General features: G+C 42.1%; 8 protein-coding genes, 2 long non-coding RNA genes and 1 pseudogene across 30 annotated transcripts; 4 read left to right on the top strand and 7 right to left on the bottom strand.

Moving 5' to 3' along the window:
• Positions 1-743: 743 nt before the first annotated feature.
• On the bottom strand, positions 744-5,734 carry slc2a1c (solute carrier family 2 member 1c). 2 transcript variants are annotated; one of them, XM_028987947.1, is made up of 10 exons: positions 5,473-5,734; positions 5,215-5,267; positions 4,155-4,757; positions 3,458-3,698; positions 3,225-3,381; positions 2,574-2,758; positions 2,015-2,119; positions 1,807-1,908; positions 1,513-1,716; positions 744-1,225 (listed from the first exon to the last, which is right to left on the bottom strand). In XM_028987947.1, exons 3-10 carry the CDS (start codon positions 4,283-4,285, stop codon positions 1,046-1,048), a joined length of 1,305 nt encoding a protein of 434 aa, XP_028843780.1. In that variant the 5' UTR covers positions 4,286-4,757; positions 5,215-5,267; positions 5,473-5,734; the 3' UTR covers positions 744-1,045. The 2 variants fall into 2 exon arrangements, with proteins under 2 accessions (XP_028843780.1, XP_028843779.1); XM_028987946.1 differs by lacking the exon at positions 5,473-5,734 and having other exon boundaries at positions 4,155-4,315; positions 4,659-4,757; positions 5,215-5,229.
• Positions 5,735-10,839: 5,105 nt separating this feature from the next.
• smoc1 (SPARC related modular calcium binding 1) lies at positions 10,840-50,255 on the bottom strand. 7 transcript variants are annotated; one of them, XM_028976715.1, is made up of 15 exons: positions 49,877-50,255; positions 37,487-37,655; positions 37,240-37,323; positions 36,028-36,140; positions 35,823-35,922; positions 34,534-34,584; positions 33,511-33,552; positions 31,494-31,550; positions 30,334-30,405; positions 24,838-25,030; positions 22,844-22,926; positions 20,404-20,509; positions 20,007-20,254; positions 19,421-19,457; positions 10,840-12,456 (listed from the first exon to the last, which is right to left on the bottom strand). In XM_028976715.1, the coding sequence occupies exons 1-15, from the start codon at positions 49,979-49,981 to the stop codon at positions 12,417-12,419; spliced, it is 1,500 nt and encodes a 499-aa protein (XP_028832548.1). In that variant the 5' UTR covers positions 49,982-50,255; the 3' UTR covers positions 10,840-12,416. The 7 variants fall into 7 exon arrangements, with proteins under 7 accessions (XP_028832548.1, XP_028832527.1, XP_028832508.1 ...); XM_028976694.1 differs by having other exon boundaries at positions 10,840-12,453; positions 31,494-31,583; XM_028976675.1 differs by having other exon boundaries at positions 31,494-31,583.
• Positions 50,256-56,183: 5,928 nt separating this feature from the next.
• Positions 56,184-62,390, top strand: ccdc177 (coiled-coil domain containing 177). Its single transcript, XM_028975957.1, has 3 exons — positions 56,184-56,413; positions 57,085-60,076; positions 61,136-62,390. The coding sequence occupies exon 2, from the start codon at positions 57,091-57,093 to the stop codon at positions 59,575-59,577; it is 2,487 nt and encodes an 828-aa protein (XP_028831790.1). The 5' UTR covers positions 56,184-56,413; positions 57,085-57,090; the 3' UTR covers positions 59,578-60,076; positions 61,136-62,390.
• Positions 61,690-77,469, bottom strand: plekhd1 (pleckstrin homology domain containing, family D (with coiled-coil domains) member 1). Of its 2 annotated transcripts, none has more exons than XM_028975971.1 (13): positions 77,144-77,469; positions 76,437-76,530; positions 76,224-76,313; positions 74,413-74,489; positions 74,067-74,158; positions 73,889-73,941; positions 73,627-73,721; positions 72,626-72,719; positions 72,196-72,404; positions 70,643-70,775; positions 69,553-69,697; positions 64,714-64,857; positions 61,690-62,104 (listed from the first exon to the last, which is right to left on the bottom strand). In XM_028975971.1, the coding sequence occupies exons 1-13, from the start codon at positions 77,344-77,346 to the stop codon at positions 61,950-61,952; spliced, it is 1,584 nt and encodes a 527-aa protein (XP_028831804.1). In that variant the 5' UTR covers positions 77,347-77,469; the 3' UTR covers positions 61,690-61,949. The 2 variants fall into 2 exon arrangements, with proteins under 2 accessions (XP_028831804.1, XP_028831814.1); XM_028975981.1 differs by having other exon boundaries at positions 73,678-73,721; positions 77,144-77,468.
• A 732-nt stretch (positions 77,470-78,201) lies between these two features.
• slc39a9 (solute carrier family 39 member 9) lies at positions 78,202-83,879 on the bottom strand. 2 transcript variants are annotated; one of them, XM_028978026.1, is made up of 7 exons: positions 83,180-83,879; positions 82,729-82,837; positions 82,463-82,663; positions 82,083-82,151; positions 81,889-81,974; positions 81,604-81,738; positions 78,202-81,149 (listed from the first exon to the last, which is right to left on the bottom strand). In XM_028978026.1, the coding sequence occupies exons 1-7, from the start codon at positions 83,273-83,275 to the stop codon at positions 80,916-80,918; spliced, it is 930 nt and encodes a 309-aa protein (XP_028833859.1). In that variant the 5' UTR covers positions 83,276-83,879; the 3' UTR covers positions 78,202-80,915. The 2 variants fall into 2 exon arrangements, with proteins under 2 accessions (XP_028833859.1, XP_028833868.1); XM_028978035.1 differs by having other exon boundaries at positions 83,657-83,667.
• Positions 83,880-101,813: 17,934 nt separating this feature from the next.
• Positions 101,814-101,965, top strand: LOC114802731 (uncharacterized; annotated as a pseudogene).
• A 14,386-nt stretch (positions 101,966-116,351) lies between these two features.
• On the bottom strand, positions 116,352-120,707 carry LOC114800224 (uncharacterized). The gene is made up of 3 exons (XR_003751362.1): positions 120,577-120,707; positions 120,415-120,480; positions 116,352-116,720 (listed from the first exon to the last, which is right to left on the bottom strand). It is a non-coding gene; the product is annotated as an uncharacterized LOC114800224 (long non-coding RNA).
• A 3,009-nt stretch (positions 120,708-123,716) lies between these two features.
• On the top strand, positions 123,717-420,198 carry alk (ALK receptor tyrosine kinase). The gene is made up of 29 exons (XM_028997359.1): positions 123,717-125,027; positions 238,909-239,022; positions 252,685-252,837; positions 304,280-304,481; positions 361,843-361,976; positions 370,044-370,172; positions 372,519-372,653; positions 372,965-373,068; positions 374,539-374,708; positions 376,375-376,469; positions 389,549-389,668; positions 396,792-396,957; positions 399,769-399,916; positions 400,155-400,262; positions 401,209-401,350; positions 404,175-404,345; positions 404,431-404,529; positions 405,866-406,021; positions 406,724-406,837; positions 408,705-408,891; positions 409,355-409,445; positions 409,572-409,636; positions 409,746-409,875; positions 410,375-410,472; positions 411,808-411,900; positions 416,222-416,323; positions 416,615-416,749; positions 417,267-417,357; positions 417,672-420,198. Exons 1-29 carry the CDS (start codon positions 124,295-124,297, stop codon positions 418,635-418,637), a joined length of 5,151 nt encoding a protein of 1,716 aa, XP_028853192.1. The 5' UTR covers positions 123,717-124,294; the 3' UTR covers positions 418,638-420,198.
• On the bottom strand, positions 357,129-363,218 carry LOC114800213 (uncharacterized). Its single transcript, XR_003751361.1, has 3 exons — positions 363,070-363,218; positions 360,260-362,816; positions 357,129-359,190 (listed from the first exon to the last, which is right to left on the bottom strand). It is a non-coding gene; the product is annotated as an uncharacterized LOC114800213 (long non-coding RNA).
• Positions 420,199-423,403: 3,205 nt separating the features above from the next.
• On the bottom strand, positions 423,404-449,260 carry zgc:103755 (CAP-Gly domain-containing linker protein 4). Of its 11 annotated transcripts, none has more exons than XM_028983424.1 (17): positions 449,142-449,260; positions 444,831-444,977; positions 442,578-442,717; positions 441,903-441,996; positions 441,367-441,528; positions 440,694-440,812; positions 438,026-438,271; positions 437,041-437,176; positions 436,627-436,758; positions 432,737-432,781; positions 430,629-430,802; positions 430,155-430,295; positions 428,282-428,405; positions 426,048-426,074; positions 425,644-425,708; positions 425,480-425,555; positions 423,404-425,377 (listed from the first exon to the last, which is right to left on the bottom strand). In XM_028983424.1, the coding sequence occupies exons 2-17, from the start codon at positions 444,961-444,963 to the stop codon at positions 424,987-424,989; spliced, it is 2,205 nt and encodes a 734-aa protein (XP_028839257.1). In that variant the 5' UTR covers positions 444,964-444,977; positions 449,142-449,260; the 3' UTR covers positions 423,404-424,986. The 11 variants fall into 11 exon arrangements, with proteins under 11 accessions (XP_028839257.1, XP_028839266.1, XP_028839221.1 ...); XM_028983433.1 differs by lacking the exon at positions 449,142-449,260 and adding an exon at positions 447,017-447,075; XM_028983388.1 differs by lacking the exon at positions 449,142-449,260 and adding an exon at positions 446,009-446,094 and having other exon boundaries at positions 423,404-425,356.
• A 2,095-nt stretch (positions 449,261-451,355) lies between these two features.
• On the top strand, positions 451,356-458,898 carry pcare1 (photoreceptor cilium actin regulator 1). 2 transcript variants are annotated; one of them, XR_003751674.1, is made up of 4 exons: positions 451,356-454,998; positions 455,623-455,839; positions 456,581-456,736; positions 458,188-458,898. XR_003751674.1 is itself a non-coding variant. In XM_029000643.1 (2 exons), exons 1-2 carry the CDS (start codon positions 451,688-451,690, stop codon positions 455,744-455,746), a joined length of 3,435 nt encoding a protein of 1,144 aa, XP_028856476.1. In that variant the 5' UTR covers positions 451,356-451,687; the 3' UTR covers positions 455,747-456,112. The 2 variants fall into 2 exon arrangements, 1 of the variants encoding a protein (XP_028856476.1); XM_029000643.1 differs by lacking the exons at positions 456,581-456,736; positions 458,188-458,898 and having other exon boundaries at positions 455,623-456,112.
• Positions 458,899-502,199: the final 43,301 nt, after the last annotated feature.

Here is a 502,199-nt window from a genome sequence, read left to right on the forward strand (position 1 = left end):
TTTTTCTCCTCTTCTTTTTTAAACTTGTGTCCTTAACAATTCTCAACATAACAATTGGTGGCAATTAACAGGAGAAGTAATTAAACACAAACAAGCATATAAAATTTGTTGCTGTTGTCACAGTTACTGATTTGAAGTTATTCCAATGGGCCACTGTAGGGAAATTGGGACATCATAACATATTGATTAGTGTGGTATTTCAATGATTTTTTAAAGCAACAGCAAAACAATTATCCATTAATAGACACAGATTTGGAGACCACAAGGGGGTGATATGACATCTACAGGTGTTTCACATATAGTTACCATGCTGACCTGACAACAACTCATTCACAAGGAACTCATTACTGGCTTTACAAATACTGTATTTCCTTATTAATGAAATGCTGATGTATAACTAGAGTCATCTGGAGAAGTTCCGTGCTGTAGGAGAAGTCAAACAAATCACTCTGAAGGACACAGTCATGTATTTACCCTACGGTCCAGATTTTGCTGGTATTTGGCCGTGGCCGGTGGCAGGGAGGACTGGGTTGAAACATTCATAACAGACTTTGAGATGTACACAGAGTACATACGTGCCAGAATTCACAGGTATAAGATTATCACGGAAAACAGCAGCTACACGACAACGTCTGGTTGAGTGTGTCTGCTGGTAAGACAGTTTGTACAGTACAACTATCATGAGATTCAGTGCAGAATGTAAAATAACAGTACAGCATGGTTATACATGATTTAATGGACTTTCAAATGATAACTACAGTACATTCTGTGGGGTGACCATTATGGCCTCCTCTTCAGCAATTTGCTCTGATGCACCAGTAAGGCTGTGTTTATTGGCCTTGTTATTTCTTAATATTGTGTTTATTGTGTTTATATATGCAGATAGTTATTATATGTTATATATCTGAATAATGCATATACCATTGTAACCCATTATGGTGACCAAGAGTGAAGTGGGTTGCAGAAGCAGTATTGCTGACTGGGTCAGATTCTCCCTATTCCATTAAACTAGCACTGCTTTTACTTTAGTTGTGGTTGTGTGGGTTCAGGCGAATGTGTTAAAACTTGGCTTATTATTCAAGGGAATTCCCTCTGCACCACGGAACTCTGCAGCAATGTCCTCAAAGCTGCGGCCTCTTGTCTCGGGCAGCCGAAGCATGGTGTAGGTGAACGCCACAAGCGCCATCACCATGAAGAGGAGGTAGACGTACGCCCCACAGAGCTTCTGTACCAAGAAAATGGAGACAGTTGCTTTTCCAACCATAATTTGTCTGTCACACAAATAAAAAAAAGACTGTTTTGTTGTTTTTAAATGATGGTTTCAAAAAATGGTTTCAAAAAAATGAGACACAAACAGAAGTTTGGGTGGAACCCAATTGTTCCAGAATAAAAAAAATATTTTCTTATTGTGAAATAATTTAACTTGAATCTTGTAATTGAGTCTCTCATTGTGCAAACATGTAGCTTATCAGTAATGATGTTTTTCATGAAATATACCCTGGTTACACCTACCAGCAGTGGGGGGAACAGTAACGCAAGTATAAACTTTCCTCCCCAGTTCAGCATGCAGGTAAATGCCATGGCCATGGGCCGAGCCGTCTGGTCAAAGAGTTCAGCAGCAATGAACCAAGAGATGGGCCCAGGTCCTACTTCATATGCAGAGATCAGGAAAAACACCACCAGAACCTGCAGGCTGCGGAGATCTGGCACAACGCTCTGGTGAAGTCAGGAAAGAATGAAGAAAGATGTCAATCCATCTTAAAAAAAAAAAAAAATTCAGGACTTAAAAAAAAAAATCCATCTTACCAAAAGAGAGTCTGTGATGGTCATGAGGAGATTGCATATAGCCAGACACAGGAAGCCGGTCAGAAGCAGCTTCCTGCGTCCTGCTCTCTCTACCAAGAAAAACTTCAATAGCAAGGCAAAAATGTGAAGGCAATGACGTGAAGAAATTACATGAACATTGTACGCTGAACAAAATACGAAGAATGTGTGTAAAACTGGTAACACTTACTGCAACGATAGTGAATGCCACATTGACCGTCCCCACCCCAAGTGTCAGATATTTTGCTTCTTCAAATTTAGACTTGGCAAACATTTTAGTTGAATAATTTATTATCTGGAATAGAAAAAGTACATAAGCAATAATTACTATTGCTATTGCTATTACTATTGCTCCCCTGCTGTGTTTCGTAACCTCAGGGTGGATTCCGACACACTGACCCAGATTTCTTGCACCAAACACGGGCTTTGTGGATACAAATGAAAATTTTTTATGAGTCCATGGGAATATGAGGCAGCGTTAGCAGCACCCCCTTACTGTTCCACACCAAGAATGGAAGGTAAACCCCCCCCCAAAAACCAATCACTCACTTTCCATAAACGCCAAGTCCTACGCAGGATCGTGGATGCACATACACACACACACACTAACACCTACGAACAATTCAGAGTTGCCAATTCACGTAGAGTGCCTTTCGACGGTGGGAGGGTTAGATAATGGCTTACTCAGTTGGCCAAAAAAATGAATGAAGAGGACTTTGCCCAAGAGGAACGTGAAGCCTGATACTTACTGCATTGAACCCAGACAGCTGGCTGCCCAGGTTGATGATCAGAACAAGCTTTATGGGTTGTCTGTACCGTCTCTTCTTCAGAAACTCTTGGACGGTGACTTCTAATTGACTGTGAGCGGCTTCTTCCTTCATTTCCTCCAGCTCATGCATGACCGCTTCAGGGCTCGACCGGAACCTTCGCAGTGCTAAGAGAGATACATAATCAGCAATATGTTATGCACCAATGTAGACTTACAACAATATTGAACTTAGGTACATAGTGGTACCAAACAAAGTATTTGCATAAATTTCAGTTATTTACATGAATTTATTGTTGTAATATTGTTGTTGTTATTGCTGTTGTAAGTTGTAAAATCAATACATACTTAGCTCATTTTATGTATTACTATCTATACAATAAAAACATAGAACACACACACACACACACACACACACACACACACACACACACACACACACATATATATATATATATATTTGTGATTGCTCAGCTTTGATTTATTTCTGTTCTTCATATGATTAGAATTAAATTTAGTGTAATCAAATGACGCATTATTTTGTACAAAGATTTTGGTAATCTAATTGAAAATACCATTGTACCTAAAGTTTAATGCCATATATTTTAAACCTGTACAGATTGCTTTGACCCACCAGCTTCTGCCTCTTTCTCCTGGCCCCGGTTGATGAAGAGGTAGCGTGGGCTTTCAGGACAGAATGGTAGAATCAAGTATTGCAGCACAGCAGGTATGAGGGACAGCGATAACATCATGGCCCAGTATTTGTCTGTGCCCAGCACCAAGCCAACCACCTACACAATGCAACATACAAATTATGATGAAATCCAGGTAAATTAAATTTTCGTTATTAATTTCTTCATGTCTTACCATGCCCAGCAGAATGCCAGAGGCAAAAGAGACCTGATTGAGTGTGGCAAAGGCTCCACGTAGGTTGGTGGGTGAGACACCCTGGATGTAGAGAGGGTTCAGGCTCATGGCAAGTCCACAAAACAGGCCAAAAATCAGCCGACCCACTATGAGTATCTCAAAGGATCCAGAGCCCTTGCTGGCAACCATAAGACACGCACCAACGATGGACAGGGCATTCACTATCAGGATTGCATTCCGCCTGAGAACAGAGTGTGAAATTTATTTCAGCGCATCCCTAAGTATTCCATGAGTAAAATTAAAAAATAATCACTGTATGAAAAAAGTTATCATCATTAATTATCTGCTTTAAAACTGATGCATTGCACCATTGAGCTTTTGATTATCACTGGTTCTGTTCTGTTAATCTCTAAAAATAATGTCCTTTTTGTAAATGATGAAAGGCAATTAAAAATAGTAATTTTCCAAAAAATTAATGGAAAACAGTGAGACTATGCATCATTCTCTAAATATAATATTGAAGGTCAGTTCCAAACATGTGAGCTAATTCCACTGATTTTAAAATGGAAAGAATATGTACCTCAGAGAAAAATGTCCTAAAATGACACCCGTGGGACAACCTCAGCAATATTTGTTAAAAGATTCACCAAAAACCTATTCATCTTCTTCTTCAACAACATACTATTGATTTTCACACCTTCCATAAGTGTCTGCCAGCCATTTGACCCCAAGGGATCCCAGAAGAGCTCCAAAGTCCTTGATGCTGACTGACAGTGACCAGAGGAAGGTGAGGCTATGGTCCGGCATGGACTGATTGAACCGTGACATCCAGGTGACATTGAAAAACTCCTCAATTACCTGCCGAGAGAAATAAATCTGTACCCAGTGTTCTACCGTTCTCTGTTACTCTATGAACTATTAACACAAGCACCTTGACCCTCACGCAAAAAAAGAAAAACATATGGATTATGCAACAAGATGTAGTATTTTTTTTTCATCTCTACCCGACTGTGATCTGTTTCCACATAAACAATGCTGACCGTCCATCATTATACACCTGCAGGAATAAACACACTAGATGTGTGACAGTGTGCATTACGAACATGTCCAAACACGAAACAGCACATCTCAAACACAGATTTCATCACCGCCTGCCATGTTTATTTCGTGCTTGTCAGGGCACAAATTAACTTCCACTCACCCTGGCTGGAGCATTGATGTTTCCAGTGTGGTATCCGATCTGGAGGGAGCCAAGGACTGCTGCCACAATGGAGGTCAAGAGTGTGGCTGTCAGATGGCTCTAGACACATGTGAAGATGTGCAAGTCACACACATGTAATCTGACACTTTTTACATATTGACACAATTTAGGTAATCAGCTGATCCTGATTATTAAAATCATTAATGTGCCATGTTTAACTTTAATCTTTTAAATCTTCATTATAATATATATGGGGTGGTAGTAGCCTAGTGGGTAACACACTCGCCTATGAACCAGAAGACCCAGGTTCAAATCCCACTTACTACCATTGTGTCCCTGAGCAAGACACTTAACCTTAAGTTGCTCCAGGGGGACTGTCCCTGTAACTACTGATCATAAGTCGCTCTGGATAAGGGCGTCTGATAAATTCTGTAAATGTATATGCTGGAGCTTTACACTTTTCAAATAGAAGGCTCTATACAAACAAAAAGATACCAGTTATATGTGCAAAAAAACAGCAGAAAATGAAAGTTGAAAAATGCAATTATGCACAGACCTCTTTGAATGCCATTGGCTCAAGTAGGTTTATCACGTCCTAATGATGTAAACCTAAATCATCAGCGGGTGAGAGACTGTGGATTAAATAACACCCTGCATACAAATATTTTCTAAAAGAAAAAACAACATTTGTTCATTCCCAAGTGCCATTATGCGTAAAAAAATGAAGATTATTACACTAAATAACTTCTGAACCACTGAAGAAACAGTACTGTTTTTACATGTCTGAAGGTTATATTTGATCCAGTTTACTCACCTTGACGGAAAAGCGAGTGCTGATTTTTGTATTATTATTTACTTGTGTCAAATCCAGAAAGTGTCCTCATACCACCCCTTCCTTTTTTGTTTTTGCTATATCTGTTCTTCATCTATGAATTTGACTTCCAAGACTGGGTCTCGATCCTGTTCCGAATGGCCTTGGCTGTGGCTGTAAACTGCCAAACTGAACTCCAAACTGAGCTCCACACATACCTCCAACTTCGGCCGCCAGTGGAAGAAAGTGACCCTTTACATCAGCGGTGAAGTCTCACCAGCCTGGTGAATTTGAGGCGAGTCTGAAAAAATGGCAGCAATGGATTTTCTGTGGTAATGATGTCACTGACCTGCCCAGTGCACCATGGGAACCATGCTTCAGTGAACAATATTCACATGCAGCGTGCCACCCAAAAAGTTCATTTCCACCCGTCAGAAATTGACAGTGTAAAAAGTTATTTTTACAATCACATATTCAGTCTAAATAGAATGTTTAACATCAATTAGATGTTGTAGTAATTTATAACTGGAAATACAGAGTTGCAATGTTTACTCAATAGTATACTGAATACAAATACGAAGGATCTTAATTTCATCCCAGGCAGTCATATTATATGATGCAATGCAACAGTACATATTCACCACAGTACAATGGTGGACAGTAACAAAGAGTATAATTTGGTCCTGTCTTTGATGTGTATCTCTACAATACTGAAACAATTTCCACTCGTTTTACTCCATATTTCATTACATTGTGTGAAATCTGTGGTTCCTTTTTAAGTAAGTGGCAAGTTCCTGAATTTCTGGGGGAGATCACAACGGAAACATTTGCAGTTATGCCCGGCATGCATCTTTCTTCTGAATGTATATAAACACCAGTTCATATCATAGTGTATCTAATCTGACTAGTTTATGCACAGAGACAACCGATGCTGCCTGATCTCATATCATACCACAACATTGTTCACAAAGAGTTTGCCTTCACTGTTTTGTGTGTATGATGATTGTCATTGACAATTGTTACATTCTATATAAAGATTGGTGTGCAGAGAGTGGAGGCTTTTCACCTAAAATGAATTAATTTGAGACATTAACATCATATGTTAAATCAGGTTACTTATAAAATTGGTATTTTAGCAAATATGAAGATACCTTGGGTATCTCAAATTCTTTCACCACTGCTAAATTATCACAAAATCACAGAAGGCCTAGAACTGACTTCAGACTTGGAAGTTATACACTCGATTTCATGAAAATCTGAAAACCTGAGTATGACCGGTGACACACATTATTGGCTCTGCCCCCCCCCCAAAAAAACACCGCCTTTCACACAAAAGTGTGACAATTCACAGCCAGCAGCATTTATCAGGCAACACAACGTTGGGGGATCATTTCTTACTGGTCTTTCTAACATAGAGACATATACTCTATGTATTAATAGTTTCAGCTCCTACAATATTTCCATGTAATGCTACAAATGCTGAAGATTTATATAATATATTTATAGAGCGATCAGTAGCATTCATTATATGGTATGTTTTCACTTCAAAACATCTTATAATCCCACAATTCTGAAATTATTGTGTCTTTTGACTATCTGGCATTAGTGTTCTTTGGACCCGATGGCCAATTAACCAAAAACAATCAAACAAAAGTCACCATGTGCTTATCTGTAAGCAGTAAGGAGAGCACACAAAAGTCACCATGTGCTTATCTGTAAGCAGTAAGGAGAGCATGTACATATGAATGATTTCTCTACTGTTGATTATTGGCCAAAAAAAGGATATTTGTGCACATTGGGAAAATCCCTAGAATTAAATTTTAGTCAAAATAATTACATGCCAAAAAAATAAATAAAACCGAAGGAGAGTCTCAAAGGGCAAAAAGGAGGACAGATTCTACAAAATAAAAAAGGGTAGAAAGTGCTTGGATAATGAATCTGGGCGAGGAGACATTCCTAGGCAAAGACCACATCAAAAGTGGGCAAACATCAGTACAATAAAACTCCAGTAAAAGCTGAATGTCTCATAAATCTAAACACACTCTTGGTGGCCCCAGGGGGTTGGAGTTCCAGGTAATTCTGCCCTCAAACACTTGACCTGATGCCGTCATCTTACAAACAATGTAAAAAGAAATGTCCATGAGAAATTCAGATAAAATGCAAACCTCTGATGGATGGCTGGTACATTCTTCACCTACGTACTTTCCCTGCTAATTTGTTCTTTTCTCCCTCTGTTCTTTTACTAATGACTCCCTGTGCATGGACCACTTTTTACCATCAGGGGGCTTAATCACACAACAGCCCACTGTCAGTAATATTATTTCCAGTATAAAAAATATTACACGTCCCCAGAGAAGGCTGCAATAACATTATATATCATTCTGATTCACTGTGATTTACTAAGCACAGAAGTCAAAATGCACCTACTCCATTAGAGGGTTTAAAGGTCCACAGACACGGCCTGTGTTCTCTGTCCTGCCTTATTAGGGATGTAAAAACACAGGAATGGTACAGAGAAACTGTATTCTTCGTGATAAAATGCTATTGGCTTAAGGCCCACACTTGCTGGGAACACACACTTGAAGTGTAAGCAATAAACCTGCAGCTCGGACTCCGTCACAAATGCAGAACGTTTCCATCCAAAAATATAATTGAATGCAGCATATTTGGATGTTTGAAGATGTTGTTCTGCACATGAATTATGTTGCTGTGCGCTGCGCTGAAGGGGGCGGAGAACAAACAAGTTACCTTCCTGAAGGGAATGACAAAAATGTTCATCATGTTTACGACACATATGGTGCCAATTAGGGTGCCAGCATTCATCAGAAAGAGAACACACCACACACACACACACACACACACACACTTACAAACAAGCAACAATCATGCGCATACACTAGTTTAGACACGAAACGAAGAAACACCTGCTCCAAATCGGCCAGCTGAGTTCTCAATCAGCGTGTAAGATGTGCCTGACCTTTGACATGTAGGCCTTGCCCTCTGTCCTTAAGGCATAGGCTGGTCAACAGGTGCTAAAGCAGGCACGGAGGACATCAGACACAAATGGCAAACAGTGCAGGCATTCTCCTTAACCCCCCTCCTCCCGCACACACACACACTCATTGTGTCTATTAACAATATTACTCCCACCTACTTCCCCCAAGGTGGCTGCCTTTAATGAGCTCTAATAGAATTTGAATGACCTTAAAGGTTTGAAGGAACCTGAAAGCACATCTCAGGGGTTATCCATTAAACTGTCTGCTTTTAGGGTTTTCAGGTGAATGTTTTGTACCTCCTGAGAATCTCACATGTGCACATGGCACAAATACACACAGATAAACCAAAATCACTTTCAGGCCCAAGAGGCTGCCACACACTGCCTTTTGTGCATCTTGAATTCTCTCTCTCTCTCTCTCTCTCTCTCTCTCACACACACACACAAACACACTCACATCCCTAGGCAGCTGCGTCATTATAAAACTCTTTTGAACTTCACACTGGAAGTCAAATGCCACATGTGTCAGTACGAGACAGATGTAGTGCAGCTGCTTCTCAGCTCTTATTTCACCTCCCCTTCACCACCACCACCACCTCCAATCACACCTCACAGTGCAGCTCAGTAACACCAACACCACTCCAACGACATCTTCATCTGTACCCACAACTTACCATATCCATGTCCAATATATTACAGCAAACCCTGAAAACGGCTATTGGCTTATTCATTTCAAGAAACTGAAACTTTCCAATTTGTAATGAAAATGTTATTTATTCAAGCAAGAAACTTTAGATGAGTTACTGTTTTCTAAACCTTTTCTTTCAGATCTCAAAGCCAATATTCTGTAATGCACTGTAATGCACTGGCTCAACTTGGATCAACTCCATTATACTTTTGCAGATTTCCATTCAAAGCAAATAATAAAAATACAGCAGTATACCTTATACCTTGAAGGTGAACTTTATTGATTTTTTTACAAAGCTAAAACGGGATGAAGCCAATGGGGATGATTGAAAGGTTTCACATATTCTAGATTATCAAAGTAGTCCAAGGCGGCGTCTCCTCCCATACATCAGGGTGGTAGTGGGTAACACACTCGCCTATGAAACAGAAGACCCAGGTTCACTTACTGGATAACATTTACATTTACAGCATTTATCAGACGCCCTTATCCAGAGCGGCTTACAATCAGTTGTTACAGGGACAGTCCCCCCTGGAGCAATTTAGGGTTAAGTGTCTTGCTCAGGGACACAATGGTAGTAAGCGGAATTTGAACCTGGGTCTTCTGGTTCATAGGCGAGTGTGTTACCAACTAGGCTACTACCACCCGGATAAGGGCGTCTGATAAATGCTGTAAATGTAAAATGCTGTAAAACATCAGAGAAACAGAGGTGTATGGGAGGAGCCATGTGCATGTAGATATTAGTGAACTCATGAAAATGACATTCGTGAACACTCCCTACTAAATCGGAAAAAAATCTCCCAGTGTGACTCTTAGGGGCAGTGTTGGCCTAGTGGGTAAGGAAAACTACACATAATCAGAAGGTTGCCATTCATGGCTGCCCACTTCTGGGTTAAAAGCAGAGGACACATTTCATTGTGTGTCATGCTGTGTTTCACAATGACAATCACGTCACTTTCACTTTTGAGCAGCTGCAGACGCTGTATTTATACTCAAAACAGCGTAAGTATACTGTGGTCATTTGTCTTGATAATTCCCATGGTTTGATGCACCATGATTACAGCCACTTCTACTTGATGAAACAGTTTCTGCAAAATCTGATGCGATCCTCTCCCTGCTGAGGTCTGGAAGCAATTCTTCTGCACACTTGCCCACTGTTCTCATCTGATTGGAGATGTGGTTGCCCCGCTGCTTACATATTTTATTGCTCTGCGGGGTGCAGATAAGACTCCTTTTGTATTGGAAAAGATTTGAAACGCATCCATCTGTACAACAGCATATGTAACATAAAAAAGTTCTACATATTCGTTTCTATATCAACAAAGCACTACAATTGCAATCAATGAAAACAATGACAGTCGTGACTAGGATTCATATTTATTTTTTTTATTCAAAACTGGTGATGCTGACAATTTAAATTCAGGAAGTGAGCAAAACACAGTATACAGTTTGATACACAAATAAAACAGATCTGCACTTTCCATATCTCCAACATGAAAATGGACAGATGTTTTAGACGACACCATTTCAAGAGGGCTAGTGAGCATGGGAGCTTTCAGAACAATCTTTCAATCAGCTAATGATTACCAGCGCCTGGCCAACCATGCAGTTTTGCCGAGGTGGACAGTTCATTTAATCATTACTTTAAGTGCTGAGGTGCAACTGCATCCTAAACAAACTGGCCCTCTGGGTACAGTTGCCTATTTACACTGTACTGAATCTTATATATTTACATATCAACCATTTAGTTTTTTTTTTTGGATAAGCCACTGCTACGCACAAGATAAAGACATCAAACACATACAAAAAAGGTTTTGTCTCTCCTACATTATGTGTATGTGTGTGTGTGTATGTGTGTCACCACAACATTAAAACCACTGACAGGGGATGAGAATATCATTGAATATCTGGTGCCTGTCAAGGAGAAGGATTTATAGTAAACAGTCTGTTCATTTGTGTTGGAAAGTTGGAACACTACATTGCATCTTGAAAGCACAAGGCATGGAAAGTGGTGACATTTGTGTCAGAGAGTTATAGATGCTTGCAAGGACCAAAGGTAAAACTTTTTGCTTTAGTCCAATGCTGGTTGTGATTAAAAAGTGCCTAATTCTGACCTCTGTCCAGCACCACCAAGTGCCTACAATGGCCATGTGAACTTCAGAACTAGACAATGGATCAATGGAATGTGAAAGGCAGACTACTAGAAGCAGTGTAACACTTTGGGTAGTGTTCTGCTAGGTAACAGTGGGTTTATGTTACTTTATAACCCACCCACCTAAAGATCTTCTGCTAACATATTGGTGACAGATACCACAGAACATCTTCTTCTGTCTAGCACTGTCCAGGTCTTGATGGGTCAGAGCTGTTTCAGTAGTAAAAGGGAAATTACCCACTACTTTGTGGCTTTAATGTTGTGACTGATGGGTGCATGTTTTTTTTAATCATGATGGGACTTTATTACCTTCCTGGTATGATTCCCGGGTAGCATGAAGAACAAAAAATTATGATAAAGGAAGATAATCGATTATTGTCGTCATGTGAACTTTATGAAGTTGTACTGCTTTGTACAACATGGATGCATGTACTTATCAGTCTAATGCCCTCTACACCTTCATAGTTAAACATTGATGACACAGGTTGTCTAGATTAAAAGTCTCCATTCCGGGACAGATCAGATATGAGCTTGTCTCAGGCCATATCGGAGGCAAATTAATACTAAAAAGGGTCTAAATTAGGATTTATACCCACAGCCTTTTTATTATTATAAAATATTTTATTTCATTTTTATGGTTACCTATGTGAACACAAATTCTGCTAAGCAGCAAGCCTGCTTGATGTCCAACCTGCCAAATGTTTTGCAGAAGAAAGACTTCATGACTAGACAAATAACTGTGATTTAGTGCATTTTACTGTAAGGAAAAACACTCATATCCTGACTTTAAGCTCTGATTTTTACAGTGAACAGTGTAAAAAAGAAACTAATAGAACATTACAAAAATCTTGAACTGTATACAAAGAGTATAAAAAGACAACAGTTTTCATTTTTGTTTGAACAAGTTGTAATGTTTTAGGTGAAATCTGGTGAATTCTGGGTTGATCAGGTCACCACTTATGATGATATTATTATGAGCTGCAATTAATGGGAACAAAAAAAATATCGGGAAGAGAAAGTGCAAATATTTTCTTCTTTTATGTTGACAATTTATCTGGTCCATCTTGTGCCTTCCTTTTCTTTTTTTACAGATGCCCTACCAGTATGCCCTCTGTTTAGCTTCTGGAGCCTTCTCTCTTCACACTAGACGACCTACTGGGGATAGACAACAAGGGAACATGGGTGTTAACAGAACACACTTGGATCATGGATGCAAGCAGAAATCCATTGTGTGACAAAATTCTTCACACACACACATACACACACACACACACACACACACACACTAATCCCCATGACTGAGGAGCATGCAAGTTCCTGTCTGAGACAGGAGGGTACAGATGGAGAGGGTTGGGGCAAATAGAAAACGGAGCTGCAATAAGGATGTTAAGCACTAAGACAAGTGTATGGGATGCAGGCTTAGTCATAAGCAGAGATCTCTACCAGATATATGCTCTTAAAAAAGGCTGACAGTGAATTGATGTTAGGCTGCAGGAAGTGTACACAAGTAAGGATTAATGTATAGAAATTGATGCACTGGTTTCACTGTATCAATTCCTGTTATTTGTTCCAGCAGCCACAGGCACGGCAGAGAGCGTGATTGAGCTGTCTTGACCTAGTTCAAATTCAAAGCTCAAGTGGTCACATGAAAAGCACTGGTACAAGGACTGTCTGCTGGACTGGGTATGGGACTCCTCGTGGGCCCATCAATCATGAAGAAGCTTAGAGGCCTGGGTTAGGAGGCTGGGAGATGGGTAAGGAGCCCAGATTGGTTGCAGATGGCTGCTGTGGAGGAGAGTGGGAGCACTCCCTGTGAAGCTCTCCCCATGGGGGAAGGGGATTTTGAACCCTTGAGAGCACATTGGTGTGTGTGTGTGTGTGTGTGTGTGTTTTGTATGAAGAAAGTTAGGGAAACTTCTGCTACGATTGGGGTGGAAAGGCACTAACATTCTATTGTTACATGCTGTGTAGTCAGCATAACTATGTGATCTTATTCACATTTGCTAAACTGTGCTCTTTTGGACACTGCGCTGTAAATTCTGCATTATTTGTGTGTCTTTATCTAATATTTGTGCACCAGACTCAATATGTGCCATGTCCTTCTTCTCTCTATGTCCAACAATGTCTGATTGAATTGCACTGGCAATTATCAGGCTCCAGCAAAGCAGAAAGCTGTGCCATCCCTCTTTCACTAAGATAAAGTGGTGAAATGTCTGCGCCATTAACAACACAAAGCACCATGGACACCCCGGCCCCACATCTGATAAAGAGGCGAAACCAGATCTACTCAACCTGAGAACATCTCCATCTCGCCAGGGACTTTCAAACGGAGGGTTTGGCTTCTGAGGCATGGGACTCTGTCTGAGCGGATAGCAGGCAACAGCAGAATAAAATCATATTTAGATCGAACTTTGACTCTCCTAAGCCTCTGGGCACATTATAGCATAGCTATGAGGCCAGAGGTATCTGGCAGGTTGTGAAGGCCAGACACAGTGGAAGAACCTGGTTAAGAGATGGAGCTTTTATACTAATGCCAGTGCTTTTACACTGTTGGCAAATATCACAATTAAGTCATCTCATAAAAGTAGCAGCTCAACAGGTCACCGTGATATCACATATCATTAAGAAAAAATAACAACAACAACAAACGGTGAACAGTAATTATTTTGCTGGAAGGCCATCCACATCTGTTTTGAAACCATGGTGTCAGACTGTTTAGTGAGTAGTGAAAGAATGGCTTTATTAGTCTGCACAGTTCTTTTCAGACATTTACTGCTGTCTGAACGTATATGGATATTACTACAGAGGGTTATGGGGGTTGGTGTGAACACATATGTCAGAATCTGTCATGCCATGTCTGATTAGGCCAGTGTGTGAGCAGAGCAGGTCATTTTCCAAAGTGAATGAACATGCTGAGGACACCTTCTCAATGCTGTGAAACCTTCTGAATACAAACAAGAAGAAAAATCTTGTTTGAAAAAAAAAATCTAATGACAATTTAGTCTTAAAACTGAGGGGAACCCATGCACCTAGGGTGCCCAGAGAAATGGATCCATCAATCACCTGCAAACACAACATTCCACTGGTACTGGTCCATATCCCGGTCACCATCATATTCGTAGAGGGCCAGCCGGTGGCATCAGGACCATCACTCAACAGACTGTTCCACTGCACCTGCGACCGGATGCCCGCACTGAATCCCTCACCTTCCTGATCACCACCATCGTGACGTCACCCATCATCCTAGGCCATGCCTGGCTGGCCGTCCACGAGCCTCACTTATCCTGGTTCTCTGGTTTGGTTGCCTGGTTTGGTGACAGAGCTCCTCCCAGGCACTGGCTGTGGCAAGATTTTTCTTTGTGTCGGAGAAGGACGGAGGGCTGAGGCCGTGCTTTAACTACCGTGAGCTCAACAAAATCACCATAAGGAACCAGACTCCCCTGGCTCTTATCAACACCACCCTTGACGCCCTCTCAGGTGCCAAAATCTACAATCTGATCCACAGCCGACATGGTAATGAATGGAGGACATACAGAATCCCATAAGTTGACCCCCAGGTACATTGTTCCCTTCCACATTCTCAACAGGATCAACTCCGTCACATAACACCTCCAACAGCCTTCGTCCATCAGGGCTCCTCTGGTCTTTCATGTCAGTCACCTCAGACCATTCATCACCTCCAGCTTAGGCCCCGCCACCGGCCAGAATCATAGATGGTATTCAACTGGCTGTCACCTGGTGATCAGTGTGCTGTCATTGTTACTTCCATGCACACGACTTGCTCACCTACTCTTTGTTCCCGAATCATATTGTCTAGTCTTTTGTGTTCGTATCAACGAGTGCCGACACCGGTAGGTGCACAGCGCAAGCTCAGAGATAATAATGGAGGTTTCTCACCCACCTTGTTGCACCTATTCTGCAATTGGCTTTCTCGTCTCCTCCAACACCTGCTCTCTCTCACTGCCTCCCCAATCAATTGTGACATTAGCAGCAATACCTTTGCCTGTGAAGCCCTTTTTATGCAACACAAGGATGACTGCACATGTTTCCTTGTGGGCCACCATGGTTAACAGAGGAAGGACAATCATTTCAAGCATCACCCTCCTTTTAAAGCATCCAGTCTGCTATTCTAACTCAATCAGCATGACAGAATGATCTCCAGCTTTCGGCTCATCAACACTCTCACTTGTGTTAATGCGAGGATCACTGAAATGATCTCAGCAGGTACTTTTGTGGCAGGGCTGAAATGCAGTGGCATTTTTTGGGGGATTCATTTTCATGGCAAAGAAGGACTTTTTAATTGATCTGGTCACTCTTCATAACATTCTGGAGTGTATGCAAATTGCCATATTAAAAATAGAAGCAGAACGGAAGCAGAAACCTTCTCCCCTGCATTTTCATGAGAACAGCATGTATTAGCCCAAACTCCAACCTGACCGATAGCCCCAAAAAGCGTCATACAATAGTGGACGACAGGTTTGTGGTTGTGCTGCAGAACCTCATGAATCAAACACAAGAAATCCTCTGGGGGTGTTTTTCCCGCTAACTTTGTGTGGAGGCCTTTTGCATATGACCGTACTCCATGTTTCCGGTTTCCTGTTAGATTTCAAACCAGAATTACAGTGCCACCTACATGTGTGGGGGGTTAAAAATGAGTCAGTAAACATTTCAGAAAATGCTCTCGTGTGGACGAATGTTTTTTAGAGAATAGCAACACGTTTTAGAAAATAACATTCTTGGGTGGACGGGGCCTTAGTCATACTGGTGCTCAGCTTTATTTGCGAGGCCTTGTCCCGTCTTCAGTCTGTCTTCGGTCTCTGGTCCGTGCCTCACACTGGCTCAGTGTGGCTATGATTAAGTATGGGTTTGAGGTATTACTTTTTAATCTGTGAGCCAAGAGAGCTGGTCACTTCTGCTTTATGACTTAAATATCGGGAAATACCTTTAAATCATGGGAACCCTTGGGTACATATTTGGCATCAAATATGCTTCAGTTTACAAAATGAAAGGATGTACTGTGTCTGCGTTCCAAAGAAGGCATCTTTGGAAACAGATGGTGGTAAATTATTTAAAAATCCTACGTGAAAAAAAAAAAACTGGTCAAAGGAGTCCTTCAGTTTGGAAACGAGGGACTAAAAAGGAACTGATGCAGACTGGAAGGGCTGGTCCCAGTCTTCATGTAAGACTTACACACAATCTTGACATAATGGATGTCAAGATTGTCCTGCCAATACAGTTAAGGATGTCCTGCCAATACAGTTATTCTCAGTGGACTGCAAAAAAAAAGGACATGGTCTCGATGTCTACTGGACCTTTGTGATGTCCCCAATTGTTTCCACCCACCACACTGGTGGGACTAGCTTGGCATGCTTGCTTCCTTTAATGTGGCAGTAGAGGCCAGTCTTTCATTCTGCCTTGCGTGACGGTGCGCTGGAATTTTCTTGCAAGGGAATGGTTGATGTAATATTGCCACTGTGTTCTGGGGTTGTTTGCGGGTGTCAAGTTTGTGTTTAATACCCACCATTATGCTGCGAGATATGCGGCTACACCTGATTGTTGCTATATGACATTGTTATGACAAATAAGACGCTGTACGCAAGACGGAGTGCTTTGTAAATCCAGCCCATGACACCAGCTTGCATCAATAATATAATGAACGGTATTTTAAAAAAATGTCCCAAGCATGTGAGTTGTGTATTCCCACAACCATCGTCTGGATTTACAAGAAACACAATAACAATTGTGCATGTGTTGGACTGATGGCCATGTTGTGAGTGGCATCCGGGAGAATGTATGTGCACCCACAGAATGCCTTTGTCCTCACATTAGTGAACAAGCCCCACACTTAGCCCCAGTTCAAAAAACAGCAAGCAGAGATTCTTACATCAACAAGGAAAAAAGGATTATGAGAGCTTCTTTAATCAGATGAGGAAAAATCCAAACTTTAGGAGCTGATTCATGTGCCTTGAGCAGAAGGACTTGGCAGTCACAGTTAGACAACATCAATATCTTCACAATCCCACTCAAACTACCATGGTATCAGTCCTGGAAATATCAGCTCAGGGCTTTTCTGGCCTACCGAGCCTTAACTATTTCATTCCAAATAACTCGAAAGAGTTGGGAATGTTGCCACTGGAGGGTAGCTGAGCTGCAATATGAGGTGAACATGGCTTTTTGCAGTGCTCTGAGGTGGGGTGAAAGTGGAGGGCGCACTAAAGCAGATTCTGGGCAGGAGCTGCTCCCTTACCTCCACAAACGACCCTTGCTGTTTACCCTGGCAGGCGAGCCTGTGGCCCGATCAGCCTGACGTTATGCCCGCGCCGAGCCACTGCTTTTCAGGCTGGGCATGCAGCGCCAGGGTAAACACATGACCTCAATGCTACACCATGTCACGGAGGCCCACGCGCCAGACCGAACCGCCCCGCCGAGACTAATAATGCGGGGTCCCTGAGGACCAGACAAATAACGGGGAGAAAAAGTGCGATAATCACACAGCAACAAACAACAGACTTGGTCATAATTAGTTATCGCTTAGTATATGACACGATGCTGCCCAAATTCCAAGGGCTCTGCAGCACACTTTATTTAATATCTGAACGGCGGCAGGACATGAACACACACCCTCGTCCTGCACACCGCCTTACAACTAGCAAAGCTGTTCTGACTTGCAGATATGTGGAGTGGGAGGAGAGAAGAAAACGAAGGGACGCAACCATCTTTTACAGGAATTCCACCAGAGATTAGCGCTAATCAGCACGAACGGGGGCCGTGTCAGCGCCCCTCCTGTCAGTGGGCGCACTTGGGTTCTGCGGTGTATTTATGGAGCCCAGGTCCGGGCCCTGACTTCTGCCGATTATGGTGAAAACCCAGTCATTCCTCAAAGAGAGTAATGGCTGCAGACGAAGCACGGAGACAGAATAATGGACTGTCACATTTTATCTCAGCTGCAGGACATGCTTAATCGTTGCCAAATGGGGAAATATTGCGGTCTTGAGTGTCCATTATTGAACACAAGTTCTGCTTTGTGGATTTTGTTGATGTCCTATTTGTTCTGGAGGAATTGCTACTAGAAGAGAGACTCACTTGTTTACCACTCCCTTCCTCAGGTGAGGTAATACTTGACTCAAGAGAACACACAAAAAATGTATACAAGTAGCTTTTTAATTTTAATCTAATTTGCTGTTGACAGTGCCAGTGCCCTACCAGGAGAAATATGTGAATGACCACAGATCATGGGCAGTAGAGTAGAAATGGCAGAAATGTCGGGTTTAAGAATAATAATTGAAAAAGATCATCTCTTCATTTGTTTAGCCATATTATAGCAAATGGATGGTTAGAAATAAGTAAATATTTATGTTGGTCAAAAACAATTAAAATATGAAACTATTAGAAAAAAGCATCTGCACAAAACCAACTATGTTATGGCACATTGCTTATCATGTAATAAGTATTAAAAACATAAACAGTTCACATTTAACATATCCTTAAATTATTAATAATTATAAATGTTATAAATTATTAATTATTAATTGAGCCTCTAATATGTACCAGAACAAATTTGCACAAACTTTAATTAATTTGGGAGAAGACCAGATAATGATGTGTCCACTGTACACTGCATTTATTTTTATTTATGCCAGACATAATTGTTTTTCAAAAATGATTCTAGGTTCGGGATGCATAATTGAGATTGGAAGCTGAATCAGGTCTACAATGCAAGTTAACTGCAAAGACGGAATTTAACTATCCATAAATGCTTTTTCCGCTTATATTGAGCACTCAGAGTGGGGGTGCCACCTCATCGCAGAGGGCACATACACATACACACCATTCATTCACACACTCACACCAAGAATAATTTAGAGTCACCAGTCCTCCTAGTGTTCATGCTTTTGTACAGCAGGGAAATACCTAGTGACAGGACAGGTTAGGAATACAGAACCAGCTACCCCATACCCTAGTTCAAGATCCAAATAATAAATATTTGATGATAAAGACTGTAATGTTGTATTTACTATTTATTGTACAACCATTTCACGCATGTTGCATGGCATAATATTAGGAAAGCATGTTAGTAAATGCATTTTAGTGGGTCTTACTGAACAAATTTGTTGCTTGCCTTGTCCCTTGGCTGTTGCTGCTACTCACAGAGGTGCCTGAAGGAGAAATATACACACACGAGACAAATGAGCTCTCATGCACTGAAGATGTTCATGTATGCGGACAGTCCCCCACCTGGTTGTACAATGAGATGTTAGTCATCCAGCAGACAGATTCTAAAAACAAATCATTCCCACTGAGATGCTAGTGCAGGCTGATTTTCACTTGTGGTCTGTGTTGTTTTCTTAATGCTCAGACAGGCTGCAGAAGCCTACTTTTCCATTTCTCTCTCTTGCTCTCTCTCTTAGCTTTTCTTATGAAGCATTAATTGGCAGAGTCCACCATGTTTTGACTGGCTGCTTGTGTATTTGCTGCATTTTTTTCCCATTTTCTTGAGCTTTGCTATTAAGGAAAGTTTCAGAGAGTGGAAGAACTATCAAAATGTCATGGGGAAAATTACCTTGCAAATATATCAAAATAATGTAGTGTTCTATTGTGTCTCTACCACATCAGTTTCTCTAGGTTTCTTCCTGGAATCAAAACATTTGCATTCATTCAGTCATTCATTCCCAAACCCAAGCAGACGTCCATCTGGCACACCTCACCTCCTTCCTTGTTGACCCCAAGGCAGCCTTTGAGCTCCTGCAGGGAGATGACCTTATCCTTGTTTAGGTCGCAGTAGTCCGTGAACTTGCGGGCGCATCTCTTGGGCTTGGCCTTCTTTTTAACATAGCGCTTGAAAGGTTTCATTTCCTTCTTGTTGATGTCAAGGCTGCCATTGTTGTCCAGCTGGCCAAAATACCAGTGAACCACCCTCTCCTCCAGTGTGTGGCTGGGATCTGGCTCCACGAACCTGTAAGGGAACAAAACAGAGCTCCTGAGAGTCTCCTTGTGTCAGACAAAACCATAGAAGCCTGACTGGATGCCGAGTCATATGGACTGTGATGTATAAGTAACACATTTAATTCTCTAAGGATGTCTGAGTTTTTTTCCACTACTTACCTCCCACCACCAGAGGGCATTGGTGAATTTATAGCCTGTACCATATCTGTGGTCAGGGCATCCAACAGGCTGGTTATAAACTCTAGCTTCTTCCCTTCAGGGCAACCTGCCACATGCAAATAAGAAATCCTCTGCAAGATCAATAACGTACTGCATTTCTCTGAGTCCATATATATAACGCCGAATGTTGTGGAAAATGCTAACACGAAAGCACTTCCCCCAACCGGATCTGGAATGTCTCCCCTTATGTCATCATAAAGGGAAAGGTTACCTCCCATTTCTCATGCTTTGTCTGCCCATAGAATTTCCCACCCCTCCCCTAAAAATTAAAATTAAAATTTTATTTGTCACATACATAGTCATACACAGTATGATATGCAGTGAAATGCTTTTAACGCAGTGAAATGCTTTAAAAAAGTAGGTCCACTGACCGTCTTGCAAATGTGTGAAGCATTGCAGTTGCTCGGTAACTAATGTAAAAATGAGCACAAATGTATTATTTTGGTTCCGTCATGTGAGACTTCTATAGCCTGCGCTCCTCCTAGTCCCGCCTCTCTCCTCCTCGTGATCATTTAAAGCTACACACACCGAAATGGTGCGTCCTGCAAAAATCTCATTGTGTGACTGGCTAAAAGAGGTTGTAATTCTGCATCTCGGAAAGAGACTTCAGACACAGTATTATGAGACCACTAAGACCTATATAAAAGCAAAACAAATTTCATAAGAGGGGACATTTAACAAACGACCGAGCACAGCTTGCTGGTCAACCTAAGGAATGAAAGAGTCAGACTGGAGCAGATGCAGGAGTGTGAGGTGACAAGAGAGCCTCAACTGGTCAGTACAGGCCCGTTAAGTTTTTACAATGAAAGGGCGAACACCTAGGGTAGCACATTTTAATTGCCCAGATGCACAATTTTAACAGCTCACGAGATATTTCAACCTTAACTGTGTCTCCTAAAGAGCAACTTCAAAAACAGCAGTGCACAAGTAAATGAATCTTCTCATTTTACCTCTGCTCAATGAAACACTCTTAATCCTTCTCCCTGTTCGTTCTTCCTCATCCACCCTTTCCTGTTTTGAGGGCGCCTTATTTTTCTTGATCTAGTTGATCTACCCCCCCCCTCGCTACTCCCTTACTCCGCCCGCTTCAGCGCATTCCACAGAGTTCAATGGCACGCCAGGTGAATCCAATTAACACGGCCACAGATAGAGGGGACTCGGCGACGTGCCGCCTCGCTGCATCTGAACCCAAGTGTTAAATTGGAGCGCGTGGAGCTGGACCCGTAGTTTTCCGACGCACGTCGGGCCGGCCCTAAGTAAGCACGCTGCGGTATGTGACACTCGAGTGCAAACAAGTTGCTTCGCTCGGCTTGCGATGACCAAAATGCTTTTGTCAGGGATCAGAGACTCAATCAAACGTCCCTGTGATAATTTCCGACTCCGGACCCGCCTTGATGTGGCTTCGATGGAGACGTGTGCTTTGTTGTGGCAGTTTAGGGCATCCTGCTAGAGTACATAAAAATAACTGCACACCAACATCCCCCCAACCCCCACACTACACCCCCCGCCTACCATGCAAGCACCCTTCCAACACTCCCGCTGGCCGTAAAACATACCACACATCTGTCGCACAGTCAGAAGCCATGTTTGACTCTGTAAACTCACCAGATGGCAAATTAAATAAGGGTTAAAATGCGACTTTAAACGGTGAGGGGAGAGGGGTGCAGAACTGATGCCTGGGAACTACAAGAGGGATTTGATGGGCTTTGGCCAGAGAAGGGATATTAAAACTACTTAATTTACCTTTCAGCACTGTATTTTGCTCTCCTCATGGTGCATGGACCTTTAGAGGTCAAGGAGGTAACCAGGAATCTTTTGCTAATACCACCAAAGAATATTTCTTTCTTCTTTTATTCACTAGATGGCAAAAGCTTAGCGGTAAGTACGTCAGACATTAACACCTTACAGCTCCAGAGATGTGGTGAGATGGTTGACCCTGCACTCTAACCCCGAGATCCTCAAGGATATGTGAAGAAGCTAACCTGACCCTAACACGAAACACATTTTTCCACACACCTGCCATAAACTATGCATATTATATTTTACAATGTCATGTCTTATTATTGGCAATATGATGTTAGGATCCCCTATACAAAACATTACCCTTATTACCATTGTCTAAAATAACGTAATGCACGTTGCAATGTGAAACTTTCAGTTCCTCATCAAAACAAAAGCCAACTTTTCCTAGCTTCTAGGCTGGTGTGATGAATGAAATTGCAAGACTACACCTAATTCACAGAGGTTGGGTTGTTAATTGTTGAGACCATGTCACTGCAGGGAAGGGACTGATCAATAGGCTTAAAGCTACAAGTATAAAAGGAAATGGAAATATGGTAGCATTTCAACCCAGTGTCCTCCACTTGTTGATCCCACTCACCTGCCAGGTCCCTATCCCTGAAAGGATCCTCCATCTCCGATACTCGAGAACGTGCATCGTCGTCACACTCTGGATGCTGGTACCTGCAAAGAGCAAGAGAACGTTGAAACAGAGTCTCCTCCGAAGAATCCCTTTACTTTACTTTAATTTACTTTACTTTATTTTGCAGACGCTTTTATCCAAAGAGACTTACAGGAGGAGTTACAGAATCCCTGGCATCTCCTAATTTATTTAGGCCTCCACAGCAATAACCTTGTGCTCGAATTCCATATATGTTTTAAAAGAGATATAATCGTAATCTAGTTTGACAGACATGACTAAAATATATCACCCTGCAGCTAACAAAAAAGAAAGTAAAAAAGCTCTGTCATACCAGATCTTACAAAACAAAAGTAATCTGCCAAGAGTTTCCCAGCAGGAATGCATGTAAAGAGACAAATGTTGCTGCATAGCCTTTTTTCGGAGCGGCGTCAAGGAGAATGGCTATGTGTGTATAGCTGGCTGATTCTCAGTCTTTTTTGTTGGTCTTTTGACTCAACTGAGAAGTGTTTTTTTGCTTGAGTGTGAATAATAGCTCAGTGTTAGAACACCAGATGCTGAATTCATGTTTCAGGAATAGGAAAGTTGCACAGTGTCTTATTTCAGGCTGTTTTGTTTTTTCGGGACCGAGTGGAGTTTTTGAGGCATGACTGTGCACACTGTCTGACAAAACCCCAATAAGTGTGCTACATGTTTTTTTTTTTTTAACAGATGCGCCCAGTGGACTTATTCAGCGTCGCAAACACGCACCAGGAGAGCATGGGCTCAATGCCGAGACATGTACCGCTGACTTTTCCAAGGCAAGACTGCAGGGAAAGGCTAGCTCTGCTTACTCAACACAGAAACTTATTAAGTCAGAGTGTGCGTAAAACCCACAGCGCAGTAAATCATACGGAATCAGACAAATTATTTGGCGGCCTGTCAACTGCATTATTAACAGGTCTTTCTAATCTCAATAGGCTCATTGTTGTGAGATGGCTTTTCATTTGACATCCAAGTCATGTAATATTTTAAAAATAATCTTTGGTGTAAAGAGAAAAGGAATATTAAAAAAACCATACCTCTGTAACTAAAATTACACAAGATAAATAAAATAGGACACCTCATATTTCAGTGCACAGAGAAATCATTTTAAACCATGAAAATGCACAAAAAAGTGGGCAACTTTTTTTTTTTTAAAGCTGAGTGGTGCTCAAGACCATAACTCAGCAGTTATGAATGTTTGACCTGTATCTACACGCAATCCTTCTGAGCGGGTTGTGGCACACACACACACACACACACACACACACACACACACACACACACACACACACACACAGACACACACACACACACACAAACACACACACACACAAAAAGTTGGGATGTAACAGAATAATATTAAAGGTGAATGCCAGTTGCCTAATGCAGAATTAAGATTTTTTAAGCTAATATGCAAAAAGCAATTAAAAAATCCACCAGCCAGAACTGTCATAAAAAAGAAAAAACATTCATTCTTTGTTTTCTGAAAGTATTCTGATTCTACATTACTGAATACATTTACAACAGAGTATTGCATATTCAAACATCATTGCTACATACAATGCATCCGGAAAGTATTCGCATTGCATCACTTTTACCACACTTTGTTATGTTACAGCCTCATTCCGAGATGGATTTTTTTTTTTTTTACCTCAGAGTTCTACACACAACACCACATAATTGAGGTTTTGGCAAATTGATGATGTAAATATGCATTCACTGCCTTTGCCATGAAGCTCAAAATGCGCTGTGAATACTTTCCGGATGCCCTGTACATTGTTGAGCTGATAGTACAGATTGCAATCCTATTAAGGTTTTAGGCTAAAACTCCTCTTACATGATTGATTGTCATCATCCTGCAATATAGACCACTGCTAAGTGGAATAAATTGCACTGACTGAGTTAAACATTTGATCGGTTCATTCTCTTACCTGGTGGATGTTCCAGGTATCGGCCGTCCAGTGTCCACAAAGACACACCAGCAGTAGCCTGTAGACTGGTGACACTGAACAGGTTTATAGAGGCCCTGTGGCCCACACTCAGGAATGAAGATGGCCTCTCTGGGGTTTTGACTGGCTTCATCATGGGCAGTCAGCCTCTCCTGGTCACAAGAAGGAACCTTCTCTAAAATCACGAGAAATGCTCTGTTCAGAGAACGTTTAAAGCCTCACATGCTAAAAACACAACATTGTCCATTTGTTACAAACCAACAAGACCCATTAATTATCACACACCCCAATTCGGGTTATTAGCCAGAACATTAAAACCACTAACAGGCAAAATAAAAAAAAATGGTTAAACGGATTCAACGACCCAAACAGTTAGGTAGGCATAAGAATCCAATCCATTGTCTGCTCAGACAAGGACAAAAATGTGGACAGGCTCTGAGCATATCTGAAACGGCAGGTTAGTGTTCACAGGGACCTGTGACCTGTTTCCACAAAAGAACAGTTCTACCACAAACAGCTGAATAACTTGATATTTTGTCATGCCAGAAAGATACACCTCTTCATGACCTCAGGACTCCCTGTTTAGTGGTGACCCCTATAAGCAAGATAATGTTATGGCTGGATGAATGAACAGAGTCACAATCAGACTAAACAGATCTGAAGCACAGAGCTTATTTAACAGTACACATATGGAGAAATAATACCATAAAAAAAATGTGTGGTGCTTAGAAGAATCTGACCCTTCCCTAAAACTTGACATGAACCAGACCAGGCAAACTGCATCAGTCCTCACCAGCCACTGGGTCAATTACGTTTTCAACAGACTTTAAACTCAAGAGATGTTCCTTTAAACATTTTAACGCCTTAGCCCACAAATCTGTATTTATGCTCACATCCATTTAGCGCATTGCTCACACCGGAGTCACGCGGCCAAGTACAACAGGACCGCACGTTGAAGCTAATCCAATTTTTGATGCGGTGAAGTGGGCTTTAACCACCCTCGATTCACGTCATTTTCAATCAAGTGTGCTTATAGAAAGTCAGACTGCAACAACACCTCGTGGCTCACCCCCCAACTACCTCCACCGTGGCTGTCAGTCAATCAGCACTTACGCAGAACACACTCATTGTGAGATCATGGGACAAAAGCCGGTCATTATTGCATCTGCTCATGTTTCCAACTGTCTCCTCTATTGTGTCTGTCAGAATCTGGGCTTTGGAGATCGGGGATTAGACATGAACGTGTATAAGAATACTACTAAAGAAAAAAAAAAAAATCTTTAAAAATCTAAGGCCTGTAACAGAATCCTGGTGTTTTCACTCATCTTTTTCTGTGCAACTTGCAAAGCTGGAACTGCCATAGCTGGCATGTTCTGGCTCAGAGGGCCTGAGGGCATTTTAAGTTGGACCTGGCAGGACTGAGTGGTGCTAGGGGGCACCTCAGAGAGCAAGCGTGTCCTCATACTCTGTCCACCCCCCACCGACGTTCCTTCATTTTCTTTCTTGCTCACACTCAAGTGTTCATAGCATTGCTACGGCCCCCGCTGCTCTCGCCAAGGTTCCTTCACATCCAAATTATTTAGCACTGTTTATTATACAGAGGGCATACTGGCGCCAGCCTGCTGCGATTCCCAAAAGATTTTTTTTCTCAAACTCCTAATACATATAAATGGAAAACGTTTGGGCTCTTGCTATTATTATTTTATTTTTTATTACTCATGTGAAACTTTATCTGCTCCTCTTCTCTATCTCTATTTGGGCTATTTAGAGATTTTTTTGTAATTGTATAGTCATTTTGCTGCCTGTCATGTCAACTGCCTGCACTCAGCAGATGAGAAATGCAAGGCATACATAAACAAATATGAACAAGGTTTAGAACCTGATAGGAGCACAAAGGAAATGGCTTCTCGTTAATCTCATTGTCTGATGTTGAGCGAACAAAAAAATGAAAACAAAATTTTTCTAAGCTGCACTGATCGATGTGCTTGTACGACGTGTCTCTGTCATTCCTTCTAATCCGGGGCCTCCTGCTCCTCATCTTTACAGGCTCAGGCCAAGCAAAACAAGCCTGAACTCTCGAGTGGGTGAACCGAGCAGTGTGCTGTAAACACAGTGTTCTCTACCCCCCCCATCCCTCTATCCCCATCAAATATTTTTTGGTTATGTGGTAATCACTGCAATCCTGCCCCCCACCTTTTTTTAGCTGAGAAGAAAGCAACATTAGCATGGGCACGGGCTTATCGCAGAGGTCCATATGTCAAGTCCACATAATCAGGCACCGTAGTTGGAGAGAAATAAGGAAACAGCTCAGTAGGCCTCGTTAAAATGGCTTGCTCCATGGCTTGCCTGATAGGGCAGAGGTTACGCAACTGACCTGTAGCCACGAGTTACGTATCTGAGATCACATCTGTACTAATCTCTTTTTTCTTTTTATTTTTCTTAGCCACCTCTGCCTGAATTGTTAAGTCAGCTGCTGTATCCTCCTCAGACTGATTGTATTAAAAAAAAAAAAAAAAAATTTGCTGACTTGATGTGTGGTATGTTATGCACTAAACAATTTCACAAAATATTGTGATATTCTAAAATGGAGAATCTAAAAGCTATAATGATTAATCAACACACTAATTGGTGCAAAAATAGTGCATTTTAACTGTTAACTTTTAACTGATAATTTGAATTTTCATTACATTCAGATTATTTGCGTTGTGAATGTGCATAGGTAATAATTTACATATCATTATCTACCACATGACATATGTGTAATGGAAATGGCATTTTCACTGTAAATAATCATCCTAACATCGTCAATTTAGCTAATTGTGCTAGTTAAGCAGATATTCCTAGATGCTTATTACCAAGAGCAATTCACGGGATAGCGGTTAACAGAGGGATGGCCATTTCTCATCCAGGTAATATATTTATAGAAAATCATTCAACTTTTTCCTCGTAATCTTTTCACACGATTTCTTATTCAGAAATTGCCGACACTGGAATTACCACACAGTCTTTGCTATGATGTGTCAATGAAAAACATACCATACTACAAACAGACACACGCACGCACATACGCACATGTGCAACACCCCTCTTTTGATCCTGTGCTCATGCGTGAAACCAACGTGGCTCCACACAGTGGACTGGGCTTGCCGAGAGGGAGCCACACTCATTTGGAGAAAATTGAAAGGGAGACAGAGAAAGCTAAACAAATTAGATAGGAAAGGGAGTGAAGGGGAGGAACAAGGAGCAGACCTAATGCCAGCGGTGTTGGGTTTCCCATCTCCGAGCATGTTTTGCATTCAGCTGAAAGCTGGAACGAAACATGTTTCACAATCAGACCGGGCACTGCAACTCCAGCATGGATGAGATTACCAGGGACGCTCGGGCAGAAAGGCGGGCAGGCAGGCAGGGCTGCGGCTATTTAGCTGCTCTAGTCAGAGCTGTGCTCAGATGAATATCTCAGCACCTACCCATCGGAATTTGAAACAGTCAGCTGATTCCTCATCAAATGATCAGAAAAATGTTTACTTAGAGCCAAGATGAACATGAACACAGTTTTATCAAGATCGTTGAAACAGTCTTCGTGCAGAACTCTCACTGGGCTCCAATTGTATCGGTTAAAACAGCATCCCAAGATTCTTCCTTACCTTACTTAAGCTGTCGAAAGTAAAACTGTCAAACATCTGCAGACTTTGCTCAGCAATAGACCCAGCAGCTGGACTGAGGCTGGAACTATATTTGGTGTGTAAAGTAGATTTGGCTAAGGTAAGGTCCACAGCTTATCCCTTATCCTTTCAGACTGAAGTGAGACCCAAATTGTCATAGAACTGCATTTATATTAGCATTCTGCAGGCATATTTTACATGCCACAGGTAAAAAAAATTAATATAAAATCTGGAATTAATTGCCTTGTTGTTTGCTGTCCAGCTACACTGAATTTTGTGTTTCTCAATCGCTTTGGTGCATTTCTATAAACATAATTTACATTTGCACAACAGTGTGTGCAAACCATAAAAAACACAGTGTATTCCCTGCAAAAGCAAGTCATTTGCTCAAGATGTTTTATGCAAATACTTGTCAGTAAACCTGTCAGTGCCATCAGAAACACAAATCCTTGCACTATAGGTGAAAATGTGCGAATATGCTTTCAGAACATTTGTTTGATCTGTATATGAAAGAGTAGAGGCTAAAAGTTCTCTTTCAATGCGTATTCTTTGTTTTCATGACCCTTTACATCATCTCTTTTCTGAGGATTTTCATTAATGGTTAATACTTTATGTATTTCCTCCATTTCACAATACTTTCCAAATAGGACTGCAAATAATGACATTCAAAAAATGTGTATGTCACTCTGCCCATCAACCCCTGAACAGTAAACACAGCAAATACATCACTTACGTTCAAATCCCACTTACTACCATTGTGTCCCTGAGCAAGACACTTAACCCTAAGTTGCTCCAGGGGGACTGTCCCTGTAACTACTGATTGTAAGTCGCTCTGGATTAGGGCGTCTGATAAATGCTGTAAATGTAAATGCTAAAGTAAATACATAAATATACAGTATTTACATACAGTACAGTTCAAACGTTTGGACACACCTTCTCAGTCGATGTGTTTTCTTTATTTTAATGACTTTGGTAGATTCTCACTGAAGGCATCAAAACTATGAATGAACACATGTGGAGTTATGTCCTTAACAAAAATTAGAGACCTGGCCTCCACAGTCACCGGACCTGAACCCAATCGAGATGGTTTGGGGTGAGCTGGACTGCAGAGTGAAGGAAAGGGGCCAACAAGTGCTAAACACCTCTGGGAACTCCTTCAAGACTGTTGGAAAACCATTTCAGGTGACGACCTCTTGAAGCTCATCGAGAGAATGCCAAGAGTGTGCAAAGCAGTAATCAGAGCAAAGGGCGGCTATTTTGAAGAAACTAGAATATAAAACATGTTTTCAGGTATTTCACCTTTTTTTGTTAAGTACATAACTCCACATGTGTTCATTCATAGTTTTGATGCCTTCAAAGAGAAACTATGTAAATGGTCATGAAAAAAAGAAAACACATGAGAAGGTGTGTCCAAACGTTTGAACTGTACTGTATGTAAATACTGTATATTTATGTATTTGCTGCGTTTACTGTTCAGGGGTTGATGGCAAGAGTGACATACAAATTTTTTTGAATGTCATTATTTGCAACCCCCATGGCACAATTTGCCTCATTTAGTAAACATTGCAGTCCTATTTGGAAAGTATTGTGAAATGGAGGAAATACATGAAGTATTAACCACTAATGAAAATCCTCAGAAAAGTGGTTCATGGGGTACTATGTACTTTGAAGCTTTAAAATATGCCTTTCTGTACATTCCAGTAGCCACCTGTTCAATTGAGGACACCCTCAACAACTAATAATGCACCAAAGGGATTGAGAGAAACTGTAACATAAAGTCTCTGCTTATGCAAAACAGAAATGATTCACGTCTAACCTGGTCTTCTGTTACTGGATCCGTTGTGTTTCTTTTCCAGCTGCTTTATCCAGAGAGTGGGCCCGGTGATCTCTGCATGAGGAAGGTACACACAATATGACAATTAACATTTGAGGGAACTTTTTCAAATTATACTACAAAATCTGAAAATCCAATTCAAGTAATTAGCCCTCACTTGGGTAATGACTTGTCCAAGTAAAAACAACAGTGACAGTGACAATATCAATCACTTTGGTGCATTTCTCAGATTTAATTGGCTGCTGTTTGCTACATTTGTCATCTCAGTAAAAATACATTATACTCACACCCATACACACACAAATCAATGGACCAATCACAAGCTAATGAATGCACAGCATCCTGGAAGACGGTGAGTTAGGATGCAGTGTGGAAGGGTAATGAGACAAAACAGAGGTAGAGTAAGTAGAGTGGTTCCTGATGAAATAAGGGCCACCATTGTGGATCACGTTGTCAATCAATGACTAAGACTGGTTGAAAGAAAAAGCCAAATACTGGCTGAACTATCATGCAAGTATTTTGTCAGGATAACAGTGTAACATACAGAAATGCATATTGTAAAGCTTCAAAGTACAAAGTATCCAAAAACTCACTTTTATACTTTTTTGTCATTATGTGGTTGATGTTTTATTGTACACTATTAAGTGTATGTATTGTCATATTTCACAATATAAATTGGACCACAAGATTACCTCAAAGCCATTTTTATTACTCAACAAGAGGAGGCCATTTGTGGGGGTGATTGCAAATAATGGCATTCTAAAAAAATGTTACAGTCACTTTTTAAAAATTTTCAATGAATAAAAGCCTATCCAGGCTTTGCAGTGAACCTCCGAGAAGTAAACACATTCATTTGAATTTTTTATACTGGTGAAATTATATTAAAAACATATTCACACTTCTTGTTCATTATGGCGCAAAGATTTGTCATTCTAATTTGGCACATTTTGAATTTCATTTTGACAGAAAAATTGTCTTCTGGGGCATAAACTGGGGCATAAACTGAGCATTTTGAACATTGCTTTTGCTGGCAATATGGTTTACACATGTTGTTCTGAGAAATGCACATATTGTTGTGGAATGTAAATTATGTTTCAAGAAATTCACCAAAGCAATTTAGAAAAGATGAAAAGAGGGCTTACCATCGCCCTCTGGGACCCCGGGAGGCTCCATCGTGGGAGTGGGCTTGGAGCCGTCATCTGGGTTGAGTGTAAGAAAGAAACGGAAAGAGACTACCATTATTGAGGTTAATACAATCTACTCTCCAGAACTGTTGAATGGTTGGGATTTGCACATGGCCCGGCCATGACAGATAGACAGATAGATAGATATATAGACAGACAGATAGACAGACATATAGATAGACAGATAGATAGATAAATAGATAGATAGATAGACAGATATATAGATGCCCACTCAGCGTAGTAGGTAGCAAATTAAATGGATGTGATCATATGCATGGTGCAACATATGTCTGATTTCAGAACAGTCTTTGCAGTGACCTAGAGATCAACACATACCTGGGCATGTAGTGCAGCCCAGAGGGCTCGTCCGTTTGGCCTCCAATACACTAACCACCAGCAGGTCTAGTGGGAGCGCATCTATGGCTTACACCACGGAGCAGTGTGAGCGGAGGGTATTGCCACACAACATGTTGGATTAAATAAATTTAAATTGCAACGTATCATCACAGCCTTTAATAATTGGCCCAATTTAACAGGTGGTGAAGACAAGGAATGTTTCAGTTTTTTTCTGAAATAATCATTCTTAATTATTTTAAATGAAAAAGCATATTCATAACATTAAATGTACATATTTTATATAAATACATTTACATGTGTTGAATATAAAAAAGTGGACTGAGTTAATATAGGTGTTTAACAAAGTCTCACCAGTAACACTCATCCTGCTCCTGTCAATACGTCCTCCCTTCATTAATCACAAACGCAATCTCTGTTATAGACATCTCAGGTCTGTTGCCGCTACCAAACCTCATATGCGCTTTGATTCTTATTGTTCAACTAGTAAATCATACTTTAGTGAATACTTCCTGGGTCTCAGAAATAACCCCACATGTTAATACCGTGTAGTTACTACATCAACAAATTAATGATAAAGCGGTGCTGTCTATGGTGCTGATTCCTTATGTGCATGACAATATTATTTATGAATTTTAGCAATTCATAAATAAGATTGTCATGCACATAAGGAATCAGCACCATAGAATGAACTAAAACAAAAAAAATCTCACAACTGCATTTTAGCACTAAAACCATGTGAGAATAGAGTCTGCAAGTGGCCACCAGAAGCCTCACCAGTATTTATTCTCTGCTAAATAATTGAAGTAATATTTTAAAAACGCAAAGCTATAATGTATGAATTCCTAACTAAGTCAGTCTTTTTACAACAATTTACCAAGCTGCCTTGCTTTGAACACGGGCATGAATAAGAACTATTAAGGTTGGATCCTTTCTGACTGATGAAAATGAGATGCCTGAACGTGGGCTGAGCAAGAAACCTGCAGGCGCTGTGGTCACATCTGTTTAACAAGGCACAGGAATAGACCTGGGCTTTTCGAACAGGACCTCAGGCCAAGTGAAACACTACCAGGCACGTACACACACACACACACAGAGTAGCAAACACACACACACTCCCCTGTCCACACTTTCATAGGTTGCCCCTGGGACATGTAAATGACATCAGGGCCTTCCAGTGGGATAAAGCTGACTCCACCGTGCTGAGCATGCAGCTGACATATGCATTCCGGGTTTGCAAATTCACCGTATTGGTGAGTGGCTGCAGGACCCAGTCAGACATGGCCACACTGCATCAGGCTTTGATGTGAGCATGTCCTTAACAAACACAAGCTTTTCTTATTCATGGTTCCAATAGGTAAAAAAATATATAGCCTGGGAAAATCAGAGCTGCACTTTCATTACTGATTTGTGCAAAACAAAATCAATATTTCCATTTGGCGTATTTTTATGCTTGTTTTTTTTAAATGCAAATAACCAGTAGATTCTACTTAAATCAACATATCAAATTCTGTGATTTAATAGTGGAAAATTGTCAATGTCAATGAAAACTGTAGCATAAAAAGGGGATTAGTCTATAATAATAGCACACACTTTCATTCAATTGAGGATCTCATCTCACCTTTTCTCCCAGGAGGTCCTGGAGGCTTATCAGTGACCGACCCTTTAAAGAGAGAATGTAAGGTTGAAACCATGTTGAATGCAGAGCATCAAACCTGTTTAATAATTTAATCATGTCAAACCTCTCATCTAGTCTTTCATGAATCCTACTTACCTTGTTTTATGAGCACCCTCAACTGCACAATGTTTTTACGTAATCAGTTACATCCAGAGATTAGAAACGGTTCACTTGACAAAAAATATAACCAAGAAATGAATGGAATTTTTTATAATTAACATAATTTATAACCAGAATTACCAAAGTATTTCACCTGTTCCAGCATGAAAATGGATTAATCTCAATTTAATTCCAAATTATGCTTGTAGAAATATTGATGATTATGCTCAGGAAATTTCATTTTAATTAATGTGATGCAATTTGTGTGTTCTACCACCTTGGAATACTTAAATCTTAAATTTTAGGAGGCTTTTACATCTCTATGGGCCAGCATAATACTGTACAATATCAACACTGATTCAATAAATGCATCAGGAATGCACAGTTAAAATTATGGTTCTGCTTACAACTAAATCAGTTTGGTAAGAGCTGTGTAATGAAAATGCATGGCGTGCAGAAAAAACAGTTTGAGTTTACAATCAAATCCTAAATTCAGTCAGGGATTAAGCAGGAAACTGCCTCCAAGAATCATATCCCAACTGTAAAAATAGAAACAAAATTAGCTCGATCGGTTCTCCAGATGTCATGGTAAAACAACCATGAGACAAAAAAGGGTTTAAATCACAAGCGAATCTGGTTATTAATCATCCTGTCATCTTGGCCCATCCCCGCTGACATTCCAGCAATCCAACACATACACCCACACAAAGACATTACATCAGCAACCACGAATATGAACGCAGACCACGAACGTGCACATATTGAAACGGGCATGCAAGAACTGAGCAGGGATTAGAGAATCAGACCAATTAGGACAAAAGGGGAGAGAGAAATTCGAGCGACGGCAACTGGAATGAAGGGTACTACCTGACAAGCCACTTGTCCCAGCATGAGTTCCATTAAATTCACTGACGTTTCCTGCAAATGCACGGCGAAATGATTCATACGTGACATGGAAGGCAGGGCGATGTCATAAAGCGGTCATTAGGGGATGTGGATAGGGTATGGGGCAAGAGGAAATGCCCAGTTTGTCCCAAAAGAAACTGGGAATTCAGAAACTATGGATTCAGAAACCTTAACGCATTTCAAAAACTACGCTGTGACTGTGAATTCAGCAGCTGTTTTCACCATGCTGCCAGATTTGCAACCATCTGGTTACAAAACCTTTGCATGAAACAGTATGAAAATATTGGACCTTATGCAGGACAGGGAGATCACAAACAATTATTGACTACAAAGATCTGGAAAGACAGCCTCTGCAGTTGAGCATCCCGCTGAAATTGCATTTGTGGGGGAAAGGATGACCCATGTAGGGAAAGGAGCACAGGTCAGCAATGGATTTCATGAAACCACACTGGGTGAATTAGAACAAAAAGACATAGTACCATGTGCTATGATCACACAGCCATTCCAAATCTGGCATGAACTTAGAGCATTATCTTCTGTGCGGAAATTGTGGCCCATTATCACAAAGTGTTCCCATGCACTTAGAGAGGGCCCAGGTCTGCTCTTTCCACCTCCCTCTCCTCGCGGCAGTGAGGTAAGCACAAGGCAGGGAAAGAGAAAGTGTCTTTACAAATGACATATTATGTAATATATGTACACTACAGGTCAGAAGTATCTACTTTACATCAACGATTTCCAATAATTGCTGGACAGGGCGCTGCGAATCTGTGCTGCCATGATAAAAGTTAAGGTGAGGTTATTTTAATGCAGCTTGCATGTAAATGTTCACATCCATGAACTCACACGCGCAGTGTATGTTGTTACGTTACATTTCAAAACCAGTCAGTAACACTTTATTTAAATATTACAAATGTTTTGTTGTAACATAATTCAAACCGAGCAGCGTATCGGTCCAACTTTCAAGCCTGCGGTCCTTATGATTACAAAACACACCTTTAATTTAGATGCAATTCCTGGTTCCATGAAGATAATAATAATAATAGGTAATGTTGGAGAGAAATAATGCAATGGAGAATACTACTAATAAGATTATATATCTGCAAAATACTGGTACAAAAACTGGTACCGATACCATGTCCTTGCTGTGTGTGTGTGTGTGTATATATTTATATATATATATTTAAAGATTTATAATTATCTTTATAGTCCACAACAATTGTGACCCTGCAGCCTGACCCTGATGTCTGTACCTGAGCACACTGGGGTCCTGTTGTGCACCGACGAGCCGCTCACAGGTTTTCCGTCACTTGTGACACACCAGCAGTAGCCTGTGAGGGTGTGGCATTGCACCTGGAGGTTGTGGTTGGTAAGGCGGCAGGAAGAATGTCACACATTTAACAGCAGCAAAAGAACAAAGACGGTGTGCTTAGGTGCAAAATATACTTTTAGCCAGACCTGGGCAAACGTTCCATCCTCATTGCATTCTGGGACAAAGAGGGACTCATGTGGCCTCTTGGCCTGTTCCAAAGCCTGGATCCTTTCCATGCGACACTTTGATTGGGTTGACTCTGAAAAACGTTAAGGGCGTCTTGAATTTACAGTGTGACAACAAAAAATGTGGTATTACAATCTATTTCAAGCCGGAATGTGGTGATGTGACCTTGCCACTCAAATACACACGCTGAAAGTGGCAAAGTGGCTACGACTCTGCATCTGAAGACGTTTTTTTGGCTGTCTGCCATTCACCAGTGTTTATTTCTTTTGGTGAAGTTTGAAAATGCAAGTAGCCATGCATGAATTCAGATTAGGATGTCATTATTACAAAAAAAAAAAAAAAAACGCGCACACGGAACATACACAGATGCTCTGAACTGTTATGGAAAATGGCGGAACTGGCATATTAATATGTACACTTATATTTGTCAGGTCCCATTCAGATGGTTTTCTCTTGCTCACAACTCAACGGAATCCACTCACACCGACACCTGTAAACATTCCTGCGCTGCAGCTTCGGTCAACAGGCACAGTAACTCACACACCCCCCAAAACAACGGACACCTGCTGTCCATTCCGCCGCACTTTGAACATTTTCCCCTCATGACACCTGCCTTGTAACGCCGCTTCTTCCCTACGAGCTATCAAACATCACTCATTACAAATATGGCTGATCATTAAATGCCCTTTGCAGATATACAAATATCTAATATTCCCCGCGAATGCACTCTCCTTATTCCACAGGTAGAAAGGTGACTCAAAACAGTCCAAAAACTGGTGTTTCTGCACAACTAAACCCTAATTTATTATGTGCTTTTTTTTGTAAATGCTGCACAATAAATATATAAAAGTATTTATGCATGAGTTGCACTGACCACTAAAGGGATCTAATATCACATATTGCTGTCAGAATTCCTACATTTGTGGGGAACAGAAAACAGAGTAAAAAAGAAAACAGAATGCAGACCTTGACTTGAGGCCAATTCATCTTACCTTGGGTTGAATGGCTGGCATCCAAAGACCGTGAAAGAGTGTGATCATGGTCTGTAAATAGTTACACGCGTAGCAATTGGCGGAAAATGAAAGACATCTCTCTGGCCTCAGTGGTCCTCTATGATGTGTGTGTGTGTGTGTGTCTGTGCGTGTGTATGTGTGTGTGTTTATGAAGCCTACCTTTCAGCTCTAGTTCTTTCCCCTCTGAGGCAAGTGTTGGCACAGGAACAACAGGAGGCTGATCTATCCTCATGGGGATTTTACCTAAACCACAGTTCTTATCAGAGAGCTACAAATGACTGACATACACTCTGTAATACCACACACAGGTATAATCTTTGCCAAAGTAGGTTTGGAATCTAGTATCTATGAATTAATAAGTGTGTGTGTGTGTCTGTGTGAGATTATGACCAGTTCACCTTCTCACCTCTGCATCGGCCTCGGTGGAGCAGTGTGAGTGTGCGGTCCTTGCATCTGGCCCTCTGAAGGTCACAGCTGGTATCATAGCTCCTTCCATCTGACCCACACACTGGTTTGCTTGTGTGTGTCCGAGAGCAGATGATGCCACAATTGCTCTCCCTGTCTCCAATCAGCCACTGCAGACACACACACACACACACACACATACACACAAAACATACAACAGAATGGTGCAAGGTGAAAACAATGTACTTAATAAGCAGCGGAACACCTAGCGGCACCCAAGCGTGCCAAGAGTAATGATGTCACCGAAGCTCTGGGGAGGTGCTGAATGACCCAGGAAATCACATCATGTGCTGTGGCAGAGGGGTCAATACATTTCTCGGAAAACTCACTGGGCGTTGCTACCTCTGGTCGCTGCCTCACAGATTTTAATCAGAGCTCTAACAATGGTGGATTCAGAGTGTGGCTGAAGCAAGCGAGAGCTGACCACACAAAGTAAAGTCGGCAGAGTGGCCACACAAAAAGAGTCCAATGAAAAGGGTAGAAGGAGACCTTGAGCTGAAATCAGCAAAATCATTTCTGCACTTAATACCATCCCTGATGCTTATGCCATTTCTGTGCTAAAGATTTTCAATAGTTCAATGAGGTGCGTTTTCACATTTTATTTTTTTTTCTAAATCAGCTTCTCAAAAACCATCTACCAGCACATGTACATCACATGTGCACATTTTTAAAAAAATAAGAGTTGATTGGTCATTTGTTCTGGGGTAAAGAAGAATGACCAGACATTAAAAAAAAAAAAATTCAAGATGTATTCTTCCAAGACAAGAAGAATCAGGAACATGAGTTACAAATTGATGGTTTTAAGATACATTTATTACCTACATGTCTGTGCATGTCTGTTCCACATCGTCAATGTGGAAGCAATTACCTCTATAGATGTCCAAGTGCCTTGGTTGTATCACAGACACCATGACATCCGCCAATGTTACATCACAGACTGAACACCTTTTAGACTCGACAGAGTAAAGACACATGAAGAAAAAAAAAGGCAAATGCTGAGCACCACCAATTCTTCGGCCGGTTTAATGAATAACGAGCACATTAGTGATTGAGGGGTTTGGCAAAGGCCACAACTTGTAAATAGTTGAAAACACAATGGAGTTTGATGGTGATTTAAGTCTGCTGCTTCTCCTACACAGACCCTTGCTGCCTAGTGTACTCCTCATTGAGTGATGGGACGGGTCTCAGCGTTCCGCACGCAAGATGTACAGCCATTCTCTGTAAATCTGATCATGGTTGGGAGGCCTTCCAGAAGACTTCTGTCTTTTGTATCCCGGTATTATGAAGTTGTATAACACACAATGCATGCAGTAAAAGTAATCAGACACATAAAACACCGATTGAATTGATTTAATGTAACAGTTATATCTATATACGAAAGAAATATATATTTTTGCAAATGATATATGCCACAGTATCTAATAACCGGCCACACGTAAAAATAACACAGGGTTATAGTACTATTTTTTATGGTACCATTCTGCTGAAAGCAAACAGAATAAAACTGAATTATAATGATATGGCGAGAAGCACAAAAGGAAGAACATAGAAGGCCACTTTATTTTTTTTATTTTTTATTTTTATATCACCCTGCTGGTTTTGGCTGAGATGCAAAGCTTTCTAAAGTAATGTGAGAACAAAGTGAGAGCATGATTTGGGGCAAGCCAAACTGTCTTGGCAAAAGTAGTGTACTCTAAGCAGAGCTATAAAAGCTGCATCCAAAGAAAGCTGTTTTAAAAGGTGATTTAAAACACATTGAACGCTATTGAGGACACTGTCTACCTCTGTTTGTCTGAAATACCCAGGGGGTGTGGGGCACTTCAGCTCAAGAGACTGCCACAGAGATACGAGAGAGTTGGAATAATGAAGATGACATTGGTCTGATAAATATTTCATTTAGATTCTAAATACACTATTTCTATAGCATTCTATTTTAGCTAGTCTTGAGAATGGGGACATTATCTTACATTTGGACTCCTCCAATAATATCCAATATTGTATTAGTATAACTTTTTTCCATGAAAATGCAAAAACATTTTTTCATGATTTTCATGGCACTAGACATAGCACTAATGTAGCAGTGGGGCAGTGGTGGCCTAGTGGTTGCCGGTTCGAATCCCGATCCGCCATGGTGCCACTGAGGTGCCACCGAGCAAAGCGCTGTCCCCACACACTGATCCCCTGTCATGGCTGCCCGCTGCTCACTCAGGGTGATGGGTTAAATGCAGAGGACAAATTTCACTGCGTGCTCCGTGTGCTGTGCTGCTGTGTACATGTGACAATCACATCACTTAAAAAAAAAGTTGGGGGGCAACTATACAGATGTCCGTTGGCCATTAAAAAATGCAGATATATCATCACGCTTTCACTTTGATGGGCGAACCAGTGAATCTAACATTTGTGAACACTACCCACATGCTATTATATAGCAACTCCAAAATATGAGCTGTGATGTACTTTTGTTGTTTTTTGTATATATATATTTTTTATTTTCATGGCCATTTACATTGGTAGATTCTCACTGAAGGCATCAAAACTATGAATGAACACGTGTGGAGTTATGTACTTAACAAAAAAAGGTGAAATAACGGAAAACATGGTTTATTTTCTAGTTTCTTCAAAATAGCCGCCCTTTGCTCTGATTACTGCTTTGCACACTCTTGGCATTCTCTCTATGAGCTTCAAGAGGTCGTCACCTGAAATGGTTTTTCAACAGTCTTGAAGGAGTTCCCAGAGGTGTTTAGCACTTGTTGGCCCCTTTGCCTTCACTCTGCGGTCCAGCTCATCCCAAACCATCTCGATTGGGTTCAGGTCCGGTGCCTGTGGAGGCCACGTCTCCACTTTTTGTTAAGTACATAACTTCACATGTGTTCATTCATAGTTTTGATGCCTTCAGTGAAAATCTACCAATGTAAATGGTCATGAAAATAAAAAAATGAGAAGAACTTTTGGCCTGTACTGCACTTCTGTAATTACCAGGGTAACATAGGTCGTACTGAGCCTTAATACGAGTTGAACAGCTCCACACTCCAGCTGCATGACCAGCACCGATGTGACCCTGCATTCGCAGCTGCAGAGATACCGGTGAGAGGGACCAGCAGGAGCCTCGTCTTATCTACACATGTCCTCCGTCATCCAAATCAGCCTCGGTCCATACGAAAGCGAGAGATAATAGCCCCCTGCCGCTCCTAATCACAAACAAGCCGGTGCTTTGCAAGACGTTTGCTAACCAGAGCAGAGGCGCGGTGTCCGAACTGCCATCAAATAACTCAGACCTGAAATTAAGATAAACTTCAAACCGCCAGACACGGCCAGACGTTTTTATCACAGGACTCCCAAATTATCTGTTGTTCTGCTCACCTTCCTTTTTAGAGGTGCGTGAAGAGGTTGCATGTGCTCTACTTTGACACAGGACTGATTTATGCGAATAGTGTTTTGATGTAAAAGGCTTAAAATATGGCAAAATAAATCATTTTAATGGTTTTAGACATTAGATCTTTGGTTACTGCTTTGGAAGCAATACGTAGATCCTGCTGGAAATGTTTTCTGGGTGAAAACGTCTGGATGGCCATTGCCCGTGTGCTGCTGCGACCAGTCATCTAAAAGGTCCGTGACTGTAGTGCAAATCGCCTCATGCACTCTCCAACCCTCGTAAAATGCGTATAACATGACTTACCACCAAACGCTTCATTTTTTTAAACCATTGCTGGCAGAAAGGTAGACTTTATTTTGACCCAGTGCAGTTTAACAAGAAACGCCACTTTCAAAGATTAATCATTTTTATACCGGTCTTAAAAACCTGCTCTCTGCGGCACGCTATGGCACCTGAGGAGTATTTAAAAAAGAAAGCGTTTCTGACTAGGTCGTCCAAAACCACTTCAGAAGCTCTACCTGGGTAATGGGTGTTCCGAAGCAATAAAAGCGAACTTTCCAATTGATTTTACACACGGATTAGGTTCGTTCCTTTGGGCAGCTCTTTCACTAAAAGGTAACAGTGAATGTCCGCACAGTGTTAGAAATCATTTATAGCACATTCGCCTCCAATACAGTCATTTATTACTGTGTTTGTGTTTTATTTAACTAGATCTAACCCAAATGGTTTTCTCTGATGTAAGACCCTGCATAAATAAGGTGAGTCAAGGTGAGCATATTCTTTGTGCACAATGGTCAAGTGCTTTATGAGCAAGACCATTCATATAGAAAGAACAATTGCAGTACAGCAATTAAAATTTCTAAAAAAAAATGTGTAAGCATGAATAGATTTAGACATGGTCACGCCTGCCCTGTTCCCACTCACCTTTTGATCTCTGCCATCTGAACCTCATCACCCAGTTGCACATTTAGGGACTCAGATCTGAACTAGCAATCGTCAGTTTTTGAGGTAAACTTACATTTGTGAAATGTGTTAATAAGTATGCTAGATTCAGCCTCGCATTTGGGTCCTCATCTTAGCAGTGGTAGGAATAAATTGCAAGGTCATGCAGAATTCACATGGTTTGAGTGAATTTGTGTTAACTGTTCAGATTGCTGCATCATGAAGTCCTTAAGGGGGACCTATTTTCAATCTACCACTTTGCGCAGCTCTAAGCGTGGGGCTTGTTCAATAATATGAAGTCAGGAAGTGCATAAATAAATAATCAAAATGTCATCTGTATCTTAAAGGTGAGAAGGAACCAGCCCTTTTTGATGGTGTGTAATTATTTCTGTCACCCAGAATACAATGTTTGATTTTGATAAGACTTTAAAATGGGAGGATCCTGATGACTGACAGCCCTCTCGCACATTACTCCCTCATTCTGGACAATTTTAACCCACGCCCATCAATACCTAATGAATACAAAACATCAAAGATTGTGTGTCTGAGGGGAAGTAGTGATGGTGTGATGATTGTGTGTATTGAGGGCAGTGGTGGCCTAGCAGGTAAGGAACAAGACCCGTAAACAGAAAGTGCCATTGAGGTGCCACTGAGCAAAGCACCGTCCCCACACACTGCTGCCCGGGTGCCTCACCGTGTGAAAGTGAAAGTGAAGTGATTGTCACACGTGATACAAAGCAGCACAGCACACAGTGCACACAGTGAGATTTGTCCTCTGCATTTAACCCATCACCCTGAGTAAGCAGTGGGCGCTTATGACCAAACTCTTGCATGCAAGGCCCATCGTCCTGAGATTAGCGCCATGCTTTGTGCCGGTTGGTATTTAACACTGAGCAGCGGTGTGAAGTGGAATTACGAAGAAGAAAAACACAAAGCACATTTCCTTTTGGCTGCTGTACGTGCCGGGAGGGGAAAGCTCCGGGAGACAGGTGCCAGAACCCTTGTAACGTGTGAGGCGCTTATTACTTTTGGGGCAAAAACAACAAACAAAGAACCGAACCTGCCCTTTTGTGACGAGCCTCCCTAACCAGGCATGCTATAGTTTTGCCACGAAAAAGAAAAAAAAAAAACTGAAAATGCAAGCAGAACATAAACCTCACACCCCACCACGCACACCAACAGAGGGTCTCTCCAGTGCCAGCACTAATTGTGCATGTATGTAGCTTTAATGGGCTGGTGTAATTACTTTTGTCTTACAATTAGTCTGCCGCAAGGATATGTATAAAGAAAATACCATCTCTCGCATACTGTTTCAATTATTACTCTTTACTGAACACACTTGTTTTTTTAAAAAATGGGGTGAAGATAAAAAGCAACATTTCAAAAAAAGCATGCACCCCACTCTTTGCAACTCTAATTAGGCTTGTCTTAAAAAGAAACCTGTAATTTTCTTTTTTTTTTTATTTGAGGGTCTAAACAGTAAAGGTGTGAATGGGGAAAGCTGTTCTCATCAGGAGATCCGGCTGGGAAAACCTCCCACGTCAGACAGAGTCAGATAAAGCTGGTTTAACATTAGCAGAACTCAGGGAGGGAGAGATAAAACAATTTTTAAAAATTCCCAGATTAGTGAAAGAGCATTAGTAAAAAGATGAATTAGGCTACTTCCGAAGGAAAATCTGATTACAAGCATTCCTTGCTCAGTCCTGGCCAAAGAACTGTCCCCTTATCTCACTGGGGGTCTCTGCACTCCTGAGAAAGGACTGCTCATCCATCAGTGGGACTTGAAAATGCCTACTCATAATGGAATATTAGAAAGAAGATGAGGTGTCTTTCATTATTACCAACCTGATAAGTGGATAATATCATCTTATCCTTTTATTGGGCATGCCTGTATTCAGAAACTAGGCCATTAAAAAGGAGGAAATGTTCGCTACATGCCTTGTGGGTTTTTGGAAACGAGTACAAGTCAGGAAGAAAATGATGTGCGAGGACCAGCCAGCATTTTCCTGTCCAGATGAATTCATTTCCAATCGTACAGGACACATAAAGTGTGTACTTGCTGTGCCTTTGGCAAACGTACCGCCATTGTGCCACCACCATAATTTAGACAAAAGAGAGAACAATTCAATAGACATATTCCTCATGGACATGGCCCAGTGTACAGTTTGTGTTCCTGCTTTCCATTAAGGCGTATGACAGCCATCCAAATGTGGCTGGAAAACAAAGGGTGACTATCATGCACATCTGCTGTAGAGAAAATAAACGCTCTGTAATATGGCCTTGTGGACAAGAGTCCCATACCAGCGTGCATTGCATCAAATTGATTAAAAAGACCTGAAATTAAGCAAGAAACGCATCTGTTTTGACTGTAGCCACCATGGCCAAAATGACAAGGGTTTCAATTGTATCTCACCCTCCTGAGGGTGACATGAATTAGAAGTCACAGCTTGACACATGAATCTGCATTTACAGATAAAACATGTAGAATAAATAAATAAACAGTATCAATAATCTTTTAATAAACAAATGGGCATTAAGATCTATAGATTTTTTTCCAAAGTTATACAAGCTGTCCGTTGGTGGGTTACAGCTACCCCCCACCACACAGGAAAGACACAGCTTCTGCAGCATACACAGGTGTCAGTACAGTTCATTGTCTGTTGTTTTTGACAAATCTATTCAAAATTCCTCTGTGTATGGACCTGCCCTGTCTATGTCTATTTTTTTCAAATAATCAATTACACGGATGTTCATCTTTCATATTAAACAAAACGTATTTTCCTTGTCTGAAAAATGTATTGTGTACAATTCAGTGCCTACAGTTCTCAACAAATGCCTGTAGCTTTGGATCAGAGCGTAAATATAAATGTATGAGTGGTACCACTACAGGGCTTATCATGATGATTGCAAGGATCTTTCAGATAACATTGCTGGCATTTGTATTTGCATTGTTCTGCATTTAAGAGTGTAGTTTATGTGTAGTTCATTTGAAATGAGTGTAGTTTCATTTTAAATGAAAAAATACCTATATACAGATTATTAATTTAAAAGGAGTTCAACCCGCATTGACGCATTCACTCCCATAGACAGCCCCATTCAAAGCAACATCTATGCTGTGTGACAAGGTTGTGCCACTATGCCGCCTCATATGTGTGTGTCATGTGGCTGCATGGCTACTTCTGATTGGTGAAAGGGTGTCGTGATTATTTTTGCTATATCTGAATGGTGAAACATATCTAATGAATGGAACAAATGGTTTAAAAAAGCAATGAATCAAGTGTTGTCTAAGCGTAGTGTTTTAACAAAAATGTAAAATGTATAACTCATAGAAGAACTATTTTTTTTCAAAAAGTAAATATAATGGTGTAAATGTAACTCGTTACTACCCACCTCTGCAACAGACACAGTATAATGTGTCACCAAAATGTTCGAGTTAAACACAAATGGCACATGTTGGGTCACTGAACCAATCTCTCTAGTTATAATTTGTTACTCTGTAACAACACTTCTGCAACACTAGCGTTCCCATACACCGATTCCCATGATCAACACATGCATGCACATACATATGTGAATGGACAGAGAACACGCCTTCCTGAGATGATGGACAGGCTTTGCATTACAGTGGAGTTTATAGTCTAATGACTTACTAACCCATGAAGTACTAATTTATTTCACACACTGATTATCCTTGGAATTGAGAATTCATGTTAAATTGTTCAATGTCATCAACACATAGATTTTTTGTCATTTCAAATGCTTTTCACAAAATGTTGTGAAAGCAACAAACTGAACTGTTGCTGAATGAATGAATAAATCTATAGGCAGTTGTTTTCCTGGTTTGAGGACGGTTATCCCAACTCTGGCAGCAGGTGAGGGTCTAGGTTATCTCAACACCCAATTGCTTTTGCTTTGCCTGAACACACATTCCGTAAAACAGCGCTCCGGCTCTGCAAACCCCAGATGTCTAGCAGTACACTCAGCCCGGAACTTTCTTCAGCCCACACAAGCAGACTCTTCCTCTTTGGTTTTCAGCAGTTCAGCCTACTTGCCAGTGTCACCAATAAGTCTGCAATATGTGCTGTTCACACACACACACACACACACACGGCACTCACACCTGCATGCTGGGTGTGATCTGGCTAATAAAAGTGTTAGGAGGGGGGTGGTGATCTGTAAGGCACGGGGAATGCAGAGCTGCTCTGCTCTTTGCTGCCGGGGCTTGCTGTGTTACTCACATTAAAGAGTCTGATGGAGCACTGTCAGCCATGCACATCAGTTCTCATCTCTCGCAACATGTGGCATAAAAAGGCCTTCTGCACCATCATGCTGCAGCCATGGAACTGTACCCTACTGAAAAAAAAGATACAGACCAGCATGCACTTGTAGTTGTTTTTGAAAGCTACTAAGCTACTATGACTAACAATGCATCCAATTTCATTCACAACCATATATTACCTGCTGGTCAAGATGGCTAACGACAGATATACAGTAAAAAAATCGGACCCATTATAAAAACACCGACATTGTGTGTATTCATTTCTGCCTAAATCCTTTGCACTGTCCTGTAAATGCACGCCACTAGATTTCGAGGCAGAAAACCGGTCAACTGAGCAGGCAAGTACATATTTTGATATCATCTATACACCGGACACAGACCCACTTCTACCTACAGCAATTAAACTTGCTCAACACACAAAGCAAATAAACTGGTACTGCTTGCAATGGCCAACCTGGCAAGTTCTAGAAGACGGTCATATCCAGCTCTGAGGAAATATGATGCAGAAAAAGTCCCTACTAATGTATTTAGTCAAAACAAGTCTGAACCTATAATGTGAGTTTGCACTGGACAAGACTTCAGCTAAAGTTACACATAGAGGAGTGTAAATGCAATGGGTCTTTGATGGGTTAAATAAACGAAACAATTAATGGGAAACGAAAAGGTGCCTGGGTTCACGGCTTACACAACGACAAGGTTAAAACATTTTCACACGCTAGAAAACACAGTACTTCAAAGCACAGGAAATATTAAAGCATTCCCTGCGTTTCACGTCCCAAATGTCCGCATTAGACTAATGAGAGCGGTGGTGTCGGAAATATTTCATAGGATTTGCCTCGGCATCCAGGAAGCACCGTTGCCTGAGACGGCATCACAGGCCAGGCTCACAATGGCATACCTGCCGACAATTATTATTCTCGAATTGTCGGTGTGTTTTATACACACACTATCATTCAAGCTGGTCTAAAAATAGACCACTGTCCTCATCTCAGCATAAAGGGGAGTATGAGAGGGGAATTATTGATCAATGTTTGTCCGACTCCACTACGATAGCACCCCCACTGCAAATTGAAATGTATGCTATGCACGGCGGTTTAGGCATTCTCTGAAGTCCCAGAGCAGAGCTATCAGAGCATATAGGCCGGTTAGGATGGAGTACCTTGACTCGCAGTCACATAAACTGGGTGTGTTATTCTGAGAAGTTCAATCTAGAATCATTTAAATTGAACCGACCGTTCTTTTAATACTGTTGTTGGAGTCCGACTAAGAAAAGGACTGTAATCTTTTTTTGAGAGGTATTGGGAGAATTCAGGAGCCGCTCCGCGTTGGAATCAGCGCTGTGTTTCATTCTACTGTACAGCCCGCATCAAGGACTTGATTGATTCTTCAGATGCCGTCTAGCTGGCCAAGTGCAATACATAACTTCAAGAAGTTATTTTACAGCTGCACTGTAGCTGCTGGGTCCTGGTAGCAGATACAGATGAGTTCATAACTCTGACCTGCGGACAGCTGTACTGGCAAACATCACATAGCTTCACACGTAACGCAAATGAACGGCACCACGAGCAAAACACCCAGGTTCAGGCTTTTGGCGAAAAACAGGCAAGTGTCCCTGCGAGATCTGAGTGGCACAGCGGCCCCCACAAAGACTCAAGGGTTATGTTTGTCCGGCTTGTGAAAATGAGTCAATAAATCTGAATGTCAACAGTTGGCTTTGGAGGAACTCAGCTGAGTAACAGGAGCAAAGGTTCTACCAGCAAGAGCTTTCGGCCTTACCTGCGTCGTCCAACAATCCCGTTCTTTATTAAATGATCTGCAGCAAAAAATGCTTATGAAAATGCAATGGTGATTCCCCCCTTTCTACCGGGCTCAGGCAACGCCGGCAGCGTTAAAGCTCAGACAGGTTTTCCGTCCTCATGAAGGAAGGAAAATGACAGGTTTTCAGCTAATTAAAAGCTTTTTTTGTTCCTGATCCAGCGCTGGACTCGCGGTTAAAACCTAATGCACCAGCAGTAACTCAACACAGAGCTTTCCATTTGAACGCTGAAAAGGTGTAGAGAGATAAATTGGGCATAACGAGGCAGGACAAAGGAGGACAACTCTTTAATTCTCCTTTCATACTCTAATATGAAATATGTCCTGCTTTTGGACTCGCTTTCCAGTCAGGCCCGAGAGGACGAGGAGAAGGATGAAGTGTTTTGCGTCGGCTGCACTTTTCGGCCCCTTTTTTTTTGTAAATAAATGATAATAATAATATTAATAATAATAATAATAATAAAAAAAGACAAGAAGAACAGATGTCCAAGACTGATCCTCTGAGGGTCTTTGTTAACGCAGAACATTCGCAGCAATAACGTTTGCAGCAAAAACATTGTTTTTTTCATTCAGTGTAGGACTTTTAAAGGCTTCAAGATGATTTATTGGGCAGAAAAATAAAATGTGAGACATGCAATTCCAGCGTTAGGACTTCAGGATTTCCACCAAAAGCTCCAAAGTTAGATGTTGCCAAAGATACGTCTGTGTGATACATATATTGTAATCTGATCCCTGTGTTGCGATGCTCATCATAATATTAACACTTAAGTGCCCAACCTGCTGATGGGGCGTGGTTTAGATTGACGGAAATGAGTAAAATAGATTTATACAGGTAGAAATCACATTCATTTATAGCTGATCTTAAAAAGAGGAGCAGACTGAGGTGACAGCTGATGTTGTGAAGCGGCTGCGGAAATCCTGCTCCACAGCCCAGATCACCTCCATCGCTCGTCGCCTCTTGACTCATCCTTCCCGCTCCGGCGCGTTTCGAGTACCAGGTCGCCAGCTTCCCGCATTGCCTTTAATATGCGCAGGTACCGGTGATTCATCTCAGCCTGACTCACTCAGTCCAGTCCCCATTTACACCGCTATTAAATGCCCCCTTGACAGATATATGGACGGTTTCCTGTGGAAAAAAGCTGCCGGGCCGCTGTCACCTCGTCGGATGGACAAGATTTGATGGGGCAGTGATGAAAGCGAGGGATGGAGCATCAGGCAAAGAGGGTGGAAAAGTGAAAGTCAAGGGAGCGAGGGAGGGAGCGAGAGAGAGAGAGCTCAGAACATCACTGCTGCCCTTCAGCCGAGGCAGAACAAAACCGAGCTCCCATACAACACTTATCTGGCGAAGGACGTTTGGGTGGGGGGCAGATTCAGCTCTGCCTGCGTTGAACGCATTCTGCCGCGACACAAAAAAGACAATGTTGTCTTTGTTGGAAACTATCGAAGTGCTCCGCTGAAGCGGTGGCTTCTCCCTTTTATTTCGACACAGAGGGGGGCAAACGAAGCCGCAAAAGGGCTCTGTGGAGGAAAAAAAAAAGACCAATGGGAGCACCCTGCTTGCCTCGGTGACAATGAGCAGAGCCATCTCATTCACTCTCCCCAGAAGCCACAGATGTCACAAGTCTGAATGATCCACGAGTCATTCAGAGAAGGGGGACAAGGTTTTGACGTTTTAAAAGGCATAAGATTTTTTTTTTTTGACGTTTAAGAAACCATTACCAGTCGAGCTGATCTGGCTACCGATGACGTCATGCAACCTCGCTACAGCTCGTAATTGAGCCTAACTATTTAATTAGCCACTTATACAATGAATTTATTTAAAAGAAGATGACGTTATTATGCGCAGCATAATTTCAGTTCACATGGCTGAAAGCGCTTGAGGAAAAGTGAAAGCATTATAATTATGATCGTTTCTCACTTACCCGGGAACCCGTGGCTTTCTGAGCGGAGATCCGAGGCGGGTGACACACCAGCAGGAAGGCAAAAGCAGAGGCGGCCAGAAAGAGGACGAGCTTTTGGGACAACATGTTTCTCCCAAGTTCAGACCGAGGTTAATAGAAAAAAAAAAGTTGTAATTATAATTTTTTTAAATAAAGATTCCAATCAACTGCGATAAAGAGTTGCGCTCCTCTCCAGTGCTCGTCGTTTGTCAGGGTTCTTTTTCGTTGATGACTTAATAATTAAGTATATTATTCACATAGTGCCAGAAAAACGGGGCAAGCAGGCTTTTGTCAATTGATGATCACCATGGTGACGGCACAGATTTGATCCACTGGCGCGGGACATCTGGTCCAGTCGAGCGCTACAGGTTGTGCGGCTCAGCTGCCATTGGGACGCGTTTAAAAGGCGCGGGGGGCGGGTCTAAGCGGAAGACTGACACCTTCACTGTCCAATGGCTGCGAGCTTAAATGCGGACACTTCAGATTTAACGCGCACGGTTTCCACGTCTTTCAGGCGATACAGTTTCCAGAAAATGCCGTTACACAATAATCTAAACGAACTACATTCATAATGGCAAATACTATGCAAATAAATGATGTACAATATTAACATTTCACACACCGGTGCAATTAAATATGGTAAACAAAAATTTAATTATGCAAAATACATAAATAAAAAAAAAATCACAATAAAAATATCTTAATATATACGACAAATTAATTTTAAAAACAACAGTGAACAGTGATGTATTGAGATTGAGAAGATTTCAGCATCATGGTAAGGTACCTCAGCACCGATTAACACATCAGCATCAGTAAATTTAAATCGACTCTAGAAAAGACTGAAAGCCAATGCAACATGCATAATCTAGATGATCAGTAGTAAGGTAATCACATTTAACTGTATGGCAGCTCCTACAGGATAAACACATAAGAGTAAATATTAAATACAAGTAACTAGTGTTAATTAATAACACACTATTAATAACAAACACATAAAAAAAAATCAATTTTAAGTTATTTTTTTCACCCGGGGGCCAATGTTACAAAAGCCAATTGCTGTACTGTGCACTACAGGAGGCTGCTCTGTGTTTTTGTCATGTTGGAGATGAAGGCACAGCTGTCTAGCAGAGACCCCCGTATGCCTTGGTTCCCCATGCGCTGTTACACATTCAAACCCGCGCTACATTTTGCATAGATTTTGCCATGATAAGTGAAGAAAAGTCTTCACCAATTTCAACCTGAACAGAAGCAGTGGCAGGAACTTTTGTATTTTGGGGGCAAGAGAGAGTGAGGGAAAGAGAGATATTGTGTTTTGAAATGCTCCCGTAAAAAAAAAAGCCTATCCCTTTCCCCATCAGATATAATTAAATTGTCTTGTTGTCACACCTTAAAGTAAGTTTCGAATTGGCCCAGTTAAAGTCAACCATGGCAATTTCTGTGTGCCCGGTTGAGCAATGGGGCCTCCATGTTTGCAGAAGAGTTTGTAACAGGTGGACAGATAAAGGGATAAAAAGAACATTTTGAATATTTGTAGGTTGAAGGAGTCAGCACAGCCCTCCTCCATCAGGGCTTCCAGAATGTGGGATGCTTTGACTGTTTGCACCAGCTCCCACCTCGGCCCGCGGGCTCCATCCAGGCTCCTGGTCCAAGCGGAGGTGGGCTCAAGCAGATCAAAAACAGATGGCTAGACTGCAGTCCAACTTAGACCATTTTGAGGAAAAGATATACACGCTTTTAAAAAGAAAGATATCTGGGGTTGTCAGTTAAGGAAACATTCTACTGACACACACAGTACACCGGGTACCAGCTGGTTGTGGTCTAGCGGGGCCTGTGTGAAGTGATGTGGGAGGGACGGGCGGAGAGGTAATCAAGAAGAAGTGTCTAATGGAATGTTAACGAGACCACTTAATGTCTTGTATCCACTTTCATCCCCAAATGCAGCCTTCCTCCCGAACAAAGGGGCAGCGCTTTCTGGGGTGTGAAAAATGTTGTAGGGCGCTGCTGGCATCTGGCGGAGCCTGAAGTGGTCGCTTGTCAGCCACGGGAAAAGACAACCAGAAATGAGTGAACAAGCTGAAAAGAATCATGCATGTCCAATTAGCGGAGCAGCGCTGGACAGATCCTCCGCGGCCGCCCTCTGCCAGTGCAAACCCAACGCATGAGACAACAAATTAGCAGGTGTCTGTTAAGCGGCTTGTCCTACGAAATTAGCGCTTTCCATTAATGACCGCTGTCCAGGCTACTCTACAGAGGCCATAGGAGACCATGATGAAGGCTATTTCAAAGAAATAAAAAAGTTCTACTGGTATTGTGTGCTTTTTTTGTCTAGATTGCAATTCCAAGAATAGACCACTTTTCAGACATAATTAAAAAAGATTAAGTCAATGTATTTTCAATATATTTCATTAGACATATTCTTCAGAGTTGCTTTGCATAATCATAAGGCAGCTTCATGAAATAATCGTTAACATTAGTGAATAAAACAAAGCCGTCTGACTTAAGATGATTGAAAGAAGCAATCACAGCAGAAGCTGAAATATGAAACTTTTGTTTTTGTTCAAATGTCTTCAGTTTTGTTGAACAATGTAAAAATAATCAGAATAAAAAACACCCCTAAATGAGTATTTGTGTCTAAACTTTTTTATGGTAGTGTAAATCACCCGAGATCATAAATCTGTGTTTGCCAACACTCATAACATTTTATTTGAGAACGAGAGATCAGATTGCCCATATGGAGAACATCCGGATTGGACAGAACGAAAAGGCAAAAGACGGACAGGGAAGGGCCTTCAAACAGAAAAATGTGAGGTCAGATAGAAAGGCCGCTCTCTCTCTTTCAAGCGGCTCATCTGGATTCTATTTGATAAATTCCCGCATCTTTTACACGCCCTGGCTGCAATTTTCACCAGCTCCCAACTCAGCAGACCCACACAACATTTGTATTTGGCCAACAGTGACCGAGGCCACAATAAAAAAAAAGACACAGATACACACACCCTTGGCATCAGCCATTCTGGTCAGAAAAAAAGAAAAAAAAAAACGTATGTGGGTGTGTACATATAAACAGGGACAGAATGAGAGAACAAGAGCAAGAGAGACAGAGAAAGAGAAGAGAAGAAGAAGAGTGTGAAAAGGGCCATTGAGGCCCGCACCTGCGTTGCCTATTCACCCTACTGTTTACACACTGTCATCCATAATTAATGCTCTTCCCAGGGGCTGGGCTATCTGTCCTCTTCAGGACGCCGGGACACATCCTGAGCCCTTATGGATGTCTAATTGAGCATGGCCCACTCCTGATTGAATTAACAGCTCGCTCCCCGAGACCTTTTCCCCTGCTACGAGGTGGGGGGGCTCGGGGGACTGTCCCCAGCCGCATGGGACCACAGCGCCATCGTACACGGGGCAAATGGAGGGAGAGAGAAAGCAAGAGGTCAGGAGCGCAGAGCTGCTGAATCTGTGGAGAAACTGTGGCCCTTTTCTCTTGACAGAGTAAAACTGGAACTGTAAACCGGGGGCAACTAAAGGTCCCAGACTTCACAGGACTGGCCTGCCAGTAACTCACTGCGTCCTAAGCCTGGTAGGGTCATAATCAACATTTTCGAGCCGATTTCTATTTTATCTTGAGGAAGCGAAGCAGTAGAGAACATTGCCCCCCAGATACTACTATGGATCCGGTGCAACTCCTCCACAAACCCTTGCGTCCAACGAAAAGGAAGTGTAGTACTGAAACCAGGACCAGGAAAATCTTGTGGGAGGAATAATGGGTACGTGCATGGAAAGTTCAATGATTTCTGTCAAATGCTCTGTTCTCTGTTACAGGTCCAAGGTTTAAAAAAATAAAATAAAAATTTGAAAGAGAAGATGGGGGCGACATACAAGCAAAGAACAAAACCAAAAATCTATGCTAATGTTGTTGAATTAACACACATTGCCAAGTTTTTAGGTGGATAAACTCTTAAAATGACCCTATCATACAAAATGTCTTTCAGATTGATTATGAGTATTAAAGCAAATTGAATCTCACCTCTCTGTGACCCCCCTGCTTCAGCTTTGGGCAGCAAAGCCCTGCACCAGTGACCTGCGCGGCCACCCTTTCCCGGTCTTTCCAGATCCCATGCCCTCGCTTTTACGAGTCAGCCAGCACGATCCCTCTCATCACTCCTTACCCGCCGCAGTTCTGATAAGACCCACGGGCGGGGCCAATTAAACTCGCACTGTTCCTCCAGAGGGTCAAGAGTTTAGTGGGTCATCCCAGCGAATTCCACCAGGCTCGCGTTATCTAATCCTAGCCCCCCCCCATCCTCTCACTTTTCCCATCATCCCTTTTCGGCAGGCACACCTGCAGATGGCCGTGTGAATCCCTGAGCAGAGGAAAAGTGGAAAAATGGGAGATTGGATATGAAAAGGTTAATTCATGGGCCTGCTTGGGTCAAGGAAGATCGCAGGTGGGTCTGTGTTCCATAAATACCACCTGCGGGCCAACATCTCGACTACAGACAAAAGATTTCATTGTGCAAACACACATTTCCAGTCGATATTAATCAATCAACATGAAAGGCGTCTTGCTTTTTTTTTTTTTAAAGATATTTCAGATTGACCTTGTAGTCAGTGTTGTGTTACATTATAACACCGTCAGCTACTTCAAATATTTTAATATCTTGTTGCTTTTATATAAGATTTCTACCAATAGCCTCTCATTCCCACTTCAGCTGAACGAAGCCTCAAGGTTCTGCAAAAGAGTTCGAATGTTGTTGGAGAATTACAGCCCGCTCCAGCAATCGGGGTGAGTTTCAGAGAAAAAACACACAGTAAAAAATGTAAAGGTCCGATAGAATCACAGCAGCTTATGCTCCTTTTACATATGTTACAAAATGAAGATGAATACTTTAGGAATAGGTGTGTGGTGATGCGGGTTTCCTCCAGGTTCTCCGGTCTCAACGGCAACAACCCTGCTGAGGAGTGATGGATCTTTAAAGTAATTAATCAGATATTACAGCCATGTTATGTCTTCTCTGGGCCTGCATGTTAAAATAAAGTCATCTCTGCTGGAGTCGCACAGATATGAGGGTAGCTGAGTAAATTATTTTCCCGGAGAGATGTCTCCTCAGATCGGGCAGCAGCATGCTCCGAGCTTCTCTAAAGGGCATCACAAGTGGAAAGAGCTCTGTTTCTTATAAACATTAACCTTGGGTTCTGGAAAATATCCTTATTCCGTTTCAAAAATATTTATCCTTTTTGTCGTTGCTGGGATTATTTTCTGAGTGGAAACATTTTAATTTTTCCCATCCTATTCCAGACTGCAGCAGTGGCATGACAAATAAACTCACAGATATAATAGAGTATTGCTGGTTTATGGGTTGAGGAAGGGGGTATATGCAAAATATAGAAGATATGCAGGCTAAAATTAAACATTGAAGGTTAGGAGTTCTATTAATGTACTTTTCACCGACAATACAGGAAAACTATTCTTAAAAACATCTGCAATCAGAAGATGGATAAATCAAGAGCACGTGCTGTAGATGGCAAGACAGGTATGCTGTTTATAATAATGACATTTCCAGGATATTCCCATTACATTTTTGAGTTGTAAATGTCTGACCTTAATAACTAATGTACAGGTGAATAAGAAAAAAATTAAAAGAAAATACCTGTAAACAACAACTGATAACAATAACCATAAACATAGAATTATGTTCTTTCATAAACGTTCCAACACATCATGTTATTTTTGTTTTCCAGGTTACGCAAAAGAGATATATTCTCATAATCCATACATCATCACAAACGTACACTCCCCAACACGCACATAGATGAGTGAGGCCGCAATCGCGGTCCGAGCGCAACTAAACAGCGCCGTCTTGTGGGAACAAAGATTACTACAACAGAGTGAAATCATGGACCACACTGGGAGAACAGATCATGGAACACACTTGCATCAGACGCAAAAAAGCAAAACGTCATCATTAGATGACGCGAAAAAATAAACAAGCAAATAAACCAATGAATGCATGACGCATTCGTAAATATAACCACAAAACACACGTGTCCTACAACATAGTGTGATTTTTTTTCTTGTACTTTGACAATTCATTTAGATGCCTTATATTTTGCCAAAACACCTTTAACATAACCGTGACGAATTAAGAATGTAATGAAGCAGTTTTAACTGGATTATAAAGTATTTTTTATGAATATTGCTGTATATTAGTCAATAGAGCTCACCGGAAGCTGTCGAGGGGGCCTGGGCGGGGCCTGGGCGGGATCTGGGCGGGATCTGGGCGGGGCCTGGTCGCGCTAAACAGCAGGTGGAGACTGACGCGGGCCGGACGGATGGATGCAGGGGACGACAGCCGCCATCCGACAGCACGACACATCCAGCACGGGCCATAATAATAACCGGGGAGGGGAGAAGGCAGGAATGCCCCGTTTCACCGAAGCCTTGCCTCTGTAGCCCGATATTATGGTGGGCGCAGAAGCCACCATCACTGGCTTGGAACAAAACGTCGGTTCTGCAAGGTTAGTGGGCGTTTTTTTTTTTTTTGTTTTTTGCTGCAAAATAGCAGCGCTGGTCTTCGATTGGTCAAATAATGGCCCGATGTTATCGGAGAGCACGACGTTCTGCGATGCGACACGGAGTGGCTTTGATCGAAGCCTAAACACAATCTGCCGACGGGTAGGCTCGGCAGCACCCGCAGCCCACCGTCAGTCGGATGTCACGGGTGGGGATTACAGTGTAACTGCGACGCTTTCTGGAAATGAGGGCATTCGTATAAACGGATGTCACAATGGTGGTCATTTTCAGGAAAGAAAAAGAAAAAGGGTGAGTGCACAAGCAGCAGAAACGAGGACGAGAATTTCACAGGAGGGCACAGTATCTACAGCCATAGACAGCTTTTAACCATGCGCCTTCCTTTCCTGCTGATTGCACTTCCATACGGGCGCAGTTGCCCGGAGGCAGAGGAGACACGTCACACGCATACGCAGAGAGCGTGAAAAATGCACGCACGCTACAGTGTGCCTCATCCATAGGTTGCATTTTAAAACCAGCACAGAACAATATAATCCCAGAGATTTTGCCTCGGGAGATCTGGCCACATTATTCGCTCTCCCATTAATCCGTTCTCTTTTTGTCCCCCCCCCCCCCCCCCTCTCTCCCTCTCTTTTTCTTTGATTTTTTTTGGGCTCAGAAAACCATGGTCGATCCACTGGAACCTGAAGACCCATGTAAGGCCGGTGACCCACACTTTGCCGAGACTCCGTCTGCAGAGGCAGATGTTCCCAGGGTTCCCGGGCAGGACGAGGAAGTGGAGTGCGGCCCTGGCCCTGGCCCCGCCCCCTCAGACGCACCGAGCTCGCAAGAGATGCCGCCACAGAAAAACGAGGCGGCGCACAGGCTGCACCTGGACCTCTACAACTTCGATTCGCCAGCAGCGGAAGGGAGTCGCTACGTCCTGACCAGCCCTCGCTCGCTGGAGGCCTGTGCTCGATGTGGCGTGAAGCCCGTGGAACTGCTGTCCCGGCCCCTGTCCGACTTCGCCCGCGAGGCGCCCGGCCGCTCCATGCGCGTGGCCGCAGGTATGTTCGAAGTGTACGAGAGAGACAGGCGCGCCAAACTCAGGCAATGCAGGGAGGAGCGGGAGAGGATTGTGATGGAGGAGAAGCGGCGGATGCTGCAGGCCGCCCTCAACGGCACCGACGGCACGCCTGCCCCGGCAGAGGCACCGCCGGCCACAGTCAACTGTTCTCAGGCAGCCACGGCTCCCCAAACCAGCCTGGCCAGTTCTGCCGTTCGGCTGAACGACGCAGACCTGGCGCTAAAAACCGGCTCAGATCAATCACCCCAAACTGTCCCTTCCAGCTCTAGTTCCTCCAGCAAGTCCTTTACCACATGCTCAGACCACTCCTTAAAAGCCAGCCCAAAGATCTCCGCACCTTCTGCTAAAGGGCTACAGAACGTTCCCTCCAAACACAAACCCTCCGCAAAAGCCACGGAGCCTCTAGAGAAAGCTCAAGCGTCCACGCCCGCCTCCAAACCAACACCGTCCTCTCAAGGCTCCAGCTCGAGGAAGGCGGCGAACACGTTTCCGCGCTCGGCCCAGAAACCTACCTCTTTACCCAGAGCGGCCGCGTCCCTGGCACCCATCGCGTCAAAGTCAGCGGCGCAGAGCCCAGCAGCCAATGGCATGACCAGCCCGTTCGGCCAGTACAACGGCCATGTTCTCAAGACAAAGGTCCGGTGCAGGAGCCACTCCTTGGAGTCCTTGCAGAGGAGACGAGAGAATGTGAGCTCCTCAACCACCACCACCATCATCACCACCACCACCACCACGTGTGCCTCCTCTGAGTCAGGCGCCTCTTCCTCCTACAGCTGGGACAGCCAGCGGGACCACTGGGCCAAGGCCTCCAGCCCCCGCGCCCGGACCCTGGCGACCTTCAACTCGCTGATGGGCCGGAGCCTCAGCCTGGGGGACCTGAGCCACTCCCCCCAGACGACCCAGAAGGTGGAGCGCATCGTGAAGGAGGTCCGGCGCCGGGGGCTGAAGGCCGTGCCGGAGCGCGACCGCAAGATCGCCGCGCTCATGCTGGCCAGGTACCAGGAGGAGGACATCATGAGCCAGACCCGCTACGTGGCGCACCTGCAGTGGGACAGCGAGCGGCGCCTGGAGGAGCTCCGGCGCGGCCGCGAGGAGCGCCAGAAGCAGCGCGCCGTGCTGCAGTGCCAGCGGGCCTGGCAGTCGCAGGTGTCCACGCGCCAGAGGCGCCTCGGCCAGCAGGAGCGCCGGGCGGCGGCCGCCAAGCTCCGGCAGGCGGAGGAGAGCGAGGAGCGCTGGCGCGAGATGTCCGGGCAGCAGGAGAGGAACCGGCTGCAGAAGCTGCAGCAGGCGGCCCGGGAGGAGAAGCAGAAGAAAGCCCTGCAGGAGCAGAACCTGCGGGCCCTGGAGGAGGAGCGGGCCGCGGTCTTGGAACAAGAGCTGCTGTTGCTGAAGGAGAAGCTTTCCATCGCGGAGCTGAAGAGGCAGGAACGCGAGCACGAGATCCAGGAGGAGCGCCGGGGGCTGAACAGAGCCGAGAGGAGACGCCACGCCGCCCTGGTCCAGGAGATAGCTCGACGTGAGGAGGAGGAACGCGACGAGGCACGGAGGCAGTCCGAGGAGAAGCTGACTCGCTCCTTGGAGAACTATGAGCAGATCGTGGAGCGCAGGGAGAAGGAGCTGAAGGAGAAGTCCAAGCGCGAGGAGCAGCAGATCCAGAAGGCCAGGAAGGCAGCAGAGAAGCGCGAGCGTGAACACAAGCGGCAGATGGAGGCCCGAGCCAAGGAGGCGGAGAAGAGGGCACACCAGGCCGCCACGGTCGCCGAGGAGCGGGCGAAGGAGAAGGCCCACCGGGCCGTCCACACCCGCCAGGAGAAGGAGCGGCAGCAGAGGCTGAACCGGCAGCGGGTGGAGGAGGAGGAGAAGCAGAGGCGCCTGGACCTCCTGCAGTCCATCGAGAGGAAGCTGGAGAAGAGCGAGCAGATCTTCCGGGAGAAGCGCGCGGTCCTGGAGAGCGCCCGGTCGGTGGCACGGGCGTCGTTCCACGTGCGGGACAAAGTGCGCGAGGAGACCAACATGCGCACCTTCGACAAAATGGCCCTGGAGGCCCAGCTTAAAGCCAGCCTGGACGAGAAGTGCGAGAAGTGACCTGCTCCGGCCCTGCAGGCCACATGCTCTTCCTGCTGAGAGTCTCCATGCAAGCCCTCATCACATTATTACCTTTTTTTTTTCTTACTATTCGGATGATTTATAGTTCTTTATGATTTATGGTTATTTTTAAGAGATTTTAATATCGTCGGGAGGTTTTTTCTTTTGGCAGAGACCCAGATATTGAACTGGGATAAACCAATAACGATGAATCTGAAGGCTGGTCTCTGTGACAATTGTACAATCGTGTGAAGGTTGCTGCCAGGCTGGAAGAGGAAATGAGTTGAAGAGCCGTGTGACGTCGTCCCACTGCCTCCATGGTCCTGTTTGAAATAATCTTAACCAAAAACTGCTGATAGGACGGCCTGTCAAAGTGACATCTCAAGGAGAGAGACATCAGCGCTGAGAGTGCAGCTGCTGAGAAAGCACGCGTCTCCAGTTCGGCGTCAGGGGCTTTTCTCCGCTGAACCGAAGCAGACAGTCCCTCTGCTCTGACTGGGTACGTACCTCAGCATCATCCTCTCCATTTTGGAGCCCGTTGTGCAATCTGCAGATTGGATTTTGTCCCATGGAGCCTTAAATTTGCAATTTTGACTGAATCTCAGAGCATTAGAATTCCATGCAAATCCCAAAATCTCTCAGATTAAGAAATTGGTAAAAAACAGACATCATTGTGGGTGTAAGGGTGAATATGTCAGTCTTGTGCTTTCTGGTGTTGCAGTTGCCATAGCGATATGCAGAGAAGACAGCAGTTAGCGAGGCAAAAGGCGATGCTGTTAGAAGTAGGGAGCATGGGAATTACAGGGCCCTGGCACAGAGGGGCTGCGTTCATCCTCCGGATCTTACCGCAGCACTACTTCTCGCATCGTGGGGGAAATGCAGCCTCATCCCCAGTCAAATCCGATGCGAGGGGTGCGGATTTAAATGGATTTGGCCTGGAAGAGTGCTGAGGTGCTTCCTGTGCATTCCTGGAGAAGAGCACATGACCCACGACGCGCAAGCCTCTGTTCTCTGTGCCAACTCTGGTGCCCATCTGTGCTCAAGGTTATGTGACTCGGATGAAGTGATTAGTCCGCCTAGGGGGAAAACAGTGCTAAAAAAAGTACATTGTTTTGACCGGAAGAAATGTTAAGGGGGGAAGCACAATAGGTCATAATAGCATATCATAACAATGAACATTAATATTGAACATTAACAAAATATCTATTTAAATTTTGTGCACAATTTACTGTACTAATTACTCCCATTACTCCCAGGAACTCCCATTGTTGTAATTGTATGCATTTCATTATTAGTAAAATACTTTTGTCATAGTCAAGTCATAATATTATGATCTGATATTTTAGGTCATATGACAGCTCTATTACAGCTGTATCTGAAAAAAAAAACAAGTGAACAGGATATTAGTCTTTATGAAAACATTTTATGGGCTCAAATGCTTTTATGATTCCAAAACCAGTGGATCTTAAAATGTCTTTATTTAAAAATGTAGAGACTCTATTATGCATTATTCTGAACTTGATCATTTATGAATGCCCTCTGCTTTCATATTTTACAGACCAAGGAGGAGACGACTGATGAGCTTTGATCTACACAGTCATATTCATAAACCCCAGATCAATATCTTCTCTTGGAGTAACCAAGCTTAGATTGGTGTAGACTGTGGCTTTAATTGCAGTTATTAATAAGCAGAGCACCAGCGCTTCACATGATCCTCATCTGTACATTGTCATCAGTATTGCCGCTGTACAATCCATTCTTTTAAGCTTCAGTTTTACGTGATTAGGGCATCTCTGAGCACAGTTGCCAGCACCCTGGCCCACAGCAACATCTTGGACAGCAGGAGAGGTTTCACGACCAACAACATGCAGGGTAATTTTGATCGGCATCAGCGGTTAACATGTTTTTTTATAGCACACGCTATAACTGAAATAATGCGAATAAAATAGGGGAAAAAAAAAACACCAATGGGTTCAAGCTCTAATGAACATGAAGTCAGAAACTGGAAGAAGTAAAATCTCATGAAAGTTTCTGCGGGTTTGTGGTTTAGTTCCATTGTATTTGAAAACAACATCATTCAGATGGTGTGTTTCAGAATGAATGAGGACAAGAAATTGAAAATGAGTATAATATTACAGATGTGTAAAATAAAAACCTTCGTTGGCCAGTCATCTGAAAAAAGACACAACATATTTTTTGTAGAGCAAGGTCCTCAGATGTTATCACATGCTGGATTACTAGAGCTTCTACTGGTGAAAGTAACCTACAGATACATTGAAATACGCTGATGTTCAGTCGAACGCTTCTGCTCTGCTTTACACGTTCAAAGACGTAGATCAGGCAGGGCTCTTGCTCGCTGTACCTCTCTGTTCTTAGTCCTCCAGCTTGTGCGCATCTTGGCGAGCAACGATCTTATAGATGCTCTGTCTGAAGCAGCTGTCAGAGTTGAGGCGCCTGGCAGTCTCCCTCAGGTCCTCCAGACTTTGTCCTTCGGCGGGTGAATGGATGAAGGACTTGGAGTGCTTCACTGCACATGGGGGACAGAGGAAGAACAGATGGAGTCACAGAGTTAAGTGGGGCCTTGTGACACTGCAAAAAAGTTCTCAATACATATACAGTCTATGCACTGAATCAAATGGAAATGGCACTCTAACAAAAATACTTGATGATATGGTGGCCATTCTGTGGGACAGTGGCGGCCTAGCGGTTAAGGAAGCGGACCCGTAATCAGAAGGTTGCTGGTTTGAATCCTGACCTGCCAAGGTGCCTCTGAGCAAAGCACCGTCCCCACACACTGCCGCCCGGGCACCTGTAATGGCTGCCCACTGCTCACCAAGGGCGATGGTTAGAAGCAGAGGACACATTCCGTTGTGTGAATATAAATCTTAAATTTTATTCAATTAAAAATGCTGAACACTTTCTTATCATTCACTCACGTTAATGAGAACCTCATGAAGTGGCTTTTGAGGATGATAATAGTGAACAGAGAAATTATGAAGGTAAAAAAGGATACTGAAAAATAGATTCAATAAACACACTTCGCTTTGTTTCTTAAATTCGATTCTTCGAAATGGCCTTCATCTTATCTCATTAAGTAAGTGTTGCTGGAGAAGGCGAGGTGAGTGATACGCTGAGGTCCACATGGTCCCCAGGGTTAGCTTTGGTGGAGGAGGTGCAACAGTCTGGGCATCACCAGTCAGTGCAAATCAGATTGGGTTAATGTACATGGCTCAGTCACTGCACGTTATTTCATCATAGAACCCATCATCATCCCCCAACTCCGCCGGCACACCCTGAACTGTGTCTTCATGGATGGAATGCTCCATCACATCGTGGCAGAATTGTCACAGCTCGACGGGAAGTTGGAGTGCCTCATATGGTCTGGCCATCAATGTTCCCTGACCTGAGCCACATAGAGCACGTCTGGGACCAGTTGAAGCAGAGACTGAACGATAATACCCCACCCCCACATGACCTGGCAGAACTGCGTGTAGCACTTGTGGAAGAGTGGAACGCATTGCCTCAGAACAACATCATGAGGCAAATTTAGGAGCAGGAGACGTCGCTGTCAAGCTGTCATTGCAGCCAATGTTGGAAACACCCGCTACTGACATTGTCTGTTTTTGTTATTTGGGGCTATCGCTGTTTTTGTCAAAATTTTTGGGGTAATAAATATAAAACTAATGAAAATGGTGTTTCTACTCATACATTATTAGTAATATGCACTACCAAAAGAACTTTTATTTATTTAATTAAAATGGAAAAGCTCAATATCCCTGTGTATATTTAAAGTGCTTTTATACAGTATACTGATACATTACATACCCAGTTACAATACTATACTTGCCAAACTATTTGTTTCTAATTGTTTGGCAAGTATTGTATTGTAACTGGGTACAAATAGAAAAGCGTTTTTAGTCAAATAAATGAATACACTTAATTTTAGCAACAAAGCATTACCTGTGTACAGCTTTGCACCTTTCAGCAAATACAAGCTGTCATTGCTGTTGCTGCAAATTACTATTGCTGCTGTCAGCCAAAAAATAAAAAAATAGACACACCGTTCACCTTGAGTAAATCATTAACTTAACCCATCTCGTTGATAATATTCAGATCAGGCCATGTTACAGGCTAAATGTTCGGGTTCGTAGGTTTTTTGGTCAATGCAGTTTTTTAAAATGATATTTAACAAAGTCCAGACGTCCACAGGCCACCCACACTTTTTAGAATTATTATTACAAGAAAACAACAGAAATACTTTTCAATAATTTGGAATATGAAGTGACTGAATAGGGTGGTAGTGGCCTTGTGGCTAACTTGTCCCAGGTTCAAACCTTACTTATTACCATTGTGCAAGACACTTAACCCAAAGCTGTTCCATGGGGGCTGTCCCTGTAAATACTGATTGAATAAGGGCATGTGTTAAATGTCATAAATGTAAATGTAGTGAAAGATTACTTAACTTTAAAGACTCAAACTATTGGTTGTTGAACAAGACATATCAGGCATTCTTGAAAAGGTGCTGGGAGTTTTTCCAAAATTGATAGAAAGCACGCAAAGAATCTTTACTGCTGTGGCAAAGGCAAGGGGTGGTTATTTTAATGAAACTCGTACATAAGCTTTCATATGTTTTTTTTAATATATTTGTATAATGTTACATTACACCGCAATACCAGTACTTCCTATGTTTATACATTTTGAAAAATGGCAGCATTGGCAGAGGGGGTTCCCAAACTTCTGGCCTATTCAAGGTAGATATCGTAGTGTCTTCTAGTAAATTAGCTTTTGGAATCAGAGAGCTGGGATATGCCAGTGATACAGTCATGCTAATGTCTGTTTAAAACATTTTTTGGGGGGACAGCAGCAGGACTGCCAGTCTTTTCAATCCACTTAAAGGGATGATTTGGGTTAAGAGGCTCAAAGAGTCTAATAATCCTCCAAAAGACTTAAAAAGTCACGTTGCACATAATTTAAAATGACCCCTGAAAGCCCTGTGTCACTAAGCTCTCTCCCCAAGTCAGCCAGAATATGACACAACATCTTTCAGACAAGATGTGACGTTTACATGATTTTTTTACTGTACAGTTGTGTATGTTTGTGTGAAAAGTGTAGGTTCAGCGCATACAGTGCACTCACACCAGTGCTGTTTGGACGCTCGGCGTTGTATACGGCAGCTTTTGATGCGGCGGGCGGCGGCCTTGTGGAGATACACAGCGTTCTTCATGATGGCTGGCAGTTTGGCTTCTATCTCCGCTGCGCAGATACACTCCTCAAAAAATTCTGGAAGAAAGAAAGCGTCCCACAATCCATCAGTTTCTTTTCTGTGGTGGCAGCTTGTTTTTGTTACTTGATTTGTTTTCTTGAAATTATTTTTTTTTAGGTTTATAAGTTTTTGTTGACTTCTTTTATTGGGCCTTTTATTGTGATTTGCTACTTTGTGTGCTGTTTTGTTATTTTTTCTTTGTCCTCCTTCCTGCCTTCTCGTTCTCTCAGATATGGCAGGTGCCCGGGCAAGTGGTGGACTACCGGATAAGGAAGCGAACCCATAATCGGAAAGTTGCTGGTTCGATGCCACTAAGATGCCACTGAGCAGAGCACCGTCCCCACACGCTGCTCCCTGGGCGCCTGTCATGGCTGCCCACTGCTCACCAAGAGTGATGGGTTATGAGCAGAGGACACATTTCATTGTGTCACTGTGTGCTGTGCTGCAGTGTATCACAATGACAATCACTTGATTTTCACAAAAAAATTATTCAGCATGTGTATAAGTAAAGAGGAATATCATAGGTTCATGTGGGACAAAATATTTATCCCTGCATATGTCTCCTCCCTGCATATTTCTCTACCATATAGTCCTGGGAGACCAACTGTTGTCAGGATTGCCTGCAGCTGGGCTCCACACCGGAATGCAATCCTGACGCCCCATAAATGCCGGAAGTTTTCGCCCGTTCGGGGTCGCTGGCATTTTCGTGAACTCTCTGCACGAACTTGACCTTGTTTAGTGTTATGTGTTTTGAGTTCTGGCAATCGCCACACGCCTACGGGTTTGTTTATGTTCTTTATTTAAGTTTAAATCGTTTTCGGCCACCGCGCCAGTCTTTATTTGTATTTCTTTGTTTGTTAATAAAACCCCCTTCCCAGCATGTCAGACCTCTGCGCTTCCTTCCCCCGTAAGTCCGTAGTCGTGACAGAATGCCAGCGACCCCCCCAAAAGCGCAGAGGTAAAAAACAGAGAAGAAGAAACGGCGCGAAGGACGCAGCCCGGCGCGGCGAACGCGGACGGCAGGGGAGAGACGCGCCGCCCGTTCTGGTGGAGCGTTTTCTCCCCGAGAAGCCGTGGTACGCGGCGCCGCGTGATGACGTCACCCCCGGGAAACTCCGCGAAACCCGGAAGCGACAACGTCGGCGGGTGAGTGGGCGGAGCGAGGACGTTGGCGTCGGCAGCAGCGAGGAAGTGACGTGGGCAGCGAGCGCAGAAGATGCGACCCCCACGATCTTCGGCATGTCGAGCCAAGAACTCTGCGCTCTGCTGGCCAGGCTCCCCGTGGACTGGGACGACACGGACGACGACGAGAGCACGGGAGACGAGAGTTGGGCTCCGCCCATCGCACCAGTCTGCGATCGTCGCAAGGTCCGTGGGGACCCACGTCACTTCCAGGGGGGTGAGAAGCGACAACAACGGCGGCGTCCCTCCAGCGAGGGGATGGGCAGCCTCCAGCCCGAATGGCCAGAGTACTGTCCCTGGGAGTTGATCGCACCCTGGGTCCAGGATGTCCGCAGGGTGGACGACCCTCGGAGTCACAGGTGGGAGGACACGGATGACGAAAGCGACAATGACGTGGATTTTCGTTGGGCAGTCGGGGCCGGGATGGCTCCACCCAGCGCGCGCGTCCGAGATTGTCGCGACATCCGTGAAGATCCACGTGACTTCCGAGGGTATGAGGTCGACACGGACCAACACGAGGATGACGCCGATTGGGCAGTCGGTGCCGGGATGGCTCCGCCCATCATGCCCGTCCGTTGCGAGGTCCGTGGAAACCCACGTCAGTCCCAGAGGTGCGACAACTGTGAGGAGGAGGACAGCGATGCGGGCGTAAGCTGGTGGAACAGGGCGACAGGAGGTCGCCAACCAGCAACTGCACTGTCGGAACTGCCTCACAGGGAAGATGCCCTCCCAGTTCCAGTCGCCGACCCGCCTTCCCTCTGCTCGGACGTTCCCCAGCTGAACGGCAGCGCATCACCAGCGCCCCCGCATGCTGGAGAAGACGTCCACCACCCCCCACGCCACACGCCCACCACCATCTCCAGCGACGCTGCCTGGCAGCAGGGAGAGACCGACAGGAGTTTTCGGGACTTCCAACAGAGACTGAGGGCGGAGTTTGATCGGCCAGAGCCTGAGCCAGGGATCGAACTCTGCCCCTCCTCCACATCCAGTGCCAGTCAGGATCCGGGGCAAGAAGACCAAGCACTGGCGGGCGACGAGAAGGTCGCGCCTCCCGAGATTCTGGCTGTGCCCCCTGAGGAGGTCCCGGAGAGCTCAGAGAGGGAATCAGACGACCCTCTCTTCTGTCTGTCTCTGTCTGTGTGTGTGTGCGTGGCATATGTGTCCGTATGTCGCCCCCACTTCCCCTCTTTGTGTCCACCAGATGGCGACCCAGCCGCGGAGCCGAACCCCAGGGAGGAGGTTCCTGACCCGAATGTGCTGGTCCAAGGCGAGGTGGACAAGCCCCAAGGTACCCCGAAGTCCAGCCGGGGGGGGTGCTCCCCCAAAGAATTTTTTGGGGGGGTGCAGTTCGGGTTGGGGACTCCTCCTGAGGGGAGGGGAGGTGGGGAAGCGATGGAGCTGGGTCCTCCGGTAGCCAGTGAGGAGGGCGGGCCAGGCATGGGCCTGCGTCTGCCTCCAGAGGGGTGGAGCGCCATAGAGCCCCCGGGTAGGCATGAGGACCCAGCTGGGACAGGCAGGAAGAGGGCCTGCTTGTCCCAACGGACGCAGAAGGGGCTAGCCGGATGGTCTGGCAATGCCCCCCCCTTGGCACCAGGGCCGTGCAGCGAGAGGGGCTGCATAGTCCCAGAAGGCACCAGCCTGGGGTGCCTGGAACAGTCGCCGGAGGCTCTGGGACAATCTCCCTGCGCGGTGCAGGGGGTGACACTAGACGTGTCAGAGGGGACATGTGGAGACAGGGCCCACACGTACCCAGATGGATCGGCCCTGATTATTGTGTGCAGGTACGGGAGTCCGGGGCCGCCATGCGGGACCACGCCGGGGAGCCAGGCCGAGGGTCCGGGGCCGCCATGCAGGACCACGCCGGGGAGCCAGGCCGAGGGTCCGGGGCAGTCATGCGGGACCACGCCGGGGAGCCAGGCCGAGGGTCCGGGGCCGCCATGCGGGACCACGCCGGGGAGCCAGGCCGAGGGTCCGGGGCCGCCAAGCGGGACCACGCCGGGGAGCCAGGCCGAGGGTCCGGGGCCGCCATGCGGGACCACGCCGGGGAGCCAGGCCGAGGGTCCGGGGCCGCCATGCGGGACCACGCCGGGGAGCCAGGCCGAGGGTCCGGGGCCGCCATGCGGGACCACGCCGGGGAGCCAGGCCGAGGGTCCGGGGCCGCCATGCGGGACCACGCCGGGGAGCCAGGCCGAGGGTCCGGGGCCGCCAAGCGGGACCACGCCGGGGAGCCAGGCCGAGGGTCCGGGGCCGCCAAGCGGGACCACGCCGGGGAGCCAGGCCGAGGGTCCGGGGCCGCCAAGCGGGACCACGCCGGGGAGCCAGGCCGAGGGTCCGGGGCCGCCAAGCCTGACCACGCCGGGGAGCCAGCCCGAGGCACCGGGGCCGCCACGCCTGACCACGCCGGGGAGCCAGCCCGAGGGACCGGGGCCGCCACGCCTGACCACGCCGGGGAGCCAGCCCGAGGGACCGGGGCCGCCACGCCTGACCACGCCGGGGAGCCAGCCCGAGGGACCGGGGCCGCCACGCCTGACCACGCCGGGGAGCCAGCCCGAGGGACCGGGGCCGCCACGCCTGACCACGCCGGGGAGCCAGCCCGAGGGACCGGGGCCGCCACGCCTGACCACGCCGGGGAGCCAGCCTGAAGGACCGGGTCCTCCAAGGGGAGGATACAGCAGGGCAGGAGCCCTGTGGTTGCCGCCGTCCGCCCCGCCGCCTCCACTGATGGTACTGTTGGGGCTCCGAGGACGTAGCCCTTGGAGGGGGGGCTCTGTCAGGATTGCCTGCAGCTGGGCTCCACACCGGAATGCAATCCTGACGCCCCATAAATGCCGGAAGTTTTCGCCCGTTCGGGGTCGCTGGCATTTTCGTGAACTCTCTGCACGAACTTGACCTTGTTTAGTGTTATGTGTTTTGAGTTCTGGCAATCGCCACACGCCTACGGGTTTGTTTATGTTCTTTATTTAAGTTTAAATCGTTTTCGGCCACCGCGCCAGTCTTTATTTGTATTTCTTTGTTTGTTAATAAAAACCCCTTCCCAGTATGTCAGACCTCTGCGCTTCCTTCCCCCGTAAGTCCGTAGTCGTGACAACTGTGATCATTTCAGGGTAAAAACAAGCAGATCCATCGCTTATACATGCATCCCTTGAAAAAATATATTAGAGATTGCTTAAATAAAACTCCCTTTCTGTTTCTATGGTTTCTAGGTTCAGCTCCAACGCACCTTCTTAAAACATGATCAGCTGATTCAAATAGAATTAACAGATTGTTTATTGTATAATTGTAATGATATTGTGTGTTTATTTATTTTTTTTTAAATAAAGAAAAAAAATTAATAATTTTTTATTTCACACAAGTCCATCATTTGAGAATTCATTGAATTCAGTGCTGTATTTCCAGCATGATGGTTATTGTAGCATAGAAATAATGTGTTTTTGATATGTTTCATAACAATATATCATATATAGAATCATAATAGTGTCTTGCAGAGACTGATTAAGTAACTTGTAAACATCAGTGTCAAGTTCACCCACTCCTGAGGTGGTTGACGTCGCCCCGCATCCTCTCATCCCTGTCATGTGTCTGCTCCAGCGAGCTCAGGCTCTGCTCCAGCCGCTGCAGCGCCTCCTCGGCCAGCTTCAGACGCTGCTCCAGCTCCATCCGCGATTCCATCTCCACCTGGGCCGCGGAAGCAGCCACATACGCAGAAAAACATGAGAGCACGTGTAGCAGAAGGTGATACCCAAACTATTTTGTAGTGTCTGGAAATGTTCATCAACTGCATTACTGATAAAGAGTCTCCAACCGAGGTTCTGGATGATTGGGTAGCTGTATGAATGCATGGATGAATTTTGACACCCCATGTGACAAACTACTCAGAGATGTTCAGTCTGGAACATACTAGGAGGGTTCATTTCTAAAATGCTACAAGCTAAGTCAGACACACCTTCTCTTTTAAACCTTTGTGGCATTTTTAAACCCCTGGCTGTCAGTCCGGCCCCAAAGCCAGAATGTTTTCATTCCAGTTTCCTTTTAATAGTGGATTATATGGTGCAGATGAATGACAAAGGGGAAAAACAGAAGTGCGCTTGAACAGCTTCAGTGCTTCAGAATGGCAGGTACTTCAGCAAAAAAAAAAGGGGTACAACAATTTTTTTTCAAAAGGCACTACTTTTCTTTTCTCACTGGCTGGTTATAAGCTAATGCTGACTATTGGTAATAGTATAATATTTTAACTTCAGGTCTAACTGACTCACTCACTCACTGTCCATCACTGCTTAGTTGTACCTAGGCAAGCCCAAACCAAGAGAATGGCTGCAGGGTGAGGACTCACAGGGCGGGGAGGCAGTCCAGCACAGGGTGTGCAGACACATTCACTTACACACTTACAATTATGGACAAGTTAGGGCTGCCATTTCACCTACAATGTGAGTTACATTGTGTGTTACATTGTTCTTAAATTTGATAGGACAGGACCCCTGAACGACCAGTCAAATTTAAAATGATTCCTTTTATTACATTCCATCAGCCATATAATTTTCACTCTCATCCAAGCCTGACCTAATTTTAGAAAAGTACCCCAGCAAATGCTTATGGAGCCGACAGGGTTAGAAGGCATCTCACCTTCAGCTCGGCTTCAGTCTGCTTCTTGTCGGCTGTGAGCTGAGTCAGGGACTGCTGCAGAGTCTGAGCCTGATGTGAGTAAAACTCCCTCTCTTCCTGCAGAACCTTGGCCCTCTGCTCAATCTCCTTTAGCCTGAAGAGGGCAGCAAATGGCAGTGGGACACAGCGACCCCCACAGAAGAAAGAAAGAAAGAAAGAAAGAAAGAAAGAAAGAGCACCACCATCTATTATGCAGCAAATCTGGAATCTCAAGATGCAAAAGTTAATCTAAAGCATAATTCAAGTTTAATTCAAAGAGAGTGGAGCAGGCAATGACATTAGCAAAAAATAATCAAGGACCATGATTAGATAGTCTCTATCATGTTACTTCCAGCCTCTTTTATTACACATCTTTTATGCCGTTAAAAAGAATATATTCTGAAACACAGAACAGAAACTGTTCCTTGTTAATTTTTTTATTTTTAGACCGAAGTGAATAAATTGAGCCGATCTGTGTTGGATATGTGTTTTTTTGGATGAAAAAATGAAATGTGAGAATTATTCTGCTGTTTTTGAATCTGCTGTGGAAAGTAAGAGCATTGCTTTTCGGCAAAAGGGCATTCACACAGCCAGGTCAATGGACTCCATTCCCCCAGTCCACTATCTGCGGCATCTTATTGATCGGCTTGCATGCTTTGCCAATCAATGGACATTTCCACTTTGTGCCTCGGCACACAGCTCAGCTCCATTAACACTTAGTCCACCTCCGGTCAGGCAGGACGACAACATACCATCATACCAACATGTCAGATTTCCCCCTGCAGGTACCCAAAGAGAGCCATCACTCTGACCAGTACATTAAGATGCAATCAAAGCTGATGTAACCGCTGGTCTCATCGGTGCAATGCTATTTCATTTAAATTAAAAGATTGTGTTCTGTTTCTTATGTTTAATTAGGGAGGAGTAAGCAGGCCAAGGTGATGTATAAAATATGATGCAACCTAAATAGATATTTCTTACAAAGAAAAAACAAAAAAAAAAAACAATCACATTGTCATTGCACTGGCCCAATAATGAAAAGATAAAGTAGTCATTGGGCTCATTTAAAGATTTTTTTGTGATTAAAAGACATATATATATATATAAGTAAATATATAATCATATGTTTCACCATAATGAGAATTAGATTGATGCATTTGTGACAATCAAAACAACAAACCTTCATTGTCATTAATACTATCAATGCATTAAAATATATATTACATTGTGATATGAAGTATGGCAGTGTGCTGCTCTCTTAGTTTTTTTCTATCATGTGATTAGACCTGATAGAATTATGTTATTTCCTTACACATATTATCTGCAATAACTTGACCCAAATTTTATGAAAATCACCTATTCCATTTGCTCTATGAAAGTAGCCATGCTCATCATATCCAGAACATCTACATTGCTGTTTTCTATGACTACGAATATGGTCTGAATGACTGAATCACTGTACTGGTAAATGATAAGCCTCATTAACTTTGGACATTGTGGTTTTAAAAAGCAAGGAGTTCAGCATCCACCCTCACCGGTCCTCTGCCAGTTCCTTCTCCCTCTGCAGCTTCCTCATCTGCTCCTCTATATGCCGGAGGTTGCCCTGCAGGAGGCCTGTGTCCTCAGGCTTCGCCGGATTTACTCCAGTCTGTGGGGAGGCCACCAGGGCTTCCGCTGCGCTCTCACCCCCCTCCTGCTGCACCCGCAGAAGCTCCAGGGTGCGCTGCTTCTTCTGGGAGAGCTCCTGAGGACGCCGGGAGAACTCATGAGGAAGCAAACTAATCCTACATTCCCAGCAGTGTCACTTCCTAAAGCGCATCTTTTCAGCTTTGGAAAGTTTGAGTCATGGTGAGGTGTGGCACAGCTTTACTGATCCGTCAAAATTCGCCACAGATGTTTTTCTCAGGCTTCTCTCATTTGTCACCTCTCTGTGTACACTAGTAGATATAAATGGGTTTTCTGTACCTCTATTGACTTTTGCAGTTGTGTGGTCAGGCTGTGCAGCTCCTCCTTCTCACTTTCCACACCTTTCAGAGATTGGGCTGTGCCGTCAAGGTCCCTGGCAGCATCAATGGCAGTTATATTACATACACATCCATATCTAGCTCTTGTGTTGTACTGACTTTAACTGTGTGGGGTTAAGGAAGCGGTTAAGCAAGTGGACACATAACTAGAAGGTTTGACGATCACAGTACTGTCCTCACACACTGCTCCTGGGCAGTGTGTAAAAGCTCATTGTACTGACATAATCTCCCATCATTGTATAATTTGGAGTGGGGAAGCATGACTTGTAAACTATCATTTTGGTTGAAGGAATGTGGATGTCAATTATACCTCACAGATATGTAATGCCACAGAAATGTACTGATTGCTAAAATTAAGCTAAAACAGACTCATTATTTGCAAGACAACCTGATCACATTAGGGGCAAGGCCTTGATTCTTTTCGCATTTACATGGCTCAGCAACCTACCAAGATGAGCCCAAGAGCAAGTGGTGCTAGTAGCCTAGTGGGTAACAGACTCGCCTATGAACCAGAAGATCCAGGTTCAAATTCCACTTTTTACCATTGTGTCCCTGAGCAAGACACTTAACCCTAAGTTGCTCCAGGGAGACTGTCCCTGTAACTACTGATTGTAAGTCGCTCTGGATAAGGGAGTCTGATAAATGCTGTAAATGTAAAAAGAACAAATGGTAACTGCAGCCATTAACATGGTGCCATGTCAGAGTTCAGATGTTACTATGCTACGGCCCCAAACCACAGTTTGAATTTTGCAGGTATGTATTGTATGTAATATTATGACATTAGTCATAATATTAGTAACATTAGTAGTTTATAGCTCAGAAAGCAATCAAAGCAGAAGCAGAAACAAAGTATTAAGGAGCCTAATACACAATACAACACATAGCTGAGGTGACATGCCCTTAGATGTTGGGTGGATGACCACTTTAAACCAACTATCTTACTCTTTGACATGCTCCTGCTCTGCTCTGAGCTCAAAAACGACCTCCTCAAACCTCAGCTTCTCTTCCTCCAAAACCTGATTTAGTCTCTCCAGTTCCTGCAACACACACACACACAATAAATGTCATAAGTACACATGTATAGTGGTCAAAATCCTCATTGCTACACATGTAAACACTAGGAGGTTATATTATGTGTGCAAAATGGATTCACTGTGCTCTAAGTCAAAGTAAAAGCATATAAATCTGAAACTAATGGGTTCACCTCCTTTTCTTCTCGTTGTATGCTGAGTTCCTCTGTCTCCTCCATAAGTTTATCTGAATAGAAGAAGACAGCTTTAACAGCAACATGGTCCTAATCTAGAAACCTGGACTAACAATGCCTGAGAACTTCCAGATGTTCCTTTTGTCACTGTATCTCTGCCAGAGGTGTTCCATCTTACCCAGATACTCCTGCTTCTCCTTGGCCAGCTGAAGTCCCTGAGCCTCCAGGCTCTCAATCATTGCCTCACCAAGCTGGGCGTTCTTCCAAGTGCTGTGGGCGCAAGGGAGGGAACAGCAACTCCATTTAAACCCAGATTGAGTTTAAATCATCGATACAGCCGACAATTTCCACTCAAGGTGAACAGAAACCGTCCAGGAGTGTTTGCCAATGCATAAATCATAGGTGCTCTATTGGAGTGACCCTGGGGTTCAGTGCACATGAAGACTGTGGTGTTTATGGGTGCAGTGTGTATGTGTGTTGTCTTGTGAGTCTTTACATTGTCGTCACACTGCTGCTGAACTCACACTTTGCCCGACTCCTGCAGCATTTCCAGCCACTGGATCTGCTCAGCTTCAGACTCAGCTGCCAGCACAACATTACCCTGCAGAAGCAGTGAGACCCTCTTGAGTGTTAAACGCTATAGTCCACAGGCACATGATGTAGGATCCTAAACAGGGTGGTGGTAGCCTAGTAGGTAACACACGCTCATATGAACCAGAAGACCACAGTCACAGGTTCAGGCCCCACTAACTAGCTTTGTGTTCCTGAGCAAGACACTTAACCCTGAGTTGGTCCAGAGGGACTGTCCCTGTAACTACCGATTGTAAGTCACTCTGGATAAGGGCGTCTGCTGCATGCCATAAATTTAAATGCACCTAAAGAAGATGCTTTCCAAAACTCCATTAACTACGCTATTACATTTTGGTCCACCTCAATACGCTTCTACAAAACCCTCCTGATGTGTGGTATCAATTTGCCATTCATTCCATTTTCACTTTTGAGGTTCACTTTTTTTTTTTTTTTTTTAACCTGGAAAAAAGGCTTTATTGCTCCTTTATGGGCCTGAACCTATATATAAAACGAGAACACGTTTGACATTTGGATTCTGTATTCAAAGACAAAACATTGTGGGTCATTCTGACCTACATAAAAGATGCATGTAAAATATGTCAGGCCTATTGCACAGTGTAAAGAGCAATAAGGACATTACCATTTTACCAGAAACACACAACTTTTTAGAAGCTAAAACTTACATTTATATTTATAGCATTTGGCAGACACCCTTATCCAGAGTGACTTACAACGTTCTTTCATGTTACCATCAATTAAGTAATCACTTCTGGTTCACTAGGACTCAAACATTAATACAATGGTTTGAGTCTATTAACTATTAAGCTGCCGTTTGAAAATACTCAGCGACTGTGCTGTTGACCTCGAGGGGAAGTTGGAGGTTGACCTGATAGAAGGAGGTTACAGTAATCCAGTCGTTAGATTACCAGGTGACCTGTGTTAATAGATAAGGGTGGACACGTCTGATATTGTAGAGACGGAATGTACATGAGTGGGAAAGATTGGTGAAGTGAGTAGGAAAGTTGGTTGTCTATAGTTTATCCAAGGTTGCGTGCAGTTGCATAAGGAGAGATCTGTGAGTTGTTCAGGTAGATAGCAGATAGCAGAAAATTGTGTACTGTTTAGAGAATGATTATTCTGTCTCTATATATGGCTTTTAAAATGTGTGGGTCAGTTTGATGGATCGTAATGGATCAATTTAATGGGAGGTTTTAACCTTCTAACACTGATATTGCTACCAGGTCCAGTGGACTGCGAGATTCCAATCATGTAGATGATGGTATTTGTCCTGTCTAGTATTGTAAGTGATGGTAATGACTACATTTATATTAACATTTAGATGGGCAGTACTTCCCTGTGATCGACCCATGCAGTGTGTCGCAAATTTGGATATCATAGTGGAGTCAAGTGCAAAAGTCTTTCTCTTTAAGTGCTTATCAAGGCCTAAGAGCTACAAAAAAAAATTAGATTTTTATGCAGTTTGTATGCAGCAGCATAATCTGCACACTCACTCCACTGGTGTCTTTATAAACTCCCCTGTTTACACTACCAAACGTAGTACAGCTTGATCTGTCAAGTTGTCACATTTTACCCTTTGGATTCAAATCACGCTGACCTGGTTGTCATGGAGTTTTGGTTTGCCTCTCTAAGTGAGTCATGCCTCCCAGCGTCCTGGGCATTAAGAGGTTAACATTTCTCTTCTCAGCTATTTATTTTAGCAAAAAACAAATGGTAAAAATGGAAGAACTGATGAAACGCTGCTTACCGTGAAGTCCTCGTGGGTAATCACCATGGCAAAAGGCATGCCCTGATCTTCTTTAGAAGCTACAACGCATCCCCCTAATGGGATGACCCCCTTCATGAAAGAATGCCGATAGGGAGAAATTAACGGAAAGAGAACATAAAGGCCGTGGTCAATATAAAGGCAGTGATCGTAATTCATCTGTCAGTACTGGCATTTTCTAAACTGCAAACTCACTTTGGGATGGATGTTGAAGTACTTGTTTGTTTCAAAACTTCTTTTTTCGTTCTCAGCATAGTAGAGTAGGAAACTGTCTTTTATGATGAAGAACCTAACGGAAAACAAATAAAATAGGAATTTGTAATACCATTTGTCTCAACACAGGCGAATTTAATCAGAAGGCCTTAGGCTTTGAACAGTCTAAAATGCATGTTGAAAATCACTTTGAATAATTGATGTCTTTCACCTTTACATTCTTGTGTGGAAAAACAATATAATCAGTTTTGACCACTGCTGTTTTAAACCTCAGTCAGAGCGGCAGGCTCTGTGATGTCTTCATAGAGCTTTTAGCGGCAAAAGCAGAATCCTGCATTCAATATGACATTCAATATGTTTCTCCGAAACAGCGCTCCTCCTGCTCAAGCCTCCATTAAAACATCCCCTGTCAGCCCAGCAACATGCCAATTATTTCCTGATGGTTATGGCCCATAACAGCTTTCACTGGGCCATAAGGCAATTTTCAAAATGCTGTATAACTTATACCTGTCAATGGTGCAGGGAAATGTGCTGGGTGGTCCCAGAGACGCTTAAACCGATGACAAATAATGCACATAAATTAATACGTACCTGCTTGTTACATGCGATGCTGACTGTGCTGCATTAGCAGCCTGTAACTGCAATCCGCTGAATTAAACGGCATCATTGGATTTAGGGGCAGCTCCTACCTGCGGGACCATTTGGCTGAGGGTCGCCCGAAAGGCCTCTTCCACAGCACCCCATGCAGCTGCACCTTGGTGCTGATGTCCAGCACGTCTGCGTCGGCCTGCTCCATGGAGGTCCAGGGCGGAAAGAGCGAAGGCTTAGAACTGGAGAACATTGTATCTGCTTTCAACCGACAGAATGGGTGGAGGGACGGGCCGAAAAACATCAATGGAGTAAAAATAGTTGCCGTGCAAATCCACGGGCAACGTTACACACACGCAAAAATCTCCAATAGCTCAGTGAGGTGGAATGATGCGGCTGCCAATAACCACATCAGCTGGCGGCTGAGAGGCAGGAAGTAAAAGCAGGGATAGAAAAAAAAAGAGGGAGGGAGGGATAGACGGATGGAGAGACAGTCTAGTGGGACGGGCACAGTATGGGCTTTAGACATCGGTGAGAAGGTCAGTAAACAATTTGATTCAGATTACTGGCCTTCTATCTGTGAGACCCATAGACACACACATACAGTGTGTGTATATATATATACACTTAAATAGTGTTCACTATTCCATAAACACTAATCCATACATTATCATATCATCCCTGCATGCAGATAAGTGCACATTAGGTTAATGCAGCATGTTAAAGGTAGTTTACAGATTTATAGGGTGGTCTTGTGCGTGGGGCTTCTGTACAAGGTCTCCAGAGATCTGAATGTGTGGAGAGGGGGCGTGAGCAGGCTGGGGATTAAAGCCCATGGGCGCTCTGAGCAACGCCGCTCCGGCGAAAGGCTCAGGTGGATTTATTTTTAATAACACATCAGGGAGGTGTCGTCTGATCTCAGTCCTCACCTGGAATGGCCCTTCAGAGCTTCACCACATCTGATGAATCCGTGCGTTTGACTGACATTTAAAAGGGAAAGTGGGCGCATTTCATGTCAGAAGCAGCTTCTGAGCGTTATCTCTCCTCCAGGAACAACACAAGAACGGCTTTTGATAAATCCTGTGTCAGGGGAGGTTTAAAAAGAACCTCATGATTAATATTTAAACACACATCAATTAATAAACACGCAGGAAATGTATACTTGAAAAAAAAAAAAAACTTTATTTAAATCATTGTTTACATTATTACAGCCATGAGACTGTATCAAAACGAAACAATCAAGAGGAAAAATAAGGCAAACTCCCAGTGGAATGATGTCATGTAAGCCCCAAGCCTACACACGCCCACTGTTCCCAGAATTCCAGAGCGCCCATACCCATTAACAACAGAGAGCACCAGGTTGCTTCCCTTTAAATCTTCCATTACTCCGTTTTTTCCAAATGTTCTTTAGAAATATAGACTATCTACAGCTAATGGCTCGCTCACAGTCCCTTCCCGAAATTGCCTAATGACGAGCACAAAAACCCCTGCTTTAGTCAAACAAGAGCAACTGGCACCTCCAGCCGGTAGAGGGTGCAAAAGAGCAGGGTGTGAAAAACACGCATTATTCAGGCGCCGCCACCTCACAAAACAGGCCGGGGCACATTCTCATCTCAAAGACATTTACGTGACCACATAACAGTCCAACCAGGTTGTGATGCTAAAGCTGTAAAACATCCTAGAACTGCAGGATGACTACAAAGTGTTCATTCTGTCCTCACTGGCAGTTTACAATGGCGCTTCAGGGTCCCGGGATGGGAGATCACCCGTAAAACCCATGACCGGTTGCAAATCAGCCAGCTATACTAATTTATGTTACACCCTCATCTACAGACACACTGAAAAAAAAATGGCTGTACTGGCCTGTTACGATTTCGCATTTCAAATGTGTGCTGAACTTATCCATCTAATAAGACCACTGATAGACATAAAGTCACCGAAAGTCACCGAAGTCAACGATTGTAAACAATACTTTCAGACAAAAAAAAATTGTCTTCTCATACTGATTTTCTTTGAACATTTTTAAGCAGTGAACAAGCTTGACGTCTAAATTAATTAACAATCAATTAAAATATGCGCATGAAAAATATGTTTATGTAATGCACGACACCTGCCATGTCAGATGACAAAACAAATGACATGCACATCATGACCACTGATGAAAGAGGATGTTTCTCAAAGCACTACAAAACGGGCAGACTGCCTTACATTTCAGAAGGTGTGAGAAGCAGGGGAGTTAGTTATGCGTCAGCAATTTTACCTTGTCTACCATTATGTACAAAGCAAAACAAAATGAATTATTAATTTTCAAGCCATTATCAGTTCCTGGCTGCAAGAAACCTTGCTCTGAGGGCGGCGTTTGGGAAAAAAAAAATGGCTCCACCTCCTGGCTGGGAACCTGCCTTACAAACCCTTATTACGGACATAGTGTACACTGTACGGGACCTGCTTTTAATTAGATCTCACAACGCTCTCTGACTTCAATATCTGGCTGCCCTTGCTTGAGTTCGCACCACCACGCATAAGCCATGAATTACAAAACTCTGCTTTGTTACACCGATCTTTTAACCGAGCCTGATCACCCCAATGAGACTACTAGCACGTCTCCAAGTGCATTTGCGACATAATTGGGTTCTACTCAAACAACAAAGAACCCTGTGGTACAGTAGAACTAGAGCGCCTTTAGAGGACAGAAACGACAAACCCTTTAAGCAAAGTGGGAAAACGGTTAGGCCATATTATAACACATTTTTGATGTTTTGTTTGCTTTCAAGCATTTAAAAAAAAAAAAAAAAAAAAAAAAAAAACATTGACATCGTGTGAAAATTCACGTAATCATTATCCTGCCGCTCATTACACCATTAATCACCACATGGATGTATAAACATAACGTGTACACGGTCACATCCACGCTCCCGCACTGCGTTATTTTAATAACACATCTTACATCTCCTCTGGTGGAGGTAACCACATGACTATGAAAAGCTTAACAAAGTGCACGTCAGTTCAGAAACAGAAAAAAAGGCATGAAAATTAGTCTAGAACCGCTGCATTTACTGCGTTAGTTTTTACCCATTTGGCATTGATTTCATACGAAATGATTCCACACCACAAAAATGATTCAGAGAAATAAAAAGAGCAAGACATTAAAGCGGCAACATTACCTGGCAAATCTAATGTACCTTTGAGCAGCTAAAAGTTTTTTTTTTTTTTTTTTTGTGACAGACCAGTTCTGTGGCCCTAAAGCTTTCATGTTTTGTGAAAATAGTGTTCATGGACATATTTACAGAGTACAGAGAATACAAAACATAAATCAAGAAAAGGCCCACATATTCATTTCTCTTAAGTTTTCATATATGAAGTCGGGGTGAAAAACGCTGGATCAGCAGAACTTGGTTAAAAACATAAAACTCGACATACACGTAACTCTACTTTAATACAAAGTTCATGCGAAAGCAGGACCCCATAGACTCCTACGTAGCTCATGGTCCTTGAGTACAGCACTTAAACATGAACTTACTCATTGATTCGTCTCTGGAGTAAAACAATCTCAAAATAGAGCTAAAAGACTACAAAGCCCCCACCCACCCAGTAACAGAGACCAAAAGAGGAGGAAAAACACTGCAGAATCCAGTCTCGTCACTCCATGTCACTCCATGGGGAATCCTGCAGGTTGGAGGGTTCTTATCTGTCTTCAGTGCCCCGGTGCATTTTGTCAAGTGACTGAACATTTTATTTACACTTGTTCGTCCCGCCTGCCTGTCCGTCGGATCCTGGACCGGGACTAAGATGATGTAGGTCTGTGGCAACATGAGGTGTGTATTTGGCCATCTACCACAAAACATCGGTCCTTCCACTGATGTAAATACATTCTCAGTGCTGATGCCCGATAGACAGCACCAGAGGAATGAGGCAGCCCAGCACGAGGGCTCCGACTTCAACCTTACTCAGTCCTTTCCCAGCATTCCCTCCGCTGGGCAAGTGGCTGTGGCCCCCGCCGCCCACCTCAGGAAGGACGTGCACGGTGGCCACATACAGGAAGGTGCCAGCTGAGAAGAGCATGGCCACTCCTGTGGCGTTGACCTCTGAAAGAGCCTCTTTGCTGCTCTAAAAAAGGAAGATGTCAGAAGAACAGTGTTAGTCAAATTTCCACCCCCTAGAGCTGAAAATCCTTCTGATAGGCTAGACTGTCCATTACCCAGAATCCTTGTCAAGCAGGACATCACAAAAGTGGCAGAATTACTGATAGGTAGCTTCAAACTAAATAAATGTACTCTAACCACCATTGTCCTATGATTAAACACAATTCCATCTACAGGATACAGTCTAAGTTAAACTTTAAATATTAAAAAAATATGTAAATTCAGTCATCAAAACACCAAAGGGATACAGTGTTTCCTTCAGGACATGTGGGACACTGAGTTCTTGTGTCTCATTGCGCTCACAATAGGAAACTCTGCCAATCTCTTGCTTTATTGCAAAGCACACAGCTCATTTTTGTTCATTTCATATCGAGAGCAGAGTGACTGAAGATAAAAAAAAAAAAAAAAAGGCTCCATACCTGGCTGAGACCCAGAAAAGTTAGCATGGCCAGCACCGGAGCCGCCAACGCAAAAACCAGCAGGTGCTTACGGATACGGTTCCTCTCCAAACCTGCATGCATGAGGAACGAGACCAGGCCGAATGCCGCTGGAGCCTGCAAACAAAGAGATATGGCTGCTTTACACTATACAGCAATTTACACATTTACACAGGCTAATACTGCAGAGAATCATGTTTTATAATTATGTGAAGGTCTATGTTAAGCACATTTCTAAGAAGCTAATAGAACTGCTCATGTTTGTACCTTGTGCAGCATGATAGCCACAAAGACGATGAGCTGAACGCTGGTCTGAGACGTGGATACTGCCGCCCCCAGGGCCACTCCATCCGCTGTCATTGGATAAGTGAACAATATCAGCCCGGGTAAAAGCAAACGGCAGCAGGATCTTCCAGTTCTTCATTACCAGACGTCCTCACCTATTCCTCTCATTGTCTTACCTGCTGCATGGACTACAAGGCCCAGAGTGGTCGTGATCTTTGAACTGGCTACCCTTGCAGACTCAGGATCTGACAGCACAAGAAATATTACATTTTATGCATGGTCAATCAATGGGCAAAATAAGAGAGGAGACTACAAGTGACACTACTACTGAATTTCTGACATATTTAAACATACTGTCAGGAGCGTACACTACCAGTCAAAGGTCATAGAAAAAAGAAACCATGAAAACTCAGAACTATGAGATAAAATGCTTGAGGGAAAGGGAACTTTTGCTGTGATGGCAGGATTTCACACTCTTGGCTCCTTAAAAGATGTTTTTCATGAAGTAAAGGGTGTGAAGGTTCTTTATAAAAGAATTTTGGGGTGTCACGCTTACCGTCACTGCTGTGCATGTGAGAACTGCCGATCTGGTCCACCAGCAGCATGAAGACAAAGCCCAACACCAGCGAGACCCCGATGTAGGCGTGGAGCTGCTCATGGCTGTGTGCGTGACCCCCGCTGGGCCCTGCCACTACCTCGGCTGCTACTTTTGGCTCTGAAACTTCCACTTCTCCCTGTCCGTGGGCATGGTGCCCGCCTGCAGAGGCACAAGCGTCAGACAACGACCAAGCCTCAATAGCTGACCGCGCGTCCAGAACTTACTCTCTAGAATCTCTTCATACAGCGCATGGACGCCCTCGGGAATGATCACCGCGAGCGCGGTGCCACACAACAGCCCTGCGCCCAGGACCGTCACCAGCTTCAGTTTTTCCTGAGATAAGGAACACGGACGGGCAAACAAGTCGCAGTTAATGTGGAACACACGGAAACTGGTCAAATTCAGAAAACAGGCTGAGCACACAGCACCGTAACACTGAGATCAGATGATCAGAGATCAATTTAACCAACAAGGCCAAAGGGCTCAGATGTGCCCTTTGACCCCTGATAATGCACACTGATTAAGCAATCCAGAAACCACGAAGAATAGTAAAACAATTATACATTTTAAATATAGCATCGTTCAGGAAGACTTAAGGAGCTTAACACCTGCTGAACATCAAATCATTACAGTTTATGTTAATACATTACATTTACATTTAGACCATTTACTTACCTCCGAGAAATTAACAGCCAAAGGAATGGTGCCGGCAACATAACAGCCAATTAACATCGCCAGAGAGAAAAAGCTAATAGAGCTGAAATCGTCCATTATTCCCCTGAGCACAAGCCTGCTAAGTCGCTAGCAATTTAAAAAAGAACCCGAAGCAAGCAACCAAACGAACATGCAACAACTGCGGGAGGTGAAACGTGAACGTCGCCCACGCCGAATCAGCAAGAACTGTCCGGGAACGAAAAAGCTAAAAATCCGTCCTATGTTGTCGTCACGACTGCCACCAGGAACCGTCTGCCGTGCACTTTACGCTCGCATGTCACCACAAGACAACGCGGGGCGCGTTGAAATCGAGACAAACGCGAACAAAAATAAGGAGAAAAGCAGGACGCAAGGTGCCAGAAGGAATACGAAGCGGAGCTACAGCGGCTAGTAAAATGCTCGTCGCTCCCAGTGCCACAGTGGCAGAAACGGGCTCACCGTTATAGCCACTTAGCTGCTAGCGGCTCCGGTGCTGAATTAGCAGGCGCCGCACGTCCGTTCGTACGCGCTACTTGGTCGGAGCGCTAGTCTAGCTCACGACCCGACAAGGGAGGCGACCGCACACATCGCGCGTCGTCGGCGACAAATCGAACCGCGCTGGTAGTCTCGCTTGAACCAGCGAACAGGTAAGCGGACGCCTGACACGTCTTCCGCGTCTTTTTTTTCTGGTATGCGTTTGGCGCTGTGGAGAGCGATGTTGTTTAGCGCCACCTGCCGGTGTGGAGCTTCCGCCGCTTTCGAAAGAGCGTCAATGTTCCGTTATTTATTTAAAATTAATTAATTTCTTTTCTTCAGCAGAATTAATATTTGCATCTTATTATCCGATAATTAACACACACACACAAACAAAATTATAATGAGAGTAGCATAAACCAAAATTATATATTCATTGCATTGTCACTCATAAAAACATGGTTTGGAATTTCAAAAAAGAAACATTGCAGGTAGTTTTATTCCAAAATTCTGAAGGTTAGCTGAAGGAATCTATCGTAGTGTGAGCTGTGATGCTCTGAAAGCCTTTACCTGAGGGGAGGGGGAATAACACAGTATAGGCTGACAATGATCAATCCAAGGAGGACAAGATTGGGGTGGGCTTGACACCCGACAGACTTCTAGAGCTGCCACTATTTTTAGTTGCCAGGTTACCAAACCACACCAAAATGCATCCTTTCAAGAATGCTTTCAGTGGTGCAGCAATAAAAGTTGTCAGAGCTGTCACACTGACCTGTGTGAATACAGTGTTAATACACTTGACTTGGCTTCACTTTTTGGCCTGTCTTCAAATCATTCAAATCTTTTTTAGACTTTAGTTTTCCACTGCGCTGGAGATATAGTACCCACTGAATGTAATCACTACATGGCATGAAACTGCATTAATGTCATATTTAGTGCGAGAAAATACAGAGCAAAGTCAAGGCTCTTAACACTATCTAGCATAAACACTATGTTAGGACAATACTTGACTAACTTGAGAACCCTTTCTTGTAATCTGATTTATGTAAGAAAAACTACAGCAGAGTGCATAGAACATAGTATTCATTGTTGGGTTCGTAGTAAACCGGAACTGATTACTTTCACCGATGGTAACATGAAAGCAGCATGTAAGTTGCTCTGGACAAGGCGGTCTGCCAAAGGCCATAAATGCCAGTGTAGACATCATAATGCTGGGTTTCCTATTGTAGCCGGTCGCCAGTCAACTGCCAAATGTGAGGGATCACTGGCACCTTGTTTTACCTCTAGTGATTTTTTAGAACTCTAAAGCATCAATTATTTTATATCAATTGTATTCAGTTTGTAGGTTGCCATGTAGAGAATATAGTATAATAAGAAAAATACATATTTTGCTCAAAAGACAATGGACAATGCAGGATGGTGCACTGATCAGGTACCTACTGTTTGTTGGATGGTTGCATAGTGACAGTGACAATTCTCGTTGACCAATCAGTCATCTGCAATGTCTTCACATGCCCGCTCATTCTATCCTTTGACCTTGACACTTAAATATAGGACCTAGACCCTTGAAATTATTCCCTTTATCTTAAAAGAGCGGATGTATTCTCCATTGCTGGGTAAGCACGTGATATCACTGAACAAAGGCAGAGGTGACGTTGAAAAAATTGTCGAATAGTATATTAATAGTATATGAAGGCAGCTAAAACAACAGCTAATTTTTTGTTTGTGAAACAGCCCATGCATTTTGCTCTAATAATTTTTTTATTAGACAGCATTCAAGAGACCTTCATTGTCTACTGTGCCAGCGGTGTCTCTCACGTGGGTAAATATTCATGGTAAGCACATCGGCGTGTAAAGCTGGAGAGTGGGTTTGCTGGGTTTTATTTTGACTGCGAACTACAATATAGCTGCACAGAACACGAAAATAATAAGCCAGATTTCACTTTAGATTTGTGGCAGGCCAACAACACGCTCAGTGGGATCCACCCTACCCCTGCCTAATATGTTTTAGCAAGAGGGCAGCAGCAATATTGACACTATGCCATGCTGCATGCTGAAATAGTTTTTACCTAATAACATCACTGTAAAATGTAGACTGATTAGCTGTTGCAGTTCTATTAGGAATTCACATAACAAATACAAGAGTTGTGGTTTAGTAAAACCTTTAATAGGATGCACTGTTTGTCTGCATGACTTATCTAATTTTCCTTTTTGTTTACAGGTTCTTGCAAAAAGTTCTTATAGGGCTGGTCTCCAGAGCTGAGTTTATGTTCTACGTTTTGTCTGACTGAATTGGCAGCGGAAGAGAGAACTCTAATGCGCTTCTTTGAAATTTGTTCTGGCTCGGCTACAATGGTGCATTCTGTTCCACACACAGCCACTTCCTGTCAACTACAGCAGCAGAATGTACACAGGCCTGCAGAGTGTACGGCAAATAAGTCGGTGCACCAACAGAAACTTTTCGCAGGCCTTCCTGTACTGCCAACCATGACACGATTCAATTAAGCTGCACTGTAATTCCAACAAGTGCAATTGTTTTACATCTGTTTTGCTGAACACAATCAGGTTGACTCTGATGAAAAAGAGGAAGTGTTGGCAGATACCTCTTAATGACTGAATTCAGAGCCATTGCTACAGATGTAGAAAATCCAGCTCCAGCCATTGCAGACTGCGGTTGCAGACATGTCCGAGCAGCTGTGTGCAAGCCTCACATCACCAAAAGCAATTCCAGGGCACAGAAATCGTGTTTTGTGGTGTCACAAGTCACGCTTCTTTGTGAGGCGGATGTCTGATGCACGAATCTGGGTTTGGCACATCCCCCAACTGTAAACTTTGGTGGATGTGAGGTATTGGATTAGATTGGATTTGTTCTTTCAGGGGCAGACGGTCTGGAATGGTCTGGGGAAACAAATCCTGCATGACTGCTCCTCAGTTCAAGCAAGGTCTATGAAGACAACACTGGATGTATTTGTTGTGCATGAACTTAACTGACCCACACAGAGCCCTGACCTCAACCCCATCAAACATCATAGATCAACTAGAATGGAGATTGTGAGCATGTCCTTCAACTCTGACCTCGCAAATATTCTTCTGGATGACTTGGTAGATGTTCCATTTGCACAAGAGGGACTAGCTTGGAATGTGATGCCACAAAAACATCAATAGTGTGCCTTCATCACCCTTTACATTACAAAAATAATGATAATGATATCTCACATTAAACATATGCCACATCAAACAGACAGATGAAGTTGGATGAAGACAATTCAGCACAAAGTGTTGCACATATAACCATTCACAAAAACCACACCTTATCAAGTAACCCCACAAACAAAAAAATGCCTTTTAACCAGGAGACATGTGTAACATTGTTCTTACCACATCAAAAATAATCCAGCAGATTTGACGGCATCTTGAATTCATCAAGATGTGGTTTGATGAAGCAGTGCCATGGATTTAAGTTGATTTGTATCAACCAAAACATGCTGTCTGCATGTAATGCTGAATGATTTATATTGCAGCAGGCAGCGTCTGTCAGTTGGTGCGCTGCTATGGTTCTTATATTATTCAGGCCCAACATTACAATCGCTGACATTGATTGTCTGATTACAAGGGCACCTGTCAAAGGGTCATGAATATATTAGGGTAGCAAGTCTGACGTTAAATGTGTTGGAATCAGGAAAAATGGTCACGAAAAAAAGTATAAGGATCCGAGGGAATATGACAAAGACTACATGACTGGTTCAGAGCATTTTCCCAAATGATAGTGATTGTGATACACTGCAGCACAGCACACGGTGAACACAATGAAATGTGTCCACTACTTATAACCATCACCCTAGGTGAGCAGTGGGCAGTCATGACAGGCGCCCGGGGAGCAGTGTGTGGGGACAGTGCTCGAACCGGCAACCTTCTGATTACAGGGCCGCTTCCTCGACCGCTAGGCCATCACTGCCCCTCAATGGCAGGTCATGTTTTCATGGATTACTGCCTTCCAAAATTGCTCCAAGAAAGCACAACCCATAATCGGGCAACACAAGACTGTGTGTAGTAAGATTGTCTAATGCCTTGTCTAATCCCACAGAAGACTTATTGCAGAAAGGAATAACTTTATAGATGAATGGGACAAAAAACTACTGCCTAAATCAGTTGTAAACATTAATTATAATGTGATTTTAGTTATCTCCTTGGGCCATTGTACTAGGCCTTACTGTTCTTTTTGGTTGCACCTTTGTTGGACAACTGAGCTGAAAGATTTTGGGATGAAAGAATCAAACAATTTAAATAATAGAAACAGAATTACTAGACACTGCATTTACTATGTTACGAGTGGCAGGACCCCCCTGTAAACCAATACATGTAGATATGGAAATGGGATTCTTTCAAGAGAAATAAATGAATGGAAATAATTCAAGCGCTAAATGGCAATCAAAGGTGGAAAAATGAACAATGTCCATAAATCAAAATTGTAAGACATTTCAACCGAGAGTCTTTTAGTTTTGCCTTACACCAACAAACAAGCCCTACATAGGTCTCGTGGAGTATAATCTGCAAGCCATGCCATAACAGAATCAAATAAAATGTAATTACAAGCTTAAAAGGGAACACATCCAAACTTCTGATTTAAATATTCATTAAAATGCTTCGACTCACTGTTGATGAAAAAATAAAATGGACTGCTGCAATGAACTGTGTGCTCTGGAAGAAAATTGAGGTAAATCACCGCTATCTGGCGTCAAGCTAATGACAGTGCACGCCACCGGACAGGAGTCGTTCATCAAAGCCATTTTAACAGGAGCGAGATGCTGCTTCTCTATCCACTCATTAGTTCGGGCTAAATTACTTCTGAGGGTAAATGGTATATCTTGCCGTGATATGAAAAAAAGATGGGAGAAGTGACAAAATCAAATCGAGGGTGTCTTTTAAAATAATTACGTGTTGTGCGCCTTGCTTATGGCCAACTGCCTCTGCCTGCTGTCCCGCTCAGCAAGAGACTGCTGAGTGGTGAATTGTAATTATTTTTGCCTAGAAGGCATTGTCTACAGCTCTGCTTTTTATTGATCTGTTGAACACACACAAATTTATGCAATACCCATCCACCTTCCAAACCCGCTTATCCGGCTTGGGGCTGCTAGGAAGCTTGTCCACATTGTCTTTGAAATGCTGAACAGACGAACAAATCATTTTAGGGCTTTGATAATCTTTTGCTCCGGGCCATTTTTCCTGCCATAGTTGGTTTCTAGAAATCAAGGCTTTTCAATAAAGTTGGGTTGTGGGTTGTGAGGGACAGTTAAACAACTAAACTGTAAGCTAATTTTCAAAAAGTTAATAAAATTGCAGAAATGAATCCTGCTAATACCGCATTATCAGAACAATGTTGGAAAATAAGGCAGATAAGTATACTACCAGAAAATTAAAAAGCGAAGCGCCTGAAAGGAGGGGTTGTTGGTAGAGAACCGCTTACGTGACTGGAAATGAACACACTCAAAATTATGCAATTTTAAACTAAGGCAGGCAAGGGTCCTATTCGCAGTTTCAAATAGCATAATTCAAATGTGTGGAAACAGGTGTCATAACTGAATTAAGTTAACCGAGCAAATCATTTTTTGAGTGTAGGCATGTGGGATGACTATGACGTGATGAATGTTTAATCATCTTAAAATCCCACCAGTACACAATTTCCAGGTCCTCAAGAGGTGGGTGGTCATACAAAAAAACACACATTTTGACAGCATGCCTCTTTGCATAAACTTGATGTAATTGTCAAATTTATAAAATGCTTGTAATTTTGACCACACTCTGAAAAAAATGGAAATGGGGGTCTTTGAATTAACATGTGGTTCATGTGGTTGCACAAAAAACTGACAAAAAACAGATCTAAAAACACTGAAGCACTATTTGTGTCATTCTTAAAACATTTGGTCAAGACCGTATGCTTGGTGAATTTGTGAGTGAGCGTAGGGCCTGCTGGCCAGATGCTAGCATGCTAATGTCTCACAACAAAACATTCTGCTAATCTGTTCGATTGTTTTACGTTGCACCTTTAAAATGTGGAAGTGAAGTATACTGAATTACAAAAAAGCTGAGTACTTTTCATTCCTGGAATAGTTATTTCTGGAACACCCTTTATGTTTGAAGTGGTTATACTTTATTTAGTGATGGCCTTTCTTGAGATAAAAAAAGGAAAAGGAATGCCGCTGTTATAGAGTTTTTTCATAGAAAAGCCATTAAGGCCTACAGTGAACAGATACCTTGCATCCTTCAACAAACAGCTTATAATGCTGAGGAGGAGGCTGTCTCCTTCATTTGCATCTGCCTTTCAGAGCAAGGCCTTCAGGCCGAGCAGTCTTGATCCAAAGTAATCTGAGGCACTGTGAGATATTCCCTAAAAGGTCCTTGAGCAGGGGACATTTCGTGAAATCTGCAGCATGCCGTACTGCAGAGCCACATGGCTGTTTGTTTCATTTCTTGACAGGGGGAGACTGATGAGAACCAAAGCTACTCGGCGTCGAATCGTTTGGGCTTCGGTTGTGACTGATTTTAGACTCTGGCCACTGATATTCCAGGTTCTCACAGTGCTGGAAAATATAAAGCTGGTATCGACCAGACTGTAATGTTGTTATGCGGGTTGGAAGAACTGTCCTTGATGAACTGGGTGTATTCTGCTCTAGCTTTCTAATCATCTGTGTGCCACACGTGACGCAGAATCCATCTGGCTGCTCTGCTGAAATAAATTTACTGTCAGGTTCATGTTGTTTTCTTTTCTGTGCAATTCATCCACTCATCTGTTTTCTTCACCGCTGGAAATCTATTACCTTCCCATCAGTTAAAGGGAAATTTTACAGGTTGTCAGATCAACACATCTTCTATATAAACATTGGGTTGATTTATTTAAAATGTATTTTTAAGCATGAGCTGAATGTGGCTTTCATAAAGTACAATGTGCAGAAAATAAAACCGAAGCACGATTAGGCAATTGGGTATTCTAATTAGTTTGAATGTTATAATTCTGACATTTGTAATGCATAGAAAACGTGATGCAGTTGACCATTAAAATGTCAAATTAAGCAGAAAATAAATAAATAAAAGTGCATGTTATGTAATGTATTGCACTTTTGAGTGCTGGCTGGCATACGGATTGGGCACCAACTTTAACTTGGCCCCAAATCGATTCCTTCTTTTCCCAGTCCATTAAACATCATCTTGCTGGATCCATAACGGGTCACAATAATCACAAGATTCAAAGCATGTTGGTGACAGCTGGAGATCCAAATAGGAAGGCATCTCATTTATCTTAAATCTGCAGGCAAGGATTCAACTCTTGAAATGGGCCTCTTGAAACATTAGAAAGGCAAGATTTATTTATTGATGATGCAAAGTCATTATTAAGTTATCTTTGGCACTGCAAAAATGATCAAAACAAATATAAGAAATTAACACTTTCAAAGAAACTACAGTGTCTAAATTTTTTTGTCAAGTAAAATTATTATGCTGCATGGACAGATAAATTCACTATTTCTTATCACCTTAAACTTAGTGTTTAATGTACAAGATAACTTAAGTAATGCCATATTTCCTTAAGATTTTAAATTTTGCAGAGCAAAGAACAATTTACAATAGGGTATCATGACTTGTTAGCATCTTAGCTGGTGCTAAATAACCAGAGATTATCAGCCTGCATTTACAATTAATTGAGAGCCTGTAGTCCAAGATGGATGACAACCCTGCAACAATGTCACTAACCATGGTTCCTACACAAAGCAACAACTGCAGACCACATGAATACCTTCATTTCTTTCTTGCCACCACTTTATTTGTCAAAACTTGTCTCATTTACTCTGCTCAACTATTCCAGTCCAGTAACGTTTTGGTGCCAGTTCAGAGCCAAGCACCAGCACCAATTATTTTTTTTCGGTGGAGACACATGGAACTGAGCCTCCAGGTTGAGACTTGAACTCTGGTCTCCAGCCAAGCTTGTTAAAAAAAAATTCAGATTTTCACAGAACGAAATCGATTCTTTTAGCTCTGCACATTTTCCACACTCTCCAGTGAAATGTGCCCCATTTCAGGCCTTTATTATGAAGATGATACGTGAGACGTTTGCTCCGCTGTGTGTGCCACAAAAGTAACAATTTGCATGAGTTCACTGGCATCTATCTCCCCACCTGCAGAGTCATTGAACACGTCATTTAGCTAAATTAGCTGATGCGAAATTTGGCATGTGACTCATTTCCTGTTAATAAAACACTCGTTCACACCCCCTCCGCTCCCCACAGAACCCGGTTTTCTTAATCAGACACCGGAGCACCTCTGTGCACACTTTCCATTTGCCGTTATTATGCCTGCGAGCCTGTGCTTTGGCGTGATTAATGCCTGCTCAGTCTAATAAACAGAGTGTTTCATCAAAGCATCCCTACTCCACCCTTCCTCCTGCCTTCCTCCTCTCCATTGCTCCTCACGTTCCTCCGCGCACGCCCGCTGATGGATGATTCGTCGTAATCCCTGAAACCCTGAGGTGAAACCCTGTCATTTTTCTCACACAAGGCACCTTGATTCTGTTTGGCGGTTTTACCGCACGTAACCTGTTTACTGGAGTCTTTATGTGCCACGAGGATTACCCCTGAGCAACAACTGCTCAGTGGTGTCAGGACCTGGCATCCCTAAAGAGCAGGCAAGGAAACCTCAATTAAACCTTGAACACATTGTTATACGGCATATTTTTAAATTGCATTTGAAACCAAAATTATGCAAATGTATTTGTTTATTCTATCACATGTTTTTTTTTCCATAAATATGCACCCAAACCTAAAACTCCCTCAGTGTGAGTATCCATCTTTATGTAGAATTTTGCATTTGTGTCATAGATAAGGCTCCAAACAGGCAGTAAACAAAACCAAGCTGCTTTAATTGTGGATAGCCCTGATCCTGAGGTCAGATCCATGTCTGATAATAAAAAACAAAGCTGGACAGACTGTGGATTTCTCAGAACCAGTGGTAAGTGGGCAGTGGCACAGGAGTGGTTCTTATGGTTGGAATGGTCAAGGACAACCTCTAAGTCAAGGACGGGACCATGAGGACCAATTAGAGCCCTGTCCTGCCTGGAGTGATGGGCTGCTGGTGCACATTTAAATGTCCACTTCAGACACAATGGAGTTTCACCAGCCACCACACCATAAATAACTCAGGCAGCCCAGTCTGAAGTAACTGGTAATACCAGCTGCATGTGGGCTGGAGAAGTGCCTAGAATCTTCATTTCTTTACTTACAAATAAAAATGCAAAGCCATCAAGTACAAAGAAAATGATCTTCGAGAACGTTCAAGTACGCAGTAGAAGCTGAACTGTAACAGACATATTCTTTTAGGCGAGGATGCAGCACTGAACTAATAACGTGGAAATTAATTGCCCTGGCGAAGGCGCACAATGCAATTTAGCAACATTAACTTAAAAAATAATCCTTTGTAATTGCATTCTTTCCATAGATTGTAAATCAATTTCACTATAATGTAAGCAGAATGGTGGAATGTTTTTCATTTCCACAATTATTGGATTCACACACTCACATACACAGTGGGCCTCATTTATCAATATGAGTGTAGATTTTGGTGTACAAATCGCAGAAATATGTATGCCAAGTTTCAGGTGTGATTTGTAAAATGGGTCTACTTGCGAAATCCGTGCACAGCACATGTCCTTGTTGATAAATCCGGTGGATAAAAGCCAAACGTAATTTTAGGAAGTGGAACCGACCGAGGTAAAGAATACTTTTTCTAGCATTACTTGAATTTGTCATGGACTGACTTCAGAGGGGGCACTCTGATTCGTTGTGATTTGTTCATAGTCATCCTGATTGTTGTAAGTGTTTAAATGTCGGCCTCTTGTATCACTTCCCTGTCGGGTCCTAAATCTGTAAGACCTGTTCTGATGTGTGTTCTGTATGATGTAATAAACCCTTCATTTGTGTGCAATACCCACAGCATGCAGCTATGACAGAAATGAATTAATATATTAGAAATGAATAAATAAATTAATAAATTGGAGAGGAATAATCTTGAAAAAAGTGAAGAGTATCCCATGTCTGGGATCCCATTTGTCCAATACAAATTACGGTAAATATTTGAGAGCCAAATTTTTTATTTTTGTTAAGTATATTTTAGTGTTGTTAATTTATCAAATAAAGACAAATTTAAACATGCAAATTTTTATTTAAACATAGTAGTCAACACCAAGCACCAATGGTCCATCTTCAGTCTTCCCACCCGGACAGCCACCTGTGGGTCCTGACTGAATCGGATATGTGCGGTTCATCAGTAAACTGCACTCTCATTTCAATGAATGAAACATTAAAAAAATCTATGAAAAACAGCAAACATTTATTTTAATAACTGTCACGGGTTGGCTGGACATGGCGATGAAGGAGGATGCATTCGCACGACTTCACACGACAGGGGTTTAATTAAAACTACACAAGACAAGGGAACAGTAACACACACAGTGACCCGACCGCGAACAGACATGAACAGGATAGTTTCATACAATTATATAAATATACACCAGGTGAACACGATCAGGGAACATTACACAAGACGAACATGAAACTCCGGTCCGGACTCCAGATCCGGAGTAACCCCCGCCGGTCCGGATCATGACAGTACTGTCCCCTCAAAGGCACTACCACCTGGGAGTGCCCCACAAAACGGTCCATGAAAGGGGGGAGGAAGTCCATATGGACGAGTGCCGGTTGTCCTGCACAGGCCCGGGCCAAAAAAAGGCTCGTCCGTGGGGGAACGGCATCCTGTCCGCAGTCCACAGGTACCGTCACTCCGGTCAGTCTCCGGTACGCCCCGCTGGAAAGTTTGCCGCCTCCCTCGTCTCGGTTAACGCCGGGAGCACCTGAACTGCGCGACCGGCCTCCTCGACCCCACGGTAGCTTTCGTAGGCCATCGAGGTCCGGTCGCACGGATTCGTCGGTACTCCCCTGCCTCCAGAGTCGCCAGGGGGAGCATGGATAGCGTGACAGATCCTCTCGACCCCACAGTAGCTTTCGTAGGCCGCCGAGAATCTGTCACGCTTGGGGAACCGATAAAAACATGTTGTGGATCATGGCGGGGAACTGGCGATTACCGCAGGTGCGTCGCTGGAATCCGGACGAGACGGCGGCGTCGGGGGACGTCCATACATGGAACCTTGAACATGGATCTGTGGGGCAGACGTTCTACAGACGTCCTAAAATTTCATCTGCTGCAACTTGGGTTCCCAATTTTAGAGCTGTTCAGAGCTATGATTACAACTGTACATTGTAATACAAAGCTAATCACAATAATATTAAACATTCAAATATCACCGATACTAATAGTCATATTTATTGTTATGTCTGCTCCCTTTAGGGGTCACCCTTTTACACTGAATGCCCTTCTTGACACAGCCCTTCCCATTTTACTGGGCTTGGGACTGGCACCAAGAAACATTCTGTCATATGCATCCCCAGTGGCTGGGTTGTTATGTCTGCTGTCCATTAAAAATAAAAATGTTTTATTTCTGAGAAGCTGAGAGAGAGAGAGAGAGAGAGAGAGAGAGACTTCTCTTACTGTCTCCACTGTGACCAGTTGCCTTTTTTGTAATGTGCATCATTATGAAATTTGCACTGAGACTTGAAAGCTTCTGTGGTGCGTAGGCACAACAACAATTATGTTAAGGCACACAAGTGAGACACAAAAATATATTCCCCACGTCATGCCTGCAACTTCCTTCATTATGGTGATGAATTTACGTCAGCTCTGAACAAGGACAGAGCAGCAATCTAGAAAGGGAAAAAGTAATTTTTTTTTTCCTTACCTCTGTTATCTCTGACTGGGTCACCTTGTGACATTTTGGTCTGTGCGATCTGTGGGAATAGTCATTGCTTGAAGGATGAAGTTACATTCCACTTGCAGCTGTATCCACTGTGTTACAGTAGTTTTAATAACCCTCACAAAAGCTCCAGTCTACTTTTGAGACAATGTCATGCTTCATAAAAACACTTGTGCGCTCATAAAAGTATTCTCAAACTTTTAGATCCAAAGAGGATTATTTTGTGCTTTTTGAAAGTAGTACAAAATTCAAGTGGAACTGAAACTTTGATTATCATGACGCAATAGGGAATATCCAAGCTTTTTTAAAAAGACTTTATTTTCAAATAAAATCCATAACCAATCCATCCACAACGGGATCCATCCAGCCTTTCCCGGGTTATTAGGCACAGGTCATTGAGACGCAAACACACTCACGCCGACAGACAATCCTCAAATCTACACAAAACTGTTCATGTCTTTGGACAGCAGTAGAAAAAAAGTGGCTCCTGGTTCCTCTGGTCATATTCGAGATGTTTCTGCAACTTAATTGGAGTCCACCTGTGGAAAAAAAAGGCCACAGATTTGTGCCTCGAGACAATCCTGTCTCGGAGGTCTACAGACAATTCCTTTGACTTCATGCTTGGTTTGTGCTCTGATATGAACTGTCAACTGTGGGATCTTATATAGACGGTATGTGGACCAATCTGTGGTCCAAAGAGGTCCAATCAACTGTTTTGTCCACAGGTTGACTCCAATTAAGATGCAGAAACATCCCAAGAATGATAAGGGGAATCAGGAGGCACCTGAGCTCAATTTTGATTCATTTTGGGATAAAGCTGTAACATAAAAAATGTTGAAAAAGTGATGTGCTGTGGATATATAAAATGCTAAATACTATGATGTTTTAGGGCTATCAGCGCATACATATTAATACATATTGTTTACAGTCCATTTACTTTCTTCCTGAAGCATGCCGAGGGGCCATAGAGCCTTGGTGAAGGAATTCTCTGATTCCTGTGGAATTTGTATCTGATGCTGCTGTGTGAGGTGGAGTGATTAAAGAGCAGGAGAGGGATGGCAGGGTACATTTACAGCATTTACCAGGGTCTTGAACTGTGTTACAGATGTTTGCATTCAACCACTGTGGAGCTGCTGCACCAGACCTGTAAAGCAGATTGTCAGATCACTGTGTATGGTGGCATTGTAAAACTTGCTGAGATGGAAGGAGGCAGTGCCTTCTTTTCTCGGTTTTCTTGGCTGTAGAGGTAAGGTTGTTATGGGTTATGTCATTTACATTTATGGCATTTAGCAGATGCCATTAGTAGTAGTAGTGGAATCTTATGGAATCAGTTGATACAGGGACAGTTCCCTTGGAGACACTCAGGGTTAGTAAGTGGGGTTTGAACCTGTGAATTTGTGGTTTGTGGTGTGTCATTAATTAGGTGCCCTGAGTGCTTTTTTTTTTTCTTTTTACTATGTTTCATATACACATATGAGTGGGATGTGGTCAGGATGGGTTCTCTTGAAGTCACCAATCATCTACTTGGTCTAGGTGTGGCTGTGCAATTGTGAGTCAGCAGCCCTGTGGAGCTTCAGCGCTCAGTAAGGTGGAGTTAGATGTGCTGACACCACCTAATAATGGCTGAGGGCAGCTTTGTCTCCTGATCTGAGAGCTGCAAATGCTTAACTTGTCAGCCAGGGCATTTGGTTGTCTCTCTTGGTGACTTTCTTGGTGACAGTATCACGTTTTATGCATGCTTGTTGATGTAGCAAGTCACAGATTCTGTGTACTACTCCAGGTTAGTGAAGTCACTGTACATGGCAGCCTCTTTCAGTTTGTCAGCTGAGACAGTGCCTTCAGTTTTATGTTACCAACATCATAAAACAGATTATAAAATGACACTACTTGAGTTAGTTATCTGCATTGTTAAGTTTTGGTCAAAACTGGATTGATCAGAAAAAACATAAACTATACGTGTTATTTGTTGATATTATTATCTGAATTGTCTGTTGATAACATATTAATAGTACATTTTGTGTCGATTATTATATTTTCTTTTACATAATGTGTTTTATTTTTCTGTTTGAGAGAGATAAACATTTTGAACCAAATAACATGCAATATAGATTCTGCCCTGCATGCCATGGGACTGTTGTTGGAAAATAGAGAAACTGAAGGAACACTTTAGGTGAAAGCGAATTGTCAGTGTGAAACACTGCAGCGCAGCATGCGGTTCACACAACAAAATGTGTCAGCAGCCATGACAGGCGCCTGGGGAGCAGTGTGTGAGGACGGCGCTTTGCTCAGTGTCACCTCCTTAGCACCTTGGCGGATCAGGATCTGAAATAAATAAATAAACAATGTGTGGTTTCTCTTCAGTTTTGTGCTGATTGCCAGTTGGTATAGCAATAACTTTGTGTGTAACATGATTTGCGTTGTCACAGTGTCCATGTTGTCCCCTCGGATGATCTCTTTGGTAAATGCTAATTATTTTTTTTTACTGTCAGTTTAGTTTGAATTTTTTTTAATTCACACCATAGGACCAAGGCCAATTTAATCTGCATGCCTTTTGGTCTGTGGGAGTAAAACAGAGCAGCTTGGGAAATTGGAAAGTTGCTTTTAGTAAATACAATGAATAGGTGTAAGCATGGCAGCAAGTCATTAGGGAAAACATGAATTGATTTATATTGAAATGTAAATACGTTCCCTCAGCCGCCAGCCAGTCTGTTGTACAGTACTGGAATATTTATATGTGTTGTACTGACCTTTAAAATTGAGTCAGAATTAAATAATTGTCCCTTACATTAATGAGCAATTGGAATTAAATTACTTCACTCCAAATAAACAAACAATTAATGCAAGTGTTGAGAGCTTTATTTCAATTGTTTAAGTTCTTGCATAATGGACACCCCATACACAGCATATTGTATTCAGTTGGCTTTTTCTGCTCAATCAACAGCAAGAAGGACCTAATTCTAGGATTTCATTTATCCCCTAATTTACATTAATTATATGCATACTATATATGGTTCACTCTTATTATTAAGTGAAATAGTGGTTGTCTTGGGCATGATGTTCTTGTGTATTTTCAGTTCAGCAGGTCAATTTCCTTGGCTTGAAACCAATCCACTTTCAAAGGCAATCTCCCTGCTGCTGTTTAAAGGCTAGGTGATGAGCTGTTCTGATTTGTTTTTAACAAATTTACATGAATGTGAATTGTGATTTTGGCTTTTTGCAATAAGGGCCTAAATAGGGCCTAAGACACATAAATAATTTAGTTTGCAATAAAATAATTGAATTAAAAAAACGCTGTCCCAGCATCATTGCTTGTTTGTGTTGGAAAAGGAGACAGGAGGCAAGGACATTCACTCACATTGTCTTCTTAACACCTTGTTGATATGTTAAATTCTGCAATTCTGCATACACAACACTTAGGCTTGGCTCGCTGTAAAACAGATGTCATCAGAAAAATATGGAATTCGACTCCATTAAACTCAGGACTGCTCCTGGGGACCGTAACCCTACCATAACCCTTGAAGTAGGTATTGCAAACCATGCCCCTGCAGGCAGCCATCAAGGAGCTTATGAATGGTGAATATGAGGGAGCCTTCCACTAGACAAGGCGGGCAGGGGGACAAGAACGTGTGGGTATCAGGGATAACTGATACAAAATGTGGTTGACACGACATTGGACCCTGAAGAGCCATATGTATCGAGGGTTCTTGTTTACAGGAAGGCATGGGGAGTCCCCTGGCCTGCCTGCCTCTTCATGTATTCCTCTGTGTGGTCCAGGGCTCGATGGATCAGATCCCAGGTGTGCTGTAGGGGATGCCGCTGGTTTGTCGATATGTCTGGTCTCTCAGTGGTGCCTTCCAGTTGCAAGATAGTCTGTTGCTGCTGTTGGAGGACATCCGATTGGTGCTGTAGCATGGTTTGCTGCTGTTGCTGCTTCATCTCTGGCTGCTGCGGGAAGGTGCGCAGTTGTGGCTAGCAGCTGAATGAATACGGCAGCCTGTTCCGCTGCGTTGAGTGGTGGCAAACTCTTCCTGTCATGAAGCAGAACCTGCGGGGTCCGATGAAACAAGTTGGAGTCTCTGGGCTGGCCACTGCGGAGAGCGTGAGGGAGGGCGCCTGGACAAAGTCCTGATGTTCTCTTCATTACCAAAGACAAGCGCTCTTCTCCCATGGAGCAGCGGGCATGAGGGGCCAGAGGCTGAAGAGGAGACAAGCAGAAACGGGTCGTACCAGGAGAGTGTGAGTCATCCTAGGAGAAGATAGCTGCAACATTGTAAGGAGCACGAAGGTCAGTGATCATTGGGATCAGACAGGAATAGGCAAGGGTCATCCAAAGCGGGTTGGGGACAAAGTAATCTATTCAGGAATGGCTTACAACAATGTGATGGGAATCGTCACTGGCCCATTTATTTCAGTTGGTGTGCAGGGTTCAATCTCCTTCCGGTTCGGCAGTTCAGGTTAGGGTCGTGCAACCCCCTGAGGTCACGCCGGTTGCACGGAAGCCATGACGTGTCTTTGTTAAAAGTAAATCCCCATTGTTGTCCAAATGTGCCAATCGCAGTTACCCCTGTGACAGGAAATATTTCTAATGATAATTTGGGGTCTCAAATCCACTGCTATCTCAGTGTGTCACAGATTATAACAGTGACTACAGTGCTTCCTAAATTAAGCTCTGAGTTGGAGGTATAATGTGGTGAGCCTTTTTAGCTGCTGCTACTGCTTCTCTGTTAAATTTATTTAATAATTTGTGACAAAAGTACGGTGAAAGAATTGCTTAACCTCATATAAAAAGTTATTTTCTAAAGAGGAAAAATGAGATTTTACTTTTTCGACAAAACAAGACTTCTGCTCACAGTGTGAAAACCGAAATTAATTTAATCAGGCTCAATTTTTTGACCCGGTGTAAAACCTTAGTGAGAATACCCTATTGCTACTCAATGACTGAAACTACTCAAAGGGGAAAAATAAACCACAAAATAAACTACTGCTCTCTTCCCAGATGGTGGCGCAGTCACATTATCATAGTGCAGCTCAACCCTGGGTTTCTGTGACACATATAGACTGCCAATCAACCTTCTGCAAGAGCTGCCAGGGCAGTAAAGCATATGGGGTGAGCCTCTGCTCTGCTTTTTTTCCACTTGAGAAATGTCTGTCAATCTTGCTCCCACAGTTCCTTGTGGCAAATACAGCTGGAGCTGAGATTTATATTGTAATGGCATGTCTCGTACAGTGGCAAATAGTGGAAACACTTTAACACAGAAGTATGCCCAGGCTCTTTCACATTTTTTAAATGGGAAATATTAAGTGCTGTGTTATTTTACACAGAGCGGTTTTTACCCCATTTAAGGAATTTTTCATGGCAAATTATTCTTGCAACTGAGCATTTGTTACCTTGCAGCTATATGTTGTCTCACTAGGAGCATAACTAGCCCATGTTGTTTTATACAAACCAAGGGATTTTCAAAAACTGAGACTACATTTAATCATCTATTCAAGCCACTTGGCTCAGCAGCATGGCTGACCTTAGAAATTAATAATCACAATGGATCCTGGAGGTACAGTGATCTGTGCCAAATTGCAGCAATTTTTAATTCCATTTTGTTCACATTATGTACAACTGCTGCTGCTTTTCTTCCCCACTTCCATATTTGTTAGGGACATACAAAAAAATCATAAAATACATTGCACATACATGTGTTTATCATGTGTTATTTTTTTAACTAGGCTTTGGTAGGTGGAATTATCATACCATAACCTCTCTTCGGCAACATTCCCACTCCACGGACAAGGTTCTCATGGTATGGCATGGTGCCAGTGACATCCTGGTCTTAGCATAAATTTATTATGATATGTTTAATATACAGTTTAAAACGACATTACATGCATACAAAGCAAACAGCATGTAAAAAATGGTCTCAATTCATTTCAAAAACCTTTTCAAAAATCCATTTGAGGACAGTGGATAAAATATAAAAATAAACACTGATATATGGACTGGGTAATGAAAACACTAAGCAAACCAAATGTCTTTTCACTTGGCCTTTGGTGAGAAGAGTTACTTAAATGACAAATGGCCTGTCAGCAGGCCAAAACAAAAGAGTGTGTAAAGCATAAAGCTCACTTCGACTGAATCAACTGATTCCTGCGCTCCATATAGTCTCTGAGCAGATAATCACTGGGTGACCATTTGGACACTGACCCATGGATCAGATGCTGCAACATACCTATACACTGACTGCACACTTAATGGTATGTTTTTAAGTCACAGTACATTGGATGAGTTTAACCCATCACGTAATACTTACCTGGCAGGGGAGATACCGTGTCCAAGAAGGCGGTTCATCCAGAGCAAGGCTCAGCCATTGCACTCCGGCTGTGCTGACCCCTGTGAATTCCCCAAATGTGGGAATCTGGACTGCATAATTTCTGGTAGTGGGGGACTGCCCTCATTCTCTCTGGGGCAGTGGTGGCCTAGTGATTTAGGAAGCGGCCCTGTAATCAGAAGGTTACCAGTTGAAATCTCAATCCGCCAAGGTGCCACTGAGGTGCCACTGAGCAAAGCACCGTCCCCACACACTGCTCCCCAGGTGCCTGTCATGGCTGCCCACTAAGGGTGATGGGTTGAAAGAGGACACATTTCGTTGTGTGCTGCAGTGTTTTACAAAGACAATCACTTCACTTTCACTACAGTATATGAAAATTGGCTTTGACAAACCAATCTGATAATGTGGTCCCAAAATACTGTAATTATAACAGAGCCTGTGTTTGTAATGTCTGCTGACGGGAACTGTAAAAAACAAAAAAGAAACTATAGGTAAACAAAGAAGGATCAAGACAGCATCGTCTTTTGTGCTTTGAAAATAGGGCCCTCACGGTGTGTGTGTGTGAGGGGAAAATAAGTTTTATGGTACCATTCATGTTTGGAAAAATCCCAAAAGGATAATAAGATCCTGAATACTTTTATAGTGACTGTAACCTAAAGTGGTAGAACTTTTCTGATTTACTGACATACAATATAACATACAAGCCATAAGTGCCTCGACAACCTATGGCTAACCACAGCCACTGCCATTTTCTATCTAAGTGCACATTCAGGCTTTAAATCTACCTAATCTTAGGCTCAGATGCACATCTGTGCATCACCTCCAGCACTACAATGATTCTTTCTCGCCCAGATTAACTTGGTCTTTATCTCTCTCATGGAGGAAATGTGTTGTTTTTTTGTCCATACAGATGAGCTCCACTTTGTGCGAATGCACAGTCATGATTCACCCCTAAGCACAAATCCCAAAGAGCCATTTCCATGGGTAATGAGGAGAGAGGGAAGCAAAGGCAAATTCTTGGGTTTAGGGGAACCAAGAGATATAAACACCAATTAAACCTGGCAAATCTTTTTTGGCAGTTTTTGCTCTTAAAATGATTTTTAATATCCAGCTAATATCCTGTGAAGTGTAATACCCTGTACTGGGTAGTCTCAGGAATGAACTTTAAATGCTCACCAGGATGTAATAAATTAACTAAATGCAATTATACCAATTATGTTTTTACCCATAATTTCTGGGAAATCTGTGTAATGTGAATGCAATGATGTTACTAAAGTATGTATTAATAGAAGCCATAAAATGCTACTTGCCTCTGCATTGATAAACAATCATTCCAATGGACTGTACACAAGTACTAAATAATTCAGTTTGAGTATTTAAAGCTATAAAACATTCTGGGTATGCCTAAAAAGAAAAAAAAACACTACAGGCTGTTACAACTTTGATATAATGAATCTGAGGATCTCATCTCGGTACCTAATGGCAGTCAGGCAAGCACATGGAGACATGCCACCCACACTATTACTGCTGGAGGATGTTGCGGGCCGCAGTACATTCTCCACGGCATCTCCAGACTCTGTCTCTGTCATATGTGCTCAGTGTGAACCTGCTTTCATTTGTGCTGAGCACTGGATGCCAATGGTGTATTTGCCCATGTTGGTGTTCTCTGGCAAATGCCAAAACCTCAAACGGGGGACATTGGGCACTCATCCCACCCTAGAGGAGTCAATTCCTAACCAATTAAGCAGACACATGCACATTTGTGGCCTGATGGAGGTAATTTAGCAGGGTTCTGGCAGTGCTCCCTTTGCTCCTGTGGTCACCACCTGCGGAACCACGCCTTTATTGGGGATGTCTTTATCTATAATGTCCACCTTAAAAGTGAAGTGATTGTCACTTGTGATACACAGCAGCACAGCACATGGTGCACTCTGCATTTAACCCATCACCCTGAGTGAGCAGTGAGCAGCCATGACAGGCGCCCGGGATTCGAACCGGCAACCTTCTGATTACAGGGCCACTTCCTTAACCGCTAGGCCACCACTGTCCCAGACAACCATCTGTTGTCTATTCCATTTGCACAACAGCATGTGAAATTGATTGCCAATCAGTGTTGCTTCCTAAGTGAACAGTTTGATTTTACAGAAGTGTGATTGAATTGGTGTTACATTGTGTTACATTGAGTTTCGGGACAGAAAATGCAACCTTGATTAGAAACTAGTTATGTGACCGAGTAAATATGTATTACAAATGCAAATATAGAATGAAAAAGACGGTGCTCAGTGTTGATAAAAAAAATAATGAAGACTTTGAGTTATTTTCATGAGACAAATTAAAAAGAAAGCCAGTCATCTTGGTATGGAGATCATATTGCCCTGCCATGGCAATCATATAGATATTAAATCTCCACATACCGGATGTCATAATTGCTTGCTTTCACAATCCTGAACAAATGAGCAGTGTTGCTGTGGTAATACTTCACATTCGTAACATTTATAAGATACCTGTGGAATGCAAAACAGCACAAGCTGCTCCAAATACTGCAAACTTATTTTATTAGTAACAGGGAAGGTAACTGCAACATATCGACAGATGCACTCTAGCTGTACATGGGCTAAAACATGCCTCTGAGTTTTGGCTCACCATATAGAAGAATAATAACTTTCATTTTCTTGTCTTTTGATTTGTTTTTTGCAAAGCAAAGCAAGTTCAACCTGGCCAACCAGGTCAGTCAAGCATTGCTTGCTTCAATTTGATTGGCTGAAATTATTATTATAACTACAGAATGCCTATTAAGAATATAACATAATAAAAAAGGCATGCTGAGAGAGTTTCACATGGATATTGCTGCAGGCTTATTATGGCATAGTCAGTGCATTCCCACCTTAGTTTGGTATCATTATTAGAATGTGACTCACAGTATGTATTTTTGTTCATATCTCATTCAAGATGAGTGTTCTTTGTGTCTGTAAAGCATCCTGTGGTGAACCCAGAAGCCATGAAACTGAGGTGCACTGCGGAGGCAAATGCTCTATATGCATCTGCATTTTGGCTCCTCATTACAATTTTTGTATTTGTACCTGTCACCATAATATCTGTATTCAGTGTTGGGAAGATCTGTTGTGTCTGGTCTGGTGCACAGCATAGGAAATGAATGAGTAATCTCATCATAGAAACAAGGCAACAGTAAAAAAGGCCAGACTGTCGTGTTGCTGTGGAGGAAGAAACCCATAAAACCCAAAGGTCAATGTGGAGGCATAACACGGCAGGGGAATGTTATAAGGATGGAGTGATGTAGCAAATAAAAAAATGACATTCAAATGATTTTATCATCGCACTATGGGAAATGGATTGATGCCTGGGTGCATTCATAAAACTCATTCTCTTGTATACTTAAAAAAATTCAGCTTGACCAGAGCTGCATCAGCCCCACAGGAATAATGTTTATAACACACAATCCATTGTGGCTTATGTTACAGCTCTGTTAATTTTTAAGTATAGAATGCTGCATCTTCCTGTTAACATCTCCATAAATTTCTTTTTGAATACCTTGAATACCTTTGAATACACAACAGCACATCCTTAACCCTGTCTTAAACTCTAATGTAGATATTCCACATTACATGGTAGACCTCTAGCACAAACAATAAAAAAATCAATAATCTAATACAGCCAAACCCCTGCAGACTAATCTATTTACCCGAGCATTGTAAAATAATATGCCATTGCTAGTTACACATTTTATTTTCCTCATACTTCACCTTTTCCAAAGAGTAAGAAACGATTGGTGGTCTCTGACCAAGGGTGATTAACATAGGAACAGTGTGGATTCGAAGTTATGCTTTTTGCACAGTTTAGAGTTTGCACTGGCATTCATCTTATAGGAAACAAATGCACAAATGTTGCAATATAAAATTTTCTGAGCAGAGTGCCCTTGCAGTAATATGTCCAGGTCCATTGTGTCCACAGTTCCCTGCATCCTCCTCCACCTCCTTCACACCCACACTATCCCACAGGCTCTGCTCAAACACTCAGAATAAGTCCAGCAGGGCTGTATGACTCCAGAGCTAATTTCAGAGGTCTTGGTTCTCTTTGATGTAGGTGGGCAGCTCACCCACCTGAAAGACCAGTCACCGGTGAACTGAGGTGGGCAGCGCAAAAAGTTGCTGCCAATAAGTCAAGCAACACAGTGTCGTAAAGCCCTGGAAATGAAATACTTTAAGTCTCCTGTGATTGACCTCCTCGTTGTCGCTGTTCTTACTTGCAATGTTTTGAGAGTTTTTTTTTAAGAATATGTGCATTTATTGTGTAGAATTCAAAGAGCTTAAATAATGTCTGCCTAGCAGAGTGGCTGGGTCCTAATCACATGCTGTTGCTTCAGATTTAGAAGCAGGGTGATTAGGACCCTATAAAATGCCATTCTGGCAATTATGCCATTTGTTTTCAGTTTATTGAAATTCACAATTGTTCAGGATGTTGTGGACGACACAGTGGCATTACAAGTGGGCCGATATTACCTTTTAATGAGGTTCTGCAGTTTACAAATTCAATTATAAACTGGTCACATCCAAACAAATAGATTTTTCTTATTGATTACAGAATGGATTATCCCTACCAAATCACATTGATGCCTCATTGGTTTTTCATAAACTGCAAGTTGTGTTAGAATGTCAAACATGCACTTAGCCATTCAGTCTCTCAATAGTAATTCACAATGACTATAATTAATGTCAATTCTTATTAAGAAATTATTGCTATGAGGTGTACACTATAATTTGCATAATAACAACAATAGCATAATATTTGTATGCTTTAAAATAATGGAATTTGTCTGTTTATTGTTTTTAATAATTGACCATTTTCTTACAGTGTACCTACCTTGGATGTGATGTTTATTTGTTGCTGTCAGTCTTGATTATTGTGTGACTTAAATGTTCCATGGCCCGGACCAAGTTGAGTCATGGACTATTAAAGATCTCTGAAGTTGTCTCATGGCAGTCTTTCTCCATGCTGCAGTGTTGGTTTGATCGAAAAGTTCCTGGCAGGTGATACTCCTGGAGCATGAGTGAAAAACACTTTTTTGCTGCATCTGGTACTGACACATTCCTTAAAGGGGGAGATCCTTTAAAGCCAGTAAATTGTGAAGTGGGTAATCCGTACACTTTTCTGAGCATGTCCCACATGGGATCGATCAAGCTGAGATCTGCATAATTTGGAGGCCAAGTCAACGTCTCTGAAACCATTCGTGGACAATTTTTGCTGTGTGGCAGGGCACATTATCCTTCTAAAAGAGGAATGTGACTGTTCACCTGCTTCTTAATATATCCTACACCATGGCAGGTGCCACTGGAACAAGATAATCAATGTTCTCCACTTCACCTGCCAGTGGTTGTAATGGATTTAATGGCCGCTCGGTGTATGGTCCCATGATATTGCTTGTAGTTTGGAAAGTTTAATAAAAGCACAGGATTTGACATGACAAGTGTCACCCACTCACTACATAAATAAAGCTGACTGAGTCTGGACTGCAGCAGCCCAGACCAGTATGATGGGGTGTGATTATTTTTCTTAGCCAAGTTCATCCATAATAGGCTCACCTCGACCACAAGGGCGTAGCCTTGGTCTCAGCATTGGTGGGGACAGAGCATACAGCACTGCCTTCAAAGCCTGCTGCTGTGTTAAGAGCTTAAAGACAATTCAGAATGCGCACTGAATCAAAAGAGGACGCTATTACATGATTTGAGAACAGTGTCATGTTCACAGTTTTTTTCACTGTTCCATATGATTAATGGACACCACATCCTGTGTTGTCTTGTTATTTGCCTTCGGCGACTCCAGTGCATTAGCATACTGTTTTGAAGTTGTAAACGTGCTGTATTCTCATTTTACCACCTAAAGTGGTAAATGCATAATATAAAACCAGCAAGGCAACAGCCAACTCGCATTATTTGATTTCCATCATGTCCCTCCAATTTCACGCAGTCCACAACAGCAGATCAGCTTCATGTATTTACTTTTGTTATTTCTGCGGCGACACATCTGACCAATCAGCAGAGAGAACGATTTGAAGCGACACATATTGGTTTGCTTGGAAAGGGAACCGAACCAAAAGGAAAATGATACAATGTACAAAACTCACCATCAGATTCAGACCAAAGCAAACAAACTATGGTGTGAAAGCACCCCAAGACACCGTGATGGCCTGATTTGATGAAAGACGAATCAAATAAACTCTAATCCTTCCTTAAGAGTCTGTAAACGAATACAGCCGAGACCATCAACATTCATACTGACATGGAGCCCGCTCTCAGTCTTGAGAAAAGACAGTCTCCACTCAGGGCACATGCTTAAAGAACGATAATGGCACATTGTTATCTGTACATCACCCTGTTACATGCTGTATGTTTCTTACAGATTACTTACAGATTTAGCTTTAAAAGCTGCACAGCAATCTGAAAAGCAAGACACATTTGACTTGATGTACTGCGGAGGTGTATCATGCATTTATGCTAATTAAAAGTTACGTAAAGGGATGCTTCTGTCTCAACATTCAGCTTTAATCTGCCTCAACATTCAGCGTTTGTTCCTTTTGTTTACTCGTAGTGTCCATAGATTACATTAAATGCAAGTGCTGTGGGGGATTTGAATGGGAGAGGGTGAGAATTCTCTTAATTTACTTGGATGGATGAGAATGAATTGCCGTGTGAGCCTACCATTGAGGGCCCAAATTACTCTGACCTCACTGCATTTTCCGTGTCTCTCAAGTGCTGGTCTTTTCTGTTCTCCTTCACCATTCAGTAGAGCTCATTTTTGCCATGAAAGAAGAAAAGCAAGAAGGGGGACCTTGACCCCTGACAGCTTGTCCTGCTGTGTGCTCAACTGGACGCGTGGTTAAACAGTTTCCTTCCCTCAGCCCGACGCTGTCTAATAGTCACTATGTCCTTGGCTCGCTACAGTTTGACACGAAATAGAGGAGCTCCCATTTTTCATGTCGTGTCTGCAGACATGCTTTTTTAAACAATATGGATTTCTCTGAGACATGCATAGCGGATCTTACTGTGTGGCAGCCAATGGCCTGCTACTACATTTGCATTCATGCCATTTAGCAGACGCCCTTATCCAGAGGGCAGTACAATCGTTGGTTAGAGAGACAGTCACCCTGCAGCAACTCAGGGTTAAGTGTCTTTCTCACTAGGTTATCCCACCACCTTATTGCCATGGCTCTAGGGTGGTTTTGGCTGCCCATTACATCAAGGTTAGGCTTCTGTGAGCAAACACATTTCCAGATTCTGAGAGCATCTTGACAAGTGTAAATGCTAGGCCTTTATTCTGTACCTGGGCTCATCTTCAACTCAGGGCAGTGCTCCTTAGTCTGCAGGGTGAAGGCCCACTTGCTCTCAAGTAATCTTTTCCAGATGCAAGCTGGTTGTACTGAGAGTAAAAACTGAAATATGTGTTTTCATTTTGATGCAAAATGTTATAGTTTAAGTGGTATTAATATGCTCAGATGGAGGGGTGTGTCTGTGTGTGTGTGTAAGAGAGAGAGAATGAAGGACAATCTGTAGAATTCAAGTCTACTCTGTATAACACAACCAGTTAGGAATCGTTTCTAAATAAGGAGCACTTTTAGGATGAAAAATAATTAGCCTTTGTGAAAGTCACTGAAACACAATCTGTCATGATCGTAACTATACCTTGCACTTCGGGCCACATTTCCCATATTGTGCATAATGTGCACAATTTCCCTAAGTTGTGATAAAAAATAAAACGTTATAAATGTGCCTTTATGTTTCAAAGTTCGCATTGTTTTTAATGTTTGTGGCTTGAATAGTGTATGCAGGGTGGCTGGAGATACGAATCCTGGCAGGCTGTTTCCCGGTGTCATGCCGTCGAGCTGATTTATTTATTAATAAATACAAATAAACAACGTCGCGGTGGCCAAAAACGGGGAATAAAGGGGAAACACAAACTTGCCCACAGGCGTGTGGCGGTTGCCAGAACTCAAAACACAAAACTGGTTCGCAACAGAAACTCAAGTTAATGCAGAGTCCACGAAAATGTCACCACTGCAGAAGGGGCGGAGTTACAGTCTTTTATAGGCGGTCAGAATTGGCATGAGCTGAGCCAATCCTGACACCCGGTGAGGTCAAGGGGGCCTACTGTTTCTTGGCTGACATCATCCATGGAGCAAAGGCTTTTGTCCCTCCAACCAGGTCTGGTTTTGTGTCATGACAGTGGCACCTGGGCAGTTTGGGATCAGAACCGGCAACTTTCTGATAACGGGTCCGTTTCCTTACCCGCTAGGCCACCGTGACCCTACTACTTATATGACTAGTAGTTATGACTGTTTCTTCAGTGTTTTATTGGTATTTGATAATAAATTAAATACTAGTAATATAGCCTGGTATAAACTGGTAGACAATATGCCTGTATCTTAATATGCTCAGATAAGTGTTGTGTGTGTTTGTATCATACATCTCCCTCTAGTGGTCTCCAAAAGCTACTATTCGATACAATAAATGGCAAGCACATTGACGTGGAGTGGGGACAACAGGATGACTGCATAAAGGAGGCAGACTGTATGAGTTCCAGACCATATATGTCCCAGTCCTGCCTGTGCCTTGACAGGTGGAGGAGGAGAACCTGAATGATACCAGGATTGTGTCTGTGTTTGCCTCCACTTGCCCTGCTGCCACCTGTGACTTTTGTTGTGCCCAGTGCTGTGCCTTTAGAGGGGTGTTATGTGATGCCAGGAGCAGGCTCACCAGCTGACACTACTTAACTGTTTTCTGGTCCTCATGACCCGACATGTGTGTGCTGTTGTTTGGGTAAATGAGGACTTTCTTCCACACTGCCTTGCTGTTCTTTAATGCTGTGTGGTGCTATGTAGTGCTGTGTTTTCTGTTGAATGTTATGGCCAACATGTTGTCGATTTCACCATGTTGTGAGCCTGGGCCTCCTGTGTCACCCGATGTGGCATTACAGAATTAATTTGAACAAACATATATTACTGTCACGTTGGCGAGGAAACCAGGACACTTTTGCACAATTCACAATATAGGGAATTTAATACAAAAGTACAAGACAGGGTAACCAATCACCAAACAATGATACAACAGAGAACAGACACAAACAGACACAAACATAGTTGAAAAAATATCAGTAATCATGGTAACACTTTATGGACTCAAAATATCCCAGAGTATCCCCTTCCAGACCATGGCAGGACATGGGAACAATACAGGGAATTTAATACAAAAGTACAAGACAGGGTAAACAATCACTAAACAATGATCCAATGGAAAACAGACAAAAACAGGGCAGTTGTATACAGGCATACACAGTTGAAAACAACCAGAAATCATAATAACACCTGACAATCAGAAGTTATCAGTAAATTTGACCACATCAGAGGCTAAAAAGCATATTGATGAAATGAGTCATCCATAAATACACTCATAGTTTAGACCAATAGAGAGCCTCGCTGTCAAATAGAACATCTTTGCTTTTTCATAAGGCATTTCTTTTTTGAGCAACACAAATTTATCAGGGATTACGTCTATCCAAGGCAGAGAAATTAATTAGGCAGTTAAAAAGTTCAGACGTCATGAAAAATGCACCTTGAATAAAATATATGACAGAAAAATGTACGATTCTTCTTTGTGTCACACTACTCACCACCAAATTAAAATGCAATGAAATGCCTTATGCTGCCTTAAAACGATTCTGAAAAAAATCTGACAGACTGCCGCTCAGAAAGTGACATGAAACTAATGAGGTGAATTTTACCGTTTCAGGAAGGAAGCCTAATTAATCAGAAAGAAAAATAGATTTTATGTAATGGCGGTTAGAAAAATTGCCTCCTCGTAATTAAAAAGATTAAAGCCATCTACCTTGGGAGGGTGACGGCTAAATGGGTGATGGGGAAAAAAATACCTACTCATCACTCGCTCACACCTTTCACCTCAGATTCACAGTAGACATGGGCATTTGCTTGCGCGCGTATTTGTTATGCTTACCTCAGGGGAGCGCTGCATTGTGAGCTAACTGTGTGAGAGGCAGGCTATTTGCATATAAATCTACAAAAATGCAAAGGGTGAGTGGACCCCGAGGTAAATACATTCGCTGCAGTGTTTTGCAATTTACACTGTTTGATCACTGATTAATTTTCACCCACTCCGGATAGCTCTCAAGGTTAAACAGTGCAGCAGTGAGGAAGCGTGGGATAAGACTGGTGATGTAGACGTTTGGCAGAGCTCAGTCTTATGTAGTTTTTTTTTTTTTTTTCAGCCAAATAGAATCCGCTTTTAAGCTACCTTGGAGTCAGTCATTAGCTGCAATAATAGCAATTTTTAACATCTTATGTGATTATGAAATAGATAATAAACATTTAAAGACATGGGAATGGAAAATATTGGATATTCAACATGTCACAAATATCTTACTCTTAATTTTCACAAGTTTTTGGAAACAAACAGCATCTGAGGTCTTGTTCTCTTTCATACTGTGGTGTGCTGGACAGGCAACATAAAGAATGGGTGCTCTGTGCATCTGTCCAGACTGGTCAGGAGAGAAGGCTCAGTTGTCGGACCTGAGCTGGACTCCTCAATTTCAGGGACTAAGAGAGGAGTTCTGAGAAACCTTGTCCTTGACAATGCTCTCACCAGGCAGAGGAGTAAGTTTGTTGCCAGATTGCTGTCCGACTCTTGATGAAAGGTCATACAGCTGTACTGATCCACCCAGCAGTGGGTGTAATGCTGTTTCTCTTATCATTGGATTGCCTAAATACCACTATGTCTATCAATTTTCCAAAATGTGTTACTTTTGTGTTGCCTCAAATTAAAACGCAGACAACTTGTGCTTCCTCCCTTATATAATCCCACCAAAAATGTAATGCTGTGTCTTGCTGAAGTTAAAACCTGTGGGTTTTAAAATAGTTTAGAGCACTGAGGAACATTACAAGACCAAACAATGGCCAGAACTGTCGATAATGACCTGCTGCCAATTATGTGAAATATCTGAGAGACATGGAATTCTCATTAGACTATGCCAAGTATGTCCATAAATAAAAGAACTGCTCAAGGGGAAAGAAGGTCTGTGGAAAGAATGAATAGATAAATACAACACACACACACACACACACACACACACACACAAATATAAATATAAATATATAAATATATTTCCAAAGCAAAAGTAAGTACCTCAGGGGCCAAATATCAATTGCAAAGCCCATTACTTGCATGGGATGAGTAGAGGCAATGGAGAACAGAGGGGACTCGGAGCAATAAAACCATACGACTCACATTAGGGTGGGGGGAGATGAAATGCCAGGGCTGAAGAAAATGGGATTATGAAGCTGCCCCCGAGGCAAATAAATATCTCTGAAAAGTATCTCTTGCTCAAGGATGATTCAACAGCAGTGGGGGCAAAGAAAAATAAAAAAAAATACTGCATGCATTTCTCTGCATCTCCCTAACCCCTACTTTCTTCCTGGTCCTCCATCTCCACCACTATGCCCTCTGTCTTCTTCTGCTCCTTCTATTATAGGTGATCATTAAAAGCTGGTTAGATGAAAAGAAAAAAAAAAGGAGCAAGATTAATGCGGTAGAAAGGAGATTAATCCAGCAGTTTAAATCTGTGGCCTGCACACCACCTTTCTCTCTCTCTTCTTTTCTTTTCCTTTCTTTTCTTTCCTTTTGAAATTCCCAGCAACAGCGAGAAATAGAGGGAAGAAAAAGGAGAGAGCAAGAAAAATCCCTCCCGCTTGATGTCACACCCGGCTTTGAGCATGCTAACGAGGAGACGCTCCAGCATAAACCAAGCCGTCTTCTGAAGAGAATTTCAGCAAAAAAGAAAAGGAAGAAGGCTTTGGGGGCAGGAAAAGGGGAGAGGCAAAGGGAGCCGTAATTAACATAAGATCAGGCTGTGTAGTGCTGATACAGGAAAGGCCAAAAGCTGCTCTGCGAAGCAGCTAAAAGACCAGTTAGCCCACCTTTTCAAGGGTTTCATGGCGTCCAAAGGTCTGGTTGCATAACTTGTGTTATGCAACACAAGTGTGTTAACTGGAAATAGTAGCCGTTTTTAGTCTGTGGAATTTTCTTGATTGTCACTATGCCACTTGTGGTTCTGTGCTATGAAGAAAATCAGTCTATTGTGGTGAATTTACAAATAGTATGTCCAAATCCATTCAATCCTTTCTAACAATGAGTTCATATAGGGCACTATTTTTTTAACTTTACAACAAGCATACCCTATATTTACATTACAGAGAGACTTACAATCAGTATTTACAGGGACAGTCCCCCCCCTGGAGCAACTTAGGGTTAAGTGTCTTGCTCAGGGACACAATGGTAGTAGGTGGGATTTGAACTTGGATCTTCTGGTTCATAGGCGAGTGTTTTACCTACTAGACTACTACCACCATAGTGTTCACTACTATAAGATGAGGTGTCCTCAAGATTTTCATAAATAAATAGATAAAATAAGAAAGAAGCACAATCTTGACTGATGTGAGAAATTGGTGGGCGCATGTTTAAATCATCCAGAATGAGAAAGAATGCGTGCATGAATGCTGTTAATCATCATGTTCTGCATTTGCATGGCTAATTTATGGAAATCGTAAGAGTGCCTTACCAAACAAGACCCATATTTTGCACATAGCACTCTGCTTTGCCCAAGTTAGAAAATAGTGCCCAAATAGAGTCAGGTTGATGAAATTACCTTCTGTAGTTCCTGTGAGCGAGCGAGCGAGCGAGCGAGCTATCTATCTATCTATCTATCTATCTATCTATCTATCTATCTATCTATCTATCTATCTATCTATCTATCTATCTATCTATCTATCTATCTATCTATCTATCTATCTATCTATCTATCTATCTATCTATCTATACACAAATCAGACTTTAGCACTCTGTACTATAAGGTGCTCCAAGTATATACCACACTTTCTTTTTTCCTTAACTCACAGCAAAATTTGTCTCATGACTGACGCCCAGTGAACAGTATGTGGGGATGGTGCTTTTTTCAAGGGTGCCTCAGTCACACTGTTGGTTCAGGATTTAAACCCACAACCATCCGGATAGAAAGTCTGCTTCTGTAGCTGCTGGACCACCATTGTTTGCACCAATTCAAACCCTTTCATGCTGCAAACCCCGTGGGTTTTGCCATGCAAAGTCATCTTCATGAATCTTACAGTATAAAACTGTGGAAACTGAATAGAAGAGGAAACTGCCAACAAGATTTGCTGCTCTGTTTAGTGTTTTTTTTTTTTTTTCAGTGTAAGCTTGTTGTGCACTTGTATGCCTTCTGAATAGTGTTATTGCTGTCTGCCTCTGCATCTACTGTGTCACCCTTTGTGCAGTACACATATAATAATACACCTTCAGAGAGCCTCTTGGTATGCCACTGTTGTCTGAACATCACACAACAGTAATGCCACTGGTCATGTCAGGGGGATTCAAACCTTATCTCTTATGTTTTATGGTTCACACCTTTGGAGTACTGTTTTAAGTATGGCTGTTAAATTAACAAATTTCAGTGATTAATTTATAAGTATTTAACATGCAAAAATTAATTCATACAATTGTAACAGCTCCGTTGGTCCAGCCTAAAACACAGATGTGAAATTAATCCTAACCGGAGACAATTCCTTCATAACGATGGACACAGACTGTGAAGTTTTTGGGTTTACATTATTTACATTCTTATTTACATTTATTACTTACATCTTCAAGTTGAGACATGGTTGTTGTGCTCAAACATGGGTGTGTGTCCATGAGGCAATTGTGCCCTGACACTTATTTTTCACATACCCATAGAGTGAGATTTATTTGCAATCAGATATATTGCATGTATATGTGCCATTACAAAATGTGTGAGTAATGCCTTAAATGGGAGTCAATTGACAACCCAGTTTTTTAGATAGGACATGCTAGATGAATATATCAAATGCTCCATTAGCAAGTAAAATTGTCTAAGCAATGCAACTGAGTAAAGTTTACAGAAAGGACCAAAACCACTTCAAGACAACGTTTTTCAAAATGTTGACTCAATTATTTTACTTGATTTCACCTATTAAGTCAATAAATTCTAACATTTTGGCGCAAACGTTTGTGAAAAATACTCAGAGAATGGGAATCCAATGTCTGAATACCCATTAAACTGTTTCTCAACAGTTTTTCAATCAAGAACAAGGCCAGAAACAAGCAAGTGGGAATGAGAAAGACAGAGAGCACAACAAAAAAGCAATACCCGATTTGCGGGCCACATCTGGTCATTTTGTGAAAAAACAAGATCCCGAACTAGGGACGATTTCTTTTTCGTTCACTCTGCTCTTCTCTCTATTCTCCACGCCACTGCTGGGCCGCCTCCCTTATGAATCAACATGCCAGGGGAGATTTAGCCACATTTGTACCAAGCCTTGCAAAACAAAGTTTCTGCTGCCCGCTGCAGCCCACATGATGAGCGGCAGACCCATGCATAGGGAAGTTAATGCATGTGCTGCTTTTTCACAAGCAGACGGGAAGTCTTGTACCTTTTGGTTACCAGGAAACAGTGAGAACTGATGGGAAGGAGGGAGGAGGGGTGGCAGTTCTGCTACAAATATGTTGTGAGTTCCTGCAGAACGGGAATGGAATAGTAATGTGTGATGATATGCAAATGAGAGGAAGAAGGGGAGGGGGAATTTTTCTTTTCCAACTTTCAAAATGAGATGTAAGAACAATTTTCACAACAACACACACACACACACACACACACACACACACACACACACACACACACACACACGCATTCATACATACATATATACATACCCATTCTTCATGTAAGATGACTATGGGCAGTGGGTTGATTCAGACATGCTTCTCATGTGAGTCTGGGAAATGAGAAATATTGCCGTTTGTAAATAATCTGAAGAAAGTGAGAGTCAATGCATGTGGTGTAATTTACCCATGGCTTTAAAATATGCATAACTGCCATTGCCAAGTGAGTGCATGCATTAAGTGCTCTTCCTGACAACTGTCTTTTCAACTACCCTCTCAGACGTGACCTTCAGAGATCAAACAAAGCTCTCCAGCTTGATTTCCCCACAGTCTTCTAAATGGAAGAACTGTACTGACAAGAGGGGCAGGAGAAATTGTTCTACGAGCCCTAATGCCGCTATATGATCTCCATCTGTATGCTTCCGCTGAGGTGGAAGAGGAGGCTGGTGTCCACTGTCTTTATTGCAGTTTATTAATTCTCCAGCCATGTTTGAATCCATCAAGTGTCCTGCAGAGGTTTTAAAATAGGCCATTTGGTAAGGTTGCCGGGTTAATGGCTGCGTAATTGAAGACCATCCCACCCAAGACTGTGTTACTGCTCATCTCACTGAATGGCAATGATGGCGGCATGTTTGCTGGTGGGCAGATAATTAAATTGGACCCAGTGACCACAGGCTGGACTCGGCTGCTTGGGGTTCGCTTTTGATCTTTAGCACGTTCAGCTTGAGCCTGATTATGACAACAATTCAACACGTTTCTCCTGAACGCTGATGTCACCAAGGTTTTCCTTCCCCAGCGCTGCTGCGCTCCCACCTATCTTCGTTACCCCTTCTGTGCTGTCCAAGTATTTTTCCAAAATGATAAGCAAGAAACCAGATCACTGCTCTCACATTCAAAGAACTTGGATGGATCACCAGGCAAAGAGGAATCATCAGTTTCCAATTGCGAGATCGAGACTGGCGGCAGCGGAGGCATCTCTTGTGCTGTTTTCCACTTGGTTTTACGTACCTGATATAATCCCTCGAGGTCTGTTGGTGAGAAAGCCTGTGAATGTGTGTGTGTGTGTGTGTTTGTATTCTTGTTCTGTAACCTTTCCTTTGATTTCTTTTTTTTTTAACCTTGCTGCACTGCTTTCTTTATTTTTTCTTCACTTCCTCAGGTGCAAACTTTTAATATTAGGAATTCATTTCTGGTACAAGATGGATTTCTTTGGAAGCAGTGCTTTTATCAATTTTTAAACATTTCAATAAGGCTGGGAGATGGAAGGACTTGAGCAATAAATTCCGTATAAGGCAGCCACCAGCGGGGGAACATGATAAAGCAATCAGAACCGCTTCCCCATCACTCCTGTCTTTGTTGGGGGAAAAGGTGTGGTGGGGTAGTGGACAGAAACAGAAAAAAATTTGCGGTTGGGTGAGGGAAGATTCACAGCCCTTGTGGCCACATCTGGCTCCCTTGAGAAATTAGATGCCAAACACTCAGGCAGAATATGTAACTCTCTAAGTGGGCTGGTATGCACCAATTTGCATGAACTGAGGTTTTGAACAGAAAATATATCCAATGGTATATTGAAAAAAAATGAATGTTGAAAAAATCAGTTGCGTTAAGGGGCAATTTCAGGGAACTGCAGTGGAATAAAACTTGCTTAATCGTGCTTAATCATCATTTTTGTAATGGAAAAACCTCTGGGGTCTAGGGATTTTGTACTGAACCTCTATAAACTACACTATCCAGGGGTCACTGCCTGGCCCACCAGAAATCTTCACAAAGCACGTGAATGGGCAGTTAGGAGTAAGCCCCTCCCCCTGATGAATGCTCTGCCTCCTCCCCGGTTTTTTCTTAGCTATGCGGCAGCATGAATTCGGGAGAGGCGCTTACCTCCTACCACCAGGGACAGAATTTGGCGTTATGTGACGTTATGCAGCACTGAGAAGAGGGGATCGCAGCTGCCTGCTAAAAATGCACATTTGTGGTTGCAATTGCAGCAAGAAAACATGTCATTCTGCCAGTGTGGCATTATACGCAATGACTTCAGCATGAACTATGTGATGTGACAAAAGAAATGTAGTATTTTCTTTTTCTGTGACAATGCGTACTAGAGAGAGAGAGACCAATTGAACAAGACTGACGATAAAGTAATTACGATAAAGTAAGCAAGAGTCGGAAGGCTTGAGCTTTAGGGCATTGCATGAACTTTAAATCTACTTTCACCCCTGCCACAGCCAGAGAGAATTCTGACACATACCTTTACCCCCCGATTACTGAGCAGTCGGCATAATTAATAAGATAATAATGCGAAGGCCTCATTTTAGCCTGCTGACGGTGTCCAACAGACACAAGGCTTGCGCGAAAGTGGCACGTTTTGGCTCCTTGCTCTCTTGGAATGGAAACAAGTCATTACTTTAGTCTGGTGCTCTTCATCCGTCTAATACGGCCCTGAGGTCTGCCGTGTCCCAGTGATGCATTTTTGAGAGGGGGTGATTTGCCGAAATTATCGCAGAGGCTCTCTTGGCATCACTAACACATGCTACGAACACCTCCGAGGGAATGGTTTTTAAAAATGGCTCACGTATTTATAACTCTCCGTTTTACACTTCCCTCATTTTTTTTTTTTTTTTCGTTCCCATGCCCCGACTTCTGCCTCTGGCACGTCATTATAATCATTTAGCTTCTGTCTCTCTCGAAACGGGCCATTTCTTCTGAATGGGGCCTGGTACGCTGATATGCTGATGCGTGACTCGTCAGAGGCCACGTCAGAGGTGTCAGATCCACTCATCCAGTGTCAGAAGTTCCCGGCAGACGGCAGCCACGCATCTGAAAGACCTCGAGCAAACTCAAATTCGACTTTCTCGGCAGCCAACCAGGACCGACGAGCGGGGCTGTCATGTGGACAGCCCCTCACCCTCTCTTTTACTTTGTCCTCTTTTTTTCTTCTCCTTTCCCACCAGTGCTTGCCATTTGATTCATGCCACGAGGGGAAGGATCTGGCATGTGTTGGGAATGTGAAGGGACCCGCGCCGCCCTGCGGCCGATGTGAAATGCGCGTAGCAGGCACACGAGGCACGGTGGCTCCTCTTCAATCACGCTCATCTTATCCTGGACCCTTAAAAAAGAAGAGGCGGCAGAGCCCTGGAGAACTTTTTGTTTTCCGGCAATCAAACATCCATCTTCAGGCGGAGGTGCAACTCCCTTGCCTGGTGACCACAGGCTACGTTCGGGGTACAGAAACAGGAAGCCGTAGCGTGGCTCGGGCAAGGCCGCTGATTTATGGGCTTTTCTGTGTGTCACAACGGGAGAACGGCTTTTGTAAGAACGAATCTGCCTGTAATTTATCAACCCCGCAACCACCCTTCCACCCCCTTTCTTCCCCACCCCCCTTGTCCTCCCAAGTGTGAGTGGGTTGCAGGGCAGGCAGTGATAAAAGGAATTGTAAGAAGCTGAAGAGCGTGATGGCTCCTGCGAACAAGGGTACCTTGGGTAATGAATGAACTTTCGCGGCACTCCACTTGGTGCATGGAATAATCATGATTGCTCATGAATGCATAACTGAAGGTGAGAGAGATTAGCGGTCCTCGGTGACCACATGCAAACAGACCAAATGTGGGACAGGTCGTACGTCTCCGCGAGACTGCGTGGGACAAGTTACCAGTGGAAATGAGGTTACATGAAACTTTGATAGGATGTTGTTCTCTCATCTAAACTATGTTCTCGAAATTAAATTGCACAGAACACCAGTTAGACTGTAAAATAATGCTTGGCCCATGTTCTTTTTTTTTTTTTTGCCATGTGCTAGTGTCTAGATTTTACCTTATTTGTGAAGCTTTTCCAAAAAAGGTTCACTGGAGAGCGTTGGAGAAAATCCACTTGTTGTCACTGAAAAAAAAAACATTCAATATAGATAAGTTGCTTGTGTGTTCCAAATCTATGCTTGTGACAAGCCGATCTTCACTCACATGTACAGCACTGTACCTTCTGTTCCCATAGACAGTGTCAATTACTGATTCCAGGGGCAGTGGTGGCGTAGCGACCCAGTAATCAAAAGGTTGCCGGTTCGAATCCCGATCCGCCAAGGTGCCACCATCTCCTAACACTGCTCCCCCGGGCTCCTGTCATAGGACACATTCTGTTGTGTGCTGCGCTGCAGTGTATCACAATCACTTCAATTTCACTTTTTTCACTTCACTTTATTACACAGTCACCTAGTCAAGCATCAGTTCAGTTCAGTTTACCTTAGTTAGGTTGTCCTAGTTAGGGTACCGGGCCCCTACACACAAATGGACCACTATAACCACATAACCACTACTATGGGGCAGTGGTGGTCTAGAAGTTAAGGAATCAGAAGATCTGCTGCAGTGTGTCACTTCTCTTTCACTTTCATTTCTGTATCAGTTGTACAATGCCACCGTCTGCGCAGCTTCTGTTTGTGCTGTCTGAGGAAGTGAATCAAGCACCCAGACCACCTCGCGAGTCCAATGAAGAGACCACCAGAGGGATCCTGGTTCCTGGCAATGAGCTGCTGACCTGACAACCCAGCATGAAATTTATCAGAGGATCATCATTACAGCCACCACCACCATTACGGCTTCAAATGGACCACTGGCATTATAATGGACATACAAGGTTGACCATGGTACTGGACTAAAACCTACACTGTCCTGTACCTCCAAACATGGACAGACTGCAGAAGGTTCAAAGTGTAGGTGGTGTAGGGCCTGTAGGGCCTGTCAAAGCCCATTGAGGCATACTGTATGTGATTTTGGGCTATATAAGAAATAAATGTTGTTGTTGTAATAGATGTTCTCTGGATACACTTGCAGATGGCCATCGCATCGCCTGTTCTAAACATGTGACTCCATACGTATGAGGCAGATCTTTTAGTAGTGCGGGTGGACCAGTGACCAAGAAAATGCCTTTTCTCAATCTGCAGGATGTGCAAGGCGGGATAACTGTTCACCATACCATCCACTAAGTAATAGCAGTCAAATGTCAAACTGACATTCTGGGGAAGTTGGAGTCTATCCAAGGCAGGAACAGACACTAGACAAGGAACTGATAGATGTGTGTTGACAAAGTTGGTCTCATCCTCTATGCCTCTATGCTTTTTGTTGGAACATCTGCCAAATGAACGTATGTAAGTGTGATGAAAAATGTAACAGACGGTGAAATGTGAACAAACAGGCCAGTCCAGAGTTGACAGAGGACAGAGGACATTTGCCGTGTGCAAATGATCTGATGAAATCTGTACCGTCTGATTGTGCATTCATTTTATGGCATATTTTCATGGGCTACCATGGCATTGCTGTGCATAACAATAAGCAAGCAAGAATTTTGCATATATCATACTGTCCTGACATTTTAAGAGGAGCAAAATAAGCGATCTACTTGAAGATGGAATCTACTTGTACAGCAGCTGCACATACCCATTTTTGTTTGTTAGGAGCTGCTGGGATGAAACTAAGTGTAAATTGTGAATCTAGATAAGCAGGCAATTTGGATGACATCAGAGCAACTTTCAAAAGTTTTTACTCCATGTAGGTGTCACGCTAGTTTGACATGGTGAGGAAGGAGATCTGGAACGATGGCTGGACATGGCGAGGAAGAAGAATGCATATGCACAACGTCACTAAACGGGTTAATAAATGGTGAACAGGACACAATGACCCAATGGCGAACAGACACAAACAGGGCAGCTTTATACAGTGAAACACAGGTGAAAACAACCAGGAAACATAATAAGACAGGAGCAACATGAAATCCTTACAATATGATGATAATTAAAGTTCAAGGGTAATGCAAATGATTCAACCTTTCTGGGAGAACTAAAACAAGGGGATGAGTAATAAAAGAGAGCAGGTATAGATGACAATGACGACTCATTTGGAAATAATTCTTGCCTACAAATAATATTCCTGTTGCCAAACTATGCCAAACTAAAACTATGAACAATGAAACATTGCATTAGAATGATCATTTTAGCCCAATGTATTATGTTTATTATACCATTAAATCTTGACATGACCAGATAGACTGAGCAGTTTTTTTTATTATTCTGAAATCCAGTAGGTGCCCTCGCCTCCTTTTGGACTCTGATCCACCTTTTCCCCCAAGACCACTTTCAATAAGAATAAATCTGGTTTCTCTAAGTAGTATCCCACGTGCCTCAATATATGGAGAACCGAGTTCACAGTGTGAAGGATTGTGCTGGGCTTTGCAAGGTTGTTTGCCTGGCTTAACTGTCTCATCCCTGTCACGGAAGAGACAGATGCCTGTGTGTGTGTGTGTGTGTGTGTGTGTGTGTGTGGTTTTGAGCTTTAGGCAAGTTCATAATATCTTGGTTTATGGAGGGGGTGCTCTCATTCCTCTGCTATATGTTCTAGATGATTTGCTAGATAGCTCAGACACACACTTACACACACACTGACAGAGTGTGAATAATAATAAAAAAAACTCAACCCACAACGGTGTATGTTCGAATTTTGATGTCACGCGCCGGAGAATCAACACAGCGCGCTACATCGCCACCTAGTGGAAATTGTTGAAAATTAGCATTACATAAAATAGTAAAATAGAACGGAGAAAAAAATTAAACGGAAAACAGAATAGGAAAATTTTACTTGGAATAGAACGGAAGGAAAATAAATCTAAGTCCAATTGTGTGCCTTTATTAGCAATTTGTCTGTATATTTTATTTAGATTTTGTGCTCAAATGTTCGATAACGTCAATAAAATCAACTAAGACTGATACATAAATATTCATTTAATTAATCCCAAATCAATTGAATTTATTTGATTCCACGATAGCTCGTCGTGATTTTTTTTTTTCGAATTAAAATCAGAAATAGAACTTCATTGACATTCATACGGCCAAAATCCCGTCGCCACGCCGCGCGCACGGCAGCGCGCCTCCGCCGGACCGAGGTGGTGACGGGGTGCGTGGACGGTCCCGGAAGCGCCAGCCTGCGGTGATTACACTCATACCCGCGCGTCTCATATACGCTTCTAATGAGCTCGAGTGTGACGTCAAACGGCGTGAAGAAAGTGACTTTTTTTTTTTTTTTTTTTTTTTGTGCCGCGTTCGTGGATTTTCGCGCATTAGGACGCCGAGGCGAAGCGCGCAGACGACTCGCGCTGAGCTGCGACCGGACAGCCGGTCCAAGTGGGCTCCGAGCCACACGCGAAGTTCAACTTCCGAGTGCGACGTCACGCCGCGTCGCTGCTTTTATTTCCAACTCTTCTCAGCCGCTTGATCTGGGGGAAAAAAAGGAGAGAATAATAATGGTGGCGACGCGGACCGACGCGGTGCGCGCCGGACGCGTGTGGTGAGCGGCGGCTGAAGGGGAGAGGGCTCTCCGCCTCTTGTACCCGGGCGCACGGGAACAAGGAGCCTTTGACGGCCGCTGGAAGAGAACCGGCGACGCATATCAATCAGCGCGTCCGCGGAGCGACGCGGGCGCACGGAACATGGAGTTGGTCTCGACGCGCAGCACAGCCTAAACTGCACTTTTTGTTTGTTCGCGCTGTGATGAACGGGGGATAGCAACCGTCCGGGGTAAAAAATAATAATTTATAATAGTAAATCACACGCACACACCGTGCGCGCCGGGCAGCGGAGCCCCTGGAAGCCTGCAGTGTCATCGATCCACCCTCGGGTCTCGGCACCGAGAGCAGCGGGGACAGAAGGTCCAGCATGACGGCCAGGACCCTGGTTCTGTTCGCCTGGTGCGCGGCGCTCCTCGCCGAGCTGCACTGCGCCGCGCCGGGGACCACCGCCGGGTCCGCGCTGCCCACCCCCGGCCCCGGGGACGGCGGCAGGAAGGACCCCGGCCAGACGTACACGTCCAGGCTGAAGAGGAGGACCCTGGCCGTGGACTTCGCCGTGCCGTCGCTGCTGCGCTACTACATGTCCATGTTCACGCGGCGGCCGCTGAACGGGGACTGCGTGACTCCCCACGGCTGCTACACGGTGCGCGCAACTTTGAGGATGAGCTGCGCGCCGCTGCAGAGGACCATCGCGAGTTTGCTGGACGCCAAGTCGGCCGCGATGGGCAGCGGCGAGGCCGGCGCGGGGAACGCGTCCAGCACCGGACAGCTCCCCTACCGACACCGGCGTCCCGCGGCCGAGGTCCTGAGCTTGGACCTGACCAAGGCCAGCAGGAAGTCCAACCAGGTGGTGGTGGAGATCGGAGAGGACAAGGTCAAGAGCGGCTGTGGCGGGCTGGCCGTCTACGAGGAGGACCCGGTGCTCCACCTGGAAATGGACCTGACGCGGATTTTGGAGTGGTGGCTGGGGGCGGAGGGGGGGCGCCTAAGGGTCCGGCTCATGCCCGAGCGGAAGGCGCAGGTTCCGGGGAGGGAGGAGAAGTACTCGGCTGCGATCCGAGCCTCGGACCCGCGCTTCTTCATGCAGATCGCATCGGGCGGTAAGAGAAGTTGTGGTTCTTTCACTTCAGGAAAAGAAAAAAAGTCTTTAGTCGAGCTTTAAACACAATATTATCAGCAAAATGGTTCTCTGGCCTTTGGATCTCCTGTAGAATAATCGAAAATTCACACATGCACCGTAGTTATCTAGTTATCTAGTTGACAGAGGGCATTCCCAAACGTTCATGGCGTTCCGTGATCTCCAAAAAGGTTCTAAATTAAACCAACAGATTGGCTGGCTATTTACCACAGTGGATAAAATGTTTTGGCATTACTCAGTCTCAGTCTCAACCAATTCCATCTTGTGGGTTTGTGGAGATGGCCAGTACTGTTGGGTTAAGGACCATCCAATGCATTTTTTAAAACCTGAGAGGATGAGTGAGGACCCGTAATTTCAGCGTGATAACCATGGTCAACGAATATTAAAAGAGCGCGATCGGAGGTGGTTTAAGTGTTTGCTGAAGTCGAATGAAAGAGAAGTGGACTTTTGAAGAGCTGCGTGGCCACGAGACTTCGAAAAGGCTGCAGTTCACAAGGTGAGCACAATGATTGGAAGAAGGTCACGTGGCCTCCTGAGTCTCACGGTCTGCTTTAGTTGATCAACTCTGGGTTCAGCAACATTCTGTGGCAATAATATGAAGTCAGCCCGACTGCCTGAATATACTGCATGGACGCGCTATTCCATCGTTCGAGATTTTCCAGTGCCAGGGTTCATCAGGGTTTAAGTGTGAAAGAATGGTTCTGGGGGCGTGAGGCATTATATTCCCACTCATGGGCTGGACACCACAGGGTCAGAGCGAGTCTTCAGAACGTGCTGGAGAAGACCTGCTTTTTGCCTCAACATAAAATCCCAGTGAAAAAGGAAATGAATATTGTTGTTAAATTTATTAAAACAATGATTCCGGACGCGTGCTTTAGTCAAAGCTAAAGTCGGTCCATCCAAAAATCGCACGGCACAGCGTTCTTTTTTTTTTTAGCATGGCAGTAAATATCTGGTTTCATTGTTAGAATGCACCGTGCATCTTGTGATCAGTCCTACGTTTGAGGGAGCTGGGTCTGCATGACTGTTGATATGTTTTGCTCCATACTGGATGTGCGTTGCTCTGTCTCCTTCTCTCTCTCTCTCTCTCTCTCTCTCACACACACACACTGACGCCCAGAAGAGGAATATTTATTGCTTCACACAAGACGCGCTGTGATGTTAGGAGACTCTGATGCTCAGTGAGGCTGCAGGAATGCGGGCATCTTTGTGTTTCTCTGGAAGGCCTCTGTGTGTTAGATTTTGAAGGCAGGGGTCTGGCGGGCAAGTAGAGTCTGATCATTTCTCGTTTGTACCGTCGGCCGAGAACCTCACTCCATGCTCACCCGAGTCAGGGAAGAGCGTGACTGTAACTAATGGCGCTGGCGTCGTGTGAAGCAGCGGGGGGAGTGGTTGAAACGGTTGTCATGTCTTCGCCACGGGCGGTCGTGACCCCTGCACCAGCAGTTTCACCTCCAGGTCAGGGGCTGATGGCCTCTACCACCTGCCAAAGCGAGTCGGAGACCTACTGACAGCGTTTTTCATCATCTTGATTGATGCTGCTCTCGTCGTCACCATTATACACTTAGCAAGAGGTCAAACAGAAGCTATTGTCATTTAATGTTCATTGGGGATTTGGGCCAGAGTCTCATAACTCTCTCACCCCAGTCCCACCTCAGACTGGCCGCCATTTACACTCCTATATGACAAAAGTCATTAGAACTGGGTGCAGCGCATCCTGACTCTAAAGTTGAGCGTATCTTCCATTGGGAGTTTCTGAGCTGGTGCTGCTTCTCGTGGGAGGGCTACTAATTAAATGATAATTACAAAACGTCATACAGCTCCCAAGACCAAGCTGACATCGGGATACGACTATATATAAAGCTTTGCAAAAACAAGACTACAACAATGGCCATCATTTGATGAATTTCAGCACCAGCAAGCCTTCTAGATGATGAGCCGGTGATTACAGTTTGCTTAACCTTATTATGACGTTACTGTTTGCAATTTTTGACCTACATTAGCTAATGCAAGTGATATTGGTGTGGTAGGATCGCAGTGGCCTCACAGTCGCAGTCAATTAGTAGATAACACATTCACCTACGGACCAGAAGACCACAACGTAACATGTTCAAAACCTTACTTTACTACCATTGTGTCCCTGAGCAAGGAACTTAACCCCAAGTGTCTCCTGGTGGACTGTCCCTGTCACTACTGTAAGTCGCTCAGGATAAGGGCGCCTGATAAATTCCGTAAATGTAAAATTTACACATCAACTTTGGAATGTGTGTGTGCATGTGTGTGTGTGTGTGTTTTAATGTGTTCTTATTGGTGGTTGCAGATACCAGTAAGCAGCGCAGACGAAATAAATAATGATTATGAAAAGAATAAGTGCACATTCTTTAACATTACGCCCAACCTCAAGTCAAATCCAAACCCACTTAGAACTCCAAAAGCATTTAATAGTCTTTTGGGGCTTAGATCGGAATTGATGTGCTTGGCGTCCCTGTGCAAGCATCACATTGACTTATTTTTCCCCCATCTCTACTTCTTACATAATGCATCTGTGTGCAGACATCTGCGCGCGCGTGTTCATTTGCCTCTTTGTGTGTGTGTGTGCGCGCGTTCTTTAACCATCTGCAAAATTAGACCACAACGCAGACCCTGAAAACAGAGAGTGTTGATCCAATTTTGATTCAATTACACCATTTTAAAACTTTGCCACACCTAACGCTGATGCCCAAGGCATGTTTTGGACAACAGGGACTCCCACTTGGCGCGCAGATGGAACACTGTTCTTAATAAAGCACTCATCCAGTGAATACTTACATAAAAGTCTGTTAAATTGGACAATTATTATTTAATTGCTGTCTGCAATTTGCATCACCAAAATGTTGACGCAAGGCCAACATGTTAAAATAAGCTTTTTCATGCTGTTGTTTCCCATCCCACCTGGAAGCCTTTTCGCATCATCCCAACAGCCATCTTAATTATTATTCTTATTATTACACGTATTATTTTTCCCCCTCCCTACACAGTGGATAATTTGGTGCAGTCGGGCATTTAGATAACGCTCACATTAGCCTATTATCACAGTTCAAGCTGTGCCCGGAACGCAGGGGTGAAATCCTGTTTGGTCTTTACAGTCAGAGCGGCAGAATTGCTTAGCCTCTTTGATGGCGGAGCATGACCTGTAAACTCGGGGGGAGAAAGCAAGTCGTCCGTTAAAAATGCCAGCGACGTCCTGGCCTGCCGCAGAGCGCGGGCCCATTGATTTTGATCCATCGCTTTTTTCCCGGCTGGGTGGCTGGCTCCTTAGGACTCTTGGAGGACTCTCAAGTAAAGGAAGTTAATTATTTGTGGCATCAAATTCTTACTGCAACCATGAAGAAATAGTGTTATTTAAATTGCTACAGTGTTGAAATTGGAAATCTTCTTAGTTTGGATACCAAGCATTAGCAATTTCCCCTAAGAAATATTCAATTTAATGGGGTAGGGTGGCAACTAAATATTAGATAGGTTACATCACCTTTACTATTTAGTATGGTTGAGGTGGTGCTGTACCGTTATTAGGATCGTGCCACAGTTTTGCATATATGAATGACTGTCTAGACAAGATATACCTTAAAAACCTGTTACTGTGCATTTCTTCATTGTAAGGAAAGAAAAACAGCCATCAGAACTAATTGTGGTGTCACTTGAAATGATTTGTCCCAATCTGCTTTGAGTAAACACAGAACTATATTATTTTCACTTTCCAAATATTGGCTGTGGATCTAAAATGTTTCTATGATGGAAGGTCTATGATGACCTTGCCCTGTCAAAAGATTACCATAAACGTGTGCTGAAGTATTATTTTGCATAGTAAAATACGTTCACAGTGTAATAGAGAAAGTCTTAATATGTTTTAAATTTCTAATTAAAATCTTGTACAGCATGCAAGTACAAGTTATGTGAAACACATGTTGATCCATATAATTTCACCAGGAAAGTTCCAAAGAGGTCAAGGTTTGATGTTACTTGAAAATCTTCATTTAAATATCACACATTTTACTTGCTTTCCAACTTCTTAAACATTCTCCTTTAACAGTGCTTTCAGATTTTCAGGGCTTGCTATTAAGATACAGACTTCATTTAATCGTTAAATAATTGTAACCATTTGATGAGCTCAGTTCTGGATAGAATATATTAGGGGTGTGTACGATCACGATACACTGGACACTATACGATTATTTTGTGATATATTGTGATACTGTACATATTGTGATATTCTACAGTTCACTGTAAAAACATAGCTTATATTCAAGATGCTTCGTACGATCTGTGTGGATCAAATTCAGCTAATTTTGGACAAAAAAATAGATATTTGACACTGTATTAATACAATATCATTATATTAATATATTTATTGCTGTGTTGATATTTTCTAACACTCCTAGTATATATAAAACACCTAATACATTTTTGGGGTAAAATCTACAGAATCCACAGTGCCTGAAATTAACATACTGAACTAATCTTGTGGTGCTGTACCCCCGAGCGGTTGAAGGTGTGTTGATGGAGCTAATTCTCTTTTGTGTAAGATGAAAGTAATACTTCATGTGGAGCGATCGCTCATGTATCCCTTCTCATATAGTTTCGCTAACAACGAAAATGACCGTCTGAAATTGATTCTGAACTTTTTTTTCTTTTCTTCTTTCATGTCATTACCATCATCCTCGTTTGATGTAGATCTAAAACCATCATGCAGTGCCAGTGTCTTTTCTAGTCTAACTGTGTCTTGGTTTCCTCTGCCGTGTTCTATCTTTGGCTCAGTTGTCAAATGCTTAATTACACATTTTTTTTTTTATAACCAATATAAAAAAAGAAAACCTGACAACTAATTAAAGGTTCGTCTTCATGTATGTGTCCATTCCAATGTTTTTATCAGGGTATAATTAAAAGTCAGCCATGGGTTGTTCATTCACACAGGGTCCTTACCCTACACATGATTAAAAGTGAAAAACAGTGGGTGAAAACTGCTCCCGTTCTGCAATTTAGCTGACAATCCGTCTTGTGTGAATTTACGCCAGTTCATTAAAGGGGGTCTCATCGACCACTGCATGGAATCAGAGGTGGTCCAGAGAGAGGAGATGGGGACCTTTCCCTGCAGGGGGCCCAGGCAGTCATTATGAGCTGCCTTGGTGGTTTTGTCTTTAGTCATTAGGGCTTTTTCCTGTCTTTGCAGCCGTATGTGAATTCAGAAACCCAGACAAAAGGAAAATCTAGATTTTTTTTTGCCACACAGTCAAAATACAGTTACTGCTGGAAAGTTGCATTTTCTCCCTCCTGTGTGTTTTGAGAGCAGATCGATACTGCACTCAGAAAGCAAAAGGCTCTCTCTTTCACCTTGCTCATAGACACGCCTGCAACAGCTCTGCATCACCGTCTTAACATGACTTAACCTTTTCTCCCCACTGAAAAACACGCTGATGGGCTTTCGTCTGTGGCCTCTCAACCAAAAGAGGCCAAGCAGGGGTTTGCTTGCTCTGACCAAGTCCTGGGGTGATTCATAAGCAGTGAGAATGTGGCGTGAGGAATGTGTCGCTGGATTGTATTTTGAAAGCATAAGCTTACAAAGCCATGGGCCTCTGGGATTCTTTCGCTAAGAATCACTTTTCAATAAAAAAAAAACAAAAAAACTTTAGGCTGGTTTTTAAAATCGCTTTGTGATTTTGGCGTCAATGCCGATTTCTAAATACTGTTTGATTCCTTAAGACCCAAACAAGATCAACCTAAGTGTCTTTTACTTACTGCAGCATCAATCAACTAAAACAAAAGATTCCTGATTCCTGTAGTGCTAAAGGGTTTATCCACTTTTAAAAACATCCAGATCTGCATCCAAAATTTAAACTTCTCTTCAGATCAGGAAGACAGGGAGGCTCAAGTCTGCTCAAGGAAGTCAGCTTCAGGAACACGTTCTGGGCGTTATGAACACTTTGACACTAATAGAGAACGCAAATTGTACAACCCCACATTTTTTCTGAAGGCTAAAATGTACTCTTTAATGTAATGTAATAATGCACTTTCTATAAATCCTATTGTTAACATACTATTAAAAACAACCATGTCCATGCAAAATGATGGTTTTAAAACAGTTAGTGTGTGGCAATGGCCTCTTGACATTTAAAGTTCAGATCAATAATCCCTAATGGACAAATCAATGGTGGGTTAAACAGGATATGCTTATATTATAATCAATTGACTTACAACAAATTACAGCCCACTTCCCAAGGGCTCAATGTTTCAAGGATGGATTAATTCCCATGAGCCTCATTTAAATGTCTCCACTGTAGTCCATCTCATTTCCTCCCCACCTGAGACATGGGCCGCATAGGCCAGAGTGTGCCCAGCAGAAAGCAAACATGCGGTCTTTATTTGAAAGACAACTACCCAATGATCCATTCGTTCCCAGCGCTGTCTAAACATTACAGAGTGCTCCGAGCAAACTTACCCAACCGGCGAAGTGCTCACCGCATTTACGCAGACGGGGCATTTGTATTGCTTGACTGACATCTAATGAACTGCAGCAAAATGAGTTCATATTTGGTCAATTATAGCAACTTTGCCTGCAGAATTTTCCGATTTTCATTCCAGATGGCTACTAGGTATGTCTGTCAAAAAAAATCTAAACAAAACATTCTGTATCGTGAAAATGCCTACCACTAGGGGACGGCAACTATGACACTGGACTAAGGGACACTGGTTCAAGATTTTTCCCAGGCTGGTGTTCACTTTGTGCCAATGCAAATTCTGTGAAAGCAATTTTGGGATAGGTGGAATTAGTGTGATTATCGTATTGGGTCATTCATTTCTTTTATTTAATCTTGAATTCTTTGGTTATTTGCCAACTATCACCTTCCAATAGAGCGCACCAATCCACCACACACTGGTGAGAATATCAAAAGCATTCAGCGACAGAATAATTGTGGCCACAAATCAGGCATCATCATGTATTAAATGCTCTGGGACCATTTCACCCTAGACAAGGCAAAGGAAGAACTTATTTGCAACATTGAAATGGTGAGAAAGGAAGTTAAGGTAGGTGGAAGTTCTTCACAGAGTCAGCAATATCCAAAATGGAAGACCCTCTCTGATGGTGGAAGGAAAGTGAAGGGCGTTGTCTACCCCCAATCAGAGGGATTCTTCTCTGTAGCTGGGAATATCTGCTCTCAGAAGAGAGCAAGCCTGACCCAAGACCAGGGTGAAATGCTGACATTCCTTAGTATGAATAGTCTGTGATTGAAATATCCTTATAGATGTTTTTTTCTGTCGATAATGTGCCTGTCCTTGGCCATAATGTATTGATGAATATCTTTAAGAGAAGTATCTCTCTTGTCTTTATTATTTGCCACATAATTTAAATAACCTCATAATGTATAGGCTTGTAGTTAAAAAAGAGCAATTTTATAGTAATGCAATTTATTATAGTTGATGATTAGTTGACGATCAAAATAGTCGTTAATTGTAGCCCAAGTGCAGAAACAGTCAAATTTGTTTTGTGCTTGTATTCAGATAAAATGGCTAATAGGTCCTTAATTTAGCATATATAATTTAGCATATATATTTTACTTTTGCATTGTGATGCCATTATCATGTATCTAGGAAAAGCATTTTCTGTGCAGTTTGCGTACACATTGCTTTTTTCCTGTTGAACACTTTGAATGACTGAGAGGTGATACTTGTGGACAAGTCTCCAAGTCACATATTACTGGTGTGACAACCATAATCCAGTTAAGGAAAAAGTGTCCACTTTGTAGTTTACTATTTCAGGTCATCCTGGACGCTTCACAAATCAAGATTAAAATATTTGTATCAAATTAATATTCAGTAGAAGTCACTGATTCCACATACCTTGTTTGGAATGGGCTCCATCCCTACTACACCATGTAGGCAGTACGTGACGAGCTGTCCACCATGCTGATCGCTGAAGTTTAACCCTGAAACACTGCACGAATCCACACTGTAGACAAATCCCGTGTATTATTCAGGAACTATATTTTATTAATTCAGCAACTACATGGAATAAAGGAGTGTTAAGGCTAAGGGAGGCTGAAAGCTGTTTGTTCGTATTACAATTATAGTAGATGAATAAAAAAAAATACATAATCATTGACTATCCTCTCTGCAAAATGCTTCCCTTTTTTGAACTGGAATCTTAAAAAGAACTTCGATCGTTTTGATATTGATCTTTTCAGCATAAACATGTGGTTGGATAGCATCAAGATTCACACAAGAAATACAGTATGCTTATTCATATAAAGAGCATGGCATGTCAAAATGAATATGTGATACATAGGGAATGTGTGATGAGCAATGTTTCAAATGGTAAAAATATAAGCTTTTTTGGTTGGATGCATAAAGAGTGCATAGCGGTGTTTGAGTTATGCGGTGGGGAGTTATGTTGTGGGGTATTCAAGGTGCTTCTGCTTTTCTTCAACTTTTTAACAGTATGTTAACTGAACTGCTGCCTCGAACTGCAATGTGCCCTGCGAACCTCAAACACACGCTGAATATAAATTCTGTATTAATATACTACAAGCTATATATATATGCTGTTGTCACTGTGATTCAGTCAAGTTGACTGTGTTTGTAAATGGGGGTTAAATGTGACACATTATATTGACATAAATTCACAGCAAAAGCAACAAATGAATGACTATCATGAGTCATAAATATTATTTATTTTTGGAAATGTGAAAATAGAAAGAAAGTAGCTTTTCATATGATTCATTGGATGTGTTTACACAGGGTTTCGTCACTTCCATCTGCCCAACACTGTAAGGCTGCTATTGGGCAGTAGTTGCCCTAGAGGGTAACACACTCACCTGTGGACCAGAAGGCCCAAGTTCAAACCCCACATAGTACCAATTACAAGACACTTAACCCTCATTGGCTCCAGGGGGACTCTTCCTGTAACTACTGATTGTAAGGCGCGCTGGATAAGGGCGTCTGCTAAATGCCATAACTGTAGGATCCTTTATTTTTAATACATGAAAAACCAGTTAAATGTTCTAATCAGATCAGAGGGAGATTCTTGGTCCATGACTTATCATGTGTTGATTGTCTCTGAGCTGTGGCATCCCCTTCACCAACATGGACTGTCAACATGGCAACATGGCCCTATTGGCAACATGGTGGCCAATAGGGCAACAAATGGCCTGAAGTGCAGAGAGGGGAGAGTCTTGTGGAGGATGGACGACCACTGCATTCCTGCATACCTATAATCAAGGGTTCTCACTGGACATGAGCATAAATATTAAAGGACCACCGGACTGGTCTGTGGCAACCTTTTTGGGAGGTGTCCAGTATAAAGTAGCTCCTCAGACCTCCTTTGGTGGTTCCTTCACCCCAGCTGCTGGAGGTTCTTCTCCCTTCTTCCTGCTTCTCTGAAGTGCAGGTTGCCTCTCTGGAGCTTGCACCTTACTCTTTTCTCTAATTTGGGTTTAATATTTACAATTCTGTAATATTTGTAATATGTTTCCATATAACTGAAGTAGTATCTGTGTTAATACATTAGAAAGTATTCATTCCTGTAACCTCTGCCATGCCATGCTTCTGTGTGTCTAGGTAATGTCAGAGTTAAATACATTTTAAATAATTAATTAAGTGAAGTGAACATGAAGTGATTGTCATTGTCATACAAAGCAAGCACAGCACACGGTGCACACAATGAAATGCGTCCTCTGCATTTAACCCATCACCTATAGTGAGCAGTGGGCAGCCCAGAAAGGCATCTCAGTAACACGTTGGCAGTTCGGCAACCTTCAGATTACAGGTCCACTTTCTTACCTGCTTTCTTATCTGCCAACTACAGCCCCAGATTAAATCAGATTAACAAGGTCAATGCAGCCTCTGCCACCACATTATGGTTTTGGGCTGATTGGTCGGCTTTTTACAGGTTGCACTATAATACACCACATTTCCATCACCAGCCCTATGAACTAGTAAGCAGTGTTCTCTCTCTCTCTGTATGTGTGTGTCTGTGTGTGTGTGTGTGTGTGTGTGTGTGTGTGTCTTTCTTAGTGCATAAGAAAGTTTCTGCTTCCCAAATTTTTCAGTTTGAAAGTCTATTTAACTACAAGCATTAGGGGATTTAAATGCAATTGGATGCACCCAGGCAAACAAGGCTCTGGATTTCTTTTACATAAAGTTGCAGAGAGTCCACCCACCAATCTTCGTGGCAACACAATGAAATGTGTCCTCTGCATTTAACCCATCACCCTTGGTGAGCAGTAGGCAGCCATGACAGGCACCTGGGGAGCAGTGTGGGGACCTTGGCGGATTGGCAACCTTCTGATTATGGGGCTGCTTCCTTATCTGCTAGGGCCACCACTGCCCCCCCACCCCAAACCGCACAGTGTTCTGATCCCCAGCCTGAAGTCCCCAACGTCACATACAATCAGATGCACAGCCGCACCTGTTTGCAGGCTCCACCCCAGTGCTTCAGGCCCCTAATAAGGAAAACACACACACACACACACACATACACACACACAACACAACACACCCCTACACATGACAGAGGGCCATGGTAACTTGCATTGCACACATGCTATAATCTGTCCTGTTTTGTCTCATGACACAGTGAACGCGTGTTTTCAAAAATGTTTTTTGATTTTGCTCTATTTGCTAATCTTACCTGGAGCATTGTTAAAAAATATCATTATAGATTATATAGATATCACCGCCCTGTTGCTATTGTAAGCCACCTTTCAGGGCCCAGTCATTGTTTGCCTATCCCCAGCAGTTGTGTCTGCTGATGCTTCCATTTTTCAGCCATTGTGTTGTGCATCTGAGATTCGCTCACAAATAAATGCAGATATGAACTCGAGCAAAACACGCCTTCGGCTTTGAGCGCATCTTATACATGGAAGTAGTTTGTAGAAAAAGCATGAAAACCGATTATGTAGAAGCACTGGAATTTTTTTTTTGCCAGAGAGAAGCTCTTATGCGTTTTTGCAACAAACAATCAAGCAGCACGGCTTCTTTCCAGGACAAAATGTGCAAAGCGTTCATATGAATGCATCTCTCCTTTTCATTTGTACCTGCCTGATTCATCATCCCACCCAACCTCTCATTGTAGGTCGTTGCCTCACAAATATTTCTGAGCTCCAAAATATTTGTCAGAACCAAACCCCCCCCTTCCCACCCCACTCCTTCAGACCCCAGCCTGTGCGGTTGAGAGAATATTTGTTTTACCCTTCTTCCGACTCAGCTGAGTGAGTGCGGCAAGTGTGAAAAAGAGGCAGCGAGCACGATAAGGAATTAGTGCACACTGATAGGGACGGGGAGAAAAAGGGAATGTTATTTGGCTCGACACAAGCCTCCTGTTGAATCCTAATGCAAGCTAAAAGCTGAGTTGAGGCTGAATAAAGCAGCCAAGGAGCTTTGTTAAGCTTGTTAACATGAATTATTCTCACCTATGGTCACTCATGGATCATATAAATTATCGACTGCAGTCCACAATTGAGTATTATTACCTTTATACCAAGTAGAATAGATTTGAATCAGGCGCTGTGTAGGCGTTTGCTGGGTCATATGCGCGAAGAGAAGTGCTGCTTGTTAGGCAAAATGTGATCCAACATGTGAAAAGAGCACGGACCTTTTCACAGTCCTCGCTGCCGGGAAAATGCCACGGGGTTGTAACGCCTACTGTACAGAGCGCGAGCGGTGAAACACCATGACCGTGTTCATTAACAGGCACAAGAAATAGAAATACAGGCAGAACACCAGTCCGTGTCCCAGGGCCACTGTCAGGAATGTGTTTAGGCCGCCAACTCTCCTGGGATAAGCTTTATTCAGCTACTACATATTACTAATGCCTCAAGTACATGGAGTAAAAACATGTCTAGGCTCAGACGGCCCCTTGGATGGGGTTAATGTGCAAAATAGCTAGAGACATAAAACTAAAATGAATCTTCTCACGCCCTTGTGCGCATGTGGTAGACCAAAACAATACAACATGTATCTAATTTAATCCCATACTATCTCAGGCGCTCATTCCATCCCTATTTTTTTATGTAACAAAATACGAGCAACATTATACTAACAGTTACACTATTACACGGAAGTATAAACAAATAATGATACACTGCATGGCTTAATGCTTTTTTTCTATGTACATTCTAAAAATATTCAGAATTCATTATCTTTTCATGCACTGCAGCAGAATACATTACTCTGTCTATTCAACACAATATGGCACTTAAAAAAAAACAGTTGCTGCTGTCCATGGTGCTGATTTCTGGAGTTTTTTTTTTTTTTTTTTAAAGAAACGTATATCATCATGTCTGCTCTTTATTTTCGGCTGCATCCCAAGTCGAGGAATGCATCAGACCAGGTGTTGAGCAGATTTATCCCCCATTCCTGCTACCTGCCCATTCCAGGCAAGATTAGGTACCCTAGTTTAAAACAGAACCCCTTTTCACCGACGGTATTATAATATGCAACATGTGGTGGTAATGTGGTGGAAGAGGTCAGGGTCCTGCAACTTATACAGCAGTCCCATGAATGTTAATAAATGCTGACCACTGTTCTTGGTTCTTGAGTGGATGTCAAGATTTCTCCTGTGTCCCACCTGAAGTCCATCTTTGTGGAGGGCTCTCAGCAGGGATCTACTGAGCCTTTTCGGAATAAGAAACAAGCACGTAAGCGGCATGCGAATGTGTGTCGAGAGAGGGTTGAATGGAGATGGTGAGGAAAGATTCGAAGACTGCGAAGTCTGGTGGAGGACAATGTCGGGGGGGGGGGAATGGCTGGGCTCTCCCTGTCAGGTTTATCTGCACCGAATGAGAAGCAATGAGCAGGAGTCCAAATGGGCTCAACATGGTGGAGCGGTTTAGAGGCGAGCTGGACTGAACTGGCAAGGAGGCGCAGCTACCGGGTCCTGAATACAGAGTGGCGCTGCTCCTCGGCCGCGCTTACGGCACTCGCAGGCAGCGGACTTATCTGCTTGACTTCAGCATTATCAAGTGCGCTGTGAGGGGAACAAAAAAAAGTTTGCCAAAAGCCACAACTTTTCTCTGTCTGTCTGTTTCCTTCTGTTTTTTTTTTCTTTTTCTTTTTCTTCCCTCACTTCTTTAGTCAGAGTGGAAAATAGGAAGTGTGTGAGTGGGGGGGACTGGCATTTAAAATTCAGCACGTTGAGACAGCTGCAGCACACTTGAGAGCACAGATTATTCCGGCTGAAAATGCTGTGGCAAATAATTGAAGACCGTTGAAATGAGAAACACGGTTAGCCTAGTGTGAGGGCTGGAAAATAAAGAAACATCAATCAAGGAAGGTGGCCGCCATCAGCTCCTCGTCTTTTGTTTTAATTGTTGATGATTGTATTCGTTTTGGGAGCGAATGAGTTTTGCCTGGTTTACATGGAATGCCTGCTCCAGTGCTGAAGTCCAATATGAATATGTCAGGATGCACTGACACCAGGCTCACATGGTGGCACTAATACTAATAGCAAATTCATCATCACTCAAAACCGCAGTCAAATGTGACAGTCACGTTCCATGGAAAATGCATGTAAATGTATTTGGAGCTGAAAGAGTACTTCACTTATGAACAGTCGCACGTCGGTCCAAATTTATTTTCAGCTTTTGGAATGCTGTTTTGTAATGATGTAGTAGGGGGGAAAGTGTTAGTGTTCTGATGTAGTAGGGGGGAAAGTGCCAACATTGCGATGTGGGGGCCAAGGTGCAAGAAGCAAACCGAAGGTGCTTGTTCACGTTACAAGTTGTTTTCCCCGGCTGCTTGATGTCCTCTTTGCATTTCTTCCATTGCTCTGATGTCCCATCTGAACCCCTAATGCTCACTTTAAGAATTGCCTTGTCCTGGTGCTTTGTATCACTTGCCTTGGATGTCCATCGAAATCAAATCTGAAACCGGAAAGAAACTCTACCTGCTTCTGGATTTCAGATGGTTATTACTTTTCCTGCCAAGGGCAGAATAAATTGTCTCATCCAGTAAACTCAACCAGATAACCCACAAAGTCACAGGTTCTCTCAAAATCATTACCATCACAGACCTGCTTAATGGGCATAATTTCAAAACAGCTACCAAACATGCAGTTAGATTTTCCTGGACTGTTCTCGCTAACATTTAAAAAAAAAAAAAATTCTGCTGTTGGTTCTATGTGGAAACTTATTTTTTTTGTGCTTCACTCTTACAAACTTTGAGCTCAATGTTCCCCTATCTTTGGAATATCACACACACACCAGCAGTAGATCATCATGCTGCTAAGATTAGGGCTCCCAAAAAGGCCACATAATACAGTCTGCAGAGATCATATCTCTTTATATCTGCCTTGCTTTCCCCTTATCATTTGAAAAGATTACTTACATCTGAATTCTACCTAACAGAAGAAAATCTTTACAGAAGTAAATCTCAAGCCTCATCCAAGAGAAGAGTCCAAGTCTGTATATTTATTTAAAGCGTGTTGCCTCGGTTCGAGCGCCACCGCCACGGCAATCCTGGAAACCGCAACCTGAAAGTAGAGGAGTTCGGGGTCAACAGTTATAAAGGCCTCTTTGACCTCCTCTTAGGATTGCCCTTGTCTGTACAGGTGTTTCCGGTGTTTCCTTGTGTATGGTCCACGCCTGGATTTTGATCAACTGCCCTGAACGCCCAAATCCCACCATGCCCCATCAAACACTCCTGCCCCATTCATGTCTCCCCACCTCCACCTCCACATGAGGCTATATAATTTCAATTCAAAGAACTTTACTAATCCCAGAGGGAAATATGTCTGCTTCTGCGCCCAATGCCCTGAACCCTGACACATGTGATGCTTTGTTAGTAAGAGTGGATATATGAATTATAGACAAGGGATTTGCGACTAGATTGATACCTTATGGACTTTCATAGTGGAAATGGACTTTGGACATAATGGACTTTGAATAGTTTTTAAATTGTTTTATTCAATCATTTTACATAAACTAATTCTCAATTGTCAACTATTAGTGCTATTCAGGGTTACCGATTATATGATCAGAAGAATTCACACAGAGAACCTGTGAGGAACTAGAAAAAGGATTGACAGAGCTGTAACACCCATATCCAGGTATTGTTATATATGGCCAGAACAGAAGTAGACACTGGGATCTGTGAGTGCTGGGTGTGTTGGATGTTGGCAGCAATTTGGACTGGTAAACATATGATTATATTTGAATGTGCAGTGGCATGCTGAGGTACTTGTCCGTTTTAACATAATAGGCTCTCGTCTGCTGGGCAAATGATCCTGCACCACTAGTCATGTCTCTTTAAATGAGACCAGGCAGAACATGGCCTTGGACATACAAACTTGCACAGTGCAACAGCAAATTGAAACAAATTTGAAGTTCCAAATTTCAATTTTTTTTTGCTTCCCTAAACAGACATAATGATCCTCTTATACAAAAACAGACATAATGATCCTCTTATGCGTGAGTCCATATTCAGTCCATATTTCAGGGTCATTCAAATTCACCCAGGCTGCAGAAAGGATGTCCTTGCAGAGTCTCAAGACCAAATAAAAATGCATTTGGAAGATATATGCCACTGATGGAATTTTTGTTCAGTTGGCTACCTGCAGGAGACGACCATATTATAAAAGCAGAACACATGATAAATCACCCATGCATCCATGCAGGGAACGTGCGGAAAAACCTATAAGAAAAAACATGGAACAGACCAATAGCAGAATGGCACCTGCTGGCATATTTGGACATAAATAACTATTGGGCATTATATTCAGTTGTGATGGGGAAAACTAATGGCTGATCTGAACTAAATTACATCTTGTCATCTGGCTGGCATTCCTATCTCTCACATATTTTAAAAACTGCAACAAAGCAAAATGTGTCTGCATTTATTGACACCGTGCAGTTCTTCCACATAGAAGCTGAATCAATAAAAAAATAATTACCAACAACAACAGGAAGAGCAAACTATGATGTGTTTTTAACGTTGCTTGAATCATCACTTGCTTCAGTCCAGTATCCAACAAACACAATCTGACAAAAACCATTAAACTCACAGGGCTTTTTGTAGTGTTGTGGGTATAATGTGTATGTGTAGCACCAGCCACAGCCATATCTTATTAATCGTATTAATTGACAATTATACCTCACTTAGTTTTGACCAAGCTCTAAATTAACTCACATGGTACAACACGATCAAACATCTCGTGTGTGATATTTGAAGTATAATCTGGTGACATAAAGCCTAACAAATGTATGCTGAGTCATGTTTGATGACACCCCCTTGTTCTCAAAACAATAGTTATTTGATTTTTTTTTTTAGACTGTGGATGTTAGATGACTATACTCCTTCCAGATTTCTGGGGAAAAATGTTATTTATTATCATCAGATAATGCATGTACAACCTTTTTTCTTTTCTTCTTCTCTCAGCAATGCACTCATACTGGCCCTCGGATTCAAAATGTACCCGAACGTTAAATCCATTTAAAAAAATGTACTTCATACTTCAATGTATTCTTTTGTCATGCGAGCACAAATAAGCCCTTTTGGCAGAGGTTGCCTTCAATGGCAGATGGTACACAGGGATGTATTATCTAGGGTCAGTGAGCTTTGATCTTACAGTGTTGCTGGCTCTGGAACTCCCACTTGGCCATGGCTTGTCTCTATACTGTGCAGGAGAGCAATCGGCTCTCTGCCCAAGTACAGACGAGCGCTCGTACTGTAATGACTGCAGGGAACCAGGGTTCCCTCCACCAGAGAACACTGGATGACTGAAGACACGTTTGATCTGGAGATTCAACGCTCCCTCAGGACCTTGTCATGGCTGTCTGGGACCACGCCGGTGTTCTGGCCTGGCGCACCACTGATGAGGTTCTAGAGCTACAAAGCCTCTCAGTGTTCAATGGAGAAACAGGAAGCATTCGTCATCCTTCCTCCCTTTTTTACCGCTGTAATAATGAGCACGGCTCAATCACGGGGGGAGCAATAAAAAAACAAACAAATGAATGGGCAGAGGGTGAAATTAATGGCCGCGGCCAGCCAGGAGGCCACCCCATGCTCTTACTCTGATTAAACAGGGACCATCAGAAGGGAAGAGGCCATTAGAGATTGATTGTATTGACGTTATAGTCAGAGACGAGGAATAATAATAAAAAAATAGAGGTTTCGTGTCCTCCATTTTCCCCCCATTCCTTATTATTTCTGTGCCCACAGTAGAGTGAAAGCTTCCTGCTAAGACATCTGATTCGCATGTCCGCTCTGCCCACGGTGGCTTTTGGCCATGACTTGGCAAACACTTTTAAATTGAAGCACTTAAGAGCTGAGGCTGTGGCCGGCCTTCTGGCACTGCGGAGGAATGCGGATCCTTGAGGGACTTCTTTAAAGTGATGGAAGTTTGAGATTATAGGGCTCAGGATCACAGACATTCTGATTCGGAGGCTCAGCTCAGAAATTTGAAAGTATACCTTCAGGGTGCAAGGTTAAATGTGCAGAGATATATATTTTTTTGGAGGAAAAGATACACACAAGATGTGATGTGTAATGCGTTTACTATTTGACAGGCCTTAAACAGATTTAAACAATTGTGTTTTGTTATAACCTGTCTGGCCATTCAGATGAATTACATTTAATGAGAATGAAGTAACTGACAAATATTATAATGGCTGTTATAATTTAATAAACTGACATGTCACCATTATAACCCCAGTTTCACTTAGTGTAGGTGCAAAACCCGTTTGAACTTTGACTCCAATTGCAGATCAGGACTGACCGACCCACTCATAAGGGTCTCATAATATTCACAAAAATGAGCCAATCGTAACCCTTGAGAGACAAAAGTGGGGAATTACAATTACATCACTGGGCTTTCCAGAAACGGCCACATTGGAATATCTGTTGAGGGTTTTCATGGGCAGACATCCATCAAAGTGGTCAGCGTCTCCTCGGGGACTGGAGTCGGAGCGGGAGTCAGGAGAGCCATCAGGAGAACAAGTAGCGAATGATATGCATGAAAAATGAACAAGACGGAGGGCATGTCTGGGTGGGAGAGATTTCATTATTGAAACACAGTGGACAGTCATGGCAATAAAGGTCTGTATGGAGCGCTGGGAAGGGAGTAAAATAATGAAGGATGAACTGGAATCCACCAAATAGAAAAGTCACCGTTAATGAAAGTTTTGAAAGTACTGACTTAAGCCCTCTGTCAAAACATTTATTAATCTCTAATAAACGTGACCCAACAGATATGACAGTGTGGCATAGCTGTCAACTTGTTTTTCTTCATTGGCCCAGCTGTCATGGACACGTAAGTCTCAGCTGTCAGTCATTTTTGCTCCATGGCTGCAGAAGGCTTCCCCTGTATGTTGGATTCTGAAGCTGAAGCTTTATTGTCACTTCAGCTACATACATGTTAGACAGTACATAGTGAAACGAATTAACGTTTCTCTGGAACCTGGTGCTACATGTAACATTTAAACAATTAAACAACATTACACACTGACAAATTGCACTTGTTGTCAGAGTCGCAGCAGCAAACTCCCAAACACAAGATTTGTGGTGGGATTCAAACAAATATATTGTCATATGATGTATGCATGTGAATGGATGAATAAAATACTTATGGCACAGTCTTTATTTAACATTACAGTTCTTCTAATTCTCAAATAAAAGTACATTCAAGTCAGAATAATACAATTGATTATGCATGCTTTCATGATTTTAGGAAAAAATGCTTAGCATAGGAGGAAGTTAAAGCCATTTTACTCTCAAAACGATTCCCTGCGGTATTGGAACGCAGCTCAGAAGAACATCCAAAGGCACTTTCTCCCCACTCTCCTTACATAAATTATCTGTTGCACGAGACAAGGCTTTCAGTGCTAAAAGGTCATAAACGTGCTTCAGTGGGCCATTAAACCTGTTCGATGACTACCATCACCCATCACTCTTTTAAGGCCAACAGTACGACCCAAACTGTTCCTGTTTATTCTCCAAAAAGCTGCTGCGGCGAGTCCGTTGTGAATTCTTTTCTTCAGTTAACATTGTTTTGCACTATAAATGAGCAACTGATCAACAAAAAGACAAAATAATTAATTGTATTCAAAGTATATTCATAAAACTCAAGAAGAAATGGAAATAAACACTAAAATACAAACTAAAAAAAGAGAGGTTCATTGTGCTGAGGCATTGTGGGAAAAAGACCTCCCACCCATATAGCATAATGCACTATGGTGTAGTCATAAATGTTACAAGCAATATTTTAAATCATACTTAATAATTTGCATCACCCAGTGGACGTCAGGAAGGACAGATCTAACACTGCTAGTGATCTTGAAACATGTAATTAACCTTACTGAGCTGGCATGTGGAAGTGATGAGTACATAGCTTTTCTTTGCTTAGAGTACCCTGTCCACAGGGTATATCGGCAGATCATCTCTTCTATAAAAATCTTGGGTCTCTACAGATAATCTCTGCTTTAATTTAAGCATTTTTTAAAAAAAGTGACTGCAAACATACAAAATGTGTAAGAATTTAGTGCTGAGCCCAATACAGCCAAGAAGCTTAACCTAGGAGGAAATGGGAATAATGATGGGGCAATCAAAATGTGCAGATTTTGACCCAGCAGCTCAGTTTTATTGCCACCCCTGACCTTGTAACATGAGGACCAGCAGGACTCAAGGAGAATTGAATAAAAGATTGACCAACACCAAGAATAAATAATACTCGGGAGGTTAAAGTAATGGTGAAATGAATAAATTCATTCATATACTATCCATGCCGTTTTGCAAACTAGAATTCATGGTGGAATACTGGAGCAGATTCATTAACTTCATACCACACAACCTCTGCAAGCTGTACTTTAATTTCAATGATCCCCTTGACCCCAAGACAGTAACCAACAACCAATGTGTTATTTCTGCATCGTCAACAACAAAGCTTGGCAGAGCCACTTTCTCCTGTGCCAAAAGCCACTAGTGCCCAACAAACTGTCACCAGTCTGGTCCCATCTCAATATCCAGTAAACGTCCTCTTTCATTAGTATAGCAACACCGGAACAAAAATAACCCAATGCCTTCAATCCTAAAATCAAATTCTCCGCAACCCACGGATTTTCACAAATGCAGAAGAAATATCTGGGGCATGTTTTTTTTTTTTTTATTTGCATATTGCAAATCTTCTTTGTATCTATTACCCATTTCACACTCGAGTAGGATTTTATGTGCTCTGTGTGTGAGCACAATTATTATTAGGAGAGAAAATACAGTGACACTGGCTGTATTTAATCAATATAATCCTATAATCTCTGGATGGAGCGGCAGTAGACTTCAGATTAGGGTTTTTAACAGTTAAGCTCTGAGGCAAACTTCAACATCTCACTGACCTTGTAACCCCTTAGGAATGCACGGATGAGCACCATAGACAGCTCACTTTTATTGTTTAGCAACTACATGTTAATAGCCTCAAACTCACCCACAGACTGTGGGGTTTAACTTATGAAAAAAGTATAATTTGATTAAACAAATGGTGGTGGTAGTAGCCTAGTGGGTAACACACTCGCCTATGAACCAGAAGACCCAGGTTCGAATCCCACTTACTACCATTGTGTCCCTGAGCAAGACACTTAACCCTAAATTGCTCCAGGGAGACTGTCCCTGTAACTACTGATTGTAAGTCGCTCTGGATAAGGGCGTCTGATAAATGCTGTAAATGTAAATGTAAATGTAAATACCACTGAATTTGCAAACTGAAAGTACAATTTACCAAAATGATGAGTGTATATCACAGGTAACACAACTATTGGACTCTGTTCTGTGTAGAGCGCATTATATAAGCATATTAAATCAGAATTACATCAGAATGACCTGAGATGTTATGGGCTCTGTCACCACGCTAAACTCCTAAGTAAAATGTAATAAATTCTCACCTGAGAGGACACTGATCAGTCAGACCAGCCGCTTTGTAACAGGAACTGCTAGTAGCTGCTAGAGGAAGCAAAATCACACAAACAAGTTCATTTTTTTACACGGTCGGGTTCCCACACTGAACGCTTTGTTAGTGGAGGGCTGCAGTATGACTGCTGCATTTTTACTTTATCCGTATGCCGCGTGTTTTGTTGCTCGTTTCTCTGCCCTCCGCAAATCCGAAGCACCGTTGCTCCCGTTGACAGATTAAGCGGGCGGATGGAATGCACACGGGAGCCTGGAGATGGGAATAGTACCACCGAATATCTTTGTTGCCTGGCTCTCAAGGGCACACTTGTGCGTACGCCCCATTTGATTTGAGATAGAGAGTTTGACAAGACAGAGTTTGACAGGAATTTCAAAGGGATGGGTGTGTGCCGAATTTCTCCGAATCCCACGCACACGTACATACACATTTACAAGGAAACCAAGAAGCACTGCGGGTGGTCGGCGTTTGTGCGCAAGGATGTCGGGTGGAAGAGAGAGTTCAGGAGTGTGTAAGAATAGGAGAGAGACATCAAAAAATGAACAACAACAACAACAACGGTCTCCCAGAATATGCCGAGAACCACCAAGAGAGGAAAGAAAACTTTTCATTTGTGCCCCTCGTCCACACAGATGAATAGCAGTTTAGTTCAGATGATATAAGTGCTATTAACAAGAGGAGCTGCACCAGGTTACATCAGCCGCACGGCTTCCTGAAAGCCGGCTTCACCGCGTTGCTGCTGTGAGACCCCCACAACGCAGCCGCAGTAAGGGCGGCGGGGAAGGTTTTGGTGCCGGCGGCGTATCACTCTGTGTAATGTGCCCAGGAGACCATTTCAAACGCGTAGTGCACCAGCCCACCAGCTCGGCTAGAGCCCTAATGTGCCAGTTCTGATTGTTTAAATGTGCATCGCCCTGTAACCGATAGAGTCGGTCTTAGTTGAGAGCTGCTGCTTTGGCGGCTTTCCCTCCGGTAGTACCATGGGAGACGCACCAGCGGCTCACCATCAGCTGGCCTTGCCCGTAGGCCTCTGTTGGTGAGCTGATGCTGTCTGAATAGCGCCCCGGGCAGCAAGTAAAAGTGACTTGGGCGCGTGGAGTCAGGTGGACGTACCTGTAGTGGCTGCTTCAGTGCCGAACACAGAACACTAAGAAGTGAATTTAACAGACTCAGCATTCAGCTGGTGTATTTTGTGGCATGTTGAGACTCGCCGCTACGTGTGCATCGATGTTCAGACCTTGAACTCTACTTGATGGGAGCACACGCGGAAGAAATACAAAGGAATTGTGCAGATATGCATTTGCAAACTAATTAATCTCACAGCACACATTTAATCACCCAATACCCAGTGGCTTAGTACATCTGTTCCTGTGAATGAAGGAAAACATCGCCAAAGCCCAGGCAAAGTCTAGTCACAGCAAAGGAGACGGGGAGGAGAGTCGAAGATTCGGTCAGGAGTTCTGGATGCTGGAGCGCTGGTGGTGCTGGAGGTAGAAAAAAAAAAAAAAATCTCAGTCTGTTTGTCACTGTCAGAAGCTTAATGAAAATAGATATTTTCCCTCATCGATTTCCAGTGTACCGCTCCAGAGACTACAGAATATTTATGAGCTGCTCCTGATGGACATAATGCATTTTCTTGTCTGTCCCATTTGTTTATTTTAAATTGCAGGTTTCATTACCACCTCATATTTCCTGTTCTTTCTTCTTTAATTTGATTTCAGTGTTTAAATTTTTTTTTTAATTAAATGGTGGACAACTGAATGACAAAATGCCAGAAGCCCATTAATTAAACATGCTCTTAGACACAAAAAACACAAAGAACTACAAAAATGTGCTGCATTTCACATGGGGGGAAAAATGGCATATAAATATAAATACAGACAATATTCTATTACATGGGTATGAAGAGGTGAGGGGTCCAGCTTTAAATGTACTTCATTACACATTCATCTCCTTTTCCATTTTCTAGCCGCCCTAATGCAGTAATGCAGAGCGGGAGAATTGGAGCCATGCATTTTTACTTAATGCTAGTCAACCCAGTGCTTCAACTTGGACTGCCCCCAAGCAAATATTTATGCAAGGCCCATGTTTGATTTGTCACACTTTTTGGAGAAAAATTATGAGATGAGGCGAGAAGACGAGAAGATGGCCTAGTTCTTATTTGAGAATCTGGATGACGATCAGTTGTTTTTGACTCTCTGACAGTGAGGGGCAAGTGGGGTGCCTTGGAAAAACTAGAGACACGTTACCCAGCTGGCCCACATACTCACAAAAAACATGAAGGAAATTAAAGAAAAAAAAATTCCAAACGTGATTCTCTACAGGCCCGGATTAGAAACTTCTCCCATTGATTCGCGTTTCGCTTCACCCATCCTCTCATCCACCAAAGTCTACAAGAGCCTGCAGAACTCCCTCCTGGCGCGCTTCCCCTTCTTTTAATGTCCGACTGCAATTATAACCAACATGTTGCCTTTCTTTTGTGACGCGGCCCTCACAAGAGAACCACTTAATCCACAAAGGCCCTCTTGGAGACATAGATACCCAACCATTTTTCTGCACGTTGAAAGACCCAACTTCAGGCAATTCCTTAACCGCCTAATTCAAGCCTTTTTTGTTTCATATTTATTGATTGGTAATTTTCAACCTCCTGAATGTGGAAATCACATTCAAATGTGGAGGCAGAAATGTATCAGCTTGAGGAGGAAAAAAATCTTACTCCTCTCCCACCCTCTTAGTCAGCTCTTTTTCCATTTTGAGGGTTTGATCGGCACAAAACCATATAATTAGTGTGACTTGATTAGCTCTGGCAAATTAGCAGAGCCATATGTTATTGCGCAAGGAAAGAGATCACAATTTGGCGAGCATTTGTCACAATATTTGTTTCTTTCAAATCAGCCACACATTTTCGATATGTTGGCAGGAGGAGGAAGCCAATGGGTGGATGATGAACATCTTGCGCAGCCCGACGAGCTTGATCAACAGCTCATGGCTGCTGTTTTAGCAGAATGGAAAGTCTGGCTGTGTTCAGAGAATGTCTTCTGACCAACTGACACTCTTTCCTCATGCCGGGTCGGACTAGTTAGACCCTCTTTGACAGGTGGCATTCCTCTTCAGCCATGGCGTCCTCTGTTGTGAAACGTGCATGACCTGGCTGACAGATGTTTCTGTCCAACACCACAGGGTCTTTAAAGGTTATTGCCACTAATGCCACTAAAGGTTATGGACCACTAATGTTCAAATTGAATTGGTTATGGGCTGGAAATGAACTTACTAAAGAGACTGAGTACATTTGTGCCTAGTTCATATGTCTTGTGTACTTGGAATCGTGGTTCACGACACCAAACTTGGATCAAATTCATGTTCAAACTTACAGTACTGCTCAGTACTGTTTCAAATGCATTTGGACATTATGGGTCTTTTTTTGTCACAGTGTTTGTGGACTGAAACAGTCACAGATCGGGCAACTACTTGTGCTACTTTGTGGGTGTAACATATTAGTCCTCGGGGTGATGACACTCAATGACACTCAATCTGAGTGTGTAGGATAGTTAGGTCCTCCTCTCCATTTGTTTCTTTTTATTTCTGTTAATCCTGATGATGCACATTCAATGTGACAGGAGTGAATGCTCCCCGTGTGCTCCTTCTATAAGAGCACTTTGAAAACAGGGTCCTGTATATCTACTCACCTAGAGCCATGAGCAGCTTATTTCTTTGATATTAAGCTGTTACATCTGTAGCACAGATAAGTACGACACGATCTAATCATCCTCCTGCCAAGTGTTGCAGCTAATGAACAGATTGGTTAGTGACATATCAGCAACAGACTGTGTATAAGTAATGAAATGTGGTGGAGAGGTTTGAGGTTTGTGATACCATGCTGGTTGATGACTTTGCATGCTACTGAATGCATTAGTTAACTTTATGAACTATGTTGGACCATATTAATTAATAATATAATATTATAATACAACATGTTTTTATAAGATACTACGAATAAAATATTCTGATATCTTATTTTTTCCACGCTAGAACTGTAAGTCTTTCTTTCTTCCTTTCAAGCTGTGGGTGATAAACACTCATGTGAAGAAGAGAAAAGGCTTTATGGACGTACTATAAAAACAAATGGAAAACACATTAGGAAGACAGGTTCATGTTTTGCAACATTTATTACGTTTGCTAGAGGAGGTTGTGCCTGACGTGCTCTTGCTGAGTACCGTTCCTATTTCTATTACTGACTCACTGAATGAACTCAGTGCTTCATTTGTTTGTGCATTTGTGGCATTCTTCAGGCAAAGCTCACCGCAGAATCTCAGCCAAGAAATAGATACAAATCTGTGCGATCCCAGAACTGTGAGATAAACTCTGCTAAAGGATTACAAAAATGGATTCGTTCAACTTCAGGTGCTATAGAATCCAGACCATAGCTAATTATCTGCTGTCTCATTCTCGACAGTTAAATCCATTTACAAGGAAGCGATGGAAGGTATGTAAGAGTATATGTAGAATATGTAAGTGTTGTATAAGGCACTTTGTGTGTGTGTGTGCTTTAAAAGCAATAATCTGCTGCAGGTTGAGGTCAAAATTGGAGATTCATCACTTACAGGTCCAGTTTCTCTTTGCAGTAATTCTCTGCTGCTTGCATCGGCCATGTTGCATAATGCTTATTTAAAACCAGGGGCAGCCGAGCTGGCAGCCAATAATGGGATACATGAATAATGCGAATTGTTTACGTGGCTCAGCCAGGGCTGGGCATCTTTCAGAGATACTGTCACCTGTGATATTCAGAGGAAATGAACCAAAGGTCTATTGACTGCTTCTTATCACTTTCCTGACAGGCTACATCTCATGTTTCCCGAGCAGGGCACCGTTCGCCCAAAGCACATGCTCCGTTCAGGAGGACGTGGTTGAAATTAGCACGGGGACCTCGAAAGCCGAGCAAACGTTCCCTTCTATTCGCAGCCGTTAACTTCCAATCCCTGGAGGGGTGAGTTGAAATGTGAGACAAGCTCTCACTGACAGTTCTCCCACTTTCAGGCATCATCAAAGCCAGGCTAAGGATAAAAAAGGAATGTTCTGTGGACCTACCCGAGTCCTAAATATTTCTATGGCTGCACAACCTGTTATTACCAGAGGGGAATCATCTTAACAGTTGAGTCTCTGTAATAAGACAAATCTGAGGTCCCACTGAAACCCTTCCACAGCTCTGTGATTCATCAACATGGCATCTGACCCTAAATAACAACGCCCAGTGTGTGACAACCCCTTAGTCAGAAGTGTAGGCAGAAGTGAAAATTCAAACCATGATTCATGTGGCCAATTTGGTCGACGAAGCTTAACAAAAAAAATTAAAATTAAAATCACTTGAGTGCAAAACTAAAGTGGGTTTGGGTGAAACAGTAGATTTTTACTGTAATTGTGAATAAAACATGAGAGACATGAGCCAGAAGGAACTTATTAGGTGAATGATATCATTAAACTGTTTCAACATATTCTTCGTGAAGATCATTCAATATCTGACTGAAATGTAGATGTTGGATATCAAAAAGGGACCAATTATGCCAGAAGGAGTGATAGACCAATGGCTTATACTTCATCATTAGGCCCCTTCTTTTTGATATTTTGCTAGCAGCTTTCATTATCAGACTTTTGAACAGACAGTCAGTGTAAATTGAAACATAAGGTGATGAAATAAAGTGAAGTATTCATCCATCACTCACAGTTTTCTTATAACCACGCTTCTCTGCCACATTGTAACCAGTTTAATGATCAACTAAATGTACGTATTTGTCAATTCAAAACTGAAATCATTACACAATGTGTGTGTTCAATCAACAGCCAATCAAATAATCAGGATTGAATGAAATCTGAATAATATTTTTGATTCCGTGTTGAATTAAAACCAATGATGTTGACAGGTGAGCAATAAGACCATTGAACAGATTTTGAAAAATGAACAGTGATCCTCTGTGTTTAGGATTTTACCCTCCTTCTCCAAAAGAAATTTGAGAGCATTGAACTGAAATGTTTTCAGATGTAAATAATTACAGAAGCATTGATCTATAAATTATTAGCATCTTTATCCATCACTGCTGATAAATATTGCTTTCCAGAGTTGTTTGGATTTTTAAACCTGATTGATCCCATGTTTTCATAGAATCATTTCATGTTTGAATTAATTACCCTTTTCTCCACCCACTATCCCGTCTCACCAGATTTCAGCACATCTGAAGTAAATAGAACTGATTCAGAGCTCTTCATTATACCGTAAACACATCTGCCTCTCCAACACCCATGCACATTCATTTTTGGAAAAAAAAACATCTTTTTGTTGTTTTAACAGGATGCCAAAATGTAACTTTCCCCAGAGGGCCACATTTTAAAGCAAACAACAGATTCTGCCGTACAGTTAATAACTTTGCACCATCTAATTCTATTCTTGAAACTGAATGTGAAATTGAGAACATATTTAGTGCCTTTGTTTGGGATTGTATTAATATGTTTCTATATATTTAAAAAAATATTTATTTATGCAATGGTTGGCCTAGTGGGTAAAGAAACAGACCCTTAATCAGAAGGTTGGTTCAAATCCTAGAACGCCAAGGTGCCACTGAGCAAAGTTCCATGGCTGCCCACTGGTGATGGGCTAAATGCAGAGGAGACATATCGTTGTGTGCACTTTGTGCTGTGCAGTGTATCACAATGACAATCACTTCACTTTCACGCCATATCTATTGTTTGGTATGGAGAAAAAAAAGGAATGACTCCACACCTCACCTCATCTAAGCATGTGGATACTTTTCTATAATTAAATGATATACTTTGCTTTGCTAGTTATTGCACGGTTATACCTTAAACCTGTGCCTGAGCAGATTTAGCAACAGTGCCCAATCAAAACTTCAGGTCAGCACAAAGCTGTGGCCATCAGAAAGAAGACAAGACAAATAATGTTGTACCCTAGGTAGTGGTTGCTGGTAGAAATTCTCATCGCTGCGTCTCAATGACTAGATGAGACTAAATAAAGCCAACAAACACCCCCGCACACTTCATGGCAGACAGATTGTGTGAAATGCATTGAGATGTGCAGATACATGGAAATATAAACAAGGGGGGGGCACAAGACAATGGCAGAACAAAGTGGGCGACAGTGTGGGAAATGCTGTGTGGGGTAATTTGTGTCTGGGGGTTTTTCAGCCGTACCTCCTGAGTCAGTCAGAAAAACAAAACAGAGCATTCAGCAACTCCTCCCCGCGGCTGCGTGGCTGGCAGCGGTGACAGATCATTTTAATTAAAGCCTCACCAAAGCGCAAGTGGCACGCAGAGCATCCCGATCACGCCCTCTTTCATTAGGACGGCGGAGAAGTGCCCCCCCTTTCCTAAAACAGCACCCCGCCTTACAAGGGGAGTTGTGGTATAAGAAGAGCAAAGTGAATTGTTTCCTGGTCCTTGGGGTTCTGAGAGGGACATCAAAGCCATGCAAATGCGAGTTCTGTGGGTATTGATTTTACCTGCTCAGTGTTTGGATGTGGCCAACTGTGGCTTGTGTGTGTGTGTGCATGTGTGTGTGTGTGCGTGCGAGTTTGTGAATATCCATGCCTGGCAGCTCAGGCCAAAATTATAATATAGCAAAGGTCAAAACAAGATGCAATATCCAGACTCCAGAGGGTGTGGGCATTACTTACAAGTAGGATGTGAATGGTAGGTCCTCAGCCTAGGCATACACACAGACTACAAACTTGAAGCACGTCCTATTGTTTATGTTGCAGTGGCATGACTAAACAAACAATAAACAGATTAAATATTAATGCACTTCACATAAGCCCAGATTTAAATGAGGCATAATATTCCCGGTGCTGTGTGTATAACTGGTTTTGGCGGACATGCGCTGCATACATTGATATTGATTTCACAGTCACAACTCATGCCTTCTCACCCGAGACAATTATGCAAATTTGATTAAGAAAAAAAAAGTGCCATCCCAGCATTAATGTTGTTTGCTGAATTATCACAGGTGCACATATATCGATATTCATTTTCACCTGGGTGTGATCTTTATATTCCATTGGCTTGACAAATTGAATTTGAATTCAATGATTTAATGGGTGAAAAAATGCAGTCTGTATCAACATTAATTTACTATCCCCATATACATCAAATTGAAAAGACAACAAATTAAAATGGTATGAAATATGAAAGAAAAAAATAATTGCATCTAATTAGTCTGTTAAAAATACAGAAATACACAAATCTACATTACCATGCACAAAATAATTTCATTATAGTTCAATTTCCAACGTCATGTTGTCAGAGTGTTTTCTGTTAAGCAGAGATGAGAGTGGATACCAACCAATAGGAACACAAGTTTCACTTTCTACATTTTTTTAGCTTCCTACTTCCCTGTTTGGATATTGTGATTATGATTTATCATGCTTTCAAGTTCTTAACCTTAACCAATTTGCAAGAATAAGGAAGTACATTTTGAAAAAGTAATATTTTGGTTAAAGAATATTTCGTTTGACCAACTTTTGCCTCAGCAACAGAGATCATTGAAAAATTTAAGTTTCCCCCAAATTAAATAAAACAACTCAGGTGCTCAGGACTCAGAACTAAATGAGTTAGAAATTATGTTTCTTACAGCACATTACACCATTATTTTTTTAAAGATATAGGCTCGAGAACAATGAAAAGCAATCAGTATTAATAGAGTATTCAAAAACTATACGCTATTAAGTTAATAGCTCTGGATTTTCCTACATCTTTAAACTGTAGAATTTTTTTTTTTTTTTATCGAACCAAACTGTCCATCACAAAGAAGACATGCTGTCAGGTCCCCTGGAACTTACCTGAGGTCACCCGATTAGCCAGTGCAGCCAGGAGCTAATGGCATCTTTCTATGAAGAAGCCACCTAGAACTGTAACAGCTGATCTGGTTTATTCCCTCCTCTGGCATTTACCCAGCAAGGGGTTTATGGACAAAGAAAAAAAAAAAGAGGTAAAAAGAGAACATATGAGATACCTACCTACTGTGCAGAAAAGACACTAAAAAGGTCTGACTTGGTATTTGAGCCCTCCCCTGCCGTTTCCTTGATGCCAGGGTTACTGGAAGATGCGGTGCTTGTGTGATTCATCTTCCTGTGGCTGCTCAGAGGGAGTGAGGTCACACCGGTGTGTGTGTTTGCATGTGTTTTGTATTTTTATCTTAGTGAGGACAAAATGCCCCCACAAAGGTATGAAAATATCTTAGCTGGGACTAGCTCTGTTCTGGCTCTTCTATTAATTTCCAATATTTTCGGATTTGACTGTCGAGGTTGAGTTTAGTCTTAGTTATTAACTATAAAACATCAGTTTTATGGTCATGTAGATTTTAAAACTACATTTTAAGTAAAACTCCAGTCTCCGGTTAAGTAAAACATTAATATCCTGTTCATGAAATGTTGAATAGAGTAATTCAGTCAATTCTGAGTGACCTTTACTTTACTTATAAAGTACACTTTACTTGGCTATTTCAAACGAAAAGCCAAAACTATGGTCACATTTGCAGGGATGCAATTTACAGTCACAATGTTTACCATGTCCTATACAAATGCATTCAGAAAAGTGCATATGATATATATTTGGCTATGTGTACATGAAAACATACATACATACATGGTGCGTCTATGTAGAGTGTATGGACAGTCATGCCTTTTTGACTGTGACAAACTGCACAACAGGCTTTGGCCACTTAGCATCTCTCTTGCCAAAGCAGGATGAAACACAGATCAACGCTGGACCACAACATAACGCCTAGACATACGCACCTCTTTAAAAGTTCGTTTCGGGGGCTGATGCATCTCCCGAGCTCACAGCTGTCCTCTGCGCCACCAGTATGTTAATGCTAAAGCAATTAGCTCTGGTCTCTATCGCCATATGTTTCCTCAACAAAGTGGGGTGGTGGAGATGCAAGGTAACGGGGAAAGTAAAAAAAAAAAAAACGCCTCTGCCTTTAATTATGGTTAAGGCGCTGTGAAAAGGACCTTATTTCACAAACAGTGCAACGATCACCCGCCAACACATGTTGCCCCGCTATTGCATGTGCGCCGTGCTGCAGGTCTTAATGTCATACAGTCGCGTTATTAACATCATTATTATTCTATGTGTTAATCTGAAATGTCTGAGAACATATTCACAGAGCTGCAAGTGGCATCCATAACAAGGCAATTTTTAATGAAAATATCACAATCTTGACATTTTCGGGATCTCCTGTTCTGATTCCCAGGTTGGAGTTGTGTCCTGTCTTGTGCTTATCTGTGATTGTCAGTTTAAATGTATTCCTTCCGTGTGCCGACCACCTTCTGTCATTTATCATTTTATCCTATATTTTATATGTTCAGTGTCTGTTTAATTTAATAAAAAACAAACAAAAAATGACATGTCTGACGTTTGATCAGCTATATCTGTTGATGTGTACAACACAAAAAAATTAAAGGCTCATATGTTTCATAAGAAAAAAATCTTAAATTGCAAGCTTGAGCTTGAGATGGGTATCCCAAAGTGTTACATCATCCTCAGTCTGGGAGAGGGATGGGGAGAGAAATGAGAAATTATACTCTCCTGAACCCCTTAACAATTAAAATTAAATTAGTGCTGCACTGCCTGAGATCTATGGCCGGAAGCCACATTGCTTCACATAATTTAGGTGCTCTTCTGGACCAATTTGACAAGCTGGAATCAGGGGAACAAACATCCTTAAAGACCCTGTTTACGGGTTCGCCTGTGATTTTGTTAAGATAGACTGTGAAGGCCGCAGCGGTGAATCTTCGCTCATAGGTAAACTCGGTCTGGATTTGTATTGCTATGCATCGAAACACTACTGACTTTCCATATTCTACCGGAACCCTTCCCAGGACACGGGACACGGACTGGGGACTCTGCCAGGGTGGAACGACAAACTCCGCACACATAATACACTTAATGAGTCATGGGCAGAATGTGCATATTTACATATTTTTATTCTCTCCACTGCTGAAACGCCCAGGGCGAAACATGAGCTGGGCGGAAAAGCCTCCAGCCAGACTTCAGCAGAGGAGATTACAGCAGGGTGGTGGTGCAGTGGTCAGTGCTTCTTAGCATCAAGGCCTTTGGGTCAAAGCCTTGTGTGTGTGCACAGATTCCTCAAGAGCTCTGTAAGAAAATGAAAGAACCCATGAAAACCATGACTCTGATTATTGAGGCATTGAATAATTCAATGCACCAGTATGTCTGAAATGTCACTGTGATTAAGTCTGATCTTTTTATTAACATTTTTTTATTTAAATTTAAAGTGGCATAAGTAGTTCCCACACTTAATTGAAAACACATATAATAAATTGATTCCAATATGACTGAGGTTGAGTCACACTATTCAGATGGACACATCATAGTAAATCAATGTTGAATAAATTGCTGTGCTGTAAAGTGTGCATTTTGGGTAATCACTCCACATAAAGTGCAACAAAAAAGTGTTTTGTGAAACTGAAGTCCCTTGGTCATTGGGGCGGGATGATGAGATATTCTATTTCACAATAATTGCATTTTTGAAAACATAATGCCTCCAGTCCTGCTGTATAGCAGCATGAAAAAAGTAACTAAGCCAAAAAGAAAAAAATAATAATTAAAACGATGATAATCTTCTCTCTCCAGATTTTATATCTTGGCGAGTACAATTTGCAGTTTTTATAATCATTTTTGGGCTAAATAAAAGTAATGAGATGTAAAGTGATGATTACCATCTCCAGAATGCAATCCCATTACAGTTTTAGGAGAGTAATTAGCCATTTGGAATGGATTGTGTTCTGCAGGACCTATCGCCATCACCAGCCCTGTTTCAGTGTTGGTTGTGGGATGGACTGCTTGTAGGAAAGTAGTCCATCCCACAGTCCCCATTACTTACCAAACCTGAATTTGTGATTTTCAGCTATCACACTATGCAGGGTGTGACAGGTTAGTTATGCCTACTGAATTGTAGGCTAATTAGTAATTACTACAGAACGTCATCAGCATGCGCTGCTGGTAGGGGTCACCAGCTTGCATATACAGAACAAGATGAATCGTGCTCCGGCAATCATTCCGGAGACAAAGAACATAAAAATCAAAGAAAGGGTGGCAGAGGAGGAGAATCTGGAGCTGGACCTTATTCGTCTTAGCCCACGTATTCCTCCATTTCACGTTCACTACATTTGAATTTTGCATGCATTTATAAATCACTTCATCTTGCATTTCATTGCCAAGAGGTGGGCTGGTGCCCCACAATGGGTCCCCATGCTGTGCCCAATGTCCTGGGATGGGCTCCAAAAACCACAACGCAGATTTAAGTGGATATTTCTGATGTTGTCAAAAAAAACGATCTTAGGGTGTGAGGTCGTGACAATTGTTCACTCACTGTACATTGTAGTGAAAAGTGAAAGTGAAGTGATTGTGCTACACTGCAGCACAGCACATGGTGACACAACGAAATGTGTCCTCTGCTTTTAACCATCACCCTTGGTGAGCAGTGGGCAGCCATGACAGGCGCCTGGGGAGCTATGTGTGGGGACGGTGCTTTGCTCAGTGGCACCTTGGTGGATTGAGTGGCAATTATAGGGCTGCTTCCTTACCATCACTGTATGGACTGACGTTTAAGAGCTAGGACACCCCAAGCCATACAGTGTAAACAAGGCATTATATGAACGTCATTTGGCCGAGATCAGCGAAATGCACAGCGGCCAGATATTTCATGTGGTGTGAGAGAGCGGGCCGGGAGGTGAGGTGACCATGCCGACAGTGTCCGATACTCCATACTGTCCGTGCACTCTTGCGGTTCTTCCCCCAGCCAGCTTTCTCAATTACGCCGTCTGAAAAACTGTTATGCTGCACACGCCTGACAGATACCGCAGCTCTGTGCTCTGCACTGTTGACTTGCCGCACATGGGTCTGTCTCGTCCGCTCTTCCTTGGACACGGTCTGGCGTGAGCAAAAGCCAGGGGCAGAATGTCCACTCACAAGAGGACAGGCTAATTGGGAGGATTGATACGATACCCACCGTTCTAATGGCATTTAAGATCTTAACTGCTCAGTGCGGAGGATGCAGGCATCCATCGTCTCCCCGCCGCCTTGGCTTCGCTCCACCGTGGTATTATGTAACTGTGTAAATGTAGATGGTTCTGTGGAGAAACATTCTGGCAAGAGACAGGTGCAGGCGTCGAAATGTCAGAGAGGAAGGAGTGTGTTTTTTTTTTTTTTTTTGGCTGGAGTTGGCTTCAGTAGCTGAGATTTCGCAGAGTGCCGGAGACATTGAGAGCGTTGTGCGTTCGCTCGAGCGTGTGCTGGAATTCCGGTGGGATCTTGCGGTTCAAGGACAAAGGAGAGGAAAAAACAAAAAAACGATGAAGCCACAACACGGAGCTGTACTTGTAATTGTCACAGTCGTCGCCCAGACAGCAGCAGCACCGTTGTTTGGTTGCGGCGGGCCGCACGCTGTGGCGGACATGTATCTCAGTATGTGGCACTGAAGTGTGTGCACTTGAATGCCGGTGTGTGTGTCTGCATCCGCATGGGGCCTGGTGTTTCCTGGTATTACTACATGAGCTCAGTCATCTTTACACAACATTCCTACTAAATTGCCGTGCCTGTTTTCCTGAACACTTTTTAATGCTTGGGCAGTGCCTCATTTATGTTTTCTTGCGATTTGATTTGAACTGAATTTTAAAAAGTGAACTGAACAGAATGATGGCTATGTGTTTTAACCATCACCCTTGGTGAGCAGTGGCCAGCCATGACAGGCGCCCGGGGAGCAGTGTGTGGTGACGGTGCTTTGCTCAGTGGCACCTCAGTGGCACCTTGGCGGGTTGGGATTCGAACCGGCAACCTTCTGGTTATGGGGTCGCTTCCTTAACCGCTAGGCCACCACTGCCCCTTATTGTCTTATTTTGAGGCATGTTTTGTGAGAAGAATAATTAAAACAGGATTTTTTATTATTGAGGTGGTAGGTTCATTCATTGTGTGATTTTGAAGACCAAAAATGCCTCAGCGGATATAAACCGGGTCTAAACTATTGCACTTCTGTATTTTTCACACTAATCATTGTGGCACCATGCTGTGCAGTATGGGTAGCACGCATGTGTGCTCTTGTCAGCAGAAAAGCGTAAAATGGCTCAGTCGTTGCTGTCTTGACCATGTAACGGAAGAGGAGGAAGCCCCGACAAACTGACAAACTGAAGCTGGCTGTGCTGAAAGGAAAAGTGCACCATGGTCCACACAGATGCTGATATAGCAGAAAACCGGAGGCGCACGCTCAAGCTGCAAGTCACGTGAGCAAATAAAGACAGAAGACAGTTGGTTGGGTGAAAATACCCTGCTGAAACTCACACCCAATCCCAAGCAGTGTGCCGTGTGCACATTGTACTACAAGGGCGTTTTGTAACCGTGTCCTTTCATCATGTTAAGCATCACCCGACCTGCTCTACCTTGTCCCACCATGGTCTGAGTGGCTTTGGCTGGTGGACATTCGATTCGAAGGAGGATGCCCATATTTCCCTGTTTAATAGGTGGTGCATGCACATATTGTGTGCACACACCGCTGCACACATTTGTTAGGGCAATGGGCTGCGTCGAGACCGTTACTCTGGGGCAGATGTGCATTGAGGGATGTCCAGGTGGGGTTGCCACGCACATGTATGTGTGCGGGCGCAGATAGCGAGCACAGAAAAAGGGCTCAATTGGAAGGTTTGACTTTCTCTCTTCATTCTTTCCCCTCTCTGACTTTCCCTCCCAGTGGACGTTGGCTGATCCTCATATCATCCATTACACTAAATAAAGCCTGAAGCTGTGGAAATGAAATGACCTTCCCCATCAGAGAGACATGATCAAAGACCAGTGTGTGTGTGTCAGAGTTTGTTTAGCATATGAACAAAAGATTATACAAAATACAAATACATAAAATGGGTTTCCACGTTAATAGTATTCAAATATTCATGATATCAACAAATGTCATAAAAAGTGAACGGAGAACTAAAAAATAATGTATTAATACACAACAAAAAATGGGATTGCGGTCCCAAAACAAACAGTTTTCAAAGCAATCAAAGGCATTCACAGAAAGTGGGTACATTCACTCGCCATGACGAACAAAAACCAAGTCCTGAAGTAATGCAGGGCTGATTGGTGCTGGTTATTACATCGAGGTGAGCTCTGACAAGATACAGGTTCTGGCAGACAGGACCGGATGAACCGGGGCCGTGACCAAATGTATCTGTCAGTGTCATTATCAGTATAATCAGTATAGCAGCATGAGTGATAACATTCTGTGACGAATTCCATGATGCGTTGGAAATAAGGACCTAGAATGCAATGTTTCCACGTGTTTAATGGAGATGGGTTTGTATGCAAGAAGCAGCAGATTTATAAAAGTGTAAGTGCTTAACCAGTCTTATCCTTTCAATTAAAAATTGTACCACTTCCAGATGTGGTCCTAATTCCTGAGGTAAAGAAAGGCAATGTCAATCTGAACAGTCAAAATGGTCTGCTGCGGGTTAGACTCAAACACATATGCCTGGGTGAGTGGAAGGACTGTGAACTTCAGTCACATAAATGGAACATGCATTAGTTCAGGCTAACTTTTCTGGCATCATGTTTTGTCGTACTGTGTGTGACAGGTCAGTTCAGAACCATCACGGGATTACATCCGAACCAATTTTTAAAAAAACTGAGCAGTAATGTTTGCTGTGTGAACGTAGGCGTAGCTTTCTACAGCATACGGACGTTACGGACTGAGGCGGTGAAACAGGTGCATCTTTGTTTTCGCCATGTGCAGATTACAGTGCATAGGTAGAAAGTAACCCCACTTCTGTTGGAACAGATGCAGTAGAGTGCGGTTATGCAAATAACAGCTTCTGGCACCGGCTTGTGTCATCTGTAAAGGGCAGAGGAGACTCCTTGAGTCTCAGGTGAAGAGATTAATTAGAACGATTGTCAGAAACGGTCCAGCCTGAGCAAGGTGTGTGTGTTTTCTTGTGTGTGAGTCTGAGATGAAGGGCTTCCGGCAGCATGCCAAAAGCTCTACACACTGGCAACCGGCTGACAGAAAGGGACAGTTGACTCCAATTCACTAGACAAATGCCCTGCTTTTCCTCCCGTGTGAATGAGTCACACCAGATTGCCCAGCAACTCACCCCCTCACCCAAGAAAACACCCGCACATTTTTCACACAATTCCCAAACTGGGTTTTCTCCACATCCACGAGGGGGCGTCTGGAAAAAGTCGTCATTATGGCTTCATTTGTAAAACCAAGCATTGACATTTGTTTCACTTTTTTAAAACTTGATTATGAAAAAGTGATTACTTTTTCAACTGTCCTTGAACGCATTGCGTCAGTAGCGCATCTCTGTTGTCTTTAGTGCAAATACCACCCCCCTGAGCGGCTGGGGATCGTTGTGCTGGAAATGTTAAATGACTATTTAAAGGTCCATTGTGATTTTGGCGTCTGGAGATGGGAGATTTGAATGCTCGGGTGTTGTCTGGTGCCTGTTTATCTTTTGCCTTTTAATTAGATGTGAAGTGACCAGAAATGCAACACGAGCTTCCGCGGTGGTGACACAAAGCTCTCAGAATCACATGGGACTACTGAGAATGGATTCAGGCTTAAGGATGCCTGGTTAAATCATGTACATACCTTCTTTGGCCAGTAATAGGATATGATTAGAAAACGAAGACCTCACATAATGTGAACCATTGGGTTGAAAGACAGTGACAACCGGCCTAACAGACAGCTGTCAGAGTTAGGTGCATGTGTTTTTGACAGCCCAAAATGTCATTTATGTCTAACGATTTGGGAATATTAACAGCCTGGGACACATTTTTAAAATACATGGTCAGGTCAGGTGCTGACCTTGCTTTGGTAAATTGTGAGTAAAGCCATAAGCACCATGGTTTTTCTTCGAGGCTGAGCTGTTCTGTTGGTCACGGACTGAGGGCCAGGGAGAGCCAGAGCATATCGAGGCTGCACCCACGGGCTCAGAGGCTCACGTTGCCTTATGTAGAGGGAGATGGGAGAGTCCACGCCTGATGCCATGTGTCGCTTTGCCCCATGGCAATGAGTAACACTTTCCCTTTATGAGATATCCGCCTGCCAGGAAGTGCTTTCTCCTGAGTCCATGCCTCTCCCCAGCCTCTGCCTCTTTCTCTCCCCTCGCCCCAGACTGATGAATATTGGCTTTGATAGAGCGCACAGCCTGTTTGGGAATGCAGGAATGTGTTTGATTTACACCATCCTTGCACCCTGATGGAGTAGAATGTTTAAAAGCTCCCGCAGTTAACATTATATGATGTTTATGAAGAGTAAGAAAAGCTTCCGTATAGCCACTGAAGAGAAATATGTCGAGATACAGATAAATACACACTTTATTGATATCGATGTGTCTTCAAGAATGTGTATATCTTTCTAATAGGACCATTTTATTGGTCCTACTTTAGTTGGACACACTTTTCCTCTGTTACAATAGCACAAATATAAGCGACTAACTTATTAAACTAACTGGACACAAGGTTAACTCAGATCCCCTAATGCCACTGCACACACATCTACAACATTATATTAATGACTTTGATATGTTTCTCTCCATATTGGTGCTTATCTGGTGTAACTTTGTTGCAGTTTACAGAGCTGATATGGTTAAAGTACAGGTTTGAATGTATGTGTTGGTGTTATTTTGCTAAAAATATTTTTGTTCTAACAAATATTCATAAGCATAAATTATGTTTTTTAGTTGTGGCCAGGGAAGGCTGATGCATTTTCATAAGGAAAACACCACCCCATTCTGTTGTATTCTGTTAACAGTGGCCTAGAAGCCGCTTCCATCAAAAATAGGTTAGCAGCAGTGTGTGGAGTGTGGAGTAAGTTATAGGACACTAGAAGTGAACTTTGCATACATATTGTGGGATCTCTGAATGCATGTTTTGAATCAAGGTTGAGGTAAATAGGTGGCTAGGTCTTCCTCTGCTGAGTGATACATGGACTTGGTTTGGTTATTGGAATAAGATAAAGAACCTTGAACTCTTCAGGAAAGCCTTAGGTTTGGTTAGGTAATTTGGCAGCTCAGTTGGCAGGAGCAGTTAAATTGACAATTTGGACTCCTCATAGGAGCTTTTACAGTTCATAAAAGGGAACATCTTAATCCCAAAGAGAAAAGTGGCATGATTGTTATGTGAGACCAACCTCTAAAAACAGTTGTGCTTCCTGAAACATGTTACAATACTATAAACATCAGAATCTCTGGTTATTGTTTCCTATTATATATAATCCACGCTTCCCAGGTCCATATGGAGGACAACCTTACCCCACTTTATCATATATTAAAGTGTATAATGCAGTTTTTACTTACCTGTGCAGAGTGCAGCACGAGTCCCTACACTGAACAGCCCAGAATATCATTTGCACATTGCAACGTCTACAGAAAGCTTTACTGTTAGTGCTGCCTGCATGCTTTAACCACCCAATAAAACTAGGGTCGTTCTCTCATTTCTTTAAACCACTCAGCACTCTGTCGTCACGTGTTACATTGTGCATTGATTGGCTGTAAAGGCACGTGAGCCGAAGGCACATAAACAAGAGAAGTATGTATGCACATCCAGATGAAAACAGAGATCTGTAACTTGTTGTGCAAATGAAATAGCTTAAAGAGTTAATGCACTTATTGAGAACATGTCTCCCCTCGAGAAATAGGACATCTTCTGCTCAAAACAATGCAACAGTTCCAACTCTTATATTTTTTTCAGACAATAAATACTGTACAACACTACAGTGCATTAGAGTCATTAGTGAGTGTCTTGTTTCACAAAATGAGCAAATGAGAAACGAAAAGAACAAAATTACTAATACAAATACAAAATCTCATACATGAGAGACCAATTTAGAGCATGGGCCCTATATTCAAGATAACTGGTGCTAACAGTATATATATATATATGTTTCAGACGAGTAAATGTTTTAACTAATTGAGATTTGATGTCACAAAACGCAACATAAACCCAACATATTTGGCAAGCTAGCTGTAGCTGTGATATTAGAAGTATATCTCTGTTACACAAATTATGTTTTCACTTAATCCCATCAGTCTGTACAGTATACAGTGTACCAAACAAAGTGTTTTCTTTTTTAGTAAACTTTAGTCTCAATTTTACTCCAGTCAACTTGTTAAAATAATGGTGTGTGTGTGTGTGTGTGTGTGTGTGTGTGTGTGATATATACAGTTTATTGGACCTATTTCCTGATGGGCTGGTTTTGAATACGCAATGCTGGCTCCATATGTGGAAGCATAATGCTTTGAGAGGGATAGTAATTATTGGATATCAGGGACCGAACAGACGGCATAGAAGATTGGCCCTGGATTCTGACCAAACACTGCAGGTAATAAGCAACATAATTTTGACTGGTATCGACAATAAATGAGTACTGGCTCTATAATCACACAGCGGACTGAAGCCTGCCCGAGTGAATCAGAGAATCGTTTTTAATTGAGGGCCTTTTCAGAAAATGTGCCATTCAGGGGACTCAGCTCTGAGTGATATTGGCTAGCTGGCAGCATGCCTTGTAGCATTGCTCGGTGTTTGACTCTTTGGGACCAGTGCCACCACGGTATATATAACCTTGTTCAGTAATGAGCTCAAACTATGAGCTCAGACAAGGCAACTAATCCCTTTCAAACCTGCTTTATTTTGGACATGGAGAGACCTGCGATGGCTGCCCTGTCTAAGTCATTGTTGGCGGGTGTGGTGCACAACCAGACGGACACTTTTGTTTTGGCTGCGTCCGTGCTTTCCCAGGTTCTGTTTTGGCTGCATTGTTTTAGATAGCAACAAGTGTGCTTTCTGTTACACAAACAAGTCAATGCTCATGTTTACACGCAGATCTGTTTAAACCTATTAATACCACAGTTTTGTTTGCTTCAATTAGATAGCACTAGACAACACATCTCCAGCCATTATTAAGCTGATGATTTCGCTCTAAGATAAACTAATTAGTCTTTCAGTGGACCCATTAAGTACAGTCACAGCTCAAACCTTACGAGTGCTTCGGCATAAACAAAGCATTTTCTCCCTTTCTGAATACTTTGACCATGCAAACCTGAATTTAAAAAAAATATATATTTCATCAAGAAAGATGTTCCTGTATGTTTCATCTCAAATTATTCTTTTACAATTTGCTATGCTACATAATTACTGGGCAGATTGGGAAGATTGTCTTTCAGAAGAAGCCCAAGGGAGGTAATAAAACACTATTTGATTGGCAGCGCGAAGAGAAATATCTCATTATAATTCTGTCCTGTGCGGTTCCCGCAACTCAATGGTCTACTTCCAGTTCCCCGTCTGATCATCCCCCACAGTCCCGTCAAGGAACAAGTAGACGTCAGAGAAGATTGCATGAATTGCTGGTGCACATGTGGTCTTGTGCAGTAGGGGAAAGCAAGTTTCCGGCAGTTTTATGTGACCAAGCTTCCGTCTTGTAGGAGGAAGCAGAAATTGCCGTGGGCCCTGTCTCCAGCTGGGAGTGCAAATAGCCACAGGCAATTTGTCCCACTGGATGATCCTGGTGTGTGTTACAGGCCCTGGTCGGCTTACCCGAAAAATCCATTACAGGCCAATAAAAAAAAAATGTCAAGTTAATTTGCTGTTGGTTGTAGGTTTGTTTAAAATGAAGGAAAGAAACGCTGTTGTGCTGTAATTTTCCTAATTAGCACAATCTGATCAAATAACTGCTTGTTTTGACAATACGGTAAGTGGGCTGTGCAATTATGGTGGTTACTGAGACATCACTTACAATACACAAGAGTATTGTGTTTGCACACCCAATATTTGAGTGTACTATTACTACTATACCGCAGTTTAACAATCACCAGAGTGTTTGCTATTATTTTTGCTATGAAGACAAAAGAAATCTTACAAATAATCTCAAGACATGCAATGATAAAAATGTATGGTGTTGCTAAGCAACATCTTTCAGTCAGCAGCCAAGGAGGTATTGGATGCTTGTTACATTATACCATTGCCTGTAAAATTAGGTCAATAAATAAGAATGCCATTTAAAAGTGATTGTATGTTATTATAACTTTTAAAATGCCACTCAAACAACCACAATGCACAATGCAGACAATCAGTGATATAAATAAGAACTGGTCAACTGTAAGCCTGTCAGCTCTAAGCCATCATTTAACTCTTTCTTTGTGGTTCTTTGTTCCTGTATGTGGTGATGGAGATTAATGATCCAACCAGAAGAATGAAGTTCACCATGAAAGTATATTTTTACTCTCTGCTCTTGTGTCAGCTTCTTGATCCACCCATCACCTTGATTGGATGATGTCAGATGATGTACTGTACCCCTCAGCCTGTGGTAAAGCCATATGTCTGGATGGTTAGCTGGAAATAACTTTTTAGGCCTTATATCTGCTGATGTGAATTGCTGACAGGCGTGATTGCTATTGTCAATTTCATTAGGAGGAAAGGTCAGCGAATATATTTGATTTTAGCTGAGCCTTCTGACAGCAAACATATTAGGATTAGGCCATGGCAGGCACGCCATATATTTCAGATGTCTGCCATTAATGGAGCAAAACATCACATCTTCATGATCTTTTTCCATAGAGATATTTACTCTCTATAAAAATACATTGAAACAGCTCATAAAACAACAATCACTTCCAGAACAATGTCAAGGTATTTTTTGTCTATACTTCTCTTCAGTGCATTTACAAAGAAGATCCAGCATTGTGAAAAATAGAACAAAGCGATTGTTGTCTGCAAAAGCACTCCTTGCTGACTCACTTTCACCAAGTTATTATGCATGATGTGGCTTATTTGAGCCATAAAACACTGGGAAAGCGACAACATGAGATATCAACACTTGGATGGAGTGTCATGTTCATAGTTAATTTTTCATTATTTTGATTTATGCTTATTATTTTGCACTAGCTTCAGCAAATGCATACCTTGCATGCTACCATGATTATATTACTGAAGTTTTTCAATGGTTCAAGTAAATAGTTAATCTCTGGTCCAGCTGTCCCTAAGCAACACCATTTTGGCAATCTAGGCATCCTTGCAATTCATGCAAAGCCGGGAACAGTCTGGTGAGGATAGCAACCAATGGCCCACTACTGATTTAAAGAGCTGAGTCATAGTTCCAACATAATGAGACACTGTCACTTCCAAACTTACCCAGTCCCAATCAAAATGCCAGGTCAGCTCTGTAGTGTAGACAGGGAAAACATACAGCAAACCATACTACAGGCACTGAAGGCCCCCAAAGTCTATTCTTATTCTCTAGCCCCCCTTGCAATGCAAAATAATATTTTTTGTCAACAGTAACTGTTCAAGATGACTCTTTGTTTAAAATACTTTTAGTCTAGCAGGAGCAGCCTGGCGCCGAGATGGGACTACAAATGAAGAAGATGGATTCACTTTCATTATGGTGCAACAGAAGCACAAGTGACAAGGAGATCGCTCTCGTAATGTGCATTTGTGATAATCCAGATTTTACGGAAATGAAATCAATGGAAACTTGATGAGAAATCCTTGATTTAACCTCCCATGATAAATAAACACAAAAGAGAGTTGCTGCTCTCCAGCAGTAGCTGTGATAAGACAGCAGTTTATTGAGTTTATTGTTAGGGGGACGCTTTTACTTCAATCGCTGGCTGTTTTACTTCATAATAGTTGCATTTACTGCCAAATGAACATAAATGTGACGGAGAGGGAAGCTGTTTTTGTAATTCTCCTGCCACAACTAAAATAGAAATTGTGCTTGTATGAATATTGCGTTTCCCAATTTTTGAATGTGAAGCATGTTAGACTGCCGCTAACATCGTGAAGGCATTGGGGCTTCAGAGGAATGGATGAAGTCCCAGCATGCTGCTCTGTAACTGCTGTGACTGCATCTGTTAATTACTCCTCTCCCATTCTGATTCATTGGATTTGGTCAGGAGACGTAATGCAGTAAAGGCGCCCTCACCAGATGCTCAGCAGCTGCACCTAAAAACAACAACAGGTGTCCATTCGCTGGTCTGCGGTGATGGCCGAGGTCGGTCAGCATGGATCTTGCTTCTGTCCCCGGGGCCATGACTGTTTGTTTCAGGTCAAGGGGAGAAGGGCCATGGGTTTGATCCACGGGTGGCGCGGGCAGGTGAATGCCGGTGGTCAGGACAACTGAGCCAGCTGGCTGAATTGAATGTGTGGAGGCTTTCTCAGGAGACCTGAGCCCCCACCCTCCCTCGCCTCTGCCGCTAAACTTCAAACGACTTGGACCCGAGTCAAACACCCAAGTTCTGTGTGAGCGTTTAGACTCACACAGAAGCTGCTCTGCTGGGCTTACAGAGCTGAGCCGGGAGGCATGAATGCTCTCACATGAACAAAACATTAAAAAAAAAAACCTTGATAAAATTGACTGTCAGTGGCAGTAGTACTTTTGTGGGGCTTGTTTTTGTAAAAAGAGCACCGTATTTAAACTAATCTAAGAGGCATGGCAGAGTAGAAGTTACAAGAATGAACAGTTTCTGATTTATTAGCATGTGCAGATTACTATTGCAGTTACGTATAAATGTTGTATGTAAAAATCTATCAACGTTACAGAAAAAAACAAATTAAAAGAAATCATAAAGGGATTGAGGAAGAAAGAGAAAAGCCTGGGACCAGGCTTCAGAGAGGCAGTCTGACCCTGGAGAAACAAGGGAAGAGAGAGAACGGCCCAGAAGCTGGTGGAGAACCCCCAATGGAGGTGGAAGAGAAGAGACTTTTATACTTGGCATTTGACTCAAAAAACAGGTTGTCACAGACCAGTCAGACTGTCCTTTGATGTCCAAAAAGGTACAGGAAGACAGTGGTCATCCCCCTCTACAAGTTTCCCGTCATGGCACATCAGGCCATTTACTGGCTTTTGACACCTCTTGCTTGGGGGAGGTTGCAGCTTTATAAAGAGACAAGTGGGGGAGACAAGCTCTTCATCAAAAACAAAAGCACATAATGCCTCGGGCCTGGAATTTCCCATCTTACATTTTTAAAGTATAAGAAATTTTGGTCTTTGTTGATCAATGATTTGAATGATTTTTTGGGGCATGTGACATCATCCAGAAGGATAGCACTAATAGCATTCTAGTTTAGATATTGGTGAAACTTCAACTTGAACATTAAAGCACTTATGTCTAGATAGGGCCTAAAATCTCCTCATTTGCTGTAACCTATTATTAGTATTTTAACCAACAGGAAAGTGAATTGCTTCCTAGTTCTCCTGACGTGGGTTAATTTCTGCTGAACGGAAGGGGCATGGTAATTACAGATATCCAATTAATTTATCATCACAAATTACATTTGCAAAGGCAGCCATCACTGATGGATGCACCAGCCCAGATGATGCCGTTTTAATATGAGAAATTGTCAGTTTAATTCATCCAGGGAGGAATTCGCATTTAAGACTGGGCGCCTTGCCTTCATGGGTGCAAACAGTTTTTATTTTTTAATTAAAAGTGATGGCAAGCAGTCTTCCTTCCTTCCTGAACAGGAGGCGAATAAACATAATTTTTCTGCTTATCGGTGTGTGTGTGTGTGTGTGTGTGTACAGAAAACAAGCCAAGGCCTTACTTTCTTTTTCTATTTCATTGTGTGATGCCCTTTACCATTCAATGTGTCATTCTTTACTGCTGTTTGCACTTGTATTAGCCCACAAATGCTCATTCCTTTATCAGGAAGGACAAAAAGGTCCTGAAAGGGGTCCATAAAATCACTGAGCGAAGTCGACAAGATTTCCCCTCCCATTCTGCCATCTCTGTCCTTCAACTGTCTGCCATCTTTAAAACCATTTCCACCAGAGAGGCAAGGGGGAGGACGATGCGATCTCATTTTATTGCTTTGTATCAAAAAAAAAAACCTGAAAGGAGGGAAGAGACACAGAGGACTCATCAGCCCCATTTGCTCATCTCTGTCTGGGAGACAATGAGAAAGAGTTGAGAGGCATAGAAGAAAAGAGAAGCGGAGGACTGAGAGTGAGACCATATGCATGCAGAATGCTAACGCATGGATTTGAAATCAAATTACGCTCACTAGGGGAGATTTGTCCAGAGGGCGGGGTTGTGATGGTGATAGTGATGCTGTGTGTGTATGATAAGCTTAGCAGCTTGCATGATTTCAGCCATGGAGATGCGTCCTACCTTTCAGAAGGCTTCTTTTCTTTATCTCTTCTGCCTTGTTTCCCCCTCTGCCTTCCTTCTGATTTTGCTTCTCCGCTCTCCCGTCCCTGTGCCAATCTGAGCTCCATGGCTCAGCATCCACAGGCATGGGACCTGGCTCCTTTGAGAAGAGCAAAGCCTTGGCTAAAGCAGCTTAACTTGTGGCAGACATGGAGGTTTCTCTGTGTCTGCACAGTTTTTTTTTTTTTATGCGTCCCCTTGCTGCACTGTCCTCTCAAACCTGCCTCTTTTGATACAGTCATGACCCGAGTTCCCCAGGTACACAAGCACCGTGCTTCTCACTGCCAGTCCGTGTGCCTCTGAAGTCCCATCAAGGGATTAAAGACAGTTTGAGGTGAGATTTACTGTACTTCATGCCACTGTGCTTCACCGGAGCAGTGAACTGATGTCCTCTACAACATACCCTGGGACAGGACGATAAAACAGATATCACAATATTTAAAAGAAAATACAGAACAGTAGTACAACATGTATCTGAATGTTCTTCTAACAACATGTATCTGAATGTTCTTCTATACTTGAAGTAAACCTCCCACCCTCCCATCCTTCACCAGATCTTCACCAACCAGTCGACTCTTCCGTGAATTATTGAGTGTAACCATTGTCAAGTTATAAGATTTTATTTCACAACTTTACTGCCATCAAATGTAAGGTCAGGGCCAACATTCTGTTTTGTGAAATTAAATATTATTATTTAATATATTGATATTATTGATTATTCCATGGCCTGCAGTTTTCAGGTTTCATGGAGATTAGGCTGGTGGTTTTTGCATAATCTTGCACATACACAGTTGAGCAAAAAACAAGGTTCCTTGGTGCCTATAATAATGCCTCTAGGGTTAAAGGCAAGGCTTACATGCAGCCCAACAGCTTCAGACCAACAGTGTTATGCTCAGTGTTCATTTACAGCGGGGATTGTGTAGTAAAATGCAAGTCTGTAGCTCCGGCCCTCATGCTAGCAGGAAGCCTCATCGACTGTCTGCAGCTTTCAGACTATCTCATCTAGGTCTCATCTCAAGCTGTGTTGTTGTTGTATTCAATTTCTTTTCACAATGAACGCTATCAGTGCTTAGAGCAATTAGAACAATTAGAAAGCCGAAAAAAAAAAAAAATCCTATCTGCCTTATCGTAGAAGTGCATTCAGTTAAAATCTGTGTAGATATACGGAAGCTAAAGCCTCCTCACTGACGATAGAAAACCAATGACAGTGAAGTGACAAGAAAATGCGATGAGAAGGACACTGAGTCAGTATGAGTGGCAATGAAATTACAAGACAATGTGAGTTTGCAAAGAAAAGACCATATTTAATTTAAGCATTCCAGGCTTAAGCCATTTTGTGCTGTCAAAACACATGGCTGTTAAGTGAAGACAGGAATCAGAGCAGTCTCCACAGTAACCGAACATCGCTGCACTCACGACTCCATCATGGCAGGACAAGAGATGTCACATGTCACATTTAATGTTAGGTTTAACTCTCACCTAACTCTCAAATTGTGGCTGCTAGGTGCACATAAGCCTAATGCTAACTAATAGTCTGACAGGCTTTGAAAGCAAAGCGGTGTCTGAGCTTAAAGACGCATTGAAAAGTGAATTAGCCTTTTGTCAGGTGTCACTTCCTTTTCTGATCCCTCTTTCCCTCTTATTGTATTGAACTGGCTTATCGCCTGTAGTCTGGCCCTGTACACTTGGGATTTTGTACATGTTTTTTTTGTGCAAAGCTGCCTGGGTGAAAGAAGGGGTTTTCAACGCTCATGAGCTGCCTGTTTAAGAAGAAGTTGGTGAAAAAAAGTAAAGAAAAAATTGCACCTACGCATCTCTGTTTACTGCCTTCATGGAAGGAGACAACAGAATGCCAGAGATGAGCCTATACGCTCCAAAATGCTCCACTTCACAGTCTAACTTAGTGAATTTATTGCATGCGCCAGGGAGAGGGAGGGGAAGGGCAGAACGGGAGTTGGAATCGGCTGTGTCAGTATGGTTTCTGTGTCTTCCAAGGTCAATCGCCTTGAAGGATGAAACAAACAAACGAAAAAAAAAAAGATATCAGAACTTTCTGATGGACCTGTGCATCACTGACGTTTCTTATAGACTTCCGCTCCACCTATGCTTCCTTGCCAAGCAATTCTGCATGCTATAAAGAGACACTTTTCTTCAAGGAGTGTCAAACGGCCAGCTTACAGCATGGTAAATGTCAGATTTTATTGCCTAACCATCAGTTCAATGAAACAGTATTTGCCATGCTAAAAAATCCAACAGTCTATGATGTGATGTAAAAAGAGTTGTATGAACATTTGTTTGAAGTTGAATTTGACATTGTAGCCATATGAATCACACTTGCATTCTGCATTCAACTTTCTATAAGTGAAAGTGAAGTGATTGTGATAAACAGAAGCACAGCACACGGTGCACACAGTGAAATTTGTCCTCTGCATTTAACCCATCACCCTGAGTGAGCAGTTGGCAGCAATGTACTCTGTACATTAGATCATGTACAGAATACTGAGCAGGCTTCAGACTTCACATTCTATGAAGAGTATGTCAGCGGTAATTGAAGGTATCACCAAATTATTGTTCACATGAGATGTTTGGCGGACAACTCAGCTGGAAAGCTGAGGGGATTTACTGGCATGTCTAATGTTACCCATGCATAAAATGCTCAATGCAACAGCTATGCGATTGCACTTAAATGTTGCCTATTTAAGCTTTTTATCCTTACATTTATTTTTACAAAAAGCAAATAAGTCCGGAAAGCAAATAAGTATCTGTCAGCGGCACAAAATACACACATTATACGCAAGCGAGCAATAAACTTATGGAATTAGCAGTTCATTGTCGTTTGCCTGGCTCCACTGCCTGCCAAAGTGAATGTGCAAAATATGGATAAATTTGCAAACTTTAATTATGGAAATTCTTGCGCTTGTTCCTTTTTCAGTGGCAGTCTCCCATCTGTCTGTTAGATTTTAGTTTGGTGTAAATAGTTTTCGTGAATGTTGCCATAGTTGGGAGTGTTTAAAAAACTGCAAAAAAAAATTGACAGACAAATACAATGAGACAAATGTTATCACACCCAGTTTTTGGAGCGATTTTGGAAAAAGTGGATGAACAATTTCAGCAACAGTTCTAACTTTAGGAGTTTAAAATACATTAAAACGTTACTTTTCCATGCCCTCATGAAAATGTTATATTTAAAATTATTGTGTCTAGACACAATACCCGGATTTACTTACTTATGTTACATAAATGTGATAAAGGCTAAATTTACCTACATCTCCAACAACCTCAACTTCTTATCATGATTCTGAACGAGCTGAAAGTCACTCTGCTTTGGTGATAAAAGTGGAATTGATTTACCCAGTTTTATTAGTCAATAAATTTTTATTCATTTAATCCTTCGGTTAAAAAAAAAATTATATGCCTGAGTCTATATAAATAAAAAAAGCTGCTCTCCGTTTGCTTTTGAGCATTAACTACCACAGATTCAATTGTAGCACCAGTCACTTCATCCACTTAATTCATTGTATAGACACCTCCACCAGCTTTCTTATTTTTGGTGGGGTGGACAATTAGCTTTCCATAGGCACCTGACACTGGTGCACAAATGACTGGCAACCGGGCTCTGGAGAAAATGGTGCCACAGTTTTTGCCTTATACATGGATTTAAATGGATCTTTGTTTGAGATGTAATACTCAAATAAATACTGAAAATCCGGGCCTATTTCAGATTCATTATGAAGCATTATTCTCTTTGCTCTGTCTGAAAAGATAAAGTGGAAGTGTCTTCTAAACCGCCGGGCCTGTTTTGAATGTGTAAGTGGGTATAGCCCAGCCAAGGGCAGTCAGTAGCCAAAAAAAAAAAAAATGTTGCTTTTAGATTCAGCAAATGAGGGAAAGTGATGCATTGCTGAACTGCTCTAACATGAAAAACAACAACAACAAAAACATGCACATCATAACTTGCAGCATAGCATTATTTGGGGGAAGTGGTGGCCTCGCGGTTAAGGAAGCGGCCCCGTAATCAGAAGGTTGTCCGATCCGGCAAGGTGCCACTGAGCAAACACCCACACACTGCTCCCCAGGCGCCATTCATGGCTGCTCACTAAAGGGTTATCCCTGTAAGACCCAAATATAGAAAAAAATTAGCAAAAAAAATGTTTGACCTCTCAGATATTGTTTTAGTTGGCCTCTGATGTAGGAATTAAAGATTTTTCACTTTTTTTATTTTCTAGTAAGTTTTTAGGGAAATGTTGTAATATTGCAACGTTGGGCCTAGTTGTGAGCAGAATTTCTGTATTTGTACTTACTTTGCCTGAACTGGTATACAGAACATTTAAGCATTTATTTGCAGGGTTGTTCACTTATTTAGCCCCATAGCAGTATATTATATATTAAATATATAAATGTGGTTTTGAGAAAAAAATAACGTTTCCTGGCCTTTTTTAGAATTGTTAAAAGTGATGTTGTAATTCTGCAACAGTGGGCTTTACAGGGTTATGGGTTAAATGCAGAGGACAAATTTCACTGTGTGCACTGTATGCTGTGCTGCTGTGTATTACAATTGACAATCACTTCACTTTACTTTACTTTATTTGTCAGAGGAACTCTGACATGCATTGGTTGTCACATTTTACCATGGCTGTAGGAGAAAGTGACTAGCGGTGGAGGGGAGTTTCCACAATTATAAAAGTGTGTGTTTGTCTGTGATAATCAAACATTTCTTTGTTCTCTAGTTTTATTTGGTTACGGGGAATGAACCTTTTGAGTAAATGTTAGGTCGGAACAGCTTAATTGGCTTAGCTGGATTAAAAATGTAATTAAATTTATCTGTGGTAATACACCAAACCTTGTTACTGTAATTGACTCCAGAATGAACTGTCACTGCTCCTGGTGAAAGATGAAATATGAAGCATTGTGGAATTAGCCTCACACCCTTTCCTTTTTTGTCACACTGTGGATACTCAGGAAATTTAGGACATTTTGTAAAAAGCAAAATAAATATAGGTCAGTACAAGTACTTTTGGAAAATGGAAATGGAAGACAGTGGAACGCCCCAAATATAAAGGTCATGGTGTCTGAAAAGGAGCAAAAAGCATCACTCTGTTTTCTTTTTTGCCTTTCAGCTGCAGCTATTGTGTGCTCTAGTTAAATATCACCCATTTCCCTGAAATTACCTCCCAGTCTAAATGAATGCTGGGCTGCTGGGTGAGAATACAGTATTAACTTTATTCACCGTACTTATAAAGCTTCCACTGCAGGAATAATATGCTCCCACTGCCACGATTAATAATTCATTCAAATGATTCTCAATTACAAGATACTTTAGCCTTACTTTATGGGAATTAGACTGTTTAATTGTAGTCAAGCTACATGCTGTCTTGCGTCGGTGGTTGAAACGGGACCAGCTCTGTAACCTTCCTGAAGTCACCCCTCTGGCATCAGTGAGAAAACAAAACACAGTGAAAACGCTGGCATTTCCACAAGTTGGGAGGGTGTTGGTGGTTGATCCAGATACGCCGCGCAGTCTCGTTAGCTCCCAGCAACCCCATAAATAACAGCCCAAGACTGAACTGATGAACAGCAAAAAAGCCAATTAAAATCAATGGCACACCCGCCGCCCACCCACCCCAACACAGTCAGAAAACTTCCAGCAGCATGAGCCTCACTCTGTTCCAACTATGTGGAAATAGGCTGTGTCAACACAGTGTTTAATGATCAGCACTCGAGCAACAGGGGCTGTGCCTATGCACCCTTCGTTGTTGCTTGCCGTTTATTTTCGAAACACCAAAGCTGACGTGCCCATAAATTTCAGGTTAGCATTTAACAGGCCGGGGAGCAGGGCTTTGTTTTCAAATTTCACTTTCATGGCAAGGCTCTGGAAAGCGTCGCAGTGATAAGTGACAACGTCCTGTCACCGGTATTAAGCCACGTCACCCCAGATCACCCCCTGAGGGCCGCCATGCGGTGTAACTTCTCCGGAACTAGAGGTTTCTCCTCAACAGCCTATTTTCACTCGGGCTGAACGGAAAACAGAATCTCATTTTAAGAGATGCCCTGCAGCCCTCAGTTACAGTTGTGAGGATGCCATGTCAGGGTTGTCCCTGATCTCGCCCAATAACCCAAAAGTGTCTTTTTGGCATAAAAAAAAAACTGCTGTTGACACTAACTAATGCCTTCGCTAGGCTGTATGGTCTCAGCAGTCTTGTTAGACGATTACATATCATGCTGTGCAACGTAGGAACTACTACATTAGCGTACAATAGGTAAGTATATCAGTGAAGAAGAACTAAACAACATCAGCATTAGATAGTGGGAAACTTCAACACGAGTACTATGGCAAACAGTGCAGAGAATACTTCAAATAAGGGGTGGCGGAAGACGAGGATATGAACTCCACAAGCCTTTCATCTTCTTTATTATCCCACGTACCAGTGTCCCGTTTACCTACATGCTTGTGTGCCTCGGTTCACGTTGATAAATATATGTAATTTTACTTTAGATTTTTAGTCTGGTTAGTCAGGAGACATTGGTTGGAGCTACCTCTCGAAAATTTGGTGAACTTCTTCCTGACACCCTCCCTGAATAACCACGGATGCTTTCGAGGACAGGGTGATGGCGCAAGAGGTGAGAAATGGAAGTGGTCTCGAGCCCATTAGCCTGCCAGTGAAGTTAGAGTGGTACTTTAAGTCACAGACATGCATTTCTACCCATGTACAATGAATTAATTAAGAAAATTCTCCAGAGGACCTGTGGAGGTGAAAGCTCAGTAGGTGGAATTTTTATGAAGTGGTCCTCTCATTGGTTGATAAAAACATTTTTAGAAAGAAGCCCTTTTCAAGGCAATTGCATGTGCAACCTTAAATCCTATAGACTGAAACAATCTCCAGTACTTTAGTTAACAAAGAGCACGTGGAGTATACGTGGAAGGCATCAGGTTTAGATTTACAGGGTGTGATTATGCTCTTAATTTTATTGCTGTGTTAATATGGGCTACTGGGCCTACATTATATCAATATGCAATAGCATGATGTGGAGTGAAGAACATTGTCTAGTAGGCTTTATATACACTATGGGATTAATCATGCCTTAATTATAACTTCCAGATTGATCATAAAGTGATATTTTAATTAGCCAAGCAATATAATTTTAGTTATGCACAATTATGCCTCCTTTGGGGGAAAAAAAACTCACCAAATATTCGATAGTAGAGGAGGTAACCTTGCTAATGAACAACCTTTACATTTGGCTCAGGTCATCAGCTTCATTTACAAACCCTCTATCGCATTAAACCCCTAGAGCCTTCTCTATGATGAGGGTCTGAATCTCATTGTAGGAAAGGGGTGGAAAAATCCCCAGGCTTGCAAATATGAATGTTTTTAGCCTTGACAGATTCCTTGGACACAATATAAAATGCCTAATCATACATCTACATAAATAACAGTTACCACAGGCTAACAATTATTAATGTACCATGTTCTAAAGTATGATGTATAGACCACCATTGCTTAATTTTTGTTTGGTAATAAACCATCTCCCAATGATATCTAAAATTTGTACATTGTTGTGTAAATCGACTTAAATGAGACATTAAATGAAAATGAATGATTTTTTTCTTACTTAGCATGATAACAAAGCAGGTCTTTTCACACCCTATAAAGTGATAGTGAAGTGATTTACTGCAGCACAGCACACACTGACACAACCAAATGTGTCCTCTGCTTTTAACCATCACCCATAGTGAGCAGTGGGCAGCCATGGCAGGCGCCCGGGGAGCAGTGTGTGAGGATGGTGCTCATTGGCACCTCAGTGGCACCTCTCTGGCTTTTTGTCTGTTCCTCAATGTCAGGATCCGGTCTGGAAGGGGATACTCCGGGTCCACGGTTCGGACCAGAGTCTCATGTTTGTCTTGTGTTATTATGTTTCCTCATTGTTTTCATCTGTGTGTGTCTGTGTAAAGCCGCCCAGTTTGTTTCTGTTTGCTGTTGCTTTGAATTTTCCCTGTGTAATAAATCCTGTGACGTTCCCTTTACACCGACAATGTAGTGTGGTCAGCCTCTGCAAATGATAGAATATGCTTGGAGAGGTTACCTCTTTCAGAGAGATTATTCTGATTCTGATGTTCGTCAGGCTAATCAGAGTCATTGATTTTCTCGCAAAAAGTCGTTTAGATTCACGCTGGGTGAAACCCTGTCTTGCGACCGATTATTGGGGATAGGCTCTAGCACCCAGAACCCTAGTGCGGATTAAATGGTTTTTGAAAGTGAGAGAGTGAGTGGGTGGGATAGCATCAACATTAATGCTAATCGAAAAAACACACTTGACAGCATCTTCTTGGTCTTTTGCTTTTCCGAGGGCAAAGGCTGTTATCATTCTAGGTGCCCAGGGGGACATCGAATCATAAAATGAAGCCTCCAGCAGAATGCAACATTCCTTTTCACTTTATAAAAGCATCTTTGTGGAAATGCATAGTATGCGCGTGTCTCTTTACTCCACACCAAGGTTGCAGTACCTGGGCCACAGTGTGGTGCAGCGTTGCCACACGGGCTAATTAATGGCTGCACAGTCAGGGATGTGCTTCGCCCCGGCTGCTTGCGGTTGTTTGTGTTGAGCATTGCTAACAATGAGAAGGCTGAGAAGGGAGGACTCAGCATTTCCCAAAGATGCCGGGAATCAGCACAGCCATTACAATGATAATGATACAGGTTGTTTGTGTAGCTCTTTCCATGCAAAACATATTAACAGTCGTGAACATGGTTCACCGTTGCCCTGAAGATTACAATGTCTGTATGATTAAAAAAACTAAAGCACGCTCTCTCCCACTAAAATACACAGTTAATATTCCCAAGAATACAATCTGCATGGACATTGCTTTTAAGTGTCTGCCTGGGTGCGTGTAGAGCGGCGTGTTTATTTATGGTAATGCGAATATGGTAATGCGGACTGGCTACACATGGCCTGTACGGATGCTCACGGATGAAGCTAAAGGGCCCACAGTGACAGAAGGTGACTGGGTGAAAACTTATTGCCAAAATTGAACTGGTCCAAAGGAACAGAAGTGTAAGCAGCAGTGGCGGTGCGTGGGCAGGATGGCTGAGAGAGCCCGGAGGAGGTCACTACCCATAATGCTCTGCACTACACACAGCCTTATGTTTATTTACAGAAAGAGAGCAATTCATTTATGGGTCTTGCATTTTTTTATAGAACAAAATTTAAGACACAGGACTATGAATAACACATGTGAGGTTATATAAAAAGTTGAACATTTGAGGTTTTCAAAGCAGTGAGCTTTTGCTGTGAAGGCAGCATTTCACACTCTTGATTTCTCTCACCTATGACGGGGAAGGCTTCCAACAGTTTTGAAGGTTTATGCTAAACACTCTCTTATCATTCACTTATGTTAATGAGCAGCTCATGCAGCGGCTTTTGATGGTGACAATAATGAACAAAGCAGTTATGAAGGTAAAAAAACCTTCCTTCCTGTAAAAAAAAATGATTCCTAAAACACACTTCACTTTCTCCTGTTAATAAAATACTAAATATGTTTCTTGCTTTGGATTCTTTAAAATTTAGTCTTCTTTATACTTCATATACTTTCTTGCTTGATACAGGACGTGTACAACCTATTAATGTAGCATCTAACATCTGGTTGCATATCCTTGAAGAGTTTGTCATTAGCATAATAATGGTGTACTGCCGGGTAAGGATGGAAATTTGTGGAAGTGGTCTTGGAGATGACTCCACCGCTGACCCTGACATTGGTATCTTTTAATGCCAGTGTGACAGATATACTTCATTCATCATAACATTTCCAGCCACGTCCCTCTGCCAGTCATTGCGATCCAGTTATCTATTCAACGTCCCTCCATCACTATGCTTTACTTGCTATCTGCCAGTCTTGAAACGCTAATGACTTTGCTGTGTGGTCTCGACCCCACAGCCCCTATTCATTCCGGATTGGATAAGGATCATTTTCACTCCAAACCTCTGAAGACAATAAGCCTAGCAAATCTATTTGTAAGCCCGCCTGGCACCTTAGCTGGGTTTGAGTCAAGGACGCGAGGCTTATGCTCCGCTTTGATACAGGATCGATCTGAATAACTTCAATGCCGAGCCTAACTAGGACATGTTTTGCGTGGGGCTTTTGTGAGCTCCTTTCAATGCGGGGAGCATCAGGCTTTAATAAGATGCAGCCATGACTGCTGGTCTCATTAGTATGTCTCATTTGTGTGCTCGCTCGTTCCTTCTTTTTTTTTTTTTTTTTTTTTCCCGCAACGTGTCAGGGAGCCTCTGGGCATCCATTCTAGTCACAAAAAAAAAAAAAAAAAAACTGATCCTAGAATACACAGCGTGAGTGCGGCACAAACACACGCTCATGCTTGTGCATAAATGCCCTCCTTTCCCTGTCACGCGTATGGAGTTGCGGCAGCGGCGGGAGCATTCTGGAACTTTCCTGTCATTTTCCCCTTCGCTGGCTGCCGAGGTTATCTTTCTCCCTCCTAAGCTTGTCAGCTCTTGTTAAGAGGAGCGTCAGATTTAATAGATAGCGCTAGATTAGTTCGTTTTCCTTCTTACTCACCACGCCATGCAATCATCTCTCTGCCATCGCTACCTTCTCAAAAGAAAGATGGATCGCTTGGCTTATTCCGCTTCTTTTTTTCCCCCCACATTGGTTACTCTCGGCCTCTTCTAAACTCATTTCCCCGTCTTCTTCGCCATCACTCCCCCCCCTGTAAGCAGCGCCTCACACGCACCTTCCAGAAAGTTCGACAGATGAGGCGAGGGATGGAATTAGAAACAACCAGGCCAAATAAACACTTTTTTTTTTCCAGGGGCTAAGTCTCTCTGACTCCCCGGATATCTCATTTGAGGTGAGAATCTGTGGCCACTACGGATTAGCTTCTTCAAAAGCCACAGACTTCTGTGACGACTGATTTCTGACCTTTTGCTCCTGTCATTCTTTTTACTGTCCAGCACACGTCTGCAATTGGTCTGTTTCGGGCCCATCCGTGCACATTTCAGACACCGTGCAGGCATATTAAAGATCAGATTGCAGCCCCACGGGGGGAACAGTGTAAGGCCATGATTTCTTTTTTTTTTTTTTTTAGTACACAGTCCAAGACTGGTAAATATTTTCTCACTGTGTCCAAATCCTGCAAGTTGTTCAGATCTCAAAAGAGCCGAGCCAGTGTGCTGATATAACTCAAGGCAGAATCTCAAAAAAAAAAAAAAAATAATCCAACCTTGGGCAATACATGATGAGCTTTACGGTGATACCATATTTATTTCTTTTATCAGTGGCACTATTGCCTCGACTTAAACTTTCATGAAAATTGATATGAGGCACGAGAGTTATTCCAGCAGATTTATTCATAGGTTTCTATGCTGATGGCAGCAGAGCATTCCATCAAATGATCTTGACTTTCTTTTAAGCAAAAGGCAGGAAAAACCCAAGTGAACCAGTTTTGTATTAGCATGGTCAGTACCTTGGAGCTCTCATCTGCGCGGCAGTGAAGCATGAGGTGCAGGTGGAAGCTCCATAGATATGCAGATCCTGCAAACTGCAAACTGCAAAATCCCAGCGTGAACTGATGTGGAATGGACAGCTCCTTGTGCTGCGTCAGAAGCTCACCCCTTCCTTTTAATGGCTTAGTGGTTAAGGAAGTGGCCTCATAATCATAGGTTGCCAGTTCGAATCCCGATCCGCCAAGGTGCCACTGAGGTGCCACTGAGCAAAGCACCGTCCCCACACACTGCTCCCCGGGTGCCTGTCATATCTGCCCTCTGCTCACCAAGGGTGATGGGTTAAATGCAGAGGACAAATTTCACTGTTTGCACCATGTGCTGTGCTGCTGTGAATCACATGTGACAATCACTACACTTTACTTTTACTTTTTAAAATCAGAGGACACATTTCGGTGTGTGCACCTTGTGCTGTGCTGTGTATCACAGTGACAATCACTTCACTTTTCACTTTTTCATACATTAGTGGGAAAAGGTGTCTGTGTAAATCACATGATCTAATCTTCACCTTGACCATTCTAAGTCTTCATTTTGGTTCTTTGAATTTCATTTTGACTCCACCTTTTATATGTATTTCTAGTAGTAATAGTTATAGACTGGCTTGGAATATCCTGTTTCTGATGTTCTCACCTCAACCTCACCTCAAGTATGGCTATCTAATTAATAAACATTGTCTGTACTTTTGGGGTTTTAGTCTTTGATTTGAAGCTTCCGTGTCTCTCTGCTGACTAAAAATAAAACTGTTCCTTTCAGCATTTCTATCTCATTGCCTGTCATTCCTCCATAGATTTGGATGATTAGTGTAAATTGCTGCTTGGAACGATATGTTGGTAAGCTGTTTTGCTGGCAAATGGACAACAACGGCCAAAAACTCTTAATAAAAAAGAAAGTGAACAGTCTGCTGCAGCTGAATCCCACATTTCCCACAGAATTGCTGGCATTGACACGGGCAAATTGTTTTCATCTTGATTACCACTTCTGTTGTCACCGTTTCTGACTTAATTACAGGTCTCATTAGTGAAGGGACATTGGCTTCATAGTTTTATTAACTCTCGCAGTCGAAGCAAATGAGGAAGATCTTGTTAAGTATCTTCATGAGCAGAGTGGATCTATCTATCTATCTATCTATCTATCTATCTATCTATCTATCTATCTATCTATCTATCTATCTATCTATCTATCTATCTATCTATCTATCTATCTATCTATCTATCTATCTATCTATCTATCTATCTATCTATCTATCTAGAGTCTATTGACTATCAATGTAATGTTGCTGGTGTGCCGCTGCTCAGAACTGCTGATTCATTCAATATAGGGCTTGATGATGATCTGATGAGACGGCTTTGATGTATTGGGGCTCTGTATTCACTGGGTTATAGCGACCCGTTGTTGGGCATACTGAGCGTGAAGGGTCGGGACAGAGGGTGGGTGCCTGTGATTTAAACAGTGGCAAACTGTGATGTGATACTGGGGGTTATATTGACCTAAAATGCACAGTAAATATTTTTCCAGTACTACTTGACTACATTAGCTGGTCCAATTTGGTCTTAGCATGAATACATGCATGAGGGACACGTTTGTGCCATGACTAGAAAGAACAGTCATTGAACTGACAGTCTGAAAGTAAGCCTAGTCCTTGACAGTCGAAACAACCTCTGTTAGTTCTGCTGTCTGTCTCTTCTACCTATCAGCAGGGACACAGATGTGCTCTCCAGCAGCTGCTGCCTCATTTCCATGGGCACAAGGACGCCAGACACCGCAGGTGTGCCAGACCAGGTTGAGTGTCATCTGATGCAGGACACTGGTGGCCCTTACATTCAAAGTGTTCAACAGACAAAGCAGTTATAATGTCAATCATGTACGTCCACAGTATTTACAGATAAATAGATGAAAACTAGAAAGTTTATTTGTATCTTTCCCTAAAAACAAACAAGCAATCTGTCAACACGAAGCGCAAAACTTCATATCACCGCCCACCAGGTGGTAGTTGCCTAGTGGGTAACACACTTGCCCATGAACCAGGAGACCCAGGTTCAAATCCCACTTACTACCATTGTGTCCCTGAGCAAGACACTTAACCCTAAGTTGCTCCAGGGGGACTGTCCCCTGTAACTGATTGTAAGTCGCTCTGGATAAGGGCGTCTGATAAATGCCATAAATGTAAATGTAAATATCTTCATAATAAAATTTGGGTGTGACGCCATCAATGGACACAACACAATCTCTGTTATAGACATTTTTGAACCATACCAATCCCATGATGCAGATAGGTTTCACTTTTGAATTATTCAAGTCCACATTCCTGATCACGTCCAAACAACCCCCCCCCATGTCTCTTGTCAAAGTGCAGTGATTGTCCCTGTGAAACACTGCCGCACAGCACATGGTGACAAAACAAAATGTTTCCTCGGCTTTCAACCATGACAGGCGCCCAGGTAGCAGTGTGTGGGGATGGTGCTGGACCCTCTGCTCAGCACTTTCTGCGTCCATTGGGACAAGCAGGCCCTCTTCCTGCCTGGCTTACAGGCTACTGGAGGACCCAGCTCCGTCATTTCACCTTCTACCCTCCCCTCAGGAGGAGCCCCCAACCCGTACCGCACCCCGGAAAAAAAAAAAAGATTGGGGGAGCACCCCCCTGGCAGGACAAAGGGATATTTTGGGGCTCGTCCACCTCATCCTGGACTGGCGCAGTCAGGTCAGGAACTCCCTCCTTGGGGTTCTGCTCCACTGCTGGGTCGCCATCTTGTGGACACAAATAGGGGATGTGGGGGCGACACATGGACACCAATCACACACACTCAGACAGAGACAGACAAAAGAGAGGGTGGGTCAGGTTCCCTCTCTGGGATCTCCGAGACCTTCTCAGGAGGCTCAGCCAGGGTCCCTCTCACCGCCCACCAGTGATAAGTCTTCCTGCATCTTGGCTGGTGCTGGGTGTGGTGGTGGGGCAAGGTTTGATCCTTGGCAGCCCAGCCCCACGTTGACCCCAGTTCAGCCCCACGTTGACCCAGTTCAGACCCAGTTCAGATGGTGGTGATCATGTCCGCATCTGAGAGTGAGGGAAGAGCAGCAAAGTTCACACCACGGGATGTTAGGAAGGGTTGGCATGTACCTGTCGCTCCTGAGAAGGGTCCAGGCACCATGGGCACGTTGCTGGAGATGATGGGGGTCGTGTGGTGGTGGACGTCCTCTCCAGCAGACGGGGGTGCACTGCCGTTCAGCTGGGGAACGTGCGGGCAGAGGGTAGGCGTGTCCGCGACCAGAGCTGGAGAGTTTCCCGGCAGCGCAGTTGCTGGCTGGCAACTTCCCGTCACCCTCTTCCGCCAGCTTCCCGACAGTATTAGTGGCATATTTCTCACCTTACTTGACAGACTCCTTGCTGTAGATTATCTGTCATTTAAATTCGCTGCACTCCTTCTAGTAAATGTATTATTTCTTTTTTAGTTTTTAAGTAGCTTCATTGACCATCTTAATGCAATGATCTGATCCTCGCTGTGAAGAACAAAAACTTTGGGTTCACCTTGACCTGACAAATAGCACCCAAACCCCTCATAAATCTTCAAGCGACCAAACTAAAGAACTGGTAATGTGAGATGTTAATTAAACAAACTGCCCGACATGGGGTCATAACTTATAATTATATGCCTGTGAAAGCAGGCTCTCTTATCAAGACATATTGGCCGGTGCCGCGTTACTCATCATCACGTGGTGTCTGCTCTCTGGCATATGGTCCCCCAGCAGAGAGGCTAAGTGGGGTGATTTTAAATGGCCTGCACCCAGATAAGCCTTATTTGTTGGGGATACATTTTATTCAGGTTGGAGGAGTGTAACACTGTGAGAACAAAGTAATCATACAAGTATATATTTTTTTCAATCCATGCTTTTCATTCTAGAACAATAGTATGGAGAGAAAAAAGGGTGCTTTTGATGTCTCCCACCGCAGTAATTACCTGATTAAGAGGGCACTACCATCTCATTGGTCTCATTAGAGAAGTCACATGCAATATTCTTCCTCCAAGGATATGAAGCGATTAAAAGCGATTGAGTCCCGATACATTCTGGGATGAAAGAGGGTCCATTTACCACAGTGCCTCAAAGACAGGACGGGTCCCATGGGTGCAGCTGAATTTGCTGCCAGGACTGCGCTGTTACGCTTATGCTTCTGAGCATTGCGGTAAGATTCTGAATTAACAATATCTGAGGTCCTTAACCAAGCGAGGAATGTGAGGAATGATTACCGCAACCCCAAAAAAGACCCCAGAAGTGCTCAGGTATCTTTAGGTAGGCAGCATCAGCAGCAAGATCCAGCCCAGTACAGCAGTGGTAGATGCAGAATTCTAATTCTCAAGGTGGGGTGAGGTGGGGTTGAATGCAGAGGTCTTGCTTTTTGCTGAGGTGCGCTTTGTGCTGCAGTGTGTTGGAAAAGCAGGCCACTTTCATGCAAGCAAAACAGCAGTTGAAATTCTGTGAATGAGGTGTGCCGTTGAAGTCAGTGTGCTAAATGTAAAATTAACGCAGATCTAGTTTTCTTCTAGTTAATTAGAAGTAAATTAACGCAAATGTGAGGAGGAATATTACATTTTTTTATTTTTTTAAAACAGAAGAAAAAAAGGTAAACTCTATAATTGACTGTTTTACAAGCTGTTTCAGTCTTTTGACATCAGCCATACAGTGAGCAACAGGGCAGGCCTTTTTTGTACAGGTTCCACTGGCAAATGGGCCAAATTAATTGGTGCTCATCAGCATGCTTCATTGCAAAATCTGGGGGGTTGAAATAGAAGTCTATTTATTTTCAGTTTCTTTTGTGGCACTGCGTCTCTGCTGCTCTGAGTAATGATAATTTGTTTCTATTGATCTTTGGGATGAATGACACTGTTTGATATTTCTGCCATTAATAACTCTCCAAAGCACAATGGCTGCATTCTGGCACAAGAACACTGTAATAAATAAAGTTCAATAGCGCTGTGGACTTTTCTTTCTCTGGTTATTTCAACTTACTCTCACCCTTGGACTCTACAAAACACACCCTGACATGGAAGACAGATGTCAACAAGACAGAGAAATGTATGTTTTTGAAACCTCTTCTGTTCCCTGGACCTAGTCCAGAGCCATATACAGATTAGGTCTGATTAAAAGCCATATGTATTTTTTTTATACTGTACATGCTATTATTTTGAGATTCTAGTAAAATTACAACTATTTACATATATTTTTATTTGTTGTATAATTAGTATGTATTAGTGTAAAATAAAGTAAACATAAAGTGAAGTGATTGTCACATGTGATACACAGCAGCACAGCACACGGTGCACACAGTGAAATCAGCCTGAGTGAGCAGTGGGCAGCCATGACAGGTGCCCGGGGAGCAGTTTGTGGGGACGGTGCTTTGCTCAGTGCCACCTTAGTGGCACCTTGGCAGATCGGAATTCGAACCGGAAAACTTCTGATTACGGGGCCGCTTCTTTAACTGCTAGGCCACCACTGCCCCAGTGTAGTATAATTAGTCTAAAAAGGGTCATCTTATATTTAACAATCCACTTAAAATCGTATAAATGATATGATGTTTTGAGTTTTTGTTACCATTTAAAACTCACAAACACAAAACAATTAAACGTATTCATGAATCAATTCCTTTTGATACCATGCTAACATATTAATCCAAGATGGAATCCCAGGTATTAATTATTTTGCAGATCCAGCTCCAGAATGGTTATGTATCTTAATCTCCAGTCTGAGAGTTAAGAACTTTTGTGTAGGAAGAGCTTATGTGGCTTCATTGGCCAGGATTGCCTGTGGTTAGAACTGGTTTCTCCTCTACTGTGAAATCCTGTTGAGCCTCCAAACAGTGGATGCGTGTGCACTGCTGAAGGCTTTTAATCTGTTTCCAAATGAGAGATTTGCATGTGGCACATCTCACTTCATTTCATTTATGTCAGTTGCTTGGCATGCTGCTCATGGGGATACGTGGAAATCAAAAGAATTGTCATTTATTTTCCCACCTGACACAGAACAGTTTGGTGGTGGCGGCGATCGGAACATTTCAGACCATTTTTTATATGAGGGCAGTGAGGGTGTGAGACTGTTGATCCATATTATCTGGCTGATATGTTGTCATCTGAGAAACTGAGGCATCCATCACAAATAGGGGCACTGGTTTTCCCATTCAGATGATGGCTTTCCACCCTACTCCCATGCTGGCTCATCATGCCCTGTCTTATCTCACTCACTCAAAGATTAAGCAGCTGCTTCTTCATTTAGCTGCACTTCTGTGTTCTCCCTGCCAGCATCTGTCCAATCCCCCATTTTGTGCTTTGGGTCTGGTGGCTCCTGTGTTATTATCTGACTTATGCTGAGAACAACAAGCACAATCGCTAGATAACTGTACTGGAGGATGCAGGCCTTTGTCAAAAACACTGGAGGCAGTTGGTCGTAACAGTATCAGGTCTTGAACCTCTGGATACAGAAACAGTCCAGATTACTTCAAATTAGCTAGTCAAAAATTTTGCAATAATGAATGAAAATGTCAACAATGTGACCTTGCAACATTGGTCAGGTTTATTGGTCAACATTGACCAATAAGATCTTGTGAGTTTCCCCAAATAAAATTATTTCACCAAATGGAGTTTTGATTAGTGGAATTGTAAATAATTGTTCAATAGTTTCAATAGTAGAAGACATCCTGTTGTTCACAAGTACAGTACAGTGAGAGTTGAGTTGGGTAAACTCTTGTCAACAGGGGGTCAATCCAATCCGTAATCTGGATAAACAGACTGGGTTATCAGGAAAAAGGGCAACCCTCTAACAATCTTTGAAAAGATGTCGATAAAGAAGATGAAGGGTTGTAAAGTTATGTCTGTTAGGAATTCTGAATTTTTTTGGGATGGTAATGAACTCTAAATTTCTTCCCACAAGCAATAAGCATGCTAGTAGTTGAATAGGAGATGCTCAATATATGTCCTCCACTTTAGGAGTCCCTATGATCCTATGTGTTTATGCAAGAAAAGAAAGGAACAGTGTTTAGATTATATGCGGTGAAAAATAATAAATCTTGCTCGGGGACACAATGGTAGTAAGTGGGATTTAAACCTGTGGCATTCTGGTCGCCTGTTTCATAGAAGAGTGTCAACCCTAGGAAAGGGAAAAATGCAGGTTTACCTGCACAAACAATATGCCCACAAATAAATGTTTTTGGCTGTATTGGCTGCTAGTGACTTGATGACAGAACAACTTGTTCCAGGATTATGTTGAAAATGTGCAGTTGGGGTGGTGTAATTCCACCTTTAAGTTAAATGTCATTTATTTTCCCACCTTCATTTTAATTAGCCAATAGTTAAGCAGCTATGCTTTTTCTCTTGTCAGCTGACCTTATAAGTTTACTTTAATTTAGCCATAGGAATCTTTCCTTGAACGATTAACAAAGTGAAGTGCCTTTGGTGATACCATCTTTTTCCAAATGTCTGCAGCCACTTAATTTCAGGCTATAATCCAGGAATAGCTTCACTAACTTTGAAGAGACACTCACCCCATCCTTTTCTCCCTCCCATCCAGCCATCCATGTTTCTCTCTTTAATTCTGGACCCCTATTTTGTACTAATCATAACTGACTGATTGGATACAAAGCTGGGGTTGTTGGAATACTAGACAGGGGACAGTAGTCTGCAATGACCCCTTTATCAACGGTGACCAGATGCTTGACAGACATGCTCAGACATCCAGGCCTTCAACTTCTTGGACTAAATGATTTCCCTAGATAGCCCTGGCCTACTACTGGGCCGGCCCGAGTCGGCTTGGTGTCATGCCGAGCTAATAGAGATTAGTGGATCCTCTCTCCCCTGTCGGCATCACATGGAGCGTGGCAGTGAGCTGATGCAAGGCATCCCGTGGCATCGTGCAGGAGGCAGGCAGGTTTTAATGCAATGGCATTACACCGCCGGAAATTGTGAATGGGCACTGCGCGGCCCGAGACGACAAAGAGGCGACAGTTCTGTTTCTAATGCAGTTCAGTCTGTTGTCCTTGGCCAAGCCTTGCTGACACAGTAGACTGCAGTGTAATAACGAATAGCTGACGAAGAGCTCTTCACTCAGTTTGTAGCGTACCAACTGGTAAATATGGGTGAGCTCCATGTCAGCAAATAGGACATAATGGGAACTGCTGGTGGATAAAAGGATGTTTTCATTTTAATTAGCCAAGGTCTCCCTAAATAATTAACGTATCGCTTAGAAGTTGACTAATTGCATGCCATTAAATCCAAACACTTAAAGGGAGGGTGGTACCTTTCAATCTTATTTAATTGTTGGAAATGCGGAAAATGCCCACAGACCAGTTCCCCACTCCTTCACGCACCACATTACTCTTGATTAGATTGGATTTTCTGTGGTTGGATTTGATCTTACTTCAGTCCAGCCACTTACTGACTGAAGCATAACAGCATAATTCATGTTAGCTTATGAAGTGGAAGAACGTCTGTATCCATCTGAAAGAAGAAAAAAAAAAACAATTAGAAAGTACAAATTTTCTGGGATAGGTTGCCTAGACAACTACAGATTTCAAGTACACTTAAAATGCCAGTAGCATTAAATCGCAATTTACACAGGAAAATTGCAAAAAATATTTCTGTGCAAGGCTAGACACATTATGCCAATCAAGCCTGAATGACTGTTCAGAAGTGAAGACAGGACCCTTGACTAAATTGAAACATATTGCTCACACTCTCGTTGTCCCTAAGGGCCAAATGTGCTTGTCATTGTTGGATTTTGAAGAATCATCTAACAGAATTCAACTGAACTCTGTCTGGTGAAACCACACTTCATTTTCGCATTGCGATTCTTCTGATTCAACACTCACAGGGACTGAAATAGATTTTCGTAATTTTTCATGGTCACAACGTATGTGGCGTTTTGTCAAATCAAAGTTTAAAAACCACTTTATCTTTCCATCATGTGTTTTCAAAATTGAAAGTGTTCCAATTTCTCAGGTTGTGTGCAGTGTAGCCACCCTCTCAGGTTGGTGTGGCCAGTGCAGTGGGTGTGCAAAGGAAATTAAAAGGTTATCTTACTTCCCGCTGGCAAAGATCTTGTTTTGAGTCCCAGAAACCAGACAACCAAACCTGATCCACACCATCAGCACGCTATATGGAGGAAATTGTACTTTAAAAATGCTGATGAAAGTGAATTGATTGTCACAACAAGCACAGCACACGGTGCAGACAATGAAATGTGTCCTCTGCATCACCTTAGTAAGCAGTGGGCAGCCATGACTTTACTCAGAGGCACATCAGTGCCACCTTGCCTGTTAGGTATTTGAACCCACAACCTTCCACCACTACCGCCACTGATGTTCAGGTAAGTTACTACTGTAACTCTCTCCTACTACTGTAACTCTCTCCTGGCTGGAGCCTCTGCAGTCACCATAAAACCACTCCAGATGATCCAAAATATGGCAGCCCGTCTCATTTTCAATCAGCCAAAATACACCCATGTTACACCTCTTCTTACCTCCCTCCACTGGCTCCTGGTAGCTGCTCGCATTGAGTTCAAATCCTTGATGCTTGCCTACAGGGCTGTACATGGAACTGCGCCCTCCTACATCAACACACTACTACCTAGCTACACCCCTGCACGCTCTCTCAGATCTGCAAACGAAAGGCGACTAAAAATCGGGTCTCCGATTCCAATCATGTCTGTTCTCCGTTGTTGTCCCTGGCTGGTGGAACAACCTGCCCTCCTCCACATGACTAGCCGAGACTATCACCACTTTTAAGAAGCAGGTGAAAACCTTCTTGTTCAAAAAATATTACAGACAAATCTAACACTTACACACGCACATGCGTACACATTGCACAAACAATACAAAAATGTATAAATACATTATAATTTTTAGCACCTAACAATCTCTGAGCATGCTCTTCATTGACAAGTCTGAGCCTTATCAGGGCTCTTAGTTTGTAAACTCAATATTCTATAGAAATCAAACGAGAATTGCTGGTGTCTTCCCCTTGTAAGTCGCTTTGGATAAAAGCGTCTGCTAAATAAAGTAAAGTAAAGTAAAGTAAAGTAAAGTTGTGTTGGTTGAAGGATTTAAAATTGTAACAACAAAATGAAATAAAATTATGATACATATAAAAATCCATAATATTGTTTTCTGATCATATGATATCTGAAGGTAACCAGTGAAACACTCCCCATCTTTCAAAATCCAAAAACAAAACTGGCAGATATTTTTTTGTAATCGAAAATTGCAACATTTGAAGCTGCAAGGCAGTCATGCTTACAACTGCTTGCCTGCATACATAATGTGGTGCCTTTTGCCTCCAACTTTTCATTTTGTACAAGTCTAATCATTAAACACTGGACTGTCAGTCAAAGAACGATACATCCACCCACAGGCTATTGCACAGTATTAGTCTAATCACCATGATTCAAGTCATCAAGCAAGCTCTTTTGTCCTGGCTGAAAGACCATGTGTTAATGTTACGCATGAAATTTGCCAGCATGGTAGCTAAATTGATAGGTTGGGGCCATGCTGACATCACATAATTGGGGTATTACTTTCAGGGTCAGGGAAGAGCCTGGTGAAGAAAGCGATACCAGGAGGTGCAGATGCCCATGATGGACGGCATTCATAAAAATAGCAGATTGATGTAAATGTAGTCAGTGGGGATGAGCAATCTGCATTTTCTCCGTCTTTTCTCCACCCCACCGGCACTGCGCGCCCACACTTATACATGGAGCGCACACACAGTCACATGAAATCCGTTCAAACAGCACTGCTGACTAAGGAGTATGAGAAACATTGGTTGATTACATGCTTTCCGATGACTATAACAAGGCCAAATAATGATACATTCCTCCCTGTTCAAGGATGACGGATACTTGCTGTAAATTTGCTTTCTAACTTAAAATTAGAATGGTGCACTGTCCTTGAAAAATACAGACCCAGTATATTGTCTGTTTCATTTAGTGTGTGAGCTGATCGTATTGCCTTATATTATATTACTGGAATCAAATGCTATATTTGCTGTGGCTTTATAAAATATAATTAAATGAATGAATTCAGTAGGAAAATGGATTAGAATGTCCAATATTAGCCCATCTTAGGTATGTCACCTGAGACTCTGAGAAGGTATATAAGTAATCTTCTTGCAGAAATGACAGTAGTTGTTTACCTGAAACAGAAGCATCCATGGTCAGGATAGGTCAAGCTTCACTTATTTTCCAGAGTGATCGTTGACCCAGGTCAGTGCTTGGAGGGGAGAGATGTCAGTTTTGCAGCTAGCCCTGCTTGGCTGTTACTTGGTGGTGAATTTTAGAAAGCCTAGTAATGCTTAATTTCATTTTTCAAACACAAACAGATTTTTAAACCGAGCATTGTTTCACAAATTTCTCATGACCAAATCCAGAGTGTGGCTGTGCGGCAATGCTGCTGTCAGCTGGTTAGGTGTTCACTCCATACAGATATTGTAATATAGTGAAAGAATGATATTGCTGTATAACTGTCTAGTCTGTGAGGCATTGTCAAGTTAATCATCCTAGAAGATGAGCAATGTTGAAGGCAGGGTTTCCAAAAATACATAATGACTGGCACACTGTCTATGGCTTCTTTCTGCCTGAGAATATAAATCTATACATTTTACCACTAACAATGTTCAAAAACCTAACCTAGTTAAAACCATGCCATTTTTCAGCTTTCACAACCTGTGTTTTTCCCCAGTGTTTGCAGAATCCTCTAAAAGATGCTAAAGAAATAAATAAGCAAGTCTTATTTGATACGCCTAAGAAATTAGATGCTCTCTAATGACTTGTTTCTTAGACTGTGGTATTTAGAGTATTTATGGTATTAAAAACGTCCAGCTGCTGTGTGTACTTAATTCCTAATATCCTCAAGGTTGTACAGCTGATATCCTAACTTTCTGCTTTTTTAATCATATTAGGAAGAAAATTACTCATTTCTGATTGGGAAAGCAACTATTTTCCAATTGATTGTGAAAAGTTTGAGCACCACTGTCTTCTGCGGTCTGTGATCCTCTTCTTCTTCCAAAGCAAACAATCAAAATTTGATGAGCAAGTGAGTGCTCAACAGATGCTAGTGAGTAAGAGGGGTCAAGTGAGCACTCATCACAGCCCTTTTAGTATAAAACAGAAGGCTTATGTCTGCTTCAAACCTTCTGCAAGTGATTTGTGCATTCTTGCCAGATTTAGCTATCAACTGGCTCCATCAAAGTCTCCATCAAAAGCTCTTTTGAATAGTTTCCTTTCTGGCTTGATCATAGTTGCCTTTACAGTATAAGCAACCATCAACCACCCCATTATTAAAAAAAAATTAAAATAAGATGCTCCACACTCCGCTTAGTTCAATCAAGTTAGAGGTTCAGTTTTATGTGCACTTCCCATTCCCTCCCAAAATAACAGGCAGCAAGCAAGTGTGTGTGTGCATGTGTGTATGTATATATATATATATATTAAGCAGCACCTAATTCTATGCAGCATACTGAATGCCAAGATCTTGACAGTAGACCACCATCACGGTGAATGAAGCACACAACCTTAAAAGCTAAATTGCAGGAGCATGTAATCGCATATAATCAACACATCACTTGCCAAATGTGCAGGTAAACAGTAATAACAAGTGAAGAGGCATGCAACAACAAGACACCACGACAATTAAAAAAAAACAAAAAAAAATGGTAACTGTTCATTTTAACATCCTCAGGTAATTTCATGATCATATGCAATCAAGTGACAATGTTGGGTTCAGTATGTGAAAGGTTTTCTAGAATTCATCACTGTTCAATGATTACAAAAAATTACACATAGCCATCCTTTCTAAATCGGACAGGCACAAGGTCATCTGTCTACCTCACTGGCCCTGTAAAATACTGCAAGTGATCAGATTTGATGTGTGTCTAATGCCCAGCCTTATCCTCTCTGGTTGCTCTCATCTTATTCACTACAAGGTAATGTGGAGCCCATAATGGCTGGCGGTCATCAATGTTCCAGTGGAACTTTGATAATGCAATTTTGCTATTTGCGGCAGCATTTAAGATGTTTTGTGACCTTCTTTATGACCCTGTCTTGTCTGTCAAGACACAAAGCTTGCAAGTCTGAGGTACCTGCATTGCATTAATACATCAGACTCTGGAGGAGGTACATCCTACACCTTGTTCAATGACTGGATTTTAATATTGTTTAGGGAATGTTCACATAGAGCTTAGAATGGTGTAAAAATGTGTTGCAATAGGTCCTGCATATGCTAGGTGGCTATTTGTCTAATTCTTCTCATGGACTGCTGCCTGTCCCTTCTGTGTGAAGGGTAAAAATGTTCCAATGTTCACACACCCTGGCAAATGAACAAAGTAGTTTTGAGTGAATGTAACAGCACTCCTCCAGTGTTCCGATGCACTTTTTATTTGAAAAATGTGTATTGGATTAGAATCTCTTTCTGCACCTGTAATACGTTCAAACATCCCATTACATTCTGCTGATATTTCAGAGGAGGCTGTGGATACTGATGTGCTTTGAGCATGCAGACTTGGAAACCAAGCTTAGAGCAGAGTCCTTACTGGTGAGACAGCATCCGTTTGCAGAAATTCATAAATCAAAGAACAAACCATTGTACCAGATCTTTTCAAATGTATGTTTAGTGCTTAAAGAATAAGGATAATATTGAAGCGTTTGTTTTATTCTCATTAATATCAACTGACAGTTGTACATGTTATGCCAGTAAAATGGTTATTAGGTTTTATTGCCCATGTGTACTCTATTAATTGACAGAGGGAGGAGGAGGCAGGACAGAGGCAGTATTATATGGTTACAATGGAACAATAGCAAAGGTGATGTCATGTGTAACGACCCAAGCAACAGTGATGCAAGATGCCTTCATTAGATCGTGATAAAGTTGGTTACAACTAATCACAATTTAATTCAGAGGATCAAATCTGTTTAACACTGTTTCAGACAGGGTTTCAAAAATGAATTTTGAGGTCTATTTTTGCTTTATAATGCATGTCAATGTGATAAAAAAAAGGTACAGGGCTTGTTGCTCTCACACATGCAATGTCTGTTCTAGTTGATTAAACCCATACTTATCAATACCTTACATGCCCAAGCATCTGTCCTGGGTTACATAAATAATTACAGTTATATTTGTTTCTCTTCTTCCTTTTAAATTCTTCAAGATGCAGATATCTACCAAGCAGTTTTATCTATGTTTTTATTTATTTATATAAATTATGAGGACACCTTTAACTTTAACACTTGCCTCAAGTCACTTTAAGGACCTCACAACATGCATGTTCTGTTCTGACTTGGTACTAGTTTTGGCAGTAAAAGTGTGATCTACAGAACATTAGGCAGGTGGTTTTTATGTTGTGGCTGATAGGTGGACTTCTGTCTGATTACATTCACCGACCCTGCACAGATAACCACCTTTCATCATTGTTGGAAAGGCATATGAGGACCATCATTTCAGATGGGTCACATCCCATGGGCATGTTCTTCAAACACGAGTAGCTGTCTTGCTTTCCTTTCTTCCTCTTCAAAGCGAAAGCCTTTGAGTGTTAATGTAGCTCAAATGGGGAGAACGAAACTGCAGTGGTCCCCTGGCTAGACTTTTGTTTCCTGTGTAGTGAAGCATATTAGGGGCAGCAGTCATCACCCAGATTTGCAGTGAATGGCATTGTGTATCCCCTACAGCCACATTTAGCTAGAACCTAGGTAAGCATTTGTAGGGTAGGGACAGCCTGGAGACACTCCAAAATTAAAATAGTGGTTCCGTCACATGATGCACATCTAGATAAGTGAAAGTGAAGTGATTTTCATTGTGAAACACTGCAGCACAGCACATGGTGCATACATCAAAAATCTGCTTTTAATCCATCACTCTTGGTGAGCAGTGGGCAGGCATGACAGACACCCGGGGAGAAGTTTGTGGGGATGGTGCTTTGCTCCGTGGCACCTCGGTATCACCTTCGAACCTTCTGATTACTGGTCTGTTTCCGTACCCACTAGGCCACCACTGAACCACACAGCAAAGACAATCGTTTCTCCATTTTACACATAATTACGGCACATTTTTAGCTTTACAGATAAATGGAATGAGGGAAAAATGTCCATACAACATAACATATTGTTCTAATTTTAGCCATTAAACAGAGCTGTCTCACTATGGAGCCAAGTTACATGCTTCCTTTTGCAAATCTTTTAGCACATCCAAAATCTCATTCCCCCTTTCTCTCTGGTGAACCCTCATATTACAGAGCTCATTGCACTGTTGTTCAGGTCACTCAGCATGTCAAATAAAGAGATTTAGTGTTTTGTATCAGTAGTAGTTGCAATTAAAGTTGCATTGTGCAATAGTTGTGTTACTTAACGTGTTTAGTTTTATGAAATATGTAGAATGCTCAGGGCTTTCTGGCCTATGAAACTATGATACACCCCCTCCTAACATAAAAATAGACATGCATTTAAAATCCTGCCTTTTAAAGATCTTAAAAACCCTCCATGCAGACCAGTGCTTTGTAACCGGCTGCTCTGAAGCCATGAGTCGCAAAAACTAGATTCTTCCTCTGCACCTTGCTCATCTTCATATTTCACACACACACAGCGAGACTGACACTCGCAAATGTGAGAAATAATGGGCAAACTTTCCAGACACTTTCTCCTTGTGTCTCTCTATGAAGTGCTTATTTTCCTCTGGAACACAACTGGCGTCTGAGTGGACAAATTGCCTAAGTAATAGGGTCTGGCCCCATGCGTGGCGGGGCATTAAGCATTGCTGATTTTCATTGTCATTCATGGTTAACTTCTTCTAAAACACTGCATCCTGCTCTCGCTGCTCGGGCCAGAATGCGTCGCTCAGAACAGGGAAGGCTTTACTCGAATGGGACAATAATGTCCAAGGTGCCAGCACTCTGTATGCAGTTCACATAGAGTGTGATGAGGAAGGAGAATGCAAATGTTTTGAATGAAAGGTGAGGAAAGAAGAGACACACACACACACCCGTTGCCATGAGTTACATTGGCACATACACATTTGGTCACTTTGCTGTTGTGCAGAAAAGGCAGCGCCTTCGAGGTAACATCTAATTGGCATGGCCCGTTTCACCCTCAGGACCTTGCAGGCAGAATGTAGAACATGGATCATGGAACGGCACTGGCTGTGTGAAACCCAAGCTTCTAATTTAACTTGACGTCCATCAAACTCGGTTATCTTAATCTGAAATTAGATGCAAATGCAAAGATCTTGGAAGCTTGATAACTTAACTTTCCTATTTGATAGATTTTTTTTTCTCCAAGGTTGGCTAGTGAGAAGAATATCAAATGAGCAAATTCTGGAATTCGTACCATCTTACATGAGTCAGAGATGCTTGTTGCCAATTGTCCTCATCCGCCTCTTCCCAATTTACCAATGTGCTCCTACCAAAGACGTAAAGGCTTGCGTCCTAAATCTCATGCTAAAAAAGCTCTGCAGGGGATCTCAGACTTCTCTATTTATGGCAGCCCGCTGGGCAAATTACTGCTCAAGTTCTCCCTTGGTGACTTGTTTCATGGTAATAAATAAATAAATCAAGCCTCCTGCATCTTGTCAAATCTGTGATGTCAGGGGTGACATTAATTATAGTACTCACACCTATAATTACATTATCGTTGTGATCATCGCGACGACTGCCTCCAGTTGAGACTTTTCTGTATCTTTAACAGGCAAACAATGGGACTCTTAATATGCAGCAGTGAAGATGCTTCATGCTGTATGCGTTGCGTTAGTAATGTTTCTCTGGTATAATCAAGATGTCGCGGTGGGATGCTGACATGAAAATCATCCAGCCCCTGGGTGGCTTCTATGACAGGTACTATGTGAGAGGGTGGGCAGGAATAACAGGCATCACCTTGAGCCCACAGCTGCTCAATATCCCATTTTGCTCTTTTCTGGATCCAGTTTGCCTCAATAGGGCGAGCTTTACGATGATGTGCATGAGGAGGTCCGCGAGGGGGGCTTCCACTCTCTCTCTGCTAAGGGTGTGTGTGTGCCTGTGTGACCACAGCAAGGAAGACTTCCTTAGATTTTCTCTCTCTCTCTCCATCTCTCTCTAGATACCCTTTCAGCTATCCCTCCCTCATTGAGGAAACTGACTGAGGCCCGCTGAGGGCCACCTAAAACACCTTATTTAGCACGTCTGCACTTGCTGTGCCCAATTTGCCTGGTGCCTGTTTGCTTAACTCAAAGAGAGACACCATCATCCCCTGGCCAAAAAGAGTTTTACTGCTTGGAGAGGTTGAGAAGAAGAGTGTTTGCTTGAACCTTTTTGATTTAAATATTAATTACAGCATTGAAGGTGGCCAGGGGGGATGGAAACGTAAGCTCCACATTACAAATAGGAGGGGGGATTTATCAAGATTGAACTTTTCAGTCTGAAATGAGACAATTAAGGGCTTATTTTTAATTTTGTTGGACTAATTTATCACCCAGGGAATGGCTCAGGGAACGGAAGCCAGGCTTTTTGATTGCAAACATTCATATTGCATTTTGCCGACCTGTCATGGACAAATTAGATGGCAAAATAATAAAACAGTGATGTGGGTCGATTTTCTTTTTTCCTTCAGGCAGCTGATTCCAGTACGACTGTATAGAATTGCAGTCGCAGGAAGGCAGGGAAAGAGCAACCCTCATGTTGCTTTCTTCTTCTGTATTGTGTTTAGTCATGGACGTTGGTACAACAGGTAGGAGGGTAGAGCAAAGGTCCTCTTTTCTACTGATTTTTTATTTTTTTTTTAAGATCGCTCTAGTATTGAAAGCCAATGATTTTTGACCTGTTGTTCTCCAGTTGGGGTCAATGCGGGTCAGTAATCAACCTAGACAGGATGAGGCACCATTAGACATTTGTGTCATTGGATCAAAATCTGAAAACGACTGGAGTGGGCAGCAACAGAGATTGTCCGATTGACTGCTTCTTCAGAAGTATACAGGGTCAGTCAGTAATGCCTTTAAAATTGGTTGTCCAGCGGAGACAGTGGGAAATGAGCTAAAGCACTCACAGGCTTTGCCTGAAGGCTCATGGGTACCACCATCAGGGAACACCACTACATCAAATGCTTCACCCTTCTTCTTCTCACACTTCCCATGACAGTTATTTTTGCTTCTTACTTTTTAAGTGTCTCCATAAACTTTCATCCGCTGGACACAGTGTTTTATGATGTCTCCGTCAACCGGACAAGCACATTTAGAAGCAATTATGATAACCTATTAAATACGTTTTCTGGCCTCACATAATTGAACACCATTCATGTCACTGCACAAACACAGACACACACACTCACACACCTGTACAAGTGGACTGTATTAAAATAGTCTTTTTCTTTGGCTGATGCATTACCTGGCTGTGCGACTATTTGTCTCTGTCTCTATGGACACCCATTTCTGTAATGTCTTCTCTCACTCCAGCATATTACAGTTCCTAAAAACACCTACAATTCCTGACCATCCCTTTTTCAGCAGTGCATAGCAATTTCTCCCTCACATCGTGCACATCTTGGAAGAAGAAGAATAGACAAGTCTTTTTTTTGTTACCCAACTGGTCAATTTTCAGATCTCTTACATTTCTTTCTTCCATTATCCCCCAGCTAATCTGGAGGCAAGACATCATGTGGATGGTATACTCAGCTTCCATCAAATCTTAATAGCTACTTTTTTTAACCAGGAATCACTGCAGTGATGATTAGAAGAGTGGGCAAAGAGCATGGCTGGAATAAGAAGATGTGAAACAGAAAAAAGAACAACACATGGCCACATTCAATCAAAGGTGTATTATAACCTAATAATGGAATATGGAGCGCAATGTAATGGTTAGTTATCGTTTTTTATTTATTTATTTATTTTATTAAAACCATGATCATAACTTGAAGGGATATATAATTTAATAAACAATATATATTGGGCTGAATGTGTTGCCTAACTACATACTACACACCCAGATTTGGCACGATTTCCCCCAAAACATATGTAATAATTACATAATTAATTTCTTAAGATATCATCCTTTTTTGTGGTTCTCCTGTGAGGATGGATCCGTGCTGAAGCTGAGAGAATGCTGCATCATTCCAGCCACAAGTCAATAATGCAGATGAGCTCGTCATGGCCGGAATATGGCTTTAGACCCACGTTCTCTCTTTCCACTTCACTCACTTTTCTCTTATGCCATTCACTAAATAATGTAAGTGACCACCATGTTGGCTAATCACTTTGAAACATGTCATTTCCATCTCTTCTGTGGTTCATTGGAGAGTATGTTTAAGCTCAGTAGGTCCTCTGTGAGTGGGTGAGTGGTAATTTCTGATGGGGTCTCACCTCGCTCGTCCTCCTGTCACCTTATACCATGATGAAAGCACTCTGTGTCAGAGAGAGACCGAGGCTCACAAACCTACCGCCAACTGCTGCTGTACTGTTTTTCTGTCTCCATTTTCTCTTTTAGAATCAGCCACTTTCTCTCTACGCCTTGTAATTCTTCTGTCCATCACTACCAGAAAGCCGAGATCAATGAGGGAGCTGATGTCTCAGAGCCATCTTGTATGTGTTCTGGCTGCCGGCATTTCATTAGGGCCCCAGGAAAGTTGCAGTTAATGCAACGGTGATGACCATGTTTCTAGATATCTGCTCTCCCATAGCATCAGCACCACCACAAATGTCTAATGCCATAAAATAAAAAGGCTTAGTTGGTGTTAAACCTTGCACAGGGAGGCAAGGAAACCTGCTGCTGCTACTGTGAAATGTATTTTAAATAAATTAAACTCTGACCTCAAATGATAAACCAAATGTATAACCATTTTGGATAACAATTTAATGAATATAAAGTCAAATGTAAACTGCTTTTTATTTGCTTAATTTTGGTGCTACATCCAAGTGCAGTGCCTGATGGGTAAATTTGCTTATCAGCTGTCGGCAAAGTGATCAACTGCTGTTCACTTTTTCCCTGCACAGTTGACAGTTTCCTTTGAACTGAGCTTAAATTTACATTTACAGAATTTATCAGATGCTCTTATCCAGAGCGACTTACAATTAGTAGTTACAGGGACAGTCACCCTGGAGCAACTTAGGGTTAAGTGTCTTGCTCAGGGGGATAAGTGGGATTTGAACCTGGGTCTTCTGGTTTGTAGGCGAGTGTGTTACCCACTAGGCTATTACCACCCTAGCTTCTTCACTCTCTACAGTTTGCAAACTTAAGTGGACTGAATACCCCACCATGCAGGGCCCTACAGGATGGGTATCATTAAACAGGAGACACAAGTGTCGACTAACTACATCTGGAACTGCATAGCTGCATTTCTTTCCAATTTAGGAGGGTGGATTAGCATGAGACTTCTCCCAGTAAAGAATATAGACATTGATAGCATCCCTCTAGTCTTCTTGTAAGGATTTAGTGCATACATTTGATCAATGCAAAGTATAACTATACACACACACATACACACACACACACACACACACACACACACACACACACACAAACATATAGCTTCCTATTAATTGCATGCAGCAATTTATTGCAACAGAAATAGATGATTATGCTCACAACAGCCCATACTACATAAGCACAGAGAGGGCTGCATTAATGTCTTAAAAGCCAGTCACCAAGTGTTTTCATTAATGAATTACCTTTCCCTTAAAAGAGGCAGGAAACAAGGCCGGCTAGAGTTCATCATAACCACAGCCGGCTCGGTGAGATCACAAGCAACCGCTAATGAAGAGAGTTCGCTCCTCTCTTCACTGAAAAACATCAGCTAAATTATGAATGCTCCCTTTTGCTAATGGCCTGGACCGTCTGTCTCTCACTGCATTGCTACCAGAGAGTGGCATGAGTGGCATCTTAACAATGAATGCTTGAAGAAATGTCAAATTAGACTTGTGATGTGTCATCTAATGTTAGTAGCACTGACCTGCTAGTTAGTTGCATCTTGGACACCACCAAGATAAAAGAAAATATATATACAGTACCCACCAAAAGTTTGGACACACCTTCTCATTCAATGTGTTTTCTTTATTTTCATGACCATTTCATTGGTAGGTTCTCACTGAAGGCATCAAAACTATGAATGAACACATGTGGAGTTATGTACTTAACAAAAAAAGGTGAAATAACTGAAAACATGTTTTATATTCTAGTTTCTTCAACATAGCCACCCTTTTCTCTGATCTATCTATCACATACATTGATATAAAACATTCATATGGCACACTTCTGCAGGATTGGTATGAAATCTAAGGCATTTTGTGCTGAGCAGAAGACTGGGTAATTTGTTATTACCAATTCCTTAGGTCTCATCTGACAGTTATTCTCTGCAGTTTTGATCAAAGCGATATTGTGGGGGTTTACAGAAACACACGTACTCCAGGATAGTGGATTATGTGCTATTGCACCACACATCTAACCTCAACGGATTGCATGGATTGATAATTATTACGTTGAAAGAACGTCTATCTGTCTTTGGGGCTGTTCGGACAAGCTAGCACCCAGAGTTGTTAGTCAGGGGTCAGGTTGAAAGATGAAAGCACGTCTTGCCGACAGGGAAGGCTGTATGAGGGTCTCCATTAGAAGTTAGCCGGGCAGAGACAGCTCGGTGACGCAGAGGCGGCAGCGGTTCCTGCAGAGGCACGTCCCCTGTGCTGCAGTCGTAGCCCACGCTAACCCCGGGGATCTGTACTAATCACATCAAACATATCACTGCAACAGACGCCGGCCCCTCCCTCTCATTCCTTCGCATCCCCTCTTCACCCTTTTTGCTCGATCGAGTGTTGGAGGTAGCGAAGAAATGCTCGCGTGACTGTGTTCGCACCCCTAAACATCCGGGCCACTTCACAGCGTCATTGACAGGCCCTGTGTGAATTTAATAGTGCGGCTGCTAGGGCCGTCACACTTCAGGCGACTCCTTGCAGCTTGAACCCGTGCAGGAAAGTGTTCCGATCGAACGAGTAAACACCACGGCCGCCGGGATTCGCCTGTCTTCGTTCCGTCAGTCAGAGTTGGTGGCCCCTCCACTTAGACCCCTATCGAGCCTCGCTGCGCAGCCGGGCTGGCCTTGATTCATCATAGCGCAGATTATTAGAACTGCACTGGTGTTGAATTTATGGAATGGGGATCCTTTTCATGTTTTATTGAAGGTACTTACTCATTCATTTATCGGCTCAGCAAGGCTTTTTGATATTTGGCTAATTATTTCCTAATTAAAATGTGAATCTACAGCTACAGATTGTGTGGATGGGTAGGTGGAGATGGCGGCACCTGGGGCTCAGTAAACAGACTTTGACGCTTCGGATTTGCTAAAGATGAACCTATTTTGTGGGGCCACGGCCATTAGTGGAAAGTTTTGACACTGTGCTGTTATCCTATTTGCCCTTGAAGAACTAGAAAGGCAAAATACCCTCTCCTTCCCCCATCTCGGTCATCATCGTAAAGTTATAGCCGCCTTCCCCCTGAATTATCTACAACGAATAGCTGCAGATCTTGTATTATTGAGCCTGGCAGGAGGACTAAATCTCTACCGACAAAAAAAAAAAAAAAAAATCTAAAGGAGCTGGGCATGGATCCTTCGCCTCAGGGGAAGAAGCTGTGTAAGGAGCGAAGGGTGCATGGTGCAGTTTATGAGAGTCGGCGAGCTTTTGACAGTAAAGGAAATGGCCTGGTGTTTTATTGCCTGTGTGACGTGGAGGTCGCTCCCTGTCGCTCCCTCAATTGTGTTTTTGGTGCAAGCTGACAAACATCAGATCAATGGCCGGGCACAGTTTCACTGACACGAGCGCTGATGTCGTAATTTAAAAAAAATTTGCCTCGCGTTATGACACTCCCCCCACCCCCTGGAATGAGTCATTTAGATTGTGTCATGATTGCTAAGTTAGCTCGTGCATCATGTCTCCTTGTAGAATAAACTTGTCATGACAAATGATATTTAATATCACCGCCTGACAAATGATTCAACATTCAATAGGCAGTATTGTGTTGATTCGCTTACTGCGGGTGGAACGCAGTTATGCATGCGGCGGCATGTGCCGTGATATTTTACTGTCGGTCTTCATTATGCTCCACCGTGTAAAATTCCTTTGAAGACACAATGAAGTCCTTGTCATGTTTACGGGCTGCAGAGCCAATGGCTGGGGCATTCAGCAGCAGTAATTGTTTTGCCTTTAATGACACGTCAAACTTTACGGTGTCTTCAGTCAGTGAGGCCAGGTGTCAATTTTATATGGGCAAACTGTTGATGCGCTGCACTAGAGCTATACGTGGAACTTGCTTGTTCTCTTTCGGTTCATGCGGTTTCCTCCTAAAGACCGCATGAACTGACCATGTGAACCTGTGAGTTACGTAGGTTGGCTGATAATGATTCTGTGTATATGGGTGTCAGTGTTAATAAAAAAAAAAAGAGCTGTAAAAATATTAAAACACTGCATCCCCGACACTGGTGGAATTGGGGAAGGGACATTTGCAGATTTAATCCCTGTCATACACATGATGCTCTAAACATTGGATGACACAGCATTTCCACCCTTAATTCCCGCATCACAGATATTCAGATTTATCTTTTATCAGGCAACGCATGGCTGAATAAGAATAGCACATGGTTTGAAATGGACAGACTAGACAAAGTAATTTGGTGTAGCAATTAACCCCAATGACTCGATATCTTTGAGGTCAGTGTTTGCATATTTTTGCAAATGCACCAGTCTTTATTTCCCTTACTTTTCAGGTAAGGGATCCTAATTAGGGGGAAAAAGGGAAAAACATTATAGATAACTCTGTTTTGTCTGAACTTGTTTGGAGCTTAAGACTGATGGAAAAACTATGTGAATAAAAAATAAATAGAAAAAAAATGTCAATGTGAAGAAAATGCAAAGCTATAAATGTGTTTCTGGTCTACAGTTAATCAAAGAAGCTCATCTTGAAAAAAGTCACTGATAATTACTTCTCCCGTGCTTGTATATTTATGTCTTGAAGGGCAATCAGAGGAATTTTTGATTTTAACACACCTACATAAATACCAAAAAAATAAAAACTGAAAAGGTTCTTCACAAAATTCTGGTCAGTAGCCTTGGGCAGAATTACTGCAGTTTCACCAGGGTCATATTGTCTCACCAGGGCTTGACCTTTGTCTCGGTGTATGCACATATTGACATATTTCCTCATAACCCCTGTAACACTCCCACTAAACTTGTTTTTACAATGATGAAATTTTAAAGAACCCACCACCAGATTCACCTATATATGATGCAAGGGAGGAGTTTAAGTGGAAGTTACCAAGTAAATTTAATTTCTGTCTAGGGTTATGAACTCGCAGTGTGTCGAAGAGCTCAGGCTAGCCTGTTGGAATGGCTATAGTTGTATGCGATTCACCTCCCTTGCACTAATTTATAATTCCCATAAAACCACAACACATGAAAACACAGGTACAATAGAACTATATATTACAACTGAACATTTATTTCCCTCCCCAACAATTAAACAGGGGAAAACCCAGACCACATAAACATTTAAAACAATAACACAAATAAAATAAAATACCCGGGTTTTAAATGTTCACACCGTCTAGGTAACTTTTAATATTGTTGGCGCGCTTGGTGGAGCTCAAACTGGTGTGTTGAGTTTACTCACTACGTCTTCCAGTATTGTACCAACGATCTGCTGCACTTCTGCCGTCTGCAGAATAAAACTTTCGTCGGTGCAGCTCCTAATGTAGACTTAACGCTCCTCGCGTGGTCCAACGCCTCCACAGCACCGGGCCGTCCCGCGTCGCGCTGGTCTCCCGGTCTCCGCCGCGTGCAGAGTTCCCACCGAAGTCTGCACTTCTACCCTTTATAGCAATTGCTCTGGAAGTCAGCGAACCTCCGTCATGCACTATGCACCCTTATGCATGAAAAATATTTAACTCTCAAACTAGTACAACATAAATGCATGTGAATGCATTTGCTATTTTAACCAAAAGCGTGTAACTTCACTAATTAAATTAAAACTAAGAAAAACGCTGTCTCCTGTCGCTTCTCTCCCAACTCTTCCTGTCACATGCTCTCCATCCCCCTCTATGATAGGACAGCACAAAATAAACTCCGCATACCATTACACAGTTTAAACAAGATATAAACATATTATATGAGCATATAATGAAACAAAAACACACTTGCTGTACAGATATTAACAAAAATAATACAAATAATAACAGTGCACCTGAGAGGGTGCTACACTCTCCCCCCACCAAAACCCGACATGTCCCCATGACGGTAGCAGACGAGATCACGTAAATTTACCTTATCCCTCTATTTAAAATGGTACCTACCCAATCCACTTAAAGAGAGCACTGATATATCTGTTAGGTAAGCTCATAGTAGATTGAACTGAGCTAAGATTAACACTTACAGGAGTGACAGAATGAGTTATTAGTTTTACTGAGGTAGGCTGCCCTGGGGAGTCATAGGTGAGTCTTTCAGGGGCCCTCCTAACTCTTCGTGGTCGTGCACTTTCTTCTTCTGGCTCTATCATCTCCTCTGATCCAGGAGTCAAGTTCTCTTGAATTACCGCTGTACACTCACTTCTGATGTCCATTATCACTCCATTTTCTGGTTCTCGAGGACCACTGTCTGATTCTTCGGGTCCCTGGTTTGATAACCAGGAGCTCTGACTTTCGTCGTGTTGTGGGTCAAGAGTGAATGTCTCTGCAGGCTGATCTATTCCCAGGTCAAGGCTAAAGGGTTCTGTGCGTTCACCACTATTCCCGTATGTCACAGGTTGTGAATATTGGTACGTGTAAACTTGCATATCATCCTCTTCTGAATCAGATCCTTCATCAACATTGTTAACAGACTCCTCCTCCAGAACTTCAGGTACTGTGGCTTTCTTAGCCTTAAGCCTTTTACTCTGCCTCTTTTTGGGTGCAGACACCTTGGTTTCCTCAGCAGACAGCCGAACATCCTGTCCAATTGGCAAGATCAAGTTACGATGGAGAACCTTCTTTGGACCATCTCTATGTTCTGGCTTCAACTTGAACACAGGCAAACCTGGCATTTGACTTTCAATCACATAAGGAGTCGAACTCCAGCGATCTGCAAGTTTATGTTTTCCTTGAAGTCCAACATTTCGAATCAAAACTCTGTCTCCTGGAGCAAGTGGACAATAGCGGACTCTTTGATCATACTGCTGTTTATTTGCATCATTCCTTTTCCCAGCCACACTTTCCGCTAGCTGGTAGGCAGCTTGAAGGTCTTTCTTCATGTTTGAAACATACTTCAAGTAAGACTTAGGAGATGAGTTGCCCCCCCCAAGACCAAAGCACACATCAACTGGCAGCCTAGCTTCACGCCCAAACATTAAAAAGTATGGACTATATCCAGTAGAATGATTTACTGTACAGTTATAGGCATGGACTAAGAAACTGATATGTTGGCTCCACTTGGCCTTATCTTCAGTGCTCAGTGTTCCCAGCATGTTAAGCAACGTCCTATTGAATCGCTCAGGCTGAGGATCCCCCTGAGGGTGATACGGGGTGGTTCTGGACTTCTTAACTCCAAGCATTTTCAGGAGGTCATGGATGAGGTGACATTCAAAGTCCCGTCCCTGATCAGAGTGCACTTGTCTAGGCAAGCCGTAGTGAATGAAGAACTTTTCCCACAGCACCTTTGCAACTGTGGATGACTTCTGGTCTTTAGTGGGAAATGCTTGTGCATAGCGTGTGTAATGATCTGTAACAACCAGTACATTGCAAACATTTTTGGAATCTGGCTCCAATGACAAGAAGTCTATGCAGACAAGATCCATCGGTCCCTCACTGGTAAGGTGTTTCAGTTCAGCTGCTCTTGTTGGGAGGGTTTTCCGTTGAATACACCTGCCACAATTTTTGCAGTACCTTTCAACCTCTTCTTTCATACGAGGCCAATAAAACCGCTCTCGTATAAGTCCATAGGTCTTGTCGAACCCTAAATGACCAGAATTATCATGCAATGAACGAAGCACATCCCCTCTAAATTCCTGTGGGAGCAGCAGTTGCTGGTGTGCTTGCTTTTCAGGTGCTTTTGAGACTCGGTAAAGAACAGAATCTTCTAATCTCAGCCTCTTCCCCTCTTTCAGCAATAGTGAGATATCTTTGTGCTTTGTACGATCAGCACAACTCACATTTTGTTGTGCTTCCATATTGCAAGATTCTCACCAAATTTCAGTACCTTAAGGCCTCGTATATCTAATGAAAACTACTTTACATGCAATAACAAAACCCATAACGTGTACATGAGAAAAAACACATAGCATACAGAAGAAAATTAATCCCGGACAAGAGCCCCCACGTGTAACACTCCCACTAAACTTGTTTTTACAATGATGAAATTTTAAAGAACCCACCACCAGATTCACCTATATATGATGCAAGGGAGGAGTTTAAGTGGAAGTTACCAAGTAAATTTAATTTCTGTCTAGGGTTATGAACTCGCAGTGTGTCGAAGAGCTCAGGCTAGCCTGTTGGAATGGCTATAGTTGTATGCGATTCACCTCCCTTGCACTAATTTATAATTCCCATAAAACCACAACACATGAAAACACAGGTACAATAGAACTATATATTACAACTGAACATTTATTTCCCTCCCCAACAATTAAACAGGGGAAAACCCAGACCACATAAACATTTAAAACAATAACACAAATAAAATAAAATACCCGGGTTTTAAATGTTCACACCGTCTAGGTAACTTTTAATATTGTTGGCGCGCTTGGTGGAGCTCAAACTGGTGTGTTGAGTTTACTCACTACGTCTTCCAGTATTGTACCAACGATCTGCTGCACTTCTGCCGTCTGCAGAATAAAACTTTCGTCGGTGCAGCTCCTAATGTAGACTTAACGCTCCTCGCGTGGTCCAACGCCTCCACAGCACCGGGCCGTCCCGCGTCGCGCTGGTCTCCCGGTCTCCGCCGCGTGCAGAGTTCCCACCGAAGTCTGCACTTCTACCCTTTATAGCAATTGCTCTGGAAGTCAGCGAACCTCCGTCATGCACTATGCACCCTTATGCATGAAAAATATTTAACTCTCAAACTAGTACAACATAAATGCATGTGAATGCATTTGCTATTTTAACCAAAAGCGTGTAACTTCACTAATTAAATTAAAACTAAGAAAAACGCTGTCTCCTGTCGCTTCTCTCCCAACTCTTCCTGTCACATGCTCTCCATCCCCCTCTATGATAGGACAGCACAAAATAAACTCCGCATACCATTACACAGTTTAAACAAGATATAAACATATTATATGAGCATATAATGAAACAAAAACACACTTGCTGTACAGATATTAACAAAAATAATACAAATAATAACAGTGCACCTGAGAGGGTGCTACACCCCCATCTGACCACCCACTGTGCACAGACACATTGAAGTGATCTTTTTCAGGTCATCTTTGCACTTCCGCTCTAGGTGCAGACTGTGATGCCAGATGACATTGAACCTGCTGTACGTCCAGAATTTACCTCCGTAGGACCTCCGTATAAGGGCTTATTCTAAACCAAACAAGGTCATTCCCACTCCGCAGACACTTTGAAGCACTGTCTTTGTCGGATCATCTTTGCACGTCTGCTGTTGGTCCTCTAAAGGTACAAACTGATGCCAGATTATGTGTTTGTTTTTTTCTTTTATGTCTATTATTTACGTTCGTAGGACATATATTTGTCATGGATTATTAAATAAATCCTATATAAAATTTGTTTAAATTTTTACATAGAAAAAACTTTCACATTACCTAATTTTGACTAGAATGAGACCTTATATGGAGGTCCTATGGACACAAATGCTGGACGTTCGGAAAACGTTAAAACCACGTCATCTGGCGTCACAGTCAGCACTTTCAGCGGAGCAACAGCGGGCAAGCAAAGATGACCTGAAAAGACGTTGCTTCAACGTGTCTTTGGCAGTGGGTACATTAATTAATCAAGTCAATTTCTTGCACCTTTGTTAAGGCAGAAATATATGTGCTATTATGTATGTACGTACAGCCATGATCCATATCTTGCATTCTTTGCATCGGTTTTTGTGCATGTACCAAATGGAATGTGTACGGATACGGACACTGATGCAATACCTGTGTTATTTTATAGGGCAGTGTTGCGGGATCCGCACTCAACAGACTACTATTTTCAGATATAGGTATTCATTCACCTATTTGGTTTGCGGACTTGATACTTACCCCTGGTGGTAAGGAGTACACATTACAAGTAATGAGCAGAAATGTTAAAAACACAACTCTGTATAGATACAAAATACGTTGCTCACAACAAGTATATTTCTGGCTTTAGACGTCCCCATGGTGACAAAAAAAGTTACCAAGTCTGGGTTGACTGCATACTGATGTCCAAGTGGGGTCATAGTTAGATGTTAAAAAAGCTGACATTGGCATGTCGTGTATAAGTCCAGAATTGATCTTGTACTGATGGACACAGTATAGACATGATCTGCATGTCCATAAGACATCTAATGTGTACTCATCAGGGGTTTGATGCACTATTCAGTCCCACCAGTTCACATGACAAGCATTGATTGTACATTTGTAATATTCATTTAAGCAGAATAATATTTGGTAAAAAAGACAATGCATGCATGTTTTTTCATTTTATTTCTGAGCGGATTATGATGATATGTAAAACTGTACACTTTTTTAAATTCACTGTATAAAGTTGGTAGCCCCCCGGTCACCCCATTCTGGCACTGGGCTTGCCTGCACATCAAAGTCTTTCTTTATCCTTCTTGTTTAAACAAATGAAACAGATGGCTACAAGGTACCAATCATGAGTGTTCGTAGCACCATTTTCATCACTTTGAACCAAGAGAAACAACATGTGGTGCAAAAAGACTGAGCAGAATAAAGATTCTTTACAGCGCATAATGTCTTTCAATTCCAATATGGGACACGGGCCAGAGCGAATGGTTTAAATGGATACAAATTTCCTGGCCAGCAGCTACCAGTATCCAGAGGGCAGAGCGATGCCATTGGTCCGGCCTCTCTGCCTTCTCTTTCGTCTGTTGACAAATAGGAAGAGTGCCCGGCTGATCAGCTTGCCAGGAAATCTTTAGAGCATCATCATTCACCCCACAGCGCCGGACGGGGCGCAGGATATTAGTACAGGGGTAAACTCCTGGCTCAGGAGGAAGGAGGCGGAGAGACTTTAGAGATTAAGCACCTGCTCCTGAAAGCTCTCCGCTCCACAGAATCTCTGCCAGTTCTGGGAATCATGGCCTGAAAGCATCTCAGCTAAAAATTCAATTACTCCTTAATGACCTTTTTTGGGGAGTCCATTTTGCTATTTTGAGAGTGAAAAGTGACGTTGTCCAAACTATAAATTTTTCAGAGGCATGTTTTGGATTTAACATGTAATAAACCAACCAGAGTGTCTCGTCATCTTGAAAAGGCAAGGACACAAGATCAATAGAAATTACACATATGGACAATTTTGAGTTTCCAATTCACCTAGTGAACATGCCATTGGACAGTGGAAGGAAACCGGGGATCCCAGAGGAAAATTGCACAAACACGGGGACAGCTTGCAAAGACCCCTTCAGAAACTCTTGGCCTAAAGTAGTGGAATTTTTGGGCTGCATGCTGCCAGCATTTCAAATTAGCTTGGCTTGACCATCGCCTAAATATTTGGTCTACCTGGTCTACCTCTATGTACCATCCGACCTCTACAACTAATACAAAATGCAGCAGCACGACTGATTTTCAACCTCCCCGGATTCTCCCACACCACCCCTCTGCTACGTTCCCTCCACTGGCTCCCAGTAGCTGCACGCATCAGATTCAAAATACTGATGCTGGCCTACAAACCCAAACATGGAGTAGCCCCATCCTACCTCACAGCCCTTATTACACCTCGCACTGCACCTCGTATACTCCGAGCCTCCAGTACTGCTCGCCTGGTCCCTCCATCTCTGAAGGTAAAAGGAAAACATTCATCTAGACTCTTCTCAATCTTGGCCTCTCGGTGGTGGAATGAACTTCCCCTCGAGGTCAGAACAGCTCAGTCACTGAGCACCTTCAAACGACAGCTCAAGACCTTCCTCTTTAAAGAATATTTAGATTAAATTGTAACCTTCTTATTGTCTGACTTATGTATAGAAACTACAACAGAGTGAATAAAAGTATTGTATTCATAGTTGGGGTCCTAGTGAACCAGAATTGATCACTTCATCGATGGTATCTTGAAAGCACGCTGTAAGTCGCTCTGGATAAGGGCGTCTGCCAAATGCCATAAATGTAAATATTTGATTCAGTGTGCAGTGGTCATTACAATGACTCTGGATTTTCCCATATTCCAGTGAAAGTGAGAAATAACAAAACAAAGTCATGTCCCTTCCAGTGCCTAATGGCTGGGTTAGCTGACAATCTCCCTAGATCGACAAATAATCAGCGCAGATGAGGCCTCTCCACAAAAAAAAAAAGCATTCATCGCGACTGTTGTAATCTTCAGATGGAAAATTACAAGCAATCGTGCGGAAGTCCCCTTCATGAATACTGAATAAAACGACTGAACGGGAGGATGAATCATTCAGGTCGCCCCATTCTCCCTCAGCATTCTGTGTTTGCACAGCGACACAGCCCCCAGCCTCGAGCTGGTCTCGCCTGCCTGTCCTTGTGATCCCCTCGCAGACAGGCGGGAGCACAGGGGACTGCAAATCTGCCACCCTTGCACTGATCTGGGAACAGATGCTGGGAGTGATTTGTCCGACATGTCACAGGGAAGACCTGCTCCCTCCTCAGGCAGGGCTGTGTGCTAGTAATGTGCTTGGCTCTTTATTTTTAGTTACCCCCCCAGAACCTTTAGATGAGACGTTCCTCTTTTTTACTAATCTTTTATCAGCCTTTCTTTCCCTTCCCTTTGCGGGTTGTACAGGTTGATGTCGTCATCCAATCATGATGCCACTTCTGTCATGGATGTTAAGAGAGATGCCAGAATCCATGCTCAACATGTCTTCTTGGTATCAAGATATGTCATTGCATGCTCAGCAGTCAGGAATCTGATGCATGTCTAAGACAAGTGTCTTGTCCTAGATCATTTTGTCCATTTTAGCATCGTCACAGTAGCCCACTATATTTGTTAAAACCCTGATAGAGAACCAAAGATCATGTTTTAGTCATAAATGTATCTCATATTTCCAGTCTGTATTCTTTCAATGCAACACATCAATCCACCCTTCCATTCTGTTGTTTATAAGACTGGACTTTATGTACAAAACAAAGTGTCATATTTATTTCATGATATAATGTATTGTACTATACGTAGCATTATTATAGCATTATTATACATTACTGTGCAAACATCTGAGGCACCAATACAAACCAAACCACACAACACAGTGAAAGAACACCACCAATTTTTTTGTTAACGTAACAAAGATTCCTTGTCAAACATTGATCAAATAATGTTTTACCTAAACCACATATTGCAAATTTACATTATTTTTATTAAGCAATGACATTTTATGTATGGAGAAAGAAAAAAGACTCCAAGCTCAGTAATCTTATTGCTCTTTGTGCAGCAATACAATATTGTTTTCCGTCTGTACACGTTTGCTTGTTTTCCGAGTTGCAGAAGCCCTTTAGATATTTTCTCTCAAAGGCATTGGAACTTTCACTTTTTAGGAATTATTATGTGTGTGTTTACTCTGTTAGTTCCTTTCCTAAACAGTTTTCCATGAAGATATTTTTTTTCTCGCTAACCAAAACAAGGAAAACGGCCAGGCTCTCTTATCATATTTTTTGGCTATGAAAGGCTTAACCTTATTTACTTCTGTCTTTTTTTTTATGCTAATGTACAAGACCTCATTATTGCTGCAGAAAACATCATAAGAAGAACTTGGTGCATTTAGCAAGCACACAAATAACAGTAATACATTCTGCATTGCAGTTCCATCAGTATGAGGCAATAAAAAATGCCATGGAATCCATAGCCGAATGAGTTATGATTTAATCCTTTAATTTGGGCTGGTGTCTATATATGGCACTAATATCACATACAGCTTCCCCTAAACCAATCCACACTCAGGAGTAATGCAGATAAACATCATCCGGCTCACTCACAGTCATAACAATTACCTTTTCATTTTTTTTTTCAGATTTATTTATTTTTATTATACCATTATCAATGGTCTGTAACAGTATGCGCACAAATGAACGCACACAAATTAAACAATTGATTAACATCTCCATATGCAAATAGATGATCTGAGATCATTATTTTCTTTGCATGTACAATGCCTTTCAACCTGCATACCTGAAATTAGCGGAATGTTTTTACAGATATTCGGGGTCTTGCGATCAAGTTCTTCTTACAGTTAATTGTCCTGACATCTGCCAAGGTAATCTGAAGGCATGATAAGGAGTATCTCTGTTTCTCTGAAATTTCACTTGCCCTGTGTATAAGTCATGCCCCAGTTGTCGTTAATGGGAAGCCAAGGACATTCACCTTTAACATTAATTCAGCCCACCCTAAAGGTAATTGGTTTGCTTCATTTATGCTTATCGTGTATAAAACTGATGCATTCATTTCCATTATTTTCACCCTCGTTCATGATTGGTTGAACCCAGACAAGCTCAAAATTATGAAATTACTGTAAATGAATCATATGCGCTATAAAATGTTTCTGCTTCTTTGGGGCTCATGTTGCTGACAGAGCATTTGTGGGGTGTTTACCTCACATCCATTTGTAGGGTCAGGGCTGAACATCCACTGAATGATTTTATGCTTCATAATTGGCATTTACTCCCACTGTTCAGTCGAAATAACTCACTGAACACATCTGTGTTTCACCTGCTGTTATCAGTGGGCTTTGGAAATTCATTACACACCTTACAAGAAACTTTTTGATAACATTAGTTCCACCTAAAAGCTCATTTAAAAATACAGACGGGTAGACCGGAACGTTCCCTGAGTAATATATTCCATTACACAGCTATATTCCATCTTTCAAGAAGCTGGTTCTCAATAAAGGCTAAAGCAATAATGACCCAGTGAAGGTGAATGTCACCATTTGCTGGAGATGCATTGTCCAAATGCAGTCGAGAACTTCAGTATCCTGAGGATCCCTTACACTGCTGGTACAAGGTCATACAATTCTAACTCCAGTACCCTGACTTCCACTGAGCTGGCCTACAACACACAGACTGACAGTCAAAAATGATTTTTTTTACCCACACTTAGTCTATCCAGGTCGTGAAGCGTTCACTTCAGCCACACTTCACCAGAGATGGAGGCATGGTGATCTTGAGGCAACTCTGCTAACCTGCATTCAACCTCTTGTCAGCTTTGTGTCAGTGTACCCCCTCTATCCTTATCCCCCCATTTCTCTTTTAAAAATGGTTTGGCTTCATCTGAGTCTCTCTCTCTTCTCCCCTTGACGTCTCTCCTCTGTTTCCTCCTTGTCTCTTCTGTTCTTTTTTACTCTTCCATCCGGAGGGGAGGAGAGTCAACTCCGTTGATTGGCGTCTCCGCAGTGATGGCTCGGCTCTCCGTTTGAATTGTCAGAAGCCAGCGCTATTCATGCGTCACCACGTGAAGTCGCTAGTAGGGCATAAGGCAATGGAGTGGAGCTGTGTCACAGCATGCGCTTCAATAGGAAAATCGAGAGTAAATGGGGACAAGAGGAAGTGAGAAAGCCACAGACGATGGAATATTTGCATTTCTGTGGCGACTATTTGAGTAGGCGGGCAATTTATATGCCGCACGTATACTCTGAGAGTCGGGTATGTTGACACGCTAGACAAACAATCCAACGTTTAACACGCGGCTCATGGACAAGCAGTAAATGCTCTCCAGTGGTGCGTTCTTCTCGAACAGCCCGAGCATCCTTGTCACTCCAAAAAAATGGACTTTGGTTTCCTCCCCTACGGTCAAATCACAGACCACTCAGTCATCCGGCCTCAGAACACAGCCGAGTGTGAATTAGCTGCCGGCGTGCGCCGCATTTCAACAAGGCCCCTTTTACTGCCCATTCACCCGAGGTCCCCTCACCTTGTGCTTTATTACAAGAAAGATCTCGAGGGTTCAATTACGAACGGGTCACGATCCATTTTTCGGCCTTTTGTCCACAAAGCAATTTGTGCACCTGTAGAGCCGCCGAATGCGTGGATGGATTTTATGGAAGCTACCGAAGAGGTGCCAGGAATCCACAGACTCGTCCTCCTTCATTTACACCATGGTCACACTCCGTAGGTCGGCAAGCGCCACTGCCGTTTACGTTGCGCTGGGGTTGCGGATTATGTCCACTTTCCCACCAGCTTTTTGGTTGGGGCACAAGTGACACTCTTGGCAACTGTCCGGCAAACAGCCGGCGTTTGCGTCTTGCCGCTCTGACAGCCGGCCGACACCGAAAGAGTCAGCCCCCCCCACCCGTCCCGCCTTTCAATTACCGCCGCTCAGTCACCTTAATGATTATTAGCGGCAGCCTCTCTGCTAGCCGTGTTTGCAGGGCTTAGCTGCTTAATTAACCTCATGTAAAATGTATGCTATTGCTTGGAAGGCTACCTGATTAAATTGATTCCTGCGTAATTACAAGTATCGGAAATGCAAAGTGCTCAAGATGGTGGTGATGCAAAAAGGACAGGAGGGAAAATTTGTAATTCAGGAGACACACAAAGGGACAGGATAAAAAAAAAACGAATGTTTTGAAAGAGAAAATTGCTCAAGTTTATAATCCTGGTGTCCTCAGGCCATCCCACACAATACAATCAGGAATTAATTCTGCCATCAATATAACCTTAATCACTGGAGTGGCAGCGGTTAGACGCCATTTTCTCAACCCACTGTGGCAGTCTTACAAACGAATCCACTGCCCTTACAATGCTCTGGCTGGCACCCCAACAAAAAGTGGCGGCGGGAGATGAGAAAGTAAAGAATAGGCCGAGAAAAAAAAAAACGGTTTAAAACAATGAGAAAAGAGATCGAGCGTCAGCCATGTGAGAAGAAGAGGAAGAAGGAAGTAATATGGAGAGAAAATGAGAGTGCGCGATGGGAGCTTTCAGACGTGGCTGAGAGGGTAGAAGTGGGTAGAAGTGGGGTGAGGTGTTAGAGATTGATGAGGAAGCTACAACATGGCATGATTGTAATGAGGCATGCATCACGTACAGTGGGGAAAGAGAGAAGGTCAGGTTAAGGGAGGATGGGCAATATTTTGAGAATAAATGTTGTTCAGGGGTAATTTCTCCTGGTGTCATCAGCGGCTCCAGACACCTATTCCATGTCTTTGTTTCAGGTAGTTACAGCCTTAATAAAATATTGTTATTATCTAATATGACAGTGCGGTCTCTTGTTCTCATCCTGTGGTTTTAAATTAAAAGTATTAATTTACTTTTTTATCCTATCCTCTCTGACTCCTTTTATTTGTTGTAAAAAAGAGACTTGGTGTAATACTAACTACTCAGAAGTGGGCAAGTCTATCAAACTTTCAAAGTTGAAAGGTGGGCAAATGCTTGCAAAGCATTGCTGGAATACAAACAGTAGGAAACATTTTGAAAGGGCCATGTCACATTCTTTCATTTTTCATGATTTTTGTTTCTTTTTCCAGTTCATGACCCATTAAGACACATTTAACATTTAACCAGTATTGGATGAAGAACACAAACTATGACTTGAGTAAAAGTGTCCTTCAAATGTACTTAAGTATCAAAGGTACAATTATTTATTGTGGCTATAATGTCTAATTTTAATTTACATGTTAAATCAATTAATTGACTTAGTTTTTAGTGTAATGTCATTAATATATATGCCTACTATTAAAATGTTTATATAAGAACAACATTTATCAGATGCCCTTATCCACAACAACTTAATAACAGGGACGGTCATCCTGGAGACTGTGACGCCCCAGGGCCATGGGGCTGTCACATAGGTGCCCATGCACCTGATTAGGCAGTCCCGATCCATTGCACGTGGCACCAACTGAACTTAATGGATCGGGACTCCATAAAACCGGAATGCAGCAGTCAGTCCAAGCATGTGCCATTGATGTGGAATCTGAGTCTCCTGAGTGTCTTTCAGTTCCTGGCAATCGCCACACGCCCGTGGGTTTGTTTTTTGTGTGTTTCCTTCATTTTGGCCCTCGTGCCGTTTTCCTGTGTGTTTGTTAGTAATAAAATTGCACAAATCTCCTGTTTCTGATGTCATAGAGACACTCAGGGTTAAGTGTCTTGCTCAGGGACTGTGGCTTCAGACCACCTTTATATTTTTGGCACAGACTAGAAGTCTTTGGAAGCTGAATCTGCGAAAATTGTAGGACTGAATACTAGTAACTTCTAAATGGAAATTGTGTGTGTACAATATTTTTTCTCAAAATACACTAATTTTGAGATGCTGGTACCATACTTCAACATTTAGTATCTGACAACACTAAATTATAATTATAATTTTATATTTAAAAAATAAACTGAAACAAATGCATCCATCAAATTGAAATGGATAAAATAGCTTTAGCCTGCTACTGCTGTGGTAGTATGGGTAGTGGTGTATTTCCAACCTATCTAGCTAACTTTGTTGAGGAACAAGCCATCAGAAATTTCCATCAGATTGGAATCATACTTCTTCCTGTTTCCTTAGAGTAGATGGGGAATTCTTGTAAAATCGTATGGGGCCAAGGCAGGCACAAAAGGCATTTGAAAATAGTTTTTATCTATCTATCTATCTATCTATCTATCTATCTATCTATCTATCTATCTATCTATCTATCTATCTATCTATCTATCTATCTATCTATCTATCTATCTATCTATCTATCTATCTATCTATCTATCTATCTATCTATCTATCTATCTATCTATCTATGTGTCTTTTAGACAAAGACTGCATCTTTGCTTGCACAGTATACTTGAGTTTTAGTTGTATCCACAACAAATAGCGAACTAGTGTCACGTGAAAGCAGGTACGTCTGCTTTCGGGTCAAAGCCTGTAGAGGAAATTGAGGAACATGCACAAAGCACCTAAGCAAGTTTATGACCATATGAACGTCCATGCTATTTAACTCTAACATGTTGGACTAACATGTTTACATGTATTTTAATGTAAAAGTGTGGTTTCAGCATACTGAGTGGTCACAGTTCGACAGGTTCAGACAGACGGAATGCAGAGAGAGAGAGAGAGAGGTTTTACACCTGAAATTTTCACCGTATGTATTCTACGCGTGTAGAAGTCTGCAGATGTGCTTCTTAAGTCATTTGTTTGATTTAGCGTCTGGTGGACAGGAGGTACATTGTAATACCAGTGTTTGTGATTACCTTCTTTCCTCCCACCTTAGCCTTCATAGTGCTTTGCCTGTCATGCACCATCAGTCCCCATATGTTCACACAGAGTGTTTTGCCCTTCTTCTTTTGTGCGCTCGACCTCTCGGAAATTAGCTTTTCAGATGGGGGTGAGAATGACTCTAGTCTCCATGCAAGAAGCAGCTCACTGCTGTTTTTCCACTGCATTACGCAGCCACTCCAAACAGGCCACATGTGCATAACACCTCAGCAACTGTCACATACAAAAAAGATGACAGCGCCACTGGCAAAAAATAGGGCTCTGCACTTTCTTAACTGTCACTCAGTGGTGATAAAAAGAACGCTGCCACCTCACCGCATTAGTGACCGCATCATTCACACTTCGCAATATTGGATTGCGCCATATTGTGGCATGCATGACATCCTGCTACACTTCGGTGAAGATGGGTCTGCAGAGCGCTAGATGAAAGAAAAAAATATCAGCTGGGAGGCCGCCCCCTATCAAATGCATGGATGAGTTGAAAGCTGGCAAGGACAGTGTTGAGGCGTTTACTAAATAAATATAATGAAGTCTTATTGAGGGTCTGAGTGCAGTCTCATCTTCATCTTTCTGGCCGCTTGTGAAGTAACCAATCAGTAAGCAATCTCCAGGGTCTTTCGATGCAGTGGCAGCTGGTCAGGAATGGCACTAGGGTTTCTCACCTAATCTGTGGATTCGACCATCCTAGAAAAATATTCCAGGGAAACTGAACAGAGTTTTAATTGTTGGATGTAAAATTTGTTCAGTGGTGCAACACACTGTGCTCCAAAGATAGCTCCTTTTGTTCACATTGTGGACACGATGGGGGTATGGGACCTTATCCTCTTAAAAAAAAAAAAGGGGCCATGACAGCTGTTTCAAGCAAGGTTTCTTTGGCAACTATAACTCTGCACCGCCCATGTTTTTAAGCACCTGCTGCTACTGCTTCTATGTGGCTTTTTGTCCAACTCTGATTAGACCCAGACAACCTTCTCTAGAACTCTTGGGTATCAGTGCTCATTTGCAAAGTAATTCTCTCTCTCTCCACCTTCCTCTGGCTTAATGCGGTGATGTGTGGGAGAGGAAGTGCTATCGAACAGATAGATCTTTTTTTTTTTTTTTTTTGCTCTCACAGCTTAAACCCACGCTGCTGGTATCCGATTCTCCATGCTTCAGGTGATGTGTTGCACCTCTGTTCTGGTTTGTCCAAGAGGTCTGCTCGTGGGCAAACATCAGGTGATTTCTGTGAACACTGGCGGTGGCGGGGCCCGGTGAATGGGCAGGGGAGAGATTACTTTGGCGGACACAGCGGCCTTAGGAATGATAAGAGAAAATAACACCCTGACACCAAATGTCACATTCGGGAGGAAATGGTGGCAAGTCTATTAATTGAGCTTTTGCAGTCACTGGGCACGGATTTTATTTAAGTTCACCGGAACTTATTTTTTTGTCAGATTTCAGTTTCGAATTTCTTTTAAACTTTTGTGCTGTATTGCCAATAGCAAGAAACAAAGTGGTGCTAATTGCTTCGTAATTACATGCCGTACTCCCCTGTTTAGAGTACTCTAGATATTTTGGAGGACTTGGCATTACCATTGGTTTTCAGTTGTCAGATAATGTTAATCACTGAGGAGCACTGCAGCCCAAAGCTGATCAATATCACACACTGTGTGTGTGTGTGTGTGTGTGTGTGTGTGTGTGTGTGTGTGTGTGTGTGTGTGTGTAACTGTGAGCTACTTTACAGCACATAAAGCATATATGCAAATGTGGACACCGTTGTTTATTTATTTCAGTGTGTGTGTGTGTGTGTGTGTGTTAATGCAGTAACAGTAACTGCTGTTGGGTTGTTGAGTGAATGTGTGTGAGTAAGCAAGCTCTAAACATGGTTTACAGCATCGTAAACTCTTGTAACGATGAGTTACAACCATTTTGCTCTGATTGCAGCCATCCGTCAGTTGTGATCCGGTTCCAATCCAATTGCAATCAGACTTCCTATCCGACGTTTAAAAAACCGTTTAGTCCTGGTGGGTCCATCATGATGATCCATAATGTCATAAAAAGTGCATTCATTGGTCTGCTCATTTTAACGGCAAAGTATGGGTAGCAGTGGATATATAACAGTCATAATGCTGAAGCTACATATGGAGGTCAAAAGCAGCTTCAGATTTATAGACTCCCACTTTTCCACTAAAAAAGCCAGCACTGTATTGCTTTGACTCTGCGATTACATGTGATGCAATGGGGATGATGCACAGTACAGGAAGGTGTATCAGTAAAACATGTCTGCTTTCATACACTGCAGGAACTTTATTGATCGATAGTGTTTGCTTGCCTGTGTTCTGAATGTCACATCAGCTGCCTGTACCCCCTGTATACGAGAGAATTTTCGGGCAAAGAGGTTTTTGCCCCCGCCTTTACCATTTAAAAAGTTCCCCGTTGCTTGAAGCAATGATTGAATTTGAAAAATAGAATGCACGACTTATTTTCCGCCTCATATATCTCTAAAAAAATTAATGACTTGTATTGTGAATGTGTTTAAAGGATTGCTCCCTCACCATGTGTGCGCATTAAACAAAGCTTTTCCTGACACTCAAAAGTCCTCCATCCCTCAGCTTGCAAGCAGCACCGTTTTTAATAAATCATCATCTTGCAGCACATTGCCGATGCTCAGATTTGGTGTTTCACGGACCTGCAGATTTCAGATATGCAATTTGCATTTTAAATAAAGCGTAAAGGGAGTTTATTTCTAAATGTCAGTTAATGTGTACTCTCTGCTACAGCAGAAGACTTGCATCCATGTCCAATTTAACCAGAGAAACTGTGACCTACAGAAACATATATTTGATTCTATAAGTTATATTCATCAACATGGGTCCTCGAGTGGAAACATACTATCTCTCTGCAGTCTGGAAGATTACAAATTCACATGAGACAAACCTGACAGTCTTTCAGATTCCCTCTTATCAGAAAAGCCTGTACCATAATCAGAGCCTTAAACCTCAGCACAGTCTACTTGCGAGCTAGCAGTTCCACCTCGAAAACACACCCAGCACGATGCTTAGAGGAGGATTATTAGATGAAATGCAAATGTTGTATTTTATGTTTTGAGAATTAAATGAACATGGTTAAAGGAACCATCTAAAATGTGCCTAATTTAAGTCACTTAACCATTATTATACTGTATAATGATTTGTGCTTTTTGATGCATAATAATTTGTGCTTTTTGAGAACACATGGAATACAAAAGAAAATAGTTTAAGAAAATACAACATTTTATCTATATGAAGTCTGTACTTCTGTATCTTTTTATGGTATGGAACTTTCTCGTTAGTTCAACAAAAATCGCCAGAGGTCAGAAGTGAGATATTTTTACCTTAAGATCAAACTTTGCCCGTGGTTATGTTCACCAGAGACAGTAGTGGCCTAGCAAGTAAGCAAACAGACCTGTAATTGGAGGTTTGTCGGTTTGGGATTGAACACGAAGGTTCCCCACACACTGCTCCCTGGATGCCTGTCATGGCTGCCCACTGGTCACCAAGGGTAATGGTTAAAAGCAGAGGACACATTTCATTGTGTGCACTGGTTGCTGTGCTGTGGTATGTGACAAATATCCCTTTCACTAATTTAATTTTTACTTTCACTATGCAAGAGGTAGAAATTTGTTAGCTAATTAGATCTAGCTACATTTACATTTCATTTACATTTACGGCATTTGGCAGACGCCCTTATCCAGAGTGACTTACAACGTGCTTTTCTTAGTTAAGTCTTCTTAGTTAAGTAAAAAAGAATGTAATTTTAATTTCTTTCCAGATCTTACATTTGCATTTACAGCATTTATCAGACACCCTTATCCAGAGCAACTTACAATCAGTAGTTACAGGGACAGTCCCCCCTGTTAAGTGTCTTGCTCAGGGACACATTGGTAGTAAGCGGGATTTGAACCTGGGTCTTCTGGTTCAGGGGCGAGTGTGTTACCCACTAGGCTACTACCACCCTAACATCTTATTAAACTCTCATACCCTATTTGCGTTAGATTACAATTCGTTAGAATTTGAATTTATGTGAAGTTATCCATATATGTATTTCATATACATTTGTTATCATAGTTTATTTTTTTTTATCCTGGAATGATATATAATTTACAGTACAGGCCAAAAGTTTGGACACACCTTCTCATTCAATGGGTTTTCCTTATTTTCATGAGCATTTACATGAAAATCAAAACTATGAATGAACATGTGGAGTTATGTACTTAACAAAAAAAGGTGAAATAACTGAAAACATGTTTTATATTCTAGTTTCTTCAAAATAGCCGCCCTTTACTCTGATTGCTGCTTTGCACACTCTTGGCATTCTCTCGATGAGCTTCAAGAGGTCGTCACCTGAAATGGTTTTCCAACAGTCTTGAAGGAGTTCCCAGAGGTGTTTAGGACTTGTTGGCCCCTTTGCCTTCACTCTGCGGTCCAGCTCACCCCAAACCATCTCGATTGGGTTCAGGTCCGGTGACTGTGGAGGCTAGGTCTCTACTTTTTGTTAAGTACATAACTCCATGTGTTCATTCATAGTTTCAGTTAGAATCTACCAATGTAAAGTGTCATGAAAATAAAGAAAACACATTGAATGAGAACGTGTGTCCAAACTTTTGGCCTGTACTGTATTTCTTATGGTCCATAGGGGTTATGAAAACTTACAAAGAAAAAATGTTACTTCCATGCTAATGAATGCAATTGTAACAGTATGAACAGTATGAAAAGTATGAAAAACAGTATGAAAAGTTTTATCTTTTCACTTCCTTTTCCGTTTAGCTTTCCTCTAGGAGTTGTAAACACTGGGTTCAGGTTGCATTCAGCTATATCATCACCATCTTCATCATCATCTACTTCTACATCTTCATCTTTATGTTCCTCACAGACCCTATAATCACTACTGCCGCTGGCCATCTTGATAGGTAATGATAATAACCTGCTGGATAATTAAGCTGTCAGACCCGCCGAGTTCATAAAGGAAGTGGCAGCTCTTTTTGATGTCTGCCACTTTAATCAGCTCTGTTCCTCTGCCTGTTAATTCATTCTGCTCTGCTGAAGTACAATAGGACAGATGTTCCAATCCCTGGAATGTGCTCTGCACACATTCCCTTGATCACCTGTAGCTTCTTTCAGGGAATATATCAAAAGATTCTCCTCCTGGATCGATTTAAGGCTACAGGCTATCGGGAGAAAAAAAAAGCCAAGCTCATTTTCTTTTGGGTTATTTATCAAATATAAGTATATGCTTGTCAAAGTAAGAAAGCACCTTAAAGGGTCCTGTGGTAAACTTGATCGATAACAACGGCCACTCTGTAGAAGACACCGTAATTACTGTGGTCAGGCCATATCATGGAGCTCAAGGCACGTTGTTGAAGAATCCTGTGGGTTTCCTGCATCTTCTTCTGTGGGTTAAAAAAGAAATTTGTAGGCCAAGGCAGGGCATGCTACAGTGTGCCAACTCAGCAAAGGCTTCCTATCCTATTTTTCTCAATCAGATAAATGAGATTAATGTAATCTCTGTTGAAGTCAATTTGGAATTCAGTTGGGAAAATGTCCTGATTATCTCCAGATAAATAGATGAATGGCTCTGTTTCGATTTTTTTTTGTCAATGTGAGACACTTTTTTGTTGCCAATAACACTGATACAGAACCACATATCCTCATTAGCTGAGCTCATCAATGCGGTCTCCATTACTTGCCTGTGATCCAAGCACCTCTCTTTGTTGATAAGGAAACTTTTTTTCCAAAAATTCAAGGAATTATTACCTTTTACTTAATGGGACTTCATTAATATCCTTGTGTTTCTAAGTGTCATAATTGGACATTTAAATTTAGCATTTGTTTCAGATTTCTGTTTTTATGCAGGCCTGAAGAGAGTATTGTCATACTGTAAGCATAAAAGCATCTTTTTAAAAAAAGAACAATTCCCACATGCATCTAAAAGTTAATTCCATAATTATTGTTTTTAGAAATCCCCAGGGGGATTCTTTTTCGCAATTGTGGTTGCATTTTTTCTACCATTAGCTCTGGTACTGAACCACATAACCTCATTAGCTGAGCTGATCACACAGGGCTTCATTACTTGCAGAAGATCCAATGTGCTTACAGATACCGCACCCCTTTCTGTTGATAAGGTAACTTATCCTAAAATCCAGTAATAATGTCTCATTAGTTGCCTTCAGTGGCAGAGTATCACAAATGCACAGATGATTCTCAGAAGGACCTCAGCCCAGTGGGATAATTCAATTTTACATTTATTTTCAACTATACAGTCCTAAAGAGAATTACTAAATAGTCATGGACAGATTGCAAGATCAATAATAAAATGTACTGTAAGCTTCAAAGCACACTTCTTTGAAGAGTATAATTCCCGTAGTGCCTTTATGCATCTGAAAGTTAATCTCTTATTAACTGTTGTTTTTAATAATCCCTGAGGGCCCTGTAATTATTCTTTGAATTAGGAACAAACATGGTAAGATTGCTCGTGGTAGCATTTCTGGAGATAATTATAGGATCTTTTTTGGAGGATTAGCATTAATGTTTTAAACATAATAAGATGAGAGGTGTCTGAAGTGTTTTTTTTTTTTTTTTTGCACCGGAGTACGACTTATGTTCATGTAAACTGTGCATTGATAAGGTATTCTGTCACATAAATGTTCAGTATATGGACTTTATGGCTCTTGCATCAATGTTTTGTTGTAATAACACCTATGATTTAACATCAGGGTGGTGGGTGGGTATAAAATAAAGAACAAAATATTAATTTAATCAGATCCTCAACGGTTACCAGCTCCGTGTGTGGAGTTCTTCAGTATGCAGAGGAAATCTCAGCTAATGCTGGGATAAGACTGTAGAATCTCAGACTGATGACAAATTTCCATCTTAGGCCCTGATTTGAATGCCAGGAAAGACAAAAAGTTAAGATCAGATGTTGGGTATATGGCATCCCTGTGTTTGTCTTCCTTTCTATAATCTATTGCATAGTCCTTGCATTTTTCTATAACCACAATGTGTAATAATACTACAATATATTTTTTGGAATTTGAGACATCTGTGAACAATAACAAATAGCTAGATGCCAACTTGAATACATTCATAAATCTGTTCTGTGACATCAAATGCCACCATTTTGTCAAAGACACATAAATAAATAATGGTTTAATACATTTTCCTGCCAACTTCAGGCAAATAAACTGGGAATAAAATAATAAAAGTGACAGTGAAGCTTGTTGCCTTCCATGGAACAGTCAGAAGGGAACGCTAAAAAGCAAGAGCGAGCAACGGGAAGCATGTAAACAGCAGCGCTCGCAACATCCAGGGCCCAAGCATGAGACAGATAATATGGGTGGCCAGGGATGCGAGCTTTTGACAAATGAAAGCTAAATATTTCATTACAAGGAATATCGGAATTGCCATTCTGTGAACACACACATGGCTTTCCTTCCTGGCTTCTCTTAGCTTGGAACAAGGCTTCCGTGACCTATTTAAATCTTATTACTGTCTGATATAATATTTACTTACACATTAGGGATTACTGAATTATTAAGTACTTTGCATTTGCATCTCGGTTGATGGCTTTGGAGACTGACCAGTTATGGCAATTTTTAAGACCACTACTATGGATTGTCGCACATATTATTATTATTATTATTATTCTCTATTTATTAGAGACTGCAATGCCAATGTTCTCCAATGTTCTCCAAAGGACCAACAGTGTAACCCCAGTGCATGTCTGAGTGGGACTGACACGTGTATCGGTGTACTACTGTGTGCTCTGGAACATACAAGGAGAATGGCAGGAAGAACAAACATGAGACGCTCATTTAATGGAATTGGAACAGGCTCTGCAATCGATCCCTACAACACCATTAGAACACATCACAGTTGGGCCTGGATTTTTCGTTTACTTGGTTTTGAACTTTTCAACCTTGGGTGGAAGTGGTTGACCAAGATGTCAGCATTACACAGTCAACGTGGAGCGCCTCGATTGAGTCATCTACATTTTTAATTTGAAGTTCAACATGTATGATTCTTTGCAATATCAAAGAACAAACTGTTGCAGAATCGGTTCTCATTAAATGCATTTGTATTGTGGACACTTCTCTGTAACTTTGAAGGTCAGAAGGGAAACAATGAGCATCAGCTATAATTTTATGACTGTACATTATGAATATATATCTATATTTTTTTGCTAATCTCTGTGCCATAGTGGAAAGGCCCACATTTAAATTCTTTCCGGAAAATTCCTTTTTTCCCCCTCTGTGGTCTCTGATGAGAATTTAATGATCCACCACAAACAGATGAGTCATCAGTTCATTAATATGCGCATATGTGTGCATCGGCTAGGGCACTGAGCGTATCCACTTCACGTATAAATTAATAAAGAATTACACCAGAGCTGTGAGAAAATTCATAGACAAAAAAAAAAAAATAATGGGTCGAAGAGGGATGAAAGCAGCTGCCACCTACTTTCATTCGGCCAGCAGCCTCCCTCTGGCTCGCGGTGGGCTGAAATGTACTTTTGTGGGTAGGAGAGTTTCAAAATGTTTTTTGACAGTTTGTAGCCAACATAAACTCCAATCAGATGTAAAAAATAAAGTTTAAATAATAGAATAGAATACCACTAGCAAAAATGCACATAGTTCAGAGTCTTAAATGAAAAGTGAAGCTATTGTCATTGTGAAGCGCAAGCACAGCACACAGTGACACATTGTGTCCTCTGCATTTAACCATCATCTTGGCGAGCAGTGGGCAGCCATGACAGGTGCCCGGGGAGCAGTGTGTGGGGATGGTACTTTGCTCAGTGGCACCTCAGTGGCACCTTGGCAGTTCGGGATTCGATTCGGCAGCCTTTAGTTTACGGGTGACCACTGCCCCAATGCATTACTGTGAGCAGGAGAATTTCATTCATAACTGACAGAATATAATAACAGCCTTGTAATAATAGCCTCTTTCATACAGACAGTGACATTCAGTATATAGGATGTAGTTGTTCCACTAAGCATGAGCAAAATCATGCACAGCACATACTCTTCAGAAGCGAGCAGCACGCATGTGGTAGGGTGGTAGTAGCCTAGTGGGTAACACACTCGCCTATGAACCAGAAGACCCAGGTTCAAACCCCACTTACTACCATTGTGTCCCTGAGCAAGACACTTAACCCTGAGTGTCTCCAGGGGGGACTGTCCCTGTAACTACTGATTGTAAGTCTCTCTGGATAAGGGCATCTGGTAAAGGCTGTAAATGTAAACGTAAATTCTGTAAATCCATGTACAGCATTTGAGTTTCCATGAGTTTGTTTCTACAGCTAATACACAAGGTCCAAGATCCCTAATATGTGTTGCAATGGACAGAATGCATGTTTAGTCATTACTCTCAAGCTGCAAGGCACTTGCAACATATGGTGTACATGTGTGCCGGAAGGCAGCCTCTTAACAGAGGCCAATAACCTTTCAGTCTGAAAAAAAATAATTCTAATGAATATTTAGTTATGTGTACTGAATACATTAAAAGTAATGTATAATAATAACAGGTAAAGAAGAAGTGTGGCATGATTTGAAATTGAGCTCAGTGCAAAAGATGTACAGATAGCAGAAGAAGAAAAAAGAACTGCATTGAAAAACACCAAGAGTGAAGAACAAGTGAAGCAAGAAACAACATTAAACTTGTGGAGCACCAATGGGGTAAAACTGTAATTTACGTGAAGGGGGAACAACAACAACAAGGCTGGTTCGAATTACAGAGGAGCTAAAGGAAACAGGTTCCCTTGATATTTATAGGCGTTACACTAACATATATGTATTCAGGCTGAATAAAAATATAATATGTAAAATGTTGTGTTTATTTCATTCCAAACATTCATTCCACTTTCCAAACATCTGTCTCCATTAATTAATCCAATTTAGTGTTTATTCCTGCTGTGGAAATCGATGTGTGGAGGCGCTTCACTCAAATTACTACAATTTTGTAGCCACCGGAACGCCACATAATTAAGGGGGCGCAGTATTCAAATGGAAGCTGTTAATAAAGAATAAAGGACCAGTGTGCAAATGAATTTTTTAGGCCAGTACTGATAGTAGGATGTCACTGACTGTGCTACCATATGCTTATATGTGTATGCACTTGCATGTTAGTTGGGAAATTTACTCAAATCAAAGCCTTCTTGTAGCCTGCTTTGTATTTAACAAGAATGCCCGTACTTTGATTGCAAAGACCTGCATCTGTCATTGAGCTGCAAAATATCTGTTAGGCTGCTATGTGCTTGAAGGCCTTAGGTGCAAGCTAATGCATCTTCAATACACTGTGACACAAAAGTCAGTTATTTTACAAAATGTGATTTAGCTGCAATGCAAGGACACATATCTGCATGTTTAATGCACTCGGCATATGAATGAAAAAAAAAAAGTCAAGCAAATTAAAAAAAGTTAGAAAACAAAACCCCTCAGGCACATGCAGTTAACTCATAGCCCTGTAGGTAGGTAGCAAACCTAAAGTCCTGCTTCCTGGCAAATGGGCATTTTTGCGGAAACGACTGGAGTTCAACACAATTCCCTGGCTGCTCTGCCATGGGTAATTGAATTTATTTCAGGATCGTTGCACTACCGCCAAACAAAACCCACTAGTGCATGAGTACATCATGTCCCATCACACATCTTTTTTGCTGTTCGATGTGTTTTGTTCTTAGGGCCCTTTTTATTTCATTTTTTTTTCAAAGAGTGAAAGAGAAAGCTTGTTCTGGCTGAGAGGCTTCTTGATTGGAGCTCCAAAGGGACGGGGTGGTGGGAGAGCGTGTGGGTTGAGCCTCATTGATCAAACGACGGAAGGCTTGTGAGTTTTCAAGAATGGAGGTCACGGAGCCCAAAGCAGGCATGCAGTGGAGTGGAGGAATAAGGAAGGGTGGTGAAACCACATTGCCACTTCATAATGAACACTGTGAATGAGCATCAAATGAGCCCATCGCCACAGAGTTTTTGAACATTTAAAAAAAGAACATTTTATTAATAGGTATGAGAGACAGAGAGAGACAAAGTGCAAGGGGCTGGATGAAGGGTGGGGGCAGAAATTACTGCAGCTCCACCACAATTAAATTCATACAGAACTAGTGATGTCCGATTCTCTTTAAAGTCCAACGTATTGATTCACATTTCTAAAGTGAGCACGCAAAGTTTCTTCCCTTTAAGACTCAGAAGAAGTACTTCAGACTCCATTTGCTGAATCTCTGCAACTACTGCTTGCTCTAGCAGGATGAAAGGATCCTTGGTAGTGACCTTGGAATGGGTGGAATGAAGGCGACACATTCACCTAGAACTGCTGTGCCTGGAGCTCTTGTTTCATAATTGGTCAGTCTCTTGTAACAGTCGCACCAATGTTATTCATAAAAATATATTTTTTTTTTCAAAACAAACCAGCAAAGACAGTGAAGTCAGTTTCCATATGGTTCCTCCTAATGATCCAGAAGTGAGGAAGAGATACAGAAATGCAGGGTCATCCTGGGCCAACCCATGATATCTGTCTTGTGTTCTCATTGAACATAAATATCTTGCTTGTGTTAAAGCTTGCCTACTTTTTAAATACTTTTACTAGCCTTATTCTTTTTATTCTATTTTATTTTCTCCCTTATTCTATTTGATTTATTTCTATAACTATTACTTTAACTATGCACAGTCAGAAATGTATTTTACTGGGTGTTGTGCTGCATGCTATGCATGTGACAAAAAAATTCTTGATAGGCGAGTGTGTTTCCCACTAGGCCATACCACCCAGTCAGCATTCTTTATTAATATGACATTTTGTTAAAAATCTATATAGATCTTCAGTTACTTATAAGACATTTAAACATGATTCACACATCACACAAAATTACTATGATTAATTAAGGCAACTGCAATATACAAAAAGAGATGTTTAAATATGACTGCAATATCTTAAGCCATATTTATGGAGTGTGTTATCAGTACTCTGTCTAATTACTTGCTACGACTGTGTTGCACAGCCCCTTGAAGTTGTTGCCATGCTGCTATCTTAGACCAATAAATTACTGTTTAGAAAATTTCAGAAGACTGGTTGTTAATGTGGTTTTAACATTGAGCAGGAGATGTGGAAATCTGACCTGAATGTGGTTTGTCATTCACACATGCAGGCAGTAATTACACATTTTTCTGTGAAATGTCTTTGAATATGATCACAAATATTACAGTTGTAATATAAGCAAGCTACAGTACATATGTATAAAACTAAAATTATGAAATAGTATAGTATGCCAGTATTGTTGTTTGTTACAGTTTTCAATCAGGCTTATCATAATGTGTATTGATTTTCAGTCTTTGAACCCTGCTTTTCAAAACGGGCTTTTTAAATGACAGATTTCAGATGCCGCCTTGAGCTTTTCTCAAGACTTCAGCATCAGACATGCACAAAATCCACTCAAATTGGGCTGTAATGCCTGACAACCATCCTGCTATGACTTTTAAAGGTTCTGATGAAACACCTAAAGCCACTTTACTTGATGGGGCTGAGCAAGGTTACATTTATTCACATTTCGTCTATGCCTTCCACTTTCTGCCTCTTTGTTGTATAACATGCTAGAGCTGGCACATTTTTTCTATTTTTGAGCATGCAAAGCAAGTTGTTTAAAATATAACGTGGACAGAATACAAATACATGTTTTTTTTGGTTTTCTGAAATGCATTTTCATTACAACCCACCCTGAAAATGTATGTCTATAACAAGAGAGCGTTACATAAAATACTACATTTGACCAAGACAGGTGTAGTCACAAAGTGATTTATTAAGCCATTTGACTTATATTTGTACAAGCGTTTATTACATGGGTGGCATAGGTGTTAAATGAATCATTATATAAGTCTAAACCTCACTATACAGTGAATCTATGAGGAAGGACATTCCTTAACCTTTCCAAATCTTTCAGCATGACAAATTGTACAGTAATAGTACCAGTTCTTTTTTTTTGAGCCATTGTATTTGAATTTGCTTTGTGAACTGTAACTAACAAATCATTAACAAATAAGGTCCCAATTCTCAGACATGCTCAAAAAAACACACGCAGTCCAGTCCCTAGGCTCTATGTGATCAATAAAGCTCAAAGCCAGTAATGTGGTCCAGTGAGCACTGAGTTTTTCAGATAGTCAGAGAACTGGCCAAAGCTCCTGAGAAAAACTGTAAGGTCATTTACAGAACTGCTGGCTAAAACAATGCAAAGAGATGCTAAAGATTTTCTTTTTAACTTTATACTTCAACCCAGACAGATTTTTGGAGATTATCAACAGAAAACGTTGAAACTGACAGCCTGCAGAGTATGAATTTTTTAAGAGAGGATAGACTACTTCTGCATTTGCCCTAAAAATAAGCAGAATGTAGGCTGGTGTGAATCTAGGTTAGAGTAACAACAAAAACTGTAGTTACTGCTTCATTTCGTCCCTTCACTCCTTCAGACAATGTGAAGGAGGGTAACGAAGATACAGATTGATTGCTGATGATGTGCAATCAGGATGGGTGCTACCTTAGAGGCCAACGACTAAAAATCACTATAGTAAACTTCACATAACGTATGCTCAAGTTGAAAGTGATAAGTTCTGGTTCATGAAAGCCATAAGTACAGTAAAATAACTCTCATGTTAATACATTAAAGTTAATTTGATTTAGCTAATAAATTGCTGTATAAACATTTGTTATTCATTTGTAATTGGAAAATTATATTTTGTTTCAGTTTTATTAAATAAAAGTTCAAATTAAATTGGGCCACACGGCAGTAAGTGACCTGGCCTCACACTTCCAAAGATGTACTTAGTATTTGCATGCTTTCCCCATGTTAATGTGGGTTTCTTTGGGGTTCTCCAGTTTCCTCCAACTGTATAACTGTGAATTGGCAACTCAAATGGACCATTATGAATGAGCGAATGGTGTGTGTGTGTGCGTGCCCTGTGTCTCAGGATGGGCTTCGGCAGCCCTGAAACCTGAGTAGGACTAAGCGGTTATGGAAAGTGAGTGAGTAAGAGAGTAGACAAACAACAAAAAATGACTGGAAATTATCTAATCATCAGAAAGGGGTGAGGAAGAAAGCAACATAGAAAGTGTTCTAATAACCCATGCCAAACAAGTAGCAGCGGGAGGGGGGGGGGGTGGGTGTGATTAGAACCCTTGTGTGCATTCGATGTGCAACACCTGTCTAGCCAAGGACTGTAATGGCATGACAATGTGGTGATTCTGAATGTTTGTATTGCAATTTTATTTTTACGAATTAGGGTTACTCAAACACAGCCAGCTTGGCCCGAAAATGCTGAAGGTAATTCATATACAAATGAATACATTGGTCCAACTCAGCAAGGAAATGAACTGTAGAGTCACAGCCATAAATGTAGGTGTCGCACAGGCCTACCCGTTAGCTGGTTCATTGGCTATAACCTGTTCTCTCTGGATGAAGACAGCAGAGTGCCAGGCCTTGTAAGTGTGCACTGAGTCCACTTTGCCCAAAGCTTATGAAAGTCATGCTGTGTTTACTATCGATCAGCTCTTAGTGGTTATTTGGAATGATTAAGGGCTTGAGGTGCAGCCATTCTCCTCAGTCGGCCCTGATGTATTGGGCTGCATGCCCTGCTTATTACTTACTACAAGAAGACAGAACGACCTGAGGCAGGTTTTCAACACCCTGCCCAGTCGCGGTGTCACACCGGCCCCCCCTAACACCTTTAGACTCCAATTTGGCTGCCTGCTAATTAGCCTGGACTGGAATGGGCTTGGAGCCGAAGAATGGCTGGAAAGGGAAGGCGAGGGGACTGTGCAACCTGTCCTATAGTAATTATGTGTGATATTGATATTAAGTAGGGGATCAATCTGGGTCTTTGACCTTTCACAAGTTTACTATTAGATCTACTCCAGTGACTGGTTTTTGCTTGGTTGGCTGGAGGTGAGAATCTACAAAGCCTCTTCAACTCTTGGCTGGGATAATGGGGAAGGCAGATTTGCTTAAATTGGTTAAATAGACATGTAATTACGGTGATGCATACACAGTTTCAGCAGTGATGTAAATAAACCGACCCGTTTGTTTACAAGCCATATTAACAGATGTCTCCTCAAACGTTTTACTGCATTCATCAGGTTCAAAGGCAATGGCGCTTATCTTCCCCATATGTTAGCAATCTTGCTAAACCCAGTCAAACTAGAAATGTCACCATAAATTAGTTATAGCACGTGGCTCAGGTGAACTGCTGCTTCATGCACAGGATGCAAGGCCATTGTCAGATGTTCTATGCTTGTGTGACATAGTTTATGACTGGATGTGATGTCAGCTGCCTTGTAAGGCTGCACCAATTTGGAGGGTCCAAATTTGCACTGGACTCATACAAGGAACCCTTCATGTTGCATCTTATTTTGTGATTCATAACACAGACAAAAGAACATGACTGCTATGACTGTGATCATACTAGTTGACTCTTTGGCAGTTTGGGGCACATTACTTTTAAAAAGTCATTTTTTATAGTGACTTCTTTCAAATCTGAGTTAGTAATTGAGTTACAGCATTACGAAGTGAAGTGATTGTTATTATGATGCACAGCACACGGCGACACAATGGAATGTGTCCTCTGCTTTTAACCATCACCCTTGGTGAGCAGTTGGCAGTCATGACAGGCACCTGGGGAGCAACGTGTGGGGACGGTGCTTTGCTCAGTGGCACCTCAGTGGCACCTCAGTGGTATCTTGGCAGTTCAGGATTCAAACCGGCAACCTTCCTTACCTGCTAGGCCACCACTGCCCCTAGTATCTAGGGAATAAATGTACCGTGTAATGGATAAATGGATGGCGTGGCTTCATCTCTTCCTTCATTAGAGGAGCATATGTTAGAATGTATTTTTAACATTTACATTCTTCCTTTTAATTTCAATTAAGGAGAATTGATGTATATTAAGAACTTGCCATTGCCATGTCTTTCCTGCGCATGTGTATTTGAGGAAACACCTCTGCATCTAGTTGGCCTACCATGCAGTTTAACTCAACCTTTGCCAATAATCATCACTTACATGATTTTCTCACCCCTCTCCAAAGAAAATAAAATGGCTTTGTGGCTGAGAGGCTGGTCGGAGGAAAACAGCTTAATTATAGTAATGCGCTACATGTTATTGTCAGTAATGATTACAGCATTCTAACGAAGGCAACACAACTTGGTTAGATTACCCGTTACTGGAAAATGACATTTTTTCTTTATTAATTGTCTTGATGATGCATAGCAAAGACAGCACACAGTGCATACAACGAAATGTGTCCTTTGCATTTAACAAAGCACTTTACTGAGCAGTGGTCAGACAGGAATGCATTTATAGATATTATGACAGTACATTTACATTTACATTTACAGTATTTATCAGACGCCCTTATCCAGAGCGACTTACAATCAGTATTTACAGGGACAGTCTCCCTGGAGCAACATAGGGTTAAGTGTCTTGCTCAGGGACACAATGGTAGTGAGTGGGATTTGAACCCGGGTCTTCTGGTTCACAGGCGAGTGTCTTACCCACTTGGCTACTACCACCCATAGTAAATACTACCACCCACAGTAAATACTCAGAAATGGTTAGTCAATTCTTCTCAGCCAATAAAATGCCCAGTAGGAGCTTATTACCAGGCTGTGTGTGTGATTGTAAATGACATAATCTGTCCATACCAACATTAAACTCTTTTGACTGTGTAAAATAATTTGATGGAGTAAGAAATTAGACATAGAATTCACTGTGAATGCAAGGCTGTGTTGAATGCGAAACCACTGGGCAGTGCTGGTCTAGCGGGTAAGGAAGCGGACCTGTAAACGGAAGGTTGCCAAAGTATTACTGAGGTGCCACTGAGCAAAGCATCGTCCCCACACACTGCTCCTCAGGTGCCTTTTATGGCTGCCCACTTCTCACTAAGGGTGATGGTTAAAAGCAGAGGACACATTTCGGTGTGTCACTATGTGCTGTGCTGTGTTTCACAACAACAATCACTTCACTTTCACATTCTCCAGATGTGTGAAATGGCAGACAAGAGCAAAATCCAAACTTGACTGTCTGGCCATTGTTCATACAAGTTCATATTAACCATAATGTAATGAGCTAACAATGTTCACATATGAGAGACAGCGTGCAGGCTGTCTCATGGTAATCATTGTTCTTCAAGCTCAGCAGTAGTCGATCAGTTTTCCCATCACACTTCCCATTTGTATGCAGGGCTCTAACTCAGCATAGAGCTTTCCCACCGCATGTGTATGGAGAGCTTTCAGTGGAAATTTGTGTGGCAGACAGGCACACCACTGGCACCACAATTACTTTGTTGAGTTGAACCAACAACCTGCAAGGGATGGTCAATAGTTCACATAAGGATCTGTGTTCACTTATTGATACAGTCTGTTGCAAGTGAGGAATGAAATTCCAGGTGCTGAATGGACTTGAAAAGTACTCAGTTCTTTTGTGCAGTTCTAAGTTCTGGTTGCATAAACTTTTCATCTGCAGCTTCAGCAATGCTTAGCTCGCTATTATGAATAATGCAAATATCCATTGCAAAGATAAAAAAATAATAATAATACAGAGTAATACATTACAATTGATTTGTAGTCTAAATTAAACCTCACAGAATTGTGTCTATGGTGTAACTTGAATGCTTTAAAATGTTTCATGAGATGCAGTATAATGAGGTGTTATAGGTGCAAATTTATAGCTTCCAGTGGCAGTTACTGAAAATCTATCGCCAATTCCTGTCATAATTATTCCATAACTTATCATATGTCTTGAAGCCTGGTAATGAATTGCTAATACCATACTGTATAATGCATTCCGTTTAAAATGCACTTTGTGGAGTCCAGGACTGAAACAGGTGTTGTAGCCTCATGAGGATCTGTTTCCTTGCCTCCAGGTGAACCACAGGCCCACAGCAGAGCCCGTGGAAGTGTCCCCCGTGGTTACTGGAACTTCTCCTGGACAGCAGAGGATGAGCAGAGCTTCCCAGAGGACATGGCACCTTCGTCAGGTGAGCATCTCACTGTCACCCTCCCTCGTATTCACCGTCACTGCGGCCCGGCTGAGATGAGTGGTCCCTTATTGCCGGGGACACGTACGGTCAGCTCTCTGTCCACATGCATAAACATCGGTGTCTGGCTTAGGTATTATACTCATCACTTTTGACTGTCCCTGGCCTTTGGACTCCAGCTGCAGGCATATTGATCAAGCTACAGAATTTTTTTCAGGAGAGCCAGGGAATTCAACTTGAGAGATGTATTGAGCTTTTTCTGCTTTTGATTATCTACTAATCAACTAATTATTATAGAAAAGTGCCAAAAAGGTATAGTTGGTGACCAGTCAGCATGTTTCCCAAGAAAAATAAAACTGATTTTCATTGCTTATGAAATTCTGTAGTAATGTCAAAATTAATATATATTTTTATTTCTCAATTTATTGAGAATTAGAAGTTTTGCACGAGTGGGATTACTTTTAGGTACCTGCAAACTAACAGCGAAGCAATTTAAAAAGCAGTTATGCATATCAAATATGCATGAACTGTTTTCAAATCTCTGCTAGTTTAAGCATTATATAAATCTTCCACATAATCACTTCCAATAATCAAAAGATTATTTCAAACTTCCAAAGTTCTCCCTCACTCCACTCTGAGAATGTTCAATTTTAATGCATATTTCTGTATGCATTTCACTGGAACACTATTTCAAAGGATAATTTTTTTGGAGGCGAGGGGAGGAAATATAGTTTCTCTATCTCACTCGTCTACAGTAGTCTATCGATAAGCAACTTTCAAAAAAAGAATGTTATATGACTCCCTGTGCCTAGAAAAGAAGATGAAGTGGGAACAACTACCAGAACCGGTAAAAAAAAGGTTATAACTTACAACCAAAAATTATGATGAGAGAAGTACAAGAGAATTCAACACAGTACTTGAACTCTTGGGGTGCCATGGACTGCTAAAATTCAAGAATTAATTTTATACAACATGACAAAGTCTATTGAGTCTTGATTCAGAGGAAAAGAAGGAGTTTAATTTATTCAAGATATGATTAAAATATAAAAAGCTAAAGCAACTGTGATGATTCAATACTGAATAAATATAATGTAGCAATTGCAATTATGTGGATACACACAAAAAATCATAAATCAACCTCAACAATTGTCATGCCATAATTTTGAGTAGAAGTCTTTTAAGTCACTTTATTATCATCTCACTATATTCAAGTACACAGAGAGACAAGATTGCAAAGCTTTGGAGATTCACAGTGTGCAAATAGTGCAAATTGAATAACACACAACACAAAAACATGACAAGGGACATTGTGGACATTGTGCGTTGACCCATAAAATAGTTCAGGTCGAGACAAAGTAGACAAACCAGGCAGACAAGTAGCAGCAATGAGTGTATGTGATGTAAGAAATGCTATGACAGTAATGGCAGTAGTAGTGATACATAATTGTATGATGACCATAACACAGCAGCATATTGTGAGGTAGTAAGAGATTAAAGTGCAGGGTGTAATACTTCAATTAAAAGTGCAGAGTGCAACACTGATGTTCAGTTTGTAATGTGTGGTTTGGGAGGGAGAAAAATCATCTGTAGATGGTTTAGAGCTTCAGATGTGGTTGAGGTGAAGTGGATGTGGATCCAACATTTTGAGGTGCAGGACAGCCTGGGGGTTAAAATCGTTCCTCAACCTGGCAGATCTGGCTCTGATGCTGCAGTATCGTCTTTGGGAGGGCAGGAGTGTGAAATGTCTGTGTGAGGGGTCCTCTTTAAGTAAGTCTTTAAGTCTTAAGGCCTTAAACTACATAACTTGTATTTAGATGATCCACTGGAGATGTGTATATCTTGAACAAAGGTTTTGAACATCAAACGGAAGTTCTTAATTTACTATTGCCGAACTAGGGTGTCCTACAACACGCTTCAGATGGACTAATTCCAGAGCTTCAAAGGGTTTCATGAGAACAGACATCAGAGCAGCAGACCTGTAGTCATTCGACCTGTGATGGAGGGTTTCTTGGGAACTGCCCGGGATGATGATGGCGTGTTTGAAGCAGGAGGGGACTTCATACCGCTCCAGGGATATGTTGAAGCAATTGCTTAAGACTGCAGACAGCTGGTCAGCAAAGATTTGTATTTACAATTCAATGAACAGTAACCTAGAGAGTCCAGATGAGCAATCTCAGGCACAATTGCTTTGATTCTGGCTTTGCACACTTGAACACAATCTGGAAAACTGACTCAAACCCAGGACAGATCAGCACTCACAGCAACATCTGTGCTGGAAAGCCTGGCACAAACACTGCAGTTCACCAAGAGTGTTAAATGTTTTTAAATGTGTCATTTTACTGCAAGTGACTTTTATTGTGTTAAAATTACAGTTATTTGCCAGCAGGAGCTGAGTTGCGCCAAATGCGCTGAGTATTTCTGTTGCTCTGACTCTCTAAAGTAACGTATGAAATGATTCCAACGTGGATGAAACACTAATCAAAATTTTAATTAGTATTTTGTCCAAAATTAGAGATTTGTCTTTTTTCTTCTTTTTCCATCTTTTGCCCATTTTGAAGTAGGTTATTTCATCTTGTGAGAACAAAACTGAATCAACTAGTAGTAATTGCTCTACTTTTGTTCAATTTTCATGTTACACTACTGGCCACTAAATCTCAGCTTATATTGAACAGCGCACTGTGAGTGAACATGTTTTTTTTTCTGTTTCCCAAGAGAGAAGCAATCAGATTGTTTTCTGCATTTATAGACAGTATGCTACCTATGTCTCACAGACTAAATTGCAGAAGTGTGTCGTATCTCTATTTAAAGTTACCTTTAGAGCAGTGACAGGATCTTGAACTTACATTTGTTTCAACTTATATGTCTGTGTTTTCATCCACTGCAGCTTCATTTTTATGTTGCTTCTCACCTTTCTCATATGGAAGCGATTTAAGGTTTTGAACAAATCCCGGGTGTGCCGGAGTGAGAATGAGGACGAGCTGTGAAGTGTGTGTGTATTAGTGCAAGTGTGCGCACATCATTTTCAATTCAAACATCCATGATGAAAGTGTTTTTGTACAGGAGATACAAGTCCTTGGGCAGAGGCAGACTCTGGGTTCGGAGGTCTCGCTGTTGATGATAATTTGGCCCTGCGTTGGCATCAAACTGCCACTCAGATGCTTATGAAACACTTCTCCCCGATTGACATATGGCGACCTCGGCGTGACCACGAGAGACTAGTTGCTTTCGGGCACTGTAATTGGTGTCACTCCAACAGGGCGGATCAGTTTGATTTATGCCGGTCTGGGAAGAACCACTGGACGATGGTGGCTGTCTGCATTTAACACCCTGAAAATCCCAGGTTTCTCTGTCTTGTAATACTAACCAGCATTTCACCTTCTAATCCAGAAACGAATGTGACTTGGTCTCTGCAGGATCCATTCTTGTGTTTCATTCGGAATATTAAGTCCAAAACACAGGCTCACCTGTACCTGCTTCATAAGTTGTAAAATCCAATTTAAAAGGAGTCATGCTGGGAGACATATAGCCCCACTGTGAGCAGTAACCGTGTGTCATGCGAAATCACTTTCAATCCCATAAAAACCCCAACTGATTTACCTGGCAGTTTCCTCAGCAAATTACGTGATTGATTAAAACGATGCAGTGTGTGTCCTTGCCCTAATGGGGTTCACACAAAAGATTAAATCCATCTGAAATTTAAAGAAATAATACCTCTAGGATAGCCCTCGATGGCAGAGGCTTTCCTAAAAGTCCTTTTGGACTCAAGAAGCTCCAGTCAGGACAGGAGCTGAGTGGAACTGGTGGTAAGTATTTTGTGTTGATGATCGATCTCTGCTGCCTCTTCAGCATCTGTTATGTGCTGGCATTTTTTACGCTCTGCAAGTGCACAGCCAGGCTTGGCTGGTTGCTGCCAGCAGGAGGGTAAACAGCACACCTTTCCAAATCGAGATGGATCCCCCTTTATGTGACCATTGAACACCAACTAACATTCTGCTGGAAGTATTAAGCCCATAACACCAAATGCAGACCATTTGGCAGTGAGGTTCAAAGACTTCAATGATAAAGAACAAGCAACAAAGACATTTAGGAATTTGAAAGTGAAGTGATTGTCATTGTGAAACACTGCAGTACAAAAATGGGTCCTCTACATTTGACCCATCACCTTTGTGAGCTGTGGACAGCCATGAAAGGTGCCCAGGGAGCAGCAGTACTTTGCGGTACTTTGCTCAGTGGCACCTTAGTGGCACCTTGGCAGTTCAAGATTTGAACGTTCAACCTTCCGACTGCGAGTCTGTTTCCTTACTTGCTAGGCCAACACTTCCCCGCAGACTTCACGGGTTCAGGCATGTTGATCGTCTAAAAACCTCTAAAACCTCCTCTAAAAATCAAAATTTTCTCCCTTGACCAACCATCCTTTGATGGACCCATCCCCTTGAAATACAACATCAAAATGGATTATAAGAATGTGGGTAGCACTTTCAAGGGAACAGAATAATCAGAATTTTCAATTTTAAAGCTGGCATGAATCAGATTTCACTGGTGAGACTGAAGGTAGATGGAACATTGGAGGATAATTCAAGGGGGATAAAGGGAACAGAGTAATTAACATTAACACAGTCTTTCTACATGTTACAATTTTACATCTGCCACTTAACTAATAGGAATCTGAGGGGTCTGTTTTATAATGTTCACCTCTCTAAAATGGTTATATTCAGCACAAACTCAATATCACATATTAGACAGACATGTTGACCATAAAGAATGCCTTAAGTAACAAGCTCTGAAATATTTGCTTCTCCTTACTGTTCTAGTATATTATTGAAAATTCCATTGAACACCTAACTATTATCTATGCAAATTTATAATTGAAAAAATTCACTTGAACCGGTATAAGTAAACACAACCAGTGGAAAGAAAGCTTTTCAAACTCTATTTAATTATCAGCATTAACAACTACTTTGTCAACACTTCTTTTGCAAAAGTAGCATTTACTTTACAATAGAAAGAGCTGATCTCAAGGTTGGTTGAAGTCAGGCCTGCTGAAAGGCCTTCAGGTGGAAGTCAAAGCACTTGAGAATTTGGAACAGCAGTTGATTGCATGGACATTGGATTGATTTGATATGTTTGTGAAACACAAAAAATTAACACTAGAACTCCCAGGTTTTTCTGACCCCCTCAGCCCTACCAGAGGTAGGCCAAATGGTGGCAGTGGTGGCCAAATGGTGGCAGTGGTGGCCTAGCGGTTAAGGAAGCGGCCCCATAATCAGAAGGTTGCTGGTTCGAATCCCGATCCGCCAAGGTACCACTGAGGTGCCACTGAGCAAAGCACCGTCCCCACACACTGCTCCCCGGGCGCCGGTCATGGCTGCCCACTGCTCACTCAGGGTGATGGGTTAAATGCAGAGGAAAAATTTCACTGTGTGCACTGTGTGCTGTGCTGCTGTGTATCACATGTGACAATCACTTCACTTTGAAATGTACCCTTGATTTGAAACTAAGAATTCGGCAAGATTCGGCCAAGAATTCGCAAGATTCGGCCTTTTCTCTCACAACAGGCTACGCAGCTCCTCGTCCAGGCAATGGTCATCTCCAAACTCGACTACTGTAACTCTCTCCTGGCTGGAGCCTCTGCAGTCACCATAAAACCACTCCAGATGATCCAAAATATGGCAGCCCGTCTCATTTTCAATCAGCCAAAATACACACATGTTACACCTCTTCTTACCTCCCTCCACTGGCTCCCGGTAGCTGCTCGCATTGAGTTCAAATCCTTGATGCTTGCCTACAGGGCCTACATCAACACACTACTACCTAGCTACACTCCTGCACGCTCTCTGATCGGCAAACGATAGGAGACTAAAAATTCCTTTTTCACGGGGTCTCCGATTCCAATCATGTCTGTTCTCCGTTGTTGTCCCTGGCTGGTGGAACAACCTGCCCTCCTCCACACGACTAGCCGAGACTATCACCACTTTTAAGAAGAAGGTGAAAACCCTCTTATTCCAAAAATATTACAGACAAACACTTACACACGCACATGCGTACACATTGAACAAACAAATACAAAATGTATAAATACATTATAATTTTTCTTAGTCTAGCACCCAACAATCTCCGAGCATGCTCTTCACTGACAAGTCTAAGCCTTATCAGGGCTCTTAGTTTGTAAACTCGATATTCTATACAAATCGAACGAGAATTGCTGGTGTCTTCCTATTGTAAGTCGCTTTGGATAAAAGCATCTGCTAAATAAAATAAAGTAAAGTAAAGTAAATTTAATCACCGACAATTGGCTCCCATTCATATGTAAATGAGTGGCCAATTGGAATGTGTCACTCCCCAGCTGTGAAATTAAACCTGTCCGGAAAGAAGCTTAGTTGATTTTGTCAGACTTTTAAAATGTTTTCAGCAAATTTGATTTGAAACTTCCCAGTAAGGTTTTTGAAAATAAGGTTTATGACTTCCTCCTTTTTTAATATAGTCCTACATTTTTCAAAATGGCCACCAAATTCTGATAGTTTCTTATGAGGACTTTGCTTTAGATGAGTGACTATTCAAGGAACATAAGTCCATGTATGTATATTAAAATTTTTTAAATTTTCTTAAAAATAAATGTCTTTTCTGCTTTGAGGATGATATACTTTTTAAAAACTTTTTTAGTCCTTTGCTGCTACATTACTTTGGCCAGTTCTATTGTCCTATGAGAGAATAGAACCAACCAGATCTTAAGGGATAGATTAAGCCCCCCATTAGAGTCTATAACATGCTTTGACACCCCTCCCCTTTCACTCTATCACACACACCACACTCCCTTTTTCTTCCTCTTCCTCTTTTTTTGTTTTCTTGCCTTCATTGTTTATACCCAAAGGCCTCTGTTGACATGTGGTGCCATCAAATCACATCTCATCTGTAATAAAATGAGAGTGAGATTGATTTCCTTGAGAATCCCATCTTACTGAGGAAAAACAAGGCAGCGGCGTGCATGTGTGTCTGCGTGTGTGTGGAGGACTATGTGCGTGCAAGCCACAGATTAATATTTGTCCCCAGCGCTGCTGTCTGGGCTTTATGTATTATTTTATTTAGCCTGTCCACATCACTCCCAGTCTCCCCTCCGTCTGTCAAAGCTGACTCATGACTCATCTATTCATCTGTCTGCTTCCTCTGAGAATTTGACAGTAGGGCTGCCGTCTCCAAAGAGCAAGAGGTGAGGGCTTCAGAGAACAGTGGCCATAAAATAGTAAAATGCATACATAAATAATGAGCCACCGTGGGATTTTTACAGATAACGATGAAAACAAACTTATCTGTCATCCTAGTTAGGGACGTGGCCTGGAAATTTCGCACACCATTTATCACGTGTTCTAACAGCTGATATATCAAAGTAGGTTTATTTCTTCAGCTTATGTCAAAGTGGTCGTTCAAGTATTCCATTTTTGCTACTTTTCATTGTAACATGAAGGCTTCTGTTGTTTTGAATTCAAATGACCTTTAAAGAATCTGGCATTTGGGAGACGTTGCACACAGTCATAACACACAGGGGGTTCTGAAATGGATGCTCAAAAGCAGAGGCTGTCAGTGCTCGGCTGATTGCTGCATCGCTCTGTCGTGAATTAAAAATGCATTTCGTATTGCATCTGAAACCTCCTGATATTTCTGAGTATGAGCACCTTTTAAGCACTGATGGGATAGAGAGTGTCATAGAGAGCTATGCAGAGCACATTTTAACTGATGCCGCACATGTGCATGAAAGCAAATTTTTATGAGATTGCAGCAACCTATTTGTGTTAATATAAATGTCTGACACTGGTTGCAGTTACACACAAACATTTATTCCCATCTGGCAAAACTCATTTTGATAGAACATCTCATTCAAACATTCATCTTCACTGTGCATGTTGGGATTCCCCAGTGTCAGCGCGTTCCCATTCCCGTTGTCACTCCCTGTGACTGCTTTCGTCAGACTCGTTTATTATTTGACTAGATTTGAGCAGGATAAAAAGCCTCAGAGGAATAATTGCTCATTTTGAATTTTACAAATTTATAGACTATAAATGTCCCCTGCCGCATCCGTTTACAGGCTTCTTAGCGCTTTATGGGGGAGCCCTTCTGCATCTAGACAACAGATGAATGATATGAAATATTAGTATGTGCAGCGATCAATGAGGAGTTTGTGGAAACGACCGTCTTGAGGTCTCAATTATTCAAGAAGCAGTCTAATAACAGCAGGAAAAGACAAAAGCTATCAACCTTCAAATATATGTAGTTTCACCAATTATAGAATCAGTTTCTGGACTGATTTTTTTTTTTACATTTCATGACCCACACATTTTTTTTCTTTTCATGGAACATTAATTTTTAGCCAGAATTTACTGTTCCTGTACTGAGCAAATATCAGGTCTACAGAAAGGTCTGAGATGGTCATATACTATGTCCTATTATATACATTTAATTTGAGCTTCTCAGTGTGTGGTATGTTCTACAATGATAGCAATATGGAAATCAAGCCATTTAGCACCTAACTTACCTTCTTTTCCTGTCCTTATTATATCTGATCTGTGCTGCCCTGTGTTGTGTCTGGACGACTGAAGCATGCTGAGCTCTGCCCTCCAGTCTGTGTCAGTGGCAAATGATTTACTGACTCGTGCGTTGTTGAGTTTGCTGGGAAGACTGTAGGCTGTTACTCGCAGGTTGCTGCAATTGTTTTTTTTTCCTCGGTAATGCCTTTGTTTGTCTTTTATGCTGCTCTTTGATCATGCGCGTATTATGAATGCTCTTGCATTTCAAAGGTTCATATTTTGACCATGTATGAAGAAAAGGATTCACCCAGTACAAAGAATTCACCCTATTACATCCTCCATGGTCAAAATAAACAGGTCTGTACACACAGACTCTCATTACTAACTCAGCCTTAACTCAGTTTAAATACTGCTACAGTGCAAAAAGCAAGCATTACCATTCCATAATATACAGCAGTCTGAGCTCAGAGCCTGAGGGGCAGATGAGGCCTAGCGGTTAAGGGAGCGGACCCGTAATCAGAAGGTGGCCGGTTCGAATCCCGATCCGCCAAGGTGCCACTAAGGTGCCACTGAGCAAAGCACCGTCCCCACACACTGCCCCCCGGGCGCCTATCATGGCTGCTGGTGGTAAAAAGTAGTTAAAAGAGTTACGGTTAAAAGCAGAGGACACATTTTGTTGTTTCACGGTGTGCTGTGCTGCTATTGTTTCACATTGACAATCACTTCACTTTCACAGCAGAAAAAGCACATTATACAAAAATTGATTATCAAAAGTATCATCTGCATAATATGTTCCAAAAAACATAACCCATATCAACTCTTTTTCCCATGTCAACATTCTGCACCTCCTTCCCTTCCTGACCCCGGTCGAGACTAATGCAGCCACCCAATCCAGAAGTGCAGAGACAGCAAGGGACACAGAGGAAGAGTACCCCAGGACATGGTGAGCGCCGGCACCAGTGAGGATTACTGGAGGGCCGGCACGGGGGGGTCCAAGCCATGGTGTGACACCAGCCTCCACGATCAGAACAAGTGGTGCCATCCGTGTGAGGGCAGCCCCAACTGCGACATATATGACACCCGAAAGTAGCCACAACCATGTGCAAATGTGTGGGAGGATGAGCGAGAAGGTGACATCAACAGAAAAATTGAATCTGAAGAGAAGTGCCTGGGCTGGACCCCCAAGTAGCCGGTGAGGAAGGCAGACCTGGTGCGGGCCTGGGTCTGCCGCCAAGGGGACAGAGTACCACTGAGTCCCCAGGGTGGCAGGTGGGTTCAGCAGGGACAGACATGAAGAGGGCCTGTTTTTCCCAATAGACACAAAAGGGGCTGATCTGTGAAGGGTCCAACAAAGCCCCCACACTGACAGTGGAGGGAGCAGAGCCTCTACATCGCCGGAAGGTATAGCCTTGCAGTTAGGTCATCAGTCGCTGGGGCAGGGCCTGTGCAGGGGCAGGGCCTTCATGTCACCGTATGGTTCAACCCTGCTGTTTGGGAAACAGTCTCCAGGCAGCAGCGTCAAAAGTGAAAAGAAAGAAAGTGAAGTGATTGTCACACGTGATACACAGCAGCACAGCACACAGTGCACACAGTGAAATTTGTCCTCTGCATTTAACCCATCACCCTGAGTGAGCAGTGGGCAGCCATGACAGGTGTGGGGATGGTGCTTTGCTCGAACCAGCAACCTTCTGATTACGGGGCCGCTTCCTTAACCACTAGGCCACCACTGCCCCAGTGGTGGCAGGGACAGCAGGGACATGCAGAATCAGTGCCCAGGCGGCACTGCCCTTGTTTTTGTGTGCAGGTTTCCTGAGGGGTCGGAGCCGTCTGGGCACGTGCAGCCCCTGATACTGCGTGCATGCCAGGTGAAAGCAGGGGAGCAACAAGAGGGCCAGGGTCCTCCGGAGGAAGGAAGGAAGGACCTGCAATGCTTGCATGGGAGGGCCATACTATGACAGCTTTACAATAGTTTTGTGGAAATCTTCAATATACACCCATTACATTTAATTTTGAATTCAAAGGATTGTGCATTAGTATATGTGTTAATTTTTGTATTGTCACCTGGTCACATTATAGGTTAAAAATGTAGCCTAATAAGGAAATAGCCAGATTAAAAATAATAATGGTATGTGTTTGGTCATACATGCAAGTAAGAAATTTTGTTCAAACATTTAACAATAACAAAGCCTATATCACCAGATCCTGGTGAGAGATATTTCAAGCCAATAAAAAATATTTGAAAGTCCCTAAATGATGAGTTCTGCCAACTTCTGACAGTTTTTTTCTGCTGGTGAGAAATGTTCAGTGTAAACACATCAGTCTTTGCACGAACAGTTCAAGCTTAAAACAGTGACAAACCTCACAAATAACTGCAAAGTTTTATGTTCAGATCTTTTTGCATCAAATATCTTTTTGATGGAAAAGGTGATTGCACTCTAAGCATATTTAATTAAATGGAATCTGGAATATGAGTTAATATTTTTTTTTCACCATGGCTCTCTTTTCCACTGTAATTATTTTCAGGCCTTGATAGAATATGTTGTTCTTAGGCCTGTCAAAAGTAAATTTTAAATTATTAAAATATATTTTTACATATTTCGTTTCATGCGGGTATTCCTTTGTTGTTTTCATGACACCAGAATGACGACTGCATTGGAAGGGGGTTCATAAAGCCAGCAAAAAAAAAAAAAGAAAAGCCGATTCGTTCTACTTCTTGCATTTGTTTACAAGTGTTTACTTAGAACAGTAAATGTGCCAAGGAGCTGCTGTTTCTGTCTTTTTTTTTCCTTTTGCAAGCTTCTCTGTGGCCTCAGTGGAGCCACGTTCTCCAGATAAATCTTTAACAGTGGCTGCTTTGTGACAAACAGCATGCCACAGGCCAAGTTCCATCCCGTTCCAAGAAAACAACATGTTGCCAGGTCAAATAGGCTAGAAGGTGGGGGGTCTGCAGTATTGTAAACCTGCTGGCAGTGACTTAGTGACGTGGGAAAACCAGACAATTCCTGGCTGTTTTCAACATCTTTTTTTCTTTGATAGCCACAGGAAATGAAAATTACAAGTGATCTTTGATGGCACAGTCATGAGGATGGTTACGTATTCAGGGGCATTAAGACGTTGAATAAATGAGCAGCCTAAATGAGGATAAATGGGCAATACAATCTCTGCCTCTGGTAATTTGGTAAGTCATCAATTCTGCCCCACTTTCACTGGTGTGGCGGGTGGGGAAAAGCCACACGACACATCCAGATCTTGTCGAGGGTCTTGTCCAGTCATTTTTTTTCTCCACATCATTTGGCTGAGTGCGAAACCAAGCGCTGTGGATGTCCGCACCACACGAGTGCCAAGGGATGCAGAAAAGAAGTGAGCAATTGAAGAGAGAATGATGGCTGGGTTGGACTCAAGGTTACTGTAAGAGCGAAGTTTTAGCAAATAAGCAAATAATTACTTGCACCGCGATAATGCACCTCGCCACACTGTGCCTCTCCAATCGGGTCCACGCTTATTGGACATTACTTATTTTCTTTCATTCTCCTTAACCTTGAACCAAATTCTTTCAGCTTCACATCTAATTGGGCCAAATTCCCCATGGCACTCAGTGCAATGCAATCAATGTTTTTTTTTTTTTTTTTTTGTCCACTCGCTACCCAAACATTCCTTTCAGAGCGGTTGGCTGTACATCCGCTAAGCGAGGCGAGTACCATCCAAAACTTGGGTGCCTTTTCTCCGAGGATTGCCCATGAAATTTTAAAGAGGTCTGAAGCATCGCCTCATTAGACAGGCAGGTCTCACGCCGAACGGCCTAAATAAAATGGCTAGAATGTTTAGTGAGGCACTCGTGGGCTTTCACGCCAATGACAAGATGCTTAAGCGTGCAGACAAATCAAATTCTTCACGTCAGTTTTGGACGGCAGAATCCTGGTGGAATAAATATAGCCGGCATGGCTTAGTAGATACTCTTGTACAGATTAAATTATCCTGCTAAAATATGTTTAGGGCCGTGGCTTATCTGTTTGTGAATATGTTTCTCGGTGGGAATTGGATTACAGACACTCTTTGACGGCGTCAGATCGCAGGGGAGGAGGATGCCGCTTTTGTTGCTGGCTGCCTAGTGTTAAATGGCGCTCAGAAGCTCTCCGTATATCTGAAATAACTTGCGACTGTGCCGTAAATATGTGCACCTGGGACTTGAACCTTCTCTAGTGCGATAGCAGAACTGGTGTAACCCTGGCTGCCTAAAAGCAGCTCTGTGTGTGGGGAAAGACGTGAGTGGAATGTACCAGTGGCTCGATCCAGCATGTGATAGCAGTGCTAGGAGCTGATGGGCTGACCCAAGAGGCCGAGCCTTATACCATGCAGATAATAGAGCCACCAGCGGCTCAAAAACGCTACCAGCGTTACTGATTTTGCATTCCGAAAACACACCAAACATTCAGTCCATAGATTCTAAACAAGAAATTGAACCTTCATTCAGTTTATGGAAATATCTCGATGGTGCTGAGAAAATGACTGTTACCTGTGCCCCCAATCCTTGGTTTCTCAAACTGTGGTATGAAAAACACTGGTGGCTCCCCCTGCTGGTACACAAGGAGAATCATAGAATCTGCTGTGTGTTTTTAATGCACGTGAAGTGAAAGTGAAAGTGAAGAGATTGTCACTGTGAAACAATGCAGCACAGCTACGAAATGTGTCCGGGGAGCAGTGTGTTGGGACGGTACATTGCGATACAGTATTTAAAGGCTGGGGAAGGGGGGTCAATTTGTTATTATTTACCTTATGAAAGGTTTTAGAACCACTGTACTATATTATAATAATATTGTTACTATTAGTATAATTACTTTTAATTATTAATTATATAACGTCAATTATATAACGTAAGCAGAGGAAATGTGTCCTCTGCTTTTAACCCAGCAGTGGGCAGCCATGACTGCCACCCGGGGAGAAGTGTGGGAGGGACGGTGCTTTACTCAGTGGCACCTTGGCGGATTCGAACCGGCAACCTTCTGATTACGAGGCCGCTTCCTTAACCGCAAGGCCACCACTGCCCAAGTGCATGGAAGTTGTTCCAGCGTGCATGTTCACATGTGATTGACAGCGAAATATGAAATATATAAAAAATGAAAGAATGAGTGTGGTTTTTCGCTTCCAGATTCTGGATGCCTGAGTAACACAGTGCCGTGTGATCGCCCCATAGCCACCCGCCCAGAGTTCAGCTGGAAGATAACAGCTGCTGAGGACACCTGGGCACAGGAACATGTGGAATTAGAGAAGACGGGAGGTCGCGCCCACAGATGGGAGGACGGTAAGGAATTAGAGTTTCAATTTCTTTGAAATTGTTGCTGGTTTGAGAATTTGGGATGATTTAGCAGGGTTCTGACTCTTTTATCATGAACTGTCATTAGGGGCTATTCTGGTGATGAAGAGATTGGCTGATGTGTATGTAATGATATGTTGGATTAAGCCATGACAGCTTTTTTAGCGCAATATAAAAAAAAAAAAAGAAGCATGTTGACACATTTATTTGTGCTGTAGATCGACAAACTTCAGCAGAGGAGGAATCTCCATGTAGGAGGTAATGTTTGGTTGCTGAGGATGTTAATGTCACCACTCAAATCAATCATTTATGGTGCTTTTAAGAACAAACTCAAAGTGTCAGAGCCCCAACAGCTCCAGCGACGCTGCAGATGTGTGAAGTTTTGTAGGAAGAAGAGGGTAAACAAGGTAATGAAAGAGCAGAAGAAGAAGAAATAAAACAGAGGGACTTGAGCATGCCTTTTACAATTCAGAGTAGTCGATATCCCTGTGGAGCATTGCCCGGTACATACCCAAACACCTAGAACATCAAGAAACGGGCAGCTATACCAACATAAGTACCTTAAGGGGCCATCTCAGTGTCTTTTTTTTTCCATCTGATTCATCACCTTAGACAGAGAACACAGACTGAGAGACATCTGGAGATAAAGACACATTCAGAGACAGTGATAGACAACAAAAGCCACATTAGACATTCAGGTTGAGGAGTGTGTTGGAGAATTACAAGCTCTTAAGGCACAAACACATTCACATCAAAGGCAAAGCCACTCCAGCATCAGTTCAGTCACCCCCCCCTCCACTCCCTCTCTGCTGATTTGTCACCCGGTCGCGTCTACACTCCTAACTCCTTTGTTTTCCTGGCAAATAAGGAGCGCGGCGAAGAAAGCAAAATGCGTGCGGGGATGATAACAGCTGCAGCGATTATTCACGCCGTTCAACGCTCGGCAGGGAAATCACGCAAAAGTTAGAAAAAAAGTGCATGTTTTGACAACATCCGAGGTTGCCAATATCAGACCAAAGGTGGCCATCTGAGTGATACTGTAATGTGACTGACGCCAATCGCTTTTTGATCACGCCATTGAATATTCATGGCGATTCCACAGGAGGCTCCTGTAAATGCAATAACTTGATAGGACTATAAATTATTCATGTCCTGTGATACTGCTGTTTCTGAGAAAAGGAAGAAAGAACAAAAAAAAAAACCCACAAACATTGTGCTCAGACAGTCACACAGGATGTGCAGAATGAAGTAAAATGCACGATCTTGGTATCAGTCAGTTGGACATTTGGGGTGGGGAGGGTAGAGTGTAATCGTCCCTGCTGGCCTCCTGTGGTCACCTTGGGAGCTCCGGCTGTCCCGTGGCCACGCCGCGACATTATAGAGATTGGAGCTGGCTGGCGTGTTGATGGACCAGTGCTTCCACGCAATCAGGAGCGAAAGCAAATGGAAATGTATGTGCATAAAATATTCCGGCGCCCCTCCCTCCCACCAAAGAATTGTGCCCCAGTGCAGCGGTCATGCTTTGACGGATTGTTTCCGGCTACTCTTCATATATTCCCAGGATGGGTAATTTATACAGGAAAAGGAAAATGCAGTTGGAGGAGCTTGATAAATTTGAATAGCGGGAGTGTCTGGGGCTATTTATCTGCACCAACGACCATCTGGATCTGTGCAGGTTCTTGCCCTGCTGTGGAATTGATATGGGAACCAGGCTATTGGTGAAAAAGCCCCTACGACAGGGGTTCTCTGCAAAGATGTTAACAATGTGGATGTTAGGAAAAGGAAACTTTGCTCAGTGTTGCTAAGCACCCCTCGGGGAGTGGGACCATCGTAGTAGAACACTGTAATAGGTCGATCTGAATAGTCTAAGCGGTTCTGCGTCATTACCAGAGTCCAGCAGTGTTCGATGGAAAGTGAGTAAAGTGAGTGCTTTTTCTCTCCATCACTATTGGGGCTTGGTACGTTAGGTTTCTGCTGCGTTCGAGGCTGCTAATGACGGCAATGCATTGCGGTCATTCTCAGACTTCATTTACATGGCAAGTGGGGAGTACAGTGCTCAGCTCAAACTGTCATCATTGATTTTGACCAGGGTTGTATATCTAGAGCCTTGAGGCCCTGGGGACTGTATGTTTAGTTATGATTGACAGGTCCGTCATTATAGAGGCATCTGCCAGGCCCCATGTTCCATTGGAATTTTTTTTTCACAGAAAACAGCCAAATTTTCATTTGCATAAATATACAATTCAGTCATGTAATGTTAAACCAAGAAGAACATGGTGGTATGGCTGGTCCTAACATGTGTTGATGAGAGATTTATAAGCTTTAGTTTTGGCACAGTTTTCCTTTCTCCGTCTGTTAAATCTGTCATATTTTGTTGCAGTGGTAATTAGGACAGGCAGTGTCTACGTAGGACCATTTTCCATATGTAGTATATCATATGTAGTAGATGCAGTGGTGGTGTCATGCCTCGGGGTGTGATGGGGAAGGAAGTGCAGATACAGGTTATGCTCAGGACAAGGGATTTATTAAGCATAAATTAATCGGCACAAGGGCCAAAGGGAGAGAAAGTAAAGCATGTGGCAATTAAGCCCAGGGACTGAAAACAAAACCATCACAATGCAAGTACACAAGTCCCACATTAATGTTGGTGCCACGACTCGTGGCTCCTCTCTGTTTTTAACAGGTCCTGATTGCTCCTGCTTCTATGGAATAAGCTGTGAGCCATCAGGACCTGCGAATCAGGGGCATGATGGCCTGCTGTGTGCGCCCAGTGGCCCCTGGGCGTGGCAGGTGGTGTCTTGTGTTGTCATTGGCTGGCCTGTGCTTAATTTGCATCATAATTACAGTGCTGTTATATATTGGCATTATGATACATTTAATGTTTGCATTTACATTTACAGTATTTATCAGACGCCCTTATCCAGAGCGACTTACAAGGAGTAGTTACAGGGACAGTCCCCCCTGGAGCAACTTAGGGTTAAGTGTCTTGCTCAGGGACACAATGGTAGTAAGTGGGATTTGAACCTGGGTCTTCTGGTTCACAGGTGAGTGTGTTACCCACTAGGCTACTACCACCCCTACCATCCATATTTGCTAATTTACAAAATCTATTTACAAAACTAAGCAGATTTGAAATCTGTATCTGAGAGAGATGTACCTGCTCATACAGAACAAGCAGTCATACCAGATGCAGGAACCAACAATCATTCATAAGAAAATCTGCTAAAACATAATGAAATTGTGGTCGCTTGTTCCCATTACAAACTAATTCATCTCCTCCCGTGTTCTCTTTTGTTTTCTTTGTTTGGACTCTTAATTTGATTTTGGCACTATCAGTGGACATCACAAATGCAATCATCTTGCTCGTGGCAAAAACAAAAATCATGAAAAAATTGTAGGTACTATCCACAAACTCACTTGCACCAATTGCAGGGACGATGGTCACTGGGTCTGCAAACACTGCAGAGTTTGAAACACTAAATTTTTTTATAAATAAAACAGACTTGGGTTTCCACATGAGTCTTTCATATTTGCAAGTCAGTCAGCGTGTGGGATATTTTGTATAGATATGGAAGACTTTTGTGAAGCTTTCCATGTCATACATAGAGGTTTGGCCTGCCTTTGATTTGAGCTGTTCTGAGTAAAAAAATGCAAATGTACCAGTCCTCACAGGTAATGGGTTTTTCAGGTAATGGGGGGGTGGGGAGTGACACATTCCAATTCCATTTACAAATGAATGGGAGCCAATTGTCGGTGATTTACTTCTTAGTTTCAAATCAAGGGGACATTTGGCCTACCTCTGGTAGGGCCGAGGGGGTCAGAAAAACCTGGGAGTTCTAGTGTTAATAAAAAAAGGTGGTGCCGTGGTGTGGAAAAAGCTGAGAGATGAGTAGAAATTGACCTGACTTTCCCCTGGACCTTGACCCTGATTGGTGGGCTTTGTTGGAGGCTGAAAGAAAACATCAAATCTCCGCATTAAAAACAAGGTGTCATGGCACCAGTGGGGTAGATCAGAGAGGGCTTTGAGAAAAGTCCCAAAGCTTCTCAGAAACAAGGTGACACACAGGTATCAGAGGGATTTCAGATTAATAAAAACGATATTAAGGCAAATGTGGCTTGACTTGATTTCCCGCTGAAGCAGCGTTGTCCAATTTCAGCCATCTTGCCCTCAATCACTCTCATGGGGATTAGAGTAAATATGATTGCACATTGATTGTTGCCTTATAAACAATGAGTCCGACAATCGATTCGATTGTTTGCAGTGGAGTGGCCCAATACCGCCAGTGCGTTTCAGCTGTTCCAGAGAGGTGATTATAGATGAACTCCACAAAACATCCATTTTGTCTCTTTCTGCACGTTTACCTTGTAAAGTCTGAGTAAGGTTGAGTACTGTAATAAATTCACTCCATCCCCCTACGACACAATTGATTTGTTAAAGACAAACAGTGGCATCAAAATTATTGGAGAAACTTCATCTGGAACAAGTGTCAAAGCTGCACTATATCCTCCCTGTATCCTTAATAAGCTTGATTTATCGTGGCCAAACAAGACAAAACCAATTTTACAGGACCATGTCTGCCGCTTGCATTTTTCTTATCTTCTTTAAAGGCCAATTCAGTGGAAACCTTTGATATGTCTGGTTGGAAAATTAGTCATGTGTAAAACACAAATATTTGATGTGCCCTCAACCGATGAAGAAAAAAAAAATGGTAGCAGAGCAATTATGCTTTTTTTATTTTTATATGGAAGAATTCCTTTTAAAACACATACGGTCATAAATCATCTGCACAGCTGCAACGAGGCCACGAGTTTGTGTCTACATTTCGGTTTGTTTCAGCTGCCCAGGTTGTCCGGTTTAGGCAAGAGGGTTAGGGGTTGAAGACGGCCAGGGGGTGCATTCGCGGACATGTCTCTTGGCGCTGGGAGACTGCTGGCGCTTGAGTGCTCGTGAAGAGATGGGGTGCAGAGGAGGGGTCCAGGGGGTGCGCAGCAGCACAGTAGGAGAGAGGGCAAAGTTTTTACCATGGCTGGGGTGAACAGTAGGCTGGTGGGATGTAGAGTAAGGGCAGATGAGCGGCAGGCAGAGCCGGTGTTGGGGCAAGTTTTCGGCACCATTGAGGGCTCTCAAGAACAGGCAGGGCTAACACGACACAATGGATAAAAATGTAGCAAGAGTTAGCATGAAGCGTGGTCTATGGCAAGGAAAAAGGGAGCAGCCACAGAGGAGCAAATCCTCTACTGAACAGCGTGTGAGGATGCAAGCTGGCGACCAGATGCTTATGGCAAAGGTAGTCTTCCTCGTGGTGACACCTCGAACTGACAACCTTCTGATTATGGGTCAGTTTCCTTGCCCGCTAGGCCACCGCTGCCCCAGATTTGGTAACCATAGCAGCATTCACACATGACTAGAGAAAAGAGTGGTCTCCATATAGGCTAATAAAATGACAAAAATTAAGGTAAATATCAATTAAATTGACAGTATTTATATTGGGTGTAATTTGCAAATGTTTCAATCATTCATTAAGTGAATGATTCAATCTGACATTTTGTATTTTATATTTTGTCTATTTTGTGGTATCTGACATTAGCAGGCTAACATATCGGATTTTACATTAAATACCACAAGATGTACTTTCCACCATATTCATTTCCACATCCGTGTTCTGTTAGGTTGAAATGTTAAATAAATATCTATAAAGATTCATGTTATCATCAACCTGAAAGTGATTGTCACATGTGACACACCACAGCACAGCACCCAGTGCACCCACTGAAATCCATCCCCTGAGGGAACAGTGGGCAGCCATGAACAGAGCCTGGGGAGTGTGTGGAGACGGTACCTGGCTCAAGAGACCTCAGTGGTACCTTGTCGGTCCTGGATTTGAACCCACAACCTTTCGATGTGTTGAATGGAGAAAAAGCACAGCAGTTAATTATTATTATATAATATTGTATTGTACAGTATTATGTTTATGTACCTTTTTCAAAAAATCAATTTGGCCAAAAAAAATCAATATTTCTTAGCCTCAATTGTACCTGTTGAGGTATTTGAGGTATCAAAATAACCTATTTTTACTTTAACCACCACGTTACTCTCCAACCAATCCAGCAAAACTGCTAAATCAGTTGAGTAGTTGATTTTATCCGCCATTCGTCCTCACCCCTCATTAGAGCGCCTGCCGTCATCTGGCTCCCCCTGCTGAAAAATGTGGCTCCCCATTCACCTGTGGCGACGTGGCAGCGCGAGCGCCAGCTGTTAGTTGTGACCTTTTCAACCTGTTACCTCTGGCAGCGGCATAAGCCACACCCAGTAAGATCTGATCTAAATAATGAACCGAAGGAAAAACAGAGCAACAACATTGTTTTGCCAGAAGGTCAGCCTTGTTTTCGTCCGGAATTGAGCCATGGGATGAGCAGCGGAGACGCAGATTTGTATGAAGTGGGTGTTATGTGGCTTGTGAAGTGAATCTCATTGACCAGTACAGGTCTGATCTCTTAACCAGTCACTCAATGCGTTTCACTGGGTTTGCCGGTTCAACATTACAATCTGCTTATTCAGTTATTCATAAACGGCACTTTGATTGTGGGAATTCACAGACTTCACAAAACACTAAGTTGGGGTGGCTGGATAACCCAATGATTATCTTTATGTCAAAGAGATGCGTGGAAGTCAGCAGTTTTGACATTCAGTGTTGTTTCTGGACCATAGCTTTCTCTGATCATCTTATTTGTTGACGCACACTCACATAGCGCCAGTCCCCACTATGCTGATTCTATCAGCTAAGCCATTTACTGGTGTGACAATCCCACAATTCTCCTCACCCTGAGGACGTGATAGTCGCTGATAAACTCAGCATAATAATCTTCTTTTTTTCTGTTTTGTTTGCACTTCGCTGTATCATTCAATTTTAAAGGACTTCCCATGTTGTGCTGTGTAGCTAATGAAGATAATTGGCAGTTACAGATGAAGCAAATTGAAGTGGAGTTGGAATGTGAAGAAGTGGCGCAGCACATTTCCATCCTTTGTCCTCACCAAGCAGCACAAAAAAAAAAAAGAAACAGGCACAAGAGATGAAACGTATTCTGTCTCCAGGTCACTGAGATTAAGGTCCAGGAGATCGATGGCGCACCAGGCACAATGGGGGCGAATGGACCCCCTTGGAAAATTACTCCTATTTGTGGAAATAATTAAGAAGTATTACCGCAGATGGGAGGCGATTTGTTCTTCTTTGCAGACATCACAAGCCAAACACCATTTTGCTTGGCACTGCTGGGTCAAAATGGTGAGAGCCAGTGGCACCTTCTGTATCTGTAGAAAAAGAAACAGATTCTTGATGTGTGCACTCGCAATGCAGATTAAAAAAGCTCAAGCACTTACTTTGTGTTTGTGTGTGTGTGTGTGTCTATTTATATACTTATTTGTTAGATGTATGTTGCCAATACCTGCATTTGTACTGCTAAAGTCGAGAAATCTGTTCTTAATGAGCCTTCATAGTTCATATAGGAGATTGGGGAAACCCCCACAAGTAGTAAAAGTGCAAAAAAAACAATCATTTTGTAACACTGACTACTTCCCTCCTCTGACTGGTCCTGCATAAATTCACTGTATAAATTGCTGCTGTGCCCAGTGATGTAGCAAATGGAGAACATACATAATATCACTGAGAATAGAACTTAAATTTGGGCTCCCGTTTCTAGTTTATTTAGCGCCTCGATTTTCTCCCTTGATTCATTTTGAACTTTGGAAAGGCCAGAGTGTTTGAACTGTTAGAGACGGTCACGGACGTCCCTTGAGACCGATGAGCTCACCCCCCCCCCCGAATTGGAATCACTGCCTGCCTGAGATTCCTTGCCTTATCGATATCGTAACAAATCATGTAGCCACTCTCTTTATGGACTGCAGCGCTCGGGTGAGGTGATGACATCATTTTTTATGACCTGCCAGCCAGAACATATAACCCATTGCTCTGTACTGAGCTGAAATTTAGCCAAGTGGTTATCACCCTGGCAACACCTTGTATCTTAGTAGTTCCTGCTAATCAAACACATTTTTACAGATTTACATTTTCCCTTTATTTTTCTGTTTAAACACATTTGTATCACATGAGCTCCACCAGGAATCACATTTTACTTACAGTCACACACATACTTTTTACTAAAAATCACCTACTCAAATTCTTTGTCGAAATCCAGCAACATACGTTGTGCTGAGGTGTCTGTGAATAAATTCTTCTGCAGAGCAAAGAAATACATTGATAGACAAGATAGACTTTTACCTGACTTAATTTTAGCTTCATTAAATGTTGCTGGACCAAGACCTGACCAATGGTAACAGCCCAGAAATCATAGATGAATTGTATATTTGGGACTGGTGGGGTGGTAGTAGCCTAGGGGTAAAACACTTGCCTATGAACCAGAAGAACCAGGTTCATGTCCCACTTACTACCATTGTGTCCCTGAGCAAGACACTTAACCCTAAGTTGTTCAAGGGGGGGACTGTCCCTGTAACTACTGATTGTAAGTCGCTCTGGAAAAGGGCATCTGATAAATGCTGTAAATGTAAATGTAAATGGACTATGTATGCATATCCCTTCATTCTCTGATTGCTAGATCACTCTGAAATGGGTTAAATTTGGACTCATCAAAATACAGAACATTTTTCGATTGTTCCAAACTGCTTTCTACCAAATCTGAGTTTTTTTAGCCTCACTAACAAGTGGCAACACAGCTGTTTAGTCATAATCTTCAAAGTTTTTACTTTCACTATTAAACACAGCTGTGAGTTCAGCTGCCTAATGTCTCCAATTTTACCAAATGTTCAAATGATCTCTTATTGCCTATCATCCACAGTGTGTTATACACCCACACCCACACACACAGTACTGTGCAAATGTTTGCGCAGGAGTGAAAAAAACGCTGTAAATAATTGTATTTTTTTAACAATTTAGAAAATGCTCTCAAAATGTGATGTCAAAACATGCTACAAAGATGAGGTTGTAGAAGACATTTTCATGTCAAAGGCCATACACTATGACAAGACTGAACACAGGCAGAAGACCAAAGGTAGTTATACTGTGTCAGCAAGGTCTTTTCCAAGCAATGATTGCAGATGGCAGTTTGTTTGCCAAAGGCCTGGAGAGCTGTACAATAATGAATGTCTCCAAGCGACACAACAGTGAAGCATTATGGATGTCCCTTGCAACTTTGTGGCTACATTTCTGCAAATGGAGTGAGAAAAATCAGGTAAATACTTCTGAAAGTAGTTCTGAAAGTGATGGTGTGGCCTCCCCTGAGCCCTGATCTCCACATCATAGAGTCTGTAGAGGATCTGAGTAAGCCTACAGGCACAGAAGATCTATGGTTAGTTTTCCAAGATGTTTGGAACGATCCATCAGCAATCTGTGTTTTTTTAGAATTTATTTTCACACCTTTGCATAAATTCACTACCCTTCTGTCAACAAACTGTCAAACATTAGAACAGGGCAGCATTATAACATTAAAAACAGTATTTTCTAACATCTAACTACATCGAGCATGAACAAAGTGGTTCACAGAGGATAGGATAATGCACAGAATGATGAAAGTGTGTGGAATTATTGGCTTCTGATATTTCAATTTGTCATATATTTGGAACCAACTGCAACAGATGTTGCTTATCAGATGTCATGGACCAGATTCTAAATAGCCTCTGCAATTCTGACCACCCCCAGATAGAGGCGCCAGTCCACCACCTGTTCACCGCCCCTCCCCTGGGACATTTTAACATCCTTCTGCCTCCTGACTCCGTATGACTAACCCTCAAAATAAGACAAATAAAACAATGAGTGGTAATTACGGCAACAGCATACCTTTCAAAGGAAGAAAAAAAGTCCCTCGTTACTGCTAATGCTCGTCCTGATGTGGTTAAAACACTCCAAATCCAATTAGGAGGCCCATGCTACGTATTTAACTTTAGCTGTGTGTCCTCTTGGGTATACAGTTGCAGCTTGAAATGGTTGGGGCCTGTTCATGTCAAGTCAGTTTATGCTTCCTGGACACTGTATTAGGTTTTGTGATGTGCAATATTGTTATTCTGTTCAGTTCAGACCTTTCAGTGTCCCTCAAGGGGAAATCTGGTTTACAGAAGTGATTAAACGGGACATTAGCGTGTCAATAATGATCAATAATGAACTAGAAGTACATAGCGCTGCTTAATAAACCATAGAGGATTTTGAGTTATTGTTCTTGAGGAAGTGTTGGTCAAACCACTCCACAAAGTAGTTCTGAGGTCAAAGCCAGAGGCCAAAAAACAGTCGTTCTATTTAGCCACAGGTACAACAATAGAATTCATGGAATACAGATCTAACAGATTGAACACTACTAGTAGTAGGGGAGAAAGTGCAGTTTTGATCATTTATAAAATAAAATTCATAATTTAAACCTTCAGGCAGACTCAAGCGATCAATATGGATAAACCTATTGACCTTATTGTAGTGTTTTGGCATAATCTTCATAACCTTCCCAAGCTGCCTTTAGGGCTTTGCCATGAAATGTCTTTTCTATTTTGTTTCTGTGCTGGAGCTTAGCCCTAATGGTTTGTAAGTGGGCCTACCAAGGAGGGTGTTACGATACGAAAAGCTAAAAGGAGGCAGGGCTACTGACTTGTAAGCCACTTTTGACAAAACTATTGACCTGTTCTATGCTTCAGTTAGTCTTGTAGTTCAAGATAAATGCTGATAAAAGCCAAGGAGCCACAAGGAGAAAAAGACTGTAGCTTTTGTGTGACTGCATTTTTGGCATTGGCTCTTGGGTGAATGTACACAGCAGTGACAAATACCAGCAAGAATTTGGTCATTATCATCCTGAATTAATTATAATAAAGTTGTTTATCATTTTAGTTTTCATTGCAATATTTATATTCAGATATATTAGTTAGTGTTTACTTATAACTATGTATGTATTGCCATTTCCTTTATTATTTGCATTTGTTTGTTTTTTTTTTACATTTATAACATCAGCATGACTTGAAATCAGTGAAATCTTCTTGATTCGAAAACAGTTATGATATTTATTATATTTCATAATGTTTGCTACATTACACAGTGCTTCGTTTTCCTGCATTTTCCTTTTAAACGGAATGGACTGATTAAACTGGTATAAATAAAATGCACCTGTTTAGTTCCACTGTTTATCCATTATTAAGGTAACCAACCAACCAAAGGTCCAGCATAATGAAAATGCTGTAATATGGAATATTCAATGACCAATGCAGAGTTCTAATTTTGTGAACTGCACATCCCCCTGCTGTGTCTGGGGTCACACAGTATAATGTACTGTGGTCACTGGGTACAGTCCATAAGCAGAATGGGGCTCGGTATGCTTCATGCCTGAACGCAAAATCAAGACAGTTCTGCAGGCTGGGAATATGTCCACTAATTGAGCCTTTTTATGCACTGGTCTGATAATTCTATTTCCAGTTGGAATGAAGTAGACATAACATGGTAACTCATTTAAATATATGTGAGTTTGGTGTGGTGAATTGCGCTCTCTCTTGTACACACACAACAATACAATAATGTTTTTTGGTTTCCATTCAATCTGGTGAAAGTATACTGTAGAGCGTTGCATTTTCCACCTTTCCCCTTCAAAAAGCTTTGAAGCATCAAAGCAACCTGTGTGGTTTTAAGTTATTTCTTTCCTTTTCTTTTTTCTTCCTTTCTTTATTTCTTGCTTTGTTCTTTCTTTCCACCTCTTGTACATCATATAAAAAGATGTCAGATAAGCAGCAATAAAGCCTACTTTCTTAAAATATTAGGGTTGCCTTTCCCAGAATAATGCAAGTCGACTTTGTTTTAAAGCCCTCAGCATTCCTGCCTCACCTTTCGCCTAGTCAAACCATTTCTGTGTCACTCTTGCTATGTTTTTTGGAAGCCACTTTTTGGAGCTTGGCAGGATTCCAGTTGAATTTCTGACCACCGTGTGTAGTTCAGATGGACAGCACTAGCGAGAATGTGACTGAGGGAGTAAAGACAGGTTGTTCACTAAGCCTGCGTAATAAGGGTGTTCTGAGGATGAAAATTAAAATATCTGCCATTTAGTAAGTTTGTACATGAACTACGACAGGGTTTGGACTCCACTGGTTCCACTTTTAAGAAGAAGGTGAAAACCCTCTTATTCCAAAAATATTACAGACAAATTTAACACATACACATGCATACACATTTAACAAACAAATACAAAATGTATAAATACATTATAATTTTTCTTAGTCTAGCACCCAACACTTTAACAAAAGGATTTCCAAGCAGGTTAAAGAGCCCAAAGAAAATTGTGAGTGTGTGATAATGTGGACCTATAAAGACATACCCTGAACTGGTCCAGTGATTGCCTAGTGTTGGAGTTTAATCATGTGAAATAGCTCCAAGATACAAAATAAATATTGATATTGTTGCAAAGTTACCCTAGACAAATCAATTAATTAAGCCACCGATGAATCTATTGCTGCAATGTTTGTCACTGAAGATGGAAATTATTATTACAAAATTGAAAATGAAAACCAATTACCGATGTCCCAGTCGATAAAGTTTAATGAGCTCTTCATTAGAAGAATGCAAACTTGTCTGGTAGTGTGGTGTCAAGACCTGGGTCTCAAGTCTCAAGACAGTAAATAGTGAAACAAAACAAAGTTTTGTACTGACACACCAGAGTAGATGAAATGCAAATTATGGGACATTGGCAGTGCAAGAATAACATTTAAGGCAAATAAAACATAGATATCAAGAAGACAGACAGTGCTAAACTAAGTAAAGTAAATATAAAAAAGTAAAAGAAGTGCAAATAACACTGTGCAAAATGAAATGAAAGTGCAATAATAGATAATGTTTTCTAAACATAAAATATGTGTATGTCTGTGTGTGTGAGTCCAAAGAGGAAAGTCTCTGAGTGTTCAGGTGTCTGATGGCCTGTGGAATGAAGATGTTGCACAGTCTGGCAGTAAGGGCCCGAAGTCTTTGGTACCTTTTTCCAGATGGCAGGAGGGTGAAGAGTGCATGTGAGGGTGGCTTTCCGGTTTGGCAACGGTCCCTTATGGAGGAGAGAGAGACTCTGATGATCTTCTCAGCTGTCCTCACTATCCGCTGTGGGGTCTTGCGGTCCGATATGGTGCAGTTCCCAAACCTGACAGTGATGCAGCTGGTCAGAATGCTCTCAATGGTCCCTCTATAGAAGGTAGTGAGGATGGGTGGTAGGAGATGGGCTTTCCATCCTGCCTCCGCAGGATGTAGATACGCTGCTGGGATTTCTTGGCTAATGAGTTGGTGTTGAGAGCTCAGAAGAAATTACCCTAAAGGTAAACACAGAGGAAATGTCACGTGACTCCAGCTGCATGACTGGCATGAACATGGAAGTGGGCGACATTTGGCATTTAATCAGCACTGAACAGGTGCTCGGCACTCAGCCAATGTAACACATTACTCATGCTCGACTCGGCTCCAACTTCACCTCAGTTCCTTCAACTCCAACGTAAGCTTGATCCTCTTCCTCCTCCCAGCTCCCTTCTTTGTTTGACTCCGTGACAGGAAATTTGGGTTTCTCCACACAAGATTCATCGATGTTCAGTGGAGAGTGGGTCTCTCCATTCACTTCTGAAGTCAACAATCATCTCGTTTTTGTCCACATTTAGAAACAGATCTAGACCCTGTATGTAAGACCTTGTTTTGAGAAAAAAAGTAATAAGAAGAAAAAGGATCACTAAAGAGGTGTGTGTTGTTGTCCAACTCTCTGCCTTACATGTGCAATGCCTTGGGGTGCACAGTAAAGTGAAATCTGTAGTGGGCTTATAGAAAAGCCCACTTTTCTTTCAGAAAATTAAGAACGTAAATATTGAAAGCAGAGTTCGATATCTGCTTGACTGCTGTGGAATTGATGTGGGCTTTGGGTACTCAATTGACTGTGTCCAGTGTAGAATTTGCCCCCAAAAAAAAAAAAATATATACACACACACACACACACACACACACACACTAGAGGCTGATGCATTTGCTGTGGTGATGTATTTTGTGGTTAACTGAATGAGTGCCCTCCTGAGACACAGATTGCGGAGTTTCTCAGCAGTGTTTTAATTTAACATCTGTGTGACTCCCGTTCAGCCTGACAGGGTCCCTAAAAATGCTCCAGTGCTAATTGAACACTGGGACGTTTTTGCAGAATCCTTATACTTGAATTAAATCAAGACTTTTAAAAAAATGACTTGTATAGGGACAGAGCTCATTTTATTCCAACTTGAAAAGTGACATATTGGATGTCAGATCCTGCTAAATATTCTGACATGGACATACAAATCCTGCCTGTACTATTGCCTGTGTCAGTGTTGTTTGCCCATTTTATGGTTCCAGATTGAACCTATTTACAAGCACACACCTAAGATGTATTTGGTGGTGTGGTGTTTTTATCAAAAATAGCCAAGATTTCTATTAGTATGCTAATATATTTACCTTCCTATTTCAGTTGACATTCCTTTTAATGCTCTGGAATCATTAAAAAAAAGTGAAGTGATTGTCACATGTGATACACAGCAGCACAGCACATGGTGCACACAGTGAAATTTGTCCTCTGCATTTAACCCATCACCCTGAGTGAGCAGTGTGAGCAGTGTGTGGGGACGGTGCTTTGCTCAGTGGCACCTCAGTGGCACCTTGGCAGATCGGGATTTGCACGGGCAACCTTCTGATTACGGGGCCGCTTCCTTAACCGCTAGGCCACCAACTGCCCCATAGCAAGGTAATAAGCCTTGTATACTAAAAATACTGACATTACCTAACAGCTCATTCCCATGTTCACCATGCTTTCTTACATGAAATAAAACAATACATTTTCATTGTATTTGTGTAGTTGTTAAATCTTAGTTTAATATCATCAAAAATGTGATTGTGATTTTTTTTTTCTGATTAGCAATTCATAAAATGGCATCAATACCAAATCTGGCAAGTACCATGTTGGTCTTCTGAGATTTTTGGCAAGTGCTGTAGCCTTTTCCTTCTGTTGCAAAATGTGATGGCCAGTGCTGCCACTTTTCACTCTCTTGAGTTTCTGATCTTTCCCAGTCCAGAAATGAGAGGGTACAGCTGACTAATCGCAGTGGATGTGGCCATGACCACCATAGTGTGTCTACCGTACCTACACTAATGTGTATTTTAAGTGTTCAGAAGGTCATTTCACAGGTCACAAGCAATTCACAATCAGAGCGAAACCTTTCATGTGACTTACGACACATAACATTTGATGCCTTGCAGAGAAAGACACACACAAAATGAGCAAAATATGTGTGCATTAGTAAATTCCATCTTTAAACAATGAAATTCAAATGACTATAAACACACTTTATAAGACTTCACTCAACCAATATTTTTCACAGTTATTCTGCTTGGCTTCTTTTGCTGCTGCATGACACATAATATTCTGAGCACAGCTTTGTTTGTGGATGCATTTCAAGAACATAGAGCCATGTCCGGATGATTTACAATGATTTTGTATGTCCATGAATACATTATTTCTTCCTTTTTTTGCAGTGGTGTGTGTAACTGAGAAACGTGTGTGGTGTTCGGTGGTCTGTGGAAACCGTTTCAGTGTTAACCTTAGGACAAAAAAGGTGGTTCCTTGATTTTGGATCAATTTTTCTGAAGAACATATAGAAAAAAATATTACTTCAGACTGTACTTCAGACCCCCACGCAAGGATTTTTAATTCACATTTTCTTTGCTACAAACATTACATTGGAGGTTTAATATTAGTTATGCATGGTGTGGGTCAGCTAGATGGCAAAAACAAAAAAGAACTCTCTTTTGGGATCTGAGAGGCAGATTTTGTTTACTTGGAATAACAACTTGAACCGAGGCACCTGAATGGAGAAACAGCTGTTTATTTTTCCGTATTTTTGTTCTTTGGATGTGAACCACCACAGAAGACTTTATTCCATGGCATACACTGGCATAAACATTCCTGGACATAGTTACAAATGTGCTCCCTTCACATTTGTAAATATGTCCAGGACTTCTAAATAATTTGAATGGTTTTGCCCAAAGCCATTGTGTCAAACCTCATTGCATTAAAACGTTCTCAGAACCCATAATGATCCTGCTGAATGTAGACTTTTTTGGCGGATGCAAGAAGGGTTTCTGTGCATATACCTTACCCCTCACCCCCACACCCCTTCCCCATTAGTGCATTTGTGACTAGGATTGTCTTTGATATGTCAGCTCTTTCCTAACATTTTGAGGCAACAGTCCTGAAAGATTGAGGGCATTTTGGCATTCTGGTCTTAAAAAGATTGGTTATGAAACATACAATCAAACAAATTGTGGCAAGTGGGAAAAAAAGCTCAAAAGGGTGTGTCTACTAAATGAATCCCTAATCACCGATATCACATTCATCACAGCTCTTCCTGCCTATTAATATGCAGGATATTAAAGTTGTCTGTGCTCGAAAGGCAATGTCTGATTAGGGGAAATGCACAATGTAAATTGCGCTTTGGAGAGAATCTTTAAACCACCAAAACTGCTTATTGTTTATTTGTAGTGTCTCAGAGACAAATCTACTTAATACATTTCATTTAAAAAATCTAAATATATATTTAATCACATTTCTGCTAAATTGAATGAGGTCACAGTTTCAGTCTGACAGTCTGGAAAAAAATGTAAAAATCAAAACTGTTTTTATTGGTTTTAATAATTAAAACCAATTATATGTTTTCATGGATTGCTTTGTACTTGTTTTTTCTGTAAAGTCCGCTGGGGGTTATGATATTTTGAGCATTCTTTTTAATATTCTGTCCGTGCTTCACCATACCAATTAAACTATAACAGCCTACTTTTCTCCTGGTAAGCATGTATTTTTCTTTTGTTTACTAATGGTAATGTTTATGTTTAAGTAAATATTTTTATTTAGAATGGTCATTAATTATTTAAAACTTGTTTGCAATACAAATGTATTAAACATATATGTCACTCATAACTATTCTAAATAAAAGTAGATGAAGAGAGCTCTGGTGCAGTAACACTTTTCTTTTTTTTTCTGTTTATTTCTGTTTACTGTGTTTGTGTTTGTGCTATTTGGTCTGAGGCAAGGACTTTCTGTACTGCCCAGAGCTCAGGCTCGATGGAGGGGGAGATCAGAAGTAATCCAGAGAATCAGAGTGCTGTATGTGCAGAGGAGTTTCGCGAAGAAAAACGCATACACATACACCATCCTCAGCCCTACAAAACCTTGCCCTGACCTTTCTCCCTCTGCCCGCCCACTGTTCACCCTGATCAGCAGCTTTGTTTGGGGATTATTGTCCATTTTTCACCATGAAAAAACCCCAGGGCTGATGAGACTCAGGGTAAGTGACAGTGAGAGGGGGTTATCAGGATGGATGTGGCTGTTTAACACAGAGACAGACAGAAGCCGAGGTCCAGAAAGCCAGAAAGAGACGCAGGGCTGAGAGAGAACAGATATTGGCGTCAAGTGCTCTACTTTCCAACTTGTTACATGCTACATGTTTAGCTTGGAGCTTTTTCACAAGTGTAATGTCAAGGTCATCTTCAGCGGAAAGACCCGTTTGGTGGTTCTCTGTATTTTAAATACGAGAAGTTAACCAACATTTTTGATAGTGTGTAAGTATTTGTTTTTTCCAGAATGTTAACAGAGTGAAAATGTGAGGAGCTCACAGCTCGTATGCTTGCTTACAGGGACGATTCAATCCCATGCACAAACTTAATGAAATGTCATGTTCCGGATACACAAATATTCACACTCAAACAAAAAGGGTAGCTCCACGACGTTGTTCTTTCTTGTTGTATCTATTTATATAAACCCTGAGGACAGGGTGAGTGACTTTACACTAGGAAACAAACTTAGTGCGTAGCGCTGCGTTTGGTACCAGTTTGAAAATAGTGCCCTCAGTCTCTATGTTCCTTTACATCTCAGAGCTGTAAACACCTCTCTTCTCCCTCTCTTTTTAATGACTGAGCCCTTTGGGGCTTAAAACAGTGGGGCAAATCATTCGTAACATAATTTCCAGCATGATCCACGTGTCAGCACGTCATGCCGGACTGTGGGGGGCAGAAGGACAATTCCTCCTGTTCAGGAAACAAGCATCGCACCAGTACGTCTGGTGATTTGCGAGAGGCTGATGCAGAAGAGAGATGCGCGTAACCTGGTTTGCGAGGGTCGGGTGGGAGAGATGGATAAGCCTGTTCCCCATCAGGCCCGGCTCACGTCGGGGCTTAATGAGCGGGCCTCACGTCCTCCGCCTGGCTTCGTAGTGACTGATCGTTTTCGGGAAAAGTCTGTGTTACTTGTTTGTTTATCCCTCCCACCGTTAAAACCAGGGAACTAGTACCTGGGAAAACTGATTACTGCTCTAAGGGAGCCAGAATATGGAATTATTGTGGCAGAAGGGCGACCAGAAGAGACAGAGGGATATATATGCTGCTGAGTCAAAAAAAAATGTGCAAGTCTACCTTCTGTTCTCACAGTTAGAGCCCAAAGCTCAACGCTCAAAGACAGTGAATAACAGAGAGAATGTGAGGAACGAAAAGCATTATCTTTTGTGGTGTTTAAATAAAAAAAAAAAACAGCCTTTTCATCATATGCAAATCTCTGTTTTTATCACAACTTAAAAAGTTGAGATCAATAGAAAAGAGCACAGCGGAGGTGGGAACGTGGAGGAACCCAGTGAACTTGGCCCTGCTCAGCAGGATTGAGCACAGAGGCTGAAAGACTTGGCTTTTCGTGTGACCGCACCCTTCCCCCACCCTCAGAGATGGCATCTCTGTTTACACATACCAATCTCCTCCTAATCGCTAATAATTGATTAGTTCCCAGGATCCTCACAGGCTTGTAATTAATCTAGCTGATCAGACACAACCTTCTAGATTGCTCAGAGAATCCATGTCCAGAGGTTACAACAAGATTTCCACACATATATTCCACGGTCCTGTGCTTGGCTAAAGGGTCAAGATGTTTCTTCCATAGGTACTTTAGTTGTCAGTAGGGGCAACACTGAGTACTCTACAGTCCATATTGATTGAATTCTAATGATAACAAATGTTGTGCCAGTTCACCCAGAACTAAGTGCAAATTATGTCAGTACATAATCCAAGCTGCTTTGTACATGAGTTCAAATTGTCATTTTACCTTGTCATTCGGTTCCAGATATTTTTATAGTGAACGAACGTGAGAATTTGCAGAATGGATCGGGTAAGAGGTATGGATCAGACAGGCACCATGTGGACAACCATAAATATCATAAAATGAGAATGCCATTGATGTGCATGTTCATCACTGGTAACATAATTTCACAAAAAAGTGAACATGTTAAATGAACACTAAAAATAGTCTAAAATTTTCTTCAAATATTCCTTATGCAACATCCTTGTGACAATTCATATTCCTTGGTGACAATTATGTGGCAATGTGTGAATTACTGTTCCCATTATATGAATAATGGCTGTTGGTGTTAACACATTGTAAAACCCTGTTTGCTTTTGCTTAAGGTATGGTTTTACACTTTGAACAATTTCAGTACCTTAATAAAACTTTGTATATTATATTTAACTTTTTAGGACCACATTTCTTATTCAATGGATAAGATAAGCTTTGAAATATTTTGCAACTAGTATGACACATCAGGTCAGTAATATTGCTATAGTCATAAATCTAATATGATCCATAATATACATACTATTTATGGGTTAAAATGTTGTAATTATTGGTCTATTTTACAATCAGAAAGTTGGAGACTGAGTGACCTTAATCCTTTTTTATTCTGCTATTTTATCCCCTTTTAAGGTCACCTACTCTTATTGGCATATGCATGTAACAAGCAAATGTTCACGTAAATGATTTCCAATGGGGCCAGCCGGCAAGATTGGTACTCGTTACTAAGAGTTTGTCCACCATTTAGTGCCATTAACATGGATTTGTATGTGTTCTGGCACAGGGCATAATGATATTGGCATGCACAGCCGCCCACAGAACATCTGGGCTACTGATCAGAGGATGGGATGTGTGCTACCATATTAATATTGTGGTCCTTATATTCCATGTGCACACACATGCTAATCCATACACACATGCTGTAATGCTCGTATGCTGCCTGGTAGGATGGTGTTTGTCTTGCAGGTTCTGCCCCGTAGGATTTGATGTATACTGATGAGGCTGTCAGCGTGCATCCCTGCATGATAATCTTGTTCTGTGTGTTAGGGCAGCCACTGTGTTAGCTCAGCGCGGTGAGGCTAATGTCATGAACTTGCATCGCTATGCATCTCACCTAATGGCATTAGCGTCAGCAGAGATGATGAAGCTGGGCCTGTAAGGTTGATTAGCGCTAAGGATCAGTCAGCCTCCTCCCCCCGCTGGGAGTCACCCAGCAGGAGTTTGACCGTTAGTGATAGCACTGGAGGCAGAGCAGGAATGAAATAAAGAGGTTCAGAGCAAATAGAAAATGGCCCCTGATGGACTATTTTTTAAGTCAGACATGTTTCCTCTAAACCCATCAACAGTGCACGGTTGTTCTAAGGCTGTAGGAAATAAAAATTTCCCTTAAACAGTGGACGGAATTTAAAATCTTGATTCTGATGGTTCTTGGCATTAAAAGAAACGAATGAAAATGATAGAGGCGGAATATGTGAGACCACACTTTTCTTGCGTCAATAGAAGGCAGCTGATTTCCCTTCCCCAGGTGCTGAAGAACTGTGGTTACTGTCAAAAGTGATTGGTTGTATTGTGCTTTCTGAACCTGTACTTTCTGCTGAGAAATTGAGGGGAGGATGCCTGCAGACCTCTGACTTAGGTGATAATTCATCTTCCAGAATTACAGTGACCTGTGATATAACAAAAGCCATACTGCAGTGGCTTAAACAGCAGCTTGCTTAAGGCAGAGAATCAGATCAAAGTAACATTTTGATAAAAATAATTAGCTCTAGGGAAGAATGTCAATTTTGTGTCTAAACAAATATACCCTAATGCTCATTAAATATTTCAAAATGATCCAGTGTTAAGAAATTTGGTGAAATTCAAATGCAAAATCTGTGACTTTGCATATCCAATGTCCTGTTATGGTCACTGGGAAGTTGATCAAGAAAACCATATAAAAGACAAGCAGCTAAATATATAACAAATATATAACAGTTTATATATTTTAAACAGGGAGAGTATGCAGCACACACAATTCTCACAAACCCCTCGACCTCACTACATCAGCACCTGAACTTGCGCGCCATAATAGTGGGTGCCAAATTGTCATCCATGTACCCCCACTGTTCCCAAGTGACATCTATCTGTCTGAACTACATCACTAAGAGCGACACAAGTGACCACAGTAGGGAGGCACTTTGCCAATTCACCATCCCTATTGGCTGAAATACGCTACAACAGTTTCTCTCACTGTAGGCAAATCCAGTTGTAGATACAGACAATTGCTTGATCTGATACCCTAACTCCCATTCCATATGTGGTATCCACTGTGGACATGATCAAATAATGAAATCCTAAATATGTTTCTGTAAAGAGCTGCATGTTTCCAGACATGACAGGATTTCTTCTCTAAATGTAACATCTGTCTTTTTCCCCTCTACATTTACTGTTTGCACCAACTGCTGTGTTATCCTTCAAGAGAGCATTAAAAATGTGTGAATTGGCTCAATCCCTTGAAGAACCATGTGAACTATTATAATATTGGTACAGGTTCCAGGTGTCAATTTCCATGCATTCATATGTATTCATATCAGGACATGTGAAGTGAAAGTGAAAGTGAAGTGATTGTCACACGTGATACACAGCAGCACAGCACACAGTGCACACAGTGAAATTTGTCCTCTGCATTTAACCCATCACCCTGAGTGAGCAGTGGGTCGCCATGACAGGCGCCCGGGGAGCAGTGTGTGGGGACGGTGCTTTGCTCAGTGGCACCTCAGTGGTACCTTGGCAGATCGGGATTCGAACCAGCAACCTTCTGATTACGGGACCGCTTCCTTAACCACTAGGCCACCACCATGTGGGGTAAGCATCACACAATTGCAATTGGCAAAGTTTTGCGATGATTGTTTTTTTGAAAAAATCTAAGAAGACCATGATGTCTAGAATATTTGACTAATTTGAGAACTCAAGGTCATGGACAAAAGTGTTTGCACATGTGTGTGCGTGTGCAGATGTGAATTAGTCTGTGTTTACATTCATGGCATTTCTCAGACTCTCTTATCCAGAGCGACTTACGATCAATCAATAGTTACAGGGACAGTCCCCTTGGAACAGCTCAGGGTTAAGTGTTTTGGTTGAGGACACAATGGTAGTAAGTGGGGTTTGAACCTGTGACTTTGTGGTCTTCTGGTTCATAGGCTACTACATTTGAAATGCATATTGATTTGTTCATGGGAAATACAGATTAACCATGTCTTATGCAATTACCCAACATGCTATTTTTGAGGAGGGGGTTAAAGGGCACCAAATCAACTTAAATGAAGGGTCCTTGAGAGACTTTGTTAATTTATTGTGATGAAGACCACAACAGTGCATCACAAATGCTAACCTCTCAAGGTTCTCCACGCTCTTCACCACGGGTCTGCAGGGACACATTTGTTGGTGGTAACGGAGCCATTTGTAAGCCGCCCCCCTTCCTGATGTGTTCATGGTCTGTGCATACATGATGTGTGTGTTTTTCACAGGCACCCACACAGCCTAAGACATCCATCTCTCAGATTTATATTCCTCACGCGTGTACTTTACCAAATCTTAAAATTAAAAAGGAGTCTGTCAGTGTAATGGAAAATAAATGTCATTATAAATATTCATCCCCTCTTCTTCATTGGAATTTCCACATTTTAATCGAATGTATTCGAAATGACAGAAATCCAACAAAGGATTAATTATTTTCCTGCTAAATTAAGGTTAAATATGTTCAATTCAGCCAGATGATTTCACAGCAAAAGTGGCATTAGAAAATGAATTTACCAGTTATTTTATGAGGGACGTCATAAAGACGTTGGGCAATTTACACTTTCAGGCACGATCCCTCTGTTATTCTTCTTCTTCATATTTACGGAACAGAAATTGCCTTTCTTTAGCGTGACTGCAGTGTCCATTCACCACACATGCTCTTCTTACCTTTTTTTTCTTGTTTTTCATTCAACTCAGCCAGTCTCCTCCTATCTGCCTTTCTGCACTAAGCATGCCTCTCTTTTCCTTGCCCAAATCTGCCGTGCCATTCTCAATCACTATCACTCTCTAATCTGGTTGTTCCACTGCACTTTGTTGCAGCAGAAACATCATGTTGCGTTTGTCTTCGCTTCCACAGTCTTCTATTGATTTTGGTTGTTTATATCTGGGGTCATGCTAAAATCTCGCCTCTTGCCATGTCTTATATTGTCTACAAACTGGCAGAGCAACTCATTGACCATACACAGAGTCTCCCCGGTTAGCTGCTAACATTTTGGCTTCACGATTGTTTCAAATAAATGTTCAGAAAACTTTATCAATGTTTAAACTTTAGAAATTATTATTTCCAAACTCAAGAAAAGTTCAGACTGTGACCATGACAATATTCTACCCATTCGAAAGTAGAAAGAAAGTGAAGTGATTGTCATTGTGATACACTGCAGCACAGCACATGGTGCCCGAACAAAATGTGTCGTCTGCTTTTAACCGTCACCCTGAGTGAGAAGTGGGCAGCCATGATAGGCACCCGGGGAGCAGTGTGTGGGGGCGGTGCTTTGCTCAGTGGCACCTTGGCGGATTGGGATTCGAACCGGCAACCTTACGATTACGGGGGCCGCTTCCTTAACCACTAGGCCACCACTGCCCCTGCTAGGCCACTGCCCCATTCACCATATTTGTTCAATTCCAGTTTGGCTAGTTAAAGTTTTGGCTAGTTTGGATAAAAATGTTTTAATTGTATTTGTTTGACAATGAAAACCAGCAGGATTGCATTTCAAAAAGAGAAGAGAAGGTAGGAGTGACATCTGAAGTTTATCTCAATTTGCGTGGTGGAATTTCGTGCAATAATGCCAGTCCCTCAAAATGCTTTCAATGCAATTGTGTTTTGTAAGGTGACAAAAATAGCAGGGTGGAATATTGGTTCAGGGACACACAGTAAAAGAAGAATAATGTTAATAAAAAGATAATTACATTTTCACCACATTTATATGTTTGATTAGAGGCAGTTAAGCCTAGTCCATAAGAACATGGTTTGTATAGCTTGTGGAAATTGATTACTTTGTACTGAGGACATGATCAAATTTAGTGCACTTATCAAAAAACAGTATGTTTTAATGAAGATAAGTAAATCAGTAAAAACACAAAAACAAAATGACAATAATGACAGAATGAGGGCAGGACACAGTAAATACACATTCATTTATTTAACAGATTAACACAATCAAGGCAAAGCAAGACAAGACAAAAACACAAGACAAATCGCATGCAAATTTCTAATCAGGAATATGTGGGACTGAAGTGCCGGGAAATGTCCAAAAACCCACTCGGTCTTCCACAGAGCCTGGGCACAAGTTGTCCTCCCCTGACTATTGCTACAGAACATCATGTCTGTTTTGTCCCAAGCTGAGTTTGTTGGTTAGTTCATTGGCAACATGATATGAACAGTGCTGACGCATCTAACAAGTCATTTCACCTCCAGCATAATCACCAAAATTGCCTTTATTTTAGTATCACTCCATTTTCCTGCCATATCGCATACCATGTGTTTACTCAGTGATTTACAGTGGAGCAGTAAATTACCAGGCCGTAGTTTGTCTATATCATTCTGGCAATTTTTACGTCAACCCGGAAATCTAGTTCCCTCTGGAAGATTACAGAAAATTATACTAGGCCAACTGAGGTTAGATAAAATTAATATATATATTTTTTGTTTTTGTTGGAATTGAGGATATATTTATATATGAAAGAGCGTATTCACACACACACACACACACACACACACACACACACACACACAGAGAAAGGGAGACATGACTCATGCTTCAGGAGCCTCAGAGAACATTTAATGGTGTCTCGGAGAGCTAAGAGCAATCTGAAAGAAAATCATCAGTTACTGCTTAATGGTCCATGCAGGATCATCTGAGTTTTGGTGGAATTCTTTCTGTTAATGTTTGCTAAAGATCAATATACAGACCGTAATTGTGGGCACATTCATTTTTAGCTACCATAAAAGTTCAGCTGTTCTAACAACCCACCATTAAAGAAGCATATATTTCCGATTCCACGCATTTTGTCTACAGCAGGTCCTGGCCCTGACACCGCAAGCAAGAAAACTCAAGACTGATTCTGTATCGTCTGAGCCTTATTATAATGCTAGTGTCTGGTGCTCTTCTGGGAGGAGTGCGAGAATAAGTGAATCTGTAATGCTCGGGTTGGCATCCCTCATGCTCTGGTGTGGCACAGTCGGTCTGTGTGGCATTGACAATGCCAGCCAACGCAATCTTGTTTCATTTAGCGGCCGTATGTTACATTGTGCTTATATTGTGCTGGGCATTCACTTATCTTGATTTTCAGGCTCGACCTTGGGCGCGAGTGCCATGCGTTCATCGTGGGTTGCCGAGGACCACGGCAGCACCATCTTCTGCAGGTGGAGCTAGAGAATATGAACAAGGAGGTCGTGCAAGTTGCTCCCCCTTTTTTTTTTTCACTTGCTCCTTAAGTAAAGAGTCCTTTGCTTTTTCCACACATGGTGCCTGTTTCACACATGAACACTTCGCCAGTACCCCACTATCCGGCTGGCATGCAGGTGTTCTCAGCTACGAGCCCCCTCGCCATCGCTGACAAATGTAGCTCACAAGGAGTACCTGCCCTCGCTCCTCACCCCTTTTTTGCACTTCAAAGGTAACAGTTGGGCAGATTTCCCTCAGCTGGAGAGCCGCTTATGCTCCTAATTGTGTCGAGTGCTTTGATGGTGGGTGGGAAACGACCTTAGCAGTAAAGGATTCAGCGGCGGTGCTAATTACTGGAGTCACAGTGTCTTCTTTCTCTGGCACCAAACTCTCAGAATTGAGCTGGAATTTGAAGTGCAGCCTGGCTATGCACCGGGGATCTCTTGCGAGAGTTTGGAAAGAGGCAAGGGGTTGGGTGGAGCGTGTTAAATAGTGATGGGGGATGAGGACCATGAGAAGGTACTGAGCAGACCTGCTGATCTGGGCTCAGTGGGGTGTTTTGTAACTAGGCTGTTTAATAGGCCTCTCTATACTTCTCCTTGAGCAGGAGGAGGCAGCTGTTGTTAACAGTCAAGAACATTTCTGTGCTAATTACTGCCAACATTGAAGTTCCTGTGAAGTGTCTGTCTGGTTTCTTCTTAAATTGATTCAAGGGAGAGGTGGTCATTAGTGAACGAAGAGGTCATATTGCCAAGGTGGGAAAAAAAACTCACCAATGCCTGACATTGCACTGAAATCACAGTGCAAGCACGACTCATATGAGACGTGCTCATGAAGAATTATCCTTATTTCTGGATAAAGCTATGATCTACTGACACAAGAAAAATAATTTCATCCAGGTGACCCTGACTGGTATGGATATTACACTCCCTTAATAGGTTTTGTTAATAAAGTACATCTCACAAAGGTTAAAGAGAGTGGGTCTCTTTGTGGTTCAGTATTGTTCAACAAGGCAATGCATAGTCATCCATTTTTTTGTTTTTTTTGTTTAAAGTTTTAAGGCATCCCCACATCTGCTGTTGGGATGGCATCTTCTGAACATTCTGAAAATGGCAGAAATCCCATGTACTTGGAACTTGGACGATCTTAGAAAACAGTGGATTGGTGTATAGATGTAGCTTTTTGGAGGCGTATCCTGCTAGCTGCCATTGAAAACCAATCTGTTGCTTTAAGTGTGTGACTAAGTTTAAGTCTAACAAAAAAGGACAGAAGCAACAGGGAGGTTCATAAGAACGCTACATATTCTCAGCATGTATAAAATAACTATGTGTGTGTGTGTTTGAGAGAGAAAGCGAGAGAGCAAGCGTCTTTTCTTTTGCTTCTTATGATTGTGTTGCTTTAGTCTTTGAAATAATATATGAAGAGCCCAGGGCAAAGAGTGCCATTCTTGACGTGAGAAGAAAGAAATCTCTTCAATATCAGCCAGGGCCGCTCCTCTTACCCCCTTCAAAGGCACAGTCAGAGCAAGGACCCCTGAAATATAACTCAGGGTAGACTGAAACGTGCAACGAGACCACTGATACAGGTGACAATTCACTCAACGGATTACAAAAAGAATAAAAAAAAAAAAAAAGAGTGAGGGGCAGTCTGACACGGGGAGGATTACTAATGAAGTATGGAAGATAAGAGCAGAAAGCAGCATTGTGGTGAGTGTCTGTCACTTCCCAGCAGGATTTTCTGAGTAGATTATACTTTGTTTTCTTTTTTCCTTTCGGAATGCAGTACAGACACGAATCATGATTTTCTGAAATGCTGCTGTCACAGTTTCCATGACAATCTGTAAAATCCCCACACAGCTGTGGAAACGATAATATCACATTGAGCAAGTCACAAAATGGCACTGAATATTTTTTATATATATATATATATATATATATATATATATATATATATATAAAAACAATTGAAATGATTGCAGTGTAATGCAGTACAATAAAGAGATCAGAAACATCAGAATTAGAATTATGTTTATTGGCCGAGGAATTTGGTTCACCAGAAATGAAACAAGCATGAGGCATTCATTCCTGGAAGTCCATGGACCTGCATTTTTTTTCCCTTTGCCAGATCTTTCCCTGTCAAACTAATAATTAGTTTAATAATTAGTTATAAAAAAAGATACATCAGCATGTAGTAAACAGTTAAAATCATACATCTACAATAAATACAAATAAAAAAATAGGTGCATGTTTTGCAAATAATTAAGTGAAATGAGTTGCAAATGATAAAGAATGGTAAAGTGATTGAGTGACGGGGTGATCATATGTGAAGGTGTATCTTCCACGATACATTGCTGTAGCGGTTTTGCTCTATTTGAAAATAATGTAAATAATCATGCAAATGACAGCACTGTTTCACTGTCCACATACATCTTGTATGTGAGGACTGTCTCTGTCTAGGATGAATGTCACACCCAGATCAGACCCCACACGGGAAGGCCTTATGCCTGATGCACTGATTTTTGCACATCTCAACTCATTTTGCATATCTCTGCTCTTTTTGCACTTTCCTGCACATTTTGCACATGTTTGTCTTGTCTTGTGTGTCCTGTTTGAAATATCCAACATATTCACATACAAGCATCCTACATGATGTTGTCCTGTTATGTCCTGTTTGTCCTGTTCATTGTACAGAAAAGTTTCACTTTTCTCCTATAGAGATACTGCACAGTATTTAAATTTTTGTTTTAGTTAGTATAGTTTAGTTTAGTGTGTATATAAATAGGTTTTTCTTTTATGATTGCACTATGGAGGGTTCTGTGTGAAACATTATTTCAATACACACTATACTGTGTATACTGTTGTACTGACAATAAACCAATCTTGAATCTATATTTATAGAGGAGAATGTCCAGTGACTGAAAATTGAATGAGCCTGATAGCAAGAGGTGAGGTCATTTGTGTCCTGTGGGCCAAAATGGGATTCAAACGAGTACAAATTTGATGTTCGTAATAACATACGTCCACCTGGCTAGAAGGAGGGAGATCTTCCAGCATGTGATGAGTGTTCTTATATCAGTTCTTATATCAGTCAGTAAATCAATTTTATTGTCATTTCATACACGTTAGACAGTACATGGTGAAACAAAATGTTGTGCCTTTTATTTACATTTACATTTACAGCATTTATCAGCATTTCCTGTGTGGTGGGGGTGAGTAGACAGATGGTCTGGTCTGTAACATGAATAACCTTATTTGTTGAACACAAAATTTCTAAACATTCAAGCTGATAAAATAAAATCTAACTTATGAAATGTTATGCACTGATTCTTCGTTCACTCGTTATTGTAGCCATATGCAGCTCAAATGTCTGGCATCTTTACTCGTGTTGTCATGAGCGGTTAAGGAAGCGGCCCCGTAATCAGACGGTTGCCGATTCGAATCCCGATCCACTGAAGTGCCACTGAGGGTGTGTCATCAGTGAGTGAAAGTGAAGTGATCGTCATTGTGATACACAGGAGCACAGCACACGGTGCACACAGTGAAATTTGTCCTCTGCATTTAACCCATCACCCTGAGTGAGCAGTGGTGCCACTGAGGGTGCGTCCCCAACACACTGCTCTCCGGGCGCCTGTCATAGCTGCTCACTGTTCACCAAGATGGTTAAAAGCACATTTTGTTGTGTCATCGTTTGCTGTGCTGCAGTGTGCAATCACTTCACTTTCACTTAGGTAGCACATAGAATACAGAATCCCAGACTTTCATAAAGAAAATTCTTGGCTACTCTACCCACCTCAAAAGTTGCTGGTTGAAAGAAGCCAAGGGTGTGAAATGCTTGCATTGGCATTTCAAATGTTAAACCTTTTGCGTTGTTAGCTTTTTTTGTTCAGTTTTGTTCTATAATGTAAAAATGCAAGGCCTATAAATGAGTAGGTATGTCCAAACTTTTCTCTTTTTTGGCACCTACAAACCCAAAGTTTGTATACTATCAGTAAAACATTCCTTGTATCCCAAAAACTACAATATAGAATAAGACTATAATGGGCTGGAAGAATTGCCTGTAGACTGATAGGAAATTGAGGAAGGACCTTACTTATCTTTGGCTCCATCATCATGGACCAAGTTGCTCGATTACAGCATGAGCCCTGGAGTGGTAATTGGACCAACACCGAAATGAGAGTCCACCAAAATACAGCAGGCGGCGATTTGAAATAAACCGGACAGCTTTTATGAGGTCAGAAGCATTTGACCTCTCTGTCAGCATGGGCGTCGCAATCTTTTCCGCTGGGATCCCATCTTTCAGGCCCATATGGCGAGTGAATATCTGCTCTCCAGTGGCTCCCGTCATTTGGCTGCTCGCAGTGTAGAATTTGCTACTCTATAATGGCTGCATACATGGTCTATTTGTGAGGAAGATAGCTAAGGGATTTATTTAAATGTTTTCATTTTAATAAATATTTTCTTTGTTTGCGATTGGCCTATTTGTCATATGGGCATTTATCAGGAGCTCTTAACCCTATGTTTTTCCTGCACCCAGCCGCTTTTCCCTTTTAATTGTAGAATTTGCTGATACCACAGTTGAGAAACTCACCTGTTAAAGCAAAGGGGTGACCCCGGGGCCCTGTCATAGTTTTCTTAGGCTTCCTCACTGCTTAGAATCAATTTTCTAACATCACCAGCAAACCATAATGTAAACTCCTTTTTTTAACATCAGCAAGCAGGGCAGAGGTTGATATGTCATATTTCAGAGTTCACCCATCAAAATGCTTGAATTCAAGACTCATAATCTGCTTTTTTTGCTTGGTTTCCAAACCAAGTGATAGTGAAGTGATTGCCATTGTGAAACACTGCAGCTCTTAACCCATCACCCGGAGGATGGTACTTTGCTCAGGGGCACCTTGGTGGTTCGAACCCACTACCATCCGTGTACAGTTCCACTTCATTATCTGCGGGTAAGGAAATAAGCATTAGGAGTGGCAATGCCTTGATTCAGAGGATTTCAACTAGTGAGCATTGCTTTACATTTATTTTCTCCTAAGCACCTCTCCAAATTGCTCTCGTGTCATATAAGGCTTCAATTATTGAAAGCCATATTTTTATGTTTGGCTTTGTTCCTTCAGATGCAGCAATCAGTAATTAGTCTACATTATTCTTACAGTGATTAGACTGTGATTGCATTTCTGAAGCAGACCTGGCTGTTTCCAGTGCTCATGGTGCTCAGAAGTGTGTTTCGAGAAGACATCCACATTGCCATACTCATCGCAAAATCTCAGACTTTTATCCTCAAAATAAATAATTCATCAGCCCACAACCACTGTTGTTTATTTGGTTCTGCCATTAACTGGGGCACTGTAGACGATTCACAGGCAGCATGATGCATGCTGGGATGTGAAGCCTTGCCTGAGCAGTTGCTTTTTTTTTATTTCTTTTTTTAGAGGCTGTCCGACTGCTGCCTTTTTCTTCTTCTATTTTGCCCCAGAATGGCTGATGGTAATTTTGATAAATGAACAACTTTGTGCATTTTCTGAGGAATCTGGTCTGCAGAGAGCTGCCTGTTGATCAATCACTGCTTTGGCATTTACTAATATCTTCATGTAACATGTTGCCGTTTTGCATTATGTGATTTATTTCTTTTTTTGTTAATGGTTAAGTCACTGCAGTTACCTTGGGAACAGCATGGATTCAGACCCCACAAGAATAAATGTAAAATATAATTACCAACTGCTTCTGCTTCCGATCTATTCAATCATTTCATGGTACATAAATATTATTAGATGAATTTGCATCATCCCAAAATGATTATTCTGGTGCTCTTTTCTGATGTGTTCCAATTCTAATACTTCAGATAACTTAGAATGTGGCTGCTCCATTCCTCATTACATATTGGCTATTAGGGTTCTTTATTTTGCACATGTGAGTATGTGTCTACTCATGTGCTCCTCCTGTGCTGGTCAAATGAAGAGGAGAAGCATCATGGTTTGAAGGAGAATGTCAATTATGTATGGATGTGAGTGATAGGTAATCGAGGGTGCACACAATGAAACATTTCACTGAGAGCCCTTAAACAAACTCCGGGGAGCAATTTACGTTACTTATGCTGTATAAATATATAATGTGAATATAAAGAGCCCATTTTAGCTGCTAGACCCACGGTTGGAACTGGTTTGCTATCTGCAGTGAAGAGCTCTTTAGAGCAGATCACTTCATCTGACTGTTCCTGCCATATCCTCAATGGTTTGACTCATTTGTACACAGAGTGGGATTGGACTTTCTTACAGGACATATGTCTGTCTGCATATCTGTCCACTTGGCTCAGTGGAAATGGATAAATTTAAAAGTCACTTCAAATTTAAATTCATTTGTGAGCGATACAGCCTAAAATTGAACAAACTGAATCATTCACTACTTCATGGTCTTGTCTATTGGCATGACAGGATATCAGCATGTGCTGGTGGGGATCAGCGAGGTATCAATCCAATGTGCTGAGACAGATAGCACTGCGGTCTGACACCTCCATGATCCTGGCCTGAATCCAGGTCCTGGCTTTGTGTGTCTGAAGTTTGCATGCTCTCCCTGTGTTGGCATGAGTTATCCTGCTCCCAAACAACCAAGATGGGCTTTGTTAGCCACAAAGAATAAGTGATCATGTACAATAACTGGATATTTATAATATTGTTCACTCCTTTCTCTCATGTCGCGCACCTGTGCGAAATGACGGTATCCATCTTTACTGTGGCCTGTTCGTAAGTTTGTGCGACTTGCCATACTCGTGAAAGGAGATTTGCTTTGCAGGATTCTTCCAAAACCCAAGTAAATAATTGAGCTCTGGTTGGGTGGCTAATCATATTACCTGTGATGTTTTGGCCGAGGTGCCAGCAACATCCTCATGGGGGGGGCTGCAAGGGGGCAGACAAGCTAACGCACTTCCAATTACTCTGATCATTTAGTGGATTTTAGTTTTGGATATTACGCACCTGGTCTCTCCATAGCATCCCTACAAAACTTTGAAAGTGACTGTGTGTACATTCCTGCGCTGTGTCTTGCGTTTTCATTTCATTGTCTGCATGCGTGTGTGTGTGTGTGTGTGTGTGTGTGTGTGTGAAGTGAAAGTCTGATAATCAACAGGAAGTCTTTCTACACATGACTGAGCACTACAAGAATAATTTCCAATCTGCACAGAATATATAGCCACAAATAGATTGGGGCTTCAGATGAGAGACAACAGCAGACTTCTTTAGTGACCTGGGACACACGTAGTCCTGAACCTTGCAGTGGTTTACACTATTTCAGAGAATGCAAGTTTTTTTTTTTAAATATGTGTTAAAAAAAGCTAATTTGCTTTTCTTCCAGTGGGAATGAATCTCAAAAAGACAGCCAGTGCCATCTGGGCTGGTAGGTTTGTGTGACAATGGTCACAGTATTTAATGAGCCTCTAAATATGCTGATGCAACTGAATGCACTGTTTATTCCTGAGCGAGAAAGCAAGAGGGCAGGCTGTAAACATGCTACATTGCTCCTTAATATTTTACTACAAATGATCAATGCAGTAAAATTTTATATAGCTATGTGACGTCCTGGCTTGGATATATAGACTGCGACAGTGGTGACCTAGCAGGTAAGGAAACAGACCCATAATCGGAATGTTGCTGGTTCGAATTCCAAACCTTAAAGGTGCCAGTGTTATGCCTCTGAGCAAGGTACCGACCCCACACACTGCTCCCTGTGCACCAGTCATGGCTTCCCACTGCTCACCAAGGGTGATGAGTTAAAAGCAGAGGACACATTTCGTTGTGTGCACTGTGTGCTTCACCCATCCACATCTCCATAGTGTGAGCCTTGAAGACCGGTTAATGCAGTTGGTTTGGCAGTCTCATTGATCATTTAGATTAAGTTGAATATTAGTTGAATGTTAGCTAGATTTTTCATGGAGAAAAAAAAAAAAATTTTATGGCTTTCTTTTGTAAATGCACTTGTCGTAAAATGAGTCAAACCACAAAACATGTGTGTTAACTCTAAATATGTTCCCCCTTTTTTCCACATTAATGCCTTTTCACACGTTTGGCAGAGTCATGGTGGGGGAACGGCAGAGATCTCTGGGGAGGGACAGATAAAGCAAAAGACAGAGAACCTCTTTTGTCCCTAATGGAGTCATTACACAGTTGCTTCCCACCAGTTCATCCCAATCATACTATCTTGTGGCCCCACAAAAAAAAAATGCATTCATGCCGTAGATCAGTTCCTTTGTAAGTAAGTATGCCAGCCCATCACTCCCCAAAAGCACTTAAACCCCTAAACCACACTAAGCAGCACCAATGGGGCGTTCCTTTGCTCTGTAGATCTGGCGCTAAGGGAGAGCTGCCAAAGCTTAGGTGTTTGTGCTTAAGGGGTCTCATTAATTTATTGATTCATTCCTTTTGGTCTTGACTACAAAGCTAGCTACCTTCGCATTTGTTCATTTCTGTTCCTATGCCGAGTCTCTCTCGCTCTTTGTCTGCTCTATCAAAGCATGTCTGAAATCCCACTTCCTGGGTTGAGACCCTTTCATGTCTGGGTTCAGCATGCCATCTAATGATGGTGAAAACAAACTCTCAAACTGCAAAATATGGAAAGAATTGTGTGACTTGCATTGTGGGTTTTGCATATTTTTCACACTTTGTATTGGAATTATGGAAATGTATTGCCTTCAGAGGTTTACAGTGGTAAGGAGACAATACAGTGTTTAGACCTTGAGCAATTGACCTGAGAGGGATCATACACCTTCATTTGCAAACCTTTACTGCCCATTTCAAATTCAATACTTTGCCATAGAGTGACTGCATGGTCTAGTTCCATCTAATTTATGCTTCATCTGATCCAATAGGTTCATTCTTGGAATGTCCCTGCCCTATGCATAACTGTTCTTAGCAGTGATTCTCTGATATGGGAACAAGCTACTTACCATGATCAGGACAAGAAAAAGTCTCGTTCTTTTCAAAAAATCCTTGAATCAATTTTTGGAAACACTACTTGCACTCCTTTGCACAAGTGTTGCATTTACAGATACAGAATGAATGAAAATGTAGAGTTGTCAATCATTGCCATGGTCTTCTCTATTTTAAGCTTTAGTTAATGGAGTTCGTGTGTCATGCCACATCGGTAGCTGAGGGAAGCACAGACGCTTGACATTGAAGCAAACAAAATGTATACAAAACAGTAAAAAACTTTGCTTACTGGCTTGAATATACACACTGTCAGTTTGGTGTCAAGAGTGAAAGTCTTTGTGAATTGTGAATGCTGTTTCAACTCTATTGTGATCATAAACTTGAATCAAGTGTCACCTGTGAGTGATCAGGGTCCAGCACACATGTGAAATAGGTGCCACTTGTCGTGGAGCTTGTCTACACAGACATACCCAATGCACTGTTACATGAGGTTTTATTTGATTTTGATTTATTCTGAATTCAAATAAATGACAATGGGTGATAGTAGCCTAGTGGGTAACACACTTGCCTGTGGACCAAAAGACTACAAGATCACAGGTTCAGACGCCACCTACTACCATTGTGTCTCTGAGCAAGACACTTAATCCTGAGTTGTTTCAAGGGGACTGTCTCTGTAACTACTGATTGTACATCACGTTGGGTAAGGGCTGAAAAATGCTGTAAATGTGACAAAATAGATTTGGCTCCCTTGTGACTATTGAACTATGCTAGAAAAACCTGTATTAGCTAAAACCTGTATTTCCTAACACTTGTATAACTGAGTGTTTCTCATTTGTAATGAGATGTGTTGGTGACCTTACAAACAACAATGTTTGTCTAACATTGAAGAAAGTTCATGATGTCAATGATTTCACTATGATGTAAAAAATGTTGAACTCCTTGGGTGAGAAAAGAGGAAACTGCTGTGTATAAATTGCATATATATTAGGTGGACTAAATATTAGGTTCAGGTAATTCTGTACTGCTCTGACTTGTCTCCTTTCATAAGCAATTAACGATTATTCAATGATGTTTACAGCAATTATCATTTACATTTGCAGCATTTATCAGACACCTTTATCGAGAGCAACTTTACAACCCTGGAGCAACTCAGGGTTAAGTGTCTTGCTCAGGTTGTAAGTGGGGTTTTAACCTGGGTCTTTTTATTCATAGGAGTACTACCATCCTATGTTATTGAATGACCAATGACTAAGTTGATTGATTTTCTTATTGAGTAAAGAACTCTTTGGTTTCCTATTGTTCTGACATTGACTTGTAAAAACGCAAAAGGAATGAAGAAATGTGTTGGTTATTTTTTGTATTATAGGATTTTCTTTTTACTTTGGCCTGTTTTTTATTTTATTGTGCTTGAGGAAGGTGACTGAAATGTTGGACAAATATAAACCTTGTCCTCTGGATATTGTCTTCACCCTGGGCAGAATCACCTTTGTGGGTGGATGTGCACAGTAGTTTCTATGTCTTTTTAAATCCTGAGCATTGCTCTCAGGTTTCACTTGGCCTAGTGTTCCCTGGCTAATTTAAACATTCACAGTTTTTGTACCTGTTGATTCTTCTCTCGTCAGTGCTACATTGGGATCATTCTGTCTTATGTTCTGTATTCAGTTATGGCCATTAAGCCCTCATTTCATGCTCTTGACTTGACAAAGTGACAAGTGACTTCCATAATCGCAATGCCCCCAGCCACAGGCATGAATGACACATGTCTCAACTGCAGTCATCTCAATGTCAGTCACTCAGTTCATGCCCTCTTCACCCTGCTCCACTCTGGTAGATGTTAGCAGAGCATCTCACACCACCTGTCTCACAGACTGTTAGGATCTGTTGGATCCTAAATAATGTATTATTTTTATTATTACAATGAGAGTAGTGAGAGTAATGAAAGGAAGAAAAAAGAAATGAAGAAACAGTCAGCTTGCACATACATTTGTTGTTGATCTCTTTTAGCTTTTAAAATATGCATAAGAAACTGCCTTTGATGAAAGTGATTGTTTTTGTCGTTGTGATACACAGCAAGCACAGCACACGGTGCACACAACAAAATGTGTCCGCATTTAATCCATTACCTTGTGAGCAGTTGGCAGCCATAAAAAGTGCCCAAGGAGGAGTGTGCGGAGACAGTTCCTTGCTAAAGGGGATCTCAATTGATGGTTACGACTCTTCCTTAGCCACTAGGCCACCATTGCCCCAGACATATATTTCCAGAACTTGATGCGTTCTGCCATTGTTGCTACAGGCGAAAAAGAAAATAAGTACTGCAAGCTGGCTTTGTTTCTTCTTCTTTAAGAAGCTCTTCTATCCTTCCCTGTATTAATGGCGCCTGTTTGAACTCGTTATCTGTATAAAAGACACCTCTCCACACCTTCAAACAGTCAGTCTCCAACCTCAATCATGGCCAGAACCATAGAGACGTCTAAGGACACCATGGAAAAGATTGTACACCTACACAAGACTGAGATGAACCAGTTTACAATAGTCAAGCAGCTTAGTAAAATTTGAGACCATCTGAATGATCCCGAGGACTGCGAGTATATCATGTGGTCAGAAAGTACATCTTGTGTTTTGTGGGGGAAGAATGCTGAGTTGCATCACAAGAACACAATTCCCACTGTGAAGCATGGAGTAAAAACATTATGCGTTGGGACTGCTTTTCGGCAAAGGGGATAGGATGATTGATCCATATTAAGGAAAGGATAAATGGTGACATTTGTTGTGAGATTTTGGGCAAAAACGTCCTTGCATCACTGAGAACACTGACAAAACATGGCTGGATCTTCCAGTATGACAATGATCCCAAACATACCCCCTGGGCAATGAAGGAGTGGCTACGTAAAAAGCATTACAAGGTTCTGGAGTGGCCTAGCCAGTCTCCAAACCTCAATTCAATAGAGAATTTGTGCCCAGCAACAGCCCCAAACCATCACAGCTCTTGTGAAGATCTCCACCGAGGAATGGGCCAAAATACCATATACAGTGTGTGCAAACCTGGTGAACACCTACAGAAAACATTTGACCTTTGTCATTGTCAACCAAGGTTACAGTACAAGGCATTAAGGTGAAATTTTGCAATTGATCCCAATTTTTCACCAATATACAAATACATTCTTTAATTATCATACAAAGTGATTTCCTGTTTTTTTTTTTATTTACATTCTGTCTCTCACAGTTGAAGTATACCTATGCTGATAATTACAGAGCTCTCTCATTATTTTAAGCAGGACAACTTGAACAATTGGTGGTATATGAAAGAGGCATGGTATGTAATGTTGTAAGATTTATGTCACCTGGCTCCCAGTTAGCAATCACGTTTGTGTAAATGGTACCAGTGATGTGAAAAATGTGTATATTATCATTATCCTAAAGTGTACAGTTATTTGTTGTACTTTTACAGCATATTTTACGATACACTATTTGGATTTAAGATTACAATATGTGCTGCTTAGAACCTACACTTATGATCACATTTTCCTTCATTTATCTTGCACAACTAGTACTAATTTTGTCATTGATTGTCAGTGTGGCTTCATTAGCTTGTCCTCAGTTGTTCTGATCCTCTGAGCATCTCACTAGCTGAAATTATTGTCTCTGTCTTCTTGTCGTGAGCGTCAGGTTTTTTTTTTTGCACTAATTATTTCCCATGAACTCCATTGCCCTCCCCTTCAGCAGTTGTACAAGGAATTTATTGTACTGAAAAAACAAATGAACGACTAACTTTATGATAAATGCTGTCAACCTTGTGTTGTGAGAAGACAACTATTCACTCAATTCAAAAAGTAGGCCTATGAAACTTATTTAAAAGTATAAAAGTACAGAGTGGCCCTGTAAAGTGGATTGGGTCTCAAGGACAAAATAAAAGTGACCATTACCTATATTTTGCATGGTGTCTGCTGCTAGGCTTACACAGATTACCCCCCCGCCAAAACTTTATTTATTTATGTCACCTTGTGACATAAAGCAAAGATTCGTACAACTCTATACAGTAAACCACAATGTACATCCCTTACCTGTTTGGGACTCTGATGATATGACACTTTGATACCATGTAACCTAGTCAGTGTACAGCTTGTAAATTTGCTGTCTCTTCAAAACAACGATTTTTTTTTATATTATGTTTGAAGGTAACAGGTGTGAATGGGAAGCAGGTGTGTTAAACTTGGTGTTATCGCTCTTACACTGGTCCCTGTAGTTACCTCATGACAAAGATCTCTCTGAGGCTCTAAAAAAAGAATTGCTGCTCTACATAGAGTGAAAGTGAAAGAAAAAGTGAAAGTGAAGTGAGTGTCATTGTGAAACACAACGAAATGTGTCCTCTGCTTTTAACCAATCACCCTTGGTGAGCAGTGGGCAGCCATGAAAGGCGCCCGGGGAGCAGTGTGTGGGGACGGTGCTTTGCTCAGTGGCACCGTGGCGGATCGGGATTCAAACCGGCAACCTTCTGATTACGGGGCCGCTTCCTTAACCGCTAGGCCAACCACTGCCCCATATAGAAGGCCGGGGCTTTAAGAAGATTGCCAGCACCATGAAACTGAGCTGCAGCACAGTGGCTAAGACCATACAATGGTTTAACAGAACAGATTCCACTCAGAAAAGGCCCCGCCATGATCCACCAGTTGGCATTATGTTGGCATTATACCCAGAGGTTGTCTTCTGAAAATAGACGTGTGTGTGCAATTGAATTGTACCGGTTACTGGTTATATTAAAGATGTGACTGGCTTTGCAATAATTTATTGTGATGGTTAGTTCCTGCACTCACCTTTCACTGTATTGAAATATATGCAACAACAACAACAAAAATTGCATGTATCGCAATCTCTCTGCTATTGTATTGCCGATAGCATTTTGATTTTCTCATTTTCTGTATTTTTCTATGTTCTGGAATGTGTGCTCCTTATATGCCTTCCCATTCATTGAACTCATAATCATATTTAGCCAAACGAGCCGGCAATGCAAAAAAACCCTGACATCTTTCATGGCATTAGGGAAGACAGTGACACTGTCTCCATCAGGCTTCCCAGTAAAAAGCTCTGGCTGAAACAGTCATCATCCCCATTCTTCAGCGGGGCTAGCTTTGCTGATGACACTCATTCCTCCCTAAATCACTGCTAAATGCTTGGTGTTTACCTTTTTTCCTGGCAGTATTAACTCAAAAATCCATTTAAAGCAGGCCGGGGGATCCGTGGCCGATAAAGAACCTGTGATGGACATGATCTGACAATACACAAAAACTGTCAAAATTCTGCCTCCACCCCATCTCTGCCTTTCCTCCTCGTCAGCTGAGGCAGTGAGCTTGGCACGACCTTGTGAGGGAGAAGCCATGCCGTAGGTTTTCTGCCGGAGAAATTATGTACGGCTGATTTGCAAATGTTGAAACACAGGACTTAATCCCATCTAATGGAAGCACTGAAATAACCTTTAATAAGGCAATTTGGGCAATTATGATAATTTTGCATTATCATAACAATGGGAAATAATGAAACGAAAGCGGACAAAGACCGAAAATTGATGCACAGTACCCTACAGAAGCAAATGATTGCAATTGTATGGTCACAGTTGGGGGGAAAAGGACCAAATGCATCACAAGAGGACTCAAATTGTGTCCTTAGGCATGACAGAGCCCAGATCAGTCTTGGTTTCTCTCAGGGTTTCATCCTATGTTACTTGCCACTGTCGCCTTTGGCTTGCTCACCAGGGGCCTTAATCCTTGTGTTAAGCTCTAGTGTGTGGTGCTTTGTGCCAGTGTTCATTGTCAAAAGTGCAGTGCAAATTAACATTGATTGAATGATTAATCAGTGTTCTATTCAACTTGACCAGACATGTTCAGGAGTATGAAACCAACATAAGAACATAAACCATAACAGCATAATGTAAATACAGCAAAATGAAGCAAAAATGCAAATGCAATTTCAATTCTATTTGAAATTCTATGTGAATATAGCCTTATAGATCACATAATTCAAAGCCTGTAGATCCCAGCTGTACTTAATATTTAGTTTACATTCACTATTTTTTCCCATTAAAGAATTTCCAATTTGTGACTCGTATTTACAACTCAGATGTGAATATTACATTTACGTTAGTTTGGAAATGATCCTGCTGTTGAATCATTTACAATCCAGGAAATGTCTGTGTTGCTTGGCCACATTGGTAGGACCCTTCAAATTCTAGGACCCTTCAAATTCCCACCCAGGCCAGCACACCAGGGTGGACAAAAGACCCAATGAACAGTAGCACTAGGGGCAATGACAGAATAACCAGTCTGTCAATTTTCTGATTTTTCAATAACGGAGTTAAATAAAAGATGGTCTTCTGTAATATTCATAGTAGTGCTATATTAAGAAATGTAAGAAAAGTTATGCAGGACAGGGGTTAACATTGCTGACACATGACCAAAGTAATTCTTAATGAATCAATTTGTTGTTCCATTCAATGGATTGGACCCATGACAATCAATTAAAAATCAGAAATTGATTATTTCAAGCTAATTAAAATGGGTGGAAAAAATCATTTTGACTTCTACTGCAAGCAAATCCTAGTTGAAGTGTTCCAGACGCAGAAGTCTTTTCAGAGCAGGCTGTCAAAATGCAGGATTAATAATCATTGCTAAATCATGTCTAACATTTTAATATCCAATTAATTTGGACCCTGCTAATATTATTATCTGATTCATACAGTGATTGAGTCCTCACAGATACTTAGCTGGAATGGTCTAATCCAGGAAGCTGTCAGTTTCAGTGAAATAAAGCAGCTGGCAAGAGGACAGGGCATAGAGATTGGGAGCCAGAGGAAAAACAAATATGCATCCATAAGTATTTATTAAATGCAAGAAAATGGTTCTGAATGCAATTATAAGATGTTCAACTTTACTAAATTGTTTATTGTCAAGTGACCCGCTGCCACTTTGCTTATGAACAACTGGTTTCGAGTAGAGTATTTAAAAGCAGAAATAGTCCACTGATCCCTGCCATTGGCCTTGTGTCTGAGAATTCAATTTAGGAGACATTTTCTTGTGTATACTTCCTTAATTCTGGCTGACTTTTATAGACCAGGTCGAAACGTTAATAGCAGACTAAGTTAGTAAGAGATAATGTATTTTTGTGTAAATATTCACTGTCATGTCACATTCATGTTATCAGATCTTGCTTCACCACTCTATATGCAAATATGCATGTACATTGTTTCCGTTTGGTGCTTACAAGGGACAGGAGACAGTAATGCTGATCCTGTGTCAAGTATCAGAAATGAAAAGAATAATCAAAACCAAACACAGTTGGGCCAGTTGCTGCAGCATGTATTTCGTACATCAGTTTTACATTGTATTCACATGACATGCTTATTTCTGCTAGTCCAATTTGAAAATGTTTTTTTTTTAATAAACATTAATACAACATTCCACACCAGTTTCAAGCTATCAATCTGACCATCACCGTATTTGCATGGTTTTAATCGTATTTGCCTCTATAGCTTATCTGAGAAGAGGAAAAGTGACGCATCCTCAATGAACTTAAGATTGTCAGCATTTACAACTACACACCTTGTTGCAACTCTTTCATGCACAGATAGGATCCGCAGTGTTTTTTTTTTTTTTTTTCCAGGTGATTTTAAAGAGCCTCCTTTGATCATGGAAAGAGCTCCAAGTGTGTGGCACATGTGACACATCCTTTTACATGCTACATTCAATATAATACCACTGACACCAATAAGAATAATGTTGTTGTTGCACTGACAATTCTATTTAACTAATTTTAGTACAAGGGCGTGGGTGTTTTTGTTATATAGCTGTCACACAATCCATAAATATTTGAGAATCATAATCAGAAACAATCAACCCAACTTTTTTTTTTTTTTTTTTTTGTGTTTTCTACTGTGGGATTCTTTCAATGCTTTGAGAAATATCAATAATCAACGCATAATCTCAGAATATACATTTTATGTTTGTGTGGGTATATATAGGTGGTTATATGTGTGTTGCAGCATTCCTGACAATTTTAGTTGAAATGTAAACATATACATTTTAATGTACATCTTATTTAGTTGAAATTTAATATATTCAGGAAAGGTTAAAGGCATGGCACAATATGCAATGTGCTGGAATAGTTTTGGGTGTGAATGGTATCAGTTTTTTGCCCACTAACAAGGATGTATTTTAGCATTTAAAATACATACAGTGCTCACTGACATGATAATTTGCCTCCAGGAACACATCATTAGGAGCTGAGTGATGAGTGGCTGGTGTGGCAGAGGAAGGGGTGAGGCTTATGGAATTATGAAAATGCATTGCACTGCTCCACGGTGATAACATAATAAACCAGCACATACACTCACTATTTGGAGGGTATGGAGAAAGTGCATACATATGGTGTTGGGGTGGGTTGCAGCCGGAACGCCACTTTTTAAGATGGCGTAAAAACAGCATTGAGGGCCTGTTCAGAATGCTGCTTGCATACGAATGCCCAATAACTAAACGACATAAAAACTGTGCTTTTTTTTTTTTTTCTGAAAGTGAAGTGATTGTCATTGTGAAACACAATAAAGCAGATGTTTCACACACTGAAATGTGTCCTCTGCTTTTAACCATCACCCTTGGTGAGCAGTTGGCAGCCATGACAGGTGCCGGGGAGGAGTGTGTGGGGACGGTGCTTTGCTCAGTGGAACCTCATTGGCAGCCCGGGATTCGAACTGGCAACCTTCTAATTATGGGGCCACTTCCTTAACCGCTAGTTGTCATCCACATGGAGATGCCGAGAATGGCACAAACACTGTTTTAACCTTTCCTTCCTCACTTGTAAGGAGCACTGTAACTACCCCTTATCACCTAAAGTAGTTGTATCTATCTGCAGAAATGTTCCAGTTTTAGAGGAAAAAATGTTCCTACATATATCCACAGATGCAGAAGAAAAGCACAGCACATCCTCAAAGACAAACGGCACATGTTAAAGTGGTCACGACAGGATCATTTTCCTCCCTTCTTCCCTGGTGCACAGTAGATCAGTTTTAAGTATTTTTTTGTGACTTTATTATGTATTTCACACATTGTAATTCTTCTAATAGTGTATTACAGGAAGTTCTCATTTCTAGAATCTTGTCACAACTGGGTGCACCTGGAGACGCACCTGGCACCAATCGGCATGACAGCAGGGCGGTTATAAAGGACTTGTTGAGCAGACCATCGAGGCTGCGACGTTTTATGTGGACCATACGACTTATGTGTACAGTCAATTTCAGTTCTGGCAATCGCCACACCCATGCGGGTTTGTTGATGTTCTCCCCTTTTTTTTCTCTTTTGTTGGCCCTCATGCCGGTTTTGTTTCCTTATATTAATAAATCATTGTTTGCAAGATGTCCCGCCTCTGACTCCCCCGTCGGCTTGCAGAAGTGACAAATCTATACAGATTTGTATCGATGTGGATTGTTTTTCCTGTTCCCTTTCTTTCTTAATCAGAGCATTGAGCAGATGATGATAAACTTTATTTCATTCACTTTGAATTTGTCTCCCTACTGCCACACTACATGATTGTGAGGGCTCATGTCTCAAACTCTCTGGGACAAAGCCAGTTTAAAGCTGAACTTGGGGATCAACAATTAAAAGTAGATTTCCACATAATTGTAGGAGGTTCAGTTGCAGAAGGCAGGCTGTCCGGACATTGCTGTCAAGTAAAAAAAAAATCTGAATCTTGCAGTGTCGATCTTAAGAAGTCATACTTTGTTTAATATACTCCTCAATCTGGCTTTATTGACTAAACCAAAATGACGCAGAATCTCTCCTTCATTATCCTCCCCAAACCTGAATGTCTTTCTGGGCCTTCACAAGTCTGTGCAATGTGGCATAGCCGTAGCTCCTTTGAGGTGGCCAGAGCTAGTAATTGGATCACCAGCTCTCTGAGTCACTCTGCTCTGCTAAAATAAGTAGGCGATGAAAAAAGTACCACGGGTGTCAAAAACAGCCGAACAGTGTTTGTCCACGCATTCATACACATTATTGCTCCTTGTCCTTAACCAATGTTAACTTACTCTGTTCCTGTTTGTTGTAGTTGTTGTCAGCACAAACAAGCACAGAAGCACACATATGCCCACTAAACACTTAAATGTAGAGCACTGAGACACTGTGTCTGTGCCAATTCTGCTACATGTGAGACATGTAATGACAGCCATCCCAAGCCTGTACTGATCAACATACCAAGGTTTATATGAATGTGTATTCAGAGCCAGACTTTCAAAATAAAATGTGTTAATGCGTGATAAAATAATGCATTAACACTATAATAACATGTTAACATGCACATACGTACATAAATAATTAGGGCACAGATTAATGGCTGTGGTTCCTTTTCAAGTATTCAATTCAAACTAGCCAGAGACTATCCCTATATATTGATGGAGGTGGACAGTGAAGGAGTCATTTTCAGATCAAGCTTTATACCTTGTTATACCACGGTGTACGGTATAATATTTTGTATAGAATGCTTCTTATAATGAGAAGGAGTTCAGACATTTGCATTCTGCACATGCTGTGTGGCACATTTCAAAGGTAGCAGCATCATCTGGAAGAAATGCTGTAACACGCACTTCATGCCTCTTCTTCAACAGTTTACGGTGGCTCTTTATTTTTTTATTTTTTTGTGGGGGTGCATTGTGGTAGTGATAGGCACCGTATTTCAGGCAGCCTGTGTCCCTCTTGCTTTGTTGTTCCCAGCGTGGCCTTTTGTCTCTGCAGCAGAAAGGCTGATTGAACATCAAAGCTGCACAAGCTCTACAAGGTAGAAGATACAAGCCGCATAATCAGGCTTATATGCAGCGAGGGTCCCGACCTTTTTCCTTTCTGCAGTAAACAATACCTCAGTGCAGACACATTTCTTGAAACAGTTTTTGCGATGATTGGCCGGTTTTAAAGGAATAGAACAATTACGTAACCTATTAGGTAAGAGAACCCATTCGTTAGACCTTGATAACGAGCACCAATTATGTGCTTGATGGCAGCTAATCAGTTCCTGACTTGTTTTGACAGTGTACATGGGGGCTGTTGTTCAAATGTAGCTCGGGCCGAGTGACTCACTGGCTCCTTCATTATGCTGAGTAAAATGGCTGTTAAACATTGCTAAAAAAAATTATAATCAGATATTTGGAGCAGTAATCATATCTATGTACCTTGCCAGATTTTTATAATTTTCATTTCAAAACGTTAGGAGGTCAGACTGCACCTGTTGACCAGGTTTAGTAAGGTGAACATAATACCATAAATTGGTGCTCGGTCTTGTTTGAGCACAACACAGTAAATCTCTCACTTGTGGGACTAATTAAGGATTATCTTATCTTGTCTTATGTTCATGAGTGTCATTGGGTGCAGGGAATTATCCAACACATTCCTATGAGTGCGAATTGGTATGTGATTTAAAAAAAAATGGCTTGTCTTTGGGGCACCATGGGATGTCCATTGTTCTGAGTGTTCAAATACGAGTCAATATTCGGAGGCCTGTCCCTTCGGGAGCCAGATGTTTGGAGAGTTTGGTGCTGCCTTTCACTTTGTTGTTGGGCCTTTTGTCCTTCTCATCTACCCCCTTCTACAGGGCATTCTCCTGCAACTCAAGGGGCTTTTACCCCAATTCTACCATTGTTCTTACTGTAAATGAAAAAAAAAAAAAAACATTTGCTGCAAACATCAAAGGATATTCATTTTTTTGCCATTGTCTGCCCCAAACATGGCATTTTGAATGAGTGGGGCTTTTTTCTATAACAAAAGATGAAAGACCACTGTGTTTTTTTTTCCTTAATGGTATCCTCTCACAAAAGCACCAAATCCTACCCTTTGGCAAAAATTGTCAAAACAGGGCACATTTTTATTCTGTATAAATAAGTGGATTTTTGCTTTGTTAGGAATTGTAGCACATATTTAGTATGAAATTAACCACATTCCCCTTTTCTTTTTTTGCAATAGTTGGAGTGGCGGCGGTGGTTCAGTAAATGTCTGCGGGTCTTGCTCGGTGATTTTGTGATCTTTGGTACACAATGTACTCAGCATTATGAAATGTTGAAAGCCATGGATATGGGAAAAAAAACACAGCTCCTTCACAGCAATGTGAAGTATTGTCTTTATAAGAGGATTTGTGGTAAAATACATTTAAATAGTTTTCCCCCTCCACTTAAGCCTTGTTGCCAGTATTATGTTATCGTGGTAAATGCTAAGCTTGCAAGCATCCTGACTGATTTGGTATGCTATCAAGTAAACGCGCCTGTTGATTGAATCTGTAATGGTGCAGAAGAAGAGGAAAGGCGCTTAGTATTCCTCATGGTGTTTATTTTGGAGTGTATTACCTTGGCAGCAAAATCACCATGGAGACCCTGTCCAGAAATAGAGAAAAATGTAAGCAATTTACTCCCTAACTCGTGTTAAATATGGCTGTGTGTCAAAAGAGCAGTTCTGTCGATTCTTGTGGGCCGAGTGAGTCCACCAGCTGCTTTAGAACTGTAAGGCATTTAAGTGGATTTGAGCCCCCCCCAAAAAAGTGGCATGTGATAAATGGCACTGTTTTACCTGGGCAGTGGAGCCCCGTCCCTAAAAAGATCCACGTTTGCCACACGTCTTAGGCTTCGGTCGAAATGGTAGTGGCCTTTATTTTCCCTGCTTTTGTGTGCTGCGAGAGCTTATTCCAGATAAGGATTTTTGGATTACACTATAGATTTATATTTGTATTAAACATAGCCCATTATTTCTTGAGACTATATAACGAGTCTGTAATACCTACTGAAATGCTTGAAGAGATTTAGAGGTTACTTTTATTGCAGATCCACAGAATAATGAAATTTTTTTAATAGAGAATTGCCTCGCCGGCACACTGTTTCAGCATTAATGTTGTAATGAACATGAATAAACGTGATGTGTTTATTCACATTTTTACAAATGCCATAATTTTTTCCTCTCGCCTATTCAATATCCATAACCACCTTTTCCTAAGCAGGAAGCAGGAGGCACAGGGCCCTATCCACTCACACCCATGGAGGATTTAGAGTTGGCAACTCACCCTAATTCGAACTCACAACCCTGGAGATGTGAGGTCACATTGCTAATCGCCGAAACATCGTGCACCACAGTTAGGCCCTGCTGGTTAGCATATTGAGACGTGCTGTGTGTGTCTTCACTTTCAGCATCTGGCACGCGGTGCTCAAAGTCGCAGGAAAATGGGTTTCCGAGCTGCTTCTTATTTAAACTGTAGCCCCTTTTCTGGCTTTAATAGCACAGCGGAGTCAGCATGTTCTTAACATACTTCACTTGAATCTGAATCATGGTGGTGCGGCGCACACTGATGCATTCAATATTTTTATTCACCGAACACTGTGCTGCGCATGAAGTAAAACAAATAAATAAGCGCTTAAAAGATGGAACTTTACACGTTCTGCATCCACACACAAAAAAAGAAGACACAAGTCTATTCTCCCACAGGGCGTAAATTGCTTTTCTGCTTAGACTGAAAGCTGCTTTGCATCAAAACGGCAATGTTAGAACTGAGTGGGTAGGAGGAGGATGCGCTGCAAATGCATTTTTGGAAATACTCCTTGCACAACTGCCAAATTGTCTGGAGTCTCTGTGCATTATGGTTCATGCAAATGGAAAAAGCAGCTTAATGAGCTTTTACTAAGGCACTGTAATTTTGCCCAGGCTCAGGGCTGGCCCTCGTCCCTGGTGGCTCATGGGAGCAAGGATCCCCTCCAAAAAAGGATGAAGCAGGAATAAGGATAAAGAGAAAAGGAGAAGAAAGAAAGTTTTGCCCACAGGGGGCCAGAGACGGACACTAAATGGCCTGTTCTATCAGTCTGGGCAGCGCTCTCTGACAGCCTTTTAATTTATTCTTCTGTTCCTTTCATGTCTTTATTTCATTATCCTATCATTTTCCCCTCATTTGCTACCTGCTCTCTGCTCACAGCCTGAAATGTCACCGTGTTCCTTTTGTGTATCCGCATTTCTAATGTGGTCACAGCTTTAAAAAAAAAAGCATTTGTGCTACAGCTTTTATCACTCATGTTATTAATAGTGTGGATTTAACAGGTACAGCGGTACACTCCCAGAAGCAATTGCAAATGGGCACATCACCCACAACCAGACAACTATACAGATTGTACCTTCCTGTTTGTATTGCTGTCTCTTTCTGTGGCATTTCACAGGTTTGCACCATCTTCAATGTGCTGTCATTGCCCATCAAAATGAGAGCTGGTATATCTGGCGACTGTCTTGTTATTGGATAATTTCACTGACACTCACCCCCCCAAAAAAAACCCCACACACACATGCACCATTTTTAACATTATTATTTCAACCTTGTTGTTTTTGTTTTGTACTTTTTACTTTAGAATTATGCAATAAACCATATTTACACGAATAGAAGACCCCTCCTTTCAAAACAAATTTTTAAAAATATCATAAAATATCATAAAATATTACGTAACTCTAGACTGAAGTTATATGTTTTTTTTTATTGTCAAGTATATATTAGGTATTATAGTATAATATCAGTATAGCAGGACCCGTACATTCTATACTTTTAGGAAGGTACTGGAATTGCTGTTCATGGTAACAAATCCATGGTAAATAAATCCAAACAGTGATATAAATTCCAATTCCAGTTCCAGTTGAACGTGCTGGGCATTACATAGATGCAAGACGTCTAACAGCCAATCAGAATCAAGTGTTCACAATTCAAAGGTCTGTAAATAATTGGCTGGTAACATGGAAAAAAATGCTGGTGTCGTGTGCTCTGGTGTGTTCACTGGTCATTGTACAAAAAATGAATATGTTAGACCTGTTCACATTCAGCTTTTCCCATGTGCCAATTTGAGGGCTGTGTCAGGAGCATCCTGGGTGCCAGTGTTGAATGGCCTCTGAAAAATAGAACTGTTTCTGGGGAAAACAAAAAACCCTTGATGGGGACTAGACTCTGCAGTGGAGAAGGGCACAAAAAACAAATATCAACAGCTTAAACTCAATTATAAGAAGCAGGATTCATTTTAAATAGGATCCAGGTCTGCATTATTGTGCACAAACCAACCTTAGACAAAAAGTGTCCTTGTCACATCCTAAGCTTCTTCTTGGTACTCTGGATCCGTGAACTCTGGCTCCACCTTGACTTAATGTTACCTGCATTCTCTGATCATTGTCACCAGTATTAATCTTCTGTGGTTATTGCATTTACAGGACACAAACAAATAAACACATTTTTATTACAATTCACATAACTTTCAATTGCCTGAAAAGGTACTAGAGAGATTGGAAAGTCTCTTAAAAATGGTAACTAGGTGCCACTGAGGTGCCACTGGAAAAATAAATAAATAAATAAATAAATAAATAAATAAATAAAGCAGATCTGTGCTGCTAGTTAGGAAAGGTTATTTTGATGAATCCTAAATATAGTACCATTTAGGGTCATTCAGAAATGTCTTTGCTTTTGATAAAAATATGTTTATACTGATTAAACCTCCTGTTCCGAAATTGCTCATGCTGCAAATGAGTATAGTTGCTGGAAATTAGTATTAATGAATGGCATATCTTCATAAATGTAGAGAGGTCCATTATCAGCAACAATTAGTTCTGAGTTCCAATGAAATGTTTGGTTCAATAATACAAGTCTATCATTTTAAAAGGTTAATTGATTATTATCCTGCATGGCTAGCAACGTGGCCTCACAGCTCCAAGGTTGTGTTTTTAAATCCCAGATTGTGTGTGTATGTGTGTGCAAGGTTTGCATTCTATCCCTGTATTCCTATGGGTTTCTTCTGGGTTCTCTTGTTTCCTCCCATCATCCAAAGCCATGTACTCTTGGTGGATTCGTGACGGTATAAAAATTGACCGTACTTGTACATGAATGGTGTGTGTGTGTGTATGTGTGTGTGCGCACCCTGAGACCCTGTTTTGCATCCAGAGTCCCAGGATGGGCTCTGGCAGCCACATCCCTGAGTAACAGGAAAGTGAAAGTGAAGCACAGCACCTGGTGACACAACGAAATGTGTCCTTTGATTTTAGCCATCACCCTTGGTGAGCAGTGGGCAGCCATGACAGGCACCTGGGGAGCAGTGTGTGGGGACGGTACCTTGTTCAGTAGCACCTCAGTGTCATCTTGGTGGTTCGGGACTCGAATCGGCAAACTTCTGATTATGGGTCATTTTCCTTACGTGCTCGACCAACCACTGCTCCGGTTATGGATATGGATAGTGAGTGAGAGTGAAAATTGATAATAAGAATTTTCATGAAAAAAACATTTGTAATGCCTAAGGTATTCCAGTATGTAATATCTGAAAGGATTTTGGGGGATTCTTTTGAAACAAATAATCATTACTTATAATCAGTAATTATTTTTTTCAAAATCAGGCTGGGCCTAAACATGCATTGAGTTAACCTGCTGTAAACACTTTAACTTTATTAATGCTATAAATATGTGTAAATGCTGTCATTCGCATTCTGGGTGTTAATTTATGTTCTTGTGCATCTGTGCCTGTCCAATCCACTGACACTCAAACGCGACAGTCCTGACCTTCAGAGCAGTCTGACAGCCAAAAAACATTCCAAATCTCTTCAAAATCCTCATCACCATTAGGCCATAAAGTGAAATTGTTGCAGTACGGGGAACCAAATGCTGCTTCACAGTTTTACACACATAATAAATACAACAGACATGTGTTAAATATGATTGTTTTACACTGGGGTGTATGCCGACCTGGTGGTGGGGGTGAATTTGTCCCTTGAAAAGGTACTGGAAATGCTTAGCTCTAGATGAGATGAAAGTATCATGCAGTACTTGACCTGAAAGGATTTGTTTTCTCTTGGTTAACATCTCTTTCTCTCTCTCTCTGCCATTTTAGGTCAGTTCCTTATGGTGAATGGCTCAGCTCTGGGGGGGCCATGGGTCCTGAGCCCCTGGATACGAGGAGATCAGGGTCCCTGTAGTCTGGTGATGATGGTGTTTCTCCAGCCGAAACATAACGGCCGTTTCACTGTGTGGCTCATCGAGAGGGACAAACCCCCTAGGGTCCTCCTGGCCACCGACCCATCCAGTATTTCAGGGTAAGAGCTCTTCTCTTAAACTGCTTCATGCTGGGATGTCACTGATCCATTAGTGCTGCATCATGGGTATTAATAAAACAAAAAAAAACATCTAAGAAGGCTTCTTTTTCTTTATGTTGCATGTTTGTTTGGCTCCTTTCTGCTTAAGTGATGTGGTGTCCTCTCAGGACTATTGTGTATGTAGGTAGCATGTTGATGTGGGCTTTTGCTTCTCCATTTGCTTCAGTTTAATAATGTTCTGAGGCAACCATCTCGAAGAGCCATTTGGTTGACTCATTTCATGGATTTTTGAGGTTATTATTTCTGATCAGTCAAGCTACCCTAAAAAGTGTACCCACGCACACTCCTCTCCTACTGCCCATGAGGGTCATGGTCAACTCTGTCCAATGACATAATGTCAGGCAGGCCGGGACAGTTTTTTAGGTCCCACTGGCAAGATCAGACTTTGATGATTAATCTAATCTTTTCAAAAACATGTTGGTGAAAATGTGGAATAGATGATTATATGCATGATATTTTATGTATTTAGAACTAGGCAAATGTTAATTGCTGTAAACTAAGAATGCTTTCAAAATATATATTGTTTTATTTTTTACAAAATGCAAAGTGACCAAATTATTTGGTTACTACTCTTTGCCTTTAAAACAGCATGATTTCTTATAAGTACACTTGCAAAAAAACAGGGATTTTGTAGGGTTACATTCAGGTTCAAGATCAATAAATTATACCGAATATGTACTAATGATCATCAATTTCACATATAACATGAACAGCTGTTTTAATGAAAAAGAAACAGTTGTGTAGGAGGCTTAAACTCCTAAGTCGAACAGCCAATGCTACCAAGGTGCTACCAATGCTACCCTGCTACCAAGGTGAGACTTCAATGAGACATTAGATGGTTTTACTACATCGGCAAGGTCTTTCCCAGACAAATATTTCAGAGCTGACTGGTTTCAAGATTTGATCATCATGCTCTTTTGAAAAAGCACACAATGTTGTGGTATATACACACAAATGGAGCTGGAAATTTTGTAAATGATGAGATATGAATTCTCATTATTATTGATCATGGAAGAGCATCAAGTAGGTGTTTGATTGACCCCAAATATATTCTGCAGTAGGCCATCAAACTCAAGCATATATGTCATTAAAAAATCAAGTGAAGTCTGGAGAGGATGGTATGCGTCCCCCAGATCCATGACCTTTGGGGATTCATGAAGAGACAGAAAAAAATTGAGGAAGAATACAGTCACAGAATATCTGTGTTTAGTCTACAAAGATGTTTGGAACAAGATGTTTGGTTCTCAGGAGGGTACCTTCAACAACCGTGTGAAGGTGTGCCTAGAAGAAATTATGCTGTTGATATTTGAAATATACTATTAACATTTTCATTTTTGAAAGCATTCTTACGTTATACAATTTTCTAATCTGTTTTATGCACATTAGTATATATATTATTTTTATGAACATAAATGCAGTTTCTGTGCTAGTCTAATATATAAATAGTTAGAAACAGGACAAATAGGAAATAAATTGATATTTCTCACATACTGTCACGTTCTTGTCTAAATGGAAGGAACGTGGACAATTTGTGCTTGGTGGAGAGTGGAAAGGAGGGACACACGGGCCAAACCAAAGTGCGATAAATGTGTATTTACAGTGCAAGAAGTGCCATACACAACTAAACCAACCAGTGCTATATACATTATCACAAAAACCAACACACACAAACTATATACAACACTGACACAGAGCCAAACACACATACAAATACACACACGGGCAAAGGAATGTACACATAGAAGAGAAAACCAGCAATAAGTGAAAGTGAAGTGAATATCATTGTGAAACACTGTAGCACAGCACACAGTGCACACAACAAAATGTATCCTGTGCCTTTAACCCATCAACTTAGGGAGCAGTGGTACCAGGGAGCAGTGTGTGGGGATGGTACTTTGCTCTGTGACAACTCAGTGGCAACTTGGTGGTTCGGGATTTGAACCAGCAACTTTCTGATTTCTCACTACACCACACAAGTCTACACTACAGAGCTCTAGGTTGCTCTCTTCAAGTCTCAGGCCTCCTCATATGATGGCAGCAGACGAATCAACTGACAGTTGTGTTTATGTTTAGCATGGCTTGTGAAGGGCTGAAATGAGTAGAAGTAACCACAATTTTAAGGACAGACATGGCACCACCATCGCCACCACCCTGTATGTGACCCTCACACACCTGCACAATAAGAACACATTCAACACCATCATTATTCAGCACCTGGTTGAGAAGCTGAGCCTGCTGGGCCTGAGCACCTTCCTCTGCAACTAGATCTTGGACAAAAGGCAACACAATGAAAATCAAAATTGAACTAATAAGTAAGGATATCAAGAAGAAACAAAAAGATATTCTTTTAACTCATGCATTGGGAGCCTGGTTGAACTGGTATGTTTAGGACATGTGAATGGACAAAGTGCATTAAACACAGACAACATTCAAAATGTATAGTATTCTAAAACAGGTGAAGAAAATTGAGGATTGCTGCTAGGTTCAGGAAGAGATGCTGTCAGTGTAACAAGAACTAATATGAAACATTGCAAATGGTTTGGTGTGGCAGACAGTTATTGCAAATAGATGCGATCCAGGAGGTCATTGCTTTGATTTACAATAGTTTGATTCATTGGGCTGCAAATAATTAGTATAAATTACCATTTCAGAGTGGTTGTGAATAATAAATTATCACTTCTAACTGGCCATTATTTGGACAAGAGAAATAAAGGAATTTAGAGATGCTGGAGTTGCACGAACTTGGACAGGATGCACAAACCTTTAGGAAGGCAGTATTAAGGCAATTTCTTTCTGTGTTGTTAACTTTTGTATGGCGTGTTTGAAGATGACTCACTGGATTGGGAACGAAAGTGTCACCATAAAAAAAGTAAATATACATGCAAATAAAACCACACTAAAATCCCCCGAAGACTGTTCTCGCCTGAGGGATTATGTGCTCCAGAAAATGTGGTGCACCTCAGTTGTAATGACAGGCCCCTGGTGTGTGCATGACTAGGAAGGTTGCATCACAAGATTAGCTCCCTCGTTCATTAGACACCTCCAGTAGCTCGCGCAAACAGAGACAAGTCCTGGAGGAAAAGCCACAGAAATAACATTGCGAAGAGGTGAAGGTCAGAGGATCCAAATGGAACTCCATAAAAAGGCTGTAAAAACACAGTGATGTCAAACAGTGATCCTTAGAAGACAAAAGGGCTTTATTTCAAATGGAAAATGTTTAATATTACATTACAAAAACACACTTTTTTGTCGCATTGTATGATTCTTCCATTGCTTTCTGTGATGTTTTTGGTACATTGTGTATATGAAATGTAAAGAAAGTTGGAGAAATTGAGCGAAAATGTCAAGCTGACGAGTTGGAGGCCATGTCTATAGCTACCTAAAGTTCACACTCTCACTTTTTCTGTTCCCCTAACATAATGGATGGGTTTGGAGCAGTCTGCAGCACAAAGAAATAAGATGAAATGATATTTTTGAAAAAGCATCCTGGCCTTTCAAAGACACCACTCAAGTGCAGTTTGAACACATATTTCACAATAGAGTACTTAAAATATGTCAACAAGGCAATGATTATGGTTATTTAAACTTCATCACATATGGACCAGTATGAAAGTTCTATAAGGACATCAATGTGAAGTACACATGTGCGTGTATTCATCTAATCCACAAATCGTGTTTTGAAGCCAGTGTTACGTGACTGCATTATTAAAACCATTAGGACCCACTTTTTTTACATGCATGTTGTGTGCCGCTGAACTTCACTCTGTCAGATGTGCTCAGAATAGTCTTTGTTGGTTTTGGCATGACTGCTTTTGATCCAAATGCTCTCAGCCCAGATTCCCTTATCTCCAATCTCTCCAAGGAATAGTGGTGGCTAACCTGCCAGCCATCATTCCATTACTTAAAAAGTGCTGGGACACATTAAACATGAAAGAGGAAGGATATCTGGATATATCGATGCCTGTTATCCAACTGAAAACATGCTGACAAAATGACAATTTTCCTCCATTACAGAACTAATGGCACCATATCAGACATTAGATGCAGGATTATTTTTTTTCCAGTTTGTTTAACATATGACCAGCTAATCATAGAAAGTGAAAATGATAAGGATTTTGACTGAAAGTTACTCAGCCCAAGTTTACTCCTCAAATAACTTCGAAAAGACTCACCTCTGCCACAAGGCAAACTATTTTTCCTGTTTCAGTCACTTTTTCAGTTCTGTTTTTTTTATTATGATTTCAAGCATGCTATTTTTTCTCTTTTCTGCCCATTAGCCTACACAAGTGTTGTAAAGGACCATCGATCTGCTCTAAGCATAACTGTGACAAGCAAGGCAACATATTTGTTATCAATATTTAGATATCACTGTATTATGGTCTACAGTAATTAATGTGCTATGGTTTCTGAAATACTGTAAATACTGAAAATTTTAATTTTTCATATTCACCATTATCTTTGCAGCCTAATAGGTTTATATGAAAAGATTCAAGACCTAGACTAAAAGAGAACTTGAATTTACTCTTTTAGTCTGGGACTAATCCAAAATGTTGTAAAACTAGTGTTTACTTTTCAATAATTCTGTAGCCTACTAATAAAAATAATAACACTTCAATTAATGTACAACTCAAATATTGTTGAACATTATCATTATCTTGTACTATCATTAAATGTGCAAATGAACTCTGGAGGCATTTCCGGAACACAATCATTCTTTAATGCAATAAACATGCATGGCATTATTCATCCACTGTAACAGTGATGTTACAGTGCCACTTCCTCAGGAATCCATTAAAGAACATCACAACTCCTGCTTGGTTACGCATTACCCCATTCTTCTCTGTTACGACCGTTTACAGCACCATGACCGTGGTACCATGATGGTTCATTACAAACTCATACATCATCAATTTTAAAACCCTTTCAGAATGTCTTTTTAATAAAGATTTGTCCATTCATGTTCGTTTAATGTCAGCTTATTATTAGATAATGGTTACAAAGGACCTAATGGAGCCGTGAAAGGTGAAATCTCATTAGCAATTCATTTGAAGGTTCTAATTTTTAATTACAGGAAAGTACTACTTTTCTTACTGTTAATCACTGCAGCCTCAGAAAGCTTCTGTTTTTGAACCGTGTCATCAACACACATTGTCAGTTCTTGGATTGGTGCTTTCTAGGGTTGACCTTTTCTCTCTTGAATTTTGGCCAGTATTGAACTACAGCCACCAGCTGGAAGCGAGAGCCGTGCAAGCGTCCTATAAAGCCACGTGTGGTTTGAGACTGTGCATTTCAGTAAGATCACAGCAGTGTGTTTCTGAAGAGTGCTGTAATCTTCTATTACAAATGGCAGCAACACCATGTGCTACTTGCTTTCCCTCTTGTTCCCGCATATCCGCAAACATGACAGAGATTAATCCAAAGAGGCCCATTAGGAAATTATTTAGTTAAGCAAACTGAAACAAAGTACTAAGCATTCAGGAAGGGGGAGAAAGAGAGAGACAGAGATATGAAAAAAACAGCTGAGATGGAAAGGAGGGCTAGAGCTGTCTGCACATCTCTAAACATAACAAAGGGAATGAGAAAAAAAGTCATATTTTGGGGTGTGTGTGTACTTTTGCTAAAAACGTGTGATGGTGCTGTTTGAAGTGTAAATACTCCCTTCTCACTGAGCGCCGTTGCTCCTGGTCTCGACACCCACCTCTACCCCAGGCAGACAGGGATAGACTTCCAGAAGCCTTCATCTCTGTCCTGCTGTTTCATATGCAAATGGTCCTCCCCGCTGAATTCCCGTCAACGCTCACTGGAAAAAGGTGCGATGCCAGTCGGTGAGTAATTCATTCACGCACTGAAGGCCCATTCGCATATGGCACACACACGCTTAGGCCCATATGCAAGATAATGAGATCGGGTACTGGAGTATTGGTGCATTGCTCAGTGTGTGCAGGCGGATTGCTCAATTTGTTCTGTCCAGTCCGCGACAAGTGGAGTCGTACCTGTAATCACCAAACTGGGAACATAAAATCCACTAATCATACTTAGAGCAGGATAATGTTCAAAAGGCTGGATACCTTTACCAGAACAGTACCTTGTTTTCAATGACAGTTATTGAACAAGAATGGCATATATATTTAAAATGCTTTATTTTTTTCTTCAATCGACCAGTCAAAGCTGTATATTAACAATAAATAAATAAATCAATAAGTAAGTCGCTCTGGATAAGGGCATATGAATGAATAAAAATGTTGGAGACTTTTATTTTTAGCTACTTGGGGTAGCATGAGGATTGTGTAAAATGTAACATGTAACAAAACATTTGTGATAAAGCTGTCATAAAAATACTACATAGAATAACAGTACTCAGTACACTGTGCATGTGTTGCAGACTTGGCCACTGTTCTCCATGACAACCACAATGAAAAGACCTTTCAGGTCCTTAATGATTCATACCTCATAATGCGATATTCAAGTAACAATTACAGAAAATCAACAGTTATGCTCACTTTGTCAGAAAGCGCTCACACACCAATTTTCCAGAAGCACAAATTGGCCTCTGAAGACATCATCGTATGTTGCAACTGATCCATTGAGAAACATTTGGACATACCATATGTAAACAGCCGAAGACTTGCCTGCTATGTTCTTACTGTGCCCATCAGAAGTGCCAGGGCTGCGGCAGCCCCTTATGGTGGATTACGCCTGTAATTCCTGGCACGTGCATCACTCTGACGAACCCACTGGGCCGTTCAGTCCATCTGCTTTTGTGCACTCTACCATCCTCACAGCTTTTTTTGTGAGTTTGGACATGTTTTAGTGCCTTCAGTCCCTCAAGATTAGTACACTTTAGACTATGTGCATGCCCTCATAGACACTTTTTTTCATTTACAGGATTTAGCAGCCGATCTTATCTTGAGCAATTTACAATCAGTTAACTTAGAGTTACTCAGAGTTAAGTGTCTTGCTCAGGGTCAGAATGGTAGGAAGGGGGGGTTTGAACCTGTCACTTTGTGATCTACTGGTTCATAGGAGACTGTGTTACCTACAACTACCACCCTGCTTCATATATTATGGCCACATTTCCAAATAATCTGGAAAGTGCCAGTAAAAACAAAGAGCACAGTCATAGCATACATCACTGCTATGTCTTTTAGGACACTAGTTGTATTTTGCATGAATCACTCCACTGTGTATGTCTTCACAGTCCACACGTAGTCAGTGTAATTTTGTCCCGTTACTTGTAATGAAATGTTATGAAAACGTTGTTGACCCCTTACCATAGAACTTCAAGCACAGTTATCTTCAGTTTCAATGTTCCAATAAATTTACAATAAAATAATGACAACTTGACTACTGTTAGAGAATGTTGCCAAGATAGATAGGATCAGATTTTCAATGCTGAGTGTCTGTAGCCTGTTCACTGACAGCACCTTTTCAGGACAAGGAATCTCGGTCATATTTCGTTATCACAGGATAACTGACATATTCTCACATTATAATCATCTCTCTCTCTCCAAATAGGCTAAATAAATGTATTTAATTGACTGTCATGTATCAAACAATAATAATAAGAACGACACAAATGATATATTTATTAAAGAACTACCCCCACTCCTGCGGCCCATCGACCCACGACCCCCTTTGAACCCTTGACAATGGACAGAGCAGGAGCAGGGCAGGTCGGGGAATGGTTGTGGTTGTGGGGAGGGGGATGTTTAGTGGAATGTCACTCTTACTCGTTATCAAATTTTGAGAGCCCCACAGGCAGCTCTTTGTGTTCAAACACAAAAACAAGGCAATAACGTCATCATTCAATGCAAAATTCGGGCAGAGCTGTCAGCATTTCAAACTTCCGCATCAAATCGGCGAAAGCATGTTGTGCTAAGTAGAGTAGCCCTTATATGCTTTTTCCATGTACATCCCAAACATTACATTGCTCAAACTGAACAAGAGCTTTACAGGCGAATGCTGTAGTATTCAGTTGGGCAGGGTGCTTTATTTCATTTCAATGTGCTCTGTTAAGACAACTGATAGGATTTATGTTTGCTATAGAATTTCCTGTTAATAAGGCTTTGTTGAACATTTTCAGTTTCTCTTTTTTATTGCAATGTTTGAGTTAGACCATTCAACTCAGAATTTGCCACTTTGTGGCCAACTATGCTTAAAAATGTTTTATGAGGTCGTCTGAAAATAGTTTATAAATTATACTGCCTAAAAGTCTAATCCAATTAGTTCTGTATTGAATTCTGTATTGACTAGTTATTTTTTCATCAAGTAACTGAATGAACTATTAAGTAAATTTTCAATTAAGTATTTTTTTCTAGTAGATTTCAAACAAGTAGATTTTTAGATGAGTACCTGAGTGTAGATATACTCCCTATAATACACTCCCTGAGTGTAGATATACTCCCTAAAAGTATAGATACTTTCACTGGCACCATCAAAAAAAAAAAAAATCAAGCAAAACTAAAAAAGAAAACTCTCACTTTGTTGCCGAAAAAAGTAAGTTGGGAATTTCTACTTTCGAGTTTGGTGCATTGTGCACTTTCAATCAAAGCTGTTGCTGATGCAGTCGCCGCCATGGTTCTGTGTCTTCTGCTGAGCGATAAGCGCTGCCCTGCAGCAAGCGTTTCAGAAGGGACTTGGTAGAGTCTTCTCTGGCCTGACCTCAGCTCTTCTGCCGGCGCCCTCTTTCACTTTAATTATCCCTCTGCGCCAGCAAGCCCATTCTGACATCAAAAGAAGGAGAGGGTGGCCTGAAATGGAATGGGATGCATTGGTTTCCTCCTCCAACAATGGCGCTGTATACATTCAGACCCTGAGTACTTCGAATGCCCCTGCGGCAATTGCTGTCTTTAAATAATAAAAAAAAAAAGCTTTGTAGAATATTCTCAAATATGCTTTTCTTTATTGTATGAGCCATACATAAGTGGACCTTGCTCTGGCAGCATTTGAATGAATTCGCTCATGGTTGGATAAAGGTGTTTTGTAGGTGTACGGTGCTTTCTGCATTAATGGTGTTTTGTAACACTGCTATGTGTGGTGATTTTACTGGGTTTCAGTATTATGCACAACGCTTTGTAGGGTTATGGTGCTTTTAAGCTAAACATTTTGAAGCAGGTAATGCTGTATTGTAGGCTTGCTGTGTTTTCTGGTGTTTTAGACACACATTACCTCATGGAATTCGTGATTTATGGGTAGTTTGTTATAGTATTTAATGAAATGTTTTATAACAATGTTTACGTAGGGTTGCAGTACCTTGAGCATGAACGGTGTTGAACGGCATGAGCAGCTGTCTGCTGCTGGTTCTTTTTGTAGGGCATTTGTGCTCTTTAGGGTCACATTACTTTGATGGACAGTGCAATCGTGTTGTTTTATGGCAACAGATAAAAAATTGCGACTTCTATTTAACAGCATTTTTGGACGAGTAAACAGTGTTTTTGACCGTGCTTTTGTACACTTATAGGGAATTGTAGGTTTAATGTGCAACAGTGTTCTCTGATGTGTTTTGGGTGTTGCTTGTCATGAAATAGTAGGGTAGCAGTGGTTACAGTGTTTGTTGTAACCACTGAAGACATACACAGTGGAGTGATTCATGCAAAATACAACTAGTGTCTTCACTGCTATTATATGTTCCTAAAAGACCTAGCAGTGATGTATACTATGACTGTGCTCTTTGTTGCAGTGTTTTTTTCAAGACTTTTACGCTGTGGTTTTACAAGATAAGAGTGTTTTTAGGTCAACTGTGCTAATAACTGTGCTAGCATGGATAATGGTGTTTTGGTGTGTAACGGTGCAGTGCAGGGTCGTGGTGTTTTTAGGGTAACCGAAGTTTGTTAAGACCGTCCATTACAGCTCGGGGAGCTCCCACTGGGAAGCGTGAACAGAATCCATTCGTCGGTGGCAAACAGGTGTGTGACAGTGCATTTATTCGCAGCTGTTCTGCGTGTGCGGTTGTCTGAGACTCTAATGCACTCAAGATCTTTATAATTAACTCCCTTCATCCCTCCCTGCTTCCCGTGGATGCAGGATGGAGCGATTCTCCCTCAGCTGGGAGCGCTGAGAACATGCGTCAGGTGCTGTGGAGGAGGGCCTGTTCCACCACCTACTCCAGCTCGGGCCAAGTGCTTTTTAACAGAGTGGAGGACTTTCTGGAAAGAGCTGAGCGCCTCTTTGCAATCCCTGCACAGTTATTTCTGAAACAAGTGGAAATTTCCTCATTCCACCGCCTGAATAATTGGAAAAGAAGGAGGGCTCTGAGTCGCCCTTGTTTCACTCCCTCTCGCCCCTGCTTTGGAACCTTCTTAGGCTTATGTGAATGTGAATGAAGAAAGAAAGAAAGAAAAGGTGGAACAGGATGAGCGATTTATCTTCCAACCTGTAAAGACAAATATCTTGTTCCAATTGCCAAATGCCATGAAAATGATCGATAGGGAATGCAACACTTTGTAAATGTCAACCAAAATGCCCTAATTGCTTTTCACGCCAATGATCACATCTCTTTTCTTCCAGTTGCCTCTCCAACTGATTACCTGAGGATAGCATAATCAGGTACAAATACGCCAGCTCATTAAGGTTCCAAGTGTGTGTTTTTGTGTGTGTGTGTGTAGCTCAGAGCTTGGCTTTGGATTAGCTCAGCCCATTTATGAGCTTTGTCAAATTCTTGTGGCCCCTTCCAGGAATTTTTGTCGGGGCACAGATGAAGGCATGACCCTGGCACCTGGATGTTGTTTCGCATTAAATCCCCTATCACAGCTGTCAACCTCTCTGTTTTTCACGGACTTTCGGTGTCAGGGAACAGAGGGCCTGTTATTTATTTATATACTTTTACCTCTGAGCTCAGTGTGTCAACGGGAATGTGGGTTATTTTTTCTATTAATAGTAGAAATGAAAGTACCTACCATACAACTCATGCAGCGAGCTTTTTTCAGTCATATGGGGATTTTAATGGTTGTAATATGATAATTTTGTTGTATTTAAAGAAAGTGATTTTATTACAACATAACAATATATATATGAAACAAGTTATATAATCACTCTCTTTAAATACCATTCTGCCTTGTTACATTGCTTATGGTCATGTGTCTAGGAACAGTGAGTACAGAAGTGTACAGCGATGAAGACCCACGCTTGACACCAGTACAAAAATAGTGCCCTCAGTTCAAGCTCTGTATACTGGCTATCTACGAGGATTGTGTGTAGAAACTATTTTTTGGCCATAAAAGTTCCTGTATCTAAGCACAGTTCCCATGAGTTCCCATTAAGCTCCCTTTAAACAAACTCGAGTGGTGCTAAGTCAAAAAGGCTGCTTCAGTGAATGCAAAAGGACTAGCTTTTCCATTAAGTCAAGGCCTTGACAACTCAGTAGCCTTGATGAATGGAAATCCCAGTGAGGTTATTATGATTTGCTACCCATCTGAGCAGAAAGAAAAGTAGAGGACTGGGGGAAATAAGGGCACAGATTGTATTAAAACTAATTTGGTTACAGTGTCTTCACCAGCTGATAAGAGTCGACGAGCTGCCGAAGCCTGTCAAATGCCATTATCTTCAGCCGGCTACTTCAGGAGAGGATTGCATCCCCCTACGCTCTGCATTTACCATGGCTGGAAAGCCATTACCATGGTTTCCCAGTTAATGAAGCATTGTTTGCATATTGTCTACACAAGGGTGGTGTAGACAATGCGATGAAACTTTCTTTAGCCTTTTTTTTTTTTTACTTTGTCAGTCTTCATAGACTGGTGTCTTGTGTAGACTGTATGCAATGAAGCTTTATGTTGTTTTTGCTTTTTTTTTCTGCATCATTTTTGTTCATCTAGCATCACTGTTCATCATCTGAAGTGGGTTAGAATACAACGACAACAGCTAGAAATTTGTAGAAATATACACATTGCCCCTCAGTCTGATTAAATGGAGAGCAATTGGCACGCTGGTTCAGAGTGCCCACCGCACTCAGTGTAATTAGTCTGTGAAGCTGCATTTCTTCAGATAGCGTGAATCACTCTTTCAAATATAGAAATAACACTTTTTTTTTTTGTTATTGAAAATGTTGAAAATGTTTAGCACTCACCCTCTGGTCATGTTTAATATGCAGGTATTGATGAAGTTGGCTTAAGAGTCTTTTGATAAAGTGATGTTCATGAGGGAGACCGCCATCGACTTTGCGTTTAAGGATGCAGCAGACATAGATAAATGCAGGAGGGTCAGTGGGAGGTCACGGTTCTACTGTGTTCATATGTCTTTAATAAATAAAGGTCACTGATCTGGTCTCCCTGTGCTGAGGTGGCAGTGATGTTGCCCTGGTGGTAATCTGGCGAAACTTTTTTTTTTGCTTCCCTTCCTTCCCATTCTGTCCACTTTCTTTCCAGCTCACTATGGACTGGCCAGACTGGCACAAAGCAATTTCCTTCAAGTCAAAAGGTGTTTTCTTGAATGTCCCATGATGTAGCATTTTAAAACATATAAAAAGATAAACCTTAAAAAATACTGCTGGACCTGCTAGGGGGAAAAACTGAATGGCACCATATGTCAAAAGATCAGCACAAACATACGTAATAAAGATCAGAAGCTGCAGTGTGGTTCCGAGGCAGCGCACACTGCATCACACAAAGGTTTCAAGGCAAACGGGTCAGCCATTCCTGAAATATTACAAATATTGGAATTAGTCACGGCAGCTGTTTCACTGCCTGTAGGCATAAGGTCACTCGTTTCACTCCACATGCGCAATTAGCAATAAAAAAATGCAGAAGCCACGTTAGCAAGCATATCGTCGTGAATGTTACTGATGAATGTGACACGGCACGCTTGGCTCGTTAGTCATAAAGCATCATCAGATGCCATCTGCTTGGACCATCTGTTTTGGGATGTCTTAGTTTGTCCTGTGAGTTCAAGACAGAATGCGTCCATCTATTAATATCTCTACGTGCAATTATTCCATTCCATTCTGTTCTATATTTGGATGAAAGCTTAATGGACTTGTCGCCGAGTCGATAATCAGATTGCCTTGCTGGTCTGGGTTCAGTTTGCTCACTGTGGCAGATTTGTTGTGTGAAGCATCAACACATGAGGCATAATTCTTAATAATTCAAAAATCCTGGTGTTTTACTCTGGCTTCGGATACACAAATTATGTATGAGATTTAGGGAGTTTTTCTTTTTTTTTTTACTCCTGCCCTTAAATGTGGTTAATAATTCAATTTCATAATGAAAAGCTTAAAGGAACAAGAGCCATCTGTGCAGTCTACTCTCTTTCTTTCTTTCTTTCTTTCTTTCTTTTTTGGTAAATTGATATATTTCTGCTTTTAGTGTGTGTTGTTTTCCCTGATGTTCAACTTCCTTGTGTTATGGTGCTGACTGCAGGGCTTGATTGTTTGCTAAGAAAAATCAGTATTTTCTGCTTCAGTCCTCCCATAAAGCAGGAGGATTTATGATCACTAAACGTGTGCTTTAGAAGCTGCTTTCTCAATTAAAGCACGACTCTGTTGTCTCGTTCTTACAGAAAGCCGAAACACGGCTAGCTTTCATTTTAATCCCGAACAAGAGAGCAGCACTGTCCCTTCTGATGAATTTAAGATGGAGAACCAAGTTCAAGATTAAAAGGAATATAGCTGCATGGACATTTTTTTTTACTTAGCAGAGCAAACTTTTTCCCACCTGGCTTTTGAGATGCTTCAGCACAATTAAACACAATAGTTTCTTTTCTCCAGTGTACATAAAAAAAGAGACCAATACCCCAGTCTTGGAAGCAAAATGTTGGACCTATATATGTCCTGACCACCTAATAACTCTATTGGTGGCTTTCTGGAATGGCTTTCTTGCAAGTTTGTGTCTCTCGTGACATCTGCAACATTGTCTTGAACTTCCAGCGTGGTATCAGCTTGCTGATGCTGTGCACCGGGGTATTTTTCTGAGGGACTGAAATTTTATCACGACAAGGAGGCTAAGCCCGTGGACGCTTTCTATGAGGCCAAGGGTAACGAAGCTTAAGAGGTCGGCCAGCTCAGACCTTGAGTGTGCGCCGTTTGCATGCCCTCCCTGTGTTGGGGTGGGTTTTCCTCAGGGTTTCCAGCATCCATTCAAATGCATCCAAAAGCATTTACACTAGATGAATTGGCTACACTGAATTGTTCATAGTGTGTTTGAATGAATGGTGTGAATGTGGACCGTGCATCCCGATCCTGTGTTGGACTAAGCAGCAACAGAATATGAGCGAGTGAGTGGAATTTTGTTTTATACACTGTGATGGTGTTCATTTGATGGTGATTCCAAAGTGGAACTCAGATGACTTCCATTCCAGGCTGGAAATTAGTATTAGGTGTGTAGGGATTGTTTCTTTGTAGTCTTACCATTGAAGGGAGTTAAAGGCCTGCAAGTGAGCAGCAAAAGGGAAAGGCACTTCAGAAAAGGCATCAATCATTGTATGTATTTCAAAGCCAGTCTTTGATTCCCCCCCCCCCCCCCCCCCCCTCCCCCTTTGTTCTGTCATTTTTTTCTCTTCAGCCCTCCCTCTTTTTTGACTCTGTCATTCAGTATAAATGTCTTTGGACCACCCTGCCTCTTTCCGTCACTCTAAGCCTCCAAGGCCTGTCATGGAACGGAGGTAACATGTACGCAGCCATGGGCTGCCTTTGTCATTTTTATCCTTTTCTTTTATTCATCTTTCCACCTTATCCTGCACCTCCTCTGTTAGCCGTTGACACCATGTGTTTTGCTGCTCTCCTTCTTTTTTACTTGTTTCATTTTACAGATGTGCATGCAAACACTCATTTTTGCATACACTTCCACATTAATTACTCGAGTGTGCTTGTCTGAACTTAATAATTCCCTCAGACCCACGGGTGATTTGTGCAAGCATTTAAATGGAAATTGATACAGGCCTCTTATTTCCAAAGCTGTTCTAGAAATAGGCTTAAACAATAACCTCAGGAAAGGATCAAAGTACATGTTCTTCAAGCACTGTGGCGAGAACATTAAATGAAAAAAATGAGTAAAATTAAAGTGTAATGCCAAGTGGCACATGGGACCTTAGGCCACTCAAATTACATTTAAGACAGCTGGTAAGGTCAGGAATGCTTTTGTAGTTGAATTAACCTTCTCAAGCTTGCAATGTATGTTTGACTCTGTGGTGGCAATGTGATGGTATTTTATCCTGGTTGCCTCCCGCCTGCCTAATTATATCAGTGATATGATATCTTAATGCAGTAAGTGTGGTCTGCAAAAACCTATTTAACATTAAATTAATAAATGGTAATAAGCTTAACTTCTTTTGATTCAAAGGAGCAGTTATTTTGGATGCTCTGCAGATTTCTAGATATTGGAACTTAATACTAGTGCTATATATAATAGTAGAATTTATTTATTATAAGATTTTTGTGAAGTGCATGATTATTTCAAGTATGTTTATTTAAGATAAAGAAGACAGACTGTTTAACCTGGTGTCCTGATCCAGGTTATATAAATAAATAGACAGCTACATAAATTAGATTGTGTCAGATAGAGTGTCTGATGTTCTTCATTTTGTCCAAAGGTGGATGTGACAGGTTCCAGCTTTCTTTCTCAGTACCCTGAGAAAGCTTAATTTATGGATAGGTGGATCTCCTGTAAGAATACTCCCAAAAACACTAGGAAATCATCCCTATAACCCAGAGAAATCATAATTTTAGTCTATCTACAGTGCTATCTAACACAGAGAACAGTGTGTGTGCTACATTCTGGTCCAGGGCAGAAACATAAACCAAAAAGAAAGAGGAAGGGAAACGCTATTTGTGCTTTTTTACTATTAATAAAAAACTTAAATAAATGTAATTCACAACACAAAGACGAAACAAAGCAATCAGGCCACTAAGAACTGCAGGGTAGACAGCTGCTGCCAACAGGGCATCTGGCCCTCATTTTTCCACCTCAGCGGACACCACGGCATCTTTAAAATTCCCGTTCCGACCAGAACGTGAATTGGCGTCAGGCATGGGACGCCGATGTTCCGTAATTACAGGCTCCTCCCATTAAAAGGAAAACACAAACAAGGTGCAAAGAACACAGACAGCACATCACATGGGGAAGTGGTAGCCGGGGCAGCCCCGTAATCAAAAGGTTTGGAATCTTGATCCTCCAAGGTGCCACTGATGTGCCACTGAGCAAAGCACCGTCCCCGCACACTGCTTCCCACGTGCCTGTCATGGCTGCCCACTGCTCACCAAGAGTGATGGGTTAAATGCAGAGGACACATTTCGTTGTATCACAATGACAATCACTTCACATTCACTTTCATCACATCATCATGGGACGTAACAGTGTGCCACCATTGCTGACTGAGTTAGGATTTGCTGGGATGATGTTTACTGTCTAGACAGGCACAGTCTACCCTGTCCAGAGATTGTATTTCTTACCACAAAATGAAAGGTGTTTGGACGTATTTCAGTACCTGGAAGCTGGAGTTTTTTTTTTTTTACTTTTGGTCTTTAATCTCCTAAAAGGATTGATTAGGTTGTGTCAGCAGTATGATGAGTGATAAAGATGTCCAAGGTGCCTGCTGCTGTCAAAACATCATGAGCCCTGATACTGATTGCCCTCAACTTCACTGTCTACTTTTGTCTTGGTACACTCGTGTGAAGAGCTCTTACAAGCATTAAAGCGTAACAGAGACAGTGATGTGCCCTGATACCTCGAGACCCTTTGGTATTTTTGTACCGATTCTCCTGCATGTCAGACACCTCGCTGGAGTCAGAGGGTGAAGTGGAAAGAGAATATGCTGGAGAATATCCATCAAAGCTGCTCAGGAGATGATGCAACAGCCTGACATACCCTTTCCCATTCTACACGTTGTGTGTGACCTTAACTCCTCTTCCATCGTCAAGAGGAAGTTTGTGTTCATGAGGTAGTGGACACTTTTTTACAAAAAACAAATGTTTAGGTTGTTGTAACAGCCGTTGGCATGATATAATCCGATTTTCCATATTGGGTCTTTTCTAGCACCCTTTATTTGAGTCTTCTTTGACCCCACCACACACGCACAAAACAAACACAACTGGCTCTATTACCAAAAACTCATGTCCTGAAAATATGTTGGATTTATTTATTTTTTTGGGAGAGGTGTGTCTCATTGTTGGCATTATTTAATACAATAAAATGCCATTTTTTGATGGTCAAATTTCCAAAGTCAGTGCCACATTCTAGAAGTACCAAAATGCAACAAGTTAGCTAGCCAATCTTTATTTCTGACATGTACCATGAATATGTACTTGATGTTAGCCAACATGTTTCATCTATTCACAGAAAAGAGACTTAATTCCCATCTACATTCATGCAACACAGGTGTTCGGAACAGCAAGCAAGAAACCACCAGCTTAAACAAACGTGTAATATACAATCACCTTCCAACATGGAGCAATTAAAACACAAACACAATATCAGTATTCATTGGAGATGTGAAGTGGATTTGGCTGCCATAATTACAAAGGAAGGGGATAAAGGAAAGATATCCCTCAACAGGACAACTTTGCTTTATTAAAAAGCAATAGTGAAAGTGAAGTGATTGTCATTGTGAAACACAATGAAATGTGTCCTCTGCTTTTAACCCATCACCCTTAGTGAGCAGTGGGCAGCCATGACAGGCGCCCAGGGAGCAGTGTGAGGGGACGGTGCTTTGCTCAGTGGCTAGTTCATTATTCCCCACTGATATAAGTGACATTGCAAGAAGACAAGCCTTAAATCACTTTTATGATGAACGGACTTCATCAGAAGTGAAGTCTGTCAGACAGAGCCTCTAGCACTACAGCCAAGCAGCAGCCTTGGATGACTGAAATGACACAAACAGACAAATTGTTTCTGACTTAAAACACATTGTGCACTGTTTAGTAATGAATGTGTTAGGCCATGGAAAAAAATCTAGCTATCTAAGTGCTGACAATTGGGACATGTGGCAAGGCTCATTGTTGTCATGTTGCTAATTTCATTCAGCGAAATGACATTTGACATAGTTGGCCAGAAGGACAAAGTCAGTGGCACGTTGTGGCACATGTTTCACGTGTCATAGTTTACAAATTCAGTTTGCAATTTCATTTAAAATAAACAACAGAAATAATAATAATCATAATAAAAATAATTATAAACTGTAGAACCTTGGCATTCATTTTGTATTGGCATAAAGTCTGTTTCCCTTACAGTCAAAATACAGACTTGGAAGTGACCATAAAAGTTATTTACAATGAACAATATTATTTTTCAAAAGGTTAGTGGCAGTCAACAAGGCTAATATTGGCTTTCTGGCTTTGGCAGAAGTAACATTTCTAATCAAAGGCACATTTTCATCTCCTGCCAGAAAGGATTCGAAACCCATTGACCCGTGTGCTGAGCTTTATTGAGTAACAGATACATGCTAGTAAAGAAAGCAACAGCTATGTTTCTAAATAATATAGACTGAATAAATGCTTAAGTATGACTATAACATCCGCAGAGCTGTGCCACATTTTGTAGAACTTTAAAAGCCTCCAGCTTCTGGTGGCCATCTTCAGATGATTATATGTAGTGTTTGAAGAAAGGCCCACCTGTCAGACGTCTGGCTACCTTCATCTTGTCTGCTGGTATCTTGTCTTCAAAAATCTTGAAGGGGCTGATGCTGCCACAAAGGTCGTCACTTAGAAGAAGCCCAGGGCAGTGGAGAAAGGGCCACCTTTGAAGTTTTCTGCCTTGTTTTATGTGGGCTGCTGTACCAGCATTGGGATCATGGACTGTATTAACATGACACTGCAGTATGTTTTAGACTGTTCACCTGCAACAAAACAAAAGAAGAAAAGGTTGTTGCCTCTGGGTGCAATTTTCCTCAACCACCAGCCACATTTGAACACTGAGGTCTATCTTGGGTAAAGACAACACATGACATTTATGTTTGCCTTGGCAAAAATGCTGCTTTGAAGTTGCCTTTACAATTTTTCAGTGGCCTTTCAGTGATGATTCTGGGATATTGAGCCTTTCTTTAAATATATATAAATAGCACTATAAGCTGGGCCCGTTATATTTCATCTTCTTTCTTTTTTTTCTCATTTATTTGGCTTATAGCCTACACACTGCAGACATATTTTCTGCCTGTTGGCGTCACCTTTTCAGCTTGACCCTGGCTAAAATTAAATTCCATATTCTCCTGTTATCTGCCGACTTTCATTTGTATTATTTTTGTTATCTAAAAGATTTTCCCAAGAAACAGCTGCTTTTCAGATTCAGCCAAATCAGAAGAAATACATTAGACCAGGTAAAAATGTAGCATAATGAATTTATAAATGAAAAGTGCAAAGGAACAAAAAAAGTAGGGTTCTGAATAATGAGACAGACCAGCACATCTGAAATAAATCCTTCAGCAAATAGAAAAGCTTAGCGCTGTAGAAGAGTACCTTCACACAGCCTATACCCACAGGGACATGTTTTGGTGGTCAGGAGGTAGCCGACGACGGCGCGAGGACAGCGCCATGTGGAGAGAATGTCAGACAACGTGTGGAGAAGGTCAGGCCTGCTAGGCATGCTAGTCACTAGTAGTTAAAAATACCAATTGTGGAAGAGGGAGACAGAAAGGGCGACAGACGGCGATCCTGTCAAGGCTTTTACGAATGAAAAGGGCCACTGAGAGTCAGAGTGGGATCCAGTAATAGAGACAGGCAGATGTGTTGGTGACAGCAAGACAAGGAAAAAATCCAAATGGACAGTAGACAGGATGACAGGCAAAGAAAAAGTGAAATAGCCACCATATAAAGACTCAGGAATGGCTCTTGGAATCTATAGGTGACTAGAAGCCTTGATGGAATCTGACATTTTTTTAGCAAACAACTTTTCAGTGGAATATTCTCTTTGTCTTAATTTAGTCAGATGAGTGCAGCAGTCCCCACCCACCAGGCTATTAACTAAAAATAATTAAATAAAATTAAGGTATTTTGTTTCAGTTGAATTGACTGTCAGAGTCTTCAGGTTTTTTTTATTATTATTATTTGGGCTAATATATGTCTGTAAGAAAAGATAATCCTTTATTAGTCCCACAAGTAGAACATTTGCATAGTCACTTATCATTGCCAGTAGACGATAAGAATACTTAGAATAAACAAAATATTTATACAATATGAAAACAAAAACTATAAATGTATTAAAAAATATATATATGTGTTTATGTAAAATAAAAAAATCTGTAGAACATAAAATACATGTATATAGATACAGAGTATATTTTGTAGCGTTGGAAGCCAATAGGGCTGACCTAATTACCATAATCAGTGGTGGCTTAAGCGGTTAAGGTTGCCGGTTCGAATCCTGATCTGCCAAGGTGCCACTGAGGTGCCACTGAGCAAAGCACCGTCCCCACACAATGCTCCCCCGGCGCCTGTCATGGCTGCCCACTGCTCACTCAGGGTGATGGGTTAAATGCAGAGGACAAATTTCACTGTGTGCACCGTGTGCTGTGCTGCTGTGTATCACATGTGACAATCGCTTCATTTTGATAAGGGCCGCCTCTGGCTTTAGTGAGGAAAGGTTTACCCACCGTTATGGTGAGTGTTGGGGGATTTAGTGGGCTGTTGCCTGGTAGTGGGGGGTAACGAGCAGGTAGGGGGCGTGTTATGACCATGGGTGAATGCCTCCCCTGTTGCCCTGCAGTTAACCTCTTGTGTTGGCACCTGGTTCTGAAGGTGCTAGCTAATAAAGGCTTCTCTGAGTTACTCCGCTGTGTCTTCTCTCCCCATCACGAAGCCCGTTGCTACAATATGTACACATATTGCACATACGAATCTATAAAGGTTTATTCGATGTGTCTGTTCATCTGTTCGTGTTCAGCTGCAAGGACTTTGTTATAAAGAAAAGAAAGACTTTCTGAATCTCCACTTTCCACATCGTGGATTCAGTAAGCTTCCACTGAAGGAGCTGCTCAGTGCCGTCAGTCTCCAGCATGTGGTAGGAGATGTTATCCAGCAGGTAGGACAGCTTAGCCACCATTCTCCTGTCACTCACTGCCTCCAATGTGTCTAGAGGTCATCATGGAACAGAGCTGACTCTCTGGATCAGCCTGTTCAACCTCATTCTGTCTCCAGCAGAGATGTTGCTGCCCCAGTATGCCAAACCATAACAGATGACTGAGGTCATAAAAGGTTATAGAAGGTCCTTTGGAGTGGCCCCTGCACTCCAAAAGATCTGCTTTGACTTTTTTTATAGATTTCATTTTTGTTATGAGTCTAGTCCAGTATACTGTTCAAATGAAAGTACCTGTAGCTCTCCACATGTACACACCCTGGATTGTGGGTACAATGTTGTTGAAGGCACTGAGAAATCAAAGAACATGATGCTCCTAATGGTCTCCAGATGTAGGAAGAGGATGACATCATCATCCACCCTGATGCCAGGCTGGTAGGCAAACTGAAGTGTGTCCAGTGATGAGCTCACCAGGTGCACCAAAGATGCACAAGGACCAGCCGCTCCAGGGTCGTCATCAGATGGGATGACAGAGCCACTGGCCTACATCTGCTGAAGTCTACCGAATTTATTATGATAGAGGTACAACATTTTAGCGTGCAAGGAGCGTGGCTGCTTTTTTCCAGCATGTACCATGAAGATGGACTTGATGTTAGCATACAGGTCCCGTGGGTTTTCATTAAAGTGATCAGCCTTGACTGACACACAAACAGACAAATTGGTTCTGATTTAGAACACATGGTGCACTGTTAATTAATGTAGGGTGACCCAGACATCCTCTTTTCCCCGGACATGAATTTTTCTTTTCCTTTTCAGAATTATCACAATCTGAAGAGTGCTGAAAACATTTTACAGATCTAAATATAAATGCCCTTGCACAGGCTGATAAAATCATATTACACAATGGTTCGTTGAACTAAAGCAACTTCATTTGTACATCATAAGCATTTTGTTTATGCCAAACCTATTACAGCAGTAAGTAATATAGTGGCAAGAGAATATGCATTTAGGCATGTGCTTATTATTATTCCTATATCTGTATATCTATACCTATCTAGATAGATATTTCGAAAAGGAAACCCTGACAATTCTCCTACTATGACTTCCCAAAGCAACACAAACCACAGGACGGCCCGCAGCAGGACTTCTTTCATTCTCTCTGCTGGTCTGGAATAAAGTGATCTTGGAAATCAGCTCTGCACGGTATCATGGGGTCTGGTAAAGATTAACTTTATTGGCAACAGCGTGAGGTATTGCAGGAAGGCACTGCATCACACAAGGTAAATGGATGTTCCGTGAGTCTTAGCCTTGCACGTACAATAGCTGCCTGTTGTGATAATGCCTAATGCCTGGCCTGTGTCATTCACCAGATTCATTGTAGTCGATGAGATTAGGTCTGATGAGGCTGTCCAGTAATGCTGTTGACGAAGATATTTGGCAAAAATTGGCCCATTATCACCAATTTGTGCGCACACCTGGCCCTTCATGTCTTCATTTGGGATCTGCAGAGTTGCAACATGATGTGTTGGATCCTCACAGCCCTCTTTTGCTTATTGTCCTGGAAGAATGTCAGCACTGGCAGAGAGGCGCTCAAAACATCTAAACTCATTGTCAAACACACACACACACACACACATTAGAACAATGTGCCCGAGGTTACACCTCCAAGACTTGACTGATCCACCTACCTCACTGGGACCCGTCTGTAATGCATTCTTCTGCCTGTGTGTCTCCCCTTCTGGTCTTACCGATTAACAATATTATCTTTCCGATCGAGACTCTCCTGGGTCTGCTGATTCACTGTAGCAAGATTCACACTTCCCACTCCTCACAATGACCCCAGCCACCCACATTGTCACAGTGAGCCTCCCCCTGCTCTGTATGAAAAGATGAAATTTGTTCTTCCTACCGAGCAATACAAAGTAAAATAAATCTATATAAAATGCAAACCAGTGACACAGGCAGTGCAAAAGTAAGGTTTCATAAAACATGTATACAACAGTGTATACACAAAACATGTATACAACAGTGAGACAGACATTGCTAAACTACTGAAATAAATAATACATGTGGAAAATAAAATGCAAATTCTGCTGTGCAAATGGAACAGTGCAAAAATAGAGTAATAATATTACTCCATATAACAGAGGTAGTGTGTGTTTGTGTGTGTGTGTGTGTGTGTGAGTCAACAGAGGAAAGTCCCTGACTGATCAGGTGTCTGATGGTCAGGGGAAAGGAGCAATTGCAGAGTCTGGCAGATGGCAGGAGGGTGAAGAGTGCATGTGAGGGGTTTGTGGAGTCCTTCACAATGCTGGTGGCTTTCCTAACGCGGCATGCATTGTAAATGTTTGTTATGGAGTGAATTCTCCAATTATCTTCTCAGATAGAATGACCTCAGTGGTCCCTCTATAGAAGATGGGGAGGATGGGTGGTGGGAGATGGGCTTTCTTCAGCCTCTGCAGAAAGTAGAGATGCTGCTGGGCTTTTTTGGCTGTTGAGCTGGTGTTGAGAGTCCAGGAGAGGTTCTTGTCTAGATGAACATTGAGTAACTTTATATTCTTGACGATTGCCACACAAGATCTATCGATGTTCAGTGGAGAGTGTCCCTCCTTTCTCTTCTGAAGTCAACAATCATCTCTTTAGTTTAGTCCATGTTCAGAAACAGATTGTTGACCTTAAACCATTTCATCAGTTGTTGCACCTGCTCTCTGTACACTGACTCGTCATTCATGTCATCGGCGAACTTGATGATGTGCTCAGTGTGGTGGTGCTGGAGATGGACTGAGGTCTCTCACTCAGGAAGTCCAAGATTCAATTTCAGAGGGAGGTGTTCAGGCCCATCAAGCTCAGCTTCTCGACCAGGTGCTGAGGAATAATGGTGTTGAATGCTGAACTGAAGTCTACGAACAGCATTCATGCATATGTGTCCTTTTGGTCCAGGTGGGTGAGGGCCAGATGCAGGGTGGTGGAAACCATCCGGGGAGCAGTTTACAATGGGTTTAGGGTGTCGGACAGCAGGGTCTTCATATGTTTCATATATCACGTGACCTGCCTCTCGAAGCACTTCATCATGATGGGTGTAAGTTCAATGGAATGGTTGTCATTAAGAAATAACTCTGAAGACTTCTTAGGCATAGGCACGATGGTGGTGGCCTTGAGACACGTTGGAACGATGGCAGTGCTTAGTGATGGGTTGAAGATGCTGGTAAAAACATCTGCCAGCTGGGTTGTTGTCTGGTCCAGCAGTCTTTCGTGATTTAACTCTGCAAAGAGTTTTCCTCACGTCCACCGTGGTTAGACACAACACCTGATCAGTGGAAGGAGGGTTGGATTTCGTCGCAGTCACGTTGTTCTGTGTGTCGAATCGTGCATAGAAGTCATTCAGTGCATCCGGTGAATGTCACCGGCAGAGTTTGAAGAGTTTGAAGAGTTGGATGCCTTGTCGCTGCTGTCCTGGAAGTGGCCGTGGACTTTCTGTCCTCGCTGTTCTTAGTCTCAAGCTTTGAGCATTTCACATACCTATGCCGTCAAACGCAGCTTCTGGTTAGGACGTGAAGTGATGAACTTGAAGACAGTGATGTCATCAGTGCATTTGCTGATGTAGCTGTTGACTGATGTTGTGTACTCCTCCATGTTTATGGTGTTGTTGCTGTTGGGTGCAGCCTTACTGAATATTTGCCAGTCAGTGCACTCAAAACAGTCTTGAAGAGCAGCAATGGCTCCTTCTGGCCAGGTTCTCACCTGCTTCAGAACCGCTTTTGTGCCTCTGTATGCTGGAATTAGCATAACAGTGATGTGGTCTGATTGGCCGAGATGGGGGTGGGCCTCCGCCCAGTACACACTGGCGATGTTGTGTATATAAGATCCAGAGGATTTTTCGATCTCGTCGCAAAGTCCACATATTAATGGAATTTAGGGAAAACTGATTTGCATGGTGGCAATCTCCCCCACGACAACAAAGAGTCCACCACTGTGTACATTCTGCAGATCACTAATGACTCCGTACAGCGCCCCTTTCACATTAGCACTGTGTCGAATGTACACTCCAATCACGAACAGCGAGGTGAATTACGCGAGTAATTCCTGTCGGCATGAAACGCCGTAAGCCCGTCTAGCTGAATGGCAGCGTCTGGAATTCCGTCGCTGAGCCACTTCTTCAAAGAAGCAGTAGTCTCTATATTCTCTCTGGGTAGTCCGCTGAAGTTTGAAGTTGTCCAGATTATTGTCCAGGGAACAGACGTCGGATAATAGGATGGATGGGAGACGGTTGGGATTAGGCCTTAGCCTGTTTCCTGCGCTTCCGGTTTGTCATTTCCCTCGGTCACCGCCATCAGGCGACACCGGGGCCTGGAGGCCTGCAAGCCGCAGCAGTCTGAACTCATGCAGTTGTTTTCGTAAGGATGGCTAAGCTGGAAGAGTTTTTTTCCCTATTGTAGACATAGACATTGTTTTCACCGATGTCCATGTGTCTTTTCCGGTGCACCGAAAGACAGAAAAGCACCAGTGTGAAACCAGACAGGCTGCTGCGAGCCGCTGTCATGCCACCATCTTGTTTTTTTATACGGTCCCTCTCGTAGATTCCACCTCCCCTGTAGACTGCCAGATTGGCGATGCAAAGGGGCCTGTGCACCCTGAAGGACCTGACTTTCCAAAACAGATTTTCAGCTTTGTCCTTTCTGTACTAAGTGTTTAGACCAGCCAGGTGACATGCTGGTGAGGTTGCACCCTCCTCCTGCAACAGGGGGGACTGAAAATGTGGTTGTCATAGGAAACCTGTTTGGACTTTTTACAGACACTCTTCCACTTTTTCAGCATTATTGTCAATCTGTTATGAAGCACTACTGGAGTGTTCTGTGCCTGGAGTGTTTTAACCTCTTTCCACCTCCATCTGTTCAGATGCATTTTACTGAGACAGCGCGCCACTGGCCCGTGTGCCATGCACAAAGATTTGTAGATGCTCACATTTCCAACTCTCCTCTTGCAATATAGCATCGACTCGTCACAAAGGCCTGTTCAGGATTCACGTTGCATCTCAGAGCACTGAGAAGTGGCGAGATGGACTTGGACAGTGAGTGAATTCCAAAGGTCATGCTGCCAGACTCAGTTTTGCCTGTCTAACCTGCTCTCGCCCCATGCCACCTCCCAAAAAAAGACAACACATGGTTAACATGCTCAGATCCGCGTACGTGCTATCCGAAAGATCAGGAAGGGAAGCAAACGGAAGCCTCAGCCCCAGAGGCCTGCAAATCCATTTTCTGTCAATTCATGCTCTGCTTTTAATATAGAGATTTAATCACAGTCAAAACAGACATCCCTTTGCTAGGTGCAGGCATATTTAGACTTTGGCTGCCTCCCCTTTTGTAAGATATACAGGGAAATAGGGAGGCAGGCAAAGAGATGTTATCCATTTGTGCAGTGCGGTGACCTATATCTCCAGCAGTTCCCATTAATTATGAGCGACACATTCTACTTTTCTGCACTGCTGTAGACCACCGTTGGTTTGAAGGCACAAAAAGCCCCCCTGAGAATTGAAACAGCATCTCTGTGATCATGCTTGCAGCACCTTAACCCACAGGGCGACTGGGAACATGCCCACCTGCAAATTAGAATAGGGGAATACAGTTTGATGCTGTTAAAGGTGGGTGTCGTATAGGAAAGCCATGGAAACCTTGATCCGCAGGCTGATATATCAATATATCATATTATTCAGTAAAACAACTTTCACAATACTCTACAATTTCATGGAAAATACATTTAATTAATGCATGTGTATAATGACTGTGTTGTATAATTTTCTGAGCATTAACATGAATAAAATGACAATACTACTATTTATAATTGGCAATAATTCACACCTGCATTTAAGTAAGTTTTCATGACAAAATTTAATTTTAAATAGAGTTGCTGTCAAAATGTTGTCATGCCACGGGGTGCACATGACCAATGAAATTGTTTTATTGTAATTATTGTACAGTGGATACAACATATATATATATATATATATATATTTCCACACAAGATATATATATCCACACAAGACTTGTGGTACATGAGGATTAACAATTTTTGATTTCTTACAACATGCTCAATTCAAAAGTCATTTAGAGACCAACCCTTATTCTGTGGCAGTTGAGAAATGATGTGGGAGTGTGCCACAGTTTCCTAATAAACAATCTTGAGTCGTTACCACAGATTTGTTCATTGTTAATTTTCACGCAAAAACATAATTGTATGTACTACTTGTATAGGTAGGAACATTTTTTTGAATGTTAAATGTCAAACCAACTTTACCTCAACAGCCTTGTACGATAAGGTGAGAGAATATTCCCACTACAATATACTCTCTGCAACCCCACCTTGGAATATAAGAAAATATGAAAAGAAAGAGGGAAAAACTGGCTTTGTGGACAGTAAACTGTCATAACTGGTGCCTGCACATGGTGAAGGGGCCTTTGCAGTACCTCCACTCCATGAAACACCTTTTCTCTGTGGGAGAAGAGAAGGTAATCTCAGCTCCCTGGGGACGTTCGCTGGTTCCATCCTTCGCTCTTCTTCATTCCTGCCCTGCTCTAATCATCCTGTTCATGGTACCAATTTACCGTCTCTTGCTGGCGGCACTGTTTTCAGTGATGTTCGAAGCCAGGAGGCTGCAGATGGTTACTTTGCAGTTACTTTGCTTTTTTTCAAGCCATCCACCTACAGTGTTTGCTGCTTAGTTAATTTAATCAATTCACCTTTTAATATTACCCTTGTTATCTTGTACAAAAAAAATGACCTTTTTAAAATATTTTAAGACGTTACATGTTCATGGTTTATAAGTAGAATATTAACAAAGCTGTGTTAAAGTCATAATGATCTAATGTTTATATTAAACTATTTTTTCTGGAGAAAGAACTTGAACTTTGGATAAATTTTTGAATTGCAATTTCTAAAATCAGAAAGGTTCTTGATGCACTTAGTGACAGTCTGAGATAAGTACAAATCTATGTTAAACTAAAGTGTTATTTAAACAGTGTAAGAGTTAAGAGTTATTACAATTCAGGAAATGTTCAATCCTGACCGTGTGAACTTTTTTGTAGAAGTCACTTTCAGATCATTTTCAGATAATAATGTGGCTTATCAGGTTTTGCACAAAGTCTGTGCAAGTGAAGTGCGCAATGGTCATTAAAACAGGAAGAGGAAAATGCTTCATGCTATGAAATCCACAATATTACCTTCCTATGCTGCTTATTTGATTATTTGAGAAAATAAATAAATAGAGAAAGTAACAAGCAATGCCAGATGGGGCTCAGGCTACTGAAGTGAATAAATGATGATGCTCATGTCATAACTTATTCATGCGCTCATCACATGGGGGTCTTCTGACAAATTAGTGTGGAAAAATACATTTGGTTTAATTATGTTTTTTATTGGTTGTACTTACAACTTAATCACCAACATTATTATAACCAAGGTTGCCTCTGACAACCAGCTGAGAGCTCTGCTTTCCTTGTGTTTTCGCGTGGACGGTAGAGTACTGAGAGCATCATTTACATTATAATTATACTGACTCAAGTAGAAGTGACCATACTAATCAAAAGACGATTATGAGTAAGAGTAAAAACTCTTTTTTTTCAGTTTATACATTTTTATTTTATTTAGTTTATTTTTTTGGCAGTTTATAAAATTGCATTGAATTCAAACACACCATTTAATGCCATCTGAAATGCCTATTTGTACTGTACAGTTGCACAGAAGTGTCACACATTTGGTGGAAACAGTCCAGCAATCATTGGATATTCGTAAGAGACATTTTAATGTTTCAGATCAGTTGTAATCAGGCCATGTCTTTTGTAGGTGTATATTTAGCACTAGAAGTAAGCATATTAGTGTACTGTCATATGTAAATTTGCAGGGGGAGGCTAATTTAAATACTGTACAAAGAATAAAAAGGTTATGCATCTGTAAAGATAAGCGTAGAAGTTTTAAGTTAATCTGAATGCTAGCTTGCTGATTAAGCCATTGGTGAATAAAGCTAATTCAAGTTCTGACAGGATTTATCCTGTAGTGGACTCAAGGCAAGGATTTGCATTCCTGCTTTGCCGTCCGGCTCAGTTGTTTGTTTGTTTTTTTTTTTTTTCATGCTTGGCAGTAAGTAATCTTCCAAAATCTTTAGCACGGCAGCGTTACAGAAACTTTGCTGTGCCGTGCAAATGGAATTAGTCACATGCTGGGAGTTTATGAATGGGGCTAATTAAAATCAGTGCAGGATCCAAAAGGTGTTTTGATTTGATAGCAACAAATGATCTAAAGCAGTGGGACTGACTCATAATAACTCTTTAAATGATGCATTTAGTTCCGTGATTGCTGGACAAGCGAATTATTTTCTAGTATTATATTTTAAATCTTATTTCTATGAAAAACCAGCTTGGGTGCAGTTCATCTTATAAAGCTGAGAAATAAATTTTCTTGTTTTCTTATTTAATCCCCTGCACAATTGATTTTGCATTGAATTTGTATAAGCATATGCATATAACACTATCCAATCCCATCCTAAGAAGAAAAAAAGACACAATGTTGTCAGAACCAACAATACAGAACAACTGCATGGGAATAATGGTACAATTCCAGCATTTCACTGTAGGGCATATCAGATTGTGTGCCTTTTTCACATGTCACATAACACATTCAGATAAGACCAACTGCCATCAGTATGCTCTTTTCAGCAGGTTTCTCCTTATCACCACCATCTGTCCTGATCTATCTGTCAGTATCAATAACTACACTTATATGGTTTGGTTTTACTTCACTTAATCAGTATTATGCATTCAGGCCAGTAAAATATAACACTCCGTTTTAACCTTGTCATTTTCAAAGAAAAGAGGACTTTCCTAAGTGAAAGACTTGGCTGTGCCCACCTAACTTGCATCCAGATACAGGGCAAGAAATCCTCCACTATTTGAAAAGCAGCTTACACTTCATATTTTCTGTGTGCCTGCTATTCATCCAGAAGGTCACAGTTAACACGGTTAGGAAACAATTATAGTTTGAGGCTCCTATGGGGTTTTTAATGAATAAACCATGTTTCTGTTCTAATAATACAGTCTTATGCTTTATTTATACTTAATTTCCTATATAGCAGATTTTGCTGGTTTGAGTAAAGTTATTAAAAAATGATGTGTTGTCCTTAATAGGAAACACAAAAGCCTAGCATAATTTTTTGCATAAATAGCTGCACTATACCTTTAAACATAATGGGTTTTGGAATAATAAAAAGCACATATGTGTTTATATTGACATATTTTTGGGTTTCAATAATGTGTTTTTTTTTTGTGTTTTTTCAGGGTTTGAAAAGTGTTAATCATACACTGATATTATGTTCCAAGGAAATTTCCACAGTGGTGGCCTAGTGGGTAAAGAGTGAGCAAAGTACTAAAGACACGTTATGAGGTTTGCAGTTTTTCACAATGACTATCACTCACCTTCACTTTTCACTGACTGAGGCCTTAAAATGTTCATTGCTATATTAGTCATTAAGCCTTACCTGCTTACCTGTACCAGTGTTAATTTCTCTTAAGGTGCACTGTGTGTGTGTGTGTGTGTGTGTGTGTGTGTGTGTGTGTGTGTGTGTGTGTGTGTGTCTATATATATAGTATACACACACATATATTATAAGTGGATGTGACAAATGCCTTTGCAGTTTATTGAAGGCCAAATCTCTCAAAGAAAAATAGAGCAACCCCCAAGTATATAAAAGCATCATTATCATGATTATCTCTTCAGCACTCCTGCTTCCAGAATGTTCTAAGAGATATATAATTCACCGCTGGGCCTCATGTCAAGTAGCTGCTAAGGTGAGTCATTACCTTTTCTGCATAAATCTGTGTGCTTCGGCCCACCTCTCTCAAATGGCCGATAGAGTCAGGGAAGAGCAGTTACTCACCTATTGAGGCAGCAATTAGTGGAATTAGGTGTCTAAGTGGCGAGCTGTCAGAGCATGGCGATGGCCAGTCTGCTTTTGAGCATAAAGGTCTGGGACTCTCGGCATCAACACTAATGGCTCTCCAACTGAATCTTCATGAAACTAATGACCCAGCCAAAGAAATGGCAAAGTACACCCACACCTCCCCTTTGATGCCGGCTCCTTTTTTTTAATTTAACCTGTTACTAACTCAAGGCCATTAAACATTAGGAGTGTGACCCTTGGTGTCCTAGTGGACACCTTTTAACCACATTTATACTTGATAGCTCTCAGTCACAGGTCAGCTCAATTTCTGTAATAAGCTGGATGATAGAAGCTTAATGGACCTTGCAGTAACGTCCACCATTGGCACTTCTGCGGTGAATTTTATCAGGGACAAATACCTTCATATGTCCCCTCATTACTTTTATGTGTCTGGTGCTTGTGTTTGTTTTGGTTGGTTGGTTTTTCAATTTCAGTTTGTCAGCAATATATGATTATCGTGCTGGAGGAGAGTGGCATGTGTTCTTCATATTCCAAGACAAAAAAAAACAATTCACCAGAATACAACTTTTATTTTTTTTTAAATTTCACCTCCTTACTTATATGACATTGTTCAGAAACATTTGAACCATCAGCATTTCAGAGACATTTTGTGGTTTGCAGCTCTAAACTGCTGTTATTAGACAGACCTTCACGTAAAAACCACATAAGTTCTGTGTGGCATCCCCAATAATAACTGCTAAATTTTGTTCTATTCCCAGTCACATGGGTATTTCTTTTTACTTGATTTCTGCATGAACTAACCAGGATCTTGCCCAGTTTGCTAATCTTCCTCAGTGATGTGATGGATAGTAAAATTTTGGTTTATTGAAGAATAGTTGTTCAAAATAAATTTTTAGCCATAAAACGCTTGCATTCATATTATGGAAACATCACAGCGGCATCCATTATGACTTTCTTGTTCTTATGCCAGTGGCCTGATCCCTAAATCCCAGCCCTATTAGGACTAAGCATTCAAACACAAGGGTGTCTTTTGGGGGACATCTGTTTCCAGTGGCAGTCATGATATCTGTGTTGGCTTACAGATTTTTACCAAGAAATTATGCTAATTAGGTTCTAATTGAATGGTTCTGCTCTGTAATGTGGATTGTCGCGAGGGTGGCGGCATTCCTCTGATCAGTGTGAATCCACTCAGTATTGGACTAACTGAATCCAGAAGATGTTACATCAGGAATTTGTCCCGCTATAAGCTATCATAATGTATGATTTGCCTGCTCGTTTTCACAACAAGATCTTAAAATGGCTTCAAGACGTTATGAAATATTCAAAAAAATCTATCATTATTTGTCTGCCTGAATCTTTGAATTAATAAAACCTCAAACTGAATGACCGACCCTTAGGATTTAGCTGTACGAATGAATTAGCTTAGATATTTTCCTGTACAGATAGTATTTTCAGAAATAACTTTTCTCTCATACTACAAACATTTTTGCAGCATTATTTGGTGATTTGCACTGTTTATGTGCCAATGAGGAAACACAACACAAGGCGTTACTTACTCTACATCTAGCCCTCTTGACTGCGGTTGAATTCATAATATGGGTCAATTCTGTTTTTTAGTTTTTTAATGTCCTATTGCTACCAGTGAATGCATTTGAAAGGTTCTGAATAGCCTCAAAACAATTCCAATTTGTGGGTTTCCGAGGCACATAGAACTGAAAAATTGAATATTCCCTTCTGGTCACCAGGATGAGGATGTTTACACATAAACACATGAATTAATCTAACTCATTTTATCAATGCTGACAGGTGCTGGCATATTGAAGGAACAAACACATTTCTATTGCATTTCAAATTATCTAATGAATTTATGACAAGGCATTTAAGTTGTGCAGACTTTGGAGGGGGAGCTGTGCCTTAGGGACCCTCAGTAATAAGATGGTAATTCATTAATCATATAAAGTTTTTCAAAAACACAATAATACTGCAAAACAGTGTTAAAGTATCTTTTTTTGCATTAAATAGACTAAACTTATGTGCACTTGCATGCATTAAAAAAGGCATGGCAAGACAAAAGCATATCATATGTGACAGTGGCTGGATGGGCCCATCAATGTATTCCTTAGCCTGGCACCAATTTGAGTTAGTATTTATGTATATTATGTTCATACTGCACATGAAATGACCTAGTTTAATTTCAAGAGATTTCATTTGTAAACGTGTGTCTTTTGGGTGCTCTTCTGGCCATCATTCTGTTGCTGAATACTGCAGAGAAGACAACTCAGGTGAACGCTTTCAGTGTGTTTGTACCAAAGCATGACTATAATAACAACCACATAGTAGCACATCTGTGATCTCTGTACCCACATTATTGCATTAGCCGAGCCAACCCTGAGGAAAGTTTCCCAAGTTTCAACTGGTCACACCATGTTTGCCCACATGGCTCACACTCACACCAAATTTGATCAATTTTTCTTGTTTATCATACCTAGTTGAGGTGACTTTGAGGCCAAGACCCTCATTATTGGGAATTGGTTGCATTGTTATCTGTGTATGGTGATACAAATATGAATCTTATGAATGACAGTCAGATAGACATATATTTATATAATGTCAACTTAAATGTCTGCAGTGTTGAATGGTGTTGCAGTGTTTTTTTACTCTCTTTGCTCAGACTTGTTAATGGGAGGTGCTTAATTGTCTTAATTAGTGTAGATTTCTTTTTTGACATTGGTGCTGTCCATATGCCTTTGCACCTGTGCTAGATCCAGTTACTGCCATTCTATGTTGGGTACAATACAAAAATTGCTGGATATTTGTGGTGCATTATGTTGCTGCTATGCTGATTCTGCACTCCTGGATTCATGGTGCAGACCGAAAATATTTGTAGTGGGTAGAGCTACTTTTGTTTGTTACATCAGACCATAGTCACTGTGTTCCTGCCCGTTTTTTTTTTATTTACCTTCACTTAGCACAGCTGATTCAACTTCTATACCTATTGTCATCCAGTTTTTGAGCTGAATGAGGTGTGGAGGAACACACAAAGATCTAAGAAAGATACCCTCCAGGACCCGGGTTGGTGACCTCTGCTTTAGACATCACTACTGTCTTTCAAGTTGCGTGTGTATGTGTGTGGGGGGAATGGAGGCGTTTCAGTGTGCGTCTGACAGCTCATGCATTTGCAGCAGGGGACTCTGGATAAATGAGAAAGAGAGCGCAAGTGATGATGGCAGACGGAGAAGTGGAGCGGTCAGTGACTGTAATGGTGTGGGTGTGGGGTGGAGGCTGCAGGTGCCAGTCAGCCGTGAAGGGCTAATAGCGGCTCTTCAATGGTTGAGGTGCAGAGGAGTGACTGTAGGTCTGTGCTCAGAGACTCACAGAAGTGAAGTAAATGATAATTAAGAGTGAAAGGAGAGACAGAGAGTGGGAGGGAGGGAGAGGCAGAGCAAGAGAAGGACTGCAATGAAAATGACCTGCTGACAGCGTCTGAAGTGCATAGCACTGATGAGCGATGTTATAGGAACGCGTAACCGACGCAGTGGCAGTAATATTATTTGCTCTCAGCTTTGCACACACTATGTACTTCAACATTTATTGATATGTAGTTATTGACAGGTTTGTTCTGGGATTAACCATAAGTGTCACAGTTACAACCATTATATTTCTTAATTATGAACATAATAATTAATACAGCTGGATGATGTTGTAAATGTCTGTGTTCAAATAATAAAATAACAGAGACAACTGCTGCTTCCCCTTGTGGGAAAAAAGTGTTTTGTATTCAAATATAAAACTAATATGTATTTTTACTGATTGTGGATTGGTCATATTTATTAAGGAAGAAGAACAGTATATGCTGCTTTACCAAATAAAAATGAGTTTATACTTTGAGTAGTTTGAGTATAACTTTTCACTAACTCTCCACTGTTATACTGTAAAATAAATGATGCAGAATGACACCACTGCAGACTGAACAATTTGTACAAAACATATACAGTCTTGAATCCACCATGTCACTGGTGAGTACAAGCACTTGAAGGGAAAGTCACTGTAAGAAAATAAAAAGTTAAAATGGCCTGAAGTGTTTACTGACATCTTATTTTTCCACTGCCAGTTCCAGCAATTTAGCTTTTTCAGCCATTATAATGAAAAGTCAACATTGAAATGTTAGCTTTCACCCTCAGTACTGCTACATGCTGAAATGTTGAAATCACTTGTGGTTGAAAAGTGTCATAGAGCAAATGCAATTTATTATAGATAGAACAAATTGGCAATTTTGTTCAGTGAATGTTGGATTTGGAACATAGTTAAACTTTTGAACATTGATTAAATTGATTCTGGCTGGAATGTAAGATTGAGTATTGCAAGCAGAAGAGATATTCTAATAAACACTTTATTGGTTCTGAACGCATTAAAGTTTTTTATACAGAGGATGTATTTACTAGAAATCATGCATGAAATGATAAAATTCCAATGTGTTATCTGGTTTAATTAATGTAATTTAAGCGATTAGTAGAAACTTCATCATTGTAGGATTTGTACTTCTGATTGAGTTTTGATTACCAGTTTACTGCATATCTGTAATATTGGGGCCCCTAATTTTTTTTCTTGGCTGGTAGATAACAGCCATTCAAAAAGAGAGAAAATTCAGCCATTGCTAGGTAACAGCTGGGCAATGTTTCACTTGCACTTACTACCGTGTTATTATTGTTGCTATGCTATTACCTACTTATTCCCAGCAAATGAAATTCCAAATTAATGTAGAGGTGTGTGGGGGAGTATGAAACAATACTGGCAAAATAAGACAAATAAGTATGTTTTATTCAAATCTGCAGAGGATTCAAAGGGATATGGCAGACTTGAGTCAGATCGCAATGTATGTGATCAGTCAAATGCCCCCAGTGGGCCAGAAGCCATCCCAGATAGCTTGGTTTTGTGCCATCGTGCATCGTGTTTGATTAAAAACAAGGACACCACTGGGGTACAGGTTGCTCTGCAGTGTCTGTGCTAATCCACCCCCATGGGCATGTTGTGTTGGGGGAGGACATTGATGGCTGAGAAGGAGGACATGCTCGCACCTCCAAGCAAGGTCCTCTGTGTCTTTGCTAAATGCTAATTGCATAATGCTGCTCTGGCAGTGTAACCTCGTACATTTTAGGCATCGCTCCAACATTTCAAGCACGCACCACGGGGCACAAAGCCAGCCACCCAGCCAGTTAGTGCCTCCAGGTCATTATGAAGGACATTTTCTGAGCATTCCATGTACTGTAGCATTTACATGCAGGAATGTTCATACATTTTATATTGAACAAACACTGCCTGGAAGGAACATGGCCACTGGGACTCATAGATTAATTTTCATTACTTTACCCTCTTAAAATGAGTGCTTAGGAGCTTGTGTAAAACGGAAAATCAAACTGTTAACCCCTAAACACGGCTTCATTGGCTGTCTCATGTGCTTGCCTCTAATGCACATGTTCGGGTAAGTTCATGACCAGAGATGATTTAAATGGTTTAATAGCTGGATATGCGGTGATGCATTAGTCATATTGATATGACCTTAAGGTTTTTTGTTATGCCCACATCTAAATCCCCTCACTTTGCAAGGTCAATGCAAGCCTGTAAGTGGGGCAAAACTTCTTTTGGCCAGAGTTGGCAGTCTAAATATATTCACAATTACCCAAGTAGGTTATGTTTCCAGTGCTGTATTGCCTGTTTTACTGTGTGCGGGCTCACTCAAAAACTATTGGCCCAATTTACACAAAACATGTTAAATGTAGCAATGATCTGAGGGAAAACATGTTAATTTTAGTCAATTCATCCACAAATTTAGTTTTAATTTTGCTGCACACATCCTTTTGCCTCAGGGCCAATTTGCACACCTGTAGCACCAAAAAAGGACAGTTCAGAGTCCAAGGTTTCACACTTAACAAGAAAAATGGCAATGCTGGAAAAAAGGATCAATATAGCTATAGAAATAACATCATGTAGCTGTATCCTTTTACCAATCTCACGTAATTTCTCTTCTGCCATTTTTACTGTCGTGAACCACTAAAGAGCCAACCAAGATATCCAGCAGTCTATTTCCAATCTGTCTGCAACTGCAAGCTTTCAAAAAAAAAAAATGTGCACAAATTCAGACAAAATGAACTCAGAGTACAGACTATCTCTATTTTTCTGTAACATTGAGCAAAACTGTGTCTTTAACAAAACATGCCTACTACACTCTTTAACAGTAAAGGTTAAACATAGCAAATGTTAAAAAAAAATATTAAAAGAAAAAAGAAATAATTCTAAAACTTCTCCAAATCTGTACAAATAAATCTACTGCTTTCTGTCACACATTTTAATATCTTGTCCTTGATGGAGATGTGGAGGTCTTTGTGAGATACTTATATAAAAACAATAATTCTGAAGTCTCTTTGCTTGCCAAGCCTGTTAGTATTGCTGCCTATATATTATTATTGTACGTTTCTAGCTGACCTTGTTGATGATGCACAAAAGAAACCGCGCCAATAACAGTCTGACAATGGAGCAATGGCAAAGTCAAGTGCCTGTACACTTTATGAATTCACCATGACTGGTGTGATGCTTGCTAAGTGATGCCCTTGTGCAGAGTTTGATATTAATTTCAAATATTGTTCGGCTGGCTTTTTGTTGGCCTCTGTAACTGTTTCTGTCTGGCTAGCTCCGATGTCCTTGATTTGTGCTGTGTGGCTGGATTTACATCACACCGTGGCATCCTTCAAAACATCACTTTTTTATTGTGATATTGTAAATGAGACAGGTGTGCAAAGGTGGAAAAAGTACTGAAATTTTAAATTAAGGAAAAGTACCTTTACTTTGCTTAAATTCTACTCAAGTAACACTTAACGTATCTAAAAAGAACTTGAGTAAAAGTAAACAATTATTTCATATAAAATGTTCTTTGAGTAAAATTTACATAGTTCCTTTCAATTACTTAATGTAATGAACAGACTAGTCGTAAATCCAAACTATGTATAAGCTATGTTCAGACCACCCCATAAAACATTTTAAGCACAGTTTACCACAAAAGTTCCAAATTCTTATTAACAAACTTAGCATTTTCCTTTCTATATCAAACATAAACATATAATTTGTCTTTATTGAAAAATGAACATATTGACTTGACTTTTTACACAAAACATCCCATATTAACAACATGAAACATTAATAAAAAAAAAAAAACTGAGAAAGCACTTGTACTTAAGTATTCACAGCCTTTGGCTCAAAATTGAGCTTGGGTGCCTTCTGTTTCCCCTGATCATCCTTGAGATGTTTCTGCAGCTTAATTGGAGTCCACCTGTGGACAAAACAGTTGATTGGATGTGATTTGGAATAACCTGATGGTCACTCTGTCAGAGTTCCTCTGTGGGCAGAGGAGAACTTTCTAGAAGGACAACCATCTCAGCAGCAATCCACCAATCATCTACCTGAATGGTAGAGTGACCAGATAGAAGTCATTACTTAATAAAAAGCACATGGAAACCTGCCTGGAGTTAGCCAGAATGCACCTGAAGGACTCTGTGTTACATTTTTTTCCCAATGTAACACATTAAATACTTGGGTAAAATGTATATGAGTAAAAGTAAATGATCTATTTCAAAATCAACTTAAAAAAATACAAATTACTCAGAAAATGTACTCAATTACTGTAATGTGAGTAAATGTAATTCATTACTTTCTACCTATGATAATGTGCTATGCCATTGTAAAAGTGTTCCAGTTTGTGGCTGCTATCTGAGTATTGCCACATTGTTACATTGTATTGCATCAAGATTGTTAGCATGAAGTGTTATGATGGTTGAAGCTGAGGATGATGGGAAATTGGACAGAACAGGTGTCTTAATTTAAAAAGGAAAGGTCAGCAGATGAGAAAAGTGGTTGAATGGCACCTGAAAATGGCATCACAAAAGCTGGGGTTGAAAAGATAACAACATTAAAACGACAGCAGAGATAATAAATAGTGGTCAGCGACATGCCTGCTCAGTCTCCCTGGCATGTGCTATTCAGGCAACTTAATGCTCTTTGGGAATACTTTTAAAATCGCACGACATTTGTCCTGTTGATAACATCTCTTGAAAGCATGTTTTTTACATAATTTAAAAAATGACAAATTCATCTCACATTCTGCAATTAATTAATACTTTATTAGGACTAAGTCTTCCTAGAACTTTTAATGATATTTAGGAAATAGGCTAAGATGGACAGTGACAGGGAGATTATCTAGTATTTTTATACATAAAACACTGAAGTCTCAGACATTAAGTTAAACTAAAATACTATTTAAAGTTAAATGTTGAGCCTGACAACTTTTTTATTTTATGAAGGGCTGATTCAGATGATTTGTGCAAAAATGTTGTGTTGCTGTGTGGTCGTTGCACCCATAAAGTAAAGGGAAGTGATTGTCCCTTCAGATACATATGTGTGCACCTCATTATCGCCTGAAATGTCCTTTAAAACTCTTGTACTGTCTGTCTCCATCTTTATGTGGGGATTGTGTCTTGCTAGGATGCAGTTCACATTCATGTTTCAGACCCCATATTGGAAATTTATCACAGTGACTAACACTAATTTTGACTTCCACAGTTTTAACCCATTGCAATACAATTAATATGTGTATAGACTCATATAATGCACAATTTAAGCCATTTCGATCAGGTTTGAACTTTGACCCTGCCTTATGCCAATGGCGAAAAATGTGAACAGCTCCATCTGAACATGGTGAAGTGCTGAACAAATGCTCGAGATGTGCGTTGTTCCTCTACAGCGAATCCTGTTTATGTGCAGTATTTAAAGCTTTTGTGAGCATGGGGTGTCAGGGCCATGTCTCTCGCGACTGCAGGCAGCCTGTCAGAGGTACTGTAGCCATAAAAATAACAGGAGGACGGGGGGCAGGCCTGAAGGCTTCCTCTGAATTTCTAAATGGATGTTGGAGCTCTGCTGCCTAGCAGATCTTTAATGCAAAAAAAGGATCTCTGTCTGATCCAGACAGCTTTTGTTGGAGCTTCACTTCCCCTGATTTTATTTCCACCGAGTCCCTTCACTGGCAGATGAGAGAGGTTCAGCACTGAAGGGTTGAAGGATGTCGTGTTTTGAAGATAACATGCTCGTCCTTTTCTTTTTTAATATGTTTTTTTCCCTTTTCTAAATCTGCCAGTTTCAAGTGTCTTTTTTCCCTGTGGTTTTTGGTTTGTTCATTTCTTAATGAAGTCATGCCTCAACCTCAAATGAAAATCTGATGCAGAAGTCTCCAAATTACTTGCGTGTGATTACATTCACATGTGTTTACAGTTTCCGGATGCAGCCAGTGAAACTGAAGCGGCATTATGTGTGTATGTGTGTGTGTGGGTTTCTTTCTCATGAAAAGACCCAGCACAGGCTTATTCATTCCCCTTACTGACATTGATCAAAAAAGCAAAACCAGGCAAAATGTGATCTTCATTTGATTTGACACACAGGATTCTGAGCCCGAGTCTCAAAGCCTCTCTCTGTTTTTCACTCCCCCGGCTCTACTGGACTGGGCTGTCCAAAATAATACCGGGTTTTTTTGCCTTGTTAATTACAGGAATGTGTTTTTATGGATTCAACAGTCAACAAAAGGTTATATTATATGACCTTTTATACTCTGAATAAAACAGAATATAACAGAAATTATAAAGGCTTTAAAATATATAATACAGTGCAGTAGTATCAGATGGTCACAAACAAATTTTCTGGAAGCAATAGGGACATTGACATGATCTGGAAATTCCTAAGAATAAGAATTAGAATCATAGATGCAGTTTATGATATGTGTGCCGAACGATCAAAAAGTCATTATTTTGCCCCTCAATCTGTGCCAGGGTGCAGAAAGAGGATGCTGTCATGAGGACATACTACAGTATTTTGCATGAAGCAAGGTGCTTGCTCATGTTTAGGCAGGTGGTATATTGTCACGGCTGCCACCCCTCCACCAGGGTCACAGAGGGTGAGAGGCCAACCCAGAAGTGAACGAGGCAGGAGTTGGAATCCTGTATAAAACACCAGCGGCCATCTTGAACATTGCAAACTCATTGTTGAATTTCTCACATTGCTGTAAACCTTTATATCTTGACTGACTTTGCCACTCACCAGCCGATTGCCCCCATCGGCACTTCTGGATTATCTTTGCTTGTTTCTTTTTGTCCTGACCGATCACTACGCCCCGACAACTGTTCCATCTTGGCCACTGATACATTTGTCTTTTCCATTGCCACCCACTTACGGCCAACCATTCTTCAGCCTGCTGCGTTCAACTAATGCTACATTTACATTTTACGTTTAAGGCATTTGGCAGACTGTGCCGTGTCTTCCTCCCACCATGGAGCAAAACTCAGGACTGAGTTGCACTCCCAATTCCAATCCTGATGTAACTAGATGAATGCAGGACCCTAAACATCACACTGATGCACCCAGCCACTCAAGTTCTGATGCTTGTTGTTGGAACATATGACAGGGAACAACCTTGGCAGCCTGAATGGTCTGTGCCTATCCAGCCTCATTTACAACAACCCTGTAGGACTTTTGTTTTGACACCTTGAGCTACACTAGTCCATATATTGGCTAGAGCCTGCACTTGCCATATGCATCAGTTAGCCGTGACCATAACGCTTTCATAATTTTTTGTTTTCTTGGGCCACTTTTGGTTGGTCCTATTGCAGAGCAGGAACATCACACAAGACTTTTGCACTTTTGGAAAGGCTATGATCTAGATGTCTGGTACTCTTCACTCAAATGGTTTCCGCTTCTAACACATCGACTTCAAGAAGAAAATGTCTGCCTAAAGGAATCCAAAAGACTGCTAGGGGCCATTATAACAAGGTAATAAATGTTATTCACTTCACCTGCCTGAGGGTCATAAGAGGGACAGAGAAAGAGATTTTCTCATGCAGGGCATTCACGGACCTAACTTGCAGGGTGAAGTCATCATGTTAACCCAACCTCTGAACCTTTGGAGGAAGCCGGAACCCTGAGGAAATGAAAACAAACTCAAGGAGTAGGGTTATTGATACTAATTAATTATATTAATTTGCCCTATTACTTGTCAGAGACCTTGTCATTTGAACTTCCTGCAAACTACTTTTTCAACATCCTTTATTCAATGTTTTTTTTTCTTCTTCTTCACATTTCATCCTTTTCATTCTATATTTTTGAAGGGAACAGTTTAAAAGAACACATTACTGAAAGTGAAGTGATTGTCATAGTGAAACACTGCAGCACAGCACACAGTGACACAACAAAACGTGCTTTTAACCATCACCCTTGGTGAGCAGTGGGCAGCCATGACAGGCGCCCGGGAGCAGTGTGTGGGAATGGTGCTTTGCTCAGTGGGACCTCAGTGGCACCTTGGTGGTTCGGGACTCGAAACGGCACAACAAGGATGGGATTCAAACCCACGCATCCAGAGCACAATGGATTAGCTGCCCGTTGCCTCAACCACACTGCCATCTCATCACAGTTTACATTACATATGAATACCATGTATTAATTTGTGAAAGGAGGCCAGGTTTGAAGTATGATTCTCTTTGATAATCTTGTCATCAGATGGTTTTGTTCACATCTTTTAAGGACTTTACTGGCGAAATCTGAAATAGTCTGAAAAAAATGAAAAAATATGTCTTTTAGTCATGGAAACATTTGGATTACAATATTACAATTCTGAAATTCTGGGCATTAAAATGACTAGAACAAATTCTAATTAGGTCACATTTACAGTATTGTTTTGTCTACATTACATAATGTGATGGTTGACAGCTCTCAAACACACTTTTATCAGTACAACACAGACACAAACATCATTACAGATAATATTCATGTTCTCTAATCTATTTTTTGACCTTACGCTAACAAACTTCAGCTCATTTACATTTAATTCTTTCAAAAGTGTTGCAGCATTCACTCAGACTAGTTAGAACTTGGTAATCAGAAATGGTCACTATGACCTCACTTATATGGTGGAGGTTATATTTTAAGGTTGTTATTAGTGTTGACAACTGGTATAACTCCACGGTGGAAACCATCATTTACTGAAGGCGGAATGTTTTTCACAGAAAATTCTGGTTTTAGCTATGCATATGCATAAACTATTTGAGACAGGATGGAAATGTAACTAGGTTTTTAATGCAAAGTGGTAGTGGAGGTCTACAACCATGGGGCAGTAATTTGAGTTTTTTGCCATCGTTTCTCACTTTTCCTCTGCTGGCTGGTATGTAATTGAATTTTGGTGTTCTTCATCTTTTTTAAAGTGCTAGCAGTTGTCATGTGATTTATGTCTTTATTTATTTATTTACATATTCCCCAGACCCGTCTTACTTCCTCCTCCTCCTTTGACTTTCTTTCATCTTTGCAATTTCATGGCACTTGAGGCCAGAGCAACAGCGGTTTTATTACGAAAATGAGACGTTGGGGTTTTTCCGAATGCATTTTCCATCTCGTGAGGTGGGTCGACAGCTTGGCTTCATACGCTTCTGCAATTTAATTTGCTAGAACGATAAAGCCACTTAATGAAAATCATGTATCCACCATTTCTCTGTCAATCGTATGGAGATCGTGTATAGATTTCTATGTATTTTTGCACCAAAATTAACTGTCTGATCTAGTATAGTTGTTCCATTTTTGGTTTGGTGCTGTGTATATTTTTGTGTTATTATGAGGCACAGCAAGCACAGAATATGGTGCACATAATGAAATTAAATCATGCTCCTTAGTGAGAAGTGGGCGGCCAAGAAGGGCGCCCGTGGAGCAGTATGTGGGGGGTACATTGCTCTCGGGGACCTCAGTGGCACCTTGACAGTTTGGGGTTTGAACCCACAACCATACTTAGAATTATAGGGGGTAGAGTAGCCCACAATCAAGTCTGTGTACTCCCAATCACAAAGAGATTATAGCAGTTTTATTAGCAGATTTTAACCTTTTTTTGTGTGTGGAAAAAAACCAAGACCGTATAAAGGAAATTTTATGTAAAATGACCTGCACATGTTTACTTGCTGAACGTTATCGGGACATTGTCTTGTGTCACATTTTAATCTGGTCAACCTGGATATACAGACACGAATATATGTAATCTAAAATGATCTGGTGAACTGGACCCTCATAATGGACAGCTGCACTGGAACGCTCTTTTGCTTGGGTTTTTAAGGATTTTGCTGATAACCTGTTCAGATTGTATTCTTGCATCCAGACACCTTCAGGCTGTCTGTGGTGACATGTCACCAACGGACACCAGTTGACATGAGTGAGCATGGAAACTTTCATTTATATTCAGCAGAAACAGTTACTTTGGAACATTCTTTTATATTAATTGTGGTTTTAATGGTAAAACCAAAGTTGTTTACTCAACTTTACTCAACATAGTTGTTTACTCAACTTAATTTGCTTAATTGGCCTTTATGTTCCTTTCAGGGAAAAAATCCACATCATTGCCCTGAAAATGAAGGCAGGTAATTGACTGTTTTCTGTAGTGTTCTTGTAGTTTTATGACAGGCCTGTCATTTAATATGTTTGAAATCTCTCATTTGTACAATGTACTCTGCTATTGATATTCAGCTTGCTACTACTGGTCATGTGATTCTTGGTGCAGTGGTGGCCTTAAGGGAACACCCCCATAATTGCCAAGGTGCCACTGAGGTGCCACTGAGCAAAGCATCGTCCCCACACACTGCTCCCCGGGGCCTGTCATGGCTGCTCCCTGCTCACTAAGGGTGAAGTGTTTGTTGTGTCATCGTGTGCTGTGCTGCAGCTCCTGCAGTTCTGTGGTAATATTTGCCTGCACAGTTAAACCACAGTTAACCACAATAAAGCCCAGCCTAAAGTGGTTTCTGTTGGATTTATTGATCTCTCAACCTTTCCACTTCCAAACCCCACAGGTTACAGATGTGATCTGTAAAACAGGGAGTTGTGGCTTGACCTTTACCATGAGGTCTTTAAAACATACCATATTTTATAAAGTAGGCCATTGGCTGCTTGTATAGACCTATTACTTGCACTAGTATTTTTCTAGGATAATTCTTGGAATTTATCAAAATCACATTCTTTTGGAAAGAGCAAAGGATAATGAGATCTTCTGAACTGATTCTCATTGTGTCGCATGTCCAAACCATGACTGTGTTGCATACATGTTAGTCAGCACACTTAGCACTCTTAACATTGATCCTGATGCTGACTTGTATTGATGCAGTAGCGGATCATAATGGTCACAGAAGTGTTAGGAAGGTAGTTCCCCACAATTATGGAGGGGTAGTTCACAGTGTGCCCACAACCCTTTGATCACAAGTCCGCTTTCTCACCCGCTAGGTCTTGCTTCATAATATCCTTGTTTGTGCAGGAATAATATGTGATGTGTGTTCTCTATCCTCTCTGGCCTACTTTGCATACAACGTGATAGTTACGAAAATCGATGGTTAGAATAAACATGATGTGATTACAATTCTGGTCCTTATTTTATCTTTCTGCACAATGCCAGAGACCGTAATGGGTCTGCTATTTCAGACCATGGCTGCAGTGATCTGTTCATCAGCGCACTCATCATGAAACATTAAATCAGCTACGTCACAGAAGTAGGTCCAGGCTGTTGAATTATTCACATGACAGAACAGGCCAACAAATGGGTCCAAAAAAAAAGATCAGTTCGTATCAAAGGAGACTCCAGATGCGTGGGAGGGATGGGACTGGCGCGAGAAGAAAAGAAGACGAAGGGATGGAGAGAGGGATGCGAGCTGCCACGAGAGTAAAAAGGGGGTGGGTGAGAATGACAGTGAAACCGACATACGACGATGTGGTGGGAGTGTAAGACCCTGCAGGGGAAAGAGAAAGGTGTCAGGTAGAAAATCTCAGAGAGAAGGTCTGCTTTCGTCAGCCTTCTCAAGGAAAAGCTCAATCGCAGCTGACAATGGGGATTCATGTTCTTAGTATAATCTTGTGTTCTTTGTACGATCAAATTCTCATCTTAATCTTATCGTATTTAACCCACAGACCTTTTTCTCTAAAATGTCCATGAAGTAGAAGCAATCTGAATACAATAGCAAATTGGATTGGATCTTAACCTGATGGTGCTCAGTTTGTTCTGCCAAATATATATTTTTTCTTTTCAAATTTTAAACAGGTGTTTTTTCCCTATCAGATATATCTATGAGTTTTTTGAGGCTGTGGGATTTTTTTTACACTTCTCAAACGTATCACAAAGAGTACTACCATTATAACCAGAATTAAAATACCTATTTAAATATCTTACACCGAAGGCTATTTTAATTCTAATTTAATCCATCTACTGACAATACAGTCAATCGAGCACACAGCAAGTGAGGATATTGACTGTCCTACAATGAGGATATTCAGAATAATAACTGAAATGCATTTAAAAACACACAGTTCCTGTGAATACTAAAACTAATGGAGTACCACGGTATGAGAACCAGGGTTCTACACTATATTCCTGATTCTGATTATGGTTCCTTTTAGATTATTTTATTTGCCATCAGCCTTCATACTTGTCCTTTTTTCTGTTACGAGAAGTATTAACACACAGCTCCCTGGGTGCCTATCATGGCTGCCCCCTGATCAACAAGGTGATGGGTTAAATGCAGAAGACACATTTTCATTGTGTGCACCATGTGCTGTGCTGCAGTGTTTCAAAATGACCATCACTTCACGTTCACTTATTATTTTAGGTTCCAGGATTATATGATTTTTTTTTGTGCAACTTTGTTCTGTAATTCATTTTGTGACCTAGCAGTGTGTGTCTGTAGAGACACCTGCTGTACGACGTGAATGGTGTGAACTATTTTCTTTCTTTCTGTCCTGATTGTGACGTTCTTTTACTCTCTAACTCAGTTCTTTATCCACTTTATCCAACGTCTCATGCAGCTCTGGTTTCTAGAACAATTGGGGTATTTTCCTGCCCTACGTCATCCTCTGGTCACATGCAGACTGACCTGTATGATCTGAGTGTGCTCTGCACTCTGCACACGTAGGCCTGGTGTTGTCAGTTTCCTCTGTGTCCCTGCAGGCACCCTATATTCTCAGATCATCTTTCTTCTTGACTGAATAAAGCTACTGAAGGGCCACTCCAGTACCCGACCATCTCTGTGCCCATAAATTCATGACTTCTGTTGTATGTGGAGGAATGCACTGTTTGCTAATAGCATGATGGGTAAACAATCTATAAAGTGAACTTTTTGAGGTGGTTTATGTAACAATTGAATTCATGTGTGGATCTTGAAAGCTGAGGGGAAAAAAATACAAAGGTGGTGTCTTTCTCCAGCCCAGAACTGAAAGGCAGAGCATACATCAGACACGTCGCAAAACCAATTATAGGTAAAATTGGATTAGCTCTGCCATTGTACCACTGCCTAGAACAGGCCTGCACATTTTAAATTAAAACATAACACACATACACAGTTACTTGGCACTGGGAATCATCATGAGCGCCTGATATATAATGTTAGCATTTTGAAGGGGTGCTACATACGATTGTTGTGGTGGATTGTATTTACATATATTCTGGCACACCGATAACAAAGCAATGTCATTACCGATAATGAGCTCATCTAAATATACGGTATTGGCAGTAGTGGAAACTTGAGTGAATTTAGAGATACATAAGATAACATTTTTTCTCCATTATAACCTAAGGTCCTCCATTTAAAAAATAAAACATTTGAGTAAAAGTACAAAAGAATTTAACAACTGTACTCAAGTACCAAAAGTAAAAGTACAGTGATTTATTATGCTTCTAAATGTCATATTATAAGTTTTGAAAGAGGGTGCAATCATAATTTTCTGTGAAAAGACTGTCACTTTTGGCACAACTATCACAACAGTGGTTTTTATTTGTCTGCCATTCATTAATAGGATCATAAAGACAAAAACTTGAAGGCAAACAATTTCAATTAGGTTTAGTATCAACTCTGGCCATGTCAGATTTACTGGTTTTGTATAAATTCAGGTGATGTTGGGGGAGGGCTTGAAGTGTTTGTAGGTGTCATTTTTACCAATTAAATATGAAGTGTTACCTGCTGCACTTGCCACAAGAGCAGGGTTGTGGTTGATCAATAGTTGTGTCATCTTGATATCCTTTCTTGTCTCTTTGCCCATTTTTATAATCATAAAAAACACAAAAAACATTTCTCAACTCGACATTAGATGCCACATTTATGTCACTATGTAATAAAAGTAAAGAGGAATTACAGATTTTGCATTGTGTTGTTAAAAAGTCTTTTTTTCACTTTGAAATCTATAGCCAGTATACTCATAATCCTTGTATTTATTTATTTAGACCTTAGACCTTAAACTTAGTATGAGAGATTTTTTTTATCTTCTATACAGTATATTGATTGAAGCACCTTGCCATCGGCATGCACAATATTTCAGCGTCCAGTGCAATATTATATATTGTTTTTTAAATATACTCACACACACAAAGGCACAGCTACCACTGACAATCGCACAAGGTCTTGATTTATTTTTTCCCTCAATTCTTCACCCCCAGCATCCCTCCCTCGCTCTGTTTCCCCCAAGCCATCCCTTTGCCCCACATTTCTGAGGGATGATTTACAGGATAAATTAGGGGAGCCTCGCTCATCCCTGTAGGAGGACAGTTTAGTAATGTCAGCTGTGTCTCATCCCTCTTTTTCTTTCTTCCTTCTTCTTTTTTTTCTTCCTTTCTTTCTCTGTGACTGTCCTCATGCGCATCATGTCATATTTATACAAGAACAAGTCTGATGCTGACACACTGCTGAATGCTCACAGCAGGGGCAGAATTTTCCAGTTGTACTATAAGACTATACTAAATACTAAGTATAATACACTATGTAAGTATTACATCATCAAGTATAGTACATTACAGTATAATATGTTAAAAGCAGGCTGCGTCTTTTTTTTTTGGGTGTGCAGAGCCATTTCCAGGCATGACAAGAAGGAAATATTAAAAAAAAAAAACACGGAGACCATATGATATATATAGTTCACATTTTTTTGGGTCTGAAGAATTAATGCATTTTGAAATGTGGAATAAATTCTTTCCATTTTAATCAAATGACAGCACTAATTATAAGTGTGCTGCTCTATATAGGTATGTGGAATGTCTGCATTTCTGATGTGTACAAGGAGCACAGATAATTGAGCAAATTGGAGGAGGAAAAGAGGAGATGCAAGTATGATGACGCAAAAAACATGCATAGCGTGTTATTTAGAGGCAAGAAAATGCTGAAAATGCTGAGGAGAGAGGGAGGAAGAGAGAACCGGTGGTGAACTTGACATTTTGTGGCCTCTGGTTCTCGTGGTGAGTAGCAGGCGGAGGCTGGAGGAGTCGCCTCTTTAGTAGAACGCCAGTGAACTGCGGACGCGGCTGATCCCCGGAGGAGCTCCATAATGCCGCGGTCACTCCGGGGTCAGGTCGTGGCTCACTGGAACATTTAACTCACTTACCTCCTCCTCATGTCTATCTCCTTCAGCCTCCATCTTCTTCTTCAGCAGCAGATTATTGGATTCTTCTGGCTTCTGAGGTGTGTGACTTAAAACACTCTAAGTGACTGGGTCTTGTGTACTCAGTTTCCTTGCAATTTCTTGGTTCCCCCTTATTTACTGTGTAAATTAACTTGCAGCTTTAACAAGAATTTCCCATGTGCAGTGCAGTGTTTTTGTATGTAGTTAATTTGCAATGCAACTCTTTTAGCCTCCACAAAAATAGACAAGGAAAAATAAAAGCCAAAGGCCTGTCACTCTTTAATCTTTTTTTTTTCTATACTTCTGTTTTCTTCTCTTCTGTTCTGTGATTCACTTTGAATTCCTACTGCAAAAAAATGAAAGAGAGAAAAAAAATTAATGTGGCTTGTTGCACTAAATCAGAATATGACAGAGGAGACTCCAGTATCGTATTAAGTAAAATCCACAGAAAAACTGCTTCGGTATTATTCAAATAAATCTGGTTTGAATTTCAGGAAGTGGCACTCCGTGTGCATTGCTAGTCAAAGGCGTCAATCTTATCAAGATTGTTTAAGTAAAACCTTTTTTTTTTGCAAATTTCAGCACAATATCACAATTCACTTATCTATTCAAGCTTCCTGTTTCACCTGTCTGCAGATGTGTTATTGCATGATGTGGATTTTCCTCTTTTCCATCATCCAGTTCATTTTTCAATAATCTGTGGCTACATTACAGACTGTCTTAATGGAAGGTCTCAGAATTACATCCATTCAGAGTTAGAGCTGTGTATGCTAACTCGAAGCTGAATGGAGTTTGCAATTACTCGCCGTCTCTGTGGAAAATGATTGCAGAAGCCATGGCATTCACAGTCTTCTGCCGCTGTAATCATCACAACCTCTTTTACGTTCTTGTACCCACGCTAATATGTTTTTGGAGAAATCCACTTTGATTGCCTAAGCAATTCTGAGCCAAGATCCTAGTCGAGGTGAATCATATGCTGGCAAACTGCTTCTGAACATTGGTCTTTGTAGATGTTAAAAAATCCTCCATGCCCCCCATAGAGTTGACGATCCCACAGTGTTTGTCGTAACCTAACCTAACCTCCCACTTACTTGGATGGGCCACGCCCGAGCAGATAAGGATTCAGACAGCCAAATCTGATTTACTTATTTTCACTCTCTCCTATCTGAGCGTCCAACCCAGACAGTATTTCCATACCGATGCAGATAAGATTAACGGCAGCAGCCATGTTAGCGTGAGTTTGCATGCAATTGTAGGTTTATGTAAAATAATTCATTTAACTTAACTCACAGGTTGAGCTCATGTAAAACAAGTAAAATAACACACCTAAAAAAAGCACCATACAGAGGGGATGATGCAGCGTGACAATAATAGCCGCGGAACATCTCTGTTGTTCTGTGATGTATCTGATCCACGCTAGTGGACCTAATGAACTGCTGTGTGAGTTTTACACCACATTGCAACAACCACATCATTCATATTTCATATCTCTTTGTCTCCGTTTGTGTGTCTCTGTGTGTGCGTTGTGGTGGGAGGGATGAAGGGAGAGAGAGATCTCTGCTGTCGCTAATGCGCTGTGCGCTGATCTTTGTTTCGCAGTAATTTGCCTCACATGATGGTTATTGTTACTGCAGGGGGCTAAATGAAATTTGCTCGGAACAACAGATTAATTATGTTCAATACTGACGGTACAGACTCAGAACTCAGTGACAGAAAGGCATCTGAATGAACTGAACACACATAACGTGTGTGTAGAACCAATTGGCAATATTTCATGAAACATGTCATTTTAATCAGATAACAGGGTAATATTAGGATTTGATGGAAGAGAGGATGGTCAGTCTTGGGCAAAACACATTATACCAGGACAGCGGTTTCTCCCTGAAGCGCTTTTCCTGTGGTGGCCATAGCAATGGAGGGCAGTGGTCATTATCTGCACAGCCACAGTGCGCATGTAGGCGCGCGTGCACTCTTTACTCTTGGCTCGCACCTCAATTTTGCATGAACTCTAATGGCCCGCTGACACCTGATTTTACGTGTCACCCAACATGCGGTCGTTCATTAATGAACTCCAATCTATGCCGAAGCTCAATCTCGGCTGGCATTTTACTGTACCGTTATTTAATGTCATTCCGACAGTCCTTTCGTCGTGGGGGGAGGGTGACGTGGCACCCTGGAATTGTTTAAGGCGCATATTTGTTTAATTATGCCAAGATGAGGCATCTGTATTCACCTGGCCTAAACTACACGGCACGGCCGCGTCCCTTGCTGCCATATTGATTGTGGTATATTTTAAGCTGGCCTTAATATTCCCTTTTTTTTTTTTACACCCCACTTTCTGAAATTATTCCATCTCTGTGACTTTGCAGAAGTCTTCAGAAGCTCCTGCTTCCTGATGCCCTACATGAAATGAAGTCCCATTATTTGATAATGGACACATGTTGTTCAAAGGCGCCATGCAAAGGCGCCGGGTGGTAGTAGCCTAGTGGGTAACACACTCGCCTATGAACCAGAAGACCCAGGTTCGAATCCCCCTTACTACCATTGTGTCCCTGAGCAAGACACTTAACCCTAAGTTGCTCCAGGGAGACTGTCCCTGTAACTACTGATTGTAAGTCACTCTGGATAAGGGCGTCTGATAAATGCTGTAAATGTTAATGTAAATGCAATGAGAGAAAGGTGATTTCGACGGAGATTCCTAATGCAAAATACTATCTGATTGTTCTGGTTAATCATTTCTACCTGAGGGGGTTTCATTGTCTGTTGGGGGTAGACCTCAGAGAGCACACTATTAATTACCTCAGGCCGTTTTAATGAACTTCTGTCTTACATTGTTGAAAAGGGAAATATAGAAAAAAAAAATGCAACTTCTGTCAGTTCCCTGTTTTTTTTATTTTTTCTTCTTCTCTGGCCAAGATGCCGCAGAACCTGCTCTGTAGTTCTGCTCTTTACATCTCTGCGACTGAATTGATTTTAAGCATTGGTGACATTTTATTTGAAACGGGTTGGTTTCACAAAAATAGTCAATGACAAGGTCAGGACGCTGGCTGAAAAGTCAAAACAAGTCTCCAGTGGATATTTAAATAGACAGTATTTTGAACTGCAAGATACTTTCTGTACTGTTTGTGCGATTTGACTGGGGGAACCGAATTTAGCCAGTAAGGTGTCATAATTGCTTCCAGATGATGTTAGACCTTCCATAAACTTGTTAATGTAGTTGGAAGTCTCACTCAGTTTTTTTTTTTTTTTCATAATGGTGCATGCCGGTGTGTTTGCATTACTGTATAGCCTCCTGTATTTAACCGTAATTGTTGTGAAAAGCTCAAGCTGAGACCTCAGCAGCATGACACGAACAGCACCTCTGACGTGTCATTTTGTCTCCAGCATGTGCAGCAAACTGCCTGTTTATTTCAACAGCACTGCAGTTTTTTTTCACCTGATGGTGTCACCACTACGTTTAGAACATTAAATTCCCTCTAGAGCCTTGACAGAATCAGCAAGGGATACAAAAATGGCTCCACCTCTATTTTCCCACATGACAGCACAATGGTAAAATAGTGTTAAATGTATGACTTTCAGTGTGGGAGAAAGTGTTTAGCATTACCGCTTCAAATTCAGATTAATAGAACTTTATGTATCCCAGAGGGCAGTTCAGTTCCTCAACACACCCAGTCGACATGAATAAAACTCAGCAAAGAAAAACACCTCAGTGTTTAAATGGCAAAAGCCATGGACTTTTTTTTTTTTTATATATATATATATACTCTTGGCTCTGAGTGAAGGGTAATGTATGATGCCTCATCTGACATTACTACTGTATGCAGCAAGCAGTCTGGTGGCAGAAAGAACATTCTTCAGAATATATATATATATATATATTTTTTTTTTTTCTAACTTAAGGGGCACATTAAAACCTGAGGTTGTATTCACTGGACAGGGTGTGGCCTGGTCTTCCAAGGATACCCAATTCTCCCTGAGAAAGCACAACCCCCCTTCCCCTCCTTTCCCGGACTCCAGTAATTGAGACTAGTCTTGTAATTTAACCAGCAAATAAATGAAATTGTAGAAAAAGATCCAATTTACCCCACCCTCTGGCTAATTTTGAAAAATGCTAAGTGAGTAATCATCTGGGGATGCATCAAACGGTTCATTTTACAGCAGTTCTGTCACTATTAACATCAGAACTGATGAGTCTCATCACGATGCTGTCATTTCATTCTGTTATACTGCTCAGAAAAAACACATAAAGGTCTGCGGTGCCACTTTAATGGTGCCTCCAGACTGTTGTCTGTGACGGTGAGGCTGTGCAATGACAATTTCCTCATCGATCAGTGCCGAACATGAGCAGTGCCTTCCTAGGGTCAGATCCATCCATACCTTCTGCATCACGTCTGAGCCCTTCCAGAAATTATATAATTTCATTTCCAAAGTGGGTGGGGTGGGGAGGGGGAAAAATGACAATAGTGATGAAACACAGCATACGTTTTTTTCCCAATCAATCAGGGATGGCCGTAATGAAAATACACAATTCATCAATAAAGTTAACCTTGCACCGAGGAAATGTGACTTCATTTTATTTTGTTGCCTCAGCAGGCATGTGTTTTTCTAGAAATATGACCTTTTATGTGAGCAGCGGGATATCTTTTTATTTTATTTTATGTTTTTTTTTTTTTTTTTTTTCCGCCAGTGGAGAAAAAGGAAAAGATTACTGACAACCTCATGCATTTTAAAATGAGGCTGAAATGAAAAGTAATGGGGTATTTTCAGCTGGTCGGAGGGAGCAGCCGCCTGTCTGGATGAGCTATGCCTCAAATAAAATGTATCAAAATACAGTCACACAGATGTAGACGTTGCCTTTTTTCTGACATGCCAACATTTGATAAAACCATTTAAAATGATGATATTCAATACTGATTTTTTTTTTTTTTTTTTTTTTTTGCAGAAAGGATTTTAATATTAACCATTGTTAATATCAGCACAATCAGTAACAAAGCCAACCTTATGGTCTGGAATAATACATTTTTGCTTTTTTTCTATGTGGTCCAACTAGCAGGAATAATCTCTTAACTTCTATTAGAGCAGAAATAAGAAATCACGGTCCAGTCATCTTCACTGACACAATTAGCCAAATAGGAGACAAGAAAATCAGCCAGAACTCCAGGGCACCCCAGCTTTGAATTGTTCTTCCAGGTACGATAGTTAGGGCAGGAAATTACACTAAATTATCTATGTGGTACCTTTCTAAAGAGAGGTGCTTTGGCCATTCCTTTTTGCTCCATTTGTTCAAAGGAGAATCCTGAATAAATAAATAATTAAAAAAAGACATGAGATAATGTCATAGTTCCTTCTGTCAGCAATATTAGGCAAAACTATTATGTATAGTAGGGATAAAGAATAAAGTAGGGATGTAACTATTCTCAGGGGGTTTTCTTTGGCCATTTGAACATGTTGTCCAGTCAAATAGGACTTCAACCATCTACACAGTGCATAAGGAAATGAGACAACATTCCCCCAGGTCCAGAATTCAGAACAGAATTCTGTAAATGCAAACAGGGATGTACGTTGTGTAAAAGTTCAAGTGTGAACGATTATAACTATGGCGTTGTTGTTGGGAGCAGCGGTTGGGAACCGGACCCATGATCCCAAACCACCAAGGTGCCACTGAGCAAAGTACCGTCCGGACGGTGCTTTGCTCAGTGGCACCTGGGCAGATCGGGATTCGAACCGGCAACTTTCTGCTTACGGGGCCGCTTCCTTAACTGCTAGGCCACCACTACCCATGTACTGTGCTGCAGGGTTCTACAAGAACAATCACTTTACTTGCACTATGTACAGTAAGTCTACTGACAAATTAACAACAACCACAGCAGGCCTGTGGTAAAGTGACAACCATCTTTATCTTGAAAAGCGGTGTTTCTAGATTAATTCCTCATGTATACAGATGTGCAAGTACAGATTTCAGTTCTAAAATGTTTTTTAAAGTTTCGTATGGCACAAAACGCAAACAGTGTTTTGTAGAAATAATGAGCTGTGCAGAGTGCAACTGAGTGAGTTGTACAGTAGCGTTCTCAGTTTAGCATGCAGATGGCCTTTGGATGAGCGAATGGCTTTCATGTGAGAAATGTAAGTCTATATTTCCTGCAAATAAGCGATGTTTCTAGATGAATGTAAAGGCACACATGAGAAGGAGGACAGGAGGATGTGCAAAGGCAATCAGGAAAGTGTGATATAGTGAGAAGTGCAGCACTGCTGTGAGAATGTTTATTGATATGCAGCCTTTGGTGGCTTTTGACTTATGGGCTCCATCATAAAGCTTTAAAGTGAATGATATTCTTACTTTCGTGTGAGTTTGCATATATGCCTACCTGCACTCTCACAAATCCTCCCCCAGTAGCACTCTGTCAAAAGCACATTAAAGTTCAAGATGAAAATGCACAGCCGGTAGTTATGCTTCAGTTCCTCGGTTTCTTGGAAACTGTAAAAAAAACAGCAATTAAGGCAATTATCCAAGAGACTAGTCAACTTTTCTTATTTCTCATGTACAGTAAATTACTTATTTTACTGAGGGCAACACTGCTATTTCTGATTTAGGACTGACAATAGTTAAAGTAATTGCAAAAAATAATCTTTTACAGCACCCATTAGTGTCTTTATACACTGAGTACACACTTTGTTTTGACAAATAACTCACTATACCAAATCTACTGGTGCAATCTGTAAGGTTAGCTTTGCAATTATAGGGATTTAATGGACGGTTCAGACCATCTGGAATACAACTTTTTTGCAGTTACTGTAAACTTTAACTGTATGAATGACCAAGCCATCAGTTAGGTTACGTTATTGAACATAATATTAATATTAAGGATTTTAATGAACTATTTTAAGCAGTTTCCATGTAATATGAGTGTTTTTGCATAGCTGTTCATTAAAACTCCAAAAACTCCAAAAATTCCAAAAATGTTTATGTTAATTAATTTATTATTGTCATAAATTAGAAACGAATGGTGGGTTTCTTTCCTGGTTGTGTTTGTGTCTGCGTGTGTGTGTATATGTATATCAACTTGAAATGCCTAGAGCTGATCAAATACTAAAAATTGCCTCTGGCAACCTTCCATTCTGTCTCTCTTCTCTCTCGCCCTGTTTTTTGTCCCTTTGTTTCTTGGTTTGTATGACTTTGTTAAGAGTCATTTATCAGACATCCTTTTCCAGAGTGACATACAGTCAGTAGTTACAGGGATAGTCCCCCTGGAGACGCTCAGGGTTAAGTGTCTTGCTCAGGGACACAATGCTAGTAAGTTTGAACCTGGGTCTTCTGGTTCATAGTAGCCTAGTGGGTAACATACTCGACCATTCCTCAAGGGAACAAATAAGGCTTAAAAGTCTATGAGCCAGGTGACACAGAGGCAGAGTGAGAAAGGGAGGGGGGTTGGTAGGCGGGATGAGTGCGAAAGAAAGAAGGGTGGGTGGATGGGAGGGAAATCATTGGTCAGGAGCCCTCAAGCATGGTGCAATTTGCTTAATAAAATTAGGAGGCGAACATGGACTATACCCAGTGATGCGTTGTCAGAAGGGATGCAGTCAGGGGCAGAGTAGCCGAGCAAATCGTGTTCCCCAGCGCTCTTGACCACACACCCATACCGCTGGCCATTTTGGCCAAACCCACCTACCGGGAGCTGAGGCTGAACTTTTCATCTACTGACATCCAACTGTGGAGAGGTGGGATCACTGCTTAGAAAATGACCCACAAGGACGAGGGGGGCGACCCCAAGATGGATGGCAGCCCCTGTACCGACACAGAGTCTCCTCTGGAGAGTTCCGAGCCACCCGAGGTCGTGGAGGAGAGACCCTCTGTCCCGGCCATGACCTCTTTTGAGTCCCCACGTGGCCTATGTGGTCCCTGGTGTTTGCTGCTTGTGTTCATTTTCCTGCTGCTCTCTCTCCTTGTCAGCTGGGCCGTGGTGCACCTCAGCCTAGGCTCCCGTGGTGGCGTTGGACCGTTCCGCATCTCCTCCACCTACAGCCTTCCAGGGCAGCAGGAAACAGCCACGTTTGACCCCCACTTCACAACCAACTGCTCCTTGGGTAAGCGCTTCCTCTTCCTTTCATGAGCTCCGTTTGGCGGTGAAAGATCGGAGAATTTTCCAGCGCTAGTTCCTAACTGGCTGCTTAGTCCGCAGCTGATGTTGTTTCGGCCCGTCGCGCATGCTGCTGGCTTTTGGAGACTGTGAGAGCTGTTTGTTCTTTTAATTATATCAGGTTAGATAAGGGTCGCATGGTTAGTTGAGCTTCTGATTGGGTGTGCAAGTCAATCACATGACGAATGTCATCCCAACTTCCAAGCAAATCGAATCACGCACACAGCCGGCATCTGTTATGGCATCTCCGGAGACAACAGCTGGCCTGTCTGCTACAGTATTCAGGGCGAGTCTGTGAATCATTTACGGGATCTTTTGTCAAGAGGTCATAAGTCACGGTGGTGAACTGAAAACCGGAACGTGGCGACAGGTTATTTATTTATTAAGGGTCTGGATTTGATCCTGCGACCTGCCTGGGTCATTAACTGCTACTAAACTCTATTAAATATACAGCAGGAGTCTAGAGCGATGCAGCTCTGATATGGAAATAGCCGCAGGAATGGACGGTGTCGTGGTTGGATGGGACGTTTCCATTTCCACAGCCATTAATACAGAAGGCAGCGGCGATCGGTGAAGTCGTGGTCAGACCGCCACTGTAATGGCTGTAATGTAGCTGTGTTTACAAGAGTGGGCGAGCAAGATAAAGGCGTAGCTCGGGCCGGTAAAGGATTTATTGAAGTGGCCATGCCTCCGCAGCCTCGTACAAAATATTCCTGTCACCAGCATTGTATTTTACGAGCCTGCCTCTGGCACATCAGAAAAGACGAATGTCCCTTTTCCAAGGAGGCTTTACCGTTCCATGAGTGTATTCGTGGAAAAAAAAAAAAGGAAATTGACAAAAATTTGACAATTAAACAGTGAAACGAAAACAGAGGGACAAATCGGTTTATTCTTAATTTTTGTTTTAGTGTTTATGACCAATTCCTGCAGCAATAACAATATGCAAATATACAGTCTGTGCATGTTTATTTTTAATAAGTGTTCCTCATTTCACAAAAGACAATTGACTCATACACACAAGGACACCAACACTCACTCACCGTTGTCTCGATGGAACCAAGCGACACGGCTTCATGCAAATTCAGAGGCAGACAGGTCGCTAATTGTTGCATCGGCGCGGCGCTCACCCCTCAACTTTGCTCAGCCCCGCCCCCCACCGCCGGCAACCCGCCGCAGACAGGCTGTACTCGTCGACGGCACGTCCTGTTCTCAGGCGCCGCAAAAACACCCTCTTCTCAGCCCTTAATCCTGCCCCCGCTCTCCAGAACGCCGATTAGCAGGCCGATGTGCTTTACCGCCTCTCCCCCCCCGCCTAAAGCACCTGCTGCTTGAGCTCAAATTACCCGCCCCGTAATGAGGTGGGTGTCGGATGGAAAGGCTCGGGGGTCCTGTCCCGGCGCGTGTGGGCATGGGATGCCGCGCATACAAATGGCACAGAAAGGGACGTGCTCCCAACGTGCACCTCTTACGCAGGAAATGGGGTGACACGGTTCGAAATTCAGAGGACAGCACTGCACCGCGATGCCCTCGCTGAAGATCAAACACCACGGGAAGGTTGAGGTCCCTTAACGGAGGCAAATGAACCGGAAAAATATCAATTTGCATTATGGATGTGTCTGAATGGCGGCAAACATGTTTTTTTTAAGCTTTGATGAACAGAGGCCAGCAGAATTTGACTTTCCAAGACAGAGAACTTGTTTATTCCTCTGCCTGAGCCTTAATTGCCGCTGGCAACCCCAATCTCCAACACACCACCTAGCATTTGTATTCTGACCTGTTCTCTCACCTGCCTCTTCTGCAGGATCAGGGTGGACTTGGCGAGGCAGTTAAAGATCCACCAGGATTCAGGCCGGCAGCCAGATTACTTAAGCAGAAAGTGCTGCCCTAGAATGCGGCTTGTTTATTTTTGCGCTGTCAGATTAGAAAAAAAAAAATCACGACGGTTCCGCCTGTCGGGGGGGTAAAGACTGAAACACTTCATCGGGATTAAAAAAAAATTACCAAATAAATAAAAACAGGGAGTGTTTTCCTCGACACATCTATCCGTCTCATCTTTTCCGCTTTCAGGCCCAAATGTGCTGTACATCACTTGTGACACATCTGTGGAGGTGCGAGGGGCTTGTGATTACATACAGATGAAGCCGCAAACGGGGGGAGATGTTCCCATGGTACTATCCCATCAGGCGCGCTCACTGATTTATGATAGGGAAGAATTAATAATGAATTGGGCATCTCTGGGGGTAAAAAAATAACAATTTGTTTTTCATTAAATTTACAATTTTGCTCTTTTTGCTATTCGTATCTGCATTATCCCGGAAGCCGCAACCCTGATGTGTAATAAGTCATGGATAGTGTTTGAGTGGCGGCCTTTTTTATACAATGCCATGCTGTAATGAGGTCACAGTGTGCGGACATGCTGAGACTCTCCTGGGACCCTTTACATGCTGAATCCCCTCGCCGTCGATCCACTCCCACTGGGACTTGAACCGGCAGCCCACCATTGCACCCGGCTCAGCCAGCCCAGCTGCGTTGTCACGCTGATGCGGTGTTAGCGCTGCTACGTCGGCTGTGTCGAGGCACGTAGCTGAGCCGAGGCGTCCCTCGGCCATCAATCATTTCCGCCCAAGAGGACGGCTGAGTGAAATGAGCCACTGCGGAGGCGGGAAAGGGGCCGGCTTCAGATATGGACTGTGCTTCACAGAGCCTTAGTCGCGCATATTGCAAGATGAAAAGCACCTGTCCAAACTTGGTGTGGGCTACTGTGCCGGATGCTTACCTTCATCCACCGCTGTCTGTATCAGTTCAGCCCAGCATGTTCCCACCACTGCCAATGCAGCCTTCCGGGCCGGAGACAGCTAACGCTATGACGCTGTGGCGCGTAACCCAATCTGGCATTCGGAGAAAATGTTTCTGAGGTCTGAAGGGCAAATCACACATGCAGATCTTGTTTAACTTTATTTGAGTGACATTGATTTGTATGAATTTATATGTAAAGTGCACGGGCCTTAAATAAGTCACAACTTATTTAAATTGCATTTTTTTTTTTTTATTAATCCTATAATTGTAAATTAATCCTATAATCTGCAAACATATACTGACTGCATAGATTGCGCGTTCATTCACATGCACCAAACAACAAATAAGGACTGATTGGCTCCCACATCATTGGGCTAGCTCCTAATCAGCACGGTCCTGGGCTAATTTTCAGCAGTGAATCTGCATTCAGAATGCAATTTATTCTGGAAGAATAATTCCCCCTGGCAAAAACCTGACATTGCGGTCGTTTGGCTGTTACTGTTTTATTAGCAGGACATCGTTGTGGAAAAAAGGAATCCATCTGGCCTATAGAGCTTCTATAAATCTGGGGACATTAAAAGAAAAGGGCTGGGCCTTGTGTGTGCAATTGAGTGTGTGACTTGGTTAAGTTAATGACCTCTACTCATGGCTACATTTAAATCAGCCCTCTGCTTTCTAACCAATGTAAGTGCACGGTTTTAATGCCCATTCTTCTGAAAATATGCATTTAAGGTAGAATGGCCTCATGATTTTTGTTTAATTTAAGACTAATTGTGCTCTCATTTTAAGCCCTAAGTTGTTTAGTTGCTTTTTTTGTTTCTTCTGTTTTCTATGTCGCTGTAATGTATTTTCCTTTGTAGTGGGGAGAAATAGGACTGCATTGGTGCTTAATGTCAATTAAGAAGTGGGGAAAAAAAGCATCCTCTGCAGTGTTCAAACATACCTCTCTCCCCGGGATCTGGGACACTAATCCTACACTCTTTAACTCCCACTGCTTTGTGCCCCGAGGCCTTCCTACAAACAAATACAAACTGTTTGCACAAGCCTCCATTTACCAGTCAATCTTAGCTCAGGGACTTACACGATGATATGGAAAGAAGACGTCCTCGGCTGCCTGTGGCAGAGACAAACTTACACGTCTGAATAGGTCTCTGGTGTTCCAAGCTGCTCTAATAGTTTTCAGAACAAAAGTTGTCACATAAATACCTAATCTTTGTACTGCGTTATACCACAGATAGAAGAACCCTAGAGGTGCTAATATCGTGACTGCATGTCATGAGTTACAACACACGAGTCTGAATCCTTTGTCATCACAGAAGTTTTACATTTCTAAGAACCCTAAGGTATTAATTAATTACTTCCTGATTAAACTGATAATTACTCACAAATCATTGATTCTTTTCACAATCAATGGATTTATTATTATTATTATTATTATTATTATTATTATTATTATTTATATTAGTTGTTGTAATGTACAAAATGTATCATTAATCATGGTTATGTGCTATAACCGGACCACCAGCAGAGTTGTGATGGAAGGTGGTAGAGATTCTGGCAGCCAGTTCCTGTGGCTATTTAGCAAGTAACCATTGATGCACATTAAATTATGAAGATGAATTATGAGGAAACTTAAAAGAGGCACAAGGGCCATGAAACATAAAATAGAATACACACGATGGCAAACAGGTGGAACCAAGTATATGCATCCACCTGTTGGACCAGTGGCACCAGAACGTTACAGAAAGTAGAGCTGGCTGACAATCGTCTGGTACAGGGAAAGGATCAAAAGAATATATTTCTTGTTTTTTTTTGAGAGCATGTATTTTTTATTATTGCCAGTTTGTTGCTCTTTTCTCGTGGGGATAGAGATCTTCAGAAGTGGTAGCTGTAATACACCTCTGCACCACACCGCTAGAGATTCAAGTCTTGCATCTCCCAGCCGTCTCGTGGCATGTGATTGACTTGCTCCTTAGGAAGTGGTAGAAGTAAACATGCCATCACCTGCTGCACTGTTTCCTCCAGCATCCTCTAGCTTGATTTCAGACAAAGGCTCATCATAACAGCCTGGCAGGACCTAAAACATAAAGCACACGTGTGCAGGGCTTAGATCATCACCACGTTACACCACTTTAGACCTTTTCAAAATGCATGGGTGACAAAGCATAAAGGAATTAACCTGTTCAAGTTTAAAACACGTTTACATTAAAATGCTAAATAAATCCAGGCTAATTTGCCTAGTGCTTTTGCACTTGACTCTGTCAATTTATGTGTTGCCACATCTCCAAATGAACCATGTCTCCTCCTTTATTGTTTTCTGTGACATGTTAACTTGCATCTGCATATTTCCCAGCTCCTTGCAGTGCCACAATATGTGTGTATGTAGCGTTGCAGTCGCAGGGCTGCAGTTTCCAAAAGTGTCCCAATTTTATCTGACATTATGCATTAAATAATCCAGAGCCTCTGAATCATTTGTGCCCTTTGAGTTCCCTCTCATGCTTACAGCATAAGAAATAGCTTCCCGGAATCCTACATTCATGTAAAAAGTATAGAATGATCTCTGAACCAGGACAGTTTTCACCAGAAGAGCATCCTGGGAAGAGACAGCATACCTTTATGCTCATCTCTCTGCACTTGTGACACAAAGTCACCTTGTTACCTGGAATGTCTTCACCCCTAACAGTTTTGATGGAACTGCGGCGTTGAAGGCAAAAAAAAGCACACAGAATTCTATAAAAAGAAGTCTCCATCTTTCACTAGACGTGCCCATCTCTCAGATATACCAGACTCTGAAGTGATAGTTGGCTAGAAATTTTTACGAGAACAACACTGTTGGAAATTTCCCACTATGGTCGCTTTTGCCTGGCAATGCCAGCAACCCCTCTCCCTCTCTCCCACAGTGGATTAGTCTGACAAAGATGGATGACGCCATGGTCCAACTATGGCCAATCAAGCGTGGTTCAGCTCAGTTAACTGTCAATTGTCCAGAGGGAGCTCCACAGTCTCGTCTCGAAGCATCCATCTCCAGGTCCCCTGACTGTAAATCATCGGGAATGGCAAAAAATATTCAGCCTATATTCACCAATGTGTAAATGTACTTCCTTTTACAAGCCCAAAATAAGTAATTGGGTGAATTTAATTCAGGAATTGTGTTGAAGTTGTTAAAAGTGATTCGAACATTTGAAGGATCATTGCATTTCATTGAAATGAGAAAACAGATATCATCCCTCAATGCCCAGTTAATGCCCACATAGATAGAAGAGTGTACCTTAATACAAGAGTTTTTTTTTTTTTTTTTTTTAAATGAACCCCAAGTGATTGTCATTTTGAACACTCTGCAATTAACCCATCAGCTTGGTGAGCAGTGGGCAGCCGTGACAGGTGCCCGGAGAGCAGTATGTGGGGACGGTGCTTTGCTTTGTGTCACCTCAGTGGCACCTTGGCGGTTGAGGACGCAAACCGGCAACCTTCTGATTACGTTTCCTTACCCGCTAGGCCAACCACTGCCGAACAAACTTCTGGCTATGAGTGCACTTCCTTAACTGCTAGGCCCGCACAGCCCATTGATATTAAACGTATTAAAAGGAGATTTCTGTTTGTTTTCATCCAGAATGCAACACTGGCCCAGTGATAACACAATCTGATGTGACTCGCCTGCTGCATGCAGATGGGACTTTAAGCCTTGCTCTGGGAAATTAAAAAGTTAATGTGTTAAAAAAACGTTGGCGTAAGCGAGTGAAAGAAAGAAAAGGCTTTCATGTGTTTTCCCCTCACCATGTCTGCAACCCACAGGTAAAGACTTATCAAAGAAATCCAGGCAGCGCTCCAAAACAACAAATGCATTCAGGCACAGGAAAGTAGAGCATCCGTGTGAGCTAACAAGCACCTTCTCTCCACTACAAATAAATAAGAAAAACTCATTCGCTAACTGTCGTATGCCTCCGAAAGAGCCCCAAATTGCCACCAATCATGCACCTCTTCCTCGCCAATGCACGCTTGTGGTTGACAGAATGCTAAAATAAAGGTTTCAACAACGTGTAAAAATAAGCACAGGATTTTCAAGTCTTTTCTAGCAAAGTCTGGTATCACTCAGATCCAGGACAAACTGTGCCAGTCGTCTCCAGGGACGGAGCGCTTCTTTTTCACAGCAGTGGCGCTGTTCAGTTTGTGTGCATGAGTGTGTGCACATGCACACTTGCTCTTTATCATGATCAGAAGCAGACACGGAAGGCCTGGCGACTCTCCAATTTTTACAGGTTCGCTACGCTGCTATTTGCATAGACATGCACAGTTGCGTTCCTGTCGCAGTGTTCCTGCTGATTCTATCGTGCCCCGTCACACATTGGTCTCATTGAATTCTGGCTCCGTCACCTCATCTATCGGTGCCATTGTTTTACCCCCATCTGTTGTGGTACGGCAATTTATGTTTTGCTAAATCTGATCAGTATGCCATCACAACATTGTGATCTATCTCAGTTGTCAAACAGTGTGTACAATGCTGTTTCTCTTGAGACGCCCCCATACCTGCTGACAGTATGTTTTGTTTTTTTTGATCAATTGAAATAAAAGCACTTTTATTTAATCAGTGTAGAAATTGCCATTCTAGATAGCATACTTCTTAAATCAGGATGTGTGTTGCCAGGTTGCGGTAACTGTTACAATACCAGTTATTGAAAAAGGACTTAACAAATATGTTAGTTTGAGGGAAAATGAGAAATAAATATAGATTAATGGTTGCTATTAGTTCTCTGTACTATTTCGTAGATGATATGGCAACATTGGTATTTTATTGCTCATAATAAAATTAGAGGCCGTGTACGTCATGCTATTTCTCCAAAAGAAGAAAAGAGGAGGACATTTCCTTTTGGAACACAGATAAAATGGGGCGTTGGCATCAGCTTTACCCCATTAACTTTTTTTGTGCTGTGTCAACTTAGAGCAACGAGAAGTTATTCATTCCGTACTAAAATGCTCTTCCTGGAGGCCTTTGTTTGATTAGACAGACTATACTTTTGTGCTTCAGCTCCATTGTTGCATCTGACCTTTGTAAACTCTTTTCAGTCTCCCTTCACCGCACTGTCAGCCCTTTCAAAGTGGAGAAATTTAGCAGCTTCACTATGTGTCCCTTTTTTATTGTAATTCTGAGCAAAAGGACAATGTGCAAAGTAGAAATGTTAGAAGTTCTAAATGTGACTTTCTCTCTTTTGTCTGTGTGCAGAGTCATCTCTTGGCATGAATATCAGCCTCCAGGGAAAATATATCTGCCAGAGGGGACCGGAGATCACACTGGAGCGCCTGTGTGACTTTAAGACAGACTGTCCACTTGGGGACGATGAAGGGGACACATGTAAGTATAATGTACAGCGCCTCTGTGATGTGGGCAGACACGGAGAAGACAGTGAATCATACTGGATTAATGATGTCATTATGATCAGCCATGCTGCACAGCAGAGAATACATCAACACAACTACGTCTCCTGCTGCACCCGCTGCACTTTCGCATATTCCAGCAAGTTTCTCCCAACAGACAGACAGAATTGGAGCAATGAGTAGACAAGCCAGTGCAGGAGACGATTCTAGAGTTACCTGACAATTTGGTGACACTTTATTTAGTTATTAGTTATGTATTTGTTATGCAGTGACTGAACTGTAACTGCTAATCACCCAATTCAATACATGCAAATTTGCAAACCTTTTGTAAGAATTGAATATGTGATTAGACACCTTTTTGGTTTTTTGGTGATTAAATACAAATAAATGGCTAAATATTACAGTACATACAAAAGGAAAATCACATTTATTAATATGTGAGCGCATTTGTATTCTTCAGCATGTGAAACTATTTGAAATGAATATTTCATGTAAAAGCAGTTTTCTTACAGAAATAACCTTTCTAATGCACTTTTTACTCAAAGTCAATAATCCATTATTAGTCACTAATCTGAAAAGTTAAAATCCACATTCTTTATTTACAGTAGTTTTAGAAATGTGCTAAATACTGATATTACAAAAATCTTGGTCTAATTCCTGCCTTTAAACAATTGAGAAATATATAAGTTCTGTTGGGGTGGGGGGCTGATTCACTGACTTATATAGCTAGTTGTGTTGAACTGAAAAGCAGAACTTCTTTTTTATATCTGGAGTGAAGCAGGGTCCCTTGTGACCGGGTAGCTGTGTAATGCTCATTAGATACAATATTGCCTGGTTTCGATCCCCCCACACACTTGACTCGGTGAGCTCTCTCTCGTAAGGGATCGATATCTAGAGCCAATGGGTGATGCGCCCCTATACATCACACTCTTCCTGCATATTCCTCAGTCATTTTTGAAATCGATAGCTCTCACTGCTGTTTCTCTCTCTTTCTCTCTGCCTCTGCTGTAAATGTATTAAGGGAGAGAAAGAATTAGAGTCTGCTGCTGAGTTCTATTGTAGCCATTCAGTCAAATATTTGTGGGCTTGGATTCTTCAGTATGCTGCTCACCCCAGCAGGACATCTTGACTCTTTTGCCTCACAGCTGTTGTCTGCATGTGAAGGTTGATGATGCACTGGTCAATGTTAATGTCAATGCCAAGCTCCTCGCTCTCACCTGTTGAGAAAAGGAGATGCTCCTCTTCCTGAAAAAACTCACGTGGACCAATAAATGGGAAAAAAGTTATAGAATAAACGACTTGCAGCAACAACAACAAAAAAAAGAAAGCTAAAGACAAATTGGACTTTTACAAACAAGAATATATTTGCCCACTGATGACAATGATATTATAAGGGCTTAATGTCCATAATAAAATTTTGCTGTCTGAATTTTTTTGGACATCCTCTGTGATATGTCGACTTGTGCGTCTCGATGAGACCTTTGTCCTCGCCTCAACTCCCGCTGCGCTGGTTTCAATGGCTACCCACAGGGGTCAAAAAGAGGGTTTCCAGTACAAGATTAAATGGACCTGTGATTACTGACAGGTCAAAACTGTAATTGTCAACATTTTTAATAATAATAGTATTTAATTACTTTTTTAATATTAACACAAAAAGAGCAGAAACACCACACCTAGTGTAATCCTGTGGTCGGTGTTTGCACAGCCAAACAAACCATTGCTCTCAATTAGCAAAGCAAATAAAGCCTTTTAGTGCAATTCTGTGCACATGTTCGGCGTCACTTTGCACTTAGGAAATCACAAGTCCCATTAGTCAATGCCAGTGAGGTAATTCAACTGCAGTAGTGGCCACAGAGGCTGAATGGCTTTGTCACTGGAATCTGTCCTTGTCGCATCACTAACTGTATCATTTCCATGTGAGCCTACTTAATCAGCCTAGAGAAGAATTGCTTTAGGCGGCCAGTGTGTGCTTTTGCTATAGCTCCTCTGATTAGGCCGATCTTGGCTCAACACGAAGCGAAAAATCCCAGCATTCCTGCTGCCCTGCTACGAGCACTTTTTATTCTCGGTGTTCCATCATCATCCCTTCTGGTCCCCACTTTTCTTTAAATTCTGCCTCTTTTTTTCATTTGCACTCCAAAACCCCAGCTCCTCCCTGGTATGGTGTTCTGAAGTCTCTGAAATGCAAAGCCAGCAGAACACTGCCTCTCTGCAGGGTTCCTGTCACCTCAAGCCTGCAGATCACATCTTTAGCCCTTATTTAGGGTCTGTGCGTTCAAATTTTATTGAATATGTCTCTCTCACTCTCTCTTGATTGTCCCAGGTCAGTTTCTCAATGGCAGCTACTGCTCATTCGAAGATGGCCAGTGCGGCTGGCAGTCGATGGCAAGCAGAAGCCTCTCTTGGAGGGTTCAGCCGTCAGCTCCCAAGGGCACAGGTTCCAGCTGTCCTTCTTCAGGTGCCCTAACCAGAACAGCTCCCTGCCATTCACACTCTTTAATATCACAGTAGATGGAATTCTGTTCCCTCACAGGCAATTTATAATTGATTCACACAGCAGCAAGGTCAAACATAATGCATTAGAAAAGATGTGAACATAAATGTCTTAGTGATTATTGTTTATTCATGCCTGTAGAGAGCTGAATAAGCATATGGTTATCTGGTGGAGAGCCAGCAAAATGAACCTTTTAGGAGTGCAGGAGTGTGTAGGGTGTGTGTGTGTGTGTGTGTGTGTGTGTGTGTGCTGCATTATAACACATCCATCCATAGGAGGCGTGCTGACAGTACAGAGCAGTCAGAGCAGAGGTCAGAGTGGGCCGGCTTTGCTGCGAAGCCCGTTCTTCTCGCCACCTCTGAGGAACGCGCCCTGTGAGGTAAGAGCCCACGTGTCTTCTGCAGATCAGAAACACTGAAGCAGAAACCCTTGCTGCTGTGAATGACTGCCGGGTCTCTGTGGAGATGGAGGATTTGAACCTCATTGAAGGTTTCTCATCTAATTCAAGCATACAGGAGAAGGACTTTGGCTATTGTCCAGATCATGTCCTGTCACTAATTATCACTAATTATCCCCTGAGGCAACATAGAGATAAGAGTCTTGCTTTGGGACACAATGGTTGTAAGTGTTACTTTTGCCTGTGTCACGATGGCTGGACATGGCGAGTAAGAAGGACGCATACACACGACGTGACGAGACAGGGGTTTAATACATAGTAGACGGGACAAGGGGAACATCACCATCACTCGACGGTGAACAGACACAAACAGGATAGCTTTATACAGTCATACACAGGTGATAACAATCAGGAAACATAACACAGGACCAACATGAAACTCCGGTCCAAACTCCGGACCCGGAGTTGCCCCTGCCGGACCGAATCATGACAGCCTGATTCCCTCTGGGCCACCATACTTGCTACAGAAACAGTTCTAGAAATGGTCTCAAGTGGATGGATAATATTACAAAATGTGCACTTTTTTACAGATCTTGTCCATATTTAACTAGGTCATGGTAGCGTTACCTTTTTAGAATGTCTAGAGTGACACATTGCAGAGGGATATTAATCCAACTTAACACCTCTGGGAGATTTTGTAGCTATAGACTTCACAGTTATTTCAATTGACACCATTTAACATGAACATATTGTTATTTTGTGATGCATTCCTCATTAAATAAAGATGTACACATGCGGCAATGTATTTTCACTTAGTCCGTTCCTTGAGGATTCTACTTTGGCACCACACTGGTCATGTTTAGTCTTGGAAAGGCAAAAATCAGCAGAGCACCCAAATTTTATCCATGTTTCCTATCCCTTTCGTTTTTTTTATATATACATTAAATTTGTCACCTGCCTTTAGATAAATAAAGATGCAGGGGAGGGGAATCAAAATACAGTGAGGGAAACAGAGTAAGCGCCAGAGGCCAAGTGCTCAGATGGATGGGAGGCCGGTACCCTCTCTGGCACAAACACAGCCCAGCGTGCCAGTAGAACACAGTGTAACCCAGTGCCCACCTGGCATGCGGCCGTTGCTATCAGGTTAACACCTCAATCCCTGCCCTCAGTCAGACACGCTGCCGCTATTCACATCCCTGTTTGCCTGCAAGATGTCGGGGGGTGTTGTGTTCTTTTTATTCTCATTTCTCCAGTAAGCAAGCCAGCGCTCCAGCTTGAGGGAAGAGCTGAATTATTCAGCCTCCACCAATCCCTTCCTAATTACAGCATCAAAGCAAATACCATTTTGAACTCCTATTGTCCACGTAACAAACCGGCGCCAGTTGTAGATTTGCTCTATGAAGTGATTCTGTTCTAAACAAAGGAGTACTGACACCTCGGTGCTGTCGGCAGCTGCGGTTCTGGCTCTGTGGAGGATCCCAGAGTGGCCAGCTCTCCCTGTCTTTGCTGGAGAACAGCACCGGTCCAGATGGATGGGAAAAGGTGTGGCACTGGAGGAGTGATGAGTTGTCAGCTAAAGCCTGGATGCCCATCATGGTCCCCCTCTATGGACTGGCAGACTGGTAAGGTTTTTTTTACGGTGACCACAAAGATAAGATAACATCAAATACAAATTGAACCCTTCTCATAATTAATTGCATTTAGCATGATCTAATGGTGGTCCTTTTTTGGCTAGAGAACAAATGTAAAATAACAAAATCATTTGGGTTATTTCAGTCTGGCACTCTGATTGGTCAGGAGGTGCTTTTAAGTATTCTTCATTTATAAGGTACACTATAAAGTGTATAAGTGTAGAGCCAGTGATGGCTTTGCTGATTTAGACAAAAAAAAAGAAATAGATAAATGGTGACAGTACAGACAACCCTCTCCCTACATTAAAATAAAAGAGCCTTACTCTTACTCAATCCCAGTATCTTATTATTAGTGATTATACAGCTAGAAACATGCTTTAAAAATATTCTTCCATAACCACTTGGTGTCTGAGTGTCATGGCTACCAGAGCCCTTGCAAAAAATGGTTTTAAATAGTGTTACGTTTTTTAATTACAGCAATACAAATATATCTATATCATCACCTGAAGTTGAACTTGTCTGGAATGTGTGCATTTTATTGAGAATATATGTCCTTTATCCTGCATCTTCAGACATAGTTTGACATTGGCAGATGGTGCATATTTTGAGTGGTACATCTGTTCGTTTAGTGTATCGTTTATTTTAAAAATGATATAAGAAGCTACATTTAAATCAGATGAACACACTCCAGGTTAAGCAGTAATCACACACTCTAGGTACTACAGTTTATTGTTACACTATAATTAAACTGTACTGCAGCACTCATCTGCACACACCACGGTGGCCAAATAAACGACTGGCTTGGGATTCTAAAATGGCTCATCAAACAGCTTGTAAAACATTTCTGGAACCTGAGGAAAGGTAAATATCAGCGTTCATACCTTGCTTCTCACATACGCCTCAACCCAGAACTACTTGTTCCCTCCTCTAATGCAGATTTCTGCAATTTACATTTCGTTCTTTCTTTTTATTTTTTTTTAACCATACCCCACACTCTCAACCCCCCAAAAAATCTTAATGAATCCCAGTGGGGCTGAGCCAGTACTCTGGGCCTGTGGTGCATTTGGCATCTCAGAGCATCCCGTGTTCTTAAGCTGGGAAAATTTAATGCAGAGGTCCTCCATTCATCCACTCTTTGCATCCAATTAGCTATGGCACTTGATTTTTGAGTGTGTGGAGTAGGAGTAGAAAAACACCAGGCTGTTTCATCTCCCTTTGCCTGATTGGGCTTCTCCCTTTATCAACGAAGCCTCGCTAATCCCAGTCCATAGAGAGTGATTAAAATTGTATTCCTTTTTCTTTTCTTCTTTTCTTGGCCAGTTCTTTACTCTTTATTTTCTGACCTGTTGGGCCTCTTTAAGAAATAAAGACAATGTGGAAAGCAGGGGAGGTCAAAGTTAATGCTGCATAGAGCAAATGTTTAAAGGTGTATGCACTTAATGGCTGTTTTATAAAGGTCAGGGCAATAGAAAAGAATATCAACCCTCTTGACCTAAATGAGAATGTCACATTGTCTGGGTTGCTGGGTCTCTGTAGTGTCACCAAATTCTGTATGTCAAGAGTCAAGATTTCGTAGAATATGCCCTGAGTGTTCAGTGATTGTTTTTCATTATTATTATTATTATTATTATTATTATTATTATTATTATTATTTCAGGTTTTGGCTGCAGTTTAGTGCAGATGGTTTTTCTGGGCCGGGCTCAGCTTTTATGTTGGACAACCTCTCCCTCAGCATGGACTGTTTCCTGGCCTGTAAGTATGACAGACTCGCTCACACTCCTTTCATAGCAGAGGTCCAACAATGCTTATGTTGATGTGGTGTGTGTGAAAGGTTAAACCCATGTTGTCTGATTAAGCTGCAGAGATAGATTGAGACCCAGCTTTAGAAATATTTAATATACAATGGTACACTACTTTATTTCATAATATTTATTTCATACTCAAATCTACATTAAATTTGACAGCATACAGTTTTAACTGTATATAGTGTCAATTTGACGAGAGACAAAGCAAGAAAACAGCGCCACATGAGTCCCGTCTTTGAGAAAAAGAGAGCAGATTGGCAAAAGAAACTGTCGGCCTTGCTGGAAGGATCCGGTAGAGTTTTTGTTGGGGTGCTCAGAGTAAATGGGCACGGTGTGCATACAAGAGAGCAGAAGTCGAGATCATTAATGCAAACAGATTGGATTAGAGTGGTTTAGTCCATTTACAATGACAGTGAGAATAAGCCTGTCACCCCTCCCCTTTCCTAAATCTCCAGCCTTAAGTACAGCTGTGACAGTCACACTGTCACTTCAGCCCCCAAAAAATAATTGGCTCGTTTGTGGACGCCGCTTGTTTCTGTGTTTTTGTTATACAAGCCACGCTCCCTGTGGCTCAGAGGAATGTTGCAGACACTCCCTTCCAGAAGAACAAATCTGTCTGCCGCACATTCTGTTGTCCAAATCGTCTGGTTCAATATGGAGCTTTGCAACTGATTGGGGACAAAAGGGCAAGACAAATTTTATCAGCAATTTTCTCATAAGTGCCTCTTGTGATGGGATATTTGGGAATGAATCGCAAGAATGAAGATGGAAGAGATGCTTTTATGGTAATAGTTGCCCTCCAAAATTAGTAATGTATAGTTTTTCCCTCTATATCCATTTGTTGATGACACAGAGCAATAAAAACGATAGAAATTGTTCTGGCTGACTGAAATAGCCAGAAAAATCTCACTTAGAGGTCTTTTTTTTCTTGCATGCCATGCCTTAGTCATCACTTATCTGTCTTTATTTGTCTTGAATCTGTATCTGAGCAATAATTTTAGTTGTCAGGCTTGAGCAGGAGCTGAGAAGTGATGTGTTGGACTGACAGCCTATTACAGTAATAATAATTTTGGATTTTTCCATGAGTTTTAGTTTTTATTTCGTTTTCATTTTTTGTTTTCAAATTCAGTTAGTTTTAATTCGTTTTTAGATGCAGATTTACTAGTTTTTATTAGTTTGGATATTTGGAAATTGCTTAGTTTTAGTTTAGTTTTTATTAGTTACAGTGTTAGTTTTAGGGTTTTTTTTGTAAATTAGGATATTTGTCAGGTGCATGAATCAAAATCACCAGAATAGCCTTATCCATCTTAGCTCCGATGAGATTATTGACTCTTGCAGCTCCGGGTGTTTTGAATTTTGGTTCGCGTGAAGTGGTGAACTTTTTGGAGGCAATCGAGTCACACAGTCGTGTAGACATTCCAGTCTTAATAAACATATTTACCAATGCTTCTTCTCGTTTGTGGTGTTCCTGCGTATTTTCTAGCCAGCAGCTACTTGGTCCATTATGGATGCTGTCGTATCACGTTCCTTTCCCATGTTACCTGGCCTGGCTATCGCTTCTCTTTCGGGGGAGGGCAGGCGAGAGGCTAGCTTGTTCAGGTACTCTTGGTTCGCCTTTTTGTGTGAGCTTTTCAAATGAACTTTCAGATTCGTGGGGTTTTTCCCCTTGAGAAGTATCCCACACATTGTATCACCTGCTTCTACTTTCTTCCGACTTTCGCTGCAGCCATCACGCTAGCCGGCGGCATCACGGACAGACTATGGACACGTGACATCACAGACCATGTGTTGCCATACTGGTCAAACACCTGTCTTAAAACTGACAGCGTGAAGTAAATAGATTTTAATTCAACCCAAAAGGCTTATTACAAAGAGGAAAACGAAGAACGTTTTGCTATAATATTAGTTAGTTTAAGTTTGTTTTGTATACACACAAAACAGTTTCAGTTAGTTTTCGTTTTTTTGAACTCTCGCTGTTATTTTTATTTCAGTTAACGAAAATGCTTTTTCAATTCTAGTTTTATCGTTCGTTTTGGTTATCTATAATAACCTTGCAGCCTATTCCGTAAATGTCACGACTACGGACTTACGGGGGAAGGAAGCGCAGTGGTCGGACATTCTGGGAAGGGTTTTTTATTATTAAATAAACAATAGACACAAATAAAGAATGGCGCGGTGGCCGAAAACGATTTAACTTAAATGAAGAACTTAAACAAACCCGTAGGCGTGTGGCGATTGCCAGACTTGAAAATACTAACACCTACACGGTTACAATGTCAAGTTCACGAAAATGCCGGAGATCTCGAAGGGGCGGAAACATCCGGCATTTAAGCGCTGTCAGGATTGGCCACCGGTGTTGAGCACAGCTGCAGTCAATCCTGAGAGAGCCCCCCCTCCAAGGGCTACGTCCTCTGAGCCCCAGCAGTACCATCAGTGGAGGTGGCGGGGCGGACGGTGGCAACCACAGGGCTCCTGCCCTGCTGTATCCTCCCCTTGGAGGACCCGGTCCCTCGGGCTGGCTCCCCGGCGTGGTCAGGCGTGGTGGCCCCGGTCCCTTGTAGTTGTCCGTTGGGACAAGCAGGCCCTCTTCCTGCCAGTCCCAGCTGGGTCCTCATGCCTACCCGGGGGCTCTATGGCGCTCCACCCCTCTGGAGGCGGATGCAGGCCCATGCCTGGCCCGCCCTCCTCACCGGCTACCGGAGGACCCAGCTCAATCGCTTCCCCACCTACCCTCCCCTCAGGAGGAGCCCCCAATCCGAACTGCACCCCCCCAAAAAATTCTTTAGGGGAGCACCCCCCCCGGCTGGTCTTCTCGTCCAGCTGGGCTCGTCCACCTCATCTTGGACCGTTGCAGTCAGGTTGGGAACTCCCTCCCTGGGGTTCGGCTCTGCTGCTGGGTCGCCATCTGGTGGACACAAAGAGGGGAAGTGGGGGCGACATACAGACACATATACCACGCACACACACACAGACAGAGACAGACAGAAGAGAGGGTCGTCTGGCTCCCTCTCTGGGCTCTCCGGGACCTCCTCAGGGGGCACAGCCAAGATCTCGGGAGGAGAGACCTTCTCGTTGCCCACCAGTGCTGGGTCTTCTTGCCCTGGATCCTGACTGGCACTGGATGTGGTGGAGGGGCAGAGTTTGATCCCTGGCTCAGGCCGATCAAACTCCGCCCTCAGTCTCTGCTGGAAGTCCCAAAAACTCCTTCTGTCTGTCTCTCCCTGCTGCCAGAGGGCTGCGTCCCAGCCCCATGCTTATCCAGTCAGACACGTGAGGATGGTGTTGATCTCATCTGTGTCTTCTGCCCCACTGCAGGGTCCCAGGACCCTTGGGCTGTCCCACACGGGGCTGGGCTCATTGGTGGAGATGGTGGTAGGTGTGTGGCGTGGGGGGTGGTGGACGTCTTCTCCAGTATGCGGGGGCGCTGGTGCTGTGCTGCCGATCAGCTGGGGAACGTCCGGGCAGAGGGAAGGCGGGTCGGCAATCGGAGCTGGAAGGGCGTCTTCCCTGCAAGGCAGTCCCGGCAGTGCAGTTGCTGGCTGGCGACCTCCTGTCTCCCTGTTCCACCAGCTTACCACCGCATCGCTGTCTTCCTCCTCACTGTTGTCGCACCTCTGGGTGTGATGTGGATTTCCACGAACCTCGTGACGATCCTGGACTGACACGATGGGCGGAGCCATCCCGGCACCAACTGCCCAATCGGCGTCATCCTCGTTGTAGTCCGTGTCGACCTCGTACCCTCGAAAGTCACGTGGGTCTTCACGGATGTTGCGACAATCTCGGACGCGCGCGCTGGGTGGAGCCATCCCGGCCCCGACCGCCCAACGAAAATCCACGTCATTGTCGCTCACATCCTCCGTGACCTCCCACCTGTGACTCCAAGGGTCGTCCACCCTGCGGACATCCTGGACCCAGGGTGCGATCAACTCCCATGGGCAGTACTCTGGCCATTCGGGCTGGAGCCTGCCCACCTCCTCGCTGGAGGAACGCCGCCGTTGTCGCTTCTCACCCCCCTGGAAGTGACGTGGGTTCCCATGGACCTCGCGAAGATCATGGACGGGCGCGATGGGCGGAGCCCAACTCTCGTCTCCCAATGCATTCGTCGTCGTCCGTGTCGTCCCAGTCCACAGGGAGCCTTGCCAGCAGAGCGCAGAGTTCTTGGCTCGACATGGCGAAGTTCGTGGGGGTCGCATCCTCTGCGCTCGCTGCCCACGTCACTTCCTCGCTGCTGCCGACGCCAACGTCCTCGCTCCGCCCACTCACCCGCCGACGTTGTCACTTCCGGGTTTCGCGGAGTTTCCCGGGGGTGACGTCATCACGCGGCGCCGCGTACCACGGCTTCTCGGGGAGAAAACGCCCCACTAGAACGGGTGTCGCGTCTCTCCCCTGGTGTCCGCGTTCGCCGTGCCGGGCTGCGTCCTTCGCGGCGTTTCTTCTCCTCTGCTTTCCACCTCTGCGCTTTTGGGTGGGTCTCTGGCATTCTGTCACGACTACGGACTTACGGTTGAAGGAAGCGCAGAGGTCGGACATTCTGGAAAGGGGATTTATTATTAAACAAACACAAATAAAGAATGGCGCGGTGGCCGAAAACGATTTAACTTAAATGAAGAACTTAAACAAACCCGTAGGCGTGTGGCTATTGCCAGACTTGAAAATACTAACACCTACACGGTTACAATGTCAAGTTCACGAAAATGCCGGAGATCTCGAAGGGGCGGAAACATCCGTCATTTAAGCGCTGTCAGGATTGGCCACCGGAGTTGAGCACAGCTGCAGTCAATCCTGACAGTAAACCCTTTTTTGCACAGAAATATTTCCACATTGCCATTAAACTTTTGTATTTGGTCACTGATCATTTGCACAGTACCATAAGTCTATGCTAGAGCAATCTGGAATTCCAAAATGTGTAATTATTTGTCCATCATCTTGATGTTGTTCATCTTGATGATGTTTAAATGACCCTTTAAAATGGGAGGAGGCAGATGATTGACAGCTCTCACACACTTCTTCCTCGTTCTGGATTATTTAAAACCATGTCTGATTTAAGAAAAAAAAATTACTGCCTTACAATGTTCTTTACCGTATTGGGTAGTGTTTCCATACGTTGATACACGAAAGCTAGCTTGTGGCTCGACCCAATCGTATCAGAGTAGCAGATGAGAAGTAAATTGACTGACATGCCCATTTGTTCCAACTGGCGTCAAGTCATCCGACACATCCAGGCCCGATTAGACAGGGATGAGACAATGGAACATGTGATCTGTTCTGATATATGCATGTTTTATCACATTTAGACTATCCAGACTAGTCTCGCATCTCCAACAATGCCCCTGCTTGGGGGCTAAAGGCGTCACACTGATTGATTGTTCAGCACACTTCCCCAGTGTGTTGTTTTGGGAAGGATTCTGGGTGTGTGGATGTGACACACTCTGGCCACAGCAGATGGCATTAGATTCTCTTGGTAGATTACCCCCAACCATTCAGCTGGCAGTATCTTTCCTTTCAGGCTCCTGTTTTTATTGGTTTTCCTAGCGCAGTATGAGCTATGGCGACAGCAATATCGGTACACAACATAAATGAAGCACATCAGAGGGCATCACTAGAGAACAATCGTATCAGTATAGCCATTGAAGAGAGAGGGGGGGGGGTCCCTTTTTTTATTTTGTATTTTTTATTTCATTTGTGCTTTAAGCCTCGTAAACAAGCTCATGGCTACTTTTATGGTGTCGCCAGCTGCTGTGTACTGGCAAAAATGTCTCCCTGATGGGCAGCGGGTAAGGTAGCCCCTGCCGAAGTCAACAGACAACGTGCTCGGATCGGTGCCGCCAATGTGCCTCAGCGGGCCGGCTCTCGCCAAGGAGCTCATTTGGATGAGAAGATTGAAATTTTGCAAGCCAGTGGCAATATAACAAAAGCAGACCGCAGCCTGCCATTTTGTGAAATGCATGCCCAGATGCAAGCTGTTCGAGCCTAATCCCCTGTAAATTGTATCTTATCTTTACTTCAAAATTGTGCCGCGCAGATTGGACGATCAAACCCGTCGTGCACCAGGTTAATGGGTCCGAAAATGTCCTTCTTTGGATGCAGCTCAACGGTGGGGCCTACTTTTCCCATTTTGCATGAATTCAGTAAATTTGAATCATGTCCTTTACGCAGATCAGGCCAAACAGGTCAATGAAATCGAATGTGCAACGGGAACGCTAGTTTGGACATGTCCTATCTGTATGTATTGCAATGTCCGCTGTGCTCTGTATGCTGCTCAGTTGTGGGCGTAGCGACCAAAAGAGGTGATGTGGGCAAGAATACCTGCCTCTCCCATCACGGCCAAAACCAGCTATGTTTGACATCCCTGCTAATAGGCACTGGCAGCCGGGCCGGCCGACTCTGTGAAATCCAGCACCCATCAAACTGCAGGCTGTCTGCAGAATACTAATTTCTTGCTGGATCTTTAAACTTTCATTGCTTTGCAAACACAAATGTGTCTTTGTTGGTGCTACTAGCTGCATGCTTGCTTTTACTTTGGCGGTACATTTGATCAGCAGCACATAACAGTGAAACCTTTAACCTTCAAATGCCTGTTCCCACAAGGGAAATATATTCTCTTCACAGGCATGCAGATTACAGCGCAGCACGTCCGGTTTATTTTGCTTTTAGCATTCGTGCGTATTTGTGAGAAGAATTTCGAAATGCCGAAAGTCCATTCAGTCTTGATACCTTGCGTGGTTTTTTAAAATCCCGTATGAGAGTTCAACACCGCACAAGCATGAAGGAAGCAATGGCAAAATAAACAAAGGATTTTGTTAAATAAATGTCAAAACACAGGAGACGTGAGATCATGTTTCTAATATCTGCGATGGTGCTGTGAAGACACAAAACAAAGGTTATTGCCAGATTAAGCAGTTTTGTATTTGGTATTTTGGGAGAAATTGCTTGTCGAGAAAAGGGGATGTCATTTCTCATTTAAATAAGTATGTTCTTTCTTGCTTTAAACCACGTATTTATGTAAATCCTAAGCATGCCTTTAACCTTACATCAGCACATGATCCCCATGTACAAATAGCCCTATGAAAATAGGTTTCATAGTATAAATGATGCAAGCATTTCGTGGAATATGGGACAGTACATTGTAGTAGGTGTAGAAGGTGCACAGGTGAAGAACCCCTGGAGTGAAACGTCCTTCCCTTGAGGTGATTGCTTGTTTTTTTGTTTTTTTTGCAGCAAAACTTTCCACTGACTTCAGTTGTTAGGCGACCATCCAGGACTAATTTGTTAGAGCCAATAGTGGTAAAAAATACACTGCTGCAACAACAGCTAGAGAGGTAGGCTCAGACACAACAGCTAAAACCCGAGGCAGGGCTCAACACGGAAAAGCCTTCAGCAGCTGGTCTCTAGTTGAAGCAAAAAAAAATCTGTGCTGAAATGTATGACTTTAAGTCACACATTAAGTCATACATTCTTTCTTTCAGATTAGATTTGATTAGACTTTTCACCAAACCAGCTGGGTTTAGACGGGTTAGGGACAGTCTCACACACAGAACGTAACGTTCTGTTAGGCCGAGTGATGTAAAATTGAGCTCGCTGATGAGGGAGTGCCAGGCTTTGAAGTGATTGGTCCCGTGCTGATCACCGGCCAGGGCACAGAATGTGCTCCTCTTCTGGCTCCGAAAGAAAGAAGAAGCTCGGACGACACCCAGCCCTGCACCCCGATGCCGCACTTCAAACTGATAGCTATGACTCTGATCACAGCGAAAGGGGCCAGACTGTGATGAGCATTGCCAGTCCTTGTGCCGTAAGTTTTTTCGAGGGTTGTAGAGGCTGGTGAGGAGGGAGTGGGGGGTGATTTGTCTTTTTGGGAAGCTGGCAATGCCAGAGCTCATGTGGGTTGTCAACATAATTAAGAAGCATGCAGTTGTGTCATGACTTCCACCCATGGATGAGGAATGCAAAGCCATCTGCTGGAGTGTAATGCAATGCACAAGGCTCTTTCAGCCAGATTTCATAAACTTGGCTTGGGATCAGCTCCCACTGATGTAGCTCAGCCACAGGAACATGACTTTGGCATTGTGGGAATGTTCAGGTCTGAATAATTCAGCTTACTCCTACCCTTTTCCTGAAATAGTGTAATAAACGGAGTTGCAGGAATTCCACAAGTTGCATTGAATTTATAATGATGGAGCTGAAACCCCATAGGCCACTCCTGTTGTTTATTCAGTGGCCACATTTTATTCATGCTGTGATATAAAATATAATCAATACATGCACTTCATCAGCATATTTTAATAATGTGTAATCACAGGCGTGCATGTACTGAGTGTTTAAAATGATTCCTTGAAATTTACAGCACACAGTTTAATATACTTTATAAACAACTACAATTGTACAAGAATTAAACAAAGTTTATTTAGGATTTTTTATTCATATAACAAGTTGAAACAAGAAAGGGCAAGAATGAGACATCCAAAATGATTAGCCTGCTGGCCATTATCAGTCAAAAGTCTACCCTTTTCTGAGCCACAACTGACACCAGTCTCTTAAAGTGGTTCTTTACTAGGTCGGCACAGGCCTCCTGAGAGGTATTGGCCCATTCATACATTGCAAATTGTTCTAGATTGTCTAAATTGCATGGTTTATAACCGTGAATATTCACTTTGCACACCTGCCAGAGATTCTCAATATGCTTGAGGTCTGTGCTCTGTGTAGGCCACTCCAGGATCTTGGTTTTGGTGTCCTTGAGGTACTGTTGGAACAATTTCCACGGTCCCTTTGGTCATTGTATTGTAGGAAGACCCAGGAATGACCTAAGCCTAGACTACGTGCAGATTTTTGCATATTCTCTCTCGAATTGTCAACATAATTAAATTTTTTCATGATGCCATGCACCCGGACAAGGCTCCCTATGCCTGAGGCTGCAAGGCAGCTCCACAGCATGATGCTCCCACCACCATGTTCAACTGTAGGAACTGTGTTTCAAGGGTTGAAGGCTTCTCCAAACATAAGCAATGTGCCAAAACACTTCCACTTTAGTCTCATCAGACTTCCAAAATGTATCTTTACCTTTCAAATGTCCACGGGCAAAGCTCAGTTGGGCTCTGATGTGCATCTCTTTGACTAAAAAGGTTCTTCTGGAACGATGGCCCTGAATCCCACTACAATGAAGAGCAATCACAACTGTGTTCCTTGAATCTCTGACCATTTTCCTCTACAGAGTTTTGGAAAGTTTTGCTTATAGCCATGGCCAAGTTTATTTCATACAGAATTTGTCTCCTTGTTCTTGCCAATTATGCAATGTACAGCAGTTTTAGACATTTTGCTTGGAGATGGCAGTGTAGCCTAAACCCTTAGCATGAGCCTCTACTATTTTCTTTCTGAGCATGTTGAGTAACAGTAGTCCCTCTTATGTGCTCAAGTGTCCCGTTGTTTGGAAGCCAAATGATTGGTGTGGTATTTTATATTACAAAATAGCAATTGAGAATGTTTCATTATATCTGGTATCATCAATGCTGGTGTCTTCCTCTTGTAAGTTGCTTTGGATAAAAATACTTTACTAAGTAAAGTAAAGTAAATCAATGCTGCAAACATTGGGAAGAAGGAAAATGCTAATAATTTTGGTATGTTTTTTTAGTTCAAAAACTTATGCCATGATCATTACAGTGAACCCAGACACCAAATATCAGTCTGAAGAGTCTTAGTGACATGCCATAAACTGTATTGAGTATACAAAAATCAATATGTTATATCTAACAGGGCACTTTGTAGTAATCCAAATCATTATCTACCACCTCCATTGTGTGACCTTACTCAACCACCCATTTCCCTTTATACTGTCCATCCTGAATAGACTTGAGTTGTATATCTTTTCTGACCTGCCAGATAGCACAGATTAGCACAGCATGACCTCTCAAACAAGGTTTAATAAACACATAAAGGCTGCATATCTGATATATTTTGTTATAGCATTTACATTCAGCTTGATTCTGTACATGTTCACCTGGGTACTCTGGCATAGTGTATAAAAGGGTTCCCCTCACTCCAACATGAAAGCGGGATTTGACGCCGTGTAACTTCAAAGGGGACATAAAAAAAAATAACAGATGGGGTTCGATGATGCTCAACGTGGAAATTTTCTTTTTTGAATGCAACTGTAGCATTTTATGTTTTTCACCTGGGTGTAATCTTCTTTGTCACGATCAAGGTCACATGCTACAGTCACATGAAACCTTTCTCCATGGTAACAAGATAACAGTGAATATGTCGTGCCGCAGCTGATGTGCATACTGTCCATATCTGTAGTAAAAATATGGGAAGAAATGCTCAGACATAATGTAAACGGCCCGGCACACGGATCCAGAGTACCCCTAAATCACGACTGTGACAGTATATGATGTAGACAGAGGAAGAGTAACGAATGAGTGTTATCTGTGTTAAATCCCTCCCTCAGAGCTCTGGGTTTCTTCCTACCAGGTCTGAAGATTCAATTAAAAAGTTAAATCAGGTCATCTATTTTATTATTAAATTGTGAAATTTGAAACAGAGTTGTCAAGCAGTGCGGCATTGGTCCGTTCACCTCTTTTTTCATTTTATATTAATTGAAATTGGATCCACACCATTTCTGATACAGTTTGAATCCAGAACTTGGTGGTGTGAGGCCACGATGTAGGCCCTGGTTCACACATTACAGCATACAAGGTCACGATCCATAAAAAGCATTTTTTAGCCACAATTAGCATTGAAAGTGTCAGACTCGGAATGTAAACAGTATCGATGCAACTGGAGCTTGTATTTATTTTTAAATGGTTTGCAGGGGCACACAGTTCACGTAACAGCAGTGACGCAGGATGACATCAGACTTTTTTGATGGCGACCTCTCTAGTGTGTGGTGAGGGTAGGCAAATGGAACGGGGTGACTGTTGTCATGGAAATGACAGCAATTTTACACAAGAGCCACGAGCCTCTCCAGACAGAGCTTATAAAAGAGTTATAAATGAGCAATCAGTGTCTGCATTCTTCATGCAGGTACCTTCTTGCCTCCTTCGGCGCCAGCCTATGACTCCTCTTCAGCACCGATCTTCTGTCAAATAAAGCAGCATATATTCACTAGCGGGATTATTCACATGTGGGGATCAGTGGGTCGGAGTCCCTATCAACACCCCACCCCTCCTACACCTGTCTAAGCTCCCCACATATTGTACCTTGGGAAGAATGATTAGCATAAGAGTGGGCCCGGGTAGCTGGGAGCTCCGTTTAATCATCTGATCACTCGAGATGCGGCGAGCAATCAGGTCAGCACTTTCTCCAGCAGCACCTGCTTGTGCTGCGAGGATCACGGTTGTTTAAGTGCGGCTAGCCTTGGTGTGTGTTAGCAGGGACATGGGCGGTTCTACAGTCTGCCTGTCAAAGCTCGGGTATCTGTGACCTGTAGCTGCTGTGTGAACTGCTTCTGCAGACGTCCGGGGAGAATGCTTGGAGTGTGCTGTCTAGTCTAGATGCTGTCATTTTTAACAATAAGTCTGTGACTGTGTCTTTTCCTTTTTTGCAAAGCGCGGTGCATGTGTCCTCTGTTTTCCTGCTGACACTGGTTTGTCGAGCTTGCTTTCACACATCATAACAGGCAGCCAAGCAGCAATGGAGACCAGGCACAGAAGCAGCCTCGTACCGTGCTATTCCAATGTGCACCATGGAATCTCACCACAATTTCATTCAATGGGTTCATTTTTTGATGCGATTCAGAATGATTCTAAAACTGACAAAAAAGAGAACAATGCTTTATATCAATTTCTAGTGTGGATTGAAGAAGGGCCAGTAACTTACACATAACTTTCTTGTAGCTATTTAAGCTGATTTAAAGTTTAACATTTGGTCCTTCAGAGTATTCCTGCAGCATGAGTTATATGGTCAGACAAGGTAATATGAGATTAGAGGCGCCGTAGAAAAACTATCAAATAAGGAGAGTTCTATGAACCTCATACACTGCTGTTCCCTCAAGCTTTACTTCACATTCCCCATCTTTGCAAGCTACAGTAGAATGAAATTTGTATTGTGCAGAGATATGTCTTTAAGGATAAGGAGTTCATTCTATATGGTAACTAGTATTTCATATTTGGACTTGGTATGATGCACAGGTCTTAATATCAAAGTCCACTTTCAAGTCAAAGTCCACTTTATTGTCATCCCACTATATACAAGTACACAGAGAGACAATATTGCGAAGGATGGAAGAGTTGCGATGGAAGAGTTCATTTTAACAAAAGCAATGCAATGTAAAGTATTAGTATTTCAAATGCAAAATCACAGAGTTGGGCTTGTGTGTCTAACTCCACAGCAACTATGACCTCATATCAGACTAAACAACCAACTGAATTTTTTATATTATTAATAAACAGTGAGCCCACAAAAAGAGGAATAAATGCTGTTTTCTTCAATCATGTATCATATATCTGGGCACTTTTCACCTCACAGACATCAACAGGTTACAAGATGAATACATTTGAGGCACTTTTTAATATTTGATTTATTAGTCTGTCTTCCCTGTTTCTATATGGTTCTGTAGAGTTCATGAATGCATAAAGAACCTCAACTGCAATGACTTTTCTTTATTATCTCCCATGTGTGTGTTCTTGGTGATCTATTGTGAAATGTGGAGTTTATCAAGACTGCCACAGTAATGAGATGTTAAAAAATGTCCTTATGTGGAGTGCTTCATTAAATTGGACAAGGTGGCTTCATCTGAACAGCTTTTCTACAGACAGACTGACAGATAGGTGGATGAAACTTAAAAGTTTCAAATGAACCAGATGTATATTTCTAAGAAAACACATTGCAAACATGCTAAGGTGTTCATTTAATAGACTTTCCTACTTTGTTTTGACACTTAGCAAAAAAATTTGTCCTTTTTGCAGTTTGAAGATGAAAGTCACACATAAATGAAATGTATGTCTGTTGTCACAAGCATACATTAAGCTGTTTGTAGAATGTGTGTATATGTAAATTTTTGTTTTGTTTGTTGTTTGTTTGTTTTTCTATTCACAGCCAATGGAGAAAATCCTCCCCTGGTTACGGCAAATGGCAACAAACCGACATACAAACCCACAGACCAGACCAGCACACAAGCAGACTGGACCACTGGGCCAGTAGCTACTCCTGCAGATTGTAAGTGAGGAACATTTTCCAGTTACTGTGTTGTTCTTTCAAAGTGGATAAACATGACGGAGGACTTGCATAAGGCAGGATGAGATGAGATGGACAGGAATTCGTTTTCTTCCTTTATTCCTTCACAAATGCAAATTTTAATATTATATTTTTCTAGTCTGAATAAACAGACACATATACACACACGCAGGTGTAGTTCCTTGTGTTTAGCATTCAGGAAAATAAAGTGCGCCACCTGCTGGTTCCATTCTCAACAGCACCTCCTCATATGATTTCACACTGAACATCAGCCACCACATGAAAGCCATCTGTCTGCCTGGCACAATATTGCCAAAACAAGTATGTCCTGCTGAGACATGAATTCCACACGGCCAAGGTCTTTGTACCACAGCAGATCCATTTAACTTTAGAACCTGTTAGTTGTTAAGAGGGGGCTCCAAGGTTTGGACTCTCCTGTCCAGCACGTGTTGTAGATGCTCAATGTCAAAACTCTTGAACTCTCTTTACTGAATGTTCTGAACTATTTGGTCCATTATTCTGTTAAGGAGACTGTTGCCATCAGGGAAAACCGTGACCATGAAGGAGTGTGGGTGGTCTTCAACAATCACTAAGGAGGTGGTATATAAAAAATGATCACCACCTGAGAAGAAACTGCTCAATCTCTTATGAGTCCACCTCTTAGCAGCTGCCATGGTTTATAACCAGATGGTCAATCATTATTATTCACTGCACCAGTCAGTGGTTTTGATGTTGTGGCTGATCAGTGGAAATGTTACACAAAGGCCATTCAGCCATCTTAAAATACTGCACCCTTATTTAAATGTCAGTTGTGCCATAAGGGATTCTCCTTGATCTCCCTGAAAAGTTCATCATAAACTCCTCAATATTTGGATCAGCTTTGTATTGTATTTCAGGAAGGGCAGACGCTAAACAGGCGGTTCTGATAACGGAAACTTGCGCAGGGCAAAAAAAACCGCAGATTCAGACAAGCGATTTGGTATTCAAAGACGACGCCTGGCAGGCTTTTGTCCATGCAGACGGGGAGAGTAATTGCGTTAATCAATACCTCGTACTCTTGCTCAGGATGGCACTGATGGCTTGTGACATTACGCCCACGCAACTGCAGCCCTAATAAATCTAGACGAGCATGGTATCTGTCATTCATTGTGAATTGTTAGCGGCAAAGCATCTATGTGCCTGTACAGCCCTCCACATGTTTACGGCTCGCAACAGGTTTGGTGAAATACGGGCCACATCCACGCTCTGTGTCAGTGGACAGTAAATGCTTGCAGAGAAATTACCACACATATTAAAGGAATAGTGTGGTCTTTTTCAACACTAACTTACAATTACAATTTTGCTCTTCATTTGTGGTCATGTCTAATAGGAGTGTTGAAATTAATCTCATAATTGATGCATTGCAATGACAATTCTGGTCAATGCAGTGCAGAACATAATTTATTATATCATAATGGCGCTGCTTCCTGATTTTTTTAGCAGCTGCCTGATCTAAGTACAATGAAATGAAACCAAGGCCCTCTGATCACCATACATGTTTTTATTGTGTTTTACCTCTAATGGGGCAGTGGTGGCCTAGCGGTGACATAGCGGTCAAGGAAGCAGCCCCGTAATCATAAGGCTGAAGCCATATTTTCAGAACCCAATATAACACATAGTTAATGTCAAAGCACTATATAAGATTTTCAGAAGATACAGATTCAAGCCTCCTGCTAGTATATGTCTTTAGGAGGAGGACCTAACTACCAGCACATTATTGAGTGACTTTATTTCTGTCACCCAAAAGACAAACCTTAATTATGATTTTATAATCATAGTTTAAAGTGGGAGGAGCCCCTAGGTCACTGAATACTGATTTATGGAATTTAGTTGTCACAACTACATATGGTCCTGGAAATACATTTTCTCAACAAACTATTTTTCTCAGTCTTTCAACCTGACACAATAATCTATTTTAATTGTCTTTATATATTTTGAAAATTGTGCTCTCTTTCAACATGTATGTATGTGTGTGTGTGTGTGTGTGTGTGTGTATATATATATATATAAAGATATATGTATGGAATGCTTATATATGCATGAAGGTTTTAGTGTGCTTTACCTGTGCTGGGATCCATAAAACTTGGTAGCCATATGCAACTTGTACCAAGGATGAACACATGAAATTGAAGTGAAATTGTAGTGTATACAATATGTATATATATATATATATATATCCAATTTCTACTGCCCTGTGTGCGTGCATATATATTCTTCATTTCATTTCATGAATGTCATGTTGCAGAGAAGGATGCAAATGCATGACTCCAGGGAACAGACAGGGGTTTAGGAACAAAAACAAAACTGGATCAGGAACACACATCGGTTGACAATGAGCTCACAACGACTAAACACAGAAAGCACATGGAAGACCTGGCCCAGAGTGCCAGGAAAACTTTGTGACAGTAGCTTCCCCCTACATCGCCATCTTAAAAGCAATGGAGACGGCATATCCACGACAGATCCCTGATTCCAATCCCACAAAAGGGATTAAATTCATATTTTTTCCCCAGAATTATACACATAACACCACATAATGACAATGTGAAAAAGAAGTTTACCTAAGGTTTTGGCAAATTTATTTAAAAAAAAATAAAAAAATAATTTACACAAGTATTCACATAAGTATTCACAGCATTTCCTCAATACCCTTGGCCAGTTTGGTCTGTTCCTCTTTGCTGCACCTCTCAAGCTCCATCAGGTTGTATGGGAAGCATCGGTGCACAGCCATTTTAAGATTGACACATCATTCCTGTTCACCTCCCTGACTAAGGCCCTTCTCCCCCAATCAGTCAGTTTAGGTGGCCGTCCAGCTCTAGGAAGAGTCCTGGTGGTTTTGAACTTCTGCCACTTACGGATGATGGAGGCCACTGTGCTCATTGGGACATTCAAAGCAGCAGACATTTTTTCTGTAACCTTTCCCAGATTTGTGCCTCGAGACAATCCTGTCTCGGAGGTCTACAGGCAATTCCTTTGACTTCATGCTTGGTTTGTGCTCTGACATGAACTGTCAACTGTGGAACCTTATATAGACGGTGTGTGTCTGTCCAAAAAAGTCCAATCTACTGTTTTGTCCACAGCTGGACTCCAATTAAGCTGCAGAATCATCTCAAGGATGATCAGGGGAACCAGGAGGCACCTGAGCTCAATTTTGAGCTTCTTGTCAAATGCTGTGAATACTTATGTGGATAAGAACATTAATAGATTTGCCAAAACCTCAAGTATATTTTTTCAGGTTGTCATTATGGGGAATACTTTCTGGATGCACTGTATATTCACATTGATTAGTGATCATTTTCTTGTTTTAAGGACCATTTACAAATCACACATTAATGTTGAAGAGAATTTAGAATTTGGAGAAACATTTTTGATTTCATGAGAACCTCTATCTCTCCCACTGAGTAAAGCTGCTGAAAGACACCTACAGGGACTGACCATCCCGCTTTGCCAGCAGTGGGCGGGTTATCACCGTCTTCCTCTGCACACTAATCCAAATCTTATCCCAGCCAATATTCTGAGAGTATTGGCACAGAACAAACAAGATCACACGTTAGAGTCACAGCCAAGCTTCTCCAAATGAGCGAACTTAAAAGCTGTTCAAATACCATCCCAGGTCTTGTGCCGTTTTGATGTACAAAGTGCAACACTGAAAGCAAGTCTGTCAATTTATTGCAAGGAAGTGAGGCCAAAATGCCAAATCAGCTGCCTCTGTGTCAACTGCCGAGTACACAATGAAATTATTGTCAATTTGGAAAACAAACATTGTGCCCAGGAGTCAAACATGGCATTAGGGTTGGAAGAAGCGTCACAGAGGGATGACTTCTGGCGATTATTCATACAGCTTATCTTTTTTTATGGTGAGTCACTGTAAGGGTTGCGGGATGGGGTTTGTGATGGTGTGTTCATTCAGAGCTCTCCGGTAAGATGCATCAGTGCATCGGGGGATTCTCTGGATGTTCTGGTTTTTATCGTCTTGATACTAGGATGGAGGCAATCAATACAGAGGCAGACCAGGATATGATTTTGGGGACATTGTGCCTCAACTGTGTATGGAATGGAACCTTACTGGGCCCCAAAAAATAGCTTTGAGATTCTGAAAGACACATTTTACACTACTCCACCAAGGCAAATATCTCATTTTGTGTGTTCATGAATGTGATTAATTTAAGATGTTTGGATCTCAGAAAGACAGAAAAAATACGTGTGTATTTATGCTGTAAGGTTAAAATGATCTACTTAGTGAAAGTGAAAGGAAGCTAAAATGACTGAATGAATGTTTCTTTTTTTGGTGTGTGTGAATATGTAGGCTTGTCTGTTTTATTGGACTTGTTTATGGACCTGAATCTATTAATGACATTTGGTCCAATGCTTGATGGAAAGCCTGCATAGATCTTTCTACACTAAAACAATGTTGTGGGTCATGGAGCGGAGATGCATGTACGTGATGCCATGTCTGTCTACCCCTTATTGTCTACTGTCTACCCAGCATATTTGGAGAAAACAAGGCACAAACATATAAAATTTCTGACTGGCTTTATTAAAGATAAAGATAAGTGTTTAAGTGAAGCGATTGTCACTTGTGATACAGAGCAGCACAGCACACGTGCACACAGTAAAAGTTGTCCTCTGCATTTAACCCATCATCCTGAGTGAGCAGTGGGCAGCCATGACAGGCGCCCGGGGAGCAGTGTGTGGGGATGGTGCTTTGCTCAGTGGCACCTCAGCGGACCGGGATTCGAACCGGCAACCTTCTGATTACGGGGCCGCTTCCTTAACCGCTAGGCCACCTCTGCAAGATGGCATAGCTGCTCGCATTGAGTTCAAATCCTTGATGCTTGCCTACAGGGCTGTAAATGGAATTGCGCCCTCCTACATCAACACACTACTACCTAGCTACAGTCCTGCACGCTCTCTCAGATCGGCAAATGAAAGGAGACTAAAAATTCCTTCTTCACGGGGTCTCCGATTCCAATCATCTCTGTTCTCCGTTGTTGTCCCTGGCTGGTGGAACAACCTGCCCTCCTCCACACGACTAGCCGAGACTATCACCACTTTTAAGAAGCAGGTGAAAACCCTCTTGTTCAAAAAATATTACAGACAAATCTAAAACTTACACACGCACATGCGTACACATTGCACAAACAATACAAAAATGTATAAATACATTATAATTTTTCTTCGTCTAGCACCTAACAATCTCTGAGCATGCTCCTCGCTGACAAGTTTGAGCCTTATCAGGGCTCTTAGTTTGTAAACTCAAGATTCTATAGAAATCAAACGAGAATTGCTGGTGTCTTCCTCTTGTAAGTCGCTTTGGATAAAAGCGTCTGCTAAAGTAAAGCAAAAGTAAAGTAAAGTAAAGCATGGGGTCGAACAGAAACAGGGCTGGCGACTGACAACAAGGCAGGCTAAGACTGACATAGACATGATCTATCTATGATCAACACATAGAAGAACGCAGGTAAAACTTCTGCAGGAAAGTACAGATGTGCTCGTCACGTGGACGCCAATGAGACAGAATTTAATTATGGTGTTTGTTTATGTTTATGTATAATTTCTAAAATAATGTTGCACTGTATTTAATTATGACAAGCTTTGGCTGTAGTTAAAATGTGGGTCGAATTTTTTTTTTTCACACCATTATGGCTATAATTTTGTTTGTCGTCATTATAGCAGGGTTAACCTGGTTGTAATGGCTGCGATTTGGTATAGGCCAATCATTTTCCTGCTCAAAGCAGTAGGCAATTGTGGACGTGTGACACTCATCTGAGATTATTGTGTGTGAGCGTGTGTGGGGATATGCTCGTGTGATTTGTGCCTCCATCACTATTCACTCTTATTACAGTACTTCCTCACTGCGGGGAGCACATCTTAATAAAAAAAAAAAAAAAATTGTGGGCAGATTGATAGAAGCGCGTGGGGTACGCTGGATATACCGCTTCGTCGGGTAAATGCCAGGCGCAGGGAGAGAGGAGGCGAGCGAATGGAGCTCATTTAGCCTCCCGGGGATGGGAAGGGCTCTCACATTGCACGCTGGAAAATAGTGCCTGTGTCAATCGTCTCGGGCAAGGAAATGAGATCAATGGCGGCGCGATTTGGCTTTGTGGAAGGTGGAGTTTATCCACAGAGGGGAGGATAAACACAGCCTTTTCTGGAGAGGGCTGAGCAAAACAAATCCCGGCGCAAACGCGCCCAGATGCTTTCCTCTCCATTAAGACTCCAGCGCTCGGATGAATGCTGAGACAGGCTCCTGATTGATTTCCTGCTTTAATAAGCTGTAAATGTGTAAATGTACGGGATTTATAGTTGCAGAACTGGTTGCCGTTGTAGTATGTGTCCAGACCTGATGGATGGGCTGTGGTCTTGAAGACTTTTATGGCCTCCTTTGCATAAAGAGGGAGGGGGAGGGATAAAATATCGATCATAAATCAACGGGGGCTTTCACCTCAGCCCTGTCAAACCAGCAGCAGTGATTTTTCGCCTGGTTCAGAAACTTCTGAGAGGGTCGAAGAGAAGGATTCACCAAGGTTAGCTTTAAACACAGCCGCTTTGAAACCGCTGGGGTTAGCAATTCATACAGCACGGGCATCTCTGCTGCAGTGGCCAGCCACGTGTCGACTGCAAGCTTAGCGCCCGCAGTGTCTCTCAATCCCCGAAATCTGGATTTAGAGGGCCACAGCACTGCTGCTTCCATCCGGCAGACAAGTAATCTCTCTAATTTGACTGCGAAAAGCTCTCGTCCGCACCAGTAACACAGAATTACCAGGCTAATGAGGAGTAATGTTAGTCACCATTATCCCAGACAAAGTTCCCCTGAAGTGGAACGTGGTAATGAGACGAGGCCCTGTGTGTGGTGACGGAGCGCAGGCCTTGTGGTAATCCACATTTCATTTGGATGATGTTGGAATGGAATGCAGAGCAGATCTTCAAAAATAAATGAATGAATGAATATTCTCCAATCTTATGATGCTATGAATTAAAATGACCCATTCGCCACAAATGACACAATCTCTTCTTTCTCCCCTATTCTTTCATCTTCCTCTTCATCTCTGCATGGACAACTCAGCTATGAAGTGGGTATTTCACACCTGTGGGGCCTCAGGACCAGACGGGCCAACCCCGATACAGTGCAGCAACGCATATCATTACAGCAACGTTAACGTTTCTGTGGAGACCAAAGGGCCTTTCAAAGGGATCCAGATATGGAGAGTCCCTAAAATGGGGACATACAGGTAAGTGCACATGACTACACCCACCCGGAAGCATACAGTGGTATGTCAAAGGGTCCAATAAAGAGATGTTAATAAATTGTTAATTGCTTGGTACAAAGTCCATGCATGACAGTCGATTTGATTTCAGTGTGATTTGAGAAAAAAATTTAAACTAGAGTGGACAAAAGTAGACAAAAGTAGGTGGTGGCCTACTTGAACCAGAAGACCCAGGTTCAAATCCCACTTACTACCATTGTGTCCCTGAGCAAGACACTTAACCCTAAGTTGCTCCAGGGTGACTGTCCCTGTAACTACTGATTGAAGTCGCTCTGTATAAGGGTGTCTGATAAATGCTGTAAATGTAAATTGTAGGAGTATAAGTGAATGTACAAGTTCTAGAAAATACTTATACTTAATATTTACAAGTTTGTGAAGCAACCAAGGCCAACATGGAAGCTAATGATCTCCTCTGATGGAGCCTCAAGCATAATGTCAAACAAATGATGTGATCTCCGACAATTAGTCAGTGGGTTTGGGCAGCCCCGCTTCTCAGAAAAGAAATACGATGAAGTAGGGGGCAGCTTAGCCATCATTTCACCACTTGATTACCTAAGAAATCATTCTTTCCAGCTACAGCACGTAGCCTCGGATAAAATCGACTTGGCCTGGTTCAATCAGATAATTGCCTTGCATCAAACAATGGGCCATGTGAAAACAACCTGCACTTCCAAAGTCATTTAACAAATTGCTGAGATAGTACCCAGGGTGAGCAGGTTGCTAATGGTGCTGACACGTAAGAGAAGAGGTAATTTGACGCAGACTCTGAGAACTTGTAAATCGGGAACAACTGAACGGGCAGGATGACACGGTAAACGTCCTTATTTCTTCCTTTCGCTGCGAGTGTTTGACTGAAGGATGTGGGACAGAGAGGCTGAAATGGCTGGATGGATTCTCAGACAAGATGACGAGCACACAGGGATGACCGCTCCTGCTCAATCCAGTTCCATGTTCTATATAAACTATTATATTTAATCCTATTTATCTCCAGCCCTTGTTGTTTAGGGGCAGTGGTGGCCTAGAGGTTAAGGAAGCTGCCCCATAATCAGAAGGTTGCCGATTCGAATCCCTATCCGCCGAGGTGCCACTGAGCAAAGCATTTTTACATTTACATTTACAGCATTCATAAGTAGCCCTTATCCAGAGAAGGAAAAAGTTGTGCTGGTAGGGAAAAAAGACTGGAATAATAGATGTAAAAGTCAGGTCATCTCTTGCATGCTGAAGGTGCAGGACAACCGGGTAAAACTGTGTGAAATTCTCTGAACGAAGTGGACGTGTGGACAATCACCTGCACGAATTACCTGTGATTTGCGACTCGTGCACCAGCATGCTGATGCAAACACTTTCATCTAAACAGACCTCCAGCTGCCTCAGCAGCATGAGAGGCATTTCTGCAGTGCCGAATTTATCTTTAGTCCTAAAATTGCAAAGCATCTGAGGAACCAGCTCCTGCTCAGAGTTGTTTGACCACTCAGTAAACCATTTTTAAAAATGGGTTTTTGTATAATTGATGTTGCCCCAAATGTCGGTTGTCACAGGATCAGAGGGGAAACTGGCTTTCTGCTTGACAGTCAGAGACCCCTGGGCAGCTAATGAAATCAATTTAACACAAAAAATAAACAATTACTTTACAATTACATCTGAAAAGTTCCATTAATTAGTCATTTGAGTCTACATTCTTAACTGCACTCTTGTACTATTTATGACCACATTTCACAGTTTTCCTTAAAGCAGCTTTGAAATCAAAGTATGTATCATTAAATGTGAGATCTCTTCAAATTTCAATAAATCAACTACTTCTTTGAAGTTTGCAGGGAAATTGTGTACAAATGGTGTATTACCTGGTGACTGGTGCCTAAATGTACTATGTTAACCCAAAATTCTAATGAGTTCAAATTGCCCGTATCCTGACCAGAAATGCGTAATGCAGATTTGGCAACTACACATCTGTGATAAATAGATTGATTGTAATATCCGATCCTTTAGATTTTTGTCCATTCCTTTCTACTGAGGATTCTCAAAATGGGAAGCCCTTACATCCCTTAATTATTAAGTGGTGGCACAGAAGCACTTCTTTCCACTTTGGAACGGGTTCTTTGAAATCATGCCCATATAGAATATCAAGTTAAGAATGTAAATGCTCTTAGAGGGCACCACATCATGTGTTCTCCACTATAAGGGCACTTAGTAAGATATATCAAAGGAAAAACAGTCATTTCAACCAGAAGGGCAGCCTGTAGGGCACCTTTTAAGATTCTAGTGGGCACTTTATCAACATTTTTTCACCTAAAGGGCCACCAGCTGACCCCGATGTCATTAGTGACAAAAGAGGTTTAAGATATTTCTGAACATGGTTTTCAAAATGCCCCGTTAGCGAGCTACAGGTAGAAATAACAAGATCTAACACAACTGGAACATGGTGTACCTTTTTACTTCCCTGTGGGTGTCAGTACTTTCACTCATAAAGAATTGATTTACTTTCAACAATGATTCAGAAAGATTCTACGAAGAGCTTCTCAGTAGGGCGGTGTTCAGGTAGTTTGCTGTGTGGTAATTGCCTTTCTGTGTGGTGCATGTCCTTCATTCTGAATGGAGACATGGTCTGTCTGGAAATTGATTGTGTGGGATGTGGTAAGCAATCATAATACCGTGGGGGCTTTGGTCGCGAATTGACATAAAGGATTGATAGAAATATTTGAAATAGCATCAAAGCATTCATCTGATCTGCATTTATCGTGCAGTGGTTCTTGTTTGTTGGTTTCTGTGTTCTGATAGGATCTCAGCATACGGAGCAGCCGGGGGTCGTAGTGTGCTGGCAATGCAGAGGTCACATGGCGTGGCCATCACTGTAGACTTCATGCTGCAGAAGGACGAGCTGTTGTACATTCTGGTTGGACAGCAGGGGGAGGACGCATGCCCCAATGTGAGTTCATGTCCAATTCATTGCCATTGCTCCCAATTTCATGGATTTCCATTTTTATTTCCTTGGTAAATATTAGCAGTGAGCCAGAAGAGGGACTGATGTCTTCTCTTGTGTTTTTCCAGTCCTTTCCTGTTATCTTTCTAAAATGTCTTTGCACAATTAAAGTCACAAAACACAGTGATAAAGGTTGTCATGGACAACATATGCAACATTCATCATCTCTATCATCAATCTCCAGGTTAATAACTCCGCCCTCAACAATATCTGCAACGAGCAGCGAGTTCCCAACTCGACAATGATCCGAGGTGGAGGGGGTGGAGGCGGGGGAGCCACTTATGTATTTAAGGTAATCAAATGTTCATGTGCATGTTGCACAGAGGAAATCGGATGTTTCTGCCTGTTGCTATTTTGATTATTATACTTTCATCTGTCTGTTTGAAGCTTTGTTATGTAATGTATAGCATACATTAAGTTGTTGCAGGCATGTTCATAAAGGTCTGAGACAGAAGTCTAAAAAAAAGGTAGAACTGTCATCCTGCAGGGAATAACTGTAGTGATGCATTAGCCAGTAAGATGCTCAAAAGGAGATATTACAACCACGATGTTTAGATTTGCAATTGACCCCCATAACCAATACCCAACTCTTTTACTAAAGGTAACTGATTATCTGATCCTAATTCAGCACATATCGAGGGAAAAAATATCAGTTTAGGAGTATCCAGGAAGTGGGTAGAGAAGCCAGAGTACTAGATAAATAGGTACATCAAATGTCCACAAATCAGTCATTTACATGTAGATAGTTCATATATTTGCATGAGGAATTTTTAGTGTGTAGTTCAGTGTTTTGCTGAAGACTGAGTTTACAGTGTCATACTTTATGAACAAAATGGTACACGGTTAAAACTGAGCTGTGACTTATGAATGTTGACAATTTAATTCATTTTGATATGTTTTAGGTGCATGAGGATGAGGCAGACTGTATAAGTGATGTTCAGGATACTTAACACTTTGCCTAAAGTGAAACGCATTAATCAGGCAGCACATTTCAGCACCTTAGACAGTGCATTTACAAATTATGTTCCAGGAACAGGAACTAATGTGCTTTGCCTGGCATTTGAAAATGATCAAGTAGTGTTTTTAGGAAGCACTTGTGACTTGAGCATTTTTCCCCCAACAACTATTTGTCAGGCTTGCAAAGCTAAACATTCATTCATTATTTGGGTACTGTGCCCATGCGCCGCTTCATCGGAACCAGCAAATTATGTTTACACTAGTGGTTGCTATGGCTACAGGTGGCGAAGGGCGTCCACGTGCCACTCCTCATCGCGGCAGGAGGCGGGGGAAGAGGCTACAGCAGCCAATCACTGAGCCAGGATGAGCAGATGGACGTGGACCTCAGGGTCCCTTGTCGCAATGGGAGGTCGTTTGCAGCAGGTACGCCTTCCTGTCTTTCTCTCCGCTTTCAGATCTGCACTCAGCGGTTCTTGTGGGTTCTGCCAGAGCGCTCACTGTCTGAGGTGCCGCAGTGCGGGCTGAGATCACAACTTGTGTACAACACCGTGAACGCCTGTGGGATTCTTTTACCATCTGTGTGTGTTTTTACTTCTTCTAAAGGATGCGAAAGGAATCTGCTCACGAGTCCTGAGGCTTAAAGACCAAATAGATAATCAGGGCAGATGCACACAGTTCTGTGAAATGTGCAGCAAACACCATCAACATGTGCAGAGTGTAAAACCCTGAATATAATGCTTCCTTTTTTTTAATTGCAATAATATTATTTGAAGATAATGGAAGGGGGGAGGGTTATGTATTTTTAATCATGACTTAACTTAAATAATTGAACCATTTTAATCTTTTAGATTAATTTGACACATTTCATTTGACGAACTTGGGCCACACTGGTGATTAGCTCAATTTTTATGTTGAACCCAGTACAGCATTTAATTGAGACAACCAACATTATTTGTTGCTGTCAATACCTCTGTGTCGCAAAATGGAGAGTGATGTGTCTTTCCTTTTTTAATTCCATTGGAAAAGTACAATGAGCAGAAAGGTTACAGAATGTGCAGCATCTTAACACCCATCACAGCGACCATTTTCCTTGAGGCCAGTGAGGTTGTGCCACACATGCTTTCGGAATGGTGATATGACAGTTTGTAGCTGTGAAATTAATCAGCATGGGAGATCTTAATGGGTAAATAATCCTTACTGCTGTAGCAAGGGAATAAAACAAGATTGTTCAGTTTTTTTTTTATATTTTTTTCCTCTTAATTTTCAGCTTGAACAGAAACATTAATTGAAATGTAGCAATTGCATACATCCATTAGTCTTCTGGTTCTAAAACCTTGCTTGGTTGTCAATTCGTATTTATAAAAATGAATGAAAATAATTACACACTATTTTAGTATTGATATAAGAGTGGAAAAAACATGAAACGGGAACATTCATTGATGAACCACCAAACTGAAGAACAGAGCAATACGCTATTTTATGTTTATAATATAAATGAATAATATATTTTGTCAGATGCATAAAATTCATTACACAGATCATAAAGAATACATTTCATTACTGTTTTGATCTTTTTGATGTAATATGTGATATTGTATATTTCTGTAATGATTTGTTACTAGCCAAAAGTTAAATCCCAATTACAGTTTGAATTTGAAGAGTTATTGTGATGTTTTGTGTCAGGAGGAGACACAGGTGCATGACATGGGTGAAGAAGTGAGGGTTTAATAAAAAGAACTAACATGGCACATGGGCCAGAAACACAAACAAAAGGGATGTTAAACACAATGCATTCCAGATGGCAGACAAGGAAAAGCCGTCACATACCCCGGTGAACAAATGATGGGTGTGAGGGCACACCCTAATATATAACAGGTCCTAATCACCCTGTTTCCACACCCACCCTTGAATTTGTGCCACCTGGTGGGCCAGTTGAAAGTGAAAGAGATTGTTTTGTCAATACACAGCATAGAACAGCACAATGTAATGAATCCTCTACATTTAACCCAGAGAAGAGCTACCTGCTCTTCCTTCTGTCTTGTTTGGGGACTTGGCAAGTGCACATCTTCAGTGGAGGATAAGAGTCTAGTTGTTTTAATTGTCCTATGTATTTTTCTGGATGTTTCGCCAACTGAGGTGATGCAAGTGTTAGCGATTTGCAAATTTGGGTTCATTTGGAGCTCGCGAGTCGAAGGGAAGGAGGGGACACATGACAGGAGATCTCTCAATCTCTCACTCACTCATCCACAAAGAAGCAGTTTGCAAAATCAAAGCAGTGTTCACTGTGACTCAGCTGTCACACACCACCAAAAAACACCAGTGTGATTTGCTGTGTCTTATTGTAATGGTGTGTGTGCACCTTGCATGTACCATCACATTCCCTGAAGAGAAGTGCTACAGATCATTTTCCTGTTTAGCACCACTATAATCCTGACCTAGATATTACACCAAAGAAGCACGCAAGTCATTTTTTTTCTCTGTACATTGGTGTGAAAAAGTGTTTGCCCCCTTCCTCGATTTCTTTTATTTTACTTAAAAAATTTATTTTTGTTTACTTGTGTTATATTTCACTAATAATACATATTTTTTTTTATATGAAAGTGTGACAAACATGGAAAAAAAAGAATTCATGGAGGGGGCAAACACTTTTTCACACCACTGTATAATGAGTATTAAATGATAAAAACCCATCTGTTGGTATGGGATGTCCTGGGATGTCCTACAGTGACACAAAAGTGTCTTTATACCTAGATGTTGATGTAGTTTTTTTGGTTGACAGAGTATAGACATTCTTTTCACTCTCCACCAAAAACATTTTGTGTGTCTTTGTCATCACGGCCACCATGGTGGAACAAGACTTGACATCAGAATGTACTTAGGGTGGATCTTCCATTGTGTGAATCCATGTATCCATAATTCAGTCGTCCACCGACAGACAGGTAGAACACGCAGCATACTGATAACCACCTCGGAATCCTCGTGTACTTGTTTTACACAGCACTCTGAACTACGGCTCCATACAAGGATTGCAGATACTAAGATTGTAGATACTAAGGATTGTAGAAAAGTAGGCCATTCCGTGTGTTTTCTTGTCTGCCACTCCATTTTTTGAAACGAGGAGTCAGATATTGTGCCAGCTTTCATTTTTAAAACAGTTTTTCCCTATCACTGATATTTTGCATGTCTGATTTCGAGTATGTGTGTTAGAGGTTTTGGGAGTTGCAGCATCATTCTGATTCGGTTTCAGGTGGCGGCGGAGGCTGGAACGGCAGCTCCCCTGTTGCTCAGGGTGGCCGACCTCTCCTCTTAGGTGGCCAGGGTGGACAGCACTGCCACACAAAAGGCTGGCGGACTAGAGGGGGCTTTGGTGGAGGTGGTGGGGCCTGCACTACTGGAGGAGGAGGGGGAGGCTACAGAGGTATGATGATGTTTTTTTTTTTTTAGAAGAAATAGTGCTGTCTTTTCAGACAAAACCCAGCAATGTTGCCCTTTGGCTGCTGCAGGTGGAAACACATCATTGGAGAATGACCCGCGGGTGGACGGGCAGGATGGCTCGTCCTTCATCAGCCCAGATGGAGAGCTGTACTTAGATCCCCTGAAAGGTGAGAAGTCACAACACTGTTTTGTCAGAATCTGAATGACAGTTGTTGGCCAAGTAACACACACTAGGAATTTGTTTCTAATTCTAATGTAGAAAACATTATCATATGTATCTTGACAATGTAAAAAACAATACTAAATATTAATAACATCAACAACAATAATAAACAATGCAATATATAATTAAGATGTTATTCACAGACGTACATAATATGCATATTACAAACAAAACAGCACAATAAACAATTGTGACACCCCGGGGTCAATTATAAAGGTCCTGAGTAATCTCAACAGAAGCCAATTAAGCATGATTATGCAGGACTCATTAAAAGCAGGTCGGCAGCACCCAGTAGGTGCTGCAACATCCGTTTGGATGTCTGTGAGACTTGCCTTATATGTTTTAGATTCCAGTTTCTGATGATCTGTGTGAAAAACTTCTAAGAGAAAATGTAAAAATGTTAACAAATCTAGCAAAGACACCCATGTCATTATTCTCAGTCACAATTCAGATTTTTATCAATAATTTTAAAAGCATTTAAAAAAAATTGGATTGTAAGGCTAAAAGTGCACCAAGTCAGAGTAAGCGAAGAGCTCAGATTAGTAATTTCTCAATTTCAGGTGTCAGAAATGCAGAATTAATCAGATGAATGAGTAATTTGCAAAATGTAAGAGCAGATCGATATAATATCTGATGCAGGTTTCTACAGGAATCTTATCAACTCAGTACAAAACAATTAATAGCAGTGGTCGATAGCATAGACACTACGCACACCGATGTCCATGTTCTGGCTATAACATAACTCAAGCTGAAAAGCAGTGGAGTGCGTGGGATCATGGGATGGCGACTGGGAATACGGAAAAAAGGACACTGCCTCTCATGTCAAATTAGTGAGGGAGGAAGGCCACTGGGGCGAGAGTGGAGATTTTTGGAGCAGACGTTCCAGAATGGACGGACGCGAGAACTTCTCAGGGAGAGCCGTGCCCATTAATACAGTTTCATCTCAGACTTCTGATTTCTGTTCGAGGCAACAAACCACCGAACTCCCGTTACCCTGTCCCCTGACGAAATTCTAATTATGTAAATTCCATGCAGGCTGTTTTACTTTTTGGCGGCGGTGTAATGGAGCGCCACTGGAGCGAGAGTGACGACTCGGGGGAATTTATTTCTCTGCTGCCACCCCTTTTGGAATTCAATGCTCATATGCAGCGCTACTGTTTTCCCATATTGGGTCATATTGAAATAGAAATGTGGAGCGTCTAGACTGATATGTATAGAAGTTTCATCTATTCGTTATGCCCTGTTTGCATAAAAGCTAATGCCTTCCTGGTTCTGAGCAGTGATGGAGGGGGACGGGGAAGTCGCCATCAGTCAGGTGCAGAACTGCAGTCACTGTGAGTCGGGCGAGTGCCATGAAAGCATGGAGGGAACGGTGTGTTTCTGTGACGACGAGCTCACTCTGGACCATGACGGAGTGTCTTGCATCAACTCTACAGGCAGGATTTCAAGTTTAACTTCAATATGTGCAAAATTATGAATGTAGCATCAAGAGTTTAGTAGTTGTTTGTCTTAGATACACAAATCAGACACATCACACATTTTTTACGTAAACTGAAAACCTTCAAATAACATAATGATTAATGGAGCAAATGAATTTTCATATTTCATTAGTGGATGCATTCATGTTGGTTTGATCTCTCCCAGTTAATATAAGTAAATGTTTGTATTTAAATTAAATTGATCATTTCAGGATCAATCATGATCCAATGCTTGTTTGACTGGTTGGCAATTTAACTTCCAGATGCCGTTTATTATGATTAAGTGATTATGTGAACAAGTTTTGTCATTCCTTGACACCCTATTTTTCTTTATTTTGGACTAGGATCCAGTGGGCTGTAATGGCAGAATGCATTTAGCCCACTGTGTGGCATATGATCTCATTCACGATGATTCAGTGTGAAACTTTTAATCTATCATCATACATCCGCTACAAATCTTCCACTGTATAATAAGAAAGCTTAATGCTGTAGTTATGTAATTCTTCAGACCGGAGTAATTAGATGTGGATGCAATACCTCACTGATTGCAAAGAGCTGAGTGTGTGTGTGTGTGTGTGTGTGTGTGTGTGTGTGTGTGTGTGGAGGAGCTCAGTTTGGGTTGGTCTGTAACACACTGCTGCTTCTGTGCTCTTGCTCCAGGTCGGTACATGCTTCCGCAGCAGCCCCCTCAGTCTCACCCAGCCCTCTGGCTGTCTGTGGGGACCTCAGCTCTCATTGCAGCCCTGCTGCTGGCTGTGTCGGGAGTCATGATCAGTGAGTAATGCGCTCGTGTGTGCACACATACACAAATACACACATAGACATGCATGCAGACTTTCAGCCTAAGACAAGCTTGCACACACACCGAATTCAGAGTTCCGAATTTAAGATATGGAGTTTAAAATGACAAATGAAAAATATTGAATGTAGAAATTAGAACACCGTGCCACTGGGGATGCATGTGACAGTGTATTTTTTGGTGCCGGTCCCAATCCCAGGCAAAGGGGGAGAGTTGCATCAGGAAGCGCATCCGGCGTAAAAATATTGCCAAATCAATTGTGCAGATAGCCAGACTGGCTCATCCACTGTGGCAACCCCTAATGGCAGCAGCCAAAGGAAGGAGGAGGAAGGGTTTAGAGTTAAGAACTTGGAGTGTAGAATTTTCAGCTTTTAAAATATTGAATTTAGAATGAGAGAAAGTATAAAATGTAAAATTTAGAATGTAGAATTTAGAAGTTGCTCATGTTTAGACTCACACACACACACAGATTCCCACACATTACCATAGTGGGTGCATATTTGAATATATAGATATTTCATCAGGTCACACGGTGGTGAGCGGCATGGTTGTGAGTTTGAATTTGGTGTGTGGAGATTGCGTGCTCTCTCCATGTAGGCATGGGTTTCTCTGGCTGCTTCTCACCATTCAAAGCCATGTACACAAGGTGAACTGGCGTCTCTGAATTGTATGCTGTTGTGAGTGTGTGAGTGGATGTGTGCACGCTGCAACCTGTTTCCAGTGTTCTGGGATGGGCCCTGGCGGCCGTGACCCTGAGCAGAACTAAGAAAGCGAGAGTAGATTTCTCATATATTCCCTATAGACTATTAAACATTCCTGCTTACATCAGGATAATAGTAAATAATAAAAAACTCATTTGTATGCTCATGTCATGTTGTTTCTCCTTTCGTTCTAAATAGACACGTAGTTAGACACGTAATAGACAGGTCTGCTGTGAATGTCTGGGTGGTTTTTGTTGAGTGCACCAACCGAAACAACGGGAGTTTGGTTTGTTGCCTCGAAGTCTGACATGAAGTGCTTCAATCATTGGTTGACTCTATAAGTACGTAGACTGACATCCATCGACAGCTCCCATTTGTACCGGTGCCAGCTGCAGAAATGCTGCCAGGCTGAGCAAGTAGAGCAGAACAGGCTGGAAGCTCCTGGGATTCAAGTGCTGGAGCGAAAGACCAGAACGCTATTAAAGCATATTACATAACCTCATATCCAAATATATTCCTAGTGCACAAGCATTCTTAGCACGTACACACACACACACACTCACACGCCTTGTTCTTCCCCAGCCTAGGCGATTCTTCGTCTGTCAACAGGTCCTGAATGTCTCACACTTGCTTGCGCAGTGTGTTATCTCATGCAGGCACATACTCATTGAGCCATCAACCCAGACATCAGAGAGTGTGATACTGTAGCAGGGAAGGGAGGCGGCGAGGCTGTTACAAATGCAGCCCGTTAATGATGGATGGGCAGTTAACTGTTCCCTGACAGGCCTCGTCCGTTACCGCTGCACAAATAAATAACTTCCACGCTCACATCTAATGTGTTTACAGCCTGGGTCAGGGCCATGCTGGGACTGCCACACCTAGTCCTGTCTGTGTGTGTGTGGGGGTGGGTGTGTGTGTGTGTGCATGCGCGTGTGTCTATGAATATGTAAATATTTATCAGCCGTGGATGCACAAAATAGGATTTGAGTGACTCTGAGAAGGACCTAATAATTGTGATGACAGCCGAGACAGACCAGATTTTGTAAGGTATCAGTGGTTATGTCGATAGGTAGTTCATAACCATACACCAGCTTCACGCCTTCACGCTATACTGAATAGTACATCATTAATGTGATTACAGTGTATAGACGGAAACACACAGAGCTGCAGTCCATCCAGCTGGAGCTACAGAGTCCAGACTGCAAACTGAGCAAGCTGAGGGCCTCGACCATCATGACCGACTACAACCCCAACTATTGCTTTGCTGGCAAGACCACCTCCGTCAACGACCTAAAGGAGGTTCCACGCCGCAACATCTCCCTCACCAGGTCGGTCATACACCACACCCACAACCGCTGTGGCAAATCTTCCGTTAATAAGCGAAAACGGTGTTCATTCAAACTGGTTAATCTGCTGTGAAGCTGTGTGCTCATGGGTGTGTTTCAAATGATCATTCATGTCTCTAGTGTTAATTGGAGACGGTTATATGATAATTTGAATTTTTTTTTTACTTCAATTTTTTACTTCCCTCTGATAGAGCTCATTTGTTCCTTATTCTAATTCAAAAATCTAAACTACATTTTCCTTTCTAAATAACAAAATGAAGTGCTACAGTCATAATCACACTAATATAAACATTACAATGCATAGAAAAGCATTTCCATAAACTACTTTCTAGATTTTACAGGCTACATTCTAATTCCATTTTACATTGTAAACCCATTTGCACAAATATAGCCATAACTGATTAATTAATTTCATTTAAGAGAATGTGTTTGTGTGTATGTAAAGGGGCTTGGGGCATGGTGCATTCGGTGAGGTGTATGAAGGTCTGGCTGCGGGGATACCAGGAGAGCCCAGCCCCTTGCAGGTGGCAGTGAAGGTGAGACCCACACTATGACAGAAAGAAACTTTTTAATTTATTGGCTGGAAACTGGATCATGGTGAACATTATGAAGTGATTTATTTCAACACTGGGGCCATTTTAATATGCCCTCTTTCTTAATAGACCCTCCCTGAGGTATGTTCCGAGCAAGACGAACTGGACTTCCTTATGGAAGCTCTCATTATTAGGTGAGCTGACAAATTATTTGTTTGTGCACACATCAGTTTCAATCCACATGCATTCAAATTAAATTGTGTGATTACTATTTTTATTTTTTTTTAATCTGTCCTCAAACAGTAAGTTTAACCACCAGAATATTGTGCGCTGCATCGGTGTGAGCCTGCAGGCTCTGCCTCGTTTCATTTTGCTCGAGCTCATGGCTGGAGGAGACCTCAAGAGCTTCCTGAGAGAGACTCGGCCTAGACTGGTGAGGCACCTCTGTCCTTCTACGTGTTGGTCCTTCAAACTGTTCTGGAACTCTTTTAACAACAAGCTAGTTAGGTACTCCAGCGGAAAAACATGCAATGATAGACACTATTCCTCCCAGAGATGTTCTTTCGTTAAGTATGATGCTGATGGAGGAGGAGAGCCACCAGAGTTGATGAGTGTTTAGATGGGTTTATCTAATGATTTATCTAATTTTCATACATATTAAGATATTAATGAGGCTTATGTCCTTCAGATTGAGTTATTCTACTCCAGCCTAACTGGTTTCACTGGTTTCACTGCATGATGAAGGTTGTTGCTATTAGTTCACATTAACCGAGAGTTCCATAATTTGCCAAATGTCTTACCCAAGACTATAGTCTCAAAATGGTCTCAAGGTCTATAGCAGAGATACAATTACTCGTCTCCTCCCTGACAGTCATTCTTTCAGATGTTTCTTTAGTCTATTGTTCAAACTATTGTTTACTCCTTCTCCTTAGGAGCACCCATCCAGCCTCACCATGGTGGATCTGCTCAACGTCGCCAGGGACATTGCCCGCGGTTGTCAATATTTAGAAGAGAACCAGTTCATTCACAGGTGTGAGGATATACTGGGAGTGGAACAGATGCGACCTGCAGATGATGCAAGATGAATACTGCTTGCCTCAGTGCTGCAATAGCAAATGCAATAGCACGATGGGGTCTTAGAGTAGGGTAGTTATAGCCTCTATACATTTACTGCATTTTTCAGACGCCCTTATCCAGAGCGACCTACAGTCAGTACTTACAGGGACAGTCCCCTTGGAGACACTCAGGGTTAAGTGTCTTACTCAGGGACACAATGGTTGCAAGTGGTATTTGAACCTTCTGGTTCAAAGCGAGTGTGTTACCCACTAGGCTACTACCACCCTATTCAGCTTTGTCTCGGTCACTGACAAATCTGTCTTCATCGTGCCACATTGCCTGTCACAGACAGTGTTACATCAACCAATTATACAATGTGTTAAGTAATAGACAGTACAGAAAGTTTTACCAGTGGCAGAGCAGCATAGCCACATTCTGTGAAGGAATTAATGCTTCAAAATGCGCACTAAGAAATATCACTAATCCCAAATATACAAAAACACAAACACAAATAAAACACTTTGTTGAATACAAAGCAGTCCAATTGTCCCCATTGCAGGAGGCCCAAGGGACTGTGTTGTTTTTTTTGCAGTAAAAAATGTGCGTTGGTATATTTTTTCCTTTGTGGAGTAAAAAACGCTCAAAACACGAGTTCCCAAAATTCGGCAGATGGCCCCTTGTAAAGTCTAAGCACTTCCCTCCTTTTATGAGGTGCCAGATTCTCTCCTGCAGGCTCTGAATGATCCTCCCTTCTGTCTTACCTGTGTCAGAAACTCTGCTTCCTTTGCCCAAGACAAACGAGTCCAATTAAAACTCATTTAGCCAACATGTGCAGTAAAACCATCAACCTGTCTAATGGCACTAAGCTTTAAAGAAGTAAAAAAAAAAAATGGACGGAGACTTCATCCAAAACCACACAAGGCAGTATTAAAATGTTCCAGACCTAAGGGCATCTTCAACTCTCTTCAGCTGTACCGCCGCCCTCGTATCCGTCATTGCTGATTCACGAATATAAACACACATATGCGCAGTCACATCATCTAACACACATCAACCCCTTCTTAGCTTCTGGCAGCAGACCCAGAGGGCTCTTTTGATACCACTTTCCATTTAATAAATGCATTCTGCATTAATTTGTTTCAGTGCAAGATGTGTATTTGCATTAGAATGCGTTGCGCTCTATGTAGTATACCAGGCATCTTAGATTTAGATTAATGGTGTGAAATTGTATATGGGCCTTTCATGGGAATTCATCATGTGCCAAGCTTATTGTGTGCTGGACTGATGATGCGTTCTATTCTGTCCTCAGGGACATTGCTGCCAGGAATTGTCTGCTGACATGCAAAGGCTCGGGGAGAGTGGCCAAGATCGGTGACTTTGGAATGGCCAGAGACATCTACAGGTACGGTCCACTGTTCATATGCAGTAAATAGTATTTTATCACTCTAGATCCACACAGAATTGCTGTGAATTATCATTGGATAATGCATTGTTTATAATGTTGGATGCATTTACTGTCCTGTAGACCAAGGGGGAGCTTAACATTCAGTGTCAATCTGATTCAGGCCTTCTGTTTCTATAAAAGTAAACGTGAGGACTCTTATTCAGTCGTTCTCACAAACCAACCAAACCACTGCCATATTTTGGCATTAGTTTGAGTTAGTTTAAGGAAGCGGCCCTGTAATCAGAAGGTTGCCGGTTCGAATGCCGATCCGGCAAGATACCACTGAGGTCCCACTGAGCAGAGCATCGTCCCCACACACCTCTCCCCAAGCACCTGTCATGGCTGCCCACTGCTCACCAAGGGTGATGGTTAAAATCAGAGGACACATTTCGTTGTGTCACCGTGTGCTGCAGTGTTTCACAATGACAATCACTTCACTTTCACTTCCACTATTCCACCTTTTCTGCTGCAGAATATTTTAGAATTTGAATGAAATGTATTTTAAATGCATAATTTAACATACTTACTCATCTCATGTGAATCATTATTGTCTGATATTTACTGTGAAAGAAGCAAGAACTTGTGTAAATGAAATTAATTGCAATGATAATTATGAATACTACTTATGGTTTGCAATGCTGATTTGGGCTGGGATTATATAATCACTGTGCAGTGCTAATTCAACACTAGGAAATGTGTATTCAAGTATAAAATAGGGTGGGTCAACACATTAATGAATTGTGTATATACGTTTAATGTAATATGTATCAGTGTGTTAATATCATACTGTGATTTCTAAGCCTTGGTAAATGAATATGTTTTCTTTTTAATTCAACCTTTATTGAATATATGAATTGATAATGAACAATTTTAGTGACATATCAAGAAAATATCAAGAAAGGCAATACATTAACTTTAATTAGTTGCCTGTGCTTACACCTCGTGGATCAGATTAGTTCTGATGACTTTAATCCTGTAGGTCTGTTGATGCTGGCTTTACATGTGCTTTGAAGTGCTTTTTTGAGAGAGCAGAGTTTATTCCTCTGCTGAAGTGCACTGTCATGTGGAAATCCTGGTTACGTTGTGACCTTTAGTTAATAAGGAAGTGCTGAAATCTTCTGCTAACTGCCAAAAGGCAGAAATCATGTTCAGAACACAGAGCAGAAGGTGAAACACCTTCATTCGCTCCTCGCATTAGGATGTGCCTCGGAACCACTTATTCAAAGCTCTGTTTTAAAAAGCGGTAGAGAAGCGAGAGCTTTATCTGCAGGGAAGGCAGATAATTCAGGATTCTAATTCTGGCAGAGATTCAAGGATTTTAAGTCTTTTACTGTCACCTAAAAAGAGTCGTCCGTACAATGACATCTAGCTAGAAGAAAATGTGCAATTTGTCTGAAACATTTGAGGGCACTATTTTTAAACTCAGATGAAGCGCAGTGCTACACGCTAAGCATGGGGCTTGCTTGCTAGTGTACGGCCGCTGAGGATTTGCATGAGTAAATAATCACCAAAGAAATGCAATTTTAAATTAGGTTTGTGCATCTGACATATGTATTCATATATAAATACATAGTTATGTATCTTATACTGGGTGACAGAAATAATTAGGCATCTTCCTCAGGTTTCAGATACCTACCGAGTGAAAGAATTCCTGTTTCATCTATTTTTTGTAAATGCTGAGGATGCTTTACCTTACACCGTCGATCAAGTCCCATGTTTGACATGTTTCACTGTGCTTTGTGGCAGTTGGAAAATAGTGCCCTGACTGTGTCAATGTGCTGCAGCTATTTGTCTATGTGCTGATCCTGGTGGAAGGTGAGTTGTTTGGGGAGGAACATTAGGTGGGGGGTTGAAGGGATATCAGGGCCCAGTCTGATGGCCTGGAGGTATGAGCTGTGTTAGAAGATTGCAAGTTCAGCGTTTCAGGCATCTAAAGCACCTGCCAGACAGCAGAATAGCAAAAAGGCCTGTGTTGGCTTTGGATCAGGTCTTTGATGATTTTGTTGGCCGTCTGAAGGGACTCCTTTGGTAGATGTCCAGCAGAGATGGAAGGGGCAGAGCAGTTATTGCAGTCATTTATGGTCCGTGGCTGAACAGTTCCCAAACCATGCTGTGATGCAGCAGGTTAGGATGCTGCTGAGGATGGTGCTGGTTGAAATGACAGAGTACAGGTGGTGACATTTTGAGATTTCTCTGTAAATACAACTTCTCCTGCTTGCGTTTACTGACCAGTTGAGTGGTTACATTTCCCCCCATAAGCTCCCCGCAGAATTCGAAGAACTCTTTGCCTCACAGTCAATATTCCCTTTTTCATCTGAATGCAATTGGCTCAACATGACTTCACACTGCTTGCCAGGTACTGTTTTACTCCACCAGTAAGGTGAAGCGATACCTATATTACAGTTAAGTGTCCTTTCAAGTGCAATTTGGATTTCCAAGAGCACTTTACAGTATCAGTTTAAACAGGATTTTTGCATAACCAATAAAGCAGAAGTGTTTATTTCATTATTCAGATGTATTTGAGGAAACAAAGTTGTCTTAAATTGAAACCAATTCAGTAATTACAAATTTGCAACATGTTTCTAACATGTACAAACTTGCTGATAAGATACAGACAGTTTGGGGACAGTGCAAGTACAGAAAAATCATTTTCTGATTTTACGTATACACTTGATGCATCTTTGAAAGGGAAACAAAGCATGTTGCACTTGATAGGAATCGAAGGATCCTAGGCCTGGGAACATTCTTTTCTGATGACCAGGCATCCCTTAAATTAGCCCTTGTTTTTTTTCCCTTGATTTTGAGAAACTCCATACATTTTTCCTCATATGCCTTTTGCACAGAGGCTTCTTGTTTTTATATCTGTGTGTGTACGTGTGTGGCAAAACAACATTGCCACCTGTTGGTCTGGCATGCATGCTACAATCATTTTTGCGCATTTGTAAGGGAGGATATTTCAGAAAATGGTGCATATGAAACTTTTTCAAAAATGCAATGGAAAGAAAAAATCCACCATTGTGGCGTCGGACAGGCCTTCACTGGCGACAGTTGATTTGCTCGAGTGCCGGAGTACGGCGCGTCCCCCCGGGAGGGCTGCTATAAAAGCGCCCTCTAATTGCCGATGTAGATTTATACCATATCCCACTGCGAGAGCGACAGGAAGCGCGGAATAAAGCCTGCCCTGATCCGCTTCCTGAAGTTCAGGCTTTCAAGCTAAATCTATCCGTCGACAAACCTCATGCCACCTAGTTGTTCTGTGAGCAGTTGGATATTACATCTGCACACACACACACACACACACACACACTAAAACAGGTATTCAACAGAGGGGGGTAAAAATCACAAATTATTCTTGCATTATATTTAGTAGGTGAACAAAAACTGTGAGTCAAGAATGAATCGAGTGAGGGGCTCTTTGTGACCCCCCCTCCCAGGAATGGGCACATGATGATCTTAATGAAGGCCTCACCACCCCCTGGAAACACACGCCTCCTGCTTCCCCCCCCCCCCCCCCCCCCCCCCCGCTGCTACCAACTCTTCACAGATGAGGAGCATTCGGCAGAGCTGTGTGATGCCTTACATTACTCACTTCAAAAGGGCTCCGCGCATGTTCCCCCTCCGCCCCGTCCCACGGGTCCGTCACATTTCGATCAATTTCCCCTCACGTGTGGGGGATTAAAAAAAAAAAAAAAAAAAAAAGTGCGGCGTCTCCAAATATGGCCAGGCAGCTATATCTCTAAAAAGCACATGCTGCTTCCTGCTAGATGGAGAGAGAGCGTGACGATGCCCTCTGTGAGCCGCCGACCCGCCTGTTGCCAGCCTGAGATGTGAGACGTCTTGCCGGCTTCCCGAGGCTCTGTGCGTGCTCGCCGATAAATGGGCCGCCTCGACGCCTCGCCATGCTTTAAAGTTATCTGTACTCCGGCCCGTGGGGGCTCCTCTGGATGGGAGGAGAGATGAACTCCGATAAAAGTCGGGATCAGCAGGCAATCTGATAAGAGCCTGAGATCAGATAGGCAAAGACGGATGGCGGTTTAAGGCATTGTAATGGCGGGCGAGGGTGTGAGATGCACGAATCTGTATAGAGTTTTTTTTATTTTTTTTAGGTGGACGAACAGACTTATTCCAGATTACACGGCTACTTAATAATGAATGATCCGGCCTATCTCTCCCTCTCTGTGGTGGGTGTGAATAAGAACTGCTGCTGTGGCTGGAGCACAGCCAGGGTCCTAACAAGGTCCGCTGAGTGTGTGTTCGTGTGTGTGTGTGTGCTTCTTAGAGCCAGTTACTACAGGAAAGGAGGACGGGCCATGCTTCCTGTCAAATGGATGCCCCCCGAAGCCTTCATGGAAGGCATCTTCACCTCGAAAACGGATACATGGTAAGTGGAGGATCCACTTTTTTCCACCTAGCTTTTTACTCTCTCTCCCTCTCTCTCTCTCTCCCTCTCTCTCTCTCTCTTCTTTCCATCAGCCCCCGCCTCCATTTCTTCTCACACTACCAATTACTCCTACTCCCACTACCTCTCCATTTCTTCTTTCCAGCTCTTTTTCTATGAACCCTTTTCTCCACCTTTTCTTCATTTCTTTTTCTTTTTCTACCTTTTTTTGTGTTCTGTACAGTTGCTATTTCTGACTTCCATTCTTGTCTGGCTGCTCGGTGTGTCTGGCAGGTCGTTCGGGGTTCTCCTCTGGGAGATTTTCTCTCTGGGATACATACCGTACCCAAGTCGCAGCAACCAGGAAGTGCTGGAGTTTGTCACGAACGGAGGCAGGATGGATCCTCCCAAGAATTGCCCCGGGCCAGTGTGAGTTTCGTGCTTTCCTCCCACCAAGTAGCACGTTGTTCAGGGTCCACCTGTAAAAAAGTCAAGTTTATTTCCGGAGCAGGTCTTTTATATATATATAAAATTTTATTTTTTCCAACAGGCCAAGAGACAGCACTTATTAACTCAGACACAGATATCAATAATTAGCTATTTTCATTCCAACACAGTGAGGTGTGTGACTTATGTGAGACAGCAGACAAGCTTTAACCTTTCTTGTTTATTTAAATTCTGCACATGCTCGCTTTGTGTTGCATCCAGCTCTCAACAGGGTCAATACTGATCAAATCACTGCACTGTAAAAAACCAGGAGCAATTTAACCCAATATGACAATTACAGCTCAGCTTGATTAAATCAAACACCCAGCGTGTTGCTTCACAGACACATCTGCAGTCCATCCCTGAGCTGTCACTCAGACAAAAAAGGGTTCATTTTATTAGAAAAAAAGGTAAAAATATTAATAATGAAATAAATTGTACCTGTGTGTTTGATTGACAGGTATCGGATAATGACACAGAGCTGGCAGCATCAGCCGGAGGACAGGCCAAATTTCTCCACCATTCTCGAGAGGATTGATTACTGCTTACAGGTGAAAGTTTTTAACAAACTTTATAGGTGTACTTGTTTGGAGTCAAGTGTATGTAATCCACTGCATATACAAAAGCAAGGGATATTATATTTCTATTGCCACCAGATCTGGAGACCATCCTTTGCCATGATTCTTGGGATGATTTATCAAAAAAGTTGCATAACATCACTGAATGGAGATGCAGAAGTATTTATTTCCATAGTCCATTTATTGACAATTGTGGAATTAGTTTTGAGCAGCTTTTTTAAATTGAAGTGTTGGCACAGGAAGAAAACCAAATCAACGAAATTATCGGATTCCTTTTTTGTTTGCAGGACCCTGATGTGGTGACAACACCCTTGCCAATAGAGTATGGACCTGTCCCTGAGGATGAGGAGCGAGTAGCCATGCAGCCTGAAGACCCTTCTGCCCCATCCCTGGTCCTGACAGCCCAGGGAGCACCTGAGGGTGCAGAGGCCCTGACCAAACTGCAAGAAGAGGGCAAGATTCATGCTGATGGCCTGCTGTTACTCAACCACCAATCAGAGGCTAAGGCTGCAGTGGGTGTGGCATCCCAAACCCAACCCCAGCAGGCATTGCATTCGCAACCAGCCTCTGCGCCTCCACCTAGCACCACTAAGACCTCCTTCTCTTCAACCAACCCGACCTCAACATCCACTCAAGATGGGGGCCATGTCAACCTGGCTTTCAACCAGTCTCACATTCCAGTAGAGAAAGAGGGCCACAATGGGAAGCCCACCAGCCTGTGGAACCCCACCTATGGATCCTGGTTCCTGCAGCAACAGCGGCAGAGGCAGCAACAGCAAGGTCAAGCGGGGGGTGGCCGCTTGCCAGGTGAGGGTCAGGAACACAGCAGCAGGACTGTGGCTGAAGCCCTGGGCCTGCAGCACCAGCACAAGCAGCAGCAGATCCAGCTCCATCATCAGCAACAAGGCCTCTGCCGGCCACTCCTACCACCTCCGCCTCCTCCAGCCATGTCCCAGCCGTCACTGGTCCTGGATTCGGCCACCCTGCCCCCGGTGCCCCTCTACAGACTTCGTCGCTTCCCCTGTGGAAACATTGGGTATGGCTACCAGGAGAAGGGTCTGCCCATGGAGCCGTCCATTCCCCTGGCCATTCCCACGCCCCAGGCTCCTCCAGGCCCACCGGGCCCTCAGAGACACGTTTCCCTCAGCCGTCCAGGCCTCCCCGAGGAGAGCCGGCCCCTTCTCGTCACCATGGGGACAGTGCAGGACACACGGCTCCCCAAAATCGAAGGGCACAACGCCACAGTGCTTTAACAGCCCCCCCTCTGTCTGATAACACCCCTTCCCGCAGTGTCATAATGCAAAACACTGTGCTGCTCGCGCCGACACTCATCTGGCCAGGGTGGCCAAACCGCTTCTCAAGTCCCACACGTGTCCACTTCGTGCTATGAGCAGGTGAAGAAAACATTGTTGCGGTCTAGGACTTGTTATCTATCATGGTGGCCAGGCACAGCAGGCATTCTGTAGGGACAGATTTTTTCCTTCAGTTTTCTTTCTTTCCTTGAATTAAGTTGAAGTCTCATAACACAACCGAACACTCTCCCTCTTCATTCCAATTTGGAATGATGAGAATTGCATTTTTTTTTTTTTTTATTGCCAAGCCGATTATAGAATTCCAGAGACAATTTTCAGAGGGGGAGGGAAAAAATGTTTGTTGATGTTTGCTTGCCTGCTTGTTTATTTATTCATTTGTTAATTTATTATTTGGAAGCTCTGTAAATTGTTAATAGTAGCGCTTCTTATGCTGAACTGATTACATTCATTATGCATAATTCTGTTCACTTTTTGGACTCTGTCGGCTTTTAAAGTGCAGGACTTTTAATTTTAATTCATTAAAAGAATCCATAATGGTTTATGTCTAATGGAAGGTCTGCTGGGAGAGATTATTGATTCATTTCCTGTCAGGTAAATGCGGGTGTGGAATCCTGGTCCTGTCTGTCTTCATTTTATACTTGAGCGTGTATGTGTGCATTTCTGTGCTTGAACTGTGCAACACATGATTTCTTGGAGTAAAACATGCCATCTACACAAGATCTAGTGTGCTGTTTCTAAATCTGAACTAAATCTGAGTAGAAGGTATAGGTCCACGATAGTACGGTCATGTGCGGCAGTGTTGTCAGTGTACAGTTGCAATGTAATGCAGGTCGGAATCACCATGCATGCCACTGTCACATTAGGGTTCATTTGCCAGCCCTTTCTGAAAAAAAAATATTTGGGTCATCAATCAATTTAAAAAGTGATGAGTCAATTGCACATTTTATGATTAATTAATTGTGATTATTTTTGTAAAGCCCCAAAAAAACAATTGTAATGAATTGACTTCATTATCACTTCTTTACATACATTAATTATATTTAAAGATGGGTCGAATAAGCCTGTTAAAATATATCATAAATGGTTACTAGAATACTATTTTTACACGAGGGAAGGTTCATGTCAGCAGTAGCTTTATTTAGGTGAGATGGACCATGATCATTGCTATATTGTGATAAGGTGTATTTGACAGTTTATTTTTGGATATTTGTTGCTATGGGGCAAAATGTAGTTCTGTATAGTGTCTGTGTAACCTATGGATTATTTAAAAATTATATATAATCTGGTTTCAGATTTGGCATCAGCACACTGGATTTCCATATGGACTAGACAGACAGAAGCAGGCAACAACTTTTTTTTTTTTCAATCAAGTTACAGAGTGGTGAAAGTGATTTATATAATGCACAAACTTTTTCCTTCATTTTCCTTCAAGCCAATGGCATTCAGATTAATCTTTTGTATATAAAAGTCTTGCAAAGAAATGAAATAATGCTATTGCTTCCTCTCTTGTGCTGTCATTTCTGAAGATGCACATATGACTAAAACACATTTCCTGTTTGTTTTTGTTTTGTTCAGGCAGCCTAATTTGACACTGTTCAGTGGATATACTCAAAAATCCAATATTGCATCTGAGATATTGCTGAATAGTCTCCTGTTTTTTTTATATATATTTCTATATTATATATTTAAAAAAAAAAAAAAAAACAGGCCATCATGTCATGGCTGCAAAACCCATTCCCCCCTCTTCTGAATGATGATAATGAACATAAACCCAACATCCACCGGCACCAGCGAACCGGCAGTTAATAACAAACTGTTCATAAAAAAGCACATTTAACATGAAAAACTGACACCTTATGGAATGTCACTGAGCCACACTGGCTTTACTGCAGATCACTGTTCGGCCAAGGCCATGCATTGTGAGTCTATATATGTCCATGCTACTGCAAGAGAAAGTGAAGGTATTGTCATTGTAAAACACTGCAGCACAGCACACGGTGAAACAACAAAATGTGTCCTCTGCTTTTAACAATCCCCCTTAGTGAGCAGTGGGCAGCCATGACAGGCGCCCAGGGACGGTGCTTTGCTCAGTGGCACCTTGGCGCTGATTACTGTAGCCCCTGTAGCTTGGTTAATTACTGAGTAGTTAACCAAAAACATGAATACTCAATATAATTTGAGTAATGTTGAGTAATGAGTTTTTTTCATTATAGATTAGTTCCCATTAGATAATGTGCTACAGTGCTGTACAGGTATGCATTTTTTATTTGCATGTTTGATTTTTTCTTCAGTTAAGACTGTGTGAATTAATTAAAATGCAGATAGATGCAGTTCCCCAACTCATCAATACTGGAAAAAAAAAGGGGGGGGGGGCATTTAATCTGCCCGCCAGCACAGCAGCAAGTCTGACACTGAATGGTTATTAACACATAACGATAATATGACAATCAAATTCTACCCTGTGTTCCTAGCTACAGCTTGCAGGAAAAGACTTTCCCATGACACTGAAATGGATCAATAGGTTTAGAAATTGGATGGGCGGATGGACACTTGTCTAATTAGTTCATTGATTCAGTTGATGAAGGCCACTGATTGACTCCCCACCACTCTGATATAATAGATGACACAAGACCCAAAGTGTCTATACAGGTCTGTGATTATTGTAATGTCCCCAGGGTCGTGGTCTCATCCTCACAGACTATGGGAATAATGGAGCGATCGATAGCTATATGGAAAGTTCTTTCTGCAGCTGAAACGGGCATAACAAGTGCGAGGGGGCAATTGCTTTTTCATACAGGAACACTGGGTGCCCGCATAACTTTATTAAATAAAGGAAGTAAGTAATAAAACTTGTGTCTTGTGTCTCAACTCATACTCGCATTTATCTGCTGATGTGATAAACACAAGCTCAAGAGTCCAAAAAGAGTCCACATTTTATCAGGGTAAACAACATATTTAAAAAAAAAAAAAAAAAAGCACTGTTTTAGTGACATTTCCAAAGCCACCCCAGCACCATAATGCAGCAGAATTACATTTCTTCACATCTCAAGCCCCAGACCTTTATCAAACTTCTGTGAACTGCAGAATCACTTCACTTTCTCACTCGTAATAACTCTTACCGTACTCTCACATAGCCCTTAGTTTACAACAAGCAGGCCCATAATCAGAATCGGGTCAGTGACTTTTGAAGTGAATGACATTGATGATCTGGTTACAGTGGCACCTGTCAAGGGGTGGAAGAAGTCAGTTCTTCAGGTTCATGTGAAGGAAGTGCGGCATGTGGGCAAGTTACTTTGACAAGGACCTAATTGTGATGCCAGAAGCTTGGGTCACATCATGTCCAAATTACTGTTCCTGGTACGCAGTCATGTGGTGAACCAGTGACATTTATGCACCTGGTTAGTCTTCTACCTTGGTTGACACACTGGTAGTTCTCAGGCTCTCCCTAGTGGTAGGTCAGGAATATCAGATTATTGTCAATAGGTAAAACACAGTTGTTAATGTGTGCATATTTTTTGATATAATAAATTATAATGAAATCTATCTATATATATATATATATATATCACTCACTCACTGTCTGTCTGTCACTTATCCACAAATTGGGGTCACAGCTGCCGGCGCCCATCCTGGGGCTCATCCAGAAATTACCAGCCTGCCGTAGGGGCACACGCACATCACGTATATGCTCACATCTACAGCCAATTTGGAGTCGCCAATTCACCTAGTATGTGTGCCTTTGGAGGGCGGGAGAAAACCTTGAAAAGAACCTTGAAAGCACGTAGACACCAGACACACAGCAAGATCCAGAATTCTGACCTTGGAAGTGTGAAGCCAGGTCACCAACCACCGCATGTCCCTCAATGACAGAATAAGGCAAGCTGATGTGGTGCTCTGTGGTCTCGATGTTCTGCAGGTAAACCTTGCATCGTGCATTTCTTGTGGTTACTGCAAACATCTTGGTAGATCCCAGAAGACAGCGATTTTGGCAGAACAGAGTGGACCTACACAACTTCAGGCAGGTGAATTTATTGTGGTGCCTGTTACGTGGTAATGCACAGGATTATATTAATAGTAGTGACACCTTTGTGAAGCAGGGGGCACGGTGCACCTCTAACGACATTATGTCAGACGGAATTATGCTGCTTTTAAATGTCAGCGGCTATCAGGCGTCGCTAAGCGGCGTGAGAAAAGGGGAATTTGCCTCAGTCCTCAGGTTTAATGGTCACATTTACACTTACAATGCTAACACATAGTTATATTTATTGCCAAGGCACTGTACCAAGATAAGCCCCCACACCCCCTTTCCAATAAAAGCCATTTAAAAAGGAACACTGACATGGAAATAATCTGTGATTTCAGCAGAAGACGGAATTTCTTGTTTTGGTGGATGAGTGTGTGTATTTGTGTTAAACATCAATAGAAATAATTGATAGATTTTGCATGCCTGAATTTTTGGGGGTTTCTTGACTTTTGCTACTAAATTAATTTAAAATATGCAGCCCAGTAAAACACAATTAGCTACAACAGGATTAAGTCCACTAGATTTAGGATGTTGTTTGATGAGATAACAAGCTGTTTAAAGAAGAAGAAATTAGGAACCTGCAAATTGATTTAATAAATTAACTATTGATTTTAAAAACATTCCTTTGAACCAAAATTAAATTAGGATGGGACAAAGCAGTGAGGGAACACAGTACACATGCTTCAAATGGAAAATCCTCTTTAGTACTTTCTTTACAAATATTGTCTTTACAGCAGACAGACCCTCTTACTTCACAGTCAGCAACTGACAAAATGTACAGAGTGCAAAATACCAACAGATATACCTACAGTACAGTACAATTACCATCACATACACACTCACTCAGTCGCTCGCTCACTCACTCACTCAGACACACACAGAACCCTCACATAGGAGACCAGGAAACCAGGGGACCGAAGAAACCCACACAGAAACCATACCCTTCGCGACAAGCCTTCAGTGTTTCTGAAACGCAAATCGGTGCCAGTCACCAATGTCATATTTTCATTTCTATATTCACTGAATAAATCGCATAGTGTCCGTCCCTTTTCCCTTTGTACATTATGCACAGAGTGGTAAAGCAGTGCTGATTAAAGAACATATACTTTATATATGAGCGAATGCAGATTCTAACATAGATTTTCCCTATTAGTAACTTAATTTACCCTCACAAAGGATTATCTAATATCCCAGTGCCCTTGGTCTGAAACCAGCTAATCTTGCTAAAAGGCCTGATTTGCCAGATTATCCCTTGGGAGGATTTATATTAGGGATAATAAAAACCCAGTTACTAGTTGGTCTCAGAAGTGTTATTTTGCAGATTTAGTTTGGGATGGGCAAAATCTACATAAATTATCACATTTTGACTATGAATATTCATATGCTCACCAACTGAATTCTAGGGATGCAATAAAGCTTTTATTGGGTAATGAACTGTCAATCAAGGCATGAGTCTGTTGATGAATTATGTCAATCACTTCATACATAACTATGAGAAAAACTATGTATTTTTTTCTATGAGTTTGGGAATGTTATTTGACATAAATAACAAAAATGTAAAAAAATACATATTTAGATTTTTTTGGGGGGTGATTTTTTACCCCCAGGGTTAACGTTATTCTGCCCCACATTATTCTGTATTTTGAAGCATTAAAGTGCTCTATATTTGCTGTGACCCGAGTCTCTTTCGTCGTTGCTTGGATTATGCTCAGATTTGTTCATGAACTTAAGATGCCAGGTATCAGTCCAGTGTTTCATTCTTAAAGTGCTCAGAGATGCCACATTCATAAGAAAAAAGTCACCAAGGGACAGAATGTGGCTCCTACAAATGCTACTGGCAAAGCTACATCTAATGATAAATACTTGGAGCAAACAGAATCTTAAAAGGTACAAATATTCTGAACATTATTGCACCAACAGACACCCCACATCGCAGGGACACCTCAGCTTCAAATATTCAAATTAATTTTTCTTTCACTTCGATAGCTGTGGTCATTATTAGTAGGTAGTATTTTAAGTGCTTAAAGGAAGTGCCAGGTTAAATTAACGTCTAATTAAATGTCATAGCTCCAAATGTCACTAATGTGTAATTAAATGTCATAGCTGCAAAATGGAGAAATGAAGATACATATTCAGCTCTTCAGAACACTGGTGCAGTGGACAATGATGAAAAGGTTGCATTTCTCTGTGGACAGTCCAGCCATGTTTGTTAGCTACAGCAGAGCAGGAAGAGGATGGAGGGGAGCTACAGCAGAAGCGTCATTCTCAGCTGGCTTCGTCCACCAGCTTGGCACCATTGATGCCCCGGTAGGTGACCCGGCTGGGCCGCACCAGCACCCCGTGCCCGGGCCTGCAGCAGAAGTACCGGCGGCCGCCCACGGAGCCGTCGTTCTTTCCCCGCGGACTGCGGAGCTCCAGGCCCAGCCACAGGCCTGGAGCGAAGTCGGCAGTGCCCAGGTAGCGGATGGTGCCCATCTCGTTGGCGCTGTTCAGCAGGACCTGTGTGCCCAGTTGGAGTTTGACTGCCTTGTCCGATCCGGAGGATGCTCCTGTGGTGGTGCTGGCAGAAGTCACGCTGGAGCCCCAACCGGCACTGGTAGTGCTCCAGCGCCGGCGTATACTGCCTGAGTGGTTCCTGAGTGAAAGAGAGCGAGTCCTTACATAAAGGACACCGAGGGACAATTTCAGATGAAAAAATCACATTCAAACCAATACGTTAATAGGTAGGATGTTGGACACAACGCAAGACGTAAGGCACCTGCTGACTGGGGCCTTGTGATTTTGGTACTTGGGTGTAGAGAGAGCTGAGGTGGTGCTGAAACTGCGGCGAATCCCTGAAAACACAAAATGCATGCATATGCATCGTAAAAGCCTGATAACCAGCAATGCTTAATGGGTCTGAAGTTTAAGTTTCGACCTAACCTGAAAATGGCCGAGCGAGCCGCGAAGAAGAAAGCTCAGATAGACAGTCCACAGAGCCATGAATCCTAAATTTGAAAAAAGAGACAAAGGAAAATGAGGGGGAAACACTAAAAATGGCAATTTCTGCAAATACACCATCATTCAGAAAAGTGCCTGAGCAGATGTTATTGACAGTGATGTGCTGCTACAAGTGTCCATTAGAAGAAGCTCCAGAGTTCCTGAAACAGCTAAATGTTTACTCTAAAATCTAAAAGCTTTTATAGACTGAGGCAAATAGACAATAGATTTGTGGAAATATATATATATATGTGTGTGTGTGTGTGTGTGTGTGTGTGTGTGTGTGTGTGAGTGTGAGAGAGAGAGAGAGATACATCAAGTCTTTTTCAAGTCCAGACACATCTGACCTGCTTTGAAGTTCTTTCATTGTCTGCCTGTTTGCTCCAGGAAGTTAAAGAAACACAATCACAAATGGTACTAATCTATACAGAATCACAACAACAGAAACACTTAACTTCATGGCAGTTTTGCCAAAAGTTTTGACAAAGAGACTTACTAATCTCATTTGTGGCATGACTTTGTCCATCTCTCTGCTCTCCACTCACTGTCTTTTGTTGCACTACCTGCACTATTTTTGCACCGTCATGTCCCATCTGCACTTCAAATGTATTTTTGCCACACCATTTGCTCCAGATAACAGTATTTCAAAACCCTGGTGCACTTGTATATGGCTAGGCTGACAACAACAAAAAACGACAGAATCTTGACTGCTAAAGTATGAATTTTGTTATAATAGCCACAACAGCAAGAGCAGCATGTTACCAGTCATTCTATGCAATGCTGCTGATTCCTATTCCTAATAGGAGTAAGTGCGCCATGAAAACTAAAAAAAAAAAAAGAACAACAGAACTTATTTCCATTCATTCACCGCCGGACAAGGTGGTGATGCAGACAGATGCTCAAGCTTTCATTTATCTCCGGCTGCAGCATCAATCATCTCATCCAACAGGTTAATTAAGAGAAAACATTTCACTTCCTCCAACGCTGGGGCTTATCGCTCAAACAAGCAGCTTCCCATGCATGGGCAAATAAAGACGGAAAGTCAGGAGGCTACAGGGCATAGAAACGATGCAGAGCTAATAAAGCATGAAAAGAGAAAGTGAAAGATGGATAGATATATATAAACACCACATCAAAACTGCTCTGAGTTGTTGACGCATGTGGTTGGTATCTAGTACTAAGTTGTTATCAGTGGATCCTGTATGTTAGGAGGCTGGGCCAATGATCAGATTTGTTTTTCAGCACATCCCACAGATGCTTTGGGGATTTGGAACATATTGGGGAACATACAGTACAGGCCAAAAGTTTGGACACACCTTCTCATTCAATGTGTTTTCTTTATTTTCATGACAATTCTCACTGAAGGCATCAAAACTATGAATATGTGGTGTTATGTATGTAACCAAAAAAAGTGAAATAACTGAAAACATGTTTTATATTCTATTTTCTTCAAAATATCCACCCTTTGCTCTGATTACTGCTTTGCACACTCTTGGCATTCTCTCGATGAGCTTCAAGAGGTCGTCATCTGAAATGGTTTTCCAACAGTCCTGAAGGAGTTCCCAGAGGTGTTTAGCACTTGTTGGCCCCTTTGCCTTCACTCTGCGGTCCAGCTCACCCCAAACCATCTGGATTGGGTTCAGGTCCGGTAACTGTGGAGGCCACGTCTCCACTTTTTGTTAAGTACGTAACTCCACATGTGTTCATTCATAGTTTTGATGCCTTCAGTGAGAATCTACCAACGTAAATGGTCATGAAAATAAAGAAAACACATTGAATGAGAAAGTGTGTCCAAACTTTTGGTGTGTACTGTACATATAATGTTCCTTAAACCATTTCCCTACCAATTTTGCAGTGATGTTTGTAACCACTGCCACTGCTATAAGGTAAAACCAATGTCATGTATATGTCATTATATATGATCTAAAACATGTCAGATTATCATCCACACAAATATGTTTACAGCAGGTGACATCATTAACAAGGTTAACAACAAACTTAAATACTGTTCATCAAAAATGTGACCTGGGTTCCCATGATCTGACACGTTCGGTCTCAGTCATCTACTATCACAGTTTGTATTTCTTAATAATATACACACTTCTTGACAGGTGCCATTAAAACCATTATGACCAAAGTTCACTTTGCCTGTGGATTTAATGTTATGGGTGGTTGGTGTGTAAATGAATAAAAACTGTGAAACCGTGAAGGATTGCCTGCATCTCGTTAATTGAGGTTCTCTACACTGCTAACCTTTTCCTTTTAATTCTATACTTGTCAGCACTTTTTTTCCTCGTTCTCCTCCGGGTCCAGCTACTGTCCTTGTGAATATGTATGGACAGGACCTCCATATCGCAAAATTAAATTGCAAATAAAGGAACTTTACAGAGGAGTCTGAGTCAACACTTTTAGATATCTAAATGTCTAATGTGAGGAAATTAAATTTTGCGCCAAAAGACCTTTTTAGCAAAAATATTTTATTGATCATAAGAGCTTCATGGGGATTGTATAATTCATAATGTAATTTTTTTTTTTTTTATTAAATTAAACAAGGTGGATTCAAATAGGTGTGTATGTGTACCTCTGAACACGGGAAGGAGGGGCAAACACTCCGTGTTTTGGGGGGCAGCTGAAATATCGGACCCCTCCTACAGAACCATCATTCTTCCCACTGGGCTTGTCCAGCTCAACGCCCAACCAAAAGCCTGAGACAACACACACACACACACACACACACACACACACACACACACACACACACACACACACACACACACACACAATGTACAGAATTAAATCAACCAAGCTGCTTATTCCCACTTTGAGAACAGTTAAACTTATATAAAATACATAAAATGAGCTCTTTGGAGGAGGAAATAATGAACAGAAGAGTGTCGGGCTCAGCTACAGGTCCCAGCTGGGGGTGAGGGGCTCATTATTTAGCTAATCAATCCATGTTTTAAGTTTGTCTGAACCGTGCACTGCTGTTGCTTGCTGATGTACACATTACTTTTTTTAGAATGGACTGCATGACCAAACCAATGTGATTGAACCGAACAACAATTCCCACCCTGGCACTGTCGTCGAGGTGCTAGACCTGAAGCCCAATCACTCTCCCTGGGGTGCTGGGTAGAACCCCTGCAGCAGAAGACATCAGCAGTGAATAGGGTGTGGGTACAGTTGTATGGGGAGAGGGAAAAAAATGCCCCAATTTAAAACAGAGTGTGCTGAAAAAGCAGAAGTCTGGTTTAAGTTAGCTTCCATTATCAAGCAGCAGAAAAAAAAGAACTATTGTGCCTAGTCAGCTTGCCCATGTCTTCTGTCAATATAAAGGGGGAAATTAAAAAGTGAAAAGCCAAGATAAGGACATGGAGGTCAATCATTCCAGCAATAACAGCACAACCAGGAATGGAATTAAATTTAGCACGGTAAAGTCTTTCAGCACTTTTTTTTTTATTTATTTGTTGCAGGCTTACTGGAGACAGGTAGAAACTGCCCTCTTCCAATGCATGGCTTTAAGTCTACTGTTAGTCCTCAAATGGGCACTGATCTGAAGAAATGACCTGTACTACTGAAGGGTTCAGTCACGCCGTGCTGTCAATATATGCTTCAGATCTCCAATTGAATTTTCCAATTTAATCAAAGTTCTTTGTGAGCTCATTTGTGAGCTCATTGTTTCAAAAAAGAAACAAAACATCAAACATGGATAAGAAAACTAATTGTCAGATGCTTCTCACATCCTGGCATCTGCCCATCACCCCATATCCTGCATAGTTCTTGGCTTTTGCTTGTTGCCGACATGTCCGGCTAATTAGCCTGCTACATATCTGTTAGCCATCTGTGCAGACTTGGAGAATCTGTCAAATTAGATCTTTGGACAGTCCGTAAATCGAAATCTGGAGCTTTTGTCCAGTGTAGTTTCAAGTGATATAATGATGTGTTGTAAAGTTTTCATGTAGTAGGATGTCTGGATTTAATTTGATAATTAAAACATTTTAAGCAACAGTATAAGAAAATGTTTTAGAATGACAAATGTTTGCAGATTTTGAGAAAAAGTAAAAATTTGATGCTACATTACAAACTAGTGATGACATGTCCATATGGCATTATGCTATTGCACCATCATACTGCTCTGCTCTTAGATATTAACATGCTGGGCCCATGCAGCATATACTGAAAAGCATTCAGCGCACTTCTGTAAACTACAGAGACACAGCGCTCCGTGTGACTCTTGACTTTTGATTTATAATGGATTGCTCTGACAAAGAGCCCTCAGCAAACACTTGGAACCCCACCCCACCCCCAAGCTCCCATTCGCTTCAGAACAGCTTGCATGCGTGACTCTGCTTCTCCCCGAATGCTATATAAAGGGGAGCTCTGGGAGAAAAGGGCAACTTCTTTGACGATCATAATGCTGGGACCCCTGCGATACAACTGCAGAAAGTATGGCTCACCTGGGGCGAAGCTGGTCTTGCCGTAGAAGCGGACCACCCCAGTCCTCTGGCCCACCACCAGCACGCGCTCCCCCAGCCGAACCTCTGAGCCTTCATACATCGAAATCACGCTGCTGGCCAAGGGGGGTTGGCTGCGCAGCACTGAAGGGTCAAAGGCATGAAAGACAGAGAGAAATAATAAGTGAGAAGCAGGGGGAGAAGGGGAAAAAAAAAAAGAGAAGGGAGAAAAAGTCCATTGTTACCATGGCAACAGATCCTCAGTGTCTTAGCACACTCACTGTCATTATGACTAATACAACAATAATTTGATCAGGACAGAGAGAGATATCACATTATTAGGGAACAAAGCTAATGAAAAATTATGAGGCCCATTCGTGTTTAGACACAGAGTTCTGAACTGTTCTAAAAGGCACAGGCGACTGCTGTGTGTCCGTCTAACTGAAGCTAATAGCCCGGCGGGTAGAAGATCAGCACCGAGATGGGGCGTGGCGCTCAGGGGCCGCTGGGTCAGTGGTGGAGTGGTTCTGGACCTGGGAGGTGGACGTTCCTGCCGGAGCCGCTGCCGCGGTAGTGGTCGGGGTCGGGTAACTGGGGCATGTCTGGATTCAAGAGACGAGGACGAGGAAGAGCAGCTTCTGGAGAGTGTGCCTGTGAGATTGAAGGAAGAGAAAGAGGAAATTAAGAAAGAATGAGAACAAATGAAAGGTGAAGGAAATTAACAGGAAATAAAACTCAACCAGGTTATGTCTGAGTGTGTGTGTTTATTAGTATCTCACAATGACATCTGTTCCACAGTCACTTACAGACATACAGAGAAGCATTAGCAAGTCAGAGGCAGAAGTGAACAGCAGATGCTTCACTAAGGTGCTAATCCAACACCACACAGCATAGAGGACTGGACTGATTAGCTTAATACTGAACCCCTCACCCCTGGCCCGGACCTCTCTCTGAGCCCAGAGCTCATCTCAGCCAAATGTTAAACGTATCGAACACGCACTCCCACAAACAATGCCCACAAAAAGGCATTTGTTTGTGATCTCTCAGTTAGGCCGCTTGTAGGCCATTTCGGGGAAAAGGAAAGCCCTCACTTAGCTCTCACATATCGGGACATTTGCAGGGTGGGAAGTCCATTAATTAAGCAGGCTTGGAGGGCTCAAAATGATCAATGTCTGCCAAGTCCTTGGGAGTGAGCCGGCCAGTCTGTGGAGTGCCCAGAAAGGAAATCAGGACAGCCACATTCAGAAGAACAGAGCCATATGGTTCAGTATTAAAGCTCACTGTACTGCATGTCCAGGCAAAAGGTAGTTTTATTTAATTTAGTCAACAAAGTGACCACAGCCTGTTGGGTCACTTTAAAGCCCAATAGCTAGATAAAGTAATTTTGGTTACTGGTGCACAGCAGCTGCTTGTGATGGTAACCGTATGCATGCGTGTTGTCATATTAGCTGCACAGCCTGGGCTGCAATGACAAAACTAATGTTAAAGCAATGGGAAAACTGCTGCCGACTGATCTAGCTCAACAGCAATATTGGAGGGACATGCTAAATGTTTAAGGTGCTTTTCTTGCTGTAAATAACTTGCTTCCTGCCTGAGCCAAGGACAGCTAGTATAATTATCATTTGTTTAATGTCCTTTGCAGTGGTGCAGAATTGCAGCCACTCTGAGCCAGTCACACAATGAGATTTCCCCAGGACGTGCCGTGTCGGTGTCTGTAGCTTTGGATGATTATGAGGAGGGGAGCCGCCTATAGAAGTTGAGGGGGCATTCAGAGAAATTACATCATCAACATCATTCACCAACCACAACGTTTGGCGCAAGCAGGAAGTCGTGTCAGCGTTTTTCCACATTTTTTTTTTTTTTTTACTAACCTACTGTCTCACTTGACAGAACTAAAAAAAAAAACTGAAATGCTTTGCACATTTTCAAGCCATGATTTATTTTTTTTAGGAGAGGGCTGGAAAATACTTTGTGTGGGCAAAGCATGAGAAAGGGGAGGTAACCTTTCCCCGCATGACTACATAAGGGGAGAAATTCCAGATCCAACCATCTGAGCTGCCGCTCTCTGACCAGAGAAGCAGAATGGCCAAAGCACTCTTTATACATATCACCATTTCTAACCACTGCAGGACCATAGACAGGCTAGGTGAATTAATGCTTAATAATCTCACCAAGTGAAATTTTCATAATAGGGGACCATTAAGGTAATTGACATGGATGCTTTTTGTTTACCTCCAGTGTATGGTTTGACCTATGACAAGGACGTTTTAGGAACAAAGTGGTGACGTGGCTGCTGCATGCATGGGAGCAATGCGCTTGCAGTTATCAAGTGTGCAATTATCTATTTTTTTATTTATTTATTTAATCGTATGACAGCCCTAAAAATGACTGTAAATAATAATAATGTTTGTGTTTCCAACTTTTCTAGCATCACAAATAGCTGCTCATTGGTGCATTTGAATGATATATATTGTTGAGATCCTGTGAAAGATTGAATTCCTGGAGGAAAAAGTTATTGTAAATTGGTGTTTGGACATACAATGCATTCAGTCCATCCTGAATTTACCTCAGAATCCCCACTTTACCTTCCTCAGGACTTGGAGGGTCTTTGAGCTTAATAGAAGCTAAACCTGGCATTTCCCATATCACGAAAAAGATGAGGGGAGGAAAAAGAAAACAGTATGAGGAACCCGGTAAGATGGAACACAAAATCACAAGTGACGCTGCGGAAAGGGAGGGGTAAAAAGAGAATAAAGCAGAGAATAGAGAATAACGAGAATAAAGCAAGGCACGCCTAACTGAAGAGGCCTCAGATATGAGACAACGAAACAGTAGCATATAGAATTTTATTATTATTTTTTTTTATTGTGGGTGCATTTACTGTGGACTATCTACATCGGTGAGTCACAAAGACCAAAACAGGTGAGATGCCATGCCTATTGTCAGCCAGTCAAAAGCTCTTCTCACCTTGGGGCAGTGGTGGCCTAGCGGTTAAGGAAGCGGCCCCGTAATCAGAAGGTTGCCGGGTTCGAATCCAGATCCGCCAAGGTACCACTGAGGTGCCACTGAGCAAAGCACCGTCCCCACACACTGCTCCCCGGGCGCTGGTCATGGCTGCCCACTGCTCACTTAGGGTGATGGGTTAAATGCAGAGGACAAATTTCACTGTGTGCACCGTGTACTGTGCTGCTGTGTATCACATGTGACAATCACTTCACTTCTTTTTTTTTTTTTTTTTTTTTTTTTGTGCATGCTGGCGGATGCCCCACTGCTTACTTTACATTTCTCTCCACCGCAATACGGCCTCTTTCTGCAGCGCTCGTGAATGACGAGACAAGCTTCCATCAACATGCCTTTCATCAGAAGACGTTAAGTGATTCTGTCCACTTCATTTAAAAAGAGACACCTTCAGACGCTATTTGCAGCTCTTCCCTTTTAAAACGTATGAAGGAGAGACATTTTAATGGATTACAGGAAACTGGTAATTTGAAGATAACCGTTAATTTCAAAATTTGTTACACATGTGACTGTTTGGGTCTCATCTTTCTTGAAGTGCTGTAATTACAGAAATTTGATATTGCATAATTATTATGTTTACCATCTTAAATCCCTGCGTTACATAAATCCTAATTACAGCTTCATTGGGATCTGTTCCGACCTTTTGAAACAGAAACAACTTCAGTCCACCAGGTGACCAGCTGTGTGTGGATAAGAGCGTTTTCAAGCCACAAAACACACAACTTGTTTAAATGAGTGCCAGTGTGGTGAGTGAGAACGTCCTCACTAACAATTAATGGCTCAGGATCTCTCTCACAGTGTGAAACATATCAAAAAAAGTCCAAATCACAGGAGGCAGCAACATAGCTACTGACGATTAACTAATGATGATTCCCTATTATTTCTGACACCAAATTCATGAATCAAAGTTCTGTTTCTAATGCAAGTGTACATATATTTATTTTCAACAATATTTGATAGACTGGCTGTTGTTTGCTGTAACCAGCACCAAGAGAGGGTTACAGGTCTTTATTATGTAACAATCATCAAAAACCCTAATGATTTCAAGATCTGGAATATTCTAGACCATCATACATAGAGTGGTCTTCAAGACTTATTCTTCATATGCTATGCAATCACCTGGGCCACACCGTGTGTGTGTGTGTGTGTGTGTGTGTGTGTGTTTGTATATATGTGGAAACCCTGCACTGACACCACTTGCAGGCTCACTCTACCCTGGAAGGGGGTCCCTCTCTGCATCACTCCTTCTCAAGGTTCCTTCCTTTCTTTTTTTTTTCTCTCCTAGAGTTTTTTATTGGTGTGGAGTCTTTCCTTGTGCACAGAAGGGTCAAGTGTGGGGGGTGTCAACTGTAGGGCCTGTCAAAACCTATTGAGACATACTGTATGTGATTTTGGGCTATATAAGAAAGGAGTGTTGTTGTTGTTGTTGTTGTTATATGCCATGAATGATTACACTTAAAAAATGTACACATTCCAAGATGCACAACCATGAATACACACGCACTGATTCTAGTCCATACCCTAAACTTAAACTCAGTAACCAATTCCATCCCTTTCAGCCTTTTAAAACTTTTTTATATTAATATTTTTTGCCACAGTTAGTTCTGACCTGGCATTTCAGTTGACACCTGGTACTGACAATATCTCCCAGGTGTGACCATCTGCTCCATAAAAGACTATGTTCTGATTACAGACATACAAAGATATAAACACATACAGTGCATCCGGAAAGTATTCACTGCGTGTCACTTTTCCACATTTGGTTATGTTACAGCCTTAATCTAAACTGTCTTAAAAGCAGAATTTATTTATTTATTTATTTATAAATTTGCCAAAATCTCAAGTAAACTTTTTTTCACATTGTCATTATAGGACGTTGTGTGTAGAATTCCGAGGCGGGGAAATGAATTGAATCCATTTTGAAATAAGACTGTAACATAGCAAAACGTGGAAAAAGTGAAATGCAGTGAATACTTTCAGGATGCACTATACACACATGCACAAAATAGCACACACAAACTTATAAACACAAACAGGACAACTAACAAACGCATATGCAATATAGATGACTAATCCACACACACAAAACACAGACTGCAAAATCATAAAAACACAAACCATGAGCACACTTACAAACACATCACACAGTACTGAGAGAGAGGGTTACCAAATACAGTACATACACACAGCCATAGACCACAAATGTACACACACGAACATACACAACACAGACTACTAACACAAAAATGTCAACATCTTCTCACACACACACACACACTGTTTCCACTTTCTCCTTACTAAGTTCACACTCTCGTGATGAATTGCTACCTGGCCATTTAGGTTGTCAGAGGAGCTGGTTATTAAAGCAGCTTAATTGGACAATCAATCAAAGCGATTCATGAAATTCCACTGTTCTCTCCCCGGCCTGTTATTCCCATCACGTCTGGATTACAAGGCACCCAAGGGCAATGAACAGGACGTGCACACCAGGAGGGATGGGCAGGCTTCAGAGATCAGACTCTTTTGTTTGCTGCTGCTGTCACGTTGAAAATGCTGGAAAATGTCAGGATAAATAACTCCTCGCCACCAGCACTGTACATCAGCTCCGTGAGATTAAAGGTTGCGAGGGGGGTGAGACGACGACGTCATATTGAAATAAAGTGCAGCCCGCATGGGGTGAGTGACTCACTGGACCCCCCTACGGCCCAGAATATCCCCAGGCCTCCCAAATTGCGAGCAATACACAAACTCCGCCCTCACCAAACATGACTCCGTACTCTCAACAATTTCATTGCCGCGCTGCTGGGGGGCAAGTGAGTGCGGTCGGGGAGGGGGTTAAGGACAAGACGGGGAATTTGGAAAAGGAGGGAGCGGGTGAAAATAAAAGGCAATAATAAAAAATAAATAAATAAATTAAAGCCAGACACTTCTGATGTGTGCAGAGCCATCAAGCCTGTTGGTGATGCCAGTAATAAATACGACAGCCCACACAGGTATGACTTTTCTCTTGGAGTGGATCAGTCTTGCTTCTCATCGGCATTAGAGTAATAAACACCACTTTACACCATTACTGCGGGCCTCCCCACGGGTAAAAAATTCTGGGACACACGCCATTTGCTGCACCGGCGCATTAATGGGGAGTGCGCCAAGTCAAGCGCTCATGTGCGTTTTCTCGCGCCCCTGCACGTGTGATCTACAGTCACGTCTAGCACATTAGTGGCTTGATGGCAGGGAGAAAAGGGCCTTGGGGGAAAGCTGATAATGAGAGGTGGGTGATACGTTGGATCGGCTCCAGATGTCCTCCTCCGCCTGCCTCCGGCCTGCAGGGACCCTCAAACTCTTCATCGGTGTAACTCCCACAGGCCTGGTTTTCTCTTCAGCTGTGGGGTTCAGTAAAGCCCCCCCCCCCCCCCCCCCCCAAACCTCACCCACCCACGTCCCAAAACCTTGAGGTTACCTGTGTTGACCTTGGAGGTGACTCGCGACAGGTCCAGCCTCCGAGGGGGGTGGAGCGACGCTGGGCTCGTCCGTGGATTGATTTTGTGTCGTTCAGAGGGTTTGCTAATCTTCGAGAGTGGAGCGAAGATCCCTGGAGGTGAAAGGGGGAGGGAAATCGGTGATAGAAAGACAGCAAGAAAGAGAGAGAGAGAAAGTGGAGGAAGGCGGGAGAGAAGAAGGAGCCGTTTTAAATGAGTCATTTGTTCCCAGACTGTCGACAAGGACAAAGACAACTGCGAAGGGCAAGACGGGGAATGTGGGGGTTTTTGTGAGCTTAACTGGGTTAAACGTGGGGGAAAAGGCTAAACCGAGAGCTAACGAGCAGAGTCAAAAGCACTCAATGGGCAGGTTAATGAGGGGAGGTCGTTCGCACCGTGTTTAGGAGGGCAGGTAAAGTACTGCACGCCAGCTACCGAACCGTCGTTTTTACCCTCCGGTTGGAGAAGCTCCACTCCCGCCCATAGGCCTCCGGCAAACTCTGTGCCGCCACAGAAGCGCAGCATGCCGACCTGCACAGAAACAAGATGAACAGGATCCCTCCTCATGCCCCGTGCAAGAGAGCAAAAGGCAGCGGTTATTTCTTCATTGGCACTTTTCGAATAGAAAAAACACCTGTAAATAAATAAATACATGATGAGTTATTGGACATCTACATGCATAAACAGGCATGCTGAAAAGGACAAAAATAAGCGTTAGAGCCGAAGCGCGGATGAAAGCGGCAGGGCCAACGCGGAAGCGCTCAGGAGATAACAGGGTTTTGATTAACCAATCTGCAAATCCTAAGCTCGCTGTGATTTCTCCCCGGGTGCGCCGTGAGATTTCATTATGGTCTCATTCTTTGACACCACATCTAGCTGAGCTTCAGGAGTGTGTGTGTGTGTGTGTGTGTGTGTGTGTGTGTAAAGACTGAAAAACAAAGTCTTAAAATGTGCAATTAAGTAAAAGACCAAGTGGTTAGTGGTTAACAGCTCCTCCTCCTTCAGTGACCATCAGAGACAGGAGAGCAAGCAGAGACCATGAAAAAACACACACATTCCAAAAACAACTATTTTTTTTATTTATTAATAGGGATAAGCATAATTTAAAAGCAGAAACATCATCTTAATTAAACATGATGCTTAATTTGATTTAATACCACAGAGCTTTGATTAAAGACTCTGTGTGACAATAAATCATGTCGGTGTGTGTGGTACGATGTCCCTGTAAAGAAGAGTAAACTAAAGTTCCCAGAGCTTCCACAGACAAAACAGAGGCTGAAGGAGCGTTGCTGCGGCGCCCAGCGTGTGGCCACCACTTCGTGATGCTTTTTTTTATCAAAAGGAGATGAATGAGAACATAAAACGGTGCCTGTACTGTACCTTCTGACTGGCGATGACCACGCTGTCCCCCACGCGGAGGCCCATCTTGGCGAGCTGAGCGCGAGCCTTATCCGATAAAGCTCCACTGGGGTAGGAGTGAATGAGGGAGAGAGGGGAGCATGGCTGGGGTAGGGCCTGCCTGAGCAGGGTCCGCAGCTCTTTGGCCTGGGCTGCAGCATCGGCCATTTCCAGGGGCATGTCCAGAGGCTCGGGCACCACGTCGGCTGGACACTGGCCCTTCTCGTTCTAAAAAACAGGACACATCACGCCAAGGTTCGACAGAAGCCATTGCTACTCCTCTGTATCTAAGAGAGGACCCGCCCAGACCTATTCCGTGGTGTTAAATTACTTCTGTAGGGATGATTGACAGCTCTCACACATCCTACTTCTGGATGTCACATGCAAGTCTGGCATGCAGTCCGGTCTCCACCCTCCCACCCGTATCTTTGCTCATCATGCCACACACGTAATACCAAACCAAACATGCAAATAGACTATCGGTACTCTGAAACAGCGAGTCTGACATGTAGGAACATTGCCCACATGCTAGGTCTTATACAGCATTTTAATATATATTTTTTTTATTATATATGTTATTATAAAAAGAAACTGCCTTTCTGCTTTTATTTTCATACACTGTTTTCCAATATGCTGGGTCTAGAATGGTTCTGGTGCATGCACTCATCGCTAAGAAAGAACATTAGGCACCAAGTCTTACAACAGCTTCCAAAGCCATCAGATGGCAATAAAACGAAGTCTGACAGAGAGTGACTCTTGTGCATTGTGAGTGGAGAAACAAGGGCAGAGTGTGTGCTCTTTTTCTCCTAGGTAAATGCTGCAGATCCTGCTTACAGTTGACATTTGTTATGCCTCCCATTAGCTTTAAACCGATATTAGGCGAGAGCTGTCATGGCTATCGACCGTGGGTCTTTTCGCTTTTACTCGCCGCCAAAGCTGACGCTGCACAAAGGGGTCACCTAACGCAGACGCGTGATCTTCTGAGCCATGATCCGCTTTTCAAAGATCCATGTTTCCCTCTTACGGCGAAACACGGTACTGCAGCCTGATACCATAACTAGCCTGGGTTCAGAAAAGGAAAGCCAGTGTTCAGTATGCTTCAATACTCAGTTCTTGATTTTAATGTTCTGATGCAGTGCAAGACCTTTGTTGGTGGTTAAAAAAAATTGTTCAGGATTTATTTAGGATGCATAGTTAAGTGTATTGCATCGCCATGACATTGTTTTACAAATAAGCAGAAAAAAAATCTTAATTTAAACGTTTTTAAGTATAAATTTGTTCTGTATATAATCTGTATATTGAGCACTGTCTGCAAGAAGTCCTCATTTATATAAAGTATGGTATTTTGTACTGTTCTTTAACATTACTTCTGTGTGTTCTACATACTTGGCCAACTGTAGATTTTTATTTTTATTTTTTTGTGACAAATTTGTCCTACTTTGTGAGAGTGGGCAAAAAAAAAAAAAAAAAAAAACTCACATCACTCAAGAGCACAAGCGCGGTCAAACACCCCAGTCACAATCCCACAAACAAGGTTTCATTCAATACAGGCCAGGAAGCCAGTGGCTGGAGTTCAAATGTGTCCTTCAACAGTGAATCGCGGGGGAAATGCCGGACACGCTGAGGTAAACGGGCCGTCTCACTCAGTTTGAGAGGGCTGGCACTGACTAATGACAAGCAGTTGTAGGGAATTATTATGGTCGACCATGTCACCTGCAATGGGGCGGGGTATATGAGGGATGTGAGCCATCACTATGAGAAAAAAAGTTAAAAATCCAGTTTCCTGCTTAGACGAAACCATCACTGGATGTTAATTATGAAGGCGTAGAGAGAAAAGTCGCCCCCTCCCCGCAGAAGGTAAAAGCAAATAACGCGGGTGTGGACGCAAGCTCAGTGGCATCGGCTGTTTCGGGAGATCGCGACCAACCACCCCCCCCCCCCCCCCCCCCCCCCCCCCCCCCCGCTGCTGAGCTACACAGGTGTAAAATTAGTGTAGGAAATGAATTAGCTCAATTAATTACATAAGGACGCCCATGGGGGAGGAGCTGAATGAGGAAGGTGTGTGTGTGAGTGTGTGTATCAGTCAATTTGGGATCTTGATGCGGGGGATGTTCAAATTCCCGGTTGCGTGGTAGAGACTGTTCATGGAGGTAGGATCTGCATTTTTTTTTTTTTATTAGGGCTGTAAATTGAATATTTCATTGAATACTGAAAAAAGGATCACATTAATTCACTTTAATGTTGTTAGTCTTAAACATTACAGGGTATTTATTTAATGGAATTTAAATGAACATGAGGGGGCAGTGACTGTCCTAGCGGGTAAGAAAACAGGCCAGAAATAATTAGGTTCCTGGTTCGAGTCCCGAACTGCCAAGGTGCCACTGAGGTGGCACTGAGCAAGGCACCGTCCCCAAACACTGCTCCCCGGGTCCCTGTCATGGCTGCACACTGCTCATCAAGGTTGATGGTTACAAGCAGAGGACACATTTCATTGTTTGCTGTGCTGTGTTTCACAATCACAATGGCGATCACTTCACTTTCATGACCTTTGTCTCATTTAGAACAACACGAAAGGTTGGATAACAGAACTGTTTTTACAAGCTGCGCTATGAAGTGTCTTCAGAGGCAGGAAAGATTGACAGCAGCGTACCCTGAAGGCCGGGTTGGCACCCAGCTCCAGCAGGCACTTCACAGCAGAGGTGCACAGGTTGGCAGCGGCGATGTGCAGGGCAGTGCCAAAGTCAAAGTCGCTGCAGGTGGCATCCACTTCTGAAAAGGAGAGGTCATAAAGGTCAGATAGCAGATCCTCAGCGTGCATGTGCAGAGCAAAAAAACATAAAACTCTAGTCACATGGATGCATTTCAACAAGCATTATCTCTAAATATGTAATTCTGAAAAAATATAATGGTTACTTTTAATTTTAGCAGGGCTAGGAAAATAATAACACTGACAATTGAGGTATTCATGTTTTTATGGGTGACTGCAGCAGTCTGCACCTTCATAGGTGCACACTGTGTAGTCTGATATACACAGAAAATAAAATCAATCATGATTTCTGCAGACCAGGCCATCATATCCATATCAGGAACAATGAAAGAGCGAAGACCTACACAGCACTGATAAAAATTACTATCACCACACATTTTGCTTTGGTAGCTTTCAACTCTTTATCCACTCACAGTCTAGATAGAATGTAGAGAATAAACCAAATAGAAAGAATGTAGAATGAAAAATCCTATATCGGCTTTCTAAGGTTTTCTATGATTGCTTTTGCAAAAAAATGTGGCTGGGCTGTAGACCTGTGCCATGTGCTCTCTCTCACCTCCAGGTTGTGAGGCCTGCAGCACCACCCGAATGAGGGGCGGCACATCAAAGTACGCTGCATAATGCAGGGCACTCATATTTGTCCATCGGCTGCGTAGAGACGGTTGTGCCCCCAGCGCCAGTAACCGCCCCGCGAAACTGGCTGCCTCCTCCGCATCACCTGAAATAATTTCATCCAAAGCACTGAAACCTACAGCATTGTGGCATTATTAATCAAATATATTCAAATAAATTATTAACAGGAATATAAATATAAAATGTATAATAGCTTAAAATGTTAATATTTCCTAAAATATCTCCTATAATAAATATTCTATACAAAAAGTATGATTGGTGGTACCATCATACTTTTGTATAAATATAAAATATGTATGTGTGTGTATAAATATCGCATTTGCGGTGTTAAATGCCAACAATAGGTAAATGCTAAAAAAGAAATTAATAACATTTCAATATTTTCTTCCGCAAAGTATTTATATATTACTTTATTTATTTACAGTACATTATTATATTTGTGGCACTCCAGTAACTCACCAATTCCTGGAGCTCCCGCTTTACAGCAATAATGAAGCAGACTCATGTCTGTCAGCCCATCCCTGTCATTCACACCACATCCTCGCTTCAAAATCTAAAAACACACAGAAAACTTTCAGTAGAAAAGTTCCATTTAATTACGTGTAAACCCATGTGACAGTAGCAGAGCACCAAACATAATAGAACTGACCACAGTGGTCACAAGAGTGCAGAGCATTTTCACCGCAGTGTGATTTCTTGAGAGCATCCCTGTCTCTTTAAAGCTTGCTTATTTCTTTAAACATCTGACTCAGGGAGAAGATTTGGGAACACTGTGGCATTCTCAACATGCTTTGTAACATAATGATTGCTCTTATATACAATAAAGTAAAATGCTGCAAAACAAACCGGCTGCCTTTTATTATATATGGCGCATCAGAACCATCCCCTGGGCCATCTGATCACACAGAACCAACAACAGCACCATCATAGTGAAATAAAGTGGAAGTGGTTTTTAGGAAGTGGCTGACCTCGTGCCAACAAGGCCGTACACAATCACATCTAAATCCACTTTGTTTAAGTTTAATGCACAAGACATGCCCTCCCAATGCCCAGAGTAGATTAAACAACAGACAAGAAATGTGGTTGCCGGGATCATGTGGACGCGAGCGTGAACACGGCGGTAGCAGGGCAGACCTCGTTGCCGATGAGACTGATGTTCCTCTGGACCTGAGGAACCCACTGCCTCAGAACTGCAAAAAGCTCAGGTACCGTGGTCCGTGGGTCCAGGAGGACTTCCCGGCACTGTGGATCGTCTGGATCAAAGAAAGAGAACTCTGCAGGAGAAATATATATGCATAAAATTAGGGTTGTGCGATATGGCATAAAATTCAAATTGCAATAGAAATTTAACCATAGACGATAGACGCTATCAAGGCACTGCAGCAGAAAGTTGTATATATTTTTTTTACAGATACCAACATATAGTATAACCGTATACCAGAAAAATCTATATCTGGGCCCTTCTACTGAAAGTGGACTTTCTGTAACACATAAGTCAAGCGAAATACAAGTGATTATATAATATGTTAATATTTTATGTATTCAGCTGTACAGTTTGCATTAAAAATATTTTCAGAAAAAATGTAAATAACACTATGCTTGTTCATAATTTATCATGCAGTCCCTCCAGGATCCCAAGATTGTTTTTTTATTCTTATTTTTAAAATCAGTATTTTTATGACCTTTAAACTCTAGATTTAGGAGTTTGTGCTCTCGCCCAAAACTAATGCGTCATGCTGCAAGTAGGTGTGATTTCGTGCTTGTGATGCAACTATTTAATTTTTGCATTTTCCCAGTATAATGAAAATCTCTTCCAATGGCCAAATTTATATAGCATACATAGCATACAAATTTATCTAGTATTTAAATAGCATACCTACGTGAAATTCAGAATCCTGTTTTAAGCCGTTTATAAATTTTATTTTTCCAGTACCAAACAATTTCTCTCGTAAAAACATTATGTATTTTAAGCTGAAGTAGCTATACATGCCCATGGTCTCAGTAGGTAACCTTTTCTGTAACCTCTGGTGCTTTTCCTCAGAATGTTCTAATTACTTTAATTAAATGTGATGTGACACAAGATATATGTTGTTCTATTCCGGTTGGAGGGCATGCTTAATAATGCATGTCATGCTTAATTATCTTAATTGTGAATGTACAATAAAGACCAGCTACAGTTAACCTATGGTTGAGTACAAACATGTTTCTCTTTCTATGCCCCCTTGATGTCTAAAGCATGAGTTAAAATATACAGGATCAAATGCTGAAATTAAAACTTTAATATTTTATGTGGATGGTAGTACCTTAGTGGGTAACAAACTTTCCAATGGACCAGATTCAATCCCCACTTGCTATCATTGTGTCACTGAGTAAGACACTTAATCAAGCTATCCCTGTCACTAGTCATTGTTAGTCACTCTGCCAAAAATTCTGTAATTGTGATGTGAAACTGACAGTTTACTGATCAGCACCACTTTACTCTTCTGAAATATCTAGGAATCACATAATTTTTTTCAGAATACTTGACAAATTTAACATTAGACCATTTAGTCATCAGGACATGCATTATCAGATGCACCGTGGAGCCAGGCAAAATCCATTTAAGGGCCATTTTTAAATTGTTTACGTCCACATAGACATGAACATCCCCAAGAGACTTGATCATTTTGTTAGCAGTTATGTGTTCAAAAGTCCACTGACTGGTATGGAAACTTCATGTTGAACAAATGTGACAATACCAGAAATAAATTTCATTCATCATTATGCTTTCATGCTAGAATAGATAAATTGAAATTGACTTTAATTTGAGGCTTGATGTATGTTGGCCTAATCTTTTATATTAAGTGCAGACACAGCAAATGGAAATATAAATGGTCTTTTTACTATTGCACATTCACAAATCGGGCAGCTCCATCTAGTGGATATTAAGAATTAGGGTTTCTTGAGAAAAAACTGATGTATTCCATAATCATCGGGATCCATTTCTCATTGCACCTAGAACCTGAACCTAAGCTGTAATGTATTGTTTTACTTTCACCAAGATTTGCAGATCACCAAAATGAGACACGATTTTCTGACTCGAGTCTGATGGAGCAAAACGCACCGGCTGTTTAGCACTAAGAAAAACTCAAATGGAAACGAATTTGGAAGGAGTTAGTGCCAAATCAATACAGACAGCAACAAAAAAATGAACAAAACATCTCACAATGCTTCTGTCAATAGCTGACAATGGAATTAGACCCCAGTTCATCCAAAAACCAATTAGAGATCAGAGAGCCTTGAAATAAGCAGCTTGTTTACTGAGCTCATACCAGACATCCCAGAACGTGACTATCATTGTATTACTCCTGTGCACGTTTCCTGCACACCGCAGTGCTCCGGACTCACCACAGTCTGATGGCATTGGGGCAGAAGCCACTTGATGAATGACCGGTCGCTCCGCACAAGGGGACAGGGTAGTGCACTTCCCATGGATTGAGCCTCCTGCTGAGGACACCGGCAGCACATCCTCCCTGGTCATGTCCCCCCCAGGCCCTGGAGGAAAGAAATAAGCATTGGTTAAGGGTGAAAGGGTGCATCGGTTAAGGGTGCATTTGATTCAGCTTCTAGGGCTCATAATATAATTAAAAAAACAATTCACGTCTTAGTCAAGATTGTGTGGTTTTGAATTTGACGCGCAAATCTCTTATGTTAGTATGAAACAGCAACAAGCAATGGCCGTTCAATTTTTATCAGAGGGTTCTGAGAGTTTTGTGTGTGCTTGGGGAACATTTTGCACAATTAAGGGTTGAAAAAATAATGTACTTTATTACAGGCAACACTGTGCTATTTAATTTAGTCATTCGCTCATTGAATCCCCGTTGCCCTATTACTACAGCACATGTGAAATGCCAAAGCAGCACAACAGCATCTGTGTATCAACAGTGCACACACAGGATGAGACTAACTCCATATAACATATTAATATGTGGCAAAATGCTCTTTTCTGAGGTTCTGTTTCAAAAGATGTGCTGGTTCCATAATGATATTGGTTGAGGAATTGTATAATAAATTGCATATAGTTTTTCATACATTTAGAATGACACCAATAATACTGCAACATATAGAAAGTAGTATGTCTTGCATGGACAGTGGAGTGTTGTGTCTCAATTAAATAGAAAAAATAGAATCAATAGAAAAAAAACACACACACTCAAACATTGTAGGTCTACATAACCCTTGAAGAAGAAACACCTCATGCTTGAGTTGCAGAAGGAAACCGCATCCAATGCCGATACTACCATGTTCAATAAATCAGTATCAGGACAAGTATCAGTGCTCTCCATCAGTGCATACTACACTGATTAATAAAAAATTTAACAGTACTGAAAAGCATCACTTTGTGCAGAGAGTGTACAGAAAATGTATATTATTCACTCACTGTAACATCTCATAATACATACTCTAGTGGCAGCAGTGAAAATTTCATCTGTTTAAACAATGTGGGAAATTATGATACATTATATACTAGAATAAGTAGCAATCCGTATCTCGCACCCCAAGGCAAAATGGCCATCAGTACTCACCATTCTTAGCCTGGACAGGTTCTCTCAGACGACCATCCATAGAAGCAAAACTGAGACAATATGGATGTCTGCTGTCCTAACTGACCAAGACCCAGGGTGCTGCACCGCCACAATAAAGTTCAAGTTCAAGCCTCACCGCACATCCCCAACCCACTTTAACACCCCCACTTATCCATGGCTCAGAGTCTATTTGTGGAGCAGACATCCCTGGAATTCAAGTCCAACAGTTGACATAACCTACCAGTCACAACTCTCTCGTTCCTGGATACTATATCAGCTAGTACTCAGTATTAAACTAAAAACCAGCCTCAACAGCTATGTCTTTTTATGTATATATGACACAAAAAAGCAATGTCCACAACAAGGTAATCCTAGTCATTGTCTCCTAATAAAATTCCAAGAGCTGTTCCTGCTACCTCCAGGACAGTTCAGAACTTGGCAATGCAGTGATTACAACTACAGCAGCAAACAATCAGTCATTCTACAGCCTGCCCTCAGTGATCCCATTATGTCTTCAGGAGAAGGAAAAATAAATTAAACTGACAATCAAGTAATGCATTAAAAACAAAATCACGTTCTATTTCATCATATAATAAAATAGTACTCATTGTTATAGAAAACCAAACTATAAATCTGCCTATAAGGTTACTGTTATTTCTGCACAATGCAAATGCCTATTTCTGCACAGTCTAAAGGCAGCAAGTAAATTACCGACAGCCCAATGGCAAATGCAGGCTGTTTTGACAGCATTAAGGTTGCAGAAGAACATGCAATCTCTTGTTGCTTTACCTACTTAAAGATGCTTGATCAGAATGGGTAAAGTGGTCCTGTGGAACAGACAAATCATTCTCGCAAAGCTCCATTGCAAACGCAGCTCAGATATCATCCATATCACACCCAACAACAAACAAGGGCTATCTGAAGTGGAAGCAGTGCAGACAGTGAGATCAAACAACAGAAACAACAATATACAAAGTCTTCAAAATCCCCAAGATGCACTTTTCACACCTTTTTCAACAGGGCAGATAAACAGTGTCTCCTCAGAAAGTCCTCTGAGCCACACAGCCAGTTCCTGGTTATTCTTCCTTCATGCCAGCACGCCATGCTATCAGTTGCAGAGCAGGGATCTGCTGTGATCTGGGACAGAATGACACGTGGAATGGTCTGGGCTCCAAGGACCGGGCCGGGAATAGCTGGTCTAATATGTGTTAGACTCACATCTGCAAAAACTTTCCCACCGCACATAACAGAAAAGTGCTGTCTCAAATCTTAAAATAACAATATTACACATCACATTACATTTAACATTTACATTAAAGGCATTTGGCAGACGCCCTTATCCAGAGCGACTTACAGCGTGCTTTCATGTTACCATCGATGAAGTGATCAATTCTGGTTCATTAGGACCCTCAACTATGAATACATCTTTTTACTCACTCTGTTGTAGATTCTATACATAAGTGAGACAATAAGAAAGTTACAATTTAATCTAAATATTCTTTAAAGAGGAAGGTCTTGAGCCGACGTTTGAAAATACTCAGTGACTGAGCTGTTCTGACCTCGAGGGGAAGTTCATTCAACCACCGAGGGGCCAAGACGGAGAAGAGTCTAGATGAATGTTTTCCTTTTACCTTCAGAGATGGAGGGACCAGGCGAGCAGTACTGGAGGCTCGGAGTAAACGAGGTGCAGTGCGAGGTGAAATAAGGGCTGTGAGGTAGGATGGGGCTTTGTAGGCCAGCATCAGTATTTTGAACCTGATGCGTGCAGCTACTGGGAGCCAGTGGATGGAACGTAGCAGAGGGGTGGTGTGGGAGAATTTGGGAAGGTTGAAGATCAGTCGTGCTGCAGCATTTTGTGTTAGTTGTAGAGGTCGGATGGTACATAGAGGTAGACCACCGAGAAGGGAGTTACAGTAATCCAGTCATGAGATTACTAAGGACTGAACCATTGTCTGGGTGGCCTGTGTTGACAGATAAGGACGGATTCGTCTGATATTGTAGAGAAGGAATCTACATGAGCGGGAAAGGTTGCTGATGTGAGTCGAGAAGGAGAGTTGGTTGTCTATTATTACTCCAAGGTTTCGGGCTGTGAGTTGTCTAGGTAAATAGCAAGATCCTGATGTGGTGAAGAATCTTCTGGAAGTTCAGTTTTGGAGGGATTGAGTTTGAGATAATGATCTGCCATCCAAGATGAGATGTCAGTTAGACATTTCACAATATTCGACACAAGCACAATGTACCACAGATGAGGTGCACATGGTGCATATCCACAAGTACAGAACTGGATCAGCAATATTACAAAAGTCCAACACCATGAGAATCTATCAACAAATGGTGGAACACTGGATGGTATGGGAAAGGCATGATAAAAGGGTGCCAAATGAACATTAAACATTAATGTTTTCTGTATCAGGCACCGAGTTGGAATGCAATTTTCTGATCTAATAAATCACAGATACTGACCTTTTTAGCAGATATCAGCAAAAGAGCCAGGGCAGCATTTACAATTTAATCAACAGGCACATCAGGTAACTGAGCACACTTATTACAAGTGGGATTAATTTTCCACATAATGCATAACTGCGTGAAAGATTTTTGTATTTATTTGGGCCCCTTTGTAAAGGAGCTGCTTATTTTGGCATAATTCATATTGATAAATAAACTCTTAATGAGGGGTTTCGAACATCCCCGCCTCCTCTCAGAGCAGTCATAATATATATATATATATTATTATTATTAACATATAAATCCTGATTTTTTTTTTCTTTTTTTGTTTGTTTGTACATCTTTTGACAGACCCCAATACTCGTTTCTCTCGCGAGATCTAAAAATCACCTTAACTGGCCAACCAAAGAGTTCCTATGCCTGCCTAAATGCACCTCTGCATCAAAGCCTCCCGCCACCCACCCAAAAAAACAATAACGATGTAATGACGTTGTATACTTTCACCAGTTACCAGTGTTATCCGAAACTCGAGTAATGGCCGTAATGCCGCATGTAGAACACCTGCTAAGGATGCTCAGCATCCCTAAACGGACAGCTAGCGAGTTAGCCAGTGGCTGTCAGTAGAACATCACCACACTGAACAAATTACAATTAATGACAACATAAAGGAAAACGATTAAGGGCCTACCTGTGTTTTTATAATTATAATCCTTTTAAGGATATGTGTTTTGTAGGTGGAGTCAAGACGGCAGTCATGATGAAGCGATTAGCTTCGCAACAGCATCCAGAGAGCGTCTGACTTCCGGCTCTTTGCAATTTCAAAATAAAAGTCAATTTCAATTATTAATTACGATCTTCAGCATTTTAAAGTATTTTACGTTAAAACGACCCAAACAAAATTAAAAAGCTGCATACAAATCCACACCCTGCTGCCTCATAATAGATAAAAAAAACAAAATAATATAGGAGCCCAGTGGAGAGAGTGGACAGCTTCCGTTACCTCGGTGTTTACATCACGCAGGACCTGTCATGGTCCTGTCACGTCAACACCGTGGTGAAAAAGGCCCGGCAGCGTCTTTACCACCTCAGACGCCGGAGAGACTTCAGACTGCCCTCCAAGGTGCTCAGGAACTTCTACTCCTGCACCATAGAGAGCATCCTGACATGAAATATCTCAGCCTGGTTCGGGAACAGCACCATGCAGGACAGGCGAGCCCTACAGAGGGTGGTTCGATCAGCCGAACGAATCATCCGTACCAAGCTCCCTGACCTTCAATCTATCTACAGCAAATGGTGCTGCACCAGGGCCAGGAAGATAGTGAAGGACCTCACCCACCCCAACAATGGACTCTTCTCTCTGCTGCGATCAGGGAAGCGCTTTCGCTCCCTGAAGTCCAACACAGAGAGAATGAGGAGGAGCTTCTTCCCGCAGGCTATACGAGCTCTCAACAACAGTACATAGAACTCATGCACTTTCACCTCCAGTCACTCCGGACTCTTTTGCACAAAATCACTTTGCACAAAACCACTTTGCGCAAAACCACTTTGCACAAAATCACTTTGCACAAAATCACTCTGCGCTTTTTACCTTACTGCTCTTTTTTTTTTTTTTATGGCTCTTTTTCTCTTTTCTTTAAACATTGTAAAAAAAACTGTAACTCATTTGCACACCTTCACCCTACCAGTTACACATATTTTATGTTAAAGACGTAAAAGTGTAATATTTGGTTATGTTTGCAATATTTACATATTGGTTCATTGTTTACTTGCAACATTTGCAATACTGTGGTCTGAAGCAGTTGCAAAAAGCATTTCACTGCACATCATACCGTGTATGACTGTGTATGTGACAAATAAAATTTGAATTTGAATAATTCATTTTATTATGATTGTTTTTTTACATGCATGAAATATGGAGTCCCCCACACCTTTGACATAAACACTTGCTCATTCCTTTTTGCATAAAGTAAATGTGGTAAATTGTCTCTAATTTTATTTAATTACTTATGCAATTAGGAAAAGTGAGGTAGTCAAATGAATTTTTTTTTCTCAGTCTAGCCATATCACGTGTTGCTCTTTGAAACAAAAGAAACCTGAGAGCAGAGGTATTACTTCCACCTTTTTTCATTTATTTGGTACACACTACACAGATGTTTAAGGCTGAATTTAAGTTCTTCCACACTCATCCAGTGTGACAGTAAACAACAACCTCAAAAATAATAAGAAGAATCAACCAAATTTGTATGATTTTTTGGTGAAATGCATAATGCATAATGAGGGCCATAATATTTTTGAAAGGTAATGAGGTAATAAGACAATTGCATAGTGGCTAGTGGCTGATGAAAATAAATATTTTGTTAAACCATATTTATGAGTTTATATCATAATAATATATCTTTATGAAAATATCTTTAGGTTTAGGATTATATCCTAAATAAAATTATAGCTGTATATTTCCCCTGTCTATTTGACATGGGCATGCTTTTGTTTGGAAATTATCCTCTGTACATATATAACTCAGTACCTGCACCAATGACTGTGACTACATACTAAGGAAGTGAGGCGGTTGAATGTCAGTTTTTTTTTTTTTTTTTGAAAAAAATAGGTTTTGAATAGTTCCAAATTTGGAAAACGTAGTCTAGTATTGGCAGGATTAAAAGTTGCTGTTATTATCATATTATTTATATTAAATGTTATAGTAAAAAATGACCTCAATTTATCCGCAACCCTTGATTATAATTTATTGAAATATTAACGAGATGCTGCGAGAAATGTGCTGGCCATAAAAAGCTACCTGAAAACAAGCTCTGCTTATCATAATGAGCTTAAAGTCTTACAAGTGTGTGAGTTTTGTTTGCTTTAACATGACATATGTGCACAGCGAGGGCTGGGCTCAAATCCTCCTTAATCCTTTCAGCTGCTTGTCCTCAACAAGGTAGAGGTGGGCACGGTTCCTGTTCTGACGGTTATAGCTAATGCTACCTTGCGTTGATATAAACAAAGACAATGGAATACTTCTAAAATGGATATTACCATTTTTCTGTTTTGTGGACATATCGGTTTTGTTCGGTTTCAAGGACAAGGACAACCTGTCAAATGCAAGTGAGGATTTGGTCTACTGAAAATGACGAGGGCATCCGGTGGATAAAGCGCTAAACTGGTCATAACGCCTCAAGGATTTCTGTGTCTCTTTGCTTCACCTTTATTGAATCAAACTAAACAGAGGACTCTGAGATGGGCTGCTCTCCATCCAAGGGAAACAATTTTACCACGACTCAGGGCACCTTCAAGAGGGGCAGAACCTTGTTGCCAGGAACCCAAAAGAATGCAGGTGAGTCAGAGTCTGGGGACTCTGTGGGACCCTGCAACACTGGAGAGATGGACAGAGGTACGCTGGTGGAGAGCATTGGGGAGAGAAATTCAGCAGAGTATCAAAAGCATGCCAATCTGTCCGTCTCAGGTAAAAAACCTTCCTTGACTGAGAATAAGATGAGGGACAATCCATCGGACAAGATAAGCACGCAAGAAATTGCAATCAATATGGTATCTGAGCCTATAGAAACATGTGGAAATAAACAAGAATCACTGGAAAAGCTAAGAACACAGAAGAGGCAGAAGAAAACTGGGAAAGGTTTTAAACAAGGAAAAAAGAGAGAAAAAGAACACTATGACTTGCCTGTTGAAGCTAAAATAGACTTTCCAGAGCCACTGGTGAAAGCCCATCAGGCTGCCTATGCATACTTAAACCCTAGTATGAGCAAATTTGAGATATTATTGGGACTTTTGGATCAGGCAGCTCAAACCCAGATCTCTTTGCAACCCATGGTGACCTTTATGCTCTTACGTTATGAGGAAATCAACAGAGGACTAGCAGAAATAGTTAATGAAGGTGAGAAGCTTCTAAAGGAAAGTGGTGAGCACCTTGCCTGGCCATGTGAAATGAAAAATCTTTGTACATCAACCCCTGGCAAGACGAGGTCACAAACACAAGACAAATTCTCTGAACCTCCACCAGACTTACTGCAGCAGCTTCTCCAATACACCATTCAGAGGATGCAAATGGTGGGCCAGTCAGTAAGTGGTATAGGGGATTCTGCCCTGGAAGAGGCAGTGGAATATTTTTCCTCAGTGTCTGGTCTTCTACAGAAGAAGCTGAAGGTTAAACGTGCATCTGAGGCTCGCCTCATGCAGCTGCTGACACGTATTGAAGCTGCCTCCCTTCGCCAGCCTGGTCCAGAGGATTCGGCATTATTCAGTGAAGACAGTGGTATTGGTGCCGAAAGTGAGTCCCTGGCTGGATCAGACAGGCATCCAAATCGCCGGGGGAGTTGTGAATCCATTATCACTACACGGACCACATCAAGCAGCCCAATGGGTGGCAATATGACACCCATCCATAAAGCTACCTGTCGATCTAAGTACATATCAAGAATGAGTACTAGTATATCGCTTAACTCCATAGACTCCATTTGTAATGTTGTCAAAGATCAAAGAGAATCTGTGTCGGGTTCTGTTTCCTTAGATGACCCTGAAGGTGAAGAGGAGGATGAGGAGGAGGGTGACAATGGTAAAGGACATGCATGTGATTGTAACAGAAGGAATAAATGTAATTCTTCACCAGTAATTCACCACCAGCCTCGCCGTCTCCCCCCGAAGCGCATAGAGAATCCACAAAATGTGGAAATGACACTGAAAATGAAGGAAGCAATCAGTGGCCGGATCCAGTTTAGGCCATCCCAGAAAATGATTCTGAACAAAAAGCAAACAAACAGTCCAAAGATTAATAGACGCCAATGGGTTGAAGATGAGGATAATGCTCCTAAAAGACCCCAAACACCTACTCAAACACCCAAAAGAAAGACTACAGTGACAAAACATCGCCGCTCACAGTCAGCAGATTCAGTTCGTACTAAAACAGAGGATCCAACACTGCTTGAACTAGCAAGGACTCAGAGAGACCTAAACCAAAGGCTCGAAAGGATGAGCAAGGCAGAGGGAAATATTAGGAAGATTACGACAAAGCATGGCCAGGGAAAGGCAAAGCAACAAGCGAGTCCATCACCAGGACCTGTTCGTTCTAGTCCCATGAAATCTAATGAGAAGACAAATCAAGGTAAGAGTTCAACTGTAGAGCGAGAAGTGCCAAAAGGAAATGATGGAGAAGAGGAAAAACAAGACAACAGCCCAACATCATCCATGCTGGAGCATACAGGGTTAAATAGAGGTCGCAATTCTGTTAAGAGATTGATCGATACATTCAGCCAGGGGGTTGAAGAAATGAAGCACAGCCCAGATAGCACCAAACTACTTGGCCCTCTCAAAGGAGTCAGAAAGTGCGGGGTTCCCATATTTCCTGGTTTAGGGGCAACAGCTACAGTGCTCAATGTTGTAAACAGAGAAATGAATAGCTACACCTTAGACAAATCTGAAGATTTTGACATTGATAACCTTCCACCTCCTCCTCCTGAGGTTCTAATGGATACCTCCTTTGAGAGTGTCCAAAGTACAAAAATCGAGGATGGTGGTATGACCAGGGGTCGCTCACGTCTTCCTATGAGACCCACAGTGTCACAAAGATTACGTGCCTCCATGCAGACTGTCACAGTCCTACCTAGCAGGGGCAATATGCGCCCTCACTCCCTTAGCATGGTGTCAGCTCAACCTATGACAGAGGAAACAACTGCACCAGCTCAGGCCAGTCACAATGATGTAAAACCAGAGGGAGACCAAGATAATGATGAAGTTAAAATCTTTTACAAGCAGGCTCAAAAGGCTGTTCACCTACAGCATGGCACTGAGACATTAACTCAGAAAAAAGGAGTCCAAGAAGCTGTGACGGAGTCCAGAAAGAAGCCACAATCTACACAAGAACTTTTAGGAGCAAGCCAAATAGATTACAATCCCCCAGCCACCGTGCCTTCAATTACTACAGTCAGTAATAAGTCCATTATAACGCCACCAGTCTCCAGAGCTCGAATGTTGCCATCCACACCTACAACTCCCAGCTCCATACAACGAAGACTTCCAAGTCCAGCAGCAAGGCAAACCACCCCACCCTCTACAGCTAGCCCTCCAGGCTTTCGTAAACTCCCAACGCCACCTGCAGCTGGCCAGAGGACACTTCCGAGCCCACATTCCTCTAGGCAAGAAGCAACTCTAATATCTGTCACAACATTTCCTTTTAAGACCCCCTCACCTCCAGCCTCCCCAAAGGTAAACAGATGGTCCCGGGAAAACAGTGGTGAAGACTGTTCCTCTTCTCGAGTGTTTAGCAACGCTCGATCAGTGTTTTGCCCCGTCTCACCATCTCTTTTTGAGGCACAGCCTCTTGTGCCTCGGCCTCCTCAAGCATGGGTGTCCACCAGTGGCAGTACCACATCAAATCCTTTTGGTGACCGTGGTAGACTTCCTATCTCCGTGCATGGACCCCGGCCTTTTGTCCGACGCAGCCATTCAGACAGAAGACCAAGTCTGAGCTGTCCTAGGGCACCCATTGTCTCTGTTGCAGAGACCTGTGGAAGTGAGCCAGCCATTAGCACCAAGGGGTGAGTATATTATTATTAGAATGTATAAAATGTAATACTTCACAGGCATGGCAACTAATTTCATCTGTGACCCATGGATTCAGGTGAATAGTCTTGGACCTTTAAATTAACCAAATTAATGAACAATGCATTTGAGACATAAGGTCAAAAGGTCATGAATGAAATGTCATCTTCCATATTTCAAGTGAATGTTGACATATCTAAGAACATCATATTTAATGACTACATAACTGTAATGCCCTGACATTGGTACACCTATTACACCTATTAGGTCTAGGTCTACACCTAGGTCTATAAAGCTTTTAAAAATAATTAGATTGCTTATGAATTACTATTGTCATATCTGTTGTATTTCATGCAAAATTTGGATGTTATGAAATAAAATTGAAAGAAATGTCTGTTGAATAACTGCAAATTCAGTGATTTTTATTTTGTTAAAATAAAAACCCTGTTTAAATAATGGTGGCAACTAGATACTCTCGATATGACAACAATGATACATAAGCCATCCCTGACTGCTGAATATGCTCACTGGTAAAGAGTTTTGACCAACCTGGCCCACATCTCTAATCCAATTTATCACTGTGGCTCTGCTTACTCCTACTCTGTTCTTTTTACCTATAGGCTGGAAGACAATCCAACCAGAGACGATGACTGTTGGGGCAGCCAATCAGAGCTCAGAGGAGCGACTCGCTCTTCTTCCCACCCAGACTTGTGTATTGTCGGTCAGGCCTTACAGCGCGAATGACGGGAACAGTGGAGGACCAAAGGGGATTATGGATTAGCAAGCCTCTATGAGATTATGTTTTTTCCACTGGGAAGAGGAGAAATGCTAATTCTGGTAAAGCCTCTTTAGTGGTGGTACCTCTTCCTCTGGTAGTGTCACTGATCAGCTGCTTGTTTACGTTCTTGTCTTTTCATTTTTGTAAATGTAAATGTCATTGAATATGGGACTCATTTTCAATAATTCCTTTTGAGCATAAATATAAATAAGATGCGTACATGTAAATTGTACAGTTTATAATTTTTTATTTTATTTTTTTTCTAAAAATTACATTTATAACATTGAAATGACTTTTTATCATTAATTTCTTAATAAAACATGTACTTTTGAGCTTCCGTGTCAGAAATGATCTTTAACAAACTGTAAACACACACAACTACCCAATTTTCATGAAAGGTAACTGTAAAATGCTGGTAATATCTACATTACATTACATTCTCTTCTTTTGTCAGATTATGCTTGGCTGAATCAATTCCAGGCTTTTCCTTGTCTCGTGTGTTCACTTCACTGCTAGCTGCAGATTACTTCAAATTATCTGCTAATTATCAACAATGTGATGTTATCCTATAAACTAATAGAGCAAGTTGCAGTGATCATGTCTTTAACATCCACTGGTCATGAACAATGGATTCATTGGAAGAAGCATTTTTAAACTCTCCGTAACGAAGATTACATTTCTGGGGTACATAGATATTGGGATGAATATTCAAATGAATATTTAGGGTTTTCCATTGTTCACTGTCACCATGAAGCTGAATAACCCCTTCATGCTGCAAATGTATCATCCCTTCATTGCAGTGGTTGATGACCTTTAGGGAGCCGGATTTGGCCCGATGACTGGAGGAACTGCAGTGCTACGAGTTCACAGTGACACATCGCGCTGGGGCATGGCATGGTAATGCAGATGCGCTGTCCTGCTGTGCAAAAGGGTGCGCATACTGTAAACACATGGAGGTAAGGGAAATAGAGCTGGGGCGGAGCTAGGGCAAGGTTTGGGGTGGGAGTGGGCTGAGAGGGCTATTCCAATAGTGTTTAGATACTTTAGAAAGAGGGCAGTACACAGTCGGCTAAGGCACAGGGACAGGATCCGGACCTCCAGCCGGTGTTACAATGGGTGGGGGTGCAGAAGCGGACATCTTGGCAGGAGGAGGCAGCTCTCTCACCCTGGACAAAGGGACTATGATTCTTCGCAGGCCTGGGTTGAACCAGCTACCGGGGAGAGAAGGTGGTAGATAGTGGTACCTAGGCCATGCAGGAAGCAATTCTTCATGCCATGCATGATTCTGTGGGTTCAGGCCACTTGGGTGGTGAAGATGCTCCGGCATCTGCGGAAGGCATATTATTGGGGGAGGCTGAGGAGACATGTGGAGGATTTTTGAAGGTTCTGCGACAAAAAGCCAGTCCATGGCGCAGTTGCAACAACTTGGGGGAGCCAATGCAGTGGGTGGGGGTGGATGGTGTAGGTCGGCTTCCATGCACAGAGCGCAACAATTGCTCCCTTCACACGGTCGTTGATAATTTCACTAAGCAACCCTCTGTGAGCATTGGGGTTTACTAAGAGGCACAGCACCCCACTTCATCCCCAGAGTGATGGTTTGGTAGAAAGGTTTAATCACACTTTGGGGCAGCAACTGTCCCTTCTGGTAGCAGACCACCAGCGAGAGTGGGACCGGCACATGCCACTTTTCTTAATAGCCTGCCACACAGCAGCTCAAGAATCATCGTCATGTACTTCAGCCCTTCTCATGCTGGGAGTTGAGGACACCTGGCAGCCATCGGTTCCAGCGGGGCCAGCTTATGCCAGACAGCTTCAAAATCACTTGGATTTGGCACATGAATATGCTCGGAGATGGCTGCAGAGTGCCAGAGAGTGGCAGAAAGGGAATTATGACGTTCAGGTCAGGGGGTGACACTTTGCGGTGGGGGAGATGGTGTGGGTCTTTTCTCCAAGACGGAAGAGGGGCCGGGGCCCTAAATTGGACAGCCACTGGGTGGGGCCGTGCCCCGTGTCTCATATTTATTCCACCAAAATATGTTTGTCGTTTTGTAAGGGGTGGATTTAAGGCTGTTCCATGGGATGGATATTGCATCAGCTTAGTCTTTCAGACAGACCGCAGGGAGGTACGTACATGCATGGCACAGCTCGCATTTGTGTTCACATAAGGAGTCTCGCATAGGTTTTAGTTTAATTTGTGAGAGTGAGTATGTGTTTGTTATATTGGTAGTCATACCTTGTTTTAAATGACTTTTGGGAGAACTGTTAGCTGACTAGTTAGCCAGATTAGCCTGGACATATATTAGGGTGTACTCCTGTGTACATTGTTTTGTGAAGGTATGTGTTTTTGTTATCGTGTTCTTTAAAAAATCTTCTTAAAATTCACTTCTGTGAATTCTTCACCCCTCAGCCCTTGTGCGTGTCAGAATGTGACAGCCCAAAAATGCACAGAAGCTATAAGCAGAGGAGAACCTCAGAGAGGAAGCATTCTTCCGGTGGGAATATGGGCAGGCTCCAGCTGGAATGGCCAGAGTACTGCCCATGGGAGCTGAAGGTGGCTTGAAGGTGTTCAGAAAGTTGTACGATCCAGGAGCACCCGATGAGAACTATGACACCCAGAAGTGGTGTCACATAGTTGGCAGGTGAGCTGCCAAACCGTTGAATAGGCCAACAACAGTGGCGTGAGCGTTGGGTGCACAGGACGCTCTCCCCTCTGTGTTCACAATGTCGGCCATAGACCTCTATGCACGGCTGCGAAGCCTCCTTGTCGATCCAGATGACACCTGGTGGGTGGATGGTGCAGGGTTTGCGACTCCCACAGTGCCCTTCCTGGACCATTGCCAGAGATGTGTGGGCACCACGTGACTTCCTGGTGCGCGAGGGTGATGACAGAGCGGCACCAGAGGGGTCCACAGGGATCGCCTACAACCACCGCCAGCAGTGCTGCATCCTGCCCTCTTCCGTTTTCTGTGGACGTGCCACACCATCTGCAGTCCCCCACACACGCCCCTACCACAGCCTCCGCAGTGACAGAGCGGAGTGATATATAATACTACACTATTTTTAATTCAAATTGTAAAGTTATCGTTGTATGCAGCTTCTTGAGCCCTTTTTTAGAACTGGTCACGTTGATCCTGGGGAAATGCTGCAATAACCATCTTGATCCGGTAAAAAGCCACATGCCCCCTCTTTAGCTTAGTGGACCTTGAAAGAGGAAAAAAAAGTTTGCATTATTAAAACTGTACTGTACATGAAGAATTTTGTGTTGTGTGATGGTGTGCAATGAGGGACACCTCTGCCATTTTATGAACACCTCTGGCATTTGGCTGTTGGATCCTCAGTTGGCTCCTGAGCTGACAGCAGGGAACAGTATAAATCCCTGATGAGGTGCATGTGGTCAGCTCTCTGGATCCTCCAGCCCTCTGTCTTAATCACATCTGCTGAATTCGTAAAAGAGATAAAAAAAAATCCAGAACTTTGTGGCATGGCACAATGTTTAAAACAAGCAATGTAAATGATGTAATAATTCAGCACTCTGGATAAAATGATCCAGAACTGTACTGTAGAACTGGTCTGTATCTAAGATTAAGAAGAAGTGTCACAAGTTGATATTAGTGATGACATCCTTTTTCAGGTGAGTGTCACCCAGACACTCTGTAAAGAGCATCCTCGCACATGGCCTTTAGACAATCCAGGAAGTACTGACACAGAGCAAGAAATAGAATTATAGAACCTGCTAAAGCTTCATCTTAAAACAGTGTGTGTGTGTGTGTGTGTGTGTGTGTGTGTTGAACAGAAATTTAAGAAAAGAATAAATTAAGATACAATGTCTGCCGCTGCAATCAGCTTGGCGGTAATCTGATGGACGTTGGGAGCATTTCCGGTGTAGATGAAGCCGAACATCTCCTTCAGGACGTTGGGCTCCATTTCTTCGATCACCGCACAACTCTAGAGGTGTAAAGCAGAGTATTAAAATGTAAGAGAAGAGGCAGTTTGCACTGTTTAGCCGACAGCTCCATGAAAGGACTGTTAAAAACATTTTATGAACTGCTGGTGTAATACTCCTTCCTCCAAAACTCTTTAAGTGTCATGATGGAAGATGCACACAAGAGACTTTTAAAGACTCACCATTCGACAGTCTGTCTTGTCATGTGCAGACGTGGCATGTAAGATGGGACAGCGGGCTGCAGAAAAGAAGAGAGACAGGAGCGTAAATAAAGGGGAACTGTATTAGATTTACACAGTTTCTACACATAAATAGGTATTTAAACACAGAAATACACATTTTCTTACATGGCTGTGTAAATTAACCGTGTGTGTGTTTATTAGTGCACAAGGTCAGAATGTTACCTGGAAGGATGGACTTGTGGACTTCCTTGAGAATTCTTGCCCAGCCACTCACAGGGTTCAGTCAGCAAAGCCTCTTCCCACAGCTCCCCGAGCTCGACAGCCAAGCTGATGTCTGGCTCCTTCACCTCTGCTGTGGAGGCATCTGGATCCTTCCCCACAGTAAACTGGGACAGAGTAGTTAGGATAGTCTCCTTCCAAGTGCAGATATGAGCCCAGGATCCCTCTGGGGCAAATAGTCTGAAAGGTTCTCAGCCGAAATGAATGCGTGTGCTGCTAACTATCTCCATATCAGACTGTGACAGTCTGATGAGGGCTACAGAAAGCAAGTGACATTGTAGATTCTGTTCTTACTTGACAGGTGAGCTGGTCCTCCTTTAAAAATCCAAGGTTCTCATCCAATATGTTGCTCCTTCTTCTAAACTCCAATCTGCTCTCCCTCGTACATCCTGGTGGAATAATCATCTTCTGCAACACAAAAACGAACGAACAGACAATGTTATCACTGCAGCAGTTCTGGCGTAAATCCCAATAATCAATAAACCACAGAGATACAAGTACACGTTGGTATTTATATATCATCGGTGAGAACATATCTACGGGCAGCTGAACATATCTACGACCAAAGTTTCCTCGCCCTTGATGTTGATCAGGGCTAATTTGCCTGTGACCCTCTGCCTCTGGTGCTCTGGGATGAGAGGAATAAAGAGTTAATAACATACCACTTCCTGAGTTGATAATGTCATCACACACTCTTCAGCTCTGTTTTGTACTGTCTTTGGTGAAGAACCCCCCACTTGCATCTTTATCAAGCTGCGCCAAGCCCCCCAAGCAAGAGGTGCCAAAAAGCCAGCAAATGGTGGGCATTGGCCTTTTTTTTTTTTTTAAATGACGGGAAAGTCAGGGGGTAGTAGCCTAGTGGATAACACACTGGCCTATTCAAACCCCACTTACTTACCATTGTGTCCCTGAGCAAGATACTTATCCATAAGTTGCTCCAGGGGGACTTTGTACGACTGTGTACCCTGTACTACTGATTGTAAGTTGCTCTGGATAAGGGCATCTGATAAATGCTAAATGTAAATGTAATGTAAAGAAAGTCTTGTTCCTGTATCTGTTTGGACAAGGCAGGGAAATCAAAGAAAAATCTGATTGGTCTGTAACATTGGTACCATTTTTACATACAATATTTATATGTAACAGCAATAGTAACCTACCTGTGTTAATAAATTAGAAACTGTTAATTGTAATCTCTATTGTGTGATGCCCAGATAAAATCAGATGAGTTTACATACAGTTTTTTTACAGCGTTCTCCTCATCAGCAAAGCAGAAAAGTCCTCCACTTGGCACTGAGAAGAGAGGGCAAGTGTCTTTCAGACAACAAAATCTAATCTAAATGTTGTTCATGACTTTAGTAGCTGGCCATTCTGTAGAAAGCTAGCACTTGTCCAGGTAGATCTCTTTCAAGCAGATGGTTCTCTCAATGGTGTAAAAACTGGGGAGAACAGAGTAAAAAACTCTCTCTCTCTACACACAAAGCACTGAATTCAAACAACTCCAACTTGATGTTTCCTGTCAGAAAGAGGCATGGCACAATAGAGGTTAAAAGATGAACAGTTTCTAATTTATTAACACCAGTAAATTATTATTGCAGTTACATGTAAATATTGTATGTAAAAAGGTACCAATGTTACAGAGAAAACCAAAATGAAAGACAGGAGAAAAAGATAGAAAAGGACAGCACAGCCTAAACCAAGTTTCAGAGACATCACCTGATCCAGGAGAAAAATGGGAGGAGAGAAAAGACTCGGAAGCCGGAGTCTGGTGGATGACCCCGGAGCCTCCCGTCTGTGGAAAACAAAGAGGGTAGGCGGTCACGACGGCCGGCACCTCACAAGTTTGGCTCGGTGGAGGGCCGGCAAATGTTGCAATGCCGTTCGACAAAGGCATGCAAAAACGGAGGTGTTGAATCTCCATGCACAACAAAGGCACAGAAATGTCATGGCTCCGCGACATCCCATTTTACAAAGGTAATCTCTCTCTCTCTCTCTCTGTCAGGATTGACGCCAGGTGATCGCTACAACTGAAGCCAATTCTGACAGCTGTTAAAAGCCTGTGACTCCGCCCCTTCTGCAGTGGCGATATTTTAGTGGACTCTTTTGTGAACTTGAGTGGTGTTAAGAAGTTTTGTACCTGACAACTTTTAGAGTTCTGGCAACCGGCACACGCCTGCGAGTTTCACTGTTTTCAGCCATCACGCTGGTTTAGTTTCTGTTTATTAATAAAATCCCTTTCCCAGTATGTCCCACCTCTGCACTTCCTTCCCCCGTCAGCTTGCCGTCGTGACACTCTCTCTCTCTCTCTCTCTCTGATCTCCTAATGATCTGTCCAGACAATAAAATTTTTGCAAAGCACATGACGACACAACCAATTTAATATTTTTCATAGTTTAGTTAGAAACGGTTGGCTGTGGAACAACATAATGGTGACAGAGGCTGATTGTTGTTCAGCCAGAGAGAGACAGAGAGAGGTTTTTCTGTCCTTAATGTTACACGTGTCTTAAACTCTCCTACAAATAAATGGCATAACAGCAACAACAACTGGACAGTAACAAGTAATCAGAAGCATGTAATTTAAAAGATAAAGCTATAAAAGATATAAAAAAAAGCTATAAAGCTAAAAAGTAAAACATTTTGCTGAATAAACTGAACCGAAACAGTGCTTTTTTAAAAATTACCATGGCATCACCTGCACACTCTGCCGGGCGTGGCACCAGGGCAGTTCTGGGGAAATCAAGTGTGATATGGGCTAAGCAAGCAGTCATCTAACTGTGTTTAAAATCAATCCCCTGTACAGTGGGCAGCCATGACTTGCCTTTGTTCTTTCTTCTGCCTCTAGATGGCACTCTAGTCTGAACTATTCCAGGACTCTCAGGGTCTGACATCACCGGCCTCACCTTTAGTGATTTTTTTTAATGAAGAGGGACTAGAGAGTATTGTAAGGATATTGAAGACTGCTAAAAAGATCACCAGGTCTGGCATACAGTGAGAGTGTGTGTGTAGATGAGTTTTGGCTTAACAGGTTTCTCTCTTTTGAGTCCAATTATAATAAATCGTTCTTTTCAGCCATCTTTGTCCAATCCTAGATTTCACATTTGACATAGAAGGGGCATTGCATGTTTAAATGATCTGATATCTGACAATAGCTTTGTGTCTTTTGTTCAGTCTTTTATTCCACACACACTTTTCTTTTTTGATATCTGCAGATTAGACACTTCCTACAATATCCGAATTTTCCAGAAGCACCAGTTCCAAGTACAGTGGATACGTTTCTTAGTTTACTTCGATTCATTTCTGCTGCATATGACGAGCTGGCAGTTGTGAACGTTTCTTCTATGCTGGATTAACAGTGGCCTGGAAATTAGGTTTTGCTCCTTTTGTGTATTCTCCTTCATGCTTACACAAAGTTAGACCCACAGAAAGTGTGTTTAACTGTGTGAGTGGATGTAATCGCACATCTGACATCATAATTCTTGCTGCTGATGCCCAGCCAGTATCTTTTGAGATGGCTACAGCCATAAACAGTCTACAACTCCCCATAATTTATTTGGCCCTGCTAGTCTTATCTCAGTTCTTTCCATACCTCCCAAACCTTGGTTGACCTTGACAGATTTCCATACCTCCCAAACCTTGACAGATTTCCTACAGGTGTGTGTGTGTGATTGTATGATCTCCTTGAAAGGGCACATAAAGACTGTGACTGTGTTTGTGTGTGTGTGTGTGTGTGTGTGGGGGGGGGGGGGGGGTAACACTTTGTGCAGGCTGCAAAGACCCACAAACATACAATGTGGTTCAAAATATACTATAACACACCCTTCAGACAACAAGTGCAACAAGCACAGCGGACGTGGAATGTTGCGCAACACGAAGGCCGGTGTGATTTATTTCGACATGAAAAATGACCAGATCATGCATCATCTGAACTCCTCCACTGCCTGTCTCCATCTTCGTGTAGGGACTGTCCCTCATACTATCACACATTCTGCCAAATGCCTTAAATGTAAATTTATCCATTTTATAGGTCATAGCCTTTAGAGGAGGAGCCTTTTGTAAGTAAAACTGGCCTTCCCCTACCTTGGCTCTCTGTTCTACGCTACAGATAAGTGCAAAGATCTTTTATTTTAGGTTTTTGCTTTGTATTTTCCAATTAAAACTGTAACTTTGGAAGAAAAGAACCTTAAAGAGAAATGTGCAAAAAAAGGTGTTTCACTTTATGTGTAATGTTAAATATATGCAAGCTATTGTTCTCAGTAATATTCTGTTACTCTTATTTAAAGGGCACTGACACGTTGTAATAACATTTTATAGTAAATGGGCCTTTTCTAAACATCCATGAAAAAAAAGATCAAAAGCTGCTTTTTAGCTCTTCTAATAGAGGCTGGACATCTTTCAATGGGTAACAAAAACAGGGGGGAAAGGGGAGAACCGCAGGCGTGTGGCGATTGCCAGAACTGAAAACAACTAATGCAAGTCGTACGGTCCACATGAAAATGTCGCAGACCTGAATGGCTGCTCAGAAGTTCTTTATAACTGCCCTGCTGTCATGCAGATTGGTGCCAGGTGCTTCTCCAACACCTCCAACTGTGCCAAAAAGACATTTTTGTTGTACTAGATATGCCACTAGTCTGTTAGGAGCAGAATGGATGAAAGTTTGAGGTTGGAGTGTCATGGATCAAACTAGTTTTTCCACCACCAGGCCCGACATCCGAGGGGGCAATGATCCATAAGCACATGCACCCATGAAGGGATTCGTTCTGGTTCATTAGGACCCCCAACTATGAATACAATCTTTTTATTCACTCTTGTTGTACATTCTGTACACAAGTTAGACAATAAGAAGTTAAATTAATCAAAATATTCCACATTAGACATAGGCTCATTGTCAATTATCACTTTGGTGCTCTGCAAACCATTGTCTGATCTTGCCCAATGCCAACTTCCTGTCTTCGACTATTCTTTATGGATTACCCTTGTCTGCCTCTTATTCACGAAGAATGGTGCCAACTAACCACTCCGGCCCTGACTACTCCTTCTCATCCTCCATCATACCTGATCGCACCTTGACACTTTCATCTAGTCAGAAATGTCAACAAAATGAATGTGTTAAAATGAACATAAGACACTGTGTCTCAAACATCACTCATTACTGTGTAAGAATCTAACAGTTTGTCCATTTTAACACCCAAAGTGCTCCTTCTGGAAGCAGAAAAGGAGCAGTGCTCCTTCTGAAGCAGTGAAGTACCTTTGGTGGAACCAACATGCCTAGAAAAACAACCTTTTACATTATCTCTCTGCCACCATCACAATATTTCTCTGTCTATACAAATATGCACTCACACATAGACTTCTACTTCAGGAAACACTGATAAAGTACATTAAGTACATGCAGAAATAGTATTTCTATTATCAAGAGAATTAGAAAAGGCTTTTGTAAATCCTTAGTGAAATTCTGTATCACAGACATTTTTTCGCACCTTTGCGCATCTTAAATATTGTCACAACCATGTTGGCATGATGAGGCAGGTGGACAGAAGTGATGACAAGGAGGTGATGAGGAGACTAGGAAGGAAGGACGCAATCGCGCAACATCACGAAACCGGGTTTTAATGGTGAAGCACAGGACAGGGGAGACATCCGAGACACTGGTGAACATGGAACATAACATCAAAGACCTGATAGTGAACAGACACAAACAGGGCAGTTTTATACATTTTACACAGGTAAAAACGATTAGGGAACTTTACACAGGACAAACGTGAAACTCCGGTCCGGATCCCGGACCAGACAATCAGATAGAAGCATGCATTCCCCAAGTGCATTCTGGTTTACTGTCGAAAAAAGTACTGACAAGGACAGTTCTTATGAAGTCATAGAACCTTTAATACCAGTACGTTACAGGAAGCATGGCTTCTATTGTTAACACATTCAGCTGACATGGAAAGAATATTTTCAAAGAAAATGCCTTTCTATTGAAAAATAAAAAGCCAAGTAAGATGCAATAAAATAATAAATGAAACTAAACTGAAATGAAAGAAAAGCAACAGGTTGGTTGTGGTAGGCACACTGTGCTCAACATTCAACAACATTTATTTTTCTTATATAGCCCAAAATCACACACAGTATGCCTCAATGGGCTTTGACAGGCCCTACAGTTGACCCTTCTGCACACAAGGAAAAACACACAAACTCTAGGATAGAGAAAAAAGAAAGGAAGAAACCTTGGGAAGGAGGGATACAGAGACGGACCCCCTTCCAGGGTAGAGTGAGCCTGCAAGTGGTGTCAGTGCAGGGTTTGTGATTGTCCAATAAGAGAAAAAGGCCTACAGTTGGAGACGTCCAAAATGTAGTCCAGTGTCAGTGTGTACATTACATCCATTATGATGCTACTGGTCCATTTGAAAATCCCTGAATCTTTAGTTGTTACAGTGGTGGTGGCTGTGGTGACCCTCTGGTTCATTTCATGCTAAGTCTTTGTTTAGCAGTTGCCAGGAACCAGGATTTATCTGCTGGTCTCTTCACTGGAGTCTGCCGGTGGTCAGTGCGCTTGATTCAGTGTCTTGGGAGACAAAAATATGTGGTTATAGTGGTGTATATTTGTATCCATAATGAATGCATGACGATAAAAAAGCTTTGGCTCCCTGTTTTGGCCAAGCATTGTGCGCCGCATTAAAACTGATCTGTATTGATTATGTGTCTGCTGGTTTTAGATTCAGTGCGCAGTTTGATTCAAGTAGCCTTTGAGTACCAAGGTCTCTCTACCTCAGCTTCATGTGCTCTGAATACAAAAGATGCCATCAAGCTCTCAAGCCCGGCAGTGACATGCCTTTCTGGAAATGAAGGTGGTCCCACAGTTGATGATGCAATATTAGGCTGTTTCCCATTTATTCTGCTCATCGCTGCTGTTGACACTAGGGGAATCTGTGATGAGGATTGTGACAGGTTGCCACTGTATTCGCTGCAATTTTATCATGTCATAATTATCTCTTCATCACACATACACACGTTGCATTTTAGTTTTAAGGTGTATTTCATAGTGCCAGGGTTTCTTTATAGCACTGGGTGGCAGTGTTTCCAAACTGATCCAAAATTAAATGGAGGGAAAATGTGAGCGACAAATATGGGTGTCTGTGTACGCCATCCTCTTTACGAGAAAAAAGAACCGGAAATGTGAATGCTGTCTAAATACCACACACAGCTATCATCAAACATAAATGTCCAATGCTGCATATAGAATCAGCAATACAGCATCTATACAGCTGTGTTATGAAGCCATGAAATAATGTGTAAAAGATGGCTCTCAGCGCACAAACACTGACACTCCACTGGGTCTAAATGCCACTGCGTCCTTGAGGTCAGTCGCAGAGATTGGTAACTTCATCTAGCGGATTACACCACTTGTGGCCAGTGGTTCGAGTCTGTGCGCCACCTTCCTAGCCCACCAACTCTCTCTTTCATCCCCCATAGCCCTCTGCCTCTGGCCATGCTGTGGCAAGCCAAATCTTCCTAATGTCCCAGCTCTGTAACACATGGACAGCGCTGCCGATTTCAGAGCGGTGAAATCATGTTATGTGCAGCACGTGCCAAAGCCTCAGACAGGTAGCTCATAGCACCTAATCCCCCCGCCCCTCCTTTATAAACCCTCTTTAGCCATCCACAATTAGCAGATTTGAGGGAACACAAAGATTTGTGGCCTGTCATGCCCTATGCAAATAATCCAACTTAATTTGAGCTAATTATTCCAGCTGCACGTGAAAATCGCTGCACTTCCCGGAAGGCCGTTCATCACTGGAGCATTGGTAATTGGTAGGGGGGATTAAGATTACCTGAAGCATTAGTGCAGCTAAATGTTTCAATTGTGTGAATAATGGTACTTGCTGTGGGCAAAAGCGAAAGGCTTGTGTCGTGTATTGTGATGTGAATACGGTTGATAATTAGCATGTTAACTACATGGCACAAAGCTCTGTTGAACATTTGATGCATTTTTTTTTCCCTTCCTTGACAGACAGGATTGTCATAGAAACGGGAACTGGCCTCAGAGGGGCTGAGTCTCTCGGCCCCAGCGGAGGGGATGGTTTTATTTATTTATTTCGCATCCAGCTGCACCAGCCTGCCGCACGGCGTGACTGTATTTGACCGCCCGTGCAGATGTGGTCGTGTACATGCCTTCACATCGTTTGCACATGTCTGCATGTGTGAACAGCACAAGATGTGGAGTAAACAGAGCACAAGTGTGCAAACACAGGAAAATGGCATTGCCAGATGTTATTTGGGATTTCCACCATTTCAATATACCACACTAGCTAACATTTGCATTACATATGTTCATAATTGATGTGTAAATGCTAATTGTGTATTCTTAAATATGAATAAAACATTTCACTTAACTGTCCCTCTATTCATTTTAGAGTTCATGTCACAAGAATGCTGGTCTGTATTTTTCAGCCAGTCCTTCGCAGGGTCATTACACACACACACACACACACACACACACACACACACACACACACACACACACACACAGAGAGAAGACAAATTTAGCATTGCCATCTCATTTAAGATGCACGTCTTTGAACTGTGGTAGGGAAGCAGAGCACCCTGAGGCAACCCATGCAAATGCAGAACATACGCTCAGGTCAGGACACAACCTCAGACCTGCGTAAATCCCTGTGCTACCATGGAACCCTTCATGACCTTCAAAGCATAGGATATCCCTTGAAATATCGTGCTATGTGCTGACTTACATGCTGACTTGGGGCAGTGGTGGCCTAGTGGATAAGGAAGCAGCCCCGTAATCAGATGGTTGCCGGTTCGAATCCCGATCCACTGATCCACTGTCCCCACACTGCTCCCCGGGCGCCTGTCATGGCTGCCCACTGTTCACCAAGAGTGATGGGTTAAAAGCAGAGGACACATTCCATTGTGTGCACACTGTGCTGCAGTGTTTCACAATGACAATCACTTCAAATTCAAACTTTCTTTCAAATTACACTGATTTTTAAATAATGACTTTTGTACAATGAATTTTCTATTATGATTTGTTGAGCCAGTTTTTGTGAGTTAGTAGGCCACCAATTCTTTATGTGCACTGCACCTAATTTGCACAAAAAGAAAGAGAATCATGTTCTCTTATGTGCAGATACAATGGAACAGCAGCCTCTACATGCTGCAGAGCCTACTGCTCTTAGTGTCTGAGCGCTGAGCGTGCTCTACCAGCACCACCGACAGCTCACCGGTGGGAGCTGATGAATATGTGAAATTCACCTTTAAAGAGCTGACCATGGACGTAAGCAGGGAGACTGCAACTGCAGCTGATGTGCTTTTGTGTTTTACTTTATATACAGTAACATTTATTGATGTTCTTTGAAACAACATAACGCCCTGTATTCTTTATGTCATTCGTTCACTCATTAGTCCTCAGACATGTTCTGTCTACGTGCCGCTCGGCCATGTGGTGTTGGAGAGGGGTGCACTGCACTGACTGCATGCTGCGAACCCACTGGGGAGCATCCGGACACTTGGGTTGTGACAATGTGGGAAGGTTCGGAGAGGCGAGTGGATCCTGCTGTGCGGCTTCTGATGGGCGTGCAGTCGTCGAGTCGAGATGCCACCAGTCTATTTCCTCAGTGCTGTCATGTTCCTTCTCCCTGTTGTCATCCCCCAGCTCTTCCTCTGCCTTCCCTAGCATCCTTCTGGTGACCACGTAGATGCCACAGAGTTCCTGACAACCCAGTATGGCATATTTACTACTGTGTTACTTAACCTTTCCTTTAAACAACCAACAATAAGAGTTTGGGAAATTGTTGAAGCCGTGTAGGTGGAATTTGTTCCCATTCTTGCTTGATGAACGCTTGAAAGGCTTGAAAGGGATTTGCAACACATTGTAGTTTTATTTACATTTACATTTACATTACATACATTTACTTTACATACATTTACATGCACCAGGGGCAGTGGTGGCCTAGCAGTAAATGAAGTGACCCTGTAATCAGAAGGTTGCCGGTTCGAATCCCGATCCGCCGAAGGTGCCACTGAGCAGCCCAATGTTCACCATGGGTGAAGGGTTAAATACAGAGGACACCTTTCGTTGTGTCACCGCGTGCTGTGCTGTGTATCACGATGACATTCACTTTAAGGACAGAGGACAGAGGACAACACCTATCCTCTTTCTTATTATACACTTAACTTAGGGGACCTGTGGGTAATCAGGGAAACACACAGTAAACTGGTTCCACCTGGTGGACCAGGGTTCCATTCTGTTTTGGTGCTCAAAATATCACCTACTCTCACAATGTTGAGCATATTTGTCTCACCTTCACCCCACCATGGCATGACAGAATGCAGGACTGACCAGAGATGTGCCGTGACTTTGTTTTTGATGATTACTTTTTCACTTTGTTTAAATGTTATCCATTTGCACCTCTTCCCTCCTTCACCCATGTGGCATGGCACCTAGGTTTCTTCTGTGTGTGTGTGTGTGTGTGTGTGTGTGTGTGTGTGTGTGTGTGTATGTTTGATTGATGTATATATTGATTCACATTTTTACAGGTTATTACTATGCTGTATTTTACTGACAAAACTCAACAAGTTTGGAAATTGTATGTGTAATATTATTGAATTTTTTTCTTGAGTGTGCTCAAGAAAACCCAACCCAAAAACCTAACCCAAAATATCTTTTTCTGTTGTATGTGGAATGTTGAAAGCTTCTGTCCTCTGTCCTTATTTCCAAGACTGGAATCAATAATTTTTTTTCTCTAGATAGGAGGTGAACCAGGCCTGAAAGGAAATTGAACTTTTTTTCCCCCATCATCTTAGCAAACCTTTTTGATGAGCAGTTTTAGGTCATGCTCATTTTTAAATCATTACTGTAATGACTGTACAGATATAAAATCTCTGTTCTATTTATATAAGTGACTTCAATTTTCAGAGCTGAAATGGTCAAGTTGAAATTTCTCAGAAAGTTTTTTGAAGACTTTAACAGAAATAACACAATTGCAAAGACTGGCCCCAAGTGCTTTTTTAATAGCCGTTTTTTTTGTTCTTTTTCAAAACATATATATTCCCAACCAATCAAGTGACTCTTCTGATGATTGCTTGCTGCCAGCAAAAAAACTTTTTTTTTGTGAGTGAAATGAATGAGGTCCTTCTGAAAAACAGGAGCATTGGTAGCTATTATTGCTGCTGGAACAGAGATGAATGGTAAGGATTTATTTGTGCAAATGCTAATTCATTATTCTTTTTCTGAGTTTCATGCATTTACTGGCTGAAAGAAATAGATCATGAAATGCTTCAAGCACAATAATGCAATAATCTGAATCGTTTATGGCTTTGCTGTTGCACAAGGCAGCAGGTCTCATATAGTTCTTTCTGCCTTGCATGGCAGTTATAACACTGACAGTTTCATAGTTTTTTTTTTTTTGGCTATATTATATGTGTTTAGTTTTTAAAGGGTCGTGTTTTTTTTCAGCTTTTATAGAGGTCTAATTGGTCCCCTGCACCGTTTCGGTGTGTGTAGCTTTAAATGCAAATGGGGTGGATAGAGGTGGGACAAGGAGGAGAGTGGGCATTGGCAGAAATGACGTCATCAGCACCATTCACCAACAACAATGTTTGGCACAAACAGGAAGTAGAGTATGCGTATTTCCAGAAAAAAATATTAAACCACTGTTTTTTCTGAGTCTCGCATACTGGAACTAAAAAAATTTATTTGTGCTCATTTTTACATCCAATCACTGAGCAACCTTTCCCCTTATGACGACAATAATTCCAGATTCGACCGTCTGACCTGCTGCTTTCTAGCCACTGCAGGACCATAGACAGATTAGGGGAACTCATATTAATGTTAAATAATGTCACAAAGTGAAATTTTCATAACAGAAGAGCTTTTACTTATTTTATAGCTATATTAATATTTTAAATATTTTTACATTTTATTACATGTCAGTGCTTTTCATTTCACTTTTTTCAGAGTGAATTAAGCATTAGTTAATCATTAAAACAAAAGACAGGTTGTGATGTAGATGTCAGATCCTGCAACAAAGACATTGTTGACATTGTTAAATAACTCCCAGATAATTTGCCTTTTAATTGATAATGGATTCAGGTGTGCTCAACACAATGCTTTAATGCCACATAAGACCCATCACACTTCAACTTGCATTCATTAAAACATCACAGTAATTAAGAACATTTTTTTTTTTACATTTTAAATGTTTACATGTATTGAATGCATGTCTGTTTTTTTTTTTTCAAAAATGTGATTAAGCACAGATTTAATACCATAACATACTCAGATACAACCTTTGCTAATTACCCTTCTCCTCAATGCAGCACATAAGCAATTACTTATCTTATTATGCATCTACTTCTGCATGCGTGCCAAAATCAAAAAGCCTATTACATTCATGTAGTCAGTCTTCCCGGGTCAGATGTCACTGCTTTCCATAAATTACTGTGACAAAAGGGATCCTCTGTCTGGGAGATTGTTAAATCGCTCCTCACAGGCACGTTGTGACTGTATTACACACCAATATCCTAATATACCGAGGTTTAGTTGTATTTCTATATGACAGGGTAGCGTGCGGCCTTTGCTGTATTCTGTATGCTGTATGGAAATGTTGCATCCCATACTTCCCATACTGGAAAGCAGACAAGATGCACAATTGTTTTTAAAGCATGCCCATGTGAATGTTTGTTTTAACTGCCATAGTTGTAACTGAACTTTACAACCCATATGATGCAGAATAATTCCATAAATAATTAAATCTAGCATGTGAAATGGCAATAGAGATACAAATTAGAGGCACAATAGAAGGGGATATGGCACATTCATAAATGAGCACATTCACACCCAGGTGAGAAGACTCTTCAGACAATTATTTTCTTTAATTAACAGTGGAATGGAATCCCTGCAATATGACTATATTTTAATTATCTATTGCTATGCTGTAATTTCAGAAATAGAGAGTGCAGTGGAAAATCCCCTTTGTCCCTCTCAGCATGAATTTTAAATAGATCCTTTGTAAAAATGTGTGTATTTTTCAATGACCTCTGTGTAGTTTAAAGGACATTGCCTTTTCACAGTTGATGATCCACAGATGATATTGAATAGTTTTTTTTTTTTAGTTACAAATGGTACCTTATCAGCAGTAATGAAATCCTTACATATCCACAACTATATGATTCAGCTGAAAAAGCACCAGCACAACAGTGCTGCAGAACCACATGCAGCAAAATGGCAAGGCCAAGGTAGACAACATCAATAAAGCCAGCTCCAAATCCTATTATCATTGTAATAGGATGAGTAACACAAGGAGCTGATTGAGGATAAGATTGACTGGCAAGTGGAGCACAGACAGTCATGCCAACAGCTTTCCCTAGCATGTTCTTTTCCTGACAAGTTAGGCCTTATCAGGGCTCTTAGTTTTGTAACTCAAAATCTATAGAAACCGAATGAGAATTGCTGGTGTCTTCCTCTTGTAAGTTGCTTTGGATAAAAGTAAAGTAGGTAAAACTTGTGGCCAATATTTCTTATAATAAATCCCATATTGGGAACAGCAATTGATGAATCACAACTGCACCATAATAGCAGAGAATGTAGGGTGCACACTAGTACCAATAACAGTAGAATTATTACTACTTGAAGACCTGTACAGAGCAGTGCTTGAGGCTACACTGTAATATCTATAGTAGTATCAGCAGAAAAAAAATATTATTTGTGCTCATTTTTACATCCAATCACTGAGCAACCTTTCCCCTTATGACGACAATAATTCCAGATTCGACCGTCTGACCTGCTGCTTTCTAGCCACTGCAGGACCATAGACAGATTAGGGGAACTCATATTAATGGTAAATAATGTCACAAAGTGAATTTTTCATAACAGAAGAGCTTTTACTTATTTTATAGCTATATTAATATTTTAAAGATTTTGACATTTTATTACATGTCAGTGCTTTTCATTTCACTTTTTTCAGAGTGAATTAAGCATTAGTTAATCATAAAACAATCATTACTTGCAATTCCCCTGGGGAAAAGACAGGTTGTGATGTAGATGTCAGATCCTGCGACAAAGACATTGTTGACATTGTTGAAGAACTCCCAGATAATTTGCCTTTCAATTTTATAATTGAAATTGATAATGGATTCAGGTGTGCTCACCACAAAGCTTTAATGACACATAAGACCCATCACACTTCAACTTGCATTCATTAAAATATCACAGTAATTAACAACATATTTTTTTTACATTTTAAATGTTTACATGTATTGAATGCATGCCTGTTTTTTTAATGTGATTAAGCACAGATTTAATATCATAAAGTAATTAAATAATAATTACGTTTTTATTATTTGTGGTTTATCACAAAGAGTCTTTTGCTGTTTTTTCTTTTTCATGTACATCTCAAATATAATTGAATATTAATACAACTTGACCTATATACACATTTGACCTATAGATTTTGACGTATTCAGCACATACAGTGGTCTATTTGAGATTCAATCATCTGACTCATTTTTCTTACATTAAATTACATTTTAAGATGTATTGATTTGTGCACTAGCAAATGTATTATTATTGAACTCAAGTGGGACACTTTTGTAGACATTTTTTTAGGACAGTAAATCAAATAAATGTCTTTTCATTTCTTGAAAAATTAAAAGAAATGTATTTATCGATTTACTGTCCTAAAAGGGGCAGCTCTGCTGTTGAATAAATAAAAGCACCAAATGTCTATCAAATATATAAAAATAAATAAATAGACGAGGAGAAGAAGAGTTGCACTATGGATTTTAAAGGTTTCACGTGGGTGGAAATTTACCTTTTCAGCTGCTGGATGGTGCTTGTTTTTTTTAAGCACACAGTAGGTATACAAAGAAATAAATCGTTTTCATTTCTGTATTTTTCTTGCATATAGTGGGGCAAAACTGTATTTGGCAGCCATTGATTTCACTTAAGTTTAACCCACTTGAGATGAGAGAGGTCTGTAATTTTCATCAAAGGTACACTTCAACTGTAAGAGCCAGAAAGTAAAAAAAAAACACATTTTATGAATTTGAATTTAATCGTACAATGGTGCAGAAAAAAGTATTTAGCACCTACAATCAAGAATTCTGGCCCTCACAGACCTGTTCCTAAACTCGCTATTTGTTTAAAAGACACCTCTCCACACCTTCAAGCAGTCAGACTCCAATCTCCCCCATGGCCAAGACCGGAAAACTGTCTAAAGACACCAGGGACAAGATTGGCCCATCTCACTCTTGTGCAGGTGTACAATCTACAATAGCCAAGCAGCTTGGTGAGAAGAAATCAACTTTTGGACCAATTATTAGAAAATGGAAAAATTATTAGAAAATCACTGAAAAAACTCCCTCTACCTGGGTCTCGATGATCCAGAGGATCATATTATGTGGTCAGATGAGACTAATATAGAACTCATGTTTGGAGGTAGACAAATGCTGAGTTGCAATCCCAAGAACACCAAACCCACTGTGAAGCATGGAGTAAAAATATTATGCTTTGAGGCTGCTTTTCTGAAAAGGGGACCGAATTACTGATCCGTATTAAGGGGAGGATGACTGTGTTGTGAGATTTTGGCCAAAAATCTCCTTCCATCAGTGAGAGCATTGAAGATGAAACATGGCTGGATCTTCCAGTAAGACAATTATTGTAAACACACCCCCTGGGCAACAAAGGAGTGGCTACTGGCCTAGCCAGTCTCCAGACCTCAATCCAGTAGTGAACCAGTGACAGCCCCAAAACATCACAGCTCTTGAGAAGATCTGCATGGAAGAATGGACGAAAATACCATCTACATTGTGTTCAAACCTGGAGAAGACAAACATGAAACGTTTGACCTCTGCCAACCAAGGTTACATTACAAATTATTGAGGTGAACTTTTGCTTTTGACCAAATACTTAATTTCTGCATTGTTATACAAATAAAATTATTTAAATATCATACAATGTGATTTCCTGGATTTCTTTTATTACATTCTGTACCTATGTGCCTATGACAAAAATTACAAACCTCTCTCATCCTTTTAAGTAGGACAACTTGCACAAATAATTTTGCCCCACTGTACGTATGCAAATAAAATAATACATTGAAAATATGTGCAGCATAGACACCATTAGCAATTGCATTATATGACATAATGTCTGTGACTATTGTAATTATAAAAGGTCATTTTCATTTGCCTTTCTGCTCAATCAGTTTTCAAATGAACTGTCCATGGGCAATCAATTCAGTAAATCAAAATGATATAGCATGAATTGTTGACAAATTTTAGTGAAGCAAGTTATTAATTTTACAGGAATTCGTCCTGCCAGTGTATCTTTTGCTCTTTTAGATTTAAAGTACATTTAAAATAGGCCACCAAAACATGACACACTGCCACTTTTGTTACAGATACAACAAATTAATTGTATCTTACAATAAATTATTTATTTTATACATTAAATGAAGTGTATCTTACTTAATAGTGGAGATACAATTGAACAAGAAAAAACAAATCCATTCTGTATCCTTGACAGTAAAAAATGAAGGGTAACAGAGATTAATAACAATTCAAAAACTTTTAAACCTGACAAATCTTGAATTAAACAAGATTGCATTACCAAAGTTGCCATTTTGACAGCATCCTATTAAAGCATTTAGAGCTGGACAAGAAATTACAGAATATGGTGTTTTTAGTTGCTGCAGACTTCATTGTCAATAAATAAACTTTGCAATTTAAGAATTTATGGACTATTGTTTGGCACTACCATGCCAAAAGGGGACATCTCAGTACTCAGAAAGAAGCACAGTTTAAAAAACACCGCAGGCATGTGCGCTCAACAGTTGTTTATAGTTTGTGTATACTCTGTGCTACTGCTATTTTCTGATTGCATTCCTGTGTTTCACCCTGCTACTTTCCCAACTACTGTCTTATGAATTTTCCAGTTTGACTATTACATGTTCATGGACACTGCTCAAAAGAATAATGCGAACACTTAAACAACACAATGTAACTCCAAGTGGGTCACACTTCAGAGAAATCAAACTGTCCACTTAGGAAACAACACTGATAATCAATGTCACATGCTGTTGTGCAAATGGAAGAGACAACAGGTGGAAATTCTAGACAATTAGCCAGACATCCCCAATAAAGGCGTGGTTCTGCAGGTGGTGTGGGTTCTTATGCTTTCTGGCTGATGTTTTGGTCTCTTTTGAATGCTGGAGGTGCTTTCACTCTAGTGGTAGCACGGGACGGAGTCTTCAACCCACACAAGTGTCTCAGGTTGTGCAGCTCATCCAGGATGGAACATCAATGTGAGCTGTGGCAAGAAGGTTTGCTTTGTCTGTCAGCATAGTGGAAACAGGCCAGTACATCAAGAGACGTGGAGGAGGTCGTAGGAGCGCAACAACCCAGCAGCAGGACCGCTATCTGTGCCTTTCTACAAGGAGAAACAGGAGGAGCTCTGCCAGAGCCCTGCAAAATGACCTATATATATATATATATATATATTTGTTAATTTTTTTTTCTCATGGATCTGAATAACATATTTACGCTATGTTTAATCTCTTAATCTGTATTAAGTGCTGTGGTAAATTATTTCCTCAAAAGACAAATTTTTCCATCTGTCTGTCCATTTCTCCTCTCCTCCATTTATGCATTCATAAGACTTGTCATACTGATTGTTAGACTATTCCTATGCACATGAAAGCCGTTCCTCAAAGTACTGGGCCACAAACCACTAAATAATGATCCAATCATTTGAGCTACTGCACGCGAAATTACCAAGAGAGAGAAAATAATCTTCAAATGATTCTTGATAATGGATCTTCTGTAATGCTCCAGTTTGATTTAAGGACATGTAATCGTAAGTGCACTGTTTAAGATGTGTAAGGCTTGAAAGCAGTGGGTGACCCGAGGTGGTGAGGACATTGATGTTTACATGCACTGCTTGCTGCAACATGTCCCCTGTCTGGAGCAATGTCCCTGCAGAGAGTTTGAAGTCTGTAGGCAGGGGGTCTGAATTTCCCTCAGCTGGGATTAAGTGGAGCACAGTGGGAAATAAATGACACTAAGAAGGATTTTAAAGGGGTCTGGCAAATTGTATTTATTTATTTTGCATGATGTGCTGTTAAGATATTTAATACTCTATGTTTTAAAATATTAAAATATTTTGTGTTTGCTTTGTCCCTTTCTTGGCCAGTTCAGTAGTGATGAAGTGATGTTAGTGAAGTGAAGTTACTTCATTTCACAATTCATTTATAATGGTAATAATTCCATGGGATGTCCCCCTGCACTTCGTCACACTTGGAAAATTCTGTGTAACTGGTATAGAGATGTAGTGGTTTCTGTCACAAATTTTAAATATCATTTAGGAATTTACTGGTAGTCCTATTTAGCCAATATAAGACAATTTCTACATAATTTTGCTCACTGTTGCACTTTTGGCCAACTGTCAAATTGGCTTTCATGTATTGCCCTTTGTCATACAATGAAATAAAAACAATGAAATAATTTTGTGTTGATCTCAAACATTACTTATCCTTACTTTAAAATTACTTATTACATTACACAGACAATTAAAAAAACTCATCCGTTGAGCTGCGAAGGACTCTCACCACCCCTCACATGCCCTGTTCTGCCCTGGTCGTATGGCAGGCGGTTCCGCAGCATCAGAACTGTAACTGCCAGACACAGTTAGAGTTTTTCCCTCAAAGCAGTCAGAGCTCTCAACACACTGCCATCGCCAACAAACTATTAAACTGAACAACAATACACTTCTAGCCTTAAGCACCTTTTGACATTTCACTCAAAATCTGACATTTCATTCTAAATCAGCTCATTTGCTCATTCTTGTGTGTCTTGTTTGAAATATCAAAGGCACAGCCACTTTGAAGCATCTAATATGTCCTTGTTTAGAGTACAGAAAGTAGACTGTATAAAATTTTAGTTTTAGTTTAAATTCTGTACAATTTTTCGAAAATTCATGTATAATGTGTAATATTTTTACATATATTTCTTTTGCACTCGCACTATAGGGGTGGGGGTGAAACTGTATTTCAAGAAGTGAAAGTGAAGTGATTGTCATTGTGATACACTGCAGCACATAATTAAATGTTTTTAACCATCACCCTTGGTGAGCAGTGGGAAGTCATGACAGGTGCCCGGGGAGCAGTGTGTGGGGATGGGGCTTTGCTCAGTGGCACCTTGGCGGATTGGGATTTGAACCGACAACATTCTGATTACGGGGTCGCTTCCTTAACCTCTAGGCCACCGATCAAACTCACAACCCCTGGTTTACAAGACCAGTGCTCTGGCCACTGAGCTATGAAGCCACTGTTATATGTATAATGTATAATGTTGTTCTGACAATACATCTCTTGAATCTTCTTTAATTACATTTACTTAACATTGGCATTTAGTCAGATGGCCAGGTCCTTGGCGCTCAGTCGTTAGGGCAGTGGTGTCCTAGCGGGTAAGGAAACTGACTCCTAATCAAATCCCAAACCCGTCCCCACACACTGCTCCCCGTGCGCCTGTCACGGCTGCCCACTGCTCACCAAGGGTGATGGTTAAAAGCAGAGGACACATTTTGTTGTGTCAGCGTGTGATGTGCTGCAGTGTTTCACAATGACAATCACTTCACTTCATCTCTTTCTAACACACACTGTAAACATTGGTGGTGTGTTACAGCCTCGGCTGTCTTACATTTTCGTAGGAAAAGGCGAATAATCACTTATTCCTTACTGCAATTGGGTTTACAGAATCCCGCGACACCCACTCTCCTCCGTACGTCCTGCGTGACGTATGCTACTTTGACCGAAAGCGGTCCTGATTAATGAAAGGTGTTTCGTGTTCATTTCACTTGCGGAATTCATTGGCACAGTCATCACCACTTCGAGGACCCTGACAAAGGAAGGGGAGGCTCATGGAGGCTGCGTGATTACCACTGTCACACTGGAAAACTGTCTGGATGCACCAGATCAGCACGTCCCAATAAGGGGATGGCCCAGTCCAGGGCGCGCCAGGTCAGGTTAGTGATGACGTAGGCCACTGCGGGTTCCTCGGTGCAGCTGCTGGAGCTGTATGGTGAGAGAGGTTCCAAGCTGCTGGAGGGCATTTTGCCACTGGTTCTGGGATGAGAGCAACAGCGCGATGGTGTCCATGACAGAATATTGTCTGCTGCACCCTGTGATGACCCGATCCTACTGGCCATTGGGCACAGAAGCAGACATAATTGCAGTCTTAGGTGGAGGAAAAGACTGGGAGACTTGGATGGCGCAGGAGCGTTTCATGGGGCGCCCTGAGGAAATCCCATTCTAGCAGCAGCACAGGATCAAAACCACGAGTGATGAGCAGCCGTTGGATTCAAGATGGCTTTATAACCCGTGTTGACCCCGGCCACATCTACTTCCAGGTCGCTATCTCAGGGCTCAGTATGGCACCCCCCCTGGGGTGTGGCGGTGGCGCTGGAATTTTAACATAATCCATCATTAACATAAAACTCTGCAGTGCGGCCCAAGTAAAATGACATCAAACCCGAACTGCATAAAATGCATTTCGTTCTCTGGCATGATTTAAAAGGGTTTATAGTTCTCTGTTAACATTTCTGGTCACAAATTTAATCCTCCACAGGTCTTTTAATAGACCCATTTTGTACCCCCACAGGTTTATCCCACTCATTTATTATAAGACCTTATTTCAATAACCTATCCTCACAGTCCTGGAAAATGAAAAAAAAAAAAGGTAAAATGGTTAAATGAAATTTTGTGATTTAGACAACAAGTCTCAAGACTTAATTTGTTCATAATTTGGAATGAGAAATATAAAAAATATTGAATTATTGTATTAATTCACTTTACTTATTTATAAACATCGGGGTGGTAGTAGCTTAGTGGGTAACACACTCGCCTATGAATCAGAAGACCCAGGTTCAAATCCCACTTACTACCATTGTGTCCGTGACCAAGACACTTAACCCTAACTTGCTACAGGGGGACTGTCCCTGTAACTACTGATTGTTGCTCTGGATAAGGTCGCTCTGGATAATGGCGTCTGATAAATGCTGTAAATGTAAATAATTAGAAAATTACTTTTATTACAAAGTGTTGCCTGCATTAACAGAGGAGTCTACTTTTATCCTGCATTATATGCAGGGTCAAATCTAGATGTTTCTTTTTTCCTTGTCGCAGCCTGCCTTCAGTTAACTGCAAACTATATTCAGCGTAGGCAATTAACCACATGACATTTCTTCTAAAATTGTTGCTAATTAGTCCCACAGGGCATTCTGCAGAAGTCTTCACTTTTACCTTCTTTGCCTTACATGATGGACCAACAGGTAGTAAACATTTAAAAATTCTACCATCTTAATTGTAGTGGGCAGTGGTGGCCTAGCAGTGGTAGTAGCCTAGTGGGTAACCCACTCCCCTATGAACCAGAAGACCCAGGTTCAAATCCCACTTACTACCATTACTACACTTAACCCTAAATTGCTCCAGGGGGGACTGTCCCTGTAACTACTGATTGTAAGTCGCTCTGGATAAGGGTGTCTGATAAATGCTGTAAATGTAAATGTAAATTTAAGGAAGCGGCCCTGTTGGTAGCCAGTTCGAGTCCCGAACTGCACCGTCCCCACACAGTTGCTCCCCGGCGCCTGTCATGGCTGCTCACTGCTCGCCAAGGGTGATGGTTAAATGCAGAGGACACATTTCATTGTGTGCACCGTGTGCTGTGCTGCAGTGTTTCACAATGACAATCACTTCATTTTATTTTATTTATAATTATAAACCCGAAACATCTTTTCAGGTATCATAAAATGTGAAAAGGTTGTAACTGGTAGAAATATGGAAGCACAGATTTAGAAGACTGATCCAGAGGTATCTAAAGATTTTATAATTCATATTATGACCATTATACACAATTTGATTTCATACACAAACATTTCATTTTGCTAGTAATGATCAACAGACAGTAGCAGCATATTTAACAATTTCTATTGGATAATATTCTTTCTTTTACTGTTAGATTTTAAATGATTGATTTTGTTGATTTATTTTAGTGTATTGCAAGCTTAAAATGTCTTCATTCATTTTGTCATGAATGTAAAATCATGTAAAATTATGAGGCAAACAGAGAGAAAAATATTTGTTTTTAACCAATGACAGGTTTTTGAATATATTTGTGTGTGTGTGTGTGTGTGTGTAGTTTGGGGTCAGTTCAACAAGCCTGAATGCAGACACGCTTCCATATTTTGACTACAGATTTGATCCGTGTTATCTCAAGATCAAATGTTCAACCACAGTGAAATCGATGTCAGCGCCTTGACCTGCAGACTGGTGCCCTGGCTCTGGATCTGTCAAGTTCAATTATGTCTCATCACTCCTTCGCCTCTGTTTTCCTGGCCACATGTGAAATGCGTCCCGTGTCTGTGGAACCATCTCCTCAGATGAATTAGTGTAGCAAAGTGAGAGTGAGCAGCAGATGGGGTCTTCTGAAGCGAACTCAAAACCCATTACAATGTCAGGGGCACAGGGGCGGCAGGAATGCGGCCTCCCATGATCAAAATTGTGTGGCCCTGTCCAATCAATAATTGGCATTCAGTGCGATAATTATATTAGGAGTGAAATTAAATCACAAGCGTCAGGAGAGATTTGGTTGTCGGGCAAACCTGCAGAGCTAATTAAGTGTAGGGACTGAACTTTCCAATCAGCTCAATAATCCACAAGCCTACAGTCTATTATGGGGAAGATTAATTGGTTTGCTGTTCTCCCCTTGGCTTTCACATTGTTCTCACCTCGACTGCTAAAGTGCAAAGGTTTCTCCGACATTTAAACCAGCTGTAGCTGTGCATGTCTGTACTACACAACCATTTGCTCTCTGTTTAAGGTATAGGCAGCGCAACCAGGATCACTTAGTTTATTTTCATTTTTAAATAAGGAATAAAGTAATGCTGCTACATTTCCTTCTCTGGAGACAGACAGGGAATTAAATAAAATCCAAACTGTTCAATGGACAAAAGCAGTTTTGTGATGTCCACTAGCCTCACGCCGATTTGCTGTCACAACAATTGTAAATTATTATTCAGGTTGAGCATTAATGGGGAAATTGCAGCATCAATAAAATGCTTATATTTAATGAGAAGTCAGCAGAGCTTAATGAACGATTATCGAATGGGTTAAGGGTTGCACAAGAAGGTGTTTCATATAATAAGTTATTGAATATTTCACCTGTATTGAGTCTACACAAGTAGCATGGGACAAATGAATAGCATAGGTTGGGTTTATTAGAGATGGGCCAGCAGTTTCAGAAGCAGTTCCACCTCTTATAGATTTGATTGGGAAGGCACAGATTAAGTTAATTACTGTAAGTGGTGGGGTTGGGCAGTGATCCACAGACATGATGGCTTCGTATGGTTTCCCACACCAGCAGTAGTGCATAAAAACAAGTGACTCAGCACTCGTTTCATTTATTAAACATATTTATACGTCAATCATACATAGACCTGGAGGTATGATATTGTATCATGTTGAAGGATTCCAGTTCAATTTTTAAGTTCTAGATTTTCACTGGTAAATGGAGATTTAGACAATTTTCTGTAAGAAATCTGTTGGTAATGTGAATAAACTTGTTTAATTGTGAAAACATTTGATTGCAAGAGGAATTGAGAGGGATATCTTGATTATGCGTCGAAATGCTACAGAATTTTGCTAAAGAAAAATGCTGTGTGCTGCAGAAATTACTCCAAATTTACAGTTTTCCCCTCTGACATGGCTCTTGTTTAAAATTATGTGGGTTTAACCTTGTCAAATTGGTTTGACAAGGCATTTAAACAATATTCTTGAAAATCTGTCAAATTTTCTCTTTATTTTCCCAACACTGACAGAGCAATTTAGCTCACAATCTGCCCTTGAATGTCCCTGCCTCTGTTTGATTAGATCATAGAGGCCAACATCTCATTCTTAGGTGTCAGATCTGAGGATTAATTATCATCCTCAGTGAACCCTATTAGGATCATCACATTATAAATAAAGGAAAGCACAGAGGAACGACAAAGGGTCCAACAGGACCGTACTGCAGAGGTTGTCAAGTCACAAAGCAGAAAATTTATATCACACTTAGTAGGAATTCACAGGAGAAATGACCTGAACAAAATGTTGTATTGAAATAAGTGCAGTACAGGTCAAAAGTTTGGACACACCTCCTCATTCAATGTGTTTTCTTTGACATTTAAATTGGAAGATTCTCACTGAAGGCATCAAAACTATGAATGAACACATGTGGAGTTATGTACTTAACAAAAAGTGAAGACCTGACCTCCACAGTCACCGGACCCGAACCCAATCGAGATGGTTTGGGGTGAGCTGGAATGCAGAGTGAAGGCAAAGGGGCCAACAAGTGCTAAACACCTCTGGGAACTCCTTCAAGACTGTTGGAAAACCATTTCAGGTGACGACCTCTTGAAGCTCATCGAGAGAATGCCAAGAGTGTTCAAAGCAGTAATCAGAGTAAAGGGTGGATATTTTGAAGAAACTAGAATATAAAACATGTTTTCAGTTATTTCACCTTTTTTTGTTAAGTACATAACTCCACATGTTCATTCATAGTTTTGATGCCTTCAGTGTGAATCTACCAACGTAAATGGTCATGAAAATAAAGAAAACACATCGAATCACATGCATGCAGTTTCAAAGGAAAAAATATGCATAGGAAGACAAATTTTGATTTATGATTAATTGATGGGGTCTGAACTGATCCCATGGGGCATGTCGTCATTAACTCAATATTGCCTTCGCATTGACAGACTGCATAAAGTACAGTCAGAGGAAAGGGCACAGGTTTTAATGAACTTAGAGTAAAGTTCACCTTCTTGCTCAGTTATTATTCAGATAATTTTCCACGATTCATACAATAGACTTACACAGTGTTACACAGTGTTTTTTTTTCCTCACCGATGTTGGCTTTTGCCATTACAGCACGGCGAATACTGTCGCTCTTCCAGAATGAGGATATAAGACTCTGAGCCCATGATCTAATGCAATCTGGAAAACAAAAACTGTTTGCAGTTTCTAGAAATGCTCTTGCTGACAAATGTTGCAATTAACTGAATTCATAAGAGTGATGAGACACAAGAAGGAGCCTGAGAATAATGTACTGTATATAATGTACGTTAAAAGAACACACCTGATTGTTATTCATCAGAATCAAATTATAAGTGTAGGAAACTACACTCCCTCCTTAGTTTTCTGTGTTGACGCCAGGGACCCTACATAGTAAATACAACACGTGTTCTAAATGAGACATTGTTGTCAACAGAACCATAATCGCAACCCATCTTGGGAACACCTTTTGTCGCATATTATTTTAATGCTATCATTAAAAGCACAAGACTGTTAAGATGATTCCTACACAAACACACATTTCAACTGTCGGCACAGTTGGCAACCCTCCCCATTTACACAGGATTACACTGAGAGGTGCATCCCTATTACTATATTGCAACTGCATTCTCATGCACAGAGCATCACTAACTAAGTACTTCAATTTTTGATTTATTTAATTGTTGATTTGGTTTTCTTCGCTGGTTTTTGTTATAGGAAAATATTTGTAGGAACAGCTAAGAATGCCGGGCGTGTGGCCTCGGTTGCCAGGAGCAAACTCAAATTGACAGTACCTCCCCAGTGGCTCTTTAGGGATTCTCCCTGAAAAATACCATGTACTGGGATTGTGAGCCATGGCTATTGATTAGCTGTCTCAGGCTATGGGTTTGATACAAAGCGAAAGCAAGGGCGAGATAGAAAGGAGTTGTTTATTCACCAACAAAGGTACATCATTGGTAGAGGGACTGGGGCCTTTCGTTGTGACCTCCCCCAGGCTGACATACAGCAGCAAGCTTTTCACAGATAAACATAAAGTCAAAGAGAAAGTTCCTCTTTTATTCACAAATCTCATCTTACGGAAGTAATGGCAAAAAGTGGTAGCTCTATACAAGTAAACATAGATAAAAACATTTCATGTCTGGACATTTACTGCAAAACATGACATTTTCTGAAGTAATGTTAGAATGGCTTGTCAAATTTGCTCCGGCACAGAGATGGCCGACCAGCAGGACTCGTCACTGACAGAGAGTGCGGTCCCATTACAGCAGCTGTGGCAGTGTTGACCGCATGGCCATGGGGCTCTGCCTCTGATCCCCCCCGTCATCAGCACCGTCAGCAGCACAGATAAAAGGAGGCCTCATAGAAGAGCACGGGGTCAGGGAACAACGCACACCTGTAGCCCAGTGACCCGACCAGAGCAAACTGATCTGTGTGTTTTTGTTGTCTCCTTATCTCCTCACCCACAGAACACCTGGAAGTAGTAGGCATTGGAGGAGCAGGAATCCTAGGAATGGTCACGTGATCCTGCTCACGTGGCTAGGGGCACCGCGAAAGCAAGGGATGCGACAAGCGCTTGTCATTGAATGCCTTTGTTTGGACTTGACTAAAAAAAAATTAAATTGATGTCAGTGCACTTACATTTATTCGCAAAACCGATGAACATGCATTTACAAACCATTGTATATATTTGTGAATACACTCACATTTAATTGTGGTCCTGCGTAAGGCTTCCTGATCGTGTTCACCTGTGTAAGATTGTATTAAGCTGCCCTGTTTGTGTCTGTTCACCAATGGGTTAATTGTTACTGGATGTCGTCCCTGTCCTGTTAATCATGTATTAAACCCCTGTTTCGTGACGTCGTGCGTATGAGTCCTTCTTCATCGCCATGTCCAGCAAGATCACCTGCCTCAACATTTGAAACCAGCGTGACAATAACAGTGTTTTGTTGTGGTAGTAACTGTCACGGTCACCGGAATCAGAACCTGAGCACATGTTGGAGGAGACAAGGAATCTTGTTGTGGTGGAACGCAAGGAGGCAGGTAAGTTCCCTCCGAGTTACTCTGCAAACGCGAACCGGCGTCAGCCGCAACACCACATGGATGTTGTCGTTCGCGTTTAGGGAAGACAAGAGGGAAGAGTTCAGGAGAAAAGGGTTCGATCAGGGCAGGAACGGTCTTACTAGGTCACGAGGAGAGAGGAGGCGAGTCGTGATGACGCATGTCATTCAATGACTGAGCGGCTGGCAGCAGCCATCTGGCCAATTTATAAGAGTAACGTTGCCTCGTTGGAATCATGTGACAGTAACTTTGTTTCTGCTGAATTTAAATGAAGGTTTCCCTACTCGCTCATGCCAAGTGGTTTCCATCGGCCACGTGTCACCACAGACAGCCTGGTGTCTGGACAAACCCTGGATACAAGAATACGATCTGAAATTCTCTGAACAGGTTAGCAGCGAAATCCTTACAACCCAATGAAAAGGGAAGTTCAAGTGTAGCTGCCCGCTATGAGTGTCTTTCACCAGACCATTTTATATTGTGTGTATTCGCGTCAAGTCATTATTTGTGTGTCTCGAATCCCCATCTCTGGGCCATAAGTGTCATGACAGGAAGGGTACACTTGTCAGGATTGCCTGCAGCTGGCCTCCACACCTGACTTTAATCCTGACGCCCCATAAATGCCGGAAGGTTCCGCCCGTTCGGGGTCGCTGGCATTTTCGTGAACTCTATGCACGAACTTGACCTTGTTTAGTTTTATGTGTTTTGAGTTCTGGCAATCGCCACACGCCTACGGGTTTGTTTCAGTTCTTGATTTATGTTAAACTGTTTTTGGCCATCGCGCCATTGTTTCTTTGTATTTCTTTGAGTTTGTTTATTTGTTGTATAATAAAACCCCCTTCCCAGTATGTCAGACCTCTGCGCTTCCTTCCCTCGTAAGTCCGTAGTCGTGACAGAATGCCAGCGACCCACCCAAAAGCGCAGAGGTGGAAAACAGAGGAGAAGAAACGCCGCGAAGGACGCAGCCCGGCGCGGCGAACGCGGACGCCAGGGGAGAGACGCGCCGCCCGTTCTGGTGGAGCGTTTTCTCCCCGAGAAGCCGTGGTACGCGGCGCCGCGTGATGACGTCACCCCCGGGAAACTCCGCGAAACCCGGAAGCGACAACGTCGGCGGGTGAGTGGGCGGAGCGAGGACGTTGGCGTCGGCAGCAGCGAGGAAGTGACGTGGGCAGCGAGCGCAGAAGATGCGACCCCCACGATCTTCGCCATGTCGAGCCAAGAACTCTGCGCTCTGCTGGCAAGGCTCCCCGTGGACTGGGACGACACGGACGACGACGAGAGCACGGGAGACGAGAGTTGGGCTCCACCCATCGCGCCAGTCTGCGATCGTCGCAAGGTCCGTGGGGACCCACGTCACTTCCAGGGGGGTGAGAAGCGGCAACAACAACGGCGGCGTTCCTCCAGCGAGGAGGTGGGCAGCCTCCAGCCCGAATGGCCAGAGTACTGCCCATGGGAGCTTATCGCGCCATGGGTCCAGGATGTCCGCAGGGTGGACGACCCTTGGAGTCACCGGTGGGAGGACACGGATGACGAAAGCGATGATGACGTGGATTTTCGGTGGGCGGTCGGTGCCGGGATGGCTCCGCCCAGCGTGCGCGTCCGAGATCATCGCGGCGTCCGTGATGACCCATGTGACTTCCGGGGGTACGAGGTTGACACGGACGACGACCAGGATGACGCCGTTTGGGCAGTCGGTGCCGGGATGGCTCCGCCCATCGCGCCCATCCAGGAGCGTCACGAGGTCCGTGGAGACCCACGTCCCTCCCAGCAGTGTGAGGAAAGCTGGTGGAAGAGGGCGACGGGAGGTCGCCAGCCAGCAACTGCGCTGCCGGGACTGCCTCGCAGGGAATCCTCCATTCCTGCTCCAGTCGCCGACCCGCCTTCCCTCTGCCCGGACGTTCCCCAGCAAAATGGCAGCGCAGCACCAGCGTCCACACCTGCTGGAGAAGACGTCCACCCCCCTCCACACCACACACCTACCACCATCTCCAGCGACGTGCCCAGCCCCGTGTGGGACCGCCCAATTGTCCCGGGACCCTTCAGTGGGGCAGCAGACACAGACGAGATCACTACCATCCTCACGTGTCTGACTGGATCAGCATGGGGCTGGAGCACAACCCTCTGGCAGCAGGGAGAGACAGACAGGAGTTTTCGGGACTTCCAACAGAGACTGAGGGCGGAGTTTGATCGGCCTGAGCCAGGGATCGAACTCTGCCCCTCCACCACATCCAGTGCCAGTCAGGATCCGGGGCAAGAAGACCCAGCACTGGTGGGCGACGAGAAGGTCGCTCCTCCCGAGATCCTGGCTGTGCCCCCTGAGGAGGTCCCAGAGAGCCCAGAGAGGGAGCCAGACGACCCTCTCTTCTGTCTGTCTCTGTCTGTGTGTGTCTGTGTGGCATATGTGTCCGTATGTCGCCCCCAGTTCCCCTCTTTGTGTCCACCAGATGGCGACCCAGCCGCGGAGCCGAACCCCAGGGAGGAGGTTCCTGACCCGAATGTGCTGGTCCAAGGCGAGGTGGACAAGCCCCAAGGTACCCCTAAGTCCAGCCGGGGGGGGTGCTCCCCCAAAGAATTTTTTGGGGGGGTGCAGTTCGGGTTGGGGACTCCTCCTGAGGGGAGGGGAGGTGGGGAAGCGATGGAGCTGGGTCCTCCGGTAGCCAGTGAGGAGGGTGGGGCAGGCATGGGCCTGCGTCTGCCTCCAGAGGGGTGGAGCGCCATAGAGCCCCCGGGTAGGCATGAGGACCCAGCTGGGACAGGCAGGAAGAGGGCCTGCTTGTCCCAACGGACGCAGAAGGGGCTAGCCGGATGGTCTGGCAATGCCCCCCCCCTTGGCACCAGGGCCGGGCAGCGAGAGGGGGCTGCATAGTCCCAGAAGGCACCAGCCTGGGGTGCCTGGAACAGTCGCCGGAGGCTCTGGGACAATCTCCCTGCGCGGTGCAGGGGGGTGACACAAGACGTGTCAGAGGGGACATGTGGAGACAGGGCCCACACGTACCCAGATGGATCGGCCCCTGATTATTGTGTGCAGGTACGGGAGTCCGGGGCCGTCATGCGGGACCACGCCGGGGGAGCCAGGACGAGGGTCAGGGGCCGTCATGCGGGACCACGCCGGGGAGCCAGGCCGAGGGTCCGGGGCCGCCATGCGGGACCCACGCCGGGGAGCCAGGCCGAGGGTCCGGGGCCGCCAAGCGGGACCACGCCGGGGAGCCAGGCCGAGGGTCGGGGCCGCCAAGCGGGACCACGCCGGAGAGCCAGGCCGAGGGTCCGGGGCCGCCAAGCGGGATCACGCCGGGGAGCCAGGCCGATGGGTCCGGGGCCACCAAGCGGGACCACGCCGGGGAGCCAGGCCGAGGGTCCGGGGCCGCCAAGCGGGACCACGCCGGGGGAGCCAGGCCGAGGGTCCGGGGCCGCCACGCCTGACCACGCCGGGGAGCCAGCCCGAGGGACCGGGGCCGCCACGCCTGACCACGCCGGGGAGCCAGCCCGAGGACCGGGGCCGCCACGCTCTGACACGCCGGGGAGCCAGCCCGAGGGACCGGGGCCGCCACGCCTGACCACGCCGGGGGAGCCAGTCCGAGGGACCGGGTCCTCCAAGGGGAGGATACAGCAGGGCAGGAGCCCTGTGGTTGCCGCCGTCCGCCCCGCCGCCTCCACTGATGGTACTGTTGGGGCTCCGAGGACGTAGCCCTTGGAGGGGGGGCTCTGTCAGGATTGCCTGCAGCTGGCCTCCACACCTGACTTTAATCCTGACGCCCCATAAATGCCGGAAGGTTCCGCCCGTTCGGGGTCGCTGGCATTTTCGTGAACTCTATGCACGAACTTGACCTTGTTTAGTTTTATGTGTTTTGAGTTCTGGCAATCGCCACACGCCTACGGGTTTGTTTCAGTTCTTGATTTATGTTAAACTGTTTTTGGCCATCGCGCCATTGTTTCTTTGTATTTCTTTGAGTTTGTTTATTTGTTGTATAATAAAACCCCCTTCCCAGTATGTCAGACCTCTGCGCTTCCTTCCCTCGTAAGTCCGTAGTCGTGACAACACTCAAACAAACAAAACCATCTTAATTAGATAAGATATCTGCATGAGGAAGATTCGAGGTGAAGGCAGGGTCAAAAGTGCAGGTGTACCAAAGAGAACATCCGTTTGGCTGTCTTAGAACAGCAGAGTTCCTGTTGCAACCACATGAAATGAGGTTTGATCAAAGTCACTGTGTTCATGAGAAGCTGGCAAGAAAAGCCTAGGAGTCAACAACATAATCCTGCCAAATCATGACTTCTAACATCGATTTAGCGATGAGTAGAGCTCTAAAAGAGAACATGATGTAACCTGGTGAAAGCTGACCAACCTGCAGTCACAGAAATTTTGATAAACAGAAAATATCTGACAGAAAAGTGTTTCTTTTGTTAGTTTCTGTTCTGAAGTAGCATTTGTACAAAAACTGGTACACTAAATTGACAAGTTACACTAAAACAGAGTGATTTTACAGACTGATCATTGCATCAATGCAGGGACATGCATTGATGTTCCCCACATGGATGGATTGATGGCTGAATCAATAGATAGAGCAATGCTTATGCATTTTATGTTTTTTGATGTAATCTACTTGACCAAAGCTGCCAAGTTGCGTTTTTGGTAATAATTACAAAAACCTGAAAGATTACGATTAGAATGCATTTGATCATTTCGATCATAAAACCATATATTTTCTTTAATGTCAATACTATGAACATAAATCCAGCAACGTTCTACGTACTGGCTCAGTTTACAGGAGAACATCACCCTGTTGCCCCCACTGTATGTGCACATTGACTACATGTTTTATGGATGATCCCACTGGGTCATTCATACAGAATCGTGTAGAGGCACACGGCATGCCAGAAGTGCATCTAGAATCCCCTTCAAAGACAAATCAGCAGCTCATATATTATTCACACATTTAAGATTCCCTGAATTACTCTAGAGATTTTTATGATAGAATTTAGCCTTCTAGTTTATGTAATCTCAGAGGGAGGTCAAAATGTGGCCAATTCTGGTTTTAGAGTGTCTTAATTACCAGGAACAAATATGATACAGTTCAATGCAGAATTTACTTCACTGTAAAACTTCATTGTCTCAGTGTTATATAGTCGTTAATACTGTTGTGAATAATAATAATAATAATAATATAGAATTAATTCATTGTATTTTTATATTACCTTTCCACATACTCTGTCAGTAAATCTACTTGATCAGAGGTTATTTAGTGATCCTGAAATATCATAATCAGAGGTGTTTAACAAACTTGTATGACTTATTTTATTCCATTAACATCTCGATTCCATGTCTTTACTAAAAATGGTTCAGTTCTACGTTGAACAAGGGGTCCTTTCAAATCAAGCTGCTGAGTATCAGGGTATGCAATTACAATTGTGGATTTATTTATTTATTTATTTATTTTTTACAGCAAATGTAATCTGCACAGAAATAAATGAAGCATGTTCTCATTATCAGCATGTGTACCCAGATGAGACCTCTGCAAGCAACTTTAGCAGCCGTAAAAATAGACTGAAGAAGGAGAAATATATGCTCGCGTCACCTACGAGAAACAACAAATCTACTTGCAGCATTAAGTATTAGTTTTGAAAAATGGCCAAGATCACAGAGCGCACAGCAGGGTTTAAGGCCTAATTAAGGCCATGAATATCATGACTAAATGACCAGTTTAAAGGTTTCAAAAATACTGCAAACCCAATACATCAAATGAAACAAGCCTTCACTCTGTCAGTAATCGCCCTGTCACTGCATATGGGGCACTACCGGGTTTCTGAAGTGCAGCGAGTGCATGGAAAATGACCAGGGGTGTTCCTAGCCTGTTTGGCATTCATACCAAAGTGTTCAATCTTTGTCTCATCAGACCAGAGAATTTAGTTTGCCATATGCCTTTTCTAAGGCGTGGCTTCTGTCTGGTCACTCTGACCTGACCATACCATACTGACCTGATTGCTGTAGAGATAGTTGTCCTTTTAGAAGGTTCTCCTCTGTCCACAGAGAACCTCTGCAGTTCTGATTGCCTCAAGTTATTCCTGTCTATGAGGTCTGCAGATAATCCCTTTGACTTCATTCTTGATTTGTGCTTTGATATGAACTGTAAACTGTGGGACATTATATATATGATGTGTGCCTTTCCAAATCATGTCCTGTACACATTGAAGGCCAACCAAGGCTTGGGAGGTATGGGAAGATAAGACCAGCAGGGCCCAGCAAGATACTAAATTATGGGGAGGTTTGAAATGTGCCCGAAGAAGACCAAATTTCACCACTGGGTGCACAGTGTCTGATTGTCGTAGTTTATAACTATTGCCAATTCAAAAAGATAATGGCTGAACATTCACATCCATAATAATATTATGATGATAGATGTTCGATAACATTTGCTGAACACTAGTTATGGGTCGGTCTTTGTGTATAGGTGACTGAGCATAGGTAAATAAGATTGTCATCGTCGGAGTTCGGGTGGCAGACATAACCGGTTCAGGGCCGCTTGTGGGAGTGGGAGTGAGCTCTGGGGAATCTGGAGAAGTGCCTGGTTGACATGGGACTTGATGGAGATAGGTCGCCGGTGGACGTGAGCTGGTGAACGTGGTTGGAGGGGAAAGTCGAAAGGGGCAGACTAGAGTCGTGGTCAAGAAATTGGCAAGAGGTGAAATTACGGTAAGGCAGTGTTTTCAATAAGGCTAGAGAGGGCAGCACCCAAGATGGCTTCCCGGCAACTATTTGGAGCGTTGACCTTGTTCTCTTCTGTTTCTGGGCACCTGAAGGACTCTCAGACCGTCATTGTCTGCCCCCTGGAGGTCAGGTGGTGGGACTGCGGCTGTGACAAAGATGTTTGTTGGAGACACATATAATGAACACTATTCATAAATGCATGTTGTATTTTGAACATTATTATTTGTACACTGAAGTTATTGAAATGAATTATGATCATTGTTGCATGCCAAAGGCATGCCTGAGGCAGTCAGAGTGGTGCCTCCCTTTCATCACTTAGTTGGCCAGCACAACGCCATTGGCCTTTTGTTTTTCATCCTGATCACGTAACCCATCCGAATGCTTGACGAAAGCAAACTGCCAGGTAATGACCTCTGCTAAAAACCTTATTCTGACCGGCTGTGTAAGTGGCAGTCTCTGTGACAGTGCCATGTAGCCATCTGCAGTGAGCTTCAACAAAGCCGGTCTGTGTTGGAAAATGTCTCCTGCGACAATGCGAATAATGTTATGGATGGTTGAGTGGCATAATTAGTCAATTTTTTTCCAGTACAGGTCTCCATAGAGAGACAGAAAGAAATACAGTGGGTTCAGAAAGTATTCAGACCCCCTTAAATTTTTCGGCCTTTGTTATATTGCAGCCATTTGCAAAAATCATTTACGTTTGTTTTTTTCCCTCAGTGTGCTCCACATCGACAGAAAAACATTTTTGCAGATTCATTAACAAAGAAAAGCTGAAATATCACATGGTCCTAAGTTGTCACGGCTGGGTTGTCAGACCGTGGTTGTGACAGAATGCAGCAGCCCAGACAAGAAGCGCAGAAACAGAAAGCGTAGGACAAGGACGGCACTGAGTCGCGCTGAGTGCGCGCACCGGCAAGGAGCGCCGGGTCAGGGTGTTCCGTGCTGTGACGAGGACAAGGCGATGCCATCTGTTGACACGTGACGGACACCCGGAAGTGGGGTTCAAAGTGGGTGAGTGGTTGGAGGGACGTGGTCAGCAGCGAGGGAGACTGGGCGGGAGTCCTGCGTCATTTCCCACCACTTCCGGGTCTGAGAAGAGGTGAGAAGCTGGTGACACAGGGCGACGGGGGGGTCGTCAACCAGCAACTGCGCTGCCGACCTGCTAGGGAACTGGAGGGATGAGTTCCCAGTTCCGCAGTTGCTGGTTGGCGACCCCCCCGTCGCCCTGTTTCACCAGCACCCCTGCCAGCACCCCTGCCAGTTGCAGAGAACGTCCAAACTCCCAGGCAGCCACCGGTACCAGCTCCACTCGCTAGCCTCCCACCATCTGCAGGTGTGCTGAGGGAGTTGCCTGCTGCTGCCTCCACCCAACTTGCACCCCCAAACACCTGCAGAGACGCACTCAGCCTCCTGCCAGTGACTGACCCAAAAGACCCTCACTCTTGACTCTTTGTGTGTGTGTTGTGTCCGTATTTGTTGCCCCCGCTTCGGCTCTTTGTGTCCACCAGATGGTGATCGAGCAGCGGAGCAGCACATTTTGTCAGACGCCCTTATCCACTTACAACTTGCTTTCATGTTAGAACCCCAGGAAGTTCCTGACTGCGCCGGTCCACGGTGAGGTGGACTGGCCCAATGATAACCCTTTGTCCAGCCGAAGTTTTTTGGGAGCGCGAGGGGTGGGGAAGCAACTGTGTTGGGCCCTCTGGTGGCCAGTAAGGTGGGCGGGCGGGCCGGCCGTGTCTCTCCCATGCCTCCAGCAGAGAAGCGCAGGGAGAGGGCCGGCATGTCTCTTCGTCTATGGGACTGCAAGGATTGTCCCATGACAGCAGGGCTCCAGCCATGGACTGGTGTGGCTCATTAGGCGTACATGGTTGGCCCTTTTATAATGATCTGTTGGGCTGCAGACCAACGCTGCTGCATTAATGTGGATACATTTACGTTACCTGTGTGTTTTTATGTTCCTGGCCATCGACACACACCTGCGGGTTTGTTTTTGTTTTTTTCCTTTATTTTGGCCCTCGTGCCATTTTCCTTTGTTAGTAATAAATCCCTTTTGTCCAGATGTCCCGTGTATGCGCTTCATTCCACCCAAACAGCATGAAGCTGCTCCACCATGCTTCACTGTTGGGACTGTATTGGACAGGCGATGAGCAGTGTCTGGTTTTCTCCACACATACTGCTTAGTACTTAAAATGTTATATTTTGGTCTCATCAGACCAGCTAATCTTTTTTATCACCATCTTGGTGATAAAAACTCCATGCAGGCATTCAAGTGAGGAGGAGAGGCTTCCGTCGGGCCACTCTGCCATAAAGCCCTGACTGGTGGAGGGCTGCAGTGATGACTGGCGTTGCCCAATGCTGAAGATAAAAAAAAAGTACTGACCCACCAAAATCCTTTTATTGGTTTTCCATTCCAGTCTTTCGCACGATTTCATAAGCCAATTAACACCCATGGGCCGCATTGCCGCAGCCACCCACTGAAAGGACCAAGCAGACATGGAAATACATGGACGCTTACAACCGCCCTCACAGAAAGAGCCTCGTGCATCAAGCTAAGTCTCCCAATTTCAAACGATATTGATTTCCTCCAAATAATAATAAGGCTTGCAAAGTTTCCTGTTATACCATCCTCCTCATATAAAGTTTCAAGGTAAAGGTAAAAATCATCCTACGACTAGACTATGTATCAAGATGAAGTGTGAATGGGTGAATGAATGAAACCGTGTTAAATGTATTTTCTGTCTCACATCTTTGTGATGTTGTAGTAGATTAGTCTGTTCAATAAAACTCATAAAGATCGTTTTAGCAAACCAATTTATTCAACATGGTGGTTTGAGCTGGATTCTACAAATAATAATTGAAATATTGCGATTGGCAATTAATAAAAATAAATAATTATCATAAGGACAGTGTAATGGAAGTCACCTAATTGGAACAGCAATTTTCACAATTAGCACTTTTTTCTATATATTTAAACAAACATTTCTGTTTCCCTCTTTTCCATGGTGAAGTGGCTCACACCTCCCAATGTGATGTTGCCCGTGTCCCAGTAAAAGTGTGTGAATCACATTCACTTATTTTACAGCAGTCAGTCTAAGAAGAGCGTTATCTGGCCCAAGGGCAAATCTCCAGGTTTTCAAGGGTTTACATAAAATGTTTTCCATCTATGCTGACCAAAAGATGTGCTGCTAAAAATACATATGCAAAAATGACACCCCGAGTTCTAAACACACCCAGATTCTGCGCTTTTCCATTAAACCAGATGTGTCTCTGGACACTCCGGAAGTCCTGTGCTATCTGCAGGAACATCAAAGGATCATTTCCATCCCAGTAGTCAGACATTAAAGCAAACATCCTTTATGGTGTTGATCTATGATCTATGGTGTTGATCTAGGGGGCAGCAGCGGCCTAGCGGTTAAGGAAGCGGCCCCGTAATCAGAAGGTTGCCAGTTCGAATCCCGATCCTCCAAGGTTCCACTGAGGTGCCACTGAGCAAAGCACCATCCTCACACACTGCTCCCCGGGCGCATGTCATGGCTGCCCACTGCTCACCAAGGGTGATGGGTCAAATGCAGAGGACAAGTTTTAGGACCATGCCTGTATAGTGAGTGAAAAGTCCAGCACAGAAACACACCAGATGATCAACCTCCAAAAAAATAGAGAGAAGAAGGTACACATTTTTGCTCCTTAAAATACCCCAAACTCAGGCCTTAAAAACAGACCTTAAAACTAATAAAAGTACTAATAAGAATTTAAGAGAAACTGAAGTGATTGTCATTGTGAAACAAATGACAGAATGAAGTGTGTCCTCTGCTTTTAACCCATCACCCTTGGTGAGCCCTGGAAGCCATGAAAAGATTTTGCTTAGTAGCACCTCAGTCAACCTTCTGATCACAGGTCTGGTTCCTTACCCGCCATGGCCAACCACTGTTCAACCACTGTTCAATTAACAAATGAACATATTGGACTGGTGAATACTCATCTGTAACTTGAGTTTTACTTCACAAGTGTGCTTGTGAGGATGTATGAATGAAATATTGTAGATTTATTTGTTTCATTTAAACTTTATTGATCTAATTATATTGTCAACTTTCCCACATATTATGCATATGATATGAACCTCACCAATAAGTGTACTTTTTGTAGCTGGGTTCTCCACAGCATCTTTTTAAAGCTTGCTTGGTTCACTCCAGCACATTCCCACTTGCTCTTGATTGGTCGTTTAGGATGTGGCTTGCCCTGGCAACTTAAGTAGGTAACTACTTGTCCAAACCCTTCAGACTCAGTGTATGTTTTTTTTTTTTTTTTTTTTTTTTTTCCCCCTCCCTCAGGGACTGCTTCGTCTGGCCCGCCAGGTGTCGTGCCATAAAAGGGGGGATTCTGTCAGGATCCGGTCCGAAAGGGGGGTTACTCCGTTCCAGGATCCGGACCGCAGTTTCATTGTTGTCCTGTGAAATGTTCCCTAATCGTTTTCACCTGTGTCAATTGTATAAAGCTGCCCTGTTCGTTTCTGTTCACTGTCAGGTCTTTGAAGTTATGTTCCGTGTTCACCAGTGTCTACGTCTCGGATGTCTCCCCTGTCCTGTGATTTACCATTAAACCCCTGTTCCGTGATGTCAGGTGAAAGCGTCCTCCATTCCTAGTCACTCTTCGTCCTACTCTCCGTTCACCCGCCGCGTCATGCCCGCATGGACGTGACATTAACCTTCTCCTGCTTCTGAAGCTGCACGCCTTCTGTATGATTCGGTCATCACCGGCACCTGGTTGTCCTGATCCTGCAACACCCTGCACAGCCACATGTATATAGGGACTCCCCTGGGGTTCTCCCCCAGCTTCTGGGCCTTACCACCAACACCACCATTTACATGTAACTGTAATGGTAATCTACTAGTGTTAATACATTTAGAATCTGTTAATTCCTGTAACTTGTGCCATGCCTCTGTTAGTCTAGGTATGACTTGGACTTCAGACTTCCACCGGGACTTTGACTCAGACATTCAATCTGAATTTGGCAATGACTCGGTCTCAGTCTTTAAATCTGACTGAGTCAGAATTTTGACTTTCACTAACACACTGTATTTGACCATGACTTTGACTAACTCACAATCTGACGTGGACTTTGATTTTCTGATTTTCAGTCAGCCTCTGGCTTTGACTCTGATTTGGAATCTGACTCACACTCTGATTCAGAAATTGTTTTAGGGCTAAAACAATTCCTCAAATTAGTCGGATTTAATTAAAAGAAAAGTTCAAATTTTTTTCACATCAAGGCTTCATTTACTTCATATAACTCGTGTTAAACAGCATGTTTGTGTTTCAAACCGACTGTAATAATTGACACATTTAATGCAGGCACTATCAAAGATGTGAAGACTAGCAAACCAAAGAAAAATAGAGGAACACAGATTGTGATCAATTTCTGTAAACTGAGCACACTAAAGGCCAGCACAGTACTGTGCTCTGAATCCCATAATTTCTATGGGATGCGCACCTGAAGAGCATCTCCCCCTGCACCCTGCGAGTCTGTGCAGACACCGCGGGAAAAGTTGAATTTTGTTTTTGGGACTCGTGAACGTGCATTAAAAGAAGGCATTAAAGAGGGGTTAACCATGCCTACTTCTTGAGCCCGTGACACAAGCATTTGGTTTAAAATATAAAACAATTTTCAGTCTTTTTTATTTTTTTTTGCTCTAATTTATGGGAACATATTAAGGTTAAGGAGGGCAACATGGTACAGTGTAAACACTGTACAACCTGGCATACCATAACACAGGATTTTTACAGTCATTAAGAACCTGGAAAAGTCATGGAATTTAAGAATTTTTCAGATCTTGAAAAAACTTACGAAATAAACATATAAAGTTATGAAAAAGTCATTGAAATCTGATTGACACATGAATGTATAATAACGTACAAAGTTCTGTGCAAGAAACGTATTTCTACATTTGCAACTGCAAAATATAAAACTAGCGCAGGTCTATAGAAACTTTTCTAGATTTATGTAGTGAACAACATCCATTTTCCCTCACCTCCGCAGCCACGTGTCTCCTTTGCCGAAACACTGTTGTTTAAGTTAAGCTTTTCAGGGGTGCCAAATTTACTCTAACAATATTTTGGTAAATTTGACCTTTTGTGCGTTTTTTTTTTTATGGCAGTGAAAATTTGCCTTAGAGTAATTGAAATTTTTTTGCAAAAATGTGTAAGAACCCTGATAACAGTAATTTGTCAATTGCCCAACACTTGAATCAAAAGTGGGTGCTCTGCCAAATAATTTTTTGAGGGGTTGCAGTTCGGGTTGGGGGCTCCTCCTGAGGGGAGGGTAGGTGAGGAAACGATGGACCCGGGTCCTCCGGTAGCCGGTGAGGAGGGCGGGCCAGGCATGGGCCTGCGTCTCCAGAGAGGTGGAGCGCCATAGAGCCCCCTGGTAGGCACGAGGACCCAGCTGGGACAGGCAGGAAGAGGCTAGCTGGATGGTCTGGCAATGCCCCCCCCTTGGCACCAGGGCCGTGCAGCGAGAGGGGCTGCATGGTCCCAGAAGGCACCAGCCTGGGGTGCCTGGAACGGTCGCAGGAGGCTCCGGGGCCACCTCCCTGCGCGGTGCAGGGAAAGACGCAAGACGCGTCAGAGGGGACATGCGGAGACAGGGCCCGCACATACCTGGATGGATCGGCCCTGATTTTTGTGCAGGTCCGAGGGTCCGGGGCCGCCACGCCTGACCACGGCAAGTGTCCGGGGCTGCCATGCCTGACCTCACCGGGGAGCCAGCCCGAGGGACCGGGTCGTCCAAGGGGAGGATACAGCAGGGCAGGAGCCCTGACTTTACAAACAGACTTGAACTTAGACTGATTGATTTGACTCAGACTCTGAATTGGATTTTTACTTTGTTTCGGACTCTGCCTTCAACTTTGTCTCAAACTCTGACTCGGCTCTGACTGACTGAGTCTTTGACTTTAACTTAGACTCTGAATTTGACTTTAGCTCTCATTCAGACACTGACATTGTCTCTGATTCAGAATCTGACTGGCTCAGACAAAGAACCTGACTTAAACTTTAGTTTGACTCGGATTACGATCTGCTTTGACTGGGTCTCAGAATATGGCGTTGACTAGGACTCAGCATTTGACTTGGATTTTAACTTTAACTCAAACTTTGACTGGCTTTGACTTGAACTCTGTACTACACTTGTGACTGGGTTCTCCATGCCTGAACATTGCATTAAGTTTATTTTCAGGTGGTTTCTGATTCCTGATTAGGAAAATGCTGATGTGATTTGGCAATCATGCAAAAATAATACTACAAACCTACCTGTCTGTTGCTTTTCACCAAAAGTCCAGTGAAGACTGAAATGCTCTTAAGTAACCACAAAAAAGTATTAGAGATGAGAAGAGTGTAATAAATGATGAGATGATAGGAATATCCAGAAACATAATTTAATGTCAGAGAGGGGACTGTATAAAACTGACATTGTAAAAAGCAAAAAGGTTTGCATCCATGAACTGAAAATACACATTAAGACTTAATGATTTTTTTTACTGCAAAATAATAATTTGGATTGTTTTTCTTTTTGTACAACTGAAATGTGATTAAGATCACATACAAACAGTTTATGATAAAGCAATGCCATATACCACTTTTTTTAAGTTGTTGACCAAGAAAAAAGGGCCACTGTACAATTGTATTTTGTGCATACTCAAGAAATCTTTGTACAAATGTGTTTATAGAAAGACCAGTACAGAAACACAATTGACCAAAAGAGAAAAAACAGAGCAGATACAACTAATTCAAATCTCTTGGTCTTAAGTATCTATTTTATCACTTTTTAGTATTTATTTTCATGTGGTTTAAGAGGCATTTGTAGCCATTTAAAATAGGGTATATGGTTTATGCAATTTTTTCATGACTTTCTTTTATGACTTGGCACAAACAGCAACGCAATGATACATTCAAAATAAATGCAGTGGCATTTTCAGAGTGTCGCTTTTTTCATTTCACAAAGTTTTATAAATTTAACCACAGCATGAGAGATAATTAACGCCACTGGTAAAAAAAAAAATAAAACGGGGAGGGTTAAATAACAGTTGTCTGGAATACATATTAAATTTTACAGTATATCTCTTAAAAACAATAAATCTGTAATATAACTATAATTATATGCATTTGTCACATCACTGCATGAATTATATTGTATTTGAAATATGAATGAAAAAATACCAAGTGACAGAACTTGACATTTGAATGTCAAATTATTTAAGCCCCATGAATGTCCATTTTCCTATGTACATCCAATAATGTATCATTATACTTAACTCCGGAGACAGAATGTGAATGAGTTCTGCTCTACAGCACAGCATTACTGGGGCAGAAACAACACACTGTTTTGTTTTC

The sequence above is a fragment of the Denticeps clupeoides genome, chromosome 1 (genome assembly GCF_900700375.1).
Source record: "Denticeps clupeoides chromosome 1, fDenClu1.1, whole genome shotgun sequence".
Classification (NCBI taxonomy): Eukaryota; Metazoa; Chordata; class Actinopteri; order Clupeiformes; family Denticipitidae; genus Denticeps; species Denticeps clupeoides.

What these genes read in the sequence shown, in the direction of transcription:
- slc2a1c (XM_028987946.1), bottom strand. An exon ending in CTGGCAGACACTTATGGAAG is followed by an intron (nt 3,699 to 4,154) that starts GTGTGAAAATCA and finishes CTCTGTTCTCAG; the next exon opens with GCGGAATGCAATCCTGATAG. An exon ending in CCATCACAGACTCTCTTTTG is followed by an intron (nt 1,717 to 1,806) that starts GTAAGATGGATT and finishes TGACTTCACCAG; the next exon opens with AGCGTTGTGCCAGATCTCCG.
- smoc1 (XM_028976675.1), bottom strand. Translation starts at nt 49,981, where the DNA reads ATGTTGTCCCAAAAGCTCGTCCTCTTTCTGGCCGCCTCTGCTTTTGCC. An exon ending in CGGGGTCCCAGAGGGCGATG is followed by an intron (nt 30,406 to 31,493) that starts GTAAGCCCTCTT and finishes TTCCTCATGCAG; the next exon opens with AGATCACCGGGCCCACTCTC. An exon ending in ATACCTGGAACATCCACCAG is followed by an intron (nt 22,927 to 24,837) that starts GTAAGAGAATGA and finishes TGCTCTTTGCAG; the next exon opens with GTACCAGCATCCAGAGTGTG.
- ccdc177 (XM_028975957.1), top strand. Translation starts at nt 57,091, where the DNA reads ATGGTCGATCCACTGGAACCTGAAGACCCATGTAAGGCCGGTGACCCA.
- plekhd1 (XM_028975971.1), bottom strand. Translation starts at nt 77,346, where the DNA reads ATGTTTTTCGGCCCGTCCCTCCACCCATTCTGTCGGTTGAAAGCAGAT. An exon ending in CTGCAGGAGTCGGGCAAAGT is followed by an intron (nt 74,159 to 74,412) that starts GTGAGTTCAGCA and finishes TTGCGCCCACAG; the next exon opens with CACTTGGAAGAACGCCCAGC. An exon ending in CGACGTCAACCACCTCAGGA is followed by an intron (nt 64,858 to 69,552) that starts GTGGGTGAACTT and finishes TCTTTCTTCCAG; the next exon opens with AATTTTTTGAGGAGTGTATC.
- slc39a9 (XM_028978026.1), bottom strand. Translation starts at nt 83,275, where the DNA reads ATGGACGATTTCAGCTCTATTAGCTTTTTCTCTCTGGCGATGTTAATT. An exon ending in TCACATGCACAGCAGTGACG is followed by an intron (nt 82,152 to 82,462) that starts GTAAGCGTGACA and finishes TTGTGCTGTCAG; the next exon opens with ATCCTGAGTCTGCAAGGGTA. An exon ending in CTTTTCTGGGTCTCAGCCAG is followed by an intron (nt 81,150 to 81,603) that starts GTATGGAGCCTT and finishes TTCCTTTTTTAG; the next exon opens with AGCAGCAAAGAGGCTCTTTC.
- alk (XM_028997359.1), top strand. Translation starts at nt 124,295, where the DNA reads ATGACGGCCAGGACCCTGGTTCTGTTCGCCTGGTGCGCGGCGCTCCTC. An exon ending in CCTAAAATGGGGACATACAG is followed by an intron (nt 396,958 to 399,768) that starts GTAAGTGCACAT and finishes GTGTTCTGATAG; the next exon opens with GATCTCAGCATACGGAGCAG. An exon ending in GTACTTAGATCCCCTGAAAG is followed by an intron (nt 404,530 to 405,865) that starts GTGAGAAGTCAC and finishes GGTTCTGAGCAG; the next exon opens with TGATGGAGGGGGACGGGGAA.
- zgc:103755 (XM_028983378.1), bottom strand. Translation starts at nt 446,048, where the DNA reads ATGGATGGTCGTCTGAGAGAACCTGTCCAGGCTAAGAATG. An exon ending in GTGCCAACCCGGCCTTCAGG is followed by an intron (nt 438,272 to 440,693) that starts GTACGCTGCTGT and finishes CCTGTTTTTTAG; the next exon opens with AACGAGAAGGGCCAGTGTCC. An exon ending in GAGCGCCACGCCCCATCTCG is followed by an intron (nt 430,296 to 430,628) that starts GTGCTGATCTTC and finishes TTGACCCTTCAG; the next exon opens with TGCTGCGCAGCCAACCCCCC.
- pcare1 (XM_029000643.1), top strand. Translation starts at nt 451,688, where the DNA reads ATGGGCTGCTCTCCATCCAAGGGAAACAATTTTACCACGACTCAGGGC. An exon ending in CCAGCCATTAGCACCAAGGG is followed by an intron (nt 454,999 to 455,622) that starts GTGAGTATATTA and finishes TTTTACCTATAG; the next exon opens with GCTGGAAGACAATCCAACCA.